Here is a 576,716-nt window from a genome sequence, read left to right as displayed (position 1 = left end):
TTTTGCCAGGTAATGACTTTGGCTGTATCCAACACAGAGTTTGAGTCCAAGTTTGTATCTTAAGTGAGCAGAGTAGTGAATGGGTATAATTATGATATAAATCAGGAGAGAACAAATATTTTCTGTAAAGATCCAGATAGTAAATAATACATTTGGCTTTGCAGGCCTGAGAGTCTCTATGGCATTGTTCAACCCTGCCATTGAAAGGAGAAGGCAGCCATATACAATGTGCAAAAGAATGGGTGTGGGCCAGGTGCCTATAATCTTAGCCAGGCGTCCCCAAACTTTTTACACAGGGGGCCAGTTCACTGTCCCTCAGACCGTTGGAGGGCTGCCACACGCTGTGCTCCTCTCACTGACCACCAGTGAAAGAGGTGTCCCTTCCTGAAGTGCGGCCGGGGCGTGGATAAATGGCCTCAGGGGGCCGCATGCAGCCCGAGGGCCATAGTTTGAGGACGCCTGATTAGCACTTTGGGAGGCTGAGGTAAATATCGTTTGAGCCCAGGAGTTCAAGACCAGCCTGAGCAACATGGGAAACTTGTCTCTACTAAAAATACAAAAGATTAGCTGGATGTGGTGGCACACACCTGTACCCCCAGCTACTTGAGCGGCTGATGTGGGAGGATTGCCTGAGTCTGGGAAGTCAAGGCTGCAGTGGGCAGAGATTGCACCACTGTACTCCAGCCTGGGCATCGGAGTGAGACCAAATAAATAAATAAATAAATTACACACACACACACACACACACACACACACACACACACACGCACACACACGGTCTCTTCATCTACAGACACAGGGAATGGGTCAGATTTGGCCACAGGCTATAGTTCACCAGTCCCTGATACAAAGGATAACTAAAAATCTTCAGGAGTGGCCGGCATGCTGGCTCACACTTGTAATCCCAGCACTTTGGGAGGCCAAGGCAGGCAGATTACCTGAGGCCAGGCAGTTCGAGACCAGCCTGGCCAACATGGGGAAACCCCATCTCTACTAAAAAAAAAAAAAAATTATCCAGGTGTAGTGGTACACAGCTGTAATCCCAGCTACTCAGCTAATTGGGAAGCTGAGGCAGGAGAATCACTGGAACCCAGGAGATAGAGGCTGCAGTGAACTGAGATCGCACCATTGCACTCCAGCCTGGGTAACAGGAGTGAAACTCCATCTCAAAAAAATAAAATAAAAAATGCTTCAGGAGTACATGAGAAATCAGACAGAGGGAAGATGACTTCCTGGGATGAGAGCTGAGCTCAAAGTGAGGAGACTTCAAAAATGAAGTAGCAGGGGAAAGGGAAATCCAAGGAGAGAGGACAGTAGGAGCTAGAGCCAGAGGCAGGAAAGGCCAGCACCCATAGAGAGCCTGAGGGGTGGTGGGAATTACATTTGTAAGTGTAGCAGTTATATTCCTCAAATATTTTGAGGGCTTGTGAAGTAGCAGGCACTGTGCTAAGCCACTAGGGACAAGAATAAGGGAAGAACAAGGAGAGATCCCCGAACTCCAGGACAGTAGAGACTGGAAGGGGTGACAGATACACGAACAGGACATCACACAATCAATTCAGTAAGAGAAAATCAGGGAAGGCTCCCAGCAAAGGTAAATTGAGAAATTAACTTTTTTTCTTTTATTATAAATTCTTCATTTAATGTTTGATTGAACAGGTAAATATATGCTACAAAATCTAAAAGGCACAAAATGGGTTACAGTGAAGATTCTCTCTCTCAAACTCTATCCCTCAGGCCTTCTCAGTATCCCCTCCCCAGAGATAACCAATGTCACTGATTTGTTCTGGATTCTTCTAGACACAGCCTATGCAGATCCAAGCAGATGAGTATGTTTTCACATTACTACTCAGGTGATCTGAGCTGAACTTTAAGAATGAATTTTCCCGAAAAGGGAGTATAGAGAATGAAAGGAAGAGAATAGCAACTGAGTGAAAGAGAAAGATGTTGCAAAGATGGGAAGTGGGGAGGGCAGGAGATGGCACCTTGTGTCGATTGGGGAACACGTAACACGCTCTCCTGTGTTGCTGAGAGATGATGCATGAGGCAGAGGCCAGACACAGTGGCTCATGCCTATAATCTCAGCACTTTTGGAGGCCAAGGCAGGAGGATCATTTGAGCCCAGGAATTCAAGACCAGCCGGGGCAACTTAACGAGACCCTGTCTCTACAAAAAATTTAAAAATTAGCCAGATGCAGTGGCATATGCCTGTGGTCTCAGCAACTCAGGAGGCTGAGATGGGGGGATTGCTTGAGCCCAGGAGTTTGAGGCTGCAGTGAGCCACGATCATGCCACTTCACTCTAGCCTGAGCAACAGAGTGAGAACTTGTCTCAAAAGAAAAGTGTAAGTCAGAAACGTAGGAGGGGCCAGATCATAGTAAGACTTGATGCTGTGGAACACAGATTTACTCTAGTTGGAAGCCAGAATTGAACAGAGACTTTTATAAGCACAAGAGTAACATGACAATTGATGTTTTAGGATGATCATTTTAACAGTTTCCAGAGGATAAATATCAAAGTGAGCCTTGAATGCCAAATAAAAAAGTTGAACTTCTTTCATTCAGTAAGTGGGAACGAATGAAGCTTTTTCAATAGGGGAACGGCGATACCAGCGGTGTGACTTAGACAAATGAATCTATCAACATTATCAGCAGCGTGCCGTTCGTAATATCATGTCATGTTAGATGAAGAATAACTGAGATAAACCCAAGTAAGTGACAATCCACCCATCAACCCTCAGCAGAAAAGTAGGTCTTTTGTCTGCTTTTTAATTTGAAGGGAGAAATTATATTAGCTATCTATTGCTACATAACAACTTATTCCAAAACTTAGTGGCTTAAAACAACACACGTTTATTAGGTCAGTTTCCGTGGGTCAGGACTCTGGGCACAGCTTAGCTGAGTCCTCTGCTCCATGGTCTCTCACAGGCTATAATGGAGATGTCAGTCAGGACTGGGATTTCATCTGAAGGTTCTACTGGGGAAGGATCTGCTTCCACACTCACTTACATGATGGTTGGCAGGATCCAGTTCACTGAGGCTCTCAGTTCCTGGTTGGCTGTTGGCCAGCAGCCACCCTCAGTTCCTTGGCATGTAGATCTCTCCTGCATGGCAAGTTGTTTCGTAAAAATGTACAAGCTGAGAAGGCAATAGAGAGTCTGCTAGCAAGATGGGAGTTAACACTTTTATAACCTAATTAGAGAAGTGATAGCTTATCATCTTTACCTTTTCTGTTGGTTAGAAGCAAGTTGCTAAGTCTAGCCCATACTCAAGGATAGGGCATACACAAATACAAGAAGATAGGATAGTTGGGGAGCAACTTAGAAGCTCCTGCAAGTATTCTGCAAACCAGGACAACGAAGTCTGTTCCTGCAAGTATTTTGCAAACCAGGACAAGGCTGGGAGGAATAAAGCCTGTATTGTTCTCAGCGTGACCCAGCCAGGAAATCACCTTGCTCTCCCCTGGCCTGCTGGCTACCACCCTCATTACCATCACTGCCTTGCGGCTGTCATTTTTGTCCACTTCTCCTAATGACAAAATGCCTCCCTCTTGAAGTCACAGCATCTGGGAACATTTATATGCAAGCCGTGTTGGGCTGAATCTCCCTGCTGGAGTCAGATTGTTGTGAAAAGCTTCCTCCCCACTGCTGTTGCTACGATTTCTAACATGCACTGACTGAGGAAACATCTTTAAAAGTGAAGATAAATTCTTAACCAGCCCCTTACTTTTTTAAGCAGAATAGACTAGTTGATTTGGTGAAGGAGTTGCCTCGATTCCTAGCACTGATTTCCAAACCGTAGCATTGCCTTACGGCAAACAACTCACAGAAAGCCTGGAGGAACTCAGCACTCAGATCCCAGGCTATGTCAATGGTGATTCCAAACAACTCGGGGCAGATAGACAGGACAGCTGCTGCCACTGAGTATGTATATGGTGTGCCAGGGACTGGGTTAAGAGCCTGATCTTCATTATCTTGTTTTAGTTCACCAACTGAACAGAGTTCATGCTACTATCCCCATATGACAGAGGAGGAACCTGAGACCCAGAAAGATTAGATACCATGCGTGGATACTCCCAGCTAGTAAGTGGCAGTACCAGGATTCAAACGTAGCCAGTCCGATTCAAAAGCCTTGCACTGTTAAATTGGGGGCCAGCAATAAATTATCTTTATGAATAGTCATATTTTATTCTGAATTATAAGGAGGACTCATCAGCTAAACATAATTTGGGGAGAGGTGAGAGAAAGGTATCACCTAAAAGAAATTCACTTAAAATGAAAATTACAGTGTCAGTGTAAAAGTGGAGGGAAATTTTTTTAATTAGAACTGTATCTGTTAAGAGTAAAAGAGGAAAAGCTTATTTTAAAACAGAATCTTAGGTGAACTGTCAGCAAACTTTTTCTGGAAGGGCCAGATACCATAACTGTCACCAGACTTTTTCTGGAAGGGCCAGATAACAAATATTTTTCTCTTTGTGGGCTATGAGGTCTCTGCTACAACTACTCAAATCTGTCATTGTGGTATATAAGCCACCACAGACAGTAACTAAATGAATGGACATAGCTGTGTTCCAATAAAGTTTTATTTACAAAATCAGATGGTGGGCCAGATTTGACCCTCAAGCTGTAAATTGTTAACTGCTTATTTAGATGATAATATTACTGTATACGAATTCTTCGAAAAAACAAGCATCATGTAGTTTTAACGTAATATTTCTGACAAAATATGTAACATTTCATGTGTTTACAATCATAGCATAAAACGGCACAATTCCTTTCTGTTGACACCTGTAGTTTTATCAAAAGAGAAAGAGTTGTGAAAAACTATTTGAAGGCCTTATTGCTTTTCTCAACATCTCTGTCAATCCTTTGATAGTCAAATAATTATCTCTTGAAACCGTCATAACATCATCCTTCCGGATTTTCTTTTTCAGTTTTAAGCTACTTTCCTGCTAGATCCCTGTTTCTACATAACTCTGCATAATTTTCTGGCATCTTTTCGTCGACTTTAGGAAATCCTGTGCATTTGTAAGATTCACTGTTTACTTTCAAGAAGCTTTTTATTGTGTTTGCCTATTCGCTAGGTGGACATCCAATGGGCAACAAGAGAGGAACAGCAACTAAAACTGTACATAATGAGCAAAAAAGATGCTGAGCCAGGAAGAATTTGAGTAGGAACTAATTTTGTGACAATCGTGTCATTGGTGAATATTTCCTGTGTTGCCACAATTTCAGCTTTCCTCCGCAACTGGGCACCTGTAGGTTCTCAAATAATAAAACGTAATGAAGATCTTTCCTGTGTAATTTATCCATGTATTTTATGCAAACATTATTCTCTTGCATTCAATTTTTCTGTGATATCTATCATTTATTGAGCATCTACTCTGTAAAAAAACAAAAAAGTCATTTTACTTATGTAAACATCCCTCTTTCCAAATTCTTACTGTCCACACTGAGTAACCAAATAAGTTGAGATCAATTTTCCAATATAATTCTTATGATCTAAACTCATGAGCTGAATAGCTTCAGAAAGCACTATATTCCTTGCTCTACAAACTTACTGTTTTTAGTCTCGAGATCCTCTGTATCTTTGGCTAGGAAGGCGTATTTGTTTGTTTTTCCCGTCTCTTCCAGCAACTGAAAAGAGTCTTTTACTATCATCATCTTACAGGTCAAGATTCTGATACCCGAAATAAGGAAGTAACTTGCCCAAGGTCTCCTGGGCAGTCACTGGTAAAGTGAGAGTCAAAGCCAAGTCATGCTGGCTCCAAAGCCCATGATCTTTCTTCCACATGCCTTTTATTTATTTTTTTTTATTTTTTATTTTTTGAGACAGTCTCGCTCTGTCGCCTCGACTGGAGTGCAGTGGCACAATCTCAGCTCTCTACAACCTCCACCACCGGGTTCAAGCGATTCTTATCCCTCAGCCTCCCGAGTAGCTGAGATTATAGGTGCACACCACCACACCCAGCTAACTTTTGTATTTTTAGTAGAGACAGCGTTTCACCATGTTGGCCAGGCTGGTCTCAAACTCCTGACTTCAAGTGATCCACCCACCTGAGCCTCCCAAAGTGCTGGGATTACAGGCGTGAACCACCGTGCATGGCCACATGCCTTTTCAACATGGAATTCACATAGATGAAAAGACCAGCATAGTCTTCTATCACAAAGTCAAAATTACAGATTCCTATGTGCTTTAAGTCATATTTAAATTGATAAAGCTAATTTTACATCATAAGCAGTGATGTTGACATTTTAAAACATTACACAATGCAGATTTCAGTGCTGAAGGAAATGGAATTTGAGTATAACTTCTCTGCTTATAATTACAGTCATTCTCAAACTGTGGTCCCAGAAGAGCAGCATCAGTATTACCAATAAACGTGTTAGAAATGCAGCTCTAGAGCCCCAGCCCAGATAAGCTGAATCAGAAACTCTGGGAATAAGGCCCATCGATTTATATTTTAGCAAGTCCTTCACGTGATTCTGCTGCGTGTCCAAACTTGAGAATCACTGAATTACAGAATGAACAACCCGTAGTCTTTGGTGATTCTTATAATAAGAACCAGAATTTATAGGTGTCAGAAGTCCAATGACTTGTTGACGGTCAGAAAGCTCTGATTAATGCTCTTATTTACCTTCTAGTAACTTCATTCATCTAACAAATAGATTCTCAGCCCCAACTCTGAGTCAGGCATGATGTCAGGCACCAGGAACAAGGTAGAGAAGAAAGAGAGGGCCCTAATCTCTAACGTGGGTGACAGACCAGAACACGGTCAATTCCAGGACAGCATCGTCCGTGCCTTGCAGGATAAACACAGGGTGCTAGAGGCAAGAGGTTGTACTTAATCCAGCCCTGCACACCAGCGAAGATTTCCAGATTAAACAATTCAAGAGGGTAGGAGTCCAGAACGTTCTGAGAAGGCCTAGTGCCATGGGAGGTTATTTTGTCTCTCCCACACATGCACAGCCTGCTTGAAGCAGCTTCAGATGGAGGAAGGGCGTCGGGGGTGCCGAAAACTCAACCTGTTGCTTCCAACTTGCTGGAACACTTATCTCCGACACGCATTAAAAACATATGGAAGGTCAAAGCTCCATGTGTTCGCTTGGTAGGGGAGCAGAAAATTGGATACACAAATAGGCGCACCTCCCTGATCCCAACTGCTGGACTCGTATTGCCAATTTACGTAATTTCCTGTGCTTACTTCAAAATAGTGAGGGGGGCAGGAGACATTGTGAACACCATAATAAGGCTGCTTAGGCTAACAGCTGCTAGCACATTCACTGCCTTCTTCCTTGATTAAAAAAAAAAAAATACAGTAGAACCTGAGGGGAAATGCGTCATTTGAGAAAGGAATGAATAGTTTCTTCTTAAGAGAAATCAATTTAGATCCAACAAGCCATTCACAAAACAGGCTCCCACTTACTCACTCCTTCATCTGGCAAAAGTGCTTTAGATGCCTACTCTGTGCTGGCACTGAGCTAGGTGCTGGAGAAAGGACAAACACAGGAAGGGCCCTGACTGCACGAAGATTAAAAGACAGAAACTGAACACTATTTTTTAAATTTATTTATATTATTTTAGGCAGGTCTCGCTCTGTCACCCACGCTGGAGTGCAGTGGTGTGATCAGACCTTCCTGCAGCCTCGATCCCCTGGACTCAAGCAATCATCCCATCTCACCCTCCTGAGTAGCTAGGACTACAGACATGCACCGCCACATTGGCTATTTGGTTTTTTAAATTTTTCTAGAGACAGGGTCTCACCATGTTGCTCAGGCTATCCTCAAGCAATCCTCCCACCCTGGCCTTCCAAAGCGTTGGGATTATAGGCACGAGCCACCATGCCTGGCCTGAACACTACTTTAAATGCGATACATGTTTAAAAAAGAAAAATGTTATTAAATAGTTCTACCATAAAGACACATGCTGATACATGTTTAAAAGAAAAAAAAGTTATTAATTGGTTCTACCTTAAAGACACACCCACGTGTACGTTTACTGCAGCACTATTCACAGTAGCAAAGACACGGAATTAACCTAAAAGCCCATCAGTAGTAGACTGGCTAGGCCAGGCATGGTAGCTCACACTTGTAATCCCAACACTTTGGGAGGCTGAGGCAGGTGGATCACTTGAAGTCAGGAGTTTGAGACCAGCCTGGCCAACATGGTGAAACCCCCTCGTCTCTACTAAAAATACAAAAATTAGTTAGACATGGTGGCGGGTGCTTGTAATCCGGCACTCAGGAGGCTGAGGTAGGAAAATCACCTGAACACAGGAAGCAGAAGTCTCAGTGAGCAGAGATGGTGCCACTGCCTCCAGCCTGGGTGACAGAAGAAGACTATCTCAAAAGAAAAAAAAAAAAGTAGTAGACTGGATAAAGAAAATGTATGTATGCCATGGAATACTATGCAGCCATAAGAAAGAAAAAGATCATCTCCTTTGCAACAACATGAATAGAGCTGGAGACCATTATCATAAACAAACCAACACAGGAACAGAAAACCAAATACCACATGTTCTCACTTATACATGGTAGCCAAACAATGAGAATGCATGGATACAAAGAGAGGAACAACAGACACCCAGGCCTGCTTGAGCGTGGAGGGTGGGAGGAGGGAGAAGATTTAAAAAAAAAAAAAAAAATCTATTGGGCACTATGCTTTTTACCTGGGTGACTAAATAATCTGTACACCAAATCCCCACGACACACAGTTTACCTATATGACAATCCTGTACGGGTACCCTTAAACCTAAAATAACAGTAAAAAAAGAAAGTTCTATGCAGGGCTGACATTCAGTAAGCACATACCAGTACAAATAAAGATTGTTAGCATGTTGAAATGTTTCTTTACTGGTTTATGAATTATATATGTTTTTTACTAATATCAACCAGAGATGGGCACAGCAGGGAAAGCAGGGCCTAGAACAGAACCTGGAGGGGCACTGCAGCACCCACCCAAAACTATAGAGATGGGGGAAAAAAGTCTGTTTTCAGGGGTTAGAGACAGGGTGGGAGGTGGAGAGGAGATGGTTGAGTCTTACCATGAAAGAGTAGCACAGGCTGGGCGCAGTGGGAGGCCGAGGCAGGTGGATCACCTGAGGTCAGGAGTTCAAGACCAGCCTGACCAACAAGGTGAAACCCCGTCTCTACTAAAAATACCAAAATTAGCTGGGTATGGTGGTGAGCACCTGTAATTCCAGCTACTCAGGAGGCTGAGGCAGGAGAATCTCTTGAACCCGGGAAGCAGGGGTTGCAGTGAGCTGAGATCACGCCATTGCACTCCAGCCTGAGTAACAGAAAAAGACTCCATCTAAAAAAAAAAAAAAAAAAAAAAGATCTTTGTGGTGACAGAGCAGTCCTGAGTCTCGGTTGTGGTGCTGGATATACAAATCTACATATATGATATAATTGCATAGAAGTACATGCACACACACAATGTATAAGTGTAAAGTGCACGTAAAACTGCTGAAATCCAAATAAGGTCTGTGGATTATACCAATACTGCTGTACTGATTTCACATTGCACTGTAGGTATGTAAATGTTTCCATTGGAGGAAACCAGGTGATGAGTACACAGGGCATCTGTTTTAAGTTTGCAACTTGCTATGAATCAGTAATTATTTTTTTAATAAATAGATTTTAAAGTAGTTTTAAAACATGTAAAAATTTTAAAATAGTTTTAAAAAATAATTTGGAAATTATAGCAATGATCTGATGAACAACTTAAGCTGCAATATATTACTTGTCAGCAGATTTGTTCAACATATAGTTTCATTTATTTAGAGAATTAAAGGGTGCTATAGACTGAATTGTGTCCTCCCAAACTTCATACATTGAAGCCCTAGTTCCCAATATGGCGCAGATAGGGCCTTTGGAAGTAATTGAGTTCAGATGAGGTCATGAGGGTGGGGCCCTTGTGATGGAATTAGTGCCCTTACAAGAAGAGACACCAGAGATATTCTCTCTTCTTTCTCTCTGTTTCTCTTTGTCATGTGAGGACATATCAAGAGAGCCCTCACCAGAATCCAACTATGCTGGTTCCTGATCTCAGACTCCCGTCTTTAGAACAATGAGAGAAAATATGTCTGTTGCTTAAGCCACGCAGCCTATATGGTGGCCCAAGCTGACCAAGCCAAAGCTGACCAAGGCAAAGGGAGATCATTGTTCATTCATTCATCCATTTGCTCATTCATGTCTTTGTTCATATTACCCAGCAGTGACTGCATCTTTGGACTATCACCTCTGGTCCTTAGGACCATAAAACACACAGGGTTTATGGTCCAGGGCTTGTTTCCTTATAGGCACTCCCTATTGCTAGAGAAAGAGAAAAGTGACCTGGGTCCTTTCAAGATCAGTTTATTCAAAAAGGAAATAATTTTTTAAAAAATACTCAATATGCAAAAGTCTTGCGAAGAAAATCCACAGAACATGTCAAAGGCTGAGGGAGTCTACCCTTGGAAAGGTGTCCCCTAGGAAGCAAAAGGAAGTCTCAGCCCTCCTCAGAAGGTGTAAGCCAGGAAGCATAAGGAAACCCCAGACGAGGGCTAACTGGGGATTTAAAGAGGATGCTCCCTTTTAGGCATGTGGATCCTGAAGAAATGATAAGAGCAGATGAGTTGGAAAGACTTAGGGAAGAGACAGGAAGAATACAAACAAGTCGGTGAAGACGCAGCAGAGGCAAAGACATTCTCACAGCCGGCCATAGCCTGTGTGCCTTAGGCCTTCCATTCATTTTTGTCTGATATTAAAATCTGGTCCCTGCTTGCTTTCTGTTGGCAAAAAATAAATAAATAAATAAACAAAAACAAACAAAACACGACACAGAAGGCTTCCCTAGATAAAACACAAACTCTAGGAGAGACCCACAGACAGTAGCCAGGAGAGATGGGTAAAGGGGACTGAGCCAGGCAGAGAGAACAGAATGTGTGAAGGCCCTGAAGCGGGGCAGAGCACAGAGACAAGAGGAATCCTGCATCAAAGCCACAGAGAGAGCAAAGGGCAGTGGGAGATGAGAAGCAGCTGAGGAGGTAGCCAAGGGCCGGGTCTCCAGGGGCCTTCTGGATCAGTGACTACACATGCTGATTCTTCTGGGACAGCCTCTGTTGCCCTGGCATGATTTTCTCTGCACCCATTTTCACTTTCAAAAATGTCCTTTGACTATATTTCAATAAAGTGGGTTTTTAAAAATATTTTTTTAAGTCCTTTGGTTGATCACTTTAAGAGTCACCCCACATTTGGGCCATAGGTTACCTTGGGATGATGGGCAGCATTGCAGGATTTTCAGCGAGAGTGTGAGGTTCACATTTTTACTTTAGAAAGATCTTTCTGCCTCCAGGGTTAGAGCTACTGCTGAAAGGGAAAATAAGCTGACCAGAAGATATTTGCTTATTCTCCACAGGGAGAGGAAAAAAAGGGGGGCTGGGGTGGGTAAGGGATGGAGAGAGGCTGCCAGGCCTTCACCACCTAAGGAAATCTTTGGGCCATACTCTACCTCAACGCCAAGCCCTCTGGCAGCCCCCCACCTTCCCACATCCCAACCCCACCTACCCCAACTCCCACCCTGCCACCTCCCATCCACTCTAGACAAAAATCAGCCTAACAAAGGACAACCCTGGAAGGGGGTGAATAGAAAACAGGGTTTCTGTCCTTTATTGCTTCTGCTGACTTGCTCATATTCAGAGCTGGGGCTAAAGAGCCTGTGGATCTCCAATCTGGACACCCCTCTGCCCATCCTTATGCCTGAATTTCCCTGCGTAACAGTTAGAAGCTAGTGTTATCTTTGCGGTGAATGTCCCAACGCTTGAAATATCATTATGAGCAGAGATTTTCTGCAAGGTTAGAAAATCAGGCTTTCTCACAATTTCCCTCCTGCACGTTCTAACCAACTCAGTTGAGTGACCCAAGCTTCCACTTCAGAGTGCTCTGCTTCCTTTGTTACAGAACTCCCTATGAATCAATGAAATGTCTCCAAGAAATTCTGCCTTCTCTTCTTTATCTTTTTATCTTCATCCTCGCCCCGCCATCCATTGGCCTTTGCCAACTACACAAGTTGTTATGGATTGGTGATTTTTTTAACATCACCCAAGACTTTCCTCTGTGAGCTTGGCTTCAACTCTGTTCTCAAGAATTTGTTATATGCAATATTCATTGTTACACAAAGCACCGTCAGAGAAGGAAACATGACTAATTTTCCATCTTTAATCCACCTTTAAAGCTCAATCCTTTTTTTAGTGTAAAACCAAGGTGGTTTCCTGTCCCTTTAAGTCAGGCCTTGCCGAGAGTGGATCTGAGTTTGTACTGGCATGATCTTGAAAAGAGAATTATTTCCCGACCTTGCTAGGGAAAGAAAGCTCTCTGGCTATTCGTTGGAGAAGGCAATTTTGATGTAAACTGACATCTCTCAGATGCCCATCTTGGGAATATTCTATGTGAAACCCAAAATTTCTGGCAGCTGAAACCCCAGCCCAACTGCCAGACCCTGGGCAGAGATAAAAGAATGTGGATGAGTGGCAGGCAGATGGGGTTTCAACAAGAGGCCTTTTCTCTGGGCCCAATGAGATGAGCTGGGGAAGGGGTCAGGGAGGATGAGGGGGGAAGAGCAGTGTCTCACAGTGAGGGAATCAACAAAAAAGGCAGTTTTTCGGCTTTTCATTGAGAGGGCCTGTTTCCCGTGTTTTCCAGCCCATTTTGAGCACTATTCATTGAGAGGCGCCTTTCTTCTGAAGTCTTTTATCCCAGGACGCTGAAAGCGTTCCCGTGTCCTCTCTGCAAAGAGGATTCTCCCACACTCCAGCCCAGACCCCGGCAGACTGGCCCCCATCAGTTCCAGGCCTGCTGAGCACAGTGGCTTCCTCTTCCATGTCAGAAGCAGTTTTCGTCGTTTCTTTTGCTTACGTGCTTAAAACCAGGAATTTAAAAATTAGAAAAGGTAATTTCAAAAAGCAGAAGCAAATAAAGGGCTTTTCTTCTTTTCTTTATTGTTTTGCTCTTTGGGAGAGAATATACAGGGGTTAAAATAGGGAAAATGTGTTGGTATTTTTGTTTGTGTTGGGTTTTGTTTTGTTTTGTTTTGTTTTGTTTTGTTTTGTTTTGTTTTGTTTTTTGAGACAGAATCTGGCTCTGTCACCCAGGCTGGAGTGCAATAGCATGATCTCAGCTCACTGCAACCTCACCTCCTGGGTTCAAGCAATTCTCGTGCCTCAGCCTCCCTAGTAGCTGGGATTACAGGTGTGCACCACCAACCCCAGCTAATTTATTATTACTATATATATATTATTTTTGTATATTTAGTAGAGAAACAGATTTTCACCATGTTGGCCAGGCTGGTCTCGAAATCCTGGTTTCAAGTGATCCGCTGGCCTCAGCCCCCCAAAGTGCTGGGATTACAGGTGGGAGCCACCATGCCTGGCCTGGAAAAATGTGTTTTAATTCACTTTGATTCGTTTTCTTATATATTCCATATAATTGGAGAACTACATTTATCTTTTCTTTAATAATTAAAATCAAAAGGAAAGTCATCACTTTCCTTCCTCATCAGGTTTTCAGAACTTCTGATACTTGAAATATGGATGTATTTAAATCTAGACCTGACAAACAAGCCAGGGTGCATTATGGTAACACACAGGACAGCTTTCTCCTTCTCCGCAGCCAGCTGCCAGGATGGAAACCCCAGCTCCCCTGCCTTCTGGCTGTGACCTTGAGCGAGTTGTTTTATCTCCCTAAACATCAGTTTTCTCCATCAAGAAATTGGGATAATAATAGTACACATTGTTATGAGGATTAATTGGGGTATGGACTAGGAGATGCTCAAGAAATATTAACTTTTATCTTCACTACATAACTATTTACTGTATATTAACACACTCATGTGTTGCTTAACAACAGAACAGGGATATGTTTTGGTAAAAGCAGTTTTGCTATTGTGAGAACATTCTAGGATGTACTTACAGTGCAAACCTGGATGATATAGCCTACTACACACCTATGGCATACCCTACTGCTCCTAGCTACAAGCCTGTAGATGTTGCTGCTGTCTTGAATACTATAAGCACTGTAACACAATGGTAAGCATTTGTGTATCTGAATATGTCTAACTATAAAAATGGTACACAAAAATTATGGTACTATAATCTTTTTCTTTTTTTTTTTTTTTTTTTTTTTTTTTTGAGATGACATCTCACTCTGTCACCAGGCTGGAGTACAGTGGCACAATCTTGGCTCACTGCAACCTCCAACTCCCAGGTTCAAGTGATTCTTCTGCCTCACCCTCCCAAGTAGTTGGGACTACAGGTGCGTATCACCATGCCCAGCTAATTTTTTTTTCTTTTTTTTTTGTATTTTAGTAGAGACGGGTTTCAACATGTTGGCCAGGATGGTCTCAATCTCCTGACCTTGTGATCCACCCACCTTGGCCTCCCAAAGTGCTGGGATTACAGGTGTGAGCCACCACGCCTGGCCTAGTATTATAATCTTATGGGATCACCACCATGCATGTGGTCCATTGTTGACCAAACATCATTGTATGGTATGTAAGTGTGCATATATATATACACATACAAATGCATATACATACATGTACTTATATATACATATGTGTGTGTGTGTATGTGTGTGTGTGTGTGTGTGTGTGTGTGTGTGTGTGTGTGTATTTCTTTCTGGGCAAAGATTGATTACCCTTCATTTTTCTAATAATTTTTTTAATAAATGGAAAGCTGGTACCCTTGCATCTGAGGCCAGTTCACTTGTTGCAGCATTTGGCCCCACCTGAGGCCCTTTGGCAGGGATAGGTCCTAGATAGCATGGCTCACAGGACAGAGCTCCAAAGCAATGGGTTTTGGGAATTGCTCACTTAAATAAATATGAGTCTCTGGATTATTTTTTCTTTCAAAGAAATTTCCAGAATAAAAAACAGGACATCTTAGCTAAAGGAAAGTCCCAAAGCCTCTGTGCATACTTCCATCATTGCACTGAAGAACGGTTGGGTGGGACATCCCAATTCTGTAGCCCCTGGAGCCCTTCCTTCTTCCTTTGGGGTCCCAAAGTCATTCAAGGTCAGGTGGGCCTCCAAAAAGTTAATCACCCTTTATAACCAAATCTAAACACTTGTCCCGAGGGAGAATGGATTTTCCAAAGCCCTGCCCATGGGTTTTCCAATGTCCCAATTTTATGCTTGTTATTATGACTTAGAAAAGCTTGCTGGGTTTGTTTTGAAGACAAGGGAAAAAATAACATTACGCTATTTTAAACGGCTGCAAATATTTCAAATATGACCCAAGGCAGTAAAAATGCTGTATTTCCCAAACCACAAACCCTACTCCTTGTTAAAATCCAATTGCCATCTGAGTGTGGGATGAAGAGGAGGGATGCCAAGGCCATGGAGCATCGTACATTTCATCTTTCTTTGGGTGACTGCAAAATAACTGTTTTCTCCACCACTTTCATTTCTGCATTTCACAGCCTGAGTTCATAAAACTGCTGAAAAAACATACTCCAACCGTGATTTAGGCTTTACCCTTGTGATGTTTGAGACCCTGCAGCTTTTAGATCTCATTATGACTTTGTTTGGGAGGACAGGGCTCGGAAAGGACGGAGAAGGGAATGCTGGTCATCTCCGATACATCTTTTGACGTTGGAGATGGAAAAGAACAGGTGATTTTAAGAGTGGCTTCCATTGTTTTCTTCCTGTTTTTCTCTAGTGCTCAGAGCACAAGGACTAATGCTGGTTTATTTGGGGGTATGCTGTGCCAAGCACAGTGTCTGACACTGAATATTCGACAGACATTCATTGAATGAATGATCAATTTAAAGAACGAGGCCTAAAAGGGAAACAAAATTGGCACAACTAGCTTTATTTTTACTATATTTAAGAAAGTGGACTGTTTTATGTTAACTGTATAGTTTAAAATTTAAACACAATATTTGGGCCTACATAAATAGTTGGAAAAGGTAAAATGTCATAACACTGGGTGTTTGTTATTAAAGTTGGAACTTGCCTTTGGATTATGACAACTTGATTTAAAACAAGGAATGGATTGTTCCTTGCTCTGCCTGCTCTAAATTTCAGGGGTTTGCAACATCAGATCTTTCTTTGGGATATAAACAGATGGTGCCAAAGGGTGGGTGCCTTGTGGAGTCGTTGCATCTGAGCATTGACCTTTCTGGGTGGTTGAAGATAAGATGGAGAGAAACTGACCCCAGACCCAGCATAGAGCAAATCTGATGGCAAACCCACCTACCCTGTGGTGTCCCACATTAAAACCAGCTACTTCTCTCAAAGTTCCATCAGTGGAAGACTGGAACATAACTAGGCAGTAATAAGGAACAGAGAAGTGACTTTTTTTCTCTTAACTTTTTAATTAAAAATTCAAGGATATGTGTGTTAGAGTTGTATGACTTGTACCTCAAGAGGACAGTTTTTTCTCTTCGCCTCAGCAGCCCACCCAAACACACACAAGACCTGCGTAATGTCAGCCTTTATGACTATCACAGAGCAGCAAGACTTGAGTATGAGGAGGAAGGCTGTCCTCCCCTCCAGGAGGCTTGGAATTCTAAGGCCCCACCGTGTTCATGTAGTCACATTTTATCTTCCATTAAGCCCCTTCTTTATAAGCTCCATCTTTGATCACTGCCTGTCCACTGAAGTATCTGAGATGTGCTGCATTCTTAAAATTAAGAGTTCTGTTGAAAGGTTGGTTAACAGATAGAAAACTACAACTAGACAGGAGAAATGAGTTCTGGTGTCCTGCCGTGCTATAGAGTGAATGTGGTTAACTATAATTTATTGTATATTGTCAAATAACTAAAAGAGCGGATGGGGGATTGTTTGGTGTTTTGAGACAGGGTCTCACTCTGTCACCCAGGCTGCAGTGCAGTGGCATGGTCATGGCTCACTGAAGCCTTGACATCCCAGGCTTAAGCAGTCCTCCCACCATAGCCTCCTGAGTAGCTGGGACTGCAGGTGCATGCCACCACACTCAGCTAATTTTGTGTATTTTTAGTAGAGATGAGGTTTTAACATATTGCTGAGGCTGGTCTCAAACTCCTGGACTCAAGTGATGCCTCTGCCTCAGTTTCCCAAAGTGCTGGGATTACAGGTGTGAGCCACCATGCCCAGCTGAGAGGGGATTCTGAATGTTCAAACATAAAGAAATAATAAATGGTTGAGGTGGAGGATATGCTAATACCATGATTTGATCATTATACATGGTGTAAATGATGTACAATGATTACGTATCAACTAAAAATAAAAGAAAGTACTGTTAAAGGAAAACAAAACGGCAAATAAACCACAAGTTGAAGGGAAAGAGACTTCTGGAAGAATGAGATCAGGTTCAGATCCCAACCCACCACTTGCTGACTATGTGGATTTAGGCAAATCACTTGTTGCATGGAGCCTCCCTCTATTGCCTCATATATAAATACAGAAATAAAAAGAGTGCCTTCCCCATGGAGTGGTTGTGAGACCTGAATGACATAATTCATTAAAGTACTTAGCAAACTCCGTGGCACATAGGAAGTGCTCGGTGAAGGTTAAGAACAAAAGTTAGTAAATGAGACATATTAAATTAAAACTCTAGGCCTACCCTAGGACCACAGCAGTGGAATTTTCTACAAAGAAGCTTGGTAGAGGGAGGCACTCAACCTGTTTCCACCCAGGAGGGGGTTGATACTGTTCTGACAACAACCAAGCCTCAAGGAAAAAACACCCAATGCCACCATCTGGGTTTCCATGCTCTGCTCACCTGGTTTCCAATTAGCACCTTATTAGGCTGCACACCTGGGGTGTGACTTTAAGCTCTACCAGCAATTCTTTAACCCTATCCTGAGCTTTTCCTGCAGATGGGCAGAGCTATTTAAGAATCTCCTCCTCACCATTTGGAGGGATAAAACTAAGGGAAGGGCCCTGTTTGTGAATTCTAGACCCTTAGTGAGGGTTTCTTCACCATTTCCTGGATATGAACTTTTCGCCAGTCTGCTGAAGCCTGGGGACCCCTTCTCACAATAAGGTTTTGAAATGCATAAAACAACATAAACAGAACTGTCAAAGAAAAAATTATATTAAGACACAGTATTTAAAATTTAAAATCATAATTTTTTATTGCATTTTAGGTTTTGGAGTACATGTGAAGAACGTGCAAGATTGTTGCATAGGTACACACGTGGCAGTGTGATTTGCTGCCTTCCCTTCACCTATATCTGGCTTTTCTCACCGTGCTCTCTCTCCCTAACTCCCCATCCCCTGCTGTCCCTCCCCTATTTCCCCGCCAACAGACCCCAGTGTGTAGTGCTCCCCTCCCTGCGTCCATGTGTTCTCATTGTTCAACACCCACCTATGAGTGAGAACAGGCAGTGTTTGATTTTCTGCTCTGGTGTCAGTTTGCTGAGAATGATGGTTTCCAGGTTCATCCATGTCCCTACAAAGGACATGAACTCATCATTTTTGATGGCTGCATAATATTCCATAGTGTATATGTGCCATGTTTTCCCTGTCCAGTCTATCATCGATGGGCATTTGGGTTGGTTCCAGGTCTTTGCTATTATAAACTGTGCTGCAATGAACATTCGTGTGCACATGTCCTTATAGTAGAATGATTTATAATCCTTTGGATATATACCCAGTAATGGGATTGCTGGGTCAAATGGAATTTCTATTTTTATGTTATTGAGGAATCACCACACTGTCTTCCACAATGGTTGAATTAATTTACACTCCCACCAACATGTAAAATTGTTCCTATTTCTCCATATCCTCTCCAGCATCTGTTGTCTCCAGAGTTTTTAATGATCGCCATTCTAACTGGTGTGAGATGGTATCTCAATGTGGTTTTGATTTGCATTTCTCTAATGACCAGTGATGATGAGCATTTTTTCATGTGTGTTGGCCTCATATATGTCTTCTTTTGTAATGTGTCTGTTCATATCCTTTGCCCACTTTTGAATGGGCTTGTTTGTTTTTTTCTTGTAAATCTGTTTTAGTTCTTTGTAAATTCTGGATATCAGCCCTTTGTCAGATGGGTAAACTGCAAAAAATTTTTTCCCATTCTGTTGTTTGCCATAAAATCATAATTATAAATAATATATGAACTTCTTTGATAATACAACCTATAGCATGACCTGGCAACCAGTCTAATAGGTACCATAATTTTCAAGAAGGGACAAGAAAAAAAATGCTGTTTTAGACATGTACCACTATCATAAAGTGACCTGAAAATACCAGTCATTTCTACTGGTGACAGAGTAGCAAATGCTGCCAATGCAGGTGTGGTTTTTTGCCTTTGGTCATAATGAAAGGAAATGTTTAATTGTAGTTAGAGATTGTAGAAAATTAAGAACATTTTTCCCATACAAGTTTATCGACGGTAGGAACCCAACCACCCAACCACCTCCCCACCGCACCGCCCCTGACCTTGATGCTTCCAGACTTCCTCTTTCCCCAGCATTGGAACCAGGGCCAACTTGCCCATTGTAGGTACAACAGACACAATGCCAGGGCCGTGATACTTTTAAAGTCCCATGAAAGTATTTTAATTTAATTTCTTTAAAACTGGAAGAATGACTGGAGGCAGTGGCTCACACCTATAATCCTAGCACTTTAAGGGCCAAGATGGGCGGAATGCTTGAGCCCAGGAGTTTGAGACCAGCCTGGGAAACATAGTGAAAACCCGTCTCTACAAAAAAAAAAAAAAAAAAAAAAAAATTCAACAATTAGCTGGGTGTGGTGGCATACGCTTATGGAACCAACTACTGAGGCTGAGGTAGGAGGATCACCTGAGCCCAGATGATCGAGGCTGCAGAAAGCCGTGATCACACAACTGCACTCCAGCCTGGGTGACAGAGTGAGACCTTGTCTCAAAAAATAAAAAGGAAGAAAAATGAACATAATAATAATGGATCTATAATAGTAAATTCAACCTGGATTATATTCCTCTTTATACAAATGCAACCTTCAATGTAATTTTTAATTTTTTTAAAATAAAAAGGGGATTATGAAGACATGAGGTCCTTGGACCCTTGAAAGTCGCATACAGCCCTGCTGGTGTTGCTGGTATTTCCTCAGGATGCTCTGTCTTTGAAAGTCTAAGTGTAAAACAAGCATTGCCGGGGAGATTAGGCGTATCCTTGGTTTGGCAATCCCCTTGACTATCTGAATAACAGCCTATTAGGAATCTGCTCTTTTGCTACAGGAGCTGTGTGGGTTGGAGTCTCCACCAATTGTCACTTTTTTCCCATTCCAAGCAGGACCGGCAATTCAGCCGTGTTTGCCCAGGGCTTTCCCAGTTTGGGCACTGGAAGTCTCATGTCCTAGAAAACCTCTCAGTCCTGGCCAACTAGAATAGTTTATCAGTTTGCATCCAAGGTCAAAAAAATCCAGGAACCTGCTGTGATATAAATGGGATTGTTTTCCCTGGGTTCCTCACTGAGCCTCATTTTAAGAGGGAAAAAATGCAAACCCATAAAGTGACCAGGAGCACTGAGCTTGATCTACTGTGGCCAAATGCACAAATTAACTCTCTCCATCTTAATTTGACTGCTTTAATACAGAAAAGAATAAAAATTCAAAGGCCTGTACTCCCAATGACAAGATGAGCCCAGCTGATAGATTTTTCCTTAACTAAAAATGTACATACTGATAATTTTTTTTTTTTTTGCTTCATATGATATGGAAAAATTTAAATACAGAAAAGAGAAAAATCTCTTCTATCCCCATGTCAACTCCTAGGCCTTCTTTGCAAAAGTAGCCAGTGTTAACACTTCCTTATAGATTCCTTCACCAAAAAGATTCTAAGTCACTAATATTGTTAGCCTAATTCCAGAGTCCTCATTTCTAATTACTTAGCATCCTAGCTTCACAGTGCACTGTTGGAGTAACCTTGGCATATTTCTTAATGGCTTGGTCCTTCAGCTTCTGTGTCTAAATATAGGAATAATGACTAGACTTGGCCAGTGAGTGATGGTCCATGTGAAATGCTTAGTACTTGGCACATACTCAGTTCTCAAATGCTGTTGATTGTGGTCAGTAACAGTAATATGGTAATTGCCATCATTGTTGTTGTTGCCTCTGTTTCTCTTACTCTCCCCTCACATTAGGTTACTAGTGGCCTAAGAAAGTAGAATGGGGTCAGGTGCAATGGTTCATGCCTGTAATTCTAGTGCTTTGGGAAGCCAAAGAGGGAAGATTGCTTGAGCCCAGGAGTTCAAGACCAGCCTGGGAAACATAGGGAGACCCTGTGTCTACAAAAAAATTTTTAAGTTAGCCAGGCATAGTGGCAAGTCCCAGCTACTTGAGAGGCTGAGGCAGGAGACTGGGAGGCTGAGGTTATAGTGAGCCATGATCATGTCACAGTGCCACAGTACTCCAGCCTGGGCAACAGAGTGAGACCCTGTCTCCAAAAAAAAAAAAAAAAAAGAAAAGAAAAAGAAAAGAAAAGAAAAAAAAGAAAGAAAGAAAGAAAATGGAATGGTCTGGAACAGGACACCATTTAGCCTGTCTTGGCAGGTGAATGTGGGTGAGAAGGAATAGGGATTTATGCCTAATCTTTTTCTAGAAAGGCACTGAGCCCACCACCTCTCAGTGTGTGTCCTTGGAAAGCTTGGGACCTAGAGGCATGTGACTTCTTTTATACCTGTGCTGTTCAGTACAGTAGTCACAAGGCATATGGGAGCTATTTAAGTTTTACTTTAATTTAAAATTCAGTCCTTCACACTAGCCACAATTCAAATACTTGGTAGCCACATGTGGCTAGTAGCTACCATATTAGACAGCACAGATATAAGATATTTCCGTTACTGCAGAACGTTCAGTTAGACAGTCCTGCTCTAGAGCCCTCCCGGATCCTAGCACTTAAAGATCGACCCTGCTCTGGGTGGCCAACTGAAGCCTTATCTCCTTCAACTGCGTTGTTCCAGCCCTCCATCTAAAGGCTGCTACCCCCAGCTCATAGGTGGTGTTCACGGGTTTTGTAAATGGAGGAGTAAATAATATACCTTTAGCCATACTTCAGTCCTTCTTGGAGTTCTTGCTTCTTCCAGGCTGTTGGAATCATTTCTACTTAGCATAGAACCCACCTGCAATCTCTAGCCCCAGGAAGTTTCAAGCATGTCTCCATGCATCTGTGTGCCTACGTTAAAGTTTTGCATTTAGACCCCTTTCCACATCCCTTGGGGTTTTGCATGGTTTCTCTCCCCTTCCTCCTCTTCCACCTGAGGTTGTGGACTGAAACTAGGAGAGCTCTAGATTCAGACCACAGTGCATAGGTCAGCAGTCTGGGAAAGGTTTTTAAACTTTCTCTCTCATATCTGGAATGGAAGTTCCACTGCTAAGCTTCTTTCTTTTCTTCCTACTTTCCCTCCTTTCTTGAATTCAATCTTTATTAAGTACCTCTGCTAGATACTATAGTTTGTTTTGTTTTGTTTTGTTTAACACAGAATCTCACTCTGTCACCCAGACTGGAGTGCAGTGGCTTGATCACAGCTCACTGCAGCCTCTGCCTCCCAGGTTCCAGCAATTCTCCTGCCTCAGCCTCCCGAGTAGCTGGGATTATAGGCATACACACCACCATGCCCAGTTAATTTTTGTATTTTTAGTAGAGATGAGATTTCACCATGTTGGCCAGGCTGGTCTCGAACTCCTGACCTCAAATTATCTGCCCTCCTTGGCTTCCCGAATGCTGGGATTATAGGCATGAACCACCACGCCAGGCCTAGATATTATAGTTTAAAAAATAAAAAGATTTAGTCTTTACACTCAGAGAGCTTATAGTCTAGGAGGAAAGAATAAACAAAAAATCATGATGATTATGAAAATAATAAGAGTTAACATTTTTGAGCACTTGCTATGGGCCAGAGTGTTTTAAATACTTTAAAATAGTTATTTACATATGTGTTACACTTTTTAGCCTTCACCATAACGCCATCAGGCAGGTACCATTATTATCCCCATTCTACGTGTAAGAAAACTGAGGCACAGAGAGGTTTAATACCGTGACTAAGGTCATACAACAAAAGTGGTAGAACCAGAATTTGAATAAAACAGCCTGACTCAGGCTGGGTGTGGTGGCTTACGCCTGTAATCTCAACACTTTGGGAGGCCAAGGCAGGCAGATCACCTGAGGCCAGGAGTTTGAGACCAGCCTGGCCAACATAGTGAAGCCCTGTCTCTACCAAAAATATGAAACTTAGCTGAGCATGGTGGTTCACACCTGTACAACCAGCTACCAGGGAGGCTGAGGCTGGAGGATCACTTGAACCCAGGAAGCAGAGGTTGCAGTGAACTAAGAGCATCCCTACTGGACTCCAGCCTGGGTGACAGAGTGATACTTCATCTTAAAAAACAAACAACAACAAAAAAAAACCCAGCCAGGCTCAAAACCTACGTTTAACCATTATAATCTACTGCCCTTTAATATAGACCAGTGGCTCCCATCCGTGACCAGTTTTGCACCCCCAAGGAACATTTGGTCATGTCTGAAGATATTTTTGGTTGTCATAATTGAGGAGAAAGAGGTGCCGATGGCATTTGGTGGGTAGAGAACAGAAACGCTGCTAAGTGGCCTGCAATGTGCAGTTCAGCCCCTCAGAGCAGAGACTTATCCTGCCTAAAATGTCAATAGTGCTGAGGTTGAGAAGTCCCAACACAGACTAATCATCGAATGTAAAAGATTTGATAAAAGGCTGTATGTGTACATCCTTCAACAAAGAATTCAGAAATTGATTTTGCCATTATTATTGTTATAATTTTCACTGTTTTATTTTTAAAGAATGATGTCATTTTCAAGCATTTCCCTCAAGTGTAACCTGATCCCCCAAATCCAATCACCCCAGTACTGTTCCTTCAATATGAGACTTTGAGTGGACAAGGAAGATGGATGGGCTGCTGGTCACCCCTCTTCACTCCCACAACCAGCTCCCAGTGGGAGGCCACAGACCCCAAGCCCCAGGCCTCCACGCACATCCTCCTGCCCCTGTAATCACTGGGTCTCCCAGGTGCCCTTCTGTATACCACTGTAGGAAATAATTATCCTCCCTGGAAGCATGCCAATTAAATTCTCCCATGGTTGCTTGTTAGCAAAAGAGTGCGGGCAGGCAGGCTGGTTGGCAAACATTTCCTGTTCATTTCATCCAGGCTCCTGCGTCATCCGAAAGTGGAGCTTTTTCTCAGGATGCCCACAGCTGCACTCCCAGGCCAGCCAGCCAAACATTCCTGGCCCTACACAGAGGCTGACCATCTCATTTATTTAAAAAAGGGGAAGAGACCTTTTTCTAAGAAAAAAGTTTTTTAAAAAAAAAAAGTTTCCCGCTTTCAGAGAGGCCTTGTCTGAAGGTTCTCCTCCTGACACTGAGAAATCTCCCATCCAGAGAGTTCTATTTGGCTCTTGGCTCCATGCCAGGGAATGGTAGCTAAAGCTACCAGATCCATCCATCAGCTGACAGAATAATGAGGGACAAGACCCTTGAGACTACACCAGCCAACATTTCTCAAAGCGTATTTCATGGAACACCTACTGCAGGGTACCCTGAAAGATGTTAGGGATAAAAAAAAATGTTCGTGGGTAATGAAGTTTGGGAAAGCCTGAGCTGAAGAAAGTTGGACAGGTTACATTGCAACAGGACTTTTGAGAGCCTTGACTGTGTTGGTGGATATTGTGAATGTCTGAGAGAAGAAGCAGCATACAGTGTTTCCCTAAATTATTTCATATTCTATCTTAATTTGAATTCTCCCAAAAGCAGAGACAAAGGCTTGGCATCAGGCATAGTGTATCTGGGAATTGATTCCAGTGATCGGAAATGAGGGAGTGGGAAGGATGGAAAGAAAAAACAAAAGGCAGTGCAAGTGCAGAGTGGGCTGGTTTCCACTGCAATAAGCGGAAATCAGTATCGCTGGAAAATCTATGAAGGACCATATAAAATATGCCCAAAAATTTGTGCTGCTAAAAGGTGAAGCAACCAGGACTTACATTCCCTAGGGGTTATAGGTTGCCCCTAAGAAGTTAAGTACCCTGCACTTCCTGGGTTACACCTACATGCTGGTTGCTATGGTATGAATGTACCATCCAAAACTCATTGGAATTTAATTGCTATTGTAAATTTGTAAGAGGTGATTAGGTCACGAGGGCTGCACCCCCATTAACGGAGTAATGCTATTATCGAAGAAGTGAGTTAGTTATCACACAAGTGGGTTCCTTTCTATATCTCTCACACTTGTTTGCCCTTCTGCCTTCTGCCCTGAGATAAGGCAGCACCAAGGCCCTCATCAGATGCTGGTACCATGCTCTTGAACTTCCCAGCCTCCAGAACCATGAGCCAGAGAAATTGATATTCTTCACAAATTCTCTGGTATTCTGTTACAGCAGCAGAATACAGACTAAGACACTGGTGGAGCTGCTCTCTATGTCTCTGGAGAAAACTCTGAGGCAGCAAAGCAAAGAGACACCATGTGAAGCATTTGACCTGGAATTCTGGCAACACGCAGGGAACTTTCCACATGGCTGCACTGAAATAATGTAAGCCAGAAGGAGGGGGTATGGAAGACAAGTCTGCTCACCATAAAAGCCTTTATTTTCCCCAGAACATATCAGATGTATAGCTCTTCTTAGAACATATAGAAGGAACGGTTACTCTAACCATACTGAACTTCTTCTTTTATAGAAGAGGGACAGAGGGAGTGTGACTTGCCCAAGATACGACACCATATTCCAAGAAGGACACACTGTGTTTTAAATTCCTCTTCTGTACAATGGTACTTATTACAATGTTTACCCCCACAGTGCATCATGTGCTTAGAACAGTACCTGGCATGTAGTAAGGGCACAATAAAGTGTACTTGTTATTTGGCTAAAAATGAGAGCAACTGCACATACATGAACTGCTACCACAATGCCAAGTTCACACCATGTTTGTAGAAAGACATAGCCCTTCAGTTCAAGAAGCTTACATTCTTAAAATGAACAAGGGCATGATTCATTTACTGAACAAATATATTTGAACACCTGTCCTGTGCTGGATGATGAGGGTATAATAATGAATAAAATAGAAGTGATCTCTTCTTTCATGGAGCATACAACCTGATTGAGAAGAGAGAAATAAAACAGATAACTTGGTAAATAATTAATTACTTTAAATGTGATGATGGTTTTGAAAGAAAATTATAAATGCTATAACATATATGCTATATATGTGGCCTCTTAGCAGCAATAATCTCTCTTTTGCTCTACCTACACACGTAAATATCAGCACTGCTGTGACCACTGGGGCTGCAAGGGTGGAACATAAATGAAGAGGCTCAGGTGATGTCTCCACAATGCCCACAGTCCCAAGCCAATTTAGAAAGAAAAAGAATTACGTTTCTCATCTGCCATTATTGCCAACCCCTATGTACCAACATGTATCTAAGAGAGGGTCACTTGTCTTTTTCCCATTTTTTGAACAATATCCTTGGGCAAAATAACAGAAGACCCTGAAGGAAAAACAAATGTTGGCTCTGGCATAAAAATGGTTAACTTATTATGTTAACCACTATTTGTTAAACATAAGCCCAAATGCCATTTTGTAGGATATTTTATGTTATTTATTTAACATTCAACAAGTATTTATCAACTACCTACTATGTACCAGGCCCTGTTCTAGGCATTGGGCATAACTCTGAACAAACACAGGCAAAAATCACAACCCTCTTGGGACCTACAGTCTAGTCAGGGGAGAGAGAGATTACACATAACAAGCAAGTAAATTTGATGGTATGTTAGCATATCAGGTAGCTTGCGCTATATAATGAACCAGTGAAGAGTCTTGGATGGAAACGTGTTGATTTCCTCTGCAAATATTTACTGAGCACCTATTATGTACCAGGTACTGTATTAGGCATAGAGAATACTGTAGTGAACAGGACAAAGGGACTCCTCAACCTCCTGCAGCTTATATTCTGGTTGAAGTTTAAAAAATAATAACACATGATAATTTCGTCCAATGGTAATAAAATAAGAAAATAAAACAGGGTCATGAGAGACAGTAAATACTGTAGGTCAGAGAATATGACTTAAGTGATTAGTCATGTGCAAGACACTATAATAACTGCACTGAAAGTATCGATGAACAGTAATGGATTCAAGGGTTTTTTTAAATCAAAATTAATACATCCAGTGAACTCTCACTGATCCATGCTTACATTTTCTGCACGAATGTTTTGACCTCAGGGAGGTTTCTTCATGTCACCCAACATACAGGTCACCTTTCCCCAGCCACTCAGGGAGTGCTTGTTAATTTTAACAATAAACTACAGGAAACGTATTTAGTAAGAGTAATATGCTGGGGCAAGCGATCCCATTATTCATTCTTGAGACTTGGAGCAATGCTTTTTGGATTATTCACACGGCTGCTCCTGTCAATTCTAAGTGGATTTATCCTCTATTCTTTTACACAACATTAAAACATTACAATTCCTTTCCAACCTGCACTGTTTGCTTAGCTTTGTATTTTATGAACAAAGCATTCTTCCCTTCCCCTGTACTCTTTCCTGTGCTTTGTGCCCAGGAAAACCACACGACTTTAAATGCTTTGGGGTTGGGTGGCTTCTTCCTGCATCTTAGCCCCTTATGTCCTGAGAACACAATGCCAGAAGTCACCTCCCACATTTACAAGGTATGTTCCTTGTTTGACTAGAACATATCCTTTCTCCCTTGGTCCTTTGCTCACCTGGAGAATGCTTCAAGTTCAAAATGTCAGCATAGAGTCAGCAATTGTCAAAGGCGAGAGTGGGAATGACTTTGGTATCTTTGCAAATATTCCATGTTGTCCCCAACATCTTCATTCCAACCCCACTTGCTCTCCAGCCCCCGAAATGTAGTCTGATGTGGGCCAGTTCCATAGCCATCTTTGGCTTCCAGGTTAAAGAACCTGGTTGGTTAATGTCTCTGTAATGGCTCCAGGATTAAGATTACTGTTATGATACCTAAACTCTCGTGAAGGTTGCAAAATCTGACACAAGTTGTTCCTGAATTTCCAGTGCTCAGAAAAGAAAACACTTTGTCTTTTGTCCTGGTGAGCTGTTTACTCAGGGCTTTGAGTACATAGGAGGGCTCCCCACCTCTCATATACAGAAATGATGACTCCTAGCCAGTTGGCATTGTCTTTTTTAATTTGTCTGCAAGCACATCTTTTTCTTCTTTAAGTCTCTGTGAATGTCAAGACTATTCACTGGGAGCTAAAAAAGAAGTTAAGAATTTGGGGAAGCCTCTGGCAGAAGAGACAATAAAGTTGCTCCCTGCCAAAGGCTGATGTGCCCCAACAGGTTTAGACAATGTGAAATCCATGTCTCAAGTGAGGATTGGCTATCCTGCCTTGCTGCTCTTATAACCTTGACTCTCTCATCGGTGTTACTAGGAGTAAAATGTGTATTTTTCCACTTGAAACATCTGTGTGTTTGCTACTAGACCCATGGTCTTGGTTAAATTCTGTGACATCAAGTGGTTTCCAAAGCAGTGAGAGGCACATTGATTCTGAAGAAGTCATCAGGGACATGCGAAAAAGTTAAGCTACAAAGATGTTCACAATGGCGGCATTTATAATAGAAAGGAGCAGGAGGAGAAAGAGAGGAAGGGAAGGGAAGGGGAAGGGAGGGGAGAGGAGGGAAGGGCGAGAGGGAGTATAGAGGGAAGGGGAAAAGGAACAGAAAGAGAAGGAAAAACAAGAGGGGACCATCAAAATGTCTGATAATGGAGTACTGACTGAATAAATTATAGTGTAGCATGTAGCCATTTGATGTAAATAACATACAGTCATGAAAACTGATGCTATAGAAAGCTATATGATGGAGGCCAGGTGTGGTGGCTCATTCCTGTAATCCCAACACTTTGGGAGGCTGAGTCAAGAGGATCACTTGAGTCCAGGAATTCCAGATCAGCCTGGGCAACATAGGGAGACCCCGTCTCTACAAAAAAAAAATATTTAATTAGCCAGGCATGGTGGCACATGCCTGTAGTCCTAGCTACCTGGGAGGCTGAAGTGGGAGGATGACTTGAGCCCAGGAGATCAAGGCTGCAGTGAGCTGTGATCGCACCACTACACTCCATTCTGGGCAATGGGGCAAGACCCTGTGTCAAAAGAAGAAAGACAGAAAGAGAAAAAGAGAGGAAGAAAAGAGGGAAGGAAAGGGAAGGGGGAGGGGGAGGAAAGGAAAGGAAGAAGGAAGAAAGAGAAAGAAAGCTATATAATGGCATGAAAATATTTTTTTTCTCCTATATGTACCAGCACACTAGAAGGAAACTAGAAATGTTTGGTAAATGAATAAATGAATGTTCAAGAATTACTCTTAACTTACAAAAATTTTGTATAACATAATCTCATTTTTGTTTTAAATATATATGTAGATATACAACTGGAAGGATATGCCCTAGGATATTAACAGCTTTTCTATTTAGATAATAGGATTATGGATTATTTATATTTTCTTTTGGGCCATTTGCATTTCTAGTTTTCTTCATCAAACATAGATTATTTGGGGGTAAAGAAATAAATAAGTTAAAATTTTAGGAAAAGCTGAAGAAGCCAGGACTACTGAGGGTGAAGAAGAAATAATTTTAACTCCTTTACCAAGGACTTATTTTGTCCATTTTTCCCCCCTTTTCTGAGGACATATATAAGTTTCCAAGTTACCTACCCTCTGCCACTGAGGTCAGTTTTTTGAAACTACAGAAAGTGGAGCAGAGCTAGCTACAAGACCGACCTGAGATTCACTGTCTATCCTTCTTTCATTCCTTTGATAAACTTTTCTCAAGAGCCTCATCCGAGGCACTGGGGAAATGCAGAGGCAACCCCAGCCCTGTGGAGCCCCCAGCACAGCACAGAGCTCCTCATACTCAGCACTGCTCACATCGGGGGCTAGATAATCCTTTGTTCCAGGGCACTGCACTGTGGGATATTCAGTAGCATCCCTGACCTCCACTCGCTAGAGGCCAAGAGGACCTGCTTCCATGGTGACAACCGCCTCCAGACAGTGACAAACATGGGAAAAATTGCCCACAGAGGAGAACCACTGGTCTAGCACATAAAGATACAATGTGAGAACTGCTGTAAAGGAGGACTTTAGGAGAATGTATCAAAGTGGCCTTGGTCTGATCCGTAGGGTCAGGAGATCTGAAGTGTGAGCATGAGGGACGTATACAACGCAGGGACAAAGAAGAGAGCATCCCATGGAATGGAGACCAGGGCTGGAGAATTGGCGACTTTTTTTTCTGTTTTCAAGACAGGGTCTTGCTCTGCCTCCCAGGCTAGAGTCCAGTGGCACAGTCACCGTTCACTTCAGCCTCAACTTCCTGGGCTCAAAGGATTCTGCCACCTCAGCCTGCTAAGTAGCTGTGAGGACAGGCATGTGCCACCATGTCCGGCTCATTTTTTAATTTTTTGTGAAGATGGGATCTCCCTGTGTTGCCCAGGATGAGCTTGAACTCCTGGGTTCAAGCAGTCCTCTTGCCTCAGCCTCTCGGAATTCTGGGATCATTTGGGCTCCATTTTGAGAGACCTGGTAGTTTGGGAATCCCAGTTTTGGTGCCCTGGGTCTCCTGAGGACAATAGCCTGGAGAGGTACAACCTCTTCACTGTGCATAGGCTTAAAACAGCAGTTCAAAGGATGGGGTTTAGGATCAAAGAGCCCTGTAGTTTTCATCCTGGCTCCTCTACTTGCCAGTTGCATAATTTGGGGCACATTATTAAACCTCTCTGAATTGCAGTTTCCCCATCTGTAAAATGGGTTTAACACTTGCAATCTCACAGGGTTTCTTTGAAGATTAATTTCTTTAAAGCCCCTTGTACAGCACCAGACACGTGCCATACATTCCACAGATTACGGCTGCTGCTGACTCTTTTTTCAGCACTCAGAGTTACCATGCGTCGTGGCTTTTCCACAAGACTTAGAGCTTGATACATAGTATTTCGTTTAATCTTCATAATGTTCGTTTAATCTTACTCATTAGTCTTTTTTTTACACATGAGGAAATACATATAGTGAGGTTAGGTAACCTGTTTAAAAGTTACAGAGCCATGAAGTGGCAGAGCCAGGATTTTCAACAGAGATGTTTAAAGAAAGCTCATTTTCTTGATCTGATGCTGCACTCCCTCTCTCACTATTCATCTAGCCCAGGCATCCCCAAACTTTTTACACAGGGGGCCAGTTCACTGTCCCTCAGACCATTGGAGGGCCGCCACATACTGTGCTCCTCTCACTGACCACCAATGAAAGAGGTGCCCCTTCCTGAAGTGCGGCGGGGGGCCGGATAAATGACCTCAGGAGGCCGCATGCAGCCCGCGGGCCGTAGTCTGGGGACGTCTGCTCTAGCCATTGTCATATGTTTCATCATTCTTTTGCTGTAGAACAAATTACCACAAATTTAGGAGGTTGGAACAACACAAATTTATTATCTTTCCAGTAGGTGAGATGTCTGTGCGTGAGACTTAGCTAGACTGTTCAGAGCTTCACTGAGTTGGAATCAAGATGTCGACCAGGACCGCGGTTCTCATTTGGGGTTTTGGGTGCTCTTCTAAGTACGCAGGTTGTTTTTCTGCCAGCTGTCAGCCAGGCACCACCGTCAGCTCCTATAGGCTGTCCCAGTCCCTCACCACATCCTCACAGGCTTTCACAAACCTGGGTGTCTGCTCTCTCCCAGGTCAACACAGATCCAGCTGTTTGACCTCCAGCTCTGCTGTCTTCTCCTTTGAAAACACTCATGTGGCCAGGCACAGTGGCTCACACCTGTAATCCCAGCACGTTGAGAGGCTGAGGCAGGTAGATCACGAGATTAGGAGAAGGAGACCATCTGGCTAACATGGTGAAACCCCATCTCTACTGAAAAATACAAAATATTAGTGAGGCGTGGTGGCATGCATCTGTAGTCCCAGCTACTAGGGAGGCTGAGGCGGGAGAATCGCTTGAACCCAGGAGACAGAGGTTGCAGTGAGCTGAGATCACACCACTGTACTCCAACCTGAGCAACAGAGCAAAACTCCATCTCAAAAAAAAAAAGTGGGGGGGTTGCTTATGTGAGGAGGCCAGGCCCACCTGGATAATCACCTTAGCCTTAATGACATCTGCAAATGTCTTTCACAGCAGTACCTGGAATCGTGTTTGACTGTATGTGATTCACGCACATGGAAAGTGTGTGTGCATCAGGTCCTGGGAATCTTGGGAGCCACCTCAGAATTCCGTCTGCCATTTTTAATTTCTGTGTTTTTAAGCAGTGGTTGCTGAGGCTATCAAAGAGACTTGCCTGCCCACGCCGTGTTTTCAGGCCTAACACAGCGCTTTGGAATGACATCTCTCTTAAGACCTCTCCTTCCCCACCTTGCTCAGTGTCCCACGCATGCGTATAGGAGTTGACCAACACTTTCCTGGTGGTGAGGTTTGGGGGCTGCACCTCAATTGTTATCTTCATCAGCTCCATGAATTTCCCTATAGTTCTTCCCTCTTCCATTCTTTGTTAGGAGAGCCAGGTAATTCCCACTATGAAGAGGGAAAGTCCGTGATCTTGGAGCAGGGAAATGTGTCCCTGTGCCAACTATAACTAGGACTGATTCCAGTTCAGCTAGCCAGTGCCATTTGGTGGTATCCAAACCTTATTTCTGCCTTCTCAGCCATGGCTTGCCCTCCCCCACCTATCCTCCCCGCTACTATGTTCTCTGGTTTCCCCTGAAAATTCCTGTGTTCTTACGAGCATGCCAAGAAAATTGTGCTCAAACCATCTGGACAAGTAATCCCAGCGTGAAAATATCTTGGTGCTTGAGCTTCCCAAACTAAAAAGGTTTTGATTTGAGTCACCCACAGAGACCCGCCCTAAAATAGCCTCATTTTTTTTTTTTTTAAGGAAGGGAAATGAGACCTTCATAGAAAGGCAGCCTCTAGACTAGGAAATTTCACCCTGCCATAGATTTCTTCACATCTGATCTCCGTGAAAAATTCCACTAATTTTTCAAAAGTAACAAATGAAAAATGTGAAAGACAGGAGGTAGACAATTAGCTGTACCAAGTATGTGGACTAGTTTAAAGGTTTAAGGTAAAAGTCCTTCAGAAAAAATCTGTCCAATGAAGTAAGCTTTTTGTTCTAACCAGACTATCTGGCATCTGTTTATTTGGTTCTTGATAATTTCAAGGAAAATATTGGTACTGGTCCATTTAGGAGTTCTTTGGAAGAGAGTAAAGTGACTATATGCTAGTATATAAGTTAAACATTATTATAGAAAGTGGAAGCCAACATAACTGTTAAATGAGTGTATATTCTGCAATTATATGTAGTGAGATTAAAGATCAAAGAAATACTAGCTGTGTTCAGAAAGGTCAAAACACCTAGGATCTTAACCAAGTCCAAAGTCTGCAACTGAACTCATCAAAGCCGACTCTCTCCCCACTTGCCACTGAAGTAAGACAAAAGGGCCTCTGGAAGCCCAGTAGAGATGAGCTGGGGTATGAATAGGCCAACTCCCATCAGTCACCGTGAAATGGTCCCATTGTCTGGAGTAACATCTGGAGTTTGTTGTCTCCCAGTCATGGAGAACATGGACATGGATGCACAAAGAGTGAAGTTGAGAGCAGGGGGGTTTATAGATGAGCTGGTGAGGAGGTGGTATCTGATTTACATATGACATGAAAGACTAATTGGAGTAGGTGTGCCATTTGCATAAGTCTAGAATCTCTGGTAGCTTTCACCTTAATATTTTATTATGCAGGAGGGTTCTCTGCCTGAGTTGCACCATGTTGCCCATTTTTTTTTATTACTATACATGTGATATTTAAAAAAAAAAAGAAAAGGAAGATGGAGCCTCCATGTTGGACATACCTGGCCCCCAGGTAGCCCTTTTCTATTGGTGCAGCTACTAGCATTTCCCTGTGCCAGCTTCCAGCTTTCTTACCTATGTTTGCCGCTCAATTTTTCAGGCTGCTCTTTATTAGAAAAGGAATGATTTGGATTTGAGGGGCTGCTTTTTGGTAGAAAAGACATTCTGTCAAGGACTCTTTTGCCCTCACTATCTGCCTACATAATTTCTTTTTATCGCCTGTATCAATTGTTTAAGGGCTGTTCTTAGGGGACATGAACTCTCTAGGACACCATCTGCCTGCTTAATGGGGCAGAGAAGATCCCGGCAGCCAAAGAAAGCCCTCGGGCAAAGAAATGCCAGTTCTGGCCCTTGAAAAGAAGATATGAGTGCCTGATTATGTCAAGAGGTGCTTCATTTCTCCTAAGAAGAGATGTAACAAGCTCTGTTCCAATGTTCTCGTAGAACCTATGGGGGCAAAAATCCCACTACAAAGAGAAAAATGTTTCTTGACATACAAAGGATGTTCAGAAAGTACATTATGGTATTAAACAACAGGATAAAGATCAATATCCTGAATGTCTGGTCCCCGGTATCTCCTCATCTCCTCAGTCCATCCTCTGTGCTCTCCATGATCTGCCACCCTGGCTTCCTTTCAGGGACTTAAACCACCCTGCTCCCTCCCACGGCAGAAGCTTTGTACATGCTGTTCTCCCCATCCTAGTTTGGGGATCCCTTCATGATTAGCTCAGTTTTTCCTTGTATAAAAATTCCTCCTGACCGCCCCCCGCACCCCAGACTATGTTAGATCAGAACTTATACCCATTCCAAATGTGTACCCAGCCTTTCATTAGATCAGTGAGTGCAATGAGCTCAAGGACACCGCTGCCCCCTATTTCCTACCTTATCCCCAGAAGCTGGCACCATGCCTGGCACACGAGAGAATAGGGAACATTAGAGGAATGAATGGCTGCTAGGAGAGTAAATTCAAAAGGTTAGCCATGCAAAAGGAACCCATGGTAGATATTTGTGATGACTCTAGCATATATCATTGCTCTTTTTTTTTTTTAATTTGAATCACTAATCCTTTCACATATACAAAATCAAAAGGTCTACAATAATTTACCTTTATTGTATTTATATTTAAATCATCATAATGATTTAAAATATGCTCTTTTCTTCCCACCTCTCCTCCAGGCACCCATTTTCCCTCCTCTAAAGTAACTGTTTCTTGCATGATTGACTCTATGATAATCCATTTCTAGGGTCTCTCTCTAGAAATGATATACACACATAGACTCAGATACCCATATGCATCCCTTCTTTTTTTCTGCAGTTGGCAACATACTGTGGATACTGCAACTTTTTTTTTTTTTTAAGACTGAGTCTCACTGTGTGGCCCAGGCTGGAGTGTAGTGGCACAGTCTCAGCTCACTGCAACCTCCACCTCCCAGGTTCAAGTGATTCTCCTATCTCAGCCTCCCAAATAGCTGGGATTATAGGCATAGGCCACCATGCCCAGCTGATTTTTGTATTTTTAGTAGAGACAGGGTTTCCCCATGTTGGCCAGGCTGGTCTTGAACTCCTGACCTCAAGTGATCTGCCTGCCTCAGCCTCCCAAAGTGCTGGGATTGCAAGCATGAGCCATTGCGCCCAGCCTGCAACTTTTTTCATTTAACAATAAAACTAGAAGTAAGTCCATATGAGGATATAAAAACTTCCTCATTCTTTTATTTTCCCAGCACTTCATAAAAATATTCAAAATAGACTGGGCACGTTGGCTCACGCCTGTGATCCCAACACTTTGGGAGGCTGAGATGGGCAGATCACTTGAGGTCAGGAATTTGAGACCAGCCTGGCCAACACGGCGAAACTCTGTCTCTACTAAAAATACAAAAATCAGCCTGTGTGGTGGTGTGCGCCTGTAATCCCAGCTACTTGGGAGGCTGAGGCAGAAGAACTGCTTGAACCTGGGAGGCAGAGGTTGTAGTGAGCTGAGACTGTGCAACCACACTCCAGTCTGGGAAACAGAGCGGGCTTTGTCTCAAAAAAAAAAAAACCCAAAAAACAAACACACACACACACACACACACACACACACAAATTCAAAACAGAGTGAAGCTTAAGTGGTTTTCCCAGGAATGCCTGTGAATACCTACCCGTTAGCTTTTACCATTAACATTTTACTGTGCTTGCTTTATCAAATATTCACCTGTCAGTCATCTTTTTATCCATCCAGCAATCCATATTATTTGTGATGCATTTAAAGTAAATAGAAAATATTGATACACTTTTACCCTAATACTCCAGCAAGCATATTCTTAGTCAGAATTTTCATTATTTGTTTATAATGTTTTACTTTAAAAAATATGTGTGTGTGTGATAAAATGCACAAATTTTAAGTAAACATTCTCTAAGCTTTGACAAACATACAAACCTTAGGTGCAAAATTCACTGCGTTTGGACAATAAATACTTTTGTGTAACCCAAACCCCTATCAAGATACAGGGGATTAACATCACCCTCAGAAACTTCCTTCATGCCCTTTACCCACCAATCCCACCCTTCTACCCTCAGAGGCAACTCTTGTTCTTTTTCTCCCATAAAATCGCTTTGCCCATTCTAGAATGTCCTATAAACGAAATCATACAGTATGTTCTCTCTTGCTTTTGAGGTCCATCCACCCCATTGCATGCATTCATAGTTATTCCTTTTTATTGCTGAGTCGTAGAATTTCGTATTGTCCACAGTTCATTTACCTTCCTTGGTCTTTCTGAAAGCTACATATTATGTCATTGATTATGAACCTTTGGACTGTTTCTACCTTCTGCGATGACAGAGAGAGTCACCTCCTACGTGGATTACAAATATATAGGCTGAATTACAAAAAGTGGAATCACTGAGTTAGCCCTTATTTTTTGATTCTCATATTTGAGAGCAGAACTGGTGCATGAGGCCAGGCGTAGTGGCTCACACCTGTAATCCTAGCACTTTGGGAGGCTGGGGCCGGAGGATCACATGAGCTCAGGTATTCGAGACTAGCCTATGCAACCTAGTAAGACCTCATCTCTATTTTTTTAATAAATAAAATTTAAAAAATAAAAATAAAAAACTGGTGCATGACAAATTCAAAACTAAGGCACATCGGCTGTGTTTAAATGGCAGATGACTTACAAGGCATCTTATGAAAATGAGAATGGTGAATTATGAGTTCAGTCATTTCCCAGCTTGCAAGGAAGGATACTGAAGTCAAATGTTTGCCTCTCAACCCAAATGCCCATGTTCTATTGCACAGCTGAAAGCTGAGAGACTGGTCACAGAGAACAAATTTCTGTAAATATTGGTAGGTTTTAAACTCCTCTAGAGTGGGTATCATTTTGTCCACATTCCTCTAGTTTCCCACTAAACCTTTTGTTTCCGGCAGACTTTATCCCTGAAACTTTACTGCAGACTGGCTGCTGGTCTTGCTCTCAGCCATAATCCTTTGTTCAAGAACTCACGTCCCAGGAAGGCTCTGGGTTTCGTTAGTTCAGCTTTCCCTCCACCCTTTTTTCACACCCATTATCCCGGCCCGGGAAGGTGGTGATATGTTTTCCTTACTCTTCTCCCTTTCTCCTTTATTTCCTACTGATAAATGGCAAAAGCAGCTGTAGAGTTTGCTTTGAAGGTTCTGATGGATGAGCATGATGAATCGGTGATGGATTAGAGCAGATGAATCACAGAACAGAACGCAGAAAGGGAACCAGGGAGAGAGGGAAGCTGGCTCCCAGCTTTACGTTTTTCAAACTTGCCTTAAAAGCTGGCATTTCTTTTAACCTGGTTCCAGTTTCTGCAGTAACTCCGCATATATTTAAAAGGAGAGGCCAGGCACAGTGTCTCACGCCTGTAATCCTAGCACTTTGGGAGGCCGAGGCAGGCAGATCACTTGATGTCAGGAGTTCGAGACCAGCCTGGTTAACATGGTGAAACCTTGTTGCTACTAAAAATTTTTTTTAAAAAATTAGCTGGGCAAGGTGGCACATGCCTGTAGTCCCAGCTACTCAGTAGGCTGAGGCAGGAGAATCGCTTGAACCCAGGAGGCGGAGGTTGCAGTGAGCTGAGATCGTGCCACTGCACTCCAGCCTGGGCAATACTGCAAGACTCCGCCTCAAAAAAAAAGGCCGGGGGCAGACAGCGAGAGAAGTCTTGTGGATATAAACAAGGAATTCCATTCTTCAGTCTGACTCTGAGGATGCATTGTCATTCGGGCACTGAAGTAGCTAGGAAACCACTTCAAGGCCCCTCAGAAACAACTGGGCAGTTCCAGGAAGAACAGTTGGCAAACCAAGTGACAGAATTCAAAACTGTAAATCTTTAACATGAGGATTGACTAGCAAAATACAGCTGTTGCTGCTAGTAGCCATATCCTTGTTTGGAAGGAAAATGTATGCTTGAGCTGATGATCATTAACCGCTTGGTTACTGTGAAATGGTAAGCATTAGCAGGTTGGAATCTGGTCTTGTTTTGAACCCAAGAAAAATAAGAAAATTTATCGCATTGCTGTAATATTTTCTGGTCTTAAAGGGACAAAGAAAATAAACTGCAGTCTGGAACTGCCTTTAAGATTGAGACTGAGAAATTCCAAGTCCTCCTTTGAAATTCAGGAGATACTTAACAGAGAAGAAAGGTCTTGGTAGGATGGATGATTCCTTTGTTTTTGAACAAGAGGGGCCCTCTTCCTCCCTAGAAGGAAAACTATTCAAAGGAAATCATTAAAGGACATCCCTTTTTGCACAGCTTAGACTCCCGCAATACACGTAAAACCAAGTGTAGAATTGATGCAATTACCCAAATAACAAGGGCCAAGAAAGAAAGGAAGGGAAAATGTAGGCTTGGCTATTTGGCTAATTGCTCGGACCCAACAATTCACCCCAACTCTCTAAGACATAATCAACATGAAATAGTTACTCATACTTTCAAATTTCATATTTTAAGAAAGATAGCAGAAATATTAAAGGAAACAACAGGGAAGGAAATCTAGGTTTGATTTATAGAAAACCTTTTGGCCATAAGAGTTAGAGTTCTTAGATGATCAATATTGGTTCCAAGAATAAAGATTTGAAAGAGGCTCTCCCAGCATTGCTGAATACTGATAAGCGATAATCCTCACCAACCATGTGGTTGAACACTGGCTATGAGACAGCCACTCTGCAAAATCACTTCCCAGGATTATCTGATTTAATTTCTACCTCATCCCTGTGGAGATTGTAGCTCTTCTTTCTCTGAGAGACATTTAAGAACAAAGTGAGTTATTTTTTAAAACAGTTCTTTCTGCCCTGCTCAAAGTGGATCTAAAATCAATAAGTAGCGGTCAGAAAAGAAATTTCTTATCCTCTGCCCCTCTTTGCCATACCTTTTGCATTGGCTTTCCTGAGAATGTGGGTCTACTGGGCGCACCTAGGAATTCTCTATCAGTTGTTGCTCATGTCTTCGGTGCATTTCCACATCTCTTGTTGCCAAATACTGGACTGATTCTTGGTCACAATAAGTTGAGGAATAATAGCAGAAAAGAGGAGAACTGATGGAATTGCTTTGTGTGCATTTTGACCACACATATTTGTAAGTCCACTTACAAGTCTGGCATAGCCCCCCTCCACACCTCCCCATCTGTTTGGGAAAGGCATGTTAAATATAAATGAAGGTTAACTAGGTTCCGTGGCTCACGCCTGTAATCCCAGAACTTTGGGAGGCTGAGGTGGGTAGATCATGAGGTCAGGAGTTCAAAACCAGCCTGACCAATATGGTGAAACCCTGTCTCTACTAAAAATACAAAAATTAGCTGGGTGTGGTGGCAGGAGCCTGTAATCCCAGCTACTCAGGAGGCTGAGGCAGGAGAATCACTTGTACCCAGGAGGCGGAGGTTGCAGTGAGCCAAGATCATGCCACTGCACTCTAGCCTGGGCAACAGAGTAAGACTCCATCTAAAAATGTATACATTTTTAGATGGAGTCTTACTCTGTTGCCCAGGCTAGAGTGCATATACATACATATAAATATATATATATATAAATATAAATATATATATATATATATATAGAGAGAGAGAGAGAGAGAGAGAGAGAAGGTTAAATGATCAATCAAATTGTACCCAAACACTAATAAAACTAACTCAGAGTCCTAAAGAATGCATGTGGCTTGTTTAGAAGACAGCACCACCTACATCGTATTTCTGACCACAGTGAGCATCTTATGGTTAAATATGTTTTTTTCAGCAAGTATTTACTGAGCAACTTCTAGGTACCAGTTTACTTGCTAGATCCTGAAGATACCTTAATAAATAAGATATGCATTATCCCTTTTAATGCGTATAGTACAGTAGAGGTCTGGCATTAAATGTGTATAATCACTGGGATTAAAATATAGTTACCAACTATAATAAGTGCTACAGGAGAACGGGATCTGGGAGAGCATACAGAGTTTCTAATTCTTATGAGGTGTCCAAGAAAGGCCTCTCTGAAGAAGTGACAGCAATTGGGGTCTGAAGTAAGACATCGTCAAGTCCAGACTAATGGCAAGGATATTCCAGGCAGAGCGACAGCATTGGCAAAGGCTGTGCAGATAGAAAGTGTCAGGTTAGTTCGCAGAACTGAAAGGAAGCTGGTGTGCCTGTTGCAAGCAGAATGGGGGGTAAGGCACTGGGCTAGGGGCATCAGCAAGTACTGGAATGCCAGGAAGGGGCTAAATCTAGCAAGGCCGAGCCAGCTGGCCTGCATAAACATTTATTAAAGCTTTGCAAGAACAATGAAGAGACATTTCTCAAAAGAAGACATACAAATGGTCAACAGGTACATGAAAAAAATGCTCAGTATCATTAATCACCAAGAAAATACAAATCAAAACCACAATGATATCTCATCTTACCCAGTTAGAAAGGCTATTATTTAAAAAAAAAAAAATAGGCCGGGCGCGGTGGCTTACGCCTGTAATCCCAGCACTTTGGGAGGCCGAGGCGGGTAGATCACAAGGTCGAGAGATCGAGACCAACCTGGTCAACATGGTGAAACCCCGTCTCTACTAAAAATACAAAAAATTAGCCGGGCATGGTGGCGCGTGCCTATAATCCCAGCTACTCAGGAGGCTGAGGCAGGAGAATTGCCTGAACCCAGGAGGCGGAGGTTGCGGTGACCCGAGATCGCGCCATTGCACTCCAGCCTGGGTAACAAGAGCGAAACTCCGTCTCAAAAATAAAAAAATAAAAAAATAAAAAAATAAAAAAATAGATGCTGGCAAGGATACAGAGAAACAGGAACTCTTACCCACTGCTGGTGGGGACTTAAGTTAATACAGCCATTATGGGAAAAGTACGGAGATTTCTCAAAAAACTAAAAATAGAACTTCCAGCAATCCCACTGCTAGGTATTTATCCAAAGGAAATAAGTCAGAATACTGTAAATTTAAAAAAAAAAAAAAGCCAGCATATCAAATGGATGCCTGCACCCCTATGCTTATTGTAGCACTATTCACAATAGCAAAGATATGGACTCAACCTAAGTGCCCATCAATGGACACATGGATAAAGAAAATGTGGTGTATGTATACATAATGAAGTACTACACAGCAATTAAAAAGAAGGAAATTTTGTCTTTTGTACCAAGATGGATGGAACCAGTGGTCATGCTGTTAGGCAAAATAAGCCAGACACAGAAAGACAAATATCACATGTTCTCATATGTGCAAGCTAAAAGAGTTGATCTTACAGAGAAAGGGAGAAGAATGGGCCAGGCGCAGTGGCTCATGCCCGTAATCTCGGCACTTTGGGAGGCTGAGGTGGGTAGATTGCTTGAGCTGAAGAGCTGAGAATAGAATGAAAGATACAAGAGGCTTGGAAGGACATGTGGGGAGGGGGCGGGAAATGAGGAGAGCTTGGTTAATGGGTACAAACATACAGTTAGAAGTAAGTTTCAATGTTTGATAGCAGAGTAGGGTAACTGTGGCTAATAACAATGTAGTGTGTATTTCAAAATAGCTAGAAGAGTAGGCTTGAAATGTTCCCAAAACATAGAAAGAATAAATACTAGGGATAATTGATACTCCAAATACTCTGACTTGATCATTACACATTCTGTGCATGTAACAAAATACCACATCTACCCCATAAAAAGTATACAAATATGACATATCAATTGAAAAAGAAAAAAGTATAGGTGGATAAGCAAAAAAAAAAAAAAGCTTTACAAGAACAACGAATGTGACACCATTTGAGGGTTTGAAGCAGAAGAGTGAAATTATGAGATCTACATTTTAAAGCACTCATTCAGGCTGAGGACTGGAGGCTGGGTTGAGGGCAGCAAGCCTCCATTAAGAAGACCAGCTAGGAGGCTGCTCCAGCAGCACCAGCAAAAGTTGAGAGTGGCTTTAGCTAGGGTGGTAGCTCTAGAGATATTAACTGGTTTGAGAGATTGAAGAAATCATTATTATTCCATACCTGAACAGAGAGACAATAGGCACAACCACAGAACAAAAGCGAATAACAGATTGGGGGTTATCCATTTGGTCAACCAAATGAAGTCGTTCACACCTATCTACATAGATTGTTTTTCTAGGGAAGAGGGTTTCCTAAATTATTCTCATCAATACTGTTGATTGGCAATTACTAGCAGTCTAGATGTTGACAATGGCATTAAGAAGTCATAAAGATTAGCACATCGCTCCTTTCATTGAATTGTTTAAAAGATTACAAGAGCCCTATATGAGATGACAGAGGCACTGTGGGTTATTTAACTATGAAGTGTTTATCAGAATTCGTCACTACCTCTTTTATCCCTAGCATTAGCCCTACCAGGATGTGTTTTTAATCTTTCTCAATGCAATCATTTCCTTTATCAGTCAGAGGCCACTCCTTCATCCCTGAGTTAGGAAGTCTGTCTTCTAAACATCATGGCTCATGATGAATTGGTCTCCGATGCACAGTAACATTCTGTTGCCTGGTCCATATTCTTTGTTGTCTATATCTGATTGCACACGTTGAAATGAGCTCTTGTGACCTTTACTCATCCTCAGCAGAGCTGAACAACAAACTCGGCTTTATGTAATGTTTGTGTTTGCTCAAACCGCAGCCCTTAGCTGGATAGAGTCTACAAGTTGCTTTTTCAGTTGAGTTGGCGATGAGTCGTTATTTGGAGGTCAAGTTTGCATATTCTGTTTCCAATAACACATGCCGGTATTGAGCCAATAACTGAGCTGCCTGTATTTATGAATGAGCCACTGCAACACCCACTGTAATCAGAGCAACATGCGGGTCACCCCCATAACCAGAATCAGAAGGACTTTCTTCATCTTAATGTATTGCTCAAGACTTGTTAGAATATTTTAATATTTTTAACATTTTTTCATTAATAACACATTTATTCTCTACTGGAAGATGAACATCTGAAGGATTTGAGTGATGTCTCTCTTAAGATATATCCCAGTTGTGTCTATGCACACACTGAAAAGGGTGCTCATGAAGATAGTGAACTGGGTAAAATGCCAAGAGCTGAGCTAAGAATCTTAATTAGACCCAAAGTCACTGTCTCACTATGTCTTCCCACTTGGCTGGCAGTCTCCCTTTATCACTTCTCTCTCTCTCTCTCTCTCTCTCTCTCTCTCTCTCTCTCTCTCTCTCTCTCTCTTTCTCTCTCTGTCTTTTTGAATGGTGGTAAAATATACATAATGTAAAATTTATCATTTTAACCATTTTTAAATACGTAGTCTGTGGCATTAAGTACATTCAGAATGTTGTGCAACCATCACTGTTACCTATTTCTAGACTTTTTTTTATCATCCCATCCGGAAACTCTGTACCCGTTAAACAATTCCCTCCCTCCCCATCCCCTCCTCCCCTCAGTACCTGGCAGCCTCTATCTTGCTTTCTGTCTCTATGAATTTGCCTATTCTGGGCCCTTCACATACATGGAATCATACAGCATTTGTCTTTCGGTGTCTGGCTTATTTCACTTGGCATATATGTCCAGGATTCATCCATGTTGTAGCGTATGTCTGAATTTCATTTCTTCTTGTGGCTGAATAGTATTCCACTGTATGGATATTCTACATTGTATCTATTCATTAGTCAGTGGGCATTTGGGTTACGTCTACCTTTTGGCTATTGTGAATAATGCTGGTATCAATACAGCAGTACAAGAATCTATTGGAGTCCTGCTTTCAGTTCTTTTGAGTATATAGCTAGGAGTGGAATCACTGGCTCATACGGTAATTCTACGTTTAACTTTTTGAGGAATTGCCAAATTGTTTTTATAGCAGCTGCACCATTTTACATTCCCACAAGCAATGCACCAGGATTCCAATTTCCCTGTATACCACCAACACTTGCTATTTTCCTTTTTTTGGATAATAGCCATGCTAATGGATGTGTCCATTTTGTTTTAAGTGGTCCTATGTCTACATGCCTGGTCCTCTTGACATAATCACCTGATCACTCTATTCAGCATAGCCGAAGTAGTTGCACATATAGATGCAAATTTTCATTCATGCAAAAACTGAAAAAAAGTCTCTCCTCCACATTCGAAGTAAGAAAACAATGATATTCCATGACAGACAGTGTAGCCAAGTGGCTGAAAGCTCAGATTCTGGCAGCAGACTGCCAGACTTTGAACCCCAGCTCTGCTCTATGCAGCTGAGTGTATGCAACCTCACCACAGTGAGCTGAACAATTCCTGTGTAGCTTCGTCCCCTGTGAAATGAAGATATGTGATAACTGCCTCCTATGGTGATGGAAGGATTAAATAAGTTAGTCCATGCAAAGCACTTAGAACAGTGCTCTGTAAATATCAGTTTAAGCAACACTGATCTAGTACATTTCTGGGGCGCACATGCCTGAAGACTTTGGGGCCTCATCTCATATCCCAGGCAACTAAGTTAGATTTTTAATGGGAAGTGGGATCTGCTTTTTTTTTTGAGACAGGGTCTCACTCTGTCACCCAGGCTGAAGTACAGTGGCACCATTTTGGCTCACTGCCACCTCTGCCTCACAGGTTTAAGCAATGCTCATGCCTCAGCCTCCTGAGCAGCAGGGATTACAGGTGTGTGTCACCACACCCAGCTAATTTTTGTATTTTCAGTAGAGACAGTGTTTTGCCATGTTGCCCAGGCTGGTCTGGAACTTCTGGCCTCAAGTGTGGTGGCTCACGCCTGTAATCCCAGCACTTTGGGAGGCTATCTTGGCCTCCCAAAGTGCTGGGATTACAGGCGTGAGCCACCACACTTGGCCCAGGATCTGCATTTTTAATGAGTGCCATGTGTCCGTACAACCCCATGTACAATAGCTCTTAACAACCCCTGCCCTAACCCATGGCCAGCCAGTTTCATCCTTGGGTTTCATCTGACCATCAGTCAAGAAGGTCAGGTTCCAAGAAGGAATCCCATTTATCTCTAAAGATGCAAAACTACAACTGGCATTTTAAATTATTGAAACAGTAGCCTATGAAAATTAAGATTATTCCATGAAGGAAATTTCTTTTAGAGTTTTTCAATTTTGTTAATTCAGTTGTAGCACTTTCTTCTTCGAAAAGAAAAAAAAAAATAGATTCTTTTCCCGCATTGAAAATGACAGTCATTATATTTTTGTAACCAATTTTGGCATAAATCATTAAAAAATATTTTTTTAATTACACTTTATTGTTCTAAAAGATGATCCTAAAACTCTACAAAATCCCAGCGCACTCATGTGGCCAGTCACCTAGTTATTTCCAAATACCCAGATGTGTGACATTAGCTAGACAAAACACAGGAACTGAAGACACAACTTCTATCTCGACCTAAAAAAGGGCCACAGAAATATTCTATTTTCCAAAAGCATTTTAAACAATCCAGGGAGGGGAGCTTTTGTGAAACATTTTTCATGTTTTACGTTTCAGAAGTTCTTTCAGCAACCTGGGTTTTTCAGAAGACTAGAGAGTTAAAGAACATGAATACTTTACCTGGGCCAGCCACACTTTTACAACTAGGCCAGTCTCATCAAGTTCCCACCAGGAAGGCGATCAGAATTTCCACTCCACAGTAAAAGGAAGTAGAACTGGAAACCATGTGAAGATTTTCTTCAAGGAAAAGGTGGGGTTACTAAATAGGATGTAAGAGAAAAGAAATAAGAACATTTCAAATATAGAGTCCTAAAATCATTTTAAAGGAAGCATCTCTCTAAAAAATTGCAAATAGTAGAAATATTTTGTACTGAAAAACCAGGACCACAGACATCCTATCAGTGGTTCACCGAGATTCCCCAAAGGCCCTATAATTTTAGGGAGTGGCCATTTGGAGATACAGAGGCTGACAGAGAAACTGTAGCTTTACCAGTGAAAGCTTTCAAAAAAGCCCGAGTTTCATAAACACACTATCAGACCTTAAACACTTCCCAGGCTATACCAGAATCATCAAGATCTAGAAAAAGTGGTGGCTCACATCTGTAATCCTAGCACTTTGGGAGGCTGAGGCAGATGGATCACAAGGTCAGGAGTTCAAAACCAGCATGACCAACATGGTGAAACCATGTCTCTACTAAAAATATAAAAATCAGCCAGGCATGGTGACGCTCGCCTGTAATTCTAGCTACTCAGGAGGCTGAGGCAGGAGAATCGCTTGAACCCAGGAGGTGGAGGTTGCAGTGAGCCAAGATGGCACCACTACACTCCAGCCTGGGCAAGAGAGTGAGACTCCATCTCAAAAAAAAAAAAAAAAAAGATCCTGAAATGCCCCCAGAACATAAAAAGTAACAACTGTTGTGAGGTTTTACCAGAAGCTAGACACTGTCAAAGTCCTTCTTATGTGTTATTCCTCAAATCCTCACAACGCTGTACAATAGACCCAATTTCCAAATTAAGACAACATAAAGCTCATTCATTTGTTTATTTCATAAATATTCACTGGGTACTTCTTACATCAGGAACTCTAGAATATAGTGGTTAAAAATGAAGGGGGTGGGGATTGCTAATTAAAAGAAGCCTATCTGGAAAGGGTACCTATTGTATGATTCCAATTATATGACATTCTGGAAAAGGCAAACCTATGGAGGCAGTAAAAAAATCAGTGGTTGTCACGTGTTCAGGACAAGGAAGAAGGGATGAATAGGTGTAGCCCAAGGGATTCTTAGGGCAGTGAAACTATTCTGTATGATGCTGTCATGGTGGGTGCATGACATGAAACCTTTGACAAGGCCAGGCACAGTGGCTCAAGCCTGTATTCCCAGCACTTTGGGAGGTCGAGGCAGGCAGATCACAAGATCAGGAGATTGAGACCATTCTGGATAACATGGTGAAACCCTGTCTCTACTAAAAATACAAAACATTATCCCGGCATGGTCTGCACACCTGTAGTCCCAGCTACTTGGGAGGCTGAGACAGGAGAAGCACTTGAACCCGGGAGGCAGAGGTTGAGCCGAGATTGCACCACTGCACTCCAGCCTGGGTGACAGAGACTCCTTCTCAAAAAAAAAAAAAAAAAAAAAAACTTTGTCAAGAGCCATAGAATGTACAACACCAACAGTGAGTCCTAAAGTAGACTATGACCTTTAGTTAATGATAATAATACATCAATATTGGCCCATGAATTGTAACAAATACTAATTTAAGATATTAGTAATAGCGGAAGGTGGGGGGAGGAAGTATATGGGAATTCTGTACTTCCTACTCTATTTTTCTGTTAGCTTAAAATTGTTCCAAAATATAAAGTCTATCAACTTAAAAAAAGACAAATGGGGGCCAGGCGCGGGGGCTCAAGCCTGTAATCCCAGCACTTTGGGAGTCCAAGGCAGGCAGATCACAAAGTCAGGAATTTAAGACTAGCCTGGCCAACATGGTGAAACCTTGTCTCTACTAAAAATACAAAAAAAAAAAAAAAAAAATTAGCTGGGCATGGTGGTGCAAGCCTATAATCCCAGCTACTCAGGAGGCTGAGGCAGGAGAATTGCTTGAACCAGGACCCAGGAGGTGGAGGTTACAGTGAGCTGAGGTTGTGCCACTGCAATCCAGCCTGGGCTGCAGAAAGAGACTCTGTCTCAAAAAAAAAAAAAAAAAAGAAAAGAAAAAGAAAAAAGAAAAAAGATAAAGAAAAAGAAAAATGGGAATTGGGGGAACCACAGTCCCTACTATTATGAGGACTTATAGAGGCTGAGACAGATGCCAAACAAGGAAACAAAGATATAACAAGAAATATATAATTAACGAAACAAGGCAAATGATTGTGGCTGCATTGATGGAGCATGGTCAGGGAAGGCCTCTATGAGGAGGTGACAGTGAAGCAGAGACCTAAAGGAACCACCACACGACACAGGGGAAGAGTGTTGCACATGGAGGGAACAGCATGTGCAAAGACCTTGGGAAGGAAGGGAAATCTCCAAGCACAAAGAGGTTACACAGCTGACAGCAAAGCTGAGATTCACTTCACCTTTTGGTCCTAGCACCTCTCCTTTCTAAGGCCACTGTCTTGAATGTCAAACCTCACTCTTTCAAATTCTGGATCCCCTTTCCTATAGCCTCGCTGGATGGGTAAACATTACTTAAAATGGGAATAAATTCTTCCTTCGCCAATGGTAAAGTGTTCTGCCCACACTTCAATCAACAGAGGAAATTCCAGCGCTTTGCTTTCCAGCTATCTTTAAATTCGGCAGGATGGGAAGGTGATGGGGGTGGGGTGGAAAGGTTACTTTGTCATTTGGAAAAAAGGGCATCTATTCATTTTCCCAAAACGCCCAACACATACTGCTCAAGTCTTCTTGGGCACATCTCTTTGCATTATGAGCAAAGCTCCTGTGGTCTTTATAAATATTTATGATACATGACTGACCATGTTATATATACTGTGCTGTGCTAATATTAGTCATGGCTGAGAGTCTTTCTGTGCACGGAGCATGGTGATCATGAATAAACGGAATGGCCTCCTAGCCAGGGGAGTGAAGACATTCACTGCCATTGTTCTGTGGGTCTGCTTAAAGAATTTGCACATACACAAATCAAAATACGGGTACTCCTTTTTCCTGAAGAGAGAGAAAAAAAAAAAGAAAATCCAGACTGTTTCAGTCCATATGCAAAAGCATTTCAGAACTGAAAACATAGCATGAGAAGAAGAAAGAGGTAAATGTGTTCTTTTCAATGGAAAAAACAGCTGCTTGGGTCAGATAGAAACCAGATGGGAGAGAAAGAATCACAAGAGTAAAGCTGAAATGCATTCAGGAAAAAGACATCAGAGGCAAAATGTGCTCCCAAGTCAGAGGAGTGGTGACTCCCAGACTTTTCTTCCTGTGGTGCAGGACCACGGGGCTCAGAGGAATGAAGGCTCCTTCTCTGGGAACATGGAAGAAAAACTGAGGTGGATTCACCAAGTCATCTAAGAAACTGGAACTGGTCCCCAAAACAATTCAGTCTGTCTCCCCCCACATGGCCAGGTATCTCCATTAGAGACATTCAGAACTTGGCATGTCCTCTCAGGGAGCCTTGGAGTAGAAGGATGTGTCTGTGTTCTCATCCAGCCCCAGTGCTGGCAGAAATAAACCAGGCAGGCAGACTTCAAGCCTTTTAAGCTTGTGTTTATAGGAGCTCTCCTTCATCATGGTCCACCTGTCTTTTCACACGATTCTCCAGGACGTATGGACGGGTGAACTCAGAGGCTCTGCTCCAGTCCCAGCTGCAGCAGCCACCTTGCCCAGCAGACACACGATAGAAGCTTCTGGTGAACAGTTCCCTCCGTGCCGTGTTGTGGCTTTCTCACACTAGTGGAGCGTATTATTTGAGCTGCCACATGCTGACCACAGGCTTCCGCTTGCACCACATGCAGACCTCAAAGGAGACTTGCTCACGTGTGGGCTTCCCGCCGAGGCTTGCTGTGGTCCTGAGGCCGTGGCCTGGGCGCTGGCACAGCATCTAGCCACACAGAGCTGGAGACAAGCCTGCCTCTCTCCCCATCGAGTGAGCGTCCCAGGCTCAGACTCAGAGAGTCCAATCATCCACCTCATGTGACCAGTGTGGTTATCTAGCAGATTCTGCTTAGCATGATCCTAGCAGCTAACAATGTATTAACACACCGCACTAGGAAGAACAGCGTTAAGAAGACAGCTGGCCCCTGACCATGCCATGAAAGGACTGAGATGTGTCCAGACTGCTCAGGTCTCTCCACCCACCCCCAATACCCCCCCACCCTGAAGTCAGCCCTGCTCAAAGTGCAGTGTTTCTCAACGTGTATTAGGAATTCCAATCACCTGGGGGGCTTGTTCACAGGCAGATTCAGATTCCATCACTTTGGGGAGGAGGCCTTAGATAGTACAGCCCCATCTCATCCCCAGGTGATGCCAATGTTGCTGGTCTGCAGATTGCAATTTGAACAGCAAGTCCTTAGTAAGTAAAAAAAGGAAGGCTTTTATAAAGCTAGTTTGTCCCACCCTGCAGTCCACGGCTTTGAATGTGGCACAGTACAAATTTGTAAACTTTCTTAAAACATTGAGTTTTTTTGTGATTTTTTTTTAGCTTATCAGCTATCGGTAGTGTACGGTATTTTTTTAGCTTATCAGCTATCGGTATTTTACGTGTGGCCCAAGACAATTCTTCTTCTTCCATTGTGGCTTAGAAAAGCCAAAAGATCAGGACACCCCTATTACGAAGAATAGCACAGGCTGCTTTCACAAAGCTCTTTAATCTTAAGCCAATCACTAAATATCGCTGAACTTCGGTTTTCACATTTGTAATATGGTAATTATAATATCTATCTCACAGGGCGCTTTCAAATATCAAGTAGAATAATTTATATAAGAAACTTGTTATGAACAGGATCTTTACAGTTAAAAGTAAGACAACTTCAACTTGAACTCGTTTAAACAGAAAAAATAAAAGATACCTACTGGCTCCCATAAACTGAAAAGTTTTGGAGTGTATCTGGCTTCAGGCATAGCTGGATCCAGTTACTCAAATTATTTCTTCGAGCTACTTGCTTGCTCTTGCATTTTCCCTCTCAATTTCTCCCTCTGTCATCTGTTTCTTGCTCCCGCATGCCTCCTCTCACTACCTTCCTCATTCTTTCTTGTTTGGGGCTCTGCCCTTTTCTGTGTTGCCTTCACACGCAGGCAGCCTCTCTCAAATACTATGAGAAACACGGCTTCTTGCATTGCCAGGTCAAATAGTCTTTAGCATAGAAGTGAGACTTACATACACCTCATTTTGGAGGGGCTCTGATTGGATCCATTTGGATGCAGAACCCACCGTTTGCTTGAGACAATAGCAATAAACATGGGCATGGAGAACTATGAATGTCCTGCCTTGGTGCCCTCTCCTATACATACCAGGCTGGAGTGGAAGGACGTTAGTCCCCTTGATTGACTGTCTTATCTCCCTTCCTATCAAAACTTGCTCACCCGGGATCTCATTCACTTTTTTTCAGCTGTTACTTTAGAAAGGAATAGTATGCAGACTATCCTCAAATCAGGTGGTGAGGAAATGTCTTCTATTAGAGGCCAGAGACTTGCATTCTAATCCAAGTGTTGCCACTAACTGGCTTTGAGACTTCAGTCTGCTCTGGTTAACCTCCTTGTGGCTTACTTTCCCCATAACTTTTCCTCCATAACGTGAGGGTTGCCATCAATTATCTCACAGGCCTCTTATAGCTCAAAGGTCTCAGTCAGTATGATTTGTTCCTGATGGTACAACACCATTTGGGGGCATTCACATTTTAGCAGAGACTTTCTGGGATGGCAATGATTTGATGCAATGAATAAGCCACCAACAGCCAAAATGTAATAAGGATATTTGCATGAAGGAAACCAGGAATCTCTTTCTAAGCCTCCTGAACATCACTTCATGTGGACATTCACCTAATCGTGGTATTTTGAATTTGCTGTTCAAGTCTTTCAAAACTGTGGTTTCAATAACTGTGTTAACACAAGGGCAGAAAGCAAAGCTGGGTGGCTTTAGCCCACTTTCCTCCAACCAGTGGCTTTCCACTTTGTCTCCTACCGATGACTCCGGTCCTCTATTACGATGACTTGGCCAGCCCTTCCATGGCCCCCAGTCAGGTTTGTTTCAAGCCTACTTGACCATCAACATCTCCAGCCTCCAAAGTGTTCCTAACCTGTAGGTATCCACCAGCACTTCCCTGTCCTATTTCCCATCTCTTCAAACTCCTACACCCAAGTGGCAGATACTACATTCAATAAACTGTCGATTACTAATAGATACATACCCTCCAAAGCAACATATGCGTGTGAATAAAAATTCATGCTAAACTTTTCGATAACCAAGGCAAAAGTAAAATCTACCTGATTAAATCACTTTCTCTCTCTCTCTCTCTCTCTCTCTCTCTCTCTCTCTTGTTTTTTGTTTTGGGGACAGGGTCTCACTCCGTTGCCCAGGTTGGAATGGAATGCAGTGGCACAATCACAGCTCACTGAAGCCTCAAACTCCCAGGCTCAGATGATCCTCTCGCCTCAGCCTCCAGAGTAGCTGGGACTGCAGGAGTCCATCACCATTCCCAGCTAATTTTGGGTTGTTTTGTTGTTGTTGTTGTTTTATAGAGAAGGGCTTTCACCATGCTTCCCAGGCTGGTCTCAAACTTGTGAGCTCAAACAATCTGCTTGCCTTGGCTCGCAAAGTGTTGTCATTACAGGCGTGAGCCCCCACGCCTGGCCAAATTACTTTGAAGCAGCAGTTCCAAGGGAAAACACTCGATCCTAGTTATAAGTTAGCAGAGGAATTCATATGAGGGACTAACACAGAATGAAGAACAACCACTTAAAAGGCTGGTTGTTACATCAAGGCCGGTGTGTTCTTCACAGGGACTTTTTGTTAGGTCCTTGGGACAAGATGACCCTGAAGGGTAGAGTTGCCTAGTTTTCCTATGTGTGACCCTATCCATATAGGACAAAGTGAAGCCGAGAGTTGTCAGGCCCCACAGGTGGCCAAAGTTGTTCATTTAAGTCACTTGCTTGAATGGTGGACATTTGCATTGTCACAAAGTCTGATCATTTTTATATCCCAGATTCTCTCAGATCTAACACTACTCTCCTTCACCACTGCCCCCAGTCTTGAGTTGGATCACCACCACCTCTGGACCTACCTCATCTTTCTGCCTCCAACCCTCCAGTCCATTCTGCCTACATAGCCGTTAGGCATGACCCTTCCAAGACACGAAGCTCGTGGTGTGATACGGTTTGACTGTCTCCCCACCCAAATCTCATCTTGAATTCCCACATGTCATGAGAGGGACCTGGTGGAGGTAATTGAATCATGGGGTCAAGACTTTCCCATGCTGTTCTCCTGATAGTGAATTACTCTCATGAGATCTGATGGTTTTATAAAGAGGAGTTCTCCTGCAAAAGTTCTCTCTTTGCCTGGTGCCATCCATGTAAGATGTGACTTGCTTCTCTGGCCTTCCTCCACAATTGTGAGGTCTCCCCAGCCATGTAGAACTATAAATTCATTAAACATCTTTCTTTTGTAAATTGCCCAGTCTTGGGTATGTCTTTATCAGCAACATGAGAACAGACTAATACATGGTGCTACTTCAGGGCCTTCCCATCACCACCAGGTTGCAAAGGTCTCAGCCTGGCTTCCTGGACCCTTTATGTTCTGGCCTCCATCTATCTGCCAGACTCATCTCTCTTCCTCTGCTGGCCCGCTCCTTCACTTCTCTCCCATCTGAAACATTTTTAGCTCTTCTAAATGCCCCACAATCTTTGCCTAGCTATTCTTTCTCATTCTTCAGATCGCAGCACATCTTTCACAAATATTTCCTTGGCCTTTCCAGCTGTCCTTTCTCTGTGTCCACATCACATCCCTTCTCAAACCATCTTAGAATTGCCTCTGAGCTCACCGACCTGCTCTGTTGGCCTCAGCTCCTTAGCTGCAGAGCTCTGCCCCCTTTGCTGCTTCCCTGGCTAGCTACACGATCCTGAACGATCACTCCATTCCCCTGTGCCTCAGTTTCCTCATGGCTAAATAGGACTCATAAAGGTGCCTACTTCATAAAAATATTGGGCAGTAAGGGAGAAAATTCTCTAAGAGCTCTTTCACTGTGTTAAGTACACAGCAAGTGTGAATAACAATTATTATTATTGTCGTGAATAGTGTTATTGTATTAGGATAGGAATTTTTTCTTACTGTTTTAGTCCCCACACCCAGCTCAAAGTCTGGCACAGAATAAATGATCAGTAAATATTTGTGGGATGAATGAATGAATGTCGAATTATCTGGTTTTGTCCTCTTCATGGTTCTGCTGGGTCTTCACTTGATTTAGGTCTGTGACGATGAGAACCAATTATGTTAGCACCTCCCCAGTTTGTTTGCTCTGGTGTTTTTTCCATTTACTCTGTGAGGAGAAGGATTTCATTTTATGAAGAAGGGAGTGGGGGAGCCTGGTTCCAAAGGCCTGTTTGTTCTCATTATTAATTTTCCTCTCCTCTTCCAAGTAGAGTTTGAATGATTTGAATGTGCATTCATCTGGAAAGGCACCCTCATTCTCTCGTTTCATGCCTGGCTGCAATTAAAGTCAAAAGCAAAATTTAAAAATACAACTTTATTATAAAGTGAAAGAATTGTTGATCCAGGGACTGGCCTATAATCTCACAACATTACAAAAAAAAAAAAAAAAAAAAAAAAAGAATAAGAAAAAAGAATACCAAGCTGCCAACTTGTGGGCTTGGTCTTGCCAATGGAGACTCGAAACTCCAGAATCAATAACTCAGTTAACTTTGTTGGTTTCTAATGCAATTATAAGCACTGGAAAATTGCCCAAATGCTCAAAAAGAAACTAAGTTTCTACTTTAGAACATCCCCACCCCCTTTTCTAAAGAAATACTTGGGTGATAAAGGCAAAATAACTGAACGGGGTGGGGCTCAGCAGTTTCCAATGTCAGATCAGAGAGCTGTGGAATTTCAGAGCTGGAAGGAAGCTCAGAGGTCATCTCAAGGCCATTTTATAGATGTGATAACTGAGCCTCAGAGAAGGAAAGAACTTATCCATATTCACACAGTGGCCACAAATCTTGGGGAATCTCCATCTTGATCTGTTCATTTGTGCAAGAAATATTTAACTGAGATCCTATTTGGGGCCAGCAGTGTGCTAAGTGTGAGAAATTCATTAGCATATCAAACAGATGTGTTCTCTGCCCTTGTAGAACTCAATATTCTGCAGGGGATTCAGACAGTTGATGAATAAGCTAACAACAAGTATATAATCAATGGCCAGAAGGAAACAGATTGTTGTGATAGAGAGCTGCTTATATGTAGTGGTCAGGAAGGCAACTCTGAGAAGGTAATATTCTCAGCTTCAGCTAGGTCCTGGGAAAAGAGAGCTAGCTCAAAGGCCCAGAGACAGGGAAGAGCTTGGCAAAGTCAAGAAACTATAGGGAGAAGAATGTGGCTGGAGCACAGCGGATGATGTGGCATCCACATCCCTAAAGTGGGATATGATTGCACTTGCCAGCCCCTTTCTCTGAACAGCGATCCCACTAGCCTCTGGCAGGAAAAGAAAAAGCTGAAACCCAGCCTCTCACCCACTCTTTTCTGAGAGCTGGGAAACCTGTATCCACTGAACACAGACCTGTTCAACTTCCTTAGGAAAGTACTTTTCCTTCACAAGCCAGGGAAGAGTTTGAGCAGACTTAGGGTCAACTTCCAAATCAGGAAATAATCATGCCAAGGAGAGCATGGCTCCAATGAGGAGAGTCTGGAGAGGAGGTTCTGGTGTGGCAAAGTGGTTAAGAGCAGACACCATGGAGTCACATACCCTGGGGGAGAGGCCAGGTTTGACCATCATGGAGCGAGGCAAGTTGCCCGACTTCTCCGAGCTGCAGTTTTCTCCTCTGTAGAATGGGTACCTTGGAGTGGAAGTGGAGGAGATAGAGGAGATCACACTAATAAAGTATGCAGCGCCTATTGAGCTCTCGCTTGGAGCTACCTGCTGCTGCCAGCTTCCTTGGGCATGCACACCAACTGCCTGTGTGAGCATTCTAGCTCCCTCATCCCAGCACCAGTCCTGGTTCCACAGCCCCACTCCATCATCCTGCCTCCCACAGTGACCCACCAAATACCCACATGAACCGAAAGCCTGCACTTTGAGGCCCAAGGGCCATTTGGCTTAAGACCCCATAGGATGCATTCCCACACCATCCTCCAAATTCAACAGCAGAAGACAGACAACTTCACCAGAATTAGTAAGATAAATTGAGCTGTTTTTGTTTAAACACCGATGAGGTGATGTCTGGTTTTTATTAACTTTCGTAAGTAAATTATTAGTTCATACCAGAAACAAAAGTATAAACATGACCATATGATAAACACGGTTACTCGAACAGTCTGTGGATTGCATGAAGGCCACCAAGTGGCCGTGGATCTGGGACCCATAGGCTTAACTGGCTTAGGCCTCAGTTGCACTGAAATCCCAGCAAGCTGGCATTCTGGATGTCAGGGAAGTAGGTGTTCCTCTGCTGTACTCCTCATAGCCACTACCCCACACCCACAAAAAGTCTTTGACTCCATTGCTCAACAATGAATAACAACAATGATGGTAATTATAACAAGAGTAATACTTACAGAGCACTTCTGTGCTAGGCCCACTTCGCCCACCACAGCAGCCATGAGCCACGTGTGGCAAGTGAACACTCAAACTGTGGATCGTCAAAATTGAGACAAGTTATAAGGATAAAATACACACTGGACTCCAAAGATAGATTATGAGAAATACATATGCAATACCTTAATAATTTTTATATGGATCATATGTTGAAATAATATTATTTTGAATATGTCAGGCAATACATATTATTAAAATTAATTTCATCTGTTTCCTTTTTTAATGTGACTACCAGAAATGCTTACTTATGTGGTTCTCATCATTTTGCCAATGAACGGTGACTAAGTGTAAAGCATGGCACACGCATTATTATTTTCTTTTTTCTTTTTCTCTTCTTTTCCTTTTTTTTTTTTTAAGCAGAGTCTTTCTCTGTCTCCCCAGCTGGAGTAGAGTGGCACAGTCTCAGCTCACTGCAACGTCCACCTCCCAGGCTCAAGCGATTCTCCTTCTTCAGCCTCCCAAGTAGCTGGAATTATAGGCACATAGCACCATGCCTTTGTAATTTTTGTATTTTTGTAGAGACAGGGTTTTACCATGTCAGCCATATTGGTCTCAAGCTCATGGCCTCAAGTGATCCTTTTGCCTCAGCCTCCCAAAATGCTGGGATTACAGGCATGAGCCACTGTGTCCTGCCAACATGCATTATTTTCTTCTAGCCCCACAGGAAATCCTTTAGGTAGGGACAGTTATTACCCCATTTTACAGAAGATAATACTGACATTTAGTAGTCCTGACTTTAATCCCTCAAGGCCTAGCAATTGTTAAGGTGTCCTTCCCTGTATTTTCCCCTCTGAATTCTATTTCATTCTCAAGGCTTAGAATTCTGTAACCTGCCTTTCCCTGGAAGCCTCACAGTTCTCTTACTTCCCCTATTTCAATCTCTCTCTCTGTCTCCCTCCTTCAGATATTTGACGATAATACTTGTCACCTGTACCAAACAATAACATACTTAGATGACATCTGCAGTGTCTTACATTCTTGCTATTCCGCATTGGTTGGCTTTTTTGTGTGTAAAACATTATGTTCTCATACAGGGTTTTTCAAACTATGGGTTATAACCCAGTCATTAGTGGGATGTGAAACCAATTTGGTGAGCCATAGCTAAAAACTCTTTTTAGCTGAAATACCAAGAGCATAAAAGAAAACAGAACAGGAAAAAAAAACATATATTGTTTCCTAAAACTTTTGTATGTGTGTACTGGGCCATGATATAATTTACATTTCCAGCTAATACATGCCAGGCTTAAAACCCAGGTGATGGGTTGATCGGTGCAGCAAACCACCATGCACACGTTTAACTATGTAACAAACCTGCACATCCCGCACGTGTAACCCAGAACTAAAAATTAAAATAAAAATAAGAATAAGAATAATTTGCATTTCTGCCGGGCGCGGTGGCTCAAGCCTGTAATCCCAGCACTTTGGGAGGCCAAGGAGGGTGGATCAGGAGGTTAAGAGATCGAGACCATACTGGTCAACATGGTGAAACCCCGTCTCTACTAAAAATACAAAAAATTAGCTGGGCATGGTGGCACGTGCCTGTAATCCCAGCTACTCAGGAGGCTGAGGCAGGAGAATTGCCTGAACCCAGGAGGTGGAGGTTGCAGTGAACCGAGATCGCGCCATTGCACTCCAGACTGGGTAACAAGAGCGAAACTCTGTCTCAAAAAAAAAAAAAAAAAAAAAAAAGAATAATTTGCATTTCTGACTCTGAGGCTTAGTCACAAAAAGCTTGAGAAAAGCTGTGCTAGTGGCTTAGGGCATGGGTGCTGGTGCCTGAGTTTGAATTCAGGGTATTGCTGGCCAGCTGTGGGACCTTCTCCAAGTCTCAGTTTCCTCATCTGGAAGGGCTTGTGAAACCAGCGTGCTGGGCCCCATTCTGAGTTTCCGATTCAGCAGGTCTTAAAGGAGGTCTGAGAATGGGCGTTTGTAACAAGTTCCTGCGAGATACTGATGCTTCTGGTCAGGAAACCAACTTGAAAAACCACTGGTGGCATGCTGAAGAATATGGGCTCCGTTCGATAAACCTAGCCTAAATGCCATATGGTGCTGGCATGCATGCCTGCTCTGCAAACTCGGACGTCAAATCTGATTACATGTTTTAATCTAGTCTGTGCTTTAACGGCAGGACGTTCTGTATCATTCTTTTAAGACCTCTCCCAACACGCAAAACTGACCAAGAACCCCAGAACCTTATCAAGTCCGTAAGGATTTTACTACCCCTCTTCCTCAGGCCAGAGAAACCGCATTCAACAGTTACTATTGCCATTGCTTCCCACTAATGCCGGGCGCGCTGCTGAAGACTGGCCCCCACACCACTGCTTGTGGATGGAGCATTGGTTACTGGGTTGTCCTCACCCATCCGCGCACCTGCGGAAGCTCATTGAAGTCTCACTGTGGCTTTTAGCGTTACGGATTTTTCCCCGTTACACTCTCATACTCATTGTTGTTTGTTTGTTTGTTTGTTTGTTTGGTTTTTACCAAAGCGCATCCACTGCGCTACCAGCGCGGGCACCTGGAAGTTCCCACCGTCACACGCACCCTGCGCCCAAACCAGCCTACCCTTGTGAATTCTCAGCCCTTTGAGTTGAATCTAATCGTTAGTAAGGCTGTCCCAGGGAAATTTTATTTTAGGTACATCATCTCCTAGTCTCGCCAGACTCCTGGGAATCTTGGGGGAAAGAGATTTGAGGCAATTTCCACAAACAGAGGTATCAGCTCTCCCAAGGTACCAGCTCTACATAACAGAGGGTGAGGGAGCTTTTGGTAAAACACTCAAAAGAACAAAAAAGTGTTCTTCATTCTCTTTATCATGAAAATTGACCCTATTTATGGTTTCATTTGCAAGTAAAAGGTACTTTTCAAGGACCTTTTCCTGACCTGGCTGATCTACTCCAGAGACTTCTAGCCACTACTTGGGTTTAATTTTTGCTTTGTCAAGCACTGAACCCATCCTCAGTTTAGACTTATGATATACAATCTGCACATAAGTACTCGTGAGTGGATCATCAAAACAATTTAGTAGATTGCAACCATACTTTTTTTAATGAATTAAAATAGAAAGTAAAATTATTTTGCATGTATTAGAGAATTGATTCATGAAAATTTGTACCACTTATGTACAAAATTGTACCTATACTAGATAAAGATTTAAAATGAATTTCTCACTGTGGGGCAAAGTCAAAAGGTTTGTCCAGTGCTTTCTGCAAAAGAGATGTCTTTTTGCTCTTTTGTTTGGCTTTCTCCTCATCCTTTAGGCTCAACTCCAGGAAGCCTTTTTTGGCCCCTTCTTCCTATTTAGAAGCCCAGCCTTCAAGCTTCCAGAAAATCCTGTGTGTCTCTAAGAACACTTGCCAGGTTGTTTTGCAATAATCTGTGTAAGTACTCCGAGACCCTCCCCTTCACTCATTCACCCCCTATAGACCTTGAGTTCCTTGGCGACAAAGACTGGGTCTTAATCTCCATTGTATCCTGAGCATTGAGCATACAAAACACTTGGTACAGTAAATATTTGCTAAATGTACCAACCTGCCCTTATGAATTGTTGCCCTTGGCACCTTTCAGATGCCACCTTATATATAAACTTTTCTCCAGCCTTGTATTGGGTCACTCGGTGCACATTTTCATAGGTCATCTATTTTGCCTAGTGGAATTTAAACCCCAGGAGGACACAGAGATCACCTCTTATCATTCTTTGTATCTTGAGTCTTCTGAGAAAATTTGTTAATCCCAGTTAACTGATGGGTAGTGATGCGGAGCAAGAGATTAGTCCTATCTCAGCTTGTTCCAGAAAGTATTTAAGGGGCTTGACAGGATACATTAAATTAAGCAACATAAGTTAAAAGCCAATGAAAACTTCTAAGATCACCAAAAGATCGATCTATGCATGAAGATTCTGCTACAAGATGTTTATTACATTTTTGTTGTTGTTGTTTTATAAAAGGGAACATTTAGAAACAGCTTAACATTCAACAATCTTATATTTATTGAATAAATTATGGGACATCTACAAGACAGAAGATGCCTAATTACATAGAAAGATGTGCAGGATGCAGTAGGTGGGAGGAAGGGAAGGACAGTTAGAAAACACTATATATGATGTAATCTCATTTTGTATTAGGTTGGTGCAAAGATGATTGCAGTTTTTGCCATTAAAAGTAATAGCAATAATAGGCCGGGGGCCGTGGCTCACACTTATAATCCCAGCACTTTCGGAGGCCGACGCAGGCAGATCACTTGAGGTCAGGGGTTGGAGACCAGCCTGGCCAACATGGTGAAACCCCTGTCTCTACTAAAAATACAAAAATTATTCAGGCATCATGGCACACTACTGTAATTCCACCTACTTAGGAGGCTGAGGCAGGAGAATCACTTGAACCTGGGAGGCAGAGGTTTCAGTGAGCCAAGACTCTGTCTCAAAAAAAAAAAAGTAATGGCAATAACCACAATTACCTTTGTACCAACCTAAAAAATATGTATATACTGTGGGTTGGGTGGGGTAGGGAGAAAATATACCAAAATATAGATGGTGTTCTCTCTGGGTATGACTAGGTGATTTTTATTCATTTTGTGTTTACTTTTCAGTGTTTTATACATTGTTAAAGATTTTGTTTGCACAAAGTATCATTCTTTAGTAAGGGCAGGGTAAGAATTTTTTTTAAGTAGGTAGGCCAAAAGAAAGAAAAATACAAGTAGAAAGCTAAGAATGAGGCTTGTTCCAAAAGCAAACACCATATAAACCTAAATAAGCAAGTCACAAATTTGACTCTAAGGTTTCCAGCAATTCACACAGAAAGGGAATCAGGACAGGCTCTCTAACTCACACTGTCCAGGAACAACAAGGCTTTTCCTGATACAGAGGGGCAGAAGGACATTCTGCAATATAAGAAATAACATCCTCAACAAGATTGTGTCATCGAGGTGAGTTTCCTGGAGGTGGCTTGGAATAGTGCAGGCTCTAAATTAGACTACCATGTTCCCTGCCATTATTATTATTGTTTGGTAGAGGCAGTATCTCACTATATTGCCCAGCTTGGTCTCGAACTCCTGGCCTCAAGCAATCTTCCTGACTTGGCTTCCCAAAATGCTGAGGTTACAAGCAGAAGCCACCACCATACCACCTGGCCTCCGAGCCTTTCTTCTAAGGATGGCTTTAGGCAAGGTATTTAATTCCTCACTAAATCTCTCTATTTAATAGCAGTGAATTAATTACTTCATCTCTAAATAATAGCGATTATTAATAGCTGCAATGAGTAATTGTAGTGATTAACCCATCCTAGCCTCAGGCTGGCTTCTCAGAATTGATTCCCTCACCCAAATTGTCAGGAGCACCATTCCTGAGGAGTGGTCTCCTAGGCCTAGCACTGCTTCCAGGCCGGGAGGCAACTCAGTGACTCACCTACATTTCCACTTCTGGCTCATCCAGGTGTGCAAAGGCAAGAAGCCAGAAAGACTTGATTGTTTAAACATTATCTCCTATCTAAAGCCCAAACTGCTCAATAAAACCCAAGTAGTAATTTTTTTTTCATAGCTAGGACACAGAGACCCATAGAGAAAAGAAGGCAAAAAGCTGCAGAAAGGGATTTGGTCTCTGAGAAAATTTCCCTCTCTGGATTCCCAGGCCTTCTCCAATGGAAGCATTTGGAGTCTGAGTTCTTATGACACCTGCCCCTCGGTATGCCTGGCACTGCATGAAGTGCTGGGCTACAAAAGTGAATGTAGGCAGATGAGAGAAGTTCCCCCTGGGGGAACAATTGGATAAACAGATCATTTCGGTATCATAGTCAGAGAGGGCACAAGAAACTAGGGGAATATAAGGAGATCCTTATCCAACCTTACGGGTCAGGGAAGGCCACCTGGAGAAGATGATATCTAAACTGGGTCTTGAAGGAACATATGGTTCAGTAAAATTGAGAAAAGGGTACATACAGGACATTCAAAGGAAGCAAAGGTATGCTCTATGCTGGGGAACTACAATCATCTCCTTATTACCAGAGCATAAACTTCCTAATAGGATGGAGGTGGAACAAAAGAGGTAAATTGAGGCCAAGTCATGGAGGGCCATGGATGTAGCACTAAAGACACAGTATTTGATTCCTTAGACCTGGCCCAGACCAGGCAGATGGTGTGAATTAATGCGCTGGCTCAGGGACAAGGGAAGACAGTGGAGACTGTGGCAATCAGGAGTGCGCTTGAGTCAGTACTCCTATTGCCAGATCTTTCCATTGTTCGAAAGAGGCCAAGATCCAGATCCTAATGTACAACTCTCCCCCATGGGAAACACTGGTGACTCATTCAATTTTAAAACACAAAGAATAACCAGCAAGGGGAAAGCCCCATACTGTGTCAGTGAGCCTGATTTAACCTGAGGGCTAGATTTGGCCTATAGGCTACCATGTTGCCACTTCCGCCTTAGAAATAAGGACTTAAATGTAAAAGTCAAAACTATAAAAACCCTAGAAGAAAATCTAGGCAATACCATTCAGAACATAGGCACAGGCAAAGATTTCAAGACAAAAATACCAAAAGCAATAGTGACAAAAGCAAATATTCACAAATGGGATCTAATTAAACTAAAGAGCTTTCGCACAGCAAAAGAAACTATCGGCAAACAGGCAGCCTATCGAATGGAAGAAAATTTTTGCAATCTATCCATCTGACAAAGGGCTAGCATCCATAGTTTACAAAGACCTTAAGCAAATTTACAAGAAAAAGAATTTAAAAGTGGGCAAAGACATGAACAGACACTGCTCAGAAGAAGACATTCATGCAGTCAACAAACATATGAAAAAAAGTTCAATATCACTCATCATTAGAGAAATGCAAATCAAAACCACAAGGAGATACCATTTCACACAGTCAGAATAGCAATCATTAAAAAGTAAAGAAACAACAGATGCTGGCATGATTGCAGAAAAAAAGGACCACTTTTACACTGTTGGTGGCAGTGTAAATTAGTTCAACCCTTGTAGAAGACGGTTTGGTGATTCCTCAAAGTCCTAGAGACAGAAATACCATTTGACCCAGCAATCCCGTTACTGAGCATATACCCATAGGAATATAAAGTATTCTGTTATAAAGATATGTGCATGCATATGTTCATTACAGCATTATTCACAATAGCAAAGACATGAAATTAACCCAAATGCCGATCAATAATATAATGAACAAAAAAAAAAAAATGGTAAATATACACCATGGAATACTATGCAGCCATTAAAGGGAAGGAGATGTCCTTTGCAGGGACATGGATGGAGCTGGAAGCCATTATTTTCAGCAAACTGACACAGGAACAGAAAACCATGCACCACATGTTCTCACTTATAAGTGGGAGCCAAATGATGAGAACACACAGACACAGGAAGGAAAACAACACACAATGGGGTCTGTTGGGGGTTGGGGGAAGGGAGAGCACCAGGAAGAATAGTTAATGGATAGCAGGCTTAATACTTAGGTGATGGGTTGATATGTGCAGCAAAGCATCATGGTACGTGTTTATCTAAGTAACAAACCTATGCATCCTACACATGTACCCTGGCACTTAAAATAAAAGTTGAAGAAGAAAAGAAAGCAAAATTCTGCACACACACACACATGCACACAATAAGCAACCATTAACAGCTCTGAGGTAGGGAGCAGCATGTAGACTTGCAATTTTTAAAATGCCATGTGCAGTTATATGAAATGTTGGTGAAAAGGGGACAACTGGAGGCCCAGATATGTTACTTAAAGTATATCATTCTAAGAATGAGTATTGTGAAATGCCCAGGAGGCAATCCTCTGTTATCACCCCAGTGGTTTCACTATTAATATACAGTATCAAATACATCTGGCAGAACTTCACAACCATTCATAAAGGCAAATAATTAGGAATGGGTAACGAGATTCTACTGGTCTGTAATTTCTACTGTGTGCTAGACACCATATTTAAACATGTGGAGAACCACAGGGGACAGGTATGTGAGAGGAAGGACTTGTCTCATTCATCTTGTAACCTCAGCCATCACCTATGACAGAATTATATGGAATCAATCAACATTTTAATGAATTCATTAGTTTGTTAAGGATTTGGTCGCTAAGGATCAAGCTTCAAGTCCTGATTTGGCTACTCATTAACTGGGTAACAGGGGTCAAGAAACTTGATGTTTTAGAACCTTAGTTTTCTGCTCTGTAAATTGGGGACAATAATGCCCACTGTGTCTACCCCATTGGCTCAAAATCCAAATGCAGAAATGCCCATAAGGAAGAGCTTTATAAACTAACAAGTGCTCTATTGGGTGGACTGGGATTATTACAATTACTTTTCTTTTTTTTTTTTTTTTTTTTTTTGAGATGGAGCTTTGCTCTTGTTACCCAGGCTGGAGTGCAATGGCGCAAACTTGGCTCACTGCAACCTCTGCCTTCTGGGTTCAAGCAGTTCTCCTGCCTCAGCCTCCCAAGTAGCTGGACTACAGGCGCGCCACCATGCCCAGCTAATTTTTTGTATTTTTAGTAGAGACAGGGTTTCACCATGTTGACCAGGATGGTCTCGATCTCTTGACCTCGTGATCGGCCCGCCTTGGCCTCCCAAATGGCTGGGATTATAGGCATGAGCCACCACGCCCGTCCTATTACAATTACTTTGCCAAACCTGAGTATCTTTAAGAGTAGTATTAAATGTACTAAGAACAAGAGAGAAAACGTTCAGAATTGGATACCTTTAAGGTAGGCCTTCCAAGCCTTGACAGGTTCTCACCTCATTGCAAGCATTGTGGCACTCAATGTCAAGGCTTCAATCCCATGCCAATGAACAACTGTAAGGCAAAGGAATCCTCCCACAAACCACTCCATCAGCTATGTATGTGCTGGGAACTGTACAGTCCAATCACACAGAACCACTTTGCATCAGACCTCTGTCTGCACAGTACTCTGTAGAGCCTTTGCACATACTATTCCCTCTGCCTGGAACACTCCTTTTTGGCTTTTAGATCTCAGCTTCAGCCCCTCCATATTTTTATAGAAAGAATTTTGGAACTCATGAATCACATGAAAGATCTCAGAGACCCCAGAGATTCCAGACCTCTGCTGACTAAGCTATTACTTAGCAACCATATCTTACGTTTCTCTTCTCTCTCACTGAAACTGAAAGTTCACTCTTTAAGTAATAACAACTACATAAAATAATGGCGCTAAACCCCTCCATAACTCCAAAAGTACTATAGGCAGCAGACATCTAACCGCTTCAAAAGAATTTACTGCTGGCCGGGTACAATGTCTCATACCTGTAATCACAGCACTTTTGGGAGCCTGAGGTGGGAGCTTCACTCAGAGCCAGGAGTTCAATACCAGCCTGAGCAACAGAGTGAGACCCCATATCTACCAAAAATTTTAAAAAGTAGCCAGGCATGGTGGCGTGCACCTATAGTCTCAGCTATTCAGGAGGCTGAGGCGGGAGGGTTACTTAGGCCCAGAAATTTGAGGTTGCAGTGGGCTATGATCACATTACTGCATTCCAGTCTAGGCAACAGAGCCAGACCCCATCTCAGATAATAATGATAATAATTATAATAATTTACTACTAGCTTTAGTCAAGCAACTAATTAGCAATGTTTTTTCCTAATCCTTTCCCTTTTTTTTCCTTTCCATAATACTTTTTACAATTCCTGGCAACATATCATTTACCCTTTAGCACTTCTGTATAAACCTCTAAAGTATAAGGACATTTTCCTATAAAACTGCGGTACCATTCTTACACTTGGTAAATTAACAATACAGGTAATTATTTTAATTATTTAATACCAGCTAGCCAGTTATATTCAAATGTCCCTAACTGTCCCCAAAGTGTCTTTTTACAATTTAATTGTCTACATATTGTACTTGATGATTTTTTTTTTTTTTTTTTTTTTTTTTGAGATGGAGTTTCGCTCTTGTTACCAGGCTGGAGTGCAATGGTGCGATCTCGGCTCACCATAACCTCTGCCTCCTGGGTTCAGGCAATTCTCCTGCCTCAGCCTCCTGAGTAGCTGGGATTACAGGCGTGCGCCACCATACCCAGCTGATTTTTTATATTTTTAGTAGAGACAGGGTTTCACCATGTTGACCAGGATGGTCTCGATCTCTTGACCTCGTGATCCACCCGCCTCGGCCTCCCAAAGTGCTGGGATTACAGGCTTGAGGCACCGCGCCCAGGGTACTTGATGATTATGTGTCTTCCATCTCATGAAAGTTCCCCCTTCCCTTTCTTTTTTTCATGCTATTTACTTGTACACACACACACACACACACACACACACACACACACACACAAAGTCAGCTATCCTATCTCCTGAATTTATCTGATTATTTCCAAAGCTTAGAACGGTTTCACTTGTTTAACTCTCCCTCCTGGTTGGCTCTGGAGGCTTGATAAGGCTTTACTGTTTTTGACAATATTATGTCGTACTTGGGTGGTATGTTTCACATACTGCATCTCATCAGGAGTTATCTAAGTTCTGGTCATACCAAAAAAGACTTGTGCTTTTTTTTTTTTTTTTTTTTGAGATGGAGTTTCGCTCTTGTTTACCAGGCTGGAGTGCAATGGCGTGATCTCGGCTCACCGCAACCTCTGCCTCCTGGGTTCAAGCAATTCTCCTGCCTCAGCCTCCTGAGTAGCTGAGATTACAGGCATGAGCCACCATGCCCAGCTAATTTTTCGTATTTTTAGTAGAGACAGGGTTTCACCATGTTGACCAGGATGGTCTCGATCTCTCGACCTCGTGATCCACCCGCCTCGGCCTCCCAAAGTGCTGGGATTACAGGCTTGAGCCACCGCGCCCGGCCTAAGACTTGTGCTTTTTAATTATTACATGCATTATCTCATTTAATCCTCACAGCCACTCAAACAGGTATGTGTGGAGTCCTAATTAGGGACAGAGAGTTGGGCTGCCAGAAGTGAGAGAAAGCAAAAAGAAAAAGCAGATAAGCTCTAAGTCTGCCTTTCTTCATGGTCCAGGACACATAGCACCTCATGCATAAATAACTCAAAATCTTCCTGAGCCCAGCTATCACCAGATCCTTGGCTAATACAAAAATTCAAGTTAGCTCACTGCAACCTTGGCATTATCAGTAGGGCACAAAGCCCTCTTCAGCATACAGTACAAACACCATCCTATAAAACCGTAGCAAGCCTTAGTCTCTTTGCTGTCAGCTCCTCTCTTGCTGACCTGCCCATTGCTTCCTTGCAACATATTTTCATGGTTTCTCTAATCTGCCTTTCTTTACCTGCAGCTGTCTTGGTAAATAAATAAATTCTTCTTACCACCAGGGCAATGCTGGCCCCATGAGAGTAGGTTCTAAAATTTATCCCATTGTATACTTGAGAAAACTGAGGCACAAGGCAGTTACCTGCTTGGCCCAAGTTCACATATGTAGTACGTAGCTCTGTGACTGAGGAGTGCCTCAGAAACAGGCAGGGTGGGAGTTTCTATTTACCACTCTCTAAGGACCCCTGTCTTAGGCAGTTGATCCATCTTTTTATCTTCCACAGCCTCAAAGCTGTTCACATACTAAAAACTTCACCTACTGTCAGCTTGAGGGTCTTATATAAAGGCCTGGTAGAGAGAAGCCTTCGTTTTATTTACCCGTAGTGACCAGAGAACCAAGGTTTTGCACCATCAAATAAGGTATATGTATATATATATATATATATATATATATATATATATATGTACCTGTGTGTGTGTATACATACATATTTGTAACCCCAAAAATCAATACTGTAGCGCTTCTGTGATCACTCAGACTTGCACAAAGAGGGGGGAAATTTGAGTCACCTAATGTGCATATTCCCAGGTCGAATACCTGTTCAGCTCTCTGACTATATAGGGGTCCTTTTCTAGGTCTATCTAGCACCATGTTTTTCACATTCCTGAGCTTTTAGTTGATGATTTTGCCGTTTAAAGCTGCCCACAAATGTAGTTCCCTCGTGTTCCTAACCATAAGAAGGCTGTGACGTGCTTTGCAGAGCAAATACATGTGTTAGATAAATTTTGTGCAGATGTGAGTTACAGTGTTTGTGAGTTCAGTGTTAAAAATGAATCAGCACTGTGTATTAAATAAGGTGTCTTTAAACAAAAACATACATAAAACAAGGTTATATGTTGATCAGTGAATAATCATGTTGGGACCATAGGTTTACGGGAACCTATCCCTAAGTTTCCCCTAGAGCCAAGGATTTGCTATTTGCTAAGTCAGTATTTGCTCCAACTTTGAAGAACACAGCTTCCATGAATAATATAATTGACTATATGTGTGTGTGTATATGTTTACATAAAACAGATACATATATTTTTTCTTTGTGGTAATTTTTTTCTTTTTCTGAATTCCTATCTGACAACAGAGAACTCTGTGTGTGTGTGTGTGTGTGTGTGTGTGTGTGTGTGTGTGTGTGTATACACTCACCTTAGGGTCGTTCTATTTTTACTTCCCCCAAATCTGATTAAGCTCACTTTCCAATTAAATATTTTGAATCAGACCTTTACAAAATTGCGATGAGTGGTAAAAATGCACTGAGCACATGATGAGAGGTGGGAGTTTAAAGATACATATATCAGATTTTGTTTTTTCTGCTCCAATCAATTTGGGATAAACTTTTTCACTGAAGCGCGTCGCGATCCTGGTACTTACCTGAGGCAAGTGGACTTTAGGGAGTAGGATCCGATCTGCTCCCAATTTAACGTTACTCTGAGCTAAAGTATTTATAATTTTGTTTTGCTCAATCATTTTAAGGTATCTGAGTAAAAGAAAATCAATTCCTGAAGTATTTATGCCTCTGGGGTTTTGGGGGGAATTCAACTAACAGAATTTTCATTTATTATAATCAGATTTTCGGCCTTCATTGGTTTCTGTAGTCCTAATGTAAGTAATTTCATATTTACTCAGGGTCTTCCTTTTAATAATGAAAGCTGGGTTCCCATCAGGGAATTCTCAATAGTCTTTCAATCTCACTGCTTAAAGATACAGTAAAAAAGTTCTTTTAGAAAGCAATAACAGTGTCCCCCTTCCCTAAGATACACAGCGCTGGCTTTACAGTGTTTTCATAAGGGAGAGCCTTTACAACATAGCACTCATTCCAGTGTTTCCATATTTAGAGCAATTTTTCATTTTGTTTTGGCTATTTACATTTTTTCTTATTAAATATGTTTGCAAAAATGTAGAAAATGACTGTGATGAAAACCATGCTCTGAAATACAGCTCTTTGAAAGCCAGAAAAATCACACCTTGTAACCCTTTAAATCCACATATTGTTTTCTAGCTGAAAGTTCTGAATCCCACCTTGGGTACATCATGAGTAATTGAAATTTCAAAAATAAATGTCGTAAGACTGAAATGACCTTGAGCAGCCAACTTGATGGTGTTTACCAATGGTTTTCAGACAACCAACTTGAAAAGTTTTACAACCATGATCTTCATTTCTGAAATTAAATGTCCAAGGGATGTAATGGAGGAACAAATTTAGGAATTTTCCCTTTGTAGTGCTTATTTATCAAATATCCCTGGACAAATACAAGTTTATCTTTAAGGAAAAAAATAAAAAAAAGAATGCCCCAAAGAAAAGCAAGTTGGTGTAGATTTTTTAAATAAAAAGATGATTGGCTACCCAGACTCCCTATTGTTTTCCTGTGGCCACCAAAGCTGAATATTAGTTATCTTAAGACACCTATTTCTAAGACCTGATTCTTCCCAACATACCACAGGAATGGTTTCTTGGACGTGAGAAGTCCTAGTTTAAATCCAAGTTACGGACACTCCTTTTCAATTCTCCCCTTGGATTTCCAGTAAAGACATTTGTTTGAACAAGAAAGCAACATGGGGGCCAGGTGCAGCGGCTCATACCGGGAAACCCAACACTTTGGGAGACCAAGGTTGGGGAGGATCACTTGAGCCCAGGAGTTCAAGACCAGCCTAGGCCACATAGACAAGATAGTATTGTCAACATAGACAATTGCCAGTGTAGCCAAAACCCTCTTTCACTATTTTAAAGAAACAAAAACACAAAGCAATGTGGGAGTGATTGTGAAACCACAGCTATTACCCCTCCTCCCTTAAACAGGACTCTTTAGGCATCAGTGTACCCAGCCCCAGGGGATAAACTGATTCATCTAAGTCAGTTAGGACTGTCTCGTTTCTTTTTGCCAGTCATTGGTCTAAGACAAAGTTTCTCAACCTCAGGCAGTTCTCTCTCTCTCTCTCTCTCTCTCTCTCTCACACACACACACACACACACACATACACACACACGACATTTGACAGTGTCTTGAGACATTTTTGGTTGTCCTAACTGGGGCTGTGTTCCCGGCGTCTAATGAGCAGAGGCCAGGTCTGCTAAGCATCCTGCAATGCTCAGGTAATACAACAAAGAATTACTTGGGCCAAAACGTCAATAAGGCTGAGGTGGAGACACCCCAGTTTAGGGGTTGACATGTAACACCGTTCCGGGCAATGAAATGTGACAGAAAAGAGGTAGGGGGAACTTGCAGAAAGTATTTTTCCTCTTTAAAAAGAAGAAATACTTTTTGCCTTGCCTCCCTCTTTTCTTCTTGGATACCAGAGAAAGAAGATGTGATGCTTGGAACTACTGCAGCCACCTTGGGATCATGAGGGAAGTCAACACCAACACGCTTAGGATCTTTGAGCTGCTGTACCATCCTAAAGCCACCTCTCTGCAGACTTCTTGTTGCATTAGAAAGTTAGTTGTCTTTACTTTTAAAATGACTGTTAGTTGGCATTTTTGTTACCTGCTGTCAAAAGCATCCTAATTATACATCTAACTAAATTATATGCTATCTACTGTGGCATATAATTTTCTCACAAAAAGTCCAGATTAGGTTGACCAGGAAAAAGCAAAACTTTTCTGAGATTCAGATGTTCAATGAGTTGGGCTCAGTCGCTAGCTAAGTGATGACTTTCTTCTTGCACAAAGCCCTTCATAACAAGTGAATTCAATCCCTTCCTCTGAAGAATGTCAAATGACTCTGTATTATGTGTCTTCAAAGTACTCATGAGGACTGAAAGTTGTGAAGCCATCCTGCCCTAGTTTAAATCCAAGCTGTGACAACTAACAGATGTGTGATCCTGGGTGAATTTTCTGCTCTGCTTCAGTTTCTTTATCTATAAAATGGGGATAATAATGGCAATATGGTTTGGCTGTGTACCCATTCAAATCTCAACTTGAATTTTTTTCTTTTTTTTTTTTTTTTTTTTTGAGACAGAGTTTCATTCTTGTTGCCCAGGCTGTAGTGCAATGGTGAGGTCTTGGCTCACTACAACCTCCACCTCCTGGGTTCATGCAATTCTTCTGCCTCAGCCTTCCAAGTAGCTGGGATTGCAGGCACCCAACACCACACCTGGCTAATTTTTTTTTTTTTTTTTTTTTTAGTACAGATAGGGTTTCACCCTGTTGCTCAGGCTGGTCTCAAACTCCTGACCTCAGGTGATTCAACTACCTAAGCCTCCCAAAGTGCTGGGATTACAGGCGTGAACCACTGCGCTGGCCTTCAACTTGAATTGTATCTCCCAGAATTCCCATGTATTGTTGGGAGAGACCCAGAAGGAGGTAATTGAATAATTAGGGCTGATCTTTCCCATACTATTCTCATCATAGTGAAAAGTCTCACAAGATCTGATAGGTTTATCAGGGGTTTCTGCTTTTGCTTCCCTCCTCATTTTCTCTTGCTGCCATCATGTAAGAAGTGCCTTTCTCCTTCTCCAATGATTCCGAGGCTTCCCAAGCCATGTGAAACTATAAGTCCAAATTAACCTCTTTTTCTCCCCAGTCTGAAGTGTGTCTTTATCAGTGGCATGAAAACGGACTAATACAGAAATTGGGTACCCGTAGAGTCGGATGTTGCTGAAAAGATACCCGAAAGTGTGGAAATAACTTTGGAAGTGGGTCACAGGCAGAGGTTGGAACATTTTGGAGGGCTCAGAAGAAGACAGGAAAATGTGGGAAAGTTTGGAACCTCCTAGAGACTTGTTGAATGGCTTTGACAAAAATGCTGATAGTGATATGAACAATAAGGTCCAGGCTGAGGTGGTCTCAGATGGAGATGAGGAACTTGTTGGGAACTGGAGCAAAGGTGACTCTTGCTATGTTTTAGCAAATAGACTGGAGGCATTTTGCCCCTGCCCTAGAGATTTATGGAACTTTGAACTTGAGAGAGATGATTTAGGGTATTTGGTGGAAGAAATTCCTAAGCAGCAAAGCATTCAAAATGTGACTTGATTGCTGTTAAAAGCATTTGTTTTAAAAGGGGAAACAGGGCATAAAAGTTCAGAAAATTTGCAACCTGAGTAAGCAATAAAAAATAAAAACTAGCCAGGTGCAGTGGCTCACACCTATAATCCCAGTATTTTGGGAGGCTGAGGCGGGTTGATCGCCTAAGGTCAGGAGTTCAAGACCAGCCTGACCAACATGGTGAAACCCCGTCTCTACTAAAAAGACGGGAAAAAAAATTAGCTGGGCATGGTGGTGTATGCCTATAATCCCAGCTACTCAGGAGGCTGAGGCAGGAGAATTGCTTGATTTTGGGAGATGGAGTTTGTGGTGAGCCGAGATTGTGCCATTGCACTCCAGCCTGGGTGACAAGAGAGAAATTCTGTCTCAAAATAAAATAAAATAAAAACCTATTTTCTGGGGAGAAAGTCAAGCTGGCTGCAGAAATTTGCATAAGTAGCAAGGAGCCTAATGTTAATTCCCAAGATCATGGGGAAACTGTCTCCAGAGCATGTCAGAGACTTTCACAGGATCCCCTCCCATCACAGGCCTAGAGGTTCAGGAGGAAAAAGTGGTTTTTGGTCAGGCCCAGGGTCCCTGTGCTGTGTGCAGCCTAGGGAATTGGTGCCCTGTGTCCCAGCCTTTCCAGCCATGGCTGAAATGTACAGCTCGGGCTGTGCTTCAGAGGGTGCAAGCCCCAAGCCTTGTCAGCTTCCACGAGATGTTGAGCCTGTGGGTACACGGAAGTCAAGAACTGAGGTTTGGGAACCTCCACATAGATTTCAGAAGATGTGTGGAAATGCCTGGATGCCCAGGCAAAACTTTACTACAGGGGCAGGCCCCTCCTGGAGAACTTCTGCTAAGGCAGTGCAGATGGGAAATGTGGGATGGAGCCCCCACACAGAGTCCCTGTTAGGGCACTGCCCAGTGGAGCTGTGAGAAGAGGGTTACCATCCTCCAGACCCCAGAATGATAGATCCACTGATAGCCTGCACTGTGAGCCTGGAACAGATGCAGACACTCAACACCAGCCCATGAAAGCAACCAGGAGGGAGGCTGTACCCTGCAGAGCCACAGGAGCAGAGCCGCCCAAGACCATGAGAACCCACGTCTTGCATCAGCATGACTTGGGTGTGAGACCTGGAGTCAAAGGAGATCATTTTGGAGCTTTAAGATTTGACTGCCCAGATGGATTTCAGACTTGTGTGGGCCCCATAACTCCTTTGTTTTGGCCAATTTCTCCCATTTGGAATTATTGTATTTACCCGATACCTGTACCCCCATTGCATCTAGGAAGTAACCAGCTTGCTTTTGATTTTATAGGCTCATAGGCAGAAGGGACTTGCCTTGTCTCAGATGAGACTTTGGACTGTGGACTTTTGGGTGCATGCTAAAATGAGTTAAGACTTTGGGGGACCATTAGGAAGGCATGATTTGTTTTGAAATGTGAGGATGTGAGATTTGGAGGGGCCAGGAACAGAATGATATGGTTTGGCTGTGTCCCCATTCAGATCTCAACTTGAATTATATCAGTTGTATCTCCCAGAATTCCCACATGTGGGAGGGACCCAAAGGAAGGTAATTGAATCATGGTGGGGGGAGGGCAGTCTTTCCCATGCTATGCTTGTGATAGTAAATAAGTCTCACGAGATCTGATGGGTTTATCAGGGGTTTCCACTTTTGCTTCCTCCTCGTTTTCTCTTGCCAACACCATGTAAGAAGTGCCTTTTACCTCCCACCGTGATTCTGAGGCCTCCCCAGCCATGTGGAACTATAAGTTCAATTAAACCTCTTTTTCTTCCCAGTCTCAGTTTTGCCTTTACCAACAATGTGACAAAGGACTAATACAAATGGTGTCCTCAGAGGTTGATGAGTTGTTACATTAAAAACGCTAACACAGCATCTCACACATAGTAAGCACTATGTTCATATTCTCATTGGCATTGTTATTGCTAAGTATTACATCTGAGAATGCCAAGGGTCTGCTGAACAATATTTTAAAAATCTTTTTGTAGGAATACGATCTTGCTATGTTGACCAGGCTGATCTTGAACTTACAGCCTCAAGTGATCCTCCCTTCTTGGCTTCCTAAAGTGCTAGGATTACGGGCGTGAGCCACCATGCCTGGCAAAACAATTTTAATGTCTAAATCATACCCAAACACCTGGCCATCCTTCAAAGATGATACTAACAGTTGAGTGGGCATTTTATGTGAGCTAGTGATAGGGGAATGAATTAGCAATACTCTCTTTATCCATTCTTACCAAATTTCACCATTGTTTGGGGGTATAACCAGGTGGCTTGAACTCATTTTTCCCAGAACAACAGTGGCATGATGCCAGCAGGTGTAGTTACGTCACTGGCTGGTAAAGGAGCTAATTTCTTTTTTTTTTTTTTTAAGATGGGGTTTCACCATGATGGCCAGGCTGGTCTTGAACTCCTGACCTCAGGTGATCCACCCACCTCAGCCTCCCAAAGTGTTAGGATTACAGGCGTGAACCACTGCGCCCGGCCACAAGGAGCTAATTTCATAAGAAACACACCTCCTGTCTTCCAGTATTAATGATTTCTTCCCATGGTTGTGTGTGGATCCAGATAGTCGTTCTAGCATCCTGTATGCTTCTGCTTCACATTGATTCTTAACTTTGTCAAACCAATACCCCAAAAGATACCATCAAGTTCTCAGTGTCCACATACCCAGTGGGTAGAGAAGCCTTCCTCAGAGCCTGCTGTCTTCCTCTTTGTCTTTAAAACCTCATCTGTTGTGGGCAGGCATTGAGGCTCACCCCTGTAATCCTAGCCCTTTGGGAGGTCAAGGCAGGTGAATTATGAGGTCAGGAGTTCAAGACCAGCCTGAACAATATGGTGAAACCCTGTCTCTAATAAAAATACAAAAATTATCTGGGTGTGGTGGCACGTGCCTATAGTCCCAGCTACTCAGGAGGCTGAAGCAGGAGAATCACTTGAACCCGGGAAGTGGGGGATGTAGTGAGCCACTGCACTCTCCAGCCTAGGCAACAGAGCAAGACTCCATCTCAAAAAAAAAAAAAAAGAAAAAAAAAAACACCTCATCTGTTGTCTGATCATCTGCATGTGGCTTTGACATGAGGCATTTGGGGATTTGAGTTGATTTTTGAAGCTAAGGAGTAGCCAGTGGGACCCCAGATGAGTTACTCCATGTCGCTACATTTCCTCATCCTTAAGACGTGACTCCCTTTTATACAATCAAATTCTTTTTTTTTTTTTTTTTTTTAAGATGGAGTCTTATTCTGTCACCCAGGCTGCAGTGCAGTGGCACAATCTTGGCTTACTGCAACCTCCGCCTCCTGGGATTAAGTGATTCTCCTGCCTCAGGCTCCCGAGCACCTAAGATTACAGGCATGCACCACCATGCCTGACTAATTTTTATATTTTTAGATGGGGTTTCGCCACATTGGCCATGCTGGTCTCGAATTCCTGACCTAAAGTGATCTGACCGCCTTGATCTCCCAAGGTGTTGGGACTACAAGCGTGAGCCACTATACTCAGCCTAAAGAATCAAATTCTGACTGGTTCTCTCCCATTCCTATTCAGTTATTTAGTTATAAAATCAAATCAGTGTTCCAGCACATTTCAGGGCTTCCTACAAGTGGAATGCACTGAACTGCACCGGACCTCAGCCAAATTTTATGCTCCCTTTTCGTAAATGCTTGAGTAGTATTTAAACCCAAGTAGGCAGGGGAAAAGCAACAGAGACACAAAGGAAGTGAGCCAAGAACCGACATGGGTTGTGTATTCAGAGTGGTGCTCCTACCATCTTGGAGCATAAATCTTAAACTCTCCGGATCTGCTCTATTTTGTAGACTCTAAGCCAGACAGCTTGACAGCCACTTTAATGTTCAGGTCACATTAGGCAAAAGTAGTCCAACGTGCAAGGAGGTGTCCTGTCTTGTGTAAATGTTCAAGAGCTCGGCACCAACATGTTTCTTTTCACCCTTCCTGGAAGAAACCAACCCTTTTCCCCATCTACCTACTCTGTCTCAGGCAACAGGCTGCACACTTCCCCTAGTATTGACAAAAGCGTTAGCAAGAAGTGTGATCTTGAAAGTATTTCTATCCATCAGCCTGTCTACTTTTTTTTTTGAGACAGAATCTCACTCTGTCACCCAGGCTAGAGTGCAGAGTGCAGTGGCACAATCTCGGCTTACTACAAACTTCACCCGCTGGGTTCAAGCAATTCTCTTACCTCAGCCTCCTGAGTAGCTGGGTTTACAGGGGCCTTCCTGGCTAATTTTTGTATTTTTAGTAGAGATGGGGTTTCACCATGTTGATTAGACTGGTCTCGAACCCTTGACCTCATGATCTGCCAGCCTTGGCCTCCCAAAGTGCTGGAATTACAGGTGTGAGCCACCTCGCCTGGCCCTCTTTTCATTATTTTTCCAAATATATTATCTATGTGGCCCTGAAAAGGGGAACTTGTAGGAGGACTTTGGATGACACCCAGATAACCTTTTCAGTATGAAGTTCCTTTTACTACATTTCAGATTTTTAAAGGTGAAAACATAATTAGAGTGGTACAGATGAATTTTTAATTTTATTTTTATTTTTAGAGATGAGATCTTGCTCCGTCACCCAGGCTGAAGTGCAAAGGCACCATCATGGCTCACTGCACCCTCAACCTCCTGGGCTTAAGTGATCCCCCCACTTCAGCCTCCCAAGTAGCTGGAACTACAGGTGTGCACCACATCCAGCTAATTTTTTATTCTTTTATTTTTATTTATTTATTTTTATTTACAGAGACAGGGTCTTGCCAGGTTGCTTAGCTGGTCTTGAACTTCTAGCCTCAAGCAATCCTCCCTGCTCAGCCTCCCAAAGCACTGGGATTACAGGCATGAACCACCACACCTTGCGAATTTTTTTTAAATCGTGAGCTAATTCCAGTAAAAACAATGTAATCTGAAGTACCTTTCCTGGTAGCCAACATTGATGGAGTGCTGGGGATATTCCAGGTAGGGCTGCAGGGCTTTGTAAGTGCCTTCCTCACAATCCTCCATAGTAGATAGTATTATTCTCACTTCACAGTTGAGGAAAGTGAGGCTCAGAGACACTTAAGCAACTTGCTCAGTTACTGTATCAGAGCTGCCTTCAACTCTGCTACTCTGCTCTATTTTTTAAAATTATTATTATTTGTGTGTATGTGTGTGTGTGTGTGTGAGAGAGAGAGAGAGAGATAGAGTTTTGCACTGTGGCCCAGGCTAGAGTACAGTGGCACAGTCTCGGTGCTCTGTAACCTCTGCCTCCCAGTTTCAAGCGATTCTCCTGCCTCAGCCTCCCAAGTAGCTGGAATCACACCACCACACCCAGCTAATTTTTTTTTTTTTTTGGGACGGAGTTTCGCTCTTGTTACCCAGTCTGGAGTGCAATGGCTCAATCTCGGCTCACCGCAACCTCCGCCTCCTGGGTTCAGGCAATTCTCCTGCCTCAGCCTCCTGAGTAGCTGGGATTACAGGCACGCGCCACCATGCCCAGCTAATTTTTTTGTGTTTTTAGTAGAGACGGGGTTTCACCATGTTGACCAGGATGGTCTCGATCTCTCGACCTTGTGATCCACCCGCCTCGGCCTCCCAAAGTGCTGGGATTACAGGTTTGAGCCACCGCGCCCGGCAATTCTTTTTTTAAGTAGAGGCGGCTTTTCATCATGTTGGTTGGCCAGGCAGATCTCAAACTCCTGACCTCAAGTGATCCACCCACCTCAGTCTCCTAAAGTGCTGGGATTATAAGCATGAGCCACCATGCCTAGCCTATTCTGCTGGGTTGATACTCACTTTAAATTCTTCATATTGAAATGAAGCTCCAAAGCAATGGAATTAGGACTCAGCAGGTCTGTTGTCGGAAATCTGCATATTTACCTCATCCCAACAAATGCCGCTGCAACTCTCTGGGTAGATCTCTGTGAGCCTCTCAACCAGATGATCTCTACAGCCCCTTCCAGCTGGAAAAGATAGCAACAAACATCACCTACTGAGCACAGTGAGCGCTGGACACTAAACTGGGCATATACTGGCCATAAACTTGTCCTTTCCTGTCCAGTCACGGTCTCTCCATTTTCCTTCCAGGAAAAGCCCCAGATCCTTCTGGCCTCCACCCAGCAACCCTTCTCTGGAGAAGCCAGGATTCGGCGGAAATTCAGCAACGGTGAGCACTTGACTTATTCCCCTAGGGATACGGCGCGTTAGTCACCCCATAAACATTTAATTTTATTTAGCCATATTTTATAAGCTGGCACATTATCAGAGCTGTCTCTCTCTGTTGCTCCAAGTGCCACTGTTTAAAGGTACCCATAAGACCTCTTAATGGTCTTTGCTTCTGGTAAAACATGGGCATATACAACAAAAGAAACTAGGAAAGGCAGATGCTGAGTTAGCCAAGAGTGCTTGTAGAAGCCCCTTGAAGAAGGAAATATGTGTGTCATTCAAGTGCAGTGTAATTTTCAAAAAATGTTACCCTAATGACCTAAATGGAAATGCCTGGGCACAGACACACTCACACACATGCACAGACAAACACACCTGCACTGGTGAGAGAGTGATTCTGTTTGTCTTGGCTAGAGCACAGGAATTAGCATTTAGCATTTTAACTTTTTTTTTTTTTTTAGGATTTTTTTTTTTTTTTTGAGATGGAGTTTCACTTTTGTTGCCCAGGCTGGAGTACAGTGGTACGATCGCGGCTCACCACAACCTCTGCCTTCTGGGTTTAAGCCATTCTCCTGTCTCAGCCTCCAGAGTAGCTGAGATTACAGGCATGCACCACCACGCCTGGCTATTTTTGTATTTTTTGTAGAGACAGAGTTTCTCCATGTTGGTCAGGCTGGTCTCAAACTCCCAACCTCAGGTGACCTGCCTGCCTCAGCCTCCCAAAGTGCTGGGATTACAGGTGTGAGCTACCACACCCAGCCACATTTTAACTTTTCATTGCAATATTAATGTACAGAAAAGTACAAATAAGTAGACAGCTCAATTAATTTTGACACCCGTGCAACCAGACCCCAGATCAAGAAACATTGCCAGTACCCCAGAAGTCTCTTTTTTTCCCTTTATCACAACTTCTCTCCAACAGTTACGATTATCCTAACTTACAACCCATACATTAGGTTTTACCCTTTCTGTATTAATAGAAATGGAAATATATATTATATACCCTTTGGTGTCTGGCTTTAGGGGACAAAGCTCTGTGGACTAAAGTGATCACAGACCCATTTCCCCCAAGAATGCAGGATTTCACTTTAGTTGCGAGAAATGGCTGCAAAGAGGGGGAGGGCAATTGCACTTCAAACAGATGCTCAGCTGGAGCAAAGACAAGGAATCAGAAATAAGCAGGTCAGAGGCGGAGATGGAGGAGACAGAGGCTCCCAGGGGTAGTGGGAGCTGAGTTTCCTTGCAGTTGCTGGCTGTGTTGCCTTGGGCAAAGGGCTCCACCTTGTTGGTTCTCTGGGTCCCTTTAATGGTAAATGCTTCCCTAGGTTTCCAGAGGACTAAAGGAAACAATGTATGTTAAGTTAGTTGTGGTTTATTCAACCTTATTAGGAAGAATAGCACAGTATTGACCAGTGATCATACAAGAAATGATAGCTTTTGTGCTGTTAATATCACAACGTTGATGGCTGGCTTGCAGGAGGTTGGCAGCCCAATGAGAAGAACTGAGTAGCTCCCCGGGGAATCTGATCTTGAAGCAAGATCTTCATCTGTGTGCCCTACCCCTCAACCCCAGCCAAACCTCACTGCTCCTTAACTGCAGGTGGGGGTTGTTTTATCTGTACTCTTTTCCTCGCTATTACTCTTTAGTTTGCTCTTAAAGTCACTGTCAAGAAGCATCACCCAGGCCGGGCACGGTGGCTCACACCTGTAATCCCAACCCGGTGGGAGGCTGAGTGGGTGAATCATGAGGTCAGGAGATCTAGACCATCCTGGCTAACACAGCTGAACAGTTAAACCCGTCTCTACTAAAGATACCAAAAAAAAAAAAAAAAAAAAAAAAATTAGCCAGGTGTGGGTGTGGTGGTATGCACCTATAGTCTCAGCTATTTGGGAGGCTGAGGCAGGAGAATCACCTAAACCCCGGAGGCAGAGTTTGCAGTGAGCTGAAGATCGCTCCACTGCACTCCAGCCTGGGTGACAGAGTGAGATTCTGTCTCAACAACAACAACAAAAAAAAGAAGCATCATCCATTCAGTAAAATATATTAAGACAAAATCTTCCTTCAAATGCACCCACTTTGGAGGTAGCCCTGTCATGAGTGTAGCAGGCTTTGATGCTTAGGAAGGGAGATCATGTGGTATAGTAGAATTAGGGTGGACTCTAAGATCTGACATAGGTTTGATTTCATGAACATCTCTCTGTGTACTTGGGTGAGCCATTGAACCTCTCCAGGTTTCAATTTCATTGTCTACAAGATGAGAAAAAATAATACCAACCACTTAGGGGGATTGTGAAGATTCAAGATAAGATAAATATATAAAGTGGCTGTCACATAGTAGGTGCTCAGCTCATTGTCATTATTGTTGATCCAGTGCAAGATCTGTATCTGAAGAGCCTATGAATTAACTCCTACTTAATTTTCTGGGAACTTCCCCAGGCATTGTAAATACACAAGGGGCTCAATCATATCAGCTGACTTTCCATTCTCAGCTGTGTTGCTAAAAAAGCTGTGTGGCCATAAGCAAGTCCCCTAAATCATTTAGGTCTCAATTTCTACATCCATGGAATGGGGGCAGGACCCTGTATAAACTCTAGCATTAACATTTTTAAAAGGCTATACATAACACAAAAAGAACTCATAGTTTTTTGTTTTTTGTTTTTTGTTTGAGATGGAGTCTCACTCTGTCACCTGGGCTGGAGTGCGGTGGCACCATCTTGGCTCACTGCAACCTCGGCCTCCCAGTTTCAAGCAATTCTCCTGACTTAGCCTCCCAAGCAGCAGCTGGGATCACAGCACCTGCCACTACACCCAGCTATTTTTTTTTTTTTTTTTTGTATTTTTAGTAGAGACGGGAGTTTCCCATGCTGGCCAGGCTGGTCTCAAACTCTTGACCTCATGATTCTTATCCTGCCTTGACCTCCCGAAGTGCTGGGATTACAGGTGTGAGCCACCGTGAGGGGCCAATAGTACATTTTTGAAAGAAGCTATTTCAGGCCAGACACAGCAGCTCACTCCTCTAATCCCAGCACTTTGGGAAGCCAAGGTGGGCAGATCACTTGAGCCCAGGAATCTGAAACCAGCCTTGGCAACATGGCAAAATCCTGTCTCTACAAAAAAAAAAAAAAAAAGTTACCTCGGTGTGGTGGTGCATGCCTGTGGTCCCAGCTACTCAGGAGACTGAGGGGAGAGGATCACCTGAGCCAAGAAGGTGGAGGTTGCAGTGAGCTGCTGAAATCACACCACTGCACCCCAGCCTGGGCAACAGAACAAGACTCTGTCTCAAAGTAAAAAAAAAAAAAACTACTGAAGTCCAGAGCACTAAAGAGGTTGTAGGATTGTTTCCAAGACTCCGCAACGTCACTGAGCACGTAGGTGTTTTTCCTGTCTTATCTCTGTCATCCTTTGTATTGATGACAAAAAGCTACAGCAGCTGCAACCATTACATTTTTCCACAAGAATATCCAAAGGCCATAAGGAAGGGCAGTTTCTCCTCATGCACATTTTATATCAGGGATAAAAGGGTTTTTTCCCTCCCAGGATTTCTCTTGAGCTCACCACCTGGAAAAAGAAATGAAATTACCATGATTGATTTAGACTAAGATGTCTAAACCATGGTATTATTGATATTTTGGGCAAGGTAATTCTTTATTGTGGGGAGTGCCTTATGTATTATATGAAGCATCCCTGGCCTGTATCCACTAAATACCAGTGGCACCCCCTTTGATAATAAAAAAATAATAATAATAATAAATGTCTTTGATATTGTCTAGTATCCCTGATAGGGTGGAATGGCCCCAGTTGAAAACCACTAATTTATACTGATCTGCACTTAAATCCTCCCAAGAGATGGGAAAGCATAACCTTCCCACAACACATAGCAAAATTAATACCTGCCAGCAAGGAGTAAAGCAGGGGACTTGAGAGAACAGAGAAGGTGACACATGGCTCTGTGTGACACAAGGAAGGAACTGGCAAAACAGCTAGCGGTACTCATTCTGGAAGCAATACAATTTCAGCTAAGAGAACTGATAGCTAATTCCAAATGTTGGTGACACCAGCCTACAGAAGAAAAGGAAGAAAGAATGAACACTTACTGAGGATCTCCAATTACCTGTCCTTTGTTGGATTTTTTTTTCATATGAATTTTGCTTTTAATTCTGAGAGCACTACGGTGAAAGACTAAGCTTGCATCATTTGACTCCTAGATGGTTATGACTGGGGGCGGGCAGATACTACATTCACTTGTTCCATAGACCCCTTTGGCAGCCTGGAGAAGTCTGCTGGATCCTGTCTTAGAGTAATGTTTTTAACTGCATAAAACAGAATATCAGTGCTTGTACTTGTTTCAGCATAGTGAAAGGATACAGACATAGGCTTAGGAGGAATGGCTGGTGGGATTCAAGAGGGAATTTGTTTTGTATGAATTTGGATCTTTAAGAACCCCTCCAGTTTATTTGTCTTAATTCTTATTTTTCTTTCCTTTTTTGTTAAAAAAAAAAAACTGAGACAGAGCCTCACTTCGTCACACAGGCTGGCGTGCAGTGGCTCCATCTCGGCTCACTATAACCTCTGCCTCTCGGGCTCAAGTGATCCTCCCACTTCAGCCTCCCAAGTAGCTGGGACCACAGGTATGCACCATCACACCAGGCTATTTTTTTTTTGTATAAATATGTTTAGTACAGATGGAGTTTCACCATGTTGCCCAGGCTGGTCTCAAACTCCTGAGCTCACGCCATCTGCCCTACTCAGTCTCCCAAAGTGCTGGGATTACAGGTGTGAGTCACTGCATCCAGCTAATTCTTACTTTTCTAACTATAAAATTAACGTACCCTGATTGAAAAACGATGAGAGAATATAGAAAAGTATAGAGTGTTCATATTCCCATCACCCAGAAACAATCACCATTGACATTTTAGTAAGCCTTTCCAAACGTGTGTATTTTATACATATATGCGTATGCACAGGGACATACATAGAAATATACTTTTTTTCACCAAAATGGAACACTTCATAATTATTTGTAACCTGCTCTTTTTCATTTAGCAGTTCAGGAACATTTTTCCAAGTTAGAAACTTTTATTCTAGATTGGGAAGGGCAAAATATACTCTACAAGCCGTAACAGGCCCTCTGCCTGCTTTAGTAAATAAAGTTTTATCAGCACACAACCATGCTCATTTGTTTACATATTGTCTGTGACTACTTTCACATTACAAACAGGAGAATTCAGTAGTTGTGACTGAGACCATATGGCCCACAAGTCTAAATTTTTATTATCTGGCCCTTTGAAAAGAAAGTCTGGGGACCTATAAGCTAGATCATGGATTTTAAACCTGAGGGTTTATGAATTTGGGTTGGTGGGGAAGATTCCATCTTTATTTTTACCAATTCTAGCTGAAATGTAACATATCTTTCAAATTATTGGTATAGACTATAAATCACAGTTGTGTTAGCAACACCTGTGAATTTGTCTCCACTAAAAACCATAGGTATTAATATACTACAGAGAGTTTGTCATAGGTATCTTGATTTGTTTATGTTTACCACTACTTGAAAATTATAATTATCAGACCTGGTACTAGATCTTTTTATTTTATGATTTTAAAAAGAAGAATCAGCTGGGCATAGTGTCTCACGGCTGTAATCCCAATTCCTCGGGAGGCCAAAACAGGGAAATCACTTGAGACCAGGAGTTCAAGACCAGCCTAAGCAACATGGTGAAACCCAATCTCTACTAAAAACACAAAAGTTAGCGAGGTGTGGTGGCACGTACTTGTAGTCCCAGCTACTCAGGAAGCTGAGGTGGGAGGATGACTTGAGCCTAGAAGAGTGAGGCTATAATGAGCTATGATGGTGCCACTGCACTCCAAATCAGATCCTGTCTCAAAACTGTTGTATATTTTACCCTCACAGCAAATCTCAATTTTCCTTGAGAGCTTATAGTATTTTGGCTACAAAATACAAAATAAAATACATATTTTTAAATTCATCTCATAAATTTGTTCTGTCAGGAACGTGACCATTCCGCAGAAATATAATTTGTAACACCTGTCATTTTAAATGTGCTACTAGTGACTTTAAAAAGAAACAGGACCAGCCACATTTCATGAGCTCAATAGCTGCATATGTCAAGCAGCTACTACGTTGGACAGCACAGCTCTAGAACACTCAATTCTTTTAAAATAGCAACAAAAGGCTGGGTGCAGTGGCTCACACCTATAATCACAGCACTTTGGGAGGCCGAGGTGAGCGGGTCATGAGATCAGAAGATAGAGACCATCCTGGCCATGGTGAAACCCTGTCTCTACTAAAATACAAAAAATTAGCCGGGTGTGGTGGCATGTGCCTGTACTTCCAGCTACTCGGGAGGCTGAGGCAGGGGAATCACTTGAACCTGGGAGACGCAGGTTGCAGTGAGCCAAGATTGAGCCACTAAACTATAGCTTGACAATAGAGCAAGACTCCGTCAAAAAAAAAAAAAAAAAAGCAACAAAAACCTAAACCATATAGAAATAATTCTAACAAGCAAGGTATAGAAGCTGTGTATATTTTTTAAACAGGAGGATTGCATAAGACCAGAAGTCTTACGTAAAAAACAATGCAAAAAACAAAACAAACAAACAAAAAAAAACCAGAAAAACAAAAAATAGCAACAAAAACCTAAACCATATAGAAATAATTCTAACAAGCAATGTATAGAAGCTGTATATATTTTTTAAACAGGAGGGTTGTGTAAGACTCCATCTCAACAAAAAAAATTTTTTTTAATTAGCCAGTTTTGGTGGTGGACACCTGTAGTCCTAGCTGCTCAGGAGGCTGAGGCAGGAGGATGGCTTGAGCCCAAGAGTTCAAGATTGCAGTGAGCTATAAGGCAAGTCTAAAAGGACTTCAGACAGATTAGTGGTTGCCTGGGACTGGGGGTAATGGAGGAATTTGGGGGTTGCTGCCTAAAGAATAGGGAATTTCTTTTGGAGGTGATGATATTGTTATAAAATTGATGTAATAATGATTGTACAACTCTGTGAATATACTAAAAACTGTTGGATTGTGTACTTTAAGTGGGTTGGTTATATGGCACATGAATTATATCTCAACAAAGCTTTTAAAAAAAACCCACATATTTATCTAATAATCTAAGACAAGATCATGAGTCATGAAGACTGATAACAGAATGTACCTGATAACAGAAAGCCCATGGGACAGGAAATCAGAAGCCCTATGACCATATGAGCTTCTTGTCCTTCATATGTCAACAGTACCTACACTACCTACTTAACCATACGGTTAATCGGGATGATCACATAATAACTTAATCTTCAAATAAAATTGTATTGGTCACCTATTGTACACCAGGCATTGTTCTAGATGATGGTAAGATGATAAATGAAAAGTAAAGCTAGGTAAGAGGTGAGAGAACAATGTCTGAGGATACTATTATTACACATAATGCCACATGATACATGGGGTGCTATTCGGAGATCTCAAGGAAGAGGTGGCATTTCAGTGATTTGAGAAAAGTATGTCAGCAGGCTTTATAAACTGCAAAATATTAAGGAATATTTATTGTTACTGCTATGAATGATATTAACATTCCTGAGTGTACTCTGCAAGACATAAGTATAAGTTTCAGACTTCTCTTTCATCCACAAATATGTCTGTTGTGGACTCTGTTGAGTTTCCCCAAAATTCATAGGTTGAAGGCCTAACCCTCAGTGGCTCTCTCTGCAAGAGGTAGAGAGGATTCAATCCTGTTCTGCTGACTCCCAAGCTCTTACCTATTATTTTATTGCTGTTGACATTTACTTATATTTCCTTTCCATATTTTTCTAAGCATGTATATGACATGTAATATAACATTAAACTTGTAATATGTATATTTATATCCTGCCATTTAAAAATAACATTGTATCATAAATAATCTCAAAGGCCCTTTTGTAGTTGTGTGTGTGTGTGTGTGTGTGTGTATCATACACTTCTTGCTGAAATTGATTCTAGTTCATTTTTTGTTTTTGTTACTTTTATTTGGAAGGAAATCTACTTTATGCACTGTATTTTCCAGTTAGTTATTGCTGGTATGCAAAATGCTATCAATTTTTATTTATATCATATCCTGGAAATTTACTAATCCATCTTCTGTATCCTAAGAACTTCATCTCATTCTTTCCAATACTACTTCTCATATTTTATTTCATGTCTTATTGGCACTGGCCAGAACATCCACAACAATCTTAAATCCAATTTTAATGGGAATATATTTCACTATTCAACATTGTTTCCTGCTGATATGAAATAAATGTTCTCTGCACACTGAGGAAATAGACTATTCTTCATATTTTTCTAAGAAATTTTTATTAGATAAGAACGTGATAATATTAGGTGCCTTTTCAACGTTTATTAAACAATAATTTTTATATGAAACCTTCTGAAGTATCACATTTCCCAGTATAAAACTCCTTTGAAATACTAATATAATCTGTACTTGGTCATCATAAATTATTATTATAAAATAATGTTAAATTTTATTTAACCTTATTCTAGAAAAATTTATGTAGTAAAGACAGGAATTATTTATTTTGTGATGGTGTGAGACCTCACTGGTTTGGCTTTGGAAGCTACTTTAGAGATAATTTTTTAACTAACAGTTCAATTTTCATCTAAGATTATTTGGTACGTTTATGTTCTCACATAATATCATCCATTTCTTTCAAATCCTCAAATATATTAATAGACAGAGGACATCTGTTTTTCCTTGTTGTTTTTCATTTGAAATTTCCTTTATCAGGCCGGGTGCCGTGGCTCACACCTGTAATTCCAGCACTTTGGGAGGCAGGCAGGCAGATCACCTGAGGCCGGGAGTTAGAGACCAGCCTGACCAACATGGAGAAACCCCGTCTCTATTAAAAATACAAAATTAGCTGGATGTTGTGGTGCATGCCTTTAATCCCAGCTACTCAGGAGGCTGAGGCAGGAGAACCGCTTGAACCTGGGAGGCAGATGTTGCAGTGAGCCAACATCATGCCATTACACTACAGCCTTGACAACAAGAGTAACACTGTCTAAAAAAAAAGATATTTCTTTCATTCTGTTTTCCCTCCTTTTCTGGGTAAAATATCCTGAGATTTGTCTATTTTACTGTTTTTCTTTTTAAAAGCTTATCTAATTATGTATCCATCAAATTGTTCTTCTTTTCAAATCCACTAATTTTTGCTCACCATTTACTATTTTTCTTCTGTTTTTCAATGCCTGTGTTTTATCACTTTCATAACTTCTATGTTGAACAGTCACTTCATTTATTTTTGTACTTCCTTAAGCCAATGATTTTGCTCAGTTTGGTTTTGCTGGATTTCTGAAAATATTCTTTTTACATTAATTTCTAAATTGTCAGAAATCATATTTTTTATTTCTCTTTTGACTCAGTATTTTTGGGAAAAGTATTTTTTTTTTTTTTTTTTTTTTTTCTGAGATGAGATCTCACTCTGTCACCCAGGTTAGAGTGCAGTGACTCCATCTCGGCTTACCGCAACCTCCACCACCCAGGCTCAAGTGATCCTCCCATCTCAGCCTCCTGAGTAGCTGCGGCACAGGCAGACCTATGTCTGGCTAATTTTTTGTATTTTTGGCAGAGGCAGCATTTCTCCATGTTCCCCAGGCTGATCTCGAACTCCTAAGCTCAAGCAATCTACTGGCTTGTCCTCCCAAAATGCTGGGATTAAAGTCATGAGCCATTGCACTTGACCCTATTTTTATTTATTTCTAAAATTTATTTCTCTTTTCTTTTTCTTTTTTTTTTCTCTCTTTTCGAGACAGGGTCTTACTCTGTCACGGAGGCTAAACTGATCCAGACCATCCTGGCCAACATGGTGAAACCCCGTCTCTACTAAAATTCAGTGCTGTGATCACAGCTCACTGCAACCTGGGCCTCTTGCACTCAAGCAATTTTCCTGCTTCAGCCTCCCAAGTAGCTGGGATTATTGTCACATGCCACAAGACCTGGATAATTTTTTTTTTTTTAATTTAGAGCTAGGGTCTTACTATGTTGCTCAAGCTGGTCTCACACTCCTGGGCTCAAGCAATTCTCCCACCTTGGCCTCCTAAACTGCTAGAACTACAGGCATGAGCCACTGCACCCAGCCTACAATTTCTTTCTAACACTTTTGTTATTCATTTCTAATTTTACTGCACTATATTCAGGACATTTGATCTGTATTTTCATTTGGGGAAGTTATTTTTTCTCTATGCTAACCCATAGGCAATTTTTATAAAAAGTAATATGTACCCAAGAAAAGCATATGGTTTATAGATACAAATATACATAATAAATCTTAATTTATTGTTCAAATTTTCTCCTCTATACGTATTTTTTAACTACCAGATTTGTAAAAGTGCATGAAAAATGTTTCAGAAGCTCCCAAAGTTACCTTTTATCCATTCTTCCTTTTTTCTCTGGCTCTTTGACAAACAATGCATGTACATTACTGACTCTTCTACCTTTACTGTCCATTTTAACTTTTATCTGTATAAAATTTCCTCTTTTGTCTCATTAATGCTTTTCTCTTTTTTTGCCTCAGATTCTACACTGTCAGAAAATATGTTTGCCACCTCTGTGTTCTTTCCTCTGCATTTACCAGAAAAATCTTACTCATTCTTTTACATCTAACCTTTTCTCATTAATTTCCTTTAGGGACAGATTTTGTAACCAATATGCTATATTTGTTTATATTCTTTTAACTGGTGTCAGTTACTAGTGAAGAAAGCGTGTTTTAATTTCTTTTGAGGGAGCAGGCTTCACTGTTTCCTAAGAACTGCAAGTCGCTTGCCTAATACTGCACCATTTGACTTAGAATTAGTGAAAATTCTTCTGATGCTCTACATCTGATTGTCTGTCGCGGCTGGTTTCTATATTTTTCTTAGTTCTTATAAGTATTTGAGTGAAAGTTGGCAGATACTGTGTCAGGGCCTGCAAACAGATGCCATTTTAAATTAGGCCAAGTTTTCATGCTTCATCACAAAAGAAACAAGTTGCTGCTGGAAATAAACTCTAATCATGTATTCATCTTTGTGTCACTTACTAGATTCAATTTCCACCCAAGTGAGCCTGATATAGAACTAATACTAATTCAATTCCGTTTCACAGGTATTTTTGGCCTGCCAAGCACTGGACTAGCGTTCATTTATTTATTCACTTTTCACAAAAATGTATTGAGCACTTAGTTGTGCTAGGCACTGTTCTGTACCCTGGAGATAAAGTGAACTAAACATGTTTGTATCCTCGAAGAGAATACAGTACATTGTAGTTTAAAAAAAAAAAAAAGCATTTGGCTGGGCGCGGTGGCTCACGATTGTAATCCCAGCACTTTGGGAGGCCGAGGCGGATGGATCACGAGGTCAAGAGATCGAGACCATCCAGGTCAACATGGTGAAACCCCGTCTCTACTAAAAATACAAAAACTTAGGTGGGCATGGTGGCGCGTACCTGTAATCCCAGCTACTCAGGAGGCTGAGGCAGGAGAATTGCCTGAACCCAGGAGGCGGAGGTTGCGGTGAGCCGAGATTGCGCCATTGCACTCCAGCCTGGGTAACAAGAGCAAAACTCCGTCTCAAAAAAAAAAAAAAAAAAAAAAAAAAGCATTAAAGCCGGGCATGGTGGAGCATGCCTGCCGTCCCAGCTACTCGGGAGACTGAGGCAGGAGAATTGCTTGAAACCGGACAACAGAAGTTGCAGTCAGCGGGGATCGTGCCAGTGCACTCCAGCCTGGCGACAGAGCGAGACTCCGTCTCAAAAAAAAAAAATTTTTTTTAAATAAATATGTAATTCTACATATGTGCCATATAGAAAAATAAAGCCGAGTTAGAGAACAGAGAATGATGGGAAGTAGAGGTGACCGTTTGAGATGGCCAGGGGAGTGACGTTGGAGCCGAGGCGTCAGAAAAGAAATGGAGCTGCCATGGGAGATCTCAGGCAAAAATCTCTCGGCAGAAGGAGCGGTACTATGATCAAGGTAATGTTCCTCTGTGTCACTCAATCAAGATGTAAATGCCTGCACAGACGTGGCTGAGTGACTGCTTGGGTTCACGTGCTCCCACCCTGGCATCCATGCAGAATGAAGAGGAGCAACCTGTCATCTCCCTCTGACTTTTGTAACAAGAGAGGCAGCACATGCAACTGGTGACTCCTCCCAAATTAGAGCAGGAGTTAGCTGCTAAATAAATATAGTTCATTCCTTTGGTTGTTCAACATGCCTTTCCATATGTATGTATATATTTTTAAGTTTCCACTTAACGTTTTGCAACCAAATCTCATTGCAATCTCATCCACTTCCCAGAAGAAGGCAACACAAAATCTGTTTGGTTCCTGTATCCAGCTTAAAGTGCAGGATTTCTGCATGAGGACCATTCTTCTAATTCTTTTGGATCCCATATCAATATTATAAGCCCTGTGGACTCAACTGTAAAGTTAACCACAATAACACACCCTATATAAAAATAGTGTGGGGAAGAAAGAGAAGGGAAATCAACTAACACAAACATATGTAAATATGCATACATTTTATTTAAAATATTAAAGTAAATATAAAATATTGAAATATTTTAAAGGGTTTCTACTCTAAAATGTTTTAAATTATCTATTAAACTTAAAAGGCAAAAATATAAATTAAAACTGACAACTATCAAAATTTTAAATCAAATTATTTAAATAAAGCTGGATTTTAAATTTGATTATCCGTAGCTCTGGGTATGAACTGCTGCTTGCAATAAATACAATTTTTTTAAAAGTTACAACAAGAACGAAAACAAAAATGTCTAAGTTTAGCTACTTCATCTTTCAAAGGATTTAAAATATTTTTGATGTGAAAAAACTTCAGGTCAAAAAAACATGTGAAACCTACCACAAAAAAGGCATTCCAGTATGCAAGGAAACAAAATCCTTTATATGACTGGAATTTTCCAAAGTCACTGAGCTACTTCACATTCCCACAGGCAATGCATGGGTGTTCTAGTTTCTCCACATCCTTGTCAGCACTTGTTACTGTGTCTGTTTTATTACAGCCACTCTAGTGAGCATGAAGTAGCATCTTATGGTGGCTTTAATTTACATTTTCCTGATGTCTAATGATATTACCACCTTTTCATGTGCTTATTGGTCATCAGAGATCTTCTTTGGTGAAATGTCTATTCAGATCTTTTAGTCATTATTTAATTGAGTTAATACTCAGGTTTAAGGACTCAAGCCCTTTATCAGACAGATAGTTTGCAAATATTTTCTTTCACTGTGTGGCTCATCTTTTCACTTTACAATGTCACTTGAAGTGTATACATTTTTAATTTTGATGAAGTCCAATTCATCTATTTTTTCTTTTATGTGCTTTTTTCTGTGCTTTTGGTGTCTTGTCTAAGCATTTTGATTTGCGTTTGAGAAAGACTACATAATTTTGACTTAAAAACATAATTCAGACAGTTTTCTTACCACCCCACCAATTTTCAATAAGCCTCATATTAAAGTGACAACAGTCTCCTAATCTAGTGTCAGCTTTACAAGGAAAAAATAAATCACTGGGGAAAGCATTTTGCTCTCAGTGCAGACCAAGTCTGCAGGCCATCCAGTTTCTCCATTGAGTTTTTGCCTGTGTATCATGCATTGCCTGTCCACACCTTCCTCTGACTTCATGGGTAACTTTGCACCACTGGCTTAGTCCTGAGCACTGGAAAATGCTCCATTTTGAAAGCAAAGGTCACACTTCACATGTTCAGCCTCACTGAACCTAAAATGAGACAGAGGGAGATTAGAGTCAGTAACATTTAGAGCACACTTGTGGAGTCAAATCGTCTTTGAGTTCCTGCTCGTCCACTTACTCCTGGCAAGGAGATCTTGGGCATGTTATTTAGTGTCTCTAGACCACAGGTAGTCCTTTCACAGGTGGGTAGCAGTTATAGTTAGGCTAGGCTAGCCCTGCACATACTATGCCTTCAATAAATGTCATTGTTGTTAATTATTATTGCTATCATTAATATTTAACTGAGACAGGCAAGAAAGAACCCCTGATTGTCAACTTTCAGAAAGTTCTTTTCAATCTAGATTTTAAAGTTACAAAGCTCATGTCTGTAATCCCAGCACTTTGGGAGGCCGAGGTAGGAGGATCGCTGAAGCCCAAAAGTTCAAGACCAGCCTGGGCAACATAGGGAGACCCTCCTGCCATGCCCATCTCTACAAAAATTTTTAAGAAACTAGTCAGGAGTGGTGGCACATCTCTGTGGTTCCAGCTACTCGGGAGGATGAAGCAAGATGATCCCGTGGGCCCAGGAGACCAACGTTGCAGTGAGCCATGATTGCACCGCAGCCTCCAGGACAGAGTGAGAACCTGTCTCAAAAAGAGAAAAAAGGAAGACAAAAAGATACATAGGAAATCAGAGATATTTCTTGCTACTCAAAATGTGGTCTGAGGATCAGCGGCATCAACGTCATCTGGAAGTTTGTTAGAAATGCAGAATTTCAGATTTCACCATACTGAACTAGAACCTGTATTTTAACAAGACGGCCCAGGTGATTTGTATGCGCATTACAGCTGGAGAAACCCTAACACAGTAGGATAGGAGGTTGTGAATTCTCTGGCCTATTCCTTTACCGCCGTAAACTCCACCCACCATTCGGGTACTAAACTACCCTTCCTTCATTCTTCATTCTTCAAGGAGTAGTGCTTTGGCTTGTGACTTGCTTTAAGGGAGCAAAGCAGCTAGAGAGAGTCCTGTCTTATCTAAGAGGAACCATTGCAGTTCATCAGCATTGAATCAGGAGGCTCTGTCATAAGTGAGTTTGCTGTACTCTTTCAAGAAAAACACAGCAGAGACCAAACAGTTAACACAGAAAAGATATGGATAGATACATAGAAGTAGAAGGATTTGATTTCCCCCCTCCCCAGGGAGCCAATGACAAGCTGACAAAACCAGTTATCAAACCTTGCAGTTAATCCTTTAGAGTCAACATCTGCTGAAATTGCTTCAATGCCGTATGGCCCTTCTGATGGGCATTTGTGGATTGGAGCTCTTCCCAAAGTCATAGGCTTTTTCTGAGAAAAAGTCATCTTTTCCAGTATGACTTAATAGCAAAGATAAGACTTGGAGCTTGCTTGGTTGGTAACTCACCTGTCCCCAAATCTTTGAAAAGCCGTGCCTCCAAATGTCCAAACACAAGTTCCTGCTCACATTTTTTGACTTAGAAGCCCCAGGAAAAAGTGTGGGAAAAGTCACACCAGAAAATCATAGACTTCAGACTGAAGTAGAAACTGAGATTTGCCTAGGAACTTCTTGAATCAAAGAAGGGGTGGGGTGGGGTGGGGTGGGGGGGTGGGGGTGGGGGTGGGGGTTAAATGGCAAGTTCCACAAGCAACAGTAGGGCCTCCCAAAGTGTTTCTTTTTCTTAACCCCAGCCCTGCATAAACCAGTTTGAAAACATAGCCAGGAAGCTGGTGGACTGGCTCACTCCTGTAACCCCAGCGCTCTGGGAGGCTGAGGTGGGAGAATATCTTGAGCCCAGGAATTAAAGACCAACCTGTAGAGATGGTGAGATGAGAGCTCACCATCTCTACAAAATTTTATTTTGAGATGAGATGATGAGGTGGTGAGACCTCATCTCTACAAAAATGAAATTTTTTTTTTTTAATTAGTCAGGGCCAGGCACGGTGGCTCATACCTGTAATCTTAGAACTTTGGGAGGGAGGCCAAGGCTGATGGATCACCTGAGGTCAGGAGTTCAAGACCAGCCTGGGCAATGCGGTGAAACCCTGTCTCTACAAAAAATACAAAAATTAGCCAGGTGTGGTGATGCATCCCTGTAGTCCCAGCTACTAGGGGGTCTGAGGTGGAAAGATCACTTGAACATGGGAGGTTGAGGCTACAGTAAGCCAAGATCACACCACTGCACTCCAGCCTAGGTGGCAAAGTGAGACCCTGTCTCAAAAAAAAAAAAAAAAAAAATTTACAGGACACGGTGGTATGTACCCGTAGTCCCAGCTACTTGAATTCTGAGCTACTGAGTCCAAGAGTTCAAGGCTGCAGTGAGCTGTGATTGTACTACTGCACTGCAGCCTAGGTGATAGAGCAAGACCCTGTCTATATACAAACAAAAACAAAATCCTGAAAACACAGCAAGGAGAGCTATTATAACCATAGGCATTGTGTGCAAAGGCTTTGGGGGGCAAAATGACATCAAAGTTGAATCTTGCAGGACAAATGAGTTAGAAGAGAGGAAAAGTGGTCAAGAGGAGCATTTTTTCTTCATCAAGATACAACTCACATACCATAAACATCACCCTTTTAAAGTGTTTTTAGTATATTTACAAAATTGTGCGATCATCACTATCTCATTCCACAACCAGCATTCATTACTCCAAAAAGAATCCCATCACCATTAGAAGTCACTCCCCATTCTCTCCTCCTCCCAGCCCCTGGCAACTACTCTACTTTCTGTAACAAGATAATTTTTAAAACAGAGAAAAAGCAGGCCTGCCAGGTGATGAGGTAAAAAGGTTCTTCACAATTAGAGTAGTTCAAAGGTATTCTTTCACCATTTTGAAATCTAGGTATCGTGAGACCATCAGATCAGGAGATTGACCACCAGCGAAAAGATAGTTCGTTACTCACCGGTCCCAAGAGGAGGATCAGGGCATGTCATGCAGGGCTAAGTCGGGAAGTACCAGGGACAGTAAGGAGGCAGAAGGAGGGAAGAAAATGCATGGTAATGGGCCAGAGCTTTTATTATGGTTTTTACAGGAAGAAATGGGTAAGGCAGGGTAATCAGATTTAGCACTGAATAGTTTGAATAATTTCAGTGAGCTCATGACTATAGGGGGTGGTCCCTAACTGTCCTGTACCTGGCCCAGTGTGATTTAGGCAGGAGGTAGCATCCCAGACTGCTGGAGCCTAATGAAAGAAGTGGGTGGGAGGTATGGACACAGGATTGGTTGGTTTGGTATCAAAGGCATGCTCTAAAGCAGTTGTTTGCTGTCTCTAGGAATTAGCTAATCCTGAGAGAAGCAGTCCCTTCCTGTAAGGCCTCCAGATATCAAAGCACCATAAAATGTGCAAAATAAAAAACATGATTAATACACACCAGCCAACATCATCAGCCGGGATGTATATCTTAGGAAATCAGACCAGTGTCTAATACAAAATGTTTTCATCTGTTTTTGCTGCTTCTTTCTAAACTTAATATGTTTAGCTTCATTTTAAGCAATAAGATCTGTGAAATCATGGGGCTGATACACTTAGTACATTTTCCTTTGTGTGTGTGTGTGTGTGTGTGTGTGTGTGAGAGAGAGAGAGAGAGAGAGAGACAGAGAGAGAGAGAGTCTCACTCTGTCACCTGGGTTGGAGTGTGCAGTAGCATGATTTTGATTCACTGCAACCTCCGCCTTCTGGGTTCAAGCAATTCTCATGCCTCAGCCTCCCAGGTAGCTGGGATTACAGGTAAGGCACCACCACACCAGGCTAATTTTTTGTATTTTTAATAGAGACAAGATTTTGCCATGTTGGTCAGGCTGGTCTTGAACTCCTGGCCTCAACTGATCTACCCACCTCGACCTCTCAAAGTGCTGAGATTATAGGCATGAGGCACTGCACCCAGCTACTTCATATATTTCCTAAGTGTATGCTAAAGTAAATACATAACAAAATTACCTAAATTGTGTCACACAACACTGATGTTTTGCATGTCCCAGAATGAGATGCATTGATCTAGTTCAACTTCTTCATTTTATGGAGGAGAAATTTAAAGCCAGAAAGGGCAAGTGACTTGCTCAGGATCACATAACTATTTCTGACAAAAGAGGGATTAGAATCCATCACCCTTGACTCCCCATTCCAATGCATTTTTTCCTCTGTGCAATTCAAATTTCACTGGTGTTAACAAAAAGCAAGGCAACCACTTTAAGTCACTCCTACCAGGGACCTGCTGTGCTCTTCTAATAATTCCGTGGTCCAGTCATCTGTTCAGAACTAACAGTGTCATTTGCACAGAAATAAAAGCATTTCTTCTAGTTTATCTGTGTTCTTCATTCTCTACTGCATGTCACTATGGAGTGGGAAGGAAGGTCTTCTAACTGGACTTCAGATTTCCAGTAATCGATGCATCTCTTGCTCTGAGAACTGGGCCAGGAGAACAGGAGTATAATCCTGTTCTCAACAGAAGTCTGGTGCAATTCACACGTTTAAAAGATCAGCATTTAGGCTGGGCACAGTAGCTCACCCCTATAATCCCAGCACTTTGGGAGGCTGAAGTGGGTGGATCACTTGAGGCCAGGAGTTCAGGACCAGCCTGACCAACATGGTGAAACCCTGTGTCTACTAAAAATACTAAAAAAAAAAAAAAAAAAAAAAAAATAGCCAGTTGTGGTGGTGCTGTGCTTGTAATCCCAGCTACCTGGGAGGCTGAGACACAAGAATCGCTTGAACCCAGGAGGTGGAGGTTGCAGTGAGCCGAGATGGCACCACTGCACTCCAGCCTGGGGGACAGAGCAAGACTCTGTATGGAAAAAAAAACAAAAAAAAGATTAGCATCTAAAAAAGGAAATGCCATGAAAACCACACTGTAGATTTCAAAAAGTACATAAGAGTGTAGATGCAGGACTTGAAATTTTATATAATGCAACTTATTAATATAATGCATGATGAGAAAGCAATCCAGTCCACTTGGCAGGTTTTTCCTTGAGGTATCTGTGGTCTTAATAATGGCGAAAGCTTACACTGAGTCTTCATTTCCCACCAGGCATCTGTCTAAGTCCTCAGCACAGGAAGAAGGCACTATGATTCTCTTCACTTCACAAAAAAGGCTACTGAGGTCGAGAGAGGTGAAGTAACTTGCCCAATATCGTACTCATAGTTAGTGGCAGAACTGGGATTGATACACCGGGATGTGTGACCCCCAGAGCCCAGGATCCCAGCCACACCATGTAAGGACTCCTTTCCCTACACTGTTTCATCTCTTTTTCAAGAAATTCATATGCTTTGTGTCTGGATGCCTAACTCAAATTGAACTGCCTTGAAAATATTGAAATATTCAAATTTAGAACTATTCCTGGCACAGATGCTCAATGTGAAGCAGCTCCAGGGCCACTACATAGACTGTAGCTCAGGCAGGCCTGCTGTCGATATTGATCCGTTTCCTTGCTACCCTGTTTTAGTTCTTTCTTATTCAATAAGGAAGATCATTAGGAATTATCAGGAGGCCCTTGGCCCTAGCCCCCTCCACAAATTCAGGATAAAGTGTGAAATAATTACAACTGTAATACTATATTGCTATATTAAGGGGTTTTTCAGTTTGGTTGGGGGTGGGGACTCAGGGGGAGGGACTAATTTTTTTTTAAAGGTTTTGAAAATGTTTTTTCCCCCTTCATCTTTTTCTACCCTTTCAGCTGCAAGTGGTTGTCCCTCAGCTAGTTCAGGCCACTCTTCAATTCCTGAAACTACTCAGTTTCACTGCTAGGAAGAGTATTACCAACATCTAGCCCAGTGCTCACAGCTACATTGCGATAATAACAGTAAAACTTCATTGCTTATATTTATGATATACAATATTTCATTGTTGTTGGGTTTTGTTTCGGTTTGTGAGACAGGGTGTCACTCTGTCACCAGGGTGGAGTGCAGTGGCACAGTCATGGCTCACTGCGGCCTCAACCTCCTGGGCTCAGGCAATCCTCCCATCTCAGCCTTCTAAGTAGCTGGGACCACAGGCGTGTGCCACCACCACACTCTCTGCTAATTTGTTTGTTTGGTTTTTTGTTGTTGTTGTTGTTGTTTTTTAAGTAGATATGAGATATCCTTATGTTACCCAGGCTGATCTCAAACTTCTGGACTCAAATTATCCTCCCACCTCAGCCTCTCAAAGTGCTAGGATAACAGGTGTGAGCCACTGTGCCCAGTCTATGGTAGAGTTCTTGTTGTGCATTATATTAACGTAATTCTGTGCCAGTTTTATAGAATATTATGATACATATAGACAAATGTCCAAACACTGCCACTAAGCTCAATAAATTAAATATAAAGTTATCCCTATGAAAACATCATGTATCACTTGTATTCTGAGGTGATTTTTTATTTTATATTATTTTGAGACGGGATCTCGCTCTGTTGCCAGGCTGGGGTGCAATGGCACGTTCACAGCTCACTGCATCCTCAATCTCCTGGACTCAAGTGATCCTCCCACCCCAGTCTTCTGAGTAGGTGGGATTATAGTGCATGCCACTGTACCCAGCTCAAATGAGGATACTTTCTTTTTTTGAGCCAGGGTCTTACTCTGTGGCCCAGGCTGGAACGCAGTGGCACATTCATGGTTCACTGCATCCTTGACCTCCCGGGCTCAAGTGATCCTCCCACTTCAGTCTCTTGAGTACCTGGGACTATAGGCGCATGCCGCCATGCCCAGCTCTTGTTTTTGTTTGTTTTTGGTAGAGACAAGGTCTCCCTGTGTTGCCCAAGCCAGCTTGGACTCCTGGGCTCAATCGATCCACCCACCTCAGCTTCCCAAAGTGCTGAGATGACAGGTATGAGCCACTGCACCCGGCCTGATTTTTTGATGGGGAGAGGAAATAGTGTTATCTCTAGAGTGTTTGAAATTTCCCAAACCTAGATGATGCCTGTTACTGAGTGGAAGATGGGAACATTCTCTATCAAACATGTCATAGTGAAAAAAAGTAAAGTTTGGAGATGTTTTTGCTCAGCCTCCTCGCTGAACAGATGAAACAAGCTCAGAGACCTTAGGTAAATTAATCAAGAACCCCTGGCTGAATCCAGAAAACGCAGGGACAAAAAGCCAGTGTTCCTATGTAGCGTGGAACTCGAACCATAGCCCAAAAAAGCTGCCGCTCAAGAGAGGTCAGTCAGCTCCTGGTTTCTAGTGCAATGGTGTCCAGTAAATGCTGTTAGCTAATTGAGGTCTATACTTGTTTCCTGTTGCCTTAACCAATTACCACAGATGTAACGGCTAAACAACACATATTTATTAACCTGCAGTTCTGAAGTTCAAATGTTGGACACGGGTCTCACTAGGCTACAATAAGGTATTAGTGGGGCTATGTTCTTTCTGGAGGTTCTGGGAGAGGATCCTTTTCTTTGCTCATTTGGGTTGTTGGTAAACTTCCGTTCTTCACAGTTGTAAAACCGAGGTTCTAGTTTTAACTGTTGTTTTGTTTTGTTTTGTTTGCTGTAAACTGAGATCCCTTGCCGGCTTCTAGGGATGATTGCATTCCTTGGATTTTAGCCCCTTCTTCTATCTTCAAAGGCAGGTCAAGTTCTTCTCATTCTGCCTCTCTCCCACCTCTCTTCCACAGTCCACCCTCCTCTGACCACAGCTTCCAAAGTCGCTCCCTTTTGAGAACACGTGATTAAATTAGGCCCCTGGTCATTCAGGATAAACTTCCAATCTCAATAGCCTTAACCTTGATCACACCTGCAAAGTCCCTTTTGCCATGACATGCTCATGTGGGCACCTCCAGGAGCCATCATTTTGCATACCAATCCACTCCCTCCAGGACTCCACAGGTTGGGCCCCCAGCTCTCCAACTGACTATTCAGCTGTTATAACTTGCCTCTTTCCTTCCATTAATTCTTTTTTTTTTTTTTTTTTTTTTTTTTTTTTGAGACGGAGTTTCGCTCTTGTTACCCAGGCTGGAGCGCAATGGCGCGATCTCGGCTCACCACAACCTCCGCCTCCTGGGTTGCAATTCTCCTGCCTCAGCCTCCTGAGTAGCTGGGATTACAGGCACGCGCCACCAGGCCCAGCTAATTTTTTGTATTTTTAGTAGAGATGGGGTTTCACCATGTTGACCAAGATGGTCTCGATCTCTCGACCTCGTGATCCACCCGCCTCGGCCTCCCAAAGTGCTGGGATTACAGGCTTGAGCCACCGCGCCCGGCCTCCTTCCATTAATTCTCATTTTCAGTTAACTTCCTCCAAAACACAAGGTTAGCAATATCACTTCTCTGTTCAAAATGTGGGATGGCTCTTCCTCATCCACATAATTGAATCTAAGTCCTCACCCTGGCATTCACGTAACTGAATGTAACTCCTCACCCTGACCTTTAAGGCTTTTGGGCCTTTGGTGATACTTGGCTTCAGCCTTCCTTTCATTTATATCATCACAATTCACTCTTGCAAACAATTTTCTTTTGTCAAAATGAACCACTTATAACGGTGGGACCAGCTCAAACCAATTAACCATTGCTTAAGTTGTTACAGATGGCACAGAGCCAGAATTGCAAGCCATGTCACCCAGGCACCTGCAATGAAACCCAATTGTTACCACCACCAGCCTGGCAGATCAGCTGCATTGGCATCACCTGGGACTACTTAGCAATGCCATAAAAGCTTGACCTTCCCCGAAACCGGTATATAGAGGAGACACATTTGAGCATTGCCTCCTGTCTCCTTGCCAATCAACTCTCAATAAAGCTTTTTCTTATCTCAAAATTCAGTGCTATGAGTATTGGCTTCTGTGGGCATCACCCAGCGAGCCCATTGCTCAGTAACACTCATTTTTCCCCGGATGCATCAGGCTCTTTCTCACCTCTGTATCTTTGTCAGCATTATTTTCTCTGTCTGGAGCATCCGTATCCCTTCTTCCCTGCCTTTCCAAATCCCAAAGTTTTCTGGACTCAACTCAAATGTCACCACTGCTTTGAAACCTTCCCTGTTTCTTCCCACCACCTTCAAGGCCAGAAACAAATTTTTCCTCTGGTTTCACAGGGCCCTCCTCTATCCCCTTTTATTGATACTAAGCACATTTGGTTATCTGTTATGACAAGTTACACTGAAACTTAGTAGCTTAAAACTATAATCATTTTTATATTTCATGATCCTGAGTCAAAACTTAGATCAGGACAAAACAGGGCTGGCTTATTGTTGCTCTGTGATTTCTGGAGCCTCAGCTGAGTGGATGTGGGCATCCCTCTTGCCCATTCTCTTTCCAGAGTTTCTCCACATGCCTAGCATGTACTTCCCCATAGCATGGTATCCTCAGGGTAGTGAGCATCTGTACATGGTAGCTCCAGGCTCCAGTAGACCAGAATGGAAGCTGCCAGTCCCTTTAAAGCCAGCCTGGACCTGACATAGCATCGTTTCTGCCTTACTTTACTGCCCAAGGCAGTCACATGCCAGATTTCAAGGGAAGGAGAAGTGGACCCCACCATTCTACAGGAAGAGTATCAAATAATTGGAGGACATTTCTTAAAGAACAGAGATCGTTGTCTAGATACTTAGATGTACACCTGATCTTTTCTCCAAGCCTGTGAGTTCTGGTGTGCGATTTATTTTATAGCTCCTATGTTGCCTAATGCAGTGCTTTGCCTGTTTAACAGGTGCTCAGTAATTTTTGTTGTATTAATGAACAAACTTGTTTAATAAATTCTTCTAGCCAAAGGCAATCACACCTAATTTTAAATTCTACAGAGTGAAAAAAAAAATTGCGGGGCTAGAGATCACTGGAGAGATTCTGAAAATAGATGACTGTGTTCTTTTGAGGGCAGACTGCAAGCATGAATCTATAGTCTTTATAATGTGAATTTTGGGTAATCAATTTGGAGTTGTATTGAACCAATCTCTATAATTAGATTCCAATGAAGCACCTGCTTTCTGTCAAACTTCAGTTCATGAGTGGGCATATTACACCGAAACCCTTTTCACATCGATTTTCAATGTTACTTAATAGTTTGTTTTGCTAAGTCAATCAAAATTTAATCTTTAATAACGAAATAGTTTCCATTAAATTAGTTTTTATCGGTTCTCTGCTCTGAGGTTATATAATATCAGCTTTTAGAAATTAAAAACCCTTGTTTAAATATACAGTGTTCCTTCCGAAATGGATTTATTTTAACCATCATTATAGCATGAAAAAAATGCTACCTTTTATTCTTGTAATAGGAACATTAAAAAGGTTTCCTGAAATGAAAAATATATTTAACAATAGTAATAAAATAATTATAATAAGGCTATTTTGTATAGAGAAACTTATTACAAGGTAATGTGAAGAGTAGAAAAGCATGAACTTGGAAAAAAGGACTCCTGAATTCAAATCCTAGCTCTTCTACTTCTTAAAAAATTGCCTATTCTGAGCTATTTTTTCCTCATCTGCAAAACAGAGCCATTAAAATCTAACTCACAGGGTTGTTGAAATGATTAAAAGGACACTATACATTTCTAGCATGTTGAGAGTATTCAGTAAGCATTAGATATTATCATTTTTATTGATTAATGGTTTCTTAGTAAGGATACTATCTCTAAAGAGGAGGAGGAAGAGGAAGGAGAGAGGGAGGATAAAGAGGGAAAAATGCATAAAATGATGACAGGCAGGTACAGAAGAGCCAGGAGGGATAAGGGACATATGTGGAAATGCATTGGGAGCATTGGCAGGGATCAGTGATGTCTTCTCAAAGGATGCTGGCCCAAAGGGTTTGATGGAGAGATGGAATATATAAACAGGCAGTGGTGAGACCATACAGGACAATAGGATCCTGAGCCACGATCTCTGTAGCAACTGCCTTGGGAAGCCAAACCGCAACCTCTGCAGCAGCCACCTCAGGAAAACAAACCACAGTCTATGCCAGGCATCCCCAAACTACGGCCCACGGGCCGCGTGCGGCCCCCTGAGGCCATCTATCCACCCCGCCGCACTTCAGGAAGGAGCACCTCTTTCATTGGTGGTCAGTGAGAGGAGCACAGTATGTGGCGGCCCTCCAACGGTCTGAGGGACAGTGAACTGGCCCCCTGGTGCATCATTCTGATACCCACCCCATCATCACATGATGTTCTCTTGTGGGCCTCTGTCTCTGGCTCCCATCCCTTCTTGTAAGGACACCAGTCACCATGGATTATGGGCCCATCCTACTCCAGTAAAAAGTTTGGGGATGCCTGGTCTGTGCAGTCGGGACTCAGTCAATGACTGCCAAGCTCTCTTATTTTTTTGCCTCCACTTCCAACTCAAGACCAAACAGAAAAAGCCAAATTGCCCTCAAACCAATCACAAAACGTCCCACTTCGGCCTTGTGCAATGGCTCAAGCCTGTAATCCCAGCACTTTGGGAGGCCAAAGCGGGTGGATCATGAGGTCCAGAGATCGAGACCATCCTGGCCAACATGGTGAAACCCCGTCTCTACTAAAAATATAAAAATTAGCTGGACGTGGTGGCACATACCTGTAGTCCCAGCTACTCGGGAGGCTGAGGCAGGAGAATCGCTTGGACCCAGGAGGCGGGGGTTGCACTGAGCCGAGATCACACCACTATACTCCAGCCTCACCACAGGGTGAGACTCCATCTCAAAAAAAAAATGCCCTACTTCTTGTGTGCCTGCCCCAGCTGCCCCATGCCTACAACCTCCAATCAGAGCACACCTGAAGTCTTCTCTTATTCTGTCGATAAAGCTTTTCACTCCCCTAGCAGTCTTTGAGTCTGCCAAATGCAAGCAATGGTGGCTGACTCCCTTGTGTATTCATTTCTCAGAACTGCCATAAGAAGTTACCACAAGTTGGGTGACTTAAACAGCAGAACTGTATTCTCTCACAGTTCTAGAGGCTAGAAGTCTGAAGTCACGGTGTCAGCAGAATTGTGCTCTCTCTGAAGACTCTAGGGGACAATCTTCCCCTTGTCTTTCTCTTAGCTTGTAGGGTTGCCAGCAATCAGCATTCCTTGGCTCATGGATGCATCACTCTGATACCCACCCCATCATCACATGATGTTCTCTTGTGGGCCTCTGTCTCTGGCTCCCATCCCTTCTTATAAGGACACCAGTCACCATGGATTATGGGCCCATCCTACTCCAGTATAATCTCATCTTCACTAATTACATGGGCAGTAACACTGATTTCAAAGATCACATTTGGAGGTTCTGGGAAGCACATGAATTTTGGCGGGGGACACTGTCCAGCCCAGTACACCTTGCTGTAGCCAACTCCAGACAAACAGCTCTTCATTCCCACATGGCTTGTGAGGATACTGGCAGAGAGTTGGCAAGTCAAGGGGGCAGAATGGTGGGGAAATTATTGGCCATGCAGTAGGGTAAGCTACTGCCATAACAAACACTCCCCACAATTTGGAGGCTTCAGGCACCAAGTCTACTCCTCATTCAGATCGTATTTCATTGATGAGGGTTGGGTAGGGTTTCCATGCACTGGCTACTTAGGGGTCCCTACTCTTCTCTTTCTTAAGACTCATTTCATGTCCCCTCAGAGTTCACTGGCCTGAACTCAGTGTGACCACACCTGTTCCAAGGGAGACAAGGACATGTATCATAGGCAGGTACCCAGGAAGAGGTCACATATCAGTGGTGGTCTGAAGCCAAATTATGGAGAAGAGAAAGGCCCATCTCCTCTGTCCATGCTCCCCTGCCCTACAGCCAGATGTACCAGAATCCCCAAACTGCAAGCTTCACAAGGGACTCCTCTGAGGACCACTCTCTAAACTATCCCCACCTCCTGGACCATCCTTTCCATGTTCCCTCTTTACAATATGACAGTGAGCAGTTTATAAAGGATGAAGGTGTAATGTGTTAGTCTTCTGAAGGGGCACTTGTAATTTATCAAGAGATCTAGATTTCACCTTCAAAGAAATGAATCTCTAATGGTAAAATCACAGCTCTCAGAAGCAAGGCATGCAAGGTAGTAGGGATGAGAGGGCCCTTCTAATGACAGAGAGTGATCCAATCACATCCTGTACCTAAGGGTTGATCAACCCAGAAGGGTATCATCAGAAGGGGCTTAGTGGCCAGGTGTATGAATTTTAAACAGGATCCAAACTGTTTCCCAGCTTATCTACTTACCAGCTGTGTGAACCAGCTTCTTTTAACATCCCTGATGCTTGGTTGCCTCAACCATGAGACAGGGCAATAACAGAACCCACTTCACAGGTTGCCTCTGATAATTAAATTAGATAAGACACAAACTATGCACCCAATGAGTGATAACCATTGGTAGCCGGTGAGAGCAGCTTACTTGATATTTTTTCAGTGATAATGGAAAAATTTAAATTTTAAAATCCCACCTTCTCAGTATCTTAGTATCTAAATATGTTGTGCAACACACACATTCTCACGATCAGTTGGGAGCCCCAGCATGGGGAGACCCTCCTCTCTTCATCTTTGTATTCCCCTCCACTGTGCCCCTTGCCTGCCAGCCTGTCACTTTGTATGGAGTGAGTGTCAATCAGATCTCAAAGCTCTGAGTGCTGGGGAACAAGAACGTAATTCTTGAGTCATTTTAAACAACTTATAATTAATGTAATAAGGGAAACATTGTGATGCATTGAGGAAAACAGGGCTGTCTGCCAGAGAAACAAGCAGATCTTCATTTTGGAATCCCACACTTAGACGTGGCTGCTTTTGCCTCAGTTCTCACGGTACCCTTTGGGGCATCGTTGGCTGAAATAGATTTGCAGAGGACACAGCATTCATCATCAGGCCTCGGGTGACAGGCCTCTTAGGCAGTACCAGTGCTGTCTTTTTATTATTATTATTACAAAACTCCCTTCAGCCTGATTGTTCAGTGTCGTAAAGTCCACATGGGACTAACACCACCTGGGACCCAGTGGACATTTGGGGAGTCAGTTATGTGTCAGAGCTGTACTCCTTGAAATACTGAGATCCACTCCCATTCCACATTCCATCTGCAGATGTGATGAAGTCCCTGATATGGTTTGGCTGTGTCCCCATCCAAATCTCATCTCCAACTATAATTGCCATAATCCCCACATGTTGTGGAGGGATCAGGTGGAGATAATTGAATCATGAGGGTGGTTTTTTCCCATGCTGTTATGATAGTGAATAAGTCTGATGAGATCTGATGGTTTAATAAAGGGCAGTTCCCCTGCACACGCTCTCTTGCCTACCACCATGTAAGACGTGCCTTTGTTCCTCCTTTGCCTCCTGCCATGAATGTGAGGGCTCCCCAGCCATGTGGAACTGTGAGTCCATTAAACCTCTGTCCTTCATAAATTACCCAGTCTCAGGTATTTCTTCATAGCAATATGAAAATAGACCAGTACAGTCCCCTTTTATAAGTCCTCAGTGGGAATGAAAGAGACAGCTGCTCTTTTCAGTATGGTTTAAGGAAAACTTCCAGCATCAAACTGCCCTATGATGTAGATGAATGTCATAGGGTTTGCCCCATCTGTGCTGCTTGGCTGACCCTGGGGGCCTTGAGAGAAGCTTCTCCTGTAATTGTGGGGCCCCCATGGACCCTGCTTACAAAAGTTTTAATAGCCTGTTTGTTCTCTCTTGTACATGCTGTTGCCAGTGTATAAGGAGACTGTTTTCTTTATACTCTGACTAGGCACAATTTAACAACTGTTTTAACATATTATTTATTTACAAAAGAAAATCTCATGGCCAGGTGCAGTGGCTCATGCCTGTAATCCCAGCACCATGGGAGACAGAGGAGGGAGGATGGCTTGAGGCCAGGAGTTCGAGACCAGCCTGGGCAACATAATGAATCCCTGTCTTTACAAAAAATAAAATAAAATACTAAAAGTAGCCAGGCATGGTGGTAGGCACCTGTAGTCCCAGCTACTCAAGAGGCTGTGGTGGGAGAATCACTTAAGCATGAGAGGTCAAGGCTGTAGTGAGCCATAACCACACCACTGTACCCCAGTCTGGGTGACACAGCAAGACTCTGTCTCGAAATGATTGTTTAAGCTTTTCATAAGGAAATGTAGAAACCCTTAGTTTTGTCCAAGATGAAAATTTCACTTTCGGAATAATAAGTATGCCTAACAGCTGTTGAGTCACTCGCTGGAGCCCACTCCCACTCTGTAGAATGTATTTTCGTTTCAATGAATCTGTTCTTTTCTTTCGTTGAAAAAAAAAAAAGAATGCCTAACTCCAAGAATTATGTGCATTATTCACCTATCACCATCCTAATTCATATCCTATTCATGTCCTTTGTACACAGGAAACTATTCTGTCCTAGAAAAGAGAAATCAGGCTTTGTTTTGTGTTTTTCTTACAACTTAAAATTCCTGTGGGCAGTAGTTGGGTAATATTTTATCTTTGTTGCCCCCTAGCTTAGCATGGTGAGGAAATGTGAGTTGTACTACAGGAAAGGGAGAGCTTTGCCTAGTTATTTACCCAATTACTCACCCTACAATGCACCATTTACTGTTTAGACATAGAAGAAACAGCAAAGGGCAGCACAGACAACCACCTTGCTCTCATGGAACTTTATGCTAGCACAGGAAGATCCACTCTATGCAAAGAAACTAAGTATGAATATGAAAATCTTAGTAAGTGCTATTCATTTTTTAAGCTGATGAGAAAGAGCCGGCTAGGAAGACAAGAGGCAATGTTAGCCAGAGAAATCAGGAAAGGCCTCTCTGAGAAGACAGGAGCTGAGCTGAGCTGAGCAGAGCTGGAGGCACGAGAAAGAACTGTTTGTAAGATCTGAGGCAGTTTGGCAAATGACAACCTCCCACCAGATCCCACCCACCATCTATTCAGATAGAGGAAACAACACCTGCTGAGTCCCAGCATAAGGACCAGGAGGACAGCAGAAAGGCTGGAATTAAAAGCAAAAGATGGTCCCTGAGAGACAAGCAGAGAGTAGATACTACGGGACACAGGATATTTTTTGTCATCTAATCATATGCTGCCGTATGTTATAGGTAAGATGCTTTAGTCTAGTCTCTACCTCAAAACAATTTCAAGTAACAGAAAGCAAGGCCTATGTTTTATCATTGTAACTGATCAACTCTACCCCATCTTCCTTGAATGATTTGGCCGGGAGGCTCCCGAATCCATCACTTGCCTCCCTATTGCTCAGAGCAGAGGATCACCAACCAGAACAGGTGAGCCACATCTCAGCTCTGCTACTTACTAGTGGTGTGAACTTGGACAAGTTACCTAACTTCTCTGTGCTGCAGTTTTCCTCACCTGCAAAGCGGTGCTACTACTACCCAACTCAAGGATTTTTATGAAGATTCAATAAGATAACACATGTAAAGCACATAGTAAGTGTAGCTGCTATTGCTGTTACTGAGCAGAACGCTTACTGGGCACATTAAATGTGGGTGCCTAGCCCCACCTCTAGATATCCAGATTCAGTAATCTGAACTGGGGCATATAATTCTGCCAGGAGGTGTGGGAGTCAGATGTTGGGAAATACTGCCCCAGGAAGACAGGTGTGAGGCCATCTGGCATGGCAACCTGACCTAGCCTAAGGCATTGATAAACAGTAACTGTGTATCGTTGAAAGGGTGGATATTTGAAGGGTGTGGGGTGGGATTTTTCCTGTGCAAGCTCAAGCCTGAGGGTTGAGCAAAGAGCAGAGGTGGAGGTGAGGACAGACACGGGTTGGGCCTCCAAACTCTGTGATGATAAAGTTAAGTACTCTCCATTGCAGGCAGAGCCCTGATATGGACAAGAGACAGGGAAATACTGGGTACAAGAGAGTGGTTCCCTGGCAGAGGCCACACCCTAAGTCTGGATACCCACAGCCCTAAATGAGAACAGGCATTTCTGTTTTTGTGCCCCAAAAGCTGTCTTTCGGCCTGCCACACACCCTATCCTGCCCCCGTAGAAATCCCAAACCCTCTGCTTCAGAGCGGACCTGCAGACCATCAGACCAGCAGACCAATGAGGCAGAATGATGAGAAAGAGAAAAAGGAGTGATGCTGCAGAGAGCGAGAGAGAAGAGGGAGGGGAGTTTGGCGGGGGGCGGTAGGAGGAGAGTCCTGCGGCTGGGTGGCCCAGCTCCAGGGGAAGACCACCTTCCCACTCCATCCCTCTCCTGGCTCCCCATCCATCTCAGTGAGAGCCACCTCCACCACTCAGTAAAACCTTGCACTAATCCTTCTAGCCCACATGGGATCCAATTCTTTTGGGACACTGAGCAAGAGCTCAGGATACAGAAGGCTGTCACACTGGCCCTCTGCCCTTGTGGCAAAGCAGAGGGTCCATTGAGCTGAGTAACACACAAGCTGTCTGCAGATGGCAAAGCTGAAAGAGCTTGGTAACACTGGAGTGCAGACACTCACTCCTAGACGCTACCGCAGGGCTGAAAGCCCAAAGCACTCATCCCAGCCTCTGCACCTGCCCATCTGCATGCTCACCCTAGGGGTTTGAGCCTCTGGGATGACCGAATAGGTGAGTCACACCCTTGTTGCCGGTCCTTCGAAGGAAATTGGGGAACTCTCCTGTTTCAGTTGTATATAGAAAAATAGTTCTGTTCTGTGATTCTTAGGAATCTCTTGTGTTTATCTACATTCTTATCCTGTGGATGTCAGTCCTTGGATTGTACTTCATGGGGAGGATATCACAAAGGGAGACAAAGCTTCCTCCCTTTCCCCTGTGTGCCTCATTAAGCAGAGCTGCAGAGGCCAGGGAGGTAAATGAGTGGGGTGAGACCAGTGTGAGATTAGAGAGTGGTGAAGACTATGGTGAATCCAAGAGCACAGGCTGTACCTAGAGGGCTGGTGGCTCCACCCCTCCAACCAATTGTTGTCACAAAGAAATTCAGACCAAGAATAGTCAGATATTCCTATTTTCCAAAAGAGGCCAGATATCCAGATTTTTCTGCAATATATTTCTCATTAACAAATGCTGGCAAGTAATTCATTTTTTTAAAGCCCCATGCGGGCCAAACAAAACACATCTGCGGGCTGAATCCAGCCTGTGGGTGGGCCTTCAATTTGCAAACTCCAGTCTAGACTGAATAACTCCAGCTTTGGGACCTATGCTGACATCGTCCACCCACACCCCCTCCCCTACTCCACCCCATGGCCTGGTGGTGGGACAGGATCTATCCAAGGGCCCAAGTCTCAATCCTAGCTGCACGTGAAAATCGCCTGGGGAGAGAAAACATATATACTGATCCCTAGGCCCCATATCGAGGGCTTCTGATTTAATTGGTACAGGCAGAGCTCTTCAGTTAATATGCATCCAGAGTTCAGCTCCACTGTATTTGCAGGTGATGGTCTTGGGAGGAGGGTGCCCAGAAGTCTGAGAAACAATCTCAGGCTAGAAATCTCTGTCAAGGTATTGGCTTTTCTCTCCTTTCCCCTTGTCTATGGGGAGCAGTTATATTAAGTTAAAAGGAGTTTGATATTATTAAAAACTTTGTCTTTCAATTTCCATCACAGTCACTGCTAGATCATCCCTAAATTCTCATATTCTAGAACAGCTTTACAACGTAGAGGTTTTGGTCCTGGTCCTGGTTTCAGTGAGGTCAAGAAGGGACAAGCTAAAGGCACCTTGCCCCTCCTGCTTCCCTCCACTACAGTCCACATAGAGGAGCAGCATCCTGTGGCAGGGCTGAGCTCGGGAGCTCCAGGTGACAGCCAGCAGGCCAAAGGGAAGATTCTGTAACACCGAGGAGCCGTGCCAGGCATACAACCTCGTTCCCAAACATACCAGAGGAAAGTGACCCTTAACGTTGGAGCTGGGGGTTGATGCTTGGGTAATGAATTATTTTTAATCTTTGATACTTAGCCAAGTGTTTGGTTCAAAGTGGTCTATAATTGTGTGTTGAAGGAATGGAGGGGGAGACAGAAAGAGAGAATCAATGGTGGTCTTTATTGCTTTTCTGCCTTTCGAGGCAATTCTTAACTCTTCTTGTTCTCTCCCTATGAGTAAATGGGGGGTCTGCATGGGAACTGTGTCCACTAAACATTGTTTTGTATTAACTGCTGTGCTTCCCAGCAAGTTCACGAGTTGCCAGGGTGGTTTCGTACAAAGGCTTCACTCACATATATTAATTGGCTCTTAACACACAGGAAGACACCAGTGAGGTTTTATAGCGTGTGGAGGTTTTTTGAACCAGGAACCAGATTTCCTCGTTTTCCCTGCACCCACTATTTTTCCTTTGAAGTCAACAGGAGCCCTGCTCAGGGTGTCTAGAGAGAAACAAGGATCTGGTCTAAGTGAATTGTTAGGAAAATGTATTAAAGTGCTAAAGGAAGATTAAGTTACCCAGAGAAAGCACACTTTGGCCAGAAGGAACTACAATAAGAACCATCTGAAGGAGGTCCTGGGGTCAGAGAAAAGAAAATGTATTTTTAAAATTCAATTAATGCATGCAGTTGCCTCAGAGGAAATAAGGACCTATTGTCCTTTGCAGGTTTAAAATATAAATTGCCAATTAACAATGCTATTGGCAAATTGCTCTACAATTAAAGACATAGAAATGTTGTTTGAGGCAATTAGAATAATTGTCTTATGTTAATTATGGGTTGATGGATTCTGCATGCTGCCAGCAATTACCTTTTGAGCCTGAGCTTTTCTGAACAGAATCCAAATCCATAAAGACATTGATATAATAAGAACTGTCTTCTTTGTTGGCACGCCTGCCGTATTTTTAGTGTCTTTTAAGGTATGTAATTATCTTTAATTAGGTTTCCAGAAGAAATTTTTTAATATATGTTTGACTGGGTCATCATTAGAGAACCTTGTAACCAGTTTGAAAGGAGAGGCGAATAGGAAGGAATACAGACTTGGGAGTCAGGCACACGTTGGTTCACATATTTTCTAGCTGGGTACATTGGGCAAATCGCTCAGCCTTTCTGAACCTTAAAATAAAATGAGGAAAATATATACCTTACAGCGATGCTAGGAGGATTTTATGAGATAATGTTTATATATTCCTAAGCCAGGTGCTCAATAAAAGCAGTGATTGTTTTTCTAGAAAGAGTAGAGATATCTGGCCGGAAGTGGCAGCTCACGCCTGTAATCCCAGCACTTTGGGAGGCCAAGGTGGGCGGATCACGAGGTCAGGAGTTCGAGACCAGCCTGGCCAATATGGTGAAATCCCGTCTCTGTTATAAATACAAAAATTAGCTGAGTGTGGTGGCACTTGACTGTAGTTCCAGCTATTCTAGAGGCTGAGGCAGAAGAATCACTTGAACTCAGGAGGTGGAAGTTGCAGTGAGCTGAGATGGTGCCACTGTACTTCAGCCTGGGCGACAGAGCAAGACTCCATCTCAAAAAAAAAAAAAAAAAAAAAAAAAAAGAGTAGAGACATTCTCTCAGGCTTGAGGCTCCTCTAAACTCCTTTATTATAGTAAAGGCCTTGAAGTTACTTGCAACTAGGACTGTCAAATGTGGCTATACAGATTATGCCCTGCACAGCTTCTGGAATCTATGTGACTAGTGCCTCCTGCGGTTGTGCAGTGAACAACCTTCACAACTATACATGGCCACACTGCTTGCAACCAGGATCCTAAATTTATATCCTTTTTATTCTTGGTCCTCAGATAAGCAAGTTCTGTTTTTGTTCATTAGACCTTCTCCTAGCTGAGCTTTTTCAGGAATATTGATCAGCAGTTAGCAGATTTCCACCTGCAGACCTGCAATGTGTTTTTGTAAATAAAGTTTTATGGAAATGCACTTACACATATTCTAAATGAATCAGCTCATATTCATATAGTCTACGGCTGCTTTTGTGATACAGTGGTGGAGTACAGTGGAGTTGACCATTGAACAACACAAGTTTGAACAGTGCAAATCAACTTATATATGGGTTTTCTTCTGCCTCTGCCGCCCCTGGGACAGCAAGACCAATCCCTCCTCTCCATCCTCCTCCTTAACCTACTCAATATGGAGACAAGGATAAAGACTTTTATGATGATCCACTTGCACTTAAATTGTAAATATATTTTATCTTCTTTATAATTTTCTTAATAATATTTTCTCCACTTCTTCTCCTTCTCCTTCTTCTTTTTTTTGAGAAGGATCTCACCCTGTCACCCAGGCTCCAGAGTACAGTGGTGCAATTATGGCTTAGCGCAGCCTTGACCTCCTGGACTTGGGTGATTCCCCCTACCTCTGCCTGCTGAGTAGCTGGGATCATAGGCATGTACCACCATGCCCAGCTATTTTTTTAAATTATTTATTTATTTTTTTTTTAATGTAGAGACAAGAGTTTCACTAAATAGCCCAGGCTGATCTCGAACTCCTGGGCTCAAGGGATTCTCCTGACTCAGCCTCCTAAAGTGCTGGAATTATAGGCATGAGCCTCCATTCCTGGCTCAATCTTATGATTTCAGATTCTCTCATCCACACCTCCCCAAACCCTCTGCTACCTTATAGCAGTCATCTACTGATCCTCAAGGATTTTAACTCCTGACCCACTTTCACTCTTAGAGTAATCTTCCATCATAATTATTGATAATTTTCATAACGATGCAAATGATCTTTTCATTGTCCTGGCCTCCCACATTTTGAATCACATCATCTCCAGTGATTTTGGTTTCATTCGCCATTTGACAAATATTTATTGAGTGCTTGACCTTGCTCTTCTATTCTCAGCTGCTTCTTCCCACGGTCATACCTTACCTTGCTAATAATAGCAATCCCTTTACAATCAAGCATCCCACTTTACACCCGTATCTTCTATTTTACGTTCTCATTATTCCTTAAACCTCCATCACCTCCACCCTTATTCTCTCTCTCTGTCAATGATCTTGCCTTCTATTTCACTAAGAAAATATATCAATCAGAAGAGAATAGACAGGCCAGACACAGTGGCTCACACCTGTAATCCCAGTACTTTGGGAGGCCAAGACAGGCAGATCACTTGAGGTTAGGAGATCGAGACCAGCCCAGCCAACATGGTGAAAACCTGTCTCTACCAAAAAGTACAAAAACTTAGCTGGGTTAGTGGTGGGTGTCTGTAATCTCAGCTACTCGGAAGGCTGAGGCATGAGAATCCCTTGAACCCGGGAGGTAGAGGTTGTAGTAATCCAAGATTGTACCATTGCTCTCCAGCCTGGGCAACAAGAGCAAAATTCCATCTAAAAAAAAAAAAAAAAAGAGAGAGAGAGAGAGAAAGAAAAGACAATAGTTAGAAACTCCTTCTGCTGTGGCTACCGGCTCTGTATAATGAGGCACATCTCATTTTATTATGTTTTACAGATAATGCTTTTTTTTTTTTAAACAAATTGAAGGTTTGTGGAAATCCTGCATCAAGCAAGATTGTCAGTGCCATTTTTCCAATAGCGTGTGTTCACTTTATGTTCCTGTGTTACATTTTGGTAATTCTCACAATATTTTTAACTGTTTCATTATTATTATGTCTGTTATGGTGATCTGTGATCAGTGATCTGTGATGTTACTATTGTTACTTTGGGGAGACACCACAAACCATGCCATAGAAGATGGCAAACTTAACAGGTAAATGTGGTGTGTGTTCTAACTGCTCCACCAGCCACCATTTCCCAGTCTCTCTCCCTGTTCTTGGACCTCCTCTTTCCTGAGACACAACAATATTGCAATTAGGCCAGTGAATAACTGTCCAATGGCCTCCATGTGTTGAAGTGAAAGGTAGAGTCATACACCTCTCACTTTAAATCAAAAGCTAGAAATAATTAAGCTTAGTGAGGAAGGCAAGTTGAAAGTTGAGACAGGCTGAAAGCTAGGCCTCTTGCACCAGTTAGCCAAGTTTGTGAATGCAAAGGAAAAGTTCTTGAAAGAAATTAAAAGTGCTACCCCAGGCCATGCACAGTTGCTCACACCTGTAATCCCAGCACTTTGGGAAGCCAAGGTGGATGGATTTCCTGAGCACTGGAGTTCAAGATCAGATTGGGGAACATGGAGAAACCCTGTCTCTATCAAAAATACAAAAAATTAGCCGGGTGTGGTGGCACATACCTGTGGTCCCAGCTACTCAGTAGGCTGAGATGGGAGGATCACTTGAGCCTGGGAGGCAGAGGCTCCCAGGTGAGCCAAGATCACTCCATTGCACTCCAGCCTGGGTGACAGAGTAAGACCCTGTCTCAAAAAAAAAAGTGCCACCCCAGGGAAAATAGGAATGATAAAAAAAATCTAAACAGCCTTGTTGCTGATATGGAGAAAGTATGAGTGGACTGCATAGAAGATCAAACCAGCCACAACTTTCTCTTAAGCCAGAGCCCAATCCAGAGAAAGGCCCCAACTCTCTTCAATTCTGTGAAGCCTGAGAGAGGCGATAAAGCTACAGAAGGAAAGTAGCAGAAGCTAGCAGAGATTGGTTCATGAGGTGTAAGGAAAAAGCCATCCCTATGATAAAAGTGCAAAGTGAAGCAGCAAGTGCTGATGGAGAAGCGGCAGCGAGTTATCCAGAAGGTCTAGCTGAGATCATAGATGAACGTGCCTATGCTAAACAATCGATTTTCAATGTAGATGAAACAGTATTCCACTGGGAGAAGATGCCATCTAGGACTTTTTCAGCTAGAGAAGAAACATCAATGTCTGGCTTTAAAGCTTCTAAGGACAGGATGATTCTTTCATTAGGGCCAATGCAGCTGATGACTTTTTAAGTTGAAACCAATGCTCATTGACCATTCTGATAACCTTAAGGTTCTTTAGAATGATGCTAAATCTACTCTACCTCTGCTCTCGAAATGGAACAATAAGACCTGGATGATAGCACATCTGTTTACAGCATGATTTCCTGAATATAGCAAGTTCACTGTTGAAACCCGCTTCTCAGAGGAAAAGATTTCTTTCAAAATATCACTGCTTATTGATAGTGCTGCTGGTCATCAGAGAGTTCTAATGACGATGTACAAGGAGATGAATGTTGTTCTCATGCTTGCTAACGCAACATCCATTCTGCAGCCCATGGATCAAGGAGTCGTTTCAGCTTTCAAGTCTTATTAGTTAAGAAATAAATTTCACAATGTATTTCAGCTGCCACAGATAGTGATTCTTCTGCTGGATCTGGGCAAAGTAAATGGAAAACCTTCTGGAAATGGTTCATCATTTTAGAAACCATGAATGTTCTTCAAAATTAACGGGAGTTTGGAATAAGTTTATTTCAACCCTCCTGGATGACTTTGAGGGGTTCAAGACTTCAGTGGAGGGAGGAATTGCAGATGTAGTGGAAACAGTAAGAGAACAGGAATTTGAAGTGGAGCCTGAAGATGTGACTGAATTGCTGCAATCTCATGCTCAAATGTGGGCATGTGAGGAGTTTCTTCTTCTGGATGAGCAAAGAAAGTGGTTTTTTGAGATGGAATGTGCTTCTGGTGAAGATGCTGAGAACACTGTTAAAATGCCCATGAATTTAAAATTTCACATCAACCTAGTTGATAAAGCAGAGGAGGATTTGAGAGGATTGAATCCAATTTTCAAAGTTCCACCATGGGTAAAACGCTGTCAAGCAGCTTGGCATGTTACAGAGAAATCTTGAAAAGGAGGGATCAGTCTCTGCAGCAAACGTTACTGTTGTCTTATTTATGGAAATTGCCTCAGTCACCTCAGCCTTGGCAACTACCACCCTCATTAGGTCAGCATCCATCAAACATTGAGGCAAGACCCACCACCAGCAAAAAGATTACAGCTTGCTGAAGGCTCAGATGATCATTGGCATTTTTAAGCAATAAAACATTTTTAAAGTAAGATATGTCCTTTTTTTTTTTTTTTTTTTGAGATGAACTCTTGCTCTGTCACTAGGCTAGAGGCAGGAGAATCACTTGAACCTCTTCCTCCCGGATTCAAGTGATTCTCCCGCCACAGCCTACTGAGTAGCTGGAATTATAGGTGCCTGCCACCATACACAGTTATTATTATTATTTTTCATATTTTTAGTAGAGATGGGGTTTTACCATCTTGGCCAGGTTGGTCTCAAACTCCTGACCTCGTGATTCACCTCCCTTGGCCTCCCAAAGCCCTGGGATTACAGGCGTGAGCCACCATGCTTGGCTGATATGTACTTTTTTAAAAACACATGCTATTGAATGCTTAATAGACTATGGAACAGTGCAAACATAACTTTTGTATGCACTGGGAAGCCAGCATAGCTGTGACTCTCTTTACTGTAATATTTGTTTTATTGTAGTGGTATACAACCAAACCTGCAGTATCTCTAAGGCGTGACTGTAATCTGCCTTCCAGCTTGTTAACGCTCTTTGGTCCGAGGTAAAATCTTCCTCTCCTCTTTACCACTCTTGACTATTCAAGAATATTCCTCTCACATTTCTCCCCTGCCCTTAGTACGTTATTGATTTTTTTTCTATTCTCTACAAATGTATTTTCATCATTAAAAATGCCATGTTATTTCTTTCATCTCAAAATAAAGCAGACTCTCTTGACTCCACTTCCCTCTCCAGCGATCATCCCATTTCTGTTTGCTTTTATAGCACAACTCCTCAAAAGGGCTATCCTCATTGTGCCAAATTATTGTCTTCAGTTCTCTCTTTAATATTCTCATCTTGGCTTTGATCTCTCTACTTCACCAAAAGAGCCATCATCAAGGTTAGAATGAAATCTGATGCTAAGTCCAATGGTCAGTTCTTAGTTCTCACCTGGGTCTTCCAAAAGCATTTCCCACAGTGGACTGTCCCTCCCACTTAGCTTTCAGAACACCGTGTCTACTGCAGAGCACAGGAGAGGTGGTGAATCATGGGAGAGAAACATTTAGGAGCCCCTGGGACACATTTGGGTTGCCTGTATTGAATGCAGGCGGAGTCTTATCCTTTGTGTAGAAGCCTCACCCTTGTAAAACAGACATGTTGACTGCGAAGTAATAGCTCTCTCATTCATGTGATGTCTAGAGGCATTTAGTGGCTAAGGAGTGAGGGGGTGGATATAGCAAGAGGAGTTAGCCCTGAGTTGAGTATTAGTCCCCAATTCATAAGTTTTTGTCTTGGCCAGGTTACCTATGCTTTCCAGGCTTCAGTTTTCTTATTTATAAACTGTTGACGGAAATGCCTACTACGTAGGCTTGCTGTAGAGGATAAATGAATGAGTGTTAGAGAAAGGCTGGGATCATAGAGGCAAACTCAAATGCCTGATCAGGTGGGCGCACAGGAAATATGAATTAAGACAGCAGAACCCTACCTTCTAAAGGTAGGTCAAATTCAAATTTTGAAAAAAATAAATAAATAAATAAAACCACTTTGGCCAGGTGCGGTGGCTCACACCTGTAATCCTAGCACTTTGGGAGACTGTACAGCAAGTACAGTCTCATTGTACAGCAAGTACAGGCAGATTGCTGTACTTGGCTCAGGAGTTCAAGACCAGCTTGGGCAACATGGTGAAATCTTGTCTCTACTAAAAATACAAAAAAAAAAAACTTAGATGAGTGTGGCGGTGTGTGCCTGTAGTCTTAGCTACTTGGGAGGCTGAGGCAGGAGAACTGCTTGAACCTGAGAGGCGGAGGTTGCAGTGAGCTGAGATTGCGCCACTGCACTCCAGCCTGGGTGACAGAGTGAGATGCTGTCTCCAAAAATGAAAATAGATTCTTGAGGCTAAATTAATTCCATGTGAAGCCCAAGTTTGGCCAGTGTTTTTACCTGGATGGTGGCTGAAACATGGTAGATGTTGGTTAATATTAGATTCCATTTGAGCTAGAAATCGACCTCATCAATCCTTCAGTCAACCTACCATGTTTCATGTCTACTGCATTCATTCATACATATGTCCTGAGCTTTTCTCATGCCAAGTGCTGTGAGCGACCCTGCGGGGTAGAGTGGGTGTCCCTGGCATCAGCCTCCAGCTCTACTATTAGAAAGAGTCAGGTACAAAATGGGCTGACAAAATCTAACAATAACTGCAAACCGTGAACGGTGTTATGAATACAAACAAAGGGATGAGGTTTTAAAACTTTTTTGAGAAGGAGCTGGGGATCTACTATAATGAAGTATATGAGAGCGCTGGCTTAAAGTGTGAGCTCTGGGCTGGGTGCAGTGGCTCAGGCTTGTAATTCCAGCACTTTGGGAGGTTGAGGCTGGAGGATCACTTGAGCTCAGGAGTTTGAGACCAGCCTGGCTAACATGATGAAACCCTGTCGCTACTAAAAATACAAAATATTAGCTGGGCATGGTGGCATGCATCTGTAGTCCCAGCTACTTGGGAGGCTGAAATGGGAGGATCGCTTGAACCTGGGAGGTGGAATTTGCAGTAAGCTGAGATGGCACCACTGCACCCCAACCTGGGTTACAGAGCAAGATCCTATCTCAATAATAATAATAATAATAATGGTAATAAAAGTGTGAGCTCTGGAGTCTAATTTCCTATCTGTGTGATCTTAAGCAGATTACTTCTTTCTGCACCTCAGTGTTCTACTTTATAGAAAGGAAAGGTTTTAATAGTTCTGCCTCATAGGGCTGTAAGGAGGATCAAATGAGTTAATATATTTGAAACACTCAAGTTATTTCCCTATGCATACTGTAGTAGGTTCTCACATAGTGTAGCTATATGGCATGCGAAAGGTTCCAAATGTGCATTTAGAAACTAGGATTCCAATTAGGGTGACCAATTTGGCCTGATTTTTTTCCAAAACTTTTCCTATTTAAGCACTTGATGTTCCACAACCTGGGAAACCCCTGACCGAGTTCCAAACCTAGGTGGTTGGTCACCAGAAGTTTCTGACCCAGCAGATCTGGGGTGAAGCCTGACCCCTGCACTCAAAGACATGAAATCCCTTTGTGTTCAGATAGCCTGTGATTCTGTGGCCTGCTTCCTGTGACCTGCTTATATCCTTGACCAGAAAAGGTTCACATACAAAAAACCATTCATTCATTTGATCATGTATTCATTCAGTAATATTTGTTGAATGCTGCTAGGTGTCAGGCACTGTTCTAGATCCTGGGGACCTAGCAGTCAATAATACCATTAGACTATCAACTCTCTGACGGCAGGGACTTAGCTAACTTGATTTTGTATGCCGCAGTGCTTCACAGTGATGGCTTCTAACAAATGAGAGCGTGAGAAGAGTGCAAGATAATAAATACATAAGCAGGCAGTAAGCTATGCCTTGCAGACCTTAAAGGTTAGCACACAGCTAAGAGACATAATGCCCACCTCTGTCATCCCCTATCAAAACATACCCCCAAACTCTGTATCTCAATGTCAGTTTTATGGCTAGGATTCCATTTTTCAATACTAATGTATTTGTCCCTTATGAAAAAATGGAGTAAATGCTTTAAGCTGTATCTGATATTTTCAGGAAGAACAGAAGAGAACTTCAATTATTTCATCCTCTCAATCAGTTATTTTAGCTTGCTGCCATGGGGTTACACAGGAGAACATACCTTTTATAAATAAGCAGATGTTCTGCATTTCTCTCATACCTGTTTCCAAGAGAAGTGGAAGGGAACCTGTTTTGTGGCCTGCTGAAGAACTGGACTATTTATTACCTAAGAAGTTATGTTCAATGGCATCAGCTAGTTAGCGTGTTGCACTCAATCAAGGGCCCTGACAAACATGTCAGGAAGGTCAACTGATAAGACTAATTTTTTTGACACTCCTAATGACAGGTTTATTTGATTAGATGTTATTCCTCCCCCAAGACCCACTCACGTTTTATTGCATGCTCACTTAGCCACATTTGTTATCTCAGTTATCTGTGGCTGCATAACAAACAAGTCACCCCAAAATTTAGTGGCTTAAAACAAGATCTTTTTTTATTGGCTATAATTTTGTGGGTCAGGAATTTGGGCAAGGCTCTCAGGGATGGCGTAACCCTGCTCATGTGATGTTGACGAGGCTCATTTGTGCAGTTGCATTTAGCTGGTCTGTGCTAAAAGGTCCAAAATAACTTCACTCTCGTGTTTGGGGTTATGGTGCTGGCTGGGTCGGCTGGGCCACCCAGTTTTCTTTCACGTGGCCTCTGTCTCTTTATGGTCTCTTGTCCAGGGCCTCTGTTTCTAGGAGCGGAGCCTGGACTTCCTTACATGACAGCTTTGGGTAGGAAGTGGGTGACAGACAAAGCTGCCAGGCTCAGAGCTGGTACAGTGTCACTCCTACCACATTCTATCGGTCAGAGCAAGGCGCAAAGCCAACCTAGATTTAAGAGGGAGAGAAAATAGACGTTGCCTCTTGAGGGGAGAAACTGCTAGTGGCCATCAGCAGATGGTTCTTCCATACAGCTGCCTTCTCCAAATAGTACCCAGTCAAGGCACTTCAAATAAGAAAGACTTGTGGTTTTTTTTTGCTAGGGTGGGGATTGGGAGTATGGTGACAAGACAAAAGCTTTTCTTTGATTTATAGCACCTAATCCAAGAAGAGTGTCAAGCTCCCCCGGGGAAATAAGGATATTTAAATGATTATCTAAAGAATGTAGCTCATGGATAAGAATGACAGTGAAAAGCATAAGTGTCTGTCTGTAAGTTTACAATAAATTTGAAATGTGTCATAAACTCGCTGTCCTTTTGGAAACAAATATAACAGGCCATAAAATTCACAAATGCTTTTTATTAGACTGAATGCATGGTGAAGGAAAAGAGGGTTGAATGGCACGAGAGGATTTTACCAAAATCTCATGGGCAGCAGATGTTTTGAATGCTCTTCAGTTTAGGTGCGGTAATCCCAACCACATGCGTGCCTTTATTTTTGAAATTACTTTTTTTTTTTTTTTTTTTTTTGAGATGGAGTCTTGCTCTGTAGCCCAGGCTGGAGTGCAGTGGTGCAATCTTGGCTCACTGCAACCTCCGCCTCCTGTGCCCCTGTTCAAACAATTGTCCTACTCAGCCTCCCAAGTAGCTGGGATTACAGGCACAAGCCACCATGCCCAGCTAATTTTTTGTATTTTTTAGTAGAAATGGGGTTTCACCATGTTGGTCAAGTCTGGTCTTGAACTCCTGACCTCGTGATCTGCCCTCCTTGGCCTCCCAAAGTGCTGAGATTATAGGTGTGAGCCACTGCACCCTGCCTTTTTAAAATTTTTAATTTTTTGAGATGGAATCTCACTCTGTCGCCCAGGCTGGAGTGCAGTGGCACGATTTCAGCTCACTGATAGCTCTGCTTCCCTGGTTCAAGTGATTCTCCTGCCTTAGCCTCCCGAGTAGCTGGGACTACAGGCATGTGTAACCACATCTGGCTAATTTTGGTATTTTTAGTAGAGATGGGGTTCAACGTGTTGGCCAGGCCAGTCTCAAACTCCTAATCTCAAGTGATCTGCCCACCTCAGGCTCCCAAAGTGCTGGGATTACAGGTGTGAGCCGCCATGCCCGGCCTTAAGGGTCACATTTCTGAGATGCTCCAGGTGATATTGATGTGGCTAATGCACAGATTTGAATCTCAAGCATGTGTAAAATAAAATGGGGGAGGAAAGAGGCCTGATAATTCTCCCTCCTTGCAGGGGGTGGGCAGGAGTCACTCAACAAATATTGTCTCTGTTTCTACCTTGAAATTGTGCTAGACAACAGGAATACCAAGAGGGGATTTAGACCCTGTCTTTTAATTACCGAGCTACCAGACTGGAGGGAGAGATAGACAGGAAAACTAATTAAAAGCAAGAATGATAGGAGAGGGTATGTGATTGGGATAGGTCAGCTGTGAGCCTTTTCCTGCTTAGCACCTAATTAGGGTATAATGTGGGCAAGTGGAAGGACCTCAGAGTTTCAGTAACTTCGTCTATAGGATGACGATCTCTAAGGTTCCTCATAGAATTCTTCAGTCAAAGTAAGCCACGATGTGAAATAATGCCTAGCACATAGTAAGTGCTCAGAATTATTAACCACTGTGCTTATACAACTGCTGCTGTGTATGGTGGGAGAAAAAAGTCAATATGTTTATCATCTAACATTTTAGCTTATTAATCATAGAGAAAACTTTGGAAATCTATTAGTAAACATGAAAAAGTAAGGAAATTACATCCATTCTCATGGCATTCATGAGAAAGAAGCTTCATGATACACTTTATAAGACTTTCACTGAATATAAAGTATGTGTATTGGTGGTTGTGATAAAACTTGTGATTTAAGATTCTATTTATTCCTGATGCTGTGTGACCTTGGGGCAATCATTGAACCTCAGCTTTCTCATCTGCAAAGCGGGAACAATAACAAATTTCATATTCAAAGTTTAGGAAGCTCAAATGTCAAAATAGATGTTTTGTTTTTTGCTTTCTTTTTGTTTTTGAGACGGGATCTTGCTCTGTCATCCAGGCTGGAATGCCATGGCTCGGTATCAGCTCACTACAACCTCTGCCTCCTGGGCTCAGGTGATCCTCCTGCTTCAGCCTCTTGAGTAGCTGGGACTACAGTCACGCACCCCCATGCCCAGCTAATATTTGTATTTTTAGTAGAGACGGGATCTCACCATGTTGGCCAGGTTGGTCTCAAACTCCTGTCCTCAAGTGATCAGCCATCTTGGCCTTTCAAAGTGCTGGGATTACACACATGGGCCACTGCGCCCAACCCAAAAAAGATCCTTGGTGTCCACAGAACTGGTTTGGAATCTTGGCCCTGTCACTTATTAGCTTGTGTGTCCTTAAACATTTTTCTTAGCTCCTATCTCAACGAAAAAAGTATATAAAGTGCTCAACAAAGTGCTCCATAAATGATAGCTTTGTTATGATGTGACAGTGCTTTGAAAAATATAAGGTATATGATTTCATAAAGATTATCATTATAAGTTATGATAAATGTGCTGTTCCTTACATACATTGAAGTATGTAAGTTGTAAGTTCTGAGTTGCTGGCAGTGAGGCATAAACTTTGATTCCCCCCCGAACCCGCCTTCATGTACTTCTCTGAGTGACATTTGCAAAGGCAGCAGATTGAGAGGGAGAGGTGCAGTATCCGGTCATGATGTAATTAGTCCCTCCCTTCATCATCACTGTCAGAGGTTAAGGGACTGCCTCCTATAATGACCATCACTCCAGAATCTCCATCTCCAAATTCTGAAATGCTTCTATCTTTGCTGATTTTTTTTCATCCTTTCAGTGCACCAGTAAACATTTCACATTCACAAGGCAAGGACAAGTGTCAAGGTTCTAGTTTGTGTTAGAAAATGGACTCTAAAAGATTTTGCTACCTGGTGCTCTGTGGAGGAGGGTAGAACCTTTGAAGGGTCACAGCTGAGCTGCAGGCATCAACCTACCATTCTTGCTCTGGAACTGCAGCAGCTGCAGCTTGGCACTGTTTGGGCATTAACCAATATTCCAATCGCCAGAGATTGCACAAGAAAACACACCTCTCCCCACCTCCACCAAAGGCAAATGTTGGAATGGGGGGTGGGGAGATCTCAAAATCTTTCTCTTTTTATATTCTATTCCCAGACTCATTAGCCTCTTCTCTTACATTCTCCACCAATCCATCTCCTTGACAAGATTATTGGGAAGAAGGAGTTAATGAGTACACAGTTTTATTTTCCTTGGAAGAGAGATACAAAACAGGCTCAAAGCAGGGCTGTCATCACCCTGCAAGTCTTCAGGGATTTTATAGGTAATTATTAACCCTTTGTCACATTCTTGGACAAGAAACTTTCCTGCTGAAAGAACCTGCTAAGATTTTCCATCTATATTATACATATGGGTGCTCAGTTTTTCAGAGTTAACAATTCAATAACACCTTGGAAACAAACCTTAGATGTATGCAGACCTAAACAGTTTATAATGCCCCTTGTCTCCTTTATCAAAATGATCCTTCCTTTACTCTCTCAGCACCCAGGTCAAGTATCATTATCCTTGTTTTCTATTTTATTTTATTTTTTTTAGACGGTTTTGCTCTTGTCACTCAGGCTGGAGTGCAATGGTGCGATCTCCGCTTACTGCAACCTCCGCCTCCTGGGTTCAAGTGATTCTCCTGCCTCAGCCTCCCAAATAGCTAGGACTATGGGTGCACACCACCACATCTGGCTAATATTTGTATTTTTAGTACAAATAAGGTTTCATTCACCATGTTGGCCAGGCTGGTCTGGAACTCCTGATCTCAGGTGATCCACCCACCTCGGCCTCCCAAAATGCTGGGATTACAGCCACTACGTCCGCCCCCTTGTTTTCTATTTGAGAAAACTGAGGCTCCAAGAGAGGTTTCATGGATAACATGGCCAAAGGTTTCATGGATAGCAAGGCCTGGCTGGAACCCAGCTCTCCTGAATGGTGCCCTGGTGCTCTTTTAATGTACTGAACATAGTTTAAATCTCATCTAACATAAAGCACCTCTGTATCTCAGCATTCTTAAAGACCACTAACGACCACCACCTAGAACTGTAGCAAACTGGCACAAATTCAGTCCCCAGGAAGTTGTGTTAAAAAAAAAAAAAAATCCTTATGGTTAACTTTTCTTGTTATTTTGTTATTTGCTTCTCCCCAATAGATTTCAGGCTATTTAGATTTTGGCTTCCTCTCTTGAGCAGTGAGTGTAAGATGATCAACTGTGGCTTCTGTAGTCAAGAGAGACCTGCAGAGATTCTCACTGGGTATTTGACCCCATGCTATCCCTGGGCAGATTAGAATGAACTGGAAAATCTGTAATCCCTGGATGATTCATTCAAGGAATAAGCATTTAAAATGATGAAAATTGCAGTGTGAGGAAAATAAGGACCTAGAGTACCCAAATCAACTGTTGCTCTGTGCTGAATGGACCAAGACTTGCACTTTTCTAAGCAGGGACATAGATTCCCTTAGGCATTTGCCGTTGTGGTTGCTGAGGTCTCCTTCATCTTAGGTGGTGACTGTAGATGAATTCCCCCCTGAGCCGGATATCACTGCTCTCCAAGTTCACACTCTTATTGCAGTCACAAGCAGGTTGCTAGTATGTGGGCAAACTTCCATACATGGTATGGGGAGCAGACATGACTTCATGCTTTGCTGTAGACGAGAGGAACTGCCAAGGCTCAGTCGCCCTGTCCCCCCAAGTGTGCCTCGGCTTTGGAATCCTTTTCTCTGGCTGCATGGTAACCATACCACAAGGGATGCTTTAGATTTGTGGGCACTCCCCCACCTTGTGGATTCTCTAAATTCTATCCTCCAGAATGCTGGGATTGCAGAAAAGCATCTCACAAGTACACGCATGCACATTTGAAAAAACATTTTACAAGAATTACCCATTTTATAGTACTAGAAATGAGACAAACCTGAAAGATAATTTTAGGTCAGCATCTCATTAGTTCAATTCGATTTCATTGCATATGCTGTCTTACTCTGGGGTGGGGACAGGGAGGATCTGACAGTTTTATTTCAGGAAAGGGCTGTGGGTATTCTGCATTAAATTACTGTTTTGTGTTCTTTGGTCGTGAAAACCTTAAAACTTAAACCCTTACCTAGAGGACTTCATAAATTTAGAATCTTTTAAATTCTGTTCTCCCTGCTTATTATTATTATTATTACCAAAAGGGATAGAACCAAGGGACATATTTCTTCTTGTCCAGATGGAAGGTGTGTGTTTATGTGGATTACTTATGAAACATAAAAGCTGGTTGAAGCTCTGGGTCAGATGGGTCAGGTGCAGCATTTTTCTGATAATATTTCTTGGGAATTAGATTTGAATTGATTTACCCACATATTCGAGCACTGCTTTGGGCATCACTGCTGAGCTCATGCAAAATTAAAAAAGAAAAAAATGAGGCACCATTATCTGAGAGCACAATGAATCAGAAGGTAAAGATGGAAAAAGGGGAGGAAGGGATAGGAAGATTACATTTTGGCTAAAGAAAAGAGGTGATCTTAAGGCTGAGGGGAAGTTTAATACATTTAGTGCATCTCAATTAAAGCAAACCTCTTACATTGTGTCAAAAATGGAATAAACCCTTTATTTTTATTTATTTATTTTTTTGCTTTTTTCCCCCTAAGGAACATCTTCTCCTCTCTACCTCCCACCCCACCCCACTTCCATAAAATACAACATAGATTTAATGCTCTGGAGTAAATGTTTTTCGACAAACTTGACCTGCTTAATTTTCCTGACAATGTGCACTGTTATGTTAGTAACTTGCATACTATTGGGAAGGGACATGAGACACTAGCAAACTAAAATGCCCAGAAGGCAACTATATGTTACAGTGTTAATCTTTTTCCTTTTTTCTCGATGTGTATGTGTGTCTGTGTGTCTTCCTTAATGTTTCCATGTACTATCATAACACACAACTACCATGGTCTGATCTGTAAGAGCCAAAGTAAGAAACTTTGTAACTATTATTTCTCCTTTAACTCTGACTCTTACGAGCACACTACGGCTTCTTGAAAATCATGTTAAAAAGGCTCTGATTAAAACAAAAACCCCAAAACAATAAAGCAACTTCTTTATCCAAGGCTGGAGCATTTCTAGCTAACCTTTCAACTGACTAGGGGCTGGAGACGAGAGTGCGCCTCTTTTTTGTTTGTTTGTTTTTAAAGGAGTCTTGCGAAAGACCAGGCTGGAGTGCAGTGACATCTTTGCTCATTGTAGCGTCCACCTACCTCCCAGGTTCAAGCGAGTCTCCTGCCTCAGCCTCCCAGGTAGCTGGAATTACAGGCGTGCACCACCATACCTGGCTAATTTTTGTATTTTTCTGTTTTAGTACAGACGGGTACATGTTGGACAGTCTGATCTTGAATTCCCCTCAGGCGATCCGCCTGCCTCGGCCTCCCAAAGTGCTGGGGTTACAGGCGTGAGCCACCACGCGCAGCCGAGGATGCACCTCTGAAACAAGGTTTCTGCAGCCCACATCCATTTTGGTAATCAAGGACATGTTGCTGGATTTAAGACGTGAAGAACAAGTCAGGAGCAGATGCTCCAGGCTATTCGAGGAGGAAGAAGTCAGGAGCAGATGCTCCCTCCAGGCTATTCGAGGAGGAAGGATGTCCCAGTCAGGAAGAAATGTGTTGTTTTAAACTTGTGTCTTCGCTCCTGGAAGGCACCTGGAAAATGGGCGCGGGTTTGCTCTTAATCTACGGTCCTGCCTGCAGCCAGAGGAAGAGGGAAAACGCTCTGGGGCCAGACAGCTCCAAAATGGGGGCGTTACCGTCTTAACTTTCTCTCCTCTTCTAGAAGCAGAGGGCTTGTCCTCCTCGCGCCTCCTTTTCCCAGCCCGCGTCCCAATTCTCCAACAACCTGCGCGTCCCCTTTAAGAGGCGGGGGCCGTCCCTTCCTTTCTCCTCCCAGTCTCCCGCCCTTCACACCTTGGGTGGGAAAAGAGTGTGGGGGCGGGGTGGCCGGCGAAGCGGGAGGGGCGGGATCACAGCGAGCAGCCCAATGGCCTTCGAGGCTGGCCGCCTTGGACTCCGGCAGCCAATGAGCGGCAGGCATTGGGGGCGTGGCGGGGCGCTGTTGCAAAGCATCCAACGTGGGTCTGTTGGCGGCCGCGGGGCGCGGAGCGCAGGGGGTGTGTGCGGGCGAGCGGCCGGGGGCGGGGTCTGGGGGACCGGCCGGGGCTGGGCCGCTGTGAGGCGAGCGGCGAGCGGCTGATTGTTCGGCCGCGAGGTCGGCGGGACTCTAGTTGCGCGGTGGAACCGTGCGGAACCCGAGGTTGCTCGCGCGCGCGCTCTCTGCCCACGACGCGGGGCCAGCGAGGCGCACGGGGCTCTCCGAGCGCGAGGCAGGCCGCACCGTCCAGCCTGGCGTCTACGTTTTTGCGCTCCGAGCCGAGAGGAAGATGCCCGCCGGCGCCGAGCTCGGGCTGCGCGGCTGAACGCTTCTTTTCCAGGCGCAGCGGCAGCGCTGCCCTCGGCCGGTGTCGCTAGCGGCACTCGGCGTGCGCCGGGTGAACAAGAAGCGCAGACTGGGCACCCCTGCCTGGATCGGTGGAGTTCGCACCGAGCGCGGGCGGCCCGGCCGGCCCGGATGGGCGCAGAATTCGCGGCCCCCGCCGGGTGCTGGGGAGCGGCTCGGGCACGGGGGTCCCGCTGAGCGCCGGAGTCGCGGCCGCAGAGAGAACTTGGGCCGGGGACCATGCCCCGGCGTGGAGCCTAGAGCCGAACGGAGCGCGCCGCGGGCCCGCCCGCGTCTGTGGCCGTCCGGGTCCTCACAGTCCCCGCGCTCGGAGTTCGCAGCGCGCTCCAGACAAGATGGCGCGGCCGGTCTGCGGAGCGGTCGGGACCCCGCGCCGCTCGCCTTGCCTCCTTCTTCCCTGGCTGCTGCTGCTGCTGCTGCTGCTGCTTCAGCTGGAGCCAGTAACCGCTGCGGCCGGCCCGCGGGCGCCCTGCGCGGCTGCCTGCACTTGCACTGGGGACTCGCTGGACTGCGGCGGGCGCGGGCTGGCGGCGCTGCCCGGGGACCTGCCCTCCTGGACGCGGAGCCTGTGAGTGCGGCCCTTTCCGCCCTCCCTGCGCCTTGGGGCTCTGTCACTTCGGGACGGGGCGGCGGGGGTTTCGTACTCGGGGAGCCGGTGCGGACTGGGTTGTGTGTGCGGAGTTGTGCGCGCTGGAAGATTGTCAGCTTGGGGTGGCGGAGGGGAGACCCTGCGTGGGGATCCGGGCGAGAGGGCGTGCGAGAGAGCCTGGAGAAGAGCGTGCCGCGTGGGGTCGTGGAGGTTTGGGGGTTAGCCCACACGCGTCGTGAGGGCCATCTGGGGGTTAGTGAGTGGGAGTCTCGAGCTGAGTGTGTTTGCGAGTGGGTGGGTGGGAAACGTCTGGAGCAGAGTTTGAAGAAGTTTGTGTGGGGGTCTCTGGGTGCATTTCCTTTTCCTCTCCTGTAATCCAACTTTGGTGTCTGAGCTCCTTGGTCTTCCAGTGGGTAGTGAATGAAGGTGATTCTTGGTTCCAGTCTTCCGTTTACATTATTTATTAGTGAGAGAGAGAGAGAGTGTGTGGCCGCCTCCTGATCCCCGAAGACCGTGGTGACCTGACTTGGCTCTCTGTGCGGGGCAGAAGGCAGCCTTCCCCCGAGGACCCCTGAGTTAGAGGACTTTGACAGTTCCTGGCGACCTGTGAGTGCTGGGAGTTTGTCCTTTTCCGCCTGGTTGGCATTTTACGGAACTGTGTTCCAGACCCTTCCTGTGTGTTCCCTGGGGCCCCATTGGGCTTGATGATCCAGTGGGGTGGGGCCCACCCTCAAGAGTCTCTCCTCCATAAATGGTGCAAATGAGTTTTGGAGTAGTGCTGCTTCAGGAGAGGGTGCCAGGGTCTTGGCTGATTTAAACAGTTTGTTTCACCCTAAAGAGGCTCTTTTCTGTGCTGTCAGGATGTGGGCCTATTAGAACTTAGTGGGACACTTCTTTTCAGGAGATTTGGTAGGAAAAAAAGGCATTAGACGTTTGTAAACATGATGGAATAGAATACCCTTCTTTTACTTCTAAAAAATCTGGTCCATGAATCAAATCTTGTTCAGTTATGGGTAATTAGTATCTCTGTAGAAGTAGTAGATTAGTACCTTGCAGAAAAGGCCTAGCTTAAATAGTCCGCGTTTCAGTTGAATAATTGGACATTTTTCCTAGAACATAGGAAAGTCACAACAGTAACCTCAGGCATGACTATGGCTGTTTTAAAAAGAGAAAACTGCTGTCACAAGTTGTAACCAGCACCTGTGGCTTGATCGAGGAATATGTGGCCTGTTTTCTGACTGCCTTGAAGGGAAGAAAAGTTAATTCCTTTCTATGTAAAGACCCTGTACCTCTCAAAATGGAGCAAGAACCTTACTTGGCCCGAGACACTGCTCCACGAACAAGTACAAAGTTCTGAAGACAACCAGGACCCTGTAGTTACAGTTAGGTTTTCAGTATCTACTTCTACAGGTTCACTGAGTTAGAGGAAATCAGTGGTGGTAGGGTGGAGGCAGAGCTGTGTTAGGTACTGGGAGATAGAACCCAGTATTGTCCTTCGGTAGGATCTTATTTAATCTGGGGTATTGTGAGTTTTCCCTTACATATGGTAGTTTTTTTTTGTTTTGTTTTGTTTTTTGTTTTTTTTTGTTTTTTAATAGAATCATGTGGGCAGAATCGGATTAACTTGTTAAGTGTTCACCTGTTGGAAGAGTGACTTCCAATGCCATGTGTCAGTGGTATTGTGGGGAAGGCACTTAGTTCCACAGCAGTAACTTCCCAGAGAGGACAGGGTGTCCTCTTATTTGCACTTTCCTGTGGTCACAAGATCCACTTTGCTTTGCCCTTTAATTTTTGGAGGAAACATACTGGTTATTTCTTTAGGTTTTCCTAAATTGCCTAGGGGTGACATTTCACATGGGTAAATACCTTCAAAATTGAACTCCTTCTCTTTTACTCACACATTTGATGATCAGTAAATACCAATATGGGTATTCTGAGCATCAGTAGACTTTAGTATACTTGATTATGGTGTTAACTGATTAGACTTTAAGATATGAGCATTGATTTCTGGTTAGTATGTAGCAACACAGTGTGCAGTACGAAAAGGCTATCCTTTGAAAAATATTTGTGAAATGATCTTACTTCTGATTAAGGACAAATCAAGCAAATGTGTTCTCTTTTTCCTAGACTTCAGACTTCTGAATTTAAACCATTAGTCTCCATGAGTCTTATTCTGGAATTTCCATAAGAGTATTTATATGACTTGTATTCCTGGCTAAGATTCAACAAGACTTTAGGGGAGAAAGTGTCTTTATATGATATAATGAAATACCATGTAGTTTCACCAGGTTTACACATTCTAAGCCCATGGTGTCTAGAAAATGCTTTGAGCTAGTTAATAAACCCATGAACCAGATTTACTGCGGTTAGTTCAAACAACTTCAGGCTGTGGGTTTGAGATAGCATGGGACCTGTGGCTTTATGGGACCTTTTTTTTTTCTTTTGTAAACAGTGCATCTAATGTGGAAGTTGCTTCTAGGCCTAATATAAGAAAAGTAGAACTTTTAAATAGTGAATGTAAATGCAGTGTGAATAGAAGAAACAGAATGGAGCTGATAATCGGTTCATTTCTGGGGCCTGAGGATAACTTACTCAGCACAATAACTTAGAGTTGTAGTAGTCAAGACATAATTTCAGTCTCCCAGCCCATTACGTAGGTGAGATTGGCATGGTCCAACTAGCACATTCATAAATAGCACCAAGCCACTGCCAAGCCTTATTCCAACTTCCCAGAACCGGAGAAGAAGTTGAACTTCTTAGAACTCAGATATTTGCTTTCTTTGAAATTATTTTTGAGAGCATGGCTTCAGAAGCTATTTAAGAAATACTAGATACAGTTTACCTTAGACTCTTACCTGTGTCATAATTTTGAGCAGTGTTTAGTCACAAAATGTTGCTAGTTTAAATGTTCTGTGAACTGGGATTGGGATTAGGAAGGCAGGTGGGCCCTAGAGGAAGAACAAAACCTGATTTTTATTCTGAGTGTGTGGAGCAAAGATGAGAGAGCATTCAAAAGCAAGGGTATTCACAAAAGTATACCAAATGTAGTTGTCTTAAGACACATTAAGATGAGTTTATTGATTTGGATTTCTTTGTACTATATGTTTGCAATACCAAATTAGTTAACTTAAATCTAACCTTGCCAATTTTGGCAAAGAAGTGGTGCCTGTGATTACATTAGAAAATAAACACTAAGTATGGTTGCTATTGTAGTTGTGAAGCAAAGAGGGCCTTTGTCTTTCAAATTTTACAGTTGTGCTGGAAGGCCCAGGTGTGCAGGGTGTTGTGAATTAAGCGTTTGGAAAATGCTTCCCATCCTGTTTATGCAAATTAGATTTAAAGTGCAAATCACTAAATTGTTCCAGAACCTAAACTGAGATTTACCTTTTTTTAAAGTAGATTGTTGTATGGATGGTCCTGAAATACTTCTCTGTATCACTTAACAGACTTTGAACATCTTCCAATTAGTGGGACAGAGAAAGGGTTGTTTGGAATAGGGAGCATTTTAAACCCAGGGTAATTGCCAATAATACAATCTGAAAGGTGCAAGTGCTCTTGGAGTTTCAGGGAGCTTTAGCTTGAGCTCAGAGTCGTTTTCTCTTGCAACAAGTGATGGGGGGGAATTTATTGCTAGTTCTCTGACAACTTTTTTTGAGTTAGGTGAGGTTTCTAGCAAATGATACTGGTTACTGTGAGAAAAAGGCACACTGTTTTAAGTCTTGCTGATACTAAATTATGGCCATAATGTCTACTTTTTGACTACCTCTAAAGTAGGAGGTATACAGAGATCACCAGGACCCAATGTGAATTAACTGTATTGGCACACAATGTCCCTCTTGCCTTTAGGACATGTCAGAACTGTTTCTGCCCCGCTTTTCAAGGGACTGTTTTAAAAAGTGGTGTGTTGTCTCTTTGCATAATTGCATCTGGTTACTAGATTTCGCAAACTTTGGACTTTCGAACATATTATTAGCAGTAATTCTTGGAACCATCTTTAGAAAGATGAAGAAACGTAAGTGTAGTGTGATGAGAGCTGGTTCCTAGTGGATGTCCTCATGTCCCATCTCTGCAGCTCTGCACGTGAGCACAAAGCTTCCCTCCCTCCAGGGTTAATTACTTTGCCTGGGTTCTCCCTGCAGCTTCCCTGAGTCTATTGGGACGGCCTCTGGCTGACCTTTCTCTCCCTCGGACACCATGATCACAATGAAAGGGACTCTTTGGCTTCTGCAGGGGTGTCTCCTTGGTGCAGACTCTTTTCAGCATCCTCGCTTTCAGGGAGGACAGGAATGCGGGAGAGAGCACTGGGGTTTTGTGTGACTTAACAATGCACCTGGCCCAGTGCTGTGCACCTGCTAAAGCCCTGAAGGTTTGTTAGCTTGGAAGGCTGGGTGGAGGTTGCTAAAATAGCCTATGGTTATTTAAAAAGTAGCATCCACAGGAGAGGGAAATCTAGAAGAGGGATTCATTGACTTGAAAGTTGCTGTAAGCAGTAAAGGATGCTGGTTGTACCAGTCTTTTTTCTTCCTTTTCTCATTTGTTTAAAACATAAAAGGGATTCCTCTGACCTACCCCATAGGTAGAAGGACTTTAAGTTTCACAAGCAAGCCTAACTTTCAATTCCGTTTGAATGAGCTATGTGACATTTACTCACTGGGGATCTTCCCCCTCCTCAGTGGCTGCAATTTGAAACTCTGGGGGTCTTTTAAAAGTGAAGGGGACTCTGGGCCATGTTAATATTCAGAGCTGTTTACAATGGATGCAGTTTCAAAGGCTGAAGGCATTGTCTTGAGACAGGAGGGAGGAGGGGTGGAGGAAAAATTCCCAGGCAGGGAAGGGCAAATATCTAAAAATCTCCAATGTTTACCAGCCTGTGGGAAATTTAGGGACCGTTACTGTTATTTTTTATAACTTGAGCATGACACTGAGCCACGAGGGTTCATTCCATCTAACTCATGGCTTTAGTTCTTGTATGTCAATTATGTGGTTATCTTCTGCTTTTGTTTCAGGTTAAAGTTTGGAAATCTGTAAGAAACTCAGATCTCAGGTCCTCTGCAAAGAAATAGAGGACTTTGAAGGGCAGAGGTTAAAATTTTTATGACAGTTTACCCCTGGGACCTGCATTTATGTTTTGCTTAGACAATTTTATATAGCCACACAATTTAGAAGAGCAGTCCCAGCTGACCAATTAATTGTCCAATTATGACTAGGACTGAGAGTACTTTTTGCTGAAGTACTTGATAAGTGATAATTGTTTTTGAGCAAAATGAATGGATCAATAAAGATTGCAGGAAAAAACTGCATTTTGTTGATCTAATTTCTAATTGAAAGTTGCCAATTTATGCCCTTTTTTTTTGGTAGGGAATGGTGGGTATGCCTGTGAACTTTTCTTATACAAAGGCTTCTTTATATGTTCCTATATTTCCTATATTCTTATTTTTATATAATTTAATATGTTATCTTTTTACCCAAGCACTTAATGCATAGTCTTTTGAAACACAAGTTAAAACCTCAATCTGTTTATAGAAGTTATTCCATTTTTTAAGCTGTTTCTCCATTTCACTGGGTTTTATGCTTTTCATTTCCTGCCTTTAGTTCTTTATATCTTCTAAACGGGCATTTGCTACCCAGCTGTCCCCGGTCTCCATTTGGGTTATTGATTGGGGGAGAGAATGGATGAGGACAAAGCTTTTCTCACCTTTACTGTAGTTAAATATGCAGGGGCTCTTGTCCCTGTGGTCACACCCAGCTCACACTCTTCATTAAGGAATGGTGGTGAAGGGGTTGAGAGTTAATTCTCTGGTCCATTCCTGGCACCTCCAGGCTGCAGCTACATGTGTGATTTTGGGCAAACCTCTTCATGTCTAAAAAAATAGAAAAATACTGTATATTATAGAAGCTATGAGGACAAAGTTAGATGATGCATGTATTTAATTAGATTCCTCAACATGGGTCCATCAACTTTATGATGATTCTGGAGCACAATCTGAAGGTTAAAGGAGTCAGTAGCTCCAATTTTCATTCTGTTGCACAGCCAATCTCTCCAAGTCAGATTCCCCCCCTCCCCGTTCTTTCCTCCCTCCCTTATTTCTCTCTCTTTTTCTTCCTCCCTCCCTCCCTTTCCCTCCTTCTTTCCTTCCTTCATTCCCTCCCTCCCTCCCTGTCTCTTTCCTTTCTACAGAGTCTCACTCTGTTGCCCAGGCTGGAGTGCAGTGGTGCAATCAAGACTCACTGCAGCCTCAACCTTGCAGACCCAAGCAATCCTCCCATCTCAGCCTAAGTAGCCAGGACTACAAGGCTCGGGCTACCACACCCAGCTTCCAAGCCCAATTGCAGGTGACAAAAGGCTTTCCTGGAAATGTTTTCCTTTCTGCTCTGAAGGAGTCTTTTGGGGTGGGAAGATGGCAGCCTTCTCCCATGAGTTTTGGTGATACATATGAAGCTCCTTTCTCCAATGGGTTTTTGGTGATGTGTATGAAGTGCCACAAGCGAACTTCACATACCCTTGGAAATCTCAGCCAAACAGGCAGGAAGCTATGAACAGTTGCAGCAGATTATATAATTAGCAAAAATTATTAAGGTATTTTATAAATCTGTTCCAGTTGTACAAATATTTAGTATTATCCTTTTGCAAGGGAGGCAGGTATGGGAAGGCGGCAGGGAGGTGAGAGGCCCTTTAATCATTTTATCCAATTATTTCCCAGGATTTTATTGAAATTGAGCCCTACCAAGATGCAAGTAGCACCTTTCAGTCAATAGCTTGGAAAAATGCAGGTGTGCTATTCCAAACTGGGTTAAGTTACAGACTTTAGGGCTGGCTGAATCCTCACTCTACCCTCTTCTCTTTGGAAAACCTTGGGAGGAGGAGGGAGGACAGGAGACAATTCGTGGAGTTGTATGCAGAGAACATTTTTCATTTGTTTCGGTCTGTTTGGAATTGCATGGTAACTTTGTAGGAGACGCAGGCGGGGAACACAGGGTCATTTGAGGAATCTGGCAAGGATGCCACCTGAAAAGCCGTTTACTGTTTGCTATCACTCCTTGTGCACCTGTACCTGAGTTCCTTCCCCAGTGAATGGCCATGATTCACAGCCTTTCCCACATGAACGGCCACGATTGTTTTCCTCTTTATTACTATTTAATCTAGCACAACCGGTAAGGCCCATTGTGCGAACAACCAATCTGTTCATCTCTGCAAGTCCTAATACATTTTGGTTTCCTTATGAACCAGGATGCAGGTTCTAATTACTGCTTGTTCAGTTTGTTTTGGCAAAAGGCGACATTTAGAGGGTTTAAAGAAAGCATAGCCTGTCTCTTAAGTGTTTTGCATTGATTAGTTTTTGACCTTTTGTAGTGTACAGGTCTGTAATTGTTTATGATCTGCATTTTCAAGATCTCACATTAGTACGAAAATGAAGGAAATGAGTGAGGGTCTCTTACAAGCAGAATTAGCTGGACATCTATAAATATGAATACAATGCAGAGTTTTTTCCTTCTTTTTTGTAGCTGATTAGAAAAACACCTCATAACTTTATTTTCTAAGACTCCTTTATGCAGCATTTAACAACTTCCCCCTCCCTGTTTTGCTCCTTCCACCAATTTATAATTTGTCATTCAAATAATTTACTGCTTATCTTGGTCAAAGGCATACATTGCACTGATAAATTCCTTTCTCCCGGATTACCTACTTGATGTTAGCCTGTTAGATACAATGAGAAGGATTGAGCACTTCTGAACTGGAGGATAGATAATCTTGTTGTAGTTTCCAATCTTGTAGTTCCAGTGCTCTTTGTTTGAAAGCATTTGTCTCTTAAGCGTTAGCACTTTGGGCTGGATAACAAGAAATTAACAGGCTGGGCTCTGCTTACTGAAAACTTCCAACTGATTAGGAAGCAGGCTGTTGCAGATATATCTTCTTTTTCTTGTGAGATGATCTGAAATACATAGTTTTTAGAAAACATTCTGAATTAAGGGAACATTTGATACGCAGCCAGGTAGTTTAAATAAACTAACTCACTTCTGTTGCTATGGAGTGTTTTTTTTTCTGACCTTTTGATTATGGAGAAAGGTAAATATCTACACAAGTGGACAGAATAATGTAATGAACTCTAGGTACCTGTCACTCAGCTTCAACAATCATCAATTCATGGCCTGTCTTATTTGATCTGTTTACCAGTATGCTTCTGTCCCTCCATGTTATTTATTTATTTTTTTTTGGGAAATAAGTCAAAGGCATATCATTTCATCTGCAAATGTCTAGGTTGTTTTTTTAAATTAACAGTTTATTAGGATATAATTTATATACCTTACTATTTACTATAGGGTGGTTTTAAGAAATTGGGGTTTTTGAAAAAATTGACGTTAATTTTAACTATGTTTTTCAAAAGGGAGTTTTGGTAAGCTGTATATTTACAGAATGTTTATTGGGCACGTAATGTGTGCACCCTATATGTTCTCAAAATACAGTTTTTTTTTTCCTTTTCGTTTGTAGAAGGTGTTTAGCAAGCTCTCTTGTGCTAGTCCTTTGTGCAATTCTGATTAACCTTCCACTTTCTCCACATAACTCTTACTTGGGAAGTTTCTATCAAGCTATGAACTGTTGATTAGAATACATTAGTGAACAAACATAATTAGAAATGGAATAGATCATTTAAAAAGTGATGTCTCGGCCGGGCGCGGTGGCTCAAGCCTGTAATCCCAGCACTTTGGGAGGCCGAGGCAGGTGGATCACGAGGTCAAAAGATCGAGACCATCCTGATCAACATAGTGAAACCCCGTCTCTACTAAAAATACAAAAAATTAGCTGGGCAAGGTGGTGCATGCCTGTAATCCCAGCTACTCAGGAGGCTGAGACAGGAGAATTGCCTGAACCCAGGAGGCGGAGGTTGCGGTGAGCCGAGATCGCGCCATTGCACTCCAGCCTGGGTAACAAGAGCGAAACTCCGTCTCAAAAAAAAAAAAAAAAAAAAAAAATAGTGATGTCTCAGATACTGTTGTTTAGTAGAGGGATAATTAGCCATTGGTTGTAGTTTAGTCAGGAGACTGAATTGAGTTAACTATTGTTTACTTTGTAAGGCCTGACCCTCCAGCTGTGGCTACTTGATGCTGCTTTAAATAGAGTTAGAGGCAGCCTGTAAGCCTCAAAAAGCAAAGAACTAGGTTCCTGCAACCCTCTGTGCTTGATTTAAACTTCACACAGATTTGAAAATGCTTTCTCTAAGTAGCTGTTGAATGGTTTGTTTTATTTTATAAAAGTCCATAGTTTAATTTCTCCACAGTTTGGTACTTTGTTGGTGAGGGGGGGCTCCTTTAAAAAGGATTTTGTGCTAGCTGGAGCTTCATTTAGGAATCTTGAGTGGGAGTTACTAGTCCTCCAAACTTCACTTACTCTATTCTTGTGTTTGAAATGACTTCCATCTTCTATCTGTGAAAATCAAACTCCAGGTAGGTTATGGAGTGTTCAGTGGCTTGAAAAGCTGTCCCACATGGTCAGGTTAAACTGATGGATCTCTGAAGCTTAATTAAATTTATATGATATCCGATTAGTAGCCATTTACCGTGGGTTCTCTGTTTTCAGTGGAAGCACACTCCAGTGCATTTTTTTGAAAAAAATTATGGGATGGGAAAGCTTAGTATTGAGAGACTCTGGCTATCAAATTAAGTGCTGTTTTGCAAATCGGGAGAGCAGCGTTCTTTCATCTGGCTTCAGCAGTGTGGTACCTTGACCTAGCATCATGCCTCCATCTTAGTTTTTGTTTTATTTTTAATTAAGAATTTTTCTGTGTGTCTGTGGTTTTCTCCCTCCACCTGGGCTGGTGTGAGTTTCTGGCACACAAGCTCCCAGTGCTTGCAAAACTTATAAACAGTCAGAAGAGCTCGTTGCTTCCAGGAAGTGGATTGTTGATGCAATGAAGAGATGGATGCAGAAGCTGCAGCTCGAAGGGAGCAGGGCTTCCTTCCATCTTTTAGGAGGGGAGATCCAGAAAGCAAGCGGACATGCACTGGAGTCACCAAGGTCTGCCTCATCCCAAATTCCTCTGATGGTTTTCTCGGATATGGAGTCCGTGTAGGACTCTTTGCTTTCAGTAGTTTGGTCTTACCCAGGGCTATGCTTTAACCCAATAGAAAAATCAGAGACTCTTCTATGGAGATTTTTGTATTCTTTCACAAGTTCATTTGAAACCATAGTTAGAAATGATTAAATTATATTCAGTTCCTTATTATTCTAAAATAAAGATTGGCTGACCTTATTATTTACTTGGGGGAAACTTTATGTGAAGTCTTGGTGCTCAGAACGTCTTTCTGGACAGAAAGGAGACCACATTTTCATGAAGTTTCTTAAAGGAGTGCTTGACCAAGAAGGCATAAAAATGATTGATTTGAGAAGAAAAAATTAATTTTCTTAAAGTCATGAAAGTGAGAATGTGGTAGAATGGGAAACTACCACATGGCTGGGCCTCAGGAGACCTTGGGGTTTTGTCCCAGCTCCACCACTGATTGGCAGTGTGACCTTGGGCTGGTCACTTAATTTCCTGTCTGTAAAGGAATGTATAACTTCAAAGACTCCTCATCTTTACATTCATGATTCTATTCTGATTGAATCAAAAAAGGAGTAAACTTACATTTCATTGAATGGTAACAGTTAGTAAATTGATCTGTGTCTGCGATACTTAAACGTACTCTGTGTGTGTGAGAGAGAGAGAGGCATACAGACGGACAGGGTCTCACTCTGTCACCCAGGTTGGAGTGCAGTGGAGCAATCATTGCTCACTACAGCCATGACCTCCTGGGCTCAAGTGAGCCTCTTCCCTCAGTCTACTGAGTAGCTAGGACTACAGGCACGTGCCACTGCACCTGGCTAGTTTTTAGTTTTTTTGTAAAGATGGGGTCTTGCTATGTTGCCCAGGCTGGTCTTGACCTCCCAGGCTCAAGTGATCCTCCCACCTTGGCCTCCCAAAGTGCTGGGATTATAGACATGAGCTACCATGCTGGGCCAATGTATGCTATTTATGAGCAAAATTCTCAGATGAATATCATAAGCAGCAAAGAGGAAAAAAGGGTGTGTGCATGCAGAATCTCAATGGGGATTCTTTGTGAGCCTTTTGATGTTATTGATGAGTAGCAAATACTCCACAAAGAAACTAGTGCTTTCCTTCATTATTACCTCCTTTTCCCTTCTGGCCCAAAGAAAACTCGAAGCTGGTACAGGTCCATTTTAGTCTTTGATTTAGCTTTTGAAGAACTTAGGGAAAAATTTAAAAAGAAAAACAGTCAAATAAATTACAGACATGTTTCTCAAAGGGTCATTTCTTAAGGCCACTGCAGGCAGCATCTTTCTCAAGCAGTCCTTCAATTAATACTTGTGATGAGTGAAGTTGTAAGTGATGCTGGGAAACTACCTTAAGGACTGGATGGGCCACCTGTCCCATTCTATAATCATGGTCATAGGAAGGGCAGCTACTGACTGCACTGCCTGTTCTTTCTGGGCCAGCTTGCCATCCCTTTTACCAGGGAGATCTTTCTTGTATCCTTTTCAAAGTGGCAACTCAGTCGATTAACGTGTACAGCCTAGTGGCTTCTTTTTTTTTTTTTTTTTTTTTTTTTGAGACAGTATGTCACTCTGTCACCCAGGTTGGAGTGCAGTGGTGTGATCTCAGGTCACTGCAACCTCTGCCTTCCAGATTAAAGTGATTCTCCTGCCTCAGCTTGCCAAGTTGCTGGGATTACAGGCGCCTGCCACCACGCTTGGCTAAGTTTTTATTTTTTGTGTATTTAGTAGAGATGGGGTTTCACCACATTGGCCAGGCTGCTTTCAAACTCGTGACCTCAAGTGATCCACCTGCCTTGGCCTCCCAAAGTGCTAGGATTACAGGCGTGAGCCACCACACCTGGCTGTGGCTTCTTATTCTAATTTTGAAGTCTGATTCTGTTTTTGGTCAAGTACATATTTACCCATCTACCTAGGTTTGCATTGGTTTACTCTTGGTTCCACACAGTTTTTGAAAATCTTGACAATTATGACAGTAACTGAACTCCTTAAAATGTTTATCATGGAGAATCTGGAAGCTTTTATTTTCTTTGTTCTGGAGGTCTACTTCCACGTGGAATTTGTTAGTGCCTTCAGTGGAAGTTCTGAGGCTTTTGCACTCATTCTTTATCATGTAAATTTTCATAAGATGAAACTTTCAGATTTCTGAATTTTAATTTTTATTTTTTTCAGAACAAATTTAGAACAAATGCTTGGAATTTAGAGTTTTGTTTGGAGATACGGCTAAAATTCAGTGAAGTTGGAGGCACTGTTAGTGGTTTGGAACTTCTCGACAGAAGTTTAGCAACAATTAGGGACCACTTTAGGAATAAAGAGTCCAAAAAACAAGACTTTACAAAAAGAATTCTCCCTTTAAGACCCAAAGATGACCTTTTTCCATTGTGCTTTCTGAGATCAAAACAGGCCAAATGATCTTCCCACCCATCCAGGAGCCTCCTGTGTCAGTGTCACACACTCTCCCTTGTTATTCACTTGGTCTCCTTCTGGTGAATTTGTTATTTACATCTTGTCCTCTCCCAGAGGAATCTGAGTCTATCTGATTAGGTAACTTTTTACACATCCCTATTGTGTATGTGTCTGATTCTGACTTCTTTCCTCTTAGACTTGAAAGTAGCAGAGATCACTCAATTTCATGTACCCAGGAATCCCTTGATAACTTTTTGTTTATTGCCTTACCAGTTTCTGTCTTGGAGCTTGGTACCTTCTTTCAGGGGAGAACGGATCCCCAGTTTCATTGTTTCCCTAAGGGGTTCTGAGGTTTACCCCTGAAGTGTAACTGTTCCTGATTGGCCTGTGTGGAGGACTTCACAGGAGTGTTTTTGGAATTTAAATATAAGGAGTAAAAGGCCATTTTCTTTGTGCTTAGTGTCTGTTTTCTCCTCTGGAGCCAGCAGCTAAATGCAGAGACTTTCTTCAGTTGCTGTTGTTTCTTGCAGTGTGGCCCCTCAATGAGAAGTCATAGCCTGTGGTTTGTCTGATTTTATATGTCAGAACTTTTGGAGAGAATATTTGATCTAAAACAAAAATTATGGATGGTCCTTTCTTCCTCTCCCATTTCTCCTTATTTTTTACTTTCTGCTTGAGAACCACTTCAAAGAATCAGATGTGTTGGTGCCAGACGCCGTGGAGTTATTGTTAGAAGAATTTGGAAATATAATTGAAAACAAACTTTGTTGAGCAAAGCAGATCTAGGCGAGTTCTTACTTTGAGGGCAAAGGGAATTCCAAGTTTTTCCTCTATTTGGAGCTGATGTCTCAGAACACTTGTTCTGTGAGATGAATCATCTGTGAATTCTACATCTGGGAGTTATATATTGGGAAATGGCATTCTTTTTAAATGTAGAAGAAACACAAAAGCTTAAAGTTACAGTGTAGTTGGAAAATTCTAGTCAGAGTTTAAAATATTAGCATTGAGGTGAAATTGGCAGAGTGGTTGGACATGAGGCTGTGATACCTAAAATAGCCATGTCCATACATGGGAAACAGTATGATAGCCACACTTACTTATTGGTACACTTTTCCTTTGTTTTGAGACATTTTAAAAAATGTCATAAACATCAGCTAATTAGAATCATTAGTTGTGTCAAATGTGATTTGAGAATCAGAATTTATTTAAGCATTTGTCTTGAGCTCTTTAAATAAGTTCAGGCGTCTTGCTCACCAGTGAAAAGCTCAGAGCAGTGCAGTATTTCAGGGCCTTCAGGGGAAGATAACGTGTGTCCTTGTCTTCTCAGAGTCCTGCATTCCAGGCGTCTAGTTATGAGGGGCTGTGGCTGTGGGGATCAGCCGTGCTGTTATATGGCACGGTGGTAAGAGGCAGCTCTGGGGCCTGGCTGCCTGGGTGACCTTTTAACAATTTATTCCACCTTGGTTTCCTTTTCTGTATAATGGGAATAATTATAGTGCCGACTCACTAAGCTTGTAGTGAGGAAAAAAATGAAATATCTAAAATTGGGCCTCATAAGCAGAAGCTTGAGGAAGGTTAGCTATAATATTATTATCGTAACTATCAAATAATAGCAATGTACCTTTCTGCAGCAGGATATATCTGTGTTAACTCATCATCACCATCTTAACTCTATGAAAAATATTGTCTCTGTTAACATACATGAGGCCCAGAGTAGCTGAGTGACTTGTTCAAGGTCTAGCAGCTGCCGGAGTTAGAACTTAGACCTGCATGTACATATTTAGAAGAAAATATGGTAAGAGTAGCACTGCCTTCTTTCTTGCCTTTGACGTCTCTGAATTCGTGGAGGCGAGCGATTGGTCTTTGGTGGCTTGAAGCAGCTGATGTAGTTCTGACCGTACAGCTGGTGCTCTATACGTGGTGTCTTGAATGTGATCTTGAAGAGTGTGCTTCTTCTTTGGTAGGCGGGTGTGTCAAATCCATTTTTGGTTTGCCTCTTTGGTAAAGGGGGTGGTAACATGCACATATGTTTTGTCATCTGTTGTTTATTGTTTCTGTTACATTGTGGTTTATGTTTCTGTTCCATGTTCCTTTGGTTTCTGGAGCAACTGCGAATATTATATGCTTGGGGATCAAAAAAAGTAAACTATTTATAAACAGTAAAGTATTCTTGGGTTTGGAAAGTGTTTTTCTCAAATGCATGTATATTTGTTGGCTTTATTATCATCTCACTGATGTATCGTTAGATAATTTGCAGATCGAGACACATCTAAAAGATGGGCGAGTCATGGTCCAGCCTTGAGTAACCAGCTCACAGACAGCCTTGGTGATAAGGCCCTGGTGTTAACACTAACCCAAGTGGTGTATTTTTAACTCAAGAACATATAAACAGTTTAGCCTGCTGATGGAGTTTGTGTACCGCCTGAAATCTTTGGCATGCCTTGGATTTGTGGCGCTGTAAGATGTACGTAGTCCTGGGAGAGTGCTGTGGCCATCAGTGACCCACTGCCTCCACCCTTCATTCAAAAGAAAAGGAATGCAGCAGTGAGATGGAAGGAGAAACGTGGAATTTGTCAATAATTTTATATGATAATTTTTTCTTTTTCTTTTTTTTTTTTTTTTGAGACAGAGTGTCAATCTGTCACCCAGGCTGGAGTACAGTGGTGCGATCTCTACTCACTGGAACCTTTGTCTCGCAGGTTCAAGCAGTTCTCCCACTTCAGCCTCCCGAGTAGCTGGGACTACAGGTGTGCACCGCCATGCCTGGCTAATTTTTGTATTTGTGGGGGTAGAGACAGAGTTTCATTATGTTGCCTAGGCCGGTCTTGAACACCTGGGCTCAAGTGATTACTGGCTTCGGCCTCCCAAAATGCTGGAATTTCAGGTGTGAGTCACCATGCCTGGCCTGTAGGATAAATTTTATGTGACACTTTTCTGTCGTAACTGTTTCACTGTGTTATGCAGACTTGAGGGGGAGTAAAGAGCATTTTACTCACATCTGTTTGCAACCCCTCGCCCCCAGCTGTAGGGGTCTTTGCAAAGTCACAAATTGGAGCACATTAGTTACATTGCTTAAAGCTGTTACTTTCCACTTGCCTCTTCTCACACCTCCTATCTGGCTCCACCTGCCCTGGCCACCACATGGGGCTTTTTTTTTTTTTTTTTTTAAAGACTCTTTTTTTTTTTGTACCACTGTGTCCCATGTCCTTTACCCACCATTTCCTCTGTCTGGAGAATGGTTCTTTTTGCTTTCCCTTACAAATTCCTATTCATCTGTCTTAAACGTTTCTCCCCATAGAAACCATGGCTGACATTCCCTTTATGTTAAATTTCCATTGTGAGGATTCTGCAGTGCTATGTACAGAAGTTTTGTGTGAATATTTGATTCATTTCTGACTGCCTCATTAGTCTATAAGCTCCCTGAATCCACCATTATATTTCCAGAATCTAGTATGAAGCCTGTGATGCATTAAATGCTCATGACAGATATCAGTGTAGATAGTGGCATTCATTCTACAGAATCCTAAACCTACTATGGAAATACTTCTGCCAGAGAGTAGAATAATTTAGGCCTCCCAGGCTTGATCTGTCTGTGTATTTCCTGAATATACTTTGCCTGTTTGGTAGCTTCCTATACCCCTCACCACCCTCCATCAAAGTCTCTAAGTGTTCAGAAACTTAGAATGGAAAGGAAGAAGCAGCAAATAGAACCAAAGTTGAAAACGGTGACAGGCTGTTTACCTGCCACATTTAGAATTGGCAGTCTTTTTAGTCCCTCTGAATTTTGGAAAAGTCCCATATGCAAGAATTGTCACTGAAGTGGCTTTGTAGTTTAAGCAGTGCATGTGAACTGTCCCCACACGGGGTCCTTGGGTGCTGCATCCCTGCTGGATTGCTGGTGGCTGTCCTTGGCAGGTGAGCCAGGCTCAGCCACTCTCCTCCGTGTTGCGTTTGGCGAGGGAGCCCGCAGTGCCCTTCCCAGCTGTTGACATGGTCTCTCATCTGCTCTTTTGCTGGAGCCGAGTTTTGGAGCCTGCTTTTCCAGAGTTGACACTGCAGGGGAGGGTGGCTTCTTCCATAGACCGAAGCTGTCTAGACACCCTTCCCCTTGTGGTTATTTTGCTCATTTTATGCTGAGCCCTCGCCAGGCAGCTGGTTTTGGTTGCTTGAGCTCTTAGTTACTTTACTTGGGCCTCTGCTTTGACAAGAAGGATGACCAGGCCAAGGTAACTTTTCTCCCTCTTTGCTGCTGGCAGAGAGAAAGATTGCTTTCCTTGACCAGAGGGAGCTGTGAGAACACTAAGGACAGGTTGCCCTGCCCTCTGTGGACCCAGCCCAAGTAACTACGTAAATTGATAGAAGCCTCTATGGCAGGAGACTTCAGGCAGATACACTTCTCAGGCTGGCCCTTTTCAGCATGGACCAGACGCGAGACGTTGGCCTCCACCCCATCCTCAGACACGCAGGATCTCCATCCGTGGCAGAGGAAGCACTGCTAACACAGCTCACACAGCTTCTCTCTGGGCAGTCTCCCAGGCATGCTAGCAAGGAGCAGTGGGAAGCTGTGTTCTGCTGGATGAGCTCGGCCTCACACGTTTCTTTTAATGGCTATTGAGGTCTTGGACTGTGACGCTGTAGGGAAGCCTTTTGTCCCTAGTGAACTAGTCTAGGCAGATTACTCTGCTGGTGGTTGTAGGGGAGGTGCTGGAGGGGGTGCTATTGACCTGTTAGCTTAGTTACTATGTTTTATTACTTTTAATTTTCTGGTGACATATGTTAGGCATTTATTGAATAAGGAAGAAAGTACAAAAGAAAAAAGAATAACTGATTTCATTATCCATTGATAAAATTATTATCATTTTGGTGTATACATTTCCAGTAATGTCTGAGGCTGAATACCTATTTCAGTTACATTTTGAAAACTCAATATCATGAATATTTTCCCTGACTTTTAACAGTTTTAAAAATATGCTATAATATTCTATAATGAATTATTACAAAACTTACTATAAAACTCATAAAATTTCCCTGATATTGGTTAGGCTTTTTGCTAAGCTTTTTTAGACATCCTTATTCATAAATGTTTAACCATTTCATTTTCCTTAGGATGAATTACTAAATCCAGATAGCCCTGAGAATGCAGATTTTTAATACTTTCAGTACCACCGCCTCTAAGAAAGAGGCCGCCAACTTGCCTGTGAACTTATGCTTGTCCCACACTCTCCCTCACAAACATTAAATGCTCTTTATTTCTGTCATCATATACCAGTTTAATGGATAGAAGTTGCCTCAGATTATTTTAATCTGCATTTCTTTGAATGATGTACTCTCAGGTATTTCATAGGGTACTCTCAGATATTTCCTTTTTGAGTTTCCATCCTCTTTTAATGCTCAGCCCAGTAAATAATCTGCTGTCCTCAACTTTGGACTTTGGGCTTGAGCACAGTACATCTCTTTGGTACTAGAGAAGCTGTGTTTCTGAGAGAGCACAGGTGTAATTGCATAGAAAACTGTGCTCTCAGCGGGCGGGTCACACACTTTGACTCTGAACCAGGACATGTTTTTGGATTCTTCTTAAACTGATGTGGACTGTGTGTTCCAGAGGGGACTGTTGAAGTGGCTCTGTGGATCCCGCATAGCGGCAGCCCTCTGCAGAGCCAGCATGCCTGTGCCCAGGCTGCCCTGTCTGGCCAGGGTGCCTGGTACCTACAGCTGGTAGGAATCAGTGCAAATTAGCATGGCTGAGAACCTTTCAGGAACAGCTTCCAGCAAATGGAAATTATTTTAAAACAAATTGATGTGGTTTTTCTGTCAAACCTACTTGGAGCATAAACAAGGTTGAATTGTAAGCTACTTCCCTTCTGCAAGCGAGCCCATGTTTAGAATGTGGCTTTCAGCAAAGTAAACATGGTCTCGAAAGTGAGTTGTCATTGTGTGCGTGTGATTTGAAAAGTAAAAGTAGTGTACTGGACCAGCATTCTCATAGATAATTGTGATAGAGTTTCAGACCATCCCTTCTTGTTTGTCTTCCTGCCACAAAGATCACTACTTCCTGTAAAGGTTTTAAAGGTAAGGAGTGATTGGGTATCGAAAGGCTTAAGGGAAAGAAATGCCAGGTCAATTTCTGTGGTGAGAGAAGCATTTTAATTTTGCCCCTTTGCCATGGGGAATATCAAAAACATCTTGTGAAACACTTAATTTCTATGTGTGTGCATGTGCATGTGAGTGTGTGTGTGTGTGTACATACACCCTCTGGTCTGTGCATCTTTGAATTCTCTGCCAATTTCCAGGTGGTTCCCCCCACCCTAGGGACAATGCCGGCTTTATTAAATTGGCCACAGCCTCTCTAGAAGGTGGAACAATGCTTTTAATGTTCTGATTATATATTAATGAACAACCAGGCCAAGGGGCACTTGCCGAAAAAGCTACAACGTGAGAAAGCCACCAATATCAGAGTGAACTTTGCACTCTGAAAGTGTGAATGATGTTGGGTGAAAGAGTTTATGGCACGAGGGTAGCAACTGGAATCTCTTTGATGTTGTGTAGCATCTTGGCCCCATTAGACGTTGGGCCCTCCTGGTTAACTACACCTTTGCTGGCGAGGGCAGTGCTGTGGTGTGGTCTGAGATGTAGAAGGACCTCAGCCACAGAGGACCAGCATACCTGTGCTGTGCAGGGGGACCATTGGCCATTTATATCTGTTTTCAATCAACTTCAACAAATTTTAATCTAACACTGAAACATATAATCTCACACCCCTGCCCTCCCAGCTTTTATTCTGGTGGGACTTTCCTGAAATTGTGTGCTATTATTCTCAAATCTGCCGGCCCCAACCATAGAAAAGGGTTATATCCTAATCTTAATCTAATTAATTTATTTTTTCCCTGTTGTGGTGACATTTCCTCCTGCGTTCTGGCTTGGTCTTAATTTTTGAATGACTGGCCACTGGGAACCCTGCTTTCCACAGCCTTATTAAATAATTTCTCGGAGAAAAGAAATACTCTTTCAAAATGCAAAGAATTTGTTTTCTGCAGGAGGGTAAACTGTAACTGAGATTTTCTGCACCTGCTGGACTCATGGATAGGGCTCGGGAGTAAGTATAGGACAATTTGGGAAGCACAAAGAAGCTGATTGGGTGTTCATTTATCTCCTAGCACATAGAGGAACAGTTATTTCTGCATATCTATGGTATAGAAATAGCTAGGTGGCATTTTCAGCCTGGAATTCTGAGAGCCTGCCAAGGCAGGCAACAGGACTTTTTTTTTTTTTTAAATAACAGCTTTATTGAGATGTGATTCAAATACCACAAAACTCATCGTTTTAAATGATAGGATTCTGGATTTTTAGTATATTCATAGAGTTGTGCAACTACTAATAATCTAGAACTTTTTCATCACCCCAAAATAAAACCCTCTACCCATCAGCACTCTCTCTGTCTATTCTTCCTTCCTCCCACCCCCTGGCAACATCTACTTTCTGTCTCTATGAATTTGTCTGTTCTGGACATTTAATATAAACAATCATGCAGTATGTGGCCTTTTCTTTTACTTATTTACTTAGTACAGTGTTTTCATGATTCTTCCAGATCGTAGCAGGTATCAGTACTCCATTAATTTTTATGGCTGAAGAATGCTCCCATCATGAGGCGAGATCATATTTTCTTTATCCGTAGTTGATGGACACTGTTTATTTCCACTTTTTGGCAATGAACAATGCTGCTGTGAACATTTGTGCATGCGTTTTTGTGGTGAATATGTTTTCACTTGAGTGTATCAACTTGGGCATATACCTAGGAATGGAATTACTGGGTCATATGGCAATTCTGTGTTTAACTTTTTGAGGCTGTGTGGACCATGTGGCACTTCCACTCACAAGGTATGAAGGTTCCCACTTCTGCACAGCCCTACTGCCACCCTGTTACCTGACTTTTTAAATTTTAGCCATCCTAGTGGATGTGTTGTATCTTCTTGTGGTTTTGATTTGCATTTCTCTAATGACTAATGACACTGAGCATCTTTTCATGTGCTTATTGACCATTTGTGTATCTTCTTTGGAGAAATGTCTATTGAGGTTCTTTGCCTGTATTTTAATTGGGTCCTTTGTCTTTTTATTATTCAGTGGTAATCAGAGCATGTTTAGAAAGTACAATTTCAGACAGCTTGGGGTATTCCCCGGTAGTGTGCTTTGTCTGTCTTCCTCAGGCGAGAAGAGCTTTTATTTTTAAGACTTTTAAAATCTTCAGGTAGAAGTGTAATGGACATTACTTACCTGATAACTTGCCCCCGTTTGGAAGCTCGACGGAAGAAGAAAATGTGGCGGGAAAGAGCACTGGTTCTTCTTGCAGTGAATCCAGACTGCAGACACTCTAGGGGAGCTTATTACATAGTGTCAGTAGGAGAGTGGGAGAATTTGCTGTTCTGTGACCTAAGGAAATTGGCAGTGCATATGCATCTGTGGAAAAGCCTGACCGTTTTCTCTGCATTTCCTCTGTTCGAGGGCAGGCCTGCTTTGCCCATGGAGCTTTGCAGCTATAAATTAGACAGAAGTGCAGTATTGAGGCTGTCCAAGTGCAGGGAAGGTAATTGCTCTGGACAGGTTTACAATAGTGAGGTGTGAAGTGCTTGGTGGAGACCAGAAGCTGGGGGAAGGGAGGATGTATTGAACTTGGGCGGCTGCAGGGTGGTGGGCTGACAGAGCTAATTGAAAACTATGGCCCCGGTGGCTTTTAATGGGAAAGGGAGCCGAGGTCTGCAGTGGTTTTCTTTAGAGCAAGAAACCAGAGGGAAAATGGCTCATTTAGCTACTCAGGGAGTTAGTACTAAATTTCTGCAGGCCTGAGTGTAGAGGGTCAGGTTTTCTGAGTTTAGTTTTTAATTTCTTACTCCTTAGTCCCATTCTAGATAAACTGACAGGAGGGTGGTGATGAGCTTGAGAAAAGGCCTTTGGGAACATGTTGAAAAAAACACTGACTCCCCACACCTCACCCTTCCAGATCCATGAGTTAGGGAGATGGTCAGCGAGCTGAATGGTCTAGACAAGTGAGATAATAATGGCATGGTAGCCTCTGTTAGTCCTCCAGTCAGAATTCAGGGTGCCAGGACCTGGGAATCTGCATTGTAAACAGCTGTTGGAGGAAATTGCTTTGGAGTCTGAAATGTGAGGGCAGACGCTGAAGGCAGTCTTACTGACCTTATTGACCTGTGTGGCCCTCCTGGCACACAGCAGGTGCTTAATAAACAGTTGTGTATTTATTTCCACACCAACTGTGAGTGACCGTTGAGTTTTCTGCCTTGACAATATCCAGGACACTGCTTTATCATGTCCCTGAAACTCCTGCCTACGCACACCTGTCGAGATAGCCATGGGTTGGCTGTTCCACACCTCTGCCCTTTGGGGTTAACTGTTATTTTCTGCCCCATTGGGGTTAACCGGGTTACTTTTCAGGACCTCCTGCATGCGCTGAAATTAGTTGTGTGTTAACAACAAAAACATAAAACTAAAAACTGGATTTATCTCCATTTATTTCCAATTCTGTGGTAGCAACTTCCAGAAAGTCCATTCAAAGTCAGGAAATAAAAGGTGTGGAGATGGTGGAGGTGATAGGATTTTCATCCTATCACCTAATAAAATGTGTGGAGATGTGCTGTGGTTAATGTGTAACCTCTTTAACAAGGCTTATGGAGATGTTGATGTGGTCTTGAAGCCATTGCAGGCCTACAAACCCAGGCTGTGTGTCATGTGTTGGTGGGAAGTCCATGGCTTTGCAGCTAACTCATACCCTCAAGGTTTAATTTTCTTTGGTCGAAACAACTGCCAACAGCTGTTTGGTAATCCTCCTATCCTGCAGCAGGCCACTCCTATCCTGTAGTGTGCCACTCAAATAGTTGCTGGAGAAGGCTTTATTAGATCACCATCTTCCCCGCTCCTCCTCCCCCTCCCCTTTCTGTAGGTGTCCCCAATATACCTATGCATAATTTTACATTTCTGGTTGTGATGATAACATCTTTAAAAATGAAAGAATGGACTTAAGTGAGATAAAGGAAGAAAGGTGGAGAGGATAAGGTTTGGGGCGAGAGGGGATTGGGCCCTCCTTTTTAGGGGATGATGGAGGTATAGAAACTGATCTTCCCCTTGTAATAAGACATCCTGGGCTGAAGTCCAGGCAGCTTGCCTCTTGGATGAAGTAATTCCAGCTCTACGTACTGCTCCATTGTGCCTTGGCATCTTTGGGGATTGTCCATTTGGAGGGGCCGGATTAGAAAAGGGAGAGCATAATCACAGTAATGTTCTAACAGCAAACTAGGATCATCTTGTCCTGTATTTTTGCCTTGCCAGAATTATCTAACTGTTCCGTCTGAGAGGCAAAATTAAGCACAGGAGTTTGGATACCGTGGAAGCCAGAGGGCAGATGACCTGGGTCATGGTGTGTCTGGCTCAACAAATAACATTTTGAAGTGCCACCTGGCCCTAATGGCAACAGCAGCCATCAGTTAAATAAACCAGCTGTTAAGTAAGAGCAAGAACAGGAGTGTTTGCGCAAACAACCTTTAAATTTTCTGATCCTTGATGAATGTTAGTTGGTTTGTGAATTATTAACTTCAGCATGTGTGAGGAAATACTGGCTGCTTAAGTATATTTTTATGTAAGAAAAAAATAAAAGTGACCACACCCTCAGCTGCTACCATTTTGGGCTTAGTTTCTGCCTGCTCTCAGGCGTATTTAAAGTAGAGGTAGGAATGCTGGCTCCTTATGGACCACATGTGTGTCATGCGTCATGGCATATCAGTTGCCATCACAATTTCGCTTCGAAGAGAATGGAAGTGTTTTGCAGCCTGCTGGGATATATATGTAAGTAGGATGGATGATCCTTACCAGGCTGCACTGAGTATCCAGAGTCCTCGTGAGGACTTTGGTAAAGATCCCAGTAGTTGGGAAGAATTCTGTGTATGGAATCAGAAAACTAGGTTTAGTGAATAATAGGAAGCTATCTTGAGAAATCTACTTAATGTCACTTAGCTAGCAACTTTTAAAGAGGTTTTGAGGTCAGTTCTTTAATGTGACCCTGGAGAGACAGCTATCTTTTCTAGTACTTTGATTTATACAGCAGTATGTCTCGCAGGAAGATGCCAGCAGATTTGACTGAGAGAGCTGCAGTGTGGCATCTTGGAAAAGAGGGATTTGAGGACTTTGAGAGAGAGGGAGAGACTTGGAGAAATCCATTTGTGAACCTGGTTTCCACAGTTGTTCTTCAGAGGTCTCTTGGACCTCTTAAAGTTGTTAGTAATGAACTGCTTATTTCTTTTGACTTTTACTTGGGAAAGAGAATTGTGATTAGGCCTTTATCTGGGGGAGAGGGGAGGCTAAGGGGGAAAGGAGTAAAGGAGGAAGAGTTGGAGAGATTTGGAGCTGGCCAGATAGGGCTATTTGAGCTTTATATACCTTTGAGCAGGCCTGCAGGCCGCATGTGGCCCCCTGAGGCCATTTATCCGCCCCCGCCACACTTCAGGAAGGGGCACCTCTTTCATTGGTGGTCAGTGAGAGGAGCACAGTATGTGGCGGCCCTCCAACGGTCTGAGGGACAGTGAACTGGCCCCCTGTGTAAAAAGTTTGGGGACGCCTGCCTTTGAGTATTGGTTGCTGGATTAATCCTGCAGTGTAAGTCACACTTAGACATGCCTAGGTGTGACTCTTGAGGTTCATTTACTTTACTATAGGGTCTAAGCTTTGCTCATTTCCAGAAAACACGCTTACCATAGGAAGGAAGAAAGCAGGTGCTCTGTTTCCCTTCCCCGCCTCTTCGTTGTCTTCAGGCGCAATGCCATTTGATATCAGCAGTTCTGAAATACATTGTACACTTTATTCCCATGCTGCAGGGATTATTGCTGACATAGACTGTGGGTCCTGCAGCCAGCCCACTGTGTATGGAAGTGGAAGAAAAGAAATTCAAGCTGTAAAAGAATCTCTGTTTTGGGGCTTTGTAGTGGGGAATTATGTGAATAACTGAATTGAAAAGGTGCCTGGTTTATCCCATCCTGAAAACCCAGGCCTTATAAATATTGACACTAGCAGTGTGACAGGCCTGCCATTTGTTTCATGCCTCTAGGAATAAACGATCTTTTCTCAGGTGCTTGTGATCTTATAAACCATCCTGATGAGTTTGTGCAGGTGCTTTTTGCACTGGTTCTTTGAATTTGAGAGTGGGTGGTTTTCTCTTTGTGCTTATGCAAGCTTAAACCTAACCAAATCTAAACCCACTTTGGCTTATCGATCCTGGTTCACTTTGCCACAGGTAAATGCATTTGTCAGCACAGTTTTGCAGAGTCATGTTTGTGTGGCCATGAGGACCAGACCTGGGATTAGAACAGCTTTTATTTACTTTGACAGTATTTAAGAACTGAATGTGGGGGAGTGAGGAAAAAGGAAAGCCCCTTTGGGGAGACTTAGCTGGAGTACAGGTTGCTTCTGATAGCTGAGTGCCTGCCTTTTCCCGCAGACTGCTCTCACTCACAATCCTTTGTTTGGTCCCCTGTATCTCAGGGCATAGAACAAAACCAGCCTAATTTCGTTAGTATGAAGTATGCAGGGATGCAAGTCATTCTCCACCCTTCTACCTTCCTACCAAAGATAGCACGTTTATTGGAGGGAAGTCATGATGGAGTCACTTGACATAGGACAGGCTAGGCAGAGACTTTGACAAACCTGCATTTGCCAAGGGAGTAATTGGTAGAACCTGGGAGATTGTGTGTTCATTATATAGCAAGTGTTAGGCTAAGTCCTAGATGTTTTCATAGGGCTGGTGCGTCAATGTAGCTGATCTTGTCCGTGTCTCATTTTGATGTCTGTGAATTGAATGGCTCTTGTCTTTCCCCAGTGCATAGAGAGGCTATGGAGTATCTAGAAGTACACATGGTATTTCTTGGATTTCTGCCTGTAACTGAAACTCCAAAAGGAGTTACTGATAATTGACTTTTGGTAAGGTGTTTAACCGTCTTTGCTGGTGATTGGCTTAAAAAAAAAATGGACTCATATTCCACAGGCACCAGTATTCATTATTTGGTTAAGATCTACTTTAGCGAGTGGAATGTACCACTAGGGTCAATCCTGTAAGACACATTCTTTGTGAGTAAATGACCTGGATCTGCAAATGGGAGTGGGATGGTGGGGGGACAGGCGTGTGGTGGGGTGATGCACCAAGCCACATTGAATGTAGATGAGGCCCGGCGCGGTAACTCATGCCTGTAATCCCGGCACTTCGGGAGGCCGAGGTGGGCAGATCACTTGAGGTCAGGAGTTCGAGACCAGCCTGGCCAACATGGTGAAACCCCGTCTCTTCCAAAAATACAAAAATTAACTGGGCGTGGTGGTGGGCACCTGTAATCCCAGCTACTCGGGAGGCTGGGACAAGAGAATCACTTGAACCAGGGAGGTGGAGGTTGCGGTGAACTGAGATCACAACATTGTGCTCCAGCCTGGGAGAGAAGAGTGAAACTCCATTTCAAAAAAAAAAAAATGTAGATGGATCTTATGGAATAGGTGAAGCATTGTTTTTAGGGACCATGGTGAATGATTTAAAAAAAAGAAAAGTGTGTTGTGCCTCAGTCATTTTCACAGCCAGTTTTCCATTTGACAGCAAAATTTTAATATGTTCAAGAATGGAAGTCGCATGTATCATCTGCTTTTTCGTGTTTGTAATTTCAGTGAAAAGGAAGTTCCATGTTTTAATAGCAGAATAGTCTGTCTACAATAATGCATGCTGAAATACTTTGTGGTTTTTAAACCTTGACTTCGTATCTTCTCAGCCATTTCAACAACCAGAACCAGGAAAATCATCACTGCCCCACGCCCCTAAACAGGGAAAATTGTGTGGTAGGTGGTCTTTTAAATTTAGAGTGTTTCACGACGTCTTAGTACTGCAGAGAGAAAAACTTAGCCTTTTGGCTTTAGCTAAGCATTTCATGACACACATAAACTTTAAGAAGCCCAACGGAAAAAGTGAACAGGACGAGATCCCAAGTCGATAAGCTAGCTAATAAAGTCAGCAACTTCACTGTGGGCCAGACAGCTGACCTTTTAAAACTGTGTGTTTTCTCTAAAATACTTAGCTAGAGATAGTCGCGTGCCTCCCTGTAATGGAGCGGATGTATTCTTGAAAAGTTGTGGGTAAATTCACTTTTCTAATTTGGCTGATGTAATACCAGGGATCTGATATCCGTGTTTGTGTGATCCACATTGTTAAGTTTTGAGGCAGCCGAGAAAGGAAGAGAGGTTAAACCTAGAAAATAATATTTGAGGATACCTTGTACTTAATCCATTTGTAATGCAGAGCATTGTGGCAAATGCAAGTAAACACGGTGTATTAGCTTTATAGATTTTGGATGCTTGGGCTTCACACAGGCACCAAGAGACCTCACAGAGACAGTAGTGAGCTGTGGGTGTCATGTCACACTGTTGAAAAATAAAGGATGTGTGTAAGTTCCAGTGGAGGCTGATAGAAGACTCCCATACTCCAGGGAACTTCTGGCATTCCAGGAAGGGTTTTCCTTATGAGAAGCTCCAGCCTGGGAAGGTAGTTACACCCACTTATGTAATTTGTCCCTTAAATTTTTTTGTGAATGGGGAATGAAGGAGATGCCAGTAACACTAAGGTAAGCTGTTGTTTGTACAGATGTATTTGTTTAAAACAAACCACTTTCATTTCCTTCTTTAAATAGGACAAATAGGCAACTTATACATTGCTCTTTTGTAACTAAAAGGGTATTTGCCTAAAATTGCCCTTCTCAATTTCTTTAAAAAACAACCACCACCACTCCTAATCACTACATGTCCAGAAGTGCGTCACCACTGAGGTGTTTTTTTTTGTTTTTGTTTTTTTTTTTAAATCTTTTGGCATACATTTCTGTAACATGAGTTTTTTGTACTAATATTTTCATTGATTGGATTATGTTAGAGAGTGAATTGTCAAAAATGAGAGTTAAAAAGGCTCAAAATGCCTGATCCTTTCCTGGTCCTAAGAAAGTCCTAGACAAGAGTGTTTACAATAGTGTGAAATGAATGACTCAGATGGGAAGGGATTTTTTTGTTTGTTTTCATGTTTTAATCTGTGTCTGTTGCACCCAGAGGAAGTAATATATTATTGGAGGTTTCAGTCTTAAAGAATCATGAGTCACTGGTATAGAATTTTCTTATCCCTTTATCCCAGTGAAATCCATGGTTGTACCTTCTGCCAGAAAGGCAGGCTTAGAATTTGGCCGCCCTGTTCTTATATTCTGGCCACCCATTTTATGGATCTGTGTTAAAATACTCTTTGATCGCAGTGTTCATCTCGGGGCCCTTAGGTGTGGGCATGTAGTGTACAAAATCACTCACCATTAAGTGAGTGATTCTCACCGTTAAGTGTAGAAGCCGTGTGTTGGAAGACGAGATTCATCACAGCATCATTTACAGATGGTGACTGTGCCAAAATTTACACAATTAAACTCTGTTGTGTGGCTCATGGCCATCAAAGAAGTTTTCATTACTAGTTTGCATCTTTCCTGTGTACTTCCGAATTCAGTGAATTTTAAAGCTGCATCACGTTTTCAGAAACACACCAGATTTTGCATTGGTGGTTTCACAGGAAGCCAGTCAATCTCCTGAAAATGGACATTTAGCAGGGGCCGGGTGGTGGAGGGGAAGATGTGGAGGGGTAAAAGTGAGGTTTTAGGAAAGGCAAACAGTAATCTGTGACCAGAGGAGCATTGGTGGACTTTACAAAGCACTGGGTGAACCTAGGATTCCAGATTTATCCACCAGGTTAATGTGACCAGAGGAGCATTGGTGGACTTTACAAAGCACTGGGTGAACCTAGGATTCCAGATTTATCCACCAGGTTAATGTGACCAGAGGAGCATTGGTGGACTTTACAAAGCACTGGGTGAACCTAGGATTCCAGATTTATCCACCAGGTTAATGTGTCCTCTTTTCCACTTTTACCTATCCCTTATTTCCTGTCCCTTTTACCTGACTTGTTTTCACTATTTCAGAAGCAAAAGTCTCCATTTTCTGCTGCAGTAGAGTGTAGTTTTCATTTACGAGAACCCTCTGCCATTCTTTAACTGAGAGAACCTCTGAGCTTTACCTCTGGCTGCCCTCCATCTGCACTGTGCCCTCCGTCTGGCTGGTTGGGATGGATGAGCCTTTGCTCTCCCTGTAGCAGCTGGGGTGGCAGGCTGTCAGGGCACCTGGGGGAAGAGATCAGTGGGAGCAGGGAGCACCTGGCTCCGAGGTTCCAACCCCTCTCTGTTCTGCAGAATGACTGGGCTCCCAGGAGGTAGAGATTCAACTCTGTTACTGGATGGGGTGAGGCTGGGGTGGGGAGGGGGCTATTGTGCAGGTGATGAGTTTGGAAAGTCTCCCATAGAGCCTAAGGACTATGTGAAAGGGTGAATTTGTGTGTGTGTGTGTGTGTGTGTGTGTGTGTGTGTGTGTAGATGATAAAGTAGAGAATAGGTGATCCCCAGTGACCAGACTTCTGAGTCCTCCCCATTTCCAAGCCTCTGCAAAGCATTTCTCTAATAGAGCCAAATGGTGGCTGTAGGCACCTCTTCCCTCCTGGGGTGGCCATGGTGATGTTCCCTTTGTAGCGGGTCTGTGGAAGGGTCAGCCTCTGGCAGCAGCTATTCCCGGCCCAGATTCCTTTTGCTTGTAAAGTCCCCACCAACTGCCAAGCTGGTGTGTCGGAGCACCTCCTCTTAATTAAATTAATTAATCTTTAGGGGTTAATGGTGCACATACCATATTAACAAGGGACTATTATGGGAAATTTGTGGGCTTTCCCCAGTACTAAACTGCTCTAAGCATGAGACTGCTTAAAGTACAGTAAAGTAAAGCAAAACAAAACAAAACCTGTTATAACTAATTACTTTGTTTCTTTTTGGCCAAACTAAGATTTTTAGTAGGAAAATCCTGGAATCTCCCATTTTAAGGGGAGTAGTATAGAAGGCAAATGCTAACTGCCTTCAGTGATGATGAGAAAACAAATTGGGCCTCTTGATTATCTAGTTCAGAACTTTTAAGTAGATCAACAAGGAGATATTTTGTTCTTATGGAAATTAACTTTAATGGTCCTATAGATTAATGTTCGTGAGGGACCTGGCACTTAGGTTTGCTAAGGTTTATGTAACCCTTGACTTAACTGACTGGTGGGTTGTGGGCCTGGCAGCATGGGGCTGTTCTTCTCGACTTTGCCCTAAAACCATTTCTGTCTTGCCCTTTCCTTTCTCGGAGGTCCTGACTTCTTGGCCTTTTTGTTTGCTTATTTTACTCCATGCCCTCCATTCCTTATTTTACTTTTCTGGCCTCATTTCCCAGGACTCTTCCTCAAAAAAACATGCTCTTCTTCTAGGCTTAGCTGAAGTCTTGCATTTTCAATAAACCTTTCTCATTACAACTGATCTTTCCTGCTCTGGATGCCATCTGGACTTCATTCTTGTTATCCGTACTAGGGACAACAAACTCAGATCTCACAGCGACCAGGAAGATACTGCCAGTGAGTAAAGAGGGCCTGGGTGAGACAGTAAGGAGTGGTGAGGTCTGTGGTCATTGGAATGCTTGCTAAATGCAGGTAGTTGATCGTTTCTATTAGGAATGCTGGCCCAGTGATTATTTTCAAGAAAAGCTGAGACTCTTAGTTTTTGGTGAAAACTTTCAGATGCTGTTCAGTCAGAAACAAGCAGGTTTCCCTGCAGCCCAGCTTTGTACCCACAAACTACCAGTTTGTAACTACTGATCTACCATTGCAGAATGCTTGCATTAGGAGAGCTGTAGTTATTTGGTCAGGATTCTTTTTTTTTTTTTTTTTTTTGGTAGGGACAGCATCTCACTATGTTGCCCAGACTGGTCTCAAACTCCTGGTCTAAAGCGATTCCCGACTTTAGCTTCCCAGAGTGCTGGGATTATAGGCATGAGCCACCACACCCAGCCAGGCATCTTAACTTGACCAGTAGGTTGTAAACCACTTCAGATCACAGACTAGATCTTATCCTAATTTGTTACCAGTTTATCAAAGTGCAGTATACCTTGTAGACAAACAATAAATATGTGTCAAATTTGACATTTGTTGGGTGCTAGAGGGAAAAGATGTAGACTTGTACTCAAATTAGCTACAGACCAGGATGACGTGTGAACTAGTAAGGTCAGGAAGCACATATAAGAACCTTATGGGATTACGGAAGCAGGCATGAGTTTCTTCTGTCAGTTAATGTCATAGGTGTTAGACTTCAGAGGCCTATACTGATTATTATAGCTGATTTTAAGGAATACAAATAAACAATGAGTCTGAGTTCATATATGGCTGTATATATAGTATCTCCTATTTTGAGTCACCTTTAGGTTACCCTCATTTGCATAGATAATGGTCTATGTAAAATTTTCAAAAATGGAAGTAACTGTTACTCATTACTGACTTTGTGAAATGCAACTGCCCATAAGCTTACAAAATGAGCTATTTGTATCATGTTGAGATCTGCGTGATTTTTTTCATTTGATTATATGAAGAGTATGTTCTTTTGCCAAGCCCCTGTGTAGGGAATATGTGGCTGCTTAGCTGACTGAAGAGAGAAAGCAGCCAGTGCAGAAGCTTCTCCTGAGTGGAAATCCTTGGATAGGATTCTAGAGGAATGATTCCAGTTCAAGATGCAATTTTGTCATTTTAATATAAGCCTTTAATGTGTATTATCCGCTTGTTCAGTTGTGGTTTTTGGTTAACAAGGGGAAAGCATCACAATAGACAAAAAGATAAGAACATCTAATATTCTAGGATTTAAACAGAGTCTTATTCTTATAAAACCTTACAACATGGTAACATAATGTGGTGATTTCATTGGAACTTGATGTGTACTGTGTAATTCCTCAGAAAGTAAAAATGCATTAGAAACATCTTAAAAGCTTAAAGGATTAAATAACTTAAACATCGTTGCATGTTCTTCCTCATTCGCACAGGGTGAAATTTTGAAAGGACCGATCACCTTTTTCCAGTTAGTCCAAAGCAGGCAATTTTTTTAACAAGTGGCAGACAGTGCAAGTTCTGAGGTTGAGAAAGAGATGAATGGCGAGAGCCCACTGTTCCTAGGCCAGAACCGGGTGCCCACTGGTGCTCAGAAGTTGGGTTGTTGGATTGCCTCACGCTTTCTTTCCAGCTGTATTAGGCAGTTTAGCAAACATCTGAAAGCTTAAAGTATGCAAAATTCTGTGACATTCGGGAGTCCAGACAGAGTTGAGTAATGGGAAATAGGCTAGCCTGGAAACCAAACCGAGTATGAAAACCTCATTCTTCAGGGAACGCTTGTCACAGATTTAGGACCAATTCCTTCTTCCACTTTGAATTATTCTGTTAATGTTGAAAAACAGAGCCGTGGGTTGTGCTCCTCTTCACAGTGAGAGACTTTGTGTTCATCAGTGGTCTGTGAGCAGTGCTTGCTTTTAGGGATGAAGTGATAATTCTGTTGTCTAACGAAATGGGGTTATTTCCTCACCACAGCTCACTCAAAAGTAAACAGAACTTTTTAATCCCTCAACTTCCAAGGGGTCAATGAATTACTGTTCACCAGCTTTGAATAGCGTTTGCCAAGTTTGTAATATGTGGTTCTGGTTGCAATCCAGGAAGGTGCTGGTCAGATTACAAAAATACCGATTAAGCCTATAGAATTATACTCTGAGGGAAGTTTTTATTAAGAGTGTCTTTCTCCTGACTTCAGTTTTTGAAGTCCCTTTCCCCTGTTGGGGTAGTTCATAACTTTTTGTGGGCTTAAAGGGCTTGTGTTAATACCCATGTTGTCCCCCACCACATCTTTTTACATAGTTCTTGAGTTATTGGGTAACTCAGATTTATTTTTTTGATTCAAGTGTCTTCTGTAGGTGACATTTTACTTGAAGTGTTTGAGGATTGTTTCATGATTTAGACATATTTGTTGATTATTTTGTATTTTAGATACAGCACAGTTTAATAGAAATTTCAGTGCTGATAGAAATAACCCCTGTCTGCATTCTGCATTTTGATAGCCACTAGCCACACGGGACTGTTGAACGCTTGAAATACAGCTAGTGTGACCAAGGAACTGAATTCCTAATTTTATGTAATTTTAATTTCATTTAAATACAAATGTAAATAGCCACATGGCTAGTGGCTACTCAGTCGGACAGGACAGGTTTTAGATGATGGTGGGGATTTTGCAGCTATCGGAAGACTTTAGCTCTTCAGATTCCTTGGGTTTGTGGCAGGGGGGCTTGTCAGGAAACACGCCCAGTGAGCAGACTATCGTCGTGCACTGTTAAACAGTTTGCTTTTCAGATGCCTGGGTAAAACTTGAGCTCTTCTCTGCAGAGGTGCCTCTTGTGTGTTCTGCAAACGGTGGGCCGAACGGTCATCTTTCAGCAGATTAGCTGAAAGAATATCTATTGCTGGGTTCAGTTGTTCAGGGATCTGTGCACCCTTTGTGCAAGAACAGGGAAAATTTGTGTTATGACAATGGCTGACAAAATGTTTAATTAAAGCTGCAATTGGCAGTAACTAAATTCTCTGAGGCTTCTTTCCTTTCCTCTTTGCTACTGAAAGGTGCAGAAACGCTTTTGACAGCATCTGTCCTACTGACAGATGAATTGTTTTGACAGGAGAATCTGAAACCTTCAACTGAAGACACATTCAGATGTCAGGCCTGGTACAGGGCGATCGTGTTCATAGAAATAAGTGAGATACTTTAGATGTGTGTGCATGTCAGCTGCCACCTGAAAGAAAGGCCTCATTAAAGGTTTTCACTGATTAACCCTTTGATTGTTCTTGGAATCTCAGATGGGAATTCATACTCCTTTCTGCAGAGCTGTTGGGCTAAGTGTGTTTCCTTAATTATTGATAAATGAGTGTTGTCTGTAAGCAGTGAAAGGACCTGAAAAAACTTTGTTTAAAAAATTTTTTTAATTTGGGGGAAAAAAATGCCAATGTTGATAACAACATTAGTCACAAAAGCCAAAGGGAGGAACAACCTGAATGCCCTCTGTGATGAATGGATGCGCACAATGTGGTATATACATACATTGGAATATTAGCCTTAAAAAGAAATGAAATTCTGCCAGATGCAGTGGTTCAGTCCCGTAATCCCATCATTTTGGAGGCTGACGTGGGAGGATTGCTTCAGGCCAGGAGTTCAAGACTAACCCGGACAACAACATAGCAAGATCCCCATTTCTACTAAAAAATAAAATTTGGCCAAATGTGGTGGGACTACACCTGTAGTCCCAGCTACTTGGGAGGCAGAAACAGGAGGATCACTTCAGCCCAAGAGTTTGAGACTGCAGTCAGCTATGATTGCACCACTGTACTCCAGCCTGGGTGACAGAGTGAGACCCTGTCTCTTAAAAAAAAAAAATGAAATTCTGACACATGTGACAACATGGATGAATCTTGGAGACGTTATGTTAAGTGAATTAAGCTAGTCACGAAAGGACAAATATTCTATGATTCTACCAACATGAGGTACCTAGAGTAGTCAGATTCTTAGAGACAGAAGTAGAATGGTGGTTGCCAGGGGCTAGGACAAAGGGGCATGAGGAGCTGGTGTTTAATGAGTACAGTCTTTCAGTCTGGGATGTTGAAAAAGTTCTCAAGTTCTGGAGATGGACACAACCATGTGATGGCTGCACAACAGTGTGAAGGTACTCGGTGCCACTGAATAGTACACTTAAGAATAGTGACAAAGGCACATTTTATGTTGTATGTATTTTACCACATTAAAAAAAATTATGCTCAGGCCAGGTGTGGTGGCTCACATCTGTAAACCTAGTACTTTGGGAGGCCAAGGTGGGTAGATCACCTGAGGTTAGGAGTTTAAAACCAGCCTGGCCAACATGGTGAAACCCTGTTTCTATGGAAAAAAAAAAAAAAAAAAAAAAGCCTAGTGTGGTGGCTGGCATCTGTAATCCCAGCTACTCTGGAGGTTGAAGCAGAATTGGTTAAACCTAGGACGCAGATGTTGCAGTGAGCCAAGATCATGCCACTGTATTCCAGCTTGGGCGACAGAGCCAGACTAGTCCTCTCCGTCCAAAAAATTTATGCTCAGAGTTTGTCTCCTTGAATTGGGCCAACAAGAAAGTGTCTCTGAAGATTTTATTTCCTGTTGTAGTTCCTTGGGGAAAATGTAGTAAATATTTTTCTCATTTCTTAGTCAACCTATTGAGGGTCCACAGCTCTGGCTCCACTCCTCAGTCCCTTATTCCTGGACTTAAAAACCGGAAGGGCCTGTTGACCACAGCAGAAAGGGACATGAGCCTCGGTGGCTGTCTTCTGTTTCGCCAGCAGGTTCTGTGAGAGGAGATTCACCCTTTCTGGGCAGCACCCTAACACTTGCATGTTGATAGGTGGCTTTTCTAGTTCACTGAAACTCTAAAAGTCGCCGCATTCCGGCTGACCCTGTGAGAACTTTCGTTTCCACTTCTGAGTGTCTCATCTGTGTTGCTGCTTGTTGGCATCTCAGTGTTAAGCCCTGATACTGCTAGGCTTCTTTATTGTGTTGGAATGGAAGACGCTTTGCTCAAGTAGCCTTATCTAAAAAGCAAAATTTGTATAACATTTTTGAAATGTAAATACATTTTGCCTGCTCTTTAAGGGAAAGACAAACCCAAGGGTGTCGTGACTTAAATGGTTTTATACCAAGTTGCTGAAGACTTGTGGACACTTGCTGGGTGGGAAATGAGGGAAGTGATCTCATTTCAGATAGTCCCAAACACAGCCATCAGTTTAATTGTGTTAAGACCTGGTGAGCCCTAGCTCCACCCGGGCCTTATGTGTAAGCCAGAAACACACTGTTACCTTTGAAACTAATGGCTTCAAGTGTCAGTGGCCCAGATCAGAGGCGAAAACTGGCGGTCCACGAGCCAAATGTGGCCTGCAGATACGTGAAATCTTTTTTTTTTTTTTTTTCTTTTTAAGTAATAAAGCAACCCTGGATGGGCCAAACAAATCATGAATTCAGATCATGAGCCTCTCTGGAAAGCTGAGATTACACTGGCCCTTGTTTCAGGGAACAAGAAGCAAATGCCCCTTTGGGTGGGCGGCAGACGCTTCCGTGTCAGCTTTGTTACACACCGGTTGGGCTCACCAGTGTGTCCTCTAAGCTCTTGCCTTTGTGGTTTCTGAGTCTTTCTCTCATATCTCTTCCAGCTTCAGAGCTCCTGTTACCTATAGTGATACAAAAATTACAGTCATTGTAAAGTCACAGTATCTTTACACTAAGAAACAATATTTCCATCCCCCTTTATACTATAATCTGCTCAAAACAGAAGAAAATTTCAGTCTGTTCAGTCTTTTTTCTTTTTTCTTTCTTTTTTTTTTTTAAAGACAGGGTTTCACCATGTTGGCCGGGGATGGTCTTGATCTCCTGACCTTGTGATCCACCCACCTCAGCCTCCCAAAGTGCTGGGTTTACAGGCGTGAGCCACTGCACCCAGCCTTGTTCAGTCCCTTTTTTGATGTGGAGGAGTTCTCTCAATTTGTGAATTGGTTGGGATTTCTGGATACCCACTAATAAATACCCCCAGGGATAGACAAGCTCAAACTTGAGTTCAATATGTGGTTTAAAGCACCACCACCTTCAATCTTGATGGTAGCATAATCTCTGGACAAATTGCTTTTAATTCAGGCTGTACCATGAATACAGAAGTACCATTAGTTTCAAGTGTAGTTGGACTTTTATTTAGATGAATGATGTCTCTGAGTTCACAGGGAAATGGCTCTCAGCTCTAGGTTAGTATTGATTGAAATGTCTCTGGAGTAAGTTTAAAAGATTGTTGCAACGTACATGACACTTTCCGAGACTGGAAACTTTAAACTCAAAGTTAGTCGTACTGTTAATTGGCAGTAATGTCAGTGGAATTAATAGCTGAGGTGAAAAATGTTAACCTCTTTGGCAAACACAGGGCTGGGTAGACTTTGGAGGTACCGAAAGATTACTTTCTGTGCAAAGGAAGTTAGGGCCCATTTGGATCACATATTTGTGGCTTCTGTTCCTGAAAGATGAAGCTGGTCTGGTTGGGATTGTGGTTACCTAACGGAATAGTGTCCAGCTTGCTCTTTTTCGGCCTCTAAGGGTATGGCTGGGTTATACAGCAGGGATGTAATTCTGAACCATTGTCACAGACGCTGTCATCTTGAGAAAGCTGCTTACCTGAGGCTTTCCCTGCCTTTGGTTAACACCAACAAGAATTTCCAACAACTAACTGGCCCTTTTTTCCTGTGTGACTGTTCCTCCTAGTTTATTCAGTGAAGGTGGGGAATACTGTGTTCATAAGTAGCCTTATGATTTAGGATCTTACAGTGTTCACTTTCTAAACACTCACTTGAACTTTGACTTTTTGTCTGTGCAATTTTTTAGTCTTAAGCTCTTGTGTAGACCAAGGTTTCTCAGCCTCTGAATACTAGGTTTGACACTTAGGGCTGGGCAGGTCTCTGTTGTGCAGGGTTGCCTGTGCATTGTAACAGCATCCTTGGCTTTTATCCACCAGATGCCAGTAACACCCCCAACTCTTTGCCACCAGTTGCGACAACCAGAAATGTCTCCAGACATTGCTAAGTGTCCTCTGGGGGGCAAAATCATCCCTGGTTGAGAGCCATTGGTTTAGACAATGAAGGGTTTCTTTTCTTTTTCCCTTTTCTCATTTACTACTGCTTGATGTTGATGCTAAGGAAAACATTAATTTTAAAAAATGCCATTAAGAATAGCCTTGGACTTGATATGGTGCAAAGCATTTGGACCAGGACACTTTAATGTAGGTAGAGGACTGGCTCACCTTAGAATTTCTTTCAAAGTTGCTGAATAGTGAAATGATATTGATTGAAATTCATTTGGATTTAGCCAACCTCGGGTCATTTGGTTTTTCACAGAGTTGCTTGTAGTGCCATATTAATGGATGTAGGTGGAGAAAGGGGTATGTCTGTGAATCTCAGTATCAATACGGATACTTGACACATGATCATGGGGTGGGGGCTAGGATTTTGAGGGTTGGGGAGACAGGAGAAGAGGAGATTTCTGAATCTTGGGTATGATGCCTAGTGTTGATTCCATTTTTTTTTTTCTCTCTCTCTCTCTCTACCAGAAACCTGAGTTACAACAGACTCTCTGAGATTGACCCTGCTGGTTTTGAGGACTTGCTGAATCTACAGGAAGTGTGAGTCTTCCCCAAACCTCTGGCGGGTGGAAGGATGGAGAGCTGTTTGGGAAAATCCTCTCGTACTGATTGCAGCATCGCCTACTCCCCTAGATCTGCAGTCCAAACTTGTAGGAAGAAACTTTTGTGTATGGGCTCTGTTGACGAATTCTACTCCTGCTTATCTCTCCCTTACTGTAGGCTCTCTCTTCCTAGGCTGTCGGTGAAGGGTGTGTTGCAGTTCAGTAGGCGTAGAGCTCCTGGAAATCCTGGGCGCATATTGGGTGTATAGCAGAGTCCTTCCATTGTGGGAAGCCTTGTAACAGCAGTGCCACACCTGGGCTGGTACTTTCTCACCGTTCCTGGGGAGGTTGAGCAGCCCACTTAACAGTGGCATGTGATGCCAGCCCACCTCTATTTCCCAGGAAGTAAAATTATAGAAGGATAGACAATAGAGGCTTACCTGTTCGCCTCCACTGCCACACAGAGCAAGGCATGACTGCCTTTGGAGCTCTAGGCTTGCTGTCCCTTGCAGTGTCTTTTAAATCAGCCTGCAATCTTTTCTTCCTTTTAATGTAAAGAACTCTGTTTTTGATGTGGATATTAGGATTATCAGGAATTTCAGTTCCATGGAGACTTTACAGAAACCTTCACGTATGTGCAGTATACATACTGTAGAAAAATTGGCCACTATATAAATGTATGAAGAATGGAAATCACCAGTGTTCTTACCCAGACATACCTATTGTGAATACCTAGTAAAAACTATTGCGTGTGCATATGCAATTTTAGGATCAAACTGTACATTATGGTTTTATATCAGCCTTTCTTATCCTTATATAAGATACTTTATCATGTAAACTAAAATTTTTTGAATGTCTGCTTTTAGTGTTTTTATTTGTTTTTTTGTTTGTTTGTTTTTTTGGGGCAGAGTTTTGCTCTTCTTGCCCAGGCTGGAGTGCAATGGCATGATCTCGGGTCATCGCAACCTCCACCACCCGGGTTCATGCCGTTCTCCTGCCTCAGCCTCCCAAGTAGCCGAGATTACAGGCATGTGCCACCACGCCCAGCTAATTTTGCATTTTTTAGTGGAGACGGGGTTTCTCCATGTTGGTCAGCCTGGTCTTAAACTCCTGACCTCAGGTAATCTGCCTGCCTTGGCCTCCTAAAGTGCTGGGATTATAGGCGTGAGCCACCATGCCTGGCCCTGTTTTAGTTTTTGTGTAAAACTACTATACATAGTACGTATGGATATTCCATATATTATCTACCCAGTACTTATTTTATTAGACATCATTAGGTAAGTTTTTCAGACATTTTTGTTGTAAGTAACTGATAAAAGTCTTATTTATTAATATTATTATTATTTTAGACAGGGTTTCACTCTGTGGCCCAGGCTAGAGTGCAGTGGTGTGATCTTAGCTCACTGCAGCCTCTGCCTCCTGGGTTCAAGCGATTCTCAAGGCTTAGCCTCCTGAGTCGCTGGGACTACAGGTCCCAGCGGACCTGTATGTGCCACCACATCCAGCTATTTTTTTAGTAGAGATGGGGTTCTGCCACGTTGGTCAGGCTGGTCTCAAACTCCTGACCTCGAATGATCTGCCTGCCTTGGCCTCCCAAAGTGCTGGGATTGGGATTACAGGCGTGGGCCACTGCACTTGGGCTTACTTGTTATTCTTTGATTCCATTATTGATGACATATCTAAATAAACTCTAATTTCATCAGCTGGTACAATTCGCAAAATATGTGCATTCCGTACCCTCATCTCCAAATTCTCCAGCTTGGCATTTATAATTTCTGCATCTGTTTAAAAATGGTGTAGGCCTCCAGAGTTAAAGAAGCATCAGAGCAGGAAAGGGCCTTGGAAATGCTTTCTCCAGCACTTTCATTCTCCCAGAGGATCAGTGAGCCCCTAGCAGGGGAAAGGAAGTTTGAAGTGGGTCACTGTGTTAGTTTGCTAAGGCTGCTGCCGTAACAAACAATTAGCACAGGCTGGGTGCCTTAAACAGCAGAATTTCATCTTCTCACAGTCTGGAAGCAGGAACTCCAAGATCAAGGTATGGCAGGTTTGGTTTCTTCCAAGGCCTTTTACGTGGTCTCTCCTCTATATGCATGAATGATGTCTCTTGTATTTGTTTAGATTTCTTCTTATAAAGACACCAGTCATTGCATCAGGGACCATCCATATGGCCTTATTTAACCTTAATCACGTCTTTAAAGGCCTGTCTCCAAATGCAGTCACATTCTGAGGTGCCGCGAGTTAGAGCTTCAACACACGAACTCTAGGGGAACTCAGTTCAGCCTGTCGTAGTCACCCAGATGATAAACTCAGTCCATCATGGAACTGGTTAGGTTTGTAACCCAGTGCTTTCCCTGATCCAAGCTGTCTTTAATGCTTGTGGTTAGAATAGATTCAAATTCTATGTGTATCTCTAAACCTAGTGGTTTCTAATAGGATTGAGGAATTCTCTCTAGCATCATTCAGGCTTTCAGTGAACACTTACTCGAGCATCTGCTCTGTCCAGGAGCTGCTCTGGGTGCTGGGGCTATAGGAATGAAGAAGACACTAATAAGGATGGGACAGGGGAGGGACAAGTGAGATACCCAACACAGGCAAAACTTATGGGGACACCAAAGACTCAGCAGTCAATATAAAGGATATTTTGATATAGCATTTTGAAAGTCAAAATGAATGCCAAACAACAACAACAACAACAATGCCAATATAAAAAGCTTAGATCAAGATAGGATTAGTAATACTGATTCCTTTCCTTTTGCCTCTGGTTCCAGGATGGCTTGACAAGGCACTGTTGCTATTTTTGTCTTGATTGAAACTTTTCATATTTTGTTCATCATGAATTTTGTTTTGTATTCATTTTGCTATTTTAAAAATACTTGATTAATATATTCTTTGTCCTAGTGACTGGGTTTTTGACTGTCCCTTAAATTTTGTGCCCCTCCCCACCCAATTCCAGTCCTGCAGACAAACCTCTCCTCTCACTGAGTTTATATTAAGTTGAAGGAAGCCATGGACTGAATAGGGAAACCAGTAAGACTACTAGAGATTAGTGGTAGCGGGGAAATAGAACAGAGTAATATGGGATTGTTTTTTGTATGCAGAATTTTGGAGGCATGATAATGGAAATACAGTGGTCCGGAGGGTCATGACTGAGCAGGTGTGAATGATGAGGACAGAGAGCACTGCAAGTACAAGGCCTCAAGAAAGGAACAGGCTGAGGGCCACTGTGCCTGGGCAGGGGTATGTGGCCAGGTGCTAGTTAGATCCTTTTATGGTTTCAACCATCAGTGAGCCCTGTCCATCAGGGGCAGGCATGGTATACGCTCTGGTGAGCATTTTCAGTGTTGTTCTAACTCCCTGTTCCCCTTGTTCCTTGGCCAGACAGGCTTTCACCTTTCATTTGGTTTGGCCCCCGTGATTTGCAGAGGCTTTATTCAGTACTTCTTAGAGTTTATGTCCCACCCAGTTCTAGAACTGAGCACTTCCACCATCCTTCATTTTAGATACTGGTTATGAGTTTTAAAAATATATTTCTTGCTTAGGAACAGTCACAGTAATTATAGCAGTGTGCTAATAAACCTTGGGGAATATGACATCACTTAACCCTAATACCAACTCTGTGATATAAAATTTATTTATTGTTACTATTGTTTTTGTGACAGAGTTTCACTCTTGGCTCCCAGGCTGGAGTGCAATGGCACGATCTTGAGTCACTGCAACCTTCGCCTCCTTGGTTCAAGTGATTCTCCTGCCTCAGCCTCCTGAGTAGCTGGGATTATAGGTGCCCGCAACCACGCCCAACTAATTTTTATATTTTAAATAGAGATGAGCTTTTACCATGTTGACCAGGCCGGTCTCAAACTCCTGACCTCAGGTGATCTGCCTGCCTCAGCCTCCCAAAGTGCTAGGTTTACAAGCATGAACCATCTTGCCCAGCCTGATATCAAACATTCCTTCCTCTCCCCCCCACCCCCCCGCCAGCCTTTCCTGGGGTATTGCTCTGTCACCCAGGCTACAGTGCAGTGGCATAATCTCAGCTCACTGCAACCTCCACCTCCTGGATTCAAGTGATTCTCATGCCTCGGCCTCTCAGGTAGCTGGGATTACAGATGTGCACTACCACGCTCAGCTAATTTTTGTATTTTTAGTAGAGATGGGATTTCGCCTTGTTGGCCAGGCTGGTCTTGAACTCTTGCCTCATGTAATCCTTCCACCTTGGCCTCTCAATGTGCTAGGATTACAGGCTTGAGCCCCTGAACCCAGCCCATTAAAACATTTTCTTTGTAAGCATGTTCCCAGCTGGGTGCAGAGGGATCACTTGAGCCCAGGAATTTGAGACCAGTCTGAGCAACAAATTGATGCCCTGTCTCTACAAAAAATTAGCCGGACGTGGTGGCCCATGCCTGCAGTCCAGGTTCTTGGGAGGCTGAGGCTGGGAGATTGCTTGAGCCCAGGAGGTTGAGGCTTCAGTGAGCCACATTTGCACCATGTGCTCCAGCCAACAGAGCAAGGCCTGGTCTCTGAAGAAAATGTAAGAATAACAAAAGGAATTTATCTGTTTTTCAGAAGAGGAAATAGATACTTAGAAAAGTTAGAGAAACTTCACAGTGTCACATGGTTGGTAAAGCTGAGAGTTGAACTCAAAACCGGTGCTAACATTGAAGCTGCACTACCTTAAATTTCCACATCCTTCACCTTAACCCTCATAGTCAACTGAAGATGAAAAGGAACTGAAGCATGGGATTTGGCTGAAATTGCCTTGGTGAGTGGTAGAACTTGACCCATGCTCTCCAGTATAATCCTGGTCCACACACTCTGTGGCAACAATACCTTCTGAGTGTCGAGGGTGTTAAGATAGAAGTCATCTCTTAGGGATTCAGTATGATACAGTGGGAAAAACTCATTTTGGTAGCAAACAGACTTATGTTTGAGTTCTGGTTCTGCCCCTTACTAGAGTCCTGAGACTCTGCACAAGTTACTTAGTGCCTCAGGGTTTCCTTTCTTCCTTCTGTAACATTAATGTCTTAACACATTTCGATGTTGTTATGATTATTAAGATGACACACAGGGCCTTGCACATGGGAGAGGCTCGTTGAATTTGTATGGCTTTTCTCTCCTGCTACTTTTGGAACTGCACAGTCCTCCAAGCTGGGTGCATTGTTTAGAAACAAATCTTTGCAGGCTGACAGGTTGAACGTCTTACCATTGTGGTGGCCTCTTGTCCCTAGTGTCACTCCCGGTTCTGTGGGATGCATGAGACGAATTCCCTGGTGCCTAGAACTGTAGAACTTCTCACTGATAAAGACCCAGACCTTTCCCTAAGGGAATTCTAATAAGTCGTGGAGATAGAAAGAGGCAGTCAGCTGTGAGGGGTGGGGAGGTAGGGAAGGATATTGAAGAAAGGAAAAAAACAATCATAGCTGACATGCTATTGCTTCAAAATTAACCACTCTCCAGCATTGCCTGGGCTGTCAGCTCTCCTAAACCCTGCAGAGCCTTCGGTCTGGAGCCCTCAGTGAGAATGGAGCCACAGGCTGGCAGAACAGCAGGCAGTGGTTTAGCAGTGGTTTTATTCTGGAGGCCTCAGAACCACATGACATTGTAGGCTGGCTGGAGAGAGAAGACGAGGCCCCTGGAGGGCATGAGGACACTTGGGCAGCTGTGTCCAAGCCACACAGTCTTCACTGCCCACAGCCCTGAGGAAAGCCCACCAGGGAGTGCCTCCAGCCAGGGTCTTGGCCAGCAGGCTTCTCTATTAATAAGAGGAGCTATTTATACAGTCCTCTGTAGAAACTGCTTTGGATCACATTACTGCCGCCTGGCCTGCAAGTGCCTCCTGTGGGTGCTGCAACGTGCTTGCCAGGGCCACTGACTTGGTGAGGAAGCCTCAAGTGTGCCCTGCCATTGGGTATTTGTGGCTCATCCCACTCTGTGTCAGGCTGCTGCTCTCCACAGTGGGTATGTGTGAATGGAGGCATGGGGGATGGTAATATGTTTAGGGAGAGGGTGAAATAATAAGGGTTGTCATTTTGAGGTACTGCTTTTTGGTTGTGAATTACTATCACCTCTTTTGTGGTGGTGGTGGTGTTGTAAAGACAGGATCTCACTCTGTTGCCCAGGCGGGAGAACAGTGATATGGTCATAGCTGACTGCATCCTTAAACTCCCAGGCTCAAGCGATCCTACCACCTCAGCCTCCCGAGTCGCTGGAACTACAGGCATGCACCACCACTCCTGTCTAATTTTTTGTATTTTTTGTAGAGACAGCGTTTTGTCATGTTCCCCAGGCTAGTCTCAAACCACTGGGCTTAAATGATCCTCCTCCCTTGGCCTCCCAAAGTGCTAGGATTACAGCTGTGAATCGCCACCCCTAGCCCTACTGCCACCTCTTAAGCATATCCTGTGTATCTGTCTATATCCTCAGATCTTAGGTTTAATTATTTCAGCTGGATCCTCCCAACCCCCTACAAAGCTGGTAATTGTATTATTTACATTCTTGAGAAGTGGAAAGTAAGGGACAGCAAGGCTAAGTGACATACTTAGCATTGGATTGATAAGGAGTAGAATTGGAGTTGATTGAACTGAGATCTGAGTTAAACATCTGAGCTGTATAGTCCCATCCTGACTGCTTTGTAACTGTGCCTCAGTAGTCCTCTACTGGTATAAACAAACCATAATTTGTCTAGCCAATCCACTACTGTAGACATACTGGCTGTTTTTTGATTGCTCCCAAATACAGACAGAGCTGCAGTTAATGGTAGTCAAAGTTGGGCAGGGGTTGCTTTGTAACTGTGCCTCAGTTTCCTTTCTTAAGGAGAGGTAATAATTTAGTACTTTCCTCAAAGTGTTAGCATATCATTCAGTGAGATATTGCACATAGAAAACTTAGAATAGAGTCTGGCACATAGTAAATGTTCACCTTTATTATTGATTATTTTGTTAAATTATATCCTATACTAAAATAATTTTATCCGGTCATCTTGTGTAGAAACCACATATCATAAAGTCTCACCAAATCAATTAGTTAGTATATGTTATTCTCTAGTAACTAAAGCAGAATAACACTTACTGATTAAGTGGCCCTGCTTCCGAAACCTGTATTCCTACCTGATGGCATTTACCCTTTCAAGAAACAAAACCAGCTGCAGTTTCAACGCCTGTCCAACTTTGACTATTATTAAATGCAGCTCTGTCTGTATTTGGGAGCAATCAAAAAACAGCCAGTATGTCTACAGTAGTGGATTGGCTAGACAAATTATGGTTTGTTCATACCAGCAGAGGGCTACTGTGCCACTGGTTAAAAGAATAGTGGAGACCTCCCAGGTATATTACTAAAGGGAAATGGTAGTATTCAACAGTCTGTTTAATACACATGCATTTGTGCAAAAGAAAGACACATATACATCTCTGGTAGCTAGTAGCAGGAGCTGCTCTTTGGAGGCAGACCAGAGGATGGAACTGCAAGGAAGCTTTATTTTTCACTTTGCATTCTTTTTTTGAAATGGTTTGAAAACTTTATTCTGTGCTTATACCAGCTATTCCATAAGTAAGTAAATACAGCAAGAAAAAGCTGGGCACGGTGGCTCACTCCTGTAATCTCAGCACTTTGAGAGGCCAAGACAGGCAGATCACCTGAGGTCAGGCGTTCAAGACCAGTCTGGCCAACATGGCGAAACCCCATTTCTACTAAAAATACAAAAATTAGCTGGGCATGATGGCCCGTGCCTGTAATCCCAGCTACTCAGGAGGCCAAGGCAGGAGAATCGCTTGATCCCAGGAAGCAGAGGTTGCAGTGAGACAAGATCACGCCAGTGCAGTCCAGCCTAGGACACCACAGAGCGAGACTCCATCTCAAAAAAAAACCACGATTTCTGCATTGGTTTGACATTGTTTGTTGAAGCCAAATTTGGTTAAGATTGATTAAGATGATGATGATAGAGAACTCTGAAATATCCTTTTTCACATTTTGCAGACTACAAAATGTAAAACTTCCTTTCAGCCAATTAAATGGAAGTTTTCTGAACAAAGCGGAGGGACCAGAAGGTCCAAGCTGGCCTTATGGATTAAGCTGGGAAAAGGACCCACCCCCAGGTTCTCTCCTGGGGTCAGGCAGTCTTTTTACCTTATACATTCTCCAGCCCCAGGGTCCAGCCATGATTCATGGTCTGATGCATCTGAGGCACTTCTTAATCCTGAATCATCAGGAAAAGGTTTAGTAATAGAAGCCAGATATTTTGGAGAGATTTTTAGGGCTTTGGATGGAAGTAAATTTCACGGGGAGATGGGGGTGAGGGGAAGTAAATTGGGGAGGGATGGTGTATAGGGGGTAAGGGATAGAAGACTGTACAACTGTAGATATTTTAAAAAATTTCACCAGGCACAATCTTTAATTCCTAAAATTTCCGTATTCATGGAGACTCTGCTAAACTTCCTGAGTGCCTTTCCCCTCGAAGCTGCAGCTGTGCTATTTTTGACCAGTCTCTATTTCAGTCTGGCAAGGAGTTCATTGCATCTCAGAGTGAGCTGGGCCTCTGCTGCCTTCTGAGAAGAGTATTCTTGTTTCAACAAGGGACAGAGTGAACAAAGAGGGAGCCAGCAGTGGTGGAGCTAACAGACTTATTCTGAACAGCGGTTCTTTTTTCAGTAGAAATGATCTTGGAAGTAAGCTCACGGTGCAGAGCATCTCCTTGGGGCTCCAACTGACCTCCCAGTAAGTCAGGCAGCCCTGTTGGCAATCAGAGCCCACTGTTTCTGACGGAGCCTTTTGGCGTGGGGCTGCTCATCTGGACATACAAGGCCCAGATAAGTTCCAGCATCGGTCCACCACTTGTATGCTCCACTTGCAGCAGTTCTGTCATGTTAAAAATACCAAGATGCCCCCTTCCCTTGTTCATTTATTTCTGTGAAATTGTGTGGAGCAGTTTGTCAGGCTCATCTGGCGTAGCCCCCTGCAGAGAAGTCCTTACTCTTTGTTTCAGATTTAAAATCAAGTGAGATCTTAAGCTGGGTGAAAAACAACCGCACTGTTACCTAAGGGATTATGAGCTTTCCGGCTGGCCTTTGAGCCTGTTGCTCTCCTCTGGTTTGTAGTCATACTTTTTTCAGCTCTTCACTGTGTCCTCTCTAGTTGTGTGACCCTAGACTAGTGACTTAAACTGGCCTGGAGAACTTACCTGTAGCGTAGAGAATGGTAGTAGTTACCTGGTACCTGACTCCAAGTTGTCGTGATGGTGAAAGTGCATGAGGCATGTCGAGTTTTTGCTGTAATAAGGAAATTGAAGGTAATGAGGAAGAACTTAGACTTTGGGGCTAGCCATCCTGGGCCACTACCGCTTACTGCTGGTGACCTTGGTCAAATTACTTAACATCTGTGTTTCAGTTTCCTCATTGGCGCTGGGGGAATGTTCCTGGGACCCACTTCCTAGGGCTGTAAAGATGCATTAATATACTGAAAAGCTCTTAGACCTGTGCCTGGCAGATAGTCAGCCTTCATTAATTTACCTGCTTTTGTTTTTGTTACCACCATCCTTCTGTGTTTTAGAATAAATCGCTAAGCAATGAGGAGTTCTTAGGCAAGCTGCCTGATTGGCAGCAGGTCCTGACCTTAGTTTTTCTTGCTCTGATAAAACCTGGGGGTCTCTCGTAATAATAGGTGCATTGATGGGTACTATGAAAATTTATTAGCTGAGATTAAGACTAATGGGGAGTTTTCAGTGTCCCTGAGTGAGGATTGGAAATGGATCACAGCAGGGTTGGAGGAGATAAAAGGTGAAGCAGAAACAATCTGATTTAAGGAGCAGTCAGATAAGACACTGTTAAAGTAATTAATTGTCTATTTCAACACACAAACAAGGGCCCTTTAAGTGGAGAAAGGATTTGCCACATGATACGGATCTGCCTGCTCTCTGCCAGATGCTTCAGCCATGAAGCTATTGAAACAGGCATTCTATGTCCCACAGCCCAGTAATTGCCAAGCTTCATCCCTAACTGGCTTTGGCACTGAAGAAAGCAAATGGGATAATTCAAGGCCTTTCCTTTTTTTTTTTTTTTTTCCCCTTCTGTTCATTTCTATAAAAGATGGCAGACAACCAGATTATTCTGTTCAAGCACATGCTAGCTGTATACTTGTATGAGTACAGCTGTCATTTCAGTTGCCTTGTCTTCAAACAGAAACAAGATGCTCTGTGTTACACATACCTCCCTTAAAAAACTGAGAATAAGAGAATCCAGTTTTATCATCTTGACTTTGCATTGCAAATACAGTTTCTTTCTAGTCCATCACCTGGCAGAAAGCCTGAACACTGTGCTTTGGTTTTCTTTCTTTCTTTTTTTTTTTTTTTTTTTTTTGAGACAGAGTTTCGCTCTTGTTACCCAGGCTGGAGTGCAATGGCGCGATCTCGGCTCACTGCAACCTCTGCCTCCTGGGCTCAGGCAATTCTCCTGCCTCAGCCTCCTGAGTAGCTGGGATTACAGGCACGCGCCACCATGTCCAGCTAATTTTTTGTATTTTTAGTAGAGACAGGGTTTCACCATGTTGACCAGGATGGTCTCGATCTCTCGACCTCGTGATCCACCCGCCTCGGCCTCCCAAAGTGCTGGGATTACAGGCTTGAGCCACCGCGCCCGGCCTGCTTTGGTTTTCTTAAGGATTGTTAGGCTCACTTTGCAAGTCGGATTTTGGATTCTCTTCCCAGATTTGGAAATACATGTCCATGTAAGGAGGCCAGATTGCACAGCCTCTGGGGGCAGACCAGGCGAGCTGTGCTGTGGTTCGTGGGCTTCCCCTTCCGTTAAGAGGTATTAACTGTGGAAATACAAATTTAGACTATTTGAGCAGGAAGGGAGCTTGGAGAGCAAATCTCGTCTGTAGAGAACTTTCAGAGTCTCTGTGCACAAAAGTGTGTGCATATATGTTCATTTTCCTGGGAGATGCATCCAGAGGCTGCATCAGAGTCCAGCTGGAACCTCAGATAGAAGAGAGTCTCTGAGTCCAGTTCCCTTGTTATTTCACAGATGAAGCACTGAAATAATTGGCCCCACATGTCCCAAGGCCCTCAGAACTGCATGTGAGCCAGGGCATGAGTCTCTGGCTCTTGTTCCACACATGTTGCCCTTGGCAAGGGCAGGTTTCAGCCCACAGGGAGTATTCTCACTGATGGTCTTAGGGGCACTTTTGTCTGAACCTGCATCTTGGCTTGTTCTCGCTGTTCCTTGTCGTGATTTCTGAGCTCAATGGGAAGCTGATGGGAGACGTGAGATGCTTCCCCTTGGTGTTTATTTCTAGCCATGGGTGTGATCAATGGCTAGTTTTTGTGACCTCATGTGACTTCCTTCCCTTTAAATACTGCTAAATTCTTTCTCTTTTCTCCAACATTAGAATATAGGTTTACTGTGGCGGACTCAGCAGCGTTTTTTTTTTTTTTCTCTTTTATGCGTATGATTTCAGACTACTTTAAATGCTTTAAGTGATTAATTTCTTGTTGTTGTTACAGGTACCTCAATAATAATGAGTTGACAGCCGTGCCATCCCTGGGTGCTGCTTCATCGCATGTCGTCTCTCTCTTTCTGTAAGTGGTGCCATTTGGGGGACTCTGGGCTGCGTGGTGGGGCCATGGTGTTTGTCACCTTGCCCTGATACTTGGTGGCAGAAGAACTTGAGTTCATGTGCTCACTGGTGAAGAAAGACGTTTCTTCACGTGGCCCTAATGATCATGACAAATGCTTTGCATGCTGTTTTAGGGTTTGCAGAATTAAAAGCTGGAAGTTGTACCTTATCTTTAATTTGCAAGGAAATAGGTCTTTTTTTCCCTTTTTTTTTTTTTTAAACGCTCAGAGGTACATGGAACTAGCTTTTGCTTCTGTGGTTGGTTAAGCTGCAACTTTGAATAAAACTGGAGTTAAAGGAGGTTGTGTGAATTATAAGACAGCAACCTCATCTTTGTGCCAGTGAATTTGGTAATGTGACTTGGTTTACTTTTATGGCTTTAAGAAAAAGAAAGCGCCCCCAGGCCTCTGAAATCAACATAAAAGAATGTTGTCATGGTCAAATGTTAGGTAAGATGCAATCTGTTTGTTATAGACAGCATATTGGGAATGAAAAAGCAAATTAAGGACCTTAGCTAAAAAGAAAGGAAGGTACCCATTGGGGATACTATCATTTGTACTGTTACAGGCCTTTGCTAGAGAACTGAGCACTGGTCCTACCTCTGTTTCTTCAGCAGTCAGGTGGAGGAGTTTGCTTGTTTTACACTCACCCAGAAGACTTTCCAGATAAACCAGCCATGAGTCCAACAATTTTCTCTGCCAGATTTTATTGGCAGCTTCCCCAGCAGAGCACCTCCCTTTTCACACTGAATTTCCTGTTTCCACTCTAGGCTTGCATAGTTTAATTTTATTTTGATTTTGCTAGTTTTATAATTCATTTGCTTACCTGTATGAATCTTTTCTCTATGCTGAGGCTCGGCAGGATGAGCAGAGAAACTTTGCAGGAAGGTGCTATTAATAAGAGTGCTGGCATAGCTTACAGATCTCGGATCTTTGCTGGCAGCACACCCTGTGTTCAGGAGGTACTGTGTCCCTGTGAAACACGGTCTTGGGCTTAACTCTTTTCATGGCATTGTGGGATTGCAGGAGATCGTTGTGGGGTTAGAATTGCAATTCAGTCTCTGTGCCCTGGACAGATGGCCAGTCTCTCTGAACCTCATTTCCCTCATTTACATAATGCATTTTTGACCCAATTTATACATGAGGAGAGTGAAGCCCAGGGAGTGGAATGTATATGAAGCTCCCAGCATCGTGTGTGACTGTTTGACAAATGGTGGTTATCATTATCGGCTGGTGGCTGGTTGTCACGTAGCTACTTAGATCTTGACAGAGCTCACTTTTAAAGCCACGGGACTTAAGAGTCAGTCCTTGTTCCCATGAAGTGCTAGAAGGAAGGTTTGAGGCCTTTTGTTCCCTTGATGGGTAGGCAAAGGTCTGACTTTAGTTTGTACCCACTTGATGTGTGGGCCCAGCATCTGGAAGGTGTTTAATTTTTGGTTTAATCGATGAGTCCATCTTATGTGAGGCTAATGGGATTGTGATAACCTGTTGTGTGTCCATAAAGCAAAGCTCCTGAAGATGCTGGGAGCTCCTTGCTGCTTAAAGCCCGGGTCGTGGACCATCAGTATTGAGTTCGCTTCAAGCTTGTTAGAAATATAGAACCTCAGGCTTCATTCCAACCCTACTGGATCAGAAGCTTCATTTAACAAGAGCCCTGGCCATTGGTCCACGAGTTCAAGTTGGAGAAATGCTGATGTAACTTCTCTTGTTCCTCACATGGTGAGGAAGCTAGGGCCTAAGAGAATATCTCTGTGTTATCAGAGAAGAAACTGAGCCTCTGTGGAGCTCTTCTAAGTTGCAAAAGTGGGAGGTGGAAGTGAGACTGGACACAAATACCTTTGCATCACTCCTTTATCTAACCCCATGGACTCAGGGCAGAAGCATGGCAGGTGACTCTCAACCATGCTGTGCCAGAGGCAGGCAGGACTCCCAGCTTGCCCCACGGTCCTGTGGCACTTCTAATTGCACCTTGCTGTGCTGACTAAAAATACATTTCTGTTCCTTGGCCCAAGTGCCAAGAGAAGTGGGGCTGTTTGGCCTTGTTCCTGCTATTCCATTAGACAGCACTGAAATATTTAAAGCAAGAGAAAAAAAAAATTTACTCCCTGTTTGGATTCAGTTTGGAAAATGCAGGTTAGCACTGGCAGCCAGCTCTTTGGCCTGAAGTTGGGCACCATCTGACTTGGTCAGTGATTTCTCTGAGATGATAGAAACTGAAGGGTCTTTATCTTGGTTTTCTCTGAGGTGCCTGTGTTCCCCATTCTTAGACTGGATGCCTGGATTCAATGCCGGCAAAAGTTAGGTTAGCAGTGTGACATCTGGGCAGCTGGATTATTGATAATCCTTTATGCCCTTTCTGTATTTCCTAAGTGGACCGTGCAGAGGGCAAGGGAGAAAACAACAGAGCAGGCAGCGGATGAGCATCATTTTACAGCCAAAGAATCACCTTCCCCATCCTAACCAATGAAGGCAGAAGACTTAGTAGCCCCAAACACATGATGATTCTAGTCATCCAGGCTTTGAACAGCAGGTTTTGCTAATGTGTCTGTTACTTTTCGGAACTAGTGAACTGAAAGGCATCACGTGTTCTATAAATATTTAGGAGGCACTTTTTGCGCCCCTGCATTTGTGGTCCAGAGGTTGTCCCAGGGAGAAGCAGAAGCCTCAACACATCGTCTGAAAGTGTGGTAGTTAATAGTTAGATGCTTACAGTTCTTAATCCTCAGATTCTTACTCCATTTTTCTGGGCAGACAGAGGATCAGAAAAATAATCAAAGTGTTCAGAGAGAATAGAGAAAATGTATGCAGAGGCCATGTGAGTAATAAGAGCTGGGACAACTTTCTTGGGACAAGTTTATAGGCAGATGCCTCAGAGAAAAGTCAGGGCCAGGTGTGTGTCCTGCTGTCTCTAATGTAGTTGTGACCTGGGATACGTTGCTTTTCTCTCATTTGTTGAATGAGGAAGTTGAAGCAGATGATAAAAGTACCCTCGAAGCTTGTATATTCGCTTTGTGACCAGAAAGTTGAGAGCAGGGGCAGTAATGTCACAAAAGACATAGTTACCCCTGACCAGTAGCCATCATTGTTGCTTTCTATGTTTCACAGAAGTAGCAGGTTTGTTAATTTTCAACTTGGACAACTGTAATTAGGGACTTTTGCCTTTGGAAGTTGGCCCTTTCTCTGTGTGTTTCGTTTGCTTATGCAGAAGCGGGCTGACTTCCCAGACATCAGAGCCCCCCTGAGCTGGTTGGCACCCTTGGGAGCGCCTCATGGGAAGAGGCATTGCTCTGCACCTGGCTTTTTCTATGAGGGCTTCAAAAGAGACTTCCAGAGTTTTGGGAACTGGAGTCATACAGCAAAATTTCAATTGGTTAATACTTTCTGATTAAAAGAATCTAATTCAATTAACATATTTGTCAAAGGACAGATTTATTTGCATGGTATTCTGAGGATAATGCCAGAGCCATTTGTCCTTAATAAACAGAAAGCCCAAAACCCAAGGAAAGCACTTAATGAGACTGAGTTCTGGTGAGGGAGCTAATTTCATGAAATAGTGCTGAGAAAAAGAAACAGACTTTTGTGTTTTGTTAAATGGGGGCAGAAGCTGCCAGTAGATATTTACATTTGAGATTTTTTTCTTTTTTTAATTTGAAATCCAGGAAACTCAGGTTACAATTCCCACAGCAACAGTAATTTTGTCTGGTGCATAAATGACATTTCTGCTGAGGAAAAATTCCCACTGTTTCTGTGGTGTTGCTGCACTTGTACCTTGGAGAAGATTGGTGACAGTGGAAATGCTTGAATTTTTCAGTCCTAGGAGTAAAAACACGTGATACAGTTGGTCTTAGCTTTTATCTCCTATGCATAGACTGTAGCATATTACCCATAGGGTTGGCCTTGTCCATGTAACTTCTTCTCCAGCTGGTTTTTCTAGACCTCATTCATTTATGGTGCCTTCTCATTTGCTCTCCCCGAGCCCTGTGTCCTTGGCCAGGAGGGAGACCTAGGCAAAACTTAGGGGCACACAATTAATTGTGACTTTGTAATATTGCTATTAAAATTACTTAGGTTTATGTTGCATTTGAAAACACATTAAAATGCCTTTTACTTCTAATCTTGAAAACTTATTTTTGAAAACTATTTTTTTTAGTGAGATAAAATAAATGTACCAGGGACGTGGGGAGGACGTATGAGGATGGTCATTGGACACAAAAAAACAGAATGGAGACCTTCTATTTCATAGCACAACAAGGCGACTAGAGCCAGTAATAACTTAATTGTACATTTAAAAATAATTAAGAGTGTAATTGCATTGTTTGTAACACAGAGGATAAATGCTTGAGGGCATGGATGCCCATTCTCCATGATGTGATTATTATGCACTGCATGCCTGTGTCGAAACATCTCATGTACCCAGTAAATATATATACCTACTAGGTACTCTCGAAAAGAGTCAGAAAAAAAAAAAAGAACATACCACAAACTCACCATTTAAAAGCCACTTTTAGTGTGTTCTCAGTGTTGTGCAACCATCACCACTACACAATGCTAGAACATTTTCATCATGCCCCGCCAAAAAAACCTTCTTCGACAGTCACTTCCCGTATCCCCCTCACTCTGGCCCCTGGTAACCACTTATTTGAAAACTAAATTTTTTTTTGGAGGGAAGTATTTTTCTCTCATGTTAACAACAGATGTACCTGGAAGACTTAGTGTATAAATAACGTAATAAAAATGTCTGAGGTGGCTTTAACTATATTTTGCTGTGACCTCTCAGCTGAAGAAAAAGTGATTAAGGGACTCCATGTTTGGATCCCCTTCCACGAACACTCTCTTCTTGGAAGCTGTTTTTCTCTATCCTGGATTTTCCCTCTGGAGTCCCCTTCCACACTCTCTTGCGGAAGCCTGTCTTCCCCTGCTAAACTCCATCTCTCTTTCTATTCCTTCCATTCATTGGGGAAGCTGCTTTCCTCTCCTGGATTCCATCTTTCTGGATTCTCTCACTCAGTGTGAGAGTTAGCTGTTTCTTTCTCCTCCTCCTGTTTCTCTCTCTGTTTAAATAAATCACTTTCTATAAACAAAAATAAAACAAAGGAAAAAGTGATTAAATAAAAGGAATAGGATACTTAGCATCCCTCTATTGTAACTTCTGGAGAATAAAACCTGGAAGGAAAGAAATGACGTGTCCTGTCTGTGACCACGCCCGCTTCCCTGATGGTGAGGGAAGAGTGGATGAAGCTGTGGGAGGGGTTGGAGGGATTGGAGGCAGCGAAGTCCTGAGCCCTCTTCTTGGCTGGATCTGTTGGTGAAGTAAAATCAATAGCAATACTTAACTCTCAGAGTACCTAGCAAACCCTCTGGAAAAAAGCGGGGTGAAATCAATCTTCTTTACTGGCTCATTAATGCAAAGATCAATTCGCATTAAAGCGTAATTAAAGAGTGAGCCTTAGAGGGAGGCAGCTGTGATCTGCTGCTGCTCAGGGCTGGAGGGAATAATGAGAGTCCCTCAGAGGGCCCAAGCTGGAAGCAAGGGAAGGGACTTGGAATGCAATGTTGAAAAATTAGGCTCAGCCTCATGACCTGAGCTAAGGTTGTGAATAATCAGGCTTGAAGCACAGGTGAGATGATACTGAGGAGTGGGCAGCGGCTGGCGTTCCCACTGCATGTGTGCGTTGGGATGGTGGGACATATTCTCCATCTAAGGAGCTGGGTTGAGACGTCTTGCCCCTCTCTTCACTACCTGCCCTTAAAACTTTCTCCATATTGCATCTCCTGAAAAGGGGCATCCTTTGCTGGCATAGTGAAGAATTGATGTGAAACATTTTTGCATGTGATGTTTATCTTCGGAGGGATGAGATAAGACTTTGTCTTTAAAAGTTGAGTGGCAATCTCAGATAGTGGAGCTCTTTGTGCATTTATTCCTAGCTGAACCTGTGGGCACCATAGGTGTATGTACAGTCGAGTTGGGTGTCAAGATTCTCCCCAAGACCAAGGATTACTCCATCCTTCGTTTGGAGGAATTAATTGCTGGCCCTTCCAACAGTCACCAGATTAAGAGCGGACCTAATCAAAGGTGTTAGTTAGAAAATATGAAAACAAGTAGATAGGTCCCCATGCTACTTTGGACAAGCATCCCCCACATAGCAACCTAATTTAGCCTTACTGTTGAAGGATGGTCAGTCCATTTGGGTGTCAGTGTAAAAGTAAACCTTACCTGGGCCATGGGTATTTTATTGCTCTGGCAATAAAATGCATTCTCTTTAAGAGTGTGGGGAAGAGTGAGTGACTCCAGCTACTTTAGGAAGAAACTGTGGGCAAAGCTGTGTTTTAAAAGGCCAGGTTGAGTTTAAATGAATGCCTTTTGTTCCTTGAATAGTCTGAAGCTGTTTTGGTTCTCAGATGCTAAAGGGGGAAGATGAGAGTCAACAAACAACACAACAGGGAGGTATATATATATATACAAAAAATACTATCTAAAGTTCTGTCCCTCTAATGAGTTTTCAAAGATGTGTTCATTTCCTGCCCTGTTTGCCCGGATTTTTGTTGATGCAAACCGATTGTTTCTTCTGGATAAAACCTCATGCCCTTTCCCTTGGGGAATGGTGGCTTCCCCTCACTGGTAGACTACATCTAGGGCTTGCTGAAACACAGGTGACTGGGGCCTCAGCCTCATTTCTGGCTTGGCTCAGCAGGTCTGGGGTAAGACAAGAGAACTGCTTTGCTCATGAGTTCCCAGGTGATGCTGCTGCTGCTGCTGGCCTGGGAACCTGGCTTTGAGAAGCACTGCTGGGGCTCATAAAGGGTTGCGGGGAGCCCCAAGGCTCATGTGTCAGTTCTGACCAAGCTGTTTAGGCCTCGGAGAACAGTAAATTATTTAGATAACTCCTAATGTCACCAGCATTGTGACAGGCATCTGTTTGGGACAGTGGGTCTCTATAGCACTGGTAATGGCTTCTGAAAAAGGTTCTGGGGCAGGGAGCAGAGTGAGCTCCAGTACCACGGACAGAACAGAGCTGGGTGGCTTAGGTTTGAGGCCCATGCCTGTTACACATTTGCTTATGCTCAGTTGGCTGTTGGTGACCACTCAGGTCTCCCCAGGAGACCTTCACTGGTTACTGCAGAAGTGGAGAGTGCTTCCTGAGCAGCGCAGCGTGGCAGGAGCCCTGTTATTCTCTCAGCAGGTGGGTGCTGGCAGCTCTGCTTACAGCTGGGCATCCCCCAGCAGGAATAAAACAGTTTTAGCACATTTATCTTTCTTCTGATTATCAGTCACTCATATCTGATCAGCCTTTATCCTCAGCTAAGACTTGAATGGTACCTCTTTTTCCAGATGGAAGTTAACACGCGTTTCTGAAAGGTGGGCATTTTTTCCCCACCTACTGGGGTCCACACCTGCCCCGTTGCCTCTTCCTAGCACTGCATTGTTTATGATTGGGTTACTCTCCTATCATTTTCCCAGCCTGGGGACTGTGGTCCTGGCCACCAGTGGGCAAAAGAGATGAAAAAGTGGAGGAAGCCTCAGTTGGTTCATGGTGGAGACCATGGGCTCATCTGCAAGGCAGCAAGACTGCTGTGAAGTCTGACAGCACATGCCCCACATGAGGCCCAGCGTGAGCCAACAGGTTGGGTCCTATGGGCCTGGGGTTCCTGCCCTCAAGGAACTGGTAGTCTAGCTGCAAAGGAAGATGGGTGAACAACAGTTGTCATACAGGGGCTGGGGATGTCTGATGGGCACCTCACTGCCCGTCACTCATGGGGCACATGACAGGGAAGCCTCCCATATGAAGCGATATTTTAGCTGAGGCTCCCTGTTCTGCAAACCTCCTTGCTCTTCCCCTACACGGGGGTCTAAGTTACAGGCGTTAAATGGAACACACTAAATGTTCAGCCAGCACACTGGGTACTTGGAGAAGCATTCAGAGGAATACTAAAAGGACATGGCTAATTCCATTTTTAGGCCAATCTGTGTACACACACCCCCTCACTCACCCCTCCTCCCCCCTCCCCGCCCCCAACACACACCCTTCCCCGCCTTTTTTCTTTGTCAGCAGGCAGGCTTTTATGAAGAGCCAGCAGGCTGCTGTTGGAAGGAAGAGTAGGGCCAGTGGTTCTTAGAACTGCAGCCTCATCAGATGCTGGATACTACCAAGGAGCCTCAAAATAGAAAATTAAACACCCAATTTACAAAGAAAGCAGCTCTCTGTCCCGGAAACTTCCCAGGGATTCCGTAGTGCAGACTGCCACTTGCCCCCCAGTCTAAGCGAGACTTTCGCTGGGAAAGGAGCCTCTGTGGCCTCCGCAGCCAGCCTGCCAAATTACACAGTCATGACTTGTCGTTTTCCTTCTCCCTTTTCTTTCCTTTTTTCTCCTTTCTTTGAGAGTGGGGGTGGTGAACCAGCCAGATGAGAGGTACATCTGCAATTCATTTGCTGAGAAAGTGAAGGGAACACCAGCTGTGGGGTTAGGGGAGCTGAGGAAGGGGAGAGCCTGTGGAATAGGAGCTTGGTCATAGAGATCACTACCTCTTTTGGAAACTCGGTAGCTTTTGTTGAGTGTTTGGTTTTTTTCTTTTCCACCACCCAGCCCTCCCCGTCTGCCTCTTTCTCTCTTTCTTTCCCTTTTCCTGATGACCATGTAAGCTTTAAGTATAGCCCAAGATCCAGTGGGGAGCCGGGTTGCCCACCCCCAGCATGTTAGAGAAGCAGTGGATGGTCTCGGAGGGGAAGTGCCGCTCCTTCCAGCAGTGAGTGCTGAAAACCCTCCAGGGCTGCTTGAAATGGAGCCGGGAAGCGGAGCTGCTCTGTCATTGCACAATCTCCCGTGTGAAAGGGGTTGGCTTCAGCCCATATCAACAGTCTCATTCCAACTGGGACCATTTCCTCCTCCTCCTCCCCCTCCTCACTTCCTGCAGGTGGCTTCTGTAATCCAGTTACCACTGAGAAGCCTCCTGTGCATATGCACCTAATCCGAAAATGGCTGGCTTGACTTTGACCTGCTTGGTGACCTTGCAGGGAAGGCAGGGCCTATTGTGTCTGCTCACACCTGGGAGCCATTTTCAGCTTTTATAGCCCAAGTGGAAGAAATGTGTTTGTGTTTATGCGGGCCTTTCCTTCATAAGGCCTGTCATTGTTGGGCCATATAGAGGGAATATTGGATTCTCCCTGCTTGTTTAAAGGCAAGAGTTTTAAAAGACAGAAGTTTACTCAGTATATTGAGTCCTATGAAATTGCTGTTTTCGCTTTGTTTGGTAATGGTCAAACATCAGCAATCTTATATTGTTCAGCCTTTTGAGAAGAAAAAGTAGTGACAGTCAGCATATCTGGTACATTGATATTGGCAGGCATTGCTCTGTGGGCCTCCCGGGACCCATCTTACTGTGTCAGCTCTGCAGTTCTATGAGAAACAAAATCTATTAAGCACAATTTACAGATGAGGCACCTAAGGCACAGAGAAGGCGAGTAACTTGTTGGAGGTCACAGAGCTAGCAAGCATCAAAGGTGGGTCCTGTTATTTCTCTCCGTCTTTGGGGCCTATGCTTACTGTACACATGGAAGTATGTAGTCTGGGAGCCTAGAAGGGTCTTGTCATTTTTAATTACTGACATTTCAAACTGTACTAGGTATGAGAATCCTTGGTATTGTGGCCCAAAAGCTCAGATGTTACTCTGGAGTGTGGCTCCTACCCTACAAAGAGAGCATGCGTCTCCCAAAGTGGTACTGCGTGCCTCTGTAATGCTCTGACTTTAAAAGCCTCTTTCTGGCATCAGGTGAACTTGCTTTGGGTAGCTCTTGGTATGATTTTCTTTCACTGATGTGAAGTAACAGGAGGTCCTTCCCCTCCACTCTCTCTCTTTCTCTGTCTCTGACATACACACACACACACACACACACACGCACACACACGCACGCACGCACGCACACGCAGGGTTCGGAGCTGATTATGCCGGCCATCTGTGAAAGGTACTGTGAGGAAAAACATTGTTGTCGTCAGGTCTCAGCAGAGCCTAAACTTGTTCGATTGTGCCAGTAGATTCTCGGATAGTGGCTATCTGCCCTTGAAGACATCGCTTCAAGGCGAATTCCTCTGCAGTTTCCTCACTTCCTGGATGCCTTTCAAACCCAAACAGCTGAAATAAAGGTGCCAGTTTGTGGTTTTTTTTTTTCTAACTTCATCAACCAGGAGACGAGATGTGTGCTGTGATGGGTGCAGCCCCGCAGGTACTCATAGGCTGTCCTCTTAGGGGCCACTGGCTCTGCTCAGCTAGCTTTCCCATCGTAGAGTCTCTTTGGGGGCTCTGAGACATGTTTTCCTCGGTGAGGGCTGCTGTGAAATTAGCTTGTAAATAGCAGGGCTCCTTCTCCATGTAGCTGTAGGACAAAGATAGGTACAAATGGATCTCTTCCCGTTACACTGATTGGGGGATCATGTGGGCTTTATAGAGAGGGAGCAGTTTTGCACAGTGGTGAAGAGAAGGCTCTGTGTTGATCGAATTTGTGTTCGAGTCCTGCCTGCATCATCTTTGCTGTGTCACCTGGGCAGGTTCTCGCAGGCCTCAGTTTTCACTCATAAAATGGTATTTGCTGATAAGGTGGGGGCTAGGATTAACTAAACAGTATGTGTTTTCAGTACAGCATCTGGCAAATGTTAAATGTGCACTGAGTGTTAGACACTCTTGCTATCTCTGACAACTGTGTACTGAGCACCTCTGGGGCTGTGGGCAAGGCAGGCCTGCTTTTGCTGCTGTGCTTGAGGGGCATTGCTGTTCTCCACACTGAACCCTGGAAGCCGCCTGGTTTTAGAGACTGGAGAGGAGTCTATTTACATCCCATAAAAATGGATCTTAATTGCAGATATCCATCATGGCGCACTTTCCCGTAAACCAGTTGAAGCTTACAGAAAACCCCGTATGTGTATCTGTTCATTCCTCTTATGGGAGCTGTGGAGGACAGCAGCAGAGTTTATTTGCGCTCCTGACTTCTCATCTGTTTCTCTACCTGGGGTCGGTGCAGCAAGCAGCAAAGTGCTAGGCAAATGTTTAAGTGGTGGCTCTCACCCATAGTAGAATAACATGGGGAGCTTAAAAAATCTAGATGTCTACATCTCAGGGCAATTAAATCAGAACCTCGAATTAGCAGGCTGGGGAGCAGAGGGGGTGAGTGTTGGGCTCAGGCATTGTGGTGGTTTTTGAAAAAAGCTCTCCTGGTCATTTCAGTGTGCAGCCAACAGCTTTAATAAGCCACAGCTGGGTAATTGCAAGTGAAAGGCGTTGTTCCTCCTCTTCTCTCCTTCCGTCTCATAACTGTCACTTAAAGTATCCAGGCTTCCCCACCTCCCTGCTCTCCACTCCTTTTTTTCTTTCTTTCTCACCAGGTGTGTGTGGGGGGGAATATATACTTAGGCTGACCTTCAGTTTAGTGCTTATGACTCTGAGGTTCCGTAGTAGAGGTTTTAGTGACCTCTTTCACCATTGATTTAATTTGAAGATACTGTGCAGTTAGCCACAGAGTGGTTAGGAAATTGCTTTGGTGGTATACGGGTGAGGGTGTTTGGTCTGATTAAACCCACCCACCTTATTTGGAGATCACAGAATTCAGCTGTGGGTTTGTCCCATCTTTGCGTCATTTCTTTGAGCTGACAGCCCACCCATCCGTCATTTACATTCTACCTAGATGTCAGAAACATACATTATGACGGCGGAAAAAACTCCCTTTGTAGTAAAACAAGAGGCAAAACTGACTTGTTCTAAGTCCTTTAAACACCTTTTTTTTTTTTTTATAGGTTCAAAAGTAAGACCTGGTTCTTAAAAAAAAAAAAAAAAAACGTCAATAGATTGATAGGGAAACTGAAAGACCTTACCCAAAAACTATATTGTGATATAGCAAAGATTGAGTTGGATAACTGTATAATGGGATTTTGTGAAGGTTGTAGTTGGAATTAGATGCTTAGGTAAGTTGCAAAGAGTAGAAACTTTGGAAATGAGAAAAAAAAAATTCCCCTTGGACTTTTTAGAATGTGACTTTTCTCCACATCAAATGTACTTTTTATAAGGAAAAAACTGGTTATCAGCATGCATAGTGAAGTTTTTCTGCCTTGTAATTGCTTGGTTGTTTTCAATTGGAACGAGAGCTGGAGTGTTGAGAAAGCTAGCATGGGCTTTGTGTGCTGGGCCTGGGGAGGCCATGTGCAGCCCTTCCTGGGGCTCCCCCTTCCTTGTGGCCTTGCCGACAGCCGTGATAAACCCTTTCACCACCTGGCTTTCCTCACGGCTAGGCTGGCCCCTGCTGCCCCTCTCCCTACCCTCTAGTGTGTGTTAACAAGAACCCTGATTTGGTGATGCTATAACAATTATGTGGTTCCGAGTAAGAGCCCAGTGCCTGTCTTCACTTTGCCTCATTCCCTGGAAAAGAGATTCAATACATCACCAAAGGAAATAGTGATGTGGCAGAGATGTGCATTCCCTGCCTTGGTGGCCTCATGGTCACCTCTAGGAAGAGAAAGCCAAAAGGCATGAGTTGTTGGCACAGTGGTGAGGACCAGATGGTCTCTCACAGGGCCATCCCTTTGTGGGCATTTTAATAGAGAACATTGTTCCATTCTTTGCTCACCACCAGCTGGGATATCTGCATTGCTATCTCTGCTGCAGGGGAAGCCCTCTCATTGTCCTCTTGTCAGGACATAACCCAAGGTGCATTCTACCTCTTGAATGCAGTGGTGTGGTGGAATGAGAATGCCCTGGAAACTGGGAGGAAACATCCCTTCCTGGAGTGCACAGGGCCTTCTCCCCCTTGTTAGCACCAGTAGTATTCTCAGAGAAATGGGCGTTGGACCATTTGGCTTGTGGTCCCTTCTTTGACATTATGGATCCATTATAGGATCTTTCACAAAACACATCTCTTTGTGGCTTCTGTCCCCTCATCTGTAAGGAAAGAGGCTGGTTCAGTATCAGCCATACTCAACCAGGGTTAAACACACACATGGCTGCTTTCCTCCTGGAGGCCTGGACTGTATGTTCTTTGGAACAGACTCACATCCCTGGTTGAGAACTGCTGTTGTGGGTGACCCCCTAGTTGTGGGGCCCCAGGTTCCTGGCAGGCTCACATGTTTGTGCATTCTGTGGAGAGGGCCAGCTGAGCCGTGTGCTCTATGCTGAAAAGTCTGCTTGGAGTGGGGCAAGGGATAGCACCCTAGCAGGCCCTTTGGGTCCAGTGCCAAATCTGGGCCATGCAACTCATCTCTACTGGGGGTCCTCAAGGCCTCGGCTCCCAGGCATCCAGATGTGGCCCTCGGCTCCCAGGCATCCAGATGTGGCCCTCATGTAGCCCTCATCCCTCCCCACTCCACACCAGCCACCCAGTGGAGAACTTTCATCAGTATTTGATGAAGACATGAATGAAGGGTCCCTTTGTGGCTTCCCATCCTCTATGGGACAAAGTCCCAGCTCTTTCAGAGTTGGCCCTGGCTCCATTTCTTCCTAGTCTCCCACCTCTAAATTGTGTGTAACAAAAGCCTTCACTGGCTGTGACTCTGGATGCTGTGCTGGGTTTATTTTGCCACCTTGGTCGGGAATGGCTGGCCCTCTCCTGACCTCCTCCCCTGATGACATCACATTCCCCTCTGCCAGTGCACCCATTACATCTCTCTGTCTCCTTGGGGGCTGGGGTGAGGGGCCGATGGTGCAGTGGCCGCATTCATCTTTCCTTGCAGCAGCTGCACGTAGCAGCTATCCCATTCGTGTGTGGATGAATAACTCGGATGGACCAAGTGAAAGGATCATCTCAAGGATAAGCAGTTGTGAGGTACAGGGCAGACAGTAGGTTGCTTTAGACATTTATTGGAGGTGGAGAGACAGGCTTGGGCACGTAATAGTAGAAATGGCTTGCTGGGGAGTCCTGGAGGAATGGCTCTTCAGCCAGGAGATAAGACTTGGCTTTCCTGGATTTACTGAAGAGTCAGGCAGGGTGTCATGGGAGAAAAAGTATTAGTGGTAACTGCCATGTGAGAGGCCACCTGGACCAGAGGTGGACAGGGCTTACCCCCAGGGCTCATTATTGGGGTTTGAGTCTTGATTCTGCCACGTCAGCGGCTGCTTTCCCAGCCTCAGTTTGCTTAGATGAGAAATTGCTTTTATCCCACCATGGATGTGTCAGAGAAGAGCTCTCCCAGTCTCTGCTTGCTTGTTTGAGGGGCCAGCAGGTGGTTTTGGAAAGGCTTTCTCTGCAGTGAAGGTGGACAGTCACTGCAGATCCTTGCAGGCATCCAGCCTATGCTGGTAGTTGCCACCGATTCCCCCCACCCCCCGCAGAGATGGAAGGAAAATGAGGGAGGTGCAGCAGGCTGCATAAAGGATTATGGTAAGGAGTGCCTGGGTTCTAGAGGTGCCAGTAGGTGCGTTGAGGAAAGAGAGTGCCCTGTGGTGAAAAAGTTCAGAAAACCCAGAGTTGAAGGTGAGCACCTTTCTTTCCTACAGGACATTTCAGAGCCTTTCATGCCTGACATTCCTTTTGTGTCTCCAAGGACAAGCAGAGGAGGTCCTCCTAAGATTATTTCATCATAGCTGTATTATGTTTTCATTTTCTTTCAGAGGTAGGGAGGGAGATTTCAGGAGCATGAGAGGTGCTTACCTAGAGAATGATAAACTCCACTCCTCATGTCCTCCTGGCAGGGGAGAGTGCTGCTTCCCTGCCTAAGCGCACATCCATGAAGTTTAGACTTTCCTACCACGGGCATGCATTCCCCCCTCCCCTTCAGTTCTTCCTGTGCAGGCTTGTCACAGTTTGGCTTCATTTGGAGGCTGGCACCAGACCCTCAGAGCTCTCCATTCTATCTCTTTTGACCTCTAGTGAGGGGGAGAGAGGTGGTGTTTTCCACAGATAGTAAGTAGTGAGCCACCTGGAATACTTGTTCTGTGTGATGTTAACGTTTGTTTGATGAAAAAAGGATTTTGTGGTCATGTAAATTTAGCAAATGCCTAATCAAGCCGAGTGAAAGATGTCCTTATTATCAGTCCTGAGCTGCTTTCCTCTGCTGACCTGCTGGGGGAGTCTGCAAGAGGCGGTGGAGGAGATGCCCCTCCCCTAACTTGGCTGTGCCCAGAACCCTTTTCATGGGACACCTCCCAAGGCCAGTATTTGAGGGATGATACTTTGGGAGTCTGGTGTCTGGCAGCCTGCATCTGCCACTTTCTGGGTATGCACATCTGGCACACCCTCTTCCTTGGCCAGGTAGTGTTGGCAGAAGACACAGGGCTGGGTGACAACCTCTAATGCCAGGCAGGGGCCACGGTAGCTGTCCTCAGCTGTATCGGCAACAGCCTTGTCTCTAGGAGTCCCAGCCCTCAGCCCTTTCCTAAATGGTGGGAAGTAATTAAACAGTTCTTGCATATCCCCAGATTTCAGAAATCACACAGAGCCCAGCGGTAGTTGGTGCTTGGCTATGAGACCTGAGTCATACTGTGTAAGTTTCTGCTGGTTTGAAGGAAGGCTGGAGACGAAGTAAAGTAGCGGGAAGGCTGATTCCTCTGGGAACTCCCCTAGACCTTCCCTCTGATTCCACCATGAATGCCATGACACATTTGTACTGTTGTTTTAATTATACTTTGGGTTAATTGTTGATTCACATGCAGTTAAAAATAATAATATGGAAAGATTCCTCATATACCCTTAACCCAGTTTCTCCCAATGGTGACATCTTGCGAAACTTTTTTTTTTTTTTTTTTTTTTTTTGAGATGGAGTTTCACTCTTGTTACCCAGGCTAGAGTGCAATGACACGTTCTTGGTTCACTGCAACCTCCGTCTCCCAGGTTCAAGCGACTCTCCTGCTTCAGCCTCCTGAGCAGCTGGGATTACAGGCACAGGCCACCATGCCCCAGCTAATTTTATATTTTTAGTAGAGATGGGGTTTCATCATGTTGTCCATACTGGTCTCAAACTCCCAACCTCAAGTGCTCTGCCCACCTTGGCCTCCCAAAGTCATCACATCTGGCTGCAAAACTTTTCATAACCAGAATACTGACATCGATGCAGTCAGGATACAGAATATTTGTATCATCACAAGGATCTCTCATGTTGCCCCTTTATGGCCACAGTCATATACCTCTTGCCCTCACACCCTTGGTTGCTTTTTGTTTGTTTGTTTTTTGTTTTTTAGACACGGTCTCGCTCTGTTGCCCAGGCTGGAGTGCAGTGGTGCAATCTTGGCTCACTGCAACCTCAGTCTTCCAGGTTTATACAGTTCTCCTGCCTCAGCCTCCCAAGTACCTGGGATTATAGGCATGCACCACCACAACTGGCTATTTTTTTTTTTTTTAAGTAGAGGTGGGGTTTCACCCTGTTGGCGAGTCTGGTCTCTAACTCCTGACCTCAAGTGAGCTGCTTGCCTCAGCCTCACAAAGTGCCTGGCTTGAACCACCATACCCAGCCCCCTTGGTTGACTTCTAATGTGTTCTCCAAATTGTAGTTTCTTCATTTAGTTTTATGTAATGAAGTCATAAAGTATGGATAACCTTTTGGGATTGCCTTTTTTCACTCAGCATAATTCCCTGGAGATTCTTCTAGGTTTTTGTGTTTGTCTTTTCATTCCTTTTTAATTACAGAGTTGTATTTCATGGTATGGATGTGCCATACTTTGCTTAACCATACACCTGATGAAGGGCATCTAGAATGTTTCCAGTTGGGGCTGTTTTTCAAAAAATAGTGCTATGAACATTCATGTTTGAATGTTTTTGTCTATGACCATAAATTTTCATTTCTCTGGGATAAATGCCCAGGAGTGCAATTAACAGGTCATATGGGAGTTGTATGTTTAGTTTTTTTTTTTTTTTTAAGAAACTCAGACTCTTTCAAAATGGCCATACCATTTGACATTCCTACCAGCAATGTATAGGCAATTCAGTTTCTCCACATTATGGTCAGCATTTGGTGGTGTGTTTTTTTAAATTTTTTTTCAGACAGAGTCTTGCTCTGTTGCCCAATCTGGAGTGGCATGGCATGATCTCTGCTCCTTGCAACCTCTGCCTCCTGGGTTAAAGTGATTCTCATGCCTCAGCCTCCTGAGAAGCTGAGATTACAGGCTTGTGCCACCACGCCTGGCTAATTTTTGTATTTTTAGTAGAGATGGGGTTTCGCCATGTTGGCCAGGCTGCTCTTGAACTCCTGACCTCAAGTGATCCACCCGCCTCGGGCTCCCAAAGTATTGGGATTACAGATGTGAGCCACATCACCTGGCTTTGGTGTTCTATTTTCTTAATTTAGGCATTCTGATAGGTGTGTAGTGATATCTCATCATGGTTTTAATTTGTATTTCCTTGATGACCAGTGGTGTTAAGCATCTTTTCATTTGCTTATTTGCCACCTGCAGATTCGTTTTGGTAAAATGTCCATTTATGCCTTTTGCTCATTTTCTAATTGGATTTTTTAGGTGGTTTTTGTTATTGTTTCGCTCTTGAGTTTTGTGAAATGTTTATATAGTCTGATTATATATTTTGGATACTAGTGCTTTGTTAGATATCTGGTTTGTAAATACTTTCTCCTAATCTGTAGCTTGTCTTTTCATCTTAGCAGATTCTTTCACAGAACAAACACTTTTAATTTTGACAAAGCTGAATATGTGTTAATTTTTCCTTTTATTGATTGTGCTTTTAGCATCAGGTCTATGAACTTTAACCATAGATCCCAAAGATTTTTCTCCTGTGTTTTCTCTTTGAAGTTCTTTAGTTTTATGTTTTGCATGTAAGTTCATGATGATATGTTTTTTAAAGAGTGAAATAAGGGGCCGGGCGCGGTGGCTCAAGCCTGTAATCCCAGCACTTTGGGAGGCCGAGGCGGGTGGATCACAAGGTCGAGAGATCGAGACCATCCTGGTCAACATGGTGAAACCCCGTCTCTACTAAAAATACAAAAAATTAGCTGGGCATGGTGGTGCGTGCCTGTAATCCCAGCTACTCAGGAGGCTGGGGCAGGAGAATTGCTTGAACCCAGGAGGCGGAGGTTGCGGTGAGCCGAGATCGCGCCATTGCACTCCAGCCTGGGTAACAAGAGCGAAACTCCGTCTCAAAAAAAAAAAAAAAGAGTGAAATAAGGAAGAAACTTGAAGTTATGAAAGAAACAGAGCACGTATTGCTTTTCATAGGATCCCAGCATGGGCAGGGCAAGGGGTGAGATGGTTCTGGGGTGCAGAGAAGAGGTGCTGCAGACAGTGCCACTTTTATGTTGTAACAAGTCATTTTTGGGGTGGTCGAAGAAGGGCTGCATTGAAGGGCCAACTCTGTAATCCCTCCCGTATATGTCCTTAACCCTCCCGAAGTACTGTCAAGTTCATATGCCGAAGGCTTGGGAAATTGCGTGGTAAGAGATATTCTAAATACGTGATCGGGAGATCAAAGTGTTTCAGATGGGGAAGGAAGCAGGCCTGGTTTTATTTTTAAAGGCACATCAGTGGTATCACTCCCCAGAAGAGGGGAGGATCTTGTCTTAGAGGCTACAGCCAAGTGCTGAAACAGCTTCCTCATTTGCCTGGAACTGCAGAGCTGTCAGGAAGCTGGCATGTGAATCTCAGAATGTGCCAGTGGCCAGTAGAGGTTAGGGACCCATGTGTGACCCCAGAGGGACCTTTAGCACTGCAGCACTCACAGTTCCCTCTCTGTCCTTATAGCCACAGCCTGTCTGGTCTGGCTTATTGTGCTACTGTCACTCCAGAGAGTGGCACAGCCTGGAGTCAGAGGATACCTATGCTTGCATCTTGATTAGCTGGGTAACTCCAGACCAGGGTCTTAACCTTTTTGATTCTGGAGTAGGTGGTGCCTTCTTTGGCATGGTGGTAAGCAATGAGTGAACAACTTTCTTCTATTCCCTGGAGAGTGCTCAGTTCTGTGCTGTTATACTTACTGCCTGAGGAAATAAGAGCCACTCTCACCCACCTATTTAGGATGGGGACACAGCCACTGACCAGTCCAGTCATCCTAAATATAAATAGAGGCGGTCTGGCTGGGCCCTCCGGCAATGGTGTGTTGACATGCTGTGGGCTGAGGGCTTGGAAGCCCACATACGGGTGTGGAGGTGTGTGGGTCCCCCTGCAGGACTAGGGATGTACAGTGGCTTGCGATGGGACGTTCCCCATCTTGTTCCCTCTATATCTGCAGGGTCAGGTCCTGCCTCTGTTCCAATCACACGGTGTGGCCCCTCCCTGGTGGATGCTGAAAAGAGATGGGAGGTATGGGGTACTATCCAGAGAAGCTATCTTCCTCAGGGTTTCTTCTGCTTGCTTCCCTTATGAGGCAGCTCCACAACCTGAGTAGGAGTGTAGGATATGGATTCCTATTCTGGGCTCCAATCCCAGCTACACTGCTTCCTGCCATGTAACCTTCAGCAAGTGAGTTGACCTTTCCGTGGCTTAGCATCCCCATCTGTAAAATGGGGATGGTAATAGTGGCCACCTCTGGGGTTGTCTTGAAGATTAAACGAGGGAAGTTGTGAAGAGTTAAGCCAGCACCTAGCTGCTGGTAAGCACTAACAAAACATTAGATTTGTTGCCACTGTTCCTATCAGGATGGCTATTCCTGCTACCCCTTCTACTGAGAAAGAAAATGCAGTGTGCCTCCTCGGTAGCTGAACATCAAGGGCAAGCTCCCTGGAGATCCACGGCCCTGTGCAGCATTGGAACCACTTCCCGGAGGCCACAGAAGCGCCAGGGCTCCATTCCAGACTCCAGCTACAAAGGCCTTTTGAAGTTTGCACCATGTGGAGCAGGCTTGTGTGCCATGAGAGGGTCGGGGGAAGGGGATTCAGGAGGAGGTTCTGCATGGAAAACCCTCCTTTATACCTGGTAGACGTGGTTTAACTGCTCAGGCCACCCTGGACTGTACCAACCCTACACAGCTCTCCATCACACTTCTTAGTCTGCTCTGCACTTAAGGATTAGGTCTCAAAGTTCAGTGTCTACGTTTTCATTAACTGCTTTGTAAATATAAATTTAATGTCACATAATTGACAAGCAGTATGCAAAAATGGGGTGGGGATTCCACTGTCATCATACTGTGAGAGCAACATACTGTATTACCTCCCTTTTTTCCTGCTTGCATCTTCTGGACAGTGGCAGTCATGCGAATTGGTGGGCTGTGTGCCCTGCTTTTGGTTTAGCATGAGGGCATGGATAGTTTTCAGGTCCGTGAGTACTGCAGACCCCTTTGCCCAAGGCTGAGATGGAAGGGTGGCCGTGAGAAGGAGGTTCATTCTGATCCCTTGGGGAATTTGGTGTAAAGTCAGCATGTTTTTCATCAGTGGTTCCATTTTTTCAGGTCGTAGTTGGTGAGGTCAGAGGAGCAGAGACCACGACCATGTCAGAGCTCATTGGTCTTGGACACCCCCAGTTGCTGACCAGTCCTTGTGGAACTTGGGCGGAGGAGATCCTTGCTCTGTGAAGTGCAGTATCCATCATTTCACACCCCTGGGCTCGAGACTTCCCACCTCGCCCTAATTGGTGGATTCTTCTTTGGAGGAAAACCACGCATGGCAGCCTCTTGACACTCTCCATGTGGGTGGTGGGGACGCTCCTTGGTTAAAATGTCTGCGATTAGCTTCTGGCCTTAAGGGGCACTCTCATCACCTTGTTCTTAATCGTTGTCATCTCACCCTTTACGCTTTTCTTGGCTAGAAACAGTTACTCAGCCCTTTGAGTCTGGCAAATCTGTGCCTCTTGTTCTGTGTCCTGGTTTTCTTTCCTCCTTCCCTCAAGGGGCAGAGCTGAACAGGCAGGGACACACATACCTTGACAATTGTAGGGAAAGTACATTTAGCCTTGTTCTCAAAGGGAAATGAGAGGGGTCCAGTTCCGATGTGCTGTTCCTGGGCTCCCTGGTTTTGCCGGGGTAGGTGGCTCCACATGACACAGCTTGATAGCCCCGGTGCTCTGCCAACTTCCAGGATGAGACCTGTGCTCCATGAGGGCTGAGATCTTGTGGCGGTGTCTCGGTATTGTGGAGGGAACACCATCAGTATGGTGGGGTGTAGGGTAGCAGGTCATCAGGGAAAGGAAAACAAAGAGGGAAGAAAATAGGGATGTATTGACACATGCAGATAATCGAGTTGCCTTGCTGGCCCTGAGCAAAAGCAGTAAACACGTTTGGCTCTTCTGACCGAGACATGCCCATATGTGGTTAGGAATTCTGGTGGAAGTGGCCCATTGTTCATCTCTGGCCCAGTTTGGGCCTGGCTTTTCATCGTTTGGCCCAACTTGGTACTGCTTTGCCATTTCCAGATGCCAAGACAGCTGACCTCCCTGTGGACATGAAACTAACTCCTCAAGCCTGTTAGTGTTAGGATGGCGCAGCCTTTCTCCCTGGGGAATGTGATCCAGATGTGGTTTGTACAGCTTCCTTGGGTCAGCAGTGTCATTGTGGAAGTCCTAGGGGAGGCATGCAGATGGGGACCTCAGGCAGGGCCTGGCTGCTGCTAGAAGTGGGTGAGGGAGAGATTGTTGGCCAGCCTTGGGCAGGCATAACTGTCTCAACATTCTAAGCCTGGTGAGCCAGTGAGGGCCAGCCAGTGTTTGGGGTTCAGTTGAATGTGGGAAGTGCATAAGTAACCCCAACCCATGCTGTTTGAAAGTTCATCCTGTTTGACATTTACTTTTAAACAGGTCTGTCAGCTTCCCTACCTTTGGGGGGGGGGGGAAGTTAACTCCACAGGTGTATCTTAAATTGCTTTCTTTTTAAAAGTTTTTAATTGGTTGATTGCTCCTGCTTCAGAGTTTTTTGTTTTGTGTTTTTTCTGAATAATGTTCCTTGGTTCAGGTTTGTTGTGGTGAATGTAGGACATTGAACTAAAGTTGTAATTTGTTTGTTTATTCAACAAATATCGATTGAGCACCTTTTAAGTTCTAAGCATTATTCTGGGGACTAAGGCTATAGCATTCATACGATAAACTAAAAAATCCTAGCCCATGTGCAGCTTACATTCTGCCCTGTGAAGACCTCAGGACTAATACTTTAGGAGGTCTTGTTTGGTTTTGTTTTTAATTAGTAGACTTTTATAGCAGTTGTAGATTTACAGAAGCATCGAGTGGAAAGTACAGAGAGTTCCCATATGCCATTCCCCTCACACACACACACACATCCACCCTGTTTCCCCTATTATTAACATCTTGCATTAGTGTGGTACATTTGTTAAAATTGATGAGTCAGTATTGATACATTACAGTATTACTAACTAAAGCTTATAGTTGACATTAGAGTGCAGTCGTGGTTTTGACAAATGTATGATCATATGTGCTCACCATTATAGCATCATACAGAATAGCTTCACTGACCTAAAAATCCCCTGTGCTGAATCTATTTATATCTCTCCTCCCAACCTCTGGCAATTAGATATTTTTACTGTCTCTATAGTTTTGCCTTTCTCAGAATGTCGCATATTTGGAATTATACAATTGGTGGTCTTTTCAGATGGCATCTTTTACTTAACAACGTGTATTAGGAGTTTTGTTGTTGTTGTTACTTGCACATCTTAAATGCAAACATTTTGGTAGTTTGGATTGGGTCCTGGTGATCTGCAGTCATTCATGGGTTGGGTCACTTTAGACTTCACAGAATTGTGGTGGCTGGCTCTTGATCATACCTAGATTTCTTCATTTCAGGTATCCAGGGCTTCCAGTTCAATGGGTATAAGCGGATGGGCGGGAGAACCAAATGTGATTTTCTGTAGCAAAGTCCCTGGGGCCATGCATGCACTCTTGGGGATAGGACATTGGGTCGTCTTTGCAAGGAGTTAATGGAAACTATGTGTTGAAGACCCAAAGGGGAGGGTGAGCCTAAAGGAAGTGAACGGGTTGGGAGGTTGGTTGACACAGCCTAGTCCTGCCTTTGGAGAGGTTGACCCTTGCTGGCGGAGGCTGTTTATCCCGCCACTGGGCTGCTCTTGTTTTTTATCCAATCTCCACCTGAATAAACAGATCCGGAACGTCATCTGCAGCCAGGCTGAGAATCTGCCAAAATTCCCCAGGGAACTGGTGATTCACCAGCAGCAGGGGAAGAGAGAGGGAGCAAGCAAGAGAGAGAGAGACCTGCTTATTCTGATTCTCATTTCCTGTCCAGCAAATAACCCAAGCTGGGCTGTTTCTTACAAGACAGCAGTTCTTTGAGCAGGTGATCAATTTCTGCAACAGAACAAATGATTTTGATTTTAATTTTTAAGAAGATGGATGTAAAACAGGCTAGAGGGAAATGGTTTCAACTGTCATTGTGAGAAAGAGACTTTTCTTCAAATCAGCTTAGGAAAGCTCTTCTGTACTCACTTGTTCTTGAAAAATATCTCATCTTAATTTTCAAGTTGTAAATGGGGGGTTGGTCCTGGCACAAGTACATTAACATAAGATGTGGACTTTAGCGTCGCATTATTTCTTGCCAGTTTGAGAGTTAGAATTACTCTTGGGTTTTGTTGTTGTTGTTGTTGTTGTTGTTGTTGTTGTTGTTTTTTGGTGACCATTAGGTCCTCACTTATTAAAAAAAATTTCTCCAGGAGGCGGAGGTTGCGGTGAGCCAAGATCGCGCCATTGCACTCTAGCCTGGGTAACAAGAGCGAAACTCCGTCTCAAAAAAAAAAAAAAAATTCTGTTGGACAACTGAACAAGATTAGATTGAGCGTGGCCATTTTCAGTGGCCCCAGGCTGTATTCCTAAAGTGTTTTTTGGGGAGTCAGAAAGGGGACACATGAAGGCAGTGGCATCTGAGAATGTGGTCAAATGAAGCAGCATGAAACGGGGCACTTGGAGCTAATGGTTTTCAGATTCATTTCAACCCTGGGGGACTTGGTTTAAAGGAAAACTGCTAGTGTCTACTAAGGCCAGACATATGCAAGCTCAGTGACCTGACATTGCACGCCTGCCAAAAATGCATGCAGATATGCACCAGAAAGCACGTGCAGAAGACATATCCGTGTTCGTAGCTGTGATTTTTGCAATAGCCTGAATTGGAAATAACTCAATGTCCGTCAACAGTAGAATGAAAAATGTAAAACAATAGAATGAAAAAATAAATTGCTGTGTGTTCTGTCAATAGAGATGTTATACAGTGACAGAAAAGAATTAACTACTGCTAATGCAGCAACCCAGGTGCCTCATAAAAAATGTTGAGTGAAAGTAGCCAGATAAAAAAGCGTATATTCAGAACAGTTTTGTGGCTCTACAGTATGGAAATAGAATTAATTGTGGATGGTAGAAGTTAGAGGTTTCTTTTGGGAGGAATATCCAGGAGACAGGAGGAAGAAAAGCTTCTAGGGTGCTGAAATTTTTCTCTACATTTTGTAAAAATGCACTGAACTCTATACTCATAGTATATATACTTCTCAGTATGACTGTTGTATTTCAATAAAAATCTTTACAAACAAAACAACTGCCAACATTTGGCCATATGGCCTGTCTGATAGTGCTGTATTATTATTATTTTAAATTTTTTTCTTTTTTTAAAGAGATGTGGGGGTTTCACTGTGTTGCCCAGGCTGGTGTCAAACTCCTGGCTTCAAGCAGTCTTTCTACGTTTTTTGTTTGTTTGTTTGTTTTGTTTGTTTTTTTTTTGAGATAGAGTCTTGCTCTGTCACCAAGCTGGAGTGCAGTGGCACGATCTCAGCTCACTGCAATCTCCGCCTCCCGGGTTCAAGCGTTTCTCTTGCCTCAGCCTCCTGAGTAGCTGTGACTACAGGTGTGTGCAACCATGCCCAGCTAAGTGTTGTATTTTCAGTAGAGGCGGGGGTTCACCAGGTTGGCCAGGATGGTCTCGATCTCTTGACCTCGTGATGCCCTGCCTCTGCCTCTCAAAGTGCTGGGATTTTAGGCATGAGCCACCACGCCCAGCTATAGTCCTTCTACTGTGGTCTCCCAAAGTGTTGGAATTACAGGCCTGAGTCACTGTTCCCAGCCTGTATCCTCTGTCAAAGGAGAAATCATCACCTTCTTGTGTGTTTTTGAAATAGCTAATGCTTTTTGGCATTTGCAGTCATAAAGTATACCCCCTTAGGCAGGCATCAGGGATCGTGTGCACTGTACTAAGTTTCATCTCCAGTCAATAATATGACGGTTTCAAATGGTCTCACATTGTGTGGATTCCACATATGATATGTTGTTAAGCTACACTGTAGCCTCAGAAGGCTTATATGAATGTGTGCATGCTTTCATTTTTTCAGATTATTTTGAGTGCCTGCTGTGTGTGGGCAGTGACACTGAGTATGTGGTGCTGAGCCTTGGTAAGAAATCCACTGCAGCACCATGGTGGGCAGAGTGCTGCAGGCTGTGGAGTTTGATTAAATCTGTCTGCCAGGGTCACTTTGGAGGTAATGGGGGCTGGGGATGTTAATGTTTTTTTTTTTCCCCCCATTCCAGGGCTAGATTTTATGAAACTTATTTTTCTAGCTAGAGGTTCGGGCGAAGCTATTTTTTTTTTTTTGCTATTTTTTTATTTTGCTATTCATTGAGTAAGATGTGTTAAGAGTTTGGTCTTGAAGTAAAACTACAGCAGATTTGCCATTTCCGGTAGGAGTCTATGCTTAAGTAGTTGACTGTGGACTTCGTGAATCACGGTAATCGTCTGGAGAGTGAATAGGGCACAGCTGCTTAGATCTTAGGGATGGGGAATTGGCCAGCTTCAGTAGGTTTCGGACTAATTGGCGGAACTAAAATGAGTAAGGATACAATGTGGAACTCTGTCTTCTGTAAGGTAACTGTTTGCCCATCTATCTTCACTGGCTCCAGTAAGGAACCCGAATGATCTCTTGAGGAACATAACAGTGATAGAGACTTAGGTTCCATTTCACTTTCTAAAGACATGGAAGGACATTGGTAGAAAAGACCGTGATTAGTGAAGTCTGACTTGGGCACTGGAGGGACAACAGGAAAGTTTCCTCTCTGCCGTTAAGAGCTATTTCATCATTTTTGCAGGTGGTTACATGAGATAGAGAAAGAGTGATTTGTACACAGTTCCAAAGTTGCATAAGAGCAAGAATTAGAGTCGGGATCTCTGCCCCCACCCACCCACCCCAAGAAACACGAACTGGTTGCCATAGTGTTGACAAGGTCAGCACACTACAGGCAGTGGCCCCAATCCTGGCCTGTTGCTTGTTTTTGTAAATCAAGTTTTATTTTTTTAATAAAATTATTTTATAATAAGTTTTATTGCCACACATTCATTTACATATTGTCTGGCTGCTGTTGTAATTTACATTATAACAGCAGAACTGTGTGGTCATGACAGAGATAGTATGACCCACAAAGCCTAAAAATTTACCATCTGGCCCAATGTAGAATAAGTTTGCTGACCCCTGGTGTAGAAAATAGGTGCATAATTTCAGTGGTCAGAAATTACCCACTTGACCCACCTTGTCCCAGCTGCCTTTGATCTCCTTGCCCTTTCTTCCTGGCTGTTATCTGTGACAAGAAATCTTTACCACCACTAACGGGAATACCTTGTAAACCAGACTTTCACAGAACCGTAGTGGAACAATCACTTATGAGAAGAAGTTTTAAATGTTGGTTTCAAATGCCTCCATCTGTTTCACTGTCTAATTTAACATCAGTTCTGAAAATGTAGCCAAGTGGGGAGAGCTTATCTCGCCTGCTTTCCGCCTTTGAAGACTGATTTTATTTTTGAAGCGTTTAACAGGTGTTGGTTTAATAGACTTCGGCTGTATTAAGTTTTCCTCGCTCCAGAGGGCAGCCCAAGGGGTAAACTTACAGTGTGGTTGGAGGCGAATGCCACATGACCTGGCCACTACACAGTAAGTGTTCCCCCAGTTCCCGTAAGTGCAGAATCACCCGTTTTGTCTGGTTGCAGAGAAAGGCTTCACTGTTCCTTTGATGAGGAGGTCAGTAAGAACTATTCCTAGCACAACACTGTCCTCTTGCCTTGCACCATCCTCACCTTTTTTTGGTAAACTTAAGTGGATCCCTTTGTAGCTTACCTTCCCTAACAATAAAGATACTAGTTCTCCCTTGATGGCAGATCTATCAAGATCTCAAAGGCACTGCTCTGTTCTTTCCATCTGGAACATCCAAAGTAAAAACTTCAGCTTCTTCTGCCTTATTTGCTGAGTTTCAGTAACATGAAGCTTCGGTAACATGTGCACATTTGCTCCTCACGCAGGACTCTGGGAAGCTGATGTGAGAGCTGGGCCACCTGGCTGAAACCAGGCTGCCATAGAACAGTCTGCGTTGACTGAGAAAGGCCAGCTAACATTGAGAATTAGCCAAGCTTTGGAAGTTTACAGGTGGAATCTGGGCTAGTGCCCTTAACATGCCAGGAGAGCCTCTCGCATTGGCTAGATAGGGTCATGCTCCCCTGGGCTGCATCCCAGCTCCCCTTGCTTCCCAGCTGTGTGACCTTGGGCAAGTTCCAGCAGACTTCTGAGCCTCACTTTCTTCAATTGCCGAAGTATAGATGCTTCTCAATTGACAATGGAGTTATGTCCAGATAAACTCATCCTAAGTGGAAAATATCATTAAGCCAAAAATGCATTTAATACCCCTAACCTCCTGAATACCACAACCTAGCCTACTCTACCTTAAACATGCTCAGAACACTCATATTCGCCCACAGGTGGGCAGAATCATCTAGCACAAAGCCAATTTTATAAATAAAATGTTGAATATCTCATGTAATTTATTGAATACTGTATTGAGTGGAAAACAGAATGATTGATGGGTACTTGAAGTACAATTTCTACTGAATGTGTATAGCTTTTGCACCATAGTGAAGTCAAAAAATTGTTAAGTTGAACCATCGTAGGTCAGGGACTGCCTATAGAGCTAATAGTACCTACTTTGTTAGATTGCTGTGTGAGGTCATCGATGCTTTGCCCAGGATCTGCTGTATACATGAAAAGTGTTTATTACTTGGTCAGCTGTTCAGGGGTAATAAAGAGAGGTATGTATCTTCTTGGGAGCTGTGCAGTTTGTTATGTTAAAGGAGTGAAAATGATGACCACTTGGGTTTGCATGTGGCTTTGAAAACATGGATAGTTTCCTGAAGGTGGAATGCCAGAGATTGAGCCAGGGCAGCAGACACGTTTCCATGGCATTGACTCTCAGGCAGGAGGTGTGAGGGCTTCCCTGCAGGGGTTTGAATGCCAGCTGTTTTCTCTAACCTTCATGGAGCGGAGACCTCCTGATCTAAGAAGGAGTACCTTAGATCAGCAAGCTACCTCTGGAGTGATGGGGTTGATGGGGTTTGGTGGGCTTGGGTTAGGGATGTAAGCCGGGTTCTACTTGCTGTGGGAGTGGGGGTGGGGTCATCCAGATGCTGGGGAATCTGTCAGATCTCTAGCCACCCTGAATTCTGCAGAAGTTGCAGTCTGGGATTTGCTTTGAAGCATGGGTCTTCCCAGTGGCTGGGTTTGACACTCTCCAGCTGGAGCAGGCATCTTTTATGCTTGAAGTTAAGAATGAGAGCTCTGAGTCAGCCCTTGGTTCCAGAGAGGGGAGCCAGAGCTGCCTGTTTGCATTGAAATATATCAGAGAAGTAGACAAGAACCAGTCATTAATTTTATTTATTCTTTTTCCAGAGTACCTCCTATCAACTAGATCCTTATCCTGGCTCTCGTGACACAAATATGACTACTATAAAAACAAGAACTCATTTTATTGAGCAATTCTTACATGTCAGGTCACATCAGCCCATGGGGTATATGAACTTTACGGATCACTTGACAGAGGGGGCTCTTCTGAGGCTCACACCTGTGAGTGGGATAACTGGGATTTGAACTTGAGAAGGGAGACACTCACAGCATATTGTTCCACAGTGCTGTGCTATGTTCCAGACCAGGAAGAACTCCTTGACCCTGAATGGAATTGCCAGAGTACACAGACACATCTAATGCAGTGAGGCTCTTGCTCTGTGAGGGAGGAGATGCAAAGTTCTACAGGAGTGCAGAGCTTCATAGTGGTATCCTGAGCATGGGGCATGCAGGAAGAGTATGGTCAGGGTTCTGGGCTATGCTCTAGAGCAGAGAGACAGATCCTGGAGGAAAAGGTGGCAAGGCTGCAACTGGTGGCACACACTCAGAGCCCCAGATACTTGGGAGGTTGATCTCTTGAGCCCAGAAGCTCAAGTCCAGCCTGGCAGCATAAGAAGACCCCTCTCTAAAAGTAAAATAAGAAAGAAAGAAAAGGTGGTGTGTGTTCTTCAGCCTCTGGGGCTGCCCTGGGCTCAGTACTTTCGCAGGGCACTTGACAAACTTTCCTCTTCTCCCAATCCTGAGTTTTGATTGAGCTCATCTGCTTGCATGGTTTGCTTCTATTTAAATGCTGGTGAGTCTGAAATCTGTGTTCAGCCTCAGCCCTTCTGAATTCAGCATGGGCTCTTTGTGGTTCATTCAGCAGATATGTATTGAGTACCTACTGTGTGCCTTGAGTACCTACTGTGTGCCTTGCACTGCTCCAGCAGCTGGAAAGATAATAGTGAACAAAGCAAACATTTTTGCCATTGCGGTGCTGCATCCTGGTGGAAGACAAAGTGTTAAACTAGAAATAAGCAAACACGGAGGCCATTCGATGATAAATAATTAGGGCTATTTAGAAAAATTAAGGAAGAAAGGGTGTGTGTGTGTGTGTGTGTGTGAGAGAGAGAGAGAGAGAGAGAGAAAGAGAGAGAAAGGGGCTTGTGATTTTAGAGAAGGTGGCCAGGAAAGGCCTTGTTGAGAAGGTGACATTTGAATAAAGACAGAAGGAAGTGAGGACATAAGTGTCTGGGGAACAGCATTTCAGGAAGTGGGAACAGCAGGTGTGAAGGTCCTGAGGCAGTGTGGCGCAGAACATATGAGGTGGAGGAATAGGAGATGACATGCATGTGTGACAGACCACGTGGGCCTTGGAGGCCATGGACAGGACTTACTTGGGAGACACTAGAGTGCGAAGTGCTGTGAACTGACTCATGTTTGGTTTTAATTTCAAACTGTGGTAAAATACACGTAACAAAATATGCCATCTGGAGTATTGTTTAAAGTGTAGAGTTCAGTGGTATTAAATGCATTTATGTTGTGTAACCAGTCTCCAGAACTTTTTTCCATCATGTAAAACTAAAACCTCATACCCATTTGATATGGTTTGGCTGTATCTCCACCCAGATCTGATCTTGAATTGTAACTCCCACAATTCCCACGTGTTATGGGAGGGACCCAGTGAGAGGTGATTGAATTATGTGGGTGGATCTTTCCTGTGCTATTCTCATGATAGTGAATGAGTCTCATAAGATCTGATGGTTTTGAAAATGGGAGTTTCCCTGCACAAGCTCCTTCTTTGCCTCCTGCCATCCATGTAAGATTTGATTTGTTCCTCTTTGCCTTCTGCCATGATGTGAGGCCTCCCCAGCCACGTGGAACTGTGAGTCCAATTAAAACCCTTTCTTTTGTAAATTGCCCAGTCTCAAGGTATGTCTTTATCAGCAGTGTGAAATAGACCTATACAGTAAATTGGTACCAGTAGAGTGGGGTGTTGCTGAAAACATACCTGAAAATGTGGAAATGACTTTGGAACTGGGTAACAGGCAAAGGTTGGAACAGTTTGGAGGCTCAGAAGAAGACAGAAAATGTGGGAAAGTTTGAAACTTCCTAGAGACTTGTTGAATGGCTTTGACAAACATGCTGATAGTGTATGAACAATAAGGTCCAAGCTGAGGTGCTTTCAGATGGAAATGAGGAATTGATGGGAACTAGAGCAAAGGTGACCCTTGTTATGTTTTAGCAAAGAGACTGGTGGCATTTTGCCCCTGCCCCAGAGATTTGTGGAACTTGGAACTTAAGAGAGATGATTTAGGGTATTTGATGGAAGACATTTCTAAGCAGTAAAGCATTCAAGAGGTGACTTGGGTGCTGGTAAAGGCATTCCATTTCAAAAGGGAAACACAGCATAAGAGTTTGGAAGATTTGCAGCCAGACTATGTAGTAGAAAAGAAAATCCCATTTCTTGAGGAGAAATTCAGGCTAGCTACAGAAATTTGCATAAGTAATGAGGAGCTTAATGTTAATCACCAAGATAAGGGGGAATATGTCTCCAGGGCATGTCAGAGACCTTTGTGACAGCCCCTCCAATCACAGGCCTGGAGGCCCAGAAGGAAAAGGTGGTTTCATGGGGCGGCCCAGGGTCCCTGTGCTGCGTGCAGCCTACGGACTTGATCTAGCCGTGGCTGAAAGGGACCAACATAGAGCTCGAGACCTGGCTTCAGAGGGTGAAAGCCCCAAGCTTGGCAGCTTCCATGTGGTGCTGAGCCTGCAGGTGTGCAGAAGTCAAGAATTGAGGTTTGGGAACCTCTGCCTAGATTTCAGAACATGTATGGAAACACCTGGATGCCCAGGCAGAAGTTGCTGTAGGGATGGGGTCCTCATGAAGAACCTCTGCTAGGGCAGTGTGGAAGGGAAATATGGTGTGGGAACCCCCACACAGTCCCTACTGGGGCATCGCCTGGGGCATCGCCTAGGGAAGCTGTGAGAAGAGGGTCACTGTCCTCCAGACTCCAAAATGATAGATCCAATCACAGCTTGCACAATGTGCCTGGAAAAGCCACAGGCACTCAACACCAGCCTGTGAAAGCAGCTGGAAGGCAGGCTGTATTCTGCAAAGCCACAGGGGTGGAGCTGCCCCAAGACCATGGGAACCCACCTCTTGTATCAGCGTGACATGGATGTGAGACATGACTGCCCTGCTGGATTTTGGACTTACATGGGGCCTGTAGCCCCTTTGATTTGGCCAATTTCTCACATTTGGAATGGATGTATTTACCCAGTACTGGTATCCCCTTTGTATCTAGGAAGTAAGTAACTTGCTTTCAATTTTATAGGCTCATAGGCAGAAGGGACTTGCCTTGTCTCAGATGAGACTTGGACTATGGACTTTTGAGTTAATGCTGAAATGAATTAAGACTTTGGGGGACTGTTGGGAAGGCATGTTTGGTTTTGAAATGTGAAGACATGATATTTGGCAGGGGCCAGGGGTGGAATGATAATGGTTTGGCTGTGTCCCCACCCAAATCTCATCTGGAATTGTAACTCCCATAATTCCCATGTGTCATGGGAGGGGCTCAGTGGAAGGTGATTGAATTATGGAGGTGGGTCTTTCCTGCACTGTTCTCATGATAAGTGAATGAGTCTCATGAGATCTGATGATTTTAAAAGCAGGAATTTCCCTGCACAAGCTCTTTCTTTGCCTCCTGCCATCCACGTAAGATGTGACTTGTTCTTCCTTGCCTTCTGCCATGATTGTGAGGCCTCCGCAGCCACGTGGAACTGTGAGTCCAATTAAACGTCTTTCTTTTGTAAATTGCCCAGTCTCGGATATGTCTTGATCAGCATGACAGCGGACCATTAATACACCATTAAACAACAAATCTATTAATACACCATTATACAACAGATCGTCTTTTGGTGTTCTCTGCAGTCCCTGGAAACTATCATTCCGCTTTCTGTTTCAATGAATCTGATGACTCTAACTACCTCATATAAGTGGAATCATACAGTATTTGTCTTTTTGTGAAGGGTATATTTCACTTGGCATCATGTCCTCAATGCTCATCCATTCAGTAGCATGTGTTAGAATTTCTTTTCAAGACTGAGTAATCTCATTGCGTGTATGTACCACATTGATGGACATTTGGGCTATTCCACCTTTGGCTGTGGCAAGTAATGCGCCTATGAGCAGGAGTATACACATGTCTCTTTGAGGTCCACTTTCAGTTATTTTGAGATGCAGAAGTGAAATTGTGTGATCATATGGTGCACCCCTGTTTAATTTTTTGAAGAATCTTCATACTGTCTTCTGCAGGTACACCACTGTTTTACATTTCTACCACTGGCACACAGGGTTTCATTCTCCCTACATCCTCACCCATGCTTGTTATTTTCTGTTTGTTTTTTGTTTTCTTGTTTAGTAGTAGCCATCCTAGTGGGTGTGAGGTGACACCTCACTGTGGTTGTGATTTATGTTTCCCAAATGAAGAGTGATGTTGATCATCTCCTCACGTGCTTGTTGGCCATTTGTGTGTTTTCTTTGGAACAAGGCCTGTTCGAATCTTGGCTCATTTTAAAAATCAGGTTGGTTGTTTTCTGTTGTTGAGTTTTAGGGGTTCTTTGTATCTGGATATTAGCCCTTTATTAGAGATGTGATTTGCAAATGTTTTCTCCGTTCTATGGGGTGTCTGAAGTGACTTGTTTTTAACAGGTTCTCTGGCTGCTGGATTGGCAATAGACTGTAAGTGGGCAAGGATGGATGGTGTAGCCAGTAGCCCATGAATGTGGTTATCTTCCAGTTCCTAACTAGAACGTTTTGAATCATTATTGATACCCCAGTTGTCATCTTCAGCCCCCACCAGGGCAGGTGTCTCAAGGTAGGATGCTGAGGGAGGAGACAGGCGGGGAGAGGCCAGCAGCTTGGATCAGAGGGTGGAGCTGGTAGGGCGGGCAGGACCTAATCAGAGAGTCTCCTGTGCCTTTCTCGGTAGGGTCACCATCTCTTTCCTGGCCCACTGTGGCGTCCATTCCCAACTTGTTAGCTTGGCTGGCGAGGCTTTTGCTGTTGTGGTCCTGCCCACCCCACTAGCCCTGCAATCTGATCCAAGCTCCTGGCCTCAGCATCCTACACCCTCAGCCACTCGCCCTGGCACTTTGTGCCAGGCGGAGCTGAACCCTATCCCTCGCTCCTCTCACAGACCCTGCCGCAGGGGCCCTCACTCCCACACACCCCCATCTCCCATCTCCACAGCTGCCCATTCTGCCAAATGGGGAACTTCCCCAATGGGTGAAAGAGACTTGTCTTCTGCACAGTGTCCTTTATGCAGAATGGGGCCCGAACTGTGTTTGATTCAGTGAATGAATAGACCAACAAGAAAGAAGCGAAAGGTACCAGACCACAGACAAAGACTGAGGAGTCAGAGGAGGAGGTGGGGGAGAGGACAGAACTGGCTTGAGAGAGATGTCGGGCCTGCAGCTGTCCCACGGCTTCGTGATGTAAGGCCTCACCCCCTCTTTGTGCCCTTCTAGGCGGGCGGCGCCCGGCCCTTCTGTCTGGCGCAGACCCTGCTCCTGGCTCCCTGGTACCATATTCAGAGTTCCCGGATAAGACTCCGCTCTGTCGCCTTTATTTCTTGTTCTTTTTCTTCCCATACTTTACATAATAAAGGTTTTCTTTCCTTTTTTTCCTTTGGAGTCAGAAAACTGAAGAGACTATCTTTATTAAAGAACTTAATAAAGAACTCAAAGGAAGTAGCTTTGAGGCCGGGGGAGGAGAGGAAGGGAAAGGGTCCTTTCATGCCAGGGAGGTTCTGTGTGCAGAGTTGGACCCTTGGAAATGGACTTTGGAGTTGAGGGCCTGGGAGACTCAAGAAAAAAACAAAGGAGTCCACGAGAAGCCCCGGAGCTTCTGGGAAAGAGGTCCTTGTTTATGCCTGTTGGAACTGATTCGGTCAAGTGTTTGTTTAAAGGAGATGCCACTTGGTAAGCGACGCCTGGCTTACTTGTGTTGCGTTCAAGAATGCTTTGATTGGCCGGAGACGCTGACACTGTTTACTCAGAACTGGCTCGAGTGCGAGTGCCTGGAACCCAGAGGCCCAGCGCCACTACCCAGCAGATTCCTAAATGTCTAGCATTAAAGCGAGGGCTGCAGTGGTTTGACTCTGCCAGGCAGTGCCAAACCCACAGCGTTGCAGTTAGCTACCTCTAACCTTGGCTAGCATTCGTCTTTCTCTTGACTGGTAACTGTTGGTTGTTTAGATTGTGGGTTTGACAGAAAGTAGATTAAAGGTGCACACAGGCCCAGTGGGGTGGCTCACTCTGTAATCCTGTCTCCTGCTGAGGCGGGAGGATCACAAGATCAGGAGATCGAGACCATACTGGCCAACATGGTGAAACCCCGTCGCTACTAAAAAAATAAATAAATAAATACAAAAATTAGCCGGGTGTGGTGGCGCACACTTGTAATCCCAGCTACTCGGGAGGCTGAGGCAGGAGAATTGCTTGAACTTGGGAGGCGGAGATTGCAGTGAGCTGAGATCGTGCCACTGCACTCCACCCTGGTGACAGAGCAAGATTCTGTCTCAAAAAAAAAAAAAGTGCACACAAATCATGGTGGAACATCCCTCTCTTGGGAGGTGGTGACCACTAAATGTTTACCTTCACATCTATCACATACTTTGTGTGGTTTCAGGCTGGATCGTCCTCATCCCTGAAGTGATGGGTTATGGCCCCATCTTCCAGAAGAGAAAACTGAGGCACAATGCTTAATATTAATGGTAGAGTCAGGAGGTTCAGGGGATTTGATTCCAATTAGACCCAGCAGTGAGCTTCTCTTTCCCTTTTTAGATTGTCAGGATTTTGTTGTAATTCTTTTTAAAAAAATTTTTGGTTTAAATCCTCTGTGTCTCTCTCTGTATCTGGTATATGGCAGGTGTTGGTAAAATGTGAGGTGTGTAATGATGTGTTAAACTTGGTTGACGTGAACTCTGGGCTGTGGTGCTCTGGCTCTCGTAAGTGATGAGCCTGGACTAGGTCTGAAGATGATGGGTGAGTGGGACTGGAGCTGTCTGGCTGCACGGGGCACATGCTTTATGGTGAGTACATCTATTGATTCTGGTCAGGTCATGCTGGTCTCACATGGTCTTCAGCGTCACTGTTGTGTTGTTGCCCTTGGAGAGGGCAGCCTAGGGACAGAACTTCAACAAACTTGTCCCAGATTGAAAATCCAGTATTCTCTGTATCACCTGACCAGCAGGTGATGATGGCAAGAGAAACAGGAGAGCTCATTTTTAAGAGTGTCACTGCATTGTAGTTCTATGAAAGAGCAAAACAACCAGGGAAAAAAAGTGTCTAAAAAAACTGCCAGTTGCAGGTGTCAGGGAAGGACGAGGAATACTAGTTTCTTGTAGTTACTTTGCAGAAAGAAATGCTCCAGTCACCTCCCTTGGTGTGTTTCAGGCAGCACAATAAGATTCGCAGCGTGGAGGGGAGCATGCTGAAGGCCTACGTTTCCTTAGAAGTGTTGGATATGAGTTCAAACAACATCACGGAAGTCCGGAACACCTGCTTTCCACATGGACCGCCTATAAAGGAGCTGTAAGTGCCTCTGTTCTGCCATCTGTGGCTGGCGCTTTGTGTCCAGCCAGGTAACAGCTTCACCAGCACCCAGTTCTGGACACAGGAGGGATGCTTCCTTCCCTTCTCAGTCATGGCTGGCTGAGTCAGTGGGGATGGTGCAGACCTTCCCTGAGCAGGGTGGGGACGGGGCCTGTATATAGAGCACGTCCATACTCTGCAGCATTATCCTGACATTACAGACAGGTGAGGGACAGAGGTAGGGAGATGTTATGTTACTTAGCCTGTCCAGGGGACTCAGCACTCCAAGACGAGAGTCTAGGACTCAAATACAGGTCAATCTTGACCACAAAGACTGCTTTCTTTCCTATTTTCTTGGCTGCCTCTCACAAATGCTTCCAGAGAAGATTCAGGGAGGATGGTTAGAGGATTCACATTGGCAGTCTGACGAGGCTTAACTTATCAGTGCTTATCTTCCTAGTATCATGTACTGTTAAAACAAGTCACTGGGTTTATTTGGAGAGGGCAGTTACTCTGTTTTGTGGGTTTTCGGCACCTTTTAGATTTGTCTGTTTCTCTTTTACCCATGTTAATGTCCTGTCTCACACACAATGGGTGGTAGACAGGAAGGAGAAAAGTTAAAACCTACTTAATCAACTACTTGTTGGTAGGAAAAGTGTTGCCCTGGGAAAGAATTTGAAAACCTGGGCTAAAGAGACGTTTTCCAATTCCAGGTGAGTTTTCATTCCCTGTGTCATTACTGTTCCAGAGTAACTCTGGAAACCATTTGCAAGGCTAGTTTATGGGTCATTGTGACCCATCTTTTCAGGGAAGGTGACGTTTGGCACATGGATTTTCCAGTAAAGCCCGCAAGGCAAGGAGTGATTTCTTTCTTAGGCTGCATCAAGGTGCCAGCGTTGGGGACCGGAGGCCTTGACCTTTGTGAAGCCTCCAGTGTGGGCCCTTAAAAGGTGTCCACCTGACACCATTTTGCTTTCTGTGAAACAGGCCTTGCCTTCAGGCCTTAGGTGCACAGTCCTAACACCTGCTTCTCTCTGTCCAAAGCCTGTGGCTGAGAACATGTCACTGGAAACCTGTCCCTCGGGTGTCTTAATTGATCTTCCCAGCTTAGACCCAGTGAGGTCTGGTGTCTGTAACGAAATGAGGAAGGCCTTTGACCATCCACCACCTTTTCTCTCCTGAATCATTTCAGCAATCTGGCTGGCAATCGGATTGGCACCCTGGAGTTGGGAGCATTTGATGGTCTGTCACGGTCACTGCTAACTCTTCGCCTGAGCAAAAACAGGATTACCCAGCTTCCTGTAAGAGCGTTCAAGCTACCCAGGCTGACACAACTGTGAGTACAGAAACATACACTTTAATTAAGGCTAGCCAAACTTTATGGAGGCCAGATTTCCCTAAGGACCTTGTACCAAACGCGACCCTTTCCTTGCTCCCTTTGGTAAAGCTCGCCGTAAACTGCCATTAATGGCAGCACCTCATAAAAGCAAATACAGAGCTGGATCTGGTGCTGTGGCTGCCTCAGCTTGCTGAGAAAGAGATCCACTGAGTTCGCCTGTCTTCCTTGATGTTTTCCAAAATGGAATCAGGAATCCCGATGCTTAGCTGATGCTGGCTATTGCTGAGGCTTTGTGGGTTTGAATTCTTATTTATCTTTGACATTTTCCTGTATTTTTAAAAGATATCAATAAAATCTGTACCTTGGACATGGTGGTGTCCGACACTTCTTGAACAGTTTGAGAGGAAGTTAGTATAGCCAGAGTTAGTAAGCAAAAGGCATTTGTCTTCATCTCTTCAATCTTACAAGGTAGTTGATTTATTTTTTAAAACAATTTGATTGTTCAGTTTATTGACGGAAGGCTGAGTACCCCTCTAGAAGACAGATTTTTAGACTCAGAAAAAGCTCCGTTAACCAGAGCTTGACGAAGGACTCTTTCTCCCTGTGTTTTTTTTTTTTTTTTTCCTGTGCCCTCTTTTTGGCAGAAGAGTGTATTTCAGGAAAATAAGACAGTATTGGAAATTTTGTTTCAACAAAACAAAGTAATTGTCAAGGGCCAGGTTGGCGGCAAGACAAGGTATGCCCAGCTCTCAACCTACCTGGGTTTCAGCTTCCCTGGGTGGTGAGTCCTAGAGTTTGCCCTTTTCAGTGTGTGGCGAAGGTCTCAGTGATTCCCAAGAAGATCGAGTGTGGGGCAGCGTCATGAGACACTGCAAAAGTATTTGGGGAAAACCAAGGTCTTTCTGGCTGTTCTGCCTCCCCTTCCCGCAGGGCTGCTAATGGATCTGGCCCACCCAGATTCCTGACATCTTTTGGTTGACTGAGGCTTTGTCATACTGGGGCTAGAGGCCAAAAGTATATGCCTTGTGGGGTGTGTCTCCCCCATCACCCCCCCACCGCCCCCACGTGCAGTCACTTTTCTCCGTAGTAGAGATGCTATGAATTGCCCCTAGTGGAAAGTTGCCATTTGATACTCAGTGGTTTGGTGTTTCCTGGGTTGAGGCATGTGGTCTGGATTTCTGTTGCTGAGCTCAGAGACATCTCATGTAAGACGTTCACCCCTTGAGTCATACCCACCTCCTAGCTGCAGAGTCACAAATGGCACTGGTGCTACTGGGGGAAGATGGGCGTTCTCTTTTGGATAGCCATGGGGCCAGCCTCGGAGCTGGCCATGGAGAGCTGGGCCTCACCCCTTTTTCCTATACCAGCTGTGGTCAAGTGGCAGCATCAGTGCCAGGATGGCAGCCGAGACACAGTGGGCTCCCCTACATGTGCTGGCTTCCCAGGGATCCCTGCGCTGGGATTCTCCTCTGGCTTGGAAACTCAGCTAGGACTGCCTGGGAATGGTTGCAGGTGGGATATGCACATAAGACATTCTGACTCTGCTCGCTTCATCTCTCAGGGACCTGAATCGGAATCGGATTCGGCTGATAGAGGGCCTCACATTCCAGGGGCTCAACAGCTTGGAGGTGCTGAAGCTTCAGCGAAACAACATCAGCAAACTGACAGATGGGGCCTTCTGGGGACTGTCCAAAATGCATGTGCTGTAAGTGTGACCCGACTCCTGGTGTTGCTAAGGATTGCAGTGTGACCTATGCACCATGTATGTGTGTAAGCATTCAGCTGAGCACTAGGTGTGGAGCGGGGCACCAGTGCCCAGCCCCTCTCGTGAAGGATCCTTCAAGACTTCAGCTAGACCCAGCCCCCTTCCCTTTGTGACTTCACCTGGGCCCAACTCAGTGTCTTGGGGACTGAGCCAAATCTGAGGGTTCTTTACTGAGCAGATCAGGAAATCCACTGAAGTCCCCTTGGGGAAAGTTTCAGCAGATTGAGTTAGATAAGTTGGTTAATGGAGATGGAGTAGGGAGCCATTGTGCCGGGCCTGCTCCCCACAGCCTGCATCCACTGCCCCCACCCCTGCTTCCTCGGTGAACCTGGGACTGCAGAACAGACCCCTCCTCACATCCTCTCCACTCCCACATCACAGAAAGTCCCATCTCTCCCCATCTGAGTTTGACAGTCTTTCTTGAGGTACAGGTGGGCCAGAAATGTAGAGCTCATAGTAGGAGATTTATTTCTCTCTTGTGAGCTCATCAAGACCCTGGGTGCAGATGTTCAACTTTTATCAAGGAAGCAGTCTCTTCGGCCAGATGTGTACGACAGCAGAACGGGCTTGCCTGCGCAGTCACGTGAAACAGCAGGGCAGCATACAGGAAAGGCTTTTTAAACATTAACATTTATTTTTAATCAAAAGTAATGCATCTGCATAGTTAAATAAAATCAGATAGTAAAGAAAAGCCATCACTGTCACCCCAGCCCCTTTCCTGCCACCCCCTCATTCTCTCTTCACCCCATTCTTCTCCCAGGAGGCAGGCACTTCTAAGCCTTTCTCTTTTTGGTTTTTCTGCTTTTAGCTTTGCTGGTTGTTCCTTTCAAGTTAATATACTGACACCACCTTCTTTACTTATCTACTTGTGATTTCCTGCTTGACAGTCAGTGACATAACGTGCTCATGACTGCCCCTTCTCCCTTCCAGTCTGGGCACATTCTATCATGACTTGTATGTCCTTTACTGGTTTTCTTGGCAGTGGAAGCCAGCTAGGCCCAGGTCCATCCACGTACTGTGCTGTGTCACTCTGAGCAGCATCTCTGCATGACCAGCCCTCCCGACCCTGTGAACAGTGAGGATGTTTCCTGCCGCTGGCCTTCTTGCTCTACTCATGCTCCACCCTCAGTTTTACATATTCAAAAGAGTTTTCACTTGACCTCCTTAAGCATGTCATTTTGGACTTAGAAATCCAAGGTGAGGCCGGGTGCGGTGGCTCAAGCCTGTAATCCCAGCACTTTGGGAGGCTGAGGCGGGTGGATCACAAGGTCGAGAGATCGAGACCAACCTGGTCAACATGGTGAAACCCCGTCTCTACTAAAAATACAAAAAAATAGCTGGGCATGGTGGCGTGTGCTTGTAATCCCAGCTACTCAGGAGGCTGAGGCAGGAGAATTGCCTGAGCCCAGGAGGCGGAGGTTGCGGTGAGCCGAGATCGCGCCATTGCACTCCAGCCTGGGTAACAAGAGCGAAACTCCGTCTCGAAAAAAAAAAAAAAAAAAAAAAAAAAAGAAATCCAAGGTGGTCATGTGCTGGGTGGACTAAAGTTTAAAGAGAATTCTCAGAGGAAAATGGGGTTAGCACCTACCATTTGGTTTTTGTGTTGAACAAATTGATATAATTTGAGACTGATGAGCTGCCTCAGAGGTTATTTATACATTAAGTACTTACCTTTTGAGCAGTGGCAGAGAGAAAGACGGAAAAACACAAAACTTGGTTACCCAAAGCTCTTGTAATACTGAACACGGAACAAAATTTGAGTTAGGGACTTTTGTTGAAGAGGCGATCACCTGGACTCACACTGTCCTTCCTAGCACATGTTGTGTCAGGAAGTGGGGTGCTACATGCTCACACACTGGGCTTGAGAGTTCAGGTCAGCAGTGCAGTAAATCCTGATGTCCCCTTGTTTCCTTCTCATAGTGACCCCATGGAGTCAGTGCTCATGAATGTCTCCATGTTACAGATCTGCAGGTTTATTTCAGCCAGCAAGCTGCAAAATTAGGATTTAAATCTAGGTAGTTTGACACGAGAACTAAAGCGAGTCTCGTAGCGCAGTGGCACAGAGTCCAGCCTTTGGTAGTCAGACCTGGGCTTCAATTAATTTTGGCCCTTCCCCTACTGGCTAAGCTGTGTGAAGTCTTAGACAGGTTACCTGGCTTCTCTGGGTGGTTCCTCTCGTGTAAGATGGGAGTGCTAATAAGAGCCGCTTCCTGTTCTCTCTCCTTTCCATTCCTTTAGTGGGCTTTGCCCTTGCCTGTAACTCTCATGCCTGTTTGTTTGCCTGGGTCACTTTCTGTTTTGTTTTTGGTCACGATGGGGTTTTGCTGTGTTGCCCATGCTGGTGTCGAACTCCTGAGCTCAAGCGATGCTCGTGCTTTGGCCTCCCCAAGTACTGGGATTACGAGCATGAGCCACCACACCCGGCCTTGGTTCACTTTTACTTAGCCAAAAAAGTCACTTGTAGGAAGCTCCCTCTTGCCCGCTGAACATTCTGTCAGCTTTGGCATGTGCCCTCATCCGTTTTTGACATGCCTTTCTTCTCCCAGCCCCACTCCCATGCATGTGTGCGAGTGGACTCCATGGTTCTCTCGTGCACTGTTCTAGCCTGGGTGTGACCAGGGTCTCGTGCGGCGTGGCCGTTTATTTGCTCTCCGTCCAGGGAAGGAGTGAAAGCCCCTCTTCATCGTGCGTGTGGCTGTCGTTGCAGGCACCTGGAGTACAACAGCCTGGTGGAAGTGAACAGCGGCTCGCTCTACGGCCTCACGGCCCTGCAGCAGCTCCACCTCAGCAACAACTCCATTGCTCGCATTCACCGCAAGGGCTGGAGCTTCTGCCAGAAGCTACATGAGTTGTAAGTGTCCTCAGTTCCGGGCTGTGACAAGTGTTTTTAGACACTGCTTGGAGATGGAAGTGCTAGGCTTGGTTCATTCCACCACACAGTGGCCTTGGGGAGGGCTCAGAGACAGGGAGGCCAGTAGCGTAGCCCTGTCCCCAAACCAGCCAGGCCCAGAGTAGGACGCTCAGCAATTTGAGCCCAAGTCCCTTTCTGATCTCCTCTCTACTTCCTCTGCACTTGGATTAGCAGGGGCTCCAGGAGTAGCATCTAGGTACCTGCAGGGAGCCTTGGCCCCCAAGGCCCTGTTGGGCTTAGAGACAGTTCCAGGGGTAGAACGTTGCTGGGGAAAGGGCAGCTATAGCAGAGTGCTCAGAGGAGCCATTCTGAGAGTCACTGGCATGCGCTTCTTCAGCGAGGGAGTCATTTGGGCTCAAACACAGGCAACTTTGAGTAAGTCAGCAAAGCCGAGAGATGGTGACACAGTGACTGGAAGAATTTGCTTCCTAGGAGTTGCCACCTTCCTTGCCGTAGACGAGTGGCCCAGGCTCACGGCCCCTTCCCTTTCTGCATGTTGCACCACAGTGCCCTGATAGCAGAGGCTACGGTGCAGTCATGTGTGCGTGCTTGGTTCAGAGATGCGTCTTCCTCTTGGAGAAAGGTCCCTTTTCCAAGGGACCTTTGGAGATTCCCAGACAGGCCTCCCAGGTTGAGACTGAGAACTGAGCTTGTCTTGCCCATAGTTCTGAGATTAGTAATGGCAGACTGTCCCCTGGGTAGGGAGGGGCAGTGGCCCTGGCCACCCCCTCACGTCAGGGTGGGGTTATTGACAGTGAACACAGCACTCCTAAGGACTCAAGAGAACATCTTCACAAACGTGAGGTTTGTGTTTTCACTGTCCTTTCCATTTGATATGCTCCAGTTTAGTCCACTAGGTTTCTTTATTTTTCACAAGAGTTGGGTCGGCTTTCCCTTTTTTGTTTTGTTCTTCCTTTTCTAGGCTTGGCCGTAGGAAAAAGATTCACCCACTGAAGTAAATGATTGTTAAGAGTGCCAAGTGTCAGTCTGTCCTGTCTCTCTCTCTTGACCTTACTGGGCACACTCAAGGGGATGTGTGAATCTAATGTGGATTCTTGCAGCTGGTGTTTGTGTCTGGTCTTCTGTGTTCTCTCTCTCTCTCCCCATCCTTCCCTCCCTCACCCTCTTTCCACCCCCCCGACACACACACACACACACACACACACACACACGCACGCATGAACTTGTTGGAGTTTATATTTTGCTGAATTCATCATTATCTGATGCAAAACACAGTGGTCCTGCCTCTTTGCTCACTTTCCTTGGATTCTGTGAGTGTGAACCCTTTGGGTTCGGCTTCTGTGCTTCAGGACACTGCAGTTGTGCATTCCATGTGGTGCTGGATGGCTCCTTTCAGGCTCTGTACTCAGGCTGTGACCCCACCACCAGGGAACTCTGGGTTTTGTTGGTCAGGGCTGGGAGCTGTGGGAAGCAAGAGAGGTCTTTTAAGTCCCCCAAGCCTGAGCCAGTCCAGTTCCTAAAGTTGGGAGTCATCTTCTGACTCGCCAGCGTGGCAGCCCCAGTTAAAGGCATGCGCTCTTCTGCGGGGTGTGGGATCCCCTCTCTGGCCGGTGGGAAGCATGAAGCCCTCTTCTGTGGCCTCTAGAAGGGGCAGCAAAGGTCACAGAAGTGTGCTTGAGCAGTCCTAGCAGTTTGTGCCATATCCAAGTCACCTCAGAGTCAGATTTGGGATTGCTTCCCAGTGTGTTTCCCACCCCTCCTTTAAGCTAAATTCTTTAATTGCAGGTGAAGATATGATTTTATCTCCTGCCAGGTCTGTGCAACTGACAGACACCCTGACTTATTTGTCCAGGAGGGAAAGAATGCTGCTCCCTGCCATCTTTAAAAACTCATTAATCTTCTTTGAACACATTTTCTTTTTTCCTGTCCCAGCCCCAATTTTTCATTTTTCAACGATGGATGACCAATATGTCACGTAACCAACTCAGAGGTGCAGGAGTGCTGGGAGGAAGCTTTGATTCTGCGGCTTGGGCAAAGCATATGGTTTTACTGCCTGCAGTGTAGGGGATCCTGTTCTGAGGCCCACGTGGATGACGGCAGGGAGGCCTGGGCAGGAGCCTCCCACCCAGGGGGAGTTGCCCAGCTAAGGTTTGAGGCACAGGTGTGGCCGTTCCAGGCAGGGGCTAGTGGTGCCCTCTGCTGGCCATTGCAGGGAATGTGAGTGGGGCTCTCTGGCTTGCTGCCAAGCCATGTCCAGAATCCCAGGCTTCTGGTATCAGAGGTCTTTGGTAGCCTGAATCAGGAGTAGCCTCAGACAGCAACATGAAGGTACTGGAGCGTGAGAGTTCTTATAATGTCATGACCCTGTGTGTAGTCTTCACAGTTTAACAGCCACCCTGGCCCCTGTGACCTGCTTATCCATTCTAGGAATCAGACTAGTGTGGTGGCACTGATGAGTTTCTAGCTGCATGGGCACTTTTACTCCCTAGGATTCTGTGTGTGTGTGTGTGCGCGCGCGCACACGTGCACATGTGTGTGCACGTGTGTCGTTTCCTACTGAAACCCAGCCGCTGTGGCCCGATTTCCAGCAGGGTGGGGTTGGGGACAGCCACGCTAGATGGTGACATTGCTGCTCTCCCTTTCTGCAGGGTCCTGTCCTTCAACAATCTGACACGTCTGGACGAGGAGAGCCTGGCTGAGCTGAGCAGCCTGAGCGTCCTGCGCCTCAGCCACAATTCCATCAGCCACATTGCGGAGGGCGCCTTCAAGGGACTCAAGAGCCTGCGAGTCTTGTATGTCTCCCACTACTGACAGGGTGAAGGGGTCCCTGGTGGGGGGAGCAGAATAGAGTGAACCAAATGTTTAGTTGACCTCCATTTGCTTAGGCTTCGAATCAGAACTGGATCCCAAGCTGGCTAGCTTTGTGTACAGAGTCTCAGACTTTTATGTAATCAACTGAAAAATAACTGGTTAAGCAGAAAAATCTCTCATTCCCCCAGGATAGTGTCTAGAGAGGGATGGTGTCTCTTAAAGAGTAGTTGTTCTCAAGCAGTGATGCCCACATTGCACTGGACAGGATGCTGGCTCCTGACATTGGGAAAAGCTTCCCTATGCTGAGCGCCTGGTATAGCCTCCAGTTAGGTAGCCATCGGGTCAGTCTTTCCTGTCTTGAGTCTTCATTTGCAACTTCCGTTTTTAAGTCCTGAATATTTTTTCTCTAAACCATGGGAATGCTGCAGTGTGTCTCTCGTCCTAGTATTTGAACTTCTTCAGCTTAACCTGTACCAAGATGCTTCCTTTCCAGAAGCAGCACTTAGGGAATCCTGTGTCTCTCCTTGCATCTCATCAGGGGTCAGTTAACAAAGTGGAGGTGATAATGCTATTTCCCTTGAAGTCCCTAATTAGACAGATTGGCAAAAGTGGCTTCAGGATGCTTTTCCGAGACTTGCATAAAACTTTTCCATGGTTGGCCTCATAGAATTTCTAAACAGGTATTAGCATAAAACCCCCAGAGAGGGGTATATGGTTTTCAGAGGACAGTGATGGCAGGTTCTAGGGTGTCTTTCCTAGGCATAATTCACTGCACAGAGAGGGGTCTGTTCCAGTGTGACAGGGAGGGAGCCTTTGCACTTGCACCTGGCAGAGCCGGCTTTAATGTGGAGCCATTGCTGGGGAGTGTGAAAGAGGCTGGAGCCAAGCTATTCAGGTCAGGTCAGCCTGTGAGCCCATGCAAGGCCTGAATAACAAGGCTGGGAACATTCAAACTGAGTGGGCCAGAAAGGAGAGAAAAGCTTTGGCAGCCAGGGCTAGGAGCAGGGAGACAGGCACACAAAGCCACAGCCCCGGGTCCCTGGTTTTTTTGAGTATGCAGATGAGAGGAAGGAACCCATTGAGAGGAGAAGTCCCTTCCAGCAGCAGAATCTCCACTCTCTGAGCTTCCTGCTGTAAAAGAAAGGTCACCGCCAGCATTTCACTCTTCAGCCAGAGCTGCCCTTCCTGCTGGCAGCCTTGATTCCTGCTGCAGCTTCTCACAGGAGCCAAGAGCTCCTTTTCTGTCACTGGCCTGCGTCTGCAAGGGCTCAGGAGGGGGAAGTTTAAGAACCAAGGACCTCATGGAAAGTTGGATAGGGCAGAATGTGTGCAGGGTTGGGGTCTGGTCGCCAGGTGTGATGTCTCGCCTGGGTACGGTGACCTACTCCTGGAAGCTGGGAGGCCATTGAGTCATCGGCCATGGGATTTGCATTGTTGGAGGGGCTTGGGCTGAGGAGTTGGCCTCATCCCTCCGATCCTGGCGAATGGGTCACAAGTCTGACTCAGCACCCAGATGTCCTCCCTGGCTCAGAGTCAGCGCCCTGCAGGCCTTGGGAGGAGATGGACTCTGGGCTCCAGACCCACTGGCTGGCACAGAAGGGCCCACGGGCGGGCTCTGTGCCGGGTTTCTTTCTTCTATGTACTTTCTGCAGTTTCTCAGTCACGTCCAGAAAAGGGACTCTGGTTGGTATGAGGGCAGACGGGGAGCCTTAAGGAAACTTTTGGGCTGATACTCAAAGGCCAGGGCCAGGTGTCCGCTCTCTGGGGGCAGAGTACAAACCAGGCTGTCTGCACCACCTCCCTTCCCCGGAATGTGGCCTCTGCAGACAGGCAGGCAGCAGGTGGACCCCAGGGAAGCTTCTTGCATGAGGCATGTGTCATCTTGGTTGGAAGGCTGAGAAATAGCGCTTCCCTCTGTCTCTCTACCCTACATGTAGACTGTGCCTCCAGGGTGCACCCAGGGGACTTCAGCTTCTGAGCAGCAGGCTAGGTGGGAGTTTGCTCTCCCTTCATGCTCAGACTGGATGGTGAGCTGCTTTCTGTCCTCTCCCCAGGGATCTGGACCATAACGAGATTTCAGGCACAATAGAGGACACGAGTGGCGCCTTCTCAGGGCTCGACAGCCTCAGCAAGCTGTGAGTATCCGCGGTGTGGAGCTCTGCCAGCGCATGCGTGGGAAGACACTTCTGTGGGAGACGTTTCTGTGGTGCCCCCCACGCCTCTCTGCTCTGCGCCCAGGTGGAAGAGAGCTGGCTCCACGCTGAGCTGCTTTTTGAAGAAGAGAGCGGGGGACGCCCCACTCCTCGATGGCCGGGGGTCTCCTTGCTGACCCGGGCCTTGGGTTCTTGGGGACTGACAACCTGGCGTTTGGTGGCCTGGTGGAGCTTCTCTTGGGCTTTACTCAGAACTCACTTGAAAACTGCTGGATTTGCCATTGCTCGTTGTACAAAGGAGTCTTGCCCTGTTACTTCGTTTCTTGGAATTGTGGGAGTTGTGTAATAAAGTAAGCTGTGAGGGCTGTGGGGCTCCTGTTAGGACTTTCGTCATTAACCATCATCTCAAATGGAAACAGCATTTCCAAGGGTCACAGTAGCAGCTATTTTGAGTGTATGGTTTGGGGTCTTTTTCTTTTTTCCTAGCTCCTAGGTTTTGCCAGTTAATCTGCCAAGCGCGTGTGTGTTATGTCTAATGATCTTGTGAGGGTAGTCTTTGTTAGGCAACCTTTTTATACCTGAGGAAAGAGAATTGATGGGATTTTGCCCAAAACTGCACAGCTGACAAGTGGCAGGATCAGGATTTGCTCGTTTGGCTCCAAAGCCCACATTCCCTCCCTGTCGGCCCACTCTGTTTACTTTGCATGTCACCAGCACTTTCTGTAGATGCCATCCAAGGACCATGCAGGGGGCGCTGAGTAATTATTACTGTTTACTGGCAGCTCGGGGGGGAAAGCTTGGAGGAGGGCAAGCCAGAGGGGACGGCTGCCACTGTATTCCCCGAGCCGTCCCCAGTGACGGGGAGCTAAGCAGAGTGCGAGTGTAAAGTAAATATTTGGAAAGCCCTAGGGGAGCTTGAGGATTGAGGAGAGCCTGTGGTACGGAGAGTCTCTCTGTATGGTAGATGCTTCTGATTTGTTCTGAAAAGTGTGGCTTTTTGCACCTTTGATATCCGAGGGTCTGATTGGGAATAAGCTCTTTTGGCTGTCTGAGGAAACTGTTTCTTCTTGAGCATCCTGTACTCCAGCAGCATGTCGGAGATGCTTGTCTGTGTTTCTTGTCCTTGTCGTCCCTCAAACAATGCTCATTTTCCCCAACCTTTAACCTGTAGTACGTCGCCCCTTTTTATTCCGTACAGAGCAAACCTGGGAAGAGCCAGAAGTACCAAGTGGAGTGGGGCAGAGGCCTGTTCTTAGCAAGAGGAGCTCCAGGCCTGGGATGGGGCTGCTAAGGTGTTCAGCACTGGGGCCGCCCCTTGTCATGAGCCTCCCTGGCCTTGGCCATAACTGACTGAAGGGTGAGGGTGGGGAGTGGGCAGCACTGCCAAGTTCCACTGGGTTGTGTCCCTCCAGAGGAACTTGGAGCCGTTTCCTGGGTGTTATGGCTTCCAGGAGGCTCTGTCTGACTACAGAAAGCAGGGCCTGTGAGGTGCACCTGGCCCTGGGTCCCCTGGGTTCCGGTGCTGCATGTGTCCACCGCGGCCTTCCTGAGTGCCCGCCCTCTGTGCCCTGGTGCTTTCTCCCTTGTCCACCTGCCAGGCCAGGCTCAGCACTTCCACTTGAGCTCCAAGAGGTCAGCCTGAGCCCTTGTTTCCTCACTCACATAATGTGGTGGGCTCCACACTGAGCTGGCCCTGAGACTCCTGGGAACTTGTTAAAATCCAGGCCTCACCCCACCCAGCCACTGAGTCAGCATCTTGGGGCTGGAGACTCTGTATATTTTTGAAAAAGGGCGAGAGAGAAAGACATGCATCCAGTTGGGGAAGCTGGGACAAAAAATAAACAAGAAATCCTTAATACAATTAAATATATGCAATCACTTACTTACATGTGATGCTATCATGGTTATGTTGCAAAAGAAAAAAAACGAATCCTTTTCTTCTTGGATAAAGAAAGAAAATGGTATAATGCCTATGATTTGGATTCTATAAACTCCTGCTGAGTTTGAGAATGGGCAGTGGCTAGAGGTAGACATGAGGTGAGACTGGCATAACCGGAGGAGGGTTGTAGCTACGTGACAGGCACTTAGGGTTCAGGATACTACTCCGTCTGCCTAGCGTAGTATGTGCAGATTTCCACAGTAACAGGGAACTGGAGAAGTAAATGCTTCCCATGTGACCCTGGTACACAGGGTTACTTAACTGCTGTGTTTGGCATATCACAGGTGTTGAGTCGATGTTTCTCGAATGAAGGGAGGGACAGAGGAAGAACCCAGTGCCTCGTTAGTCCCCTCCTTACCCGTCTAGTCAGAACGTTGGCAGGGAAGTTGTGCTGTGGCGGTGGCTGAGAGGAGTGACCACAGACAGCACCGTGTTGCTCCATGGGAGTGGCCTGGTCTGGCCTGTTGGGATCCACTGAGAAGTGGGGTGCATGTTAGCACGGAGAAGAGCTGCCCCTTCAAGAGCAGTTGATCCGTCCCGTGGGGAGCGCAGCCAGTGCCCTGAGCCCCTTCATCTGGTGTGGGTTTGCCTTTGGAGAGCTCAAGGGGCTGGTGTTCAGGGCCTGCCCCAGGATGGGAAGGTAGAGACCCCTGCCTTTGCTGAGTTACTCAAAGACCTTGGGTCCTTTCCACCATGCCAGAGGTCAGACCTAAATTAAAATATTTTCCAAGAAAGGAAGATGTGAGCAGGAGAGCCATAAAGGGCCTCTCTGTGAATTTGGGGTGGATGCTGACCTGCCTTTAATTTTTCCAGCTATTGAACAGCCATGTTGGAGACTTCCTCACACTGGAGCTTCCTGGCAGGGCGAGAACGTTCCCAGACCCCAGCACATGCCTTTCTTCCTAGCTTGTCTGGGATTCTTTTGTAGACTCACCCCACAGGACCTTTTTGCAAATGGTCGTGGGGTTCCCCATCTGGGGCCTGCATAGTGGCACAGAGTCAGTACGCGGGAGGGAAGGGAGAATTTCTGGATCCCAAACTACAGGCAGAGAGGAGCAGTTAGTGACCTGGGTATGTGAGTGTCTGCCCCGTGATTCCAGCTGGTTCCATGGCATTCCTCAGAGGGAGGGGCTGAGTCCCACACAGGGCACATGGGAAGGGGCATGTCTGGGGAAACTTGCAGAGCTGATGTGAGCGCAGCCTCTGTCCCTGCCCGTGGGGTATGCCGGGCCTGCAGTGGAACTCTGTGTGTCTGGGTGGGCGAGGGGGGAAGCTGGTGCACATGCCATTGCTGCTCTCAAGGACATGAGTGCAAGGTAGTGAGCACTGCCCCCAGTACCTGCCACTTGCTTTGGCAGGTGCTAACCAGGCCTTTGGAGCTGTTGGCTGAGTTGGCCAGGAAATGGATGGGAGGTTTGACAGGTGACCCCCACAGCTCGCTTTCTGCTTTGCGTTGGTGCTGGGGAGGTCCGGCCAGCTGTTCCTTCTCTGGGACAGAAATAGTGTCCTCCCAGCCCGCAGTCCTCCTTTCCTTTCTCCTCACAGCAGCCTTTTATTAGAGCCATCCCCGTCTGCTGACTGCAGCTCCCCGCCCCAACCCCAGATGTCTGCTGGGGGAAGGTAAGGATCCTGCTTAATCCACCAACAGGATGATTAGTTCCTGCATAATTGAGAATTTGAGAATTTGTTTTATTGCTATTGTCACCATTAAAAATAACAGCCTGCCCTCATTGTAAAACAGGTCAATGTGACTAATATTTAATGGATGAAATAAAGCACAGCTTTTTCCTGGATCTCGTTTACAGGAGATTTCACTAAACAGTTCAATGCGTTTTTACTGGGACCTGGGGCACACAGTGCCTGGGCTGGGGGAGCTGAGTAAGTGTAGAAGTTGGCAGCGCTCTCTGAAGTGCTCAGGGTTGCAGTGTCTCATGAGCTGTTATTTGCTGGTGAGTTTTGTGGTTAAAGAGCCTAAGTTAGCATGGCCACTGGGTTTTCTGTGCATTTGGTTTATTTGTTTTAAAATAAAAGTTTTAGACTGAGAGAGGTTGTGGAAACACTTTAGAATACGATTGTTTTCATATCCATGCATACGGCCTGAGAGAGAAAGAAAAGACAGAGGGTCTCTGGCCCATCTGCCCCATCATCCTCCAGAGGCAGGAAACAGAGCTTGCTTTGTCTGAGGGCTGAGCTTGAGTTAGCGCTGGGGTCGGCCTGAATGGAGGCCCCCAGGGAGGGAGCCTGTTTCTGATGAAACGCAGGATCAGGCAGCCCCTTTGGAGTGGTTGCCCCGGAAGCTGGCCACGCGGGCTAGTGGTGCCTCCCTCTGGCTCTGCTGTGGGCCTGTGTTTCCAGGAGGCCTGTTGCAGTTAGGATGAAGCAGGGGCCCGTGTGGTGGGCAGGTCCCAGGCTGCCCTGCCATCTTTGGTTTCTTTCAGGGCTTATATTTCCTTTCTTTTCTTCCTTTTGGAAAGGGGCTGGGGCTTCTCGTCTTCTTGTATGGGTCCCAGTCTTAATGCAGGTTGAAGATGGAGCTAGCCTGTAGTCCAGTCTCTTCCCCGATGCTAGGCGAGATCCTGGACCAGGAGTCCCCTTCCCAGTAGGGTGTGGGGCCAGATGGGCTTTTTCCAGGGGCTTCCTCTCCTGCCCACCTGCAGCCATTTGCCTTGGACAGACCTGTTGATGCTGAGAATCCCCATGAGTTGGCTCCTGGCAGTTGGTGGTCTTAGCAAGCCCATTAGATCCTGTGGACCTCAAGGTTGAAAAGTTGATGAAGCTGATGGTCAGCATTGCCTTCAGTTGTTCCCTGGTGGTCTCCTGTGCCATCTGGTTTAGAGGGAATTGCCTTCAGTTGTTCCCTGGTGGTCTCCTGTGCCATCTGGTTTAGAGGGAATGCCTTTGGTGGGTTCTCATGAGAGAACATGCTAACAGGGAGGGGAAAACATGATTTTCTTCATTCCCAGTGTCCACCCTAGGGGCTCTCCTGTAGATAGACCAGCTTCCCTAGTCTGGTGGAGGAGGCGCTCATTTTTTCCTTGTGTTCTTCAGGGGTGCAGACTTTGGCTTCTAGGAAAACTCGTAACAGTTGATGCTAAGGCTGGGATCAGAGTTGCCTGGAGGCAGGAACCCCTTGTCATGGGCAGGCAGTCCAGGAAGGGGACAGGCACTAGCGATAACCTTGGAAGTTGGCCCACTGATGTCACATATAGTCAGGGGTCTGGCTTAAGAGCCAAAGTGCTGGGGCATCTCCTGCAGAGCCTGAGGAGTCCATCTCATAGGCAAGTACACAGCTCATGGTGGCTGTGCGCAGAGAGAGCTGTGGAGTCAGCTTGATGGATCCCTGTTTTCCTGTCCTCTTCTTGCCTCTTTGGGGAAAGTTTAGCCCCAGAATTCACTTTTCACAACTGGGTGGCAGTTTGGGGGTTTTTGTTTGAGACAACAGCCCTCTATGTTCCCTGGGCCAGAGTGCAGTGGCACAGTCATGGCTCACTGCACCCTTGACTTCCCACGCTCAAGCAGTCCTCCCACCTTAACCTTTTAAGTAGCTGAGACTACCAGTACACAGCTCCACATCCAGATGATTTTTACTGTTTTGTAGAAAAAGTGTCAACTTACGTTGTCCAGTTCTCAAACTGCTGGGCTCAGGTGATCCTCCTGCCTCGGCCTCCCAAAGTGCTGAGATTATAGGCATGAGCCATCATGTCCAGTCATGGGAAGCAGTTTTGATTCCAAAGATTTGTCTTTCCTTTTTGGACTCTGCTTCCTCTCACTGAAACCATAACCTGTCTCACCTCTCCTGCAAGGCCATCACTAAACTTGGGTGGTCCTTGGAGAGAGACAGCCCGGGCTGGACAAGGTGATTTCCATCTGACACTGCAAGCGGCCTTTTTAGGCTAGACGGCGCGTGCAATTCTAGCCTGTCATCACTATTAAATTCTAATAAAGATATAAGTATTTCATTTCAGAAAGGGGAAGTCCTGCGTGCCTCAAACCTGTAATCAGAACAGGTCAGCTTTCCACCTGCCCCTCACTGGACAGACTTATCAAGTAGCACTACCGTAATTGTGTGTTTTCTTCTCTTTCTCTCAACCCTTCCTTGTTTTCTCTCTTCTTCCCTGGCCTCAATTTCTGGATGTTTGGAAACTGCAGGAGTCTGTTTGGAAACAAGATCAAGTCTGTGGCTAAGAGAGCATTCTCGGGGCTGGAAGGCCTGGAGCACCTGTGAGTATCTCACCAGCTCTGCCCTGAGGCACAGGCCTGCCAAATGCGGCTGCCTGGACGTCTGCTAGCAATTTAATCGCATCTTTGTAAACCGAGAAACAGGCTATTTGGAAACACCAGCTGCTTCCTTCTCATTATAAGTTAGCTTCAACTTTGGCCTTTATGTTGCCTATGCCAGAAACAGTTACAGAACATATGGCCAGTTGGTGTGCTCCCAGTTAATTTAGTTGGTATTCGGATAAATACCCTTCCCTGTCCTGCTGCGCTGCCTCACCCCTGCACCGGATCCTTCATGGGCCCCTGGCCTCATTGCGTCTTTCACCAGGGCGCTTCCTCCTGGCCAAGACTGTTGCCTCCATTAAAGCAGCTTAACAATGCAGAGTGGATGCTGGGCTGAACCATTTTGGTGTGATGATTGCTTCTGAGACCCTGGGAGGAAGGGGACAGAGTCACCCCTGAGACGTTCATGCTGTTGCCCTCTGGGGCGGATGCCTCCTGTATATGATTCTTAGTTTATTTCTTCTTTGAATCAAGTTTGAGTCTAACTCTGTTGGAAAAGGTTTGGCCTTGCTGAGCAGGCCTCAGCCCAGCTTTGATGGTGCCCTACGGCCGGCTTGGCTCCCGAGTGGTTTCGTGGGCTGGCGTCACTGTTTGGGAAACAGCAGCCACCTGTAGTAGTTAGGATTACAGGTCTGGCTAGTCCCTGTGGGTCATCTGTGGAACCAGGACTGTCCTGAAAACCCCTCAGGTGTACCTAGGGTTTCTTTGCACAAGTATTTGCGTTCTGTTTCAGGAACCTTGGAGGGAATGCGATCAGATCTGTCCAGTTTGATGCCTTTGTGAAGATGAAGAATCTTAAAGAGCTGTAAGTATCTGGATTCCCTGGGTCTGATTAATGTGAGCGGAGACTTTGAGAGCAAGAAACTTCTCCAGTTGCATTTTTTACAGTTGCATACTCACTTCTTAAAAGGCCAAATGGTACATATTTTGGATTTTGTGGGCCACAGGGTCTCTGTCATGACTACTTGATTGTGTCACTGCAGCAGAAAGCAGCTGTAAACAATAGATAAGCGGGGGGGGGGGGGGGGGTGTGTGGCTGTGTGCCCATAAAGTCACAGTGACAGAAGCAGGCAGTGGGGCTGCAGGCTGAAGTTCGCTAACCACTATTCTAGACAATGTGAAATATACTCTCTTCTGTAAAGTGGATAATCACCCCTTTAATTATGTCAGGGAAGTTTATTCATCTTTTGGGTTTGCTTACAGTGAAGGCCTGTTGAGAGGAGCTACTTCAGAGCCTGGTGGGCTAAGAGCAAGGCAGAGCTCTCGAGGGGATGCGGTACTCAGGGGCGCAGCAGTGGCTGCCCATACCATTTCCAAGGTTCCTGGGCACGGTTCACAGGTGCTGGTGCTGCCACTGTGGACTTTGATCATGGGCTCTGGGGTGAGAAGGTTAGAAATTCTTGCCTGTATCCTACTCTCTGGCAGGGGAGCTAGTCTAGGTCCTCAGGTAGTAACACCCAAGTTTCCTTTCTTTTTTCTTTTTTTTTTTTTTTTTTGCTAAACATGAATCTGATTCTGCAGCCAGTAAGTTCTAGCCATGATACCACTTCCCTCAAGGGGTAACTTTTGGTTCCTAGAAGTGCTGAGAGAATGGCAGATGCCACAGGACAGTCATTTTTGTTCCCTGACCTCATCCCCATTCCCTGAGGCCACTCCTGATGGACACTCAGTTGGGGCAGGGAGGCTGGGAGTGGGGGAACTAGGTGCATTCCCTGAAACTGAGAACTGAAGTGGGCTGGGTGACACTGCTTAGAGTGAGGAAAGGAGGTGGCGTTGAGCGTGCTGTGAGCCTCAGGCCTGCTGAGTAGATGCTGTCCTTGCAACGGTTGGATCTCAAAGTGGGCGTCCGTGGAGGGTTCATGGAGCTCAGGGCTCTGCAGACGGCTGCTCCGTGCCCAGTGCCTTTCCTCTTCCAGCCTCAGCTCTGCCTCCGTCTGTCTGGGTAAGACAGAAAATGCAGAAAGGATTCCATCGCTTTCCTTCCAGTGTAGGGGAGGAGATGATTCTAGACCACCGTGGAAGGCTGATTCAGAGGTGGACTCGCAGTAAAGCAAGTCCAATGAAACGTTAGCTGGAGAAGATAAGCAGTGGGGCACAGGAGTGTTCGCTGTGGAATTCTTTCACCTTTTCTGTCTTTGAAACTGTCAGATACCATGTCAGGAGTGAAAAAGATCTGATGAAATGGGAAGAGGGTATTTTGAGAGAAGGAGGGAGGAGGGAGATAAGATTATCTTTCCCTGGGAAGTTGGGAGGAACTGGACCCTTCTAGAAGCTTGCCCCCCCCCCCCCCAGCATGCTTCTGCATAGTTCTGGAGGCTCAGCCTCGGTCTCCTGCCTGGGTTTCCCATCGTTGCTGCGTGTACCTCGCTGGGGTTGGCCCTGGGCCCAGTCCTCAAATGGGATAAACGGTTAATTCCACTTGGTCGTTTTCTTCCCCACCAGATCAAGTCAGGTTATACTGTGCACTTAGTCATCCTCTGGGTAAATTTCCACAAGTGATGATTAGAAACACACTTTGAGTTGGAATCATGAAATGCACCATGTGAGCCAGCAAAGCCATGGGATGGCCGCAGGCGGAGCCCCAGAAGGCAGAGCTGGTAGAGCGATAGCTGTGCTGTTCATGGGTAGAGGAAGGGCGCAGGACTCCGCAAAGCCTGGGGGTCAGAGTCCTTGATCCTGCCTGGCCCCAGGCCTTCCCCATGTGTCCTCTTGGTCCTAACTTGCTGTTAAGCAACACACTGTTTCCACCCTGGTTACCCACTGTTTTCCTGGGGTCTGGCCTCCTCTCTGGGGTAGGTTTCGTGGTGGAAGAAGTAGGAAATCCTCAAAGGCATTAGCCCCATGAGTCCAGGACATAGTAGACGAGGCTTCGCTCTTTCCACGTGTCTGATCAAGGATAAATGTCGAATTTGTTTTCCGTAGTTTGTTCCTGTCATTCCAATGGAATATATCCTTGTGTCCTGCACAAAGGTCTAACATTGTGCAAGGATGGCGCAGCATCTCCTCCTAGGCTTTTGTGAACAGTGCCTGCGCCATTCTGCCTGACCGCATCGAAATGCCCTCTTGCTGGGGTGCCAGCCGCAGGTGCTTCTGACAGCAGAGAGTTCTCCATCCAGACTGAATTCCCCCATGCTGAGCACAGCCAGCCTGACCCCCATGCAGGGTGCACTCCTGGGAGCTGCCCTCCCCACACGCTGCGCAGGAATTGGCTGGTTCCTCAGGGATGGCCGTGAAGGCCCTTCCGCCACCTGCAGTGACTCCAATAGGGGCGGTAGGTCAGCCCCTCCAGATAGCTCTCAGCAGAATGCTACTTGCCCATCAAATCAAAATGCAAAATCTCATTCTGATTTTAAGATCTCATATGGGCCAGCATTCCAGTTATAATGGCTTTGAGACAAGTTATTTCAGTTTTTGGAAAAGCACTTTCCAAAATTATTTTATAGTTATTTTAATAAGACGCTCAACTCATCTAGGGTTGATGGGGAGTATGAGGAAGAGTGGATTTTACTTTCATTCTTTCTTGCTGTGACAGTTTCTCCACTCATTAGAAATCTGGAGAGAAAAAGAAGAAAATGGAAGGCCAGTCCATCTGGTTGCTTTGTTGATGTCTGATGACCGTGGTGGGTGGAGAAGGCAGCTGAGGCCGTGCTCTTGGCCTGCATGGTGTTTTTGGAATTTCTGAGAATACCTGTGCCCCCTGCTTGTCATCGTGTCCTAGAGACACTTTATTGCAGGGAAGCCTGTGTGTTCTCTCTCCCAGTCTTTTCCCTTATCATGGGCCAGCCATAATGCTTTAGCTCACAGCTCTGAGGTCTTCCAGGAACGGGCAGCTAGACTCTTGGTTGACTTATCTTCAAGTGACTCCTCAGGAAGGAATGTCCGCTGAGATGGCGATTCCGATTTCTGTTTAAAAAGCTTATCCTTAGTTGCTGAGAAATGAAAAAGAAAATAATCTCTGTTTTGGTTGGAGCCTCACAAAACTAAAATTGTGCATTCTCATGCTCCCTGGGCAGTGGCAATTAACTAACAAGCACTATTTAGGGAGCAGAGCAGAATTCTGCCAGTCCCCTGAAGAATACTGGTGTAGGGATCAAGGCACAAACAAAAGTGTGGCATGGTGGCGAGGCTTATTACATTGGAAGTAAGAAAACATGCAGCTCTGCCAGATGAAAAAGGAACAGTCATGAGGCAAAAGAACCCTCCTCAGAACTTGTTGCAGAATTTGGATCAAAGTCTTAGGTTGAGTTTGGAAGCCTAAATAGTGTATCAGGAAAGTGGAAACCAGAGTGGGGACAGTGGCAGCACAGCACTGTTGGATGTATCAGAGGTCAGGAGAGGTAAGAAGGCGGCCTAGGGTCACACGGGAACAGGGTGTGTCCCAGAACACGGGTAAGCTCCAGGTTGCTGCTACTCCAGTTGTGGTCCTTGGGCCAGCAGCCCAGCATCAGGTGTGAGCCTGTTAGACATGCAGAATCGTGGGTGCCACTCTAGACCAACCCAGTCAGTCAGCAACTGCATTTTCAAAAAATCTTCAGGTGAGTTATATGAATTACCCTGGGAAATTGGAGCAGAACTGTGAGAAAAACCATTTCCCTCTTCCAGCTTGCTGGTGTTCACTTGAGAAGCTGATTGGAGTCGACGGATCATTCTGTCTGTGAAGGGAATATCCCTCCTTTGCGGCTGCACCTGAAACATCCACTGTTGTGTTTCTTTCAGCCATATGAGCAGCGACAGCTTCCTGTGTGACTGCCAGCTGAAGTGGCTGCCCCCGTGGCTAATAGGCAGGATGCTTCAGGCCTTTGTGACAGCCACCTGTGCCCATCCAGAATCACTGAAGGGTCAGAGCATTTTCTCTGTGCCACCAGAGAGTTTCGTGTGTGGTAAGACTCTTTGTAACTTTTTTTTCTCCTTCATGAAGAGCAAAGAAGCCAGGAGGTACTCCTCATTATGGGGGTAATTCCTGTGATCAGAGTAAACCCCAGGCTGTGGTTACAGATCAGCTGCTGGATGCAATTTATTTCTCGCTGAAACCACACACAGTATTTACAGTAGAGTTGCCTCATTATGTGGTTCTTGGAGGACATGCATTTAATCAGAAGGGAATATAAGTTGGTTCAGTTACAAATCAGAATAATCAGTTACGGGAAGATAGTTCTGTTATTCAGAAGGGCTCTGGTGCCCAGGTTTAGCTGTGAATTTACTCAGTGTACAGGGCTGGGGTTTTAATGTGTGTTCTTTCCAACCCCAAGAATGAAAGGTTAAATACAGGAAGAATAAGTCTCAGGAGAACAGTTGCTGTAGTAAAAATAAGTCCTTGATGTTGACTTGTACCCTTGCTGTTTCTCCAAACCACTGAAATCTGCACTTGCAGCTTTACATTCTTTTTGCCTTCTGATTGCCGGAACGTAGCTCTTGGCATCTTTTTGATTCGGGGTCAGGATCCAAGTTTGGTTGCAGAGAACACGGAAAATGCTGAACAGCTGAAAACACACACGCAGGCTAGCTCAGACAGGAATGACAGCCTCATAGTCAGGAAGACATGGTCAAAGAATGAGATGAATTCTGAGTTTTCCTGGATTTTTGCTTTAAGCAGGAGCAAGAGTGGGACTCCCAGGCGTGACTGGAACTGCTGGGCAGGTTTGAGTCTCCCTTGCCTTTTGCACTCACTGGTCTCCCTTGAGCCTTGAGATCCCTGCTGTGAGGATCCTAACCAGGAGTTTACCCATCCATGTGGGGACCCCTGTGGGCCACTTCTCTGTCCTGCTTTCCGGCCACAGCAATAGCCAGTGTGCCTGCTGGAGGCAAGATGTGTGCGTCCTCCTTCCACGCATCCACCCCTACCTCCACCGTGGCCGCTTCTGAGAACAGGCCTGCTGAACTTCCTCTGGATGCAGACCAAGGGGATGTCTTAAACATACTGTGAGCAACACGGCAGCAGCTCTCCATCCTGAGCTTTTCATACTCTCTGTCTTATGGAGCCTTCTGTGTGGAATCTAATGTATGCACAGCTGCATTCACCAGGCACAGATGGCTGTATAATTTATTGTTCATCGTCCATTGTCATCAAGTCCTTGACCATTACATTTTTGTAGTTCTCCCTCAAATGAAGCTTTCTGCTGCTCCCTCCCCTTTCTTGCCATAGGGCAGGCTTTCCCTTTGGGTCAGCCAGGCAGGACTTCTGGTACACTCACCTAGCCCCCAGCCTGTGGCCCTGGCATATTCTAGATTCCAGGAGTTGTTTATTTGACATCTCTCCCAACCTCCACATTTTAGCTCAACCTTTTCCCCTCCAACAAACATTAGGTGTTAATGGGAATCATGAAAACACTTGGCAGAAGATAAGGTTTCAAGCTCTGTGGGCGTCTCCCACTCCTTTTTAAAAAACTGAAACATAATCACTTCACATCTACTAGGACAGCTAGAATAAAAAACTCAGATGATAACAAGTGTTGGTGAGGATATGGAGAAATCTGATCCCTCCTACATTGCTGGTGGGAGTGTAAACTGCCACTTTGGAAGACAGTCTCGGTAGTTCCTCAGTTCAACATACAGTTATGATGTGACCTGGCAGTTCCACTCTTGGGTGTATACCCAAGAGAAATGAATGTATATGTTCACACAGAAACCTCTATTTGAATGTTCATAGCAGCATTATTCATAATATCCAAAATATGGGGACAACCCAGGTATCAGTTGATGACTGGATAAACAGAAGGTGGTATAACCATACAATGGAATATTCATTAGGCTATAAAAGTGGTAGGTAGTCCTACAATGTGGATGAACTTTAACAATGTCATGCTAAGTGGAAGAAGTCAGCCACAAAATACTATTAGATTATATGATCCCATTAATAGAAATGTCCAGAATGCGGAAATCTCTGGAGGTAGAGATTAGGTTAATAGTAGTTTAAGGATGGGGAGGGGTGGAAAGAGAGGGGTAGTAGCTAAAACGTACAGCATTTCTTTTTGAGGTGATGAAAATGTTTTAAAATTGACTGTAGTGATTGATGGTTGCCCAGTGTAGATGAACTATTCTCAATTAAGCTGGTTTTACAAAGAAATATAATTTATATATCATAAAAATTTACCCCTTTAAAATGTATAAATTGATGGTTTTTCTAATAGTCACAACTTCTGTAACCATCACTATTATCTAATTTTAGAGCATTTTCATCACCCCTGAAAGGATCCCCATACCATTAGCAATCACTCCCTATTATTCTCTGCCCCCAGGCCCTTGATGGCACTAATCTCATTGTGTCTCTATCGTTTGCCTATTCTGGGCACTTAACATAGACAGAACCATATAATATATGGTCTCTTGTAACTGGCTTTTCTTAGCATAATTTGTAAGCATGCATCAGTACTGCATTCATGTTTTTAAGGGCCGAATAATATCTCATTATATGGGTTTACATTTTATCCATTTCTCAGATGATGGACATTAGATTGTGCCTACCTTTTGGCTATTATGAATAATGCTGCTATGAAAATTCATAGGTTTTGAATTTTGTGTGATTCAAAAGGTTTTGTGTGATTCTCTTGGGTACAGACCTAGGAATGGAATTGGTGAGTAATATGCTAACTCTATGTGTAACTTTTTTGAGGGGCTGCCAAACTGTTTTCCAAAGTGGCTTCATGATTTTACATGTCCATTAACAATGCAGAGACTTACAGTTTCTCCCCATTTTTGCCAGCACGTGTTTTTGGTTTGTTTGGTTGGTTTTTGAGACAGAGTTTTGCTCTTGTTGCCCAGGCCGGAGTGCAATGGCACAATCTCAGCTCACCAGAACCTCCACCTCCCCGGTTCAAGCGATTCTCTGGCCTCAGCCTCCCAAGTAGCTGGGATTACAGGCATGTGCCACCATGCCCAGCTAATTTTGTATTTTTAGTAGAGATGGGGTTTCTCCATGTTGGTCACACTGGTCTCAAACTCCTCCCACTCTCAGGTGATCCACGCACCTTGGCCTCCCAGAGTGCTGGGATTATAGGCGTGAGCCACTGTACCTGGCTGCCAGGATGTGTTATTAATGGTCTTTTTTTTATTTTGGCTATACTAGTGAATGTGGAGTCTCATGGTGGTTTTGATTTGCATTTCCCTAAGGCATGTTTTCACATGCTTATTGGATGTACATATATTTTTTTCTTTGGAAAAACAGCTATTTAAATGATCTGCCAGTGTTCACTTGTCTTTTCATTGTTTAGTTGTAAGAGTTCTTTATGTATTGTCGATACCGGACCTTCATAAGATACATGTTGTGCCAACATTTTCTCCCAGTCTGAGGGCTTTTATTTTCTTGATCGTTGAAATGCAGAAGTTTTGATTATTGATTTTTGAGACTGAGTCTCGCTCTGTCACTCAGGCTGGAGTGCAGTGGCGTGATCTTGGCTCACTGCAACCTCCACTTCCTGAGTTCAAGCAATTCTCCTGCTTTAGCCTCCCGAGTAGCTGGGATTACAGGGGTGCACCACCACATCTGGCTAATTTTTGTATTTTTAGTAGAGATAGGACTTCACCATGTTGGTCTGGCTGGTCTTGAACTCCTGACCTCAAGTGATCTGCCTGCCTCAGCCTCCCAAAGTGCTGGGATTACAGGTGTGAGCCACCATGCCTGGCATGGGCTTTTCTTTATGGGAAGTTTTTAACTTAATTCAGTCTTGTTACTTGTTAATGTCTATTCACAATGTCTATTTCCTCTTGAGCCAGTTTTGGTAGTTTGTGTCTGTCTAGGAATTTTTACCAGGTTATCTTACTGGTAAATAGAGTTGTTTATAGTATACCCTGTTTTATACTGTAAGGTTGGTAATAGTGTGTCTTCAACTTTCATTTCTGAGTTTAGAGATTTGAGCCTGCTTCTCCCACCCACGAGTCTATCTAAAGGTTTTTCAGTTTTTTTGATATTTTCAATGAACCTACTTTTGTTTTCAGTGCTTGTCTGTATTTTTCTATTTATTTTCATTTATTTCTGTTCTGATCTTTATTATTTCCTTCTTTCTGCTTGCATTGGGTACAGCTTGCTTATCCTTTTTTAAATTTTTAAAAGGTTAGATTATTAATTTGAGATCTTTAATACAGGTATCTACAGTTGTAAATGTATAAACACTGTTTCAGCTGCCACTTCCTAGTTTTTGTATATTTTTTATTTTATTCATCTCAAAGTATTTTCTTATTTCTCCTGTGATTTCTTCTTTGCCTTTTAGGAGTGCACTTTTTAACTTCCACAGATTAGTTTCCCATCTTTCTACCCAGTTAATTTTGAGTTTTATTCCATTGCCATCAGAGAAGATACTTTGTATGATTTTCATCATTTTAAATTTGAGACTTGGTTTGTGACCTTAAAAATTGTGGTCTATCCTGGATAATATTCCATGTGTACTTCAAAAGAGTGTTCATGCTGGTGTTAAGTGGAGTGTTCCATTGATATGTATTAGGTCTATTTGGGTTTTTTTGTTGGTTTGCTTGGGTTTTGAGATGGAGTCTCCCTCCATCACCCAGGCTGGAGTACGGTGATGTGAAAAGTCCTTAAAGTCCTGATTCGGCTCCATCTAACGTCTTTTTAGTTACAATCTATAAAAACCTTCAGAGGGCACCCATTTTTCTTCCATTAATAATGTAAAAAAGACTGCATTAATATGTTTAAATCCCCAGGACCTTCAGTTCTTTAGGGTTGTACTAAATGGCTGGTATTATCACTCAATAGAGTCTTGAACTTGACGGAGATTATGTTGAGAGAGAAAGTTTATAATTCCATTTTCCATGAACTTTTAAAAGTCTATTCCATGAACTTTTTGAAGTTTTGTCCATTGTTGAAAGTGGCGTATTGAAGTGTACAAACTATTACAGTTGCACTATTTCTTCCTTTAATCCTGTCGGATTTTGTGTTTTGTGGCCATCTGTTAGATATATATTTATAATTTTTATGTGTTTCTGATGCATTGACTTTTTTACATTATAAAATATTGTCTCTCTAGTAAAAACTCCTATCTTAAAGCCTATTTTGTCTGTTAGTAGTACGAGCATTTTAGTTCTCTTTTGGTGACTGCCAAACTGTGTCTCTTATAGGCAGCATATAGCTGGATCATGGTTTTTTAATCTATTATGGTAATCTTTGCCTTTTGATTACAATGTTTAATTCATTTTCTTTTAATGCAATTACTGATAAGGTAGTGTTTGCCCCTTAATTACTCTATGTATCCTGTCTTTTGGTTTCATTATTTTCCATGACTGACTAGTTGTTTTTTTTTTTGTTTTTGAACAGATATTTTCTGGTGTACTATTTTAATTCTGTTTTTAAAATACACACACACACACACACACACACACACACACACACACACTCTCTCTCTCTCTCTCTCTCTCATGTATTTTTTAGTTATTTTCTTAGTTTTGTCCATAGAAATTAACATCTTACAACAATGTAGTTCAAATAATGAAATTAACTTCAACAGTATGCAAAAATTATGTTCCTATTAAGATCCAGTTTTCCTGTTTTATTACTGTCATATGCATTATATTTTTCATTAAGCCCATCAACACAGCATTATAATTACTGCTTTATGTAGTTATTTTTTAAATCAGGAGAAGAGAGTTACAAAAATACACATATCCTGTGTTTTGTACTTACCTGTATAGTTACCTTTAATGGAATTTTTTATTTCTTGGTGTGGATTGGAATTGCTATCAGACGTTGTTTGATTTCAGCCATACTAAATAATCTTCTTTCTTGTAAGGGCATGTCTGGTAACAGTGAACTTGCTTAGTGTGTGTTTAAAATAAAAACATGGGAATGTTTTAACTTCCCCTTCATTTTTGAAGGATAGATTTTTTAAAAATATATAGACTTCATAGTTGCTCATCTCTCTTTTCAGTAATTTAAATGTCTTCTGCCTTCTGTTCTCTGTGGTTTCTGGGGAAAAATCAGCTGTTAATATTAGTGAAGATCCCTTGAATATGATGAGTTGCTCTGCTTTGGTGTTTTCAAGATGCTTTGTCTTTGGCACTTGACAGCTTGACTGTGATGCATCTGGGTGTGGATCTTTGAATTTACTCTACTTGGAGTTCACTGAGATTCTTGGTATGTGGGTGCACATTTTTCATCAAATTTGGGGCCATTGTTTTGCAAATAGTTTTTTCTGTTTTTCTTTCTTCTCCTCCTTGGATTCCCATGATTTGTATGTCGTTGTGCTTGATGCTGTCCCACAAGTCTCTGTGGTTCCGTTCATTTTTCCTTATTCTTTGTTTCTCAAACTGGATAATCTCAGTTGACTGTCTCAAGTTCCCTGCCCCTTCCTTCTGCCAGCTCATTCAGTTCTCCTGTCAAGCCCCTCTAGTGAATTTTTCATTTCAGTTATTATACAAGTTTCAAAATCTCTACTTGCTTCCTGTGTAAAACTTTTCTCTTTATTGATATAAAATGTTCTCACACTTTGCATTTTTTAAAACATGGTTTCCTTTAGGTGTTTGAACATACCTATAATCACCAGTTTAAAAAGTTTATTTAGTGAGTCTAAGTCTGGCTCCCTCAGAGACAGTTTCTATTGACCTGTTTTCCTGTTTGTTTCATCATATTTTGTTGAAAATGGGGCATTTAAAAGAAAATAATGTGGCAACTCTGGAAATTGGATATTTCCCTTCTCCTCCCCCAGGGTTTGCTTCTATTGCCATTTATTGTTACAGCTTGCCTAGTGACTTTTCCTGGACAAAGGTTGGAAAGTCTGTCCCCTTAAGTTCCTGCTTGTTTAACATAGTGGTCAGCTAATGGTTGGACCAAGTCCTTGTCCCCACAACCACTGTCTCCCATCCTTTACGCAGGGCCTGTGTGTTTCTGTTGGGGTGTGCCATCACTTCTTGTTTGTGCAGACAGTCATGCTCAGCCACAGGTGAGAAATGAGGACACCCCCTCAGGTCTTTCCTGGGTGTGCACAGGGCTCTGCCTGTGCACATGGCTTTCTAGATCTCCAGGAATGTATTGGACCTTTTCAAAGCCCACTATCGACTTCTCCCCATTTTCCTTTATAGTTTTTTGGCCAGCTGCTTGTTTGCTCCGTGAGTATTGTCCCCTCAGACAGCTGTGCTGTTGAACAGTGGCTGCTGATTGTTGTCATGTCCCCTGGGGCTAACTAGAGCTTCTCCCGCTGGGCAAACTGGATCAGGGCAGATCATTGCAAATCCTGTGAATGGGGCTCTGCAGGTTGCTGCCAGATAGGCTGCATAGTGTCAGTTCTGAGGACAGGGCTTTTGGGGAACCCATTCTGACCCTTCAGTGGTTGCTAGGCTGTGGGGTTTCAAGGCTACCATGGAGCTGGGAGAGAGGAATGAGGCTTAGGATTAGTTAAAACACAACTAAGCTCACATTTCTTACTGAGATATTTTCTTGAGTCAACATTCTATGGATTGTTGTAAGCCTCTGGTTTTCCGTAATTCTGAGAAAGTTGGTTTTGACCATTTTTGCAGGTGTTTTCATTGTGTTAATGGAGGTGCAGGGTTTTGGAGGTCCTTATTCTGACATTTTGGAAGTGTTTCACACCCCCTCCTTTTGGATTAAGGTGTGTGCACAAGGTCTCTGCACTCATGACTAGTCATACCTGACTCTGTTTTGTGTGAAAGTCAGCAGGCAGATCCAGTTGTCTGAAGGAAACTGCCAGCTGGCTGGTTTGAGAGTTGAGAACTGGTGGGTTAGTTTCTAATCAAGGAGTTTGATCATCAAGGTGATCAGTACTCATAGACTTAAAATTAGATGAGGCTCAGATGTCCATGGTGCAACTCTTACAGCATGTGTGGTGGGGCTGAGGATGCATAAGGACCTCAAGCTCTGGTTCCTGCCTGGTATCTGAGCCAGTGTTAGCATGAACAGCACCTGGTTCCTGTGTATACCCAGAACCTGGTGTCTTACAGTTGCTCCTTCTATTCCCAGATGACTTCCTGAAGCCACAGATCATCACCCAGCCAGAAACAACCATGGCTATGGTGGGTAAGGACATACGGTTCACGTGCTCAGCAGCCAGCAGCAGCAGCTCCCCCATGACCTTTGCCTGGAAAAAGGACAATGAAGTCCTGACCAATGCAGACATGGAGAACTTTGTCCACGTCCACGCACAGGATGGGGAAGTGATGGAGTACACAACCATCCTGCATCTCCGCCAGGTCACTTTTGGGCATGAGGGCCGCTACCAATGTGTCATCACCAACCACTTCGGCTCCACCTATTCACACAAGGCCAGGCTCACCGTGAATGGTATGGAAACACCATCTTTCTTTGTTGTAGTACCAGAATCTTATAGTTCACACTCCTGATTGTCCTTTCCATGTAGAGATGACTGAGACAGGACACACATAACTTCTCTGGGGCAGTATTAAATCATACTGCCCCAGAGCAAAGTTTGCAGATTTCAAGGGTTATTCTCAATGAGTTGTTTGTTTTTGATGACTTTTAAAAATCTAGTTACCGGCCAGGCACAGTAGCTCACACCTGTAATCCCAGCACTTTGGGAGGCTACGGTGGGCAAATTATGAGGTCAGGAGATTGAGACCATCCTGGCCAACATGATAAAACCCCATCTCTATTAAAAATAGCTGGTCTGTAATAAAAATTAGCTGGGTGTTGTGGCATGCACCTTTAGTCCCAGCTATTTGGGAGGCTGAGGCAGGAGAATCGCTTGAACCCAGAAGGCGGAGGTTGCAGTGAGCCAAGATTGCAGCATTGCACTCCAGCCTGGGTGTCAGAGTGAGACTGTCTCAAAAAAAAACTCCAGTAACTAGCTATGATGTTCAGTCAAATTGCAGAGCGCTAAGTCTTGTGTTTTTGTCCATTTCTTATCCTCTATAGTCCAGCATATCTGGTTTCGAAATTCCAAACATCCCCTTATCCTGGGAAAGCTGCTGTTCTTTGAGTAGATAGCACAGCCTTGGAGTCAGAGCCTAGCTGCTTGTCCAGACAGAGGCTGTGGAGTGCAAGGCTGGTATGAGCCCTGGCCTGACAGACATAGTGTTCTGGCAGTTGACAGGTTTTTACTTACGAAACAGCCTTGGAGCTGAGGGGTGGGGAATAGATAACGAGTAGTTTACTACTCCACCCCAGTAACCTCGTGGGGTTTTCCTGATTACTAACCCTCTAGTTAAAAAGAATTGGCTTGACAATCATCAGAATGCTAGATCTGCCGGGTTCTTTAAGCCCCCACAGACCACAGGGAAACACCTTTACCACACTGTGGTCAGGCTGTCTTGGCTTATTCCAAGTCCTTACTGATTCTGGAAGACTCAGGTAACTGTTAGACTCTCCCCCAAATTGACGTTGACATGACATGAGCTGTGGTGGTGCGTGACGTGGCTGGATGCCTTCTACTCGTGTCGGGACATCAATGTTCAGGCTGAGAAAGCTGAATGCTTCCTGCCTGGGTGTACAGCAGTGGGCGGGAACACCCATCCAAATGGATGAGCCATCCCATTGCTCTCCTAGGGTGTAGGCATGTCTGCCTTCCCTCTGTAATTCCACCTCCTAGCCTCTCTCCTGGTGGGTAATTAAGGCAGGCAAGCATCAGGCCCTATAGTGTGGAGGGGTTCCCCCTGCAACCCCCATCTAGACGTTGCCATGTAAGGTATAAGCCTTCACTTTGAAGGGACTGTAGCCAGCCTCAGGTATACAAGGCAAGGTTGATGGAAGTGCTCCAGCTGTGGTGGGAGAGGCTGGGGGTTCCCAATTCCCAGGTGGCAGGAGTGGTCCTGGGCAGACCCTAGGAGAAAGGGTGGTGAGGAAGTGAACTGGCATGGGGCACAGTGATGGGGAGGTGTTTGCCAGAAGACTTCCTGGCTTTGCATCTAGCTGTCCCATAACCCGAGCCTGTATGCGTATATTTTCCAGTGTTGCCGTCATTCACCAAAACGCCTCATGACATAACCATCCGGACCACCACCATGGCCCGCCTCGAATGTGCTGCCACAGGTCACCCGAACCCCCAGATTGCCTGGCAGAAGGATGGAGGCACGGATTTCCCTGCTGCCCGTGAGCGACGCATGCATGTCATGCCAGATGACGACGTGTTTTTTATCACTGATGTGAAAATCGATGACGCAGGGGTTTACAGCTGTACTGCCCAGAACTCAGCCGGCTCCATTTCAGCTAATGCCACCCTGACTGTCTTAGGTTCGGCCACTGCTCGTGTGTGTGTGTGTGTGTGTGTCATGGGCACCTAGAGCCAAGGTCCTCAAACTGCTTTGTGTGGCCAGGGGTGATACGTGTGGTGGGCCTTTCGGGGCTGCTTTTTAACATTTTTCTTGGTGGTTCTGTCATCTCTTCACTGGGTTTAGAAGAATTTGACTAGTTGGATGTGGATTGGTCAGAAGGATGGTTAGGGAATAGCAGGGGCTTTTGTGGGCAGAGATTAGTTTACTGCCCCTGTGGAAACCACCCCCAAAGTGGAGATGACTTAGTTGATGTGTTAAAAAGCCTGGCACTGTAAGATCTCAGATGCATCTCATGGATATGTTGGATTGTCTGTTGTCCCAAAGACAGGGCAGAGCCAGAGCACCCGAGGCCCTAAGCATGACTAAAAGTTCTCTGCTGCCCTCTTGCAGAAACCCCATCCTTGGCAGTGCCCTTGGAAGACCGTGTAGTATCTGTGGGAGAAACGGTAGCCCTCCAATGCAAAGCGACCGGGAACCCTCCACCCCGCATCACCTGGTTCAAGGGGGACCACCCCTTGAGCCTCACTGAGCGGCACCACTTGACCCCTGACAACCAGCTGCTTGTGGTTCAGAACGTGGTGGCAGAGGATGCGGGCCAGTATACCTGTGAGATGTCTAACACCCTGGGCACAGAGCGAGCTCACAGCCAGCTGAGCATCCTGCCTGCGGCTGGCTGCAGGAAGGATGGGACCACGGTGGGCATCTTCACCATCGCCGTGGTAAGCAGCATCGTTCTAACGTCGCTGGTTTGGGTGTGCATCATCTACCAGACGAGGAAGAAGAGTGAGGAGTACAGTGTCACCAACACAGGTCAGGCCCTGCTGGCGGAGCTGACTTCCAGGGAGGGGGGAACGGCAGTGATGCTGGGGAACTGGCTGGGGGTCCAGTGGCTTCTGAAAGAAGCACAGTGTGTTCAGAACTCCTGAAGCTTTAGTCCCACCGATTTCCATTTTGACTTTGAGGAACTTCATCTTTAACAGGAATGCTCCCAAATAGAAGTAACTGCCACACCCTGCAGTTTTCCCTCTCCTTGGTAACTGAGAGGCCGCCTGTGCACAGGTCCCGGTGCCACATCGTAGGTTGTAACTCCCAGCGTGGTGCTTCTGTGCGCCCGGGCTCCCTTCCCATCACTCATCTCCACCTCCTGTGGCATCTGCCTGCTGCGCTCCTCACACTGGGTGTACAGTAAAGCTGGGCAGGCGCTGGGAGGGCCTGCTGCATACATGAACTCCACACTCTCTCTCTTGCCCAGCCCTGACGGTCATCACTGGGAGGATCCCGCTTCTGAGCCTGACAATGAACATGTGTCTGCATTTCTTGTCACTGTGACCCTGGTGTTTCATTTGTTCTGTCTCCTTGCAGATGAAACCATCGTGCCACCAGATGTTCCAAGCTACCTCTCTTCTCAGGGGACCCTTTCTGACCGACAAGAAACCGTGGTCAGGACTGAGGGTGGCCATCAGGCCAATGGGCACATTGAGAGCAATGGTAAGGCCTCAGTGTGAAGCAGAGTTCTGCTGTGACTATGTCTCTGGGTGCCAAAGGTGGCCTCCAGCTCTTTGCAGGGCATGTACCTGGCATTAGATGGGGCACACTTGCACTGGAAAGCTGTGTGACTAATGTCTGCTATTTTGGACCCAGCCTTCATGAGTTCTGCAAGGTTTTAAAGCCCTCCAGGCAGTCACTGTATTGAGCTGAGCATCTCCCCGGCAGGGTAAGGTAGGATTGCCTGGAGTAGCAGCTACAAAGGGCACTACAGGGCTCCCACCCAACCCATTCCTTACATGGAGAATGTGCCCAGATCTGCTCTGTGTTCCAGTCTCATACTAGAAAGCTGTCACCAGGATGAGATATTTCCAATGGTGGAGGGCTTCTGAGCACTCACCTGAGACACAGAGCAGGCATCCCTAAACTACAAGCCCGCGGGCCGCATGCGGCCCTCTGAGGCCATTTATCCAGCCCCCCACCGCACTTCAGGAAGGGGCACCTCTTTCATTGGTGGTCAGTGAGAGGAGCACAGTATGTGGCGGCCCTCCAGCGGTCTGAGGGACAGTGAACTGGCCCCCTGTGTAAAAAGTTTGGGGACGCCTGCTGTAGAGGCTCACCCTGTAGAGAGCTGTCCACTTCACAGGCCGGCCGCCCTGCTGGGAAGCCATATTAGAAAACGTGCTGGCCGGGCGCGGTGGCTCAAGCCTGTAATCCCAGCACTTTGGGAGGCCGAGGCAGGTGGATCACGAGGTCGAGAGATCGAGACCATCCTGGTCAACATGGTGAAACCCCGTCTCTACTAAAAATACAAAAAAATTAGCTGGGCGTGGTGGCGCGTGCCTGTAATCCCAGCTACTCAGGAGGCTGAGGCAGGAGAATTGCTTGAACCCAGGAGGCGGAGGTTGCGGTGAGCCGAGATCACGCCATTGCACTCCAGCCTGGGTAACAAGAGTGAAACTCCGTCTCAAAAAAAAAAAAAAAAAGATGCTGCTTGCTAGACCAATAGCCCACCACTTTAGAGAACGTTTTAAAAAATGTCTGTTCTAGCGGCCTTGGCCATTCCTTTCATAAGACTTCCTGTGAAAGACTGATTGTGTTGGAATCCATCACAGGTGTCTGTCCAAGAGATCCAAGCCACTTTGCAGAAGCCGATGCTCACAGTGTTGCCTGCAGGCAGCCAAAGCTCTGTGTTGGTTATCACAAAGAGCCGTGGAAAGCGACAGAGAAAGCCGACGGAACACCTGGGCCACATCAGATGGGTATGAGATGCTTCCCATGTGCAGTCTTCCTTTCTGAAATGGAAATTTGGACTGACCTAGTCACTACATGAAAGGGGGAGACAAATTATTAGTCTACAGCTGTCTCCAAATCTGGTATTCAGTGTATAAATGCAAAGCTTGGGCCTGGTTCTCTTTTAATTCCAGAATAGTTTCTCCTACATCAATCTGTGGCATGCTAAGCCTGAACATGGATTTTCTAGATCCATGAGCAACTTATTTAATGAGCAACCTAAATAAGGGGCAAAGCACAAACCAAATAAGGGGCAAAGCACCTTTGCACCAGGCCTGTAATTTCTAATTGCTGAATAGACCCAACACTGCATGGTACTACCTAAGGCAAATGGCTTTTTTCCCCCAAGTAGTAAGACTACATTGTCGGAGTATAAAAAACCCCTGTTCGTGAGCAGCTCGGTGTTTGCCCAGTCCTTTTCTGAGGACATAGTTGGGAGAGGGAAGAAGCATGAATGGTGTTTGCAGTCAGGGTTCTTACCTTGCACGGTGGAGCTGAGCAGCCTGTTCTCTGTGCCGGATGAAGAGTGGCTCTAACCCTTCTTTGGTGCTGTCCTTCAGAACATGGTGGCTGGGTTGTATGCAGTGACTGCAACACTGAGGTGGACTGTCACTCCAGGGAACAAGCCTTCCACCCCCAGCCTGTGTCCAGAGACAGCGTGCAGCCAGGTGCGCCGCATGGCTCGGAGGCAGGTGGGAGTGACCGAGAGCATTCTCCACACCACCAGTGCAGCGGGACTGCTGCTGGGTCCTGCCCTGAGTGCCAGGGGTCGCTCTACCCCAGTAACCACGATAGAATGCTGACGGCTGTGAAGAAAAAGCCAGTGGCATCTCTAGATGGGAAAGGTAACTTTTTACTGTCTGTCTTCTGAGGAGCCACTAACCGGTGGGTGGGGAGCTGCTGCACCAGTCAGGTGGGGGTCTGACGGGTCCTTTCTTTCCTTGTAGGGGATTCTTCCTGGACTTTAGCAAGGTTGTATGACCCGGACTCAGAGCTACAGCCTGCATCTTCGTTATCTTCAAGCAATCCAGAGCACACGGAAGCCCAGCACTTGCTTGTTTCCAATGGCCACCTCCCCAAAGCATGTGACTCCAGTCCCGAGTCCACACCACTGACAGGACAGCTCCCTGGCAAACAGAGGGTGCCCCTGCTGTTGGCACCAAAAAGCTAGGTTTTGTCTACCTCAGCTCTTGTCACGCCAATCTCTACAGGACAGAGGTAGGAGAGGCGGTGAGGAAGCCTGGGTTCAGGCATCACTGACGTGGATATAGTTGTAACTGCCATGTGGAGTATCCGTCAGTCACAGGACTTGCATCTGAAGCACAGAAATGCAAGAGGGTATTTGTGTACAAAAGGCAGAAAAAGTATTTGATACCATTGTACATAAGAGTTTTCAGAGATTTCATATATATCTTTTACAGAGGCTATTTTAATCTTTAGTGCATGGTTAACAGGAAAAAAAATTATACAATTTTGACAATATTATTTTTCATATCAGGTTGCTGTTTAATTTTGGAGGGGGGAGGGGAAATAGTTCTGGTGCCTTAACGCATGGCTGGAATTTATAAAGGCTACAACCACATTTGTTCCCAGGAGTTTTTGGGGTGGGGTGGGGAAGGATGGAAGGGCTTGGATTTGTATTGCACTTCATATACAGACCCCTAGGCTGCTGCTCGGTTGGCTTCCACACTCCACGTGCGCTGGAAGGAGCTTCAGGTGAGCACTGCTTGTATGTAGGTGCCTCTGTCACGGGCCTCCCTGGAGAGCCACGGGAGCAGGTGCCGTCCACACTGCAGTGCCTGGCTTTTCCTTTTCAGTGCTGTCCGTCTGTCAGGAGTAGAATGAGGGCTGTTAATCCACGTGGTCAGAACAGTTACATACTGCCCTTCCTCCTCCTCTGAAGCTTATTTTATGATAAAAGCAAATGTGGCCTTCTCAGTATCATTCGATTGCTATTTGAGACTTTTAGTTAAGGTAAAGGCTGCTGGTGTTGGTACCTGTGGATTTTTCTGTAGTGATGTTTTCGTTCTGCCAATATAATTAGTATTACATTGGCCTTGGGGGATGAAAAGGAGGAAGTTCTTACTTTTCAGGGCTACCTTATTTCTACTGAGGCTCCAGAACAGGGCTGTCCGTGTGCCTTTCCCTCGCACAGATGAAACTGAGCTGGGACTGGAAAAGACTTCACCCTTGACCTGGGTTCTGGGTGTATTTGCACTTTTGAGACCTGTAGCTAACCATCTTGTGAGTGCCAATGTGTAATTTAGTAAAAATTACATAGAAACAAACAAGGTCCTTAAAATGTGCCTTTGGCCAAAAGCTGAAGGGAGTTACTGAGAAAATAGTTAAGTGTCAATTTTACTGTCAGGTGTCATCACTGTTCAAAAGGTAAGCACATTTAGAATTTTGTTCTGGACAGTTAACTGACTAATCTTACTTCCACAAAATATGTGAATTTGCTGCTTCTGAGAGGCAATGTGAAAGAGGAAGTATTACTTTTATGTACAAAGTTATTTATTTATAGAAATTTTGGTACAGTGTACATTGAAAACCATGTAAAATATTGAAGTGTCTAACAAATGGCATTGAAGTGTCTTTAATAAAGGTTCATTTATAAATGTCAATATAGTTGGTGGTCCTTCTTTTACAAACACAGCCACTCTGCCTTTAATTATCTTTCCCAAAGAAAGAAAGAATATTGGCTCCAGGGCAGACAACACTGCTAGATTCCTGAGATCCTGGTCTGAATTCTTCTACACCTGGAGCTTGTTAGTCAAGCTATAAAATCCCAAAGTGTGGTGACCTTCCTATTTCATCCTGCCTATTTCTAGCAACGCTGTTTTCAAAGCGGCCCAGGCCCTCCTTTCAGCCTGACATGGAGAATACCGGGAATGGCTTACCGGCCGTGCCCTCCTGCGTGAAGCCAGCTGGGCGCACCTAGTCACTTGAGCTGAAACTGCTTTCTCTCACACATCACAGGGGCGCTGGACACGTCTCTGTAAAACAATACAATTGTGTTTTTATAGGTGAAATCTGAGGGTAATTAAAACCAGCAGCCTCATTACCCAGAAAGAATGCTTGCTATGCACCTGTAGTTCATTCTTGTTCAACAAAGCTTCCACACCAGGAATTACCTAGGGGGAGAAACACCCACATACACAACTTCTTCCCCAAGTGTCCTTTGAAAATTGTAACCGTCTTGCCTTCTGCTGAATCCACCATCAGGTGGCAGGAAATGAAAGATCGGATAGAAATCAAATGAAAGCTCTGAAAGGCCTGGCCTTAGCATTACCAAACTTATTTATTAAGAGGTTCTGAGGAAACTGTTCACAGTACCGCCAGGGACCACATTTTCTTCTCCTTCTGGCACAGAGGCCGCTGACTTTATACTAGCCAGACTATACCACGGATGGCACAATCTCGATGCCAGCATCTTGACAGAACTGTTCGTTGGCAGTGGGGCCTGTAGCTCAGACAGCTGCTCAGCGGAAGGAGGGTTTACACTGCAGGCCCCTCTCTTGACAGAAGAGGACGTGAGGCTGTCTCTGCTTCAAGGACTCTTCCTGCCAACTTCCGACAGCAAGCTGTGCGTCTGGTCATAAGCCCCCAGAAAGATGAAACCTCCCAGACTGATGGCTGCCATTCGAGGGAAGACACCTGCAAATAATCTAGGGGAAAAAAACAGGATTATTAATGTTGTATTTTAAAAAGGTTAAATTCCTATACCCACAGCTTGCTCATTAAACCACACATGGTACTTAACGTACATTTTTTTTCCTTTCAGAGTGGCACTAAATTACATCCCCAATTAGGCTTGAAGTGTGAGCCCAGCTGTTTGTTGGCCAAGGTGGCTAACTACCCAACAGCGGACTTGTGAGCACTCCCAAATAAGGCAACTTATTTAGAAAGTTCTAAAACTTTCATGCCATTTCTCCCTTTGAGAGATGATGAAATTAACTTTTTTTAAAAAGGCATCAAAGAGCTGAAACCTAGGTAAGGCCTGGAAGGCACTTCCCAGCCCAGATCTCCAAAGTGGTCTCCAAGGGATCGCTCACTGAAGAGCTTTTTGGGCAATGCAGCCGCTCCACCAACTCAGTTGCATTTTGTCCTTTGAGACCCCAAAACATGATGTCACAACGAGTCACACCTTCATGGATCCCCTGTGTTCCTTTTCTGTTTAAAGGCAAATGGGCTGTCGCTGTGGCTGTGACTGCCTGCACCTGCACAGTCTAAGACCACTCACCAGCCAAGGTGCAGTGTAGAATAATCAGAAACACAAAGTAAAACTACAATGGCACAAGAATATAAAGTGGGGGTTCATTCGTTAAAACTGCCCCCCCATACCTACTCATAGATATTTGTTCAAAGACCTACACTGTGGCACTGCTGATGTATACGTAAGTTATGGCACAGTATAAACGCAGTGGATGATTATGTAGCTGATAAAGATGAGGAAACCCACAGATGCCAACATTAAAAAATTACAAAACAAATTGGGCTTAAAAAACCAAGTCCAAGGACTATATGTATGATTCCATGTCTAAAAGGCATGCGAGGGATGTGTCCTAAACTGAATGACTGTTGTCTAGGGATTATGGGACACATTCCTGGCCCATGTTTCCATAACCTTTGGACCTTTTTACCAAGAGTAAAGGCATAATACCTCACAGATATTTCAAGTTTGGTCCCAGGCCACCATAATAAATTGAATATTGCAATAAAGCAAGCCATACTATTTTTTTTGTTTCCCAGGCCACAGAAGTTATGTTTATACTATACTGTGGGTCTGTTAAGTATGCAATAGCATTATGTCTAAAATCTGTACATACTTTACTTTTAAAATGCTTTGTTGCAAAAAAAAAAAAAAAAAAAAAAAACTAATGAGCATGAACCTGCAGTCAATTGTAATCTTTACGGGTAGACGGTCTTGCTTTGAATGATGGCTGATGACTGACCAGGGTGGTGGCTGCTGAAGGTTGGAGTGACTGTGACAATATCTAAAAATAATAATTGTTGCATTGATGGACTCTTCTTTCCATCAAAGATTTCTCTGTAGCACACAATATATTTTGCCTACAGTAGAACCTCTTTCAAAATTGAAGTCAGTTGTCTCAAACTCTGCCACTGTTTTCTCAACTAAATTGATGAAATATTTTAAATCCTTTGTCATTTACAACAGTGTTTACCATGTCTTTACCAGGAGTCGATTCATCTCAACAGATCGCTTTCTTTGCTCATCCATTCAAGTTTCATCATGAGACTGTAGCGATTCAGTCACATCTTCAGGCTTCACTTCTAACTAGAGTGTCTTGCTATTTCCACTACACCTACAGTTATGTACTTCCCTCCACTGAAGTCTTGAACCCCTTGAAGTCAGCCATGAGGATTGAAATCAATTTCTTCCAACGTCCTAGCACTGTCAATATTTTGACCTCCTCCTATGAAGCCACTAATGTTCTTACTGGTATCTAGAATGGTGAAGCCTTTCTAGAAGGCTTCCAGTTTACTTTGCCCACATCCAGCAAAAGAATCACTATTGGTGCAGCCGAAGCCTTATTAAATCTATTTCTTAAATAATAAAACCTGAAAGTTAAAACTACTCCTTGATCCATAAGCTAAGGAATGGATGTTGTGTTAGCAGGCATGAAGACAACATTCATCTCCATCAGACCTCCTGGGTGGCCAGGTACATTGTCAATGAGCAGTCATTTTAAAAGGAATCTTTTCCTCTGAGCACTAGGTCCCAGCAATGGGCTTAAATGTTCAGGAAACCATGCTGAAAACAGATGTGCTATCATCCAAGCTTTGTTCCATTTGTAGAGCAGAGGCAGAGTAGATTCACCAGTACTGTTAAAGGCTCTAGGATTTTCCAATAGTCAATGAACATTGGCTTCAACTTAAACATACCAGCTGCATTATCCTCTAAACAAGAGTCGGCCAGTCCTTTGAAGCTTTGAGGCCAGGCCTTGGTATCTCCTCTCTAGCTAATAAAGTCCTAGATGGCATTTTCTTCTAATGGAAGGCTATTTCGTCTGCATTGAAAATCTGCTTTTAGTGTTACCGCCTTCGTTGGTGATCTTAGCTAGATCTCCTGGATAACTTGCTGCAGCCTCTCCATCAGCCCTTGCCACTTCACCTTGCATTTCTGTGTTACAGAGATGACTTCTTTCCTTAAACTTCATGAATCAACCTCTGCTAGCTTCAGACTTGTGCGGCTTCCTCACCTCTCTTCAGCCTTCATGAAAGAGAGGTGGTAGGGCCTTGCTCTGGATTAGACTTTGGCCTAAAGGGATGTTGTGGCTGGTCTGATCTTCTATCCTGAACACTCGAACTTTCCTCATATTTGCAATGAGGCTGTTATACTTTCTTATCATTTGTGTACTCGCTGGATAGCACTTTTCATTTCCTTCAAGAACCTTTCCTTTGCATTTACAACTTGGCTGTCAGAAGAGGCCTAGATTCTGGCTGATCTCAGCTTTCCACATGCCTTCCTCACTAAATTTAATCATTTCCAGATTTTCATTTGTTAATTTTTTTTTTTTTTTTTTTTTTTTTTTTTGAGACAGGCTCTTGCTCTGTTACCCAGGCTGGTGTACAGTGGCACGATCGTGACCCACAGCAACCTCTGCCTGCTGAGCTCAGGTGATCCTCCCACCTCAATCAACTTCCCAAGTCGCTGAGACTAAAGGCACATACCACCAGGGCTAAAAATTAGCCCTACTAATTTTTGTATTTTTTGTAGAGACAGGGTTTGCCCTGTGACTTAGGCTGGTCTCGAACTCTTGGGCTCAGGCCATCTGTTGCCTTGGCCTCCCAAAATGCTGGGATTACAGGTCTAGGCCACCATGCCCGGCCCTCACTTTTTATTTAAAATGAGAAAGGGGTGATTCTTTCTTTCACTCGAACATTTAGAGGCCACTGGAGGATTATTAACTGGCCTAACTGCAATACTGTGTCTCACAGAAGAGGGGCCTGAGGAAAGGGAAAGAGACAAAGAATGGCCGGTTGGAGGCACAGCCTGAACCTACCACACTTGTCAATTAGGGTTGCCCTCTTTGATGGCCGCAGTGTGTGATGCCCCAAAACAATTGTAGTAGCATTAAAGATGGCTGATCACAGAGCACCACAGCAGATAGAATGAAAATATTTGAAAGGTGAGAATTACCAAAATGTGACACAGACAGAAAGTGATCACATGCTGCTGGAAAAGGGCTCTGAAAGACTCACTCAACCAGGGTTGCCACAAACCTTCAATTTGGAAATAATGCACTATCAGAAGTGCAATTAAGCAAGGGATGCCTCTAATACTTTTGTGAGCAGCAGGAGTTATAAAGGCCAAATCAGTGTATATGCTAGTGAAAAGGTTTCTGGGCAGGTCTATGGAAGAAAACTGCAAATGGTCAAGTTATGCCTGCAGTAGCTGTGCATCCTTTAAGATATGGGAAAAGCCCCCGTGACAAGCAGCTGGTGGCCTGGAAGGGAAATGTGGCAGGAAGACGGTCCCTGCGGGCTGCTCCCAGCACCTGACTGAGTCCTTTCTCCCAAGACCTTTGCGTTGTTGGGGGAGGCGGAGCAGCCTCGCTCTGCAGCACTCAGCACTTGTAAGGAAAATGGGAGGTTAAGAAGAGTTCTGTGGGGCCTTCTGTAGTTAGCTAACGAAGGATTTAAATCATTAAAATACTGCACGTAAGATTAAGGACCCCTTTTACTTGTCTAAAAATAACCATGAAAATCGTATTGAAAACTAAACTATACTTGTTTAAAAAAAAAAAAAAAAAGCTCAGCATCATGCAAATTATTTTTGCACAGGGTGCGTGGTGAGGACAGAAATTCATACATTACCACTATGTCCTTCTGGCCTGAGAAACAGAAGAGCCTTCCGGCTCCTACCCTAAGAAGGAAAGGGTGCTAGACCGGATGCCAGCAGAAGCCGAGCTGCAGAAGACGACACCGGCCACGAAGTTCTCCTGCCTTCACTACCTTAATCCTAAACGCCAGCGTCTTGTTCAGCTTCTGCCTCTCACAAGCTCAGCTGCTCCTAGCCAGAGGCAGATGGAAGCAGTTTATGGTTTCACTAGATGACCACTGAATCTATTAACGTAATTACGGCTTTAACGTGGAGTCATTTGTATTGGGAGTGCCTCAGCTGAACTCGCAGGTGAAGACTTCTGAATTGAGCAGCACCGTGTTCTAGTGCCCACAGATTAAATGAGAGCAAGCTTAAGCATTTACAGCACTGAGAATAAAGGGATGCTCGCAGTAGTGGCAGCTACTACATAAAGAGCACAATCAACGAAAACAGAAAGCCAGCTGATGAGTGAAGAAAACCAAGAAGGGGACAGCGAGGCGCGCCGGCTCCCCATCTGTCTGCTGGCTGCTGGGCTGAATGAACGCATGATGTTTGTTTAGTAATATATTTCTATGTGTATTCCCAGTATGTGCCAGAACAAGGTCTTCACCTGTGTGAACAACATGGAAAGATGAAAATGGTCACCACTTGACGTGACCCCAAGAGGGAAGCACCATTCCATCCCAAGGAGAGGAGATGGTGTCTGCTGAGAAACCCAAGAGTACCTAGTAAACTTAGCGCGTGCCCAGAGGTCCTAGGGGAGGAGACAGGAGGTGGCAGCAGCGCTGTGTACCCGGAGACCCAAGTGAGGAAGCCGGTGGAGACAACTTCAGGCTGAGGGGGCCTGGGACAGCCAGCCGCCAGCTTTTTCTGTTACTGTTTTTTTTTTTTTTTTTTTTCCAAATTATTTATTGTCTTTAATCATGAATAAGAGATTAATTAAAAATCCCTTCAGTGACACCCATTGCTGTCTGTAATGTTCGTAACCACTACACTGTACAGACTAACTGGAGCCCATGACTTAGGAGGCTTCAGAAGAGGCACAAAAATCCAAACGACCTTTTCAGAGCTGACAGTGGGGACAGGGACAGGCCCTTCGCCCGAGGAGGACATCCCTCCTCTGCTTGTGTTTCTGGCACTTATAATGTCAAGTATAGTAAAAGCCACAACCAGGACAGGGAAGATTATCTTCAATCATCTACTCAATGTGACTCTGCCAGCTTTCGGGGCCATGAGGCTGCCAGTCAACCATGCCACCCCAACCTGTCACCACTGTCTCTAGAAGGGCAGAGGGCTGCAGCCTGCACAGCTCTACAGAGCTACGGTCGACAGAAGAGGTGTGCCCAACAGTTGCCACAGAATCAAACATGAACTAAGACAGTGAAATTTGGCAGTTGGACTTCACAGTCTAAAAACCACTGCATGTGACTTCTCCGTGTGCATAGCCCAACTGTATTTGAAACACATACCAACTTTTTTGTTAAGACAGGTCCTGCTCTGTCACCCAGGCTGGAGTGCAGTGGCGCAGATGGAACTCACTATAACCTTGATCTCCCAGGCTCAAGCAATCCATAAGCTTCCTGAGTAGCTGGGACTACAGGTGCATGCCACCACTCCCGGCTATTTATTTGTTTTTAAAGACAGAGTCTCACCATATTTCCCAGGCTGGTCTCAAACTCCTAACCTCGAGCGATCCTCCTGCTTCAGCGCTGGGATTACAGGTGTGAGCCCTGCATCCGGCCCATAAGGACCTTTTACCTGCTACTGGCTAAGCAGCTTCAGGACTCATTTTTTCTCACATGGTTCCTTTGTTTACTGTGAAACTGGCAGCAGAATGAATGTGCCACAGATTCGAGCAGCCAGGGTCTCGCTTCCTCGTGACATGGTAGCCCTAAGTGGCAGGCTTACAGCACACGCGCCCCCACTCTGCCCTTCCCATGCTCTCACTAGACGTCAACAGCCAATTATTCCTCTGGCTTCACCGCAGTTCTTGTCTCAAAACTGTGACCCCTTCAGGCACCCAACAGCAATCCCTCAGAGTTGTCACATTCAACAAAACCATCCAAGATCACCTACTCTTCAAACTTGCAGATGGAAAATTTCTATCTTGATGGGCTGCTCTTCTACAAAACCTTAACTGGAGCCTGACTCACCTACTTCGTGTTCTCCAGACCATCAAACAGCTGAGATTAAAACTGCCAAAGGCACACAAAAACTACAATCAAATAAGTGATCCAACTTGGCATCGGGAGGAGGAGGTGGCAGTGCCAGCTGAGACGCCGAAAGTCCAGGCAGCAGCCTCTACCCTGCGAATGGCAGCTGCCGACCCTCTCCAAAGGGAGGCCGCTGCTTTCCTCTTGCAAGCAAATCCCTGGTAGATGGTCCCTAAGAGAAAATCTTTATTTCACATGCCTGCAAGATCCCAACATTCATGTGGCTTTACAAGTTTATGCTGTCAAAGCAATGTTGAAATACCTTGCAGAGACAGCTTTTTAGGACATGAAGCTAGAAGTTTAAGGCACTTCTGAAGAACAGTGGTTCTCACTGGATGCTAGCTGTGGAGTCCTACCACCTGCGCTGTGGTACCTTGAAAGTAACTTGTTACTAATAACAGTTAAAAGTATCAAAACCAGAAATGCTTTCTTCTAACAATGTTACCTTCACTCCCTTGTATTTCTGCAGTGTGTAACCAGAAGCGCATTTCATCACTGCAGCCCAGACTCTAGTGAAGGCCACACAGGTGAATTCCATCTAACATCAAGATGGACAAGGCTGAGAATCGCCTGGCTGGAATACTCTTGTCAATTTGCTTTGCTATGTTATCTCATATATACAACGTTAACTACCATATTTTGCACAATATATAGAAACTCAAATCAGAAGATAAGAAGGAAAGGAGAGGTGTTTGTCCAAAGTCAGGCTGAAGGAGGAGTGGTGGAGGGGAAGAAAGGCAAGAGAGCATTCCTCATCTTACCCTGCCAGCCCCTGTGAGCGCCAGACCCCGTGCAGGGCAGAGAGCACGTTCCCACTAGCAGTGCTGGAGCCAGCCTGTGGTAACAGACAAAAAGAGAAACCCGTTATCTTCTGAAGCTCCCATCACACAGCTGCCCTCAAGACACACGGCTCCCCATCACCCTCATCTAGAACAGTGTCAGATACCAGGGAGCTTCTTGGCAGTCAGGACCTGGCTCGCTTGCTCAGAAGCACTTACACTCAGACACGCAGGCAAGCAGGGACGTGGCCCAGGCCACATGGGAGGCTGCTTTTCAGACCTCACCAGATGACTGATGAACAACTATTCGATAGGAGAAGGACAGAAACTCTATGAAGCAATACGAGGAGGACGGGGAATTGTTCGTGTAAATGATACAACCATGAAACCTGCCTAAGCAGCTAATAAACATATTTAATACAGCGCCATGTTCCACTGAAATCATCACCAACATTCTTAGCTTGGATCGTGCCACCTCCACACTAAAATTTGGCCCACATTTGTTCTACTTTTCCACACAGCTAGGACTTTTTCTGTTTTGGTTTGGTGCAGGTATGTTAGGTGTATGGCATTCTTTCAACTCTCCATCTAGTGAGGGTTTTTTTAAAAAACAATTTTTCTCTCAAACACAATTGTTTAAACATTTCTGACAACTGTCTTAACTCATCCAGTTAAGGCCAATCGCAACCTTAGGTTCAAAGCCTGTCAATTACCTGCTGCATGGCAGGAAGCTTGTCAACCTCTCTGAGACTTAGGTTTGTCACCAGTAAAAATAGAGTTTATCTGAAGATAGTATTACCAGGCAATGGCCCTATTGGCCCTACATGCTTACATAACACAGGTGAAAATGATTGTGAAATGGTACAATGTTATATAGACACTGGGGACATTATTCCATCAGTGGCGGTTTTCTTAGTTTCCACAGGCAGCATAAGATGCTATTACAGGTAAATGGTAGCCATTTGTATTCACTTCATATACCTGTAGTCCCACTGCTGACAGATATGAGCATCGGAAACGTCTCCAGTACATTATTTCACCACTTACCTTTGCCAGCATAATTCTTGTCTTTGCCACATCTAGAGGTGTGGTGACTGCAGCGGCAAATCCACCTGTGAAAGTAATACCCAACACCCAAGTGAGATACTACTTACGGTACTAGATGGTAATTTTGTAATTTTTTCAGAATTCCTCACTCTGCCCAAATCACTTCATCATTATGTACACCTGATGCAAGAACAGGACGCACACATGTAAAATCTACCCATGTGCTTCATTGCTTTTGCACATGGTGAATACAGAACTGCGTGTAAAAGAAAATGCTCTATCCACTCGGGGGAAAAAGACAGGGCTCCACAATTTACCTTGCTCTTTCATTAACTAGCAATCTAATGAGTGTGTTTGTATGTGTACATATATGATGCATGTGTACATATATGACATACATGTATACAGTAAGATCTCAGTATGTGAGATATACTGCTCCTAATGGTTCCCAGAGGGTTCATGACTTTCTATGGGCCACTGTCTTTTTTTGTTTTTGAAAGGACAGGGTCTCACTGTCTCTCACCAACACTGGAGTGCAGTGGTGTGCTGCTCACAGCTCACTGCAGCCTCACCCTCCTAGGCTCATGCCATCCTCCCACCTTAGCCTCCTCCTGAATAGCCAGGACTACAGATGCACACCACCACGCTCAGCTGATTTTTAAATTTCCTGTAGAGACAAGGTCCTGCTATGTTGCCCAGGCTGGTCTTGAACTCTTGGCATCAAGCACTCCTTCTGCCTTGGCCTCCCAAAGAGGTAGGATTACAAGCATGAACCACCATGCCCAGCCTGGGCCACTGTTCTTTAAAGTGACTCTAAAATGCTTCTATCATTTCTGATCTGCAAGTAGGAAAATGGACAAATAGAGTCCCATGTAACATTGTGGGGATTTTTGGTATACATGGTTGGATTCTTTGAATTAAAAGAATAAAGCTTTTTTATATTTCACAGGCTCCTGTTAACAGTCCAGTCAGAGTTCCTACATTTCTAAGCTCTCTTTTACATCTTCTTAGTATGGGTTCAGTAGGCATTACACCTTCTGGCTTCCTTCTTACCTTCTCTCTCATGATTGCATTATCTGAATGTCATGACGGCTGAACTATATACAGACTGGACTTTTGAAGGACTTTCTGTTTTAAAATAAACCAGGTTTATGGTGTAAAGATTTCATTTAATGCAGTGCAAAGATATAGTCTAAATCCCAAGAGGCCCTATGGAGACAGAAATAATAAACCCTAAAAGACATGACAAAGATTCAGCTTCCAAGAGCTGGGGGAAAGAGGCAGTGTTATAGGGGCTGAACAGGACACACGTGTGTGAAGGATACTCCCGAAATAGCACCAGTTTTCTTCTCGCTCTCGTGGCTTGTGGACAAGAAGGTCATTTGATCTCTGCCAAATATCTTTCTAAATATGATGCTGAAATAAGATCATTATACCGCCTCCTCCATATGGTAACACCTACTATGACACTGACTTTTTGAAAGGTGTACCTAGTTACGCTCTCATGGTCCATTTCTGGTTACCCTCGAATGTCACACACCTTAGGGGTAAGTACTATCAACTGACGTGAATATTTGAATCCCTTCTGGTTTAGCCATTTCAAATTATGAGTATGTAAAACTCTTTGTCTTAAATCCAGAGATTGTCTGAAATTCAGAGACTTGCTAAACTTTTGTGTTTAATTTTTGTGGGCTTGGTCTTGAAATCCTACACTTTTGTTCTTAACCATATATTTTGCCCTGGAAAAGTAAATATACTTTTAATTACACGATAGGATGCATGAACACTTTATATCTGTGTGTGTGTGTGTGTGTGTGTGTGTGTGTGTGTGTGTGTGTGTGTATCCATTCCCCAAGAAAAGAAGAACAGGGAAAAAGACACAAAGACAACAAATTTACTATCCCAGACTTCCCATACCCTGAAATAACAGATTTGGTTTTGTTTCCCTTACCAGCAGCAGGGTCTCTAGCCTGAAGGAATCCTTCTTTGGAGTCAGAAGGACTAACGCTTAAATCCCTGCTCTACCAGTTGTCTGCCCTAAGATAATTACTTATTCTCTAGCTGAAATACCTTATGAGCTAGGGACTCTTACTGCCCCATTCTACAGGTGGGGAAATCAAGGCTTACAGAGGCTAAAAACTCGAAGAGTTTACTTAGTGCTGAGCTGAGAATGGATCTTAAGTCTGTGTTGCCTCCGGAACTGGAACTCAGCCACTGGTGTCCTAGTGGCCTCAGTTTTCTCATCTGTAAAATGCAGACAGTAGTATGACATGGGAACTAAATGGGTCTATGCAATGTGTCTGGAACAGCATCTGGCTCACAGCAGTGATCACTAAGTAATTAACTCTTTCCTGTGTGGACAGAGCTTTTAAGTGATTTTTCTTTCCATCTCTAGACCAGCACACACAGGCACTCGAAAACACTTAATTGGTGCCCTGGTCTCTAGTTTTTGTTAACTCATCCTCTTAAAAGGCAGGAAAAGGTAAAGGTAGGAGCTAATATCTGTGGTGCTTACTTCATATATGGCATGCCAGGAATGCACTAGGCACTGTCATTGATGGTTTGATCTCATTTGCATAGGTGTTACTATTCCCATGTTACAACCAGCTGACTTGCACAGGCCACACGGCGGATATGGGACCTGGGACTGTCACGTGTATCATGACTTCAAAAATAGTACTCGTTCCACTACATAACTGCTTTGATATATGATAAGACAATTTAAAATCTGTCCAATTGTTAAAACCCACTTTGGTATGTGAAAATGTTCACAAATGATCCTAAACCAATTAAGACCTAAAGGTTGATAAGGAACATCTAATAAATTTAGTTACTGCAAATCAAACTTATTTTGGTCATCAGCAAAGGTCTACCATTCCTTCAGTGTGGATGCCTCCCAATATTCTCTTGGAGATTTAGGTTTCATGAAATTAAAATGAAGAAAAGTTACAGACAGAAACACATATGCTTCAATAGGTCCTAACTTTACTACCATGAGAGAAGTGGAATTTTATGTAAGTTGCTAATACATCAATTTGCCTGTCTCATCAAAGACTTCTCTAACTCACAGACCTCATAATTCTTTTGTAAGGAAGACCTGTGAAGATAATAGACTAATGTTCATAATGGGGAAGGGCTGGGGCCAGGACTTTCAGTTAAAATGTACTTATTTAAGTGTTAGATTTAAGGGCACTGTAAGCTACTGGCAGCAAATATAAGGAGCATTCTAACATATGAGACAGGAAATAATTATTTGGTACAGCAACTATAGGCTGGTTTTGTATTCAAAGCATTTGTGAAACAGTGTTCCATGGTCTCCACTGGAGTTACGTTTGTACTGAATGTTAGGCTAACTGCTTTCAAGGACAGGATTCAAGGGAAACTACAATTTTATGATAGCACTGTATCTCATATTTCCTTGAGGAACAAATGCAGATTCCCTAACTGTGCCCCCCTCTCCTGCCATAAAGACAAAGCAGCCGCCTTCCTACAATAAGGCTGGAGCTGTCACCCCTGAGCAGCAGCTAAGAATGTAGGGGCAGCAGGGGGGAAGTCCCCAAATCCATTCCCAGGCAACCTTGCTGCCATTCATTGCTCCTCCAGATCCTGTGCTGCCCCTGATTAGTCTGGGAGGGACAAAAGCACCACCATGCTCCTCTTCTGCATGACCTCCAATGACGTGTGCAGATGTGGAAGACTTCCACATCAACAACAAGGAAAATAGTTTTTGTTTGTATTTTAATAAAGATTGTGTCAGGCCTTCTCATTTGTTACCCAAATAATCCCTCACCCTATTCTAGAATTTCAAACCCACGGAGAGACTGCAATCAATCTCTCTTTCTCTGTCTCTTTCTCCCCCACCCCCTTCTCTCCTAGAGAATGTACAGAGGTGTTTATTATGAGAAACTGACCAAAATATACTAGAGTACCCAAATCACTATAGCAGCAAATGTCATGCTTACTTAGATTGCATTACGGTAACTCAAAGCAAGGAAGTTGGCAAAGTCCTCTTTTTCCCTAGTTTAACCCCTGACCAGAAGCCAAGGGAATTTTTGAGCATGACAAGCCATCAACACCTCCAATCTCAAGGGACATTTTTGGATACTTGTGCCAAGTAGTTTATAAAACAAGCATTAGCAAGAAAGAGTGCCAAGGATGGCACACAGAATGGCTCATCTGCAATGATTTACCCGATTTAAACTTGGAAAAGCACATGGGATGAGAACTCTGATTTCTCATTTGAGGGCAAGTTTTCTCACTCCCTTTATGGCCGTGTAAGGGTAAAGTCTGCAAGGCAGTGTGTAAGTATTTTAAAGCGACTGCACAAGATATCATTCGTCTCTATACTCTGTAAGGCACAATGCTGCAAATCTTAGAGAACCTCACTTTTTCACAAATGGGAATATTTTCAAGTGATATTTATCCTTCAGAAATGTTTTAAAATAGTAACCCTGTTCCTGTAGATCAACATTTGTACCAAATAAAATTTCAAAACAATAAGGGACATAAATAAGAAATTTATCTTTTGCTAAATATACGTGGATCTACTGACAATGCATTTTTTGCAGGCCTTGGACAAACTCCACTTATTAGAACGTCTGCAAAAAAAAATAATAATATGCTTGTATTGGAGGCATTTCAAAATTTACAAGCTATTAGAGGAGATTGTTCTGTAGAGCAATTTTATTGATATGACATTCCTTCACTCAATCAAGAAGGTGAATTACTGTGATAGTAGGTTTTCATTTTCAGCATGTTGGTTGTTCTTACTTAAACAGTACTAATTCCTTACATCGACTTGGTTTTACAGAGTACAGAGTACTAACCATACATTATCTCAAGCCCTGAAATAATCCCCTAAGTAGGAATTGTTGCTTCTACATTACAGGTAAGGAAACTGGTACTCAGGAGGGCCCCAAAATCTCATTCGTGAGTTGGGGACAAAACAGAAACTTGACAATCCTGCAAGTCACACAGCTCAGCCTGCGCTAGGTGTGTAGCCGTGGGCACCTCGCTCCCCTTCCCCACCTCTCAGCATCACCGCAGCTCTGACTATGCTGCCACACTCCCCAGGAGAACCACGTCAACTGAAAGGGCCTGGAGGGCAGGATCCTACCACATAGAGGATGTCTGATAGGAAGTTCCCTTCTCCCCTTCCTTCTGACAATCTAAATGCTTAGTGTCTATTACAGAGTATTATTCAGAAAAGGAAATGGTAATTAATGCAAATTTCCTTAATAGTAACAATGTCTCTGCAAGCAAATCTTTGAATTGGGTATTTAAGGAATAGGACCAGAGAATATGTTCTCCTTATTTCAACACATGAAAGTTTTATAGTATTGCTAACTTTAAGAATTAGCCTTACTTATCCAGGATGACTGAATTTCAAAGTGAGTGTGCTCACTTTGTCCCCAGGGCCCAGGAGACAGTCTACAAAAAACGCACATCTCTCTTAAGGACTGGGGAATAATGACTCCTGACCTCTGGAAAATGAATCAAGACCACCTACTTATTTAACACAGCTAATGACTATTGTGTCATGTGGAAACAATTACCATCATAATCAATCTGGATTGGTTTCATGTCTAGAGGCAAAATTCTTATTTTTGATTATCAATTCTACAAGTCAAATAAGTCTAATTATTAATAAAGAATCCAATAAAATGTACATTTTGTTTTCCCAATCGTGACAACAAAAAACCAATGACGATTAAACAAACTGGAAAATAATTATTTTCCGATAAAGTTAACACCCCAAACCTCCCCTACCGGCTTCACATCTCAACTGAAAGCTTCATTTTCTGGCAAATTTCCATTGTATTTCAACTATAATTCTCATTTAACTTTGTAACAACCAAATATACTTCTCGCTTAGGCTTTTAAGCATATCACTTCTCTTTAAAGCATCTGAGTTCTCATTAAAGCCTCCCTGGAAAATTCAGACGACTTAGTGATGGATAACACCATATTGCATATTGTCACCTTGCTCTTGCTTTCATGTCTCGAAAAAGCCCAGATGTGTAGATCTCCATACTTCCTACACAGAGCAGTTTAGCCTTCAGTAAGCTATGAAGGAGCCTCTGCTCTCCTGATACTAGTTAATCTACAGTGCTGTCAAACATGTCACACAAACCATGAATCATTGCCTTTTGCAGAAATCGCTTAAACCCCCTAAGCACTGCCCAAGGCAGACAGCTGCACAGTCAGCCCTACACCCACAGCAAGTCTCTTCCCACAGAGGACTTTATAAATCATCTTTAAGATAATTCCAGGGCCTGAGTGAAGGCTTTAATAAAGATAAAAAGAAAAAGAAAAATTTGTCAAAAACAAATTGGTTGTCTTTCAGGCAGACACCTTTTTAGCAGTTATTTTCCCTAGGACACATGCTTTTCTCAAACAACTAACGGAGAGCTCTTCATCTAAACAATCTGGAATTTCTAAAGAATGTTGTTTTTGCATAGTTAATATTTTCACATTTTTCCCCCTCTTTGGTCTTTCCCAGTATAATATAATCCTTTGCACCTGCAAAAGCTCCACAGACTGCTGACTGCCAAGAATCCACCACATGATCCTGCCTCCAGGACCAGAGGGCCTGTGTTTAAGGAGAAAGAAAAATACAAGTTATTAAATATTTGAATTTATCAGAACCTCCTGTGGGTTAGCTCTGGGGATGGGAACTTAAGTGAGAAGCTATTTTGGTGGCATTCTTTTCTGATGACATAAGTGACTTTCCCAAAGACTTAACTGCATTGTAAAATAAGTCAAAGAAATGAGAGTGACAGCTACAATAGAGTGCTCAAAGAAACAATTTTCAGAGAATACATAAGTGTGTGTGCACACACAAAACATCATCGCCACACAATTGAGACAGTGAACTTACTCATGACCCAAAAGTTTCCTTCTATCTCTATGTAACCCCTCTTTCCTGTTCTTCCTCACTACCCCAAAGCAATCTGATCTGTCATTCTAGATTAGTATGCCTTTCCTAAAATGTTACATAATTGTAATCATGTATTTTTAAAATACAACTTTTTATTCAGAATTATTTTATGATTAACCCACGTCATGCAGATATCAGTAGTTGACTTTTCATTAGTAACATTCTGTTGTATGGATATACTGTGATTTACACATTTACCTGTCGATGGACATTCAGGATTTTTCCAGTTTGAGGCTATTACAAATAAAGCCACCATGAACATTCGTAAGCAGGCACATGCTTTCATTTCTCTCGGGGAAATACCTAGCAGTAAAATAGCTGGAGCACATGGGAGGCATATAGTTAACTTTTTAAGAACTGCCAAACTTTTCCAAAGCAATTGTACCATTTTACATTCTCACGAGTTCCGGTTTCTCCACGTCTTTCCCAATACTTGGTATCATCACCACTTTAAAATTTCAACCATTCTAGTAAGTGTGCTATAGTATTTCATTGTTTTTTCTTTGAATATGTATTTTTTGAAAAGAAAGTCATTTTAGTAGGTTTTGTTTGTTTGTTTTTGACATGGAGTCTGCTCTGTCGCCCACGCTAGAGTACAGTGGCACGATCTCAGCTCACTGCAACCTTCAGTTTCTGGATTCATGCAATTCTCCTGTCTCAGTCTCCCGAGTAGCTGGGACTACAGGTGACCACCAGCATGCCTGGCTAATTTTGGTATTTTTAGTAGAGACAGCATTTCACTATGTTGGCAAGGCTGGTGCTAAACTGATCTCAAGTGATCTGCTTGCCTCGGCCTCCCAAAGTGCTGGGATTACAGGAGAGAGCCACGGTGCTTGGCCTTCATTGCGGTTTTAATTTGTATTTCCCTAATGATGTTGAGCTGCTTTTCATGTACTCATTGGCCATCCACAGCATACTGTCTTTGGTGAAGTGTCTGTTCAAATGTGTTGCACATTTGTACTGGGTTACCATATCTCAATGACTGAATATTAGTAGTTCTTTATATATCCAAGAGATAGCTCATTTATAGATGTTTTCTTCTAGTCTTTTGTCTTTTCACTCTTTTAACAGTGTCTTTCAAAGAAAAGAAGTTTTTAATTTTGATGAAGTCCAAATGATCCTTTTACAGATCCTGCTTTTGGTGTCACATCTAAGAAATCTTTGCCTAACCCAAAGTCACAAAGATTTTTTTGATCTTGTGTTTTCTTCTAGAAATTTTATGTTTTCAGGTTTTACATTTATATTTATCATCCATTTTGAGTTCATTTTTATTTATGGTACAATTTGTAGATTTAAGTTATTTGGGTTTTCATATATGGATATTCAGTTGTTTCAGTGACTGGCAGAGGTAATCACTTCTCCAGTGAACTTCCCACTTGCTTTTGTCAAAAATCAATTTTCCACATATGTGTGGGTCTCTTTCTGAACTCTATTCCGTTCTCATCTATAGACCTATCTCGATGTCAATTCCATACTTTAACTACTGTAACTTTATAATGAATCTTGAAATCAAGTAGCATTTGTCTTCCAAATTTATTTTTCAAAGTTCTTCTAAATATTTTGCATTCCCATATGAATTTTGCTATCAGATTAATAATTTCCATGAAATAACCTGCTGAGACTATGATTGGGAGGCACCAAATCCATGGATTACTTTGGAGAGAACCAGCTGTTCATATTGAGGGGCTTTCCTCTCATAAGCATGCCATCCCTCTCCGTTTTACTAAGGTCTTAGTTCCTCTCCACACTGATGTGTAGTTTGCACCATACAGGTCTTGCACTGATTTTGTCAAATTTATCCTTAAGTATTTCACATGTTTTGATGCTACTGTGAATGGTACTGTTTTTGAAATGTCGATTTCCGGTTGCTCATTGATAATATGTAGAAACTGATTATCAACACAAATGGTTTTTGTATACCGATCTTGTATTCTGCAACCCTGCTAAACTCAGCTGCTAAAGTTACCATCCTCATAGCTTTAATAGAGCTCATCAAATTTTCTACATAGATGACCATATCATCCATGAATAAAAACAGTTGGACTTCTTCCTCTCCAATTAAGATACCTTATAGTGTTTATTTTCATTTTTGCCTCAATTGAGTAGGACCTTCAGCATAACGGCATGCACTGCAATAGTGACCACAAATATTACCAAAAAAGACCTCCTGATTATTCTAATTTAAATGGTTAGAATAGTGTAATGGTTTTCTGAGAGTGCTGTTACTTTTTAGGGATAATCAAATACACCACAACTAAAAGAAGAACAGCAAAGTTCATTTTAGTTTCCTACTCTAAATACTTCCCCACTGACAACTGTAGTTGGAAGTTTGTGAGAGTCACTGAGGGGACAAAGAAGAAGCCACATAAATGAATCATTAGGTACAGGACCCTGTTTATTCTGTCAACTTTCACAACTTAAGTCAGACAGTGAATATGTTAGCTATCTAACAAATTAAATAAGTGACAGTGTGTGGCTTGAGGACTCTACCATTTCCCTCTATCCATACGAACAGGAATGATTCTCTGAAAGTGGATTAATTCAATTTACTGCACTGAGAGTGCAGCTATCAAATAGATTTTTGGCACCTTACTTGTGAGGTGTAAGTAGATAAGCTAAAAAAGAAAAGATTTACAAGAAACAGGTTTCTAAAGATAATACTGCCATTAAACAGAGTAACTGGTATATTTTCAGAAAATGCTCTAATGTTTGCAAATCAATCTGTATGCTTTAATACAAAGTATGATTTTCTCCAGAGCTCCTACAAGCATTGGATTAAGAATAAGAAACAAAGGCCGGGCACGGTGGCTCAAGCACTTTGGGAGGCCGAGGCGGGTGGATCACGAGGTCAAGAGATCGAGACCATCCTGGTCAACATGGTGTAAAAATACAAAAACTTAGCTGGGCATGGTGGCGCATGGCTGTAATCCCAGCTACTCAGGAGGCTGAGGCAGGAGAATTGCCTGAACCCGGGAGGCGGAGGTTGCGGTGAGCCGAGATCGCGCCATTGCACTCCAGCCTGGGCAACAAGAGTGAAACTCCGTCTCAAAAAAAAAAAAAAAAAAAAAGAATAAGAAACAAGACAGTGGAATTGCTTCTTCTTTACTTCTAAGGTGGCAAAGGGTGTATTTCATCTGGCTAATGCCAGTTTTAACACCAAGACTTACTTCACCAACTCATTAGAAGAGCAATGCAAAATATAAACCAGATTTCTGTTGATGACTAAAGGTCATGTTCAGTTAATCTACTAATATCTTTAAGGATTCCAAAGAGCAGAAGGCTACTCCGAACAGACTTAAAATGCTGAGGTTACAAGCAAAAGTAAGTAAGAAGATGTGGATGGGATATGAAATCAACAATATTATGTAATTCATAAATTCAACAAATATTTGCTAGGTGTCAGGTACTGTAGTCAAGGAAAGAAAACATAACAGTTCCAAAGGTCTAATATGTGAGGCAGGTGTGGTGGGGGCAGAAGAGGATTATAAAAGATAGAAGTGAGGTGACATAGAAAGCGTCACAGAGATGCCTGTTACAATCTAGGGAGAAAAAAAATTGGTCGCCAGGGGGAAATAAAAACACAATCAAAATAGACTCAGATGGCTAAAGATACCATTTAAAAATAGAATCTCCACAGATAAGCATAACTTTCCACTATTACCTGGCCAGAATAAAGAGCCCACAAACAACATATAAAGAAATAATGTGGTATTTGAAATGGATACTAACAAGTATGTTAAAACAAATAAATCTCTAGAAGACCCAAAACGCTTGAAGTTAAGAAACATCAGTGGCAAACACAAAGCATGACGTAAAGAACGACTGTAACAGCAACCACAATACACACTCACATAGAACATACAGTACTTCCCGTGTTCTGCGTGTGAAGCGCTTTACATACATCCACAATCTTCTGAGGTGTATGTAATTTTTATTATCTTGTCATTTTAGAGACAAAAACATTGTGGCTCATGCCTGTAATCCTAGCACTTTGGGAGGCCAAGATGGGACGATCACTTGAGGCCAGGGGTTTGAGACCAGCCTGGTTAACATAGTGAGATCCCATCTCTAAGAAAAAAATTGTTTAAAGATGAGGCCCAAAGATGTTAAGTAACTTGCCAAATGTTAAACAGGGAGTAGGAAAGCTAGGAGCTGGATGGGACACTCTGGCGTGGGCATGAAAACACATGGGTTTGGAAGTATAGGCTACAGCTGTCTGCTGACAACACATAAGCATTCATGAGACACTTCTACAAGCAAATCACAATTTCTACTGGAACGATTAAACTATCCAAGAGAATGAACAAATTATGTCAATGTGTAAAACAACTTGCTTAAATTAGATTAAAATGATTTTTTAAAAGGAGGAATTGTCTGAATACAGAACTTCAGAAATGTAATACTGAGACCAATCTAAAAACATGGGAGTTATTTACAAATTACTCATTTGAGTGCAGCTTTAAATTCATAAAACAACAACAAGAACCTGGCTGATAAAAAAACACCATACAGCAACTACGAAAATATTCTGAAATTATTTATTTGCTTATCTATTTGAAGGGACAACAGAATTGTAATAAAATACTCTAGCTGGAAACATTACTCATAGGAAGACTATGTATTATTGATTATGGCATTCACATAGTTATAGATTGGAATGTGGAATGTATTGTAGGCAACAATATAAATGATTACAACTGCCAACATTAGGTAGGACTTACTGACTGCCTACAATGCTCTAGGCACTATGCTAAAGATTATACATGTGTTATCTCATTCAATGTTGAGAAGTGTATTATTCTCCACAAAAAAAAAGCTGAGGGGCAAGGGCTAAGAGATGTTAAGTAACTTGCCTGAGGTCACACAGATATTAAGTGGAAAAACTGAGGCTGGTTCGTTTTGCAAATAGCATAGTATATATGCAAAATTACATTTCCTCACTATCATATACAGTGCAACTTCTAGTCAAACACATCATAATACATACTTTATTAAATACTTTGATGTTAATAAAATGAATTTAAATGTGGGTTTATAATAGAAATTTTTATGAAGGACCTGCAAAATTTTTTTAAATTTCCATAATTTCTCAACCTAAATAAGTCATTTCATTGCCCCAGAGGTCTAAAGATCATTTCTGTCAAGGCAGATAGGTGATTAGGGGAGGAGGGGAGGGACATAAATGGATGTAAAGAAGCAGTATTGGAGTCTCAGCTCATGGTGGAGGTTGTGTACCAAAGTAACAGTAAGAAATTTAAAAAGCAGCCGGGCGCGGTGGCTCAAGCCTGTAATCCCAGCACTTTGGGAGGCCGAGGCGGGTGGATCACGAGGTCAATAGATCGAGACCATCCTGGTCAACATGGTGAAACCCCATCTCTACTAAAAATATAAAAAATTAGCTGGGCGTGGTGGCGTGTGCCTGTAATCCCAGCTACTCAGGAGGCTGAGGCAGGAGAACTGCTTGAACCCAGGAGGCGGAGGTTGCGGTGAGCCGAGATCGTGCCATAGCACTCCAGCCTGGGTAACAAGAGTGAAACTCCGTCTCAAAAAAAAAAAAAAAGAAATTTAAAAAGCAAGGGGCCATATTTTCCCTGGCATTTGCTTTTTTATCCTAATTCAATGTCCCATTTCCTTTTTCTGTTCAAATATAAGTAACTTAAGAGACAGCATCTTGTTCTGTTACCCAGGCTGGAGTGCAGTGAAGTAATCACAGCACACTGCAGCCTCCAACTTCTACACTCAAGTGATCCTCCCGCCTCAGCCTCCTGAGTAACTGGGATTATGGGCAAGTGCCACTACGCTCAGTTAATTTTTTTTTGAGGCAGCATCTTGCTATGTTTGCCCAGGCTGGTCTCAAACTCCTGGTCTCAAGCGATCCTCCCACCCCAGCCTCCCAAGTAGCTATAATTACAGTATAAATGAAATCTTCACATGAATCTATGGTTAACATTAATGAGAAATATCAAGCTTAAGTAATGAGAACACCAGTCAAAAATGTTCTTAGTTTCACTTTGGTAATTTTTCTTAAGTAAAGCTTCCTTAAACATTTCGAGGCCGGGCGCGGTGGCTCAAGCCTGTAATCCCAGCACTTTGGGAGGCCGAGGCGGGTGGATCACGAGGTCGAGAGATGGAGACCATCCCGGTCAACATAGTGAAAGCCCGTCTCTACTAAAAATACAAAAAATTAGCTGTGCATGGTGGCACGTGCCTGTAATCCCAGCTACTCGGGAGGCTGAGGCAGGAGAATTGCCTGAACCCAGGAGGCGGAGGTTGCGGTGAGCCGAGATTGCGCCATTGCACTCCAGCCTGGGTAACAAGAGCGAAACTCTGTCTCAAAAAAAACAAAACAAAACAAAAAAAAAAACATTTCGAATAGGTTGTATGACACTTTTATTTTGAAATAACTTTAGATTTACAGAAGAGTCACAAAAATAGGAGCATTCCACCAAATGCTGTGGCTTGTGCCTATAATCCCAGCACTTTGAGAGTCCGAGGTGACAGGATCACTTGAGCTCAGGAGTTTGAGAGCAGCCTGAGCAACATAAGGAGACCCTGGCTTTACAAAAAATTTTAAAAATTAGCAAAATGTGGTGGCAAAGGCCTGATTCCCTGCAACTAGGGAGGCTGAGGTAGGAGGATCACTTGAGCCCAAGAGGTTGAAGCTGCAGTTATCAGAGATCACACCACTGCACTCCAGCCTGGGCAACAGAGCAAGACCCTATCCCAAATAATAATAATAATAATAATATAGTTCCCATATATCCTTCACCCAGCTTCCATAGTATAATTATCAAAGCACAAGCCTGAGATTGGTACAATATTATTAACTAGGCTACACACCCTAATTGAGTTTCACCATAATAATTATTGTTTAAAAGTAAGCAATTTTTAAACCAGCTTGACTTTTTAAATGAATAATATTTCTAATATTCATTAGAATGCTCAGTGATATCACTACAATTAGGTAGTAACTTCCCAAGTGATTCTTCACTTACTGCTAAAAGCCTATCAGAAGAACAGCATGAATAGTTTGGCTCCCCTAACCCCACCCCAAGATAACAGCTATTAGCACCAGTAGTCATAGGTCAGAAAGCAAACACCAGGCACAATACTATGAAATGGCTGGGAGTCCAAGCCCAGACCAGGTGTTTTCTATTAAAGTGTAGCATGAAGAGAAGGCTTTTTCACTTTTAAAAGCCCCACCCAAATAAGCACTATTGTCATATGAATAACAAATTGAAAATAAGTGTTCTGGCTCCAGTGAACGAAAACTTACAACTTCGGACTGCTTTAGCTGCTCTAATCAAAAGCAGTTATATGGCTTGCAACCTTACAAGATGATGAAAATTGACTACATGCTTTTAATGGTACAATAGGTATATGCACAGAATCATCTACTCAATTCCAAATGAGTAACACCAGATGACAAAATTTAAAACAACGGAAAGCATAATGCTTAGTTTTTTCAAACCTCGGCTTGCTCTTGATATCATCCTCTGGGTAGGTCTCACTGTCATGAGTTTACCACCAGAAGTTTAGAACCGATTAAACACAGCAGAGAATGATTTTCATGCAAATACTTTCCATACTGTAGTTGTTCAAGCTATTGTGTAGCTTTTGCACACATATTTTAAAACAACAAAGCAACAGCTGCCTATAATTTTACGATTTAATCAGATGAACCATCTCTCTATGAAGTACTCACATACTAGTATGTCTAAAAAAGAGATTTCTAAAAGAAAGTTCTGAAACTGAAAAGACTGTCAAATCTAACTGGGAACCACAACTGGGCTCTCATTCCGCCATACCGTGGCTCTTGCAATATGAACCAGTGGCTAACAGGCTAAAATGAATTTTTCATATAGCACTACTTTTCATAATTAAAACTAGATATACCTAACTGATAATTAGGAATCCCTTACGGTACACAGGCTGATTTGGGTTATAATGGCAGCTAGACTGAAACTGTTCTAAGATGTTCAAGGGGCATCAATTTTATATGCATTGATATGTACCTTGTTTTTGGTAATAATATATGTTGGCTGGTTGAGATATTTAGATATTTGCATTCTAGATAAGTTAAGTTGGTAAAGATAATAACATATAAGAAAATCTTACACTAATAATTGTGCTGGTAATTACAGGCAAAGATAATGATTATTCTTTTTTTTTCTTTTTTTGAAATGGAGTTTCGCTCTTGTTGCCCAGGCTGGAGTGCAATGGTGCAATCTCGGCTCACTGCAACCTCTGCCTCCTAGGTTCAGGCAATTCTCCTGCCTCAGCCTCCTGAGTAGCTGGGATTACAGGCATGCGCCACCATGCCCAGCTAAGTTTTTCTGTATTTTCTTAGTAGAGACGGGGTTTCACCATGTTGACCAGGATGGTCTCGATCTCTTGACCTCGTGATCCACCCGCCTCGGCCTCCCAAAGTGCTGGGATTACAAGCTGATAACGATTACTCTTAAGCAAAAGCATGATGGACTAAAATGCTCAGTTTGCTTTGTAATATTTAGGTTTTAGAGTTTATACAGTATTATTTTTGGATAAGTGTGGTCTATGTTTTATTGCGGGGATATTTATTCTGACTGGGGATCCTCTGAGCTTTCTACTTGTGGTTTGGTATCTTTTCAGTTGTATTAGTCCACTTTCATGCTGCTGATGAAGACATACCTGAGACTGGTCAATGTACAAAAGAAAAAGGTTTAATCAGACTTACAGATCTATGTGGCTGGGCAAGCCTCACAGTCATAGCAGAAGGCAAGGAGGAGCAAGTCACATCTTACATGGATGGCAGCAGGCAGAGAGAGAGAGCTTGTGCAGGGAGACTCTTGTTTTTTAAAGTCATCAGGTCTTGTGAGACTCATTCACTGTCATGAGAACAGTGCAGGAATGATGTGCCCCCATAATTCAATCCCCTCCCACTGGGTTCCTCCCTGACACGTGGGAATTGTGGGAGTTACAATTCAAGATGAGATTTAGGTGGGGAGACAGCCAAACAATATCATTAGTTTTGTGCAGGGCAAAATTCATTGACAACATCTAAATATATCACTGAGTAATAGTCACAATGAAACAAATTATTTTGATTATGAGTCATCAAATCATGTTGTTTTTTGTTTTTTTTTTTTTTTTTTTTTTGAGACGGAGTCTCACTCTGTCCCCCAGGCTGGAGTGGAGTGGCACAATCTCGGCTCACTGCAACCTCCCCCTCCCCGGTCCAAGCAATTCTCCTGCCTCAGCCTCCCAAGTAGCTGGGACTAAAGGCACGTGCCACCACACTTGGCTAATTTTTTGTATTTTAAGTAACGAGGATGGTCTTGATCTCCTAACCTGATGATCCACCCTCTTCAGCCTCCCAAAGTGCTGGGATTATAGGCGTAAGGCACCATGCCTGGCCCAGGTATGATTATTTTTAATATTTTTGCCTGCAAAAGAACACTTGGTTTGCTATGTTCACATATGGGACAATCAATCTTTTTAAAAAGATTTTTTTTTATCAAAAATAGTTAACATAAAAGAGCTGCAGGACTTACACTGACAAGCCCTATTTATTGGAAAACAGATATACTGACAAGATTTTGTCTGAAAAAGCACCAGAAAAAAATTTTAAAAGTAAGCAGTCACTTGTTTTTTTAACTGCCCTTTGAAAGCTCTCTCATCTCACCTTTGATTCTAAGGGAGAGGGACCTCGTTATCTTCACCTCTGGAGTCCCACAGGGCCCCCACGTGATTCCTAATATAAAGAAGGCAGGTAAATGTTTGGTACCTACATGAACACCTACCATATAAGTAGTATTTCATCATTTTACCCTTGTGTAAAGAACAGAAAAAAAACGTGAATGGGCCAATCCCAAATTTTCACTCTTAGTTCAATGAAGAACCCTGTAAATCAGAAATGGCATTTACTGAACTGGACAATGCTTTATAACAAGCTGTACAAAAACGGTTTCTCAAGTTTATTTAGGCTCAGTTGGAATGAAGGCTATGATCAACTGGTGAAGCCTACTGGGGGAGAGCAAGACCTAGAAGCAGCACATGAACTATCATATCGCAAACTTAAACTACACGCACTCAAAAAACCTCCAAAATGCTCACAAATAACAAGTAAGCAGGTCTCAAGACAAATACAAACAGCTAACACTCTCCTTTTTATCCCCATTTGTTGAAGGAGGTTACATGTGAATGTACAGATGGGTCCCTTGAAAATCGTAAGCCGGCAAGGTCTTGTAGTTTCTTGGAACAGGGAATTATTATTGGCATTTTAAGTGCTTCTAAATACATATTTATGTTTGATTATCTGATTAAACTGAAGTGTGGAAAATTCTCTTTTCTCACACTTTGTCTCAGCCAAAAGAAGTCGAAATTACTCATCCCAAGAACCTTTTATCTTGATGGATTCTATTTTTCTCATTTCAGTCACAAACTTGCATAAATATGAGAAAAATGCCTAAAAGAAAGAAATGAGGAATTTTGGTGTGCTGCTTATTATTTCCTTACAAAGGGCCCTAGCCCACTACCTCCAGGCTATGGCACTCATAAGCCATGGTTAAATCTTACCTTTAGTTTAAGTAAGAGAACCTGCAAGGAATGTGCTGGGTGTTACCAGTTTGGCTCCACAACTGTAACCACAGCAGGCTGCCTGGGCAGCTGCTCAGCTCTAACTGAGGATCTGGGAGAGGGGGCCAGGGCTCCAGGAGCCACAGCTTTCCTTCCATCCATCCTCTTGGGCCTTTGAGATACACGATACTCTTCCTGCCCTACTTGGTCTTGTCATCTTTTTTTCCACCATCTCTATTTATCTTTTCCTTGGCCAAACTATAAAATACAAACATTTCTGAAACATTTTGTTTACTCACTGAATTTCACCTAAAAGTAGGAGTTTCATACTTTTCCAATTCTTACATTCCCTATATGGAACTCTCTCGGTTGCTCTAGAAACCAGAAAATGTTGCTTCTTACCTTTATAATTTGAATGCAAGGATGCTGAGGAGTTCTCATTCTTTTTCTACTGTGTGTCTCATACTTTCTAAGATGCAAGTTAAGAATTCAAACTTTCTTATAGTTTTTGAATTGTTAAAAGATGCCTGCTTCATCATGAGATTTTGCTAAAATCTTAAACAGTATCTCAGACTACTTTGACTGCTGATCAGAAAATTTTAAATGTACTTTGTTCAGTTTATTTTTACTTTGTTCAGTTTATTTTTACTTTTATTTTGAGACAGGGCTTTGCTCTGTTGCCCAGGCTGGAGTACAGTGGCACAATCTTGGCTCAATGCAACCTCTGCCTCCTGGGTTCTAGCAATCCTCCCATCTCAGGTTCCCAAGTAGCTGAGATTATAGGCCCACACCACCACATCCCACTAATTTTGGTCTTTTTTGTGGAGATGCATTTTCACCATGCTGACCAGGCTGGTCTCGAACTCCTGACCTCAAGTGATCTGCCCACCCTCAGCCTCCCGAAGTGATGGGATTACAGGAGTGAGCTACTGTGCCTGGACTAAAATGTACTTTGTTCTTATTTTCTGGTAGTTTCTTTCATATTGACAAGTTATACTTAATTTTTAATACTAGCTTAGCGTGGTAAAAATCAGATACAAAGGCATTTTCAGTCTTTCGCCACTCCCTTTCAATCTTCATGATGTTTTTACTGGAAACTATGTTCTAAGCAAACATGTCTATGAAGACACCAGATTCTCCCATTCTCTCATGAAATGGTGTTAACTGCAGACCCTGAGCACTGAGCATCTACTAATTCTTACCTTCTTCATACCACTAAAAGTATCAGAGAAATTTGTTGTGGGTAGGGTGATGGTAAACATTTTAACTATTATTAAAACAAGAATCAACAAGAAAAAAATGTTATTTACTCTTTTTTTTGAGATGGAGTTTTGCTCTCTTGTTACCCAGGCTGGAGTGCAATGGCGCGATCTCGGCTTACTGCAACCTCCGCCTTCTGGGTTCAGGCAATTCTCCTGCCTCAGCCTCCTGAGTAACCGGGATTACAGGCACACGCCACCATGCCCAGCTAATTTTTTTTTTTGTATTTTAGTAGAGACGGGGTTTCACCATGTTGACCAGGATGGTCTCAATCTCTTGACCTTGTGATCCACTCGCCTCGGCCTCCCAAACTGCTGGGATTACAGGCTTGAGCCACTGCACCCGGCGTTATTTACTCTTAAACTTGAAAATAGTTTTTATATAGTGCTGCACATTTAAAATATTTATAAAACAAAAAAGAGAGATCTAAGTAATCATTATACACATTGAACTATTACTATAAGTGAAGCGAAAATGTATTGGTCCCTGATTTCTTTTACAAAGCTATGATTTCATCTTAGAAAAGCATTAGCATAATGTTGCTATCTTACCAAACCAAACTGATTTTATTTTCATTTTGCTTTGAATACTGTTAGCTTAAAGATTACATCTCATCTAGCTATTGCTTTAGTAACACCCTGTAGCTGTAAGCAAAACCATTTGGACCTGACAGTATTCTTAACAGTTTCCACCCTGCACTATTAACTGATGTCTCACACTAAGACAATAGAAAAAAATGACATTCTCACAGGAAATTTTATCATATCCTTTCATAATATGCTTACCTTTGACTTAAAGCTTGGTAAGGAAAAACCTGTATGGTTAAAAAGGGAAAACTCTTTAATGGCTGGGAACATACCTCTAAAGGAATGCATAAATAAAACAGTTAATGTAAATAAGTTATCCAACTTTGCACTGAACTTGAAAAAGAATGCTAACCTTCAAACAATTAGCAAATAGTTACATAAACACCTGCTGTGTAAAAGACAGAACCATAAAGAATAAACAGAAGACATAGTTTCTTCCTCCAATAAGAACGTCCTGTGGGGGTTCAACACAAGCACGTGGAAAATGCAGTTCTGGCTGAACTCATTACTTGAACTGATCTGTGCTCTCCGTGATGGTCTCTGAGAACTGACTCAAGTAAGCACAGTTTAATCCTTGCCCAAGCTCAGCAGATGCAAGGGATGTTTGGGAGACGTGGTCTAAGAAACATGCTGGCCAGGCTTTCTAAGCTACATGTCATCAAGTTAAGGAATCAACGTAATTGACAGAAATGCCTTCAATGAGCTATTAATATGACCTCAACTTTTTATCAACTTTCGGTTTACGAAACTGCAAAAACATTATGAAAGACATCATGTGTGGTGTAAATAATTACATGTAAAGTGATTAAGAATATCAAGCCTGGAGTTAGACCGCAACTCGAGTTCAAATCCTGACTGTGCCCATTAGTATTCCTGTGGCCTTGGGCAAGGCATTCAAACTCTCCTTCCATTTTCATATCTACAGAACAAAGACCAGGCCAGCACCTACCTCAAAGGACTGTCATAGAGATGAAGAGGTGAAGATCTGTGGAAAGTGGTTACTACACTGCCTGGCGTGTTGTAGCTTTGAAAAATGTGCGCTGTTGTTGCTTTTATTGTGGCTGTTACCATCACTAAAAAATCACCTGGTAACCTGAGTCCCCGTCTGCTACGCAGCACACAGTACAAGGTGCTCAGGCTACTATGGCAGAGACAACCTTATCGAGCCCTGCTTCCCTGGTTTTAAGGGGATAACAGCAAGGCTAACCTCTCTGGGTTTTGTGTGATGTGAAGAAGATATTAATGAATGCATCATGCTTAGCCCAGAGCCTGGCACACAGTATCTGTTCATCACACCACTGATGCTGTGAATAATCATTCGGGTGATGTAAGTGCTTAACTAAATAAACTAAGTCATTAAAACACTAGTAAGGAAATAAACAGGTGTTATGATTACAGAGGAGGAAGGAAGGGAAGGATGTGTCTCTGAGGTGACATGTGATCCTAAGGCCTGAGGAATGGGGAAAGAGGAGACATGAGAGAGGAATGGGGAAGGGGATATGAGAGAGGCCTAGGGAGAGCTAGGATGAACGCTCCATGGGGACAGTTATTTGTGTCAGTCCTCTTCATCACTATCCCCAGACCTTGGAAAATGGCTGGCACACAGTAGATACTCGATAAAGATGTATACACTATTTATATATTACAAAACATCATGCTGTACACCAGAAATATACAGATATTATTTGTCAATTTTTAAAACAGGAAAAAATTAGAATTAAAAAATTATCACACACCTAAAAAAATGAAATATATAGAATGAAGGAAGAAAGAATATTTCTAGCAGGGAGATTTACAAATGTAAGGACCCTGGTGCATCTGCAGCATGGCTGGGCACAGTGGGTGGGTGGCACGGGGTAAGGCTGATAAGGCAGACGGAGGCCAGATTACACAGGGCTGCGACAGCCGGGTCTTAAGCTCTAGGTTTATTCTTTTTTTAAAGGGATGCCACAGCCAGGTTTTAGCAGAGAGTGGTACGACCTAATTTCATTCTTTTTCTTATTTTATTTTTTTGAAGAGACAGGGTCTCACTCTGTCGCCCAGGTTGTGAGCTCAAGTGAGTCTCCCACCTCAGCCTCCCATGGAGTTGGGACAACAGGTGTGCACCACTACTAGCAGATAATTTTTATTAAGAAATTTTGTAGAGATGGAGTCTACGTTGCCCAAGCTGGTCTCGAACTCTTGGGCTCAGGTGATCTTCCAGCCTAAGCCTCCCAAAGTGCTGGGATTACAGGCATGAGACACTGTGCCTGACCTCATTCATTTCTTTAAGAGATCACTCTGGCTGCTGGGTGAAGAAGATATTTTGGGGAAGCCTGAATGAAATGAGGAAGACCATTTGAGAGGCCAGTGTGGCAATTCAAACAAGAAGTGAGTTAGAGGCTTGAACTACAACAGTGACCTTGTTGATGGGCTACATGATGAGGGAGGAAAGAACAGAACTCTGGAATCATTCTTAAGTTTCTATTTGAGCAAGCATCAGACAACTGTGCTATTTACTGAGAAGCGGACAACTAGGAAGGAACAGATTGGGAAGAAGGCAAATAAAAAGTGACAGTTCTGTTCTGATCTGGCCACCCAGAGACATCCTGAGTGAGAATATCAACTAGGCAGCTGGTCATCTGAGGCTGCCACTCAGAGGAGGGGGCTTGCCATGGAGTCATACACATGCAAGTTGGTTTAAAGATGGCATCCAAAGCCAAGGAGTAAGGTAAAATTACAAGCTGCAGCTCTGTCAGGTAAAAAAAACCATGAAATCTATTGTGCTTCTCTTGTTGGGCTGTCACAAAGTTCTAAAGTAAATACAAATCTTCAAGGAAAATTATCTTCTCTAACGCTGTGGACATGATAATCTACCGTTTTTGCTTCCCCATCTCTTTCTGGCATCTTGTCCTCTTTCATCTAAAATACGTTTTGGTAAGCATCTGCATTATAAAAAAAAAAAAAACAAAGGCAATGATGTAGTGTAGTAACGAGTGAGTATTCTGCAATTAGAGACACACTACATTTAACTTATCAGTGAGTTGTGTGATGCTCTGATGGACTCTCAGCTCAAGGGCATTAAGCCATTTCTTACTCATTTTTGCATTCTTGTGAAATGCAACAATGTCCAGACAGAGTGGACAGGCAGCAGAGGCTCAATGACAGCAGGTGTCATTTATAAGTAAATGGAAGGGGTTAAGGCCTTATCTGAACACCGAAGATGTTTTAAACACAAAAGAGCGTGTGATTAAATACGAGTCAGTGACATAGACAAATCTCCAGTAAGTAAGGACAAATCTCCAAGGCCTCGATTAGAAGACTTCAAGCAGGAGCTCAAACACTGAACTGAGCTTTGAATGACGCATCACTTTTGGACCTTTAGAAATGTGTTTCAGAAAGGAGTCAGATAACAGGGAAGGGGGAACATATTTAGAGGCAGTAAGGAGGCTATGCTGGCTGGAGGGGAAAGATTCCGCGCACGTGCGCACACGCGCGCGCGCACACACACACACACACACACAGAGAGTACAGGGTAGAGACGGTCAAAGACATGGTGTGGAGAACCTTGAGTGCCCACAACTTCATGTTCCTGAGAACCTGAGTGTTACTGAAAGAGAAGTTTAAGGAAGATCACACACATTCAAAATGTAGAATGGATGAGAAAGCAGAGAACCTACTAGGATGTGGGCAAGGATAAGGTACTAAGAACCAGGTAAAATGTGGCCACCGATTCTCAACAGTCAAGTCAACAGAACTTGGTGAGTAATGTGATACCGAGAAAGAGAAACAAGGGAATCAAATTTTAATCTGAGACTTGAGACCAGGTGGCCAGGAGAATACTGATTAATAGAAATGGGAGACAGCAGGAAGACATAATTTTAAAGAAAGATGATGATTTTGATTTTAGACAGAGCTGAGTTTAAGGAAACAGTAGCCGCCGCCACCTCCAGCCCCTCACTCCCTGCAGTGCCACGTGTATGCCATCTTCTAGTCTTGGCTAAGAAAAAATTTCCTAAATAGTAGTATTTCCATATATACATAAACACAGTGGAGAAATCTTCTCATATAATATAATCTCCATGGCTGGAAAAGTAAGTGTAAATTGATAAAATTGTAAACACAAAAATTTTTAAAGTTCCAAGAACTGTCTACTTCTACAAAAGCATTGTGATTGTACATTCAGATGTTTAAAAACTATTATATGAAAAGAGGCTCGACATTATTTAGTCACGAGGGAACTGCAAATTAAAACCCCAATGAGATACCAGTTCACAGATACTAGAATGGCTGGAAAAAAATTTAATCTGATAGTGACAAGAAATGACACGGATGTAGACCAACTAGAACTCTCATACATTGTTGGTGGGAATGCAAAATGGTACAAACACTTAGGAAAACACCTAGACAGTTTCAATTTCTTATAAAATTAAGCATATACCTTCTTTATGGCCCAGGAATGCTACTCTTGGCCTCTTACCTAGAGAAATAAAAACCTATATCCGCCGGGCACGGTGGCTCAAGCCTGTAATCCCAGCACTTTGGGAGGCCGAGGCGGGTGGATCATGAGGTCAAGAGATCGAGACCATCCTGGTCAACATGGTGAAACCCCGTCTCTACTAAAAATACAAAAAATTAGCTGGGCATGGTGGTGCGTGCCTGTAATCCCAGCTACTCAGGAGGCTGAGGCAGGAGAATTGCCTGAACCCAGAAGGTGGAGGTTGCGGTGAGCCGAGATCGCGCCATTGCACTCCAGCCTGGGTAACAAGAGCGAAACTCCATCTCAAAAAAAAAAAAAAAAAAAAAAAACAAAAAACCTATATCCATACCAATATTATATGCAAGTATTTCTAGCAGCTTTATTTATAATTATCAAAAACTGGAAAACAACTCAAATGTATATACACTAGCGTATAAGCAAACTGTAGCATATCCATACACATATGGAATACTACAAAGCAACAGAAGAAAACTACTGGTACAAGCAACAACATGAATGAATCTCCAAAGTATTACATTAAGTAAAAGCAGCAAGGCACAAGATGATATAATAGTACTCTGTACCTATTTCTAGAATGTTCTGGAAAAGAGAAGACTACAGAATAGTGGGTCACAGAGGCTGTGGGTGCAGGAAGGGTATGACTACAATATGGCATGAGGAAACTTTCTGGGTTGATGGAAATTCTCTATTTTGGTTATGGTGGTGGTTGTAAACATTTATCGAAACTCGTAAAAATCTGCCTGTATAAAGGATGAATTTTATCATGTTATATATTCCTCAAGCAACCAGACTTGACAGGAAAAAAAAAAAAAAAACCATTGCAGCATCTTAACATTTGCTCAAAGAGAATTTTTAAATCATAGCATTGTCATCTATGATTACTCTGAAAAATTCTGGACATTTCTTAACTAGCCAGAATTCTACAAATGTCCTTAATATTGAAAAGAAACAAACACTATGCTTTTTCCTTCTTTGGGCCTCAAAACATTCCTTTGCAGGGCAAAAGGATGTTAGAGTATGCAGAAGCTGTGTGAATGCTGGTTATTGAGACACTAATAAAGTCAGTCTTGTTTGCTGGACAGCTGTTGGCTTCATTGTTCTTTTGTCACACACTGAAAAGGAGAGCTGTTATGCTAATGGAATGTGACCTTCTCATTGGATAGCTGTTACATCATACCCTGAAATGCTGTCCGAGAACTCTATTTTCACCACACACCACATAGGAAACGGCAAAACAAACAAAACGGAATACCCAAAAACCTGTATTAAATGAGCACTACTCCTTAAAATCAGATCACTTATAAGAAATACTTCTCGCTACTTTATATCCCATAATTTACTCTGTAACAGAGTAAAGTTTTTTCTTAATTTAGTATCCTTTAGTATATAACCTGGACAGAATTTATTTCCAGGTCTAAATAATTTTTATGATATTCTTTGAAAGACATTTTGTATGAGCACTCCAAGCCTAGTAAATCTATAAAATTATGAGAGTAATTCCTTCATTTTTGTATTAGCTAATGCCTACCTAGGTATTTTACAGCCTGGTCATTTATGAGCCATTTTCACTTGAAAAGGGGTGTTCAAAGTTTTTGGACCATTATCCACAACGAGAAATACATTTTACATTGCAACCCAGTACAGATATTTATGTGTGTGCACACATACTCAAATAACATTGAGGTCTTACAAAATAAGACTCTTACCATGTAAGATGCCCTCTACTATCTTCTTCTTTATTATGGTCTTTAAAATGCTGACAAAGACCCACACAATTCATATCACTGCCAAAGTTTTCATTATCACTGCACGAGAAGGTGAAAAACCAATGCAACATCTCTGCATGTTTTAAATACAGGCTTTTTTTGTTTGGTTTTAGTTCCAGAGTATGTGTGCAGGATGTGCGGGTTCATTACACAGGTAAATGTGTGTCATGGTGGTTTGCTCCATCTGTCAACCCATAAGTATGAAGCCCAGCGAGCATTAGTTATTTTTCCTGATGCTCTCCTTCTCCACGCAACCCACAATAGGCTCCAGTCGCTGCATGTTTTTCTTCTCCCTCTGTCCATGTTCTCATTGTTTAGCTACCCCTTATAAGTGAGAACATGCAGTGTTTGCTTTTCAAGTTCCTGCATTAGTCTGCTGAGGACAATGGCTTCCAGCTCCATCCATGTCCCTGCAAAGGACATGATCTTATTCCTTTTTTATGGGTGTATGGTATTCCATGGTGTGTATATGCCACATTTTCTTTATCCAGTCTATCATTGATGGGACCTGGGTTAATGCAATGTCTTTGCTATGGTGAACAGTGCTGTAATGAACATACACATTTATCTTTATAACAATGATTTATATTCCTTTGGGTACATACCCAATAAAGGGGATGCTGGGTCAAATGGTATTTCTGGTTCTAGGTCTTCAAGAAATCACTATACTGTCTTCCACAACGGTTGAACTAATTTACAGTCCCACCAACAGTGTAAAAGCATTCCTTTTTCTCCAAAGCCTCATCGGCATGTGTTGTTTCTTGACTTTTTAATAATCACCATTGTGATTATTAAAGCATGAGATGGTATCTCACTGTGGTTTTGATTTGCATTTTTCTAACGATTAGTGATGTTGAGGTTTTTTTCATATTTGTTGGCGGCATGAAAGTCTTCTCTTGAAAAGTGTCTGTTGATGTCCTTTGCTCACGTTTTAATGTGGCTGCTTGTTTTCTTGTAAATCTGTTTAATTTCCTTGTGGACTCTGGATATTAGACCTTTGTCAGATGAATAGGTTGCAAAAATTTCCTCCCATTCTGTAGGTTGTCTGAACGTTCTGATGACAGTTTCTTTTGCTGTGCAGAGAAGCTCTTTAGTTTAATTGGATCCCATTGGTCAATTTTTGCTTCACTTGCAATTGCTTTTGATATTTTTGTCATGAAATATTTGCCCATGTCCATGTCCTTCATGGTTAAAATTTGTGTGTGTGTGTTTTTTTTTAAACAGCTCACTGACCTTCTCTAGGGTTGACTCACAATTCACCATACTCTGCTTCTTCCCTCTGGGGGCATCTAGTCCTGGCTGGAGTGAGCAGCCAAGATGGAAGGGACAGTCAGAGCTCTGAGACCCTGCTGCTCCTGACCCAAGTGCTCCTTATATAGAGTGTGGGGGAAACTGGGCCTTCTCAGTCTTCATGTATTCAAGGCTTTGCATTTTTCCTCATCCATTTACCCTCACTCTAACTCTTTAACTTCTACACACACACACACACACACACACACACACACACACACACACAGAAGCAAAATGAAATTTAACTGAGTATGCTCAGAAACTCCAAAATGGCAATATAGAAAAAAAGTACAGCTAAGTTTTTTTTTCTTAATATCTATAAGTGTCAGTGCCCCCTGCTATGCCTACTTCCTCAGACCACAGCCACCTGAACAAGTTTAAAAGACTGAAATGGCAAGTAAATCACACATAAAATGTATTTTCAACTGCTAATAGATTTGACTTATTAAACTTCTAGTCAACATTATGCTCTACTCTTCCACACTCAAACTATTAGCTATATTATAGTTAGAGATAAATTTTATGTGCAGATTGAGAAACTTACTTTTAAGGACTCCCATAAAGGAAACTGGACCAAAGAAAAAGGAATCTGAAAAGAGAGAGAAAAAAATCAAATAAATTAGGTAAGAAAGAGCCAAGCTTGCCTTATGACTGTATGAGCCTATAATTATTATTATTTCATTTTAACTTTATAACAAAGCTAGTATCAAACAAATTCACAGGTATAGTATACAAAAAGAGTTAAACTGTAGTCTGTGGATTTTCTTTTTTGATTAAGATGAAGTCTTGCTCTATCACCCAGGCTCTATCACCAGTGCAGTGCCACGATCACCACCCTCGACTTCCCAGACTCACAAGATTTTCCCACCTCAGCTACCAGAGCAGCTGAGACTACAGGCACATGCCACCACAATCAGATAACTTTTTTTTCTTTTTTAGAGATGAGGTTTCACCATGTTGCCTGGGTTGGTCTGAAATGCGTGGGCTCAAGCAATCCACCTGACTTGGCCTCCGAAAGTGCTGGGATTACAGGCGTGAGCCACTGAGCCTGGTGATATTCTAACTTTTTGAGCCCAAAGGACATAAAATGATGTTGTGAAGCCCTTTTGAAATGGAAAGAGAAGCACGAGAGTCTAGCTACCGAAATGACAAAATAAGTATTTCCCACCGTAATAAAAAAACTTTAGGACTTGACATTTTTGTGCTTAAGAGCCAAGGCTGTGTACTTCTTAGCAGTCAAAGTGTTAGCATTTAAAAGAAACACGGAGGAAAAAGGAAGGTAAGGGGAGATGGGGGAAGAAGCGTTAGAGGAATGGGGAGACAACAGAGAGGAAAGGAGGAGCAGAAAGAGAAGGGGAGAGACAAAGGAGTAGAAGAAAAGGAAAGAGAGTGGAGAGAGGAAAAAGGGGGTAAAAAGGAAGCAGGAAGGAGGGGAAGAAAGCAGGGAGGCAGAGGATGGGGCACAGAGAGTGGGGGCGCTGAAGACAGGGGGCAGAGAAGGAAAGGAGAGGGAGAAGAGTGAGGAGGACGCTAGAGAGAGAGCAAGGGTAGGTGGAGGGCAAAAAGAGGCAAGGAAGAAAGAAGAAACAAACAGAGCCACTTGCAAGACTCCAACCTGAAAAACAGGACTCTAGGAACAGAGCAGCCAGTGTGGGAGTGGGAAGCCTGCGCCCCCCAGGGGAGGACCACCAAGTCAGTCGATGCTAGGGGAGGTGGAGAAGGTCTAACAAAACACAGGGGGACGTGGGTCTGAGCACCGATCAAGTCCCAGGCACAGCTAGGGAGGAAAGTCATCTGTAGTAATGAGCGTGAGTGGTCAAGGGAATCACCACACTTAGAGTTCAGTATTTACAATCAGCTGTCTAACAACAAAGGCTAGAACCACCAACACTTTTCATGTGCCTGGGTACTCTGCTAATAAGTACTTCGTAAGTTTCATTTCACTGAATCCTCACAGCTAACGCTGACAGGTAGTATTACTTCCTTGATTTATAGTTGATGAGACTGAGGTTCAAACACACCGTGTAACTTGCCTAAAGGCAGCTAGGAGGTAAGAAGCCCCGACAATCTGACTAGTCTTGTCTAACTATCACTATCCCCAGGAGACATCTAAGTTATCTGCATATAAATTCACAGTACAATCTATTTGTTATTAATTAAATTTTCTGAAATTCAAACTTAGAAACCCATCTCACATTTCCTACAATAAAAATGTCTAAACACCAGTGGACTCCACCCAGCAGCTGAAGTGATGTCCAGGCATAGCCTGGGAAGCGGGTGCTGGTGGCAGTGATGCCCAACAGCACACACGTGCCACGGGCCCAGTACTGGCATTCCACAGGCAGCCCAGCTGCAAGGGAAAAGTAAATGTGGACTCTGAACATTATCACTATTACTATATGTGGGTGGGTGGGCGTGGGAGTCATGTCCCAATTATGGAGGAATTAATGGGTATTCACCATCTGAATTGAGGGCATTTTATAAAATATATTTAATTAGAAATTTAAAGAGTAGCATCATCTGTCCTACTCAGCTACAGCAATTGATGGCCCCAAGTTTGACAAACAGTGACCACAGAAAGAAAATCATCTGTCTACCATTCAGGAAGGAAATGTAAATGAGAAAAAAGATCAACGTCATCAGCCTGGACTAATTTGACAAGCTACAATCTCAGAGAAGTCTGTTATCATCATAAACAGGCAGCCAGCTCACCCTGAATATCAAACTTCCATAAGAGTAGTTAAATTTAGTTTTTTTTTTTTTTTTTTTTTTTTTTTTTTTTTTTTTTTTTTTTTTTTTTTTGAGACGGAGTTTCGCTCTTGTTACCCAGGCTGGAGTGCAATGGCGCGATCTCGGCTCACCGCAACCTCCGCCTCCTGGGTTCAGGCAATTCTCCTGCCTCAGCCTCCCGAGTAGCTGGGATTACAGGCACGCACCACCGTGCCCAGCTAATTTTTTGTATTTTTAGTAGAGACGGGGTTTCACCATGTTGACCAGGATGGTCTCGATCTCTCGACCTTGTGATCCACCCGCCTCGGCCTCCCAAAGTGCTGGGATTACAGGCTTGAGCCACCGCGCCCGGCAAATTTAGTTTTTTATCGTCACAAAAACATAAAAGCATCTGACACTATCCATTCTGAAACTCAAGGATTGCATTTCCAATTAATTATCAAAACAAAAACTTAACAATGTAATAGGTTTCCAAAAGCTTTTCTGCATTTTTTTAAAGTTTACAATACGTAGTAACATATGTCCCACAAGACTAACAGGTAGTATGATTATGGATCACTTTAATTTTCTTCTTTGTATTCTCCCCTCTCAAAAACAAATACATAACATTTTAATAAGAAGGTAAATATTTCACACTTGTAAGATAAAAAAAGCTTTAAAATTTACTGTAATAATCCACCTTGGCATCATTTACTTCTCAATTAAAATCACCTACAAATTGCACTGAATGTTATCTGCACTTATTTGGTACTTAATACTTTAGATTTTGAATTCTATCATTAAACATTTTGCCCATTTATTCCACTGAAAGTTATTCATTGAGCTGTTCCTTCAGTTTAAAGAAATAATTTTAAAATAACACATTTGCAATGGCAATACTATTCCACAGGGTATTTATTTTAAAAGGGGAGCTGACAGTAAATCCCAGCTTTACTTTCTAAAAGAAATTGACAGTCTAAAGTAATTAAATATGCTATAAATGCCTAAATAATTAAATGTGCTTCTGACTTCTAGTAGTGAACTATTCCTCATAAATTCCTGATGTGTAAAAATTTTTCAAATATTCTTCAAGTCAAAATTGTATCACACACTTGTTGTCATTTACACTATGAAGAAACAATAATGAAAATGTGTTCCACACATGTGAAAGATGGGCTGCCAGCAAATACAGCTCCATAGCTAAAACAAACACTACTCCCAACCTCTACAGAACGTGGGCCCATCAGAACGTTAGCTCCCTGCCCGCGTCTGGCTTGAAGTTACATAATAGCGATGTTTCTTCAAAACGTGGAATTTTATACCCCAAACAGATGTAGGCTGTTGTTCTAAAATGTTTTATAGATGAAGAAAATGAATAGCTGCACTCAGAGGTCTTATATTCCAAAACACAACATACCCATTTTATTGCACCAAAAGTTAGAAAATGGCTCACTGTTGTGACCCGTTTAATACCTCCATTTAAGACGTTTTGTTTGAATAAGGTTGTTAAGACCCAGGGCACTAATAAGTGAGCGGCAGTAAACCCAGCTACCATCAAAGACACAGATGGAGGAGGGAAAACCTGCTAAAATTCAACATGGGTTCCATTTAGTAATAAACAGAGCAATAATTCTATACAAGAGTGCATCTGAGGATTCTAGGTGAAATAGGGATAAGATAAAATGAAATCTGGGTGTGGTAAACAGGAAGGGCACAATAGGCATCACTAATAATGCACAAAATTACATTATGAGCCCACTTTACCTTTCACAAAGTATAGGACTAGAATTATTTTTGAAGCCAATCAATGCTTCTAATCCTGTGATCTTAAATGTAACCTAATGGTCCTTTAATAAGTAGCAAAGTCATTTATAATACAAGTGAAAAAATATGAAGATATGATTTCTAAGTTATCATTTAGCTCTACCATTCTATTTTTCAATAAAACAATTACAATAGCAATATATTTTTAAAAAATAAGACTTGACTGTAAGCTGCAATGAACACAATGCCACCATGTGTGATCTAGGAAGCCTAAGGAACAAGAAAGTCCATTTAAAAAGCTGTAAAAGCTTTCATAATTGGCAGAAATAACCGAAATCTCTCTAGCACCAGATTTAAAAGAAATCACAGAAACTCCAGCTGAAGAACACCATGGAACTGGTAGGCTTGCCATGTATAGCAGAGTGGATCCAAGGACTGGCCCATTACAATTTTCAAGAAATCTACAAGTGATTCACAGAAGGGTCTCCTTTTTCTTGCATGACAGTTTCCAAATTCCAGTGCTTAATTTAGGGTTTTCCATTTTACTGTCCCACCAATAACAAAGCCATTCTACTCTGAACCTTTTCCAATTCAACCCCGGAAGTAACCAAGGACAAATGAAGTTGAAGACCTAAAGACTCCTTGTCCCAAAATGATAATCATTCCTAAAAAAACAACAAAAGTGAAAACCATTCAAAGCCAGTCTGCTAGGATTGAACACAGCAGGAAAGAATTCCAATAGTAAATACATTCTGATTTTTTAAATTTAATGACTACAGTTCATTTATTTACACCGTATATAAGGAAAAGAACATATACCCAATAAAAGAAATTAACCTAAAAGGAGGAAAATGGAAAGTGAATCACTCTTTAGGTTAATAAGGACATGCTAACATTTCTAAAGCATCTTTCCAAAGAAAACAAAAAATGGATATGTGAGTAACAGAACCTAATAGAGAAAAGGAGATGAGTATGAGCAGTTTGATTCTTAAGTAAATCTTTCAGATTTCAAGGGCAGGGGTATGAGGAGTATCTCCAAACACAACTCAGTATATTAGTCAAAAATGTTATCACTGAAGGTGATGATTAGATCTTCTTTTCCAGCATTCTACAGAATCATCACAGTAATTTTGTCCAGACAGAAGTGGCTCCTAATATATCAATTTACATGTTAGAGTACCAGATATATAACACTATTTTGTAATGAAGATTATGGCAATGTCAAATTAGTCTGTAATTTACTACACTTCTGAAGCCCTCAAAACAAGTTTCACTGTTTTAAAAAACTATTTAAATATCTGACACTGACTTACGATAAAAATGTTCATCAAAATAAGAATAAAAGGGAACTTCCTCAATCTGATAAAACATCTCCAACAATGTATGGCTAATATCATTCTTGCCGGGCGCGGTGGCTCAAGCCTGTAATCCCAGCACTTTGGGAGACCGAGGCGGGCGGATCACGAGGTCAAGAGATCGAGACCATCCTGGTCAACATGGTGAAACTCGGTCTCTACTAAAAATACAAAAAAATCAACTGGGCATGGTGGTGCGTGCCTGTAATCCCAGCTACTCAGGAGGCTGAGGCAGGAGAATTGCCTGAACCCAGGAGGCAGAGGTTGCGGTGAGCCGAGATCACGCCATTGCACTCCAGCCTGGGTAACAAGAGCGAAACTCCGTCTCCAAAAAAAAAAAAAAATTCTTAATGGTGACAGACTAAATGCTTTTCCCTTAAGATCATGAACAAGGGGTAAGGATGTTTGTACCACCACTTCTATTCAACATTGTGCTGAAGGTCCTAATCAATGCAATCAGGCAAGAAAAAGGAATAAAAATTAAAAAGAAATAAAAAGCAAAGATTGAAAAGAAGTAAAACCATCCCTATTCACAAATGGCATGATTGTTTTTGCTGAGAATCTTAAGGAATCAACACACACACACACATACACACACACACACACACACTCCTACAACAGAATTTCTACATACTAGCAGCAAATAAGTGAAACACAACAAGTTTTTTCTTTACAAAACAATTTTATTTACAATAGTATCAAAAGCTGATTTTAAAAGTTACGTGAAAATGCCAAAGACGTGAAATAACCAAAACAATCTTGAAAGATATAAGAAAGGTGGAGTACTAACAATACTTGACTTCAAGATTTACTATAAAACTACTGCAATCAAAACAGTGATTAGAATAATCAGGCATAAGGATAGACAAAACAATGAAATGCAGGAGAGTGTTCATAAACAATATTTTCAAAAAATGGCACTAAAACAACTGAATATCCACATGCATAAAAATAAGCCTCGACCCCCAACCTCAAAACCCTACACAAAAATTAATGAGAGCTGGATCACAGAACTAAAGATAAAAGCTCAATCCATAAAGCTTTTAAAAGAAAACAGGTGAGAACAGGTGGTGTGTGGGTAAGAGAAAATTTCTCAGACCACAAGACTCAATAACCACAAAAGAAAAAAAAAATACTTTCGAAAAATTAATTTACATCAAATTTTAAAACTTCTGCTCATCAAAAGGTACTGTTAAGAAAAATCCCAATGGCACACTCTGCACAAAAAGAAAAATTCGAAATCCACCCCCAAAATTCATATGGACCTAAAGGAACCCCAATGATATTTGGAGGTCTCATACTTCCTGATTTCAAAAGTAGATACAATGAACAAAACTGTATTGCAGTGGCATCAAGACAGACATATAGGCCAGGTGCGGTGGCTCAAGCCTGTAATCCCAGCACTTTGGGAGGCCGAGGCGGGTGGATCACGAGGTCAAGAGATCGAGACCATCCTGGTCAACACGTTGAAACCCCGTCTCTACTAAAATACAAAAAAAATTAGCTGGGCATAGTGGCGTGTGCCTGTAATCCCAACTCCTCAGGAGGCTGAGGCAGGAGAATTGCCTGAACCCAGGAGGTGGAGGTTGCAGTGAGCCGAGATCACGCCATTGCACTCCAGCCTGGATAACAAGAGCGAAACTCCGTCTCAAAAAAAAAAAAGAGACAGACATATAGACCAATGAAATAAAACAGCCCAGAAATAAAGCTTCACATATATGGTTAAATAATCTTCAACAGGGGCGCCAAGACCACGCAACAGCAAAAGTACAATCTTTTCAACAAATGATATTGGGAAAAATGGATGCCCAGATGAAAAAAAAATGAAGCTGGACCCTTACCTCATACCCTATATAAAAATTAACTAAAATGGATGAAAGAACTAAGCATAAGACCTAAAACCACAAACCCCTAGAAGACAATACAGGGAAAATCTTCATAACATTAGATTTGGCAATGATTTCTTGGATATGACAAAAAGCACAGACAACAAAAGCAAAAAGAAAAAAATAGGACCACATCAAAATTAAAAACACATGTACATCAATGAATGCAATTAATAAAAAGACAACCTACAGAATAAGAGAAAATATGTGTAAATCATGTATCTGATCAGGGGTTAATATCCAGAATATATAAAGAATTAAACAAAACCACCAGATTTTAAAAGGGCAAAGGATTTAAATAGACATCACTCTAGAAAAGATACACAAATAGACAACAAGCATATAAAAAGACATTTATCCTCATAATCATTAGGGAAATGCAAATAAAAACCATAATGAGATATAAACTCACACCCTTTAGTAAGGCTACCATCAACAAAAACAGAAAAGAGCAAGTGCTGGCAAGGATGTTAAAAAAATGATACCCTGTTCACTGTTAGTGAACAAGGGATATGCAAAGCTGCAGTCACTTGAAAACAGTATGACTCTTCCTTAAAAAATTTGAAGTAGAATTACCATAAAATCCAGCAATTCCATCTCTAGGTATATACCTAATAAAAAGGCAAGCCACAGAGAGAAATATTTGCAAGATGTGTATTTAACAAAGGACTTGCATTCAGCATATATAATGGACTTTCAAACTTCAACAAGAAAAAGAAAACCTGATTTTTAAAATGTGCTGAAGACTTGAACAAGCACTTCACAAAGGAAGGTCACTAACATAAGCACCTGATTCAGTATCATTAGTCATGAGGGTAATGATGAATAAAATCCATTGATAAAATAATTTGATGGTTCCTTAAAAACTTAAACATAGAGGCCGGGCGCGGTGGCTCAAGCCTCTCAGCACTTTGGGAGGCCGAGGCGGGTGGATCACGAGGTCAAGAGATCGAAACCATCCTGGTCAACATGGTGAAACCCCGTCTCTACTAAAAATACAAAAAATTAGCTGGGCATGGTGGTGCGTGCCTGTAATCCCAGCTACTCAGGAGGCTGAGGCAGGAGAATTGCCTGAACCCGGGAGGCGGAGGTTGCAGTGAGCCAAGATCGCGCCATTGCACTCCAGCCTGGGTAACAAAAGTGAAACTCCGTCTCAAAAAAAAAAAAAAAAAAAGTTAAACATAGAATGACGTTATGACCCAGCAATTTTGCTCCTGGGTATACAGCCAAAATAATTGAAAACAGACATAAACGGACACTTCTATGCATAAATCACAATAGCTGAACAATCTAAGTATATCCACACATAAATGAATAAAATAAAGTACATACATACAATGGGATGGAGTATTATTCAGCCATAAAAAGGAATAAAGATCTGATACATGCCGTGTTATGGATTAACCCTAAAAACACTGTGGCAGGTAAAACAAACCAGACACAAAATGAGAAATAATGTATGATTATATTCATATGAAATATCTAGAATAGAAAAATTCATAGAGATAGAAGCTACATTAGAAGTTGTAGTTTGTGAGGGAACTGCCTTCGAAGTTGTAGTTTGGCTGGGGGAAGGGGACAGCAGGAAGCTCTGTACTTAATGAGGACAACGTTTCTGTCTGAAGTGATAAACAGGTTTTAGAAATAGATAGCGGTGACTCTTACACAACACTGTGAACATAATTAATCATACTGAATCTTACATTTTACATGTTTAAAATGGCAAATTTTATGATTATGGTAGCGGCAATTTTACCACAGTTTTAAAAACTGCAAAGAGGTGCCATCATCCACTAAAATGGCTAAAATCAAAAGATTGACAAAATCAAACAACAGAGAGGATGTGGGGCAACCACAATGTTCATACTTTGCTGGCAGGAACTTAAAACTCTGAAAAGTGGTTGCTGAGGTTTTAATTTGAACTAGAAATGTTACTCCTAGGTAATGATTCAAGAGCAACAACAACATGCGTCCCCAAAAAGATTTATACATGAATATCATAACAGCTTTAATCATTACAGCTAATATCCATCAACAGGGGAAGGCCTAACAAACTGTGGTGTATTCATAGAAAGGAATATTAGTCATACAATGAAAACAATTAGGGATACATTGCTGGAACATTTACAACCCTTGCATAGATTATACTGAGCAAATGTGGTGAGAAACAAAAAAAGTACAGACTGTATGATTCTATTCACATAAAATTCCAGAAAAGGCAAAAATAAACTGGTAGGCAGAATGGGACTGGAGATGAGAGAACCTTCTGGGACTAGGGAAATATTCAGTATCATAAGGATATGGATTACATGATTACACTTTTGTCAAAAGTGTACATATATAATTTGTGTATTTAGATGTATAAGAATTTTACCTAAAAATGTACTGTAAAAAAATATAATAGTAGTCAAGGTAAAGAATGAATGTAGACATAAATGAAATAAAAACAACAGAATACTGACAGCTTTTGCAGGTTGGTGATGGGTACTTCATGGTTCATTGTATTATCAATTCTGTTTACTCTGTGTACATCTGAAATTTTCCATAATAAAAAAGTATATGTGTAAAACATGACATTTGTGTTATTAAAATTAATATACAGAAGTTCAACCAAAGTTAACTGTCATTAACAATTCAAAATAAGTCTTCTGATTTATCTCAACACATTTAGTTTTCAGTTTTAATTTCTGAGGATTTGTTTTGCTTTAAACATTGGTATGTGTTCCAAAATTTTCTTCCCCGAAACAATATCTTGGAGATACTTCCATGTTGATTAATACATTAATAGATCTGTCATTCTTTCTAAGGCACAGAATTTCAAAATATTTAACTGTCCCTCATCGATGGCTTATTTCGATTTTTCTTTCTCATAAAATAATTTTTCTTTATTCAATCATTTCTAATGTGTAGGAAATTCTAGCTATATCATACAGACTAAATACTTCTCAACAAACCTAACACTAACATGGTAGGCTAAGACCCAGTGTTAACATTTCCACAGTACAATCTTCCTCAGAAAATGCCCAGTGTCAATATCTGGGTATATCAGAACACACAGAAATCTGCTTTTAGGTATCAAGTTTAACAAATCAATCAAAATGAAAATCACAACATCACACTGGCTTTCACAGTTGAAGTGAGTGACTGTAATGCAAAATTGAGTAAAAAATGACCCCTAGCTAATGTTCGGTATTTGCTTTTAGATTTCATCCTACTTCCAGGAGTCTGTAAGCATTACGGGTGCAGTGCAATTATGGTAACAAGGTTTTTCAACACATGTCTGATTTAGCTAAATATAAAATATGATGTCACAAGTAGATATAAGTTGTACCTCATCGAAAAATAAAGTTTTAAAAAGGAATCATTTTTGCTAGTTGAGGTTCCAAATAAAATCAGGAACACTTGAAAAGTTTTTAAAAATCAATTACTATCTAATTAAATATACACACACACATACATATGTTCCATTTATTTTCATTGGCTTCCTGGAATGAACTGTGGCTCACACCACAATTTTTGAAACTGTCACTCAGCAATCAGGATGATTCTTGTTCATGAAACCTGAAAACTTCTTGTATGTAAGAAGCAAACAAAGAAGTTCATTTTTGGTTCTTCACAGTCATTTCCAGTATGTTAAGCAGTACTGACTTAATTCGTTTAAGAGAACAGCCAGGCAGTAGCTGAGGAAGGTACTTAAGACTCAGAAATTTCAAAACCAGAATTCCTCTCAAAATGTTAGAATTTACACAGGGTTAGGAAACAGCTGTTTTCAGTTAGAATTTGCATGCAACTTTAACCTTTTATCAAATATAATCAGGTTGCCTTAAAATTTTTTTTCCTGCAGCTGAGAATGACATCATTGCGTACAGTTCTGTTGTCTTTCCCACCCCCAACTCTTTCCCTCCCTTTCAGCATCACATTTTAACATCTCTTTACTGAGCCAACAACAAAGAGAGGAGAGGAAAAATGAGTGACCAGTGCCTCAAAAAATACTACAATGAAAGGCAGATTTTATTTTACTTACTATTCTATCAAATGCCCTTGTTCACAAAGGCATATGCTTATTTATCCAGGCTTTCCCTATTTCTGAGCAATTTTTCTGGTAACAAAGATGTTCTAATTGATAGTTTCCCAAATTCTAAAAAATAAAAATTTTAAAAACTAGCCAGAAACAAAAGTTCTTATCTAATCTTCAAATCAAATGATGTCTATAGATACATCCTCTGTGCATTTATGCAAAATTACAATTAGAAAAGAATTATGAAAAATATTAATAAAAAGAGGGTTGTTGGGTGGTTAGGCCCTGTGTGAACAGCTCCCTAGCTTCCTCCTTTCCCATCTGCCTACTCATCTACCCTCTTTCCTTCCTCCCTCTCTCTGCAACACCCCCAACTTTCCCAAAACAATCCAGTATTAAAAGCACCTTTAAAGCAGCCCTGTTAACAAAAGAGGGCAACCAGGAGGCTTAGTAGTAATGCAGCATGGGCCAATTTATATTGCTGTATGGTCGGAAGAGAGAAGGGGCTGAGGAGCAGAGAAGGCAGTAAGCTTGATAACGCAAGCAGGGGAGGTGTCCAGCTTACTTCTCATCACATCCAGCATCTCACATAACAGTACATATTCATTACATTAACACATATTTATTGCATCAATGAATGGAGGAAAGGCAAAGGAAGGAAGGGAAGGGAGGGGTTAATGACTGAAAGAGTTAGGGGAGAACGCAGGTCTTCTGGTTCATGGTCCAAGGAATAATATTACTGTTTCTACTCAACTACTGTTAATTTACAATATTTGCTAGAACAGTGCTTTGAGAACAGAATAGTAAGACAAAAGAAAAGTGAGCATCGATTATATACAAAAGGATGAAACACAAAAATAAATCCTATTCTTTATATCTGTTCATCAGTTAAACCAACAGGCCAGATAAATATGCATATATACACGTCCCCGGAACTTCCAGCTCTGGAAGGTCACTCCATAAATGCTTTCCCAATTAATTCTTTTTCATGATAATAGAAAACAGCACTACTGTCCAGATGTTGAGATCTACAAATAATCTGTTTTATTCATTTAGAGAAAAGCCATGTTTCCATAACCATAATCTGGAGTAGAATTTAGGGCATTCGATAAATGGGCAACTAACAGCCACAAGACAATGCCCCCAATTTACTGTTACACAGGTTGGAACCCATTGTATAACTTATAAACACTCTAATACAAGTAATCAGTGTTTGATCCTAATTACAACAGTTCATTTACATCAGCCAATTAAGAGATAAATCAGCAGAGACAGAAAATAGAATATAGGCTCTGGTACAGATTTTTAAAGTTGGTAGGAAAAATAAATATCAGCTAATAGAAGGAGAAACAAGAAATTAAACCAGATTTTATCTGTTAGCTTTGCTGCATTAACAATACAACCCTCAAATCTCAGTGGCATACATAACATGTGTATTTCCCAGTCATACTACATGTTAGCTATGGGTTGGCTATGGCCGCCCTCAAAGCTGTGGGTTTTGTCCTCAGGGTCTTCTTACCCAGAATCCAATGACAAACAGATCATATTTGGGACATGCTATTCTTAAGGCAAAGGCAGAAGCAACAGGGCAGACAGAAACTTGCTACACCTCTTAAAGTTTCTGCTCAGGACCAGGCACAGTGATTCACACCTGTAATCCCTGCAGTTTGAGAGGCTGAGGCCAGTGAATTACTTAAGGCCAGGAGTTCAAGACCAGCCTGGCTAACATGGCAAAAATCTCATCTCTACTAAAAACACACACACAAAAGCTAGGCATGGTGGCACACATCTGTAGTCTCAACTACTTGGGAGGCTGAGGCACGAGAATCACTGGAACCCAGGAGGTGGAGGTTGCAGTGAGCCAAGATCATGCCACTGCACTCCAGCCTGAGCAACAGAGCCAGACTTTGTCTCAAAACAAAAGAAACAAAAAAAGCTTCTGTTCAGGGCTGATAAAACATAGCTTTCACATATACTCCATTGGCCAAGTCGTAACATAAAGCCTGACTATGGGGCAAGGAGACACAACAAATCAAATCACACTGCAAGAGACAGGGAAGTATCATCAGCCTTCTCAGAAAGAAAGAAGCAAAGAGTTGAGAACAATAATATAGTTTCCATGCCAAATGCTTTTTTTCCTACTGTTGGTAAGTCCGGAAAAAAAATCCCCAACTATTATGGGAAAGAAAACACAAAAAATCCAGGCCCCAAAAGATTCCAAAAACAGACACAAACTCACCTTTCTGTCTCCATTAACTATTTTCAATCTGTCTGCTGCAACAGACCATAGCCGTGGGACCTGCAGACAGCTAAACGGAAGTGAAGGCTTGCACTCTTTGTAGGCTTGCACAGAGGACAGAACTGGAGTGTGCACTTTTTTTATTTTTTAGGACCTGGGCCACTATCTGGAGACAAGCCTCTTGGAACCCTAGAACGAGGACCATAAATGAATGGTTCTAAGAAAAGCCTGGCCCATAGAGATCTGATAAACCTGGGTAGGGAACAAGGAAGGCAGCACATCTACATCTCCTTGAATCATTAGAGGCCAAAATAAGACCTGGGCCCTAATGAGCTGACCAAGAAACATGACAACACATAAAGAGGCTGAGCATCCAGAAAGACAGGGGTCAAGATGAAGGGAATAAACCCAAAACCAAACAGAGCTGCTTGGAGAGCAAAAGGTCACTAAGAGTCAGGAAAATTAAGGGATGCTGGGGAGATTTAACTATAGTAGAGAGAAGCTTTCCCACATCTAAAACCATGGTTTCCCAAGAAAACTATATAGTAGATTAAATGAAGAAAAGAATGTCTCATGACAAAGATCCAAATTTGTGGTCTGGAAGGTCAAATGGAAAAAAGAGCTCAAAGCAACAAAACAGAAATGACGACAGAAAAGATAAGAGACTTGGAGGACAGATCTAACAAGATGAACAGCAGTACCAGCTGAAGAAAGATGAACAGAGAGGCAGTAATAAAGCAGAAGAAAATTTGCTTGGGCCAAAGAAAGATCTTAGTCTGCAGATTAAAATAACTCATGTTATTCTACATACAGATCTTGACATATCATACTAAATTCCTGAACTCTGTAAGAAAAAGTTGTTGAAAGCTTACAGGTAGACAGAACACAGTACTTAGGAAAAAAACCAGAGGCATCAGACTTCTCATGCACAACAAGGGAAGCGATAGCAATGGCTTTAACAAACAACTGAGAGAAAAAAGCAATCCCCAAACACAACATCTGTCACTTGTCATGAAAAAAATATGTGTATGGATTCTCAGAAAATATACCACCCACATATGTCATACAGAAAAATACCTGAGAAAGATCTCTGATTAAAGAACAAATGAATTAGAACAGAGACCTCTGGGGAAAGACAGGAGAGACAAGAGCAGTAAGAAATAAACCCTGACTATACCAGCACCTGCTTTCTCTATAGATACACAGTTTCATGTATCTGGATCTTTTCCACTAGATAGATAAGAAAGTTCAAGCACTGGCTGGGCACAGCAGCTCATGCCTGTAATCCTAGCACTTTAGGAGGCCAAGGCAGGCGGATGGCTTGAGCTCAGGAGTTCGAGACCAGCCTGGGAAACACAGTGAGACGCAGTCTCAAAAAATAGAAAAAAAGAAAATTCAAGTCCTACCAAATTATAATTTTATGTCTAATTCTAGAAAACCATCAATTATAAGGCATCTCTCAATTTGAGGTGTTAAAATGCAAAAAAAAAAAAGTGTTTTAGTTTTATGAAATACAGTAGTGAATAATTCAATGTAAATGAGTAATATTACTTGTATAGAAACATGTAATACATTCTAAAGAAGAATACTTGAAACAAAATAGGTGTATGGCAAAGTAATATCTGCTAAGGATTGAACTGAAAATATCAAAGTGTCTCAGGAATATCAAAGCATTGGAAGAAGGGCTAAATACAGCAGGAGCAGGAGCTTACTAAACTTGGCTGAATGCCAGGCGCATTGGTTCATGCCTGTAATCCCAGCACTTGGCAAGTCGAGGAAGGTGGATCGCCTGAGATCAGGAGTTTGAGACCAGCCCGGTCAACGTGGCAAAACCCTCATCTTTACCAAAAATACAAAAACTAGCCAGGCATGGTGGCGCATGCCTGTAATCCCAGCTACTCAAGAGGCTGAGGCAGGAGAATTGCTTGGACCGGGAGATGGAGGCTGCAGTTAGCCAAGATCAGGCCACTGCATTCCAGCCTGGGCAACAGAGCGAGACTCTGTCTCAACAAACAAACAAAGCTTCTTGGTTGGGTTTGGGGAAAGCAGAACAAGAGGAAAGTGAAAATATTCCAAAATTATCACCTTAATGAGGAAGGCTGTAAGCAGGAGATAGAAGTTATTACAGCCAAGACAAGTAGGTGGGGAAAGTCACATGTTTTATTTTTAAATAACAGCATACAAATGTTTCTGAGTACAGGGAAAGAAAAGGTCACCATTAATGGAATGAAAATATACAGTAGAATTTCCAAAGTAACAAGAATTTTTGGATTGATCAAACTAGCAAAAATCATATAAAAGAAACTGTAAGTTAAAATATGCAGCAAACAAGGGAAGAAAAAACTATTTATATGATACATGAAGAAACTAAATTATTCCATTAAAAGGCCTATCTATATTCTGCTTAAAAGAAAAACACATAAAACAACAAAACAATGCTGGAAATGGAAATAAAAGGATAGGCATGGAAATGCAATTTAAAAGGTTAAAATGACTAAATGGGATTTTTTAAGGGTATTAAGTAATGACAGAAGTCATGATTTATAAAGAAAGCATGTCACAAACCAATACTCAGCATTTAAATGAATAAAAAATTGAAACCAGGTAAGGATGTCTACTGTTTACAGTATCAACCAACATTCCTTAAAAGTGCTGGTGAAGAGAGTAAAAAAATAGTAACTTGGTGGAAACACGGGAAAAGGAGGGGAGGAAGGGAAAAAGGAAAAGAACTTTTCTTATTCTCATACAATGACTTTTGCCCTAGAAAGCCCAAGAGTTTAGATACAGCATAATATATACCAGAGTTATATATAAACACATAAATTAGTTAATAAGTACTTTAAATAAGGCTCTTCTCTTAAAAGAGATGTTGTTTGCAGATATGTAAACAGTTATCTAAATTATAACATGTCAATAATAAATCTAAGGTTCTGACTGAGATACACAAACTCTCACAAATCATTACCCAAGAAAAGGAGTAACCAAGAGAATTTTCCCATGAATTCTGTTCTTGAAGGACAAACAGCTATAGGCTGGTAGTTTATCTGGTAGTTTATCTTGGATCTGATTCCTTGCAAATGAGTATGGTTATTTTAGTATCAAAAGAATTTTCTTAAAAGAAAGTTTCATATTTGATGTAGCATTGCTTAAAAAAATTACAGCTTTTTCAATGAGCAAAAGTTTGCACGGATGTTTCAACAGTTTACAAAACTTTCCATATTCTGCTGACAAAAAAAAAAAATGCCTACCCAATCCCCCAACGCCCCCCCATATATGTCTATTTATTTGAGGATCAATTATATAGATATTCTCATTGTTAGCTAACATCTCAAGGTTCAAGTTAGCATAAAGCACACGGCCTACAAGAGAAGTAGAATCCACAGAAATACATAAACACATGTATTTTATATATATCCTACTCCTATTATATATAACATTTAACACACACACCCATATAACATATACAACATTTAAATAATCTTGATCATTGTGCAAAATTCTGGCTGACATCTTGTCACATCTAATTAGAACATCACTCTTTTTCCCTGTCTACTCAACATTTCTATTAAGTTGTCTAACAGTTATCTTAAACTAAACATGTCCAAACTCACTTTGTTTTTTGAGACTGAGTTTCACTCTTGTTGTCCAGGCTGAAGTGCAATGGCGCGATCTCGACTCACTGCAACCTCCACCTCCCAGGTTCAAGCAATTCTCCTGCCTCAGCTTCCCGAGTAGCTGGGATTACAGGCATGTGCCACCACGCCTGGATAATTTTGTACTTTTAGTAGAGACGGGGTTTCTCCATGTTGGTCAGGCTGGTCTCAAACTCCCAACCTCAGGTGATCTGCCCCATCAGCCCCACAAAGTACTGGGATTATCGGCACCCGGCCTCCAAACTCAACTTATAATCTTCCTCCCACACTTGCTCTACCTACAGTTTCTCCATCTTAAAGGTGACTACATAGGCTCAGTTGTACAGGCCAAACTGGACCCTGTAGTCACTTCTGACAGCGCTCTCTCCCTCACACACAAACCGCATCCTATCTGTCAGGCTAACTTACTGAAAGCTCCGAGTGTGAAGAGTGTACGGAAAGATGACAAGAAAGCAGAAAGTTAAGGATGGGGTGGAATAGGGCGTCCTAATGAATCAAAGCCCCTAGAACAGCACCTGACATGTAACAGGTCCTCAGTAATTATTCACTGAATGAAGGGATAGATCCCCAGAGAAAACATCCTAAAGCAGTTGGAAAGACAAAATACTATAGTTTTTAAATCTAAAAGTTAATTTATAATCTCTACCTATGTTAGTATTAAAATGAATTGGGGAAACTGATGCCTGTAATCCCAGCACATTGGGAGTTTGAGGCAGGAGGCTGGATTGAGGTCTGGAGTTTGAGGTAACAGTGAGCTACAATTGTGCCACTGCACTCAATTCAGCCTGGGTGATGGAGCAAGACTCTAGCTCATAAATAAACAAGTAAGTAAAACTGAATAAAGTAGGAGGAAAAAAAACTGGAACAATTCGCCACAAAACACTAATGGTCTTTTACTGTCTGTTAGTGTCTTTCTTCTTTCAATTTTCCTATATTAAAAATGTAACAAATAGGCAATTCCTTTATAATAGAAAATTTCTTTTAAAACCCTAATGGAAACTCATCTCAATTTTGTCTAATACTTATATTCATTCTTGGGGGTAAGGAAACTGGGGGAAAAAACAGAACTAGTTAAAAGTAAACTGGTCACAATTTTTTTCATTATTAAACAGGCACACACTCCAGCTTGCTCCTGAGGTAAACAATCCTTTGCTTTTCAAATTCAGTACCACTTACATGCATAAAATTTGAATGACTTTCTAAATGTGTTTGGTTAAAAGAAGGATGCAGAATTTTAAGAAAATGAAGAGGTCCTTAAGTAGGACACATTAAAAAGAAATCTACAGAGAAACTCTGACAGGAGTGAAATAAAAATTAGTATATGCATGCAAATTAAATATCAAAATGGAAAATCATTTACAGAGAACTTTACAGTAAGCTACAAATTTATTGAAAGAGCCACCAACTTAATAAGAAATTTCAATGTAAAAACCAAAAAGGTCACATCTCCATATTTCACGTCTTTAAAATCAAAGTAAGAATAATAATGGCAAACCCTTAGTGCTCACTAGGTGCCAGGTGCTGTCCGAAGCACTTTACATACTTCACAAACATGTCATAATATATAACTAATTCTAGTGAAACTTTAAAAACACTAGGTGGCACATATTTTGGATTTTTTAAAAGGTTAGCCAGGAGAAAATAATACTGTAAATCACCTGCTCAAGGTTAATTTCTCTCTGAAGATGTTCTCCTAATCCAATAAGGAAGTATTAAATTTCTTAAAACATTTGAAATGGTGCCATTTAGACAACAAATAGAAAATTAAGGATACAAGTCTAAATGAAAGTAATTATAAAATAAAATCTTACAAAGAGAAACGTGTTTTACGGCAAAGTAGGAAATGTTCAAGACACACAAGCATCATTGATTAAAGAATGTCTAATACTTCTACAAAGATACCAAAGTTATTTCTTGAATGCTGAGAGTCTTTTAAGTGAAAAATCTTTTAATATAGATGACTTTAGCAACTGTTGGTGAATGGAGGTACTGTTAAATAGGAAACAGAAGTGATCAGCTGGCTGACCTTTTAGAGTCCCATCCTCAAAGGAAAGAGGATGAAAATAAACCATTTAAAAATATGTGAGCTGACAGGGAAATCCAGAGACCACAGCTGATCTCCTATTTATTAGTAGGTAATGTGTTAGGTTCTGAGTTTATGACCATGAAGGTCTAACACTGATTCTCGTGAAAAGTGCCTCATAGAACCAGCATTCACATTAAGTCAAGTTATATGGGAAAAATGGTTCGAATCTAACCATAAAGAAACACCTTCTGTATGAAATAACCTGCTCTTTGAATGTACGTCTTAATAGGACTTTCATTCTCTTTTCACATCATTACAAAATAATTCTTCATCATTTCAATACTAAACACAAAACAATCTGTACAACTTGCTAAGGGAAAAATGTGTGTATTACTTATTACACTGAACAATTCTGACCATCAACCACCAAAGGGAGGGTGGGAGAGAAAATCACGATGAGATCATGAAACCATCTAGCTTCTTAAACTCCTCCTTCACTTGAACATTTTTGAGGATTCTTTCCCAAACCTTTTTATCCTATTATCATGATGGTCACAAATTTTCCAATTCTGCCACTCCTTTCAGTGCATTATATTTTGTATCTTCATTAAAGTGGCAAAAAAAATTCCCTACTCATAACAATAAAACAATGTTGGAAACAGACATTAAAACACAGGACAAGTGAAAGCCTGTCCCAAGACTCAATCACAGGACTATAAATTTAGGAAGTACACAAAAAATTAAAAAATAAACTCAATTTGATACATTAAATATGTGTAGCTTTCTGTATGTCAATCATACAAAAAGCAGCTTTTAAAACAAATTGTCCAACCTATACTACCAACTAACAAGGAAAAAAAACAAGCAAATGAATTATGAAAAAAAAATCCTTTTTGGATTAATCTTTTCGGTAAAGAACACTAACAGTTACTTGAATGCAATGAATACAGTTCCCTAAATATAACAGATGAATTATTTTATATACACATTTCATTTTTATTTTTGGAGAATTGATTAATAAACATATTTTAATGTATTATATATTTATGAGTGGGAAGCAACCTTAAACATTTTTAACAGTAGAAATATAGAAAATAATTATAAGTGGAAATAATACAAAATGCCTTGGGTTTTTATCCCAGAGTCAAAGCACAGAAACCTTAGGTTAATAAGAAAACTTTGAAAAACTTTATTTTGAATATTAAAAATCATGTGTTTTAGAGAGAGAACAGCCTTTCTTTACCTTAAAATACCTTACAATTTATGACCTATACAGTTGGAATGGACAAGCTCCTAAAACAATCAGTATTGTGAGGAGGGAAGCTGAGCATAGACACAAACTACTGTTTGCTCACTCAACCCCTTCCCAATGCTCAGCTGAAGAAGTTCCCACTTAAAAGAGCAGTCCAAATCATTTCTATTTTAGAGGGCCAGTGTGAATGACTTTTTCTACGTATTAACTAGAATTAAACGGTAATTTGTAAAATGTTTTTCCATTTTTAAACATGAAAGTCTCTATCTGAAACCACAAAGCTGCAGGCACTGCCAGGGTCTTTGGCTAACATCTGCAACCCACCAGTCTGCACGGCATATAAAGCAGGTGTGGAGAGGACCAGACCTATCAGCAGCACCATAGACTCCACCGTCCGACCATCTGGGCTTTCTCCCATTAACTGCCACAGGTGTCCGTTTTCTTGGTAATCTTTTTCCCCTGGAGCTTCTTAAGATCTTACTCCTGTGAACACATCTGTGGCTGAAAGATGCTGTCTGCAAGGTGTGGGCGAGGAAAAGTGGAGGCAGGAAGCAAGAAGCATGCGTGCACTCACTCTCTTTCCTGCTGCTGGGGAACCCAAGCTGGTCCAGCATGAAGCTAAAGTGAACCCAACCACTTGTGTCTGCAGGGGGACTTCTCCCATGGACCACACGCCACATGACACCACAGGCCTCTGGTAGAGATTCCATTGCCTCCGGCATCCCCACCCTGGCTGCAATTCTGGCCCAGGAGGCCAATGAAGCCTCTGGGGCAGAAGTTTTCACCACAACTCCTTCAAGGAGAGTAGCCACTCTTGCAGGGCAGGCGACCCTTCCACAGAAAGAAGAGTTACTTCGGGAGGATGCGTCTCCTCAGAACTTTGCAGGGACATTTCCCCCTGTTTACACCTTAGATTTTTCTTTTTTTTTGTAATGACTTTCAGATTCTGGCCTCGTTTTGCTATGCTAGGAATATCCTTTTGATTTGGGTAGGCAAAAGCACACAGGCTCTTACATACATCTAATTTCTGGTCTTCGGTGCTCAGCTTTAATTGTTAGCACCAGGCCCACAGAATGTCCTGGTGAATCTGATGGACAGGTGGCAGTTTACAGGGAAATGGAGGGATTGGTATCCTCTTCTGAGGTTTTGGGTTGTCACTGCGCTCGTCCTTCTTTGGACAAGCATTTGGTCACCCTCTGACATCTCTCTTTCATTTGGTCCCCTTTGCTGATGTTCCTGGCAGAGCAATTGTACATGGTGCAACATTTCCTTCTAATTAGAACATATTAAATAGAAACAAGAAATGACCAAATACTATTAGAGCATAAAATATACTTTCAAAGCATATTAATTCCTAATAAAACACGTACATTTACTAATAGACATCAAAGCACCTATCTGTATTATGTGTATTTTTCAGTTTGACACAAAATAAAAATATAACTGTGTAAATACTTGTTTTTCCAAAAAATTCTGTTACATGCTAATATCTTCTCTTTCTCTCTCTTCCTTTTATAAAAGAGTCTCTTATGCTTCCCAGGCTGGGCTCAAGTGATCCTCTTACTCCAGCCTCCTGAGTAGGTGGGACATGGGACAACAGGCGCACCACACACCCGGCAACAACTTTCTTTCATCACGACTAATTCATTACTTACCTTTCCATTATTAACTCGGGTAAGATAGAAATGAATTCTATTTTAGAATTCTATCATTCTGTATGCCTGTCCTTTCCTAAGGACAGGCATACAGAATGAACCAAAAAAACCTATGAGCCCTTTAAAGAAGATAAAATTTTTATGGAAAGTCTTTAAGTAAAACAATGTGTAAGTTAAAAAAAATATATAATGGCTTAATTCAACCTCATTAACACCACAAATATTTACCGAAGGCCCGTAAGTACCAAAAGCTAAGGTAGACTCCAGAGATACAACATGATTAAAACAAAGTATTTGGCCTCATAGAGCCTACCATCTAAAGGAATCTGTTTTTAATTTTGTAAGAATAACACTTGTTTCTCTAGTAAATAGAAGTTAAAGTCTTCATATCTATGACAGTGCATGGCTCACTGTGGGCACTTAATAAGAAACTGCTGAAACAGGCGAAATGAATTATAGCATAGCCTGAAATAGCACTAACAGGTCTACAGCACATAGGTAGAGGCTGGCAGCCTTCCCTCTCCTAAAGGTTGATCCTTTTCAAACTCCAAAGCTGAAAAAACCATTAGATATATGCTGAAGTTCTGTGACTCCACCCTCACCTCCAGGCCCTACCTACAGTTGGAGAAGCAACAGAACAGGAGACTCTGAAACCAGTTCTGTGGTTCCCTTTGATAAGAGTCAGATTCCGGAGCATCTGCTAGTTTAATAACAAAGATGAAAACTAGTTTTGCCTCCATGTTTCCAGTTGTTACCTGTAAAACAGGTAAACAAGAAAGTTGGAGAGATGGCACTGTAGGTTTTTCCAGTAATTCCATTTCAATTTTGGTTCAAAAAATATGAAAGAATTCCCAAATAAGTGACTTCACAAAAAATCTTACAGAAATAGGGAAAGGAGGTATGGGGGTTGGGTGGAATACACACACACACACACACACACACACACACGTATATGTAAGTTGGCATATGTATGTGTGTACACATACCACAAACATGTAATTATTTAAGAATACAGTATCAATTGCCAAAGGTTTAAAACTCTTTAAGATACATTCCTGTGATGCAGGCAGGATGAAATATCCATTTTCTAGTTATGTAAACTACCAAGCCCTGTTGAACCTGCAAAACAAACCAAGAATTTGCTCATTTTCTAAATTAAGGAAAATATTCCCTTGGAATTCTTTTCTAATTGACCTTTTCAGTATAAAAAATAGAAAGAAAAAACCCTAACAATTTAAGAAACACATAGGTATAGCATGTCAATCAATCTAAAAATTCTGACTGAGCTACAGCTCTGAAAAAAAAAGAAATCTAAAAATTTGTTCCCCCCAAATAGAGAAATAACTTCAAGAATCCATATAATACAGACAGAAACCTTCAAACCTGCTGGATAATACAGTAAAGCCAATCCAGAGAGATGGAGGAAGCTCCAAACCTGTTTTCCAGAATGCCAGACTGCTGGAACCAGCTCCAGCCATCCCAGCTGTGTGTGTGTGTGTGTGTGTGTGTGTGTGTGTGTGTGTGTGTGCATGTACACACACATGCATGTGTTTAGGGAGAGGAGTGGTTTACTGGTGGGGACTTAACTCACCACTGGCTACATCTGTTTGCTTAAAATACTGGCAGGGCCAACAAATATGAGATAGGGAAGGGTAAAGGATATAGATCTTTTTCCCAATACTTTCCCATCAAGTGATATTTGCCTCAGGAAATTTACAGACAGACATTTATTATCTGTCACAGAAAAGGGCTGAAGAAACTAAATTTTTAAGCTTAGTAATGCCTTTATTCCCTGCTGTTTTAGGCCAATTTAAAAATGTTCTATGACTAACCTTCAGGCAACAGAATCCTGGTGGGGCATAGGACCTACAAAGGTACTTTACATTAACTGATAAATCCTTTTGTACAGGTCTAGATGGAAAATATTTGAAGTCCTTGCTATAACCACCTCTGTAATGTGGACTCTTGATCACAGTCCTTCAAGTGTAAACCATTATTGCTGGATACTTCAGACACATGTAGATACATCCTACAATGTGATTAGAGTTAACCTGCACATACACACATATTATACCATACAGAGAAGTACTTAATAAGTACCTAAGTATATTATAAATAAAAAACGACTTAAATAGAATTATACAAATACCTTACTTCCAAAGTAACTAATTCTCAATGACTCGATTTCAGTTTTTAAGTTGGGCGCATTTCTACAAAGCCCTTCTCGAAGGATCCAGAAATGATGTTAAAAGCAATGCAGAAACCAGACGCAAACACAAGCATATGAAGAAAATCCAAAGACATGTACAGTCTTAAAGTCAAAATGACTGAAACGAGTTTATTTATTTATTTATTTTTTTGGGAGACGGGAGTTTCGCTCTTGATACCCAGGCTGGAGTGCAATGGCACGATCTCGGCTCACCGCAACCTCCGCCTCCCAGGTTCAGGCAATTCTCCTGCCTCAGCCTCCTGAGTAGCTAGGATTACAGGCACATGCCACCATGCCCAGCTAATTTTTTGTATTTTTAGTAGAGACGGGGTTTCACCATGTTGACCAGGATGGTCTCGATCTCTTGACCTTGTGATCTGCCCGCCTCGGCCTCCCAAAGTGCTGGGATTGCAGGCTTGAGCCACCACACCCGGCTGAAACGAGTTTATTGTCCTTTTAAGAAAATACAACTTGGAAGAAAAAAGGAGTAACAAAGCATTTATCTGAAAAACGTTTACAGACTTCTTACAAAATTCAAGACACCATGGTGGGAGCTTAGCAAATAGGGCACAGTACTCAAATAATTAAGAGGAGGCTTCAGGAAGGAGTGTCATTTGTCTCATGGAAGTTGCCTGCCCGGTTTTGAAAACTACATAGTATTTTGATAAGTGAAGGTAGGAAATAAGGTCTGCTGGCAGAAAGGCACACAATAGAAAAGCTTAGACAAGGAAAATCCACTAGGAAACAGTAACTCATAAAAGCTAGCTGGCATGTGGGGACAGCACTAGTGAGGCACGCAGAAAGGGACCGTGTAGCCTGGACCAGGAACACCAGCCTGAAGAGCTCTGATGTAAAACAGGAGGCCCCAAGGAAAAGTCAAAGCCCATGTGAATGACCAAAACACCAAAAGCATTGGCAACAAAAGCCAAAATAGACAAATGGGACCTAATCAAACTCCACAGCTTCTGCACAGCAAAAGAAAGTCATTAGAGTGAATCGGCAACCAACAGAATGGGAAAACATTTTTGCAATCTACCCATCTGATAAATGGCTGATATCCAGAATCTACAAAGAACTAAAACAGATCTACAAGAAAAAAACAAACAAGCCCATTCAAAAGTGGGCAAAGGAGGCCGGGCGCGGTGGCTCAAGCCTGTAATCCCAGCACTTTGGGAGGCTGAGGTGGGTGGATCACGAGGTCGAGAGATCGAGACCATCCTGGTCAACATGGTGAAACCCCATCTCTACTAAAAATACAAAAAATTAGCTGGGCGTGGTGGTGCGTGCCTGTAATCCCACCTGCTTAGGAGGCTGAGGCAGGAGAATTGCCTGAGCCCAGGAGGCGGAGGTTGCAGTGAGCCGAGATCGCGCCATTGCACTCCAGCCTGGGTAACAAGAGCGAAACTCCGTCTCAAAAAAAAAAAAAAAAAGTGGGCAAAGGATATGAACAGACACTTAACAAAAGAAGATATACATGAGGCCAACAAACATATGAAAAAATGCTCATCATCACTGGTCATTAGAGAAATGCAAATCAAAACTACACTGAGATACCATTTCACGCCAGTTAGAATGACGATCATTAAAAAAACTGAAGACAACAGATGCTGGAGAGGATGTAGTGAAACAGGAACACTTTTACACTGTTAAGGGTAGTGTAACTTAGTTCAAACATTGTGGAAGACAGTATGGTGATTCCTCAAGGACCTAGAAATAGAAATTCCATTTGACTGAGCAATCCCATTACTGGGTATGTATCCAAAGGATCATTAATCGTTCTACTTTAAGGACACATGCACACGAATGTTCAATGCAGCACTGTTTACAATAGCAAAGACCTGGAACCAACCCAAATGCCCAACAATGATAGTCTGGACAGGAAAAATGTGGCACATATACACCATGGAATATTATGCAGCCATCAAAAATGATGAGTTCGTGTCCTTTGTAGGGACATGGATGAACCAGGAAACCATCATTCTCAGCAAACTGACACAAGAGCAGAAAATCAAACACTGCATGTTCTCACTCATAGGTGGGTGTTGAACAATGAGAACACACGGACACAGGGAGGGGAGCACTACACACTGGTGTCTGTCGCGGGGGGAATAGGGAGGGACAGCAGGGGGTGGGGAGTTGGGGAAAGATAGCATGGAGAGAAATACCAGATATAGGTGATGGGGAGGAAGGCGGCAAATCACACTGCCATGTGTGTACCTATGCAACAATCTTGCATGTTCTTCACATGTACCCCCAAACCTAAATTGCAATTTCTAAAAAAAAAACCCATGTGAACTGGAGAGGGACACAGGCAAGGCACTGGCTTAGGAAAAGACCAGTTAGGAGGTTCCCGCCACAGTGTGAGTACATGGGAGATGGGAGACTGAGCTGGGTTAGAAGGGGTAAAATTTGGAGATAGGAATCAGCATGAGACGCATTTTGGAAGAACAGCTGGTAAAGCTTTGGCAATTAAACGCGAAGGCTAAAAGAGAAGTCAAAAGATGAGGAGAGCAGTGTGCACTGGTACAGGAAAGAATAGGGAACTTGGTATTTGGGCTATAGTTAACTTTTCCTATTAATAGGATCTGTGACCTTGATACCTTTATTTCTTGATCTACAAAGGAAAATTACTAGACACCAAGATTTCTCAAGTCCCTTCCAACCTTAACATTTTACCATTCTAAGGTTCCAAAGGCTTTAAGTTTTGTTGGCTGAGGTAACCATGGTACAAGGCACAGACAGGGCATTCAGAGGTATGATGCTGAAATAAAGAATATTTCACATTTGTGTGGGACCACAGATGCTTCAAAAAATGATTTTGACTACAGATTAATATTCTGGTTTAACTGCTTTCTGGATTGCAACAGGGTGAGTGGAAAGGGCAAAAGCTATGAAGCCAAAAAGACTCTTATTAGAATCCAGATCTGGCAAACGACCTTGAGCAGGCTACTCAATATTCCCTAAGTCTCGGTATTTAATCCATGAAAGAGAGGCACTAACTGGGAAAATGAGAGGCAGCAAAGAGCTGGGGCTCACGTTCACTGGCTGCTTCTCTTGAGATAGCTCTGCAGAATCCCTCACTTTAAGGCTTCTATCTTCTCACTTTCCTTCACTGCTGCTGTCATGTATGATACTTCATTTAAAAATCAAGAAAGAAAAGGATTTATTAGCATTATCTGTGGTGTTTAAAGATTTCTGTTCATTGGACATGCCAACAAAAATTTTAAGACTCATAAAGCTGCTGAATCTGAACAGGTTTTTTTGGGTTTGTTTTGTTTTGTTTTGTTTTGCTTTGCTTTTTCCCAATTCCATCTGAAATTTCTCTAACCCAGACAGGTCCTCTAGCTCCTGATCCGTATGTTCCACTCTCCACTCAGTATCTCCACACAGCTGTATCTCAGGCACTCTATATGACCTACAATCTAGCCCACAGGCTAAAGCACCAGCCCCCAAAGCCTGTCCTCCACCTGGGTTCCCAAGCTCAGTCAGTGAGGTCACTATACATCCGGGTAGTTGTGTCAGAAATCTGTGGATCCTTCCTGGCACCTCCTCTCTCTTCAGGAGCTAGCAGCCAATCCTACCTTGTGAATCTGCTCTCCTAGATATTTATTCACTCTCTCTCTCCAAGCTACTGTTACTTTTCACCTGGACAACTGCAACACCCTAACTCATCTCTGTTCGACCTCTTTTTACTTCCCCACCATGATCCACTCTCTGGAGAAGCCAGAGGCAACATTAAAAAAACAGACCAACCAACGTGATCACCTTCTGTTTAAAACCTTCAATGATTTTCTGACGCACTTAGGATGAGGGAAAACATCCTTCCATGGTCTTCGAGGCCCTACATGCACTGGCTCATTTCCAGCCACTGTGCCCTCCTTAGTGCTTTATCTATATGGGCCTTATCCCCAGGGCCTTCTTATGCATGATTCCTCTGCCTGGGCTGCTGGGCCTTCCCTGTACCCGCTTTTCATCTAGTTAGTTACTCATCATAAATCAGAACTCAGACTCAACAACATACCCACAGGAAAATGCCATTAACTGGCTCAGACTAGATCAGGTGTCCTACTTAGACATTCTCATAGCACCTATAAAGCACTCAATACTCTAGAACTAGGCAAGAGGCAAAAGCAGGGCCCAGATTGATCTTGTTAACAGATGTTTTCCCTATGCATAGTACCAGGTACATATGAAAGATTGAGTATACATTTGTAAACGAATCCATGAGCTAACCATCTATCCATCCAACAATCTGTAAAGCCTCATTCGGCTACTACATAAACAAGATAGGTGTGCATCACCTCACCTTTCCTTTTTTTTTTTTTTTTTTGAGACAGAGTTTCGCTCTTGTTACCCAGACTGGAGTGCAACGGTGCAATCTCGGCCCACCACAACCTCCGTCTCCTGGGTTCAATCAATTCTCCTGCCTCAGCCTCCCGAGTAGCTGGGACTACAGGCGTGCGCCACCATGCCCAGCTAATTTTTTTATTTTTAGTAGAGATGGGGTTTCACCATGTTGACCAGGATGGTCTCGATCCCTTGACCTTGTGATCCACCCGCCTCGGCCTCCCAAAGTGCTGGGATTACAGGCGTGAGCCACCGCGCCCGGCCTCCTTTCCTTAATTTTTATCTGATTTTTATTCTGGTTATCTTTTATTTTTCATTGAATATATACCTATGTCTTCTTAAACTGAAACTGCATGAACGCTTGCGCTAGAATGGTGAAAACACTGAAGGAGACCAAAATAAGCAAGGGTTAAGTCAATCCTCCAACATAAAGAAAAGTCCAATCTAAATTTATGTGTGTGGCGAGGGGGATGGGGATGCAGGAGAGTGGGCAAACTACTAACCTGAGTACTGACACATAGCAAAGGTAGGAAGTACTCAACTCTGCTCAAGATTTCCATAAATTTCTCTTACCTCACCCTTAAAGTTTGGGATACCTGGTCTTATATACACAATCTCATGGTGTAATTTACATACACTAAAGTTTGAGAAACACTGAGCTAAAACATAGAAAAAGAATAAAGCAGGCTGGCACGGTAGCTCACGCCTATAATCCCAGCACTTTGGGAGGCCAAGGCGGGTGGATCATTTGAGGTCAGGAATTTGAGAACAGCCTGACCCACATGGTGAAACCCCATCTCTACTTAAAATATACAAAAAAATAAAATTCACTGGGCATAATGGTACATGCCTGTAGCCCTAGCTACTCAGGAGGCTGAGTCACAAGAATCACCTGAACCTGGGAGGCGGGGGTTGCAGTGAGCTGAGGTCATGCCACTGCACTCCAGCCTCGGTGACAGAGCGAAATTCTGTCTCAAAAATAAAATAATAAATAAATAAATAAATAAAGCAATAAGCAGATCTGTGAGCATTCAAACCATTGTGCCTTTAAAATGCTATCGGATTCCTAACTGAAAGGAAGATGGAACAGTAATCTAAAGTGGCCTGCTAGCCTGTGGGATTTATTTCATTTTGCTGTACTATTAAACTTTGTTAATCTTAATATACGCTCATAGATATATACGTTTGCTGTAATACAAGAAGTCTCTATGTGTGGAATATACTAGCACAGGGCCTGGCACATGGTAGGTGTGGGATTTAAATCCATGGCTTGCTAGATCAAACCCATACACATACTGTTTTTTGGAAGGCTGTAAAAAAGAACACAGTCCATTGCTTCCTGTGTCCTTCCAGGTTGGTATTTCTTCCTGCAGCCCCACTAAAAAGTCATGGCTCCAGTGCCTTTGGAACCTCCCTCCCAAAGGTTCCAAAGTGGGGTCACCTTTTACATGGTGATGGGCGTTAAAGTTCTGAAAATACACTGAAAGACCAAATACGGTTACTCTATTATTGTAGGACATTTCGCCAGAAATTAAGGCTACTAAACCAGAAAAGAATACACAGTTTGGATCCATAGTCAGGAATCAGGGGCATGCCACGGCATTTGTGTTCTGGGCTAGGCAGATGGAGGACAATGTGAAGCAGCAACAGGGGAATTGGCTCTTTGTTGCTTTCCTGACACCTCACCTGATACGGAGGAGGCAGCCAAAGCCAGCACATCCAAGAGCAAGAAAGAGGAAAATGAGAAATTTCCACACAGAATGTTTATGCACATAGGGTAGGCTAAGAGCAGAGAAGCCATTTAGCAAAATAGGGAACTGGGGATTGATCCCCCTGGTGGAGCTAAACAATTACAAACAGCTAAGTCAGTGTGATCAAAACTCCATGTCAGTAACTAACAGACAGTGGTGCCATCTTTGGAGGATCCTATGCTCTTTGTATTACTTGATTTTGAAAACTTTCTAAGCATTTGAACTATCCCACAGGTGATATCCAAACCCCGTTCCCTGTGACGAAGCCATTTTCTAAACAATTCTCTCCAATCGCACCAATTCACTCATCAAGCCAAGTACAAATGATGTGGGCACAAGAACAGCTTTCCTTATAGGAGTCATCAGAAGATCCAGTAGTCTTGAGGGTCTCAAGTACATTAAGGATGTGATTTCCGGATTTCCATGTAAAAGAGGAACTTAAGAGACAATACTTTACGATTCCCCTATGCACAATAAGTATCCTCTATGCCAGAATGCTTAAATAAAGCCACCATAAAATTTTCCCTCACAACAACCTGTACCCCATCTTAAGAATTTGCATGAGTTGAAATGAAGTTGTTAAAGGGATGTATTTGAGATGGAATCATTCTCTCTGCTAAACAGCAATGTTTTAAAAATACTGGGATATGCTGGGGGACTAGGCCTTGCCCTAGTCATATTCCACAGAGCTGTGTTTTGTCATTCCATTATACAAAATAGTATTTCTCACACTAGATATTACAGCTGGAAGATAAAAGAGACATTTTGCTAAAATATATATAAAAAAGACTCTCTCCAACAGGAGAAAAATGAAAAATGCATGCCTTTTATCAGAGTGCAAATTGGTTCAACCACTCTGGACAAGCTTGGCAGTTATCTATTAAGCTAAATATGTATCTTACCGTAAGACATGGTAATTTGCCCCATGCACATACCCAAAAGAAATGACTGCATTTTACAAAAGAACACGTACGAGAGTATTCATTACAGCTTTACTCATATTAACCACAAACTACCAACAACCCAAGTATCTATCAACAGAAGAACCAGTATGCAAACTGTGGTATGTTACACTATGGCATACCATAAAGTAAAACATTAAAAAAAAATAACTACCATACATAAAATAAGATGGCCGAATCTCAGAGTGGGAAGAAGGCTGACACAAAAGAACAGTATGTGATTCTATTCCTACGAAGGCCAGGAACAGATAAAACTCAGCTATGGTGCTGAAAGTCAAAACAATGGTTAACTCTTGGGGACAGGGGTGTGAACGTGAAATGGGAAGGGACCCAAGAGAGCCTCTGGGGTGGTGAAAAAGTTATGTATCTTGATCACGGTAGTGGTTACCGGGATACGTACATGTGTGCAAATGCATCATGCTCAACACGTATGAGTGCATTTTAGAACATGTAAATTACACCACAATCAGCGAAACAGGACTTTTCATAAGACTAAATAAGAAACAATAAGGGGGAAAAGGACACATTTGTCTCTATGAAAATTTAAAACTTCCCTATGGAACATCAAAGTCTTGTACAAAATTAAAAGTCAAGTGACACAACTGGCTATATATTTACAATGTAAATTTTAACAGATTAATACCCTTTATATGTACCTCATAATCTAAGTACATCTAAGTACACAAAAGAATAAGCACATCTGAAACATAAAACTAACATATGTCAACAGGCAATTCTCAAAATAAGTAACACTCTGGCTTGAACCCTGGGCAGTTGCCTCAGCTGAATAAGTGTACCACACATCAGGATGTCCTGCAACAAGACCCCAAATCACAGTCAGCCAGATTTGCCAGTTATCCCACATGGCATCAGTCATTTCCTTTAAAACAAATACGAAATAAGATATTAGGTTTTATCTTCTGGCCCTCTCATAGTGGTAGATGGCATTTACCTAGTACAATTACAAGCCTGAGGTAAGACTGCTACCCCCTCTACACTAGCAGCAGCCAACCTTAACCTGGGAAAGGCAACCAGGAGGGTTACCTGTCCTTCCCCAGCAGGTGACTTACCCTTTATTTCAGAGAAAGTTCTGGGATGTGGGTGAGTTTTGTGTCTCTTCCCCCACGACAGTTGATAAAAACATGGTACTTATGCAAGACCCCAGATGGGCTTCTCTGGATACTCCTGCTCTGCTCTCAAACTCTGCAACATGAAGGGACTCTCTCAGGTCTCCTGCCCTGCCTCCTAAATCCTTCTAAGTACCAGGTAACGCAGAAATAAGCTAATCAGTGTGTGCAGACTCTACCGGTACCTGGAACTTCCAGGAATTCTAAGGTATTACTATATACCATACCCAGTCTTTAAAAATGTGTTAAGATTTCCATTGTCTTCTTCTTACCTACTTTTATGGTTACTACCTCTATCTCTCTGCCAAAGGTGAAACAGTTTTGGATATTCTGTCTCTTCTTGGAGGGGTGTGTGCCACTTTGTAATGCAGTTCACCTACTTGCATTGTAACCTCAGCTCTGTAATGACCTCAAGAAAAAGAACTATAATTTTATATATTAACTGGCTTTTTCTCACTGTGGCCTTATATATCCTAAGTGGAAAGGCACTTCAGGAAATACTGTGAAATGAATGAAAATGAAAACACAACTCTGGTTTGTAGGATATAGCTTAGTATCTGGTGCTTAGAGGAAAATGTATAAATTTAAATGCTTAAATGAGAAAAAGAAAGATATATACATCAATGATCTAAGTTTACAACTTAAGAAACTGGAAAGAGAACAGAAAAGTAAACTCAAAGTAGTAGGAAAACAAAAAAATACATTAAAAAAAATTGTTAACAAGTATTAGCAAGTTGAATCCAGAAGTCAATTACACAGACTTTAGAATGGTGAAGCAACTTTGTATTCCTGGGATGAGCAGAGAGATTGATCCCAGGAATACAAAGTTGTTCCACCATTCTGAAGGCAACAGAATTTGCTACATTAACAGAATAAAGAGGAAAAGTGGTATGATTGTTCCAACCTATGCAGAAAACGCATTTGAAAATTAAATACTCATCATGACCAGACTAAATTTTAAAATTAGCAAACTAGGAAGAGAAAGAAGCTTTTCCAACCTGATAAAGAACATCTATAAGAAACCTACAGCTAACAGAATACTTAATGGCAAGAGGATGCATGCTTTTCCTAGATACCAGGAAAACCACAAGGATGTCAAAGGTTGCCACTTACATTTAACATTTTATTGGATGGCCTAGCCAGCGCAGTAAAGCCAGAAAAAGAAAGAAGAATGCATAAAGGAACAGAAAAGCAGACAATTAAAAAGACTGACAACATTAAGTGTTGGCAACCTGAATTGCCACACGTAGCTGGTGGAAATGTAATACAATACCATCCCTTTGGAAAGCAGATTGATAGTTTCTTTTCCTTTTCTTTCTTTCTTTTTTTTTTTTTTTAAATATAGAAACAGAGTCTTGCTATGTTGGCCAGGGTGGTCTCAAACTCCTGGTCTCAAGAAATCCTCCCACCTTGGCCTCCCAAAGTGCTAGGACTACAGGTATGAGACACCACACTGGGCCAGTTTGACGGTTTCTTAGTAAGTTAAATACATACCATATGACCCAACTATTCCCCTCTTAGGTATTAACCCACAAGAAATTACAACAAATATCCACACAAAGACTTGTATAAGAATGCTCATGGTTGCTTTATTTTTAACAGCCAAAAAAACTGACAACGCAAATGTCTGTCTATAGAAGAATGGATGAACAAATTGTGGTCTATTTGTACAAATGAATAACATTCAACAACAAAAATTAATGAACTACTGATACATGCAACAATATGGCTGAACTTCAAAAACATAACACTAAAGAGTATGAACCATAGGATTTCATTTTAAATTTTCTAGAACATGCAAACCAGATCTGAAGTGCTAGATAGCACAAACAGTAGCTGGCTGGGGCTGGGGCTGGGGAATGGAGATTTGAACACAAAGGGATACAAGAGAACTTTTCTGGCGTTTATGAAACAGTCGGTATTAGGAAATGGCAAACTATAACTTGCAGGCTGGCTGCCTGTTTTGGTAAATAAAGTTTCACTGGAAAACAGCTATGCCCTATACACTGTAAGGGCAGTACTGAGCAGCTGCAACAGACACCGTATGGCCTGTGAAGCCTGAAATATTTGCAGTCTGGTCTATTATGCAAAAAGTTTGCTGACACCTGTTCCATTATCTCTATCTTACTTGAGGTGATGAGGTTACAAGGTTGTATGAATACATCAAGGCACACTGAACTGCACATTTTAAAGAATATATTTAAATGAATATATGTAAAATAACATCTCAGCCAGACTGATTTAAAAGGAATAAGTGCTTTGAAGAAGATAAACCATAATGTAAAACAAAGTAGTATTATTCCCAGAATTTTTTAAAAAAGAATCTATGACAGGAAGGGGTCCAGAATAAGCCACTGTGGCACAAAAATTATTTTGAGCGGATGGCATTGGAGTTCCTGAAATCCCTTATCTGCCTAGAAGCAGAGTCTCCCGAGAGAACTCAGAAGAACTGCCATAAATCCCCTCGTAGGAGTAACTGTAATCTTCTCCTCTTGGAGAAGTCTACAGCACAACCAGACACTGTTCAAAACTATGTATCTCCCATTTATTCTCCTAAGCGGCATTTGTTTTCCCATACATGTCCTTTCTCCCCTCCCCATTGTAAGAAATTACTTATTCTCTCAGAAGGGCCCTCTCCAACCCTTAATAAGATGGTATATAAGCCCAAAATTTGAACTGCCTCATTGAGTCACATTTATTCTGAACTCCTGTATACATATATATACAATTAAATCCATTTTTTCCCATGCTACTCTGTCTTTTGTTGCTATAATTGGTAGGCCCTCAGCTACCAAATATAAGAAGTAACAGACTACTTAATGGTAAAGGATGCATGCCTTTCCTAGAGACCAGGAAAACCACAAGGATGTCCTTCTCCCAAAAGACAAAGAATACAAGGCAAAACAAACAAACAAAACCCTGTACTTATAAATTAACTTTAATAATGAAACTACCTTTGCAAAAATTATGACAGTGAAAAAACCTGACCTATCCAATTGAATCTTGCTTCTCACCTCCCAAGCTGCTCTTGTTCATTCCTGGGTGTAGGCTAAACTAACTTGAGGAGGAATTTAGTTCATAGTTTAATTTTGAAATAAAGATGCTAACAGCCCCTTCCTGCAACAAGCTCCCTCCTTGCTTAGGGACCAGATCCCCTTTGTAAAACTAATAAATCAGCCACATGATTAAAAATTATGGCTCAGGAATCATGCAGCCAGAGGCCACAAGATTCCTAACCTCCCTGATTGCTCCCATGGATTACATTACTATTGTAAGACCTAAGACTGGTGTTCGAGGTATTTTTCAGACTCTGCATTCTGATAGACCCGCTGGCACCACCCAGACAAATAAAATCTGGCTCAACTAGTTTTGCAATCCCACTCGGCAACAGAAGACAGCAAGAAAACCAGCTTCAACCCGCTATGATTACATCCCTGACTCCACCAACCAGCATTTCCCATTCCCTACGCATGCCCCCTGCCGCTATCAAACTACACACACACACACACACACACACACACTCTCTCTCTCTCTCTCTCTCTCTCTCTCTCTCTCTCTCTCTCACACACACTTTTTAATAAACAGGGAGGCTTCTTAAAAATATACATATTTTTTCATTGCCCAGGCCAGAGTGTAATAGCTATTCTTAGGCACTATCCCACTACTGATCAGCATGGGAGTTTTGACCTACTTTGTTTCTAGCCTGGGCCAGTTCACCCCTCCTTGGGCAACATGGTGGTCCCGGCTTCCAAGAGGTCATCAAACTGATGCTGAACTTAGTGTGGACACCCAATTTGCACACTGCACTACCACCCAGACCTCCTGGGCTCAAAAGATCCTCCTGTCTCAGCCTCCCAAATAGCTGGGACTATAGGTGCATGCCACCACACCCAGTATGTCAAACTATCTTTAATTACTTTATTTACTTTTTTGAGCCAGGGTCTCAGTTTGTCACCCAGGCTGCAGTGCAGTGGCATGAACAAGGTTCACTGCAATCTTGACCTCCCAGGCTCAAGCCATCCTCTCATCTGAGCCCCACAAGGAGCTGGGACTACAGGCATGGACCATTAGGTCCAGTTAATTTTTGTATTTTTTTGTAGAGACAGCATCTCATCATGTTGCCCAAGTTGGTCTTGAACTCCTGGACTCAAGCAATCCGTATGACTCAGGCTCTCAAAGTGCTGGAATTACAGGCCAAACTGTCTTTAAAAAATCTCAGCCTCTGATTTTTCGCTGAGGCTTAGTAGTAATAAAACTCCGGTCTCCTGTTTGCCCAGCTCTACATGTATTAAACTCTTCATCACAATTCCCTCATCTGGATAAACTAGCTCTGTCTGGGCAGCAGGCAAGAACTTGTTGGGTGGTTACAATAACTGATATCATACATTATTTTAGACATAGTACATTACTTCTTTAAGATCAGAATATTATTTTTATCATTGGAATGCTGATTGGAAAATGTGGTTTTTAGTTCAGTCAAAACCTATTAAAGGCAAGACACTCAACTCCAATGTGGCCCCTACTAACCATTCCTCTCTCTTCCATCACCCCTTCCATACCCATCCGATGTGAGGGAATGACCCCATTTCCACATATCAGCAGTCTCACGCTGTTCCACCTCAGAAAAGAAAATCTCCACTACACCTATTTCTAATGTTCAGAGCAGCTCCTACAGCACATCCCTACTTCAAAAAGACTCATTTCTAATATAAACTTTTATAAAGAAGTGAGTTTTATAATACCTTACTTGATTATCTTGAAATTTTCATCGTGATACAATATAACCCATAATAATTGAAAACCAAGAAGGTAAATAAGAGATCGGTGGAAATTTGCTCCCACCTAATCACAAAACTTAACTAGAAATGTACTACTAAAACCTTGCAGAAAATCGTTTTTATTAATGATCTGTGGTCTTCAATATCAGACATCCAACATAACTGAAGTCTAGAATGAAAAATTCCCTCTAGCAACTGATAAATTATTTACCACTGACAGAGTGCTGAGCTATAAATTTTCTTAGGAGTTTAAGTCATGGCATATGTATAAAACATCACATTCTAAGTCCACATTCATTTGCCCATGCCTGTTTGTTATTAAAACCACATGTTGTCACTGAATCATTTTATGGTTCATTTGAGACAAACATGCAGAAAATTGTGGGAAACAAATAGAGCCCTAGAAGTCTGTTAAAGGCAAGATACTCGATGCCAATGCAACCTCAGTTATGAGGCTTTGTGAAGCACATGGTAAAAAGTGTAACCGTGGTTGAAAAGAGGTTTGTCTTAATAAGAAAACTTCACTGCAGCTGTAATCAGACTGAAACTGTAGCAACCACTGATCAAATTTTTATTTTTATCCCACAAACTAGAAGATATGAATCCCACTGCTTAACGAGAAAATGTGTCCCAAAACTTTAAATGGTATTTTTAACTCGTCATATATTTAAACTTCACAGGGTAAAAGTGTCCTATTTTATAAAGAATCTAAAGCATCCATCAAACTAGTGAATTAATAACAAAGGACTCCTTCTTTAAAACACACTTTGCTAAGCCAGACGCAGTGGCTCATGCCTGTAATCCCAGAACTTTGGGAGGCCAAGGCGGCTGGATCACAAGGTCAGGAATTCAAGACCAGCCTGGCCAAGATGGTGTAACTTTGTCTCTACTAAAAATACAAAAATTAGCTGGGCATGGTGGCAGACGCCTGTAATCCCAGCTACTCGGGAGGCTGAGGCAGAGAACTGCTTAAATCCAGGAGGGGGAGGTTGCAGTGAACAGAGATTGTGCCACTGCACTACAGCCTGGGCGACAGAATAAGACCTCATCTCAAAAACAAAACACTTTGCTATACCTTAAAGGTGAAAATAGAATCATTTCTGAATATTCCCATGTAACTATATTCAAAGTCCATTTCGTGTCCAATAAGCATTTTAAAGCAAATTTGCTATGGTTTGAATGTGTCCCCCAAAGATTATGTGTCGGAAATTTGATCCCCAACGTGGCAGGGTTGAGAGGTAGGGTCTACTGGGAGGTATTTAGGTCATGGGGGTGCCACCCTCATGAATGGCTTAATCCTGTTATCTCAGGACAGAGTCCTATAGAAAAAAGCGACTTTGGTCCCTCAATCTTGGGCTTCCTAGGCTCCAGAACTGTGAGAGATAAATTTCTGTTCATTATAAATTAGCCAGTGTGTGGTATTCTGTTATAGCAGCACAAAACAGGCTAAGATAAAGTTCCTTCTGATAATTCTGAATTTTAACTAGCATATATCACTCTTAAAATAAGGGAAAAAAGCAGGCAGAGGCTAGGCGCGGTGGCTCATGCCTGTAATCCCAGCACTTCGGGAGGCTGAGGCAGGTGGATCACGAAGTCAAGAGATCAAGACCATCCTGGCCAACATGGTGAAACCCAGTCTCTACTAAAATACAAAATTAGCTGGGCATGGTGGTGCGCACCTATAGTCCCAGCTACTCGGGAGGCTGAGGCAGAAGAACTGCTTGAACCCAGGAGGTGGAGGTTGCAGTGAGCTGAGATCGAGCCACTACACTCCAGCCTGGCACCTGGCGACAGACCAAAACTCTGTCCTCCACCCAAAAAAAGGCACGTAGAAAGCTCTGTAACAAGAAAGCATAATACAATACCCCAAGAAAACTTTTGAAAAATTTAACTTCAACTTTTGCCATCGTTTATACTACCCCACAAATCAAGTAACAACCTGCTTTATATCTACGTCCCTATAATTACTTTATGTACCCTGTCCCCCACCCACTGGGCACACAAATCAACTGAACAAACCTTTAAAGGACCTCTACAGTTTGCTAAGCGTGATGGTTTATAAAGAAGTAAAAGAGATACAAATCCCTACACGGAAGGGTTTCTCAAACTGGAAGCAACATAAAACCATCAGCACTCCCTAACTGTGCGCGCTGAGAGCCCAGTGCAGGAGGCAACTGGGGGAGGGGAAGCCTTTCCAGAAGGGACAACACTGCAACTGAGCCAAGACGCACAGATCCTCATAATACTATAAAAGACAAGAGAAGAACTCCAAATACAGAGAACAGTATAAATGTTAGCATGCATCATAATCATCTGGAGGACTTGTGAAAAAAACAGATTCTAAGCCCTAGCCCCAGACTACCGATTTAGGTAGGGCCTGAGATTTTGCATTAATATTAAATTCCCAGGTGATGCTAATAATGTTCTTGGTCTTTTCATTCTAACATTAGGTGATCAAAGAGGTGTGGTCTCTTAGTTTTTTTTTTTTTTTTTTTTTAAATAAAGATACTAATCCCATCACGGGGCCTCCACCCCCATGACCTAATTCACCTTCCAAAGGCCATGAACGTCCTGATATCATCATCCTGAAAGTTATTTCAATGTAATTCTGGGGGAACACAAACATTCAGACCATAACAATTATATAAATATTTTAAAATATAACTATTTTTTAAAATTGTTCAACTCAGGGCACTTTTAAGTAAACTTTAAGTATTTCATAAACAAATTATCTTAAATTTACTTTTAAAAATGCAACTTTATACCATTTCACACCTATTAGTATGACTAGAATTTTTTTAAAAAAACACACAAACAGAAAATAACAATTACTGGTAAGACACTGGAACTCTAATACATTGCTGGTGGGAGTGCAAATGGTACAGCCACTGTGGAAAACAGTTTGGGGCTTCCTCAAATAGCTAAAAATAGAATTCCTATATGACTCAGCAACTCCACTTGTAGGTATACATCCAAAAGAATTAAAAGCAGGAACTCAAACAGAACCTGGCATACCACTGTTCACAGCAGCCTTATTCACAATAGCCAAAAAGTAGAAACAACCCGAGTGACCATCAACAGATGAAGGTTAACAAAATACAACATATCCATGCCATGTAATACTATCCAAAGAGGGAATAAAGTTCTGATACAAACTACGACATGGATAAACCTTAAAAACACTGAGCGAAGTGAAAGAAGCCAAACACAAAGGACAAATATCGTGTGATCCACTGACACGAAATAATTAGAACAGGCAAATTCACAGAGACAGAAAGTGGATTAGAAGTTACTAGGGGCTGGGGTAAGGAGAGAGTGGGGACTTATTGCTTAATAATGGTTACAGAGTTTGTATTTGGAGTGATGAAAACATTTTAGAAATAGTGGTCATGGTTGCACAACACTAAATGTAATAAATGCTACTAAATTAGGCACTTAAAAATGATTAAAATGGCAAATTTTAGTTTATATATTTTTTTATTAAATACTATCATAAAAAGCTCAAATTTAATTAATTCAAAGTTTAGTCTCAATTATTTGTCGAAAAGCCCACTAACGATTAAACTGCTGCCATCAATACTTTGATTTCAGTTTAGCTGACCTCTTAAGTTATGAAGACATATCATATTGGTTTGGTTTTGTCTACAGTATTCATATGATCACAAAGAAAAACTGCTAATGGAAGATTAGACAATAATTTTAGCCAAATTTAATCAAATCAACTTTGAAAGGCAGAAACAGTCACAGTAAAGAAGCTCACTAATAACAGATTAGGACAGTATAAGAATGCTACATAAGCAAGTCTGTTTCAAAGATAAATTATCTAACTTTCTTTCCACCCAGTCAAATGAAAAGTAAACCTCCTAATAAAAGCACACAAAGTTTTTTAATGGGATAAAACAGACCAGCAGGATGCATTATATACTGGTATAGTGTCTTTGCCTATAGTTATTTTCTTAGCCATAATATAAATTTCCCAACAAACATAATCTCACTTGTCTCTGAAACTCCCTCACTCCCAACTTTCAATACTTTGAGCAATTAAAAAGACAGAAAAGAAACAATTATATAATGAGACTCCTAAAATACAGGAAATGGGTAACAAGCTATGCCATCATATATACTTCTCTACTTCAGTAACTTAGGTTCTGCTAACTCCAACCTGATTTTAGTGATGATAACTCCTGATTTCTCACCTCAAAACTAAGTTTCTCAAGGGTGCTGTCACTCTGCCTTTACTGTTTATTCTACAGCCTTATGCGTTAGAAACATCTGTGTCAAGTGAAAGTTGTTAAGTGCAGCATTAAGTCACAACGTGGGGAAAGTAACTCAAATTTGTGAGTCTAAAAGTCCTTTGAGGCTGGGTGTGGTACTTCATATCTGTAATAATACCAGCACTCTGGGAGGCCAAGGTTGTGATCGCTTGAGCCCAGGAGATCGAGACCAGCCTGGGCAATAAAAAGAGATCCCATCTCTATAAAAAAAACTTAAAATAGCTGGATGTGGTACATATCTATGGTCCCAGCTATGTGGGAGACTGAAGCATCAGGAATGCTTGAGACCAGGATTCTGAGGCTACAGTGAGCTATGATGAGACAGTGCACTCCAGCCAGGGTGACAGAGCAACATCCTGTCTCAAAGAATTTTTTTCAACAAATAAAAGTCAGCCAGCCAAAATGGCTGAACAGAGACAGCTCTGCTCTGTGGCTTCCATCAAGAAGGATGAAAATGGTGAGTGAATTCTGCAACTTCAACTGACATACCAAGGTTCTCTCATTGGGACTGACGAGGTGGTTGGTGCAACCCACTGAGAGCAAGGAAAGGCAGGGTGGAGCAAGGGTCCACCTGGGAGCTACATGGGGGAAAAGGGAGCTCCCTTCCCCAATCAAGAGAGGCAGTGAGGGATTGCACTACTCCTCCCTGAAAACCAACCACACTTTTCTCATGGATCCTTGCAACCCATGGATCAGCAGGTCCCCTCGTGAGCCCATGCCACCAGGGTTTGGGGTCCAAAGCACAGAACTGTACAGACTCACAGCAAGTACTTGGGTGGGCGGCCGCTCAGGCAGGCACTGAGACACAGGAGCATACTCCAGCTCTAGGAACCCCAGTTAGGCAGGAGATCTGTCCACTCTCGCCAGAAGGGGGCTGAAGCCAGGGAGCCAAGCAACCTTGGTCCAATGGAAACCCAAGAGATAAAAATCCACTGGCTTGGAATTCCCACCAGTCAAGTCAGCACAGCAAGCTGGAGACTGCCTACAACAACTGAATTCCTGGGGGGGAAGAACAGCCACCATCACCACAACTCCAGTTGTCTGTATTCCCCTGCCACCAGTGCCAGTAAGACTGGGTGATCTGGACCAGAAGCAACTCCCACAGCACAATACAGTGGCTGTGTCAGTCGTGATCCACTCCTCCTCACCAGGTAGAGCCTCCCTGAGGGAATTTCAGTATCCCCAGCCAGGGGTTTGTGACAGAACTCTGATACCCTTGAGAGGAGCCCCTGGGAGGAGGGGCAGCTGTGGTCTCATGAATAAACAATCTTTGTCTTCTCTTCCTGCTGGCTCCAGAGAGTCAGGGCAGCCTAGATGAGGGGGACTCCCCCCAGCAGAGCACATTTGCTCTGGCAAGGGGCAGCCAGGTTGCTTATTTACATAGGTCCCCTGACCCTACTCCTCCTGACTGGGTGAACTTCCCAACAGGAGTTTGCAGACACCTCATAGATGGGCATTCCAGCTGGCAACAGGTCAATGCTCCTCTGGGACTGAGCTCCCAGAGAAAAGAGCAGGCTGCCATCTTTGCTGGTCTGCAGCCTCCACTAATGATACCTCCAGGGGCAGGAGGGGCCCAGGAGAATCCGGTCTGGAGTGGACCCCAGCACACTGCAGTAGCCCTTCAGAAAAAAGGCCTGACTGCTAAAAGAAAAAGAAACCAAAAGCAACAACAACAACATCATCATCAACAAAACAGACCCATAAAAATCCCATCCAAAGGTCAGCAGCCTCAAAGATCAAAGGCAGATAAACCCACAAAGATGAGAAAGAATCAATGCAAAAATGCTGAAAACTCAGAAAGCCAGAGTGCCTCTTCTCCAAGTGATTGAAACATGTCTCCAGTAGGGCACAGGACTAAGAATCGATGCAAAAATGCTGAAAACTCAAAAAGCCAGAGTGCCTCTTCTCCTCCAAATGATTGAAACATGTCTCTAGTAGGGCACAGGACTGGGCCTAGGCTTGAGATGGATTAATTGACAGAAGTAGGCTTTAGAAGATGGGTAATAACAAACTTCACTGAGATAAAGAGGTATGTTCTAACTTATTGAAAAGAAGCTAAGAACCATGATAAAACATTACAGGAGCTGTTAACCAGAATAACCAGTTTAGAGAGGAACATAAATGACCTGATAGAGCTGAAAAACACAACATGAAAACTTCACAATGCAAACGTAAGTATCAACAGCCTAATAGACCAAATGAAAGAAATGGTATCAGGACTTGAAGACTATCTTGCTGAAATAAAATAGGCAGACAAGATTAGAAAACAAAGAATGAAAAGGAATGAACAAAATATCTGAGAACTATGGGATTATGTTTTAAAAAAACAAACAAAAAACCAAAAGGACCTGTGATTGAGGGGGTACCTGAAAGAGATGAGGAGAACGGAACCAAGCTGGAAAACATACTTCAGGATATCATCCAGAACTTCCCCAACCTAGCAAAATAAGCCAACATTCAAATTCAGGAAAACCAGAGAACCCCAATAAGATACTTCATGCAAATACCAACCCCACGACACATAATCATCAGGTCGAAATGAAGAAAAAAAATGTTAAGAGCAGCCATAGAGAAAGGCCAGGTCATCTCTACAGGGAAGCCCATCAGACTAACAGCAGACCTCTCAGCAGAACCCCTACAAGCCAGAAGACATTAGGGACCAATATTCAACATGCTTAAAGAAAAGAATTTCCAACCTAGAATTTCATATCTGGCCAAAGTAAGCCTCATAAGTGAAGGAGAAATAAAACCTTTTTCAGGCAAGCAAATGCTGAGGGAATTTGCCACCACCAGGGCCTGCCTTGCAAGAATTCCTGAAGGAAGCACTAAACATGGAAAGGAAAAACTGGTACCAGCCACTACAAAACCAAATGGAATTACACAGGCCAGTGATGTTATGAAGCAGCTACATAAACAAGTTTGCAAAATAATCAGCCAGCATCATGGTGACAGGAACAAATTCACACATAACAAAAATAACCTTAAATGTAAATGGGCTAAATGGCCCCAATTAAAAGGCACAGAATGGCAAAGTGGATAGAGTCAAGATCCACTGGTGTGCTGTATTCAAGAGACCCATTTCACATGAAAAGATACACATAGACTCAAAATAAAAGGAAGGAGGAAAATTTACCAAGCAAATGGAAAACAGAAAAAAGTAGGGGTTACAACACTAGTTTCTGACAAAACAGACTTTAAACCAGAAAACATCAAAAAAGACAAAGGAGGGCATGACATAATGGTAAAGGTGTCAATTCAATAAGAAAACTATCCTAAATATCTATTCACCCAATACAGGAGCACCCACAATCATTTAACAAGTTCTTAGAGACCTACAAAGAGACTTAGACTCCCACACAATTATAGTGGGAGATTTTAACACTCTACAGTCAATAATAGGTCACTGAGACAGAAAATTAACAAAGATATTCAGAACTTGAACTCAGCTCTGGATTGAGTACACCTGATAGATACCTACAGAACTCTCTACCCCAAAACAACAGAATATTCATTCTTGGTGCCACATGGCACTTACTTGCACAACTGGAAGAAAATCACTCCTCAGCAAATGCAAAAGAACTTAAATCATAACAAACAGTCTCTCAGACCACAGTGCAATCAAATTACAACTTAGGAATTCCTCAAATTTAAGAACACTCAAAACCACAAAACAACATGGAAATTGAACAATCTGCTCCTTAATGACTATTGGGTAAATGATGAAATTAAGGCAAAAATCAAGTTACTTGAAATCAATTATAATAAAAAGACAACGTACCAGAATCTCTGGGACACAGCTAAAGTAGTATTATGAGGGAAGTTTATAGCAATAAATGCCTATATAAAAAATCTAAAAAGATCTCAAATGGAAACCTTAAAATCACAACTAAAAGAACTAAAAAACCAAGAACAAACAAACCCCAAAGCTAGCAAAAGACAAGAAATAACCAAGATCAGAGCAGAACTGAAGGAGATAGACATGAAAAACTTTTCAAAAATAAATAAATAAATAAATCCAGGAGCTGTTTTTTTGAAAAAATAAAAATAGACTGCTAGCTAGACTAATAAAAGACAAATCAAACAGACACAACAAAAAATGATAAAAGGTGTATCACCACTGACCCCACAGAAACACAAACAATGATCAAATAATAATATAAACACCTCAATGCAAATAAACTAGAAAATCTAGAAGAAACTGATACATTCCTGGGCACGTAAACCCTCCCAAGAATGAACCAAAAATAAGCAGAATCCCTGAATAGATCGATAATCTGTTCTGAAATTGAGGGGGTAATAAATAACCTACAAAAAAAAAAAAAAAAAAAAAAAAGCCCAGGACCAGATGGATTTACAGCTGAATTATACCAGGAATACAAAGAGAAGCTGATACCTTTTCTTCTGAAACTATTCCAAACAACAGAGAAGGAAAGTCTCCTCCCTAACCCATTCTATAAAGCCGGCATCATCCTGATACCCAAACCTGGCAGAGAAAACAAAAAAAAAAGGAAACTTCAGGCCAATATCCCTAATGAATATCAATGCAAAAATTTTCAATAAAATACTGGCACACTGAATACAGCAGCATATCAAAAAGCTTATCCACCACAATCAAGTTGGCTTCATCCCCAGGATGCACAGCTGGTTCAACATACACAAATCAATAAATGTAATTCATCACATAAACAGATCTGAAGACAAAAACCATGATAATCTCAACAGACAAAGAAAACGCCTTTGATAAAACTCAACATTCTTTCATGTTATGTCTCAAAAAACTAGGTACTGATGGACCATACCTCAAAATAGTAAGAGCCAGATAGGACAAACCCACAGCCAGTATCATACTGAAAGGGCAAAAGCTGAAAGCAATCCATTTGAAAACTGGCACAATACAAGAATGCCCTCTCTCACCACTCCTATTCAACACATTACTGGAAGTTCTGGCCAGGGTAACCAGGCAAGAAAAAAAACTTTAAGTATTCAAATAGGAAGAAAGGCAGTCAAACTGCCTATTTGCAGATGACATGATATCCTATCTAGAAAACCCCATTGTCTCAGCCCTCAAGCTTCCTAAGCTGATAAGCAACTTCAGCAATGTCTCAGGATACAAAATCAATGTGCAGAAGTCACAAGCATTCCTATACACCAACGACAGGCAAGCAGAGAACCAAATCATAAACTCCCATTCACAACAGCTACAACGATTAAAAAAAAAAAAAAAAAAAACCTAAGAATACAGCTAACAAGGGAAGTAAAGAATCTCTTCAAGGAGAACTACAAACCGATGCACAAGGAAATCAGAGAGGACACAAAGAAATGGAAAAACATTCCATGCTCATGGACAGAAAAAATCAATATTGCACAAATGGCAATACTGCCCAAAGTAATTTATATATTCAATGCTATTACCATTAAACTATCACGGCCATTCTTCACAGAGTCAGAAGAAACTATTTTAAAATTCATATGGAATGAAAAAAGAGCTTGTATAGCCAAGACAATTCTTAGCAAAAAGAACAAGGCTAGCGGCAATATGCTACCAGACTTCAAACTATACTACAATGCTACAATGACCCAAATAGCATGGTACTGATGGAAAAGTAGACACATAGACCAATGGAACAGAATAAAGAACTCAGAATTAAGACTACACATGTACGACCATCTGATCTTCAATAAACCTGACAAAAACAAGCAATGGGGAAAGGATTCTTTGTTTAATAAATGGTGCTAGGAGAACTGGCAAGCCATATGCAGAAAACTGAAACTGGACCCCTTCCTTATACAAAAATTACCTCAAGATGGATAAAAGACTTAAATGTAAAACCCCAAACCATAAAAACTCTAGAAGAAAATCTAGGCAATGCCATTCAGGACATAGACACAGGCAAAGATTTCGTGACAAAATCACCCAAAGCAACTGCAACAAAAGCAAAAACTGATAAATGGGATCCAATTAAACTAAAGAGCTTCAGCACAGCAAAAGAAACTATCATCAGTACAAATAGGCAACCTACAGAGTGGAAGAAAGTCTTTGCAATTTATCGATCTGACAAAGGTCTAGTATCCAGAGTCTACAAGGAACTTAAAATTTACAAGAAAAAAAAAAAAAAAAAAAAAAAACAGAGGGATCTGGAAAGATGGCCAAATAGCAACAGTTTTAATCTGCAGCTCCCAGTGAGATCAATGCAGAAGACAGGTGATTTCTGCATTTCCAATTGAGGTGCCCAGTTCATCTCACCAGGACTGGTTAGACATTGAGTGAAGCCCACAGAGGGCAAGTGTGTCACCTTGCCCTCTATGTCACCTCACCTGAGGGTGGGTGTCACCTCATCTGAGAAGCACAAGGAGCTAAGGAACTCCATCCCCTAACCAAGGGAAGCTGTGAGGAACTATGTCATTAGGGATGGTGCTATCCAGCCCAAATAGAATGATTTTCCAATGGTTTTCACAACCCACAGACCAGGAGATTCTCTCAGCTGCCTGTATCACCAGGGCCCTGGGTTTCAAGCATAAAACTAAGTGGCTGTTTGGGCAGGCACAGAGCTAGGTGCAGGAGTTTTTTGTTGTTGTTGTTTTGTTTTGTTTTTTTAACCATATCCCAGAGGCACCTGAAACCCCAGTGAGACAGAATCATTCACTTTCCCGGGAAGGGAGCTGAAGCCAGGGAGCCAAGAGGTCTTGCTCAGTGGGTCCCACCCTGACAGAACCCAGCAAGCTAAGATCCACTGCCTTGAAATTCTCACTGCCAGCACAGCAGTCTGAAGATGACCTGGGATGATCGAGCTTGGTGGAGGGAAGGGCATCCACCATTACTAAGGCTTGAGTAGGCAGTTTTCATATCCAGCCAAACTAAGCTTCATAACTGAAGGAGAAATAAAATCCTTTACAGACAAGCAAATACTAAAGGATTTTGTTACCACCAGGCCTGCCTTACAAGAGCTCCTGAAGGAAGCACTAAATATGGAAAGGAAAACCCTGTAGCAGCCATTGCAAAAACATACCAAAATATAAAGACCAACAACACTATGAAAAAATTGTATCAACTAATGTGCAAAATAACCAGCGACCATCAAGATGACAGGATCAAATTCACACATAACAATATTAACCTTCAATGTAAATGGGCTAAATGCCCCAATTAAAAGACAAAGATTGGCAAACTGGGTAAAGAGTCAAGATGCATCAGTGTGCTGTATTCAGGAAACCCTCTCACATGCAAGGACACATATACTCAAAATAAAGGGATGGAGGAATATTTGCCAAGCAAATGGAATGCAAAAACAGAAGCAGGGGTTGCAATCCTAGTCTCTGACAAAACAGACTTTAAACCAACAAACATCAAAAAAGACAAGAAGGGCATTATATAATGGTAAAAGGATCAATGCAACCTAAATATATATGCATCCAATACAGGAGCACTCAGATTCATAAATCAAGTTCTTAGAGACCTACAAAGAGACTTAGACTTCCACACAATAATAATGGGAGACTTTAACACCCCACTGTCAGTATTAGATCAACGAGACAGAAAATTAACAAAAATATCCAGGACTTGAACTCAGCTATATACAAGCGAACCTAATACACATCTACAGAACTCTCCACCGCAAATCAACAGAATATACATTCTTCGCAGGACCACAATGCACTGATTCTAAAACTGACCACATAACTGGAAGTAAAACACTTCTCAGCAAATGCAAAAGAATAGAAATCATAATAAACAGTCTCTCAGACCACAAAACAATCAAATTAGAACTCAGGATTGAAAAACTCACTCAAAACCATACAACTACATGGAAAGTGAACAACCTGCTCCTGAATGACTACTGGGTAAATGGCGAAATTAAAGCAAAAATAAATAAGTTCTTTGAAACCAAGGAGAGCAAAGACACAACGTACCAGAATCTCTGGGACACTGCTAAAGCAGTGTTTAGAGAAACATTTATAGCATTAAATGCCCACAGAAAAAAGCAGAAAATATCTACAATCGACACCCTAACATCACAATTAAACAAACTAGAGAATCAAGAGAAAACAAATTCAAAAACTAGCAGAAGACAAGAAATAACTAAGATCAGAGCAGAACCAAAGGAGACAGAGACACAAAAAAACCCTTAAAAAAAAAAAAATGAAACCAGAAGTTGTTTTGAAAAGACTAACAAAATAGACTGCTAGCCAAACCAATAAAGAAAAAAAATTGAGAAGAATCAAACAGACACAATAAAAAATGATAAAGGGGATATCACCACAGATCCCAAAAAATACAAACTAACATCAGAGAATACTATAAACACTTCCACGAAAATAAACTAGAAAATCTGGAAGAAACGGATAAATTCCTGGACACATACACCTTCCCAAGACTAAACCAGGAATAAGTTGTATCCCTGAATAGACCAATAACAAGTTCTGAAATGAAGGCTGTAATTAATAGCCTACCAACCAAAAAAAGCCCAGTACCAGATGGATTCACAGCTGAAATCTACCAGAGGTACAAAGAGGAGCTGGCACCATTCCTTCTGAAATTATTCCAAACATTAGGAAAAAGAGGGACTCCTCCCTAATTCATTTTATGAGGCCAGCATCATACTGATACCAAAACCTGGCAGAGATGCAACAGAAAAAGAAAATTTCAGGCCAATATCCCTGATGAACATGGATGTAAAAATCCTCAATAAAATACTGACAAACTGAATCCAGCAGCACATCAAAAAGCTTATCCACCACAATCAAGTCTGCTTTATCCCTGGGATGCAAGGCTGGTTCAACAAATGCAAATCAATAAATGTAATCCATCGCATAAACAAAACCAATGCCAAAAACCACGATTATATCAACAGATGCAGAAAAGGCCCGTGAAAAAATTCAACACCCCTTCATGCTAAAAACACTCAATAAACTAGTTATTGATGGAACATACCTCAAAATACTAAGGGTTATTTATGGCAAACCCAAAGCCAGTATCATACTGAATGGGCAAAAGCTGGAAGCAGTCCCTTTGAAAACTGGCACAAGGATGCCCTCTCTCAGCACTCCTACTCAACACAGCATTGCAAGTTTCCACTAGAGCAATCAGGCAAGATAAAGAAAAGTTATTCAAACAGGAAGAGAGGAAGTCAAATTGTCTCCATTTGCAGATGATATGACTGTTTATTTGGAAAACCCCATTGTCTCAGCCCAAAAACTGCTTAAGCCGATAAGCAACTTCAGCAAAGTCTCAGGATACAAAATTAAATGTACAAAAATCACAAGCATTCCTATACACCAAAAACAGACGAACAGAAAGCCAAATCATGAGTGAACTCCCATTCACAATTGGTATAAAGAGAATAAAATACCTAGGAACACAACTTACAAAAGACGTCAAGGAGAACTATAAATTACTGCTCAAGGAAGTAAGACAGGACCCAAGCAAATGCAAAACATTCCATGTTCATGAATAGGATGAATCAGTATCACGAAAGTGGCCATACTGCCCAAAGTAATTTATAGATTCAATGCTATTCCCATCAAGCTATCATTGATTCTCTTCATAGAATTAGGGAAAAAAAAAAAAAAAAACTACTTTAAACTTCATATGGAATCAAACAAGAGCCTGTAAAGTCAAGACAATCCTAAGCAAAAGAACAAAGCTGGAGCCATCACGCTACCTGACTTCAAACTATACTACAAGGCTACAGTTATCAAAATGACATGGAACTGATACCAAAACAGATTGACCAATGGAACAGAACAGAGCCCTCAGAAATAACACCACACGTCTACTACCATCTGATCTTTGACAAACCTGACAAAAACAAGCAACAGGGAAAGGACTACCTATTTAATCAACAGTGTTGGGAAAACTGGCTAGCCACATGCAGAAAGTGGAAACTGGACTCCTTCCTTATACCTTACACAAAAATTAACTCAAGATGAATTAAATACTTAAATGTAAGACCTAAAACCATAAAAACCCTAGAAGAAAACCTAGGCAGTATCATTCAGGACATAGGCATGGGCAAAAACTCCATGGTTAAAACACCAAAAGCAATGGCAACAAAAGCCAAAATTGACAAATGGGATCTAATTAAACTAAAGAGCTCTGCACAGCAAAAGAAACTATCATCAGAGTGAACAGGCAACCTACATAATGGGAGAAAGTTTCTGCAATCAAAACCACAATGTGATACCATCTCACGCCAGTCACAAAGGCAATCATCAAAAAGTTAAGAAACAACAGATGCTGGCAAGGTTGTGGAAAGTCAGGAATGCTTTTACACTGTTGGTGAGAATGTAAATTAGTTCAACCATTGTGGAAGATGGGGTGGCAATTCCTCAAAGACCTAGAACCAGAAATAGCATTTGACCAAGCAATCCTATTACAGGGTATACACCCAAAGGAATATAAATCATTGTATGACAAAGATACAGGCACACATATGTTCACAGCAGCACTATTCACAATAGCAGAGACAAGGAATGAATCCAAATGCCCATCAATGATAGATTAAATAAAGAAAATGTAGACATATACAGCATGAAATACTATGCAGCCATAAAAAGGAACAAGATCACGTCCTTTGCAGGAACATGAATGCAGTTGGAAGCCATTACCCTCAGCAAACTAATGCAGGAACAGAAAACCAAACAACATGCTCTCACTTATAAGTGAACAATGAGAACACATGGACCCAGGGAGAGAAAAACACACACTGGGGTCTTTTGGGGGTGGGGTGGAGGGAAGGAGAGCATCAGGAAAGATGGATAATGCATGCTGGGCTTAATACCAAGGTGACAGGTGCAGCAAACTGCCACAGCACATATTTACCTATGTAACAAACCTGTACATCCTACACAGGTACCCTGGAACTTAAATAAATAAATGAAAGTTCTTCAATCCCTAATATAACATACTTGGTATCTATTAACATTACCTTTTAATATCCTAAACAAAGTTACATTTTTTATAACACTGATTACATTATCTAATCATGTTACTCTTAGAGAACCACCTTAGAGGAAAAATATTTACATCCATTTGAGAAAAAAAAGACATGTTCTCCTGTTATCTTTAACTTATAGCAATGCACTTAGTAACGGGAAAGAATTCCATTTCCTAAATTTAGACACTGCTTCTCCAAACTTCTCACAACCATGAGAACACCAAAGAAAGGCATGATAAACTAACAAAGTATAGTGAGCTTGCATATTACTATTTGCAGGGAATGGGATAGAGATCATTTAGAAAAGCTTTTGGCTTTCGTAAGCTTCAAGTGTAAAAATTCAGTTCCTAGAAAACTATCAGTTGCTAATAAACAATCCAAGAACTCTAACAAGTGATACTACAGTGTTATATATTAAAACAAAAAAAAGTGATACTACAGTGTTATTTAAAAAAAACACAAGATATATTTTGGTGACAAAATATTCTGAATTCTTAACATTATGGGGCTAACTGGTTGTGAGTTTATCAGGTCTCTTTGACCCTATAAATCATAGTAATGTTATAAATCATCCTCTTAATACTAATGTATCAATCTTTATCACAGTTCATTTGGTAAATAGGAGAATTCTGCAAAGTTCTGCAGCCAGCAACAAATTAGATGTCCATCCACATGGTGGTTAATCAGTCTCATGTACAGAGAGAAAGGAAACAATATCACGATTCTAAAACATTTTAAGGAATATATTTGTGAACAATGAATCCTCAATGCTCGATACCTCCATGGTTTCCTGAAGCACCAGTGAACCATGCAGTATATAACTCAGTACATTCAGCAATCAGGGGTTATTACAGAGTATACCAGTACAATAGCATATATACAAGCTACACACAACACCATGCGGAAGCTCAGAAGCCATCCCACACCTTTGATTCTAATCCTCCTCCAACAAAAGAAAAAATACACGACAATGGATGTGTGTACACAAAACTGAGCAGAAAAAGGAAGTTTTTAGCTTAGATATGAGACATAAGAAAAAGTAAGTTCTAGAATCTTTTTAAATCAAAAGGCATTGTGGGAGGCCCCCAAGATTTCCACTCCCTGGTGTACCTGCCCTGTATAACCCACCCCCATTGAGTGTGGACAGGACTGTGAACTGAACAGAGAAGAGTCCTGTGATGAGGTTACATTTCATTACATTTCAGGACAAACATGAAGGGATTCTACAGATGTAATTAAGGTCCCACATCAGTAGGTGCTGAGTTTACCAAAAGGGAGATTATCATGGATGGGCTTGACTTCAAAGGTAAGTTCTTAGGAAAACCAGCCCCTTCCTAACAAGATCTGAATTGTTAGAGATTCTCCTGCTGGCTCCGAAAAAATAAAATTTCATGTAAATGCGCCTATGGAGGGAGCCACATGGCAAGGACCTAAGAGTGGCCTCTAAAAGTCAAGTGTGTTCTCCATCCAATTGCTAATGAGAAACAAGACCCTCAGTCACACTCTCACAAGGAAATGCCATCACCAACCACCTGTGCATTTGGAAGAGAATCCCAGCCTCAGATGAGATCAGGGTCCATGCAACACCTTGAATGTCACCATGTGAAACACTGAATGAAGAACTCAGCCAAATGGTCCCCAGACTGCTGCTTTAGAGACCCAGGAGATCATCAGTACATGTTACCTTAAACCGCTAAAGTTGTGGTGATTCATTACACAGCAACAGAAAGCTGACAATCACCTACTGCACCTCTAGAAGTTCTCCTATGTGATCCTGATGTTACATGACACTTGAAGTTACTCATTTCAATGGAGTGAAGAATGTGGGACATTCTAGTTAAGTGATCTTGAGTGGCAGTTAAAGTTTCTGAAGTCCTACAATATTTTCTGACTTACAGCCTAATCTTACCTGGAAGGCATCCTGCTGATTATATGATCCAGCCACCTCACTTTCTAGCCAAGACAGAGAGGGAGCTAGCCTCCTAAGGCTCACAGGGCTCATGAACAGCACAGGATGAGCCACAGGCCCAGTTCCTCCAGCACCGTTAGCTGTTCCCTTGGAAGTCTTTTAAAAGTGGCCATTCCTTAAAGATACTCACAGTTGTGCTTGACTGGAGAGGGGGAGAGAAGTAGTGTATCTCCGCTCTCTGATACTGTAGTAAAATTGTCATAAAACAAATACTGCATGCTTTAGAAAAGTGGAGTATAAAGCAGATATATGAAAGGATTCAAAGACTAAAAGCAGCATTAAAGATGTCAACAGTGACTAGACTATGATAACTATTATTTTTAACATCGTCTGTATCTTTCAACCTCCCAGGGGATATTAAAATTGTCACTACTCAGTGGAGGTGCTCCTGACATCTAGTGGGTAGAGGCCAGGGATACTGCTAAACAGCCTGCAATGAATAGAGGGGTCTCCAATAGACACAATCCTCAGGCCCTCAAACTCTGCTTTAAGGCATCCGTTCTCTCTCTTTACCCCTGCTGACCCCCTAGCACTGGGACACTGAACACATGGCGTGCCCAACCTGTGCTCCCTTACACACTCAGAAGGCAGAGCTCTCCCTTGAGCTCCAATTTTCTTTGGCTTGGTCTTTAATCACCTTTCTTTGGTTTGAACTTAAATATGGGCAGACACTTTTCACCAAGTTGTATCCAGCTCTAATACACAAGCACACCTGCCCTGCTCAACAATCCTTCTGACAAAGCCAAAACATTATCGTGCATACTTGATTTTAACAAATATATATTTTATGACATGGATCAAAATCTGGTGACTTATCAAAATCTGGTGACTTACCTGCAAGGGACTAGTGGGTTATGAGTGTGCAGAAATAGTGGAGAACTACTGCTTACTCTAAACTGTTGGCAGCAAATAAACATTACACGGGCCAAGCAAGTGATATTGATGACTGGAATGAGCAAAGTCTCAAAACAACAGGGAGTGGCAGAGACTTTGATGACATAGAGAGCACAGTTCCTGTCAAAAGAGGCAGATGCTACTCTCCTGTAGACAATTACTGCCATGCAGTAATGCAGGCCCACTATGACAAGATATCCAGATTTTATAAGAAAACTTGGGTATCTGGAATTGTATATGAAACCACACAATTTTAACATGTTATGATTTTCAAAATCCTTGAGTCCAATATTTTGGACTGCTTCTTTGAAATGTATGGTCTAGAGATTATAAAAGCAACTGAAGAGGTGCCAAGTGAGCAAATTCAGAGGCCGGGGGTTCAGGATGTACTCTGCACCACAGATGGAGCATTACAGACACTACGAATGGAGCTAAACGACAGGCCTTGAATGAGGCCAACAAGTTTCAGAGGGGCTGCCAGTGATATTTTCATCATCATTATCATCACAACAATAATCATAAATCATAACATTTATATAGGACTATATTTCAGGCACTGTCCTAAGCATTTCATATATATGACCACATGTAATGTTCCCAACAACCCTATGAAGTTGGTATGATTATTACTCTCATCCTACAGAGGAAGAAAATGAAATGAGACAGTTATAAATAACTTGCATAAGGCCACATGGCTGATAAGCACTGGAGCTGAGATTTGATCTCAGACAGGCTACCCTCGGAGTCCATGCTTCTAATCATCCCCAGCACAATTCTCATGCTTGTATCTGCAGGCATTTAGTTCTATATCTCTCTGTAACTACACTTAAGTATTTTTCATCCACCTAAGTTCTTAAAGGTGACATGTAGGTAAGAAAAGACTAAAACAATGCTTAAGGTACTCGGTCTAAACACATACAGAAATGGAAGCATTTTTCCCAAATGAAAATGTTAGCCACTGCTCTCTATAAATTATGTTGCCCTATGGCCGGGCACGGTGGCTCAAGCCTGTAATCCCAGCACTTTGGGAGGCCGAGGCGGGTGGATCACGAGGTCAAGAGATCGAGACCATCCTGGTCAACATGGTGAAACCCCGTCTCTACTAAAAATACAAAAAATTAGCTGGGCATGGTGGCACGTGCCTGTAATCCCAGCTACTCAGGAGGCTGAGGCAGGAGAATTGCCTGAACCCAGGAGGTGGAGGTTGCGGTGAGCCAAGATCGAGCCATTGCACTGCAGCCTGGGTAACAAGAGCGAAACTCCGTCTCAAAAAAAAAAAATTATGTTGGCCTAGTAGGATTCAGTCCTTCTTGTTAAAGTTTTACTTTCTAATGATATTCTGGGTTTCTGCTTCCATAAAAATACTGACAAACAGATGCAGAAGTCACACTCTCTGGCACGTAAGTCAAAAGGCATAGACGAACTGGTTGTGCCCTCCAACCAGAGTAGGAACTGTGGCAAACAATTACAAAGCCCATCAAAGTTGTATGGCATCAACTTGTCCTACATGCTGCGGCAGCATTGTTACAAAAATTCCTTTACAAGTCTGTATAAAAATCCTTAACAACTTAGCAAGCAAAATTACACTTCAAAGCAGCTAGTATGTAAATTAACTTCACATTTCACTTCATTTTAAAACGAGAGACCTTGCTATAATAAATTCAGGGAAACTGGCAATTTTGAGTTGAATGTTAAAAAGAAAACTAAATTTTCACCTTTATATGAGTTCTGCTATTTGCTCTTCTTCATGAACTCTATTTTCCATTTCAGAATCCAGTTCCTCAGAGGAGAGAATGAGTTCTATCATTTTATTCTGGCAGGTCAAACATTGGTCCAATATTATAAAAATGCAGAGACTTTATTTAGACATGAAAAGCAATGAAGTATTTTCAATGCCATATCCCCAAATCTGCTTAGAAATCCAAACAAAATGTAATTTTTAAATAGAAATTTAAATTGTGTTGGAAAAAACAAACTGCACATACAGAAGCATAAAAACAGATTAACAAGTGAATTTAACAAGATACTAAAATATAATATACATGTGTTAGCAATCACTTTGAAGAAAGCACTGAAAATATCAGTACTAGCCCACCTCCTTTTAATATATGCTACAGTGTAAAATATTTCTATTTCCTTATTTCTAGGAAATTATACTGCTCAAACTTTCTTTCATGAAGCAAAAAGGAAAATGTCTCTCTCAAAATGCTATGCAAATATGCAGAGACCATGACAGTAAACCCAGGAGGATGTATATAAATCCTTATTCTATTACGGATCTTAAAAACAAACCAAAAACAAGCCTTGGTGACATCACCACCAAAGGACTCTTTAAGTAAGTATTTTTTAGATTTTAATTGTTCAAAATTATTTAAGACGAACAGGAAAAGATAATTTGAAATATATGCAAAGAATAAGAAATTTTACTGCTGGCTATCTCAATTATTTCCTTTGGAAAAGAATAAAGTTCAAATCATATTGCCAATGTCTCTATAACAAAATCTGGCCATTACAAAAGGTCTCCCAAACTGCAATCAATGGCCTGCTCACTTCTTGTAATATTGGTAATAGCTAAATTCCAGCATAACACACACACACAAAAAAAATATCCTAGCCTAGAAGTCTACTGGAGTTCACTGTAACGGGATTTAAGCTATAATTAAATTTGATTAGCTTGGTTCAAACCTCAAGTTCAAAAGAATTATCAGCATGAATGGATGAGAAGCCCTTTTACACGGGCATTTTGAAAATATGAAAAGGGCTGACACAGCAAGCATCAAAGACTTTAAAAGCAATTGACCCTTCCCAGAGCAAAGGAGAAATGCTAACAGCTGAAACTCAGATGCTGCGTGCAAAGAAAATAAAGTTCCAGATGGTTCAAAAGTCTGGTAGTTTATTAAATATTATTATTTTTAACGAATTTTGCCCAGGGATAGCCAAATATGTCATCCGTAAAATGTAAAAAAGTAGTATAATACCATCCCCTGAAAAACCGAAGCAAGTAAATATTCCCTTTTTCAAAACTACCAGCATGAGAAAGCTTCTCAAGGAGTTATACAAACAGCCAAGATGATAAACAATCATGACGTTTAGCAGTAATTTAAAAAAATCAATAATCTAAAAATCCAAATCGGTTTATTTTGAGACATTTAACTGTTAGTCTATATACACACACCCGCAGGCACACACCCTCCTTGAATTACATCGCATTTTTCATGTATTAAGAAAGAAAAAAAGTAAAAGCAGCAGAAATAAATACGGCCTATAGAACTGTGTTAGGGACTGAGGGTTAAAACAGATTTTGGAAGTAATTAAAAATTAGTATCAGAGGATTATATACACAAAAGTTTGTTTACCAGGCACAGTGGCTCACGCTTGTAATCCCAGCATTTGGGGAGGCTGAGGTGGGCAGATCACTTAAGGCCAGGAGTTCAAGACCAGCCTGGCCAACATGGCAAAACCCAGTCTCTACTAAAAATACAAAAATCAGCCAGGCATGGTGTAACATACCTGAAGTCCCAGCTACTCAGGAGGCTGAGGCACAAGAATTGCTTGAACCCAGGAGGCAGAGGTTGCAGTGAGCCTAGATTGTGCCACTGCACTCCAGCCTGGATGACAGAGGGAGACTCTGCCTCGAAAAAAAAGTTTGTTATATGTATTCTTTTAAATATATACATGGAAATAGATGCGTACACATGCACATCAAATGAACTGTATAAATATGAAAGCATACACACAGTAATGTATACATACGTAGGTATTCATGTGTACACACACATACACGCACACAAATCAAGGGTCCCTTTTCAACAAAATAAAGTTAGTTAACTCAGTTTATACACTGAGCTTTTAGATGGTACCTTCAAATGAGTCTTTAACTTTTCCCTTGATAGCATACCATTTCTGTAACTTGGAATCTGGGGGAAGGAAAAGACTGTTTTCATGAAATGGAACCATTCTATGCCAAATGAAGCAGGTGTGAGATATCTCAAAGATGAAAGCAATACTCCAAGTAACAACGTCATCCTGTAATGCTTTCTTGACATGAACAATTTTGCCATTCCTCTTTTTCAGATTTATTACAAAGCACTGTGTTTGTGATCTTTCCTAACACAGATGGGTAGTGTCACTGGTGCTCATTTCTAGCAGCTTTTAGCACTGTGGGGGAAAAAGTCAATTCAACACTGATGCCACTTAAAATGGTTAAGAAACTCAGCTACAGCAGAGAGGCTGTTGTATCCCTTAAATGATCTTTCCTTACAACACTGTCTTCACAAGCCGCCAAATAATTCTTAATGTAATTCTTTTATCCTGAAAACTGTTTATTACAAATCATTAGTTTTAAAATAATTCAAAGTGATCTCCCACCAAAAAAAAAAAAAAGACACACAAAGAAAGAAATCAATCATACTTACTTTTCTGTCCATTAAAAATGTGAAAGCAACACAGATGTGCCTTTCAGAAATTTCTCATTATATTTAAAAAAATTATCCACAATTTGTGGCAAGGAGTTTCACTAGAGAAAATATTAATTTCACCAGTGCTGTAATAATATCCAACATTTCATTTTCCTCCTGATATACCTACCAAATGGTTATGGTATTTAAGCTTTTCTTTTTTCAAAACAGAACAAGAAAATATTTTAACTGAACTTGGTATCACACTTCAGAATGCATCAGAATCATTCTGGGTGTGTAACACAAATTCTGGGACTCAGCCCCAGAGGTTCGAATTCATAAGCTCTGAAGCGGGGACTTAGATTCTGCATTTCTAACAAGTTCTGAGGGAATGCAGCTGCTATTGGTGGAGGGACTGTATTTTGAGAACCAATGATCTTCACAGTATTTTCTTTCTTTTGATAATTTGCAAATTTGATAATGAGAAAATGATATACTATATCCTTTAAAGACAAACAGACAGACTTTGAGAACTCAGAAATAAAGAAAAACTGACAAAAAGGAAATTGAGGGCACAGCACAGGCCTTAGAGAGGATGTGGTCTAGGATTCAGCAAACTTTTTATGTAAAGAGCCAAATAATAAATAGTTTAGGCTTTATAGTCCATACAGTCTCTGTCACAACTACTCAACTCTGCCATTGTTGTGTGAAAGCAGAGAGACAATACAAAATGAAAGAAAGTGGCTGCATGCCAATAAAGCTTTATTACAAAAACAGACTGCCGTCTGGATTTGGCCCACAGGTCACAGTTTACCAACTATTTTTAAAAAGGAGAAATCAATGCCCAGAGAGATTAAACAACTTCAAAAGGTACAAGATAGTAAGTGGCAAAATTACAACTAGACCTTCAGTGTCCTGATGTCTGATGTACCAAGGAAGCTACTGTTATCGTAATATTTTGATAAAGAACAGCCACAAATGGAATGCATTACAAAACCTCATGTAGCTTAATGATCAAAAAGAAAAAATGACTTTACTAAGCAAAAGAGCATCTCAGTTCCGGAATTAATACCAGACATCCTTTTTTTTTTTTTTAGACAAGAGTTTGGCTCTCGTTGGCCAAGCTAGAGTGCAACAGTGCAATCTCGGCTCACTGCAACCTCTGCCTCCTAGGTTCAAGCGATTCTCCTGCCTCAGCCTCCTGAGTGGCTGGGATTACCGGCACCAGCCACCGCACCCAGCTAATTTTGTATTTTTAGTAGAGACACAGTTTCACCATGTTAGCCATGCTTGTCTTGAACTCCTGACCTCAGGTGATCCACCTGCCTCGACCTCCTGAAGTGCTGGAATTACAGGTGTCAATCACCATGCCAGTCCAATGCCATACATTCTTATTCCTATTATTAGTTATAAATGGGAGGCTTACACCATTAGATGAAAATCTGGACTCTTGTGACATGGCTTCCTGCAACCTACAGTAGGTTGGAGCAGGGCCTACACCCATCAAGCCTTCTGACCAGGAAATGTAAAAAATGGAATCAAGAACTTCTCAATTTTTACTCTCTTGGCCCTACACCTTTCTCATCCCATCTGCTATCTATTTGATGTCATTCGTTACAAAATTCTTCCCAACACTAAAATTTTGGTTAAGAGCCAAAAGGGGTAGTAAACTGCGAAACTTAAGTTAAAAACAATGTTTCTGTGCAGTCTACAAGGTTTGATCTTCATTCTAGTATTAAATAATTATTAAGTTAAACAGATATTTAGCTAATATAAGTAAAACATTTATCTTCACTTAGATACCTAAAAGTATATTATGTAAACACATATATACACATATAATACATACACATATACACATATACTCCCTATCCTTGCATAGTTGCCAAAGCTTTTACTCTTAAAACTGATATTTAAATCATCAATAGAGTTTAGCAATTAATAAAGAAAATTTTATGCATGGCCTTACAACTATTTTATGCCAGTTTATTTTTAAATATAAAGCAAATGCATGCATATCAGGAAAATAAAATAACTTGATTTTAAGTATCTGAGACACACTTTTGAACATGTCTGATGTACCCTAAACCATGCATGAAAAAGCATCTGTTATCTACAGATCAAAGCAAACCTGAGCATTCTAAAACAACTAGAGTGAAAAGTACCCAAATTTAATTTCATCCCTGTCCACATGCTTCTTTGAACTCATAATTCAGAGAATTGGTCAGTATGTTGAACTAATTAGCATGCTTAATGGTTGCCAACTTTGATGGCTCCAATTCTTAAAGAAATGGAATTTTTTAAATAGTCTTAAACACACACACACGGCCAGTCATGGTGGCTCATGCCTGTAATCCCAGCACTTTGGGAGGAGGGCAGATCACAAGGTCAGGAGTTCGAGACCAGCCTGGCCAACACAGTGAAACCCGATCTCTACTAAAAACACAAAAAAATAGCTGGGCATGGTGGCACATGCCTATAATCCCAGCTACTCAGGGGGCTGAGGTGGGCAGATCACGAGGTCAGGAGTTCGAGACCAGCCTGGCCACCATAGTGAAATCCCATCTCTACTAAAAATATAAAAATCAGCTGGGCATGGTGATGGGCACCTGTATTCCCAACTACTTGGGAGGCTGAGGTGGAAGAATCACTTGAACCCAGGAGGAGGAGATTGCAGGGAGCCAAGATCATACCATTGCACTCCAGCCTGGGTAACAAGAGCGAAACTCAGTCCCCCCCCAAAAAAAAAGAAAAGAAAAGAAAGAAAAAAAGAAAAGTAACTCTCAATAAACGACATTTTTCTATATCTAGAAAACCCCATGGTACCAGCTCAAAAGCTCTTTTTGCTGATAAACCACTTCAGCAGAGTCTCAGGATACAAAATCAATGTACAAAAATCACTAGCATTCCTATACACCAACAACAGGCAAGCCAAGAGACCTATCAGGAATGAACACACATTCACATTTGCCGTAAAAAGAAGAAAATACCTAGAAATACCGCTAACCAAGGAGGTACAAGATCCTGCAAGGAGAACTACAAAACAGTGCTCAGAGGTATCAGAGACAAAAGCAATAGCAAATGAAAAAAGTTCTACGCTCATGGGAAGAATCAACCTCGTGAAAATGGCCATACTGCCGAAAGCAATTTATACAATAGATTCAACTCTGTGCCTATAATACTACTATGGACATTCTTCATGCAACTAAAAAAAACTATTTTTAAATTCACATGGAACAAAAAATGAGCCCAAATAGCCAAGGCAATCCTATGCAAAAAGATCAAAGCTAAAGGCATCATGCTACCCAACTTGAAGCTATATTACAGGGCTACAGTAACCAAAACAGCATGGTGCTGGAACAAAAACAGACACACAGACCAAGGGAACAGAACAGAGAGCCCAGAAATAAGGCCATATACCTATACTCATCTGCTCTTCAACAACACTGACAAAAACAAGCAATGAGGAAAGAAAGGATTGTCTATTCAATAAATGGTGCTGGGATGACTGGCTAGCCAAACGCAGAAGACTGAAACTGGATCCCTTCCATACACCATAAACAAAAATTAACTCAAGACGGATTAAAAAGTTAAATGTAAAACTGAAAACTATAAAATCCCTGGAAGACACAGGAATGCACAAAGATTTCATGATGAGGATGCCAACTGAAAGAAAAACAATTGAAAGAAAAGCAAAAATTGACAGGATCTAATTAAAGAACTTCTGCACAGCAAAAGAAACTCTCAATGGAGTAAAGAGACAACCTATAGAATGGAAGAAAACTTTTGCAAAATATGAAAAAAAGCTCAATACCACTGATCATTAGAGAGATGCAAATCAAAACCACAATGACATGCCATCTCACACTTGTCAGAATGACTATTATTAAAAAGTCAAAAAATAACAGATGCTGGAGAGGTTGCAGTGAAAAAGGAACGCATACACTGTTGGTAGGAATGTAAAATGGTTCAACTGTTGTAGAAGACAGCATGGCGATTCCTCAAAGACCTAAAATCACAACTACCATTTGACCCAGCAACTCCATTACTGAGTATATACCCAAAGGAGCATTAATCCTTCTGCCATAAAGACACATGCACACGTATGTTCACTGTAGCACTATTCACAATAGCAAAGACATGGAATCGACTTAAATGCCCATCAATAATAGACTAGATAAAGAAAATGTGGTACATATACACCATGAATACTATACAGCCAGAAGAAAAAATGACATCATGTCCTTCGCAGAAATACAGATGATGCCGGAGGCCATTATCCTTAGCAAACTGGTGCGGAAAGAGATAACCAAATACCACATTTGCATTTATAACTGGGAGCTAAATGATGAGAACACATGGATCCAGAGAGGAGAACAACAGACTGGGGCCTATCGGACGGTGGAGGCTGGGAGAAGGGAGAGGATCAGGAAAAAAAACTAGTGGGTACTAGACTTAGTACCTGGGTGACAAAATAATCTGTACAACAAACCTCCATGACACAAGTTTACCTATGTAACAAACCTGCACGTGTACCCCTGAATCTAAAAAAGAATTAACAAAAGTCCCAACCCCAAAGCGGTGTTTGGTGCATGTGATTCCAGGAAGAAAGTCCAAGCTCAGTGTTTTAATAACACTCAAAGTACAAGTTAAAAATACTCCTGAAAGGCAGTTAAGCATACTTTTTAAAAACAATGATTTCTACCGTCAACGTATCAATTTCATTATTCTACCCTTCCTTTTTCTAATCTAAAAGGACTGCCCAAAATTCAACTCATTCAGAAACCAAGATTCATTCCTTCACTGTCTATTAATTTTTGTCTGGCCAGCACTCCAACACTTTTAATATCCAACTACTCAACGTTCAACTACTAATGAACTGCTTTACGAACATCCACGCACTTCCACCCACAAACAGAAGAAGGTGTCTAGGGGTAGAGTCTCTATTCTCTGTCCCATCCCCTCACGGTTGATTCTACAGCTCTGTACCCTATATTCACTCTATAAATGTTTTCTAGTGAGCTAAAGTTACTGCATCACCACTTCAGTAACAATATTATTCTTAAAACTACAGTGAACTTTTGAGTGATACTGTACAAAGGAAATTTCTATAGTATGTCCTCTGCATTAAAAACTTCACATTAATTCCATGATTTTTACAGTTTCAATTCTAGGAAGGCAGTGCTGCAATAAGAAGCAAATAATAAATAATTTAGGTTCTAGGTTTACTTCAGCATGAAGTAAACAGTAATTTTAGCGACTTGTTTCAGATTTTATATTTTATAGGATGTTTTAAGGAGGGTAACTCGAAGCAAAGATGCTTCATGCTTGGATAAAATAAAATACATAGCACCTTTTCCTCCTTCTAGTAGGTGAATGTTGACATTATTCATACTACATGATAATGCAACAGCAGTAATTTTAAGAACAAAGGGCACAATCTATATAAAGAAACAACATTAACTATATTATGAATCAAAAAAGAGGAAGAACTGAGCTTCTAATCCACTGTCTACATGTTAACAGTATGGTAATGCAAGAGAAAATAGGCATTTTCAGAAAAACAGAGACAGGAAAAAGTGAAAGATATCTAACTTCTGAAACGTAAAAATAATGAGTAAAAAGTCAGTCCTTTCTATCAGTTAAAAAAAAAAAAGGAACAAAGTGATGTTCTAGGAGAGAAAAGAGAGAAGATTTTTAAAAGATAGCTATCATATCAATTAAGAAACATAAACAGGCCAGGCACAGTGGCTCACATCTGTAATCCCAGCACTTCAGGAGGCTGAAGCAGGCAGATCGCAAGAGGCCAGGAGTTCAAGACCAGAATGGCTAACACAGTGAGACCCTGTCTCTACCAAAAATACAAAAATTCAGGGAGGATCCATACTCAGAGGCAACAATCCCCAAAAAAGAAATAAGAAAAAAAATATAAAAATTAGCAGGGCATGGTGGTGCACACCTATAATCCCAGCTACTCAGGTGGCATCTGAATCCAGGAGGGAGGCTGCAGTGAGCTGAGATCAAGCCACTGCACCCTTCCTTGGGTGGCAGAGAAAGAACCTTGTCTCGAAAAAAACAAAAACAAAGGGACATGTCTCAGGAAATCAAAACATCACCTTTCAAGACTGGGATGTTCAAAAATATGAAAACAAACACCTAAATAGATGAAGAAAAACAAAGACATTCCTTGGAACCTATATATACAGGTTCCTTAATATTATATACTTCTTTTAGATACAGACTCATACAAATCTGGCCAATTGATTTTTTTAAAAGATGCAAAAGCATTTCAGTGAGGAAAAAAAAATTGTGTTTTCAACAAATGCTTTTAGAACAACTGGACATCTATATATGCAAGAAACAAACCCTGAGCTAAACCTCACCCCTTAAATAAAAATCAACTCAAAGTGGATCACAGATGTAAAAACAAAACATAAAGCTGTAAAACTCTTAGAAGAAAACATGGGGGAAAACCTTAATGACTTAGAGTTAGGCAGAGTTCCTAGAGATGACATCCAAAGTACAATTTATAAAATAAAAAATATATTAGACTTTACCAAAATTTAAAACTTTAACTTTGCAAATACTGTTCAGAGAAATAACAAGTTACAGATTATCAGAAAATATTGCGAATCACCTAAGAGAAAAGGACTTGCATCCCAAATACCTGAAGAACTTCTAAAATTCCAAAAGAAACCATACAATTAAAAATGAACAAAAGACTGAACAGATACTTCACGAAAAAGATGTAAGGATGGCAAATAAGCATATGAAAAGATGTTCAACGTCATTAGCCATTTGGGAACTGAAAATTAAAACCACTATGAGAAGCAGCATCAACTCCGGGAGAGAGTCTGTTTGCCTTCCCTGCATTATTTCCCCTCTCCTCAGTGCAGGGTGGTGGTTTCTGCGGTGACCTAGAAAGGGAATGTGTTTCATTGCCGGCCTCAGAAACCCCAGAACACATCTGGCTTCAAAAATAACAAGTTTTGGGCTGGGCATGGTGGCTCATGCCTGTAATCCTAGCACTTTGGGAGGCCGAGGCTGGCGGATCACTTGAGGTCAGGAGTTTTGGACCAGCCTGGCAAGCACGGTGAAACCCCGTCTCTAAAAAAAAAAATTAGCTGGGTGTGGTAGCAGGTTCCTGGAGTCCCAGCTACTCGAGAGGCTAAGGCTGGAGAATCTCTTGAACCCAGGAGGCAGAGGTTTCAGTGAGCCAAGATTGCACCACTTCACTCCTGCCTAGGCGACAAAGTGAGACTCCGTCTCAAAAAAAACAAAAGCAAAAGGAACCTCCAAGTTTTGAATCAAGGAGGAGGTTGTAGTAAGCGGAGGTCATGCCACTGCACTCCAGCCTGGGTGACAAAGCAAGACCCTGTCTCAAAAAAAAAAAAAAAAAAATTTTCATGAGAGTGTTCAAAGAAAATGAATGCAAAATTTCATGATGGAATGTGTCAACTCTGTAAAGAAGTTCTTAAATGGCATTCATTAATAAAATACAACATACATAAACCATTATCAAAACCTAAAAATATGTTAAATGTTTATTTACAAAACTCAGTGAAGGATTCTTATCAAGTAATGTGTAGACTATGTGCCTATGAATGTGAAGTCTGCATACAATGTGGAAAGAAGTCACTATTACTCTGTTTAATAAACAGAAAAAAAAAATTACTGAAAATAATCTTAAGTTCTAACCACAGAAGAAGCTGAAGAAAAGTTAGAGTGATGATTTAGATTTTGATATTGATTTAAGTGACGAAGATAGAATGAATTAGTAACAACATATTAAAAGTCAATTTGAGAATGTGAAATTCTGAACAAACTTTGGACTTCAAATTTTCACAAAAAAAAATACTGAGAAATCATGAGAAAATTAAAAGCTATTGAAAATAGGCAAAATTTACACATGAACAATATAAAACATGTACGGTATTTGAACAATTATAAAACTTTTATCTATTGTATTTTCGGATTTTGTTTTTTTAGTTTTTTTTGAGACAGGGTCTTGCTGTTACCTCAAACTCAGATTTTCTTATAACAAATGTTTAAGTTGCAGATGCTATAGTATCTGCCAAAATGAATATAAGGATATCATACTGCAGTTCATGGAGCTTATTTAAAACAATCTATTATCTAGTATTAACAAACTAAACGAGATTCAAAATTGATGGCTGCATAAGAACTATCTTATGTAAAAGTAAAATGACATTGTAATATCAGTAGCCTCAAAAACTGGTCCTCAGTAAGTGCTTCTGATAAATTGATCTCAAGTAAACAACTCACACAGCAAAAAACCCCCTTCCTCACTTTGCTTATTACAAAGCAAATGCAAGGTTTTTTAAAAATAATAATGTTTACCAAAGGTATAGCAATCTGTCTTTGAAAGTATTTTACATACCTCATTACATTGTTTTACCTTTTTTTTCCTATGTGTATGAAAAATGCACAGAATTCGTAGGGATAGTTTAATAAATAATTAGAAAGGAAAGCTCACACATTTGCCCAGGTAAAGAAAAAATCAGCACCAGAAGCCTTTTACTAGGCTTTCCCTCAGCAAAAGTTCATCCTTCTTCCCCACAGCTGGTACCATTCTGAATCACGGTATTTTCTTTATCATTTTACTACCGATGTTTGTACTCCAAAACAATATAAATTAGCTTTATCTGATTTTTAACTCTTTCCTATCTTATGTTGAAAAATCTCAAATCTACAAAATGGTAACAAAATAGTCCAATGAATTTCTGCACATTCTTCACCTAGATTCCCAATTATTAGTAACCTTTCATCATGTTTTCTTTACATCTCAAAAGATGGCTATATATTTGAAAATTTCTATGTATATTATATCATTTGAAAATGTGGCAAGCACTGCTTCTGAACTCTGAACACTTACATGTGTTATTTTGCATCTCTTTTTTATTGTCATAAAGTTTGTTGAGATTGATCCATGTTGTTGTAAAACCTGCAGTGTGCTCTTTTTACACGACTGTGTATTATTCCATGTACTTACATATCATAGTTTCTCTTATGTTAAGAAGCATTCATCTAAAATTTTTCCTATCATGAACAATAGTGATATGAACACTGTTGCATGTGTCTCTTGGCACACATATGCATTTCTGTTAGGTATATACCTGGCAGTTGTGGATAAAATCAGCTTATATGTATCTTCAGGTTTACTGTATAATATGAAACTATTTTTTTCAGAGAGACTTTTATTCCTTTTCTGATAGCAATGGATTAGAGTTCCAGCACTCAGCATTCTAACAGTTGGCATCAGACTTCTAAATTTCTGCCAATTTCATATGTGTACAACTATATCTCTTTGTCTTAATTTATATTTCTAATTACTAAAGAGCCTGCACCCCTTTTTGTATTTAATGGCTATTTAGTTTTTGGTAACAGATATTAGGAAATAATTTTTGTTAAGTGTTATTTTAGAAATACATACTTATTTTTTCAAGGCAGGGTCTTGCTCTTTTGCCCAGACTGGAATAAAGTGGCATAACCTAAGCTCACTGCAGCCTCTACTTCCTGAGCTCAAGTGATTCTCCCACCTCAGCCTGCCAAGTCGCTGGGTCTACGGGTGTACATCACCACAGGCAGCTATTTTTAAAAAATATTTTTGTAGACACATCGTCTCACTATGTCACCCAGGCTGGTCTCAAACTCACGGGCTCAAGCAATCCTCTCGCCTCAGCCTCCGAAAGGGCTGGGATAACAGGTGGGAGCCACCACACCCAGCCTATACTGAAGCATTTAGGTATATAATATCAATTTATTTTAAATTATTTTAGCATAAAAAAGACACAGATGACATTTCAGTGGCATCAGAAAATATTACCTAAGAATAAATCAAAAAGTACTCAACTGTCAACAAATTTATAAAGCCTTATCAAAACATTAAAGAAAATGGAGACAAAAATAAATGGAAATAACCGTGTTCAAGACAAAGAGCTCTCTATATTCTCAACTTTCAGTCTTATAGAAAGTTTATCTCCCATAAGTATGTGTGGTTCTTTTTTGCAAATAAATTTGTTTTCTGGACTATTTAACTTTTGTGAGTAAAGAGTGAACTAAGGTTAAAGCAATAATAAATAAATAAAACCACTATGGGGAATCAAAATGGCTAAAATAAAAATCCTGACAATATCAAGTACTAACCATATACTGCTGGTGGGAATATAAAATTGTACCACCACTATAGAAAAGAGTTTGGGCCAGGTGCAGTGGCACATACCTATAACCCCTTGGGATGCCAAGGTAGGCAGACTGCTAAGACCTAGGAGATCAGGACCTGGCCAACACGGCAACATCCCGTCTCTACCAAAAAATACAAAAATTAGCCAGGCGTGGTGGTACATGTCTACTGTAGTTCCAACTTCTCAGAAAGCTGAGGTAGGAGCATCACTTGAGCCCAGGATGCAGAGGTTGCTATGAGCCAAGATTGTGCCACTGCACTTAGCCTAGGCAACACAGTGAGACCCTGTCTCAAAAAAATAAAAATAAAAAAAGAAAGAAAAGAGCTCACAGTTTCTAATAAAGTTAAACATACATTCACCATATGCCCCAGAGAACCCATTCCTGAGCTTCTACCCTAGAAAAATGAAAACAATGTTTACACAGAAACTCGTACATGACCATTTACAGCAATTCTCTTTGTAATGACCCCGAAAGAACTCAAACGTCCTTCAGCAGATCAAAGGGTAAACCATAATTTTTGTATTCCCCTATACATCCAAACAATGGAATACCATACCCTGCAATAAAAAGAAAGAAACTAGCCAGGCGCGGTGGCTCACGCCTGTTATCCCAGCACTTTGGGAGGCTGAGGCGGGTGGATCACCTGAGGTCAGGAGTTTAAGACCAGCCTGGCCAACACAGTGAAATACCATCTCTACAAAAAATTAGCGGGGCATGGTAGTGGGCACCTGTAATCCCAGCTACTAGGGAGGCTGAGGCAGGGGAATCGCTTGAACCTGGGGAGATCGTGCCATTGCACTCCAGCCTAGGCAACAAGAATGAAACTCCATCTCAAAAAAAAAAAAAAAAAAAAAAGGAAGAAACTATTGATACATGCAATGAATGGGATCAAACTCAAAGGCATTACACTGAATGACAGAAGGCAATCTGAAAAGGCTATATATTCTGTAATACCATTTAAATGACATTATCAAAAAGAAAAAAAACTATAGTGATGGAGAACAGATCAGTAAAGTTGCCAGCAGTGAGAAGCAGGGAAATGGGTATAACTACAAAGGGTAGCACAAGGGAATTTTGGGTAATGGAAATGTTCTGTATCTTGACCATGATGATGGCTACACAAATCTGTACATATGCTGAATTCACAGCACTGTACACCAGAAAAGTTTCCGGTATAATTTTTTAAATAAATCATAATTCTGTGTTGTTCTTGCCTGATGTAAATATATAAAATGGGAAAAATGAAATCATTTTTTTCTGATGCAATGATACACCTATAGTTTCTAAATACCACTCCCCACCAAATGGAATCGAGGCCTTCTTGGGTAGGGGCTGACTGCTGGACTGAGTAAGATTAAGACCCTGGCCAGGCACGGTGGCTCATGCCTTAATCCCAGCACTCTGAGAGGCTGAGGCGGGTGGATCACCTGAGGTCGGGAGTTTGACACCAGCCTGGCCAACATGGTGAAACCCGGTCTCTACCAAAAATACAAAAATTAGCTGGGCATGGTAGCAGACACCTGTAATCCCAGCTACTCGGGAGGCTGAGACAGGACTTTGGGAGGTAGAGGTGGGTGGATCACTTGAGGTCAGGAGTTTGAGACCAGCCTGGCCAACATGGTAAAATTCCATCTCCAATAAAAACGCAAAATTAGTCGGGTGTAGGGGCATGCACCTGTAATCCCAGTTACTTGAGAGGCTGAGGCAGGAAAATCGCTTGAACCTGGGAGGCAGAGGTTGCAGTGAGCTGAGATTGTGCCACTGTACTCGAGCCTGGACAACAGGGCAAGACTCCATCGCAAAAAAAAAAAAAAAAAAAAAAAAAAAAAAAAAAAGACTAATGGGGAAATGTCACATGAACAGAGAAGTAGACTAAAGAGGCTCCCACTGGCCAAATCTGGGACAGTTTAAGTATCGAAAGAATAATAATGGCAATAGAGTATAATTACCAAACAAAAAATAACCTATGACTATGGTGGTGATTGCACATACTTGTGAATACACTAAAATCCCTTGAACTGTCACTTTAAATGAGTCAATAGTTTGGTCCATGAACTGTATCTCAATTAGGCTATTTTTTTAAATCCATGAGTCCATGGGGATTTTTTAATAAGGATCTGGAAGGTAAAGGAGGAAACTCTTCCCTACTGAAGAATGCCAGCTAACAAATTCATAGAAAAATGAAGTATTAAGAAAATCATTATTTTGTAACCACCAATGTAATAAACAGCTTCAGACAAGAAGTATCCACAGATGTTAAAACCATTAGGTGAAAGATTATTGGGGAACAGAATACTCGTGTGTTCTCAAAATAATACCCCATAATATTGCCTCTTAACATCAAAGGATAATTGAACTTTCAGTGTATAGCAAACTGGAAAACAATCAGATGATTAAACTCACCAAGTGTAAGACTTTATATGCCTCCTGTTAAAACTCAATGAGAAACACCCAAAAATACTTATGTATCCATGTTAAAAAAAAAAAAAATTAACCTGAATTTAATCATAAGAAAGTCAGATAATCCAGATTATGGGACCATTTACAGGACAAGTATCTTGGACTCTACAAAAGTCAATGTCATGGAGGAAATAAAAAAGGTTGGGGACCCTGATAACCAAATGCAATATATGATCCTTTGTGCATCCTGAGGAGAGAAAGAAGTTATAAGGCTTTTATCACTGGGATAACAGGGAAACTGACCACACATTAGATAATATTAGCGTGTTAATGTTAAACTTCTTGGATGTGATAATGGCACTGTAGTTGTGAGGAGTATGACTCTGTTCTTAGGAGACATGCTGAAATACTGAAAGTAAGTGTCAGATTCTCTGCTACTTAAAATATTTTAGGAAAAGAGAAAGAGGGGTAGAGCAGATGAAGCAAACTGTTAATTCGTGAACCTTGGTGAAAAAAAAAATACATGTTCTACCTTTTCTGTAAATTTTAACTTTTCAAAATCAAAAGCAGGAGAGGGAGGAAAAAAGAAAAAGGTGGTGTTACTATTCATTTCAAACCTCCTCACTCATACCCCAAACAGAAGAAAGGAAATACACGTGTTGTTACAAGAAGAGTGTAAGAGTTCAAAGAATTCAGAGCCCAACTCTGCCCTCCACTAACAGTGTTTCGTGCTCTTTATGTAGATCAAGTTATATCACCAACGGTCAGTTTTCTCGCTGGTATTAAACAGAGAAATGTCTGTTAGCATATAAAATGGTTTACAAGGTAGATGAACATTAGAGACTGACTGGGAATCATAACAAGGTATTGAAGAGGTGCTTACTTTTGAATTACTCAGTTGGCAGTAATGACTGAGAATTACTGTGAAGATTAAATAAAAAGAAAATATATGAAAAGTATCCAGTCTGGTATATGGTAGATGATAGATAAATTCAACCTACTTTCTCCTTCAAATACAGAAAAATAATGTGACCAGAACTTACCACCTACTGAGAGGCAACTACATACCAGACCCTTGGTGTTTACACTTAACCAAAACTTAATGGTTGAGATTTGTTGTTCACACTACTTTTTCAAACTCATATTAAATGTCAATAAGGATGAGAAAATGTTGGCAAACAATTGTGTGAACCAAAAGATAATCCACAGAGTATCTAATTATCACAAGATCTTCGTTAGTCAACATGAGACGTAGCATAGACGACTGTGAACACAGATACCATTAGTATCTTCTACCAGGTAATTAACATGTTTGTCATTTACCCTATAAAGGATAATAAATTTCATCCCAAAGTGATTTTTAACATAGTCATCATTCCATTATCTAAAACAGAAGTAGGGAAAAATTCACCAATAATAGAAAAGACTTACAATATGTGGATCAAGGCATAGGGAAGCTTTATCAGAAACTTGGCAATCAATTTGTAAGACTCCCATAGATCAATTAAATCACTTATTTCCAAAACATAATTAGGGTGCATACTAAACTAATAAGATCAAAATGCTTTTCTAAGAATCGTAACATTAACATAATTCCTTCCTACTATAAAAAAAAAATAAAACACATTTGAGGCCAAAGAATCATTAGAATGGTTATCATCAACTGTCTTTAATGAGAGATTTGTAAAAATAATAAGCACTAGAGACAGATAATTACCTGACCAAAAAAGAAAATCAGGATCAAATAAAAGCCTTCAAACAAATAAACTATATTCTTATATTTATCACATCTTAAAGCATTTTCATTTGATGAGGACATTATAGCACCGGGTGTAAGCTTGACAGAGGCAGAGTTGTCAACAAAACCTAGGATGTTTGGCCGCAAAGCCCTGGTCCAACCCACTATGCTCTGAGGTCTTCAGGAAACAGCAAACCCAAGAAGGCAATAAAGAAAAGCACAGACACAGTGAATAACACTGGATTTGAACAAGAAAATGAAAGATTCCAAGATTCCCAGGGGGAAAGGAGACTGAGGACAAAGATAGTATGTTTCCAAAGTTGTCATACTTAAAAATAATGCAAATAATGCCTTTTTCATGTAGAAAAGACAATTAGAAACTCCAAGAAAAAAAAGACAAGTCCGTGCCCCAAATGTTGGAAATTACACAATTAAACTTTAGCAACTCGTAGAGTGAAAGAAAAGAAAGTCTGTTTGATTCTGATGCTGAAACCATCTCTCAAAGTGATATGTCACACACACACACACACACACACGCAAAAGTACAGGTTTAGCACACTACATGGTCTGATCATTCATCATGACGTCTTCTCAATAACACAAACACTAGTTCACCAGTACTCTACTTTCAGAATACAAAAAAACCATGAAAGAAGTGATTGTGGGTAAAAGACAGGATGAAACTGTCAACCCTTTTGACAATGTAGAAAGAAATTATAGTTGAGAGAAGTCTTTCCAGAAAGTGGAATTTGCAGGTTAAAGAGGACAACGTGGCAAAAAGAAAGTGCCTCATCATGTCAAGAGAAAGTTGTAAGACGCTGCAAGTTTGTAGGATATGAAATAAAGAAACAAATACATGACTTAAGGTTTCTAAAATGACCAGAGGAATGGAATTTATATAACTGGAATGCTAGGGTGAGACAGGATTGGGGAAGAGCATAATGTGAGCTTCATCACATCTTCCATCCCAAAGACTCAACAGACTGAATCTACTGACAAATTAAAAAACAGATGTTTAAATATATGATCTGGAAGTATTGATGAAATAAGAACTAAAAACAAAGCAGTTAAAATTTTCAAAAAAAGAAAAAGGCTACCTCTAGAGAGTGGAACCAGAATGGAAAGGGGATGGGCAGGAGACTGCTGTTTTTCTTCCTAACTCTTTCTACATTATTTGGGTTGTTACTAATTGCACATATTATTTTGATACAAGTTAACAATAAAATAAATTAAATTTTAAACTTATTGCCATTATTTTAGAAGAATAAGTATGTCATACAATGTCCAAACCTGGCATTTATTTTAGTTTTTTGTTTTTTTAAACAAACTTTCATAGCAGTTGCTAAAATAGCAAAGCTCACATACACACTGGCTTCTCTAATGTTAATAAACTTAACCAGAGTACACTTACCAAAACCAGCTACCAGTTTTGCTGCAATGCTAACAGCTAAGTTACAGATTTTGAAAATGTTACCAGTTTTTCCCAATATTTTTTCTACTCTAGGTTCAAATCCAGGATGTTACATGGCACTGACTTGTTGCGTCCTCTTAGTCTCCTCTTATTGTGACAGTTCTTTCATCTTTCTTTAATGATCATGACTTTGACAATTCTGAACAAAATGTCTCTCAATTTGGGTTTGTCTGATGTTTTCTCATGATCACATTGAGATTATCCATCTTTGGCAAGAAGACCAAAGAAGTGACACTGTGTCCTTCTTGGTGCATTATATTAGGGATGTATAATGTCTATGTATCTTAGTACTGGTGACGTTAATCTTGATCACTAGGATAAAACAGCGACTGCCGGTCTTTCCAACTGTAAAATTACTATTTTCTCCTTTGTAATTGATAAACAGCTTTGGGGAAATACTTCAAGACTATGATATCCATTTTTTAAAATAACTGACAAAGATTATATATATTCAAGTGAGCAATGTGATGATGTGATATACATTGTGTAATGATTACCACAACCAAATTAATTAACACATCCATAACTTTCCATGCTGTGCCTTAAATACTCAGAGTCTGTTGATCCTCTAACTGAGAATTTGCACCCTTTGACCAACATCTCCCCATTTCCCCACCTGCTAACCCCAGAGAACCACGGTCCTACTCTCTGCTTCTATGAATTTGACTTTCTTAGATTACAAATATGAGACCATACAATACTTGTCTTTCTGTTAAGGCATTCATTTTTGGTAAGTTGCATGTATTTACAGTTATCTTTTAGAGATGCACAGTGATGTACTTCTGGATGAAATCAGAACGTCTGGTATTTGCTTCAATATCCTACAGACATGCGGGAAGTAGGTTTGGGTATAGATGGAACAATATTGTTCAAGAGCTGCTAATTCATGAGGCTACAGGGATTCATTTTACTAATCATTTTTTGTGTGTCTTTAAATTTTTCCATGGTAAAAATTTAAAAAAATTAGAACCCAAACAAATAAATAGAACTCCATGCACATATGTATCAAAAGATAACACAAATTCATCCCTTCAGGTATCTTGATCAGAAAACACTATTATGCTTAAATGTTCATTTTCTAATTTGAACTTTTTTTTTTTTTTTTTTTTTTAAGCCAGGAAGCAGCTCCCAAGTTCATTTTAGAGGTTTTGGCCAACATTTAAAATACAGGCATTGTGCGCCCTCTGGTGTATTCTTCTACAATGTGAGTTTTGCATGGACAAGTTCAATAACAAAAAGCAGAGCATATTCAAAAAGGAAAAAAAAAATCCTTTTCTCACAAAAATTCTGCTTCTTCACTCGTTAATAAAATATCTGCTAGATACTTGGCTATGTACCAAAACCTCTCCAAGGCCAAAGATTATCAACCTTTTCCCACCTACTCTACTGTTTCTCAGAACATATGATGAAACCAAGGGAACAAAAAAGGACAGAAGACTATGATCAAAACATTTTTAAGCAAACTTCACATAGGCCAGATGAAAAAGGAGGCTAAAATCAGTATTAATGGCTAATTTAGAAGCATCTCATTGTGTTCTGCCCATAAAAATGGTTCCATTTCTATCCTTTAGAAACACTCAGAAATCGTGCTCCACTCTCACTCAGGTCAAGATTTGGTTCAAGTCTTGCAGACTTCCCATTGTATTATTTTCTTAGGATTTAGGAAAATTCTTAGAGGACTATCGCTGAATTTACCCAAAAGATACAAGCAGGAAGCAAAGTGTAACAAGAATCACAGGCCCTGGAATTACATAGACTTGACCTCCAATTCCAGTACTGCCACCTCCTACTTGTATTACTTAACTTTTCTAAGCCTCCACTTATGATCTGTACAAATAGGCTAATGTCTTACAGTTTAAGGATTATGAAAATATATGTAAAGTTAACGATCATAATTAGTATTCAAACTTTATTTTCATTATGTGATGCTAATCTGTAGCCAGGTATTCGAACCCACAGAAAAACATTTTAGCTTCCTTTAAATGATTCCAATTGCTATTTTTGAATTACCCATCTAAAAAACTAGATTTGACTTCAAACTTAGTTTTCTTACGTATATAGTTTCTTAATACTCCATATAAGATGGTGTTTATTCACACAATAAGACAGTATATAGTACTGAGAACATCAAGGGTAACTCTTGACCCACGTGATATTCAATGGAGATCATTTCCAAACACCTGATGAAGGATCGTCTTAAGTTGTTTTATTATTTTCACATGTAATTTCAAAAACTGTTTTGCATATATGAAATATTTACAGGAGTAACTAACTAGAAATGACAAAGTTAAAATAAGAGCTATTTGTAGACAGCAGGAAATACGGTAAGACAAGAAAATTAACCTCAATGGAAGTACAGAGAGTTTATCTGGCAGAAAACCATTAACTTTCCTAGGAATTAAGTGAGAACTCCATATTCCTCACCAAATGTATCTGGAGATCTTAAGTATTTAAGTACTTAAAACTGCTCTGCTTTTGAGAAGCAAGTATATTAGGTCACTGGTTTGTTTGTTAAGTATTTTCTGCGGGTCCTATGTGTCAGACACTTCTGGGTGGTAAGATTAATAATAGGGAACAAAACGGGAGGCATCTGCCCTCCTGACGCATATATTCTAGAGGAGAGACAACAGCCATAATTAGTTTTTGAACAAGAAATGAAGGTAATTTCAAACATCAGTGCAAGCAATGGTAACAGGTAAGTGATTGGGGATGGGGTAGGTCTATTTTAGCTGGAGTGATCACAGGGGATCCTTCAGAGAAGGGGCATGTGAACTAACACTTAGATGAGGGAAAATCACAGAAAGGTGATAACATGCATTTAAAAGCCGCAGTTCTTCATGAATACTTCCATCAACACAGATTCCTTACACTTGTTTATTTCCTCTACTTAATTTATTTTTAATATCATGTAGGCTTCCAGTTGCTGACAACTTATTCTCCCCAAACTCCTAGCACTAATCAATGCCTATATAAAGGCTTGAAAACTACAGACAGATACAAAGGTGGATTATTCATTTTAAATATATATTTTCCTCCCCAGAAAAATGTATCTGTTTATAAAATGAAAAATATACAGCTCACCATAAAGGTTAAGTTCATGGATTCTGGAGTCCTCTGATCTCTCCCTTAATAGTTATGAAACCTTGGGCCAACCACAAACTTACCAAGCTTTCGTTTCTGCCAAGTAGGGATCGTGTTTTGGGCTACTGTGAGGATTATGAGAAATAACGTATGCAAAGAACTTAGCACAGTGACTGAAACATTGTAAGTACTTGGTAAACGTCAACGTCATTTTATTTCTGTCTAAAATGACACATATTTTTAGGTGTTCGCATATGAATATATCAATACAGAAAGTATTCTGAGATTTCAACTTTAAAATCAAAACTATATATAAAAGTAAATAACTTGGAAGTAAATTTGTGTCCTCAAATAATTTCAGTGAGACCACCAAATAATTTTCAAAGGTGAGTTTTTACACCGATGCCCAAAAGAACAAAGGTGGCAGAAAAAGAAAACGAACAGACATTTCCATTTACAGAGCAGAATGACCAAAAAAAAAAAAAAAAAAAAAAAAAAAAAAAAATATATATATATATATATATATATATATATATATATATATATATATAGTGGTACAGACAAGTACTCATGGATCTTAACAACACTGGATGCCCGCATATAGGCTGAAGCTAGAAACAGATAAAATGGTCTTCTTTCTGAAGAGACAGAACTTGAGCAGGAAGGGTTTGAAGGGACAGAGTATGGCAGATCTGTGGGGTGACTCAGTAACGGTAGTCCCACTGCCCCCACTCCACCTTTGCCTGCCTTCATCTACTACATAGAAAAGCTACATACTCAACTTCCCAGTCCCCACACAACTCAGAAAGACCCTGAGATACCAACTGTCCCAGGAAAGTTTTTGTTTTCAAGACAAACAAAAGGACAGATAAAGTTAGTACTGCCTCCTGCCCTTCCCCTTCTTCATGCCTGGAATGGAACTATGATGCCTGAAAGTAGAGCAGCCATTTTGTGATCACGAGTCAATTAGCCACAGCATTAAAGTCAGCTAGGCAAAATGAAAAACACTGGATTTTCCTTGCCCTCATCTAACCAGTACACCAGCCTTAGAATGGTCATCTTCAGATTTCTTGATACAAAAGAGAAAAACAGAAAACTTCTTTGGTGAAACCAATGTAGTCAAATTTTCTGTTATTTGCAGCCTAAATGCAATCCAAATGGACACACAAAGATGAAGAGAGAGGACATTTCACATGGGATGAAAACCACAAAGGAACAACAGAGAGCTACTTCAACACTATGGTTTATAATCACTACATTTAAATAAAGAATTAAGAGATAATTTCCAACTGTATCCAATAGCTTTCAATGTGTTTACGGTGAGGCATCCTATTATTGCATTTACATCCCAGTAAACCATATACGCAGGAACTGGTGCCGCTTCAGGACAACACAGCCAACATGCAACAATGAAAATATGTAGCATCTTCAAGTCACTTCACAGCATAAATGAAATTTGTCCAAAGAATGAAAAAAGTAAATAGCAGCTGGTTTCATGTAAACGAAACATGAGAAAATATGCACTGAAGGGCTAGAGTAATATTTCCACATGAAGATAATTTTACTCAATTGTTCTTCCTAAAAATGTTTGCTTATTTAAGAGATGATGAAAAACTAGAGGCTGAAGTCCAGGTTTGAGGAGTAATGATTTTAGGTTCTTGAATTAAAGAATGAACTGAATGAACCAGCAATCATTTTTCACAGAACATCTCTACAGCAAAGTTATAATAATGTAAATGCAATTAAGTGACTCATTTTATAAACCTCTATGATAAAAGAGGAAATTTCATTTTCATTTGTTTAATATTTCCATCAGTAAGAATGTCTCATTACACATTTACTGAAAGCCTGAATAATAAAACAATGGACAAATTCCAAGAGCAAACAGGGATTTTTTTTCTTTTCCCATGAAGCGAGCATTATGGAATTTTAACAGATGTTCTATTTGGTCATAGTTAATAAAATGAATTAGGTAGGATTAAAATAGGTTTCAATATGTTTGCATTGGATTTTAACTGAAAAACAATTTCACATTAGAAGTTTGGAAAGACTTTGAATCACTTTTTTTCCTTTTCAGTAGAAGTGCTAAGATGCAGAAAATAAATGAGTAATTATAGCACTTACTACTTTCCCAATAAAACTAGACACAAAAATGAGCTTTTCAAGGTTTAAGATGACTGGGATCTTAGAAAAGTATATACCCGTTGGTATTTCATCACCCAACCCATGCAAAGATCACAGTAACTGCAGTATAACAAAAGGCTGACTCACTACCCTACGTAACTCCTAGCCTCCTTAGAGCTCTCTCATGATCCTGAAATGATCAGGATGTCAGGTGGCATCTGAACAAAAATGAATCAAACTTAGAGCAGTGAAGGAAAACAAGTATTTACTGACTGCTCACTGTGTAGAAGGGATTATGCTAGAGCCCATGCATCCTACAAGCAGGTAAAAACCCAGTAGCTGTTTTCAGAAGGACTTAAATGATATCTGGAAAGATAAGACACAACCCAACTATAAGGACAAACCAAAACAGAATGAGGTAAATCAGAGAAAACAATTTCACGCAAGCATACACAGAGACAGATACACCGCACTGATACAAGGAGTGGGGAAATTCTCCCTCATCAGATAGGACTATTGTTTTTCTCTTGTACTATCAGAAGCAGGAAATAGTACACAGAGCATTAAGGACAGTAAAGATGCAATAGAAGTTCTAGCGATAGTTGCTTGGCAACATTTTTCAGTGGAAAACATCCAAATGGTGCAATCTCCCTAAGAAAGCCAAAAATGAACAATCATAGAATTGTCCCAACCCACTTCCATTAGGAATCTTGATCAGCTCAATCATCAATTAGGATAACTTTATTATACCAATATGCTGTTTTTCCTACAGAAGTAGCAGTGAATATAAAATCAACTACAGGTTGCAATTTATTACAATTATAGAGATGCCTCTATAAGACATTTGGATAAAACACTCTTATTATCGCTGAAAAGCTTTACCAGCAGTAACAGTTGTCTGGCCTCTCGTTCAAGCACAGCAATTGTTTAGTCATCAACATGTCTAAATGCAGACAGATCAAGGCTGCATCCCTGTTAAAGAACCTAAGAACCAAAAGCCAGGTTTAATTTCTGGATCTCCTAGCAGGCAACACTGCTATCATAGCCACCTTGTAGAACTGCATAAAGGTATCAATGAGAAAAGTTTATGTAACATTCCTAGCACAAACGGGCAAACCTGGACTCAAATTAAGTAAACTTGTTAGGAGCAGATGAGCTGCTAAGGGTCAGAGCTGGATTCCATACTTAGGTGTTGTAACAGTCCATTCTCACACTGCTATAAAGACCGGGTAATTTATAAAGGAAACAGGTTTGACTCACAGTTCACATGGCTGGGGAGCCTTGGGCAACTTACAATCATGGCAGACGGCAAAGGGGAAGCAAGGCGTATCTTACATGGCAGCAGGAGAGAGCGAGCACAAAGAGGGAACTGCTGAACACTTTTAAAACCGTCAGCCCTTGTGAGAACTCCCTCATTATCAGCAGAAGAACATGGGGGAAAACGCCCCATGATCCAATCACCTCCTACCAGGTCCCTCCCCTGACATATGGGGATTACAATTCCAAATGAGATTTGGGTGAGGACACAGAGCCAAACCTTATCAGGTGTCCTTCACTGTCAACGCTCTTTCAGTTACCAGAGTACCAATCATCTCAGTTAACATTTCCTGAGTACACACTACGTGACAAGCACTACATAAAGCACTTCCCCTGGATCCCCTCATTTAATCCTCACAAGAATTTTGGTAAGTTTCATATAATCAGGTGACAGGAAAGTAAAGAAAATCATTCTCAGAAATCTTTCTCAGATATATGCTGATATGTCCAGTCTTACTTGCAATTAAAATTAGAACTACAATGACATCAGTTTTTGTCTTTTAGTCTGCTAGTCCATAGGTGAGGCAGGGGAAAACAGAAAGCTCCTACACTGTCCGCAAGCTGTCAATTGGTGTTTGCCTAAAGGCAATTAAGCATTATCTACCAAAATTACAAACGCCTATACCTTTCATGAAGTAAGTCTACTTTTGGTATTTAACCTACACACATTCAACCATGTATAAAATGACACGGGAACAGTATTAGTCACTGAAGCACGTCTGTCATGTCCACCAACAGGGAAATGTTAAATAAACAATGGTTTGTTTATACAATGGCCTACTATGCAATCATAAACGACGCTCTTTATGAAGTGATATAAATGATCTCCAAAATAGATTAGGTTAAAAAGCAGCAACAAAAAATACAGAAGATCTAGGATAGAGTGTCTCTGAAAAAACACTAAGGAGACTTCTACAACGTGAGCGTTTGGGGGAAAGGCACTCAGAAGGCAGACAGCAGAACTGGAAAGAGGACTTGGGAGGACAGTCCTTGAGGTTTGATCCCTGAAGGTTCCCGTTTCCAGCCACTGGATTTAGGGGATTCCTCAGTGCCTAACATGGATAATAAGTACAAACAAGTCTGGAAAGCTGCTATATCTATTTTCAAATAAACTAGTAAGAGTGATGATTTTCGCACCTAAGGACTGGGGACTTCAATGAACTTACTGAACACATTGGATGACTTGTTTGGCACACTTGACCACATGTAGCAAAACTAGGGTTGGCGGGGGCAACCCTTACCCTACCTCAAATCTCTTTAGTGGCATCCACCAAAAAGCAGCCAGGAGTTATTCATTATTAAAATGACTACATTTTGCCACTGGACAGTTCCAACCAGCTTCTCACCTTTGGGTTTCTGTAGACACAAGAGTCAGACACCAGCAATTTATCCTCCACACTCCAGGGAACATGTCAGGCTCTTTCAAACGCTTTTCCCACAGACTCCACTCTAGTCTCTGGCAAACAAACAGCTGGAGCAAGAGGTTCAACTTCTCCTCCACACAAATACCCCACTTCATGCTCTCTTGAAGGCCCTCATTGGTTTGCACTCTCTTCTGTGGTCATGAAAACCCCAATTCTGCTTCAATAAGCAAGTTACACACATGCCATGTACTTTCACACCCTTGTGCCTTTGCTCTTGTTGTTCTATTTCCCTATATCCTTACTTGTAACTGCCACTCCTTCAACAATTAAGAGTTATTTTATGCTAATTGAGTATCACTCAAGCATTCCTTCTTCTGCAACCCCAGCTACATCTTGTATATACTTATCATTACAGTGCTTATGACACTGCACTGAAAGTGTCTACTTTCCTATTTGTTTCCCTGCCAGAAAGTGAATCCTTCAGGGCAGGAGTGTTCCCTGTAGTGCCCCAAAACACAGCAGGCACTCCAAAAAGGAATGCTGAGTGAAGTTTGCGGACAAAAGTCATCTGCTAAGTTTAACTGATTTCTGCTTCTTTTGAAACGATTTGCTTCACTCTGTTTTCTTCCTCTATAAAAGACCTTCTAATTCACGTCCAGGAGTCTGAGGCTGCTCTCCATAATATTTTCAGGCCAATGGCATCTGAAATCATCCTGGTTATGAAAGCAGCTATGATTCTGCTCCCCACGTTCATCTTACTGCAGTAATATCACTGCACCAGCATGCTTGACCACATCTAGTTAGGCAAAGATCGTAAGAAAAATGAACACTGAAAGGGTGAGGTAAATAGTGTGATCTGCTGACCTTGCTTAGGCTCTAAAATTCACAGTAACTAAAATAATTTCAGAGAATATCAGGGATAAGCATGCAATCTCCTCAAATATCAAATGCAGTTAAAAAAACAAAAGGGCAACAACATTCACACAATCTAAAGAAGACACAGAATCTGTCTTACAATGCATGGACTCAAACTTCCATCTCATTCTACTCAGCAACTGCTAAGGAGATAAAACTAAAGAAAAAAATTGCATACAGAATAAACGTATACATTTCCAGGTGATTCTCACTAAGGTTTTGATCTATTTTCCTACTGAAACAACAAACAAGCTCTTGGCAAAAAGATTTTATATTGGTGCCAGAATAAAGTAAGAATCTAAACTACAATGCAAAAACTTTTGCTTAAAGCAGAAGTATCACTTCTTATTTTTCTCATTTTAAGAAGAAGCTGTGTTTCATTCAGCAATAATTCTTCTGTTGTTCTATCAGAGAATCTGTACAAAAGCAATACCTCAACTAAAATCAAATCTGAAGGATCTTTTATAAATATGCATAATGCAGAAGACCTCAATTAAATTTCCAACAAAACACTGCCATTTTGAGTAAACAAAGTCATCTTAGTAAGGTCACAATACTTCCAAGGATTGCAGCCTAGAAATTAATTACCAGCATGACATATGTCAAAACAAATTTTCTAAAGAACAGAATGCAGTTGTGACCATGTGGTTTATCTGTTTGTATGCAAAACCACTATTCTCCACCATGTAAATATATTCATTTATTCGACATCTCTCAGAAAAATAAAAAAGGCTTATTGCCTCACTTTTTCCTCACCCAGGTGAAATCTAAGTAACATGTTTAGTGAGTCAGAAACTAAGTACAGAGTGAATATACAGTATGGGTGATATTTCTGAAAGGCAGAAGTCATCTCCACACAAATAACTAATTTTGAAACATTAAGTTTGCCTTAAAAAGGAGTTCTTCAAACATCTACACCAACTAGGTTGTTAACCTGTGAAAAACCAAAGCTATAAGTCACATGTAACAGCGCTGTTAGGTCCTAAAGATTGTAATCTCTAGTTAAAAAAAATAAAACTACCAGAGAATAAAATGAAGGATTTCAGTGAATTTCAGTATTTGGTCAATTTCAGCAATATTTAACGATTATGTTTCAGTATCTCAGGACCTTCAAATAGAAAACGCAGATGCAGGGCACATGTATGCAGGTTCTTGCTTATGTTTTAATAGAAAATGGTGTCCCAACCAGACTTCTCTTATATCTCACCTATCTGAAAACAAACTCTTGAACTTCAAGATAGTTGCTTCTATGTGAGGCAAAGATTATAACATGCTTCTCTTTTTTTTTTCTTTTTTGAGACCGGGTCTCACTGTTACACAGGCTGGAGAGTGCAGCAGCACAATCATGGCTCACTGCAGCCTGGACCTCCCAGGCTCAAGCAATCCTCCCACCTTGGCCTCCCGAGTAGCTGGGATTACAGGCACTATCATGCCCAACTAGTTTTCATATTTTTTTATAGAGTCAGGGATCACACCATGTTGTCCAGGCTGGTCTTAAACTCCTGGGCTCAAACAATCCACCCACCTGCACCTCCTAAAATGCTGAAATTACAGGGTTGAGCCATCATGCCTGGCCTATAGCATAATTCTCGCAGTAATATACTGAAACTACTTATTGATGGTAAACTTTTGGTCTTTCAACCAAAAACAACAAAAGAAAATTTCCCATGTGCTGAATCACAGAAATTTAGAGTTAGAAGGCAAAGAGAGGTGAAGTGGCTTGCCCTGGGGCAAACTGCACTGTGAATCACCTGCAGTGCCAAGACTCCAGTCCAGACTGAACTTCCCAGCTCATCACAGTTTGTTATCAAGAAGCCAAGGGCTAACTGCCTGATAAAAACTTCTGAGACACCCATCTCTTAGACCAGCGGTCCCTAACCTTTTTGGCACCAGGGAAAGGTTTTGCAGAAGACAATTTTTCCATGGACCAGTGGTGGGGTGGATGATTTTGGGATAAAAGTGTTCCAACTCAGATGTTCCACCTCAGATCACCATGCATTAGATTGTCATGAGGAGCACACAACCTAGATCCCTGAAATTAGCAGTTCACAATCGGGTTCGTGTTCCTGAGAATCTAATGCTGCTGCTGATCTGACAGGAGGTGAAGCTCGGGCAGTAAAGCCTACTCACCTGCTGCTTACCTCCTGCTGTGTGGCCCAGTTCCTAACAGGCCATGGACCGGAACCAGTCCACGACCCTGGGGTTGGGGGGTCCCTGTCTTAGAGTGCATCTTTCATCACCAATTTTTCATTAGTTCCTCATAATTCAGTATTTAACTTGATGTCTTATCCTTAGTAGTTTTCTTTTTTTTTTTTTTTTTTTTTTGAGACAGAGTCTCGACCGGGCACGGTGGCTCATGCCCGTAATCCCAACATTTTGGGAGGCCGAGGTGAGTGGATCACGAGGTCAAGAGATCGAGACCATCCTGGCCAACATGGTGAAACGCTGTCTCTACTAAAAAATACAAAAATTAGCCAGTCATGGTGGCACGTGCCTGTGGTCCCAGCTACTCGGGAGGCTAACGCGGAAGAATCGCTTGAACCCAGAAGACGGACGTTGCAGTGAGCTGAGATTGCGCCACTGCACTCCAGCCTGGTGACAGAGCAAGACTCCATCTCAAAAAAAAAAAAAAAAAGGGAAAGAGTCTCGCTTTTGTCACCCAGGCTGGAGTGCAGTGGTACGATCTTGGCTCACTGCAACCTCTGCCTCCTGGGTTAAAGCGATTCTCCTGCTTCAGCCTCCTGAGTAACTGGATATTACAGGTGCCTACCACCATGACCGGCTAATTTTTGTATTTTTACTAGAGATGGGGTTTCGCCATGTTGGCCCGGTTGATCTCAAACTCCTGACCTCAGGTGGTCTCACTGCCTAAGCCTCCCAGTGTGCTGGGATTACAGGCATGAGCTACCATGCCAGCCAGTAGTTATTTCTTTGTATTTCAACTATGATAGATATTTAGTCATCCTAGAATAAGAAGTCAGTTACACGACGGGCCATTCTGACCACTGAAATTGTTCTTCCAGCAAACCCGTTCTACCCATTCTTTTAAATATAAAAACTGAAAAAACTAAAGTGTGACTATAATTTCCGTTTTTGATTTTTTAAACCAAGTTTCTCCAAATGTATTTCTAACTGTTAAGAAGTATAAACTTTATGGAACAAAGCACATCATGCCTTTGTACTTCAATAACAGAAAGTAAGTGACTTACCTCTCTTAAAACTGTGCTTTTATAGCCTCGATACAACCCTTGGATACCCTGAAACAGACAAACAGCCAAGAGTTCAGAAAGAATAGCAGAGATTTCTGAAGGACATTCTGTATGTAGCAGATCTACCTGCTCTCGTTTGAGTTCGAAAACATTCACAATTGCCACAGTTCTCTAAGAGGTTAATGATTCTAAACTGGCCTAAGGTATATACTATATCTTATTTAACTTACATACCTCTGAAACTGGCTCCAAAGGGAGCTCAGATTAGCTCCCTGTGAAATAGAACATCCCTAACAATAAAACTGACTACATATTTACTTAGTGTTAGTTGCTGTATTCTACTAAATATTAATTATATCGTATTTAATTGCTATAACATGTCTTCTCTTGAAAAAAACATTTGAGATGCTTTAAATACATTTCCAAAATCAAATGCATACAAATGCCAATTATCCTTATGCATAACAGAATTATATTTATAGCTTCAAACATCAGAAATCCATTATCTCTCAAAGCAGTGTTCAATATTTCCAGACAAACCTGGATTACCCATCCACATAGTTCAACAGAGAAGCTATAATAGCTTCATCTCATTTGTACAATTAGATATTCAATGTCTCCTCACCTAGGTAACAGACCATTAGAAATAACTTTTCTAAAATCAAGACTCATTGAAAATTTCCATGCAACTGATTTTCTTGTTTTAAAAACACGCTTCTATAAACACTATAAAGGAGAGTGGCTAAATGCTCCCTAGTCACATAGCCAGGAAGAATAATTTCTGACTGAGAGCTTCAAATGCATCATTAAAGAGGAGCTACATTTTGGTATAAACATTATGACACCGATCACTGTTATTACTGCTGTACTATATTTCTCTTCCATGGACCAAAAATACTATAGAGATGTTTTAATGTAGTATATCTTTATTCATTTTACGTATTTACAATTTGTTTCACATCTGATTCCAGAAGAACTGCAGGATGATTACAATTCACGATACACGTACTGTAGTAACACTCAATGTTATGCTTAGAAATTTGAAAAACATTTAAAGGAAAATATTCAAAAATGAATAAAAGGCAAAGATAATCTTAGCAAAAAATTACTGTAACTGGACACTAAATTTAGCTCTAAAGTTTTCTCTAAGGCCCTTTAGGATGAAATCCACAGTGCTCATATTAGCTACTATGAAATCTTAACAAAGAAGAGTTTAAAAACACATCTCACCTCTTCATATAAGATGTTAGAGAAAATCTGGAATGTTCTTGTAGAAGCAGATACCTGTGCCCTCTGTTTAACCACTTCAGATGGAACTCGAATCAGGCAGGCAACCTAAAAGATAAATTTAATTATATCCTAAAAAGTAAATAACTGCTATAAAAGTTGAAATGTTTTTATAAGCAAAAATTATAGTAAAAAGGTATAATATGTAGGCTTAGTGGAAGATGTCAAAAAGTTTGAGTTTTCTTTAAACCTAAAACCACTGGACCATTAAAGCACGTACACTGTTTTGTCGGCACAGAACCTTTCCTGGCTTGTCCGGCATAGATCTTCCCAACTCCTGCCACACTGTTCCAAGAACGCCTGTCTATAAGTCTCCCAATGGCAACAAGCACATTTACTTATTCTGAATCCCTAACGCCCAGAACTGCTTCTGGCACATGACATTTCAAACATGCATGATGAAGGATGAGCCAGAGGAACCTCTGCTTTACTAGAAGTAATACACACATCTGTAGAGGCAAGCTGACCATCAGCTGGTACCCCACCCTTCCGTCCCTCACCACCTCCAGCCCCCAGACCTCTCGATCACGCAGCAACTGAAAAGGGACTCCTCGTACATTCTCCTCCAGCATTCCAGCAGACGTGCTACCAGACAATAAATGATTCTAATATCGCCTTTGGTGACATGCTAAGGACAGGTATATGTCACCTCAAATCCACACTGCCAGGATTTTACCCTTACCCTATAAAGGCAGCTTACTTATTTTCAGAAACAGAAACAAGAAACAATTAGTCAAACCCAGAGGAACTCTGCCTACAAAGGGAAAGGCAGCAAGGTTGGAGAATGGATGGTAATGTAGAGGGAGGGAGATGTATAAACAGAGACTTAAACGCTGTAATGGAAGTCCTGTAATTAAGCCTCTATGCATCTAGCAGTCTGCAAAGGTACAAACTTTTTCTGCAACTTGGATTTCATATACATAACCTAGAACAACAAAGATATAGCACTTGGGAGGCCGAGACGTGAAGGTCAACTGAGCCCAGGAGTTCGAGACTATCCTGCAATCAATTTAAGAAAACCACCCCACCAAAAAGAGTACACAACTCAAAGATGCTTTTTAATCTGTATTCTCCTGATTCCTAATCAGAGATCAGTACTCAATTTGTAGTAAAACATAAGGTTTTGTCTGCCAACAATTAAATGGTTCTAAGGTATAACTCTATAGCAAACTTACAATGTAAAAAACCAAATAGGAAATATTTTATAGTTTGAAAACCACATGGTCTCTGTCTCAATTGTTCAACTATGCTGTTTTAGCACAAAAGCAGCTATATATAACGTATCAATTAATAGTTTGGCTATGTTTCAGTAAAACTATTTACAAAAACAGGTGACAGCTTGCCAACCCCTATTTTAAGGGAATTAGTCTTGGCAAGAGCCGACTGGGCACAGAACACATGTAAGCCCCAGCACCCCATGACAAGTGGGACAAAGACACCATGTGATGTGATTTTAGATGTCATGAAGTCAGCTAACATGGGCATATCACCTCTAAAGCTAGAAAATAACAATGCTTCATGCTGATACACTACAACAAAGGGTATGGTTGTGGTAACAAAGGATTTATTACCTGAAGTTATTTTCCCACCAAAACTGACAAGATTTACAAAGCAACATAATCTGATTTCCAGTTCTTAATTCACCGAACATATGAATGCTTCTTATGCATAAGGCTGTCTGTAACTTGGGTCGACATATTTTTCCACTCAGTCTCCCTTCAAACATATCTAATTCAGCTCAAGAAATACATATGGAGCCAGATACTACACAAGACATTCCATGATAAAGACGACTAAGATGATGCCCTGGCCTCAAAGAACCCACAAATACATATAAATAATTTAAATAATATATGGCCAAAATAGAGAGGGCATGGGCAAAGATTATGGGAAATGCAGAGGAGGGGTATTTAGTCCAGTCTCCAGATTCAGAGAAACTGCCAAAGATTACACCATTATAGAATGTTCCGATGAGCCACAGTGAGCTGGCCAGAAAGGTGAAAAGGGCACGGTGGGAAGAGGAAACAATACAAGAAAGTACATTAATACAAAAGCAGGGCATTCAGGGGAATCAGCGGCAGCCCCCACCAACACAGCATTCCACAGCCAGCAGCCACCCACACCATTCTGTATTACCAAAGTACCAAATGAAAGGTCAGGAATAATGACAGGTAAGATTGGACAGACCAGGCCCTGTATAACAGGCTAAGGAGCTGGAACTTCATTCCATAGTCAATGGGAACACCTGAAAAAGCTGAAGCAGTGGAATGATAACGTGTGCTAAGGGAGATCACTCTGGCTACAGTGCACAGGACAGCTGGAGGGTGGGGTGGGGAGAAAGGCAAGAAGCAAAGGGGGACCATGAGCCAGAAGGCAGGAGATGGGCTACGAAATTGCTACAGCAGTTCTATAAAAGATGTCTGGTAATGAATATGGCTCAGAAAAGAAGGGTCAAATCTCAGGAAAGAGTCAGGAGTAAAATGCACTGGACCTGAGGACTGACAGGAGGTTGAGGAGTGAAGAAGCAGGAAGACAGTAAGATGCTCCTGTTTCTGGTTTGAGTAACAGGTATACAGTGGTCCCTAAACATAAGATTAGGGGTCCAAGGAAGAAGAGGGAAGGTAAGTTCAGACTGGGCAATGGAAGTCTGGAGGACAGGTAAGGGGTTATGTCTATCCAAGAAATGAATATATGGCTATAAAACTAGAAAATAACAGGGATGTGAATACAGATATGGAAGTCATCAGCATATAGATGATGACTAAAACCAAAATAGGTAACACCCAAAGACAGAACCAAAAAGAAAGATCAAAAGCCAATAATGGAACCCTGGGAACATCTATTTTTGAAGGACAAGCAACAGTGGGTACAACAAAAGGGGGTACATAGCGTCACAGGCACACCAACCTTCTCTGGTTGCCCAGCTTCTGACTCTCATGTGTGGGAGGCTTCCCAGGTAGGGAATACAAAGGGAGTCAGTCTCTCCCTTCCTGTCCTGGCAGGAGGACCGCAATCAGGTAAGTTAGGTCTTGCTAATCACCACTCCTGTCCAGGGGTCTGATTCTACAGCTATGCCAGCCAATATGCAGGCCACTAGCCCATAAGGCTATGGAGCACTTGAAAAGTGGCTAGTGCAATTGAGATGTGCCACAAGTGTTAAAAGACAGATTTTGAAAACTTGATACAAAAAATTATTGTAAAATATCCTGTACAAAATTCTTTAAAAAAAGAGAAAGAAAGATGAGGTTTCGTTATGTTGCCCAGGCTGGAACGCCTAGGCTCAAGCAATTCTCCTACCTTAGCCTTCTGAGTAGGTGGGACTACAGGCAAGTACTACCACACCCAATTAATAATTATTTTAAATTAATTATACAGTGAAATCTAAATACTATGGATTTGTTTGGTTTAATAAAAGGTTATTAAAATTCATCCTAGTAGATGTTTTCACTTTTTTAAATGTGGCTATTAGAAAATATAATTTCACCTGTATCTTATATTATAGCTCCAATGGACAGCGCTATTTGGAGTGACTGGGAGAACTGAACATTCATTTACAAAAATAATTGCTTTTTTAAATGCAAGTACCAGGACCATGACTATAAATGACAGTTAATTATGTCACTTATTTGGTGACAGGCAGTTCAACATTTAGTCCAGAACCTCAAAGTGAACAAGAGGCCAGGCTCTCCCTACCCTTCTGCCCAGGCCACCCAGCTCCGTTGGCTTCTCATCCTGAGGTCTCCTGACTATCCCCATAAAAGACAGCTCTTATATCCTCCAGCACCACCTCATCACACAACGGAGTCCAAGGCAAGAAGAACAGGCCTCCTCTCTCAGATTTCCCCCAGCAGACATCTCCTTGCATGTGCTGGCCAGAGTTGTGCAACGTGGCCACCCCTTATTAGGGAGGCGGAGAATATCTACATCTAGCAAAGCATCAGGAACATGGGACACAAACCAAATCAGTATCCTGTGGGCAAAGGAGAAGTCAGAAGCAACAGTGTCTGCCAGTCTTTCAAAATATATTCTTTATTCCATAAGTCAGCCAGGATCACGTTGATGGTAAGCAACCCAGCACCCTACTTGATGTGCAAGGGGGCCAGAAGCCTCAAACGGAGATTTGCAAGCAATGCATCAAGAGTCTCGAGCAGTGCACATATGCGGGTTTACAGAGTTCACCAGGATTGTTTCCATGGAGTGGCTGGGGTGGGAGATCCATTACGACCAATTCCTAAGGGATTGAGAGAGATGAGCAAGTGTAGACTACCATCGGGGGAAGGTGCCTAGGTGTTGGGAGATCGGTTCAGAGGTACAAGGGCCACAGGGTCAAGCAACAGTGTGGTTTTATTTAAGGCAGTAAATATTTGTACATATGACAGGGGACAGTGCTATCAGCAGACAAAGGTTGACATGAAGACCTCATAGGAAATGAAAAAAGGTAGAGTCAGAAGCCTGAAGCTCAAGCCCTGTCTCTCTGTGACTACCTCCCTTCAGCAGGGCTGCCCCTCCGCCTCGAGGCCACCCCTGCATCTAAACTGGACCTTTCATTCAGGGCTCAACTCCAGAGAGGAATAAGAAGTGGTCTCACTGAGGGTCTGGTCTGTAGCCCTAGACTGTGGTCCGAGCTCTGCTGGTGAACTCTCGAGTGTTGTTTCCCTGGCCTTCCAGAGTCTATTTTTAATTCATTTTGAAATTCAGAAAACTGACAAATACATATATACTTATACAATTAGATGCATATAATTTTTCTTGACTCGGACCAGAAATCTTTATAGTATGTTTTTAGGTCCTTATTTCTGTAATTCTTAATTTCCAAAATTATACCTTATCTAACCTCAAAAGATTCCCTCCCTCCATATTCTTAATTCCCAAATAAGCTTTCTTACCTGACATTTTTTACTTATTAACTTATACCACATAGTTTGTAAAATACATTTCCCCTTCTGTTAAACCATAAGCACCTCTGAGAGCAAGAAGATGGTATGCACCAAACTTACTAATCAGTTGATGTATTATTTTATCTCAAAATCAAATGAAACTAGCCAGGAGGAAATGGATCAGCAAAAAAATCATCATCATCAATTCCACAGAAATGACTTCTCCATACTCTAGAATTTACATATAAATGTACATAGAAACAGGGTGTCGCTCTGTCACCCAGACTGGAGTGAGGTGGCATGGTCATAGCTCACTGCAGCCTCAGTTCTGGGCCCAAGTGATCCTCCCATCTCAGTCTCTGGAGGAGCTGGGACTACGCGTGTGCCATCACACCCTGCTAATTTTTTCATTTTTTTGTAGAGACAGGGTCTTGCTATGCTGTCCAGGATGGTCCCAAACTCCACCTGCCTCAGCCTCCCAAAGCACTGGGATTACAGGTAGGAACCACTACGCCAGCCTAATTTTTTTTTTCGCCTCTTCATGTATTTATTGCCTATACATAAACTTAAGTAAAGAGCAGGGAAAAAACAGAGCAGGATTACAGATGTTTCTTTTCTACCTACCTATATTTTCTAAATTCTCTACAGTTAGCATTTATTATTTCGTAAGTTTTTAAACATAATTTCAAAGGTAAAAGTGTTTATTATGGACCAAAGATTTTAAGTGAGGGAGAAAAAATAAAATGAAATGACTAATTTAAAATATGCTTTCAGATGTCAACTTACCTATTAGCCTTAACAAAAATGACCTATTAAAAATTCAGTAACAATAAATCCACAAAAACAGATTCAACACCTTACCAGTAAGGTCAAAAATTGGGTGTAAGTCCAACAAAACCTACATGAACCTAACAGGACAGCTCCCAGCAAATGAACTCATTAAAGAAATGAAAATAAATAAATAAATAAGAAAAAATCAGAGAAAGAAAAGGGTATACTAACTCCCTGTATTTTTCAATTCAAGAGGTCAAGAGTGAAATCCGACCCCAATATGTCAAGAAAATAGGAATTGTCTACTTCTGTGGTTTGGTATAAATATTTATGGAACTTCATGCTTCATAACTCTCCATGTTCTTACTATTATGTTTTTAGTTCTTAAAAATACAAATGCAGAAGAAAAACCTTAAAAAGACTCTCTGACAAAAAACAATCTAACCAGCCAAGGGGTACAAAGCACCCGGCATGGCTTCCTGACTTCTGCTGGGTGGCAACTGTAGCTTAAGCGAGGCGCTACAAAGTAACGCCTCTGCTTCCTTCAGTACCTCCGGTGCCTTCCATTTGGTTTTCTATTAACTCTGATCTTTGTTAGATTTGAATTTGAGCTACAACAAAGTATTTCACTGCACAAGAACAAAAACATGTTACAGTATTATGGTTCTATAAAAGGAAATAAAGGTAATGTCATCTATGGGTCTCTTGGTAATAAATCCATTCTGTAGAGCTTTCTTTCCTCATAAATCTGAGGTTCAGTATGCATCCATAACATAGGAACAGTGGCATTTGCACTAAACCCAGAATGTCTTACATGTTAAAGTTCTATCTAAAAACAAGAACTACTAAGGTATTCCATAAAGTAAAAAACATGCTCCCTCCATACTTTATCAACATCAAAATGCAATGCTGGCCTCCTTAAACATACTAAAATATGATGAAACCTTAGATTAAAATGTTGATTAGATAATGATGCCGCTACCAAGATTTTTCTTCCCTTGACATAAATAAAATCTTTTCTGTTAAGTTTTTAATTGACTGCTCAACTAAGGGCTAAATGTTGCCTTTTGGTATTTATTAAAGGAAACACCAAGAGCCAGGTGGGCGTGCATGCTGTATCAGCTACTCAGGGAGGTTGTGACAGGACGATCACTTGAGGCCACAAGGTTGAAGCCGGCCAAGGCCACCTATGAGACCATCTCTTTAAACAAAAATAAAAACCCAAGATGCAAGACTACAAAGCATAAAACTAAGTGTCTGAAAGGGAAAAAATTACAGTGTACTTCAGTCTCATGTTAGATGAGTGAAGGGAGAGAGAGAAGAATGCTGCTAAAATCTCTGGTTCTTTCATTGCCACAGCCAAGTTCTCTTCCGCCAACATATCACCACCAGGGTTTTACAATCATATCGTGTCTTCTCACTCTGGAAATGCTCTTCTAAGTTCCTGGGTATCCCCAATCATACCTTTTATTAACACTACATCTTCTTCACAACTATTTCAACATAGTTCACGCAAAAAAAAAAAAAAATTATATTTAAGACTTTTCTCCAAGAAACTCCATCAACTACCTGCAAATATTCCTCTGATGTTAGAAGCTAATTATGTCAGCATTTTATATACAGTATAAATCAATCTGAGATGATAGAAGTCACTGAAGGTCAGAGAGCTACTCAACTCAGGAAGCATGAGTGAAACCCAAGTCTTCCGATTAACATCTCCAGAATTATTTTTCAATAAAGATGTCATACTTCTACACACCTAATGCATTTAAAGCTTCAAGGTTTAATTTCAGTTAATGCTTCATGTTTCAACAGGCAACTCTATAACCAATTCAACAGAAATTTAACAATACACTGAACAGAGCCAATCGAAGTTTCATCATATTCAAAGCAAAAGCTACTTTGGACTTTACAGAGCAGACTCAATGTGACGAATTAGTTAAGATGGGGGGGTCAGGGAGAAACCCTAGGAAACTATAAAGATTTCTGAAATGCAATTTGTTTACTTGTATTTCATTTCCATATTCTCTTTGTAACTCCCAAAATTCTCTTTAGAAAGGTTTCCAATTAAGAATATTTAACACCTCTTTCTACACCCATCATTTAAAAATCAAAAACCTCTATAACAGTTCATTTGTGTGTCAAGTCTGCCATCTTCTGCTGATAAATGGAATCACAGCTGTTGACAAAATCAATTCACAAATCCTCACTCCTTAGATTTTAAATTTTACCTACTTACATTGGGACCTATGTTCATCAAATCTTTCTCCCTTATAAGATTCCTTCCAGTCACGCAAATAAGTTCAATCGTAGTCTTCCCTCGCCTGAAAAGACTGCTGTCACAGATAAACCAGACTGCACAAGAAGTCTTCTCAATGAAAACACCTATCAGCATTTAGACCCTGTGTCTAAAATGTGTTTACAGAATTTTACGCAACCCAAAGATAAGCCTCAAATGGCTTTTCGCTTTTTCACTTTTCCATAACAGCAATGAGCCACGACTTCACAGGAGGTGACAAACACCCCATGGATGGATTTATAGATTCCTACCAATACAAAAATCTGAAAGTGGAGGAGGTAGCAATGGTGACTGTATTTGCTTCCTCTTGCTGCTCTAACAAATCACCACACATTTAGTGGAATAAAACACAAGCTTATTATCTATAATTCTGAAGGTATGAATTCCAAAATAGGTCTTCCTGAGCTAAGACGGAAAGGTGTCAGTCTGGCAGGATTCCTCCTGGAAACGCCAAGGGAACGTGGACTTCCTGCTTTCTAGGGCTCCCCTCACTCCTTGGTTTGTGGCCCCTCATTCCATGTTTAGGCCAGCAGTACGGCATTTTCAGATCTCTCTCTGACCTCCACTCCCTCCTGCTAAGGACCCTGGTGATTACACTGTGCCCAACCAAATAATCCAGAAAATTCTTCCCACCTCAACATTCTTAACAGTATCTGCCAAACCTCTTTCCCATGTAAGGAAACATTCAGAGATTTGGGAAATAGGACATGTTTATGAGGGAGGGGATTATTTTGCCCATCACAGTAAACAATAGCAAATTCTGAAACCTGACCTTTTCTTAAGAAACCAGTTTTGTGACTCCTTACTGCACAAAATATACTTATCACTACAGCCAATTTTTAAATACTGCATGAAAAAGAAAACAGAGGTGCTCCTGGAATTATACAGAGAAATATTTATATAGCTACTAATTCTGCAATGGTGTTTTATTATCCATAATAGCTGGGAAACCTGGAGCGCATCACTAAACTTCTTTGAATTTCAATTTCTTCATCTTCTGAATTGATATTCCTCCCAAAACTAGGAAATTCTAAAAATGGGCCACATGCAGCAACTTGTGTGAAATGGGGCTAGACTCAATGTTTATTCAACATTCTGTGTGCCAGACGCTAGGCTGGACAACTTGTAAGTGCCGTATCATTCATCCTTGTAAGAACTGTGACTGGGATGGCATTCATTCTATTTTTCAAGTTGAAGGACACAGCATTTCAGTTAAGGCAAGTAAATGGCCTATAGACACACAGCAAATACGTGGACAAGTCACAAATCTGACCCTGATCTGTGTAATCTGATGGCCTCTGATCCATACCATGCTACCTCCCTAAAGACATCCTCAAATACTACTTAGTTATTTAATAGATGGATCCAACTTACTAAATGCTCCTCAAAAACAGGGATCAAGTTTCTTATTCTGTGTCTCTTAGCACCTCTCAATAGTGTTAGATATACAACAGGCACTCTAATATTGAAAAGCACACAATCACAAACCAAAGCAAATAAGTTACAGTGGCATTTAATTCAAGAACCCTAATCTTAACAAGGTAATATTTTAGGAATTACATGTCTTTCACTGACGAAGTACAGGCTCACTCCGAAGTGGCTAATCCTAACCTCCTTTGGTATTTTGGTCCTTTGAGAGTAGTATTCAGTTTTTCCGTTCACAATATAGTGACAATACCTGACCAAGTTACACTCCTGTGGCTCAGAATGGTTTCTTCAATTTCATCATCCTATATGAAAATTACATTGTATTTATAAAGCTCAACTTAATTGTGTTCTATAAACTGATGTAGCTCTTAAATAAAAAGCTAACACAGAGCTTCCCTTCCCTTTTGTCCACTAACCAAACAATATAATCAATAAAATACACTCTCCCAGATCATGAATCAGTACCATATGAACTAACACTACATACTATATTAGAAAAAGAAAATCCATACAACAGAAAACAATCTGAAATATGTTAGAAAAGGAAGTCATGGAGAAACTGGGGGGATGGGGGGCAGATGGGGTATGAAGTTCCTTTCTAAAGGCTTCCCTGAGAAATCTCTTCAGCACATTCATGCCTGTACTATAGATAAATAACTACAAGCAAGGTCATCACCACACACAGATAATGCCAAGCCAGGGCAAGCCCTGATCCTCCTGTGTCCTGACCCTCTCTCTCTTTCATCTTCTTCCCCTCTCTGAGTATGAGCTCAGTCTCAGATGGATGAGCCCACTGCAAAGATGGGGCATGCTTACTGAACTTAGCTCAGTAGACTCCACTGGAGAATTCAAGCAGGTGCACAACAAACTAAAAGGCATCCACGATCAAAAACGCACTGAAGGATGTCACTGGAAGGGCTTCTGAAACAACGATCATCTTTCAGCCAGCTCTACCTCTTGAACATCTCTTGAACTCACTCTCTCCCTCTGCATCCCTCTGCATCCCTCTGCCCTGGTTGTGGTTCTCCTTGGGGACTTCTCTAATAGTCTCCTTATCTCCACACAGCTGCCAGAGGACCCTCTTAAAATTACAAGTCTGATCAAAAGATAAAAGGCCAACTCCTTACCACAGCAGGCAAAGCCCTGTAGCTCTCAGCCCCCGCTTCACCTCAGGGTGACCCTGTCACACTGTGCTCCAACCTTCTGGAACTTCAAACTACCTAACAAAAGCTTTTCAGAACTCCAACATCCCCCCCCCCTCCCCGGCAACCACTGACCTAACAAACCATCCTATTCTAAATGCAGGGTAATACAACTGTACTGTAACTGGGATTCCTGCTAAATGAGTAGATTTCAGCTGCCCCTGCCACAAAAACAAAAACAAAAGAGTAATCATGTGCAACGACGGATATGTTAACTTACTTCACTCACTGTGGGAACCACTTTACTATCTATATGTATCCCACATCATGTTGTATACCTTAAATAGATACATCATTTTTTAAATGAATTCAATGCAGCTTAAAGGCTGGCTATTCTATGAATCAACATCCACCCACCTACCCCAATCCAGAGAAAATCAACCACTCCTTCCCTTCAGCCTCTCACTCTACCTTATACAGATGCTCCTCAATTAACGACAGGGTTATGTCCCAATAAACCCAACCTGAATTGAAAACATTTCAAGATGAGAATGCATGTGATACCCCTAACCCATGGAGCCTCATTACTTTAGCCTCACCTTCCTGAAACTTGCTCAGAATACTTAAACCAGCACAGCTGACTATGACGTGCACTGCCCAGCATCTCCAGAGAGCGTCCTGTCACCTATCATTAGCCCGGGAAAAGATCAAAATGCTAAACTTGAAATGCAGTTTCTACTGAATGCATCTCGCTTGTGCACCATCGTAAAGTCATTTAAGTAGAACCACTGTAAGTCAGGAACCGTCTATAGTTCATTTTCATAAAATGCCTGTAACACTGTAGTGCACTTACATGTCCATCTCCAGTTCTATACAGCAAGCCTCTAAAAGGCAGTATTTTATCCCGCCATTTCATCCTCAATGCCTGGAACATATGAGAGATTTCAGATCTAAATCCACATCACTAAGTAAAGACAACAAAAGCGGTAAAGGAATCTAAGATGAGTTGAACAAAAGTAAACTATTACAAAAAGGAATCAAAGATGCACAAGTGAGGAAAGAATACACAAGAAAAGGGGTCTGGAAAACAGGTTATTTTTTACATTGTTGAGATAATTTTTTTGTGTAATTCTTATGGTTTAGGGTTGCCAAGAAGGAACTTAAAAGTCTGCCTGCCTTATGTATTTAATGCCCTGAAGGAAGACTCCCAGACATGCTGAAAAAGTAAACAGGAAAACTGGGTGAAAGGTCCCATAATACACGGATGTGCTTAGACACATCAAAAGAGAGAGAGAGAGAGAGAGAGAGAGAGAGAGAGAGAGAGAGAGAGAGAGAAGTCCTTCTTCGAGTGCACGCAGGTATCTGACGGTTCTGTTTCAGCTTCTGTGTTTCCCGCTAATAGCCATACCCTTCTACCTTCATTCATCTTTATATACAAACAATTACCATCGTCAGCTACACTGCACTGTGGCCTAGGGCAGCCATGTTATCTTCTACTCAATCTTCCCCCAACGATTCAATTATACAACTGTGCACAGATATGGCAAAACATTCCAATTCTAAGTGACAGTTAATCTGTACTGATTTTTGAGTATTTCAAAAGCATGATTAGTTCAAAAGATAAAATACGTTTTTTTTAAGTTTTTCTACTATCATGCTCAGTGATTCTTCTTAGAAAAGGCCAGTGGAGATCATGAAGAACCCTGCATACTCATTTTTAAAATACGATATTAAGTACATAAACAAAATAGCTTCAGCTCCCACTAGGGAAAACTCAGTTACATGTGCACCATGCTCTGGAGTGACAAACACCACAAGCATCTATGTGTTCAATCCTTTAACCAGTGGGAAAGCTGAATAAAAACTACCTGTTGCCCCATATGCTGATACCAAACAAGACCCTGGAATGGACTGTGGTACAAAGGGGGTCCATGGGCCGTGTTAGCTGTTAAAGGACCTACTCCTGAAAACAAGTTGCCTCCCCTACAAGGCCCTGTGAGAAAGCATGGGCCTCGGAGAAAACCTCAGTGAGGTCTCCGCACATTCTAACTGCAGTAAAATCTGAATCAACATGTCTGAGTTCACGGTCACCCTCAAAAACGACCAGTTTATCAAACTAGCCTTTTTAGGTCTAAAATATGTCATTTTGAGGAGAATGGAAAGAGTGTTTGATCTACAAGTGGTACACCCAGTGTTTTGACCTACTGAGATATGTTATAGGGAACTGCCAAGCCAATTCAGTAAAAATATTTACTACTGGGGTATAAGTTCAGATGTTTTATGTGCCTAGATTAGTGGGATTTAAATATTGGTGAATTGCATAATGATCTAGAAATTGTGTTTAAAATACAGGACCACTGATGTCAGCTCCAAAAATCTCCATTTGTAACTAGCTACCTATGCTATTGATTGTCAAGTATGGGCAGAGGCCTTCTTGGGAAGTACTGTTAGAGGCTGTCAGAAAAATATTTTCAAAACATGATATAATTTATTTCCTAGCTTTCTCAATCCCAAGTGATAACAAGACTATAAAGGACACTTGAAAAAGACACTCTAACAGCATCTAAGTGTATGAGGACGTGTACTTGTCACCTGTGCACACACATTACATTCACATTTGCCGGCTTCAAAGGCAAAGAAATTTCAATGTTTCTTCATTTCTGACAATATGAAGAAAGACAAAAGTAGGATACAATACAACAAAAGTCCAATCTTAAAACGTTTTAAGAAAAGAAAATCACTACCACTAGAACGTTGTAGCATCTGCAGTGTTAAAGAAAACCTGCTCCAACCTCTGATCTAATTATGGATTCTACTTCTCAAAGGGCTTTTTCTGTCTGTGATGAAAACCGAGCTGTAAAATTATTGAGGTAGGGATTTAGAGATTTGGCACAACAATCTTCGTAATAAAAATGGCACAAGTGGGACCCTTCTTGCTATTGTTACATGTTAAATCTTATTTGAAGGGAATATTGATATGACTGTATTCCAAATTGCAAACATAAGGTAGAAGGTTGTAATTATAGTTTTATTGATTGATCATTAAGTTTTAATCAAGCTGTTGCTACAGGGAATGGTTATTATTTTGGGCAGTGTTCTTTTGTTTCTAAGTTTCCTTCATAGTTGCTTCAAGAAAGTAACTGTGGCTATATTCAATACCAATAAAATATGTTATTGTTTCTAAGGAATCTGTAACATAATTACCATATATCAAAGCAAATGTGTTACAGAATAATAATTGCACTAAAGTATTTCTTATTATCTCTAGGTTACCATACCTTTGTGATCACTGACAGCTATAAATGTTTTCTATTCCTATTTCTTTTTATTTTACAAATGAAAATGTATCTCCTCTAAATTCACCTGTTGGTTTATCTTAATCTTAGCACCCATACTTGCATGAATCTGAAATCAAAAGTTTATCTTCTAAGAGAATGAAACAGGTTACTAAAACAAGAAGAGTAATAGGTATATGAGCACTTACTAAGAAAACTGTAACTGAATGGCTTCAGGAAGTTTTTTTTTTTTTTTTAGTTCAAAAATTATTAGAGCATCAGAACCAATATATCCACAAACTTCATAAATTTGGCAAACTTCTTAGCATACCAAACCGTAACTGAATTTAAAGTCCACTTAAGGTCAATACTGGCAGAGTGCAGTGGCTCACGACTGAATCACAGTATTTTGGAAGGTCACAGTGGAAGGACTGCTTGAGGGCAGGAGTTCAAGACTAACCTGGGCAACATAGTGAGACCCCATCTTTACAAAATTGTTTTAAAAAATTAGCCAGGCATGGTGGTATTTGCAACACCACCATGTCCAGGTAGCTATAGTCCCAGCTACATAGGAGGCTAAAGTGAGAGGATCACGTGAGCCCAGAAGTTAGAGGCTACAGGAGCTATGATCACACCATTGCACTCTAGCCTGAGTGACAGTGAGACCCCACCATTCATTCATTTGTAAATGTGTGTGTGTGTGAACATCAAGAAGTACTTCATATGAAAAGTCCTCAATCTACATTCCCAATTGTCCTCTTAAGATTCTCTAAGAATTGCCACGCCTGGTGGCACACACCAGTAGTCTCAGCTACTGAGGATCCCTTGAGGCCAAGAGTCTGAAGCCAACATTGGGCAAATTACCAAGAGCCCAGCTCCATGAAAACTATAAACAGATGTTTGATATTTTGGCGTTACCAATTCAGGGACCAAGGAACCCCCAAGAGACATAATCCAATAAGAATGTCCTTATCTGTTTTAACTTCAGTCTCATGAATACTTGTCTCCTAATCTAAAGTCTACCTACCCCACCTCCCATGCCTAACACTCCACATGCCAAAAGTTACGACATCGTATTTGGAAATCTTAAAAACTTTGAGCATTTTTCCAAGGCTCCAATTTTTTTAAATATTAGTTACAAATATTAGGAGCATTAGAATTTTTTAGAATTAGAGTATTTGTAGAACAGGACTTTTTACCAATAAAAGAGATATGATTAACATGAGAAATCTAATAGCTACTATTTGCCCTACCTATTATATCACTTTCTATTTTCTTGGACAGAAAGTTTATACACTGAAGAAAGCCTGCCCTTCAACATGGCAAACTAGCTTTCAGGCAAGATAGCCCCACGTGAAATGAAGTGGCCAGGTTCTTTTTTTGCTGGTTGCTCTCAACAACGTTCAACAAACATAAGTATACATACTCCAAACTAACTGCAAGTAATGAGACTGCAACGTCAGAACGTAATCATCAAAAATAATTTTAAGAATAAAGTACTGACAGATGCTACCACACGGATGAACCTGGAAAACACTAGACTAGCTGAAAAAAGTCAGTAACAAAAGGCCACATATTGTAGGATTCCATTTATATGAAATGTCAAAATAAGGCAAATTCATAGAGACAGAAAGTAGACTAGTGGTTGCCTAGGGGTGGGGAGGGTTGGGGTGAAGTGGGGATTGTGACTGCAATGGGTAAGGGCTTCCTTTGGGGAGTGACGAATGTTTTAAAATGGAGTCTGGCAATGGTTGCACAACTCTGTGACTATGGTGTAAACTGCTGAGCTGTAACCTTAAATGGGTGAACTATATGGTATGCCAACTATGTCTCAATAAAACTGGTTTAAAAAAATTATCTCCTTTATGTTAATTTTTACTTTTCTGTTACCTCTTTTCTTCATATCCCCAATTCACTACATTCTTAAGCAAGGAATATTAGGTTACTAAGCAGTTTGTAAATTCTCGTCCCAACTTTCTAAAGAAAAAAACTGCATCAAAAACCAATTCACAATATAACACAATTTTTTAATGTAAATGTTATAAAGGTTAATTCGTTTCCCAAGTTTTCTACATAAACATATGCCATTACTGTTCTAATAACAAGGAAAAATGTGATTTGCTAAAAGGTTTACAAACGAAGACTTTTTCTTCACTGTGTTGTCCATTTCTATTATGCCCATCACAAGGCTGGCGGGGGGGGGGGGGGGCGGTAATAGAACTGCATGACTACCGGGCTGTGTGATTTGAAAATAACATGAATAAGCAACAGACAAGTCTGTCCTTCAGTATTGTGCAGAAAGGGTAGGGAGAAAGGTAAGTTAATGAGGGTTATGAAGAAACTTTTATTTGTATCACACATTTCTCTTCTGCATTAGTTTTGAGGTGTTTAAAAAAAAAAAACATAACCGTGTTTATGATTTTGGTTTAAAAATATCACTTTCTGCCAGGTACAGTGGCTCATGCCTGTGATCCCAGTACTTTGGAGAGGCTGAGTCAAGAGGACTACATGAGGCTGGGAGCTTGAGACCAGTTTGGGAAACATAATGAGACCCCCAACTCTTCAAAAATAAAAACAAAAGTATCACTTATACCTACCACTTACAGTATTGTGTTCTACTTCAACTCAAATTATTTACAAAAGAGTTTGTTTTTTAAACACATAGTAGGAACAGACTGCCTGTTTTTTGTCATTGTTTCCAATTTTACTTCATTATAATGACACAACAAATGATCTATAATGACACTGTCTCTGCAGTATTCAATAAAACTTGCCCTGTGGGCTATTATTTTTATTAAAGTTCTGATTATGCTTGAAAAAAGTTAATCTTGTTGGGTGCAAAGTTTTACATATATCAACAGGCCAATCTTGCCATGTGTTGTTCAAACCTTCTATGGCCTTAATAAGTTTATGCCCACCTGTTCTTCATGCTCTGAGACAGAGATGTGACTATCTCCAACTAAGACTATAGTTTTGTTCATTTCTCTTTAAAACTCTGCCCGTTTTTGCTTCGCATGTTTTGAGACTATGTTATTCAGTACAGGTTCAGGCTTGTTACAGCTCCTGAAGTAACTGTTCCTGTATCATTATGCACTGGTCTCTGTTTTTTGCCTGACGTATTTTTTCCTAATATTAATACTATGCCACAAACTCTTTTTCAAGTAGTATTTCTCTATCAGTTAAGGTTTCATCACTGTTAGTGATAAGGATAAGAATTATAGAGATCTGAGCAGCAATTATGGGCGTTAATTAAGCAGTTTGTGTAAGGCTGTTGCTTCTGCATCTAGTGTTTGGGTAGAAATCAACAGGCAGGTGGCCAGGCGCGGTGGCTCATGCCTTTAATCCTAGCACTTTGGGAGGTCTAGGTGGGCAGATCATCTAAGGTCAGGAGTTCGAGACCAGCCTGACCAACATAGAGAAACTCCATCTCTACTAAAAATACAAACTTAGCCAAGCGTAGTGGCACATGCCTGTAATCCCAGCTACTTGGGAGGCTGAGGCAGGAGAATCACTTGAACTAGGAGGCGGAAGTTGTGGTGAGCCGAGATAGCGCCACTGCACTCCAGCCAGGGCAGTAAGAGCAAAACTCTGTCTCAAAAAAAAAAAAAAAAAAAAAGTGATATGGTTGCTCCTGCTCTTTTTTTTTTTTTAAATGAATGAGAGGTTCTTAATTTTGCCCAGGTTGGTCTTGAACGCATAGCCTCTCCTCCTCAAGCAGCAGGACAACTGGCCAGAGCCACCGCGGCTCCCTGCTCCTGCTGTTTCTAAGAAATCAACGGGCAGGCAACAGAGAAGGAAAGATGGATGTGAAGTGGGGGAAGAACAAGGACAGACTAGAACACACATTTATTTCCCACTAGCCTGTGAGAGAACTTGCAGTATAAGCTGGCACCCTGCATCACAGACCCCACAAATCTGACCTAGAATTTGGGGAAACTGATGGAGAAGAACCAGTGAGAGCTGGAGGAGCTGGAAGCCAAATGCCAACACGGTAATACAGAAAAGTCAGTGACAGGGCGTGTGAGCTGCAACAGTGCCTGACCATGTGCCAACCTTCTGAGCGTAAATACAGCAGCCACTTCACTTCTACCTTACAAAGAACATGCAGATTTCTCTTGTGGCTGACCCAAACTGAAACTACTTCAGAAGGAAATTCTGGGAAAAGCAGTTTCAGCTCAGTTGTGCTGACACAATACAAAGCTGTCACAATTCGCATGGATGGATACCTTCTACCTCTTTTTCTTTTTTCCATATAATTATGTTTTAGATCTATCTCTGTAAATACACATAGCTTCATCTCTGTAAATACACATAGCTTCTGTCCTATCTAAGGCTCTTTTAGTTGTGAGGCTCTATCTTTTAACTGTCATATTTAACCCATTTACATTTGTTGGCATTTATGACTTTCATAATTAAAAAATAATTTTTTTAAAAATGAAATATGTACTGAAAACATAGGCATGACTTGCATTTCTGAAGTATTTTATACACATGGTATATATTTGTATTTCTTACTTACCACTTCTCCAGCAGAGGCAGCCAACATATGTTTCATAGGTGTCAAATATGAAGATGAATCAGTATGCAAAAGCCACTTCACATATTCATAGGTGATAAAAAATGCAGCAGCTGAAATTTAAAACAAGCCAGTCTTTCACAAAGTTTAAACACATATTCAAACTGTTAAGAAACATGTTTCTCAAAAGGTATGACAATAATTACTAAATTATGAGATAACAGAAAAGGTGATAAGCACTTATCTTTTTTTCCTACTCCTCCTTTTTCAGAATTTACTGAGACCATGTTATATGCCTCATCTTAGACTTACAAAAACACAGAAAATGTAATGCCTACCCTGAGGGAGCAGATGAGCTAATCCAGCACTTATCAATTATACTGAAAAATTACTTAAACATTTTTAAAGTCAACATTAACAGGATATGAATTTCTATGATCCACAATATGTGTGGCCATAAAACAATCAACTACACTGATAAATACACAGTTTAAAATTACAAACATGAAATTCAACTTAAAGCAAATGCCTATTCTATAACGTTTTACTGCTGGTTACACAAAATAACCATGGCTATTTTTTTACTGGATAAATTCACCTTTACATCAAGAAAACAGTCAACCGCTTAATTCAAACTGGAAATCAAAATCTCTAAAAAGCTACCTCAATCACCATGAACTGATGGTAGCTGCCCCTGAGGGCTTTAAAACTTTCTATGTACTGTTAATCAATATATGTTTATCAGCTGGATAAAAGATAAGGCACAAGAGATAAAGGAATGACAAATTCATCTTCTGAAGGACATTTCAACATGTCACAATTAAAGTCTGAAACGCTGAGGAAAACAGCTTGATATGGAAAATCAGTTCTCCAAAGTCAACAATCTTGTAAAGGATCTTCACATGCTAAGAAATATACACTAGGCCAAATGAAGAGGCACGCCATCCATACATGAATAATAACCAGTTCAGGCAGTTTTACGTTGTTAACACAAGCCTATTCCCATTTGTGTTTCTTCGTATGATTTTCCCACTTCTGTCCACTCACTAAATGTGCAGTTATAATACCACCAATTGCACTCAGCTGTTGAGTTCTGCCACTATACATCCTACCCTCCTAACCCCCAGGAAAGGGAGAAAGACAGTGGTAAAACTTCCTCCATTTCATGGCTAACCACCTCAACCTCGTCTAACTTGATGGCTTCTTTTGTGACATACATGATCCCTTTAAGAATGTAAGTTCCAGATTCCTAACCTCCCTCCACGTCCCCCCAGGGGCATCCAAGAAGGCCTCTACTAAATGCTGGTACAGTCAGGTTCCAAGTGGGAGCAGTGAACAAGCTAAAGCAAAGAAGAGGGGCTGGGCTATCTCATAACTATAATTTCTTTCAGCTCAAAAAGAAAAAAAAATTATATCCATAACATATATATATATATGGTTTCTCTACATTCCCTTTGAAATAGGGAGTAACACATGGGTCTTCTCTTCACCTCTTTCCATCTTTGGTACCTCTAGCTCAACCCCAACCCCTCACTCCTGCAGCACAGGTTTACAAAAACATCCACAGCCACTGATGATTAACTACAGTGAAGCTCTGTACTCAGATTAGAACCTTAAAAAAAAAAAAAAAAAAAAGACACCACACACAAAAGTCCAATTCAGTCAAAATTTGCAGTAAAACAACACTAGTTTTGAAACCCTGGTACTATGACTTTTCCCTAGCATCTCCCATTCACTGAAGTTTGGTGGATGAAAAAAAAAAAAAAAAATTCAAAACCACATTTTAAATGTAAATTCCTAAGAATGTAAAACCTGTGATCTTAATGACAACACCATGTAACCTACACACCATAGCTAATAGTACACCTCCCCACAATAATCTTTATGTGCAATATATAAGAGAAAAAGATCTTTAGAACAATGAATGTAAATGAAGGAGACACCATAAAAAAATGGTGACCAAAAGATAGAGACTTAGTGACATGCTTCTTTGCAATTCCCTAGTTCAGAGGTTCTCGAACTTGTCTAAATATAACAATCATCTTGGGATTTAAAAAAAAAAAAACATCCAATGCCCAGGCCATACCTCAGACCAATTTAGTCATAATCTCTGGGGTCAGGTGACAAGGACCAGTACAGGTGATCCTTGAACATGAGTTTAAATGCACAGGTTCACTTATACAAATATTCCAATATACAATAAATACATTGGCAAATTTTTTGCAGATTCATGACAGTTTGAAGAAACTTATAAATGAACCACATAGCCTAGAAATATAAAAAAAAAAATTAAGGCTGTCTCATTAATACATAAAATATATGTCAATACTAGCCTATTTTACCATATACTAACATAAAATATATTATAAAAAGTTAAAATTTATCAAAACTTACAAACACAAACCACAGATCACATCATTCATAGTTGAGAGAAATGTAAACAAAGGTAAAGATGGGCCAGGCACAGTGGCCCACACCAGTAATCCAGCACTTTGGGAGGCTGAGGCTTGAGCTCAGGAGTTCAAAACCAGCCTGGGCAACATGGAGAAACCCTGTCTCTACAAAAAAAATAAATAATTAGCCGGGTGTGGTTACCCACACCTGTAGTCCCAGCTACTTGGGAGACTGAGGTGGGAGGATCACCTGAGGCTGGGAGGTTGAGGTTGCAGTGAGCCAAGATCATGCCACTGCACTTCAGTCTGGGCAATGGAGTGAGACCCGGTCTCAGAGAGAAAAAAAGAGAGGTGGAGTGTTAAATCAAAACTGCATAAAATTAACTGTAGCATATACTATACTACTGAGGTAATCTCTGAGCCACCTCCTCTTGCTGTAATGAGTTCAGGTGTTGCAGAGTGGCCACTTAAAATGTCATGTGACACTATCTCCAGAAGAGCAGTTCATCTCCCCCAATAAGTTGCGTATCATAGTACAAAAGGATCTCTCCCAGTTCTTATGCATATTTTGTTGTGGTTAGTGCCATATCACAAACTCTGAATAATGCCATAGGACCCACAAAGTGCCACTAGTGATGCTGGAAGTCATGACATTACAAGAAAGCTCCTAAGAAGCAAAAAGGAGTCATGACATTAAAAGAAAAATTGCTTGTTAGGTACTACAGACTCAAACCTGAAGCTGCAGCTGACGGTCATTTCAAGATGAATGAACACAGCTTAATTTATTGTATATAAAAAAATAGAGAGAGAGAAAAAGAAATTCATTAACTCAGCTCTGCAACTTTGCAAAGTAACTTTTTTCTTGTTTTGAAAACGCAGCTTTTATGTGGGAAAAGAATTGCTATAATAAAGGCATATTTATTATCCCTAAAATGATTTGAGAAAAAGCAAAGTAATTTCATGACAAAAAAGAAAGGTAAAGGATCTAAAGCTGAAGGATTTAATGCCAGCCAAGAATGGTTTGATAATTTTAGAAAGAGATTTGGCTTAAAAATGTCAAGATAACAGGAGAAGAGGCTTCTGCCATCCATCAGTCAGTAACCAAGTTCTCAGCTGCCATTAAGTAAATCACTGAGGAGAAGGGAAATCTGCCTGAATAGGTTTCTCATGTAGATGAAAGTGCCCTATTCTAGGAAAAGAAAAATTCACAAGGACATTTACTAGTAAGGAAGAGAAGCAAGCAAATCCTTCATAGTATTCATGACAGAGCCAATCAGGAAAACAATAAGAGAGATTGTGGATGCGGGGGGGCGGTGGGGGGGGTGGGGGGGTGGGGGAAGGGTTTCAAAATACAGATCTTAAAGAAATTCAAGAGCTAACAGACACCACACCAGAAGACTTAATAGAAAACAACTTGGTGGAGACGACTGCTTCCAAACCAGTGTCAAATGATGAGGGGAAAATACAGAAGAAGGAAAGCCAGAAAAGAAAATGACATTAGACAATCTGGTAGAAGGGTTCTGAGTATTAAAGACTGCTTTTGATTTCTTTTATGACAAGGACTCTTCTACATGGGCACTGAAACTAAAGCAAATGGTGAAAGCATTGGTACCACATAAATCATTTTTAGAGAACAGAAACAGCAAAAAAGTGAGAGCGAAATTATGATTTATTTCCATAAAGATACACCATGTGGGTCTGCTTCTCCTGCCTCCCCTTCCACCTCCTCTACTTCTTCTGCCTCTGCCACCCCTAAGACACAAAGACCAACTCCTCTTTTTCCTTCTCCTCAGCCTACTCAACATGAAAAACTTTGATGACCCACTTCCACTTGGTGAACATACATTTTCTCTTCCTTATTATTTTCTTAATAACATTTTTTCTCTAGTTTGATTTTAGAATACAGTATATAAAACATTTGCCGGTCACAGTGGCTCATGCCTATAATCCCAGCACTTTGGGAGGCCAAGGCAGACGGATCACGTGAGGTCAGGTTAACACGGTGAAGCCCAGTCTCTACTAAAAATACAAGAATTAGCCGAGTGTAGTGGTGTGCGCCTGTAATTGCAGCTATTTGGGAGGCTGAGGCAGGAGAATCACTTGAATCCGGGAGGTGGAGGTTGCAGTGAGCTGAGATCGCACCACTGCACTCCCTGGATACCACAGCAAGACTCTGTCTCAAAAAATAGTAAGAATAAAAAATAAAACATATAGCACATAAATATATGTTAATATGTAACACACATACAAAGTATGTGTTAATCAACTATTTATAATATCATTAAGGCAGTAGCAGGCTTTTAGTAGTTAAGTTTTGGGGGAGTCAAAAATTACATTCTGATTTTCAACTGCACAGGAGAGACTGGCACCCCTGCCCTCCACGTTGCTCAAGGGTCAAGTGTATTTGTTTAAGCTCTTCAGTAATCAGGTGATTTCAAAGTGGACAAATTTGGGAACCCATGCCCCTCTCCCACACTTAAAACTATACCTGGCATGGAGTTGATGCTCAATAACAACTTGTTACAATTACTCAAATATTAACTTATACAAAAAGTCAAGGATTACCAAAAGAGTTTGCCAGTCTAATGATGGCTGGGGGATGGTGAAGAGCAGGAGGAAAAAAAAAAAAAAATACTACGTATTTTTCTCTTTGCACTATAAATTTTTATATAAATGTTACGCTTACAGATTCAACACTTAAATGTCAGCTTAAGAGTAAAAATTTCTTGCCAGGCACAGTAGCTCATGCCTGTAATCCCAGCTCTTTGGGAGGCCGAAGTGGGCGGATCACAAGGTCAGGAGTTCAAGACCAGTCTGGCCAACATAGTGAAACCCCTTTTTAAAAAAAAAAAAAAAGAGTAAAATTTCTCATGAATTATCACACAAAAAACAAAAGTGAATCCCAGAATTTAAGAATCTTCTAGAGCTGTGGTTTTGTGGGTGTGTCTTATGTGTGGTGATTTTTTTATTGCTTTAGTCTACTTTTGAATGCCACTAGAGGCATCCAACAGTAAACAATTAAAGTAAGTATCTGCAAACAGTATACCAAGAAGCAGATTAAACAAAACAGATTGTACTGACTAAAGAATAAGAGGGTCATTAAGTCACATGACTTCAGAACCAAAACAAAAGCTGCTGGAAGGAGAGTATCCAGGAGCGCATTAGTGAGAAACACTTGCATCATCTAAGAGCAACTTAATTAGGATAGAAATCTTTAATGCCTCTTAGGTTCACCTGCTCTCTAAGACCTTCAAAGCAGGTATCATCAAACTTGGCTTCATACTGTAGTCACCTGGGAAGTTATTAAAACTTATGATACCCAGGCAAAACCAAGACTAATTAAAATTCTAGGATAACACAGGACATCAGTATTTTTTTAAGGCTTCCCAATGGATTCTAATGCGCAGGCAAAGGTAGGAATGATTGTTCTGAGGGATCACAACATTAAAATAACACTTTAAGGATTCTAGCTGGAAATTTGAACAACAAAAACCATTTTTAAAAGATTGCACTTTTTTCCCTATTACAAATAAGAATCTGTAACACTATCTGATTCAAAAATAATGAGTTAGGTCTGGCACAGTGGCTCATGCCTATAATCCCAACACTTAGGAAGCCCAAGGTGGACGATTGCTTGAGCCTAGGAGTTTGAGAACAGCCTAAGAAACATGGCAAAACCCATTTTCTACAAAAAATACAAAAATTAGCCGGGCATGGTGGTACACTCCTGTAGTCCCAGCTACTTAGGAGGCTGAGGCTGGAGGGTTGCTTGAGCCCAGGAGGTCAAGGTTGCAGTGAGCTATCAGCTCACCACTGCACTCCCACCTGAGTGACAAAGTGAGACCCTGACTTAAAAAAATAGTAATACATAACATCAGGTTAAAGAAGGAAATTCAGAATATAAGCTTCAACACACAAGGAATTCTATGTGGGTAAGACCATACACCATTCTGAAAATTCCATTTTATCTTGGCTTTACAGAAGTGAGAATAGCAATATAATATTTTACCATTAGGGAAGGATCCAACAGCAGCAGAAGGAACACCAGCATATATTCCATGAAAACCACCAGCCCTGTTAAATCCTTGAGGACTCTGCAGCCTGGTTTTAATGGTATCCAGAGGAAATAATATCAAGTCAACAGAAACACCTGCTACCCCACCAGCCTTTGAAAAAAAACAGGAGGGGAGAAAAAGAGAAAAAAAAAGTTAAAACAAAATAAGCTCTCTGCCACTTGGCAGCAAGGATAGGAAGAAGGCCGTCTTTTAAGCACATTTCTCATTCCTTTCAGTCCACAACTTCTGTGGCCTTCAACCTAAACCTAGAAGTTTTCCTCAGAAAATGGCTACATTTTCAAGTTGTAAATTTTATATTTTCTTTTTAAATCAATTTTTAATACAAAATTTTTTAAACAAAATTTAAATTCATTGTTAATATAGTACTCACACGGTTCAAAAAGCTAAAAATAATTTTTTTAAAAAGGCCAGATGTGGTAGCTCATGCCTCCCAGCACTATGGGAGGCAGAGGAGGGAGGATCACCTGAAACCAGGAGTTCGAGATCAGCCTATGCAATATAGTGAAACCTTATCACTACAAGAAATAAAAAATTAAGCTGGGCATTGTGGCACATGCCTATAGTTCCAGCTACTTGGGAGGCTAAGGAATAAGGATCACTTGAGTTCAAAGGTTCAGTGAGCTATGATCATGCCACTGCACTCCAGCATAGGCAACAGAGCAAGATCCTGTCTCCTAAAAATAAACAAACAGCCAACACAAACAAAAATAAACCTCAGAAAGGTAGAGTTCAAAGTTTCCTTCCAATCCTCTTCCTAATAACTCAGGTCACCACTTTTATTGGTTTCTTGTTGTATCCTTCCAAAGGTACTTTAAACATATATAAGCAAGTATGAACATATATTTTAGTTTGTTTCTTTTAAAAGATGATGTACAATATGCACTATTCTGCACTTTTTTTTATTTAACAATTTATCTTGATCTTTTCACATCAGACCAAAAGTTTTATTATTGCCTTAACTAATAAGCTGTGATCCGAATTGACTCCTTTGAGACTTGAATTTTGAAACAGCTTATGATCCCTGTGAATCTGGATGTGTTTTAAGAAACACACATCTAAGGATTCATACAGCATTCTCTCCACTTAAAATGTATTTGAAAATTCCTTGATAATTTTTAAATCAAAAATCAATTTTTTTAAGGAGCTAAATTACTAGAGGAAATTAAAGCCCAAACTAGTCATCTCCGAAGACAGATACCATGTTGCTTTGAAGAAGCTGTACTTTAAAAACTAATTCCTGCTAAACGGATTTTATGGGAAAAATTATTAAGAAATAACTCTGTACCTCATGATTATAATGAAACATATCTAGAATATTTTTAAACTGGTTACACCTTAGTCAAAGAAAACAGAAATTGAGAAAATACAAACACAAAGAGCATCAAAGCAAAGTTAATACATATGAATCCTTACACGTGTGATTATTAAAATACAGATCTAGATTCACAAGGATCATGAGTTGTTTCAAAATGCAGGTCTCAAAAAAGTCAATACAGATGCACTACTTATTAGTTAAAAAGACAAAAACATAACATTTGTTCTGATACAAAAAGATCACACAGATCTAAAGGCATCATTAAAGATGTGAGTCATCATCGGTTTACAGTAGGCAGACAGAAGCATTATAAAGAGGAAACTGTTTCCTACATACTAATTTTTTAACTGAATTGCTAGGTTTTGCTGTATTTTGAATTCTGAACCATGTGAATATACTACCTATTCAAAAAGTAAAAATACACACTTTTAAACTATAAACTTCATGACAAAGGAAAAAACAAAACAATCAGTATTATTCAAACATACAAGCCAACTTCAAGTTGATTGACTGTTCCATCCTTTGAGTTTACAAAAGTTCATGTGCTACAAAGCTTGGTACCTAGCAAATACCATCTGCTTTACTTACCACTCACCATAAAACCATCCCAGAAGTTAACTGGAAAAATGAAATACTTGAATAATAAATCCAATACCTATTTTCAAATTAATTAGCACAAGTTGTGAAAAATTAATTTACAATAGATAAAAGTACATTACTACAAGTTTAATACTATATGATCAGCCCAAAGACATGAAAGAAACCCAAAGACCCTAAAGTTCTACTCTGCAAATGACCTAAGAAGACATCCCCCAAAAGGGCACAGAGATGTGCCAGGAGAGAAACCAAGCAGTATCAAAAGAATATCCAATAATGTGGGATTTCTTTCTGGACATAAAGGTGGCCTTCCCTAAGTCATGGGAAAAAGTTCACAAGTAATGTAGAAAAGTAAAAAGGCCACTCTTCAAAACTCTTCTTACTTGTTTCAGGATTTTTATAAAATTCAGTTAAGTAGAGACGGGCATGGTGGTATGTGCCTGTAATCCCTGCTACCTGGGAGGCTGAGTCAGGAGTCTGAGATTACAGTGAGGTATGATTGTGCCCATGAACAGCCACCATGCTCCTGCCTGGGCAACACAGGGAGACCTCATCTGTATTAATAATTTGGTAAGCAAATATTTTGCCTGCCTCCTCATTTTCTCAAAATACAGAGAGAATAAAATCCTAGTGAGAATGTTTCATGTGACTAGATTATTTAAAAACATGCTGCACTTCACCTAATTTTCTCTTTAATCTTAGGATTCAGAGAAGTGCCATCTACTGCTAAATTTTAATCAATAAGTTAATTACTCTTTTAAAGTTGGCTACTTTACATATGTTGATTCTCTAACCCAAGCGTCCCAAAACTACGGCCCGCAGGCCTCGTGCAGCCCCCTGAGGCCATTTATCTGGCCCCCCACCGCACTTCAGGAAGGGGCACCTCTTTCATTGGTGGTCAGTGAGAGGAGCACAGTATGTGGCGGTCCTCCAACGGTCTGAGGGACAGTGAACTGGCCCCCTGTGTAAAAAGTTTGGGGATGCCTGCTCTAACTCTTCTTTCATCACAATTCTTATGTTCCCAGGAAAAAAAAGGACCAGATTCAATCTTCCTGTCTGGTAAAACATGTCTCAAGAATTACTAATCACTTCTATGGATTTCAAACTTCTATATAACTCAAATGTCGTTCAAATTCATGAGACAAAAAAAAAAATCAACTAACAAACTGAGGAATAAGAATATCTATATATTTAGCCACACAACCACGTATTTCAGATTTAGATAAAAACTTTAAGGAATGCCTATAATCTTATATCAGTATTGTTTTGTATGTAATAATGTACAAAATACATAAGCAATTAACAACCAAATTATAAAAACCTCTATCAAACTTTCATTCTTCAGCCTGAAAATTTTATTTTGTTATAATTATTTATCAGAAGGTTATCAGGCAAGTGATTAGATTCATAATTTATGGTAGCTAATACTGAAAAATTCTAACAACTAGCAAAAAATCCAAATAAATAGAACATAACCCAGATAACCAGCAAACCTTACTAGAGCACCACAATGTACTGAGATCTCAGTATCACATAGATAAAATACATGTCTCTACCTTAAGTTAAAAAATGTATGACATTCTAGGCTGCAGAGAGGAAGTGCCTTATTATTGCTCTGCAATTACTCTGAGAAGTGAAAGATCCTAATTACATGCTATAAAACTTTTTTTCTCAAAAGGAGGAGGGCACAACACCACAAAAAGACCATCACTGCTCCCCTCTAGGACAAAACTAAACCATCTGTGTAATGTAACTAAGCAAAGTCAACACAGGCCACTGGCCTAAATGACAGCTAAGAAGAACCAGCCATAATGAGAGAAGGTGCTCTCTTTCCGGGTCCACGAGGGGGGTGTAGTTTTAAGGGCAAGAATTTCCCAGTGCCATGCCCTCCACCCATCTCTCTCCATCTGGGAGATTGAAGGGTTTATGTTTGAATTTCGCCAGCGCAGGAAGAAACTAAGAGTCAATCACCCCAGCGGAAGTTTAAAGGAACTCTTTTCATTGGCCAGAGGAACTTGGGAAGGTAGGAATTTCTCCCAGGATAAATTCCCCTCCTCCTTCACCAGCACTGGATTTCCAGCTCTCCGGAATCCTCTCCCACATGGTGGGAGCTCCCTTTTCCCTCTGAGATTTTCCCCTCTGGAATCCCCTTCCACACGCTTCATGGAAGTCTCTCTCTTCTTTTTTCTCTACCTAAATAAAATCACCTTTCTGCAACACTTCTTGGTTCCAATATTTACTTTATGAGCATATTGTGCACCTGCAGTGGTTCCATCGCTTAGTCTTTAAGAGACTGGAGACCAAGAACCCACAGCATTCTCTCGGGGGAGCTGTCCCTCACCAGCACCCAAGAAAATACCCGGTTACAATAACATTAACATGCCTTCTCAAGGGAAACATTTCCCTGACTTGCTCGGTTTCCTCCACAATGAAGTGGCCACCCATGACGTGACCACCACCATCTTCCTCACTGCAGAGCTGCCACCTCTGCTTTCTGACATACTTGTCGCCTTCCCCACTTCTCATTCACTCTCCCTGCAGTGCTCGCTGCCTCTCTGTATTAATCATTTTCATAAAAATGCAAATTTCATCTTGCCACTCTCCAGCCTATAAATCTTCCAAACTTTCCAACAACACTGAGGATGAAGAAGAAAACCCTAGCACGGCCTTTAAGGTTCGGGAAGTTCCGGAGCTCCTCCAACTCCCAAAACTTACACTATGTGCCCTTTGCTCAGTCCTTTCTTGCCACCTGGATCTTTCCCTCTAAATCATCCAATCTTCCACATTTCAAGGACTTTGTACAGGTGCCCTCTAATCTCTACTTCAGGTTTAGAGTCTCTTGTTTCCAAGCACTGAACACAATTTTAATTACATAGTTTTGCCTCTAACCATTTGTTCAGTACCTGTCCAATTAAACCATAAGATCTGTATCTGTTTTGTTTACTAATATGTTCCCAGCACCAGCACATATTAATAGGAGGCACTCAATGGCTCTAAAAAGGGTTACTATTTCTATTTCAGAAGGCATTACAAATCAATCTTAAAAAGGTACATTTAATTTTTCTCAAAAATAGCAAAAGACAGGACTAGGCAATTCACAAAAGAAAAATATAAATGACTAACAAAAATATGAAATTATGCTTCCTCATCATTAGTTATCAAATAAAAACAAAATATTTCTGAATTAAATTGGAAAAAATTAAAAATATGAAGAACGGGTATGGGCACTATTGATGAAAACATTACCGTAATCTACTGGAGGACAATTTGGCAAAATGAACATTTTAAATTATCAAACTCTTTGATCCAGTTATTTTATTTATTTTTTATTTTTTTTAATTGTATTTTAGGTTTTGGGGTACATGTGAAGAACATGCAAGACTGTTGCATAGGTACACACATGGCAATGTGATTTGCTGCCTTCCTTCCCCTCACCTATATCTGTCATTTCTCCCCATGCTCTCTCTCTTCACCTCCCCACCCCTCGTCCCTCCCCCTTTTCCACCCAACGGACCCCAGTGTGTAGTGCTCCCCTCCCCGTGTCCATGTGTTCTCATTGTTCAACACCCGCCTATGAGTGAGAACATGTGGTGTTTGATTTTCTGCTCTTGTGTCAGTTTGCTGAGAATGATGGTTTCCATGTTCATCCATGTCCCTACAAAGGACACGAACTCATTGTTTTTGATGTCTGCGTAATATTCCATGGTGTATATGTACCACATTTTCCCTGTCCAGTCTATCATTGATGGGCATTTGGGTTGGTTCCAGGTCTTTGCCAGTTATTTTATTTCTAAGCGTTTCTTCCATAGAAATAAGTGCACAAATATACAAGAATGTCTACTACAGCATTTCTGTAATAGGAAAAAATTGAAAATGACCTAAAAATTCCTCCACTGGGGTCTTAAGTAAATTAAGTTATACCAAAATAATAAATTGCTACATAGCCTTTAAAATAACAGGTAGATCGGGTGCGGTGGCTCACGCCTGTAATTCCAGCACTTTGGGAGGCCAAGGCGGGTATTTCCCGAAGTCAGGAGTTTGAGACCAGCTTAACCAATATGGTGAAACTCTGTCTCTACTAAAAATACAAAAATTAGCCAGGTGTGGTGGTGGGCGCCTGTAATCCCAGCAACTCGGGAGGCTGAGGCAGGAGAATTGCTTGAACCCGGGAGCCGGAGGTTGCAGTGAGCCAAAATCATGCCACTGCACTTCAGCCTGGGTGACAGAACAAGAATCTGTCGTGGGGGTCAGGGAGAGAACAACAACAAGGTAGGCTGGGTACAGTGACTCATGTCTGTGGTCCCAGCTGCTGGAGGCTGAGGTAGGAGGCTCACTTGAGCCCAGGAGTTTGAGGTTGCAGTAAGCTACGATCACCCTACTGCACTGCACTCTAGCTTGGGCAACAGAGCAAGATCCTGTCTCTATTTAAAAAAAAAAAAAAAAAAGGGCCGGGCGCGGTGGCTCAAGCCTGTAATCCCAGCACTTTGGGAGGCCGAGGCAGGTGGATCACGAGGTCAAGAGATCGAGACCATCCTGGTCAACATGGTGAAACCCCGTCTCTACTAAAAATACAAAAAATTAGCTGGGCATGGTGGCCCGTGCCTGTAATCCCAGGTACTCAGGAGGCTGAGGCAGGAGAATTGCCTGAACCCAGGAAGCGGAGGTTGCAGTGAGCCGAGATCGAGCCATTGCACTCCAGCCTGGGTAACAAGAGCGAAACTCCATCTCAAAAAAAAAAAAAAAAAAAAAAATGAGGTCAACCCATACTTATTGGCACAGAAACATACATTATACTCTTAATCAAATTAGCTGTAAAACAATATATGCTATATAATTCCATCTTTTAAAATGTGTAGCTATTTGTATGTGTATAATTGGAAGTCTGGAAGCATAAATAGTAAATTGCTGGAAGTTGTTAATGCTTCTGTGGAAAGAGATTCAGGATGAAAAATGTTATTACTATCTTGTTAATTTTTCATTTGCTCAAGTTTATAATGAATATTACAAATATATAAAAGTTAAGCCATACAAAATTAATGCTTTCCTGGAAAAAACAAATCTCTAATTTCCTGGTTATATTTAATATATAGAAGCCATTCAGCAAATGGTAACTAAGAACCCTAAGCTACCTCCTCTGCAGCTTCATGTTGCACCCTCTATAGACCTTGGAGATCCAACCAAGCTGACTACTCAAATGTCTCAAACATGTCCTGAAACAATTTCTTTTTTGAGACAGAGTCTTGCTCATCACCCAGTCTGGAATGCAGCGGCGCAATCTCGGCTCACTGCAACCTCTGCCTCCCAGGTTCAAGCGAATCTCCTGCCTCAGCCTCCAGAGCAGCTGGGTCTACAGGCACATGCCACCATGCTCAGCTAATTTTTATATTTTTAGTAGAAATGGAGTTTCACTATGTTGGCCAGGCTGGTCTCAAACTCCTGATCTCAGGTGATCCATGCGCCTTGGCCTCCCAAAGTGCTGGGATTACATGCATGAGCCACTGTGCCCAGCCGTGTTCTGAAATTTCTCATTCCTGTGCTTCTGCTTAGGTTTTCCTCAGTCTAAAATGCCCTGCGTATCCTTGTCTCCTGCCTGCTGCACCCAGCAGAACACCATCGCCTCCACCCAATTACATATGCACATGTGTGCACATACATCCCTGCCAAAATCCTCTTCATTCTTAAAGCTGCAACCCAATGCCACATTCCTCATAAAGCCTTCCCCAATCTTCTAGTCAGAATTAAACGCTATGTCCTTGATGCTACCATATAATGTTTATATTTCACTTTTGGTACTAACCATCATGTCACACATTAAGATCCTCCAGAGTAGAAGCCAAATCAGTCAGTCACCTCTGTCTTCCTAAATATCTAACCCAGGGCATCTTATGTAGCAGGATTGCTAAAACAGAAATGTGGGGTGAGATAACACTTTGTAAAAAGATGAAATGTTCAGAAGAAATCTTGCAGTCAAGTACTGCTCGGTGGTCCCTGTCCTGGTCTGCCGCAGCACTCGTGACAACCAAAAGCCAGGGTTAGTTATCTGCTGCTAGTCTTCCCAGCATTCCCCAGCCATCCTGACCGCTTTGTGGAATATTCAGGGGGACTTCTCCAGAAATCTCTGCTTATGGTTACTTCCTAATGGAAAGAACTGTGATGTTCGGTTTTGTTTAATGAGGCTAATCTCAAGGATACAGTAATAATGGTTCTAGAATCTGACTTGATTATTCTTCTATTTCTCCAGGAATTCTTTCAAATTAAATACTGCCTAACAACACAGCTTTGGCATCAAACAGCTCTGACTTCAATCTCAACTTGGTCTTTATATTATTAGTCTGTTGTCACACGGCTAAGAAGAAATACCCGAGACTGAGTTATGTATAAAGAAAAGAGGTTTCGTTGACTCACAGTTCTGCATTGCTGGGAAGGCCTTAGGAAACTTACAATCATGGCAGAAGGTAAAGGAGAAGCAGGCACCTTCTTCACAGGCCAGCAGGACAAAGTGAGTGCAAGCAGGGGAAATGCCAGACACTTATAAAACTGTAAGATCTCATGAGACTCACTATCACAAGAACAGCATGAAGGAAACTGCCCCCATGATCCAGTTATGTCCAACTTTTGGTCCCATCCTTGACACATGGGGATTATGGGGATTATAATTCAAGATGAGATTTTGGGTGGGGACACAGCCAAATCGTATCAGTTTTCTTAGGAAAACTATTTAATCTAAGTCTGCATTTCTTGACACAAGAAACAGAGAAAAGAGTACCTATATGTCAGAGTTTTTCAGAGTTAAATAACATTAAATAAGAACTAAACACAATTAGATGAACCTGTTTTGGTTAGCAAAATGCCTGGCCCTTAATCAATTTTCAATGAACAGGAACTATTATATTTAGAATTATGTTACCATAAATATCCTTCAAAGTTTGCTGGTACCAATACTGACATGCAAATACTAAAAACCATGCAAAAGCCTAAAGAGTACTTTACCAAAGACTGAAGATTACATTCCTGTATTCAACTCAACTGACAAATTCATATATTAAAATCTGTAAGTTCAAGTTTTTCAGTAGCAATAACGAATTAAAAGCTCTTCTCAAATTCTGCTCTCTGGACAAGAATCCCCAGTGAACTGACTCAACAGAAAGCAAATCATGTGATGCATAACAGAACATTCAGCATCAACTTCAAAAATTTAAGAGAAATAATAGTGTTCAAATTGCTTTATGATTCCTGTACTTGAGTTTATATATAATTTTTTAAAAGTAGAATATAAAATTGTACCCATGTAACTATAGCTATAAAAAACGTTGCATAAGCACTTTTAAAGTGCCCAGTAAATAGTTAAGTTTTACCACCACTTGGAATTACATAATTAAGTTTTGTTTAACATCTGCCTCCTACTAAACTCAAAATCCATGAAGGTGGAGGATCACATTTTTGAGGCATTTAACCCCAAACAAAAGAGCAAAGGCCAACAACTATACCTGGTTAAGCGTGTAAAAGAAACCTGATTTGGGGAGGTGAGATAACTATGGATGTAACTTTTCTCTTTCCTTTATTTGGAATTGAATTAATATTACTTGAATTTTGTCTATGTTAAAAAAATTAATAAAGCGACCTTCAACATGTAGTAGTAGGGTTTGGAAGTGGTAACAAAAGCACACTAATGAGTCATTTACAGCTAAATTATCAAATACTAAAATTTTCCACATACACCTTTCTTAAAGAAAAATGAGAAAAGAAAGGTACTCCCATCTTTGGGTACTAGAGATGCACAGAAAAAATGCCTCACAGTGATGGTTCTCATCTGCGGTTCTTGTATGATTGGTGGTCTACAAGCAATGCTTTGCATGCTCCACTGGCTGAGCAAAATTTAGAATATACTTGTGATTAGGTAATTTCTTGCTCAACACAAAAGCAAGCAAAAAGAGAAGACTTGCTCACTCTGACACAAATGCCAAAAAGAAACAAGTCACTTCAAAGTCCTGAGAAAGTGAAGCATATTTCTCAATTTCTTATAAATTTGGAGTTAATATTTTCTTATCCGTTACCAACTGCCCTTCATTCCATATTAAAAACTAGGAGGCCACTATCCAGAAAAGATCTGAGGCAAAACAACGAAAGACAAAACCTCCTTTAATAGTATACCCAACTTCATTCGTATTATCTTTCCTCACTCCACCCAAGAATCCCTGGCATCATAACCCATTTTGTTCCCCTTAGCTCTCCTACTGCCTGCCAGTAGTTCTCAGTCAGAAGACACCCAAGTATTATGAAAAAGCTCCCCAGATGACACCACCAGCCAAAAGTCACCTCACTAACAAAACAGAAGGGGAAAAAAAAAACTACAAGCAGTCCTCACTTTGCATGGTACCTACATACATGAATTCCAGTTACCATGGTTTACTTAAATAACATGAATCTCCCAACAACCCAGGTCAACTTTCAGTTACCCCAGCATATTGACTGTGACTAACTGGAAAAGTGTAAAACTTAGCACCTGTTCACTCTACAAATCACAATGCAATTAACAGAAGTCACTGACTATTACTCACTTCATGCACAGACGGCAAAGCATATAGCTGTGTTACCTCCTTATCTCCAAGTAATAAATGCACATGGCATTTTACAAAAACAGAAAACTGATGACCAGAGATTAAAGTGCAAAGAAATGAAAAGTGGTACCACGAAGTTAAATAAAAATCAAACATAAATGGTGGTAAAGAAGAAACAGCTGGCCATGGAAATGCTCACATTGCTGTCGTTAATCTAGATAAGTAGCCAGAGAAAGTGAGAGCAAACTTAATATAAATGAGGAAAGTACCAGTGATGAAAATGATAACAATGTCTCAGAGTAAGTTATGCCAGCAAGTCTTCACATTAAAGGAACTCACAACATCGAAAGCACAAAAAACATTAGAAGTTGATCCAAACTGAGAAAGCAGTATGACAACCTGCCATGGCATAAAAAGATGCTTCCTCTATAATACATAATGAGAACACAAGCAAGTGTTCAAACTACTGTTGATAAGGTTTCGTCCAAAAAAATAAGGTATTAATGTTTCTATTTTAAATTACAGTGCACTAAATAAAAACCAGCTTTGCAGTATTTCACCTATATATTTACAGCCAAAGCATTTTTTAGGTTTTGACAAAATTAGGGTCAGCTAGGCATGGTGGCTCATGCCTGTGAAACCTTTCTCTACAAAAATAATTTTTGAAAAATGGTAAGAACAATGCGGGCTGGGCTCAGAGGCTCATGCCTGTAATCCCAACACTTTGAACCCAAGTCGAGAGGACTGTTTGAGGCTAGTAGTTCAAGACCAGTCCTGGCAACACAGCAAGACCCTGTCTCTACCAAAAAAAAAAAAAAAAAATTAGCCACATAAAAAAAAAAATTAGTCCCAGCTACACAGGAGGCTGACTGAGGTGAGAGGATGACTTGAGCCGAGACAGCACCATTGCACTCCAGCCTGGGCAACAGAGCAAGACCTTGTCTCAGAAAAAGAAAAGAACACATATGGTATGGTTTGACTCTGGATCCCCATCCAAATCTCATCTTGAATTGTAGCTCCCATAATTCCCACATATTGCAGAAGGGACCTGATGAGAGGGGGCAGGTCTTTTCCATTCTGTTCTGGTGCTAGTAAGTCTCACAAGATCTGATGGTCTTATAAAGGGGAGTTCCCATGCACATGCTCCAGTAGGCAGCCATGTAAGACATGACTTTGCGCCTCCTTGGCCTTCCACCATAACTGTGAGGCACCCCCGGCCATGTGGAACTGTGAATCCATTAAATCTCTTCCCTTTATAAATTACCCAGTCTCAGTTATGTCTATATCAGCAGCATGAGAAGACTAATACAGTAAATTGGTACCCAAAGTAGGGTGCTACTGTCAAGATACCTGAAAATGCGGGAATGACTTTGGAACTGGGTAACAAGCAGATGGTGAAAGAGTTTGGAGGGCTCAGAAGACAAGAAGATGTGGGAAACTTTGGAACCTTCTAGAGATTTGTTGAATGACTTTGACCAAAATTCTGACAGTGATACGGACAATAAAATCCAGGCTGAAGTGGTCTCAGATGGAGATGAGGAACTTACTGGGAACTGGAATAAAGGTCACTCTTGCTATACAAAGAGACTGGCAGCATTTTTCCCCTCCCTTAGAGATCTGTGGAACTCTGAACTTGAAAGAGATGATTTAGAGTATCTGGCAGAATAAATTTCTAAGTGGCAAAGCATCCTAGAGGTGATACAGCATAAAAATTTGGGAAATTTGCAGGCTGATAATGTGGCAGAAAAGAAAACTCCACTTTCTGGAGAGAAATTCAAGCTGGCTGCAGAAATTTACATAAGTAAACTGGTTTTGAAATGTGAGGACATGAGATTTGGGAGGGGCCACAGTGGAATGATATGGTTAGGCTCTGTGTCTCCATCCAAATCTCGTCTTGAATTGTCTCTCTCCTAACTCCCATGTGTTGTGGGAGGGACCTGGTGGAAGGTAACTGAATCATGGGGAAGGGTCTTTCCTATGCTGTTCTGGTGATACTGAATAAGTTTCACAAGATCTGAATGGTCTTATAAAGGGGAGTTCCCCTGTACATGCTCTCTTGTCTGCCACCATGTAAGATGTGACTTTGTTCCTCACTTGCCTCTCGCACAATTGTGAGGCCTCCCCAGCCATGTGGAACTCTGAGTAAATTAAAACTTTTTCCTTTATAAATTACCCAGTCTTGGGTATGTCTTTTTTAGCAGTGTGAGAAAAGACTAACACAATGTAATCCTACCACCAAAAATACTTAGTGTTATTTTGGGATATTTCAGTCTGGCTTTTTTCCCCCCATGAATGCAATAGGTTTTAACACAGCTTTAATTAGACACAAGCAAATACACATACATGCAATGTTTTCTCTTACTCTGATCTCATAAGCATTTTCCATGTAATTACAATACATTCTCTTCACAGGCAATATTTTTAATGGCTCCAGGCTAGTCCAAGAAATGGGTTTCCCATTGCTTGCCTAATTCTTCCCCTTTTGTCCCATGTTTTAGTAGTTTTGTACTGGCTTCACTAAATTAAATGTTATTAATATAAGTATCTTTAGGTTGCTCATACTTAGTTCCAGTTGCTTTCCTAAAAGTATGCATTGATCAATGTATTCTTTGAGGGTTGTTTCCAGATAGCCCACTCTGTGCTCCAAATGCAAACCAACATCCCAGAGGTTCTCCCCTTATTCAGTCCTCTTCATGAATTTTGGAAGGGAACATTTCAATCTCTGCTATTTGCCAGGCTCTGTTCTGCATGTTTAATGTTATATCAATTATTCAAATCTATGTTTCAAAACTTCAGCAATCATCTAGGCTTTTCATTCATTCAAAGTAGTACTGAGTGCTTACATAGTGACAGGTACTGGTAACATAGTAGTAAGCAAAACCAAACTCCCTCAGGAGTACTCACCCTGTCTCAAAGGCACTCCAAGATGTTAAAAAGTAGCCACTCCATTTCTGTACTACTTTGATAATAAAACATTTCAACGGCTCCCATTACACTTCCAATGAAATCCAAATTCTTTTCCCTAGCCCACAAAGCTCCACCTCAGCTGGCTTTGCCTATCCCTCCAATACCATCCCCTGACATGCTATCCTTAACTATTAGGCCTCACCATTTGAATACTCTAAGCTCTTTACACGTGAGCTATTCAACATGACTGAACCTCCCACTCTGATCATCAAAAATTCAAGCCCCTTCCCATCTTTTAGGTCTTAGCTGAAATGTCACCTCTTTATGGCTTTCCTTGGTCACTCCATCTAGGAGGTTCACCGATATTTCCCTACTCTGCCATATCTTCAGTTTGTTTCTTTCATAGCACTTAGCATTCACTGCAACTGTCTGTTGGCCTTTCTTCTCTAATTGAGATGGGGTTTTGCTTATTTGCCACTGTATCTACAAATCCTACCACAGTACCCAGTGGGCAGAATCCATGGCAGATAAACTGTGTGCTGCATAAATGAAACGTTTTTCCTTTACTTGGAATGAAATCTAGTTTCTTGAAACTTCCACCTATTGATACTAATTTTACTCTCTATAAATACATTGGGGAAAAAGTATACTGCACTTGTATCATACTTTAATTAAGTATATATTTGTTAACTGCAGCACTCACCTGGTTTTTAGCAACTGCAACCTTTGCTGACTTCAGAGAGACTACCAAGAACCAGGTGAGGGCATGGACTTCCAGGTGGCATCAACTGGGCTGGAACATGAGCTCCAAAACTTACGCGAAATGGATCTCACTTGTGTGACTTTGAACTATTTCTCTAACCTCTTAATATCGCTGTTCCCTCATTTGGAAAGCTAGGATAAGGCTTCAATTGCTTTGAGAATCAAATGGCATAATGTAGTTAAAGAGCTTACCCCAGTTTCTGGCACAGGAACGTTAGTAGACAACTACTGCTGTCTCACCAGCTAAACAGGAAAGCTCCTTGAAAGTGGTAACATTATTTCTTTACATTTCTAAGAGGTAGCTTATACAAGATTCAACAAATCTAGATTTAAAACCATCATCCTGCAAGTCTGGCTAAGACATCCCTTTCTTCCATATATTCCCATAACACCCTGAACCTAGCCCACCTGTTATCTATCCCAACAGTCATTTTACTATTTTGTCTCCAACACCTGACCCTTAGGAGCAGCTCTATCTTGTTCACCAGGTTATTCTCAACACCTGCAACACCAAAATTGGGTAACTAAGTAAATAAAGCACTGCGGCCTTCCATTTACCCCATGAAAATAATTTTTCAAATTATTTATTGTCTGTCTCTGCCCACTTCCACACAATGAAAACGCAGGTAGCCAATCTGTGTCTTGCTAAATGCTGTATCTAGTAACCCCTACCGGAGGCTCCAAAATATTTGGTAAAAGATGTTTTATGTTGATTCTCGCAGTTTTCTGCTACAGAATTAAATGCTAAGCCTGTCTACTGACTCCACAGCGTTACTGATGGGCTGCGTGCGCTCATTAATATATCTTCAAAGCCTAGGCTTGAAGTAGAAAAAGCAATTAGGTATTGAATGAACAGATGGACTTGTCATTTTCTAAGACTGAAAAGAGATGCAGCAAAATGACAAACGTAGTATTGAATAGAAACGCTGTGAGAGACTTGATTAAGGTTTTTTGGGTTGTGTTACATACATACATTAACTCCCAACATCTCTACAGTAGTTATACTATCAAAAAGTAGTTAACAGTGAATAATGTTAGCTCTTTTTTCTTTTAAGTAACTGAGAGTGCAAAAGACAACGAGTCAAGTACCCTCTCGTTCCCCTGCCTGTCTCCTACGACCTGGCAATACAGCGTCGCCTTGACACCTGGCCCGCCGGTGGCCTGGGAGCCCCGCGCTACCTCTCAGACCTGGCTGCCAGTAACCCGAGGACAGTCCAACGCGCAAAACCGGAAGACAGAGCAGAGCAACCCCACGGGCTCCAGTGCCGAATGCCGGCACTCCAAGCAACCCACCCCACCGCCCCGCACTCACCACCAGCGAGGCCATGAATCCCGGCCGGTCCATGGTACCGCGGACCTCGTCAAGGCTACCACCCAAGTCAGACCAGAGACGGACCTCGACCCCGTGCGCTGGGCGTCGCCATCTTTGAGGCGGGCCTGTCTTGCACTTCCGGGAACACGTGACGTAAACCACAACAACTGCACGTGCGACGCTGGGGAGGAGGAGCCAAGAGGAGGGCCAGAGAGGAGGGGCGGGGCCTCAGGAAGTGTGGTCGAGCGAAGTCTCGGCAATTTTCTTACCTTAGTTTCCTGCAGCCGCCTTGAGAGCAGCTAGACGGAGGAACTCTCGCGAGCAAATGATCCTCGGCGGGGATCCAGGAGAGGACAGCCCTAGAATGAGGCCGAAGTCATCCTGCGCTGTAAACCCGAAAGAGGCGTGGCTGTGGCGGAGGAGGAGTCGCGAGGGGCAGGGCGAACCTCGGGACGAGATTCGGAGTCCTAATCGGGTGTTTCATTTTGGTTTATCTCTTAGTTTTGTAAACAAATTTTATCTGAATTTATATTAAATTATCTGAAGGTTATTACAAAGACATAGAAAAATACTTCAAAAATTTCCTTACCGTAGCTCAAAATTAGCATCTTCCATTTTTCCTTACTCGCAGTTATTGCACTTAAAATTATTTGTTTGTTCACTTGCTTACCTGCTCATGTTCGCTGTTGTACCCATGTGTACCCTTCAAAGCACACGTTAGTAAGTACTTAATAAAATTTATTGGAGCGAACCTCTTTATATTTATTAAACAAATACCTGTAAACTTCTGTGTATATTAAGGGCCAGCTACATCGCAGACGTGGTGCCAAGTGATTGACAGATATTTTTTTCATTTAATCCTTTCACCAACCCTGTGATGTCAGCACCACTACTGTCCTCATTTTACAGAGGCTCTGAAGGCTCCAACAAGTAGCAAACCCAATATTGGCTACAGAGAACATAGCAGAGCATGCCCTGAAAATATACTTACTGCCCTCATCATCTTTCCTCAAAACCCTTATAATAGCCTGAGCAGGCTCCTTGCCTGGCCTTTCTTCAATCCCTATTCTGTAACACTGCTAGAACTATTCTTATAATTATTCTTACTCTCTTCTAGGTAAAATGATCCAGAAAATATTTGCAGAATAGCTTTGGGTGTTAGATGAAATTCAAATTCTGAGGTATCACCTGCGGGGTTTGGGCATAAGTTTCCCAAGATTGAGTTTTCTCCTCCGTAAAGTGCCAATAATGATAGTAACTTTTTCATGCAATACTGTTATATTAATAGATTAGACGAGATAATGAACTCAAGTTATTAGCCTAGTTCCTGGCTCATAGAAAGTACTCTCTAAAGATGATGGTAATGTCATTTCCCTGCTTACAGCTCCCCTCTGCTGCCAGTAGAGACAGTCCAGCTCCCTATTATGGTCTATACCTCTCAGCTGGTGTCTCCTGTCACTCTTCCCACTAGCCGGACTACACACAGACAGACTATACACTTTAGAGCCTCCTCATTTTGCCCATGTTGTTCTCTCTACCCAGAATACCTTTGCCTATGCTGCCTGTAGGGCCTCTGAAAACATGCTAGTTCACTTTGTCAAGGCCCGCAGAAGAATCTCTGTTGCTGCTGTTTCTGTCTTTAAAAGGCTCGTGTGTTTTAGTCAGGCCTACCCAGGATAATTTCCATTTTTGTTAACTCAAAGTCAACTAATTAGACACATTAATTATATCTGCAAAATCTCTTTTGCTATATACTATAACATAATTCTGGTGGTAATGTACTGTCATACTCACAGGTCCTGCTGACATTCAATGGGGTGATTATGCAAAACACATTCTCAGCCAGGACTCTTGAGGGCCACGTTAGAATCCTGCCGACTTCACATTCCTATATATCCTATATATCAATAAGCTTTCACTTAGCTGGGCATGGTGGTGCGTGCCTGTAATCCCAGCTACTCAGGAGGCTGAGGCAGAAGAATTGCCTGAACCCAGGAAGCAGAGGTTATGGTGAGCCGAGATCGCGCCATTGCACTCCAGCCTGGGTAACAAGAGTGAAACTCCATCTCATAAAATAAATAAATAAATAAATAAGCTTTCACTGACATTCCCCTCAGTCTTCCCACCTTTCACCTACTGCCTGGTGCCAATGGCACTCCCACAGTTTAGGAATTACAGTAGTAGCCACCTCCAAGTACCAAAATCTATATTATTTGTCTATTTCTGCATAACAAATTGCCTCCAGAATTTAACAGACTAAAGCAACAATAAACTTGTATTACCTCACACAGTTTTCATACGTCAAGAATCGATGAGTCATTTAGCTGGGTGGTCCAGACTCAGAAATTTTCATGACACTACAGTCAAGATGGTGGCCAGGACTATATCATAAGATTTGATCGGGACTGGAGGATCCAATGCCAAGATGGCTCGCTCCCATAACTGGCGAATTAGTGCTAGCTATTGGCAGGTGGCCTGAATTCCTCATGGCATAGATCTCTCCATAGTGCTGCTTGAGTGTTTTCATGATATAATAGCTGGTTTTTCCTAGAGTAAGTGTTCTGAAAGAGAACAAGACAGAAACTACAAAGTCTTTTATGACCTGTCCTCATAAGTTACTCAGTTGTTATTCCAGCAATTGCCTATTGGTTTCACAGGTCATCCACATTTATTATGCGGCTGGACTACACAAAAGCATACATACTGGAAGATGAAGATCACTGGGTGCCATCTTGGAAACTGGCTACCACATTAGGGAAATGCTGGTGAACACCTCAATGAGTTATGAATACACACTCTTTAGAGTGGCTAAAATTGAAAAGATCAAGTATTGACAAAGATGAGGAGCAACAGGAAATCTCATACATTGCTGTTTGGAATTTAACATGGTACAATCATTATAAAATCCAATGCCCCACTTACTTATTTACCCAAGAGAACTAAACGTTTATACAAATACTTTTACATCATATTTCAAAGCAGCTTTATCCATAATAGTCAAAAAATGAACACCTGAATATCTATCAGCAAGTGAGTATATGTATAAACATATTACGGTACATCCTTACAATGAAACATCACTCAACAATGAAAGGATATGAATTACTGATACACGAAACAACATGGATTAATCTGAAAGCATTATGCTATGTAAAAAAAAAAAGACTACTTATATTACAAGTCCACTTATGTGAAATTGCAGAAAAGAAAATTATAGTGACAGAAAGTAGATCAGTATTTTCCAGGGTGTGAAGGTGGAGGCAAAGGATTGACTACGAAGTGGACACAAAAGAATATTTTCAATTATGGAGATATTCTCTATTATTATTGTGATAGTAGTTGCATGGGTATATACATTTACTAAAATGCATTGACTTGCACAATTAGAATGGTTATACTTAGTATATGTAAACTGTAAGGTGGCTCATGCCTGTAATCCCAACATTTTGGAAGGCCAAGGATAGATCACCTGAGAGTTCGAGACCAGACTGATCAAAATGGTGAAACCCTGTCTCTACTAAAAATACAAAAAATTAGCCACGTGGGGTAATGCACACCTGTAGTCCCAACTACAGAAGGATGAGGCAGAAGACTCACTTGAACCCAGGAGGTGGAGGTTGCAGTGAGCTGAGATTGCGTCACTGCACTCCAGCCTGGGTAACAGAGCGAGACACCATCTCAAAAACAAAAAAATGTATATGTAAACTATAGCTCAATAAAGTTGATTAAAACATTACCATATTACATGATGATGAGGATTAATAATACATGCACAGAAATTTTTAGTCCAGTGTTTGGCACATAGAAAATGTTGCGTTTATTCTGTATTTTTCTATTTAAGTTAGATATTCTGAATATTATGAATGAGAGACTGTTAAGTTATCAAGATGCATAAGTACTTTGTGATACATACTACTATAACTTCCTAAGTGAAAATAAATCTTATTTCTAGCTACTAATGTTCCTGGAGGTTTTTAATGTAATTCCTTCCCTAAGAGAAAATTTAACCCAGACTTACAACATTAATTTTGATTTAATACATCCTTTGAAGTCTAATCAAGAAAAAAACTCTTTTCCTCTTCAATGCAATGATTGCCTTTAACTTTGTAAGAAAAAATTGTGTTGATGTCATTTTCTGGTAACCTGGAGGGAAATGTAATTTATCAGGTACCTTTCAAAATTAAGGAGAAATACATATTCTCTCCTTTTATGCAAGGTAAAGGCTTTACCAGGTATTACATGAGACCACTGGAAGCCCTTTGGAAAGTACAGATATTACAAACATGACCTAGGGCCTCCTTTTCATGAAATGCTAGTGGAAAGACTCATTACTACTTGTGCATACTTTTTAAGTGGAATATTTCAATGCATCATCATTATCACCACATTGCAGGCAGCATATGTTCTCAAATCTTTCATTTTAAAAGATACAGGCAATGTGGTAAGCACTGATTTGCATTATACATGTGATATAATAATATGGTCTTTCTCACTTAAAGTGTCACTGTAAGTCAAGTTTTCTTTTAAACGAGCTCAAAAATCTTAACAGTATTTATAAAAATTAGCAAGAAATCAAAGATATAGCTCAGAAAAGAATTAAGGCCTAGCTTAGAAAACAACAACAACAAAAAACCAAGGATATAATCTTCAACTACGACTAGGCTTCAGTTCCAAGCCACTGTTACTGTTGTTGTTGTTCTTGCTGTTTGTCTTTTGTTTTGAGACAGGGTCTTGTTCTGTTGCCCAGGCTGGAATGCGGTGGTGCCACCTCAGCTCACTGCAGCCTCAATCTCCGGGTTCAAGCAATCTTCCTGCCTCAGCTCAACAAGTCGTTTGGACTACAGAAGCATGGCATGCCCAGCTGATTTTTGTATTTTTAGTAGAGATGGGGTTTCACCATGTTGTCCATGCTTGTCTTTAACTCCTGAGCTCAGGTGATCCACCCACCTCAGCCTAGAATTACAAGTGTGACCCACTGCACCCCGCCCCATGTTACTGATTTTTGTTGAAAAATATGATAATACTTGTCAAGATCTGAATGTGTTCCCAAAATTCATATGTTGAAATTTAATCGGCGAGATGCGCCCTTTAGGGCGCAATTAGGTCATGAGGTCTCCTCCCTTGTGAATATGATTAAAGTCTTCATAAAAGAAGTTTCACGGCTGGGCGCAGTGGCTCACACCTGTAATCCCAGCTCTTTGGGGGCCGAGGCAGGCAGATCACAAGGTCAGGAGTTCAAGACCAGCCTGGCTGACATGGTGAAACCCTGTCTCTACTAAAAATACAAAAATTAGCTAGGCATGGTGGCTCATGCCTGTAATCCCAGCTACTCAGGGGGCTGAGGCAGGAGAATCCCTTGAACCCAGGAGACGGAGGTTGCAGTGAGCCGAGATCATGCCATTGCACCCCAGCCTGGGCAACAAGAGCAAAAACTCTGTCTAAAAAAAAAAAAAAAAAAAAAAAAAAAAAGCTTCACAAAATATTCATTCAGCCTTTTTTCCCTTCCACCTTTTGCCATGTGAGGGCATTGTTCAAAGTGCCATCTTGGAAGCAGGAACTAGGCCCTCCCCAGACACTGAATCTGCCAGTACCTTGATCTTGGACTTCTCAGCCTCTACAATTTTGAGCAATACATTTCTGTTCTTTACAAATTAACTCAGTGGTGGTATGTTGTTACAGCAACACAAATGGACTAAGACAACAGTTAGAATCATTTTCAATAAAAATATTCCTGGAAGTATTTCAATCTATCTGCAACAGTTAGTAAATATATATAATGGAAAGAAAGTCAACTGAAAAATTTAAAAGATCTGTTTGAAAAGTCAGTTTTCAACCGGGCGCGGTGGCTTTATCTTGTAATCCCAGGACATTGGGAGGCCGAGGCGGGTGGATCACGAGGTCAAGAGATCGAGACCATCCTGGTCAACATGGTGAAACCCCGTCTCTACTAAAAAATACAAAAAATTAGCTGGGCATGGTGGCACGTGCCTGTAATCCCAGCTACTCAGGAGGCTGAGGCAGGAGAATTGCCTGAACCCAGGAGGCGGAGTTTGCTGTGAGCCGAGATCGAGCCATTGCACTCCAGCCTGGGTAACAAGAACGAAACTTCGTCTCAAAAGAAAAGAAAAGTCAGTTTTCCTTTAAGTGATTGAATCAACAAAGTACTTGTTATGTGGCTTTATGTTTGCATTTCAAATTACAAAGAGAGAAAAAGATGACTCTTTCAATAAATGCTTTTGGGACAGTAAGCTAGCCATATTTAAAAAAAAATATGTTTGAGCTTCATCTTACACTTTGCATCCAAAAGCAGTTCCAAATTTTTTTTCATTGATATAATTAAACTATTAAAATAGTACTGAATCCCAGAACTATGTGAGGCTGAGGTGGGAGGATCACTTAAGCCCAGGAGTTCAAGACTAGCCTGGGCAACATGGGGAGACCATGTTTCTACAAAAAATAAAAAAAAAATTAGTCATGCATGGTGGCACATGCCTGTGGTCCCAGCTACTCAGGAGGCTGAAGCTGGACAATCACTTGAGCCTAGGAGGTCAAGGCTGCAGTGAGCTGTGTTCATGACACTGCATTCCAGCCTGGGTGACAAAGTAAGACCTTGTCTCAAAAAATAAGAACAAAATTTTAAATTAATAATAACAATAGAGGGCCGGGCGCGGTGGCTCAAGCCTGTAATCCCAGCACTTTGGGAGGCCAAGGTGGGTGGATCACGAGGTCAAGAGATCGAGAGCATCCTGGTCAACATGGTGAAACCCTGTCTCTACTAAAAATACAAAAATTAGCTGGGCATGGTGGCACATGCCTGTAATCCCAGCTACTAAGGAGGCTGAGGCAGGAGAATTGCCTGAACCCAGGAGGCGGAGGTTGCGGTGAGCCGAGATCGCGCCATTGCACTCCAGCCTGGGTAACAAGAGCGAAACTCCGTCTCAAAAAAATAAATAAAAATAAATAAATAAAAATAAATAAAAAATAACAATAGAACAAAAACGTAAACATTTTACATTTTTTTTTGTTTTTGTTTTTTGTTTTTTTTTTTGACACAGAGTCTCTCTCACCCAGGCTGGAGTGCAGTGGTGCAATCTTGGCTCACTGCAACCTCTGCCTCCCGGGTTCAAGTGATTCTCCTGCCTCAGCCTCCCAAGTAGATGGGAGTACAGGCAACTGCCACCATGCCCAGCTAATTTTTGTATTTTTAGTAGAGATGGAATTTCACCATGTTGGCCAGGCTTGGATGGAACTCCTGGCCTCAAGCCATCCACCCACCTCGGCCTCCCAAAGTGCTGGGATTATAGGCATGAGCCACCATGCCTGACGAAGGTAAACATTTTTGTATTCTTGAAATAAAGAAACATCTTCTATGTCCAATATATATATATATATATATATGTTCAGCTAATAGCTTTACTATTAAAAATTAAAATAAAAATAAATTTTCAGAGAAAAATATGTGCAAGGTATATAATCACATCAAATTTAAGTATAAATAATTCCCATTACTCAATAGAAAAACACTAATACCAAGAGAAAAAAAAATGGGTAAAGATCACAAAAGTAGAAATACAAATATGTAAGCCGGGCACAGTGGCTCAAGCCTGTAATCCCAGCACTTTGGGAGGCTGAGGCGGGTGGATCACGAGGTCAAGAGATCGAGACCATCCTGGTCAACATGGTGAAACCCCGTCTCTACTAAAATACAAAAATTAGCTGGGCATGGTGGTGCACGCCTGTAGTCCCAGCTACTCGGGAGGCTGAGGCAGGAGAATTGCTTGAACCCAGGAGACGGAGGTTGCGGTGAGCCAAGATCGCGCCATTGCATTCCAGCCTGGATAACAAGAGTGAAACTCCGTCTCAAAAAAAAAAAAAAAAAAAGAAATACAAATATGTAATGAACATGCTAAAAAATATCTTCAACTCATTAATAACCCCAAAATGAAAATTAAAACAACAAAGCTTTTTAAAAAAACATTTTAAATAGGTAAGAATTTTTTTCTAGAGGAAGAATCAGAGCAACTTCTGGTGAGCAATATGGCCATATGTAATAAAATCTTAGTCTGTTTTGCACTGTTATAAAGGAATACCTTAGGCTGAGTAATGTACAAAGCAAAGAGGTTTATTTGGCTCACGGTTCTGCAGGCTGTACAAGTATGGCACCAGTGTCTGCTTGGCTTCTAGTGAAGCCAAGCTCAGGAGGCTTTTATTCATGGCAGAAAGTGGAGTGGGGGCAAGCACATCACATGGTGAGAGAGGTAGCAAGAGGGCTGCCAGGATCTTTTAAAGAACCAGCTCTTACTTAAACTTATTACTGTAGAGAGGGGGCCAGGGCATTCAAGAGGGATGCATCCCCATGACCCAGACACCTCCCATTGGGTTCCACCTCTAACTCTGGGGATCACATTTCAATATAAGATTGGGAGGGGACAAACATCCAGACCATAGCAAACCCTAAACCCTGACATTTCTGGGGACTTTTACATTACTGATAGTTTTTAATTAATACTTTTTTTTTTTTTTTTTTTTTTTTTTTTTGAGTCAGAGTCTCACTCTGTCACCCAGGCTGGAGTGCACTGGTACAATCTCAGCTCATTGCAATCTCCACCTCCTGGATTCAAGTGATTCCCCTGCCTCACCATCCCAAGTAGTAAAGACTACAGGTGTGTACCACCATGCCCAGCTAATTTTTTGTCTTTGTAGGAGAGACAGGGTTTCACTGTGTTGGCCAGGGTGTTATCAAACTCTTGACCTCAAGTGATTTGCCCGCCTCAGTCTCCCAAAATATCGGGATTACAGGTGTGAATCATCATGCCTGGCTAATAGTTACTATTAATTGCAACTATTATCATCATACAAATCTTTTGCTCCTGACTTGTGTGGAGCTGACAGCCACTCACATGATACTGCTTAACTTCCTAACTTTCTCCATGAGCAAGTTGAAACACACCTGCCTAGACTTTACTAAGAGTGAATTAACTATCACAATTTGCTTTTGTTCAACATTTGACACATGATGAAGCTCTGGCTAGGTTCCCAAGATATATATAAAAATCAGGATGAATGTTGCTCACTTAATTTTCACATTCTCTGACAAAGATCTCCACCGTTTTAGGCGTAAAAATTATTCTAAAACCTTATGCCTTGTGCATTGACCATCCATCAGGTCCACAGCCTACTGCATTGAAATATGACACAAAGTGCCTTTGCTGTAGCTGTTCCCCTCTAGTGAAGTGGCAATGGATAAGGGTAGATCACCCTTGTGACACGTACCTGACACAGATGACAACAAGTGACTTTTCTCATCCTTTGTCTATTAATAGAGTGAGGGGCAACTGCAGCTGCTTTTCCTTTGCCATACGGGAAATAACGAGAAAACATTAAATGAAATTGATAATTTTCCTGTTAATCAGAAACAAATTTAAATAAAAATATTCACCATTAAATCACAGTCTTCTGGCTAAGCCCAAATAGGAGCTTTATTATACTCCAGATCAATTAATTCCATCAGCAAATGCTAAGTGCCCCGTACCTGTCCTAACAGTCTTTTTTAAATATGTAAACACCTTACCGACTCAACTCTTTTTTCTTTTTCAGTAGAGTCTTGCTCTGTCACCCAGGTGACAGTGCAGTGGTGCAATCATGGCTCATTGCAGCCTTGATCTCTTGGGCTCAAGCGATCCTCTCACCTCATTTTTTAATTTTATTTTTTTAGAGACAAGGTCTCACTTTGTTGTCCAGGCTGGTTTGGAACTCCTGGGCTCAAGTAATCCTCCCACCTCAGTCTCCCTAAGTGTTGTAATTTCAGGCATGAGCCACCACACCCAGCCTCAACTTGCCTCCTAATCATGCCTTTACTGTCCTTGCAGTCTGATAGATTAGGAAGCCTGGCACTTGCCCTACTTCTGATTTCTCCTTAATGCCAAAACCATTGCCTAATCCTTCAGGGACACCATTCCTCTCCTATCCTTTTGTTCTACACAACCCCTTGGGTTTATGCCTTCCAAAATAATAGCTTGGTCAGGCATCATGGAGCACACCTTTAGTCCTAGCTAGCTTAGGGAGGTTGAGGCAGGAGAGGTGCTTAAGCCCAGGAGTTTGAAGCTGCAGTGAGCTATGAACATTCCACTACACTGCAGCTTGAGTGGCCAAGTGAGACCTCATCTCTAAAATAATGAGAAGAAGAACTTAATGGCTGAAGCAGTCATAAAAAAACTTCTCTGCCTCCATCTCCCCATTCTCAGTTCACCTGGACAGTCTGCATGAGCAGGAGAAAGTGTAACCACTTATGCCAGGCCTTGTGTAGGGGTCTGAGACCTTACTTACTTTCTCTCTTAGTCTACATTACTGCCCTGTGATTTAAGTGTTATAATGGAGCCTGAACTCCTGATTTCTGAAAGGGAAACAGTAAAACCCAAAAGGAAGTCATTGCCACTTTGGAAGACAGTTTGACAGTTTCTTAACAAAGCTAGATATAGTTTCAGCACAGAATCCAGCAATTGTGCTCCTCGGCATTTTCCCAAATGAGCTAAAAACTTATGTCCACACGAAAACCTGCACGTGAATGTTTATAGCAGCTTTTATTGTTAACTGCCAAAATTGGAAGCAACCAAGATGTCCTTCAGAAGGTGAATGGATAAATAAACGGGTACATCATACAATGCAATAATATTCAATGCTAAAAAGAAATGATTTGCTGGGCATGGTGGCAAGCACCTGTAGTCTCAGCTACTCAAGAGACTGAGGCAGGAGGACCTCTTGAGCCTCAGAGTTCCAGCAATGGGGTATGATTGCACCACTGCACTCCATCCTGGGGAGGAGAGAAAGAGAGAGAGAAAGAGAGAGAGACAGAAAGGAGGGAAGGAAGGAAGGAAGGAAGGGAGGAAGGAAGGGAGGAAGAAAGGAAGGAAGGGAGAGAGGGAGGGGGAGGGAGAGAAGGAGGGGAGAGGTGGGGAGGGAAACAAAAGAGCTATGAAGCCATGAAAAGACATAGAAGAAGCGTAAACGCGTAACTCGGCTCACTGCAACCTCTGCCTCCCAGGTTCAAGCGATTCTCCTGCCTCGGCCTCCCTAGTAGTTGGGATTACAGGTGTGGGCTACCACACGTGGCCAATTTTTGTATTTTTAGTAGAAATGGGGTTTCACCATGTTGGCCAGGCTGGTCTTGAACTCCTGACATCAGGTAATCTGCCTGCCTTGGCCTCCCAAAGTGCTAGGATTACAAGTGTGAGCCACTGTGCCTGGACCGTGCCTGGCCTAGTTCTTGAATTCCCAGTGGTAACATTTCTTAGTCACGTTTCATCCTCCTTTTCCCCAGGGCGGAGAGAGGGAGGAGAGGAAAGGATAAAAGGAAAGAAAGAAAGGACAGTGAAAGGAAAAAATAAAAGTAAGATTATTTAAAAAAAGGAAAGAATCACGGCCCCCTGCTCCATGTTTAAAAGACACTTTTTCTACAACCCAAATGTGAATACACAAATAAATGGGTACACAAAATATGGAATGTAGATTTATACATGTGGTGGAATATTATTTACCCTTAAAAGGGAAGAAAATTCTGGCACATGCTACAATGTGGATGAAGCTTGAAGACATTATGCTAAGCAAAATAAGCCAGTCACAAAAAGATCAACCTTGTATGATTCCAGTTAGGTGAGGTATCCAGAGTAGTAAAATTTATAGAGATAGAAGCAGCATGGTGACTGCCAGGAGCTTAGGGGAGTGGGAAATGGAGAGTTCAGTGGATACAGTATTTCCCGCTTATCCATGGGGTATACATTTCAAGATTCCCAATGGGTGATGCCTGAAACCTCAGAAGGTACTGAAAGTACTGAACCCTAGGTATACTAAGTTTTTTTCCTATAAATATATACTGATTATGAAGCTTACTTTATAAATTGGACACATCAATAACGAATAATAAAATACGGATGGGCACATTGGCTTACATTTGTAATCCTAGCACCTTGGGAGGCTGAGATGGGAGGACTGTTTGAAGTCAGGAGTCAGGAGTCTGAGGCCAGCCTGAACAACAAAGCAAGACCTTGTCTCTATGAAAAAAAAATTAATAATCCAGGCATGGTGGTGTGCACTTGTAGTCCCCGCTCCTCAGGAAGCTGAGGTGGGAGAATCACTTGAACCCAGGAATTTCAGGCTGCAGTTAACTAGGATTGTACCACCGCACTCCAGCTTGAGCAACAGGACACCCAGTCTCTTAAAAATAATAACAATAAGTAGAACAATCATAACAATATGCTGTAATAAAAGTTATGTGAATGTGGTCGCTCACTCTAAAAATATCCTAACATTTTTGGACGGTGGTTTGGTTCACTCTAGCTAACTGAAACCACAGAAAGCAAAACTGCAGATAAGGGAAGATTATAGAGTATCAGTTGGAGAAGATGGAAAAATTCTTGAGATGTAGTGATAGTGGCCCATGTACATTGAGCAGCAAATGTACTCAATAAGCTGAATATGCTTAAAAATGGTTTAAACGGTCATTTTTATCTTATGTTATATTTACAATAGAAGATATACTTTTTCTTCAGAAGAGATGAAATGCATTTAAAGTATTTGATTTCAAAAACGAAATGTTTGTGAAACATTTGTGAAATTTCTCAGTCTCCCAGAAAAGCTGACATACACAATGTTTTTCGTTTTTTTTTTTCCCTGTTTTTAAATTTTTCTATCAACTGGTCACATCACAGCAACATTCTTTAATACACTAATAATCAAAGCTCTCTCTCCTCCCCCTTCAATGCCATTTTGCTTCATTAAGTCAGATTTTCTAGAGGAAAAGAGAGAGGGAAGCAGCAGTAAGTGCAAGCTCTATTAAGAGTCACAAGACTCCAGATAATTCACCAGCACGGAAAAGTTTAAAAGCGTCATAGGGATTTGAATTTCCATTCACCGGCTCCCTCATCATTACATGCCACTTTCAGGCTGTTTCCCATTTTTTCACCTTCCTCATTGCAAACCTTCCAAAGAGCTTCGAGACACTGTGGTCCTTTTATTTATTACTCTCTGTCAGACAAACAGCAGGCCTCCACTCCAAAGGGCACAACCCTCTATTCTTCTGAGCTACCATCGTGCATCCTAAATGAACACAGTCTGCTTAATGCTACAGGTCGAACATAAATCTTCTTGATCTCTCCCCAGGTGAACTCCCTTTTAGAGTTCAAAGAATCTCTTGTAAAAGATAAACGAATACCTTTGCATTGTCGTTTCTCAGGTTCAATGCTGCTGACACAGCAAGATGGCCACTATTCCCCAAACAATTACAAGAGGACATGTTACCACCTGCACAGTAATGTGTCATGCAGGTGCAATCCCGCAGCCTCTATTGTTTAGTTTTGGCCTATTCACATGCTTTATTTCTCAGTAGACATATGTTTGCTTTTAGCCTGAGGGATCTGGCCCCTGACTATTGCTTCAACTTCATAGCTTGCCGGTCACATTTCCTTGCTGACAAAGCTTTGGTGATATTTGGCTTTTTGCTAACTCAGATGAGTCGAGGCCAGGCACAGTAGCTTGTGCCTATAATCCCAGCATTTTGGGAGGCTGACGTTGCCCAAGAGTTCGAGACCAGTCTGGGCAACTTGGCAAAAACCCATCTCTACAAATAAATACAAACATTAGCCTCACGTGATGGATGGCATGCTCCTGTAGCCCCAGCTACTCAGGAGACTGAGGTGGGAGGATTGCTTGAGCCCTGGAGGTTGAGGCTGCAGTGAGCAAAGATCACACCACTACAATCCAGCCTAGGTGACAGAGTGAGACCCCATCTCAAAAAAAAAAAAAAAAAAAAGGTCACAGTTGTCTATACCTTCAGCCTCAAGACATTTGCACATATCAATCCCCACTCTCATGTTTCTCCTTATCCTCCCCTGACAGTTCAACTTAATGTGGTTTTGTAAGGGAGATTGTCTTCTCTTTCACATCACCCCACTCCAGCTTTTTCCCCATAGCATCACGTTTTTCCCCCAGAACTTACTGCAATTTGTAATTCTACATTTGTGTGCTCATGTGTTTAATATCTGCCTCCACCACCAGATTATAAAAATGTGTGAAGACAGAGGCAATGTCTATCAAGTTTACCACCAAATACTCAGTGCTAGATATATTATACAGGCTCAATTGCTGGAATGTAGGAAAGAAGACGGAGAAGGAGGAAGGAAGGAGGAAGTGAAGGAGGCCATACACAGTTGCATCTTTAGCTCCATAACAAAGCTGATGTGCATCAAGAGGTCCAATAGGCATCTGAGACTATTAGAAACCTATGCTAGGGGACAGATGTTGCTATCGACATCGTCAGGGTACTCTTTCCCTCAGGAAACTATTGCTTCTATATATACCTTTTTGAGGTTTCAAGCAGAAATTTAATATGTGAAAGAAGAATAGCTCTCTGCTACAAAAAAGGGTCCTAGAATGTCAATTTGAATGCTTTTCTGGCAAGAGAGCATGTGAAAGCCATGTAGCAATCTCTTTCCTAATTTTGAGGCCTCTGATCCGGGGCCTCTCCCTGAATTCACTGACATTGGCCTGTCATGATATTCTTAAAAAAAAAAAAAAAAAAAAAAGGCTCTCTCAGAGACAAAACTCATTCCAACTAGAGCAATGAGAAATCAGTGCTGTTGTGGCTCAGTTGACAATAAATTGGCCATTTCACAAGAGCAGAAAATCATCCTCTTTTTAAAAGTCATTATGATGAGCAATGAAACTATATGGTGCTTGCAGAAATAAAACAGGAGGATTAAAAAAAAGAATTTAGATTTTTATTTTAGTAGAGCTTAAGAAAGAATTATTAAAAATAAAAGTTTCCAAAACATGAGAATACCATTGACTAATCCCTTGGAAACAGAGTAGTTTTTCTGTAGCGTTTTAACTATATAAAGTTTTTTCCCATGTAATATGTAAGTTGCCCTCAGTTAGTATTTAGAGAACACTGTGCTTACACAATGCTCATAGTTTATGCGAGCATATAATGGATATTTAACCCTTGAGAAAGCTATTTCCGTCTTGCTGATAAACTATCGATTTCAACAATTGGTTAATAGCAATAGTAGATTATCTGTTATGTCACCTTTCTTTTCAACCTCCACTTCTCAATTTCTGCAATAGTCCTGTAAAAGAAAGGTTACATGGGCAAGAAAATTGGCACAGATGTTACAATAAAGTTTTAAAGTTAGTTGAGATATACATTTCTAAAATATATACCGTGTGCCTATCTTCTTTCTCAAGTATTCTACATTTAACAATAAGACTACTTTGTAATGAGGAAATAATTTAGTTTTAACTATGCATTTGTTTACATTCAAGTTTATAGCATTTGTCAGTTACTCTGAGCAGGAACTTAGAGATGAGGTCCATTGTTTCATAAGCATTGCATTCTTTTTCATCAAAATTTATGTAGAATATTGTGAGTAAAATCAGTGTGCTGAACAAAGACTTGCCTTTAAAACAAGTTTGGAGTCTGTCTTCTCATAATACTGTCTCATTGGTAATTAAGATTATCTTAATATATAATTCAATAATCAAATAGAGATTAAAATATATATGGATGGTTATACCTGCCTTGTTTGCCATGAAACCCCCAATTGTCGGAACTGCACCAAGAAAGGAAGAGCCATAAACTGGACTAGCATGGTCTAAAGGACTGGGGGGAAACTGAGGCTGTAGCTTCTCTGTGTTACGATGACACGCATGTACCTTGTATGTGAGGCAGCTAGACATGACTTATGCAGGTGAGGAGGGCACTTGGATAGCAGTTGGGTCTCCTAATAAGGCACAGATACTGTACATGTGGTCCTGCATCCATCTAAAAAGCTAAGAAAAATACAGTGTTAGGTTTTAAAGTCTATTGGGTCTTTTGAGTCTGACTGCCACATGAAACCTGTAACTAGGCCAGGTGAGGTAATCCCAGCACTTCGGGAAGCCAAGGCAAGCAGATGGCTTGAGCCCAGGAGTTCAAGACCAGCCTAGGCAATATGGCAAAACTCCATCTCTACAAAAAAAAAAAAAAAAAAAAAAAAGCCAGGCATGGTAGTGCATGTCTGCAGTCCCAGACACTTGAGAGGCTGAAGTGGAAGGATGGGAGGATTGCTTGGGGTGGGGAGGTGGAGGTTACAGTGACTACTGGAGTTCATGCCACTACAGCCCACTCTATGCAATAGAGCAAGACTCTGTCTAAAAAAAAAAAAGAAGAAGAAGAACTTGTAACTACTGTTTACTGAGCGATGCAAATATGTTAACTGAAATCTCTTTTATTTTGAAATTTCCTCTGTCTAATGCTTTATAATGATTTATTTACTCACCCAAAAATAATACCTACCCTTCATAAGAGGATTTTCGTGTAAGAGAAACAGCATGTAGAACTTTGCAGATTGTGAATTACATGGCTCCAAGGGATGCCAATGATACTGACACTCCTGAGAATGTGTTATGGATTTTTCATTGCCCAGTTCCAGACAATAATAATTACAATACAGTGTATGTATTTGGCAGTCTTTGGGATCAAATGGTGCACAACTGGCTAATCCTAAATAGCAATATATGGCAGCCCTGGATCTTACCTCAGTCTTTAGTTTGTTGGTCCCAAAATGGACCCTGCCTCGAAGTAGAGAAAGTAAGAATTTTGTAGTAGATGTCACAGATGCACTGCCCCATATCTGCTTGGCTCACCCGCATTGACCTACATTTAATGGTGGACACTCCCTGGCACACTGAAAACATCCCAACTTAGGAATCAGTGTCTCTCGTTCTTTCTACCTGAGCCCTCTCTCTTGCACCATAGGAAGGTTGCAGGCACAACTGAGATACGTGGGTATATACTCATAAATGCCCCAGCCTTCCCTCTGATGGGGATATTTTATATATGTTCCCAATAGTTTCTCAGAGGTTCCCAGGAGGATTGAGACCTCGTTGCTTACAGCACGAACCTGCTCTATTATGCATAGTTTATCAATTTTTTCTCTTTTCCTGTCTCACTTTTTTTAACTTTCTTAATTGTGCTTCCGGGGATTTTCTCCCTCCAGAAGCTACCTGCACCAAAGTCCTTGTCTCAGGGTCCATGGTAGACAAAATCCAAATTAAAGTAGATGTCCCATGAACAAATGGCCTTAGTTGGATGTAAGATTGAATGATGCCTCATGGCTAAGAATTTGGAATAAACAAATAATTCTTCCACAGGGTGAAGGGGCTGCCTCCACTTATCAGGAAGAGAAGAGGCAAAAAGAGTTAAGTTGTGAGTTCTCATACTTCAAACTACAAGTGTGACAATATGGCAAAAAATTCAACTGTCTCCCAGCTATGCAATAAAGTATGCATCATTCCAAATGTGAATGAATCCCATTTTGCATAGCACTGGCATAGTTCATATTGCAATTCCAAGTAGAGTAGACACAAGACCCTTTCATATATGCTGCAAAATATGTCCCTCTACCTCTCAAATTTTCTTCGTTATTTTAGTAAATCACCTGTAAGCACCCCCATCCCAATTCTAGACTCAAAACTTTAAGATAATGTAACTGGAAAAATAGTGAGTGCATCCACTTCCCAACCAGAGAAAGATACAAAACTCTGGGGACAGAAAATTTTTAATTCATTTCTTTGTTATTTAAAATCATTCCTTTATCTCTGAGCCTCCACCACTTTTTTCTTTCTAATTAGAAGAAGAGTACATGTTCAAAGAGTGTGAAATTAACACACTGCATGCACAATCTCAATAAATAAACACAAAAATCTTTTTGTTGCACATCACAGGTTTCATTCGATTAGTGAAATGTTAAAACACTGCTGTATTGCACAACCTAACCTTTTAATATCAGGAAACTCCAAATAAAGCAAACAACTAACAAATAAGAAAGTCAGTGTTCCTAGCCAAACAGGTAACCAGGAGAATCTGTTTTCCAAGATTCACATTTCCATCTCAGAGCCTCATTAGCCCACTCTACCTGCTAGTTCCATAGTCTTCCTCTTTGCAGTCAGCTGTTTAGAATGTTGGCTGATAGCTAAGGCAAGAAGAGTGGTTTAACACATTCATGGCAAACATGTTACAGGTGCCCTAACTTTGCCCACCGTACACATGGCAGACATTGATAATCTATCACTGAAATGGTATTGTACCCCTCAAAAAAGTGCTACCAGCCTCCATCGGCAAGCAGAGTCATTTCTCAACTAATATTTATTGAGCTTATACTACATTCCTGTTACTGTTCTGGCTCTAGGAATATAGAGGAACAAGATAGACAATGTTCTTGCCTTTTCTGGGGTACTAGCATTCTAACTAATGCTTTTAAAAGCAGAAAACTGAAAATCCGAAAGAATAAACCTCCAGAACTTGATGATATTAGCATTTTAGGCTTCATACTCTAGCAAATAGTCATTCTCATTATTTTCATGTAAGTTTCTTCCTATAAGTCCAGCAATTCTAGCATTGCATCATTAAGTCAATTATCTCATTCTTAATAAAAATTCAGTCCTGGGGAAGAAGGTAAATAAAGAGAATAGAATATTCGATTTTTCTCTTTGCCTCTTACCATTATATAATACTGAGTGCCTACTGTGTATCAGGGGCTAAATTTGGTATGGGATACAAGGATAATTTCATTCTTTGCCATTGTACGGTTCATAATGTAATGAAGGAGGTAGAAACATAAGCAGATGAACTCAAAGTAACCCTATAAAGGACTAGGACCTGAACTCATTGTGTCAGCTCAACAAGCAGATCCTAGAATGTAATCGAGTCATTGTACAATTGTTGCAGTAAATATTCCAGATATAATGGGTTACTTTTATGAACTATACCACAATAATTAGTGTCTTTAAAGTAAGCAATCTTTTCTTTTTTTCTCTAGACATAAGGGACACTCAGAGGGCAAAAAGTTAAAAACCATGCTGTAATTTTTAATGAGCATTCATCTCTCATTATTTTAAAAAAAATTTAAAGCAAAATCAAACATCTATGTATTAGCATCCAAAGGCATTTTCATATTTTATTAATCTACTGGTATTTTAATAAGGGTTCACTAAAATTATATTTAGTCAGCAGTTTTTGTATTTTTTCTTTTAGAAATTTCAAGCATTTAAGGCTAATTTATTCACTAAATTGGGCCTAAGTTTGGTTTTGTTTTTTTTCTTTCTTTGAGACAGGGTCTCACTCTCATCAACCAGGCTGGAATGCAGAGGCAAGATCACTACTTGCTGCAGCCTCAAATTCCTGGGCTCAGGTGATCCTCCCACCTCATCCTCCCAAGTAGCTGGGACTACAGACACATGCCACCATGCCTGGCTAATTTTTTATTTATTTGCAGAGAGATGGGTTTTGCCATGTTGCCGAGACTGGTCTTGAAATTCTGGGCCCAAGTAATCCTTCCACCTTGGTCTCCCAAAGTGCTGGGACTACGGGTGTTAGGCACTGCACCCAGTCAGTACTATGTTCTGTTTCTGTTTTTGTTTTTGAGACGGAGTTTCACTCTTGTTGCCCAGGCTGAAGTGCAATGGCACAAACTCGGCTCAGTGCAACCTCCGCCCACTGCAACCTCCGCCTCCCAGGTTCAAGTGATTCTCCTGCCTCAGCCTCCGGAGTAGCTGGGATTACAGGTGTGCACTACCACGCCTGGATAATTTTGCATTTATTTTTATTTTTATTTTTTTAGTAGAGACGGGGTTTCTCCACGTTAGTCAGGCTGGTCTTGAACTCCCAAACTCAGGTGATCCACCTGCCTCGGGCTCCCAAAGTGATGGGATTACAGACATGAGCCACCACGCCTGGCCCAGGACTAAGTTTTTAAAGTAGTTAAGAATCTGAAAATTACAATTTAGTTAATATATTAAGTCTTTATGAATTGCATTATATTGTTATAAACTTAACTATTTAAGAAGACAACCACTGTTATTACACCATTCAGTTTAAAACAACATAATATATGTATAATTTTACATTTTAAATTTGGTCTTGAACAAAGCAAAATAATGTTTCAACCTTTTTTTTTATGGTAAACTAATTGCTAGAGACTGAATGATGTCAAAACTTCAGGACTGCCACTCAAACACTTGCCATCAGTTATTTAAACAGCGAACCTGGTATAACTTAGCAGGATTCCTACTTTTGTTTTTATCTTTTCTCGTTTTAAAATGGTTTTTATAATGGGAGTTCTTAGGGCTGCTGATGTGTGTAGATCACATATGGGGTGAAATCACAATTATTCAATGCTGTGTGGGAGTTCTTGCTGTCTAACAAGTGTCTCTCAGGATTCTTATGATGAAGCAAGTTTGGGACACCTGAATATCCTTGTTAAGGTCAACTTTGCCAATACATTTTTTTCTCTCCTTTTTTAAAAATTGTACTTTAAGTTCTGGAATACATGTGCAGAATGTGCAGGTTTGTTACATAGGTATATATGTGCCATGGTAGTTTGCTGCACCTAAAAACCCATCTTCTAGGTTTTAAGCTCTGCATGCACTAGGTATTTGCACTAATGCTCTCCCTCCCCTTGCATTCTCATCCCCTGACAGGCCCCAGTGTGTGATGTTCTCCTTCCTGTGTCCATGTGTTTTCATTGTTCAACTCCCACTTATGAGTGAGAACATGTGGTATTTGGTTTTCTGTTCCTGTGTTAGTTTGCTGAGAATGATGGCCTCCAGCTTCATCCATGTCCCTGCAAAGACATGAACTCATCTTTTTTTATGGCTGTATAGAATTCCATACTGTATATGTGCTACATTATCTTTATCCAGTCTATCATTGATGGGCATTTGGGTTGGTTACAAGTCTTTGCTATTTTAAATAGTGCTGCAATAAACATACGCGTGCATGTGTTTTTACAGTAGAATTATAATCCTTTGGGTATATCATTCTTTTCTTTCTTAAATGATCTTTTTTTTTTTGAAGATGGAGTTTTGCTCTTGTCATCCAGGCTGGAGTACAGTGGTGTGATCTTGGCTCACTGCAACCTCCACCTCCTGGGTTCAAGTAATTCTCCTGCCTCAGGCTCCCGAGTAGCTGGGACTACAGGCGCATGCCACCAGGCTCAGCTAATTTTTGAATTTTTAATAGAGATGGAGTTTTACCATGTTGGCCAGGATGGTCTCGATCTCTTGACCTGATCTGCCCACCTCAGCCTTCCAAAGTGTTGGGATTACAGGCGTGAGCCACAGGACCTGACCCTTAAATGATCTTTTATTGGCAGCTTCCCTGATTTCATGGCTTTGTAGCAGTTTTCATTTACTTCTGCTCTCACTCTCTTGTTCTATGTAGTGTAAAGTACTCTATATTGCACCTGTGTTTCCTAGGTTTTGGTAGTTTAATAGTGCAACTATCCATCTTGCCCATTCACAGCTATGGTGCTTATGGTTACAAAAGAAATCGCTTTTCAGTCGGGTGCTGAGTGGTTTTTCGGATCATGTGTGGTGGCTCCGCGAATGACAACAGAGAACATGGCAGCCCAGAGGGAATGGACCCCGATGGTGTCATTGAGAGCAGCTGGAATGAGATTGTTGGTAACTTTCATGATATGAATTTAAAGGAGTCTCTTCTTCGGGGCATCTATGCTTAGGGTTTTGAGAAGCCTTCCACTATTCAGCAGAGAGGTATTATTCCCCGTATTAAAGATCCAAAAGGTAATTCTGGCACTTGGAGACTATATGGGAGCAACTTGTGCCTTGGTGGAACAAATGTTCAAAATGAAATGCAAAAGCTGCAGGCTGACGCACCACATATTGGTGTTGGTAAACCCAGGAGAGTGTTTGATATATTAAACAGAAGATATCTTTCTCCAAAATGGATCCAAATGTTTGTATTAGATAAAGCAGACAAAACGTTAAGTCATGGGTTTAAGGATCAAATCTATGAGATTTTTCAAAAACTAAATGTAAGTATTCAGGTTGTGTTACTTTCCACTATAATGCCAACTAATGTGTTGGAAGTGACCAAAAAAAAAAAAAAAAAAAAAAAATTCATGAGAGATCTAATTCCAATTCTGGTGAAAAAGGAAAAATTGACCCTTGAAGGAATCAAACAGTTTTATGTTAATGTTGAGAAAGAGGAATGGAAGTTGGACACACTTTGTGACTTGTACAAGACACTGACCATTATGTAGGCTGCAATTTTTCCCAGTACAAGGTACAAGGTGGACTGGCTGACTGAGAAAATGCATGCCAGAGACTTCACAGTTTCTACTCTGGTTTATTAATTTGCAGCATGATGACATGGACCAGAGGGAGAGAGATGTTATGAGGGAATTCCGATCAGGGTCAAGCCGTGTTCTGACTGCTACTGACTTGTTGACTCTCGGGACTGATGTGCAAGAAGTGTCTTTGGTTATCAATTATGATCTACCTACCAATCATGAAAACTACTCACAGAATTAGCAGAAAGGGTCGACTTGGGAGGAAAGGTGTGGCTATAAACTTTGTTACCAAAGAAGACAAGAGGATTCTTTGTGACACTGAGACTTTCTACAATACCACAGTGGAGGAGATGCCCATGAATGTGGCTGACCTTATTTAATTCCTGGAATGAGAGTTTTGGATGCAGTGCTCGCTGTTGCTGAATAGGCGATCACAACGTGCATTGTGCTTCTTTTTTTGGGAATATTTGAATCTTGTCTCAATGCTCATAGCAGATCAGAAATACAGATTTTGATAGCAAAGCAACATTAGTTGTGAGCTCTTGTGAGGAAAGTCATTGGCTTTAACCTCTTGTGTTGGACTTTTGGGGTCTGCAAAATCTTTCTTTCTTAGAAATTTATTTCCTAGTTCTGTAGAAATGGTTGCATGAGATGTTCTCTATCATTTAATAACATACTTGCATACTAAAAGATATAAGTGCTATATAAAATCAGCCAATTATGTTAAACTAGCATGTCTGCCTTTATTGTGTTTGCCGTTAGCCTGAGTAGAAAGGCCTTTAAAATATTCTTAGAAAGCATTTGAATGCATTTTGTTTGGTATTGTATTTATTCAATGAAGTATTTAATTAAATTAGTGCTAAGTGTGAACTGGACCCTATTGCTTAGCCCCAGCAAGCAATCATCCTAGGCAGGGTTTAATCCCCAGTAAATTGCCATATTACACGTCTTAATGAAGTTTGAATGTTAAATAAATTGTATATTCACTTAAAAGAAGAAATACCCATTTATTATGTTGATGGTGGAGCTTAAAACTAACTCAGAAATGTCTCAGCAACATCAATTCCTTATATGGAACATCAGGTATAGTATTTGTAATGAAGGATTAAAAACTGTTAACTCGGCAAGTTTGAGTCTATCACCAGGCACAGTGGCTCACACCTGTAATCCCAGCACTTTGGGAGGCCGAGGTGGGTGGATCACCTGAGGTCAGGAGTTCAAGACTAACCTGACCAACGTGGAGAAATGCTGTCTCTACTAAAAATCAAAATTAGCTGGGTGTGGTGGCGCATGCCTGTAATCCCAGCTATTCCGGAGGCTGAGGCAGGAGAATTGCTTGAACCTAGGAGGCGGAGGTTGTGGTGAGCTGACACTGTCCCATTGCACTCCAGCCTGGACAACAAGAGCAAAACTCCATCTCAAAAGAAAAAAAAAAGAAAAGAAAAGAAAGAAAGAAAAACAGAGTCTATGTATCTAGAAAAGTTTCCTTTTTAAAATGAATCATTACACCTGAAACCTTAGCACTTTGGGAGGCTGAGGGAGACAGATTGATTGAGCCCAGGAGTTTGAGACCAGGCTAAACAACATAGTGAAATCCCATCTCTACAAAAAAATAAGAAATTAGCCAGGTATAGTGGTGCTTGCCTGTAGTTGCAGCTACTTGGGAGTCTGAGGTGGGAGGATCACTTGAGCCTGGGGAGGTCGAGGCTGCAGTGAGCTGTTATTGCACCACTGCACTCCAGCCTGGGTGACAGACCTTGTCTTTAAAAATACACACACACACACACACACACACACACACACACGTCTCCAACCATTATATATATATAACAATATATATTTTGTTAAAAAATATATAACAACATAACATATACCTATATATAACTATATATTACATATAAAGTATATATATGAAACTATACATGTACAAACAGTTATTACCATTTCTTTTCCTTTTTTCATAATTTCTTAACATATTTGCCTCATTTCTTACTGGTCTCATTTCCCCTGGTAAGGAGGAAAGAGAAATGCAGTCAAGAAACGATGATCACAAAGAACAGTCAGTCCATTATCTGGCTTCCACCCTTACCATTGGCTGTTCTTGTGAATTGCTGGGTGCAGAAATATCAGTCGTTTTCTCATTAGCCATTATACAGTACTAGACTAACCCCTTTGTGGCACAGCACCTGGGACCGTGTCTGGCACATGGGAAGTACTTTGTAGTCTTAGGGATATTTCCCCCACTTAATCAATGGCTTGTTTAGTTCAATGTCATTTTCTCAGAAAGCAGTTACCAATGAAAACCTTATCCAATATAACTCTCAAAGGTTTATAATACCTCTAAAACTAATTTCTGATTTTGATTTCTATTTTCTAAGATACATAACTCTGTGGCCAATAAAACCAATTTTCCAATTTCTAAAAATAGCTTTTTTTTTTTTTTTTGAGATGGAGTTTCACTCTTGTTACCCAGGCTGGAGTGCAATGGCGCGATCTCGGCTCACCGCAACCTCCGCCTCCTGGGTTCAGGCAATTCTCCTGCCTCAGCCTCCTGAGTAGCTGGGATTACTGGCACGTGCCACCACGCCCAGCTAATTTTTTGTATTTTTAGTAGAGAAGGGGTTTCACCATGTTGACCAGGATGGTCTCGATCTTTTGACCTCGTGATCCACCCGCCTCGGCCTCCCAAAGTGCTGGGATTTCAGGCTTGAGCCACCACGCCTGGCCTCAAAAATAGCTTTTATAAAAATAGCTGTTGGAAACATAAGCACAGGTTTGCTTGTTAGCTTTCCTCTGTGGGAGACCATGAAAGTACACTGATCATTTATCACTTTTGCTCCCATAAGGCATGGCTAATATGCATATTGTCATTCTCTGTGGAGATCCATTGGTAGAGCAACCACAATAAGCAATAACCAGTGTATAATCTTTGTAATATCTTTTATTAAAGAAAAGGATGCTAAAAAGATTTAGCATTGTGGGCCAGGCTAGATGGCTCATGTCTGTAATCCCAGCACTTTGGGAGGCTGAGGCGGGTGGATCACGAGGTCAGGAGATCGAGACCATCCTGGCTAAAATAGTGAAACCCTATCTCTACTAAAAATACAAAAAATTAGCCAGGGGTGGTGGCAGACACCTGTAGTCCCAGCTACTGGGGAGGCTGAGGCACGAGAATCACTTGAACCCGGAAAGTGGAGGTTGCCGTGAGCTGAGATCACGCCACTGCACTCCAGCCTAGGAGACAGAGTGAGACGCCACCTAAAAAAAAAAAAAAAAAAAAAAAAAAAAATCCATTGTTATGGCCATGACACTTGGAGCCCTATCTGTGACACATAAGCCAAGAACTGTGACCATGTCCTTGTGGTCTGTATGCTGTGCTACCCACCATTCCTCCCTGCCTGGATCATGCAGCCAGCTGGCTTACCCCACCCAGCACCCACTAGGGAAAAGGCAGTAAAGACGATGGGTAGGGGATGGAGCCAAGCACAACAGCAGTCTCTCTGGCCAGCCACGAGGCCCTCTCAGGGTGCTAGAATCAGTTTGGAATCCTGGGAAAGTTTCCATTTTTAGCCCTCGAATTCGACTGTCATAGGGGTAATTTGCCATAGTAGTAAATAAGAAGAGTAATAGCCATTATATATTTGTTTATATTTTTTACCTCATTGTATTGGACCATATGAACATGATTCAAAGTAGTATATTTGAAAATAAGCAGCAAAAGTTTAGGCAAGCTGGTAAATATACAAAATTCTGAAAATTAAATTTACAAAAGATCTAGATGAAACTAGAATGTGTGTACATACAAGACATCATGGTCAAACTCAGTTTGGCGATGAGGGTGCATGCCAGGGTTAGGGTGTAGTTGAAGGTCACGATCAGGGTCAGTGCAGCTCTGTTCAGGATTAGGATCAACTCTGCATAATGGTCAGGTGTCAGGTGTAGAGTAAAAGTAAGATTCAGCTCAGGGCATAATGAGGGTCAGGAAGACGGTCATGACAGGGTGAGGTTGGGAGTAAGGATCAACGTCATGGTGAGAGTAAGCTTAAATTTCATGATGAGGGTCAGGAAGAAGTTGAGGTCAGTGAAAGGGTTAGTGTCAGAATGACGGTTTAAAAGGGTCAGGTCAGTATCAGAGTGAGGGTTAATGTCAGAGTCAGAATGAAGGCCAGTGCACATTTCAGGGTCAGTTCTGGTATAACGGTCAGTGCCAGGGACAGGGTCAGATTGAGGATTCAGGTCATTGTCAGGGTCATGGTCAGTGAGGACAAGTAAATGTCAAGGTTCAAATGGGGCTGAAAGTCAGTGTCAGGACCAGGATAAGGTTTAGGATCCGGGTCAACATGAGAGTGAGGGTCAGGTTTAGGATAAGGGTCATTGTTCAGGGAAGGGTAGGGGTGAGAGTCTGAGTGAGGATGAAGGTCAGAGTCAGTTTCAGTGTCAACATGAGGTAAGAGTGAATGTGTGATTTAGATTACAGTCAGGGTCATGGTCACGGTAAACGTAGGGTGAGAGTCAGGTTTGGGATGGGGTAGTGTCAGGGTCAGAGTCAGCATCAGGGTCAAAGTCAGGGCGATGGTCAGAGGTAGGGGCAGGGTCAAGTAAGGTACAAGGGTTGAGGGGATGAGAGACAGTGTAAGAGTGACATCAGGTTTGGGTCAGATTTGAGGGTAAGGATCATGAGAAGGGTGAGGATGAGTAACAAGATCAGAGTAAGGATCAGGCTCAGAGTCTCAGAATGAAGGTCAGAGTCATGGCCATGGTTAGGGTTAGGGTCACATGGAGGGTCAGTGTCAGGTCAGGTCAAGGTCGAGATCAGGGTCAGAGTGAGTGTCAAGATACAGATCAAGGTCAAGATCAGTCAAGAAACAGGTCAGGGTCAAAATGAGTGTGAAGGTCAGAGTGAGAAGAGAGTCAAGGTAATGGTCAGGGCCAAAGTGTGCCACTGGGAATGTGAGGGAAAGAGTATGAGGATCAGAGTTAGGTTGATGGTAAGGATGAGGGTAAAGGACAGGTTAAGGTCAAGGTGAAGATGAGGGTTGGATTCAGTGTCAGGGTGAGCATCACAGTGAGTGCCAGAGTTAGGATGTGGTTTGGGATCAAGTGAGGTGTCAGGGACATGGTGAGGGTGAGTGTCTGGGTAAGAGTAAGGTAGAGGATGTGGGTAGGATCAGCATCAGAGTCATGGTGAGGAATAGGGTCTGGGTGTGGGTGAGCCTCAGCGTCAGGTGCAGGGTCAGGACAGACAACATAAGGGCAAAATACTAGGTCAAGGCAAGATCCTAGTGAGGGTGACTGTGAAGATCAGAAGCACATGAGGGTCAAAAGTCAGATTCAGGGTGAAGGTGAGCGTCAGGGGCATAATGAGGAATAGGGTGGGTCAGAATGACTACGAGGGTGAGTGTCAGGCCTCACTCACAGTGAAGTATAAAATCAAGTTCAGATTCAGAGTCAACTTCAGTGCATGGGTCAACATCAGTTGAAAGAAAGTTAAAGTAAAGGTCAGCATCTATGTAGGTGTCAGGCTTAGGTCAAAATCAGTCAGAAAGGATCTGGGTCAGGATCTGGGTGAGTGTCAGGTGGCCATGAAGGTCACGTAAGCTTCAAGGTCAGTGTCAGCTAAGGATAAAGGTGAGGGTTGGAATCAGTGTCAAGATGAGCATCCAAGTCAGAGTCAAGTTCACATGAAGATGAGGTTCAGACAATGGTTGAGTGTCAGAGTCAAGTGCCGGATAAAGGTGATGGTCTCAGTGATTGTAATGGTGGACGTTAGAATCAGGTGAGGTTAACATCAGACTCATAGTGAGATAGGATGAGGTTCTCATCCTAGGCTGAAGGTCAGAATCAGATCAAGTGCAAAATGTGCAGTCATTTTGAGATGAGGGATGGTTCCGGATCATGTACCTGTGCAGTAAAGATCAAGGTTGTAGACGTCATGGTAAGGATGAGGGTATGTCAGAGTCAGATTCAGCATAAGTATCATAATAAGGATCAAGGTCAGGTGATGGTGACGGACAGGGTCAGAGGCAGAGAGAAATTACAGTCAAGGTCAAGGTAACAGTGATTATACACTTTTAATCAAGTTGACAGTCAGGGTTGGTGTGAGACTGAGTAACAAGATAAGAGAGTCACAGTGAAGGTCAGTTAGGGTAAACTTCAGGGTCAAGTTCAGAATTAGGATCTGTGTAAAGGGTAAATCAGGGTCAGAGTAGGGTAGGTTCTCAGTGCAGACAGGTTCAGGGTTTAGAGTGAAGGTCGGAATCAGGGTCAGGGTAAAGGTCTAGTTCAAGGTGAGATAAGGTTTGGGGTGAAGGTCAGGTTTACATTCAGATGAGGGTCAAGGTAGCTACCCTACCTTGGGGTAAGTGAGAATCAGATCAGAATCTTAACAATAAGAGAGAAGGTCCTGGTGTGGGTTAGGGCAGTTTGAAGTTTCAGAGTAAGGATTAGGTGAAAGCTCAGGATCAGTGTGAAGGGCAGTATAGGCTAAGTTTCAGGGATAGGGCAGAGTGAGGGAAGTGTCAAAGTTAAGGGCAACTTAGGGTCAAGTTCAGGGTGTCGATCTTAGACGGGGATTGATCACGGCCAGTGTTAGTTCAATTTCAGGATAACTGCTAATCGGTGAGAAGGTCTGGGACAGTGTCGAGGTGATACGAAGTCAATTTGAATGGTGAGGTCATTCAGAGGGTGAAAATGAGGTCAGGGACAGGGTGGAGGTCAGTTTCAGAGTCTGATTTGGGCTCAGAGCTAGCGTGATAGCCAGGATCAGAGTCAGTATGTGGGCAGTGTCAATTTAAGGTCAGAGTTTGCATGAAGGTCTGTATAAAAACCAGAGTCATGCCGGGCGCGGTGGTTCAAGCCTGTAATCCCAGGACTTTGGGAGGCCGAGGTGGGTGGATCACGAGGTCGAGAGATCGAGACCATCCTGGTCAACATGGTGAAACCCCGTCTCTGCTAAAAATACAAAAAATTAGCTGGGCATGGTGGCGCTTGCCTGTAATCCCAGGTACTCAGGAGGCTGAGGCAGGAGAATTGCCTGAACCCAGGAGGCAGAGGTTGCGGTGAGCCGAGATCGCGCCATTGCACTCCAGCCTGGGTAACAAGAGCGAAACTCCGTCTCAAAAAAAAAAAAAAAAAAAAAAAGAGTCATGACAAAGATCACAGTTGGGACCACTATGAGAGTGGGGGTGAAGGTCAGAGTTAGGGACATAGTGAGGCTTAGGGTCAATGTCATGGCTAGGGTGAAGGCAAGTTCAGAGTGTGTCAAAGTCAGTGTCAGGGTGAAGGTTAGGTCAAGTAGGTTCCAGGTCTATTCCATGAACAAAGTCGGCATGAGGGTCAGAATTAGAATCAAGGTAAGTGTGAGCAACAAGGAAAGGTCAGAGTGCCAGGATCAGAGTCAGGGTCAGGGTCAGGCTAGGGGACCTTCAGGCTCTGTTCTGTGTGACAGTGAGGATCAGGGTCTAACTCAGGCTTAGTGTCAGGGTCAGCTTGAGGGTCAGTGTCAGGTTTACAATCAATGTGAATATGACTATCATGGTCATGTTGAGGGTCAGGGTCAGAGTCAGGCTCATAGTGAGCGTTGGCATGAGAGCCATCGTAGAATGAAAGTGAGAGTTAGCAAAAGTGTGAGGCATAGGTAATTGTTAGCTCAGGGAAAGAGTGAGAGTGAGGGTCAGATTCAGGGTCAGGGTCAGTGTGAATGTCAGAGGAGATGTGAAGGTCATGGTGTTGTGTGAAGGTCAGAGTCAGGTTAGGGTTCAGGTTCACATTAAGAATCAAGGATAGGCCGAGTGCGGTGGCTCAAGCCTGTAATCCCAGCACTTTGGGAGGCCGAGGCGGGTGGATCACGAGGTCAAGAGATCGAGACCGTCCTGGCCAATATGGTGAAACCCTGTCTCTACTAAAAATACAAAAATTAGCTGGGCATGGTGGCGCATGCCTGTAATCCCAGCTATTCAGGAGGCTGAGGCAGGAGAATTGCCTGAACCCAGGAGGCGGAGGTTGCGGTGAGCCGAGATCGCGCCATTGCACTCCAGCCTGGGTAACAAGAGCGAAACTCCGTCTCAAAAAAAAAAAAAAAAAAAAAAAAAGAATCAAGGATGAAGGAAGATACAGCCTAGAACAGGGGCAGGGTAAGAGTCATGTCTGGATCAATTTTAGGATGATGGTCAGATCAGAGTCAGAATGAGGGTGAAGGTGAGTCTAAGCTTCAAGGGTAAAGGTCAGGGTCAGAGTCAGCATGCAGGTCAACATGAACTGCAGTGTCTTTGTGAGGATGAGAGCTACCATTAGGGCCAGAGTGACATATTGATAGGCATGATGAGGTTCAGGCTCAGTGTCAAGTTGAGTGTCAGGTTAAGTTTGAGGGATTAACTTGACCCTGACTATGCTCAGAACCTTGATTATCATTCTATTCTGAAACCACTGTGACCTTGACAGTGATCCTGAAGCTGACTCTGATTCAGAAAATATCCTTAGACTAACCCTAATCCTGCACTTGACTCTGGACTTTTCCTGACTCTAACCTTCACTCTGACCTTTATCATGATGCTGGCTGAACTTGATCCTCAACCTGACACTGACCCTGACCATCATGCTGATGCTTTCTCTGACATATACACTCACCCTTATCATTATCTTTATGCTTATTCTGATGCTGACCCTAATCCTGTATATGACCATCATGTGACCTCAGCCCTTCCTCTGATCCTCATATTGACTCTCAGCTGACCTTCATCCTGAATCTGACCCTGATTTTCTTTCTGAATTTTATTGTCAAATTCACAATTTTTGTAACTGTGAGCCTTATCCTTACACATATACTGACTCAGAATCTCTTTATCTCACAATAATATTATACTATGCCTGACTCTGACCTTGACCTTCAAACATGGAAACTCACCTACTTCTGGCCCCTAATTCTTAGTCTTTCCCTAATCCACACACTCAAGTTCACCCTGCATTTGACATTGCCACTCATCCTGCCCTCACATTGACCTTGACCCTTGCTTACTTAGCCTGACAATGATTTCAACCCTCATCCTTAACCTAACCCTAATCCTGACCCCAACCCTGATCTTCCCTAATCTTGATAGTGACCCTCACCTGATATTAAACTGACCCTGAAGCTGAGCCTGAGACTTACCTGATCTTACCTGATCCTTTAATTATAACACTCAACTTGATGTTGATCCTTATGCTGAATACTGAACCTTACTCTGAACTTCACCTTGACCCAGCCTTGACACTCACACTTACCCTGAACTTATCCATCATTACGTCCCTGATGCCTACCCTAATATGGACTCTGACACTGACCTTCACCCTAAATCTGACTGATACTCATTGTGTACCTGACCTTACAGTGACCCTCACCATTACCATGATGCCTAGACCCTGATTTAGAGCATTACTACCATGTTCATCCTGACCTTACATTTGACCTTACTGATCCCAACCCTCACCCTCATCCAGACCCTATTCCATACCATTACTCTGACACCAACTGTTGCCCACACCTTCAATATTACACTGGCCACATCTACTTTTCATTTGACCCTGACCCTCATTGTTTCTCTAAACCTGATGATCATCCTACCATTGAATCTGACCTTCACTCTCAGCTTGACCCTTTACCTCACCTAATCCTTGTCCCTGACCTTTACCCCATCTTCACCCTCACTTTCATGCTGTCACTAACCCTGAAGCTGAACTTGACCCTGACACTAACAACTGTCCTTACTTTCACCATGGCACACCCTGGCACAGACCCCTACCTTGATTTTTGCCTCGCTCTGTCTCTCACATTTATTTTGACCCTCTCTCCCTGAACCTACCACTGTGATCTTTATTATTACCCTGAGCTGACGTGCCACTGATCCCAACCTAATCCTGATACTGACCCTGAACCCTGCCATGACCCCAGCCCTGACACTGAGCATCACCATTACCAAATAAAGTTAAAATGAAATGTATACATGCACTCTGGTTTTATCTCAATTCCTTGCCATCATAACAAGAAGATACTTTTGGGAGCTATGAATAATTCTGAACTTGCTTACATTTGAACTGTGTGTTTTCAAACATGCTGCTTTGACTTGAGTTAATACAGTCTGCCTCAAAGTAAGAAAATGCAGTTAAAAAGAATGTGTGGTACTCATTGATTTGCCTTAGATAAAGCATGGGTCCAACCTATTAATTCTAAGTCATTAAAAATTGTCTTGGCCGGGCGCGGTGGCTCACGCCTGTAATCCCAGCACTTTGGGAGGCCGAGACGGGTGGATCACGAGGTCAAGAGATCGAGACCATCCTGGTCAACATGGTGAAACCCCGTATCTACCAAAAATACAAAAAATTAGCTGGGCATGGTGGTGTGTGCCTGTAATCCCAGCTACTCAGGAGGCTGAGGCAGGAGAATTGCCTGAACCCGGGAGGCGGAGGTTGCGGTGAGCCGAGATCGCGCCATTGCACTCCAGCCTGGGTAACAAGAGCGAAACTCTGTCTCAAAAAAAAAAAAAAAAAAAAAAAATTGTCTTTAGGCCGGGTGCAGTGGCTCATGCTTGCAATCCCAGCACTTTGGGAGGCCGAGGCGGGTGGATCATGAGGTCAAGAGAGCGAGACCATCCTGGTCAACATGGTGAAACCCCATCTCTACTAAAAATACAAAAAATTCGCTGGGCATGGTGGCACGTGCCTGTAATCCCAGCTACTCAGGAGGCTGAGGCAGGAGAATTGCCTGAACCCAGGAGGCGGAGGTTGCAGTGAGCCGAGATCGCGCCATTGCACTCCAGCCTGGGTAACAAGAGCGAAACTTCATCTCAAAAAAAAAAAAAAAAATTGTCTTTAGAGACTAATGTCTGGTTCTGAGCTTGATTTCTTCTTTACTGCTTGTCTGTACACAGACCTACAAGTTTCAACTATATTTGCTTTACCTCTCAGTGAGAAGTCACAGTCAAGAACAAAATACAAATATACATGTTCACATATATAGCTTAGATTAGCCTTATCTTCTTCTAACTGACAGGAAGAAAAGGCAGTCGACAGGAATATGAGTTTCTGAATTCTGGAGTTTTTTTCCCTCTTATAAATCATATATATGTGTGTATGTGTGTGTGCATCTATCTATCTATCCATCTATCTATCTATCTACATATATATATATATATATATATGAGTTTAGGTTGGCAAACAGAAGTAATGTTGAAAAATTAATATTGGGGCAAATCGGCTCAGGCTTCCACATTCCTCTCAAATGAAACTTCTTATTGCTTTTTAGAGTAAACTGAGATAAACATAAGGATATATGAGTTTATCTCATTTCAAAGGCACGATGTTACTAAAATAAAAAATGTACAAAAGATCACATATAAGCCATATTTTAGTTAACCCTTATTTCTTAAAATATCAATGAATTAACAAAATACACCTTTGGATGATAATACATATATATTTGTATTTGCCGTCTCAAAACTTTTAATTAAGATAATGCTTATAAAAAATGACCCAGATGGTTTTTAACTCTCTGTCCTCTAGGTGTCACTTATGTCTAGAAAAAGAAAGAAAAGGCTGATTAATTCAAGACAATAATTAATGTAGATAGTTGATTATATTGGGTATAAGAATTACAGAGAGTGTTTCTAATTGATTTCCTATTAGTTTATTTTTAAAAGTTATTGCAGTTCATTCATACAATAATTTAATTTGATATAGGTTGCTTTATTTAATATACTGATTAATTATATTTTAAGGCTATAAACACTTTATTATTCAATTGTGTGTTGTATATATCCACAAAATTAGCCAATCTAGAATTAGCTCCACTTTCTTTCTTTCTTTCTTTCTTTCTTTTTTTTTTTTTTTTGAGACGAAGTCTTGTTCTGTTGCCAGGCTAGAGTGCAGTGACGTGATCTTGGCTCACTGCAAACTCCACCTCCCGGATTCAAGTGATTCTCCTGCCTCAGCCTCCCAGGTAGCTGCGATTACAGGAGTTGGCTACCAAGCCCAGCTAATTTTTTTTTTTTTTTTTTTTTTTTTTTTTTTTTTGTAGTTTTAGTAGAGACGAGATTTCACCATGTTCGCCAGATGGTCTCGATCTCCTGACCTCGTGATCTACCTGCCTCGGCCTCCAAAAGTCTGGGATTATAGGTGTGAGCCACCTCACTCACCTGGCCCCCACTTTCTAACAATGCCCAATCTATAGCAAACCCCTCACTTTCCTAGACCTTCCCCCAAATCACCCAACAAAAGATCAAGTTCTCTAACAACTACTTTCTGACACCTTCTTACCGCTACACCCTGCAGTTCCCAGTGGTGTGCATTCTCCCTCAATGCAACCCATAATGAGCCCAGTTTATTCATCTAAGGTATGTGCCTAGGGGGTCTTGGACAAAGGACACTGACAAGCTGAGCACACAGATAGGCACAGAAGCTGTGAAGTCAGCGTGACCAGGGCTGGATCCCTTGCTTTTGCCTTTTCAAAATTTAAAATACTAGGAGATAAATTCTTATGAACAAATAAGTTGAGTGGTTTTAAACTTTCTGTCTCCTGGGTGTTCCTTATGTCTAGAGAGAGGGAGGAAAAAAAAAAAAAGCCAGACTGATTACTTAATTAAAAGTAGCAATTAATGTAGATGTTAATTAAACTGAGTAGAAAAATTGAAGAGATACAAGTCTATGCAGAGGATAAATGTATTTTAAATAGAAACCTGTTTTTATGTTTGTACATGTGTGCATGCCTAAATTCGTACAAGTAAATGTATATCAAGTTTCTACACTTGATCTTAGCCAAAGACGGAGAAGCAATATCGATAGTTCTTTTACTACAATTTGTTATATAAATAATATGCCAAATGAATAAATTAGAATTAGATCTTTCATGTAAATTTACTAAATATTTCTATGCCCAGATCAATAGAGGTTCCTTTTGTCACCAAATTATTCTGTTAATTCTCAATGCTTTTTGCATACTCTTCAACCATTCTTTTGAAACTCCTTTGGATAGTGTTGACCTAATTTTATACGCTCATATTTTATAATGCCGGCACCTACTTTAATCCATCCCTAAAATACGGACCACACAGCCAGCAGATGGAGACGCTGAGCGCGTGCGCTCCTAGCTCTGCAGCACCGCCCCTCAGCCAGACGCGCGCCCGAGGGTCTGCCCAGCGCAAGCGCACTTGCTTGAAGAAACAGGTGGTGAGCATCTGGTTTTTAGCTCTGCCTTCAACCCTGCCTCCTGTGTTGTTCCTTCTATTGAGGAAAGAAGAGGGTGAAACGTATCTCCCCGTTAATCCCGAATCCTTGTCAGGCCGCTGCAGCAGGCGCTCCCGGGGCTGCCGATGGCTCTCTACCACTGGCTCCTGGAGAACAGCAATTTGGCAGTCGTTGCAGTCGTTGCACCCGGAATAGTCTGTACATGCTCAATAGTTGGGCAGGGGGCTTTTCCCAAAGGTCATCACACGACAGGGTCAAAGGGATTACAGCGGGCGTTTCCTAGCAACGGTGAGTCCTGCCCACTGCAGATTCTGGGTAGGGGATATGGGGCTGAGATTACTCTCTGCGAACTTTGCCAAGAATGGCAGTACCTCCTAATAGCGAGCATGCGTTGGGGACCAGTGGGAGGATGACTTATGCCAAAAAAACTCAATTGCAGGATTCTGGGTGCATTAATCTTGCAATCCGTGACTGGGTCACAGGTAAGGGAGGTGGGATTTGGGTGGGCAGAGAGCTCTGTTGCGCCTTCCTCCCTTCCCCACCAAGGGGAGGAGTGAGTGAGTGGCAGGGTGAGGTTCCCAGGTAGACCACAGGGTCCAACTTTCCTTTAAGAAAGTTTTCAGCCGGGCGAGGTGGCTCACGCCTGTAATCCTCGCACTTTGGGAGGCGAGGCGGGCGGATCACCTGAGATCAGGATGTCGAGACCAGCCTGACCAACAGGGAGAAACCCCGTCACCACGAAAAGTACAAAATTAGCCGTGCGTGTTGGCTCATGCCTGTAATTCCAACTACTCTGGAGGTTGAGGCAGGAGAATGGCTCAGACTTGGGAGGCAGAGGTTGAGGTGAACCAAGATGGTGCCATTGCACTCCAGCCTGGGCAATAAGAGTGAAAGTGTCAAGGAAGGAAGGAAGGAAGGAAGGAAGGAGGGAGAAAGGGAGGGAAAGGAGGGAAGGGGGAAAGGGAGGGAGGGAGGGAGGAAGGAAGGAAGGAAGGAAGGAAGGAAGGAAGGAAGGAAGGAAAGGAAGGAAGGAAGGTAGGTTTGTTTTCACCCTTGCAGAATAAGGATCCCAGAAAGGGTTGATTTTAGACTTGAAAGCTAATGGTGATGCTTTCTGCCATGGGAGTTTAAGAGATTTTGAGAGCTTTGTTAATTTTAGTTCTAAGATTCCATTCACTCTCTCTGTCCATCTTGGGGCTGCAGATGATAAGGACAGTGAAGTTTCTGTGTAAAATTAGTTAAGAGCAGTACTAGTAAAAAAATGAGCAACTGGTCATTAGAGAGATAAATGGGAATTCCCCAGGTCGGAAAACAAAACCAGGCCATCTCCTGAATGCTTTCAATCTCCCACCCGGCATGGGCTAGCTCTCTAGCAAGGAAAAACTTCAGTCCACTCTGAGAATAAATGAACAATAAGCAAAACATATTTACAATTCATTGTAAAAAGTATTTGTATGAAGTCCATTTGGAGGTATTTAAAGGGTGAAAGAAGCTATTCCTGTCTGTGACTCCACCTTGGCAATTTATCAGGATGTGTCACTGACAGATAAGACACGCTTTCAAATACATCCTTGGTAGCTACATCTCAAATTAAGCCACCAGTGTTGGTTTATATTGTTGTCAACTTATCATTCCTTTATGGTTATATCATGAAGAATTTTCATTAAGCTCTGTTTTCAAGTGTTTAGGCATGCCTACTTGGCCATCCTGATGATCATCTAATGATCATCCCAAATTGAATTAGAGACTTGTTTCTGACAGTTAGGAAGAGCCTCTTTGAATTTCTCTAAGACTTTTCTTACTGGTGTGATGATAGGAGTGTTTACCTAGGTTAATATTGTTTATTTAGCATAATGACCAGCCAAAGCATTACCATGAGTTTTTGGGTCTAATATTTTCAATGACTGTGTTTTTATGATAGCTGTTTTCTTAGGCAATAGCAAAGCATCTGAAAGTCCTTTAATTTGTTATCCACTTTGTGTAGGTTTTTTTTTTTCCCCAAGGTTAGAAACACCTTCGTTTCTAAACAATTCTGAATTTGTGGACTATTCCCAAAACACATTTACTATCAGCGTAAATATCGCTCTTTTATTTATTTATTTATCTATTTATTTATTTGTGAGCTGTCAAGCCCAGGTAAGGACAATGATATTAGTTATCTGAACTGATTTAATTTCTGGAAGTTGTCTATGTTTTAAGGGTGAATTTCACTCCATTATAGCATTTTAACTTTGAACAAATAAAATTAGGTCAAGGTTATCCAGGGGAATCTGAGAATAGTTGAAGAGAAATCAAAAAGCAGTAGAACAATTTGTTGACAAAAAGGAACCTCTGTTGACCTGGGCATACAATAAGTCATTTCATACAAAAGACCTAAATTGTAATTTTATTCTTTTGGTATATTATTTATATAAAAATTTGTAGTAAAGGATATAAACGTTTTTTGTATGCATTGGGACATACACGGACATACAAATATAAATAGGCAATAATTTAAAGTTTTAAACTATAGCTTTAAAGCATAATTGTCAGTATACTAAATAAAGCAGTATGCATTAAATTTATTATATGAGTAAACTGCGCAACTTTAAAAAATTTACAAACAAAAAATCACATCCTATATGTGTATACCATATCTCTCTGTAGTCCTTGCACCCAGTATCATGAACTGTCTTTATTAATTCCTATCTCTAATTAAAGGAATGATTCCTTTTTCTTTTTCTTTTTTTCCTCTTGACATAGGAGACAGAGGATAGAAAGTAAAAAACTAAAAAAAAAAAAAAAATTAAACTTAAAAAAAAAAGAAAGTAAAAACTAACAAGGTAATTTTTTGTGAGCATTTATCCCATAGTAATTAAAAGCTTTGAGAAGGAAGGCAAATATATACAAATATGTCTTATTATCCAAAGGGATTTACATATTTTGTTAATCCACTGACATTTTAGGAATGAAGAGGTAATTAAAATTAGGTTTAATAAGCAGTGTCTTTTTGTCTTTTTTCTTTCTAGTAAGAATGTGCCTTGGTTATATATTTTGCTGTCCTTGCATTGGTCTTGCTTTACTCTGAGAAGCAATAAGGATTTTTGATAGGAATGTCTGGGGCTGAGGCTGATTATATGACTACAAATTCTTTTTAATACTACTATTCACTCTCACTTGCTCTGCTGTGTTAGTCAATTCAGGCTGCTATAACAGAATACCATAGACTGAGTGGCTGAAACAACAGACATTTATTTCTCATAGTTCTGGAGGCTGGGAAGTCCAAAATCAACGCACCAGCAGATTCTATATTGGGTGACAGCCCTCTACCTGGCTTGCAGATAACTGACTTCTCATATCCTCATATGGTGGAGGGCAGAGAGAGGGAGCAATCTTTGGAAACTGTCTCTCTCTCTCTCTCTCTCTCTTTTTTTTGTAAGACAGAGTTTCACTGTTTGTTGCCCAGGTTGGAGTGCAATGGCATGACCTCAGCTCACTGTAACCTCTGCCTCCTGGGTTTAAGTGATTATCCTGCCTTAGCCTCCCAAGTAACCAGGGTTACAGGTGGGTGCCACTACCACTCAGCCAATTTTTGTAGTTTTAGTAGAGATGGGGTTTCACCATGTTGGCCAGGCTGGTATTGAACTCCTGACGTCAAATGATCCACCTGCTTCAACCTCCCAAAGTGCTAGGATTACAGGCATGAGCCATCTGGATCTTAACTTATGAATTTGGGGGCAACACAAACATTCAGTCTGTAACATCTACCTTGAAAAAAAGAATATGCCTTTTAGATGGATATGTGCTGTTCTTCTTACATTCATCTTAGTTTACTGCAGGAAATAATAATAAGATATTTTTGAGAGGAATGTCTAAAACTGAGTTTGCTGATACTAATATGGATTCTGTGTGTGTGTGTGTGTGTGCATACATGCATGCATGTGTGTGCATGTGTGTGACAGGTTCTCATTCTGTCATCCAGGCTGCAGTGCAGTGGTATAGTCACAGCTCACTGCAGTCTCAACCTCCTGAACTCAGCTGATACTCCTGGCTCAGCTTCCCAAGTAGCTGGAACTACAGGTGTGTGCCACCGAGCCTGGCTAGCTTTTTGTATTTTTTTAGAGACGGGGTTTCACCACGTTGCCCAGACTAGCGGATTATTTTCAGTACTGCTGCTTAGACTCATCCTCATTTGTCGTCTCTGACAATAGGGCTGCACCTTTGCGATGAACACAAACTCATCTGTGTTTACATTCATCTCAGTTTACTCTAAGAAGCAAAAGGCGATTCTCCTGCCTCAGCCTCCTGAGTAGCTGGGATTACAGGTGCCTGGGCTTACATACACTAATACAGATTGCTTTCAATACTACTTCTGTTTGTCTAAACCAAGATGTATTTAAGATTTATTTGACCCCCCAAAAAACTCAGAAACTCATATTCATCTCAATTACAATTTCTTCCTGTGAGTTAGAACAAGATAAGAGGAACGTAAGCTATATATGTGAAAATGAGTTCATATTTACACACTGTTATCAACAGTAATTTCTTGCAAGTTAAAGAAAATATCATTAAAAATTGTATTTATGTGAACAGACTAACAGTAAAAAAAAAAAAAAAGAAGAAAAAAAAAATCAGACACTGGTCTCTAAAGAAAATTCTGGTCAGGCACAGTGCCTCATGTCTGTAATCCCAGCATTTTGGGAGGCTGAGACAGGCAGATCACCTAAGGCCAGGAGTTTGAGACCAGCCTGGTCAACATGGTAAAACCCGATCTCTACGAAAACTATGAAAATTAGCTAGGCACGGCTGTGTGCACCTGGGATTACTCAGGAGGCTGAGGTAGAAAAATCACTTAAACTTAGGAGGCAGAAGTTGTAGTGAACTGAGATTGTGCCACTGCACTCCAGCCTGGGCAACAGAGTTAGACTCCATCTCAAAAAATAAATAAATAAATAAAGACCGGAGTGGTGGCTCACACCTGTAATCCCAGCACTTCAGGAGGCCAAGGTGGGTGGATCACCTGAGGTTGGGAGTTCAAGACCAACCTGACCAACATGAAAAAACCCGTCTTTACTAAAAATACAAAAACTAGCTAGACATGGCGGCACACACCTGTAATGCCAGCTACTCAGGAGGCTGAGGCAGGAGAATCACTTGAACCTGGGAGGCAAAGGTTGCAGTGAGCTAAAATCATGCCATTACCCTCCAGCCTGGGCTACAAGAGCAAAACTCTGTCTCAAAAATAAATTATAAATAAATAAATAAAATTCTTAACCGTTATAATTAACCTATGCTTTATCAGAGGTAAATCAATGAGAACCATATATTCTTCTCAACTGCGGTGCCTTTCTTTTCTTTTCTTTTTAACAGGGTTTCACTCTGTTGCCAGGGCTGGAGTGCACTGGTGCAATCTCAGCTCATTGCAACCTTTACCTCCCAGGCTGAAGCTATCCTCCTATCTCAGCCTCCCAAGTAGCTGGAACTACAGGTTTGTGCCACCATACTTGGCTAATTTTTTAAAATTATTTTTTGTAGATGGCTTTTCGCCATGTTGCCCAGCCTGGTCTCAAACTCCTGGACTCAAGCAATCCACCTGCCTCAGCCTCCCAAAGTGCTGGAATTGCAAGGCCTGAACCACTGCACCCAGCCTCAACTGCACTCTTTCTTTCTTTCTCTTTCTCTTTCTTTCTTTCTCTCTCCTTCCTTCCTTCCTTCCTTCCTTCCTTCCTTCCTTCCTTCCTTCTTTCTTTCTAACAGAGTCTCATTCTACTGCCCAGGCTGGAATGCAGCGGCATGATCTCAGCTCACTGCAACCTCCACCCCCAAGTTCAAGTGATTCTCCTGCTTCATCTTCCTGAGTAGCTAGGATTACAGGTACCTACCACTGCACCTGGCTAATTTTTGTATTTTTAGTAGAGATGGGGTTTCACCATGTTGGCCTGGCTGGTCTTTAACTCCTGCCCTTGTGATCCACTGCCTCAGCCTCCTAAAGTTCTGGGATTGCAGGTGTAATCCCAGCCCAACTACAGTTTCTTACTTTAAGGTAGACCACAAATCAAAGCAGCATATTTGAAAACACACAGTAAGTTGGGTGCAGTGGCTCACACCTGCGATCCCAGTACTTTGGGAAGCCAAGGTGGGAGGATCACTTGAACTGAGGGGCTCGAGACCAGCCTGAGCCACATGGTAAGAGCTTGTCTGTATTAAAAAAAAAAAAAAGAAGAAGAAGAAGAAGAATTAATTAGCTGGGAGTGGTGGTGCATGCCTTTGGTCCCAGCCACTCAGGAGGCTGAGGAGGGAAAGTCACTTGAGCCCAGGAGGTTGAGTCTGCAGTGAGTCATGATCATGTCACTGCACTCCAGCTTGGGCAATAGAGAGAGATCCTGTCTATAAAGAAAAGAAAGGAAAGCACACAATACATGTATAAGCAAGTTGAAAATTACATGTAGTTCTCAAATGCACATTCTTACTCAAAAGCATATTCTAATTGAGAACAATAAGAAATCCAAAAGAACCTAGACTGTGAGTGTATAAGATTTCATGTTCAAACTCAACTTGGTGATGATTAGGTCATTGTTAGAGTCAGGATCATTATAAGGATCAGGGTCACAGTGAGGGTCACAGACAGGGTGAGGTTGTGGGTCAAGGTCATGATAATGATGAGTGTTAGGATCATGGTAAGTATCAGGATCAGTATCATGATCAGTATTAGGATCAGCATCTGAGGATGTATTTGGGGATCAAGTAGGGGGTCAGGGTCAGTGAGAAGGTTAGTGACAGGGTGAGGTGCAGAGGATCTGGTACAGGGTCAGAGTGAGAGTGGGTATACATTTCAAAGTCAGTGTCAGGGTGGTGGTTAGGGTCAGGGTCAATGTAATGGTCAGTGTGAGGATTGGAATAAGAGTGAAGTCAAATAACGGTCAGTGTATGAATGAAGTTCAAGGCCAGGTGTGGTTTAGGATCAGGATCAAGGTGAAAGTGAAGATGAGGCACAGGCACAGTCATTGTTCAGGGGAGAAATGATGTACATATCTAGATGAGGGGTATCCAGATGTGAGCTGGGATGAGGACTCCAGTCAGGTTTAGCATCGTTGTGGGGTAAGAATTAAAGATTAGGGTCATGGTAAGGATTAGCCATCACAGTAGTGTGAGGGTTAGGTTCAGGGTGAGGGTGGTGTAAAGATCAAGGTTAGGGCATCAGTCAGGTTCAGAGTGACAAACAGGGTCAGGTTGATTATCAAGGACAGTAATGTTTACAGAGTAATGAAGTCAGATACAGTGGCAGTGTGTTAATCGTGATAAGGTGGGGTTAAGTACTAGGTCAGTGTTTTAGTCTATTTTGTGTTGTTATAAACAAAAACTTGAGGCTGAGTAATTTATAAAGAAAAGGGGTTTGTTTAATTGGCTCACAGCTCTGCAGACTATATAAAAAAACATGGCATTAGCATCTGCTTCTGGCAAGAGCCTCAGGCTGCTTCCACTGATGGTGGAAGGCAAAGGGGAGTCACATGTGCAGGGATCACATGGACAGAGAGGGAGCAAGAAAGAGCAGGAGGGGAGGAGGTACTGGGCTCTTTTTAACAACCAGAACTCATGGGAACTACTAGATCAAGAACTCACTCACTCGCACTTTCCTCCCCATATTCCAGGGAGGGCATTATATATTCACGAGAGATCTACCCCCATGACCAAAACAACCTACATTAGACCCCACCTCCAACATTGGAGATCAAATTTCAAAATGAGGTTTGAAGGAGACAAACTTTCAAATCATTGTGGTCAGAAACTTGATAAATATAAGTGTCTGGGTCAGAGAAAGTTTGGGGTTGCAGGTGAAGGTCAGTATCAGGATCATGGTGAAGGGTAAAGTCAGGAAGAGGGTAGGGACAAGGTCAAGTACAAGATCAAGGATATGGTGAGGTCATGGTAAGTTAGGGTTCGTATCAAGAGTACAGTGAGTGACAGGATTAGAGTGACCTTCAGTGTTAGTTGAGTTTCAGGGTCAAGATGAACATGAGAATAGGATTCTAGGTAAAGTTCAGAGACGTGGTAATAGGAAGGTCATAGTCAGCATGACAGCCAATATCAGGCACATGGTGAGGGATAGGTTCAGGGTGAGAATAAAAGGTAGTCTGGGTTGCATCATTATAATGTTCAGGTAAGCTTCAGCTTCAGAGTCTTTTCGTTCTCAAGATAAGGGTTCATATTTGGTTGAGGGTGAAAGTGAGAGTCAGGGTCATTGTGAGGGTCAGCATAAGGGCCATGATCAGGATGAGTCTCAGGGACAAGTCAAGGTCCAGTTCATAGTCAACGTGTTGGTCAGGGTGTGGGTGTGTGAGTGTGGGGGTTATGGTCAGGGTCAAGTTATATGGAAATAGAAGGATCAACGACAATGTCATTGTTACAGTTAGGGTCAAGGTTGGGGTGAGGATTTCAGAGGAAAGATTAGGTTGACTGTCAGGGTCAGTCAAGGTTCAGGGTAAAGTTCAGGGCCAGGGTAAGGATAGAGTCAGGGTGATAGCATGAATACCAGGGTCTTTGCGTGAGTCTTTATCAGGGTGAGGATTACTGTAAGGATAAGGGTGAGTTTCAAGATGTGGGTCACATGCAGGGTGATGGCCAAATCCCAGTCAGGGTAAAGATGAGTTAGGTGCAGGTCAGGTTGAGAGTGAGAATAAGAGTCATCATAAAGGTCCAGTTTAGGATGAGGCCAGGGTGAGTATATGGTTTGGTCCAAGGTCAGAATCACTTTCAGATGAGGTTCAGGGGAAGGGTAAAGGTGTGTGTGAAGGTCAAGGTGAAGGTGAGGATCACACTCAAGATCAGGTTCAGGGAGCTGATGAGGCTCATGGATGGTGTCATGGTGAGGGTCAAAGCCAAGATGCAAAACAGTTCAGGGTAAGGTCAGAAAAGTATCTGGTTGAGGATCAGAGTCAGGGTCAAGATTAAGATTAGAGTTGGTCAAGGCTCTGGCTAAAGTTGAGGATCAGGGCTGATGTGAGAATAGTATCCATACCATGCTCAGCTTGAGTGTCAGAATCAGGTCAGGGTGTTGGTCAGGTAAGGGTGATAATCAGAGCCAGGATCATGATAGGGTTAGGGCCAAGCAGAGGGTGAGGATCAGGTTGAGATTAAAGTTCACAAGCAAGCTCAGGAACACCATCAGGATTAAGGTTCAATCAAATATCAGAGTCTTGCTGAGTGTCATGGATAAAGTCAAAGGACAGGCTCAGGGACATGGTGACAGTCAGGGTCACAGTCAGGCTGAGTATCAGTTCACTGTGAAGGTCAGGGTAAGAGTGAGAGTCATGATGTGACTCAAAGTAAGAGTAAGGGTGGGTGGTCAGGATTATGGTCAGTATCAAGTTCAGCCAGGTCAGGTTTGGGGACATAGTGAGGGTCACAATTGTTTTCATCCTTATAATCTGGGTCAGATTGATGGTCAAGTTCAAACTGATGGTCAGGTTTAGGATAAGGATCAGGTTGAGGATCAGTGTCAAGGCAAAGGTTAGGATCAGGTAAGGTTCAGGATCAATGTCAGAGGCTGGTCAGGGTCAGAGTGATGAATGACATTGAGGGACAAGGTAACAGTCAAGTTCAGCAGCAGAGTGGTCAGAGTCAGTTTCAAGGTGTCATCATGGTCAGATTTCATTTAAGATCAATGGAGAAAGTAAAGATAATGGTCAAGGACAAGTTAAGGGTCAGATTTAGAGTCCAGTTTAGGGTCAGGATCAGAGTGAGATAGTATCATGATGACAGTCAGTATGAAAGGCTGAGGGTCAGGATCTTCATATGGGTGGAAATCAGGGTCAGTGTGAGGGTCATATTTAGGATAAGGAACAAAATGGAGGGTCAATATCATGCAGGTTTAGGTTAAGGATCAAAGTATCAGGTTGCCAGAATGAAGAATAGGGTCAGGTATGCACCAGGGTCTTGGTTAGTATCAGGTTTACTGTGAGGGTGAGAATCAGAGTCAGTGTCAGGATGAATGTCAGGGTCAGAATCATGGACAGGGTCATGGTGAGGGTCAGGGTTATGTTCTGTGTGAGGATAAGGATCAGCTTTAGTCTTGAAGCCAGGGTGAATGTGAAGGTAAAATCATGGCGAGGTAAGGATTAAGTTGAGATCAGGTTCAGGGTAAAGGTCTGAGCAAGATCAAAGTAAAAGTCTAGTTTAAATTTAGATACAGAGTAGGGGTTAACTTCAGGGTCTAAGTCATGGTCAAAGAGAGGTGAAAGACAGGGTGAATGTACAAGTATATGTGTAAGACACAGAGTCAGAGTCAGCGTGAGGTTGACAATTTGGGCCATGGTCAGGCTCTAGCACAGTGTAGGGACATGGTAAAAGTCAAGACAGTGTCATGGTTAGGGTCAGGATGACAGTGACATTCAGGGTGAAGTTCAGGTTAAAGATCAGGTGGAAGGTCATTGTTAGGGTCAGGATGTAGGGCAGAGTCAGGTAAAGTTCAGCATAAAAGATAATGTCACAGCCACTATGGAAAACAATACAGTCAGTTCCTCAAAAAATTAAAAATTACTACATGATCCAGCAATTCTACTTCTAGGCATATATACAGAAGAATTGAAAGTAGGGTCTCAAAGAGATGCTTGAACACTTATGTTTATGCAGCATTATTCACAACAGGCAAAAGATAGAAGCAACGCAAGTGTCTATGGACAGATGAATGGATAATAAAATGTGGTATATACTGAATATTATTCAGCCTTAAAAAGGAAGGGAATTCTGACGCATGCTACAACATGGATGCATCTCAAGGTGACTATGCTAGGCAAAATGATCCAGTCACCAAAGGACAAATACTGTACAATTACACCTATATACTTAGGTTATGCAAAATTATAGAGACAGAAACTATAATTGCCAGGGGCTGGGAAAGGGGAAAAGAGGGAGTTGTTGTTTAACTGATACAGAGTTTCAGTTCTGCGAGATGAAAAGAGTTCTGGAGATTGGTTGCACAACAATGTGAATATACTTAGTGCCATTGAACTGTATATTTTTAAATGATTAAGATGGTAAATTTTATGTTATATTTCTTTTACCACAATTTTTTTTTAAGCTAGAGTCAGTCTAGTCAGTTTGATGGTCAGTGTGAATGTCAGAGTCTTGGTGAGAGTCAGTGTCAGGCTGATGGTCAGGATCAGGGTCAAGGTCAAGTTATTGGTCAGGCTCATGACCAGGGACAGGATGAAATTCAAGTTTAGGGTAACTTTTGAGAGGTGAGGTGTTTAGAGCCAATGTCAGCATGATACCAGGGTCAGAGATACTTTTAGGGCCAGGGTCATAGACACAAGAAGAAAGCAAGAGGGAGGGCCAGATGAGGGCCAATTTTAAGGTGAATATCAGAATAAAAGTCAGGGTCAGGGTCAGGCTTAGAATGAGGATTTGGTTGAGCATGTAGTGCATTGTAAACTCAAGGTAAGCAGGGTCAGGTGAACGTAAAGATAAAGATGCCCAGCTAAAGTATTAGGGTAATGGTGAGGTAGAACCATTTGATGGTCACTCTGAGTGCCATGGTTTTTTCAAGGTCATAATCATGATCAGGACAAGGATAAGAGTCAGAATTTGGGTCAGGTTCAGGGTGAGGATGAATTTAAGACCAGTGTGATAGGGTGATGGTCTGGGTCAGGGTCAGGATTGAGTCAGTGTTCATATCAGGGTGAGGGTCAGGGCTAGAGTCACAGTTACAGCTTAATCAGGGTCATGACAAGGGTGGGATAGTTCAAGGGTCAGAATAAGGGTGAAATTCAGTGTCAGAGGGAGTTTTTGGGTTAGGGACAAATTCAGAGTGAGGGTAAGAGTCAGAATAAACATTAGAGCTGTGGTAAGAGTGAGGATGAAAGATTCAGAGACAGCAGCAGATTCAGTCTCAGCCATGGGGAGGGTGTGGAGGAGGATCTTGTGAAGGATAAAGTTTAGGGTGAGGTTCAGAGACAGGGCCAGATTTACGGTCAGGTTCAAAGTCAGTGTGAATGGGTGAGGGTAAGAGTATGGGTCAACATCAGTGTGAAAAGGAAAGTTAGTGTCAGACTGTGTCTCATAAATTATAGGTAAGGGTCAGAGTCAAGATTAGATGAGTGTCAGGTTCAGATTAAGGTTCAAGAAAAAATGAAGGTAAGGGTTAGACAAAGGTCAGGGTGAGGATGAGGGTAAGGGTGAAGGTAGAATCAGGGTGAAAGCAGAGTTCAGGGTCAGGAGCTTATTTAGCATCATGTTCAGAATCAAGCTCAGGTCATGGTAAGAATCAGTGTGAGGTTCAGATTAAGGGTCAGAGTTCAATCAGAAAGAGAGTGATGTGAGTATCTAGGTCAAGGTCAGGGTCAAGATCGTGATGAAGGTCAGGTTCAGGATCTGAGTAATCGTGAATGTCAGGGCAAGGATTAAGGTCAGATTCAGAGGGAGTGTGAGGTATATGTCCAGGGTCAACATCAGGATAAAGGTCAATGTCAGCATCAGGGTGAAAGGTGGAATTAGATTGAGAGGGTAAATGTGAGAATCAGAGTGAGTGTGAGTTCCATAGGTATGGGGACATGGTGAGGGTCAGGTTCAAGATTAGGATCAAATTCAGGGTGAGCGTAGGGTCAGCCTCAGAGTTAAAGTCTGCCTATAGACAAATTCAGTGTGAGGGTGAGAATCAGAGTCTGTGTCGGGATCAGAGTCTGGGTGGGCATAGCTAAGAATCATGGTAGTGTGGGAAACAGGGTGAAAGACAAGGTCATGTTCTGTGTCAGAGTAAATGGCAGGCTGAAGCTATGGTTCACCAGGAGGCTCAAAATCAGGGTCAGGGTAAGAGAAAAGATTAGGTTCAGGGTCAGCTTCAGGCTGAGGGTCAGGTTGAGGTCAGGGTGTGGGTCAGAGTCTGGGAAAGTGCAAGGCCAAGGCTCACCAACACTTTTGGGGTGATTTGTTGTGCAGAATAATCCAAACACATCCTATACCTTAGAGGGGCATTATTTATACGCAGCAAAAGCCATGAGCTGCTTCGTTGACCCTCCACATCCCTTGCTGTCCAACCTACTACTTTAGATCCTCGGAAAGACCGACCTGAAGAACCCTGGCCCTTAGCAAGCCATCTAGAACAGCAGGAGTACCTGCTTTTGTGTTCCAAATGCCTTCCCAGTAGCATCCTTCAGCTAATTGGGCTGACGCCCTGGGATTGGTCCCAGCCTCCTAAAGCACATTTTAGTTCTTTCTTGGGAGTTGAGGATGACTTGCTGGAGAGCCCCTGGTCTTTTCTATGGATAGTCCCCCACTGCAGGTTGAGGCCAGTGCTGCTCTCGGCCAATCCCGTTATGAGCATTAGATCTTGTGCCAGTGACATCTCTCTGTGCCTCAGTTGCCTCATCTGTAAAACAGAGTTGGGTTTTATGGCCTTTTCAAACTCTATGGGAACCTTTCATGCACTGATTCCTTGCAACTTTTTAGGCCTTGCTTCTTTTCTGAAGACTCTACGAAACAGCATTTTCTAGCTTTTTATATTCAAGTCCCTAATGGCCAAAAATACACAGTAATGATCTCAGCTCTCACAATTCAGAGCCCACCTCCTGTTTCATTGGGAATTGCTGTAACTCTTATATAACCCCAAGGGTCAAAAATATTCTGGAGAGCTTTAATTTCTGTAGTTTGTACTATGAGAATAACAGCTTTTGCGAGGATATTTTTCTAAATACAAAATTGCTATATGAAATCTGCTTTTTCAAACATTCCCCCACCTCCTCACTCTCTAGGAGAGCCCAGCAAGCTTCCTCAGGCTGTCATTTTCAGGTCTCTCCTCAACTCCCCTTTGGGAATTTCTGCTCTCAAATCATTTAAAGATATTGATTATCTGCTCCACCACGGAGCCTGTTCTCTTTCTTTTTGTCCTAGTTGCCTGTGCTTCGTGTCAGTTTTCAGATAAGAAAAGAGAGTGCTGTTAAGGCTCTATTTATAATACGTCCTTGAAAACCAAATGCCATCTTTGAGCTAAAACACTGGTAGGTAAGGAGAGGAGACACAAGGCAGGGTCACCCTTAGGGAGAATGAGAGCCCTAGATGCCCAAATGTGGGCACACAGGCATGCTCCCAGCAGGCTCACACACGTACACACGCACGACGTCCAGGCCAAAACAAGAGAAAAGATACACAGGCCCAGGGAAAGAAGAGGAAATGACTGGAATGTGACAGAAACTCAATACATGTTTGGTGGGGGAAAAAAAAAGACAAAGAAAGGGAGGGGATAAGGGAGGGAGGAATTCGGAGAGACTGCAAATTTAGTGAGGAAAGCACTGAGCTTGGAGTCAGGGGATCTTGATTTGAAGCCTGGCTCTACTTTTCTTAGAAATTTGAGCTTGGACAAGTTCCTTTCCTCTCTGAATTCTGGTTTCCTCCTCCCTCGAGTGGGTGTAAAATTTCCTTTCCAACTAATCTCATAAGATTGCTGTAAAAATCAAATGAAATAATGGCTGTGGAAGTACTTTGTAAACTGAAACTACTATAAACAAATGAGGCACTCAGCATCCTTGTCAGAGCTAACATTTTTTAGGGTGCTGTTTGCCAGCAACTATGACACGCTCTGCATGCATTAAAGCATTTGACCTCATAACAGTCTTGCAGATGTAAGCTGTTATTATTCCTCTCCTACAGATGAGGAAACAGAGAGAGTAATTTGCTGGAGATCACACTACTCGTCAGTGATCAACTGGGATTTGAACCCAGGCCTACCTTATTCCAGCAGCCAATTCTTTTTTTTTTTTTTATTGCATTTTAGGTTTTGGGGTACATGTGAAGAACATGAAAGATTGTTACATAGGTACATAAGATGGCAGTGTGATTTGCTGCCTTCTTCCCCATCACCTATATCTGGCATTTCTCCCCATGCTATCTCTTCCCAACTCCCCAACCCCCTCTGTCCCTCCCCTATTTCCCCCCAACAGACCCCAGTGTGTAGTGCTCCCCTCCCTGTGTCCATGTGTTCTCATTGTTCAACACCTGCCTATGAGTTAGAATATGTGGTGTTTGATTTTTCCGCTCTTGTGTCAGTTTGCTGAGAATGATGGTTTCCAGGTTCATCCATGTCCCTACAAAGGACACGAACTCATCGTTTTTGATGGCTGCTCCAGCAGCCAATTCTTTTAACCACTCGGCTACCTCCTAGGCCTTAATCTGTTGTCCAATGCCTTGTCACATACACAAGTGAGCTTCAATCTGCCTTTCAGTGTTAAAAGACATCGTATTCATTGGCTAGGACTGCCATCACTGAATATCACAGACCAAGCAGCTTAAACAACAGAAGTTTGTTTTTTCACAGTTCTGAAGGCTGCAAGTCCAAGATCAAGGTGCCAGAAGGGTTGGCTTCTGGTGAAGGACCTCTTCCCGGCTTGCAGACAGCTGCCCTCTCCTTTTTCCTTACACAGGCCTTTTTCCTGTATATGTACACTAATGGTGTCTCTCTTGTTTTTGTTTTGTTGTGTTTGAGATGGAGTCTTGCTCTGTCACCCAGGCTGAAGTGAGTACAGTGGAGTGATCTCAGCTCACTGCAAACTCCACCTCCCCAGTTCAAATGATTCTCCTGCCTCAGCTTCCTGAGTAGCTGGGATTATAGGCATGTGTCACCACATCCAGCTAATTTTTGTACTTTTAATAGAGATGGGGTTTCACCACATTGTTTAGGCTGGTCTTGAACCCCTAACCTTGTGATCCACCCACTTCAGCCTCCCAAAGTGCTGGAATTACAGTCGTGAGCCACCACGCCTGGCCTCTTTCTCTTCTTAAAAAGACACCAGTCTTACTGGGTTAGGTCCCCACTCTTGCAAGCTCATTTAACCTTAATTAGCTCCCTAAGGCTCTGTCTCCGAATACAGTCATATTGGGGGTTAAGGCTTCAACACATGAATTTGAGCGGGACATATTTCATTCCCTAACAGACAAGCAATAGATAAATCCTCCAGAAAATAAGTTTGTCTACTTCCCCTCTCCGTCCTCCACCATGCCCCCAGTGAAAGATTTTTAAAAATTTCATCAGGTCAACAACAGCCACTGCAGCAAGAATTTTCAGCTCTGAGTTCTGCCCAGATAACCGCTCTCCCATAATGCCAAGCAGCTCTGCTGTGAAGGAACGAAGCAGGTTTTGTGCAAAACATTTAAAATGTTTCTGCTCTCTCCCTCCTGTTCAAGAGCATACTGAAGAAGTGGAAAGATCTGTCCCATCTTTCCCTCTTACCAAGCATTCCTATTTATAGTTTCTGATACTGGCGGGTCTGAAGGAGTCAAGAGTTTTAAAATCACTTCCGTCGTTCTGGGGCATGTTCCCTGCCCCTGTGCCGCTTCTCCCCGGCCATTAGAAACTTATTATTTCTGGTTCCCATGTGGTAGGGGTTGGGGTCAAAGGAAGACAAAGAGAAAGAAAGGTTTGCAGCATGCAAAAGTGTAGGTTCTTTTTTTTGAAGGCTCCGAGGAAAATAAATTGTGGTTGTATCCCTGTAGTGTTTTCTATTTAGGACTGCCCATAACTAAGCCCTCCCAGTCTGTTCCTGGAAACCTAGAGAAAAAGTTTTAGGTTGACTTCATCCTGGAATCCTACTTCACAGAGATGCTGATGAATCTGAGGGCAAAGAGAGAAAGGCAAGAGGAGTTTGTTGCCTGGATGCCAGAAGCCAGTAAAGGGTTTTGCAATTCATCTCCCTATTCCTAGCAGCACATGATAAATTACCAGCATCAATCTATCTAACAGTATCAGATTTCAGAACTTGTGTGTCATATGTTCATGGCATTGCTTTGTGCAAATATATACTGTAAATATGCATCGATCTGGCACATTTTATGAGTATTTATCAAAATGTTCTCTTGTCTCCCAGCACGTATATTAATAACAATACTACTAAATAATATCACATTGCAGCCATGCACAAGATTCCAAACTCTAGATATGGTTTGCAAATGTAATGAAGGCTATTTATAATCGTAAAAAGAAAAGCCCAGTAACAAGAAGTTCTTATGGAAGATAGACTAAAACTTGTACTTTATAGTTTTTATAGAGGGATGATAGAGGAAATATAGAAGTATGGTTGAACCTGATTTATTCCCAGTAAAAATTCTGCATTGGAAAGAACAGAAATTCTTTACTTTGAGAACATTATCCATGTGACTGTGAACTAAGTCATAGCCCATATTTACTCTCGCAGTGCTAATCTTACATTTTCTAGAAAATAAATCAGATATACTCTTTAAATTTCTCTGTTACCTGGACTTCCTCCCAAATTGCCTTCTGAATTTGAGGGGGAAACATTTCACAATGTTGCTGTAGTCAACAATGAAACTTCTGAGTGTCTGAAGATACAGCAAGACTAACACAGTCGCATTTCAAATCAACACACATGAAATTTAAAAAAACATCTGGAGGAACATATATATCAAATTGGCAATATTGGGTATTGCTTGGGGCTTGATGCTGAATTTATAGGTCATCTTTATTTTTTTCAAAGCTTTGAATTTGCCAAATTTCATTTAAAAACATTTCAAACTGCCTTAACTTCTTACTTAATTTGGGAAAACTTTAAAACACATAATAGAGAAAAATAAAACAAATGTTCATATATCTTCCAAACAAAAGTATCTAATGTTAACAATTTTTTTCAACTGTCCTTTCAATGTTTGCCTTAGAATATATGACCAAAACTAGAGATAAAGCTGAAATCCTCTCTATGTTTTTTGCAAGCTTCATGTTCCTGTCTGCCTCCCCAAAGCCACCACCACCAGGAATCTGGAGAATATCCTTTGGCCACAAATATGTGTAGCTATCAATAACATGAGATTTTGCTTTGTATGTCTTTAAACAGTTATATATAAATACCTCACTGTATCATTCTTCAACTTAATTTTTCCTTCTGCATTACACTTTCTCGAAGGTTTTCTTTCTATGTGACTTGCTGGCATTTAAAAAACATTTAATTTTTAAAACAATCTACATCTCCAACTTTAATTAGCAGGATAAGATGATTCATAACTTTAACAAATCAAAGTAACTGGGCGACATCTATCATCTCAACACTTTACAGAATGTTATCAGGGAATGCTACTACCTCAATGGCTCAGTTTGGGACTCCCTAAGATGAGGACTTGTGTGCACTTAGTCTATCAGGAAAACCCAGAAAGTAAGAGTGAGGGAAGTGGGGCGGTGGACAGTGGAAGCCAATATAAATGTGCATCACCAAAAGTGCTACTGAGCAAGGGCAACATGGGACTAAGTCTATCAGTGCCTCACGAAAAGCACACCAAACACTTCCCAGAAATGCTGTCCCAGGAGGCAGGGATGGAACCTTCATCTGCAAGCTCCTTTTCCCTATTGGTTGAAGATGGACCCAGGGCATTAACTTCCCCACATTTTAGGCTATTCCTTCCGTAAGACAGGAGGGCATCAGAAAAGGTCTGGAAGCAAAGCAGGAAAGACACACAGTGCACACTTCAGTGGGGCTCAGGCAACCACCCAGAAGTATTGGGCCATCTGAACCTGGCTTCCAGCTAGGACCACTGAAGCTGCACAACAGCTAACAGCAGGCCTCTGACTTCCTTACACATGAATCCGACTTGACTCTAGAAGTAGGGCTGCCCTGCTTCCTGAAATTCAATGAATGATGGCGAGAGTAAGTTTTTCAATTCTAACTGTCTTCATTGGAAAATTCCAAACAAGGGGTCACCATCTTTGAAGTCACCCATCTCTTACAGCCCCAAACAAACAAAGACACAAAAACAATTCATTTAGGTGACTCATCTTACCACATACTTTCCTATACATAGAATCAAAGAGCAGCTCCCCAGCAGTGTGAAGTCAACATCTTTCTGGCTGGCCTATACTAAACTACAGTTAAAGGGAATGAGCCACATCTATTCCTAAAATTCCAGCACACAGTAGATGCTCGGTAAATGTACAGTAAAGTATTGACTCCTACTTCACACCTAAAATGCCAGCTTTACTTAGCATTATTCTTCAAAGGATGAGTCCATACCTGAAGTGGTTTCATTCAACGTCCAGATCACTTACTTATTTCAATCCTTCCCATTTCCAGGTTAACCACAGGACAGACAAAGGGTGTGTTGTGAGAAATAAAGGGACCCACAGCATAGGTCCTACTTAGGGCAAAATTCAACAGCGGGGATTTAATGTGAGGCGGACAGAGACAAGGAATTGGTAAAGAAGAGGTCAATAGTTCAAAGGGTGAGCCGGAGAAACTAGGAAGTATGGTGAGTTATTGGTGATGAAAACTTTCTGTATCTTCACAATGGCTAGGAGTCTGTGATTCTCTTTATGTGCAAAAGGCGATTTGTTCCAGTGGTCTCTCTGGAATAACTTATTTCTTCAGGGCCTTCTTTTTACTTGTTATTGTCATTCAGATTGCCCAAACCTATATGATAATCTATTGTGTTCAGTCCAACTATCTCAGCCTTGCCAGTATTCTACAGAGCAGAGAACATGTCAGCTGACTTCATTGTTATGCCCAGCGTATTTGCAGTTCTCAGTGAACCCAGTTAACTGCCCATTCCCTCAATCCAGATGACTTTCTTTTGATTAAGCATACTAGGCTTCCAGTGGCAAAGGGAAACAGAGGATGATAGTTATTTTCTGGAAGATTCCAGCCATGATGTCACTTTTGCCTAAGTGTGATTTTTACTTTTATTGCCTTGGCAGCTAGAGGGAGACTTTATTCTTTATAGGGCCAGAAAGAGACCTAAGAGTATTTATCATCAGGAAAATAGGCTCAATTACCTGGTGGAAATAGAGACTAGATGCCTCTTCTCTTTCATGCTCTCTCTAGGAAGAAGGCTGATTTCCCAGAACCTTTCCCTTTCATCTCACCACCTTTCACCCCTTCCCCAATTAAGGCAACCAGAAATGAAATCCTCATCGGATTCTACAAAATCAGGAGAGGACCCTTAGGAGAAACAACAATACAAGGTGTCTTTTGAGTCCCACCCACAAATAACACCATTTATGTTAACTCGTTAAGTATGATCTGATGTTAGACTTTCAAACCATGAGTCAAGTGAACACAGAAGTCCGAGACTTTCTAAACTCTAACACCCTGTTTTCTGGCTACCATTTCCCCCCCAATAGTCTCAGCTTTTAGGCAATATCCTGTAACTGCAAATAGGTTTCAGGAGAAGACTGATTTGATTTTTTTACTTAATCAATAAGGTTCAAATGTGCTTTTGGTTTAATAGACTCCAAGGCATCCACTGAATTTATGTTAGAGCCGAGTATTACAGGAAGCAAGAACTGTCACTTGTAAAGGATGCCACCATCCACACACTTCCTCTGTGTTTTCCCCCTTCTGGCTACAAGAGCGTTCATCATTCCTAGTTCTTTATGCTTATATAACATCTCAACACTTTCTTAGTTTCGATGGAAGACACCAGAATATTTGCTCTAGTTTTTTTCTTAAAGAACTCTGCGCTATAGCTATGCATAGATGGTTTTTCAAAACAGTTACTTAGAGATGTCGCTTATTCTCGTACTTCATACCAAACACGCAATGAAACACTTCCCTCACAAATGGATAGCGTACCTCTTTCAAGATTAAAAGCATTAGCCAGATGTGTTTTTTCAAAGATTTCATTTATCCAAACATCATGTTCAAGCAAAAGGATCAAGTGCATTGAAGGTTTTTTAATTATTAAAGGAAAAAATTAATTTAACAACTGTTACTGTTTTGCTGAGTGGTTCCTGTTGATAGATATTATGCCATATCTGTATGTGTTACGATTAATTTCATGTGTCAACTTGACAGGGCCATGGGTGCTGTCAAACAGTATTCTGGGATGAGGTTAACATTTAAACCAGTGAACTGAGTTAAACAGATTGTCCTCCCTAATGTGTGTGGGCCTCATGCAATCAGTTGAAGGCCTGAATAGAACAGAAAGTTAGCCCTCCCTAGAGTAAGAGATAATTCCTTCTGCCTGGCTGCCTTTGATCTGAGACATTGGCTTTTTTCTCCCTTTTGACTTCCGTGAAAACATCAGTTTTTCCTGGGTCTCAAGCCTGCCAACCTGCAGACTACAACTTACAACATTGGCTCTCCTGGGTCTCCAGCTTGCTGACATACCATCTAGGTCTTTGGACTTCCTGCTTCCATAATCACATGTGCCATTTCCTTAAAATAAACCTTTATAGCCTGGCATGGTGGCTCACACCTGTAATTCCAGCACTTTGGGAGGCCAAGGCAGATGGATCATCTGAGGTCAGGAGTTCGAGACCAGCCTGGACAACATGGCAAAACCGCATCTCTACTAAAAATACAAAAATTAGCTGGGTGTGGTGGTGCGTGTCTGTAATCCCAGCTACTCGGGAGGCTGAGGCAGGAAAATCACTTGAACCTGGGAGACGGAGGTTACAGTGAGCCAAAATGGCACCACAGCACTTCAGCCTAGGTGACAAAGCAAGATTCCATCTCAAAAGTAAATAGATAAATAAATAAATAAACCTTTATATATTAAATCTGTGTGTATGTGTGTATGCATGTATACATACATATACATATAATGTCCTGTTCGTTCTGTATCTCTGGAGCATTCTGACCAGTCCCTAATACAGTAGGAATCTAAAAGTCAGGTTTGCAAACCACCATTATGCTCAGTGTACCAGCTGAGCTTCATTTAACATGTAAGTCCAGGCTGGGCACAGTGGCTCACACCTATAATCCCAGCACTTTGGGAGGCCAAGGTGGGAGGATCACCTGAGGACAGGGGTTCGAGACCAGCCTGGCCAAAATGGTGAAACCCTGTCTCTACTAAAAATACAAAAATTAGCTGGGCATGTTGGCACATGCCTGTAATCCTAGCTACTAGGGGTGCTGAGGTAGGAGGATCGCTTGAACCTGGGAGGTGGAGATTGCAGTGAGCTAAGATTTTGCCACTGCACTCCAGCCTGGGCAACAGAGTGAGACTCTGTCTCAAAAACAACAACAACAACAACAACAACAAACCATGTAAGTCCACATGCAATTCTATTCATTTTCTGGATTAATGGAGATGTGATGACAGATAAACCAAGCTGTATTGCCTACATCTTTAGAGCTTCAAGTGGCATTCTCTGCTTAGCAATCTTTTGTGACTTTTCATAGTGCATTTTCATAAGCCTGACATCATTTCATTTTGGACTTCATTAGAAATAATGATGAATAGTAATAAGTGCTTAAGGCACAATGTCTCTTTTTCTCATGAGAGTCTTGTCACATGAATAAGTGAGCTTCTAGAAAGTTTGGTGCAAAATGGAAATACGGATATAAATGCAAAAGTAGGGAGATATGGGTGTTCTGAGCTCTGTAAACTTAGGTACCACTTCCCAAGCTAGGGCTTATCTCTGATGAGGAATTGGAGGGAACCCTGAATTTTCTGGAGAGAGCCGTTCATCAGGCAGGAACTGTCTATCATAGAAGAATTAAATAAGTCTTATTTTGAGGAATACTGAATAGGAGCATCCTATCTGTCTTCAGCTACTTAATGTTTTAAGCAAGCCCATTCTACCAGTGTCTTTATTAGGCTTTCATGTTATTCTTATCAAGACGTAGTGCCAGGTGAGAGACACTGTGTCACTATGAGGAATGCAAATCAAATCCCACTAAAACTCACTCCATTTGAACCAAAGGAAATTATGTTCTTTTATATAATTGGTCTTTATTTGGATCAAATGCTACGCAAGGAGGGGAAAGGAAGTTTTAGTACATCATCAAAGAGAATCGCAAAATCCCACATCTGCAAGGCACCTTACAGATGATGTAAGTTTAAGCAAGTGAAGACAAAGGAAGCCTAACAAGTTTAAACATCCATCCCGGCTGAGGAGCCTAGGTGGCACCAAGCTAGCAGAACGGTGTTACCTGCAGGACTGTAGTGGTCAGCTTTTGTCTACTTACGTGAGGCCTCTGCTGGTAGCAGTACCCTACTTTTCTTCTGTGGACCACCACCCCACCTCTACTCTCAATCTACATTATTCAGGTAGAACTGACCTAAACCCTAGCTCCTGGGGAAAGCATGTGACCCAGGGCTGGCAAATCCAAATCTTCCAATCCCTGGCCAGGCATCGGGTCAGTGATAGGTATGTGATCCAAGTCAGAACAGCCACAGACAATTCTAGGACTTTTTTTTTTTATATAACTGGACAAAAAAGGCTTATCTCTGATTGTGGAGATGCTGATAGCATATCATGATTTGGAACGCCTGAACAATAATGAAGTAAACACAGAGAGCAGAGCCAACAGATGGAGAAAAAGATTACTGATAACACTGTTGGAACCTGCTGGGGTTGAAATGTGTCTGCCTCCAAATTCATATGTTGAAGCCCTAACCTTTCGGTCCTCAGAATGTGACCTTATTTGGAAATTGGATCCTTATAGATGTAATTAGTTAAGATGAAGTCACTAGGGTGGGCTCCTCATCCATTATGACTGGTGTCTTCATAGAAAGGGAAAATTTGGACACAGAGGCATGCATCCAGGGAGAACACCATGTGAACAGGAAGGCAGCATTTGGAGGATGCTGCATGCCAGGGAACACCAAAAATTGTCAGTAAACTACCAGAAGCCAGAAAGAGAGGCAAAAACAGATGATCCCCTACAGCTACAAAAGAAACCAACCCCGGTGACACGTTGATCTCCAGATTCTAGAACTTCGAGACAATAAGTTAATGTTGTTTAAGCCAGCGAGGCTATGGCTATGGCACTTTGCTATGGCAGCCCCAGCACACAAGTATATAGTCCTGATCAGTCTTGCCTGAAGTAGGTTTACCCTAGAATTTTTAGTTTCCTGAACTGATAATTTGTTTGTTTTCTTTCTCTCTCTCTCTCTTCTTATATTTTCAGTAGAGATGGGGTTTCACCATGTTGGCCAGGCTGATCTTGAACTCCAGACCTTCATGATCTTCCACCTCAGCCACCCAAAGTGCTGGGATTACAGGTGTGACTGTAATCCCATGGTGACTGGCCTTTTTTTTTTTTTTTTTTTTTTTTTTGACTGGCCCAGGCTAAAGCAAACATGGCTTACTGCAGCCTCAACCGCCTGGGCTCAAGCAATCTTTCCACCTCATCCTGTTGAGTAGCTGGAATTATAGGTGCATGACATGACACCTGGCTAATTTTTGTATTTTTTGTAGAGACAGGGTTTTGCCATGTTGTTCAGGCTGGTCTTGAGCTCCTGGGCTCAAGTAATCCTCCTGCCTCCACCTCCCAAAGTGCTAAGATCACAGGTGTGAGCCACTGTGCCTGGCTTTTTTCCCCTTAATCTAATTTGATTGAGTTTCTAGCACTTACTACATAAGATTACTCACAAATACTCTATCAACCTATAAGCATCAGGGGAAGGGGGCCAAGATGTCGACGGAATAAGACTGTAGCCTAGGAAAGGTTGAAAGAGCTGAGAATATTTAACCAGCAAAAAAGACAACTTTAGAGGAAAACAGGGAAGAGTAGCACTATCTTCACAAAAGCTCCATGAGAGTAGGGATATTTTCTGTGTGATTACTTGCTATATTTCCAGTTTCTGGCACATAGTAAGCTGCTCTATAAAAATTTAAAGAACAATTGAAAGGAAAATCTCAGGGCTGAGTGTAGTGGCTCACGCCTGTAATCCCTATACTTTGGGAGGCCTAGGCAGGCAGATCACTTGAGGCCAGGAGTTCGAGACAACCCTGGGTAACATGGCAAAACCACATCTCTACTAAAAATACAGAAAGTAGCCAGGCATGGTGATGTGTGCCTGTAGCCCCAGCTACTCAGGAAGCTGACATGAGAATCACTTAAGCCCAGGAGGCCAAGATTGCAGTGAGCAAAGATCTCACCACTGCATGGCATCCTGGGTGACAGAGTGACACTCTATCTCAAAAAAAAAAAAAAAAAAAAGAAAAGAAAAGAAAAGGAAAAAGAAAAGAAAAATCTCAGGGTCTTTCACTGCAAGCAACAGAACATGTTTAAGAAAATTTAAAAAGTAGTGGAAGGTTTATTAAAAGGATATTGTCCAAGAGACCAAATAACAGATAGGGATAACTGGAGAATCTGACTAGAACAAGCAGCCGGCATCATAACCAAAATCATGCCACAAAACCAGATGTGAGGACCCCACTCACATTTGTCACTGTCACCAAGGACTAAGAGAAATTTTTTACAAAAACATTGTATTCCAATCTCGGTTTACCCATGCAACATCCGGTCCACAAAAGTAAAATATTCATAATGTCTTCAGAAATTAGACCACGGTGGGGATAGCTCTGCTGCCACCTATTCTAACACAAAGCAATGTTTTCAATGAAACAATAATCACGTCTATTAAATGCTTGTTGTGTGCTGGGCTGCAGGCACTACATGTGTCAGGCGCTGTGGGATTACAGATGGACGGAGTAGCAGTTAGAATTCTGCAAGGATATTTAATAGCTGTGTGTCTTTGGTCAAGTGACTGAACTCCTCAGAACCTGTTTCTCAATTTATAAAATGGTAATGATTCTTAGGTGACATACCTTGTAGAGTCTTAGGAGGATTCTATTAAAATTGAGTTAGTATATATAAAGCAGCTACAACAGTGCTTGGGATCCATGTGCTCTTCATCACAATTCTGTAAGTGTGATGGTGTGCCATTTCATGATGCTGAAACTGAGGTCCAGTGAGGATTAGTGGTCTGTGCATAGAGACACAAAGTGATTGGTCCTATATTCGAACATAAATCTATTTGATTCCAGAGTGTGAAATCTTAGGTATCTACAGGATTGACATTAGAAGCAAATTATGTGGAAATGCCTCAGTCATACCTGAGGCATAAAACCATGGACAGTTTTGGACCGCAGAGAAATTAGCAAAGTTTTCAAAATATATTTCCTGCTCGATTTTTGCAGATCTTACACAAGCTGCTTAGGTACCTAAGTGGTTTCAAATATTTCTTTAATAGATTATCATAAAACCATAAAGGCAATACAAGTGCTTAATTTGGAACTTGCTTGGAACCTGAATGCAAGGTGCCCAAGCTTGCAAGGCAAAAATACTGGTTGTCCAAGTATGTGATTTTGCGCAGCAGAATTGGGTTAGAGTCAGTCTAGATCAGGTGTCCCCAAACTATGGCCCGTGGGCCGCATGCGGCCCCCTGAGGCCCTTTATCCGGCCCCCCCGCCGCACTTCAGGAAAGGGCACCTCTTTCATTGGTGGTCAGTGAGAGGAGCACAGTATGTGGCGGCCCTCCAATGGTCTGAAGGACAGTGAACTGGCCCCCGGTGTAAAAAGTTTGGGGACGCCTGGATAAGCAGCAAGTCAGCCTCAGCCCATCCCATTAGAAGTTTGAGGAATATGACTGCTTTTCTCCCCAGAAAAATATACATATAATTTCAAGGGGTTCATGGATCTCTAAAGATACCTATAAATTCCAAGTGAATAACATCTCTTCTTGATTTGTGTCTCTAAAATATTTTTTTAATTCGCGATCATTTTTTAATTCAGCAGCATCACACCATAGTTCCTCCTAATGTTCAGTAAAGAAAAAAAAAAAAAAAAAACTAATATCACTGGGTGTGATGGCTCACGCCTGTAATCCCAGCACTTTGGGAGGCCAAGGCGGGCAGATCACGAAGTCAGGAGATTGAGACCATCCTGGCTAACACAGTGAAACCCCATCTCTACTACAAATACAAAATTTAGCCAGGCGTGGTGGCATGTGCCTGTGATCCCAGCTACTCTGGAGGCTGAGGCAGGAGAATCACTTGAACCCAGGAGGTGGAGGCTATAGTGAGACAAGATCACGCCACTACACTCCAGCCTGGTGACAGAGCAAGACTCTGTCTCAAAAACTAAAAACAAAAACAAAAGCAAAAAAGCCTAATATCTGCATGCTAGTATGTGAAGTTGCTTAGAAGCTAGCCAGGTTTTTTAATCCAACAAAGATTTATCGAGTGCCTAGCATGCATTTGATATTGTTTCTAGGCACTGGTGACATAGCTACGAACAAGATCAACCAGGCCCTTGTCATGGAGCTGAAATTCTAAGGGTGAAACCAACAATAAACACGAAAAATCAACATACTAAATAAAACAGAGTAAGGTAACCAAGAATGGCTGGTGGCTATTTTAGATGGGGTGGTACAGGGGAGTCAGCTGAGCTGACACCAAAGTGAGGAGATGGAGCCAACTGTGTGAAGCACTCGGAGACTGCACTTCAAGGCAGAGGAAATGGCAAGTGCAGAGCCCAAACAGGTGAGGGATTGGTCCAACTGAGACAGAACCAGCATAGTAAATTCATACTGAATTTGAGGCTTCGGTAAATCTAATAACGCACTAAGTTCAGTTTCTGGATATTTAACTTGAGCAAGTACGAACTACTTAGTGACTACTTAAAAGATTTTTAAGAACATACTCTGGCCATGCATAATAATGCAAATCTAGGAAACCAAAAGTCAAATGTCCGAGAAAAAAACAGGATTTTCTTTTCTTTTAGACACAGGGCCTTATTCTGTCACCCAGGCTGGATAGCAGTAATGCGATTATAGCTCACTGCAACCTCGAACACCTGAGTTCAAGTGATCCTCCTGCCTCAGCCTCCCAAGTAGTTGGGACTACAGGCACACACCACCATGCCAAGCTAATTTTTGAAAAATGTTTTGTATAGACCAGGTCTTGCTCTATTGCTCAAGTGGGTCTTGAACTCCTAGGTTCAAGTCATCCTCCCACCTTGGCCTTCCAAAGGACTTGGATTACAGGCGTGAGCCACCATACCTGGCCAGTTTTTCAATTATTAAATACCTTATCAGGAAAACCTACATGGCTATCCATCAATTTTTAGAAATTGCTAAACTAAATGGTTCCTTGAGGGAGAGTCCCAAACTACCTCTATGAGCTGGAAGCTTACATGTACCCAACTTTTAGACCCTGCCTCGGCCCCTGCTTTCACTTAAAGCAGTAAATCTTCAACATCTCTAAATTGTATTCCAAACACAAGCTTACTTTTGGAGGAAAGACAAAGTCTCATGTTTCTAGGAGTCATATTTCAAGTTTGCGAAAAAACTAAAAGTAATTACAGTTCTGACCATAAGTCAAAGCTCTAAGACTTTCTAAAAATGCCTTATAAAGGCAAGACTTTCTAAAGAACCAAAAAAGAAGAAAAACATTCATTTTAAAACAAAAATTTTTATCCTGCCTCAGAATTTCAAGAATGTTGCTACAATGGATTTATCTTAGTGAAGATAAAGTCAAGGACTGCAATAGCAAAGTTTTCTAATACCCACAACTGCAGCCATTTCACTGCCATTTAACAAAACATTGCAGGAGTAGTGGTTCCCTGAAGGTTCTTCCTATAAAGTAATGCAAAAAGCTGGTGGTTTCCAGCTTTGAGTAACTATATATTTTTAACCCACATTGAAATAACACAGAGATCTTTCAGTTTATTATTTAGTTTGTTGAGAAAATTACTAGATGAAATGCATTAGCTTAATGTCGAAGGAAAGAAAATGGAAGATTTTCCCCATCATCAGGGCATTATGGTTGCAGGACAGAATGGAATGAAATAATATTTATTAAGCACTTAGAGACATGTAGAGAGATTCAAGTGTTAGCTCCCAGAGAACATTACTGCAGCTTTTGCATAGGGCTTTCAAAAATCTTATTTTACTTGGTCCTTATAATAACTCTTATAGTTATTATATTAGTTTTTGTGGTTGAAAGTGAAAGAAGCATGTCTTAAACATGCATAAGCATAAAAGGGAGTTTATTGGCTTACATAAAGTGTTCTACATTCAGGTCTGGCTACATCCAGAAGCCAAACTACCTCTCTCTTATAATTCTATCTCATTCTCTCTTGCTCCTTTCCCTGTGTCTTGGCTTCACTTTTTCTTTTAAATTTAACATGTTAGTGTCATTTTCTCCTGTTGCAGATGACTTCCCACAGGCAGCTAAAGCTTACATCACCCTTGCAGATTGCAAGGCCAGATGAAGTGGACATCAGATCATGTGGAAAGAGTCTAAGTGGCCCTACTTTGGCCATGTGTCCTTTCCTTAAACCAGTCTCTATGAACAATAGAACCATTTATGATCTGTATTAGTCTATTTTCACACTGCTGATAAGTGGACTAATACCCAAGCCTGGGTAATTTACAAGGAAAAAGAGGTTTAGTGGACTCACAGTTCCACATGGCTAGGGAGGCCTCATGATCGTGGCGGAAGGTGAAAGGCATGTCTCGCATGGTGGCAGACAGGAGAAGAGAAACTGTGTAGGGAAACTCCCCTTTATAAAACCATCAGATCTTGTGAGACTTATTCACTATCATGAGAACGGCACAGGAAAGACCCACCCCGATGATTCAGCTACCTCCTACTGGGCCCTCCCACAACACATGCTAATTGTGGGAGCTACAATTCAAGATGAGATTTGGGTGAGGACACAGTCAAACCATATCACCATCATTGGCCAGGCTCAGGTCTATGGCCATTCCAATGGCCAGGCACTGGACATGATTGACAGTCCAACCACAGCCACATGGAATTAGGGTTGGGGATACTCATTCAGCAATGTAAAGAGAGTGCTAAGCTGACAAAAGCTACAAATAGGCAGTGCCAATATTGATAGCCCCATTTTGCAGATGAAGAAACTTTAATGGTGAATTTGACCAAATTAAAAAATATCTGTTAATGCCTCAAATCTCTTTACCAGAAAATTAAGCCTTCCATTCCAAAAGACAGGTCAGGTGTAAATTGTACAGTAGCACAATGAATTAAATTCACATCAAAGTAAAACTATCTGTTACAAGATCCTTCTCTGAGAGTCTGTCTTATTTAAGGGACAAGTAGAGTGTCCAACTAAAGGAGGAAAAAGAAATGCAGCAAGGAGAGTTGTTTGAGTCTTTGTCATTCTCTCTCTAGATTGCAAACTTTCTGAAGGAAAAATCTGCTACTTCGTCTCCTTTATCTCCTGCAGGGCTTGGCAAATGATAGCACACAGTAGTAAAGGGAGCCAAATAAAAAGAAATAAATTAGCACCCTTTGCTTGTCTTCTTTCTCTAGTAAACTGATGTCGGTTCAGTATGTCACCTTCAATTCTATGTTCACCTGATACACAGGACTGATCTTCTGCATTGGGAGAAACTGAAGGCATTTGATAGGGCTTTGAGAACAGAGCAAATAACCCAGAATCACGAATTTACAGAATATTAAAGCTGTTTTAAATATAATTCAACTCTTCTAATTTTATATATCAGAGAATATATTTCTGGATGCTGGAAAGTATATACTAAACCCAAAATTGCCTATGGGGTGAGGATGGGATTGTTGGGGAATAGGCGGGGTGGGGTGCGGGGGAGGGAATTAAGTTGCTGTCCTTGGTCCTGAATTACCACTCCTTGCACGTTGTTTTTCCTAACGTTGGACACTTGGACTCCTGTCTAACCTCTCCAGGCACTAGGGATTTTTCTGTATTTTGCTTTTCAAGATCAATGGAGGAAAAGGCAAATTACATACTACTTTAGAGAAAATAGAATTTAGCCTCATATCACAGCATATAGGTTATTCCATATGCTTTTGATAGTTTCATTTTTCTGACAGTTGTTCATCCTCTCATTCCCAAGATTTGCGTATGATGTCTAAAGAAGTAAATTAGTTTGTTTCACCTTCACAAATGAACTAGAGGTCCCAGGCTTACCAAATCCTAGCCAGCTGTTTCCCCATCACCCCCACCCCTATACCTCACTGTCTCACTAGTATCTAAAGATGCCATTCTAAGAGCCTGGACACTAAGGCATTCTTATCTTCCAAGGAACCTCTCTATTCATTATCTATGGCTGCACTAAAAATCATCCTTAAAACTGAGGAGCTTAACATAACAGATATGTATTATCTCATAGCTCCTGTGAGTCAAGAATCCTAAAGCAGCTTAGCTGAGTAGTTCAGGCTCAAAGTTTCTCGTGAGGTTGAAGTCAAGATAGCAGCCAGCACTGCAGTCAACTGAAAGCTTGTCTAGGACTAGAGAATCTGCTTCCAGGGCTGCTCACTCACATGACTGGCAAGTTGAAGCTGGGCGTTGATGAAAAGCCTTAGTTTCTCACTGTGTGGGCCTCCACAGGCCACTTAAGTGTCATCACAATATGGCAGCCACATAACCCCTAGAATGGGCAATCCATAAGACTGAAGTAGAGGTGGCAATGTCTTTCAGGATATAGTCTCTGAGGTCACATACCGTCATTTCTGTTGGTCCAAGAAACTAAACTGATTCAAAGGCACAAATGCTAGAGGCATGGATCACTGGGAGCATCTTGAAGGCTGGCTACCACAAGCTCTTCCATGCATCCTTGTCATCTCACTTGTCCCACTGTGTTATAATTACCTTTTACTTGTGCACCCTTCTGCGGCAGATCTGGTTACTACCATGATAACTGAGTTGCTAAGAGAACCCTGATTTTGCACAGGTGTTAGAAAGCCGTTTCTCCAGGGGTCAGCAAACTATGGCCCATGGCCTATTTTCATGTAGCTCATTAGCTAAGAATAGTTTTTACATTTTTAAAGGTTGTACAAACTGAAAGAAGAAGAATGTACAACACAGATCATATATTGCATGCAAGGCCTAAAATATTTGCTATGTCGCCCTTTACAGAAAATGTTTGCTGACCCCTAGTCCAAGTCGTTGATGGTAATCTTATTCTAAACTTTCCCTTAATGGCTTAAGAATAGGCGGGTATCCAATTCTGACCTGTAGGATATAAGAGAAAGCCTACTGGACATTGGAGGGCTTCTGGAAAGGATTTTTCTCCCTCATTAAAAAACATGGATATATCAGAAGAGATCACTTATGCCTTTCATCCATCCTGCTTTGGGAGCTATTTGCTAGAATAGAGCTATGGCAGCTATTTTGCAACCATGAAAGGAAAGACAAAAATATTCTGTGGAAGCTCACCCAGACACCTGACCTTGTTGAGTTGTCCAATTAAGCAATCCTAAAATAGCTTACTTCCAGATGTTTGTTACATGAGAAAACTTCAAGTATCTTTAGGAAATTCTTTGGGTATCTTGTTAATTGCAGCTGGAAAAATTCTAAATGATATATGCTCCCTCTAGATAATGAAATTTTAGAGGGCAAAGGTCCTATTTATTACAGAATCATATTTCTACAATAAGTCCTGGAATATAATTTTAAAGTATTGTTTAAATTAGCGTTTCTCAACCCCAACGCTATTGACATTTTGGGCCAGCTAATTTTTTACTATGGGGACGTCCCTGTGCATTAAAGGATGTTTAGCAGCATCCCCGGCCTCTACGGACTAGATGTTATTAACATTTCTTTCCCACAGATGTAACAAACAAAATGTTTCCAGGCATTTCCAAATATTCCCTGGGGCACAAAAGCACCCCCAGGTGAGAACCATTGCTCTAAATGAATGATTGTTAGGATATTAATTACTACCACAAATTGTCATGCAAAACTTCAGATTCATCACTGGGTTCAATCAGACTTTGGTCAAGGCAGAGAGGACTTGGAGACAGTGGGTTGCAAAGTGGGATAGATCATAAAGACAGTAAAGAGGAGGGAGGTGGGCACTGTAGCAATCTGAGCTCTTTCTCAGGCTGGCTAGGCCTAGACAGAATCACTACCATCTCCTCTTCTGGTCCTAATTGACGTGTAGAAGTCATGAGATCATAATGAGAATGATTTCTTGGTCTGTCTTAGACAAAACAGTTGTGGGGACTGCAAAGGTGCAGACAACAGAGATGAAAGAAATGTGATATTACTAATGGTATCCAGAGTCCAGACAGCCCCTAGCCCTATGGGAGAAAGGTTATGACAAAGAATGGGGGAAAAAGATGAGAAGATAGCACATTAAAGTGGTTGGAAAAACAACCCAATAATGAGAAAAATATATGAGTGTTTCACAGCGTTTCTCTGCAACATGTCTATCTCTTTTGAAATGACAACAGAAAAGTTTCCATCAAACCATTTTCCATCAAATGCTGGCCCCCCTACAGATTGTGGCACATGAAACGTGGCTTGCCTTTTAAGTCATTGGGGTTTTCTCACTCAACTTTACCAAATAGTGGCTGTAATTATGGTAGTAAATGCTTCTCAAATAGCAGCTTTTTTCCTCATTAAAAGAGTGAACATTTTAACAAGGATGTCAAGGACATCACAAAGAAATACGCACTGCAAGGCTTCTCGGAAGACAACCTAGAGATGTGGTTCATTCCTCAGAAAGGAGGCTGATTTCCTAGAAAGAGCCAGGGTGAAAGGTGAAAAAAGGCCAGAAGTCCAATCCAGGCTGGCCCTTTGCTGGCTTTGTGGCCTTAATGAAGCAAGTCCCTCCATCTCTCTGAGCCTAAGCTTTCTCAGCTGTGAATTCGTGAGGATTAAATGGGAGCACCTATATGAAAGAGTTTTCATAACTTCACCTCTGTGTGCAGGGAATATTCTTATCCTCACCACCTCCACAATTCATGTTCCTCTATGAGTGGTGACAGCCATGAGATTGCTTCAGCAGGGCTCATGCTAAGCATTCATGCACCCAGCAGTGGTCTTTAGATGTTAGTAATTTAAGTATGATCCTCTTGCCTAAAATTCTTCCATGTGCTTATTGTCCCATCTTTAACTCAGATGACAAGGACCTCCATGATGCAGCCCTTCTCAGAGCTCTAGCCTCAAATCTTCTTGCTTTCTACATTACATCTAGACTTTACTCATCCCAAAATGCTTGCAGTTTGCTGCGTGGACCACTTTCTCTCACTTCCAGGCCTTGATACATGGGTGCCTCTGGCACACTAAATTCTGCTTTTTCTCCATGTCCCAGCTTAGCGGTCACTTCTCCTGTGTTTTTGGCTCAGTTGTGTGACTCCCAAACCACACACAAAAAGATTCATGTTGAAATCCTCTCCCCCAGGACCTCAGAATATGACTCTATTTGGAGATGGGCTTAAAAAGGGGTAAGGTAAAATGAGGTCATCTGGGTGGTCCCTAATCCTAGGTGACTGATTTCCTGATGATAGGAGATTTGGATGAACACAGACATGCACAGAGGGAAGACCACATGAAGACACAGGGAGAAGATGGCAATCTACAGGCCAAGGAGAGAGGCCTTGGGAGAAACCAATCCTGCCGATGTCATGATCTCAGATTTCTAGGCTCCAGAACTGTGAGAAAATCAATTTCTGTTGTTGAAGCCACTCAGTCTGCAGTACTTTGTTATGGCAACCCAAGCATACTAACACGCTCTACAAGTCTTCCATGAATTCCCCAAGAGCAGCTATGACACTATCACACCATCATTCATTTTTCTTTTCAAAACAGCTGTCATATGGAACTGTCTCCTTTTTGGGTCTGTCTTCATCTTAGTGTGTGGGTTGGTGAGATGGCTTGAGGGGTGAACAGTGGAAGGTCCTGAAGTCAGGGACTGTGTGTCTCTCTGCACCATGAATATTTACCTGAATACCTGGGATATCAAAGGCAAATGCATGTTGCTCACAGATGAATGCACAGATATGATTGAAAAATATTATGTCAGTCATCCAGACAATTTAGGCAAACCAAAACCCTCTCAATGAAGAAAAGACATGAATTTGGAGTCGCATTTTCCTAGTTTACCTGAACTCTCTAACTTCTAATAGAAGTATCTATACCTCATGAGACCTATGCAGTGACAGATTCCAAACATTTCCCAGACTTGACCCTAGATTCATTAATAGACAGAGAAATATTTCTAGTGGATTTCCCATTATTTCTGTTGCTTCTATGGCTCACCATTTCTAGATCACATTTCCTAGGGGGGTGAGGGTCAAGATTGGTGGGAGGGAAAGAGGAAAGAAAAATGAAAGAAGATTCTTTATATAATGTAGCAGTCTGCAATCAGGAAAATTTCAGATATCTAACCTTGACTCTCCTGCTGCAGCTCAAATCCAATTAATGCTGATTCCATGGGGAAAAAGTTGGTCACCACTTTCCAGGCAACCATCAATCGTAGAGCAAATTGGCAGTTTTAAGAAACAAGTCCAATATTAAAGAAGTTATTTTTTTAACAACCAGAAAAAAGGATCTTTATCTATCCTTTTGGTAACTGCAACCACCCAATAATACCTAGACTGAATCAGCTTATTTAATATATGGATAACAAATCATTAAAAGCTGTGACAGCCAGAGGGAACAATTAGGAGGGGAAAGAAAACGAAGAGCTCTTGAATACATTCAGTTTTGTCAACTAATTCAGATAAGTGTTCCCTTTAATTACTTTTTTTTTCTTTTTTGAGACGGAGTTTCGCTCTTGTTACCCAGGCTGGAGTGCAATGGCACAATCTTGGCTCACTGCAACCTCCGCCTCCTGGGTTCGGGCAATTCTCCTGCCTCAGCCTCCTTAGTAGCTGGAATTACAGGCATGCACCACCATGCCCAGCTAATTTTTTTTGTATTTTTAGTAGAGACAGGGTTTCACCATGTTGACCAGGATGCTCTCAATCTTCTGACCTCGCGATCCACCCACCTCGGCCTCCCAAAGTGCTGGGATTACAGGCTTGAGCCACCGTGCCTGGCCCTTTTTTTTTTTTTTTTTTTTTTTTTTTTTTTGTGAGGCAGAGTCTTGCTCTGTTGCCCAGGCTGGAGTGCAGTGGCATAATCTGAACTCACTGCAACCTCAGCCAACCGTGTTCAAGCGATTCTCCTGCCCCAGTCTCTCCAGTATTTGGGATTACAGGTGTGCACCACCATGTCCAGCTAATTTTTGTGTTTTAATAGAGATGAAGTTTCACCATTTTGGCCAGGCTGGTCTCAAACTCCTGACATTCAGTGAGCCACCAGCCTCAGCTTTCCAAAGTGCTGGGATTACAGGCATGAGCCACCATCCTGGCCCCTTTAATTACCAGTAATTTTCATAATCGTGTATTAAGCCAATACGTCAATTCAAGTTTTGTCACAGATTATTGTGCACATAGAATAATTCATTGGCAATATTGCAGGGGAGGGGAGGCCAGGTGTTTCGGGAATAGATGCATCCCCTTCACACATTCGCATCTGACTTTTAAAACTGCTCTGCTTGAGCAGAACTTTATTTTAAAGGAATTGATCAGTCATCTTGACAGTGTTTTGGCTCTGAGCATAAGCTTCTCAAGCAGTATTTTTACCCACTGGCTCTTTGGAGCAGTGGTGAAATAGGGGACAGAACTGATTTGACAAATCAAGTCAATAAAGCCATCTGACAAGATTCATTATTAGGCTGAGCGTGGTGGCTCACAGTTTGGGAAGCCAAGGCAGGTGGATCACCTGAGGTTAGGAGCTCAAGACCAGCCTGGCCAATATGGTGAAACCCTGTAAAAAAATTAGCCGGGAATAGTGGGGCATACCTGTAATCCCAGCTACTTGGGAGGCTGAGGCATGAGAATCACTTAAGCCAGGGAGGTGGAGGTTGCAGTGAGCCCAGATTGCACCACTGCACTCCAGCCTGGGCAACAGAGCAAGACTCTGTCTCAAAAAAAAAATAAAATAAAATTCATTATTAATATTTTATGAATGTTGTACAGGTGTTGCTTAGAGTTGGGAGAATCAGGGCCAAGACCCATTTTTTCATCACTTACTACCCTTCTCAAGCCTCAGTTTCCTCAGGTAGTTACAATGGGTTGTAACAAAAGATATCTACCAAGTTGTACCTTTCAGGGTTGCCGTGGGACCTGAATAAGATAGGTGCAGGGCTTTTCTTAGGGTTCAAAATGCACCAAAAGTGACAATAGGTTTTGCTGTTCACTGGAAGCTATCATTAGCTTGCAAACCTCAAAGGACCTAGCAGGCTCTTCGAGTACATGCCTGGAACCACTATCTCCCAAGATTTACTGATCTGGCTAACAAAATAGAAATTAAACAGCAATTACTATGGGAGGAAAATCAGATGAATGTAGTGGTGCTTTGCCTGAATATTAATGATGAATCAGGAGGTTCTGTTCCAAGACAGTGGCAGGGCATGCTTTATTGGTTTATCAATAAGAAGCTCATGCTAATGGACTGGCAAAAACATCTCTGAGGGATCGGCCCTGGTTTTCCCACCAAAAACCATAAACTCAAAATCATTTACACGGCACAAAATCTATTTTCGTCCAGTCTGTAAAACAGTAATGAAAAACACCAGGTTTGGTGGAAAAATGAGGATTCAATAGATCATGGACACACATATCACCCCTTTCTTCATTAGAGTCAAAGTTCCATACAATTGTCAGGCCTAGCATTCTTTAGAAGAAAAAAATAAAATTAAAACATTGCTTTGCACGGGGCCTTTGAGATAAGGTTTATGTACACAGTCCCAGTGTTTGCCGGCCTGTGGGTCAGAGGTTCATGCTCCTCGCCTGCTGACCCAGCTTCTAAAGCAGGACTCACCATGTCACCATATGTTCTTGCATCCTGGCCTCTTCTTGGAAGCCACTGCCTAGCAGCTATTTGATGAGGGCTCCCAGACTCTACATCCTTCCCAAGCTTCTGTGGGCATGTGGCAACGCTGTCCTGCTATGCTGATGTCCCTCAGCACCTCACCTACATGCTGTCCCACAGGATGGGGGAAGGTCCCCCTAAGCTGTTGAACCTGGTCACTTGGGTCCCAGTGTATCCTGCTGGTGTGGCATCTTAGCAGGCTTCAGGAACTTCTTGGGCTTAATTATATCTCCTCTCTTCTCTGAGACTCAAGATCAATTCCTTAGACAAGGTTGGGTGACAAAACTCATGACTGTCCTCAGGTCTCCCTTCTTCCCTCTGCCCCTCTACAAACAAATAGGTAAATAAATTCGATTTTCCTTCGGTCAATAAAACAAAAGCCACTTTGCATAACAACCTATGGACTCAATGCCTGTGAGAATTACCTGCCCATAGCCAAAAAGAGGGACAATGCCAAGTGTTGGTTAGGTTATAGAGAAATGAGAACTCTCCTACCCTGCTGCAAATGTAAAGTGGAACAGCCACTTTGGCAAAAAGATTGGCAGCTTCTCAAAATATTCAACATAGAGTTAATGTATGACCCAGCAATTCAATTCCTACATAGTTACCCAAGAAAATTCAAAACATAACATCCACACTAAAACTTGTACATGTTTAAAGCAGCATTGTTCATAATAGCCAAAAAAAAAAAAAAAAAAGAACCCAAATTTCCATCAATTGATGAATAGATAAATAAAATAACATATGTGCATATAATGGAATATTATTGAGCTATAAAAAAAGAATGATACATGCTACAACATAGATGAAACTTAAACATATTACGCTAAGAAGCCAGGCAGAGCCGGGCGCGGTGGCTCAAGCCTGTAATCCCAGCACTTTGGGAGGCCGAGGCAGGTGGATCACGAGGTCGAGAGATCGAGACCATCCTGGTCAACATGGTGAAACCCCGTCTCTACTAAAAATACAAAAAAATTAGCTGGGCATGGTGGCACGTGCCTGTAATCCCAGCTACTCAGGAGGCTGAGGCAGGAGAATTGCCTGAACCCAGGAGGCGGAGGTTGCGGTGAGCCGAGATCGCGCCATTGCACTCCAGCCTGGGTAACAAGAGCGAAAACTCCGCCTCAAAAAAAAAAAAAAAAAAAAAAAAAAAAAAAAAAAAAAAAAAGCCAGGCAGAAAGACCACATATTGTGCATCAAACTATATTGAAGCATCAAAAAGGCTGCCGTACTCTCAAATACTTCCCCACCTACTTGCTGATGCCTGAAATTCCACTGAGGGGTTGGATTTTTTGCTAAGCAATTTAATGCTTTGCTCTCACCTTCCACACTCAAGGGGTACTCTCTGGGAACAATCTTGTCTCTAAATGAAGACTAGTATAACACAACACATTGTCCCATCAGCAGGTGTCAGGCTATAATGGTTTTACAGAAGAGTTGCAAGAATAAAAACAAAGGCCAGGCGTAGTGGCTCATGCCTGTAATCCCAGCATTTTGGGAGGCCGAGGTGGGTGGATCACCTGAGGTCGAGACTTCAAGACCAGCCTGACCAACATGGAGAAATCCCATCTCTACTTAAAAAAAAAAAAAAAAAAATTAGCCAGGCATGGTTGCGCAAGCCTGTTATCCCAGCTACATGGAAGGTTGAGGCAGGAAAATCACTTGAACCTGGGAGGCGGAGGTTGCAGTGAGCTGAGATCGCACCATTGCACTCTAGCCTGGACAACAAGAGCAAAACTCTGCCTCAATAAATAAATAAATAAAAACAAAAACAAATTCTGTATTTGACCTGAAATCAGAGGTTGTTCACTCTCCTTTTCTGAATTTGAATAGGAAGCTTGAAAGACATCAGACACGTTGCACCACTGCACTCCGGCCTGAGCAACATAGTGAGACCCTGTCTCAAAAAAATTTTTTTAATAAATTTTGTAAATGAAAGGCACCAGATATGCATATGGCATGTAGTAGAAAATTCAGTGGAAATTGTAAGCGTGATGGAGTCATTTCATTGTTCAATACTTACTTTGATGAAAGCCTGTATGTACAAGTGATAGGGCTCTGAGTCACCTGGGAAAAGGCATTATTGATAAGAAAAAAATGGATTTTAGAGCTAAAATGCCTAGAATTGAAGTCCACTTCTACCACATGACTTTGAGCAAGTTATAAAAGATTTCTGTGTGATTTTCTCACTTGTAAAATGGGGATAACAATAGTACCTACTTCACAGTATAATTGTAGAAGTTAAGAGAATTAATGCATGCAAAGCTTTTTATTTTTCTTTTTTAATAGAGATGGGGGTCTCACTGTGTTGCCCAGACTGGTCTTGAACTCTCAAGCTCAAGTGATCCTCTCGCACTGGCCTCCCAAAGTGCTAAGATTACAGGCATGAGCCACTACTCCCAGCCTGCAAGCAAGGCTTTTAGAAAATTGCCTAGCACATGTTAAGCATTAGTTGTTGTTGTTTCATTATTTCTTTTCTTTTCTTTTCTTTTGAGACAGGGTCTTGCTCTGCCACCTATAATGGAGTGCAATGGCGTCATCATGGCTCACTGCAGCCTCAACCTCCCAGGCCCAAGGGATCCTCCCACCTCAGCCCCCAAGTAGCTGGGGCTGCAGGTGTATGCCATCACACTCGGCTAATTTTTCTTCATTTTTTGTGAAGATCAGATCTCAATGTGTTGCCCAGGCTGGTCTTGAACTCCTGAGCTCAAGCAACCCTCCAACCTCAGCATGTTCAAGTGCTGGGATTACATATGTGACCTACCACGCCCGGCCAGTTGTTATTTCAGAGGATGGTGATGGAACTGCTCTTAAGTTAGTTGCATCCTTTCCATGGAAACTTGTTGGGAAAAGTCTAAGAGGCCTAAAGTTGAAGTGAACAGGTGAGCTCTCTCCACCCACTACACTCCCTCTACTTTCCCCAAAGCCTGTATTAGGCAGGCTCCAACCCAATCAGAGGTGGGTGGCTCTCAGTGCGGCATGTTCTGAGCCACTCAGAGCTGTTTTGATAGGTTCGAAAAAAGTTAGAAAGGGCGGTCCCAGGGCCTGGCTGTCTCTTCTCCAGTCCCAAAATAAGTACTTTGCCTCCAATTGTCCCCCACATCATGACAAGCATAAGGAGAATTGCAAAGAACATTCTGGACTCTACTCTAACACCCTTCTTTATAAACAGAAGAACCAAATTTTCACACTGTTTTTAGTACTTTTGGCCAGTATAACAGAACAGGACAATAAGTGGCAATCAAAATTACCCTTCTGACCCCTGGCCCTATCACTCAATGTCATGTTGCTAATTTCTCCTCCACATGGAGAAAAGAAGCTCTCTTGGTCATGTGCTTGTTTGCTGGAATGTGGAATTGTTTGCATTGTAAAATAAGGGCTCAGGAAGGCAGGATCCTTGTCATCTTCCCTGTTACTGCTGTATCCCCAGCACCTGGAACAGTGGCTGTTACACCGTAGGCATCCAGAGAACATTTCTGGAATAAATGAATGGTACCCCAGTGCTCAGCACTGTGCCCGTGCTGTTGATGGGCCTTTACCAATGATTACCTCTCAGCCGCCAATCCTGCCTCTTGGGATATGTATCCATGGTCTCCCTCTGAGCCCCTGAGCAGTGAAGGGCAGATCAGAGGACTGCCCTATCTCCCCAACATCATCTACTTGTACCTGGAATTGACTCTGCCCCTAAGCTAAGACATTCATCATTTTTCAGAAATTTGGGTTTGGGACTCAGAGACTCTGGTTCCTAAGTAAAAGCCAGTGCTTGAAATGAGAGACTGGGGTGGTCTGGTCTCATGTATGATCAAAGCAGAGGAGCCTGTATGCAGCTGAAGAGAAGAATAAAACTAACTGCAGAGAGGATGTGAGGAGATGAGAGGAGAAGAGGGAAGTAGGAAGAGAGCAAGAGAGTCTGGGCAAGTGAACTTGCTGATTTGAGTGTGCTGATTTTTCAATTTTTCACCTAGTCCCTGGAGACCTGGCTGTACTTCCAGACTTGGCTATTTCTTTCAGTTCACATTAGTTTGCCTGGGTTTCTATTTCTTGTAAACAAATAATTCCTAATGACAAAATCCTACCACATAGGAGGCATCCTCAAAATCTTTGCTGTTTGTAGGCAGGGTCTTGCTCAGTCACCCAGGCTGGAGTACAGTGGCACAATCACAGCTCACTGTAGCCTCAACCTCCTGGGCTCAAGTCATCCTCCCTCCTCAGCCTCCTGAGTAGCTGGGGTAGCTACACACCACCACCTCTGGCTAATTTTTTCAGTTTTTTACATAGAGACAGGGTCTCACCACATTTCCCAGGATGGTTTCAAACTCCTGGGCTCAAGTGATCCTCCTGCCATGGCCTTCCAAAGTATTGCGATTACAGTCATAAGCCACCATGCCCGGCCACATTTCATTCATTCGTTTACTTAATAAGTATTTATTGAGCCCGTCACTGGGCTAAAAGGTAAAGGCACATAGATATGTAAACAGTAGATACTGTGTTGCCCTTGTGGAATTCTAGCAGAAAAAGACAGCTATTAATCAAAGACAAGAAGAGATATAATGAATTTAACTTTGTAGCATAGGCTGCCTACAGCAGACCAGGGATGTTATTGGGCTAAACAAAGACACCTAAACCATAATCTAGATGAAGGACAGCATGGTCTGCTCAGAATAGGGAACGCTCATAATGTTGTTTACTGAAGAGCTGACACATGCTTTACCTGATTTAGCCTTCAAAATGATTCCATGAGATTGGTCTTACAATATGCCCATTTTATAGGCAAGTTGGTAAAGCTAGGCCTCACCAGGGTTAACTGACCTATCCAAAGTAAACAAGGCTGGCCGGGCATGGTGGCTCACGCCTATAATTTCAGCACTTTGGGAGGCCAAGGTGGGCGGATCACTTGAGCCCAGGAGTTTGAGACCAGCTTGGGCAACATGATGAAACCCCGTCTCTACCAAAAGTAACGAAAAGTAGCCAGGCATGGCAGTGCACACCTGTATTCCCAACTACTTTGGAAGCTGAGGTGGGAGGATCACACTGCAGCCGGGGAATTTGAGGCTGCAGTGAGCTGTGATGGGCCACTGCCCTCAGTCTGGGTGACAGAGAAAGAGCCTGTCACCAAAAAAAAAAAAAAAAAAAAAAAAAAAAAAAAAAAAAAAATGGAAAAAGAAAACGAGGTTGGACAGAGGCAGAGCCAGAACTGAAAGGCATTCTTCTGCCTCCAAAGCCCAGGATTTTTCATTTTCCTCCTCCACAAAATGTTGCCTCTTCCATGAGACAGCAAGTGTGGAAGAATAATACACATCTTACAACCCTGCAGAAATGAGGCAGAAGGCATCCGAGCAGGACTGAGCTGTGCTATTTTTAGGATAATCTCTGCCAAAACAATGTAAGCAGCAAAGGAAAGAGGCATTTAGTCAGCTCCCTCTGCTGAAGCTGCTACAGTGCGGGTCTCAGCAGGTCTATTTGCAATGCTCTATCTTTGATAGATGCCAGGGTCTCCCAGGGAGACAGGGTGGATGGCTGAAGTTTGTGAGGTCTGCAGTCCCATACCCAAATTGCCCAGACAGCCAGGGTCTGGTGCCCAGGTTTTATATTCAGGCACTGCAGTGAAAAGATAAACAGCCTGGCCACAGAGCTTCCCAGAAGCTCAGACCAGACTCTACCAAGCTCATCACAGCTCACGATTACGTGAGGCGACTCGACTAAACTGTACACTCCTGAGGGAATCTCATTTTCCTTCCCTATCATCTCACATTATGGACAGGATAGAAACGACCTTCTCAGAGCTTTGAAAACGAATGTCACTAAAACCCTCAGAGCTCCCTCGGTGCTTTGGAAGCAGTAACACTGTCTTCAGACAAATCTTTCCTTGGGAGAAGAGAAGATCACGAACTAGCTGGGATTTTCATGTCTTTACAAGACCAAGCCCAGCAAGGAGCAAGGGGGAGAGCTGCCAGGGCTTTAGCAGCCTGAAATATCTCCACACCCACGGCTGGTGCCTGAAATTCCACCAGGAGACTTGCATTCCTGGCTCAAGATGCTGCCTTTCATGATGCTATTTCTGGACTTTGCCTGGGTTCACACCTGAACGCACACATTGAAGGAAATTCTGTGCATTCTGAGGCTGTGTTTCTCAAAGCATGGTCTGTGGAGCACCTGCATCAGAATAAACATCTAGATGACCAGGCTGGAAGAATCTATACTTCAGGGAGTCAAGCTTCAGGAACTTTCATCTTAAACAGGTACCCCTGTTAATTCTTAAGGACAATAAACCTCGAAAACCATGGTTCTATACTATATGTTTTCTTATCAGTGTGCCTGAATATGATGGAAATAAATAATTGGTTCTAACATCTTGTCCCTCTATGTCAAATGTCCTCAACCTTAATGCTATCAACATTTTAAGCCAAGTAATTCTGCGTCTAGGGGAAAAGAGATATGCCTGTGCTTTATAAGATGTTTAGCACTATCCAACTAGATACTAGTAGTATTACCAAAAGTTCTCAGTAGTAATTATGATAACCAAAAATAGCTCCAAGCATTGAGAAATGACCCCTGTGGGAAACACAAAATCCCTCCCCTTACACACCCTGCCGTGTGAGAAGCACTGCTTTAGGTAAATGGCTACTATCCTAACTACACATTAGAAACCCTCAATTAAAAACTTGGATTATTGGGTCCTGCCCCAGGAAACTCATTTTACAAATGTAGACATCAATATTTGTAAAAGTTTCCCAGGTAATTCTAATGTGCCAGAGTTGAGAACCTCTGCCCTAGGTAGATGCTTGGAGGCAAACACCCAAGGGACAACATGAGATTACTTGAGCACCTGTGTACCATCAGGAACCAGCTAGGACAATATAACCTACCACTTCTGAAGCTAGCAAATACATAACTTCAGCCAAATAAATTATAAATTCCCTTCCACTGCACCCTAGATATCACCTAAGTTGGTCAAATTCTAGTTAAGACTAGACCTTATCTTGATGGCTGGGAGAATCGATGATTTCCTTTCTACTAGATGATACCATATGGAGATGTGACAGCTGAAAAAGCTCATATCGGTTTGCCACCATCAAGGAAGTCAGCCAAAAAATGAAAAGGACACTCCTAGGTGGGCAGCACCAAGAGAATCACAGAGAAACAGAGCTGGAGCCTTGATCAAATTGTGCCTGAATTCCAATATGACACAGGCCTCTTCAGTTGCATGGCAAAACAAATCATCTTTATTTTTTAAGTCAGTCATTTTGAGGTGGAGTTTCTCTTACTTGCAACCAAAAGCATATTCACTGATGTATTGATCTAATCCAATATCCTCTTGCAACTACATTACATTGCTAAGAGTCTTGCTACTCAAAGTGTGGTCCTTGGGCCAGCAGCCTCAAATCACCTGGTAGCATGTTAAATATCTCAGGCTCCTCTCCAGAGCTACTGAATCAGAAGCCGCATTGTAACAATATTTTCGAGGACTGGTACAAACATCAAAATTTTAGAAGTACCTGCTTAAATAATGGATCTCTCAAGCACCGGGCTAGGTGATAGGAAGACAATGACAAGCAAAAGCCAGACATGGTTATTGGCTTCTCTGATTTGATTAGATGCCCTCTTTTATACTCAGTAACACCTCAATTTCATCTGTCCATTCATTTTTTCACTCATTCTACAAAGATATATTTAGCACTACATTTACAAACTTAACAAAATTTAAAATATTTAAAAGTGAGCAAAAAAGAGAGAGGCGAATAGTCCCTGCTCCTAAAAAGCTCACTGTCTATTTGAGGAGACAGTCATTACTTATTCACATAAACAAATGTTAAGTGCCAATTATGTAAGTGCTACCCTGCAGAGGTATATGAGGGCATGTAGGAGATTTGGCCTGATCAGGGTGGTCAGGCACAGTGGCCCCAGGAAAACCAGAAGGGTGAGTTGGAAGGATGGGGCAGGTGAAGCGGAAGGCACCCAAGGCAGAAGGAGAAGATGATGTGTAAGCCCCTCCATGCAAGAAGGAGCAGGGTGAACCCAGTGAGCTGCCACAAGAACAGGGAGCATGGGGTGCAGAGAATTGGGCATGGAACTTCATCATGATCTCAAAGAGGTGGCCAAGGATCAGGCCATGTAACACGTTACAACCCAAGTTAGAGTTTTTTTTTTCCCTTAATCCCCAAAGTAACAGAAAGCAAGTGATGCATTTAAATACAATGCTGGCATGGCCCAGCTTTTCGCCTGAGAGTAAGGCACAACCTGAGCTCGGTTACCAATGCCTTTTGCTCTTATCTCCCTGCTCACCATCCCCTGCTTTCCTCATAACCCAGCAGAGTAGACCAACTTTGCTTAGCATGTCCATGGCCCACTTGTTAATGGAGCTCACAGATAGAATGGAGCAGGGGAGTAAGGCTGACTTGGCATGCACCTTCCTTGCTATGAGTGCCACAATGACAGGACTTACATGTGACATCATCATCACTCTGCACTTAGCACTCCACAGCACTCCCTGGCCCAGAGAAGGATGTGAAAAATATGTGTTGGAAGAATAGCCTAGCCCAGGTTCCTTAACTTTTGCGAGGCTCAACTTTCTTGTCTGTAGAATAGCATAAGGACAGTACCTGCTTCACGGGGTGGCACTAGCATGTGACTGTGTAAGTACACAGCACAGTGCTAGGCACATGCCATGTATGTTCTCACTTATAAGTGAGAGCTAAGCTACCAGGATGCAAAGGCATAAGACTGATATAATGGGCTACGGTGGGGAGAGTGGAAGGTGAGTGAGGGATAAAACACTACATATTGAGTACAACGTATGCTACTTGGGAGATGAGTGCACTAAAATCTCAGAATTTGCCACCGTAGAATTCATCCATGTAACCAAAAACCATTGTAACCCAAAAGCTCTTGGTTACCATTGTAACCCAAAAACAAATATGAAAAAAAATTTTTTTTTAGTCCTGAGTGTGCAATCTGTTTTGAGCCAAGGCTTTGACCCATTAATTAGAACTAATGTAATTTATTAGAATTTGAATTAATGTAATTAGAGTTATATTAGAAAACTAATGCTTTGGTTACATAAGTTTTCTCTTTCCCCCCCATATGTACAAATAATATCTATCCATATAGAAAAAATTCTAAGAAAATACAAAAAAACATAATCTTAACACCTACATGTGATAATTACTCAAATTTTGGAATATAACCTTCCATATTATATTCTTCATACGTAAATACATATACAATTTTGTTTTTTTGTTTGTTTTGTTTTGTTTTTTTTAGCAAAAGTGGAATGATTATCAGATTTTTATCTTTCTTTTCTTTTTTTTTCGAGACTGAGTTTCACTTTGTCACCCAGGCTGGAGTGCAGTGATGAAATTTCAGCTCACTGCAACCTCTGCCTCCTAGGCTCAAGTGATTCTCCTGTCTCAGCCTCCTAAGTAGCTGGGATTACAGGCGCCCACCACTATGTCTGCCTAATTTTTGTATTTTTGGTAGAAACAGGGTTTTACCATATTGGGCAGGCTGATTTTGAACTCCTGACCTCAGGTGATCCACCCATCTCGGCCTCCTAAAGTGCTGGGATTACAGGTGTGAGCCACCATGCCCAGCTGATTATTAAATTTTTAAACAGAGCCGGGCGTGGTGGCTCAAGCCTGTAATCCCAGCACTTTGGGAGGCTGAGGCGGGTGGATCACGAGCTCAAGAGCTCGAGACCATCCTGGTCAACATGGTGAAACCCCATCTCTACTAAAAATACAAAACATTAGCTGGGCATGGTGGCGTGTGCCTGTGATCCCAGCTACTCAGGAGGTTGAGGCAGGAGAATTGCCTGAACCCAGGAGGCAGAGGTTGCGGTGAGCTGAGATCGCACCATTGCACTCGAGCCTGGGTAACAAGAGCGAAACTCTGTTTCAAAAAAAAAAAAAATTTTTAAACAGAAAATTCTCACAGGTAAAAAACATGTAAAAATGGTCTACTTTCATGTTAAACAGGTAATAGAAAGTTACTGTTTTAAAATTAAACTTTAATCACACAAAGGTTAACTTTCTGTTGGTAGAACATCATTCTTACAGTTATTCGATTTTTTTCAGAACAATTACAAAATAATTCTTTTCTAAGTTTTCATTTGTAAACAAACAACTCTGAAATTTTACTCAGGCCAGGAAAAATAAATGTGAGGAAGGTTTTTAGATTTGACTGGTTTTCAGTGATTTTCTTTGACTGTCATAATAGTGTGGAAAAAAGAAAATTGAAATAAGATGAAACATGTTCTAATTTATATTTCCATCTGTTTACTTAGCTTTAAATGAGAATACAACATTTTTCCTAGGCACTTCGTTTTTAAAAAATTTTTAAAGTTGCCAATATTCATTAGTATTTTAGAAAACAAGAAAGTTATATATTGTATAATCTGAAAGAAATGTTGATTCAGCAATGCCTTTTAAATAAGACAGAGGGATTTGGGACCCTGTCTCCCACCAAGAATTATCTTGTAACTAGACTCCCTTGCATGGCTGAAACCAATCACAAATGCTATTCTCACCAGTTGGTAGTTCCGCAGATGCGATAAATTGGAAGACCACTTTAGAACCTGATATGGTGTCCTTTGAAATAAGTATGACTGCCTTTATAGCTCCAAGTTATTCAGAGTGACCTAGGATAACAAACTGTTTATCCACCAAAACGAACTGAGAATATTCACTCATGCAAACCCTATGAGAATTCAGACTCCATGTAATCATTTCTGTGATCTGGTGTCTTAACTTTCTTCTCCTTTCACATGATAATCATTGCTCTTCTCTCATAGCTTTTAATACTGCTTGGAGAAGACAGGGAATAACTAGATTTTTTTTTCATTGTTAATAGTCTCCAGCCCCATTAATTCAGTTTTCCAATCCATTGATTTTACAGTAATTCCTAAGGGATTTCTTCTGGCATGCATCATTTCTTTGATTCACCTCACGGCTCTGAAAAAGTCTCGGCTTGGATGTAAACCTTACTTCTTTGGCATGGCCTTCCCCAGTTGCAAAGAGAACCACTAGGTCAGCCAGACGTCTGACTCTTTCATTTACGCAGTTCTTGTAAATGTTGTCTAGAGTCATGATCTTCACGTTTTCCCAGAACTTTATGATTATGAGAGCTCTTGAAAGCATACTTAAAGCGATGAAAAGACTTTAAGTCTTTTCAGTGATCGAGTCAGTGACGGTTGCAATACACTGACTACTCCAGTTTAACAAAGTCTGGTGGGGTCCACGAAAGCGTGCACAATAGTCACTCTATTTTCGCAACCTCCTTTACTTCCAGGACTTGGCTCTCAGAAGCCCCACATTCTGCATACATCCCAGTAGACAATCTTTGGCATTATGATACGCTTCTTACAATGCATTAGTACTAAACTGTACTCCACACAAACCACATCCAGTTAATCCTCAGTTCAGTATTCTGACAGATAGTCTGTGCTCTCAGTTGGAGCAAAACAAACTGTACCCATTGGGCAAAACCTAGGCCCTAACTGGGAAGTTCTTGGGAAATACCACTGTGCTATGTTATCCTCACTGACAACCACGGGTCTAGAGTTTGATGTTACCAAGACTGATTTGCACTGGCTTTATTACAAGAAAGAGGCCCAAATCTTCCTCCAGGATTGTGGTGTTAGAAGTTGTACTTAGACCCAGGCTAAAAAACCCAGTTCTTGCCACAGTGACCTCGTTTGGGTTCTGAACAACGCACTTGAAGGCGTGGCTCAACCTCTTCCCTCTGCTTGGATACTCTGCCCCAAGATTTTGATAAAGTTGGTTCTCTTGTTATCATTCAGGTCTCAGCTTGAATGTGAGCTTCTCAGAGAGGCCTTTCCCAACTACCGAAAGCACCTCACAGCCAGGTGCAGTGGCTCACGCCTGTAATCCCAGCACTTTGGGAGGCCAAGGTGGGCAGATCGCAAGGTCAGGAGTTTCAGATCAGCCTGACCAACACGGTAAAACCCAGTCTCTACTAAAAATACAAAAATTAGCCAGGTATGGTGGCACACAACTGTAATCCCAGCTAGTCAGGAGGCTGAGACAGGAGAATCACTGGAACCCGGGAGGCAGAGGTTGCAGTGAGCCAACATTGTGCCACTGTACTCTAGCCTGGGTGACAGAGCGAGACTCCGTCTCAAAAAAAAAAAAAAGAGAAAGTAGCTCAACCACTTCAATTTGTTCTCTGTCATATTACCCCATTTTGTGTATTTGTGTGTGATTAACATCTGAAATTACTTTATTTTCTTATTGTCAGGGTTAGCTTCATGGGCCAATAATGTATGCAGTTTCTCAGGGCACTGTGTCTACTTAGAAGGACTCCTCACTTGGTTTAAGGCTTTGCTGTTCTCATCTTAAAATTATTAATTTTGTTTTTGAGACAGGGTCTTACTCTGTTTCTTAGGCTAGAGTGCAGAGGTGCAATCTCAGCTCACTGCAGCCTCTGCCTCCCAAGCTCAAGCAATCCTCCTACCTCAGCCTGAGTAGCTGCGACTGCAGGTATATACCACCAACCCCAGCTAATTTTCATATTTTCTGTAGAGATGGGGTTTTGCTATGTTACCCAGGCTGGTCTCGAACTCCTGGTCTCAAGTGATCTGCCAACCTCGGCCTCCCAAAGTTCTGGGATTACAGGTATGAACCACTATGCCCAGTCGATCCTTTTTTTTTTTTTTTTTTTTTTTTATAAACAAGGGACCTCATTTGCATTTTGCATCACAAATTAGGACCATTCCTGCTTATTGTTTATTGTCTTTCTCTTTCCTATTAGAAATTAAGTTCCAGGCTGGGCGCGGTGGCTCACGCCTGTAATCCCAGCACTTTGGGAGGCCGAGGCAGGTGGATCACGAGGTCAAGAGATGGAGACCATCCTGGTCAACATGGTGAAACCCCGTCTCTACTAAAAATACAAAAATCAGCTGGGCATGGTGGCGCGTGCCTGTAATCCCAGCTACTCAGGAGGCTGAGGCAGGAGAATTGCCTGAACCTAGGAGGCAGAGGTTGCGGTGAGCCGAGATCACACCATTGCACGCCAGCCTGGGTAACAAGAGCGAAACTCCGTCTCAAAAAAAAAAAAAAAAAAAAAAGAAAAAGAAATTAAGTTCCAGAAGAGCAGGGATCTGACTTTTTTTTTTTTTTTTAATTTTCAGAGAATTATTTTCTATTTGTTTGATTGCACAGTATCAATGCTTCACAGTGCACTGACTGTAAAGCCATTTGGTAGTTCAGGCAAAACGACATAGGTAAACACCAGTCATTCTGTTCTTCACATGTACCCCAAAACCTAAAATGCAATAAAAAAAACAAAAACAAATATAAATAAATAAATAAATAAAAATAAATAAACTAGTAGCACTCAACCCCTAAACATGGGGATCTGACCTTTTTAACTCAATATTGTGTTGCCAGCACATAGAGCACTACAAGGAACACTGTAATTGCTCACCAAGTATTTGTCGAGTTCAACAGAACTGTCATATGACCCAGCAATTTCACTCATAGGTATATACCCAAAAGAATTGAAAATGGGTGGTCAAACCCATAACTGTACACAAATGTTATACCAGCACTATTCACAATAGCCAAATGTGGAAACAACTTAAATGCCCATCAACAAATGAATGGATAAGACAAATTGTGGTATATTCATACAATAGATATAATGGATAATGGCAATTTGTTTTTATTATTCAGCCATAATAGAAAATTGTAGGAGAGAAGAGATTTATTTTCTAACCCATTGCTAGATCTATAGCTGAGGCACCTATCATAAAAGATAGTTTAGGCTGGGCATGGTGGCTCATACTTGCAATCCCAGCACTTTGGGAGGCTGAGGCAGGAGTATCATCTGAGGCCACGAGTTCACGACTGGCCTAGTCAACACAGTAAGATCCCATCTTTATAAAAAATTTTTTAAAAAGACTGGCCAGGCATAGTGGTACTGCCTGTAGTCCCAGCTACTCAGGAGGCTGAGGTGGGAGGACTGCTTGAGCTCAGAGTTTGAGGTTACAGTGAGCTAAGATCACACCACTGTACTTCAGCCTGGGTGACAGAGGCAGACCCTGTCTCAAAAGAAAGAAAAAGAAAAAAAACAGCTTAACAAGAGAATAGCACACAAATTTTATGTGATATAGGAGCCTTTTAAAATGAAGAAACAAAAAAAAAATTGGGAACCCTATGCATTTTTATGCTTAGGTTTGATGATGAATGGATAGTCAGGCAGCAGTACGAAATGGACAAAAGGGGTATGATCTGATGGTAATAAACTAGGGAGAATTTAGCAAGGCCTGTTTGTTCAGGTTCTTCTCTGAGTTCCTGCGTCTTCAGAGGTAAGGGCATTTTTCTCTGAGTATAGTGTGGCCATCTTTGGAATGAGGGTCTTCTGCCCTACTTCAGAAGAAGATAAAAGAAAATTCTCTTGTAGTCTACTTCAACGAAGAAGGGTGGGAGGAAGGTCAGAGAGAACTTCCTGCTTCTGAGTGTTCTAAAATGCCACAGGGGATATTTTAGGGCAGTGTGTCCTGAACACCATCAGAATGAAGTACTGATACTAACACACGCAATGGCATGGATGAACCTCAAAAACATTATGCTAAGAGAAAGAAGCAGACACAAAAGATCATATCTTGCATGATTTTATTTACCTGAAGTGTCCAGGATAGGTAAATCTAGAGAAACAGGAAGCAGGTTGGTAGTCACCGAGAGACTGGGGTAGGGTTGGAGGGTAACTGCCAAATGGGTGAGTGAGGAAAATGTTTCAGAACTGAAGACAGTGGTTGTACAACATTGTAAATGTATTAAATGCCACTGAATTGTTCACTTTGAAATGGTTAACTTATGTTATGCAAATTTCACATCAATTTAAAGGAAAGTGAAAATAAATAAATATGTGTTCAACAGCTACATATTGATAGAACTTGTTTCAGAACTCTTTGTTGGCTGGGCGCAGTGGCTCACACCTGTTATCCCAGCACTTAGGGAGGATGAGGTGGCCGGATCATGAGGTCAGGAGTTTGAGACCAACCTGGCCAATGTGGTAAAACCCCATCTCTACTAAAAATACAAAAATTAGCTGGGCATGGAGGTGCCTGCCTGTAGTCCCAGCTACTCGGGAGGCTGAGGCAGAAGAATCACTGGAACCCGGGATGCGGAGGTTGCACTGAGCTGAGATCGGGCTACTGCACTCCAGCCTGGGCAACAGAGTGAGACTCCATCTCAAAAAAAGAGAAATAACTCTGTGATAACTAAATCCAAAGTATTCTTAACCCAGCCTAGGGCTTCAGCAACTTCCATCCAAAGCTTTTAGTCTGCAGGAAGATAAGAACACATTCAGGCCCAGCACAGTGGCTCACTCCTATAATCCCAGCACTTTGGGAGGCCAAGGTAGGCAGATCAAGTTAAGGTCAAGAGTTCGAGACCAGCCTGGCCTACAGGGTGAAACCCTCATCTCTATTAAAAATACAAAAATTAGCTGGGTATGGTGGCACATGCCCACTACTTGGAGGCTGAGGTAGGAGAATCACTTGAGCCCAGGAAGCAGAGGCTGCAGGGAGCCAATATCATGCCACTGTACTCTAGCCTGGGTGACAGAGTAAGACTCTGTCTCAAGGAAAAAAAAAAAAAAGAAAGAAAGAAAGAAAAAAGAAAAATTCACACTATTTCAAGGATTTGCTTTCATCAAGATAACACAGGACACCATTATTATCCTCATGACAATCCTACTCCTTTTTGTTTTAGTATTTTTTTTTTGTCTTATGCCATGTTTTGAAATTTTTATTTGGTAGGAGCTGAGTGTGGTGGTATATGCCGGTAGTCTCAGCTACTTGGGAGGCTGAGACAGACAGGTTCCTTGAGCCCACAAGATCAGACCACATATGTAGCAAGACCCCATCTCAAGAAAATTAGAAAAAAAAAAATTGGTGATAATTGAAGAGGTACATGCAACTATAAAAAATTATAGAGAGATCTTGTGTGCCCTTCACCCAGTTTCCCCCAATGCTAACAACTGTAATTCTATAGAATATGGCAACCAGAAAATTGACATAAATACAATCTGTCTACTTCATTTGGATTTCACTGTTTTTTTATGTGCTCATTTCTCTCTCTCTCTCTCTCTCTCTGTCTTTCTCTCTCTCTCTCTGTGTGTGTGTGTGTGTGTGTGTGTATGTGTGTGTGTGATCCTGTTTCTATATTGAAGTGTAACAATAGCTCCTTTCAGAATTGTAGTCTGTTGACTAGTAAGAAATTCCAGAGAGCTAGTGGTACCACCACAGTAACCACAAGTAAGTGACCCAGAGCAAAAGTTAAAAGAAAGAAACATTTCTAAAGTCTTGCAAGGGACTTGGCAGTCTGGAACCTGTTAGTTCAATCATGCCTTTGACATTCACTTGACCCTTTTAGTGCCGCAGTTCTTAGAAGGGCTGGCACGCATTTTGTTTACTTCAGCAGATGGAGGGATGTGATACAGTAAGAATTTCTTTAAGAAATTGGGAAACTTGAAAGTGTAAACATACAATGGTAGTGTTAACAAGACAGATGCCAATAGGTAGTTTTGCTTATGAAGAATACTTGCTAGTTCAGCCTCCTAACAGATTTAACTTGGAACTGCAACCTCAGGTGAATGAACAGACTAAGGACATTTTCCAGTGTTTACTGCAGCATCCATCCTGTGTGTTAGTTGAATTCATTTGAAGGTTCTAGTGAATGATCCTTTCTAAAGTGCTCTGGTTGAGGGATGAGAAATCCCATCTTGCCTGCTTGGCTTCCATGCCAGCTTCCTGTGTTAGTAGCATGTCTATTTTCTTTGAGGAACCACTTATGCCCTATCCTAGTCCAGCTGTCTTGGTGATGCTATCCGCAAATCCCACTGACCTCTGCTCTACACTCAGGGCTCACAGGATGGACATATGGCTCAATGGAATACACATTCCATTCTTCCACATGTAATCATTGGTTCAGAAAATGCACATATCCAAAAGTGGTCAAAAGAGATGTAATGTCTGATCTTTTGCTAGAATGATAACAAAGAACCTCTTTCCATTGGACTTGCAAGTGTTAATACGTAGGCGTGGAGCATCTGAACACCAGTAACGAGAGCATGCTGCGAATGAAGCCACCATGCAAGAGAACAGATCTGACAGCCATACTCGCACCTAGAACCAGCCATACCTGAAGCTCTGATCTTCTCAGTTCCATGAGCCAATAAGTTAATAAGTTAATTACCTTTTTTCATGTGCTTAAATGAATGAGTTTTGGGGGATTTTTGTCCCTTACAACACCATGAGAAGGATCAATAGCAAATAACATCTACTAGGTTAAGCTTGGGGCCATAAATCCTTAAGCTAATTTAGTGTTTTGCTCTCATTATTCAATAATTCCCTTATCTTCTCATCTGTCTGCATTCCTGCCTGCAATAATTTGCCTGACCCATGGCTTTGGTGCTTAATGTGAAAGAAGTAACTCAAGTAGAGTAAACAAATGGCACTGTGAGTACATTAATGCTTCTGGCCCTGAAATGTCATCTTTTAAATAGGTTATGCATGTGTAACACTGCAGTGGGCCATCTGTACTGCTTATTTAAGTTCTATAATGAAATGGCCAGGGTTCTCATTGTTTATTTATGTGATACAGGCAGCCTCCCTCTAAATCTAATTCAATCATCAGTCACTGTTTTGTAGGCTAGGAGCTCTAATGACTGCAAAAGAAATATGTGCTGCTTCAGATGATGCTATTAAAAGAAAATTGTTCCCAAAGAAATTTTTTATCTCCTGATCAGGGGGAGCTAAATCACTATAAATTATGGAAAAGGAAATTGCAAATGTGTCTTGCTTTCTTTTTATTGGAGGAATTGTTTTATCACAACTGTCAAGTAGAGCATACACCTAATTTGAAAAGCTTTTTACAACTTTGAATTAAGCACAAATGGAAAAATAAGAGGCTGCATAATTAGAGGAGCTAATGGAGCCCTGCTTTGCAAAGCAAAGGCAGGGTTTCACCATTCCTTTTCTATTCACAAATGGCACCAGCAAGGAGGGTAGCAGGGTGGCACAGAAGGTGAAACGGAGAACAGCAACAGCAAAATACAGTAAAGAGAAGTGAGATCATCAGGAGAATCATAAGAATCTTTAAAGGAAAAGCTGAGACCTTTAGAATTTTCTCTTCTGGGGCAGAGGAAAAGTGGATGGGGAGGGGAGGAGGGGAGGGGGTGGAATAGGAATTTCAATTGAATAAGTAATCAATCAATCAGTCTACTCCTTTTGGTGTGAACTTTGATCTTATTTTTTTAAATCTCCAAAAGAATAACTGTTTGTCTTTCCTGTCCATCACAGGGGATTTCAATGGACTCAGCTCCACTGTAGCTACTATTCACATTAATCACACAGTAGCTGTGCTAGACAAAGCCAGCAGAGGGAGCGCAAGATTAATGGGTGGGTTCCAAGCTTTGCCAAGGAACCCATGCCCTTATCTGAGACCTCCCAATATGGTTTGTGAAGATGAACTTCTGACTTTCTCCCATGCCTCCTTCTTTACCTGCCTCCCTTCATCTTCCTCTTTCCCTACCCCAATACATCCCTACCCCCTGCATCAATCTTCCTACCCAAATTGTCTGATTTGTCATTTGGAAGCGTTTTACCAGAGTTTACAGGTTGACATTCTGCTGGCCAACCCCATGATAGATGGGAAAGAAAGGCCCCGACGTGGGTCAAACAATAAAAACCATGGTGGATGAATTTTGAGTGCCAAGCAAAATCTAATGTTCATCTCATGGTCTTGCTCTCTCAGATCCCTCTACCATTTCTCAACATAATTCTAACAGCCATCATCTCAGCCCTTCATCCTTATGTTTATGGAAAAAGGTGCAGCTTTGGAGAATCACTTATTCCTCTCCCTGGGCTTATAGATGAAGATGGAAAAGCTCTGAGAGCTTCAGGTTGCATACACAGTCATGTGTCACTTAACCACTAGGATACTCTTCTGAGAAATGCATCATTAGGTGATTTCGTCCTTGTACAAGCAACATGGAGTGTAACTTAACACAAACCTAGATGGCATAGCCTACTACACAGCCAAGCTATATGGTGTAGCCTATTGCTCCTAGGCACCAAAGCTGTACAGCATGTGGCTGCCCTAAATACTGTAGGCAACTGCAACATAGTGATAAATATTTATGTATCTAAACATGAGAACAGAAAAGTTACAGCAAAAATATGGCAAAAAAGGTCAAGACAGTCTACCTGTATAGGGTACTCACCATGAACAAAGTTTGCAGAACTGGAAGTTGTTTTGGGTGAGTCAGAGAGTGAGTGATGTGTGAATGTGAAGGCCTAGGATATGACTGTACACTACTGTAGACTCTATAAACATTGTACACTTGGGTTACACTAAATTTACTTAAAAAATTTTCAGAGTGGAGAGTAGGAGAAGGGTGAGGATCAAAAAAAACCACCTATGGGGTACTATGCTCATTACCTAAGTGACAAAATAAACTGTACACCAAACTCCTGAGATATGCATTTTACCCATGTAACAAACCTGCACATATACCTCCTGAACTTAAAAGTTGGGGAAAAAAGGCTGGGTGCAGTGGCTCATGCCTGTAATCCCAGTACTTGGTGAGGCTGAGGTAGGCGGATCACCAGGTCAGAAGTTTGAGACCAGCCTGGCCAAGATGGTGAAACCCCATCTTTATTAAAAATATAAAAATTAGCTGGGCACAATGATGGGTGCCTGTAATCCCAGCTACCCAGGAGGCTGAGGCAGGAGAATCGCTTGAACCCAGGAGGTGGAGGTTGCAGTGAGCAGAGATCACACCACTGGACTCTAGCCTGGGTGACAGAACAAGAAAAAAAAATTAGAAAGAAAAAAAAGTAACTGAAAAGATGTGGGTTTAAATCCAACTAACCATTTATTATACAGTCAGATGCCCCATAATGCTATTTTGGTCAATGATAATATATAAAATGGTGGTCCCATAAAAATTATAAAGGAGTATGAAGAAAACCTATTCTGTTTTCTTTCTTCAATAATAAATTAATCTTAGCTTACTGTAACTTTTTTGCTTTTGAAATTTTTAATTTTTTAAACTTTTGACTCTTTTGTAAAAACACTTAGCTTATAAAATGATTTGAGAAGGATTCCCTCTTTTTGGATTGTTTGGTATAGTTTCAGAAGGAGTGGTACCAGCTCCTCTTTGTATGTCTGATAGAATTCAGCTGTGAACCCATTTGGACCTGGGCTTTTTTAGGTTGGTAGGCTATTAATTGCTGCCTCAACTGCAGCCCTTGTTATTGGTCTACTGAGGGTTTCAACTTCTTCCTGGTTTAAGCTTGGGAGGGTACAAGTGTCCAGGAATTTATCCAGTTCTTCCAGGTTTACTGGTTTATGTGCATAGAGTTATTTGTAGTAATCTCTGATGGTAGTTTGTATTTCTGTGGAATCAGTGGTGGTATCCCCTTTATCATTTTTTATTGCATCTATTTGATTCTTCTCTCTTTTATTTTTTATTAATCTGGCTAGGAGACTGTCTATTTTGTTGATCTTTTCAAAAAACCAGCTCCTGGATTTATTGATTTTTAGAAGGGTTTTTGTGTCTCTATCTCCTTCAGTTCTGCTCTGATCTTAGTTATTTCTTGTCTTCTGCTAGCTTTTGAGTTTTTTGATCTTGCTCCTCTAACTCTTTCAATTTTGATGATAGGGTGTCAATTTTAGATCTTTCCTTGCTTCTCATGTGGGCATTTATTGCTATATATTTCCCTCTAGACACTGCTTTAAATGTGTCCCAGAGATTCTGGTATGTTGTGTCTTCATTCTCCTTGGTTTCAAGAACATCTTTATTTCTGTCTTTGTTTCATTGTTTATCCAGTCAACATTCAAGAGCCAGCTGTTCAGTTTTCATGAAGTTGTGTGGTTCTGAGTTAGTTTCTGAATCCTGACTTTTAATTTGATTTCACTGTGGTCTGAAAGACTGTTACAATTTCCATTCTTTTGCATTTGCTGAGGAGTGATTTACTTCCAATTACGTGGTCAATTTTAGAGTAGGTACAATGTGGTGCTAGGAAGAATGTATATTCTGTGGATTTGGGATGGAGAGTTTTGTAGATGTCTATTAGGTTTGCTTGGTCCAGATCTGAGTTGAAGTCCTAGATAACCTTGTTAATTCTCTGTCTCGTTGATCTGTCTAATGTTGACAGTGGAGTGTTAAAGTCTCCCACTATTATTGCTTGGGAGTCTAAGTCTCTTTGTAGGTCATTAAGAACTAGCTTTTTGTATCTGGGTGCTCCTGCATTGGGTGCATACATATTTAGGATAGTTAGCTCTTCTTGTCGCATTGATCCTTTTACCATTAAGTAACGCCTTTCTCTGTCTCTTTTGATCTTTGTTGGTTTAAAGTCTATTTTATCAGAGACTAGAATTGCAACTTCTGCTTTTTTTTTTCTCTCCATTTGCTTGGTAAATCTTCCTCTATCCCTTTATTTTGAGCCTATATGTGTCCTTGCATGTGAGATGGGTTTCCTGAATACAGCACACTGATGAGTTTTCACTTTTTATCCAATTTGCCAGTCTGTGTCTTTTGATTGGGGCATTTAGCCCATTTACATTTAAGGTTAATATTGCTATGTGTGTCTTCAAGGAGAACTACAAACCACTGCTCAAGGAAATAAGAAAGGACACAAACAGATGGAAAAACATTCCATGTTCATGGTTAGGGGTAGTCAATATTGTGAAAATGGCCATACTGCCCAAAGTAATTTACAGATTCAATGCTATCCCCACCAAGCTACCAATGACCCTCTTCACAGAACTACAAAAAATCACCTTAAACATCATATGGAACCAAAAGAGAGACCACATAGCTAAGTCAATCCTAAGCTAAAGGAATAAAGCTGGAGGCATCAGGCTACCTGACTTCAAACTATACTACAAGGCTACAGTAATCAAAACAGCTTGGTACTGGTACTAAAACAGAGACCAATGGAACAGAACAGAGGCCTCGGAGGCAATGCCACACATCTACAACCATCTGATCTTTGACAAAGCTGACAAAAACAAGCAACGGGAAAGAATTCCCTGTTTAATAAATGGTGTTGGGATATCTGGCTAGCCTTGTGCAGAAAACAGAAACTGGACTCCTTCCTGACACCTTACACTAAAACTAACTCCAGATGGATTAAAGACTTAAACATAAGACCTAACACCATAAAAACCCTAGAAGAAAACCTAGGCAAAACCATTCAGGACATAGGCATAGGCAAGGACTTCATGACTAAAACACCAAAAGCATTGGCAACAAAAGCCAAAATAGACAAATGGGACCTAACTAAACTCCAGAGCTTCTGTACAGCAAAAGAAACAATCATTAGAGTGAACCTGTAACCAACAGAATGGGAAAAAAATTTTGCAATCTACCCAGCTGACACAGGGCTAATATCCAGAATATACAAGAAACTAAAACAGATTTATAAGAAAAAAAAAACAAACCCATTCAAAAGTGGGAGAAGGACATGAACAGATACTTTTCAAAAGAAGACATATATGAGGCCAACAAACACATGAAAAAATGCTCATCATCACTGGTCATTAGAGAAATGCAAATCAAAACCACATTAAGATACTATCTCATGCCAATTAGAATGACTATCATCAAAAAATCTGGAGACAACAGATGCTGGAGAGGATGTGGAGAAATAGGAACACTTTTACACTGTTGGTGGGAGTGTAAATTAGTTCAACCATTGTGGAAGACAGTGTGGCAATTCCTCAAGGACCTAGAAAAAGAAATTCCATTTGACTCAGCAATCCCATTACTAGGTATATATCCAAAGGATTATAAATCGTTCTATTATAAAGACACATGCACACGTTATGTTCATTGCAGCACTGTTTACAATAGCAAAAACCTGGAACCAACCCAAATGCCCATAGATGATAGACTGGACAAGGAAAATGTGGCACATATACACCATGGAATACTATGCAGCTATAAAAACGACGAGTTCGTGTCCTTTGTAGGGATATGGATGAATCTGGAAACTATCATTCTCGGCAAACTGACACAAGAACAGAAAATCAAACACTGCATGTTCTCACTCACAGGTGGGTGTAGAACAGTGAGGACACATGGACACAGGGAGGGGAGCATCACACACTGTGGTCAGTTGGTGGGGACTAGGGGAGTGACAGCGGGGGGTAGGGAGGTAGGAGAGGGATAACATGGGGAGAAATGCTAGATACAGGTGACAGAGGGATAGAGGCAGCAAACCACATTACCATGTATGTACCTATGCAACAATTCTGCATGATCTGCACATGTACCCCAGAATCTTAAGTATAATAATAAAAAATATCTCTATATATTAAATAAATAAATAAATAGAACCATTAATTTTAAAACAACAACCAAAAAAAAAAAAAACACTTAGCTTAAAACACAAACACATTGTATAGCTATACAATTTTTTTCTTCATATCTTTCCTTTTTTTTTTTTTTTTTGAAATGTTTTAATGTTTTTAAGTTTTGCTAAAAACTAAGACAAACACACGCATTAGCCTAGGTCTACACAGTCAGGATCATCAGTGTGACTGTCTTCCATCTACACATCTTGTCCCTGTGGCAGATCTTCAATGGCAACAATAAGCATGGAACTGTAACCTCCTATAGTGACAATGCCTTCTTCTGAAATACTTCCTGAAGGACATGCCTGAGGCTGTTTCACAGAGATTTTTTTTGTTGTTGAGACAGAGTCTTGCTCTTTTGCCCAGGCTGGAGTGCAATAGTACCATCTTGGCTTACTGCAACCTCCACCTCCCTGGTTCAAGTGATTTACCTGCCTCAGCCTTCCAAGTAGCTGGGACTACAGGGGTGCATCACCACTCCCAGCTAATTGTTTCGTATTTTTACATATATAAAAAAATGTCAGCCTGGAGCAGTGGCTCATGCCTATAATCCCAGCACTTTGGGAGGCCAAGGCGGGCAGATCACCTGAGGTCAGGAGTTTGAGACCAGCCTGGCTAACATGGTGAAACCCTGTCTCTACTAAAAATACAAAAATTATCCAGGAGTGTTGGTGCACACTTACAGTCCCAGCTACTTGGGAGGCTGAGGCAGGATGATTGTCTGAATCCGGGAGGCAGAGGTTGTGGTGAGCTGAGATTGTACCACTGTACTCTAGCCTGGGTGACACAGTGAGACTCCATCTCAAAAAATAAAAAATTATCCTATCCTATAAATATCTAAACCAGTAATGTAGTCATTAATTATCAAGTATTATGTACTTTACATAAGGGTATGTGCTGAACTTTTATACAACTAACGGCGCAGCAAGTTTGTTTATACCAGCATTACCATAAACTTAGGAGTAACACATTGTGCCATGATGTTAAATGCTAGTCACTTGGCAATAGAAATTTTTCATCTCCTTTATAATCTTTACGGAACTACCTTTTTATATGCTATCTGTCATTTACCAAAACATCATTATGGGGTTCATGACCATATAATCAACGGTTTTTTGAACCCTCATCTATTCAGTTTCTAAGCTGATGCCTTCTCCCCAATGCATTACCTCCTTAATGAAAAATAAGCTTGCATTCTTTTTTAAAATGACTTTACATCCAGGTCCGGTGACTCATGCCTGTAATCTCAGCACTTTGGGAGACTGAGGCAGGCAGATCACCTGAGGTCAGGAGTTTGATACCAGCCTGGCCAACATGGTGAAACCCATCTCTACTAAAAAATACAAAAATTAGCCAGGCATGGTGGCAGATGACTATAGTCCCAGCTACTCGGGAGGCTAATGTGGGAGAATTGCTTCAAGGTAGAGATTGCAGTGAGCCAAGATCGCACCACTGTACTCCAGCCTGGGTGACAGAGCAAGACTTAAAAAAAAAAAAAATTCTCCAACCATGTAAGAAAATACACGATACAAAAATAAAAACTATTCAAATTCCCACCGTGCAGTGGTTAATACTTGGGTATATTATTTTCAAGGTCGTTTTTCACAGTTGCTGTTGTTTTTGTTTTTTGAGATGGGGTTTCACTCTGTCACCCAGGCTGGGGTGCAGTGGCACAGTCATAGCTCACTGAATCCTCAAACTCCCGGCCTCAGACAATTCTTCTACTTCAGCCTCCCAAGTAGCTGGGACTACAGGCAAATGCCACCATGCCTGGCTGTTTTCCAGTTTTTAAAATACATCTTACAAAACTGAAATCATCTAATAATAACATTCTATAACCTACTTGTTTTCACTCAACAGAATATCAGTACCATTTTTTCATTAAATATTTTAAGAATATGGTTGCTAATCATTGCAAATAACCTCTTCATATTAATGTAATAATTTATTTAAATGATTCCAGTAACATTTTAATATAATTCTGGTTATCAAAATCTTTCATTTTAGATGCTTATTCCATAAGTGGAGTTATTTCATGAATAACTCATAGAAATGAGAAATTAAGACTACAGAGTTTCCAGCCAGGGAAACATGGCAAGACCCCACCTCTACAAAAAAATATAAGGCTTATATGGGCATGGTGGTACACCCCTGTGGTCCCAGCTACACAGGAGGCTGAGGTGGGAGGATTCCTTGAGCCTGGGAGGTTGAGATTGTACCACTGCACTCCAGCCTGGGCAACAGAGTAAGACCCTGTCTAAAAAAAAAAAAAAGAAAAACAGTATAGGATTTTCTTATCAGCAGTTGCCAGTGCAATGGGCTAAAGAGCAGGGACTTCCAAAAAAAAAAAAGAAAAAAGAGTTATGTATAATAAAGTATAATAAAGATATTAACATGTCTGAACCCTTTAGAACACAAATTTCTTCCTTTTTCTGCTGAATAAACATCTCAGGACACAAATTTCTTAAAATTAAAAAGAAAAACTTTTCACTTAGCACTTACTCAATACTGAAAAGATTCAGGTCAAGAATGAAAAATGATAAATATGGAAAATTATCAGGCAGTTTTGTGTAAGTGGTGAATCATCTGTATGATTTTGGTAATATTTGGGATGAAAGTGTGCTTCGTCTTTAAAGTACAAAGGGAAAAACAATAAAACCACATTGCAATCTAAAAATGAAATGCAATGGGATATGTTTGGAACATTTCTACATGAAGCATAAAAAGTCACTGGTAAATATGAAGTAAGGTGGTATTACAACCACAGTGTTCACTGACATTTTTCCACCCTTCTCCCTGTTGAGTCTCTTGCAAGTAGACCTGAACACACCTGCTGATTTGGGTCTAGCCAGGATTTTATAGGAGCTATAGTTCTCAAAGTGCACAAAGGGGCTTGCTTTCATCTGTAGCATATATTAGATAAAGGATAACTAATTATAGCACAAAAACATTGGGAGAAAAAAAAGCTGGCAGCAAGAAGTCATATGGCAACAGTCTCAAGAAGAAATAAGTTCAGTAACATTTAAGTTGCTTATTGTGACCAGCCAATCTTCGAGATGTAAAAAGCACATTTCTCTATAACAACTGACTTATTAACATAAGCATGTGAGAGGCTTCTAAGGCTATGTGGATTATGTGACATACCAAGAGTTTCACCCAATGCCACAGAGATCCTCTTGAATCGAAAACATTGAGTATTCAGAAGGCATCTTCTTTGATAATATCTACATTCACCAGACTGGCTGATGGGTTAAACAGAATTTTCCTAGAATTACTCCCTCTCTTATAAATTGTGCACATCTGGCTTATTTCCCTGAAAAAAAATTTTTTTTTCTGGCATTAAGCTTTTTTTTTTTTTTTTGAGACAAAGTCTCACTCTGTCACCCAGGCTGGAGTGCAGTGGCACAATCTTGGCTTGCTCCACCTCCTGCCTCAGACTCCTAAGTAACTGGGATTGCAAGCATGAGTCACCATGTCCCACTAATATTTGTATTTTTAGTAGAGACGGGGTTTCACTGTGCTGGCTAGGCTGGTCTCGAACTCCTGGTGTCATGTGATCCTCCTGCCTCAAACTCCCCAAGTGCCGGGATTACAGGCATGAGCCACCTCACCATGGCCACATTAAACTTTGTTAGGCTTTAAAAAACAACAGCAAACAAAAGCTTCCTCCCACCCTTCATTCCATGATCATTTACCATTATTGTCAAGGAACTACCTCATTTTTTGCTTTTTGTGAGAAAGAATAGGGAAGGAAGGGTAGGGGAGAGATGAGTACCAGAAGGACAAAAAAGCCTCATCACAGCTCTGAGGGAATGTTTAGGAGAAATAAGGATGATTTATTCCACATCTTGAAGGCTGGATTTTATAGAACTAGGCAGACATGGTTATACTGCTTTCTTGTCTGGGATGAAATTATAACTAACAAAGGATCAGTAAAACCAGTTAATCTTGGAAAAGTCGCCTCTGCCTCATCATTCAGAAATCAGCTCCAATGTCACTTTGTTGGAGAGCTGCTCCTCTGACTCCGAGGTATAATATAGAACCTGAGTCACCTTCAAACTCCCCCTTATCATGAACCACCCTGCACAGCACTTGTGGCTATTACATTTGGAATTTTTTACAAGTCCATGTGTGTTTGCTTCCTTGTTTTTTATTTGTCTGCACTACAGTGAGAGCTTCAAGAGAATATGGTGATTAGCCTTATGGCAGGTATTGCTAGTCACCTACTCGAAACGCATTTAATCATACCCTGCTTCCCAAGTTTGTTTACAGAAAAAAAGGAGCCCATCAAAGAAAACAAAAGCAAACAAATGCTACATTTCTTAGCTCCCCTGCTGCTAGGGGTAGCCATAAGATATGCAGAGAGATATGACCAGGAATTGTTGGGTAGAGCTTTTCGGGAAAGCATCTTGGAGGGAGGAATCCTCTGGAATACACATTCTCCCCTTCTGCTCCCGCTTCCTGATTGGAATGCTGCTGGAGGGAGAGCAAGCTGGGATTACAGAGAGAAGGTAGAGGCAGGCATGATCCCCAAGGGCCCCTTGGAGCCACTGTACAGGCACTGGTCTGTCTGTGTCTAGACTTCTAATTACAGGATAAAAATAAAACCCTTATTTGGTATAAGCCATTGCTGTTGGTGTTTCTGTCACTTCCTGCCAAAAGTCATTCCCAGCTGATATATCGCAGTACTACTGGAACTTTGAACAGTGTCTGGCACATGGTAAATGTTCAACATTTGTGGAAGGGGGTGAGATTGAAGGCTAGTCACGATCAGGCCCTCATATAAAATAATAGATACACAATGGAGTTTGAAGACACCAATTAACCATATTCCTCCTTCCTAAGGATTACAAGTCAACTGACAAATAGACACAGGAGACAAATAGAGGTTTTTTAAAATGACCTTTCATTCACTCATTCAATATTTATTGAACTTCTATTATGTACCATACACCATACCAAGCACTGGGGATAAGGCAGTGGATGTAACAGACCAAAATGCCCGCCCACGTGGTGCCTCTGTTTAGTGGTAGAAGAAAGACCATAAACAAGATATATGTGTGTACTAGGAGTTGGGGGACAATTTGGAGAAGGTGATCAGAAAGGGCCTCCCGAGGAGTCATCTGAATATAGTTCTAAAGGTGCAACATGGGACTCTCTGAGGGAAGAATATTCTAGGCAGACAGAACAGGAAATCCGTGGGCCTGTCATGGAAATTTTCAAGCTCTTAACTGTATGCCTCAAGCTTTTCAATTTTAATGCCAGCCTGATGTCAAATTACCAGCATCAGTACCCCTTTTGCCTAAAGGCTTTCTCTGGGTGCTGGACCCTGCCTAAGCCAGGCCTGAGACAGGCCCGTTGAGAGAGCTATTGTTCACTCTGCAGTTTCTGCACTGGCTCCCAAACCTTGCCAGTGGAATTGAGATCACTTGCCCACAGGGGAAGCTGGCTGAGTGGCACCCCCTTTATTAGGGGCCTTTCCTTTCCAACTCCTCTCCCAATTTCTTATGGGTATTTCCTTCACTTTACAAATAAACAATTTATACTCAAATCCTTGTTCCTGATGGAGGACACAAAGTGAGAAAGACAGAGTTTGGGTATGTAAGGAGGCCGGGACTGCTGTAGCTGAGGGAGGAAATGGGGAGAGTGACATCAAGTCGTGGCACAAGGTCTTGTAGGACCCCACACACTCCAGCTTTTATGCCAAGTTAGGAAGCCTTTGGAGGGTTTGGGGTAGGGCTGTGACTTATGTTTTAAATGCTCACTCTTAGCCAGGTGTAGTGGCTCACACCTGGGATCCTAGCACTTTGGGAGGCTGAGGAGGGCAGATTGCTTGAGCCTAGAAATTACAGACCAGCCTGGGAAATGTGATGAAACCCTGTCTCTACTAAAAATACAGATATTAGCCTGGTGTGGTGGTGCATGCCTGTTGTCCAAGCTACTTGGGAGGCTGAAGCAGGAGGATTGCTTGGACCTGGAAGATCAAGGCTGCAGTGAGCTGAGATGGTGTCATTGCACTTCAGCCTGGGTGACAAAGTACAACCTTGTCTCAGTAAATGAATAAATAAATGCTTACTCTAGCTGTTTGCTGAGGATGGGTGATAGAAGACAATGTTGGAAGCAGGGAACCTTTTTTTTTTTTTTTTTTTTTTTAAATAGAGATAGGGTCTTACTCTGTTATCCAGGCTGATCTTAAACTCCTGAGCTCAAGTGATCCTCCTGCCTTGGCCTCCCAAAGTGCTACAATTGCAGGCATGAGTTACCATTCCCTGCCTGGAAGCAGGGAAACTTCTAATAAGGAAACTATTATAACTAGTGCAGGTAGAAAATGATCAGAACTAGGGCAAGAGTGGCAGCTTTGTGGTTGTCAAAGCTGGAGTGAAGAACACTGCCCAAACATAATGCCAGCATGATCTTTCTGTCCCTGCCCACCTCAGCTGAATTCATCCTCCAGTAGAACAGCTGGAAAACCTCAGATGTCCAGCTGCTGGCCAGAGTCAGCATTCATAAAGTCACACACTCAGGTCTGAGTCCTGGCTTCATCACTTACTACCAATGTATCTTTGCACAAGCTGCCTAATGTCTCTAAGGCTAATATATTACCTACCATATAGGACTTCTCTGAAAAATGAAATGAGAGAATGTTTGTAAAATGCTGAACACAATGCTTGGACCAATAAATTACACCTTTAATATGATCATCCTGATTATAATATTTCATCATTTATAAGACATCATAGTTACTAAACGCATTGTTATTTATCTACCTCCAAGAAAGAATAAAAATGGTACAACTTAAATATGATGCAAGATCTTAATGACAGTCTTGCATGACACATGAATGAGACACATCAGCTTTTCACTGCTTTGAAGTATCTTTCATCTATTCCAAGGAATTTGGCTATTTCTCCTGCGTTCAGTTGCATGATGTGTGATGGGAAATGCTTTTGCATATATCTGAGAAACATCATAACTCAGTATAACTGGTAGTTTCATCTCCTTGAGGGTGTCTATCTTCTTAGGTTCCTTCCTCAAAACACTTAGAGGATTGATGTCATTCTTCATTTGACAAATATTTGTTTCAATAACATCATCTGCAACCAACTTTACTTCAGTAGCCACAAAAACTGTGAAAACCGTGGATATAATAACTTTTTAGTGCTGAATCACTATGTATTCTCTCATAAAGTATAGCAAATGTCCATTAAACTGAACATACAGAGTTCCAACCATGGGCAAAATGTCATAGAAGCAACAATTTTGGATGTATATAGCTATGTTAACAGATTCATAAGCAAGAACAACTATGTCATGACCCACCAGAAGTAGATACACACGTGCTAAAACTCACATATTGGGATGTTCTTAGCAGCAGCGGGGGAGAAAAATAAGATCTTGTTCTCACCCAACACAAGGTTCATGGCTGAGATGCCTGTAACAAAAATCTATCTAACAAGAGAAAAACGGATTTATTTTATGTAAGTTTTACATGACATGGGAGCCTTCAGAAAAGACCTGAAGAAACAGATACAAGTGTGTTCTTTTATGGACAATTATGTCAAAGTATGACTGGAGGACAAAAGGGTATGATCTAATGGAAATAAGTTGGGGGAAACTCACAAGGTCTGTTTGTTCAGATTCTTCTTGGCATCTCTGTGTCTTCATACCTTACTACCAGTGTATCTTTGCACAAGCTGCCTAATATCTCTAAGGCTAAAATGTATTTCCTACCATATAGAACTACTCTGAAGAATTCGAGCGTGTTTATGTATTTATATGTTTATATATGTGTGTGTATGTCTACCCATACATAGGTACGTGTACATGAGTTTATATAAATACAAATACAGCTTAGCTTGCTGTAGCCTCCAGGTATAAGGAGGACCTCTCTGGAAGGAGAGTCTAATCACCTACTTTCAGGGGAAGGTCAGCTAGTTTTTATGGACTATATCAAGGGAGAAGGGTGAGACAAGGTCAGAGAGACCTTCTTGCTTCTGTGGTTTTCTCAAATGCCAACGTGCCATATTTGAGAGGTAGCATGTCCTGAACCCCTTTCACAGCCCTATTCATAAAAGCCTCAAACTAGAAACTTCCCAAATATCCATCAATGGAGGAATAGAGAAATGTTGGTATATTCACACTATGAAATACACAGCATTGAGAATGAATAAAAACTACTAGTAACAACATATGTAAACCTTACAGATATAATATAGGGAAGAAGAAACCAGATAACAAAATATAATTCCATTTCAATGAAGTTTAAGAACAATCAAAACTCATCTATGCTGTTAGAAGTCAGGAGAATTGTTACTTGAGGTGGTGGTGGGGTTAAATCACGACTGCTCTTGAATAAGAGAGGAGCATCTAAGAAGCTGATAATGTTCTGTTTCTGTAGCTAGATCCTAACTACATGCGTGTGAATGGTTTATGAAAATTAAAATTTGGCCAGGCACAGTGGCTCACGCCTATAATCCCAGCACTTTGGGAGGCCAAGGAGGGCCGACCATGAGGTCAAGAGATAGAGACCATCCTGGCCAACATGTTGAAACTCCAACTCTGCTAAAAATACAAATATTAGCTTGGCGTGGTGGTGCATGCCTGTAGTCCCAGCTATTAAGGAGGCTGACGCAGGAAAATCATGAGAATCATTTAAACCTGAGAGGCAGAGGTTGCAGTGAGCCAAGATCACACCACTACACTTCAGCCTGGTGACAGAGGGAGACTCTGTCTCAAAAAAAAAGAAAGAAAGAAAATTAAAATTTACTGAGTTGTGCACTTATGACTTTTTCTGAAGTTATTTTATTTCATTTTTTTGAGACAGGGTCTCAATCTGTCACCCATGCTGGAGTGCAGTGGTATAACCTTAGCTCACTGTAGCCTCAGAATCCTGGCTCAAGCAATCCTCAACCCTCAGCTTTCTCATTAGCTAGGACTACAGACATGTGCCACCACACCTGGCTAATTTTTAAATATTTTCTAGAGATGGGGTCTTGCTATGTTGCCCAGTCTCATCTCAAACTCCAGGCCCCAAGCAGTTCTCCTGCCTCAGCCTTCTAAAGTGCTAGTATTGCAGGCAAGAGCCATTGCACCCAGCCATTTTTCTCTAAGTATACTATAGATCAAAACAGTTAAAAATATTGAAGACCGCCGGGCGCGGTGGCTCAAGCCTGTAATCCCAGCATTTTGGGAGGCCGAGGTGGGTGGATCACGAGGTCAAGAGATCGAGACCATCCTGGTCAACATGGTGAAACCCCGTCTCTACTAAAAATACAAGAAAGTAGCTGGGCATGGTGGCACGTGCCTGTAATCTGAGCTACTCAGGAGGCCGAAGCAGGAGAATTGCCTGAACCCAGGAGGTAGAGGTTGCAGTGAGCCGAGATCGCGCCATTGCACTCCAGGCTGGGTAACAAGAGTGAAACTCTGTCTCAAAAAAAAAAAAAATATTGAAGACCTAGAGTGTGTTTATGTATTTATGTGTTTATATATGTATGTGTACATGAGTGTATATAAATACAAAACTCATCTTTATTAAGATGAAAAAGTGACACTTGAGTGAAGGATGACTTGTCACATCTTATTAAATTTTACTGATTAAAATTTTATGTAAAACATACTCAGAAGGCTGAAGCAGAAAAGTTGCTTGAGGGCAGGAGTTCAAGACCACCCTGGGCAATACAGCAAGACTCTGTCTCTAAAAATACATATGTGTGTGTGTGTGTATTTTTTTTTTTTTTTTTGAGACAGCCTCACTCTGTAGCCCAGACTGGACTGCAGTGACGTGATCTCGGCTCTACCTCCCGGGTTAAAGCGATTCTCCTGCCTCACCCTCCTGAGCAGCTGGAACAACAGGGTCATACTATCATGCTCAGTTAGTTTCTAAATTTTTTGTAGAGACAAGGTCTCACTATATTGAAAAATAATATGTTTTTAAACTTTTGTGCAAAACAACACTTATTTCATTCTTGGCCTCTTGCATGTAGTTGCAATCGGAAACATTTCATTGAATAAGAAAAAATAATTTTCTATTTATAATTTTATTTTTGTTTACTTTCAAGGAAAATTCCCATTGAAACTGCATGTACCCCAAACACACACTTATGCTGTGTACTGAAATTTGCCCCTCATTTAAAGGGTTTTTATGTAGTGGTAGTTTTCCTCAGATAATTAGGACTTCTGTGAGTGAAAACTGCTGCAGAAACACAGCACAAGAAACAAGTATTTACTCCTTAGAAAAGCCTGGAAAGTATTCCCGGAGAAATGTGTAAAACCATGGCTTCTGACATAAGAATCCTCAGCTCAGAAGGCCAAAGCTCAATCATTAGATGAGATGAGACTGATGAACTAGAGGAATACCCAGGATTCAATGGCACTGTTTTCTCTGCACACTAGAAAATTGTCTCTTCTTATTTAGGCTGCAATTTACCAAACTTCTGATCATTTCCCTTTACTTCTGTAACCACCGTGGAGGCTAAGAAGACTAAAAGCTTCTCCCCAGGGATAACCAATCTTCTCTTTCTACACACTGCAGTGTAATTACTTTTCATATGTTCTTTTTTTCTTTTTTAATTGCATTTTGGGCATATGTTCATATGCATGCTTGCCTGCACAATTCAGTTCACATTGCTCCTCAATGAGTATATGAATTTATCCACCAGCTGAATACCATCAACAGACTTCCAGCTACTCCAACTAGACAAGGAGAATCATCCAGCCCAGCCCAGCCTATCTCTGCACCTGCAAAATCATGACATAAGAAAACAGAGACAGGCTCAGTGGCTCATGCCTGTAATCCTAGCACTTTGGGAGGCCGAGGTGGGTGGATCACCTGAGGTCAGGAGTTTGAGACCAGCCTGGCCAACATGGCAAAACTCTGTATCTACTAAAAATACAAAAATTAGCCAGGCATGGTGGTGGGTGCCTGTAATCCCAGCTACTGGGGAGGCTGAGGCAGGAGAATCACCTGAACCTGGGAGGCAGAGGTTGCAGTGAGCTGAGATTGTACCACTTCACTCCAGCCTGGGCGAAAGAGTGAAATTTCATCTCAAAAAAAAAAAAAAGAAAAAGAAAAAGAAAAAAAAAAGAAAGAAAGAAAGAAAAGAAAATGGTTGATGCTTTAAGTTACTGGGTTTTGGTGAAGCATGTTATGCATCAATACATAACTGGAACAGCAACAATTTGTAATTAAAAGGAAATACACTGATTTTTATATATTTGGGAAAAGACTGAGAAACTTATTAGCTCCAAGAGAACTGCAAAATAAGATAACTTAAAGGAATCTTAGAAACTCATTGGTACCAACCTTTACTTTGATTTTGCTTATCAATTTTTTTTTTTTTTTTTTTTTGACGGAATCTTGCACTGTCACCCAGGCTGGAGTGCAGAAGCCTGATCTTGGCTAACTTCAACCTCTGCCTCCTAAGTTCAAGTGATTTTCCTGCTTCAGCCTCCTGAGTATCAGGGATTACAGGCACATGCCACCGTGCCTGGCTCTTTTGTTGTTGTTGTTGTTGTTGTTTTTAGACATGGGGTTACACCATGTTGCCCAGGCTAGTCTCAAACTCCTGAGCTCAAGTGATCCACTTGCCTCAATCTCCCAAAGTGTTGAGATTAGAGGTATGAGCCACTGTGCCAGCCTTTGATTCCTTTTTATTTATTTATTTTTTAAGAAAGAGGGTCTCACTCTGTTGCCCAGGTTGGAGGGCAGTGGTGAGATAATAGCTCGCTGCAGCCACAAACCCCTGGGTTCAAGCAATCTTCTCACCTCATCATTGCAAAGTGTTGGGATTACAAGCATGAGCCACCACGTCCTTTAAAGTTTAAGCTCAGCCCATGTTCCTCTGCTCTTCTCAAATACACTCAATCCTTTGGTGATTTCTTTCAGTCTTTAAACATCATCCATATATCCTTAACTCCCAAATTATATCTGGCCCAGACCTTTCACCTGAGCTCCAGACTCACTAAACTACTCACTCAATTTCTCCATTTGGATGTCTAATACATATATGTTGAAATTCACATGGCCAAAACTTGACTCCTGTCCTTCCACCCCACCCTTGATTTGTTCCTCATGCAGTCTTCCATATGGCAGCAAATTTCAACTCCATTTATCCAGTTGCTCTGGCCTAAAACCTTGAATCTCTTCCTTGCATGCTCTCTGTGCAGTGGCACGATCTTGGTTCACTGTAACCTCTGCCTCCCAGGTTCAAGTGATTCTCCTGCCTCAGCCTACAGAGTAGCTGGGACTACAGGCACACGCTACCACACCCAGGTAATTTTTTATTTTTAGTGGAGATGGCGTTTTGCCAAGTTGGCCAGGGTGGTCTCGAACTCCTGATCTCAGGTAATCTGCCTGCCTCAGCCTCTCAAAGTGCCGGGATTACAGATGTGAGCCACTGCACCTGGCTATTGTCTGACTTTCTATATCCTATCCACCAGAAACTCCTGTCGACTCCATCATCACAATGCATCCAGAATCCAACCACTTCTATCACTTCTGCTAACAATAAACACTCTGGTCTAAGTCATCGCCTTCTCTTCCCTGGATCAAGCCACAGCTCACAGCAGCTGGAGGATGGATGCCCTCTAGGTAAAGGCGATTCGAGCAGGGCACTGACAGCATCGACTCCAGAGACAGCACACGGAGCTGCGCCTACCACTGACGTCATCTGGCTCTCCATGTTTAAGTCCTTTGCCTTGCAGTACAGATACTCACACATTCAACAAACATTGTAAACCAAAAAGCATCAAAGACAAGTCTCAATCAGTTTAGAAGTTTACTTAGCCAAGGTTGAGGACACACCTGGTAGACAGGTCTGTGCCTTTCTTCAAAGATGATTTTGAGGGCTTCAATATTTAATGGGGAAAAGCAAGCTGGTGGTAGCGGGGAGAACAGGGAGGACATAGTCACATTCCTGAATTCGCACGTTTCACGAGAAAAGGAGCGGGTAAGAGAAAAGCCGATTATGTGTCCCTCTTGCTCTCAGTAAACTGTCACTCTCCACAAGGTAAGGTGAACACACAATGAAGACATTTAACCTTTTACCTGTTGCTATCCGCTTAGGAACAAAAGGAAAGGCAGTTGCTTGCATGACTCAGCTTTCAGCTGAATGTTTTCCTTTTGTCTTAGTAGAATTGGGGTCCTGGAGTTTTTATTTTCCTTTCACAATATCCTGAGCATCTACTCCATGCCATGTGTTTTTCTAGGCACTGTGGACAAAGGCATGCAAGATTTTTGGAGCTCATGCATTTGCCCCCTCACACTCTAGAGGGGATGATGACAAGCCTGGACTCAGCAGTGACCAGATTGATTCTTTTGTATTGTCCAAGTGAGATCCAGAAGTCTTTTAGTTTCTTCCTTCTTACCCTGGATATGAATTGGTCTGTAATTAAATAGGAAAAATAGGCTGGGCACAGTGGCTCATGCCTGAAATTCTAGTACTTTGGGAGGCTAAGGTGGGCAGATTGCTTGAGTTCAGGAGTTTGAGACTAGCCTGGGTATTATGGCAGAACCCTATCTCTACCAAAAAATACAAAAATTAGCTGGGTATAAAGTAGCATGCACCTGTAGTCACAGCTACTCAGGAGGCTGAGGCAGGAGGATCACCTGAGCCCAGTTATGGCTGTAGTGAGCTGTGATCAGGCCACTGCACTCCAGCATCGGTGACAGAATGAGACCTTGTCTAAAAAATATACATATATATGAAAAATGAACATATATGCATATAACATATACATGTGCATATATTAATATGTATTTGTGTATGTGTGTGTGTGTGTGTGTGTGTGTATGTGTATAAATATAGGAGAAAATCGCAAAAGTTTTACAAGTCTGTGTACATATTTCTAGTTTCTGGGATATGTGTGTATACGTATCTAAGTATGTATACACATACACACTTACCTCTGAAAGTTGGAAGGCCTCAGGGTAGATCCTGGCCTAGACCACCAGCTTTTCTTCTTTGTTCATCTGCTGATTTCTCTAGCTGATCTCACCCAGTCCCACGGCTTTAAAATCCACATACTTATTTGTGGATGACCCTTGGTTAAAAAAAAAAAAAAAAAAAAAAAAAAAAGGAAGCGAAGTGCTTAGTGCTATGCACTGGCAATGAAGAAAGACCACGAGTTCAGACTTCATTTGGGGGCACAATGTTAAAAGTGAACTTGGGGAACTCACCGCAAAACTAAAAAGGCTTTTTCCAAAGTGAAGACGCCACATAAAACATGTAGGCCAGAGTGTGAAATTGAGTATCCTACCTTCTTCATTTCCCACCGGGAGAATTTAAGAACATAAACATGCTGTCTGGCCCACATGTAAAACAGCTGGGCTTCTGTGTAGTTACAGATATGCTCTAAACACCCTAAGGCTAGGGCTGTGTTCTCAACTGGGGAGAACACAGTTGCCCCCATGGAACATTTGGCAACTGACTGGAGATTTTTCTCTGTTGTCAAAATTGGAGGGGAGGCCGGTATGGTGGCTCATGCCTGTAATTCCAGCACTTTGGGAGGCAGGTGGATCAATCACCTGAGGTCAGGAGTTTGAGACCAGCCTGGCCAACATAGCAAAACACCATCTTTACTAAAAATACAAAAATTAGCTGGGCATGGGGTAGTCCCAGCTACTTGAGAGGCTGAGGTAGGAGAATCATTTGAGCCCAGGAGATAAAGGTTGCAGTGAGCCGAGATCAAGCCACTGCACTCCAGTCTGGATGACACAGCAAGATTCTGTTCAAAAAAATAAAGTAAAAAATCAAAATTGGAGGGGAGATGCTAATGGCAACCAGATAGAGGCCAGGGATGCTGCTAAACATTCTACAATGCACAAGACAGCCCTCCAGACAATTATCTGGTCCCAAATGTCAACACTGCTGGGATTTAAAAACCCTGGGCCAAGGATAAGTCCTTTATCTGACCTGTCCCTTCCACCTTTCCGTTCCATCCTGCTTTGGAGCTCTCATCCCTTCAATGATGTTCTAATTTAAATACTTATGACTATCAGTTTAGACAACTGCTTTTCACAGTCTTGGTCTCAGTTTCTGTAGTAGCTAATCTGCAGAGATTGCCCCCCATAAAGCACACCTCTTGTATGTATGCCCTCAGATAGTCCCCTATCCTTGAATCTGACTCATTTTAACCAAAGGGTCATGGCAGATGTTACACAAAGCTGGATCCAGGAAAAGCCTTAGGAAGGCCTGGTGGCTTCTACTTTTGGGAGAGTGAAGGTGCTGTATAGGAAGTCCACATAAAAAGGCCACATGGACAGGGAGAAGCTCTGAAACTGCATGAGGAGAGAGAAAGGACCTGTGTCCCAGCTGAGTCCAGCCTTCCAACTATTCCTGTAAAAGCATTAGACAAATGAACCCATTGAGCCTCATGGTAACTATAGCCACAGCAGACATCACAAAGAGCAGAAGAACTGCCCAGCTGAGCCCAGTCAGCTCACAGAATTCTAAGAGGTAACAAAACAGCTGTTGTTTTAAGCCAGGGAATTTGAAGTAGTTTGTAATGCAGCAACAGACAAGTGAAACTGTTGCCTTATCTCTCTCTATGATGAAAAGATCGAATGAGATCATATTCAAATTCTTTTTAGACTTGAAATCCTAGATCTAAACAAAATCTTATCTGGAAGCACATTATGTGTATATCTATCAGGAATGCTTTTTGAGATGCAAGTGACAGAAAACCGAACTACACTGGTTTAGATAATAGTGGCTTCTTCCTCACATGGCAAGAAGTCTGGAGCCAGGTGGTTGCCAGAATTGGTTGAGTGACTCACGGAGGTCAGAGCCAATGTTTCTGAGATTCCAGGCATTCCTGTGCTAACAGCCACATGGTCACAAGATTGCTGTTGTAGTGGCAGACATGATGTTAGAATGGAAGGGAAGAGGAAGGAAGAAAGGGAAGGACCGTATCTGCCACATATGTCCCTTTTTCATAAGAAAATAAAAGCTTCCTAAAAACTTTAGCAGCAGTTGGCTTCTTCTCACATTTCATGGGCTAAAACTGGGTCATACGCCAATCCATAGCTTCCAGACTGGGAAATTGAGGAACAGGATTATCATGAATGACCTTGACCACACTCCGTGGCTTGAAGTTGAGCCCATTTCCCTGCATACAAAATTAGGGTCAGGAAGACAGAGTGAGGGATGGGGTTCTGAGACAATAATTAGCTTCTGAAATAATGGTTTTTGAAAAGCATTAAAAAGCAGTTCATCTGGTTGAATTAGGGGAGATGGGGCATGGATTTCTACCAGCTCAACTCCCCCCGCTTTCCTGGCTATTTCCCACTATATCCTAGACCCCCAGGGGGATCCAACAAAACTCCAGGTCTCCAGAGAGCCAAGTCTAAAAATCGTTCAGCTGTATCTTAACAAATCTTTCTGCTTTAATATTCTAGAATCTGTACAGTCAACTGATGTAATTTCTTGGAGTTATCAAGTTTCATACTTTCTATTTGGTGGGATAAACATCTTAAATTTTACCATCTGTCTCAGATTGTGAGTGTTCCCCTTTCAGTATCATGAGATTTCATTGTCATTCTTTCATTTATCAAGGTCCTTTAGGAAACTCCCATATTTCTCCAAACAGGAACAGAATAAAAACAGTAACAGAATAAAAAACATTTTATTGGCCAGGCATGGTGGCTCATGTCTGCAATCCTAGTGCTTTGGGAGGCTGAGGCAGATGGATTGCTTGAGCCCTGGAGTTCGAGACTGGGCAGCCATGATCAAACCATTGCACTCCAACATGGGTGACAGAGTAAGACCCTGTCTCAAAAGATATATGTATATATGTTTTCTTGCTCATTATTCCAATGATCTTCACAAATACTCTGTGAGGTAGGTATTATTACTCCAATTTTACAGATGACAGAATGAAACTCAGGAAGACGGGAAACTGGGCATTTACACAGTTCTGGAACTGCCACCCAAATCATCTGAGCCCATATCAAGAGCTCTTTGTACTTACTAAATCCTACAATCTCAGTCAAGTGTCATGCCTATAATCTCAGTACTTTGGGAGGCTGAGGCAGATGTATTCCTTGAGCTCAGGAGTTTGACACTAGCTTGAGCAATATCAGAAAAACTTGTCTCTACCAAAATTACAAAACAATAGCTGGGTATATTCTATAATGGTGCATGCCTGTAGTCTCAGCTACTTGGGAGGCTGAGGTGGAAGGATCATTTGGACCTGGGAGGCAGAAGTTGCAGTGAGCTGTGATCGTGCCACTGCCCTCCAGGCTGGGTGACAGAAAAAAAAACAAAAGAAAAGAAAAGAAAGAAAAAGGGCTTAGTATTTTATATATTTAAAAATATATATATATTATATATATATAAATATATATAATATATACTTAAATATATAAAAACACATTTTTATATATTTAAAATATATATTTAAAAAGGGAGAAAAAAATAAATTATGGAATTCACTTCTACTGGGAGTAGAGTAGAAAAAAGTCAAATGAGGTTTTTGCTCTCATGCAGGACTTATGTTCTAGATGAGAAAAACATTAAAAAGCACAAACTGGGACAAGTAAATAAAGCTGTTATTCCAGCTAGTACATTAAGGAAAAGATACAAGGGTAAAGTGTTAAAAGAGTACTGTCAGAATAGGCTGGGAGCTCCTCTCAGCCGAGTTTTGCGGAAGCTTCTCTGAGAAAGTGGTCATTTGTACTGAAAAGTGTCTGCAGTGAGGAGATCAGGGGAAAGAGCTCCAGATCATCACGAAGGACTTGCGTATTTGAAGCATTTTAAGGAGACCACTGTGCTTGGACTGGAAGAAGATGGGGGGAACCAAAGCCAGAGGAGAGGTCAAAGAGGAGAGCAGGAGCCAGCTTGTTCATTTATCCACAATTGGCTACTTCTCAAAGCCCACCTTCCCCAGGGTGCTTTTTCAGAGAATGCATTCTGCTTTCACTTTTATCTTTGAGGATCAAGATCTAGAAAGGCCAGACCCAAAGTCGCTGATTCTGGAAGCTAGTGGTTTTTATAAAAGTAGACTTGGAAGAGAAATGGAGAAAAAGAATCAAAGGATAAATCTTCCTAATCATCTTTCTTTCTTTTTTCTCATTTAGAAGTTGGCACTGACCAGATGAATCACTGTCTTTGCGGCTAAGAATTGCTGCATCAAGAAAATACGACACTTTATTTTATGGCACATATACTCCATCTGTAATACATCTCTCCTGGGGATAGGGACCCAGTGCAATGACATATGCTCCAAAATAGGAAGGGAGAGTCCTAATGTTCCTAGTTCCACAGCTGCAGAATTTATGGCATAAGCCCTTGCTTTCTACAAACTTGATAATTGCAAAGTCACCCTAGGCTAAGGTAAACAAATGGAATGACATGTCTGCAAGCAATTAGTAATCCTACAGAATTATTGCCCTAAGAAACTTAACATGTTTGGGTGTTTTTTTTAAAATTAAGACAAAGATTAGAATTTAAAAGTTAGATATGCTCCTTTTGAGCTAGAGCATCAGAAAGCTTCCATGGACAAGGAGAATCTTTTAATGTGCAAATGAGATCTGGAACCTCCACAGGGATTTCAACAAACACCAAACATCATTTACAAGTTTTCGTTTTCTTTTCTTTCTTTCTTTTTTTTTTTTTTTTTTTTTTTTGAGATGGAGTCTTGCTCTGTTGCCCAGGCTGGAATTCAGTGGTGCGATCTCGGCTCACTGCCACGTCCACCTCCTGTGTTCAAGTGATTCTCCCACCTCAGCGTCCCAAGTTGCTGGGATTATAAGCACGTGGCACCATGCCTGGCTAATTTTTGTATTTTCAGTAGAGATGGGGTTTCACAGTGTTGGCCAGGGTGGTCTCAAACTCCTGACTTCAGGTGGTCTGCCCACCTTAGCCTCACAAAGTGCTGGGATTACAGGCATGAGCCACTGTACCCAGCACAAGTTTTCATAACAAGACACTGAGAAAGAAACTTTTTTTTTTTTTTTGAGACAGAGTTTCACTCTTGTTACCCAGGCTGGAGTGCAATGGCACGATCTCGGCTCACCGCAACCTCCGCCTCCTGGGTTCAAGCAATTTTCCTGCCTCAGCCTCCTGAGTAGCTGGGATTACAGGCAAGCGCCACCATGCCCAGCTACTTTTTTGTGTTTTTAGTAGAGATGGGGTTTCACCACGTTGACCAGGATGGTCTCGATCTCTCGACCTCGTGATCCACCCGCCTCGGCCTCCCAAAGTGCTGGGATTACAGGCTTGAGCCACCGCGCCCGGCCGAGAAAGAAACTTAAAGTAATCACCTTTGCCCTTTGATGGGAGAGCTAAGATACTTTTTAAAAAAGTACAACGTGATGGTGGTATAACCTGTAACAAACCAATGACTGGGGGACTGATACTGTGCAAGCACCATCCTCCCATGCCCACATGCCTGATGATGATTGCTATTGTCCCTTTACTAAGAGGAAGGGTCACTAAAGACCCTCAAATGTTAAATACCTTGACCAGTGTCAGCATTTTATTCTGTGATCCTCAATGGGACAATAGTAAGCCATACAATAAGATGGTGATGATGGCGATGACGGCTGCTACTGTGAAAACAATAGCTTCTGCCACTCACTGAGCGTGTATAATGTGTCAGGAGCCTGACATGTTTTATCTCATTTAGCCCTTACAACACCCATGTGAGACAGTAGTAATACAAAACAGATAATATTATAATACTACATGGTGTTACAACCACACTTAAAATAAAGCTGAGTCTAAGTGTTCAGTAACATCCCTGAGTTCACTGAGATACTTAGAGGAAGATTTAGAATTCGATGCTTTTGAATCTAGAGGATATGAACTTAATCCCTAAGCATTCAGACTCTCAAACAGCATTTGTGCCAATATGATCAACTTTCTGTTTTTAAAGCTCACTGGAGAGCAGCCAGATGCTTCCACTGAAGCCACTTCTCATCTTGGTGGGGGATCTTTTGCTTATCTGTTTCCCAGTAACACAATCAGTGCTCACTGCAGCCTCCACCTTCTACCTTTGTGGGTTCAAGCAATCCTCCCATCTCAACCTCTCAAATCTTGAACTCCTGGCCTCAAGCTACCCTCCCACCTCTCGACCTCCCAATGTGCTGTGATTACAGGTGTGAACACCATGCTCAGTTTGATTCAGCTAAATTTCTAAGTTCACAGGTTCACAGTAAACAAATATGTCAGGCCCAGAAAAAGGCAGCCTAAAGTATATTCTAACTTGGCTGTGCAGTAGTCCATATTCTATGCCATATGGAAAGGCCAGTTAGCACATTGCTTGTTTTCTAGGAAAAATGCTATGAAGAAGTTCAAACTTTTTAACAAAACAAAGGTAATCACAGTTAAATTTCCCTTTTGGAAGGAAGGAAAGAAGGGGAGGGGTGATGAGAGGAAGAAAGGAAAGAAGAAGAAGAAAAAATGAAGAAAGGAAGGGAGGGAGGGAACACTTTCTATAGCATCCTAATGGACATCCATGAGTCGGGGAGTGCAAGGAGATGAAAACCTCCTTTAGGTTTCTGCAATGTCTGACAAAAACATTCCTAGGCTAGAAGAATTCTTGGCCAAACATCGAGGGAGACGTCCTTCTCCCTATGAGCCTCTGATCAATCAGTTTGTTTTGCAAGGTACTGAGCAACCAACTCAGGACTCCAAAAGATGGACATCAGTTAGAAAAATTTCATCAAAGCCCTTTTTATTTTCCACTCAAAATGCCATAAAGTAATATATTGGAACACAGACCCGGTAAACCTTCTCAGGTGCTTCCCCTCTCCTGGTCCGTGCACCCCATTCACGCGGGTCACCCTTCCACTCCAGGGCATGGGGTCTGCTTCCTCAGCAGTTGCCAAGGGGATGGGTTACACAACAGGAAGAGAGGAGGAGTCTTTCCTTATGGGGGTAAATCTCGGCCAGTGGGGAAAAAAACAATGGGAAATGCAAGATAGGAGAGAGCAGAACAGATGAATCTCTCCTTTTTTCCTCTCCCATGGACTATATGTAGTCATAGTTCCTCTCTGCAATCCTTGCAGAAAGAACTATGTGCAAACCAAACAAGCCTGCTGGGTGGTTCACATGTCTCCTCATGACTGGCTCGAGATAAAAACATCACCTTGCTTCACATCTTTGCTTGCCTGGCTGGTCTTTTTCCCTCACCATCTTCCTGGGTTTGAAACTCCCAGATCAAAATTTTGGTGCCTTCCGCATGACTGCCCAGATGCGGAACAAACTCTTTGAGCTGAGTGTCTATTTGACCAAGTTCTTGCTTGTAGGATGTGAGCAGAAGTGGTATATGCAAATTCCAGAAATTGCCCTTAAAAACAATCAAGTTAACACTTCTCTCTCAATCCTCCTTCTCTCTCTATCCTCCTTCTCCTTCCTTTCTCTCTCCTCTCTCCGTCTATCCCCATCCCACACAATGGCTGAGAAGTGACAACAGTTGGAATGATCTTAGGTGCTACATATTAGTGGCATAATGAACCAGTCAAGACTGTGTTTTTACGTGAAAGGGACACAAGCTTTTATATTTAAAATAAAATTGGGCTGAGTGCAGTAGTTCATGCCTGTAATCCTAGCACATTGGGAGGCTGAGGCAGGAAAATTGCTTGAGCCTAGGGGTTCAAGACTAGCCTGGGCAACACAGCAAGACCCCATCTCTATATAAAAACAAAACAAAATGAATAACAATAACAACAATAATAAATTTACATTAGACACATTAAGCTTTGCCTCAGGCTCTACTTTCTAAAGAACTCAAGCCAAAACCAATCATAATTTGCATTTTGTTTGACGGCTCTCTTCTGGTAAGGACACCTTTTTTGTTTTTTGTTTTTGAGATGGGGTCTCCCTCTGTTGCCCAGGCTGGAGTGCAGTAGCACAGTCACGGCTCACTGCAGCCTCAATTTCCTGGACTCAAGTGATCCTATCACTTTAGCTTCCCAAATAGCTGAGACTACAGGTATGTACCACAGCACCCAGCTAATTTTTGGTTTTATTTATTTTTTGGAAAGGACAGGGTCTCATCATGTTGCTCAGGTGGGTATCAAACTCCTGGGCTCAAGCGATCCACTCGCCTTGGTCTCTCAAAGTGCTGGGATTATAAGTGTGAACCAACTCACTCAACTGAGGGCACTGTTTTGAATTCTACTAGAAGTCCCAGCTACACTAGAAGTGTTGCTCTGATTTAGGAGGGCAAGTACATCTGAAAATAAATTATTTCATGGTCAAGCATACAGACATAACTTGGACCCGAGCTTTTCCCTCTGCAGGGTGAGTTCTTTTATGTCTGAGATGATGGACAGATGACATCCGAATGCAACTTCTTTCCTTCTCTTTGGAGTATTGAGCAGTTGGTTGCCTCTATTCTCAAACAGAAATATGACAAAGACAGAAAGCATGCTTAAATGCTCACGATGTAGAGAAAGACAGAAGTCTTAAGAACTTCTCAGGCTTCCATTCTCTCCCTGGTAAAAATTATTAAATTAACTCTTAGGAATGAGCTAGCCCAGGCCTGTCATGCTAGGGTCTTACATGTTCAACTCTTGCAACATGAAAGAAAGACCCTGCAGGGCTGGAATCATACAGAAACCCTAAAAAATAACAGAATATGTTATTAGAAACAGCTATATAAATTCTAGTACAGCCACATAATGCAATACTAGGTAGTCATTTAAAATGATAATAAAGATTTCTATTCTTGGTTGGGTACGGTGGCTCGCCCCTGTAATCCTAGCACTTTAGGAAGTGAGGTAGGTGGATCACCTGAGGTCAGGAATTCAAGACCAGCCTGGCCAACATGCAAAAGCCCATCTCTATTAAAAATACAAAAATTAGCTGGGTGTGATGACGCATGCCTGTAGTCCCAGCTACTTGGGAGGCTGAGGCAGGAAATTCGCTTGAATCCAGGAGTCACAGATTGATTGCAGTGAGCCAAGAATGCACCACTGCACTCCAACCTGGACAACAGAGAGAGACTCTGTCTAAAAAAAAAAAAAAAAAAAAAAAATTATTGCTTGACATGAAAAGGAAGCCCATGATATATTATTTGACTTTTTAAAAAACCATATTACTAAATGCAGTAAGATGGTGTCTATATTCTAGAATAATCATTCTCCAAGTGTGGCCCCTGGACCAGCAGCCTCAGAATCACTTAGGAACTTGCTAAAAAATGCAAGTTCTTGGTCTCATCTCAAACCCACTAAATAAGAAACCCCAATAGCTGAGTCCAGCAAGCTGTTTTAATAAACTCTCCAGGTGATTTTGATGCACGCTAAAGATTGAAAACTGGTTTAGAACAAACAGGAGGTTGCTAAACATATTTGTAGGGGATAAGTAAAAGCCTTGTTTCCCCTTTGTTATTCTACGTTATTCTAACAAAGCCTAGTACCAGGGGTATTAGGTAGAGTGGTCAGTAATAGAAAATCTCAGCTCATATGGTCTTAAACAATTGGTGAATTTGTTACTTCACATAAACTTGGATAGGGCAGGTTCCAGATCCTGTATTTAAGGCTCCATCTCCATTTGTTCTGATTCTTTCATGGATTTGCTTCATTTTCGGCTGGGAGCCAGATGGCTGTTGCAGTTCTAGGCATCACATCCAGGCATACCACATCCGGAGGCAAAAAGGGGCTGTCTCTGCGGGAGTCTCTTTAGCAGTAAAAAAACCTTCCCAGGAGCCCTCCTCTCCAGAGCTATGCCACTGTTGCTCATATCTCATATTTTATTAGCCAGACTGGGTCACATGCTCATTCCTAAACTAATTGCTGGTGAGGAATAAGAAAGCCCTGATTAGGGCCAGGCAAGGTGGCTTACACCTGTAATCCCAGCACTTTGGGAAGCAAAAATGGGAGGATCACTTAAGGTCAGGAGTTTGACACCAGCCTGGCCAACATAGTGAAACCCTGTCTCTACTAAAAAATATAAAAATTAACCGGTGTGGTGCCTCATACCTGCAATCCCAGCTACCTGGGAGGCCGAGGCAGGAAAATTACTTGAGCAGGAGGTGGAAGCTGCAGTGAGCTGAGATCACACCACTGCAGTCCAGCCTGGGCAACTGAGAGAGACTCTGTCTCGAAAGAAAGGAAAGAAAGAAAGAAAGAAAGGAAGGAAGGAAGGAAGGAAGGAAGGAAGGAAGGAAGGAAAGGGAAGGGAAGGGAAGGAAGGAAGGAAAGAAAGAAAGAGAAAGCAAGCAAGCAAGGAAGCCAGCCCGGATTAGCTTAGATTCACATTCAATTATCAAGATTCACCACTAAACTAGGGATAAGATCATCTTCCCTGTTGAACATGCTGTTCAGGATGCATGCTGAACGAAACTGAGATCCTGCTAGAAGGAAGGAAAGGGAAAAATAATGTTTTTTTGTTTGTTTGTTTGTTTTGTTTTGTTTTTCTGAGATGGAGTTTCTGTCTTGTTGCGCAGGCTAGAGTGCAGTGGCACAATCTCAGTTCATTGCAAACTCTGCCTCCTGGGTTCAAGCAATTCTCCTGCCTCAGCCTCCTGAGTAGCTGGGATTACAGGCATGCACCACCACACCCAGCTAATTTTTGTAGTTTTAGTAGAGACGAAGTTTCACCATGCTGGTCAGGCTGGTCTCAAACTCCTAACCTCAGGTAATCCACTCACCTCAGCCTCCCAAAGTGCTGGGATTACAGGCATGAGCCACCATGCCTGGCCTGAAAATGACTTTGGGGTAAACAACAAACTATCTGCTACATTTGATCTAGACTCAAAACAGCTTTTCTATATTTTTCTATAAAACTAATGACAGTAACTTGTTAGGTGTGTTTAGAAAAATGGGACTTGGTAGTCTTGTTTTGTTTTGTTTCTAGCCATTTCCTGTTTTGGAAATGACTGGAGTTTCAAGAGGAAGAAGAAATATGTCATACAAAGTTTTCTTTCTTTTGTTTTCTTTTAAGGCAGCTTCAAAGACTGACAATACCAAGTCTTAGCAAGACTGTACAAAAGCGGAAAATCTTATACATAGCTGGTACAAACACTTTGAAAAACTGTTTGGTATTATCTACCAAAGTTAAATATTCATTTATTCTATGACTGAGCAATTTCACTCCTAGGAATTCTGAGAGCCATGTGTACATGGGTATGCCAAAAAAAAAAAAAAAAAAGTCCATAACAGCTTTCTGCACAGCAGCACCCAAATGGAAACAATTAACATGTGTATCAACAGGAATGGATAGATACGTTGTAGCAGAGGCATACAAAGAAATATGACACAACACTGAAAATGAACAAGCTGCTGCTACTTCCAACCCCATGAATGTATCTCACAGATATAAGATCAAATGAAAAAAATCAGACATAAAATAACAGATACCATATGATTCTATTTATATGAAGCTAAAAAACAGGCAAATTCAATCTAAGGTGACAGAAGTCAGGATAGTTTTTACCCACACTGAGAAAGAAAAATTTGAAAGGTGGTCTTGCCTCGCCAGACCAATAGACTTTTAAATCAAAGCAGTGTATAGTTGCAAAAAAAAAAAAAAAAAAAAAAAAAAAGACAAATAGACTCGCAGAATAAAATGCCCAAATACAGATTCAAGTCAATATGAACACATTTAGCATATGATAAATATGACATCTCAAATCACTGGGGCAAAGATAGATTTTCACTAAATAGGGTTGAGATAAATGAATAGCCACTTTTAAAAGATAAAATTAAATGCATATTTCCTACCACACACAAGAATAAACTCCAAATAGACCAGGAAGCTAAATGAAAAAGGAGAAAAAAAAACCCAAAACCATACATAAATTAAAAGAAAACATGAGTGAATTCCTTATTAACCTTAATGTAGGGGAAGATTTTATAATGACTCAAAAATCCTGAGGCAATAAAAGAGGGATAAATTTGACTGCATAATGTGTATTTTGTCATACACATTAACAATTGTGTATAACAAAAAGACAACTGGACAAACGTAGAGAAAATATTTGCAATATGTACTTAAAAAAAAAAAAAAAGACTGATATCTCCAGCTGGGCATGGTGGCTCACGCCTGTAACCCTAGCACTTTGGGAAGTTGACGTGGACAGACTGCCTGAGCTCAGGAGTTCAAGACCAGCCCGAACAACATGGTGAAACACCGTCTCTATTAAAATAAAATGAAATTTAAAAATTAGTTGGGTATGGTGGTGCACGCCTGTAGTCACAGCTACTTGGGAGACTGAGGCAGGAATATCACTTGAACCCCGGAGGCAGAGGTTGCAGTAAGCAGAGATCATGCCACTGCACTCCAGCCTAGGCAACAGAGCAAGACTCTGTTTCCAAAAGAGAGAGAGAGAAAGGGAGGAGGGAGAGGAGGGAGAGAGAGAGAGAAAGAGAGAGAGAGAGAGAGAGAGGGAGAGAGAGAGAGAGAAGAGAGGACATTTTTAAATTAGCTTAAAACTAGCAAAAGAAAGGGAAAGTATGTATAGATGGTCCTTAAACTTATGACAAGATACGCTCACTCCTGTAATCCCAACACTTTGGGAGGCCAGGGTGAGCAGATCACTTGAGCCCAGGAGTTTGAGACCAGCCTGGGCAACATGGTGAAACCCCAATCTCTATAAACAATATAACAATTTGCCAGGCGTGGTGGCATTCACCTGTAGTCCCAAGTACTTGGAAGGCTGAAGTGGAAGGATCACTTGGGTCTGGGTGGTTGAGGCTGCAGTGAGTCAGGATCAAGCCACTGCACTCCAGCATGGGTGACAGAGCAAGACCCTGTCTCAAAAAAAAAAAAAAAAAAAAAAGAAAAGAAAAGAAAGAAAGAAAGAAAAAAGAGTATGACAAATCATTCTGATAGCAAGATCACAGGGAAACAGGTGCTGTCATACGCTGCTAATGGAAATGCATGACGGTACAATCCCTATAGTGAGGAATTTGGAACTATCTGACAAAACTGCCCACTAACCTGTTGAGCTAGCAATTCCCTTCCTAGGAATTCATAGTGGAGACACATTTCCAACAATACAAAAATACACACAAATAATTATAGCATTGTTTATCATTGTAAAATATTGGAAACCACCTACATGCCCACAGATGGGATACTGGATGAATAAACTGAAGCACATTCACACAATGGAGTATTGCTGTAAAGAGATTGAGGAAGCTCTTAATGAACTGGCATAAAGCAATTTCCAAAGGTATGTTTCAAGTGAAAAAACAGAGTATCTGTAGTATGCTACCTCTGTGTAAGAAAGAAGGAGGTGAAAGGAAATACACAAGCAATGGACAGCATGGAAACCAATGAGACTGATTAACAATGGAAAAGTGGGAATGGGGCAGAAAGAATGGGGAAATGGGAATGGAGTAGAGATATGAAAAGAGAATGACATAATTCTGAGTATAGTTCTAGATTCCAGAAGCATGGTAATGTTTTTACATCCAAAGGAAATAAATACATAATTGAAATCAACCAGGATGTAGGGAGAAAACAAACAGAAAATAAACATTAACAAATAAACCTGAGACATAACCGACAATAATGACTGGGGGTAGGGGTTGAACAAACTAACCTAAGTAAATTTAGAACACAATATATATTTTTTGCAAGACTAATAAATATTGCATATTGCAAGACTAAAAAAATACAAATATTGTATTCTAGTTAAATTTTATTTTCGGAGGGGTATGGATTAGCAACTCTAAAGCTACGTTATGTGTGTTCAAAGACTGAGCAAGTTAGTGAATATATTATGAAAAAGACACAGGTTTATTTCTGTCCAAGTAAAAAGTTACACTTAAAAAAAAAAAGGAAAAATACTAGAATAAACCATGTGGTGTTACTTGGAATTGAAATTATCAATATGAAATCATAGCTTTTTAATTTTCCAGAGAGGGTCTTGTGCTCTGTCACCCAAGCTGGAGTGCAGTGGTTGGAGCATAGGTTACTGCAGCCTTGACCTACTGGGCTCAAGTGATCCTTCCTCCTCAGCAATCTGAGTAGCTCAGACTACAGGATTATGCCACTATACCCAGCTAAATATTAAGTTTTTTGTAGAGACAAGATCTCACCATGCTGTCCATGCTGATCTTGAACTTCTGAGCTCAAGCAATCCTCTCGCCTGATCCTCCCAAAGTGCTAGGATCACAGTCATGAGCCACTGCGCCCAGCCAGAACCACAGTTTTAGAGACATATCTACACAGTTATACAAATAGATAGATGTAGAAATAGAAGTAGATGCATGTGTGTGTGTTAGTATACACATATATGTGTCCAAGTGCTTTCTGCTCAAAGGACCTAGAAGCAACAAAAGCAAAGACACCTCAGAAGTAATGAGCTCAGATCTCCGTCTCTATGCCATTCACCAATGAAAATTTAAATAAGAGTCTCTTGGCCAGGCACTGCGGCTCATACCTGTAATCCCAGTACTTTGGGAGGCCAAGATGGGAGGATCACTTGAGGCCAGAAGTTTGAGACCAGCCTGATCAATGTAGCAAGACCCCATCTCTATTCTTTTATTATTAAAAAAAAAAAAGAAAGAAAGACATAGAAAAGAAAAGAATAAGAGCTTCTTAAAGAAATTATTGATTTCAGCACTGGGGCAGGAAAAGCACAGGATGAGCCTGGAATATCTTATGGATCCAGAAAGCAGAGAAGTTTTGTGTGTGTGTGTGTGTTTGACAGTCTCTCTCTGTCACCCAAGCTGGAGTGCAATGGCATGATCTTGGCTCACTGCAATGTCCATCTTCCCGATTCAAGCAACTCTCCTGCCTCAGCCTCCAAAGTAGCTGAGATTACAGGCATATGCCACCACTCCTGGCTAATTTTTGTATTTTTAGTAGAAACAGGGTTTCTCCATGTTGGCCACACTGGTCTCAAACCCCCGACCTTGTGATCCACATGTCTTGGCCTCCCAAAGTGTTGGAATTACAGGGGTGAGCCACCACAACCAGCCTACTTTTTATTTTTTTAAATGATGTTGGAATGTTTAAAGGACACAGGAGCAAGCATGAATGCAATCCCAATGACCAAAGCTGGGATGATGTGAGCAATAAACCCAGCAGTGATGGGTTATAACATAAAAAAAAAGAGAAAATAGCTATGAGTACAGGCTGACACTAAGTGAATAGTTGGTAAATAAATATATAAAATATATAATTATAAAATAATTTTAAATGTACTTATTAAATTATATTTAGTATAAAAATTTAATTAATATACTTAAATGATAAATATATAACTGAATAAAGAAGTAAATGGGGGCCGGGCACAATGGCTCACATCTGTAATCCCAGCACTCTGGAAGGCCAAGGTGAGCAGATCACTTGAGGCCAGGAGTTAGAGACCAGCCTGGCCAACATGACAAAACCTCATCTCTACTAAAAATACAAAAAATTAGCCAGGTGTGGTGGCACATACCTGGTGCATAGTCCCAGCTACTCAGGAGGATGAAGGACAAGAATCACTTGAACCTGGAAGGCAGAGGCTGCAGTGAGCTGAGCTCATGCCACTGCACTCCAGCCTGGGCGACAGAGTGAGACTACCTTGGAAAAAAAAATGTAGGCAGGGTGCGATGGCTCACACCAGCACTTTGGGAGGCCAAGGCAGATCATCTGAGGTCAGGAGTTCGACACCAGCCTGGCCAACATGGTAAAACCCCGTTCTCTATTAAAACTACAAAAATTAGCCAGGTGTGGTGGTGGGCACCTGTATTCCCAGCTACTTGGGAGGCTGAGGCAGGAGAATCACTTGAACCTGGGAAGCGAGGCAGGGGTTGCAGTGAGCCTCAATTGTGCCACTGCACTCCAGCCTGGGCGATAGAGCAAGACTCATTCTCAAAAAGAGAAGTAAATTAGAAGGGATACCTCTTTCTAACAGTAGAATTCCAATTCATATATGTAAAAGGAATGATCCAAGTACAGAACCACCATTTGGCAATAACGGGTGCTAAAATTAGTATGTAAATGTATGATGAGTAATGAGATATTTGCATCATTTCAAAATATCTCCCAACAAGATATTTATTAATTAGAAAGGCAGAAATAATAACTGTAAAGTTAAGAGATCTGGCAGACACCACCTTTAGCATGTGATCAAGGCCAGTATCATGGACCTCCAGACAGTAAGTACTAAGAAGGGCATAAGATCTTTGTCAAAGCATTGCCAAAAATGCAGAGCTTGAATTTAATCATGAGGAAACATCGCACAAGCTTAAATTGAGGGATATTATATAAAATAACTGACCAGTCTCTTTTAAACTATCATAAAAGACAGGAAGGACAGAGGAACTATCCCAGATTGCAGTGGCTAAAGAAACATAACAACAGGATACAATGTGTGAACCTGGCATGGATCCTGAACCAGAAAAAAAGACATTAGTGGAAAAATTAGTGAAAGGTGAATAAGGTCTATAGAATTCTATTGATGTTAATTTCCTGTTTTTTTTTTTGTTTTGTTTTGTTTTGTTTTTTTTGAGACGGAGTTTCGCTCTTGTTGCCCAGGCTGGAGTGCAATGGCGCGATCTCGGCTCACCGCAACCTCCGCCTCCTGGGTTCAGGCAATTCTCCTGCCTCAGCCTCCTGAGTAGCTGGGATTACAGGCACACGCCACCATGCCCAGCTAATTTTTAGTATTTTTAGTAGAGATGGGGTTTCACCATGTTGACCAGGATGGTCTGGATCCCTTGACCTTGTGATCCACCCGCCTCGGCCTCCCAAAGTGCTGGGATTACAGGCTTGAGCCACCGCGCCCGGCATTTCCTGGTTTTTATAATTATTTCATGACTTGGGAAAGGTGAGTGAAGGGTAGGCAGGGATACTTATACTACTTTGCAATTTTTTTGTAAGGCTGAAATCATATCAAAATAAATGCTACAAAAATTTATATATTAGTTATCCTTGGAGGAAGTACCAATTAGGAAGAGCATGAGGAAACGTGGGTGCTGGACATATTCTCCATCTTGATCTGGGTTGGAGGTATATGGTTGTATACTTTACTTATTTACCAAATTTTTTTTTTAGACAGAGTTTCACTCTGTTGTCCAGGCTATAGTGTAATGGTGCAATTATGGCTCCCCACAGGGTCCACCTCCCAGGCTCAAGTGATCCTACCACCTCAGCCTCCTAAGTAGTTGGGAATATAGGTACATGTCACTACGCCCAACTAATTTCAAAAAAAAATTTTTCTTTTTTTAGAAACAAGGTCTCACTACATTGCCCAGGCTAGTTTCAAAGTCCTGAGCTCAAGCAATCCTCCCTCCTCAGCCTCCCAGAGTGTTGGGATTACAAGCATGAACCACTGCACACCACCCATGTATATGTTTAAATTATACTGAGCAGTGAATTTGTGCACTTTGCTATAGATATGTTATTCCTGAAATTTTTTAAGTGTTTAAAAAAAAACCCTACACAAATTTAGTTTGGCCAAGTAAAGTTAAAGAATAAGGCCAGGTGTGATGGCTCACACGCCAGTAATCCCAGCACTTTGAGAGGCCGAGTTGGGTGGATCACCTGAGGACAGGAGTTTGAGACCAGCCTGGTCTCTAGTAAAAATACAAAAATTAGCCAGGCATGGCAGTGCATGCCTGTAATGCCAGCTTCTTGGGAGGCTGAGGCAGGAGAATCATTTAAACCTGGGAGACAGAGGTTGCAGTGAATGAAGATTATACCATGTTGCTAAAAAAAAAAAAAAGTTAAAGAGTAACCTCAGTGATTTATATTGAGCTAGGCTCCTAATAAAAGTCCAGAAAACTGGGCACAGTGGCTCACGCCTGCAATCCCAGCACTTAGGGAGGTCAAGGCAGGCAGATTACTTGAGGTCAGGAATTTGAGACCAGCCTGGCCAACAAGGTGAAACCTCATCTCTATTAAAAATATAAAAATTAGCTGGATGTGGTGGCACTGATCCTTCATGACATAATACCAGAGGAAATGATAGTACCATTCTAATTTGTTTTAAGGAAGAGGAAACCAATCTCAGAGAAATGAGAAGACATTGGCCACCCAGCCAGAAACTGGCAAAGTAAGCATGGCCAAGCTGGCTGCGTCTGACTTCCAAGTCTGCAATGTTTCCTGCATCCCACACTGCCTCAAACCAGAAGATTTTTATTTGTATTTTTTAAAAAATGAATTCTGAGTTATTTTCTTTTCTTTTTTTTTTTTTCTTTTTTCTTTTCTTTTTTTTTTTTTGAGACGGAGTTTCGCTCTCGTTACCCAGGCTGGAGTGCAATGGCGCAATCTCGGCTCACCGCAACCTCCGCCTCCTGGGTTCAGGCAATTCTCCTGCCTCAGCCTCCTGAGTAGCTGGGATTACAGGCACGTGCCACCACGCCCAGCTAATTTTTTGTCTTTTTAGTAGAGACGGGGTTTCACCATGTTGACCAGGATGGTCTCGATCTCTCGACCTCGTGATCCACCCGCCTCGGCCTCCCAAAGTGCTGGGATTACAGGCGTGAGCCACCGCACCCGGCCGAATTCTGAGTTATTTGCTATAGCTGTAATTGTTGAAACCCATACTATGATCATATTTAGCTGCATGCTACTGAAAAAAAAATGCCACCAAAAGGAACGAGATCATGTCCTTTGCAGGGACATGGATAGAGCTGGAAGCCGTTATCCTCAGCAAACTAACGCAGGAACGGAAACCAAAATACCCCATGTTCTCACTTATAAGTGAAAGCTGAATGATGAGAACACATGGACACATGGGGGGAACAACACACAGTGAGGCCTGGCGGGGGACCGTGGGGAGGGAGAGCATCAGGAAGAACAGCTAATGGATGTGGGGCTTAATATCTAGGTGATGGGATGATCTGTGCCACAAGTCACCACAACACACATTTACCTATGTGACAAACCTGCACATCCTACACAGGTTCCCGGAAATTAAAATAAAAATTGAGGGGGAAAATGCCTAATTAAAGAAAATTTTGGACACTTAGGTCTTTTTATTTTCTAAAAAAAAAAATGAGACTTCAAATATTAGAAGAAAAACTTCAAGTTCAGCTTTTAAGCATCAACTTGACTTTTTTTTCTCCTTTGGCTAACTTTTGGGTTTCACTTCATTAACTTTCCCTTGACTTTAAGTTGACCATCTATCACTAATCGTAACAAGATAATAGAGCAAGTTCAGATAGACTCATTGTCAAGTCAATGGACAATGACTAATTTCTTAGCAAAGTGCTTCTTTGTGTTACTTTGCCACACATATTAGAGACTGGTTTATTGCACCTGAAAATCTTTCATTGTAATTGGTCCAGGAATCCTGAAATCATTTCAATGGATTCACATAGTTGAGAAGTCTCCTCTGTGGGCTACCTGTTGTTTAAGACCACTGGCCTTAAAATCTGATATGCCTAGTGCAAGTCCTGGCTCCGTTTTTTTCCCCCCAGTGGGATACCTTGGGCAAGTTATTTAACTTCCCTGAAGTCTAGTTTTTTTTTTTTTTTTTATCATTAAGTTGAGATAACTATTACTTCTTACTGCCCTTGGGTTACTGGAGAAGTCAATGAGATAAAGCACGTAAAACACTTGGCATATTCCTTGGCGTGTAATCATTGTTAACTATTATTATTGTCTGGCACTAATCCAAAGTGACTGGTATTATGTTAATTGTTCAATTGCTCACTTCAAACCTCAGGATCACATAATATACCCAAGTTACAAACCTGCACATATTTCCCCTGAATCTAAAATAAAAGTAGAGAGAAGGGAAGGGAAGGGAAGGAGGAAGGAAAGATATGAGTCTGTGTCTACAATGTACAATAGAATATAAGCTCCTGATGCGTATATTCTATCAGGAAGAAAAGACAGTAAACAAACAAACACACAAGATGATTGCAGCCAGTGGTGAAAGTAAAACAGGTTTATGTGATGGAGAGTGCCTCAGGGAGCCACTCGTTGTCTATGGAAGCCTCTCATTTTCTGCCCTTTCTGCCCTGACCTCTCTGATTGCTTAACTGCATGAGGAGCTGGAACAGCCACATTAGAATATAAGCAGGTCGAGACACAGGTGGAAAGGGCTTTGATCCTGAGCACCATTCTACACCAGTGTCTTTTGTCTAAGCCACTATTATCTGGCTCATCAGCTAGCTCAATAATAAACAAAACAGTTACTTTCTTCTAAGGACATTTCAGCTCCCAACATGAACAAAAATGAAAGTCTGGAAGAAATTTAAAATTTGATTCATAAAAGTAGAATGTCAGAGACTACATAGTAGTAATAATTTAGGTATATTTCGTATCTTTAATTACCACTTATTGATTACTAAACTGTAAAGCATCATTCATATTCTTTTAAACATCACAGTAACTTTATGAATTATCTACCTTGAGTGCCATTTGAAAGACAAACACAATCCTAGCAATGAAAAAAAAAACAAAAAAACTTCTTAACGGGAGGCTGAGGCAGAATCATTTAAACCCAGGAGGCAGAGGTTGCAGTGAGCTGAGATCACTGCACCCCAGCCTGGAGAAAGGGCGACGCTCTGTCTCAAAAACAACAACAACAACAAAAATACTTCTTAAATATGCGAGTCAGCCAAGATTTGAAACCAAGTATGAGTGAGCTTTGGGTCCAAATGCCTAATTCCTTCCTCATACTGTCTCCAGAGTTAACAGGAAAGTAGAAATAAACTGAAAAGATAGAGGCGCATGACAGGGATAAAGGGAGTATCAAATAAGTGACATGCACAAAAAGAGGCGAAAGCAAGAAGGACAATGGAAATGAAGAACCGGTGAAGGCCACGTTCACAGTCCTCTGGCTGCTGACTTGTTCTAAAATTGTGTGGCTAGAGACCATCATACATATTACAAATGAAAGCATTGTCTTATCACCTGAGGGTACTACCCAGTGAAGGACTTCCTACCTAGGAAAGAAAGTGCTTAAGCTTTGTTCTATGGCAAGGTATGGCTCTTGGGCCAACAACTGCCTACAGTCTGGTTTTATAAATAAAGTTATACTGACACAAAACCATACCCATTCATTTACCTGTTGTCTACGACTCTTTCACACTGTAATGGCAGAGTTGAATAATTGCCACAAAGGCCTTATGAGCCTCAAAGCCTTAAATGTTTACTATCTAGCCTGATACAAGAAAAGTTTGCCAACCCCTGATGGATGGTATAGCTTCAATCCAAAGATCTCCCTGGTTATACTATGCCAGCTCTCTTAACACATCAAGCTGAAGCATTGGGAATGACAATCTATTTCCTCTACTTTTCCCACTTTTGAACATACACTGTTCAGGGGAAATGCTGAACCTCTATATCCTAATGAAAACTTTAATTAAATTCTCAGCAAAATCAAATCCATTCTGACTCCCTCCTGTGTGTGAGTGGTCCATTTAATTCCCAGTATCTCTGAGTCTATACCAGAAAATACTTCCTGAATCTTGTTAGCATACACCTTCATATATGCCTGCTACCTTGCTTAAAAACATGACGGTAGCTTTAATTAAGCTTAAATCCACTGATTTGATTTTTATTAAATCACAATAAACTAAAGCAGAAGAAAATGGGGAAATTTGCTACAAGGAAGATGGCTTTTAGAATGCAATTGGTAAATACAGTGAAAAAGGGCAACTTGGCTATATTTTTGAACTGGCAGAAAACTGCAGTGATTACATTATTCAGGAGTAATATAATACTCACACACATTCCCGGAGGGCAGAACCTAGGGTTTTAATCATTTAGTAATGTACTTGCATCAAATCTTGCAGATTTGTCAAATGCCATAAATGAACCACAATTTCATCTAGTTTGCTATTCTGGGGCCAGCTCAATTTTTTATCCATGGTATGAGCATAGAAAGTCGGGAAGAGAAAACATCTTTCCCAAGAACTCCTAAATCTCCAGATGCTGGCCAAGCTGTCTCAGGAATAAGTTGGCAACAGACTTTGGATACCTCCTATAATCCAGGTTTCCCAGAAGCCTCTGAAACCACGTTTGTAGAGATTAGAGATTACAACAGTAGAGAAGTCTAGCATGGCTGACTCAGTCTTGCTTCTACCTTCACAGGCTGGCTGTCCTCACTTATTCCCAGGCGTAAGCCAAGATAACCATGGGGGAATTTAGTTTATGGTTTAATATTAAAGATAGGATGATAATAGTCCTTCCCTAAAACTGACACCCTCCTTGTTCAGGGATAGAAATCACCTTTGTAAGACTAATAAAAGGCCACAGGGCTGGGCAAAGTGGCTCATGCCTATAATCCCAGCACTTTGAGAGGCCAAGGCAGGAGGATTGCTTGAACTCAGGAGTTCAAGGACAGCGTGGACAACAAAGCAAGACTCTACCTCTACAGAAAATTTAAAAATTAGCTGGTCATGGTAGTAAGTGCCTGTAGTCCTGACTGCTCAGGAGGCTGAGGCACAAGGATTACTTGTGCTCAAGAGTTCGAGATTGCAATGAGCTATGATCACACCACCACACTCCAGCCTGGATGACAAAGCAAGACTCTGCCTCAAAAGAAAGAAAAGAGAAGAAGGGCCACAGATTAGGATTATAGGAATGGCTTGAATTGTTCTAAAATGTAAGTGTACCTTGCCCTTCTATAATTGGTCACTGTGTTGGAGGTCATACTTCCCCCAATTGCTCCTACAGATAACATCACTATTGTAGAACCTAAGGTTTGTCTTTTGAGATGTCTTTCACACTTCTGCATTTTCGTGACCAACTGACTTCACTCAGACCCACGACTCATGATAGCTGGTCCTGTGGCCTCCACCCAGAGGCTGATTTTGTGCAAGAGGATCATTTTCCACACTCCTATAATTTCATCCCCAACGAATCCCCCACCAGCCAAAGTATCCATAAAAACTCTAGCCTTTGAGTGCTCAGAGAGACTAATTTGAGTAAAAAACTTTCCATCCTTCCATTTGCCTAGCTCTAAGTTAATTAAACTCTTTCTTTATTGTAATACCACTGAATTGGTTTTTTCTGCACAATGGGCAAGATGATTACACCTCCTTTAAGGCAGCAGAAGCAGAAATAACTGCAACATTTAAAATTTTTCTGGGCCCTTAATGGGAACCACTCTTGGTGAGGTTTGATTTACATGCTTGGTTCACAGTACCCATGTGCACCTTATGACGCTTGCCCCAATGTGATCCTTTTCCTGTGTAACTTCAGCGATGTGTCATTTCTATTTCTTCTTGGCTTTAGTCACACTATAATATGGCTCTCCAGGGTAGGAGGAAGTGTACAATCTATCTCCCTGGGGATTATTCACTGGGTGGATTATGCATGGCATGTTTCTTATCCCAGCTGGAGTCTCACATACCACCCAACATGAGCTCAGTAACACACTTCTCCATCATCTTGTGTGTTTGGGAAACAAAAATCAGTTTGAATGAGTTAACTCTGGCCTCCACCTCAGGAAAACTGTAGGGCTGGGCAATTAAGAGGATAGAATTTAGCAGTAAGGTCAACTGGGTTCCAGACATCAGTTTTGCCTCTGCCTGACTGTATGGCCTAAGTCACTTAACTATTCTGAACCTCTGTTTCCCCATTTTAAAAATAGTCTGGCAATACTCCATTCCCAATCTTGCTGAGGGCTAAACAAGTTCACATATATAGAGTTTAGCTTAGACTCAAGAAGTAAAGGAGAATGATTGCTTGAACCAAGGAGTTTGAGCTCAGCCTAGACAATATAGCAAGACTCATCCCTGCCCACCCCCCCCAAAAAAAGGGAAAACAAGAAGATTTTTAGAATAAGTGTTCATAAAGAAGACTAAATTTTTCTCTGAGAAATTATTTTTAAACAATCAACAAAGCAATAGCAATATGACCAAAAAACATTGACAGGTCACAAAAAAAGAAATATATAAGGGTCTCTTAAACATATAAAAATATATTTAATCTCATTTTGTTTTGTTTTTGAGACAGGGTCTCACTCTGTTCCCCAGGTTGGAGTACAGTGGTGCGATCACGGCTCACTGTAGCCTCGACCTGCCTAGGCTCAGGTGAACCTCCCAGCTCAGCCTCCTGAGTATCTGGGACAACAGGCACATACCACCACACCTGGCTACTTTTTCTATTTTTTGTAGAGCCAGGGTTTCACCATGTTGCCCAGGTTGGTCTCAAACTCCCAGGCTCAAGTGATGTGCTCTCCCCAGCCATTCAAAGTGATGAGATTACAGGCATGAGCCCCATACCCGGCCTAGCCTCACTTTTAATTAGAAAAGTGCACATCAAAGCTATGAAGGGATATCATTTTTTTTCCTAGCAAATTGCCAAAATTCCAATCCAAAAGTTTTACAACATATTTTATAATCAATAGTAGAATGAAGTACTCTCATCCATTGCTGATGAGAGTGCAAAATGATACAACGCTTTGAAGAGCTGATTGGCAATCCCTATCAAAATTACAGATGCATTTACGTTTTTATTCAGCAATTTCACTCCTGGGAATTTGTTTCACATCTAAACCTAAACCAGCACTACATGAAGTTTCAGATATACTCTGGTATTGATGGTAGAGTTGTGTGCATGAGCCAGAGGCTGGGAATACTCAAATGTTCATCTAGAGGTGAGAGAGTGAACAAGCCACAGTACTTCTACACAATATTCACAACTGTGAAAAAGAGAATGAAGTTCTCTATGCCCTGTGAAATGTCACAGGAAAACAATTAATTGAAAAAGCATGCAAAACAGTAATATAGTATCTGAACTTCTACGTAAAAGGAGGGACAATAAGAATACATTTATATCTGTGCGAAAATAAATATCAGAAGGCTATGAAGAAAATTAATAAGAGTTGTTACATATAGGAGGCCAAAGGATAGGAAATTAGGTAGGTTGGGTCAGGAATTAGAGTAAGACTTCTTTTGATTTCACTTTTATTTTTGAACTATGTGACTATGTTTTCAACTCAAAAAATAAAACCAAAGAAAATGATTAATGTCTTCTAAAATGAAAAAGGACTTCCAAAATCAGTTAGAACTCATATTTGAATTACCTGTCATTTTGGATATACTGTATTTATGGCCCCTTGTTGGGTTGTAAACCTTGAAGATGGAACATGTCTTATATAAACATCACTATAACCTGGGTGGCCAGCCACATGTCTTCCTCTCCCTCACAGTTAAATGAATACTTTTTACTAAACCAATGAACAAATGAATGAACTTGTGGCTTTCAGGTGCAGAGAGAATGATCATTAGCTGGCTCTATCAGAAAACTATCAAACAGTCAAGAAATGACATGAAAATGATGAAATTTTCTTCCTTTTCTTAATTATACTTTAAGTTCTGGGATATACACACATATCTTGCAGGACTGTTACATGGGTATACACATGCCATGGTAGTTTGCTGTCTCCATCCTCCCTTCACCTATATTAGGTATTTCTACTAATGTTATCCCTCCCCAACCTCCCCACCCCCTGCTATCACTCCTCTAGACCCCCATTCCCCAATAGATCCCAATGTGTAATGTTCCCCTCCCTGTGTCCACGTATTCTCATTGTTCAACATCCACTTATGAGTGAGAGAACATGTGGTGTTTGGTTTCCTGCTCTTGTGTCAGTTTGCTGAGAATGTTGGTTTCCAGATTCATCCATGTCCCTGCAAAGGACGTGAACTCATCCTTTTTTATGGCTGCATAGTATTCCATGGTGTATATGTGCCACATTTTCTTTAACCAGTCTATCCTTGATGGGCATTTGGGTTGGTTCCAAGTCTTTGCTATTGTAAACAGTGCCACAATGAACATACGTGTGCATGTGTCTCTATAACAGATTGATTTATAATCCTTTGGGTATACACCCAGTAATGGGATTGCTGAGTCAAATGGTATTTCTATTTCCAGATCCTTGAGGAATTGCCACACTGTCTTCCACAATGGTTGTACTAATTTACACTCCCACCAACAGTGTAAAAGCATTCCTATTTCTCCACATCCTCTTCAGCATCTGTTGTCTCCAGATTTTTTAATAATCGTCATTCTAACTGGCATGAGGTGGTATCACAATGTGGTTTTGATTTGCATTTCTCTAATGATCATTTTTTTTTTAAGACAAAAAACAGAGTCTCACTCTGTCACCCAGGCTGAAGCGCAGTGGCACAATCACTGCTCACTGCAGCCTCCGCTCCCAAACCTAAGCAATCCTCCTACCTCAGCCTTCTAAGTAGCTGAGACCACAGGTGTGTACCCCAACACCCAGCTAATCTTCACATTTTCTGTAGTGACAGGATCTCCCTGTTTCCCAGGCTGGTCTCAAAGTCCTGGACTCAAGCAATCTACCCACTGCAGCCCCCTGAGTAACTAAGACTATAGACTGTACACCAACACACCTGGCTAATGTTGCTTATTTTTTTGTATAGACAGGGTCTTGCTGTGTTGCCAGGGCTGGTCTCAAATTCCTAGTATCAAGCGATCCTCCCTCCCCTCACTCCTCAGCCTCCCAAAGTGCTGTGATTAGAGACATGAGCTACCACGCCCAGCCAAAATTTTCATTTTTATAATGGGAAGTAGAAAGGAGACCCACTAAAGAGCTCAATGACAGAAAAGGAAAAAAAATCAACAACTTCTCTGAACTCTACAAACTATTCTAATCCAGTTTCCTTTTGGGGACAACATTTGAAACTGAAAACCAAACGCAACAACAGTGCTTTCTTGACAAAGCTGGAAAAGTCCACAGTTCTGCCGCTGTTCCTGTCAAACTTGAGGAGGGCCTTAGTAGGTCAGAGAACAAGTTTCTAGGCAGAACTTTTAACTCTTCCCTCATCACCAATCCCCTTAACAAGCACTGGGGGGAAGATTGTCCGAAATAGATGAGTGATAAGATGATTCCTATGCCCAGAAGACAATAAAAATGTGTTCATCCACACTTTTACTTCCTGGATCCACAATAATTTATTTTAAAATACCATTTTCCTTACTGCAGGGTGGCTGGTTTATAGATTAGGCATCTGTTTCATATAATGGTCCCCAAATGGAACAACAATCTATGTTTTAACAAAACAGAGAACTCATTTCATAAATCACTTTCAGCCTATCCGATATCGCACACTGAATTTCTTTTAAATCCAAGCAGATTTCCTCCTCTTCAGAGCTTATCCTGCACGTTGTTATCAAAAACAGGAAAACACACATATACTTCAAGCTGTTACAAGACTCCAAAGAAGTGTAGTGGCTCATGCCTGTAATTCCAACACTTTTGGAGGCCAAGGCAGGCAGATTGCTTGAGCCCAGGAGTTCAAGACCAGCCTGAGCAACATAGTGAAACCCCATCTCTACAAAAAAAAAAAATACAAAAAATCAGCCGCACATGGTGAAGCGTACCTATATAGTTCAGCTACTTGGGAGGCTGAGGAGGAAGGATCCTTTGAGCCACCAAGGTGGGAGTTTGATTCGCCACTGCATTCCAGGCTGGGTAAAAGTGAGACCCTGACTCAAAAGAAAAACAATAACAAAAACAAAGGAGTAATAGTAAATCTAGAAATCTCTCTCTCTCTCTCTCTCTCTCTCTCTCTCTCTCTATTTTTATCCTATAATAAAATCCTTTTAAAATGTTTTCAGGATGAAATATTCAAAATAGTCAATGTCCTCAGAAAGCGTCTAACCCAGAAATTTGCAAACAAATGGAATTACTTAGTCATTCCCTATTGCCTTGCTCATAGCAGACATGACTAATTGATTGATTCTTTCCCTCTGAGCTTGCTTGAGGCCCTGCTGTACTTCTCAACCCAAAGTTCCAGGCACCCTCTGTCAGGAAGAGCAATTAATATGCAGGATGAAATAATCCAATTCAATCACTTTTATGGTAGCAGAACTGAAAAATAGAAGAGGTAAAAGACTTTGCCAACATCACACAGTAAGTCAGCGATGCACCTGAAATATATTCTTAAGTACTGACTCTTGCATTCTTGTTTGTCTACACCAACACATAATGTGCATTACCATGGGCAAATTTGAGTTTGTTCTATGTGTATTATTACTTCAGAGCAATTCTTCTTTTCTAAAAAAAAAAAAAAAAAAAAAAAAAAAAAAAAAAAAAAAGCCTTATACATGAAAACAACCATATGCTTTCTAAATAAAGAATTACTTGGCTGGGCATGGTGGCTTATGCCTGTAATCCCAGCGCTTTGAGAGGCCAAGCTGGGTGCATCACCTGAGGTCAGAAGTTTAGGACCAGCCTGTTGAACATGGCGAAACCCCATCTCTACTAAAAATACAAAAAATTAGCCAGGCATGGTGGTGAGCGCCTGTAATCCTATCTACTTGGGAGGCTGAGGCAGGAGAATTGCTTGAACCTGGGAGGTGGACATTGCAGTGAGCCGAGATTGCACCATTGCACTCCAGCCTGGGAGACAGAGCGAGACCATCTCAAAAAAAAAAAGAATTTACTAATCATTCCAATACAAATAATTTGGAAGCTGCTGGCAGCCCGCCAGTCTAAATATCATTTTGTTGTGGCAATCTTTTTTCCTGATCAAATATGCTTCTTCTTCAGTACAGGAGGGATAATTGTTATTAAACAGGAAATGACTTTTCATTTGAGCTAACAAAGAATGGAGCAATGAGCAGGGATGCATGGACAATACCCTCCATCACAGTTGCACAGCAACACGGTGAAGCTGTAGTAACTCTAATCAATTCGTTACCAGGTTTATTAAATTTTAACTGGGCTTTATTTTTTCTTTTGATTCAACCAAAATTTCTTAGAATTACACAATGTCAGAGCCACATGGGACATTGTAATTCATCTGATTAAAACAACTACAAGAAACTAAAAGGAGAGTCCAAAAAGTGATTCAACCAGCATAACACAGGTAGGGCCCGGATTTCATGATTCTGAGCTCCTTCCTATTCAATGTCCCACAATACTGAGATCAAAATGAGGATTTTCCTACCTAGGAAACAATATAAAACACACTGAGTTCTCTAATCAATGCTTTTCAGACTCCAGTGTCCACATGGATCACCTGGGGGGCTCTCGTTAAGACATAGATGATATAAATCTGGGGTAGGGCCTGGGATTCTGCATTTCCAGCAACAGGTGATACTGATGCTACACTCCCATGGGCCAGGGTTCTGTTTAGCCCCAAGAGAACCATCTGCTTCTAGCAGAGAATCTTCATGGATTTCTAACTAATGAGTCGCACACAATCACTGTCAATCAGGTTATCTCACGTTGTATGCAACTGAAATACAGTTTACATGGTACTTAGGGTTTACTGGGAGAAACCTGCTAATTAAATGAGTTTGGTTTGACAAGGTACAGAAGGAAGCAAATTTATCTCCTCCATTGCTATCTTCAAATTTTCTCTGTTGTGTTTTCCCTCCCTACCCCAGCTGAATGTCCAGGGCAGATTCCCTGGCGTCTCCAAAAAGATTCAAGTAGTAATCACATTTTCAGGACTCCAAATGTCCAGCATAGCATATCAAAACTTCAGTTTCTCATCCAAGTCACCCAGCTTTTCTCTCCAGCTGCTCAGACCCAACCCCAGATGAGAAAGAGGAGAAGCAAGAAGGATTTGTTGTTTCTTTCCCTGTTCTGCCTTCTCACTTGCTCTCTCTCTCTTCTTTTTTTTTAGCTGGAGTCTTGCTCCCTCGCCCAGGCTGGATTGCAGTGGTGTGATCTCAGCTCACTGTAAATCCTGTCTCCCGGGTTCAAGTGATTCTCCTGCCTCAAGTGATTATCCCACCTCAGCCTCCCATGTAGCTGGGATTACAGGCATGTGCCTGATTTTTGTAATTTTAGTAAAGACAGAGTTTCACCATGTTGGCCAGGCTGGTCTCAAACTCCTGACCTCAGGTGATCCACCTGCCTCAGCCTCCCAACGTGTTGGGATTACAGGCGTGAGCCACCATGCCCAGCCTTTCTGACTTCTCTTTCAACCACTCTCTGCTACTCCCAGACCCCAGAGGATTGGGGTTGGGAATGGGAGAGGAGCTTACAGAAGGGAACAATATGTTCTCACTGAACTGGTAATGTATCTCAAACATTGCCTCTTTCCCTACTGGGGCAGTTTTATCAGTTCTTTGGAGACTCACCACTCCCCCCACCTCCAAAGTAGGGATTTCTTCTTCTTTTCTTTTCTTTATTTTGAGACAAGAGTCTTGCTGTGTCACCAGGCTGGAGTGCAGTGACACAATCTCAGCTGACTGCAACCTCTGCCTCCCAGGTTCAGGCCATCCTTCCACCTCGGTCTCCAGAGTACCTGGGACTACAGGCATGCACCACCATGCTGGGCTAATTTTTGTATTTTTACTAGAGATGGGGTTTCACCATATTGGCCAGACTGGTCTCAAACTCCTAGCCGCAAGTGATCTGCCCACCTCAGTCTCCAGAAGTGCTGGAGTTACAGGCATGATCTACCACACCCAACCTAAACTAGGGACTTCTGATGGTGCCCTATTTTCTTAGTAAATGTATTATTTTGCTGACTGCTTACATGGCCCTTCCTGGTCTGCTTTAGTGATATAGTCCATACTGCCACATTCTGCTACATTCTTTTTCAGAGTGGGGTTCTTTGAAGAGATTTTAAAAAGGCTACTCATGCCAACAGGGCATCTACACTCTTGGTTCAAAGCCTACTCTATAGCCTTTGCCAGCACAATGGTCCATCAGCCTTTCACCTTCAGGCTTTTCCATATAAGTCAGGTTCTGGGCCTTCCAAAGTCTGGGAGAAACTAAGCCCTACTAAGAACATTTCCATTATGCTCCAGTGGATACCATTCTGCCAGTGGCGGGGGCCGGGGGGAATTCTTGACCAGGCAAGGTAGCTTATTCCTGTAATCTCGGCACTTCGGGAGGCTGAGGCAGGCGGATCACTTAAGGTCAGGAGTTTGACACCAGCCTGGCCAACATGGTGAGACCCTGTCTCTACTAAAAAAAAAAAAAAAAAGCTGAGCGTGGTTGTTGGTGCCTGTAATCCCAGCTACTTGAGAGGCTGAGGCAGAAGAATCACTTGAACCTGGGAAGCAGAGGTTGCAGTGAGCAGAGATGGTGCCACTGTACTCCAGCTTGGTGACAGAACAAGACTGCCTCAAAAAAAAAAAAAAAAAAAGAAAGAAAGAAAGAAAAACACTTTGTGAAAAATTGTACAGAATGTTAACCAATAGGGTTTTAATCTCTAGAGATATATAACTGTCATCCAAAAAAGTTTCCAGAATACAGAATAGTTTATATATTTCTGATAAACTGACACATTCTACTAGCATAATAATTGGGTACATGACACTCATTTCAGTAAATAAGAGCAATTGAGCACGTACTAATTTCCAGGTACTCTTTGAAGTGGTAACACAGTAAGATTGCTAGGAATTGATAATAAAAGTACTTTTAGAACTCTGTTAGCTGACATTTTCATTTTTTCTCCATGAAAAAAATATATAGACCATTAATCTGGTGGTTTTGAATCCTAGGGTTGTTCAATGGTAGGACTGAAGCACGTTTCTAGAATGTGATATGACTAGATGCCTTATATGATGCTTCCTGATCCTACCAGTACTAGGCTAGTTAGCGCTTTTTTTTTTTTTTTTTTTTTTGAGATAAGGTCTCACTGTGTCTCCCAGGCTGGAGCACAGGGCTCAATCTCTGCCCACTGCAATCTCCACCTCCGGTGTCCAAGCCATCCCCCAACCTCAGCCACCCAAGTAGCTGGGACTGAAGGCGCAAGTCAGTACCCTCTGGCTAATTTTGTTGTAGAGACAGGGTTTCACCATGTTGTCCAGACTGGTCATGACCTCCTGAACTCAAAGGGATCCTCTTGCCTCAGACTCCCAAAATGCTGGAATTACAGATGTGAGCCACTGAGCCTGGCTAGTTGATATTTACCATTTCTTAGTAGTCAATTCAACATAATAACATTTCTAGAGTAGACACTAAGCCCCAAGCACTTGGCAAGGAGGTTGAAACTATCTGTGTTGCAATGAGGTATCTCTTGCACTAAACATGTATTAACATTCACAGATTCATCCACAGTGAAAATGATCCGGCACCCCATTAATAATTTGCTTTGTATGTTCCTAATCAAAGGGACTTTACCAGCTTGTTTACTTTACTAGCTTGTCAGTGCTTGCCTTACCCACAGCCTCCTTCTAAAGGTGTCCTTACACTAAGGTTGCCCCCCTTTTTTATTTGAGATGAAGTCTCACTCTGTCAACCAGGCTGGAGTGCAGTGGCACAATCTCAGCTCATTGCAACCCCTCCTGCCTGGTTCAAGCAATTCTCTTGCCTTAGTCTCCTAAGTAGCTGGGATTATAGGCATCCACTACCATGTCTGGCTAATTTTTATATTTTTAGTAGAACAGGTTTCACCATGTTGGCCAGGTTTTGCTAGGACTTGATAGTAAAAGTACTTTTAGAACTCTGGTAGCTGACATTTTCATTTTTCCCCATGAAAAAAATATATAGACCATTAATCCGGTGGTTTTGAATCCTAGGGTTGTTCAATGGTAGGACTGAAGCACGTTTCTAGAATGTGATATGACTAGATGCCTTACATGATGCTTCCTGATCCTACCAGTACTAAGTCTAGTTGACTTTTCTTTTCTTTTTTTTTTTTTTTTTTTTTTTTTGGTCTCAAACTCCTAACCTCAGTTATCTACCACCCACCTCAGCCTCCCAAAGTGCTTGGGATTATAGGCATGAGCCACAACACCTAGTCATAGGTTGCACTTTTGAGCCATATGAGACTCCACCACTTAGCTCAAAGCTGATTGAAATTGACAGCAGCACTTGAGTCTACAGCAGCCACCTGTAAGCTGGACAGTGCCCTACGTGATGGTCCTGTTCCAAGAATTAGAAAAGTCCATGGTCATTTTAATTACATTCTTCCCTAAGGATACCAACCAACTTCTTTTCTAAAGAATCAAAACCTGAACCATCTTTGAGCCTCAAAAGCTGAAAGGGGCATGGAAGTGGGGAGTGAGAGGGGAACCCATAAGAGATGATCCCTGCCCACAATCATGCAGGGTGCAGTACATCAAAAATAGATGTTCCCTAAGCCTTAGAACTTACTGTTAAGAATAAAACACAAACTAACAAACAAGGCACTGTAGGAATCAAAAATGTGTCATCTGTTTCTTTTTTTTGACCCAAGAATGCCATAGGAATGGATCCTAAGGAAATAACTGAACAAGTACCAAAAGATGTATGCATGGGGTCATCAGTAGCAGTGGAAGTTTTCATAAGAAAGAAAAAACCCAACCTAAATCAATAAGAGATTATGTAAATAAATACATTTACATAGTGAACTAGCCACCTATGTATTATTACAGAAAAAAGTCCATGATAGATTTAGCCAAAATAATGTTTATATAATGGATCATATACAGTATGCAGGTGTACATATATATATACAGATAGATAGATAGATAGAGATGAGAGTTTATAAGAATTTAGGCAACATTATGTTAACTAAAATGTTAACTAAAATGATTCAGCTTAAAGGAGAGATTTTGCTTTCTAATTTATGATTTTCTGTTTCCAATCTTTTTTACTATGTTATAATACATTTATAATCAGAAAAAAGATAATTTTAAACACATGTAATGAGGCCGAGTGTGGTAGCTCACACCTGTAATCTCAGCACTTTGGGAGGCTAAGGTGGGAGGATCTCTTGAGCCCAGGAGTTCAAGATCAGCCTGAGCAACATGGTGAAAACCTGACTCTACAAAAAATACAAAACTTAGCCTGGTATGGCGGCTTACACCTGTAGTTCCAGATATATGGGGACCTAAGGTGGGAGGATCACTTAAGCCCAGGGGGCTGAGACTGCCTTGAGCTGTGTTGGCACCACTGCACTCCTGCCTGGGTTACAAAGAAAGACCCTGCCTCAAAAACAAACGGAAAAATATTAACAACAAAAAACAAATAATGGGCCAGGCCCAAGGGTTCACACTTGTAATCCTTTGGGAGGAGGAAGAGAGAGGATGGTTTGAGCCCCAGAGTTTGAAGTGGCAGTGAGCTCTGACTGTGCCACTGTACTCCAGCCTGGGTGACATAGGGAGACTCCATCTCTTAAAACAACAATAAACAAAACCAAACAAATAATGATGCCATAAAATTAAAGCCCTAGGCCGGGTGTGGTGGCTCACGCCTGTAATCCCACCACTTTGTGTGGCCAAGGTGGGTGGATCACCCGAGGTCAGGAGTTCGAGACCAGCCTGGCCAACATGGTGAAACCCCATCTCTATTAAAAATACAAAAATTAGCTGGGTGTGGTGGTGTGCGCCTGTAATCCCAGCTGCTCAGGAAGCTGAGGCAGGAGAATCACTTGAACCCAGCAGGCAGAGGTTGCAGTGAGCCAGGATCACGCCATTGCACTCCAGCCTAGGCAACAAGAGCAAAACTTCCTCTCAAAAAAAAAAAAAAAAAAATTAAAGCCCTAGTTTTTTCCTTTGTATATGCCTTTTGTGAAGAATCTGCAATATACTAGATTAATGCATTTGGTGGAAATGTAATATGAGTTACAGATGAAATTTTGTATATTCTAGTTTCTAACAATATATCTTACATAGCCCAATGTGTAAAAATTATGATTTTAACATATAATCAATATAATGCCCCTGAAATATTTGCATTCTTTTTTTCCTAAGTATTTGAAATCCTCTGTGCATTTACATAGCACATTTCAATTCAGACTATCTTTCAAGAGGTCAATATCCACACTTGGCTACTGTATGGGATAGTGTAGTTTTTTGTTTTTGTGGGGTTTTGTTTGTTTTTTGAAACAGATTTGCTTTTGCTGCCCAGGTTGAAGTACAATGGCGCAATCTCGGCTCACCACAATCTCCACCTCCCGGGTTCAAGCGATTCTCCTGCCTCAGCAGCTAGGATTACAGACATGCACCACCATGCCCTGCTAATTTTGTATTTTTAGTAGAGATGGGGGTTCCTCCATGTTGGTCAGGCTGGTCTTGAACTCCCGACCTCAGGTGATCCACGCACCTGGGCCTTCCAAAGTGCTGGGATTATAGGCATGAGCCACTTAGCCTGGCAGTAGTTGTTATTTTTAAGGAGAATAATTTTTAAACTTTAGGTTCTTAATTTCTGAAGTTGTTTGATTCTGCTTAAATGATTGTTTATTGATAGTCTTTTGGTAATCTTTGGAAGATTGTGGCTAGGTTTTTGGCTTGTGGCATTTTTAAAGAAAGTACTGTTGTAATAAATGCTTTTCCCTGAACAAACACATCTTGGGTGAACTCTTACCTCATTCCTTATCTCTCCTTTCCTTCTCAGTTGTTGACAGGCGGGGTCAAAAGTCAGAATCTCTAGTAGATACATTTGTTGTCAGTCCCTGTAAGGAGGAGTGGTAATGGACAGCAATAAAAGGTCACATTTATCAGCGGTCCCTTACTGCACCACTAGAGAATGACTGCAATTATTATCAGGGTCCCCTGAACAATCAAAATAACATGTATCAAAGGTCTGACTCATTCTAATTCTAAAGAGTTATTCCCTCACCGCCCCCCCCCCCGCTTTTTTTTTAAAGTATTTTACCAAGAGTAGCACCACCAAGGGGCTATTTCTGTTTTCTGACCATTAACAAGATGGATAGGCTACAATATAGACCACAGAGCACAGTGGATTCAGGTGGGCCTGGGCTTGGGTGTCTCTGGGCTTCCATATCCTCAACTATAGAGCAGAGATTATAATATACAACCTATTTCAAAAGATTCACTTTTAAACAACGTTGTATCAAGTATATAATACATAGAGAAAAGTGTACACATCCTAAGTGTAAAATACAAACTTCACAAATTACATATACTCTTGTGACCATCACTTAGATTAAGAAACAGAACACTCTCAATGCCCAGTAGCCTCCTTCTCGTCCCTACCCTCTGTGTTAGGTTTCTAATGCCATGTAACCTGCTACTACAAGTTGAGTAGCTTAAAACAACACAGATTTATTATCTCAGTTTCCACGGGTCAGGAGTGCAGGCACAGCTTAGATAGATCTCGGGTCTCACGAGTTAGCAATCAAGATGTCAGCCAAGGCTTGGGTTCTCATTCAGAACTTGAGCTTGTTGCAACTGCTCGAAGAATCAGCTCCTGAGGGCTGTATAACATGGGTCCAGCTCCCTCCCTTGCTAGCTGTTGGCAAGGGCCTACTCTCAGCTCCTGCAGGCTGCCCAGTTCCTTGCCATGTGGTTCCTGCCCCATAGACAGCTCACAACAGTGGCTCCCTTCCAGGCTAGAAGCAGCTTGTCACTATGACTTCTGTCTCTTACCTCTAACTGCTCATTTTAAGAGCTTGCCTGATTAGGACAGGTCGACCCATGATACTCTCCTGGGTGATTAGGGACCTTAATAACAGGAGTGATAGTCCACCAAGTCACAGGTCGCACCTATACTTGAGGAACACAGATTATACGAAGGAGCAACCCTAGGGGGCAGATATCATGTCCCCACCTTAGAATTCTGCCTGTCTCACCATCCCCTAAGACTAACCACTATCCAATGCCTAATACAGTATTTTTCCGTGTCTTCAAACTTTATAAAAAATCGAATATTTGTGAAATATACTCATCTTTTGTATGTAATTATAGATAATTCATGTGCACTGCTGCATAGTGTTGCACTGTGTGACTATACCACAATACCATAATTTATTTACTCTTTTTTTTTTTTTTTTTTGAGACAGAGTCTCACTTTGTCACCCAGGCTAGAGTGTTGTGGCATAATCTTGGCTCACTGCAACCTTCCCTCCCTGGTTCAAGTGATTCCCCTGCCTCAGCCTCCCAAGTAGCTGGGATTATGGGGGCATGCCACCACATCTGGCTATTTCTTCTTCTTCTTCTTTTTTTTTTTTTTTTTTTTTTTTGTATTTTTAGTAGAGATGGGGTTTCATCATGTTAGCAGGATCTTGATCTCCTGACCTCATGATCCACCCACCTCGGCCTCCCAAGGTGCTGAGATTACAGGCATGAGCCACCTTGCCCAGCCTCTATTTATCCTTTTAAAGGTTGATAGTTGAAACGATAATTATAACATAATGTATAGTTTTTTTTGTTTGTTTTTTTTTTGAGATGGAGTTTTACTCTTGTTGCCCATGCTGGAGTGCAATGGCACTATCTCAGCTCACTGCAACCTCTACCTCCCAGGTTCAAGCAATTTTTCTGCCTCAGCCTCACAAGTAGCTGGGATTACAGGCATGTGCCACCACACCCAGCTAATTTTTGTATGTTTAGCAGAGACAGGGTTTCACAACGTTGGCCAGGTTGGTTTCAAACTCCTAAGCTCAGGTGATCCACCCAACTCGGCCTCCTAAAGTGCTGGGATTATAGGTGCCACCATGTCTGGCCAACGTATCAATGTTTTAAAAATGAGTAGCAAAGACAAGGAAATAACCACCTCTCAATTAGGAGTTGCAGAATAAAAATCATCTTAAGCATATGCAAAGAATTTCAGACACCAGAGTTTTACATATCACCTTAGAGAAAAAGGTGGTGTTTGGTAAGCTTTTAGTTTTTTGGGGATTTTTTTTTTTTTTTTTTTTTTTTGGTTTGTTTTTTTGAGATAGAGCCTTGCTTTGTCACCCAGGCTGGAGTGCAATGGCACGATCTCGACTCACCGCAACCACCACTTTCTGGGTTCAAGCAATTCTCCTGTCTCAGCGTTCCAAGTAGCCAGGATTACAGGCACCTGCCACCATGCCTGGCTAATTTTTTTTCTTTTTTTCTTTTTCTTTTTTTTGGTAGAGACAGGGTTTTACCATGTTGGTTAGGCTGGTCTCAAACTCCTGACCTCAGGTGATCCACCCTCCTCAGCCTCCCTAAGTACATGGATTACAGGCATGAGCCAACGCAGCCAGCCAAGTTTTAATTTTCTAACATGTAACAAGTTACCATAAACTTAATGACTTAAAACCACATTCATTTATTTTTGTTTTGTTTTATTTTTTTGAGATAGGAGTCCTCCTCTGTTGCCCAGGCTGGAGTGGAGTAGCATGATCTGGACTCACTGCAACCTCCACCTCCTAGGCTCAAATGATCCTCCCACCTCCGCTTCCTGAGTGGCTGGGACTACAGGTGTGCCGGCTAATATTTTTAAAAATTTTTGTAAGGCCGGGCGCGGTGGCTCAAGCCTGTAATCCCAGCACTTTGGGAGGCCGAGGCGGGTGGATCACAAGGTCAAGAGATCGAGACCATCCTGGTCAACATGGTGAAACTCCGTCTCTACTAAAAATACAAAAAAATTAGCTGGGCATGGTGGTGCGTGCCTGTAATCCCAGCTACTCAGGAGGCTGAGGCAGGAGAATTGCCTGAACCCAGGAGGCGGAGGTTGCAGTGAGCCGGGATCGTGCCATTGCACTCCAGCCTGGGTAACAAGAACGAAACTCCGTCTCAAAAAAAAAAAAAAAAAAAATTGTAGAGATGTGGTCTCATTATGTTGCCCAGGCTGGTCCTAAACTCCTGGGCTCAAGCAATCCTCCTGCCTCAGCCTTCCAAAGTGCTGGGATTACATGTGTGAGCCAGTGTACCTGAGGGTAATATTATACCGGGCTAACAATTTAAAATTTTTTTGTAGAGACAAGGTCTCATTATGCTGTCCAAGCTGGTCTCAAACTCCTTAGCTCTAGTGAGCCTCCTACCTCGGCCTCCCAAAGTGCTAGGATTACAGGTATGAGCCACTGTACCCAGCCAACACTCATTCATCGTCTCAGTTTTTGCAGGTCTGAAGTCTGGGCATGGCTTATCTGGATTCTTTGCTCAGAATTCTCATAAGGCTCAATTCAAGGGGTCAGCCAGGCTGCATCCTCATGTGGAGCCTGGGGTCTTCTTCCAAGCTTATACAGATGCTTGCAGAATTTGATTCCTTGTGTTCCTAAGACTGAGGTTCCCACTTCTTTGCTGTCAGCCAGCATCTGTTCTCAGCTGCTAAAGGGCCCCATAGTTCCTTGCTACGTGGTCCTCTCCATAGGCAGTTGGCATCACCACTTCAGACGAGCAGTGAAATCCCTCTATGTGAATTTACTGGCCATTTTGAAAGGGATCCTGCCTGATGAATTTAGGCCCACTCAGAACAGTGCTGCTATGAACATTCTAAAACATGTCTTTTGGTGAACACATGTATGCATTTCTGCTCAGTAAATACAGAAGAGTAGAATTACTGGGTCATAGGGTTTGTATACGCTCAGCTTGGAAGGTATTGGTCAAACAGTTTTCCAAAGTGGCATTATCAAGCTGCATACTCATTAGCAGCGTTAAAGCAGCCCACAAGACTGTTTGGACAGTTAAAAGATAATATCATGATAAAGAACTTAGGGCAGAACCTGGGATATAGTAATAACTAAATAAAAGTATTTTCAATAGAAATGCTAACTAGTATTTTCTGCGACTCTGTTAAAGTCTATGGGGTGTGAATGCCCAGCTTATTAATATATCCCTAGTGGGTGGCCGAAATTTGTTAAACAGCCAAAGGAGGCCAGGCATGGTAATTCCAGCACTTTGAGAGGCCAAGGCGGGTGAATCACAAGGTCAGGAGTTTGAGACCAGCCTGGCCAAGATAGTGAAACCCCATCTCTACTAAAAATACAAAAATTAGCTGAGGGTGGTGGCAGACACCTGTAATCCCAGCTACTCAGGAGGCTGAGGCAGGAGAATTGCTTGAACCCAGCAGGCGAAGGTTGCAGTGAGTCCAGATCAAGCCTTTGCATTCCAGCCTGGGCAACAGAGCAAGACTCCATCTCAAAATATATATGTATCCAAAGGAACACGTCAATGTTGAGCAGCCTGTTGTCCAAAAACAGATTCTTCAGACTTGCATTTACTTTCCTTTTCCTTGGCCCTTGCATCAAGGCACACAATAAGGGGATACTGAGGGATCTCCAGTATTAATGCCTGAAATTAGTCTGCCTAGGCCTCATTGAGTAGGTGGTTTCTTTGAGCCCAGGAGCAAGAGGGTATTAGGCTCTAGCCTATGTGTGTAGCAGGCTATACAATCTAGGTTTGTGTAAGTACTCTCTATGATGTTTGAACAATGAGGAAATACTCAAACCCATTTCTCAGAAGGTATCCCCATTGTAAAGCAATGCTTGATTTTATTTACATAGCATTTACATTGGATAGGTATTATAAGTAATATAAAGATAATTTAAAATACACAGGAGGATGTAGCTGGGCATGGGGGCTTATGCCTGTAATCCCAACACTTTGCAGGGTCTGAGGCAAGAGGATTGCTCGAGCCCAGGCATTCATGCCCAACCTGAGCAACACAGTAAAACTCCATCTCAGTAAAAAATAAAAGAAAAAGTATGCAGGTGGATGTGCATAAGTTATATACAAATAATATTACATTTAATTAAAGGGACTGAGTGTCCTTGCATTTTACTATCCACCAGGGTCCTAGAACCAATTCCCCATGAATACTGAAGGATGACTGGACCTTGCTTTGAAACCTCATCTAGGGAAAGATTCTGTGTCCTTTTGCAGGGAATTACATGAAACTCAGGCCACATAGCATCATTGAAATGTTAATCTTCTGTGCTTAGGTATTTTTTTAATCCAAGGGCTCAGACATGTGAATCGATTCTTACTAATAGTTTATTAGCCATTATTCCTAATACAGGCAATGAGTCACAAGCTTCAGCTACTTGATTCAAAGTCTTTGAAGACCAAGTCAAATCAAGAGAAGTAGTAATCAGGAACTAGGAACTCTGCAGACTAATTCTCGGATAAATCAAAGTTCTTGCCTAGGCCCAAAGATCTTCAGCAGTTGGCCTGATTTGAAGAAGAAGAAAAGAAGAAAAGAAGAAAGAAGAAAGAAGAGGAGGAGGAGGAGGGGGAGGAGGAGGAGGAGGAGGAGGAGGAGGAGGAGGAGGGGGAGGAGGAGGAGGTGGAGGAGGAAGAGGAGTTGTTAGCCTGATTATTTTTTTCTTTCTTTTTTTTTTTGAGACAGAGTCTCGCTGTTGCCCAGGCTGAATTTGCAGTGGCACGATCTCAGCTCACTGCAACGTCCACCTCCTAGGTTTCAAGTAATTCTCTGCCTCAGCCTCCCAAGTAGCTGGGATTACAAGCGCCTGCCACTATGCATGGCTAATTTTTTATTTTATTTTATTTTTAGTAGAGATGGAAGTCACCATCTTGGCTAGGCTGGTCTTGAACTCCTGACGTTGTGATCCACCCGCCTCAGCCTCCCAAAGTGCTGGGATTACAGGTGTGAGCCACCGTGCCCAGCCTAGCCTGATTTTAATCAGATTGTCACTTAGCCTAACTTCCCGTTCCTCGTTTGTAAAATAAGGCAAATGATAGTGTCTGCTTTATAGGGTATCAATCATTCATTGATTTAACAAATATTTAATTTCCACTTTATACCAGGCTCTATGCCAGGCAATTAATAAGCATTTATTTATTAAATGTTAATCAGGCATCAGCTGTTATCACTGTTAACAACTATTTGCGTGTCAACTATCAGCCTTGTGGGAAAATATCTGAAAAATGTGATCTTAGGCTGGCTTTACACTCCCCCTCAGACTCACCCTATTCACATACATAATTTTCTTTCTAATTTCCCATACATAATTATATGCCCACTGTCTACCACTGGTATGGATCCAACTCCTCAAGCCTGAATCCTCAATTACTGTGGTCAGAGAATGCAAACTAATTTTATTATCAGCCTAAGTGCTTCATAATTTAAAAGGCAAACATGCCACACTTCAAAGTCACAGGGGAAAGTTTTGGGGATTAACTGTCATTTTGATTATCTGCCCCACATTTCCCCTTCCATTAGCTAAGAAACATTAGGCGGCAGATCACTAGACACATCTGAAAATGGACAGGTTCTTTTTTACAGGAGAGACTCCATCTCCTCCTATGCCCCCAGGTACCCACACCCCAGCTCCCAGGACTCTACGTGCAACTATCAGTGGAAAAATAGTTTCAAAATGCTTTTTATCCCTCATCCCCATAGAAAAGTCCTCAAATTTGCTTTCAGCCTTATTCATATGGTTGAGGAACAAATATTAAATTAATATTGGCAGAGGAACAAAAGAAGGTTGCAGAAACAAGAGAACAGCACTGAATATTCATCTCTGGAGCTAAATGCTTGGGTTCAAATCCTGGCTGAGGATTGCCCGGCTTAGGGTTGCCAGATAAAATACAGGACACCCAGTTAAATTTGAATTTCAGATAAACAATGAATAGTTTTTTTAGTATAAATATATCCCATATGCAGATTTAACACATATTTCTGCTAAATATTTATTTGTTGTTTTTCTGACATTCAAATTTAACTGGGTGTCTTGTATTTTGACTTGCTAAGCCTGGTAATCTGACTCTGTTGACTAGTTTTGTGATCTAGGACAAGTTACATAAACTCTCTGTGTTTGTTTTCTCATATGTAAAATAGGAACAGTAAAAGCATATTCTTCATAACATGATTACAGTAGTCATTTTTGCTGATCAATAAATGTCTGTTTCTCTTCTTTCCAGAAACATGGTGGGATAGCACTTCCTCATCTTCCTGAAGTTAAAGGAAGGCTGTGACTTGCTTTAGCCAATGAAAAGTGAGCATAAGGGAAGTGTCATTTCCAGGTAAAAGTGTCCCCTATCCTACCTTCCCCTACCAGATCCAAGAAAGTGATAGGTGCAAAAGAGAAATATACACCTGTGATTCTAAACATTAAAATCTGGTAGTAAGCCGGGAGCGGTGGCTCAAGCCTGTAATCCCAGCACTTTGGGAGTCCGAGGCGGGTGGATCACGAGGTCAAGAGATCGAGACCATCCTGGTCAACATGGTGAAACCCCGTCTCTACTAAAAATACAAAAAATTAGCTGGGCATGGTGGTGCGTGCCTGTAATCCCAGCTACTCGGGAGACTGAGGCAGGAGAATTGCCTGAACCCAGGAGGCGGAGGTTGTGGTGAGCCGGGATCGCGCCATTGCACTCCAGCCTGGGTAACAAGAGCGAAACTACTTCTCAAAAAAAAAAAAAAAAAAAAAAAAAAATCTGGTAGTTGTCACTGCAGCACAACTTAGCTCATCCTGACTAAGAGTTGTGAAGACTGCATGAGTTAACAATTGTTAAGGATTTAAAACATGCCTGGCACATAGTAGGCACTATGCACGTATTTATTAGGTTAACTAGAAGTCTGCTGCTGGGCACGGTGGCTCATGCCTGTAATTCCAGCACTTTGGAAAGGCTGAGGTGGGCAGATCACAAGGTCAGGAGTTCAGGACTAGTCTGGCCAACATAGTGAGACCCTGTCTGCTAAAAACACAAAAAATTAGCCAGATGTGGCTGGCTGTGTGTGACTGTAATCCCAGCTAATCAGGAAGCTGAAGCAGGAGAATCACTGAGGCAGAGGTTGCAGTGAGCCGAGATCACGTCATTGCACTCCAGCCCAGGCAACAGTATGAGACTCCATCTCAAAAAACAAAAAAAAAACAAAACAAAAAACTGCAACCCTTTTCTGGTACTAAAAAAAGATTAAGATAGGCCCTGCTTGCTAGCTATCATTCAACTCGGGCTACCATAGCAAAACACTGTAGACTGGGTGGCTTAAACCACAGACCTGTATTTTCTCAGAGTTCTAGAGGATGGAAGCCTGAGATGAAGTTCTGGTGAGGGCTCTTTCCCAGGCGTGCAGACAGCCACCTCACTATGTGCTGGTCTTTCCTCAGGTGCATGCATTGCACATGTGAAAAAGGAGCAAGATCTTTTTTTTTTCCTGTTCTTAGAAGACCACCAATTTTATTGCATTAAGACCCCACCCTTATGACCTCCTATAACCTTAATTGCCTCTGAAAAGCCTTCTCTCCAAGTACAATCATATTAGGGGTTAGCGCTTCAATATATGCATTTGAGGAGGAAACAATTCAGCCGACAGCATCACACAAGCTTTAGTAATAAACGTTTATTGTTCAGTTTTCTTTCTCCAGGCTTAAGAAATCAAATCTACCCCTTTTCCATGGTGATTGATAATAAACTCTCAAAAGCAGCAGCATTTAGCTTAGGGAGTCCCTTTAATCATTAGACAGAATGTTTATGCCTAAAACACTCCTGATATGGGTCCCCTCAAACTGCAGCACAGGTTATAACAGAGCAGTGGACTAGATTGCAGATGACCAGGGCTGAGCAATCTGCGGAAGCCAGCCATGTGCACAGTAATTCAGAAAGGGCAGAGAAACCGGATCCATGGGGAAAATCACAGGCAGTTAATGAGAATCAGATGCAGTGTAATTCAGACCGCAGTGCACATCCTGATCTCTGGGCACAGGGAATTACATCCATAAACAGACCAGACTTGATTTTATGCGGCACTTTCATCCCCCAAAGAATCCCAAAAGCCTTCCAAAAGCACACTCTTGTTACTGGTAGCTCAGTGATGTGGAAGACAAACAGAAAACTGTTGTGTTCATAACTCAGGCACAGAAACTTTGTTAGAATCCAGGCCATCCACGTGGGCTAGCTCAACTGGAATGCCAGGTGACCCTTTACTGGTATGAAAAATACATTTTTTTTCCTTTTAGATCAAAACATCCTCATAAAGGAATCCAAGTATGTACTAAAGAAGCTTTCAAGCTTAGACAGTGAATCACAGTTTAAAAGTATGAGATACATATCAGACTCATGCCATGGATATCTACATATATGTGCGTATACATTTATTTTTATGTACAGTGGAAACAAACTTGATAAAATATGACTTACCCTTATTATATGTGATGTGTTCTGCACTAGATCTTAGCTGATGTGTTCTGATGCTACTGATCCGATTTTACTTTTTTTTTAAGTTAATCATTATTTGGTAATTGATACGTTGCTTTTGGAATATTAGATTCTCAAATCAATTTCACTAAAAGATAGTGACAGAGAGTAGAAGACTCTGATATCATGACACTTCAATTATAATACAACATATGGCCCTGGGACAGTTACTTTGCCTTTTTAGGTTACAAATCACTGGGATTCTTCCACTTTTAACTTAGCTTATTTTTTTATCTATTTATTTATTTATTTGAGACAGGATCCCCCTCTGTCACCCAAGCTGGAGTGCAGTATCATCATCATAGCTCACTGTAGCCTTAAACTCCTGGGCTAAAGTAATCCTCCTACCTCAGCCTCCTGAGGAGCTACGATTAAGAGCTCCTATACCCCACAATGCCTGGTTAATTTTAATTTTTATTTTTTAGAGATGAGTTCCTGCTGTGTTTCCCAGGCTGATCTCAAACTCCTGGGCTCAAGTGATCCTCTTGTCTCTGCTTCCCAAAGTGCTAGGATTACAGGTGTGAGCTGCTGTGCCCGGCTACTTGCTGAGATTTTTTATATATGGCACCTGTATACAGGTAAAGCCAAAACATGCTGAAACCAATTTCATGTGATGAGATTATTTTGGAATTCCTATGTTGATTCAAAGCTGGGAGTTATGGCAGGCGGAGGTTGCAGTGAGCCGAAATCATGTCACTGCAATCTGGCCTAGGGAATAAAGTGAGACTCCGTCCCCCACAAAACACACACACACACACACACACACACACACACAGAGAGAGACAAGCAAAAGCAAGGTTGGAAGTTAAAAATAAGGAGAAGATCCATTTTCTTCTGGTGCTAAATGCAGCTTTGGGTGGCCCCTAAATGGGTCAGAATATTTTTTGGTTGCATTTAACAGAACATCTTATCCTAACAACACAGAAGAAATTATTGGCTTAAAGTCAAATGGTCCAAGGGCTGTATAGGTGTCAGCATAGCTGGCTCCTGATTGTGAGATGATGCCACTATTCTCCATCTCTGGGTCCTGCTTTCCTCTCTGTTGGCTTTATTCTTTCCTGTTATAGACAGGGCACCTTCTTGTAGCCAGAGAGGATGTTTAGCAGTAGTCTGACAACCCACAGGAAAGAGAGGATACCTCTCCTGACTCTTTCAGCAAAAGCTCAGGTGTCTCATGACCTCAGCTTGGGCCACATGCTCATTTCTGAGCCAATTACTGTGAACAGGGGCATGCCTTTCTCCAATTACTCAGGTCTGGGTCATGTGCCTACCCATGGTGCATAGTAGCAGAGTCAGATCAAGGAAACTAAACAAACTTGAGAATGGCATTATAAAAGAAAACCAATGGGCCATTTCTAAAAGTCAGGAGCAAGAAGTTTAAGTAGATGATGAAAACAATGTCCACTACTGACCTCTAAGCAGATGTCTTTGTCTGTTTTGTGCTGCTATAAAGGAATACCTGAGGTTGGGTAATTTATAAAGATGACGTTTATTTAGCTCACAGTTCTGCAGGATGCATAAACAGCACAGTACTGGTGTCTGCCTGGTTTCTGGTGAGGGCTTTTGTTTTGTTTTGTTTTGTTTGTTTGTTTGAGATGGAGTCTCTCTAGCCCAAGCTGGAGTGCAGTGGTACGATCTTGCTCACCACAACCTCTGCCTCCCAAGTTCGAGCGATTCTCCCACCTCAGCCTCCTGAATAGCTGGGATTACAGGTGCCCACCATCAACCCACCTATATTTTTGTAGAGACAGGACTTCACCATGTTGACCAGGCTGATCTTGAACTCCTGACCTCAGGTGATACATTCTCCTTGGCTTCCCAAAGTGCTGGGATTACAGGCATGAGCCACCAAGCTTGGCCTTCCTCCCTCTTATTTAATTTTAATTTTATTTTATTTTATTTTATTTCAAAAGACGGGGTTTCACCATGTTGGTCAGGCTGGTCTTGAACTCCCGACCTCAGGTGATCTGCCCGCATTGGCCTCCAAAGTGCTTGGATTACAGGCGAGGGCCGGGTGTGGTGGCTCGCGCCTGTAATCCTAGCATTCTGGGAAGCCAAGGCGAGTGGATCACCTGAGGTCAGGAGTTCAAGACCAGCCTGGCCAACCAAGTGAAACCCCCTCTCTAAAAAAAAAAAAAAAAAAAAATTAGGGGGCAGTACAGAAAAGAAGCTGGAATTTTATCACTATACTTGGAGAATACTTTTCATCCAGAGAAATTCTGACATTTTCTCTCTGCAGTCTCTTAGAAGTTAGAAGCTGTGACAAGGGATTCTCTTAGCTTTCAAATGGAAAACTTAATGTGCCATGAATTTCTGGTCATAAGACTAAGAAGTAAAAACTCTCTTTGGGGTCTTTTAGAAATCATCTCTCTAACTTTAGGCTCATGGCTTGTAATGTCGTAATTGCCTCATGGTTGTACTGCAGCTGCCTTTGCAAATGGAGTTTCAGCCCGCAGGTCACCTTGGATTAACCAATGTATTGTGTATTCAACTGATGAGCTGAACTGCCAGAGTCATGAATACTTGCTCTGTCTCACACTGAAAAGCATAGAGAAAGGGAAACACACACGGATACATGCAAAACTTTAACACAATTTGACAAAAAGGGGGAAAGCATATTGGAAAAACATGGCTTGAGTATGATTATTTTCCTGCATGTCACTGAACACCATTTGTCTTGTGGGAAGCAATGCAAACAGAGCTGTGGCTTTCAGACTGCAAATATTATTGCTATGCATTGAGGTGATAAACTTGCTGAAACACAGAAGACGGAATAGAAGGAAAAGTCATGGACATTTTGGCATATACACTTCTTGTGTAAGACTAACAGGGCCAGAGTTTGAGGTTTTGCTCATTTGCTTGCTTTGTTTTATTTTTTAATTAGTTTGGATTTTGTTTTTGTAACAATTTCTCATAGAATATTTCAATTCGCACTGAGAAAAGGCTACCTGGCTGTGATGTAGGCACATTTATCATCATCAAGAAATAGACAGATGTCCTGTGATAACACTATTTTGCCTCAGGTTTTAGATATAAAATGCAATTACTTTTCCTTGTAGTTACTACATATGAAACAAAGAAACTAGTGGTTTTCTCACTGCTTAGAACATTTTCCCTTCTTTACCCTTGTCTTTTTCTCACCCTTCATATCATATAGTTTCTTTTTTTTTTTTTTTTTGAGACGGAGTTTCGCTCTTGTTACCCAGGCTGGAGTGCAATGGCGCGATCTCGGCTCACCGCAACCTCCGCCTCCCGGGTTCAGGCAATTCTCCTGCCTCAGCCTCCTGAGTAGCTGGGATCACAGGCACGTGCCACCATGCCCAGCTAATTTTTTGTATTTTTAGTAGAGACAGGGTTTCACCATGTTGACCAGGATGGTCTCGATCTCTTGACCTCGTGATCTACCCGCCTCGGACTCCCAAAGTGCTGGGATTACAGGCTTGAGCCACCGCGCCCGGCTATCATATAGTTTCTTAAACATTAAACATTAACAAAAGTAAACAAACTAACCATACCATCAAGCAATTCCATTTCTAAGAATCTATTCCAACAGAAATGAAAACATATGTCCATAAAAAACTTTTATATGAATATTCATAGAAACATTATTCGTGATAGCCAA

General features: G+C 42.0%; 2 protein-coding genes, 2 long non-coding RNA genes and 1 pseudogene across 9 annotated transcripts in view; 3 read left to right on the top strand and 2 right to left on the bottom strand.

Annotated features, from left to right (window-relative positions):
• The first annotated feature begins 129,337 nt into the window (after positions 1 to 129,337).
• LRIG1 (leucine rich repeats and immunoglobulin like domains 1) lies at positions 129,338 to 252,738 on the top strand. 2 transcript variants are annotated; one of them, XM_003940204.4, is made up of 19 exons: positions 129,338 to 129,662; positions 167,254 to 167,325; positions 178,816 to 178,890; positions 214,856 to 214,993; positions 216,186 to 216,329; positions 217,894 to 218,037; positions 220,805 to 220,948; positions 223,618 to 223,761; positions 225,835 to 225,915; positions 232,022 to 232,093; positions 232,887 to 232,958; positions 236,870 to 237,033; positions 245,070 to 245,390; positions 247,014 to 247,295; positions 247,727 to 248,146; positions 248,699 to 248,824; positions 249,937 to 250,083; positions 250,675 to 250,959; positions 251,062 to 252,738. In XM_003940204.4, exons 1-19 carry the CDS (start codon positions 129,430 to 129,432, stop codon positions 251,283 to 251,285), a joined length of 3,288 nt encoding a protein of 1,095 aa, XP_003940253.3. In that variant the 5' UTR covers positions 129,338 to 129,429; the 3' UTR covers positions 251,286 to 252,738. The 2 variants fall into 2 exon arrangements, with proteins under 2 accessions (XP_003940253.3, XP_074260621.1); XM_074404520.1 differs by lacking the exons at positions 129,338 to 129,662; positions 167,254 to 167,325; positions 178,816 to 178,890; ... (3 more) ...; positions 220,805 to 220,948; positions 223,618 to 223,761 and adding an exon at positions 223,796 to 225,370.
• SLC25A26 (solute carrier family 25 member 26) lies at positions 242,453 to 418,543 on the bottom strand. 5 transcript variants are annotated; one of them, XM_074404521.1, is made up of 12 exons: positions 418,422 to 418,543; positions 402,904 to 403,060; positions 396,505 to 396,614; positions 378,137 to 378,241; positions 376,907 to 376,954; positions 289,427 to 289,471; positions 268,525 to 268,594; positions 262,003 to 262,067; positions 260,938 to 261,011; positions 253,015 to 253,782; positions 250,595 to 251,941; positions 242,453 to 250,116 (listed from the first exon to the last, which is right to left on the bottom strand). In XM_074404521.1, the coding sequence occupies exons 1-10, from the start codon at positions 418,452 to 418,454 to the stop codon at positions 253,665 to 253,667; spliced, it is 825 nt and encodes a 274-aa protein (XP_074260622.1). In that variant the 5' UTR covers positions 418,455 to 418,543; the 3' UTR covers positions 242,453 to 250,116; positions 250,595 to 251,941; positions 253,015 to 253,664. The 5 variants fall into 5 exon arrangements, with proteins under 5 accessions (XP_074260622.1, XP_074260624.1, XP_074260623.1 ...); XM_074404523.1 differs by having other exon boundaries at positions 242,453 to 251,429; positions 251,774 to 251,941; XM_074404522.1 differs by having other exon boundaries at positions 242,453 to 251,941; positions 253,015 to 253,110; positions 253,204 to 253,782.
• A 21,269-nt stretch (positions 418,544 to 439,812) lies between these two features.
• Positions 439,813 to 440,925, top strand: LOC101032270 (eukaryotic initiation factor 4A-II pseudogene; annotated as a pseudogene).
• Positions 440,926 to 453,689: 12,764 nt separating this feature from the next.
• On the top strand, positions 453,690 to 497,460 carry LOC141585386 (uncharacterized). The gene is made up of 2 exons (XR_012518812.1): positions 453,690 to 454,045; positions 493,612 to 497,460. It is a non-coding gene; the product is annotated as an uncharacterized LOC141585386 (long non-coding RNA).
• A 30,951-nt stretch (positions 497,461 to 528,411) lies between these two features.
• Positions 528,412 to 576,716, bottom strand: part of LOC141585257 (uncharacterized) — an 87,897-nt gene continuing 39,592 nt past the window's right edge. Inside the window, exons 3-4 of the long non-coding RNA XR_012518653.1 lie at positions 563,589 to 563,676; positions 528,412 to 528,542 (exon numbers count right to left, since the gene is read on the bottom strand). This is a non-coding gene — a long non-coding RNA (uncharacterized LOC141585257). The remainder of the gene's footprint in view (positions 528,543 to 563,588; positions 563,677 to 576,716) is intronic.

The sequence above is a fragment of the Saimiri boliviensis genome, chromosome 8 (genome assembly GCF_048565385.1).
Source record: "Saimiri boliviensis isolate mSaiBol1 chromosome 8, mSaiBol1.pri, whole genome shotgun sequence".
Taxonomy (NCBI): Eukaryota; Metazoa; Chordata; class Mammalia; order Primates; family Cebidae; genus Saimiri; species Saimiri boliviensis.
Note: the sequence above shows the minus strand (reverse complement) of the source record. Positions and strands in the feature narration are given on the sequence as shown.

Bases quoted from the DNA above. Each gene is read 5' to 3' on its own strand.
- LRIG1 (XM_003940204.4), top strand. From the start codon at position 129,430: ATGGCGCGGCCGGTCTGCGGAGCGGTCGGGACCCCGCGCCGCTCGCCT. The intron at 218,038-220,804 runs GTAAGTGTGACC...CTGTCGTTGCAG, and splicing joins CTGTCCAAAATGCATGTGCT to GCACCTGGAGTACAACAGCC. The intron at 248,147-248,698 runs GTCAGGCCCTGC...GTCTCCTTGCAG, and splicing joins GTACAGTGTCACCAACACAG to ATGAAACCATCGTGCCACCA.
- SLC25A26 (XM_003940207.3), bottom strand. From the start codon at position 418,454: ATGGACCGGCCGGGATTCATGGCCTCGCTGGTG. The intron at 262,068-268,524 runs GTGCAAAGGATT...TTACTTTCACAG, and splicing joins AGTCTGTGGAGCTTTTGCAG to GTGGATTTGCCGCTGCAGTC. The intron at 253,783-260,937 runs GTAAGATGAGGA...TTTTTCCCCTAG, and splicing joins CGCTCACAGGGGCTGGCAGG to ATTATTTGCAGGTGTCTTCC.